General features: G+C 57.3%; 36 protein-coding genes and 2 long non-coding RNA genes across 69 annotated transcripts in view; 24 read left to right on the plus strand and 14 right to left on the minus strand.

Annotated features, from left to right (window-relative positions):
• Positions 1-1,509: 1,509 nt before the first annotated feature.
• MAP1A (microtubule associated protein 1A) lies at positions 1,510-55,185 on the plus strand. Its single transcript, XM_065688673.1, has 7 exons — positions 1,510-1,721; positions 6,516-6,617; positions 37,307-37,389; positions 38,062-38,202; positions 39,957-48,786; positions 50,412-50,644; positions 51,560-55,185. Exons 1-7 carry the CDS (start codon positions 1,565-1,567, stop codon positions 51,713-51,715), a joined length of 9,702 nt encoding a protein of 3,233 aa, XP_065544745.1. The 5' UTR covers positions 1,510-1,564; the 3' UTR covers positions 51,716-55,185.
• A 2,920-nt stretch (positions 55,186-58,105) lies between these two features.
• PPIP5K1 (diphosphoinositol pentakisphosphate kinase 1) lies at positions 58,106-104,309 on the minus strand. 8 transcript variants are annotated; one of them, XM_065688674.1, is made up of 31 exons: positions 104,260-104,309; positions 100,033-100,202; positions 99,564-99,738; positions 97,374-97,569; positions 97,195-97,285; positions 96,869-96,954; positions 96,478-96,632; positions 95,404-95,505; positions 94,973-95,134; positions 93,846-93,967; positions 93,285-93,386; positions 92,470-92,556; positions 91,313-91,388; positions 90,677-90,786; positions 90,022-90,107; positions 89,548-89,676; positions 87,196-87,317; positions 86,274-86,456; positions 85,255-85,396; positions 84,400-84,623; positions 83,273-83,400; positions 82,243-82,357; positions 80,717-80,824; positions 79,341-79,457; positions 78,924-79,088; positions 77,740-77,830; positions 72,853-72,975; positions 69,685-69,747; positions 61,456-61,593; positions 60,912-61,025; positions 58,106-59,852 (listed from the first exon to the last, which is right to left on the minus strand). In XM_065688674.1, the coding sequence occupies exons 3-31, from the start codon at positions 99,708-99,710 to the stop codon at positions 59,188-59,190; spliced, it is 4,149 nt and encodes a 1,382-aa protein (XP_065544746.1). In that variant the 5' UTR covers positions 99,711-99,738; positions 100,033-100,202; positions 104,260-104,309; the 3' UTR covers positions 58,106-59,187. The 8 variants fall into 8 exon arrangements, with proteins under 8 accessions (XP_065544746.1, XP_065544747.1, XP_065544751.1 ...); XM_065688675.1 differs by lacking the exon at positions 104,260-104,309 and adding an exon at positions 104,075-104,171; XM_065688679.1 differs by lacking the exon at positions 104,260-104,309 and adding an exon at positions 103,225-103,467.
• Positions 104,310-105,013: 704 nt separating this feature from the next.
• CKMT1A (creatine kinase, mitochondrial 1A) lies at positions 105,014-113,351 on the plus strand. Its single transcript, XM_065688239.1, has 9 exons — positions 105,014-105,189; positions 109,607-109,805; positions 110,174-110,269; positions 110,388-110,609; positions 111,111-111,196; positions 112,157-112,280; positions 112,428-112,562; positions 112,782-112,907; positions 113,112-113,351. The coding sequence occupies exons 1-9, from the start codon at positions 105,041-105,043 to the stop codon at positions 113,226-113,228; spliced, it is 1,254 nt and encodes a 417-aa protein (XP_065544311.1). The 5' UTR covers positions 105,014-105,040; the 3' UTR covers positions 113,229-113,351.
• A 2,801-nt stretch (positions 113,352-116,152) lies between these two features.
• PDIA3 (protein disulfide isomerase family A member 3) lies at positions 116,153-124,100 on the plus strand. Its single transcript, XM_065688560.1, has 13 exons — positions 116,153-116,366; positions 116,481-116,559; positions 117,522-117,639; positions 118,074-118,181; positions 119,099-119,228; positions 119,427-119,543; positions 120,028-120,153; positions 120,634-120,816; positions 121,335-121,443; positions 122,320-122,448; positions 123,157-123,236; positions 123,392-123,449; positions 123,690-124,100. The coding sequence occupies exons 1-13, from the start codon at positions 116,212-116,214 to the stop codon at positions 123,807-123,809; spliced, it is 1,512 nt and encodes a 503-aa protein (XP_065544632.1). The 5' UTR covers positions 116,153-116,211; the 3' UTR covers positions 123,810-124,100.
• A 4,769-nt stretch (positions 124,101-128,869) lies between these two features.
• On the plus strand, positions 128,870-129,523 carry SERF2 (small EDRK-rich factor 2). The gene is made up of 3 exons (XM_065688465.1): positions 128,870-128,932; positions 129,119-129,227; positions 129,338-129,523. Exons 1-3 carry the CDS (start codon positions 128,926-128,928, stop codon positions 129,399-129,401), a joined length of 180 nt encoding a protein of 59 aa, XP_065544537.1. The 5' UTR covers positions 128,870-128,925; the 3' UTR covers positions 129,402-129,523.
• Positions 129,524-131,475: 1,952 nt separating this feature from the next.
• On the minus strand, positions 131,476-135,699 carry SERINC4 (serine incorporator 4). 3 transcript variants are annotated; one of them, XM_065688462.1, is made up of 11 exons: positions 135,033-135,699; positions 134,797-134,943; positions 134,293-134,471; positions 134,145-134,224; positions 133,967-134,060; positions 133,694-133,905; positions 133,384-133,479; positions 133,187-133,313; positions 132,983-133,055; positions 132,473-132,762; positions 131,476-132,046 (listed from the first exon to the last, which is right to left on the minus strand). In XM_065688462.1, the coding sequence occupies exons 1-11, from the start codon at positions 135,081-135,083 to the stop codon at positions 131,830-131,832; spliced, it is 1,566 nt and encodes a 521-aa protein (XP_065544534.1). In that variant the 5' UTR covers positions 135,084-135,699; the 3' UTR covers positions 131,476-131,829. The 3 variants fall into 3 exon arrangements, with proteins under 3 accessions (XP_065544534.1, XP_065544536.1, XP_065544533.1); XM_065688464.1 differs by having other exon boundaries at positions 131,476-131,914; positions 132,473-132,629; positions 132,711-132,762; positions 133,967-134,224; XM_065688461.1 differs by having other exon boundaries at positions 132,473-132,629; positions 132,711-132,762; positions 133,967-134,224.
• A 296-nt stretch (positions 135,700-135,995) lies between these two features.
• On the plus strand, positions 135,996-136,901 carry HYPK (huntingtin interacting protein K). The gene is made up of 4 exons (XM_065688883.1): positions 135,996-136,232; positions 136,385-136,440; positions 136,559-136,610; positions 136,741-136,901. The coding sequence occupies exons 1-4, from the start codon at positions 136,047-136,049 to the stop codon at positions 136,834-136,836; spliced, it is 390 nt and encodes a 129-aa protein (XP_065544955.1). The 5' UTR covers positions 135,996-136,046; the 3' UTR covers positions 136,837-136,901.
• A 321-nt stretch (positions 136,902-137,222) lies between these two features.
• MFAP1 (microfibril associated protein 1) lies at positions 137,223-141,486 on the minus strand. Its single transcript, XM_065688882.1, has 9 exons — positions 140,931-141,486; positions 140,626-140,845; positions 139,888-140,017; positions 139,442-139,629; positions 138,857-138,965; positions 138,625-138,785; positions 138,209-138,368; positions 137,943-138,032; positions 137,223-137,840 (listed from the first exon to the last, which is right to left on the minus strand). The coding sequence occupies exons 1-9, from the start codon at positions 141,007-141,009 to the stop codon at positions 137,658-137,660; spliced, it is 1,320 nt and encodes a 439-aa protein (XP_065544954.1). The 5' UTR covers positions 141,010-141,486; the 3' UTR covers positions 137,223-137,657.
• A 3,063-nt stretch (positions 141,487-144,549) lies between these two features.
• FURIN (furin, paired basic amino acid cleaving enzyme) lies at positions 144,550-160,705 on the plus strand. 2 transcript variants are annotated; one of them, XM_065688881.1, is made up of 16 exons: positions 144,550-144,726; positions 147,472-147,844; positions 151,672-151,770; positions 152,884-152,979; positions 153,451-153,579; positions 153,840-153,916; positions 154,267-154,355; positions 154,560-154,732; positions 155,494-155,706; positions 156,447-156,547; positions 156,677-156,780; positions 156,929-157,046; positions 157,923-158,102; positions 158,202-158,326; positions 158,742-158,858; positions 158,942-160,705. In XM_065688881.1, the coding sequence occupies exons 2-16, from the start codon at positions 147,665-147,667 to the stop codon at positions 159,508-159,510; spliced, it is 2,370 nt and encodes a 789-aa protein (XP_065544953.1). In that variant the 5' UTR covers positions 144,550-144,726; positions 147,472-147,664; the 3' UTR covers positions 159,511-160,705. The 2 variants fall into 2 exon arrangements, with proteins under 2 accessions (XP_065544953.1, XP_065544952.1); XM_065688880.1 differs by lacking the exon at positions 144,550-144,726 and adding an exon at positions 145,538-145,645.
• A 2,183-nt stretch (positions 160,706-162,888) lies between these two features.
• Positions 162,889-168,958, plus strand: FES (FES proto-oncogene, tyrosine kinase). Of its 3 annotated transcripts, none has more exons than XM_065688567.1 (19): positions 162,889-163,035; positions 163,729-164,009; positions 164,079-164,252; positions 164,323-164,419; positions 164,677-164,860; positions 165,019-165,156; positions 165,250-165,369; positions 165,450-165,572; positions 165,638-165,824; positions 165,913-165,990; positions 166,194-166,403; positions 166,678-166,800; positions 166,883-166,936; positions 167,065-167,183; positions 167,340-167,434; positions 167,769-167,892; positions 167,995-168,152; positions 168,349-168,471; positions 168,607-168,958. In XM_065688567.1, the coding sequence occupies exons 1-19, from the start codon at positions 162,909-162,911 to the stop codon at positions 168,747-168,749; spliced, it is 2,658 nt and encodes an 885-aa protein (XP_065544639.1). In that variant the 5' UTR covers positions 162,889-162,908; the 3' UTR covers positions 168,750-168,958. The 3 variants fall into 3 exon arrangements, with proteins under 3 accessions (XP_065544639.1, XP_065544640.1, XP_065544641.1); XM_065688568.1 differs by having other exon boundaries at positions 165,450-165,569; XM_065688569.1 differs by having other exon boundaries at positions 163,759-164,009.
• A 929-nt stretch (positions 168,959-169,887) lies between these two features.
• On the plus strand, positions 169,888-178,307 carry MAN2A2 (mannosidase alpha class 2A member 2). Of its 5 annotated transcripts, none has more exons than XM_065688526.1 (24): positions 169,888-169,970; positions 170,435-170,588; positions 170,688-170,942; positions 171,056-171,200; positions 171,309-171,480; positions 171,919-172,046; positions 172,123-172,296; positions 172,590-172,776; positions 172,848-173,025; positions 173,116-173,318; positions 173,613-173,795; positions 174,289-174,403; positions 174,549-174,616; positions 174,756-174,921; positions 175,199-175,435; positions 175,524-175,646; positions 175,729-175,843; positions 175,938-176,071; positions 176,179-176,320; positions 176,490-176,623; positions 176,887-176,964; positions 177,191-177,385; positions 177,458-177,571; positions 177,955-178,307. In XM_065688526.1, exons 2-24 carry the CDS (start codon positions 170,457-170,459, stop codon positions 178,105-178,107), a joined length of 3,531 nt encoding a protein of 1,176 aa, XP_065544598.1. In that variant the 5' UTR covers positions 169,888-169,970; positions 170,435-170,456; the 3' UTR covers positions 178,108-178,307. The 5 variants fall into 5 exon arrangements, with proteins under 5 accessions (XP_065544598.1, XP_065544602.1, XP_065544599.1 ...); XM_065688530.1 differs by lacking the exon at positions 169,888-169,970 and having other exon boundaries at positions 170,089-170,588; positions 170,688-170,777; positions 170,895-170,942; XM_065688527.1 differs by lacking the exon at positions 169,888-169,970 and having other exon boundaries at positions 170,090-170,588; positions 177,461-177,571.
• A 1,086-nt stretch (positions 178,308-179,393) lies between these two features.
• Positions 179,394-180,591, plus strand: LOC136018956 (protein shisa-like-1a). Its single transcript, XM_065688647.1, has 3 exons — positions 179,394-179,460; positions 179,939-180,212; positions 180,375-180,591. Exons 1-3 carry the CDS (start codon positions 179,394-179,396, stop codon positions 180,589-180,591), a joined length of 558 nt encoding a protein of 185 aa, XP_065544719.1.
• A 423-nt stretch (positions 180,592-181,014) lies between these two features.
• Positions 181,015-187,565, plus strand: UNC45A (unc-45 myosin chaperone A). Its single transcript, XM_065687930.1, has 20 exons — positions 181,015-181,108; positions 181,527-181,685; positions 182,306-182,342; positions 182,453-182,628; positions 182,721-182,813; positions 182,985-183,152; positions 183,398-183,566; positions 183,733-183,903; positions 184,006-184,177; positions 184,397-184,697; positions 184,801-184,895; positions 184,959-185,100; positions 185,276-185,416; positions 185,566-185,693; positions 185,879-185,945; positions 186,073-186,186; positions 186,549-186,664; positions 186,780-186,897; positions 186,970-187,125; positions 187,305-187,565. Exons 1-20 carry the CDS (start codon positions 181,094-181,096, stop codon positions 187,563-187,565), a joined length of 2,799 nt encoding a protein of 932 aa, XP_065544002.1. The 5' UTR covers positions 181,015-181,093.
• A 137-nt stretch (positions 187,566-187,702) lies between these two features.
• RCCD1 (RCC1 domain containing 1) lies at positions 187,703-194,262 on the plus strand. 2 transcript variants are annotated; one of them, XM_065687935.1, is made up of 7 exons: positions 187,891-188,083; positions 188,369-188,705; positions 192,295-192,416; positions 192,513-192,617; positions 192,774-192,926; positions 193,002-193,031; positions 193,738-194,262. In XM_065687935.1, exons 1-7 carry the CDS (start codon positions 187,927-187,929, stop codon positions 194,043-194,045), a joined length of 1,212 nt encoding a protein of 403 aa, XP_065544007.1. In that variant the 5' UTR covers positions 187,891-187,926; the 3' UTR covers positions 194,046-194,262. The 2 variants fall into 2 exon arrangements, with proteins under 2 accessions (XP_065544008.1, XP_065544007.1); XM_065687936.1 differs by lacking the exon at positions 188,369-188,705 and having other exon boundaries at positions 187,703-188,083.
• Positions 194,036-201,511, minus strand: PRC1 (protein regulator of cytokinesis 1). 3 transcript variants are annotated; one of them, XM_065687934.1, is made up of 15 exons: positions 201,495-201,511; positions 200,765-200,851; positions 200,327-200,459; positions 199,967-200,089; positions 199,384-199,617; positions 199,134-199,304; positions 198,823-198,972; positions 198,418-198,565; positions 198,159-198,295; positions 197,808-197,903; positions 197,515-197,661; positions 197,007-197,117; positions 196,647-196,757; positions 196,085-196,270; positions 194,036-195,119 (listed from the first exon to the last, which is right to left on the minus strand). In XM_065687934.1, exons 2-15 carry the CDS (start codon positions 200,773-200,775, stop codon positions 195,042-195,044), a joined length of 1,836 nt encoding a protein of 611 aa, XP_065544006.1. In that variant the 5' UTR covers positions 200,776-200,851; positions 201,495-201,511; the 3' UTR covers positions 194,036-195,041. The 3 variants fall into 3 exon arrangements, with proteins under 3 accessions (XP_065544006.1, XP_065544004.1, XP_065544005.1); XM_065687932.1 differs by lacking the exon at positions 201,495-201,511 and having other exon boundaries at positions 196,162-196,270; positions 200,765-200,861; XM_065687933.1 differs by lacking the exons at positions 196,085-196,270; positions 201,495-201,511 and having other exon boundaries at positions 200,765-200,861.
• VPS33B (VPS33B late endosome and lysosome associated) lies at positions 200,993-209,931 on the minus strand. The gene is given in 29 exon segments (XM_065687928.1): positions 200,993-201,188; positions 201,314-201,430; positions 201,495-201,570; positions 201,647-201,748; positions 202,264-202,337; positions 202,517-202,649; positions 202,856-202,902; positions 202,980-203,034; positions 203,143-203,207; positions 203,844-203,918; positions 204,100-204,190; positions 204,268-204,354; positions 204,684-204,757; positions 205,016-205,093; positions 205,217-205,313; positions 205,630-205,734; positions 206,076-206,170; positions 206,471-206,516; positions 206,739-206,806; positions 206,960-207,009; positions 207,190-207,251; positions 207,322-207,402; positions 207,486-207,749; positions 207,752-207,896; positions 208,050-208,290; positions 208,368-208,601; positions 208,748-209,168; positions 209,242-209,325; positions 209,741-209,931. Coding segments are annotated over 27 exon segments (2,754 nt in total). The 5' UTR covers positions 208,860-209,168; positions 209,242-209,325; positions 209,741-209,931; the 3' UTR covers positions 200,993-201,108.
• Positions 209,932-211,622: 1,691 nt separating this feature from the next.
• LOC136018593 (uncharacterized) lies at positions 211,623-213,020 on the plus strand. The gene is made up of 2 exons (XR_010614491.1): positions 211,623-212,459; positions 212,612-213,020. It is a non-coding gene; the product is annotated as an uncharacterized LOC136018593 (long non-coding RNA).
• TTLL13 (tubulin tyrosine ligase like 13) lies at positions 212,031-220,386 on the minus strand. The gene is made up of 12 exons (XM_065687931.1): positions 220,306-220,386; positions 219,979-220,019; positions 218,690-218,808; positions 218,075-218,205; positions 216,697-216,853; positions 216,307-216,489; positions 215,268-215,353; positions 214,907-215,132; positions 214,321-214,505; positions 213,267-213,455; positions 212,664-212,847; positions 212,031-212,371 (listed from the first exon to the last, which is right to left on the minus strand). Exons 1-12 carry the CDS (start codon positions 220,377-220,379, stop codon positions 212,060-212,062), a joined length of 1,887 nt encoding a protein of 628 aa, XP_065544003.1. The 5' UTR covers positions 220,380-220,386; the 3' UTR covers positions 212,031-212,059.
• Positions 218,445-221,526, minus strand: GDPGP1 (GDP-D-glucose phosphorylase 1). Its single transcript, XM_065687937.1, has one exon. The coding sequence runs from the start codon at positions 221,484-221,486 to the stop codon at positions 220,416-220,418; it is 1,071 nt and encodes a 356-aa protein (XP_065544009.1). The 5' UTR covers positions 221,487-221,526; the 3' UTR covers positions 218,445-220,415.
• Positions 221,527-221,545: 19 nt separating this feature from the next.
• On the plus strand, positions 221,546-224,192 carry CIB1 (calcium and integrin binding 1). The gene is made up of 7 exons (XM_065687938.1): positions 221,546-221,661; positions 221,751-221,785; positions 222,236-222,338; positions 222,637-222,790; positions 223,028-223,146; positions 223,229-223,317; positions 223,552-224,192. Exons 1-7 carry the CDS (start codon positions 221,611-221,613, stop codon positions 223,571-223,573), a joined length of 573 nt encoding a protein of 190 aa, XP_065544010.1. The 5' UTR covers positions 221,546-221,610; the 3' UTR covers positions 223,574-224,192.
• Positions 224,193-226,114: 1,922 nt separating this feature from the next.
• On the minus strand, positions 226,115-238,190 carry SEMA4B (semaphorin 4B). Of its 2 annotated transcripts, none has more exons than XM_065688815.1 (15): positions 238,149-238,190; positions 233,165-233,362; positions 230,555-230,715; positions 230,193-230,255; positions 230,001-230,099; positions 229,807-229,918; positions 229,563-229,679; positions 229,328-229,485; positions 228,690-228,871; positions 228,464-228,614; positions 228,156-228,366; positions 227,964-228,079; positions 227,675-227,838; positions 227,496-227,590; positions 226,115-227,389 (listed from the first exon to the last, which is right to left on the minus strand). In XM_065688815.1, exons 2-15 carry the CDS (start codon positions 233,265-233,267, stop codon positions 226,614-226,616), a joined length of 2,508 nt encoding a protein of 835 aa, XP_065544887.1. In that variant the 5' UTR covers positions 233,268-233,362; positions 238,149-238,190; the 3' UTR covers positions 226,115-226,613. The 2 variants fall into 2 exon arrangements, with proteins under 2 accessions (XP_065544887.1, XP_065544886.1); XM_065688814.1 differs by lacking the exon at positions 238,149-238,190 and adding an exon at positions 233,523-233,600.
• A 2,112-nt stretch (positions 238,191-240,302) lies between these two features.
• Positions 240,303-245,020, plus strand: IDH2 (isocitrate dehydrogenase (NADP(+)) 2). Its single transcript, XM_065688820.1, has 11 exons — positions 240,303-240,432; positions 241,368-241,459; positions 241,765-241,930; positions 242,194-242,354; positions 242,428-242,571; positions 242,649-242,785; positions 242,880-243,031; positions 243,111-243,223; positions 243,297-243,394; positions 243,502-243,594; positions 243,770-245,020. Exons 1-11 carry the CDS (start codon positions 240,342-240,344, stop codon positions 243,855-243,857), a joined length of 1,335 nt encoding a protein of 444 aa, XP_065544892.1. The 5' UTR covers positions 240,303-240,341; the 3' UTR covers positions 243,858-245,020.
• Positions 244,926-265,708, minus strand: ZNF710 (zinc finger protein 710). 4 transcript variants are annotated; one of them, XM_065688818.1, is made up of 6 exons: positions 253,450-253,671; positions 248,556-249,696; positions 248,292-248,459; positions 247,372-247,563; positions 246,789-246,963; positions 244,926-245,858 (listed from the first exon to the last, which is right to left on the minus strand). In XM_065688818.1, exons 1-6 carry the CDS (start codon positions 253,560-253,562, stop codon positions 245,686-245,688), a joined length of 1,962 nt encoding a protein of 653 aa, XP_065544890.1. In that variant the 5' UTR covers positions 253,563-253,671; the 3' UTR covers positions 244,926-245,685. The 4 variants fall into 4 exon arrangements, with proteins under 4 accessions (XP_065544890.1, XP_065544891.1, XP_065544888.1 ...); XM_065688819.1 differs by lacking the exon at positions 253,450-253,671 and adding an exon at positions 265,620-265,708 and having other exon boundaries at positions 248,292-249,696; XM_065688816.1 differs by having other exon boundaries at positions 248,292-249,696; positions 253,450-253,670.
• Positions 265,709-268,762: 3,054 nt separating this feature from the next.
• AP3S2 (adaptor related protein complex 3 subunit sigma 2) lies at positions 268,763-274,906 on the plus strand. Its single transcript, XM_065688822.1, has 6 exons — positions 268,763-268,950; positions 269,106-269,197; positions 269,270-269,381; positions 271,044-271,115; positions 273,914-274,021; positions 274,278-274,906. Exons 1-6 carry the CDS (start codon positions 268,882-268,884, stop codon positions 274,404-274,406), a joined length of 582 nt encoding a protein of 193 aa, XP_065544894.1. The 5' UTR covers positions 268,763-268,881; the 3' UTR covers positions 274,407-274,906.
• Positions 274,907-275,418: 512 nt separating this feature from the next.
• ANPEP (alanyl aminopeptidase, membrane) lies at positions 275,419-282,862 on the plus strand. Of its 3 annotated transcripts, none has more exons than XM_065688603.1 (21): positions 275,419-275,435; positions 277,156-278,084; positions 278,171-278,316; positions 278,400-278,536; positions 278,613-278,739; positions 279,000-279,154; positions 279,233-279,346; positions 279,435-279,578; positions 279,753-279,818; positions 279,929-279,994; positions 280,140-280,312; positions 280,397-280,473; positions 280,582-280,715; positions 280,802-280,857; positions 280,939-281,086; positions 281,163-281,254; positions 281,399-281,509; positions 281,584-281,751; positions 281,824-281,964; positions 282,093-282,174; positions 282,379-282,862. In XM_065688603.1, exons 2-21 carry the CDS (start codon positions 277,441-277,443, stop codon positions 282,559-282,561), a joined length of 2,964 nt encoding a protein of 987 aa, XP_065544675.1. In that variant the 5' UTR covers positions 275,419-275,435; positions 277,156-277,440; the 3' UTR covers positions 282,562-282,862. The 3 variants fall into 3 exon arrangements, with proteins under 3 accessions (XP_065544675.1, XP_065544674.1, XP_065544673.1); XM_065688602.1 differs by lacking the exon at positions 275,419-275,435 and adding an exon at positions 275,729-275,944; XM_065688601.1 differs by lacking the exon at positions 275,419-275,435 and adding an exon at positions 276,191-276,488.
• Positions 282,863-284,007: 1,145 nt separating this feature from the next.
• LOC136018958 (mesoderm posterior protein 2-like) lies at positions 284,008-284,916 on the minus strand (the record flags this gene model as incomplete). Its single annotated transcript, XM_065688660.1, has 1 exon — positions 284,008-284,916. A coding segment is annotated over exon 1 (909 nt), but the record flags the coding sequence as incomplete, so codon positions are not given.
• A 2,862-nt stretch (positions 284,917-287,778) lies between these two features.
• LOC136018959 (mesoderm posterior protein 1-like) lies at positions 287,779-289,062 on the plus strand. The gene is made up of 2 exons (XM_065688661.1): positions 287,779-288,684; positions 288,963-289,062. The coding sequence occupies exons 1-2, from the start codon at positions 287,779-287,781 to the stop codon at positions 289,023-289,025; spliced, it is 969 nt and encodes a 322-aa protein (XP_065544733.1). The 3' UTR covers positions 289,026-289,062.
• A 1,869-nt stretch (positions 289,063-290,931) lies between these two features.
• Positions 290,932-292,588, plus strand: LOC136018811 (gonadotropin-releasing hormone receptor-like). The gene is made up of 3 exons (XM_065688410.1): positions 290,932-291,456; positions 291,800-292,010; positions 292,194-292,588. The coding sequence occupies exons 1-3, from the start codon at positions 290,932-290,934 to the stop codon at positions 292,586-292,588; spliced, it is 1,131 nt and encodes a 376-aa protein (XP_065544482.1).
• Positions 292,589-294,072: 1,484 nt separating this feature from the next.
• On the minus strand, positions 294,073-296,142 carry TMED3 (transmembrane p24 trafficking protein 3). The gene is made up of 3 exons (XM_065688240.1): positions 295,948-296,142; positions 295,213-295,461; positions 294,073-294,737 (listed from the first exon to the last, which is right to left on the minus strand). The coding sequence occupies exons 1-3, from the start codon at positions 296,101-296,103 to the stop codon at positions 294,498-294,500; spliced, it is 645 nt and encodes a 214-aa protein (XP_065544312.1). The 5' UTR covers positions 296,104-296,142; the 3' UTR covers positions 294,073-294,497.
• Positions 296,143-298,469: 2,327 nt separating this feature from the next.
• Positions 298,470-299,993, minus strand: ANKRD34C (ankyrin repeat domain 34C). The gene has a single exon (XM_065688633.1). It carries the CDS (start codon positions 299,991-299,993, stop codon positions 298,470-298,472), a length of 1,524 nt encoding a protein of 507 aa, XP_065544705.1.
• A 30,853-nt stretch (positions 299,994-330,846) lies between these two features.
• Positions 330,847-357,343, plus strand: RASGRF1 (Ras protein specific guanine nucleotide releasing factor 1). Of its 2 annotated transcripts, none has more exons than XM_065688209.1 (27): positions 330,847-331,122; positions 340,289-340,395; positions 341,313-341,460; positions 342,778-342,870; positions 343,424-343,677; positions 343,991-344,070; positions 344,483-344,676; positions 345,099-345,208; positions 345,362-345,480; positions 345,878-346,038; positions 346,614-346,677; positions 347,053-347,189; positions 347,787-347,869; positions 348,457-348,705; positions 348,811-349,181; positions 349,547-349,672; positions 350,267-350,437; positions 350,720-350,832; positions 351,170-351,282; positions 351,476-351,536; positions 352,689-352,792; positions 353,119-353,203; positions 353,485-353,682; positions 354,453-354,532; positions 354,891-355,008; positions 355,298-355,366; positions 356,246-357,343. In XM_065688209.1, the coding sequence occupies exons 1-27, from the start codon at positions 330,847-330,849 to the stop codon at positions 356,336-356,338; spliced, it is 3,777 nt and encodes a 1,258-aa protein (XP_065544281.1). In that variant the 3' UTR covers positions 356,339-357,343. The 2 variants fall into 2 exon arrangements, with proteins under 2 accessions (XP_065544281.1, XP_065544282.1); XM_065688210.1 differs by having other exon boundaries at positions 348,496-348,705.
• Positions 357,344-357,362: 19 nt separating this feature from the next.
• CTSH (cathepsin H) lies at positions 357,363-362,816 on the plus strand. The gene is made up of 12 exons (XM_065688211.1): positions 357,363-357,523; positions 357,641-357,672; positions 357,775-357,880; positions 357,970-358,040; positions 358,438-358,542; positions 358,785-358,871; positions 359,555-359,610; positions 360,370-360,451; positions 360,529-360,597; positions 361,000-361,106; positions 361,529-361,654; positions 362,259-362,816. Exons 1-12 carry the CDS (start codon positions 357,448-357,450, stop codon positions 362,332-362,334), a joined length of 993 nt encoding a protein of 330 aa, XP_065544283.1. The 5' UTR covers positions 357,363-357,447; the 3' UTR covers positions 362,335-362,816.
• Positions 362,817-363,241: 425 nt separating this feature from the next.
• BLM (BLM RecQ like helicase) lies at positions 363,242-378,767 on the plus strand. The gene is made up of 21 exons (XM_065688521.1): positions 363,242-363,375; positions 363,447-364,003; positions 364,580-364,766; positions 365,174-365,295; positions 365,625-365,757; positions 366,732-367,444; positions 368,290-368,466; positions 368,862-368,980; positions 369,441-369,554; positions 370,311-370,409; positions 370,494-370,642; positions 371,454-371,560; positions 372,322-372,482; positions 372,937-373,132; positions 373,541-373,731; positions 374,750-374,897; positions 375,269-375,468; positions 376,237-376,429; positions 376,835-376,957; positions 377,368-377,572; positions 378,473-378,767. The coding sequence occupies exons 1-21, from the start codon at positions 363,281-363,283 to the stop codon at positions 378,654-378,656; spliced, it is 4,173 nt and encodes a 1,390-aa protein (XP_065544593.1). The 5' UTR covers positions 363,242-363,280; the 3' UTR covers positions 378,657-378,767.
• Positions 378,768-379,278: 511 nt separating this feature from the next.
• Positions 379,279-388,081, plus strand: WDR76 (WD repeat domain 76). Its single transcript, XM_065688576.1, has 13 exons — positions 379,279-379,369; positions 379,531-379,824; positions 380,612-380,704; positions 381,384-381,439; positions 382,179-382,299; positions 383,084-383,185; positions 383,268-383,311; positions 383,396-383,549; positions 383,904-384,056; positions 385,127-385,347; positions 385,782-385,934; positions 386,997-387,050; positions 387,688-388,081. The coding sequence occupies exons 1-13, from the start codon at positions 379,301-379,303 to the stop codon at positions 387,941-387,943; spliced, it is 1,770 nt and encodes a 589-aa protein (XP_065544648.1). The 5' UTR covers positions 379,279-379,300; the 3' UTR covers positions 387,944-388,081.
• A 695-nt stretch (positions 388,082-388,776) lies between these two features.
• Positions 388,777-455,016, minus strand: FRMD5 (FERM domain containing 5). 3 transcript variants are annotated; one of them, XM_065688687.1, is made up of 15 exons: positions 454,861-455,016; positions 404,654-404,758; positions 404,072-404,114; positions 403,761-403,839; positions 400,787-400,884; positions 399,406-399,529; positions 398,838-398,925; positions 397,069-397,157; positions 396,207-396,270; positions 395,519-395,610; positions 394,217-394,291; positions 393,535-393,603; positions 393,323-393,429; positions 390,971-391,317; positions 388,777-390,791 (listed from the first exon to the last, which is right to left on the minus strand). In XM_065688687.1, the coding sequence occupies exons 1-15, from the start codon at positions 454,960-454,962 to the stop codon at positions 390,744-390,746; spliced, it is 1,530 nt and encodes a 509-aa protein (XP_065544759.1). In that variant the 5' UTR covers positions 454,963-455,016; the 3' UTR covers positions 388,777-390,743. The 3 variants fall into 3 exon arrangements, with proteins under 3 accessions (XP_065544759.1, XP_065544757.1, XP_065544758.1); XM_065688685.1 differs by having other exon boundaries at positions 388,777-391,317; positions 454,861-455,014; XM_065688686.1 differs by lacking the exon at positions 454,861-455,016 and adding an exon at positions 423,555-423,591 and having other exon boundaries at positions 388,777-391,317.
• Positions 455,017-484,917: 29,901 nt separating this feature from the next.
• On the plus strand, positions 484,918-507,156 carry GOLM2 (golgi membrane protein 2). Of its 2 annotated transcripts, XM_065688508.1 has the most exons (10): positions 484,918-485,511; positions 491,670-491,724; positions 492,845-492,947; positions 493,916-494,006; positions 494,899-495,043; positions 495,664-495,744; positions 496,084-496,182; positions 497,568-497,741; positions 501,985-502,152; positions 505,536-507,156. In XM_065688508.1, the coding sequence occupies exons 1-10, from the start codon at positions 485,185-485,187 to the stop codon at positions 505,604-505,606; spliced, it is 1,314 nt and encodes a 437-aa protein (XP_065544580.1). In that variant the 5' UTR covers positions 484,918-485,184; the 3' UTR covers positions 505,607-507,156. The 2 variants fall into 2 exon arrangements, with proteins under 2 accessions (XP_065544580.1, XP_065544581.1); XM_065688509.1 differs by lacking the exon at positions 501,985-502,152.
• LOC136018865 (uncharacterized) lies at positions 507,046-515,353 on the minus strand. Of its 2 annotated transcripts, XR_010614614.1 has the most exons (3): positions 511,984-515,353; positions 510,139-510,297; positions 507,046-509,500 (listed from the first exon to the last, which is right to left on the minus strand). It is a non-coding gene; the product is annotated as an uncharacterized LOC136018865 (long non-coding RNA). The 2 variants fall into 2 exon arrangements; XR_010614615.1 differs by lacking the exon at positions 510,139-510,297.
• A 363-nt stretch (positions 515,354-515,716) lies between these two features.
• The window catches only part of CTDSPL2 (CTD small phosphatase like 2), a 36,512-nt gene continuing 12,718 nt past the window's right edge, over positions 515,717-539,510 (plus strand). Inside the window, exons 1-6 of one of the 2 annotated variants that reach the window (XM_065688506.1) lie at positions 515,717-516,001; positions 522,428-522,507; positions 533,462-533,670; positions 537,537-537,675; positions 538,377-538,526; positions 538,983-539,198. In XM_065688506.1, coding sequence (XP_065544578.1) covers positions 522,468-522,507; positions 533,462-533,670; positions 537,537-537,675; positions 538,377-538,526; positions 538,983-539,198 — 754 coding nt within the window. In that variant the 5' untranslated portion in view covers positions 515,717-516,001; positions 522,428-522,467. The remainder of the gene's footprint in view (positions 516,002-522,427; positions 522,508-533,461; positions 533,671-537,536; positions 537,676-538,376; positions 538,527-538,982; positions 539,199-539,510) is intronic. The other variant, XM_065688507.1, reaches the window with a different exon arrangement.

The raw sequence follows: 539,510 nt of genomic DNA on the forward strand, positions 1-539,510 counted from the left end.
AATCCCTTGAGACTAACTAAATTAATGCTTTTGTGCAGGTTACAACACACAAATAAATTAAACCTTTTTGGTGAAACAATTCTCTCTGATTACAAGATTTATTTCATATAGATCACAGCCAGTGGCGTCACCACAATTTAATGGGAAAAAGACCTATTGCATCATCTCCCAATATATCTGCTGAGAACTAGAGCACATTTTTATTAAAGATCTCAGTTTGAGTAAACTCTGTAAGCCAGCAACACCAGTGGAGCCTGTACAGATAATTATTCTGGATTTCCCTCCCCTCCCCTCTACCTTCTGTGATTGGCATTTTTCCTGATTATCTTATGATAGTACAGATCTACACATACTTGCTAAAACAGTGACTGTCCAAACCTTCAGCAGGCTTCAACTGTGTCCTCAACGCAGGCTTGATGGGTGCTAAGGAGCAAAATGAAACACGACACTGGTTTCTCTACCCATCAAGCTTTCTAAACTGCAGCTCATCTTGGTGAGAATCCTGCAGACTGCAAGGGACAGAATCCAGCACTGTTCAGGGAACCTGCAGGTCGTTGCCAACTTGACTCTTGTGGTACCGTAGCTGTATTGCTTTTCCACCCAGCTGAATCAGCAGAGGATTATCTCCTTTTCTTTGACAGAAAAGGCATGGATTTTTCTGTCTGAAACTACTCTCTGCTGCTCTTCCTTGCTGAGCATGCAGAATTCCCATATGCTGTTTCCTCAGCAGTACTGGGTTGAAGTGCCTCAAAGATGTGGCTCATGAGAACTGACTGTTTGTGACAGGGACTTGTGCCTTGAATCAAGGCCTCTCTGGTCATCCCAGACGTTAACTCCTGTCCACACCCCTGTCTATCACAGCAGCTGACAGCTCACAACAGTTTCATGCTGGTGACTAGCAATGTTCAGACAGATTTTTCTCTTGTGTCATGTTTCTGGAATCCTTATGGTAGAAGACAATTACACTTGTCTCTAATAGAGTGGGAAGAACCACCAGGAAGAAGTGAAGATCTGTCTTTTCTGCTTACTATCAAGTGATGGAGGAGGAAGAAGGGATGCAAACGCTGATGGATGCCTGGGCATCTTTCAGCGCTGCGGGCTTCCGGGATTTTGCCGCGGGTCGCACGGTTTTGCACGCGTTGGAACGCTTCGTGGCATGGTGCGTTCAGACACTCGCACACTCGCGACCCCTCTTGAATTGTTCCGTCAAAGGCGGCGGGCCCGGCTCGGCGGCAGCGCGGTTCTTCCCAGGGCCAGCCGATCGCCCCAGAGCTCATCGGGAGCCGCTGCCCCCGCCTGCGGGCAGCCGGGGCCGGGGCCGGGGCGCTCGGAGCAGGGGCTCTGCCGCGGGCCGGTGGCGCCGCCTCAGAGGCCGAGGCGGAGCCCGCGGACACGGGCGCGGCGAGAGCGAGGGGCGGAGAAGGCGGGACCCCACGACCACGCCCCCCTCTCCGCAGTAGCGCGGGACCACGTGGCTAGCTCGCCCAATCGGGGAGGGGCTCAGGGCTCTTTAAGAGGCGCGCGCCAGTCGCGGCGCGCTGCAGCAGCGGCCGCCGGGGTTGCCATGGAGACTGTGGCCGGGCCGGTCGCCATGGAGACGGCAGCGCCTTGGCTGCCGGGCGGGCGGCGCCGGGAGCCGCGGAGGCACGCGCTGCTGGTCGTGATCGGGGAGATCGGGACGGAGCCGGAGCGGGGCGCGCTGCGCGGCGCCCTGGAGCGCGGTGAGCAGTGCCGCAGAGGGGTACGGGCCCGGTGCGCCGCCGCGCGGCCCGAGGCGGAGCTGCTGGTGCCTGAGCCCGCCCTGCGGCACCGCAGCCCCGCCGAGGAGCTTCGTCCTCCTCCCGGAGAGACAGCGGAGAGGGCCCGCGGGCCGCGGCTGCGGAGGGGCCGTCGCTCTGTGGCGGAGGCTGGGGGGAGGTGGAGGCCGTTCGTGGGTATGTCCTGGGGCCGCAGACCCGGGGAAGGGCCGGGATTGGTCGTGGGGAGCGATGCTGGGCTCGGGCGCGCTCGCCGGCCCCCGGCGTGGCTCGCGCGGCGGTGTCGCAGCCGCAGCGTTGGTGCGGCCGGCCTCCGTGGTGACCGGAGCCGCAGCTCCAACGGGGACGGGCCCGGTGGCGGATGGCGTCAATAACGGGGCGGTCTTGCGCCGTTCTTGCAGGCGCTCAGGCCATACACTGCTGTGTCCTTTGTAGAACTCAGGGCATTGTCCGTTTGCATTAGTGAAATGCACTTGTGGCTTTGAATGTCTCAAAGCTTGAAGGCTTTTTACTATTCTGAGTTCCCCAAGTTTCTATTTTATTAGTGGGTCAGTGGATTACACCTTACTTCCATCTTACCCCAAACATTTATCTCATTGGTTGGGTGATTTGTCTTGCCTGTTACTGCAGTGCAAGGGGACAGCTGCAAAACAGGGCCCTGTTGTGCTACGGCTTCTCCCTGTCTAAGGAGCAACTATGTGGACCCCAGAGGCTGAGGAAGGATAAGCCACTGCAGTGAACTGCTTCTGGAATGGCAGAGAGCAAGACTGCCACGACATAGTGCTGCTTTGTTGTTCATGTTGTGCTAGTGCCCGGAGGCACTGGCAATTAGTCTTTGTGTATTCGGTGCTGTGCTGTTTAAAAGCAAGGGGGAAGAACGTGGTGAGTTGGTAGTTCTTGCTTTGTGATAGAAAGGAGAGGTAGTTGGCTACATCAGGACCTGAACAGGATTGTATTCTAATAAACAGTTTAGTACACCTCTGAGAAATAATGTAAAAGCCCTTTGACTCTGCGTACACCCCTTCTCCCCATTTCCAAGACACATTTGCCTGAAAGAGGCCAGTGTAACAGTTGTAACTATCAGCCAAACTGTTCTTGAAGGTACTTCTGTGTCTTTTTTCCTTTCAAGCATCAACAGAACTGAGGAACAGAGGCAGTGGGTTTAAAAATGTCAAATCTTGTCCTATTTCTCCACTTCAGCATCTTTTCCATAAATCTCTGCTGGCAGACCAGCTACTTTGAGAGCAGCATTTTTTTTCCTGTTTTCCAAGGATGGTTTTCTTCAGTAGTGTTAGGTCAGACTGGCCGTTTGGCTTCTGAAAGCCCCTCTTTAAAGGGGCTGCTCCTGCTTCCTATACAACAGGGTGACAGTCTTTGCTTGGCACTTGACTGGTGTGCCAGCCTGCATCCTTATTCATTCTCTGAATAGTGGCAGGTCAGACTAAGCTAATGGATTTTGCTCATTGATTCTGCAGTCAATAACCACAATATGCCAATAACCTGGCAATGCCTGTTAGAGAGAAAAAAATAAATACCAGTTTCTCAATGTGACCTGTAATTGCCACAGCAGAACTAAGTTCTACAGTTAGTTTTGTCTGACCCGAAACCTACTGAAATTCTGCTAAGAGCCATTTAAGCAGTACTGGTAAGTTATTAGAAGTGAACTGCTGAAGGAATAAGGAACCTGAATTTTGGGCTTTCCTCTGTCGCTGACTTGAAGTAGGACCTCCAGCAAGTCATATGGGACTTTTCCCCACTGTGACTTGGGAGAATGACTTTTATGAAATAGGCCAAGATCTGCAAATGGTAAGATGGATATTAAAAGTAAGAATAGTTAAAATGACTGCAGGGTCTTGATATCTGGACAGCATATTATAATGTTGTAGATAGCTATACTCTTGATTCAGGGAGTTCAAGAAATGTGGAAATGGTGCACACATAATGCCTCCTATTTCTTTAGCTTGATGGAGAGGCTTCATGTGAGGTTTTTGTGAGGGTAGAACAGGCTGCTGAGCACAAGATTTTATTTAATCAGGAAGGAAAGCTGTGTAAGTAACAAAATGCTTCTGCCCTTCAGAAGAGCATATCTCTGCAGCTTGGTAAGTATGGCAAGGAGCTTGTAGCCCTGATAACAGATTAACAAAACTGGCAAATCAAGTTGTCAAGCAAAGCTGATCCTAAGTCTTCCATACTATATATCTATCTGGGGTTTTCTGAAGGATGGAGAGCTAGGGCTTGTCTTGTCTCTTTTCTGTTGCTGTGGCACCCTGCCTGTGCCAAAAAAAACCCAAATAAAAACAAAAACCCAAACAAACAAACCAGAAAAAACACCAACCAAAGCCTCCTCGCAAACCAACAGTACAACACAAAGATTTATTACTGTTATTATTATTATTGAATAAATCTCTTTCTCTGGCTGATCCAAAAAGTGCTTTCCCAGATTTCTTTCCACACCTTGGGTCAGGAGAACAGAATAGTGAGTATCAGACATCATGGGAACCTGCTGGTCTCCATGTGTAGTGCGTCATAGGCAGTGGCATTGTGTATCTGCGGGCTGCTTGGACAATGCTTATTCTAAAGTGCTGTTTAATAAATATTGGTTTTAGTTTTCTGTTCCTGAGTGACTTTTGTCCAGTTTAGAAACAATATCTGGACAGCTAGGTGGGGTATTAGGGGGAAATGCCAAATCTTGTAAGCCAGTTACCTCAGCCGGAAATAAGAGAGTTCACAAGGTCATAAGGAAAGAGATGGAAAAGTGATGAGTGACATGGTACCTTACCCAAGCCTTGCATATGCAAAGAGCATAGATATTTAGAATTGTTATGGTATAGTCTGTACTCTTGTATCAAGAGGTAGAGGATCCTAATCAGCAAGGACAATGTTGTGGCTCCTGTGCTATGGAATAACAAACTGGAGTTGTGGCAAATGGGAAGAGATAAGGAGTAACTTCAGACTACTTGGAGGGGGAAAAGTGTTGAATAAATTGTTGCAAGTTGTATGAGTGCGATCATAATTTCACTGTTCCCTTTCCTTGCTCTGAAAGAGGATCTATTCTTTCTGCATCCTAGAGGATGTAGCAGTACCTCAAATAGCATTTATTGCTGCAGTAGGACACCATGACAATGACACAGCAGCTAGAGTCAGCAGGATTGGCCCTGCAGAATGCCATCTTGTTCCCGTCCAGGTTAGAATGCTCATCAATACTGCATTAAGATGCACTTATGTTGGACATTTGCTTAAACAATCACGCTTTCCAGGAGTATAGCATAGGAAAAGATTTTGTTCACCTTCTTGCTCTGTCTTTTATAGGTTTCATTTGTTCCTATCCTATGCCCAAACTGAAAGGACTAAATGTTCTATAGCACTGAAGGTGGTGTTAAGTGTGTTTTGCTTGTTTGATTTTTCTTCTTTTTTTGTTTCTTTTTTTTTTTTTTTCCTGATGTTGAGAGGGCTCACTGAGGGTTTTGTTGTGCACTCTGCAGCACAGACTGTCAAGTAATAGTCCAGGAATACAGCCTATGTGAGCTGTCACTAGCAAAGGAGACCAAGAACAAAATTTGCTTGAGCTGCTGTAGGTTCTACAAAGCCTTTAGACTGTTGAACTGTGTGGTGCAATGGTTACTAACTCTATCTTAGTTATGTGTGGAAAGCTGGAGCTTGTATCCTACAAGATCCTGTTTCCCACCAGTAGCTAGCAGGAGCTGTTCCAAAACATGGAGTTACTGTGCTGGAGAACTAGAACTGTAGTAACTGGGAATGGTATCACTCAAAAAATCAACATGCTTCACTCGATGGCAGATATCAGATGCGATAGAACTATATATTTTATACAAGAAAGGATATGTCTCCCAGAAGATGGTGGAAGGACTCTCAGTTGAGGACTCCAATAAACACTGGAGCTGAGATTCTTGTTTCAGTTAACTTTTAGAAGTCTGTGGCCTTGGCCTTCATCTGTTCTTAAGCAGCAGCAGCACAAGAGGCTGGACGAGTGGTTTATGCTGATACCCTGGTTTTGTTCACAGTGCCAAAGAGTAGTATCACACCATCTGGGAGAGGCTGCTCCTCAGTGGGATGTGAGATCTGAGATCTGTAATGTTTGGTGTCATCCAGAATGTACAACTGCTCACACTGGGGCCTGAAGGTGACTTCCCCAGCGTGGCATGGTGCCACTTGCTCTGGGAGCAGATGCTGCTTCCTGCTGTGATATGAAGGTGATTAGCTTACAAAGATTATATAGATTAAAGAGCAAACTCAAGGGGTCTCAGTGGGATCAGGGGCTTTGAAGGAGTGATTAGGCAGAGCAAATTGGGAGGGGGGTGGCTCTCACTTGGAGGATGCATAGGCTATGAAAGCAGAGAAGCTGGTGTCTCTGAGCTGTTTAGTAGTTTGACCATCTCTACTAGGGAACAATGCTGGATAATGCAGAAAATATAACCTAACAATGTATTTGCTTAGTTAGGCAGTAGTGTAATTTAGTTAGTCTCAATCTCTTGTAGCTTGTTAGCTTCACTTGCATGAAGCCCAGGTTGAATGAAGACTTGCTCACTGTGTGTACTTCAGAGATAAACGTTCTATGGAAGGTAAGCATCTTGTGGCCCTCTGCTTCTGAAGACTTCCTCTGTCCTAAGTATGCTCTTTTGGAAGAGTGTCACTGGTCCTTGTGTGTCCTGTTAACTTTATCTCCACTTCTGTTTCTAGAGCTAATGTTGTAACAGCTCACTGTTCCTTTTCTTTCTTTTTTTCCTCTTTGTTTGGCAGGAATTCGTTCCTGGAACATTAACATTCTGACCTGTGACCTGAATCAGCAGCTGCGACTCTTTGTAACCAGACACCTGGCTCAGTTTTCTTCAGAAGTCAAAGGTAAACCTTTTGGTTTATCACCATTAACTTCTAATTTTTCTTTCGGATTTGAACAAATGCAGAATAAAGTTGAGTGTGATTTAGAATGTCAAATTCAATTAGTGATTTTTTTTTTGCCCAGGATTCTGCAGACATGAATACTAAAGAAGAAAAACTTAAGGATTTGCTGGATGCAAGGAATTTAACTTAAGCTTATGTATCTTACTGCTGTGAATAAATAGAAATGTGCTGTTTAAAAGCCTGCTAAGCTATTAAGAATTTGTCAGTCTTCTGTATCTTATTCAGGTGACACAGTATAGTTTTACTTTGCAAGCTATTTATTATCTATCTCTTCCTTTTGGGTTTTAATATGTAGTTTTGTAGGCACAAAATGTGTTGCAAGTAGTGTGTAAGACTAGTCTTACACACCTTAGATTTGAAGTCCTATCTCCCTTTCCTGTTAATAGCAATGAATAAGCTCTTACAAAAATGATGTTAACAGTTAGAAAGTGTGCTTGCTTAGCTTGTGAAAAGCTTGAACTCTGGATAGTTCGAGCTATAATACTTCAATGTATGTTAAAGCTACTATAATAAGCACAGAGGACACTGTTGCAAAATATTTTTTTGTATAAGGCTGTCTTACAATCCACTGTACCTCTTGCACTCTTGTCAAAGTGTCTGAATGTATTCTCCAGATGGAAAAGCTGTTCTCCTAATGGATAGCTTTGAAAGAAGGTACCTAGACTCTTATCAAATATGCCACTGTCTGAGAGGTCTCAACTTCCCTGCGACTTTTTAATGCAGGGATAGAAAGTCTCCCTCCCTGCAAAGCAGTGTATGTTTGTATACACACACTTAGGGGATTAAAATACTGTGTGAAATGTATCAGTTGAAACACTCAACAGAAGATCTGTCTAAATTTGACGCACCTATGTCTACAGTACAAATAGACTAAGCATTAACAAGTGACCATGAGTATAACATTTGCCTAAGAGTTGTTATAACTCAGGGTTGAAACATTAGCAATGTATATCCCCCTCATTTCTCTTGCCTGGCTCCTGGGCAGCAAGGGGTGATAAATAAGATGTGCACTTTTGCACAGTTATCAGTTGCCACTGGCTGCCATAATAGTTTAAGACTATGTACAGTGCCTCTTTGTGCTGGATGTTAATTGTTCCTTACAGCCAAGAGGGACTCTCTCTCTCCAGTACAAATTGATGTGGTGCTAGGTGAAATACAATAATTGCTTCTCAGTGCAAGGGCAGTTTGCTTTCTGATACCTGCTGGTTTTGGTGTACAGACAAAACAACTTCTCTTTCTGAAAACTTTTCTCTGCACAAATATTAACAGCTACTTTCAGTCTGACTAGGGCATTTTAAATAGCCTAACAGCCATCCCAGTGATCTTTCCTCTCAAACCATACTTTGTGTTAGTCTTTGGAAAACCTGTTATAAATAACTAGTGACATAATTGAAAATCAAGCAATGAAGAACAATGTTGAGGTTGAATTTGATGGAACAAATGCTTGAAATAATGAAACATTGATGAGACACTTTTTTTGCCTCTGTAAAAGGATTATCAGAAATATTAAAATGCTTTCAAGTATTACCTTGCATGTTCCTTTGCCAGCTTAATTTTTTATGCTGAAAGCCAACAGGGTTTGTGTGACAGTCTAATAACAAGCTGACTTGCAGACAGATGACCTTTAGGCTCTTGAAGCCTTTCTTATTTCACCTAATAGAATCATAGAATAGTTAGGGTTGGAAAGGACCTTAAGATCATCCAGTTCCAACCTCCCTGCCATGGGCAGGGACACCTCACACTAAACCATGCCACCCAAGGCTCTGTCCAACCTGGCCTTGAACACCGCCAGAGGTGGAGCATTAACAACTTCCCTGGGCAACCCATTCCAGTGCCTCACCACCCTCACAGGAAAAAATATCTTCCTTATATCCAATCTAAACTTCCCCTGTTTCAGTTTTAACCCATTACCCCTTGTCCTGTCACTACAGTCCCTAATGAAGAGTCCCTCACCAGCACCCTTGTAGGCCCCCTTCAGACACTGGAAGGCTGCTCTGAGGTCTCCACGCAGCCTTCTCTTCTCCAGGCTGAACAGCCCCAACTTTCTCAGCCTGTCTTCATACGGGAGGTGCTCCAGTCCCCTGATCATCCTCGTGGCCTCCTCTGGACTTGTTCCAGCAGTTCCATGTCCTTTTTATGCTGAGGACACCAGAACTGCACACAATGCTCCAGGTGAGGTCTCACAAGAGCAGAGTAGAGGGGCAGGATCACCTTTGACCTGTTGGTCACGCTCCTTTTGATGCTGCCCAGGATGCGGTTGGTTTCTGGGCTGTGAGTGCACACTGAAGCCAGCTCATGTTCATTTTCTCGTTGACCAACACCCACAAGTCCTTCTCCGCAGGGCTGCTCTGAATCTCTTTTTTGCCCAACCTGTAGCTGTGCCTGGGATTGCTCTGACCCAGGTGTAGGACCTTGCACTTGTCATGGTTAAACTTCATAAGGTTGGCATCAGCCTACCTTACAAGCGTAATACACATCCTTACCACATACTGGTGTCTTTGGTTTACATTTAATGCCAGTTGAGGGTACAGATACCTCTGCCACAGCCCACTGAGGGTGTAACAAAGTTGCATTATAATTCCTGAAGGCAGCTATCTTTTTGGATGAGTACTCCTAGAATGCTATTAACTGAAACTAGGAGAAGAATCTTCTTCCTGCCTTTAGAACTTATGGGCAGCTGCAAAGAGGATGGAGGGTTTCTCTTTACAAGGGACAATGAGTGCAAGTTGAATCAGGAAAGCTTCCAACTCAAGGTAAGAGAAACTTTTTTTACTGCGAGAACAGTCAGTCACAGGAACAACCACTCCAGGGATGTTGTAGAGTCCCCATCACTGGAGGTTTTCGAGATGTGATTGAACAGGCTGCTAGATAAATACCATCTATGTTCCTTTTATTATAAAAGTTGGACTAGATAATCTTTTGAGGTCCCTTCCAACCTGGGCTGTTCTGTGCTTTAATGAATATGCCTTGGCAAAAGTCTTGTTAAAGAATAAGGATATTTACTAGTGACACAAATCAGGTTGTGATAAGTTGACAAACCTGATAAGCAAAAGTAAATGCACAAGTCCACTATGCACATTTTAGTCTCAAAGCTGCGTTCAATCCTCCTTTTACAGTAACAAATAACACATAGGTTAATGTTTTCACTTGTACAAGTTCCTTCTTCACAGAACTTGAATGGCTATGAGTGACAGTTTGTGCCATACTTTTTTTCCACTACACTGCTTAGTTAGTTTTCAGTGATCGATCTCAAGTGTGTAACAGTAAATAAAACTGCCTTGTTTATTCAAATTGCAGATCCCAGATAGTGCAGATACAAGTTTGTGTATTCAAACAAAAGCTGTTCTAGGTGAGGCAAAAGACCAATTGTGTGTGAAAATTATATTACAGTAAGCGTTACCCACAGCTGCGGCTTCTTGCTAGAGATTTCCATAACCTACATCATCCAATGGTGGATTTTATTCAGCTCTTGGCTGTTAATAAAAGGACTTTTGTGTCTTAAATTTGCATGTTTAAGTCATAAAAATTGTCAGTGGTTAACTCACTGCCCCCCCTCCCCTTCCCCTGATGCAATAATGATTCTTTGGGCTTTCACATATGATTTCCAGGACTTGAGCAATTAACTTTCCTGCATTGTTTGTCTGCCAACATACTTCTGACCAGAGAAATGTAAAAGCAGGCATTTGACATCTTCTGTGCTGCTTTCTTATGTGCTTGAGGGCTGTATATGCTTTCATAGTAACCACATTGAGCATGACCTCAAAGATCGTTTGAACTGCAGCCTCCCAGAATAGTTTCCCATGCTGCAAGTGCAGCCCATGTCTCTTGTTGCTACATGTGTCTGCAGCAACCCCAAGCATTGCTCTTCTCAGATGACTTTTGTTCCAAACAGCTTGAGATTTTTCTCCCAGATACTGCTGAAGGATATCCCCATGGGACTTGCAAGCACCACCAGGATTTACCTGTTAGACATACATTAACCAGGTACTTGTGCATTCTGTAAGAATGCTGTATGCTAGGGTAGGTAGTTATACTGGTTCAAGCAAAAGGTAAACCCAGCCCAGGGACAAAAAGTGGATGGGTGGACAAGAATGTTAGATGAGTGCTTGAAATAATTCCTCCTTGTACCGTTCTAGCTCGTATCCCTTTCCAGGTCCTGAAGAGATATGTTTTCTGCATGTTAGTAACGCTCAGCACTCTTCAACATCCACATTTATTCAGTCTTTCCCTGCTAAAAGTAAAAAGAAATCTGGCAAGAACTGAAATAGTTCAGTGGCGCATTATAGGAAAAAACCTGCAACTTCTTTTATTTCATTGAATTCTTTTTCCTGTCTGGTCTCATTCTGATGTACCTTTCTACATTACACAATTCCTGTCCAGTCTAGTTGTGATATAGTTTTGGCATATTTACTTTTTTTTTTCTCCAGATTGAAGAGGCTGGGCTTACCCAATGGTTCCTTATAGGGAAGCTCTTTCATACCTTCCATCTTTCTTGTTTTATTAATGTTTTACAGATCTACCTCTCTGAGATGCTGTTGTCAAGTGTGTAGTGTTCAAAGTGGGGAAGAGCTATGTATTGACACAGTGTCACAAGCTTTCTTTTTTTTCCCGATTTCTACCACATCTATTCACCTTTGTACGGCTCCTGAGCAGTGAGCTGACTCCTGAATAGAATTAAGACTATCATAATCTCAAGATCTCTCCCCAGTGGTAACAACTTTAGTTAGCACTAGTGTCATCTCATGTGTGATTTATACTGAGATTAATAAAATGCCAAATGGAGCTTGGCGTGTTGAAGTCTCCCTCAGCAGTTCATCCTCAGACATGCTAATAACTTGGTATTACCCATAAGCTTTGCCACCAGTCTGCTTTCTTCCTTTTCAGGTTGTTTATGAATATGGTGAACAGCACAAGCCTAGGTGTAGGCTTATATGACATGCCTTGTGAAACAATAATTGCACTAAATCAATACAGCCTTTGATATTTTGACAAGCTTATTTGGTTTTTATTAAGAAGTAAGGTCATTTTGTGTAATGCCATGTTCATTGGCATTCATTCTGTGTTCTATTTGAATCTTTACTGCTGATGGGTTTTCTAGACTTAAATGCCTGAGCACTGGAGCTCACACTGCGGGCTGAGAGCTTCTTAGTCAATCTCTTAGATCTTGTACAGAAATTATCTGTTTGTACAGACTTAGTCTGATTGCTGCAACCATTAGTGTTAAAATAGAAAGAATTTCATTGTCTCTAAAATATATTCTTAATTTCTTCTGAATACAGAACAGAAATAATTACAGAATATTTCTGGCTCTCTTTGTCCTGCAAGGCTAAGCATTAAAACGAGAGATAGGACAAAAGCAAAACCTTATAAGATCTTATATAAAACTTTAATTCAAAATGCTGTTTTTACCATCTTTAACAGATGTTTTTAATGCAAAGACAGCTCCTGGAAACTGCACATCTTCAGAGTTCTCTTTGATAATATTGGGCTGCATTTTGTGCATTTAAAACCAGTATACTGACCCTTCTTTGGTAACTAGACATTGCTAAGACAAACAAGGTAAGTAAAGGGGAAGAAGGATTAAGTAGGAAAAGAATCTTTAACATGTGACAGTTTCAATAGCTGTATATAATTTTCTGACTGATTTATTGGTCTGTTTCCCTCTGCTGTGCATGAATGCAGTTTCCCTGTGAAAGAATCCCTGTGTTGGTGTGGGCTTGAGGAGGGGAGTCTCTGAGCAGCTGCTCTCAATTCCTCTTTACCTGACTGTTGCACGCAAACAGTTGGAGGTGGGGGGCTTTGGGTGTTCCAGTGCTGCCCACTTTCTGGGCCTGAGAACCCTGGGCTGAGCCATTCCCGTATATGAGCTTATGGGAACATGTAGGAAGGCTTGGCCACAGCTGCTCGCAGTGGGTTCCTCAAATGTGAAGCATCTTCACTCACAGCCAGCAAATGTGAGTGAAGCTGTGCTATCTCATTGCTGTGGTGTAGAGCAGAGCACCTGATGGCAATAAAGAGAAATGGGCTGTTGTGTCCTCAGCTGCCTGTGCTGGTGCACAAGGTGCATGTGCATCCCTCAAATGTGGCAGGCCCTCAGCCTGAGGAAGGTAAGACTGCTTCTGCTGCAGTTTCAGAAGAGTGGAAGACTGTGGAAGGAGTCTGTTAATCCGATTTTGCCGTGAGATTAATGGTTGTCATGTGCTATTGTAATTTTAATGCCATAATTCCTACCTCCTTAGAACACAGATGTCCCTCAGTCTGACTGGCTCTGTTCCAGGATTTTGTCTGGTTTGTCTTGCCCTGCTAACCATGGCATTGCTAGAACATATGCCTCTTTCTTTGTAAGAACTTAAAACTGCAGGATGGAGGCACTGTTTTCCTTTCCTGATCTGGTGTTGCTGCTTTCTGGGAGAATCTGAGATGACATGCTTTCTGTTTGATACTGAGAAGTTATAACAGTCTTCGTGCTAGAAAACCAAGACTTCTGAAGTGGAGTCAGTAAGGATCATAAGGGCTTGTGTCTAGATGCATCTTCCTTCGGAAATACCAACTTGCTTTCACTCTATTCTGTGTAATGGAATGCCTTACTTGATTTGGAAACTTTAGAGTATAGTGTGCAAAAGCAATCAGCTCTTCCTGATTTCTGGCTAGGGCAAATGTGCTCCTGCAGGGGATCAGCACCAGATCCCTGTCCCACCTGTAATTTTTTTACTTTGTGCTTTATGCTACTGGCCTATATGAAGCAGTAGTGGAACAAATGAGTCAATTCCTGAATGTGAGCTTTGGAAAACTAGGAGCACTACAAAGAAAATAAATTAGCTACCTGAAGACAGTTTCCTATTTTTATTTTAAACCAAATTAATGTTTTAACTGTCATTTGTGGGGATTGAATTTTTTTTGGGGGGGGGGGGAGGGTATGTTTTTTGTGTTATATAGACATTGTAAGGTGAGATGTTTTTCCTTTGTATCAGGTTGCAGTAGTCTGCCATAAACCGCAGGTCATTGTGCAGTGGCTAGTTACCAAGGGTTAAAGTCATGCCTCACTTGAGCTTCAATTTGTTTATTGTGCTTTCCAGCTACCATATTGCATTCTGCCTGTACCTACTAGGCCTGAGTTCTCTTCTGGAAGAAATCTTTGTACCTGCAGCTGTCTTCTCACCTCATAAAGCATTCTGTTGCGTAAGCAGGCTAATTTTGGGTGGTTTGACCTCAAACAATGCTTGCAGCTGTGTCGGGATCTTTTCAGTTTTAGAATCTTAGAATCTGCCTTTCAAAATTTAAAACCCTAGTCAAGATCAAAATAAGAAAACAACCAACCCAACAACAAAATGGGGCAGTCTTTGTAATGACCACGTTACTGATCATGGAGGTGTGCTATAGGCTGCAGTACACCCACAGCTAGCTCGGGACACTGAGCTGAGCCCATGGTGCTGTTCTCTGCTGTGAAGTTACTGCTTCACAGTTGACTGCTAGAATGTAACCAACATTACACAAGCGTGCTGTAAATTTCTTGCTCTTGCTTGTTTAGTCCAGTAGATGGATCAATGCTTTGGTACTAACCATGAGTTTCAGGTCACAAGTACTGTATTTTCTTGCAGGTAATCTGTTCCTTGATAACAGCTACATGAGATTCTCCTAAAAATATCTTGAACAAATATTGTTTCACCAGCTGTCAGTCTTTTAAAACTGATTTGGACCATTCCAACACAAGCTAACAATCTTCTAGACTGTGTAACTGTTTTCTTTCTGCCTGACAATACAGATTGCCTGGCACAGACCTGTCCTTGGCTGCCTGAATGGGCTTCCCTGCAGAACCAGGAGTCATAGTCCAGATCTTGATACTGGCTACAGGATGATTCATGACTTGAGCTCAGGGATAGGATGCCTCCTAAAACTGCAGGGTATAGCTTATAATAAACAACTCTGTGTAGCAGTGCTATGCTGAATGCATGCAATCAGCACACACAGATATGATTTCTTGGAGGCTAAGTTCCTATGTGGTCCAGTGGTCACCACAAGCTCGTTTCTTGTTTTGTATGGAAGTGTTATTCTTTGACTTCCTGTCTCTAAATGGGGTACTATAGGCATGCATGTTCGTTAAAGAAAAATGTTCGTTGCAACCAAAGATTCCTGCTGTCGTGGGGGGAAATAGTAGAGAATGGGCTACCTGCTGGGGTGGGGGGGGAGGCTCATTTGCTGTAGAGAGACAGTAAGACACTGCTGCAATGGGAAACCTAGCCAATCCGGGTACACCTCTCCTTTCTTTAGTCATCACTTGGGACTGGGTGTGTATAGGAAGCCTGCTAGCAAACCTGTCAGTGCGGTGCTTGCGGGAGAATTCCTGATACAGATAGAATTTAGAGTAAAGCTTCACAAGCCAGACTGTTGATATAATTATTTAATTAGAAATAAACTGCGACAATTATCTTCAACTCAAAATTAGTCTGTACACAAAACACAGACAAACTAATGCTTGATGAGGTTTTTCCTTTGTTTTCTGCATTTATCTCCACAGATAACTAACCTTTCAATTTTGTGAGTTCCTTAGATCAAAGCTCCTAGCATTGAGACAGCCACAGTCATGAACTCACTGGTAGCTTTTCTGAAGTTAGAACTTGCCCTACTAAATAGTAACTCTTGCTTCTAAAACAAGGCATTGTAGTTAAATGTGGTGGGCAGTTCATGGAATTAAATCTTTGAAGTGTATATGGAGGCAAAGAATAAAGAGTAAGTGGGCTTGTCCCGGAACAGTCTTTTGGACACTTCAAGGAAAGTGGAGGTAGTGTATTGTACTGAGCCTGTTCTGCTGTACTGTCTTTCATACATAAAGGTTTGAGGGGTCAGGATCCGTTTGAATGTGCCTTGAGAGCAGGTTAACCCTTTAATTATATGGAAAAGGAAAACAATGATTGGGGAATGGCTGGCCCTTTTTTCAGGAAACAGTAGAAGTCTATTTTGTTTTGTTTTCTTTAGTACTTTGTGTGGTAAATGTGAATAATTCAATGATTTTCAGTCCTTTGTTATATGGATTTGGTGGAGTGCATTTTGAATCCATTAAAACAGTAGGGGTTTTCCCCAGTGATATTGGTCTTTATCTGTAGAACTTTCCAGGACAGACAAGCTGGATAAGACTTAAATTTCTCACGGTTAAAGAGGAAGAGACAAGTGGGGGAGGTGGGCAATCCCTAAACAACCCAATAGGACAAGGCCATGTTTTTGTTTCAGATGACCCATTCTCAGTAGTTTTACTCATACTTTTGTGAAGTGAGGTCTGGTTTGGGTTTTGTCTGCCTTTACTTTTGACAGTAGCTAGTGTGGAAGTGGTTATGGCTATTCACGATGTTACTTTGCCTTAGGGTAGGTGAATTGTCTGAGTTTGACCTAATCCTTCCTCTTTGCCTCTGAAACTTTATTGAGTACTTATGATTCTGCAGGAAAACCCGCAGTAGACAACTTGACTCCTATAAAGAAAGTTCTCCTGGAATCACTGTTCCAAATATGGCATTTGTGTTCGTTTTTGTTCCTGTTTCATGGAGATGAATAATAGAAAGTGATTATTGATTTTTTTATTATGTTTTTTCCCCTTCTCCTCTCCTCCATTTGTTTTTCATCTCTGGTTGTATCCCAGCTACTCCCTTCCGTGCAAGCATGGGCTGGAGTGCTGATATCCTACAAGAGGACATAAACCCAGGAGAGAATAGTGCCTAAAATGGATGTCCTATTTGATCAATTTCTAGAGAACATTTGACTATTTTCCGTCTTTTCTGTTTCTTGACTAGTTGGTCTTGTAAGCAGGAAATGCCTGGTAACTGCTTGTATGTTTTGAATGCTACAATTTACTAGCACTGGTTTGGAGGGACTAATATTTTCTCTTTAAATTTAAAAAATGCCTGGAAGAAAAGTTCCTGTTCTGCAATCTCACGTTCGGTTATTCCTTGTGGTATCTTTGCGTGCGGCAGCAACTGGCTCCTGTGGCTGTTAGTTTCTCCTAGGTTTATGTTGTTGGGGTTTTTTTGTTTGTTTTTTGTTTGTTTTTGGGTTTTTTTGCTTGTCTTCAGACTTCGATTCATTGTGAGAGAAGCCTCCGTACAATGCCAGATAAATCTGCATGAACCTGACAGGTTATGGGCTCTGCAGCTTCAAGAAATGTGGCAGAACTGCTCTGCATTGCTTACAGAAAAGTTCCTGCGGTTCTATGTCTTTATTTCCAATTCTGAATATCAAACTGAGGAGAAAAATGAAGCAAGATTTGACCGAGTCCCAGACACATGGCTCTGCACGCAGAGTGTTGTCAATGTAGTTTGTCTTAGAAATTTTACCTGCGCCAAAGCCAATTCTAAATCTTCCTCTACCTTCTCTCAGCCTTCCTTTTGGTTTGTCTGCCAGGCTTAGCTCCCTGCCTTCCATTTGCATCATCTTCACAGTTGCCACTGATGCTTGTTACCTGTCTTGTAGGATCCTGCTATGATTTTTGTTAGAACCATCCTCTCTGTAAAGCAGCCTGGCATCTGTAACCTGGATCACAGGGCACCTGGTGAATCTGTGCCTCCGGACTGACACACTCTTCAGAAGGATGTTAGCAGCCTTTTTGCCTCTGTTCAGGTGCTGGAAACAGAGTTAAACCAGCAAGTTCCAGGCATCAGACCCTTATTGGGGCAGCTGTTGCCTTTTAATAGAGATTCTTGGCTGGTTCAGAGAGAATGTGACCCAAGGCAGCTTAACATGTCTGGCACTGAAAAATACCCTTTGCAAAAAGAGGAATGTTGCACCATATTTTGGCTCTTGGAGCTTCACTCACATTGCCTTGGTTGTACTTCTTTCTTGCTTTCAGTGCTACATCTGGTTTGTACCTTCTCCTTCATTCTGTGTATTTGTTGGGACATGTGGAAAGCTTTGCTGTGCCTCTGGCTGGAGCAGCCCTGAGGGTGCTGATTGGGAACTAATGCTGGCAAAGGCATCTGAGCAGTGAAGCCAAGTGAATACTGTAGAAGGCACACATTTTTCTTCAGGGAGATGCATGCTGCTTATTTGAAACACTTTCGGAGAAGTCTTTCATTGAACTCAGTTATGTTAGGAAAACATGAGGATTTGATTCCAGTGTCAGTAAGAAATCACTAGCATCAGATCCTAGGCCCTCCTTCCTCTCTGCTGCATTAAGCCACCCCTTTGGGTGCTAAGGAGTCATGCTGCACTCATGCAGGGGACATGTGGCAGCTCTTGCTGTGCTCCAACATTTGCCTCGGTCCCTCTTGTCATGTTCCTTTTGGTCTTTAAGTACTGCTCATGTTTGCTCCAGTTTTGCAGCCTTGATTTATAAATCTCTTTGTCCTTTCCACCGAGAGTTCTAGACAGGTCATCTTCTGTCATTTTCCCTAAAGCTTTTGAGTTGCTGAGTTAAATTAGGATCACCGTTTTTAAAGCCTTATTTTCTGGGACAATAGACCAGTGTTGCCACAGAAAACTTGCACGGTTCATGAATTTGCTTAGAGTAGGAATTGGAAAAGAGGCTGGTAAGAGGTGCTGACAGCCTCTCTGCTCCTGCATTAACACAAAAATAAAACCTTACTTGAAGGTGATAAAGAGCTAAAGGGAATGGATGACTTGGGCTATATCTACCTTATAAACCTGTCAAATATCACAGCAAGCTGAGAAGCTAATTTCTATTAGCTCAGATAATCACTCCTTTGGCCCTGCAAAGATGAAAATATTATTCTCAATTTAAGGAGAAGCCTAAATACGTGGTTGTGTTGGACGTGCAAAGCAGCTGAAAGAATCAAATACTTAAGGCATCAAAGGTTTCTTGAAATAGAAATATACATACAACTAACAAGGTGTTGCTTCATTTCAGAAATGGTCCTTTAAAAAATAAGGAAACTTGGGAAAAGTGCAAAACAAACATTTAGTTAGAATTTAAGCAACCATACAGAATAAAAAGGTAAAATATCTGTAAATAATAAAGGAGCTAGGAAGTAGGGAAGCCTTATTAAATAGTTGAACAGAAAGATGCACAAGTATTCAGCAAAACCAGGTATCCTTTAAAAAGCTCCTAGTAAAGCTGAAGAAAAGAGTAAAAACTGCTGTATCTAGGTAGAAGTGAGGGTAGCCAAGAGGGTTTTATAAGTGATTTGCCAAAGACTTGAATGAGTAACCAGTTCTTTTGATTTACTGAAAGCAGATAACCTGTGCAAGTCAGTAATTAGTCAAAGAAAAGAAATCCCTCCAAGAGGATGGATGCAAAGAAATCCCTGCACTTCTCTGCAGTCTTCCCTGCACAGCATGCTGTGGTGACAGCCTGCTACCTCTTCTCTTGTAGTTACTATGAGGGTTTTATGTGATGAGCTCTCACAAGCCTGGGGTGCTGCCTGCAGAGGTTAGAGTTCTGTGCGTTGAAAACTCTGTGCTTTTCATGTAGAGGTTTGGAGAAATATCTGTTCTTTCTCATATAATGCTATCAGGACTGTAGCTGGGTCAGGCCATGGTTGCTCTGTCTTACCACTTTTCAGATGCTAGTATACTGTCCATGAGAATGTTCTTGTTAAAGCCTTTGGTTGGTAATTCTGAAGAAAATGTAGTGTATTTGGGTGGAAGACAGTGGGCAACTCAGAGCTATTGTTCAGAGAAGCATAATCTCTCTAGGCTCCAGATGTATTGCAAGTCCTATTCAGTATTCTGCTTTAGCTGTAGTTCTTGGAGGCCTTGTATTTCATAAAGACCCAGTCTTCACTTACATGAAAATGGCTTAAGTGTCATGGTAGAGAAAAGCATGGAGATGTGACCCTGGCTGAACCCTCAAGCTTGAAAATAGCAAGTGACTTCTTAAAATGTTTTTCTGTGTTATTTCTGCAGGCCTGGGGGAATAGCCAGTCTGTGGCTTCTTAACATTTATGGTCCAGAACATCCCAGTCAGTGTGATGCTGACTCAGGTGTGCAATGATGAAGTAAGCGTTCACACTGTTAATAGTGTAATTCCATACCCTGTACCCAGGGAACAGAATTCTTCAGCCAAAAGGCAGGACCTTTGTTTCAAACCAAAGTGATCCAGTGACTGTTGTCCCTCTGACTAATTGGAGAAGTTTATCATGTTAGCACAAGTGGGGGAAAAAATCCACCTCTCTTCTTTAAGTCAGTAGTGGAAATAAATCTTTCTTGCATCAGAGGATAATAGTGTATTTAAATATCAATGTTTGAGTGGTTCTTGGAATTGAACATTAACAAGCCTTTACCTCAATACTAGGAAGAGTACTTTTTCTCTGGGGCATGGGTTTTTTGGTTTTTGCAAGGGGGGGTTGTTGGCTTATGGAGGGCAGAGCATGACTGATGTTGGGTTTGGTTTGTTGTTTGGTTTGGTTTCTTTATTTCCCCTCTTAAATTCTAAACCTCTGTATCTCCTGTTCCATGATCCTGGTGCCTGCTCCGTAGCTGTCAGGTGAACCACCTGATTTCTTGAAGAACTGGAGAAGTGGAAATGTTTTTGGTCACACCTCTGTGGGTCTTCCTGCCTTTAGAAAGTAGCACTTGGGAACTAGAAGCTCAGTGCCCTCCCTTTAGGAACTGGTAGAGACTTACTGGTAGCTCAGTAAGTGCTTCTCTCATCAGTGCCCCTTTTCTTCTGCTTTTGACAGTTGTTTTTCAGGCTTTCTGCGATTTTTATTTTTTTTTTTCTTAAAAAGCCGAGAAGCTACCTGCAACTGATGACACAAAGGCAGGAGAGCTGCTCTGCAGGAGGCTTTTTAGGCCAGTTATTTAACTGGTGCGTGGCAAAGGCAATAGCTGTTTTAAGGAGTTCTTCAGCTCTGAAGTTAAGCAGTACTTACGCCCCAAAGAGCTGAGCTTTGTGAAACCACCCTGCCGTTTACAAAGCACCAAGAGCTACGTTCCTGGCTGCTGGGGCCTGGACATCTTTCCGAGGGCAGAAAGTGAGAGGTAAAATAGGGGCGGAGGATGCGCCAGGCTCCAGCCTGCAGCCTTCAGGCGCTGCCGGCGCCCGCGGCGAGGGAGGGGTTAACTCTGCCTCCGGCCCCCGACGGGCGGGAGCGGGGAGCGGCGAGCGGCGGCTCCGCCCCCGCCGCCGCTGCGCTCGCCGCAGCTCGGGCTGTGCCGGTGGCTCCGCGGCGCTCCCGGCGCCCTCCGACGGCTGCTGCTGCGCGGGCCGCCGCCGGCGCGATGGTACGTGTGCGCTGAGGGGACGGGCGCTCTGCGGGTGCCGGTAGCGGGCAGCGGTGCCGAGCAGCTGGTTCAGCGCGGGGGCGGGTGCGGGACTGAGCCTTTAGCGCTGGCTTTGTCCTTGCCGGGATGCTCTTGGTGGCTTTGGAGAAAGCTGCTCCTTTTTGTGCTGCCGCGACTGTGAATTCGGGTACCCGGCGGGCGGGCGCAGCCCTGCTCGGGCTCTCCTGCTCTCCTCTGCCTTGCCTCAGGGGCTGGGGCTACTCTGCCCTTGCGGGGAGCAGGTGAAGAAATCCGTGTAGAGCATTCTGTGACAGATGCGGTTTTCTTTCCTTGGAATTTGATCCTGGGGAGGTGAGGGTTGTCATTGGTGATTAAGGGTAAAGGACCAGTGGCAAGAGGGAAAGGTGACTCTGCAGATGAAGTGTTTGGGGGTTTCTGTTTGTTTGTTTTGTTTGTATGGGGTTTTTTTGTTTGTTTCTTGGGGTTGTTTTTTTTCCTTCTTTCCTTTACGATCTGAGGACCTCGCCTCTTCTCAGCTGCTTGTGGCCCCAGTATAGGAACAGACCCCGAATTCCCCAGCTGCTCAGCTGTTTACTGCACTTGTGGTGTTAGCTCAAACAGGGGAAGGGTATATTAAGATGGGTCTAGAAAAGAATCTGGAGAAGATACTCTGCCTGCCAGGGACTTACGGAGTCCTGCAGCATTATGACTTATCCCAGTATGGCCTTTCCTGAAGGTGGTGTGCTGCTGGAGAAGGGAGGCGGTGGCATAAGGCATCTCATGGATGCTCCCTTTGGGCAAGGCTTGGTGAAAGCAGCATTAATGTCTGTATCACTGCTCAGCTCTGCGCTGATGCTGGAATGAGGCTAATGCCAGGCAGGAGGGGGGAGGGTTGTTAAGGATGACTGCTATTCTGCTGATTAGATGGGAGAGAGCCCCTTTCCAATTTCCTTTGGTGCTGCACACCCACACTTGATTAGTCTTGAACCAGCTGAAGTCTGGCTTTGAGCTGCTCAGCACTACATTCTTCTGTTACAGGAAGACACAAAGCATCCAAATGGGTCCAGTTAACGGGGCAGGAAAAAGAGAAGGTTCTTGTGAAGTGTGAGTGATGTAGCCTTTTTAGAGAAACAGAGGAGAGAAGACGTGGCCGGCCTTGGAGCTGATTTTCATCCTAGTAGGCTTTAGGGAGGGATTTTGTGCTCTAGAAATTAGAATAGCAAAGTGCTTTGTTTTTCCTAGCAGTGGTCCTTTGTCCCTACTATATTTCTCATGCAGCACAGAGGTACGAGGGGCTAGCTTTTCCCTTGATGATTAGCCCTCCTGCATCCCAGTGGTATAGTGTGGAGACGACACCTTTGCAGTCCACAGACACACGGAGTTCTATTTTCATGGCATATCTTTGGCATTCTTTAGTGTTGCCACCACCAAGCATGTTGTTCAGAGTGTGAAATCATCTGCACATGAATACTAAAATGTATCGAAATGTTTCAAAATAGGGCCTTCTATCCCCAGAGTCCAGAGCTAGAGGAGCTGGAGCAGGGCTTGGCACGTTGCGCAGACCAGGGTATGTGACCATGAATATCTGCTGGTTTGGGCAAGGAGAAGGAGGAGAGGCAAACCTCATTGCCCAGGGAGGGAGCAATGAAAAGAAGTCAGTAGTGATGCTAACAAACCCTCTCTTAATAGGGAAAAGAGGGGGCTGAGTGGTCAGACTGGGGCTGTAAGTGATGTGGGGAGAGGAGGAGGAGGGAGCTGGAAGGGAGGAGCGTGGCTGCGCGCACACACACACTGCGGCAAATTCTGCAGCTGGTGCCTGCTGGCTTATGACTGCAGAGGAAACAAGCTCTGCTTCAAACTCTGATCTCAGACAAGGCTGTTTCTATTCCAAGTAGCCCTGGTTCCACTGTGAAAAGCCCTGCAGGCTGGGCACTATTCCAGTGTGATGGGGTTTCCTTTCTGCTGATGGGGCAGGGAGCTTTTTGCTGTATAGGGTCAGTACCCCCCCTGTCTCCTTGGTGGCTCAGTACTGGTTGACTGCATCCAGACTACATGTCTGTCCTTACACTTTCTCCAGCAAGTAGCTATCCCATATAGGAGAGGAAGCCTTTTTTAACTCTCCTTCCTCTCCTTTCCTGCAATCTGACAAGGCCAGGCTGTCACATCCTCCACCCTGCTCACATTCTGCAGACAGAGAAGTGTAGCTTTGCAGTAGTTTCTTTCATGACAAAACAATCCACGTCCTGTCATATCTTTTTGCCACTCTTCCTCATGTCTGTGTTGCTGGCATACCTGAGTCACATCCTCAGCAGATATGGTGATCGATGGATGATGGACTTGAGCATGGGAGTATGGTGAGCAATAGCCAGGAGAGGCTCTCTTTGGTGAAAGCAAGGAAGCCATGTGTACGTGAATAGGAGGTGCAGCGTGTTTCATTTAAAGGAGCATGCCCAGACACTAGAGTAAGGGTGGAAGAGGAGTTCCTCAGCATGAGCTTCTATGTGACATAGTCCTGTGTTCCCTGTACATGTTCATATTCAGTCCATTCCTAGATAACTCCTGGGATGACTGCATCTCACAAACCAAGAAGAAACAGAGCCAAATCAGGATCCAGAAATATGTCTCTGTGGCAGGTATGTGAGTATAGAGATCCTTGTGGGTGCTACTTCTGGCCCCTTGGCTATCACAGCCAGTGTGCTGTGTGCATTATCACAAGCTGTCCACTACTGATTGATGGGTAGAAGTGAGAAACCTCCAGGTCTTTGAAAGAGATGCTATGGGAGACCAAAGAAGGCTGGATTGTCTGGTTAGCCCACAGGGACCTGACAGTAGTAGCTAGCTCAAGGTGAAGGGTGTGTCTGCTAGCCTGTGAAATCTTCATTAGGCAGAAGTACGTGGGGAAGAAAGGCAGAGAATATCCATCAGCCCAGTAACCACGTATGAGGAAAGAGATAATTTGTGTATAAAGATACAATGCAAAGTGCAAGGTCTTACACCTGTGTTGGGGCAACCCCAGGCACAGCTACAGGTCGGGCAGAAAAGAGATTCAGAGCAGCCTGAGGAGAAGGACTTGGGGGTGTTGGTCAAGGAGAAACTGAACATGAGCCGATTCAGTGTGTGCTTGAGCCCAGAAACCACCAGTGTCCTGGACTGCATCAGCGGGATGCAGGAGGAAGGAGGTGATCCTGCCCCCCTACTCTGACCTCAGCTTGGAGCACTGTGTGCAGTTGCGCTGTCCTCAACAAAAGAAGGATATGGGGCTGTTGGAACAAGTCCAGAGGAGGCCACGAGGATGATCAGGGTCTGGAGCACCTCCCGTATGAAGACAGGCTGAGGAAGTTGGGGCTGTTCAGCCTGGCGAAGAGAAGGCTGCGTGGAGACCTAATAGCAGCTGTCAGTGTCTGAAGGGGGCCTATAGGGATGCCAGAGAGGGACTCTTCATTAGGGACTGTAGTGACAGGACAAGGGGAAATGGGTGTAGACTTTAACAGGGGAAGTTCAGGTTGGATATAAAGAAGAAGTTCTTTACTGTGAGGGTGATGAGGCACTGGCACAGGTTACCCAGAGAAGTTGTAAATGCTCTGTTCCTGGCAGTGTTCAAGGCCAGGCTGGACAGAGCCACGGGCAGCATGGTCTAGGGTGAGATGTCCCTGCCCATGGCACTGCATAGGAACTGGATGATCATAAGGTCCTTTCCAACCGTAACTATTCTGTGATAATTCCATAACTTGCTGTGCCTAAATTCTGTGCCTTGTTTTTACTTTTGCTTCATACTAAAGAAATGGAGATAAATTTCTACATGTGCTGACTGGTGACTATAGATCAAGAGGAATCCTCCTCCTGCACCTTCCTCTCCAGGGTCTCAAAATTTAGTACTAATGGCACAGCAAGTTGTGTATCCGGGTGTTGAGGAAACTTTGTCTGTCTGAGGTTTTATACAGAGATGAACCTGAGCATTGGTGTCCTGGGCCAGGAGGTTCTTGGTTCCCCTGAGACAGGCCTTTAAGTCTTGCTGAACTGATCCCTTAACTGTATAGAATAGCACTGGGTTGGCTTTTTATTTATTTATTTTTTTTTTTTAATGGTGAATGCCATTTCAATTAATTTCTGTCTTTCTGAAAAGTAGCATCCCAGTTCCTGGGGTGTCTGGAAGAAAACTAGTGAGCCCTTTCTTTGGTTTTGGAATTAAAGGCCAGGTTGGACGAAGCCTTGGGTGAGATGGTTTAGTGTGAGGTGTCCCTGCCCATGGCAGGGGGGTTGGAACTGGATGATCTTGAGGTCCTTTCCAACCTGAACTATTCTATGATTCGATGATAATTCCTCTAAGAGAGCAAAGGTTGAGGATCTCACACGAAATGAGGCATGTAAGTCACAGAGGGGGTAGGGTTTAATCTGCAGATCTGTCATCAGTATTTCCTACAGCATAACTTGTGTGTCTTTTTGCACATATTATCGTCTTTCATGAGCCTTCTTGTGAAGCACCAAAGTCTCTGGCAATTTACTAGAACCTGCCTCAGGGCCCTGGCTTTCCTGGCTCATGCAGGTGTGTAGGTTCCTGTGTCTGGCATTCTGCAGAGCAAGAAATCTTTTGTAAGTTTGTACTGACTTCTGAGATCCTGGAGAAGAAGGTGTGATGGGAGAACTCTTCTGCGGTCGCCAGTCAGGCACATGGAAATCTTATCTCCTTGTCTCTAGTGTGAAGCAAAGGTGAGAACAAACTGGAGCTTAGGCGCAACAAGACAGTTTCAGACCCCTCCTGTGGGAAAGGCTGGGCCTCTTCTGAGTCTCCTGGTTGCCAGCAAGACACCTCAGGCAGCAGTGGCTTAATAAACAGTTATCATTGAAAATGTGCGTAAAATACCTGACCTGAAACTCTTGTAGTTTGAACTCTTGTAGTTTTAAGATTGGAAAGCAGGGTCCATTCCTGCCTCTGGGGTACTGGCCATGATAAGAGAATAAAAATACCAGCTGGCAGGACATAAGCGGTACAAGCTGCAGTCCTAGCTCTCACCTGGAGATGAGTCCAGAAGCTGCACAGTACCACTGCATGGGCGGGCTGGCATTTGCTAGTTCTGCTTTGTGTGTATTTTGGTAGTCTTGAGAAAAGTCCTTTTGGTGGTTTCCAGAGAGAAGGTAAAGGCTTTAAAAGCTCAGCACTGTTCTTCACAGCATTCTATAGCTACAAATATATTGTGCTAAAATACATGGCAGCATAACTGGCAAGTCTGTGTCATTTGTTTCCCCTATTGATTTTCAAGATAAGAGATTCAGTTAATTACTTTTGCACTTGCTGTAGCTAACCTTTGATCCAAGCATCTCACCTGTGCCACTCTCTGTTAAACTCCAGTGCCAGATTCTTAAATAACTAAGGAGAAAATCAGAAGGAAAAAGCCATTAGTATCTCTTTTCTGAATGTTACCTGAGGAATATCAGTCAACAGGCACTGAAGCTGCTGATAGCTATCTTGGAGAAGTAGGCAAGAAGCCAGTGAGTTACCTTCCGAGTGACTAGACTTACATTGCAAAAAGCTTCCTAAAATGGTTTGGGAGGGGTAAGTTGCAGAACTTGGACAGAAATGTGAACACTGCCCAGGCCACGTAAGATGTAAGTGGCTATGATTCTATGATTCTAAATACGACTCCTTGCCACGAAGGAAAGCACTGGAGAGGGTGGTTCTCTGGCTTTGATCTGTGCGGGATCTCTTTGAAAAGCCAGCTTGCAGGCTGCAAGGTGGAAGCACAATGTGTTTTGTCCATTTCCTGGTTGCTAGAATTTCATGAGAGTTTTAATGGCTGTGGGGCTTGTTCTTGCTGTTGGTCCATGTTTGAAGGCAAAGACAATTGTTGGGGAGAAGGAGGCATGGGAGCATGGAAGAGTCCTGCGCCTGCATGGCTGTGAGGCAGCTGAACAAGTGAGAGGCCCTGAGACAAAAGCGTTAGTGGTGGTGGAGGCCTCTTCTCATCCTTTCTGTTTTCCCGTGTCAGTAAGTTCAGTCCCTGATTCCACTGTGCAAGCTGCAAGAGACCTGGCTGGACTGGGTAGCATTAAGAAGCAGGGGCTTCTGTTATGAAGTGAGACTTCACTGCAAGGCAGCCTGATGGGAGGCAGTGGCTGAGTTGACATCACCAGTACTGAGAGGAGGTGATGTCTCTCCTCTGCTAGAAACCTCCTTGGCTTCTCCCAGATGCCTCTCTTCAGTGCTGAACCAGACAGGGCCTGCATTTGCTAGCAGAAGACGCAGGAGGCCTTGAAGAGCTTAAAAATTCTTTTCTGTATCCCTGTCACTGTACCCCATGCTGTAAATCAAATCCCAGGAATCCAGACAATGCAGAGAATCTATCAAGTGGCAACTAGATCCAAGAGTGTAAAGTCAACACAGCGAAGCAAGAAGTTGGCAGAGGTCAGCTGCTTTTTCTTAGCGGCTGGCAGAATAGAGTTGTCCTGTGCTTTACTACTCCCAAGCACAGAGAGTCCATAGCTGGTTAATATCTGTATCTTAAATGGAGATGACATTCAGCACATCATCTTCAAAACAAGCAGGTGAGAGGGAAGGAAAGCTACTTAGAATGAGATTGCTCTCAGTATGGAATAGGAAGGAGGTTTGAGGAGTCTAAATAGAGAATAAAAATCAGAAGCAGGAGCTTCTTGCCAGAAATTTGCCATCTCCATAGGTGAACGTGAGGAAAATGCAAAATCATTTCCTTATTTGTGGCAGACATCCCTCCCTTGACACAGCTCAGTTCTGTCTGCCACAGGCAACCTCATTACACGTTTCCTGTTGATCAGTTGTCCAAAACAGCCCCCCAGAATAAAAACACCCATCAGAACTAGGGCAAATGATGAGCAGTTCCTCCAAGTCAGTCAGCATTACCCAGAGACTTCAGAACTAGGAGAAATGCACAGTTTTCTTGAATCTGTGCTATGCCCTGGTTGTAAGAACATGTACCCTGTGATGCATCTTCTTATTAAAATTGAGAAATTGGAAGCTGTCCACCTCTGGAACAGGGCATCTGCCTCAATGCCAACAGAAACAGTTTTGTGGGAGCCTCTGTTCAGGAATGGGCAGCAAATCACAGCTGAAGTCCCACTGACAAGGAAAACATGAAACATCCATTTGGTTTCCAAAGGGACCATCTACAGGTGTGCCAGGGGCTGCTGGAATGAGGGCACCAGATAAGAGGTTATCTTGGGGTGTGTTCAGGTTTCCTTTTGTGGGTTTAGCTGGAGACATTTAAGAAGTTACAGCTCCAGATCTTCACAGCTGGAGATAGCACTCACATGGACCAAGAACACAGCTCCGCACAGAGGTGCTATGTGCTGTTTCACAGCAAAGGGGTACAAGGCCAGCTTGAGTCAGTAAAGCTGCTGAAGGGAACAGAATCTCTAGTGACTGGTTCTGCACCTGCCAAACTGGACAGAAGTGCTCATCTTGCCTGTTAATGTAGCTCAGTGGTGGTGTAACTTCCAGTTGAGGGGCATTTAGTGAGCAGTTAGGAACAGTAACTTCTGGAAATAGATACAGCTGTTTCCAGAGTGAGTATCTGTGTCTTCAGTTAATGGCTCTAAAATGGCTGAGCTATCAAATTGCTCTTTAGCATAAAAGTGAGACAGTGTGTGCAGTTAGGAAACAATGAGATGGTTGCTATGGGTGGCACAGTATAGAAAGAGAAGTTGCGTGGGAGAGGAGCTGTAGGTGGCATGAAAATATAACAGGGAGGAGGGAAGATCGGAAGACCCAGACAAATGGTTAGGAGGAGTATCTCCTGGGATGTGGCAAGGGCCCGTGGCCTCCTGTATCTTAAAGAATGTTTCACCTCCTTCTCTTGCCCTGCTGCGGGTTCAGCTTTGTAGTACATGTCCAGGAGGTGGTCTGTCATTCTGCAGAGCCTGTTCTTACGCTGAAGCATTATTAGTTCCCCTGACACGCATTGACAGTGTAGTAAGGTATGAAATATCTCCAGCTAGAGCCACAAAAGGAATCCTGAACATGCTGTCAGACACCTCGACCCTCTGTCCTGACAGACCCAGCAATGACTCTGGAAACCAGCCCTTGTTCACCATGCTGTGCCCTTCCTGCTTCCCACAGCAGCTCTCCACACCACATGCCACTGGTTTTGACTGTAATTAATTATTTGTTGTGCTTTCCCATATTCTTTAAAAGCTGCTGCTCTCTGTTCCTCCCAGAGAGAGTCTTGGACCACAGTGAGTGATTACTGCTGTGTTTTTCTTTTCTCTGAGCTGCCTAGTGTTATTCTCAATTTCACTCTGATTCTACTTCTGTTGAGAAACTTCTTTCCTTCTTGGAGCTGTCCTGCTGATACTGTCTTCTTCCTGTACCTTTTGCACCATGTTGTCCACTTTCAGAGTTCTGCAGCTTTTAAGGATTTTTTATTTCCCTCTGAGCCATTCCAAAATTCATGCCCATTTTGTCCCAGATCATCTACTCTCCTCTTTCCTGATCTTAGCACTTCACAGTTCCTTTTACACTGAGAGAGTTGGGTTATACCAGTGTTTCCTGAAAGCACATCTCTGACCAGTTGTCCTGTTCGTCCTCCTGAAGAGAAGTCAGTAGATGCACTGGTTGGAAAACTCTCCAGCTGGAGCCTTTGGAGGAGTACAGAACATCGCCAGCTGTGCTCTGGCTCACCTAATGCTCTCCACGTGCTCTGTCCTCTTCCACTTGCTCCTCTGTGTGCTGCATTGCCAAGTCAGGTTTGAGGCAATGCCTGTCACCCTTTTCTCCATGTGCAGAGCCACTCATCAGGAAACACTTGAATTCTAAGGAGTTTAGTGCATGTGGTGGTATATTCCCAAGAGGGTGCTCTTCTACCTCTCTACCCAGTTTCAGTCTAACCAAAATATAGTTAATAGTGGTAAGTATACCATGTGTGCCCAGAATTCCCATCATTCTGTGTCTGGCATGTTAACTAAAGCTAAAACCAGTACCTGGAGATTGACCCTTGTTAACAGGCTGAAGTCAATGTGGGTATGTTTTCAGGCCTGCAGTCCCTAGGGGATGCTTTGCTGTGTAGAGATGCTTTAATTACTTTCACTCACTTGGCACACTGCTTAATGGCTTTGTATCCTTTGTAACTGTTCAGTTTCTTCAGATAACATGTGTCTCCTATTGCATGTTCACAGGACTTTATTTCAGTGGTGCTATGCCCTTTGCTAGTATACAGGGATTTTATCTTTGTTTAGCTAAGAGAAAAATCACTAAGGAGATAGATCTTTAGATTTAGTAACTAGTACATACACTTATTTATTTCTGCAGCGTTTAAAGACCTAAAAATATGAAGTATATGAAATAAATCTTTCCTGTAGACTTCTCAGACCATGAGGGGCAGAATACTTGCTGGTGGACCACAAAGCACTTCCTGAAGCCAATTCCTCATCATTCTCAGCTGTTGAATCACACTAGAAAGCTATAACAATAGCACTTTCCTAACAACATTTTAATTACAAGTAGTTGCTCTAGCTGTTGCATGTTGTGAATACAAGCTGGGGGATGAGGCTGTGGGACAGTGCTTTGGGCTGTATTCACCCCTTGAGCTGGCTGTGCTGTGCCCTTTGCTCATCTCGGGAAAAGAGCTGGATGTGCTCAGAATTTCTGGGATTGCTGCGTCACTTCAGGCACCCGAGTCCAGGCACCGGTTTGCACTGCAGCCTCCCACCCAGCATTCAAAAGAGCTCTTAGTCTTTCCTGGGCAGTTTATATCAAGCTCCAGCATCTCCCACACCTGGCGAGACTCCACTCATCTTGTATCTCATCTGGCACAACACTACCATTGCAGACAGCAATAGAGTGGGAAATGTCCTGTTGTTCTAGTAAGCACCTCCAAGCGTGTCCCCTGGGCTATTGGAGATGAGGTCCGAATTGCTGAGCTGGAAGAAACGTGCAGATTTAAGACTGCGCCAAAGCAACGATGCCTCCCTAACCACAGGGTGCTGCCAGTCCATGTGTCTCCTCCTGGGAGAGCTGTGCCTTGCATAAGTAACTAATTATTCCTTAGAGCTGTTGGGAGAAGGAGACACTCACTGTACAGCCTGGTGTTTGGGACACAGATGTGTGAAGATCCCGTTCTCATCTCTGTGCTAGTGGGTGTTTCAACTGTACACAAAAGAGACAAGCTTCAGCTGGAGGGGTTGAGAGTCATCCTGCCCTGTCTCTGGCAGGAAGGGAGTCAGCAGTTACCCATCTCTTAAGAGATTGTGACAACGACCAGGCCACCGTGCCATCTTCTTTTGGGTTCTCTTTCTCTGAGAAGGCTGTGACTGGATATAGGCTGCTAGCTTTCCGCATGGACTGCAAGCGAGGAGCTGCAGGATGCAGTCTCTTGTTTTTCAAGTGCAGAAGTGGTGCTGCAGAATTTGGGACCCAGGTTTTACTTCTTGGTGGTTGGTTTTGTCCCACTGGTGGCTGGTCACTCCGCAGTGCCCAGCGTCCCGAGGAGCAGCTCTCACGTGAGCTCTGCCGGTTTCTTTAGTGCTCCTTCAAGCAGACCAGGGCTGGGATGTAAACAGCATGTTGATCGTAGGCATGAACAGTAATGAACTGGTGTTTGGAACAGTCAAGATGAGTGAAAAATATAATCCCGAAAGCTCAGAGAGCAAAGTGGTCATGGCAAGAGAGAACAAAGAGATTTAAACTGAGCAAGTGCAGTGACCTTTTATCTTCTCATCAAAACATGTACTGAACCCAATGCAGCCGTTGTTGTCTGGAAGAAAAAATAAAACAACCTGGGAGCCTGGAATCCGGCGTATGTACATTGAGTATCCTAAAAAGAATTTTCTCAGAGGGGAAAGAAAAAGTAAAAAAAGAAGAAAATCTTGAATTGCTTCTATCAATAACTTCAGCTGTTATTTTGCTCTAACAAAGATGTTCTGTTGCAATGTGAAAACCTTAATAATTTGCTTTGAAATCAAAACTGTTTTTCAAGGACAGATCATTAGTAAACCCAAATACTGTTGTAGCTAAGATAAGCACTACATCAGCCTTGGAATCTAATTTACAGCCTGTGGAAACTAGTTGGGCCCATGGGTTATCCTCTCTCTGGAGTCAGGGGAGCTGGCCAAGCTGCCTCCCATGTGTCTGGGTGACCTGGTTTGGACGTGGGCTGTAACTTGATGTGTGATGGTGAGTGTCTCCTCATGGAGGAGCTCCCAGGCATGGGGATAGGCTGCTGCCCTTGGCCAGGGCAGAGACTGCTGCTGGTGTGTTCTAGACTTCATGGATCCCCTAAAGGTCAAGCCAGAGTGAGACACGGCCGCTCGCTTTGTGCTGTTTATGGCAGTGGCTGCTACTGCTACTTGCACAGGGCCATGCGCTGCTCGGGTGCTCAGTGCTCTGCCAAGAGAAGGAAATGCCAGTTTTCTTTAGAACTGAATTTGGCCAGAGTCCTTCCTTTCTAGAGCCCACCACAAATGCAGTCGTGTACTGTAGCTCATTCCAGTTTATACTGCTGGTGCTGTGGTTGTCCACAGGTTGCCCACACTTCTGCCCACAGCTATGAAATTGCGTGAGTGTCTCAAGGGTTGATGCGTCCCTCTGAGCTGCTGCAGCAGGTCAGGGCTGCTGCTCCCACAGTAATGCAAGGATGTCCAGGTGCAGAGGAGCTAAGAGCTGATTCTGAGACGTGCGAATGTGTGGATGAGGAGGAGCTGGGTGGTGAACTCGCAGCTGCTGGCTGTGTGCTGGCTGCCAAAGCAGTCTTTGTGTTAATTTGTTTAATTGCTGAGCCTATGTGAGGGCTGGTCCCGCCAGCTGTGCCCTGTCAGGGTGCTCAGGGAGCTGGGTGCCCCTCAGGTGCCGGTGCAGGACACTGCTTCCAGCGAGTGCATCCACTCCTCTCGCTAACAGCACATGGCTTCCGCGGTCTTGTGGAGGGCTGGGTGTGTACTGGGCGGGAGATAGGAGGGTGTATTTGCACAGGTGGGGTGAGAGACAAGACCCTGCTCAGAATTCTGTGCAGGACCTTTCATCTGGCCCTTGTGATCTCTGTCCCAAGGAGCTGTAGCTTGCTGTACTCGGCATAGTCCTGCAGTGTTTGTGCAATAATGCATTGTTTCATTTTCTCTGAATGGACACCATCTGGGGCTGGATCCTTTTTCTCCCATTGGCCCAGAAGAAGCTGCAGTTGGAGTCTTTACAGCCCCGGAATGAAAGTCAGTCACTGTCTTGCCGTTGTGATGGCATTTCAAAATGAAGGAAATGGCAGGCTTTCAGCCTGCACTAATTCATGTCAGTTATGCAGAATTATATGCTCTGAGAACCCACATGCATGGTTTGACTGTCTTTAGAGGTGGTCTTTTCTCAGTGGTCAGAAAGACCATGTTACACAATGCTCAGCTCTTCACTAAAGTGTAGCAAAAGCACCGAACCCTAGAAATGTCTGGGATCTTCTTGTAAGGAGAGTCTCTTCACAAGTGCCACTCTGAAGACATGTACATAATATCATGCTTTGTTCATCACTTGCTCATCCTAATGGTCATAGCAGAACTCAGAGCATTTCAGGGATAGGTGACTGGATATGAGGGAGTAGAGAAACTTTCCTCTTAAAGAACTGATGGAAAAGACCAGAGTTTTTCTGCCTTGGTGGTGAGATGATGGATAGAAACGTTCACTAGAAGCACACAGGCATTGTGATGACTGTGGTAACCAGACTGTGCATTTAGGCACAAAGTGAAGACTTGTATGAAACAAAAAATTCAATGCTAATGAACTTTGCTTGAGCAGTTATTGGGGGAGAGATTTCATTTCATGTAGCAGCTTCTGAGCATGGTTTGAGAAGGCTGAGCAGGATCAGGGATTTGTGTTCAGAATGCACTTAGAAATCTGTGGTCAGAGAGGTGTGTTCAGATATTTGTTCCAGGCAGGTTGAAGACAGAAATTTTGGGGGGGGGCTGAGAAGGATATTCCTTGCACGGGTGAACATAATTAAGGAGTTTTGCCATTTGGATGGTATTTCCATGCATGCATTTTGCTGAGATAGGGCTCTGGTAACGGCAAATATGTGGCAATGACCTGAGCAGTGTGCTCTCGGTCCCTGTGCAGTGTCAGTCACACGGCTACTTGTTTCTGTTGCACGTGGTTTTTGTTTAGTAAGAAGAAGGATGTCCCAGTCTGTGTTTAAATCCTTCGTCTGTGCAGCTGCTTCTGCAGGCCTACGCAGAGGAAGCAGCCAGCAAAGGGCTCCTCAGGCTGGTGAGCAATTGGATTCAAAGGGACTTTGGGATGATGGGTATTCCTGAAGCTGGGCACAGCCCGGTGTTTGCTCTGTCACTTGCAAGGGTGCTGCTGTCACTGGGCTGGCGTAGCAGCTGCTGACCTTGAGCAGGGACTGGGGCACTTACCCCTCACTCAGTTTGCATTTAGCCTGGAGTTTGTGTGGTGCTCTGCTTCATCTTGGAATTAAGTTGAAGAACAGCTTGGGGTTTCAGCACGTGTGAAGTGATTCAGTGTTTCCGGAAATGGGCTGTCTGTATGGCTGTGCTCCTGTATCCTGAGAACCAACTGCTGCAACAGGGAACCTGCCCAACAGCAGATCAGGAGCAAAGCTCGGGTGGGCGGCATTACTGCAGAGTCACTGAATCGTAGGCTGGAAGGGACCTCTTGAGATCGTCCATTCCCACCTGCTCAAGCAGGGTCAGCTAGAGCAGGTTTCCTAGGTCTGCCCAGTTGGATTTTGAGTGTATCCCAGGATGGGTGCTCCTCAGCCTCTCTGTACAACCTATTCCAGTGTTTGACCACCCTCACAGTAGAAAAAAGCCCTAAAAATGTTTTTTTTTTGCATTCAGATGGAATCGCTTGTGTCTTAAGTTGTGCCTTTTGCCTCCTGGCCTGTCACTGGGCACTGCAAAGAAGAGAGTCTGACTTCCTCTTCTCCCTTGCCTCCCATCAAGTGTTCACACATACTGATAGATCCCTCCCCAGGCCATCTCTTTCCCAGCCTAAACAGTCTTGGCTTGCTCAGCCTCGCCTCATGTGAAAATGCTTCTATCCCTTAACCATCTCCACCAGACCCAGTACTTCACCATTCCTACCTCCCATCTGCCGGTAGCTTCTGGGCCCTCAGCTTGAACCCTTCTCTTTCTTTCCAGTGTGAAGGGGGGGCCCTGAGGGGGTGCAAGGCCTGGGCAGAATGCGAACAAGCCACACTTTGTTCACTGCTCTCGGCAGCGGCAGCTCCACTGCTTCTGAGGTCTGAGCCTCTGAAATGGCAAAGAGCAGCAGTGTTTCCATGCGCATTCTCTCTGCGACAGACCCCTTGCCCCGTACAGCTGGCATGATCCTCCAAGCGCTGCCCTGCTGGTCCTGCCTCTGCAGCGCCTTGGTGCTGGGAAGGATGCCCACATCTGGGCACCAGTGCCTGCGCCGTGCCCGGAGCCCTCCTTTCCCATGGCACAAGGAAGAGTCTGCTGGTGCTGGTTGTGCACACCAAGCTGTGTTCTCCAAGTGACGTGGGTATCGACTGCCAAAAAGTCTTGTCTGGGATGTATGGGCAGCAAGGCGGCAGAAGTTGAAGCCTGAGCAATGGCACGGATTTCACGTTGTCCCAGACCTACTGTTGAAAAAAGGGAACAGATCACTTCTGTTGGCAATGCTCTGAGCTGTGTGCGAGTGGAGGTGTTTGGTGTGGGGTGAGCTGTGTGAAAACTGCACGATGCATCAGCAAGCGAGGTACTCCTTGTGTTTGCTGCTGGGATCTGAGCAATGCCTTTACAATTACTGTTACCTCGAGAATGAGTGGGGTTTGTGCTGCTTTTGGCTGCAGCACTCCAGAGCACTTCCTGGGCCCCTCACACTGCTCCCTGTGGGCTTTCAGCGCTACTTTGATCAAGAACCTGGTTCCCAGCCTTTCCCATCCACACACCACATCCCACATCAGGTGGCAGAAATGCCACTGACATCCATGCAGGCATTTCCCTTGCAGAGTGATGCCTCTGCTTCAGTCTGGAGGAGCCATTTTTAGACAAACTGAAGGAACACAAGTTCAGAAAGCTGCTAAAGATGCAGACTATAAATAGTTCAGCTGTGAGCATAGAGCCGCTCTCATTTTGGGTTGAAAGTTGCCTTCTGGGTGTATCTGCCTAGTTGATACTTTATTGCTGGCAGCCAGGGTGAGACATCCCAGTAAATTGAGTTTGATTTAACTCAGTTTATTGTTTATGGAGTTGCATGTGTCTTGAGTTGTGCCTTTTGAGTAATGGCCTTGCTCCATCTTCTTTCTTTTTGTGTCCTTCTGTTGGGTTTCTTTGAAATATCTGTTTGATCGAGCTGGTAGAAGGATTGAGATCTGCCTGGGAATAGAGCTGATGGGAGGTGGTGGAATAAAAAGGGTGGAAACAACAACATTTACAGAGAGCGGCAATTGTCTGGAAGATGAAAGCTAGAAATAGATGTCCATTTTCAGTGACGATCTGTGGCCCTCTGGTCCAGGGCTTAAAGCCTATGAAAGATTTAAACCCTACAAATTATACATTCCAGCAGTTAAGTTCTAAGTGTCTGGCTTTGGAGTGGATGTAATGCCCGGAGACATGGATTTGCAAAGACCAGAACGCAAAAAATCATGCGCTGCTTGCAGTGTGAAGGGAAAAACTGCAGGAAGGTCCCAGACTTCATCCCGCTTCACAGCACTGTTTGCTGTGGGTGCACAACGGCGGCCCTAGTGCTGCCCTTCAGGACAGCAGGCATTGCCACTCTTCTTCCTGATAAATTAACAAAGCCCAGTCTGTATTTTGCCAAATATCCATGCAACGCCTATGCCAAGGTGAGCACACAAACTGCTTTTTTGCACTGCCAGGACCTTGCTTGCTCCTCTTTGGCTTTCTTTTTTGCTTAAATATGTTGAGGGCAGAGTCCTGTCTGGGTGCTGTCTGTGGCTTTCTCAGGGGGAGACGGGAGAATCAGCATTCTTACCCAGTAGGGGTTCCCATAGCAGCGGTTCAGCTCTCGGAGTGCAAGTCTGGATTAAAGAAAAATGCATCAGAAGAGAAAAAAATATTATTGAGAGTGATGAGAGATTGGTTCCTGGTGCTGCACCACTCACTGAAGGGTGAGCCGGCAAGCACCAGCTGGCGCACAGAGCCCTGCGGTGACTAAGGCTTGGCCAACATCCAGAAGTACCTCTCCATGGTAGCTGCAGTGAGGTGAGATGCTCCTGGCTGGAGGAGGTAACTGCGCTCTGCCGGCATTTACGGCACAGCTATGGCAGGGCTGCTGGCACAAGCGCCCAGCTTGGCCTGGCTGGTGCTGTGCATTCAGAACACATTGGAGCTGAGCTGCAAATTGTGCTGATCCAGAACTAGGATTTGTTTTTTCTTCCCTACTGAAAAGAGTTTGATTTGTTCTACGAGACCCGGGTATTGGGTCTAGACTGCAAGTTGGAGCCTTGTAATCAAAGCCATGCACATACTGTCTCATCAGCTTCTCCCATCCTGTTTAATCCTTTGCCTCTTCCCAGGCCAAAGAACCCTCCATCACCGGAGTGATACCCTGGAGACAGTGATCCTGGTAAATCCCAGTGTGGACAGCATCGTGTCTGAGGTAAGGACCAGATGCCAGTGGGTTTTCTACATGTTAGCTCTCTCATGCTTGCTAGACATAGAGGTCACAATCACCACTTTGCACCTTCTGGAGCATTTGAGCATGCTGCTAGCCTGCTGCAAGGTGTGCAGAAGCAGAGAGGTGTTCCGGTCTCGTCAATAAGGTACATGCAGTAACCAGGATTCTGTGGCAGAATTTACCATTAGACAAAGAAAGACATGAGAGCACACAGTTTCTTATGTGGTAGTCGTTTAAGAACGAGCTGCTTCCTGGAAGCATTAGTGCCTTGGCATTCCCTGATTTTAAGGATTTCTTGGGAGCTTGTAGAGTTTCCAAGCAAACAAGGTGGAGTGGCTTCTGGGCCTTGAGCATTTTAGTTTGATGAGAGTCTAAATGTGGTGCCCTTTTGCATGGCAGTGTAACACCAAACATCTCGCGCTGGCCTACTCTCTCAGTGTGAATTACGATGTGACATATGATGTGGAGCTGTGCTGGGCAGACAGTAGCAGTGTCTTCCCTCTTCAATAACCTGCTCTCTTGTATGTGGAAAACTTTTTTTTGGCTATTCGTGAATCACACGTAAGTATCGTTTGTCCATGTGATTGGGTTTCTGGGTTCTGATGAGGAATACAGATAACTTTTTGGCTGCAACACTTTGTCTCATGGTAACAGGTCCGCTCATTGGTGTGTGATTCATCAGCCCACAAATTACTGATCTTCTGTGGTCAGAGCTCAGATCAGGAAGGAGACTTGATCCTGCAGACAGGGACCTTCACTTACCAGAAGTTTGCGGAGATACTGTCAGACCCAGAGGTGAGTGTGAGCAGTAAGCCAGCACATCCCCTCCTGTTCGCACAGTGCAGGACAGAGCAATGCAGCCTCTGCTGCTCCTTCAGGTGGCTAATCTGCTGAGGGATGGGCTTGAAACCCAGTGAAAATTTGCACTCCATAAATGATTGATGCTATGGCCTTGGGCATCTTGCTTGAACTCCCTGGCTTAAGTTTGCTAAGGTGGCAGCATGGGTGGTTCCACCTTTAAGTGCCTATCTTGAAATAACCTTCCAGAGTTCCTCTGCAGAGGGCAGACACTCAACATTTCTTGCAGCAGGTCTTAAAACATCTGTGGGAAGCTTCCAAAAAACATTAATCAGAGGCCATCGCTGCCCTAGTAAATGTGGCTATTTCTCTTCATTTCACAGTCAGTTCAGCAAGCATAAGCTGTTCACAAGGCCCGGAGTGTTCATTGCGGGTGTCTGAAGATGATGAGGGGATTACTAAATGCTGATTAAGTAACTACATGATGATTAGACGACTGCAAATGCTGTTATTTAATCACAGAATTGCAGAGTCATTCAGGTTGGAAGGATACTTGAGAAGCCTGTAGCCCAGCCTCCTGCATAGAGCAGGGTCAGCACTGAATTTAGACAAGATTGCTCAGGGCTTTGTCCAGTGGGGTCTTGAAAACCTTAAGAGACATTTCTGAACCTCTGCTCTGATGCCGATGACCTTAGCTAGGTGTGCTATAGCTTTCCTCGGAGGCTTTAAACTCTCTTTCTGCCGGCACTCATTGCTGATACAGGTATGCTGCTTCAGTTTTTGATAAGCCTGACTTCACTGATCACTGTGTGCCAGATGTTTAGAATGTCTCTGATTGAATGCACAGTTGCTGCAGGAATGGCTGGGTGATATTTTGACAAGTGGTAATCATTGGTGCTGTAATTAAATCAGAAAATCTGCCCACCTTCGTTTATTTTAGGCTGATCTCATTCATTTCTGGTACCTGTTTGGATGCTAACTAGTAAATTAAGGGCAGACTAAGAATGAGAACACAGTATAAAGCAGTGTAGTAATCTCATTGCAGATACTTGGGAAGTCTGAAGTTTAATGCTGCTTTGGTGGGGATATGTTCAGCATAGCTCTAAGGAGCCTTGGAAATTTTATTGACCTTAGTTCTACGCACTGATCATGTAACACCTCCCCAGCCCTGTGTGTTACTGGAGATGGAGTCACAACTTTCAAAATAGGTCCCAGGGAAGAAAATGAGTGAATAAAAAAGAAAGCCCTATGGCACTGAACCTGCACCAAGTGCTGTGTGATCATTCGCTAGCCAGTGACCAAGGGTAAGTTCAGACAAGGACTGAAAAGGGTGCCTCAGGGTTAGAATTCACAAATCAAAGAGAAACTTCTACTTTTGAGCCCAAGACAGGGACTGATATCCCAGGTTACATAGGAAGAAGTAAGGAAAGAGGACAAGTTGGTTCCTGCTTTCCTTTTCTTCCCTGAGGTCTCGTCGCTGTGCCCTCCCAACAGTCAGGAAGCGGAGCAGCCTGTCAACATTAAGAATTTCAGAGGAGGGCAGAACATGGCCCCATGCAACTATTTGCAAAAGGCTTTTGCTTTTGGACTGTTTAGTCTATCCCCAGTGTTTCCTGCCAGCACAGGGCTTGTGGTGCTTCACTATTTCTGCATTAACTGGCAGAAATACTGCCAGGGTTTTTGTTTTCTGTAGTGCCGAATTGGTCTCAGAGCTGTATCTGACCTTTGATTGCTTGTGTTTGTCTCATTAGGTCACCCAGATTCTCAGTGACACTGATTCAGATATCAAGGCCTCCCTTACTGTGTCGTGCTTGGGAGAAGGAGACTGGAGCAACCTTGGACATCCTCGATTTCAGAAAATCATTAATCTGAAACTGAATCCTGATCCAGTTCTGCCAGAAATGGATGGGGTGTCTGAGTTTGCAGAATATGTCTCTGAGACAGTTGATGTACCGTCACCATTTGATCTCCTGGAGCCACCCACCTCAGGGGGCTTTCTGAAGCTTTCTAAACCCTGCTGCTACATCTTCCCTGGGGGAAGAGGTGATTCTGCTCTCTTTGCTGTCAATGGGTTTAACATCCTTGTGGATGGTGGCTCTGACAGAAAATCCTGCTTCTGGAAGCTGGTAAGGCACCTGGATAGGATCGACTCGATCCTGCTCACCCACATTGGTGCAGACAACCTACCTGGCATCAATGGGCTGCTGCAGAGGAAAGTTGCTGAGCAAGAGGAGGAACAATCCCAGGGCTCTACCAACTACAGCGACTGGATGAAGAACCTAATTTCTCCTGAGCTAGGGGTGGTCTTTTTCAATGTTCCTGAAAAACTGAAGATGCCTGAATCATCCATGAAAGTAAAGAGGAGCATCGAAGAAGCTTGTCTGACACTGCAGTATCTCAGCAGACTAGGCATTAAAGCAGAGCCTCTGTACAGGGTGGTGAGCAGTACCATTGAACCTATCACACTTTTTCATAAAATGGGAGTGGGTAAGCTGGACATGTATATACTGAATCCTGTCAAGGACAGTAAAGAAATGCAGTTTCTAATGCAGAAATGGGCTGGCAATAGTAAAGCAAAGACTGGCGTAATTCTTGCAAGTGGGAAAGAAGGTGAAATTTCTGTTCCCTATCTCACATCCATCACAGCCCTGGTAGTGTGGCTTCCAGCCAGCCCAACGGAGAAAATTGTAAGGGTTTTGTTTCCTGGAAATGCTCCTCAAAATAAGATACTGGAAGGTCTTGAGAAACTCAAGCACCTGGATTTTCTGAGGTACCCAGTGGCTACTCAGAAGGATATCACTTCTGGAATGCCTCCACCTGTGCTGAAGCAGACCAAAATTAAACAAAGAACTGACAGTAAAGAGAGTCTTAAGTCTTCCCCCAAGCCATCTGTGACAAAGCAAGCTAAGAAAGAAGAGACAGTGGAGGAGGGGACTAAGGAGGTAAAACCTGAAGTCATAAAGGATGCTAAAATTGAGAAAAAGGTTAAAGAACACTCAGAGAAAATTCTGGATAAACCTGTTAAACATGAAAAGATAAAGACAGAGACAAGTGATGCTCTGAAGGCTGAGAAAAGAAAACTGGCAAAAGACAAGGTTGGAAAAAAGCATCTCAAAGAGAAAGTATCCAAACTGGAGGAGAAGAAAGACAAAGAAAAGAAAGAGATTAAGAAAGAGAAAAAGGACTTAAAAAAAGATGATGGAAAGAAAGAGGAAAAAAAAGATTCCAAGAAAGAGGATAAAAAGAAAGAAACAAAACCAGAGCCCAAAAAAAATTCTAAACCAGACTTGAAACCATTTACCCCAGAAGTGAGAAAAACATTATACAAGGCAAAAGTTCCAGGCAGACTCAAAACTGAGAAGATCAAGATCAAACCTGAAAAGGAAATACCTGCTGACCTGAAGATGTCACCAATGGAGAAGGCACCCGTACAGGTGGAGCCAGAAGAGGCTTCCATAGCTGAACAGAGGTTAGTCCTGTCTTCACCAGAAGATCTTACAAAGGACTTTGAGGAAATGAAGCATGAGGAGAAAGAGGCCTTGCAGGTGATGCAAGAAGTGTCTGATATTGAGGTTAGTGATCAGATTATGAGAATACCTGAAACTGAGATGAAAGACTCTGCTGACGTGATTGCTCAGAGCTGCCTTGAAGTGGATCTGCTTTTGAAAACAAACATTTCTGATCAGGTAATGACTACTGCTGATATGGACAAAGCATCACCAGCAGAGGAAAAGACAGTCCCTCAGCTAGAACCGAGAGCAGGACTTGCTGAAAAAATAGAGGATGAAAGAACAATAGATGAAAATCGTGACATAAAACACTGCGAGACAAAGGCTGAGCAGGACAAGGAAGTTCAGCTGTTGGCAGACAAAGAGCAGGTGCCATCACAGATAGACCTCTTAGCAAAGGGTGTTCGATCATCAATGCTCAGAGAGGAAGAAAAGGAGGAAGAGGAGAAAATCCCTTTGGACAGAAAACAGAGGGAAACAGAAACAAAGACTTGTGAGGGGACAGAGGAACGGGAAGAGGGTGAAAAGGAAAAGAGAGAAGATGTGATAGAAAAGGCAGAACTGGAAGAAAAGGAAGAGCACCCTGTGAAGGCAGAGGAGAAGGAAAAGAACAGAAACTTCTATGAGCTGAATCAGGATGAGAGGGAGGATAAAATATTTACCACTACAGAAAAGGAAAAAGAATTTAGTGACATGGGTGAGAAAACCAAGTTACTTGGAAAGGACATAAGAAAGGAAGAGTCATATCTGAGCAGCCTGCCAGTCACGCCAGGGGCAACAGCGGAACATGTGTCATATATCCAAGATGAAACAATCCCAGGATACTCAGAAACAGAGCAGACCATTTCTGATGAAGAAATACACGATGAACAGGAAGAGAGGATCCCACATTTGAAGTATGATGTCAATGCCTATGACATTTCTGTTCCTGACCACCCAGTCTCTTTTGAAGTAATACATGGAATACAGGCCATGCCTGCTGCTGACCTTTCAGCCAAGAGCTATGTTGGCCAGGAGTCTGAAATCCTGGCATATCCTACAAACATTGTGGCAGCGCCTCTAGCTGAGGAGGAACATATATCCTCTGCTACCTCCATTACAGAATGCGATAAGCTTTCATCTTTTGCAACTTCAGTAGCAGAAGACCAATCTGTTGCATCTATAACAGCACCACAGACAGAAGAGACTGGGAAAAGCTCTTTACTTTTAGACACAGTAAACAGCATGCCCTCCTCTCGGACTGAAGCAACCCAAGGTCTCGACTATGTTCCCTCTGCTGGCACGATCTCTCCTACATCATCCTTGGAGGAAGACAAATATTTTAAGTCTCCACCCCCTGAAGATTTCCAAGCGTTAGCAGAAGGAGAGAGAAAACTGGAAGCTCAAAAAAAGGATCTTCATGAAGAGGCAGAAGATGAAGAGGAAGAAGAAGATGGGACTCCAAATATTGAAATGCCTGAGAAACTCAGGGGGCATTACACTGCCCCCATGTTCGCTCACCAAGGATGTCCTGGTAACGTGTTAATCGATGCTCCCCCGCAAGTGATGCAGACTTCTGGTCTGCCACTGTCCTCTGGAGAAACACCATTTTCCCAGGCTGATGCTGCAGAGGCTGAAGAACGATGCATGAGTCCTGACGACAGTACCGTCAAAATGGCCTCTCCCACCACTTCTGGCCCCACTAGCGCAGGACACACACCTTTCTACCAGTCTCCAGTGGAGGAAAAACTAGAAACAGTCGATTCAGATCTATTTGAAAAACAAAGAGATGATGCTGCCAAGAAATTGGAAGGCCAAACTTCTGTTGTGGTGAAGGGAACCAAGGGTGAAACTCTCGGAGAAGACGAGGTATCTGCAGCGAAATACAGACACGCAAAAGAAGTGCCTGGACCTGGACAGCACAAGCTGGACCGGGGCAGTGACGTTCCAGTGTCTCCTGGAGAGGAGGTGCAGGAAGAACCCCTGGGGAAGGAGGAACTGCCCTGGCTCTCCTACCATAAGCAGGACACAGTGGTGATAGGGGAGAAGGAGGAGCGTCCGGTGTGGCTCCACCCCAGCACAGATACATTTCCGGAGCCAGAAAAAGAGCAAGGAACTAAATCCATGACAGAAAGTTTAATGGGATTTTCAAAGCACTTGTCTTTTGAGCCATTCTCTACCACAGAAACATCTCCACAGTTCACAAGCCAAAGCAAATCTGAAAGTGACAAATCTTCACAGTTTTCACCAGATGATACCAAATCGCTTTCTTTTACAGAAGAAAGTATTGGTAAAGAAAAGTCCTCAGATATTTCTGTTAAGGGAGTGACTGCAGAAGAAGGAAAAGTGCTGTATTTCACAGGAGACACCTCAGAAGAAGACAAGTCTTCTCATGTTTCCATTAAAGACATTTCTCCAGAAGAGACTAAATCCATTTCTCTCACTGAGAGCCCCAAGGAAATCTCTTCAGACATTTTTGTTAAAGGAATTTCTTCAGAAGACATCAAATCTCTCAGTTTCACAGAAGAAAAAGCCATGTCTGGGTTTACTGCTAAACTCCATCCAGAAGCTACGAAATCCCTGGATTTCACAGAGCAGAGCCCAGCTGCATATGAAAAGTCACTGAAAATTTTTGCCAAAGAACCCACAGAAGAAGTGTCGAAATCTTTTCCTTGTCCAGAAAGTAGCTCAGTTAAAGACCCATCGCTCAGAGATAGCTCAACTGAAGATACGTCTCCAGATGACAGCAGTTTATTTTCTGCATCAGAAAAGGGTCCATTTAGGGGAAGGACTGCAGGCTTGGACTCTCAGGAAGTATCTCCAGATGCAAAGGGCTTACACTTCACAGAATGTAGCCCAACTGAGGATAAAACATCTTCACACGTTTCTGCTGAAGGTGTAAAACCTTGCAGGTTCGATGAAGCTCAAGAAGAAAAATCTCCGGAAATGGAAGACTTTTACATGAAAGATTTAAGTTGTGAAAAGAAAGTGTGGTTCCCAGAAGAGGTGGAGGAGAAACCTGTTCAGGGAAGGAGGCAGAGATATGATAAAGAGAGAGAGAGCACATTCTTGGACGAGGTACCAGCATACGAAACAAAATCCTCTCCTAAAATGCGGGAGGAGGAGATCCTGTCTCCTAAAGTGCCTGCCAGTCACACCTGGAGGGGAGCAGAAAGGGAAATATGGGGCTCTGCATCTGGGTATCTTCAGGAAGGAAGAGATGCTGGAAGAGGAGGGCAGTTACCCAAGGAAGAGGATGAGAATCCCTGCCATGCTGAAGACAAACCTGTGCTACAGCAAGCAGAAACGGCATGTTTAAAGGTAGAATCACATGATTACAAAGAAGACACACAGAAGAGTGCCAAACCTTCATCAGAAACAAAGAAAGAGGAAACAGTTCCTACTGACATCGTGCTCCCAGAAAGAACACAAATGGAAAGCTCTCCTCTGTCTTCTCGATACGTCTTTGGTGAGGAAAATCAGGCCAAAGCATTAGCTGGAAACAAACAAAGGCAAGAATTGTTCTTGACATCTAAACAAGATTACTCCTACTTAGATGATGATGAGAAAGCTGCCCTAGATACCTATGCAAAGTCACTAGACCAAGCACTGACAGCATCTCCCCTCTCTGTAATAGCTACCACTCAGGAAAAGGAGATTGACGCACCACCAGAAACAGAGAGGCCTTACCAGTTAGATCAGTGCCAGCCACTTTTACAGGAGGAAGTCCCACTGAAGAAGAAATCAGTGAAATCAGACATCAGTGGTTTGTATCAGGAAATAGATTGTAAATGCAAGTCAGATAGAAAGCAAGAGGATGACTGTAAACCCACTAAAGGTCTCTATGACTCTACAGGAGGAAAAGAGCAGATGGCAGCAGCATCTACTCTGTTGCAATCTACAAGACCAGCAGAATATGGATATATAGCAACATCCCCAGAAGGAAGTGCTTCAGGTTCAGGGCAGCATGCACACTCCCTCCTAGGACAAGGCCCTTATCAAAAAAGCAGTGCTTCCATGGGCCATGCTGAGGCTGCAGGTTCTGCCGGCCAGGTGGCATATCCTCCAGAGACCTATTCCATGATCTCCCCTGAGCCTTATTCCTATGAGGAAGGGGTCTGCAGACCCAGAGATGATGGCAGTTTTACAGGACAAGAGCAAGAAGAAAGAGAACCAACTCCCTACCCTGATGAAAGGAGTTTCAAGTATGCTGACATCTATGAGAAGATGATTGTGTCTGGAGTTGCATCCTCCCCCTTCAAACCCAAGGGTGGAGACAGCCCAGTTCACACTGACAAGATGCCAGCGACAGCACTGATTTCTCAAAAAGATCAAAGCTTTTATGTCTCCGCAAAGGAAGAAGAGTCCTGCCTTTATACCTCTGCTGAGAAGGAGTTGTCATCTCCAGCATCCCCTAAAGATAAAGCAGATTCAGCCTTTGACTATACAGACATCCATGAAAGATACCTGCCGTTGTCTGAAAGAGATAAGCCTAGGATATCTGCAGGACAGGAAAAATCGAAGGTGTCTTCTGCTTTGCCAGAAGAATTGGACTCTGAACTGCACCCATCACCTGCAAGCACAGCATTTGCCTCTCTCACAGACATGGCTGATACATTTTATCAACAAAAATCAGCGGCTTATGCTGATGCTGCCTGTCCCGATGAAAACATCCTTCTGTCTAGGCAGGAGCAGGTATCTCTGTTCCTGAAATCTGAAAGCTCAAACCCCAAAGGCACATTCTATGAGAAAGCAGGTCGAGGGGAAGAAAGCACGAGTGACTCAGAGTTAGAAAAAGGTGCTAAGGAGAAATCTGAGAAGGAGTCCAAACTGCACAGCCCTGCTGAAGGTACAGGCGCAGTCTATGCACACATCTCAGCGACGGACAGGTTTCATGTACCAGAACCCCTTCTGCAAAGCACGCGTCAGGAGTCCATTTCACCCAGTTCTACTGCCTCGTCACCCTCTGATCCAGCGTGGAAGGAGGAATATGGAAGTAGGAAAACTGCGTCAGCCACTGTTGTGGGGACACGAGTGGCTGGTTACAGGGACCTGACAGACATGGGCAGAGATCAGCAGACTTCAGAAGTGTGCCAGCTCAGACAAGATTCTTCACAAAAGGGAGAAGTTGCTGAACATTCCACGGAAGAATCGCATTTCTGTGTAACAGACTATCCAAGTGCAGCAGCAGCCTCGGAGAGCCAGGTCCAAGTCATAGACTTGAAATCTGCTTCTGGAAAACAGGAAGAGGTGTTCAAAAAGAGCCCCACAGCAGAGGGCACAGTGATGCACAGCCGTTCGGGATTCCAATGCTCCCTGCTAGGAAAGAGTGAAACATCCAGTATGCTCAGACATGAGCAAACCCTGGCAAGCCATTCTGGGGATATCTCTCTTCCTTTAAAGGCTGCTTGTGCTTTGCTGTCAGACGACGGGAAGAAAGATGAGTACTTGGAGGTTCCTGAGAAAACCAGCAGCCTTGGCTCATCTTTTGCTAAATTCTCACCACTGAGTCCGTATGAAGAAGATAAGTTATTCTCCAAAGCTGCGGAAAGGGAGGCTGTGCCCCAGCATCAGCTGAAAGATGAATCTTCCAGCCTGTCAGAGGAACCTTCATCTGAAGCTACCACTCCTGTGATCCCAACTAAAGCAGAAAGTTTGTACTCCCATATGCTTTCCACATACACAGGTGCAGGAGAGGAACCTGGTACCAAGAGTCATTGGGATGTGTCTCCACAGATTCCAGATAGTGCTGTGAAAACACATACAGCTGAAACCAAAGACTTTGTGTTTGCTAAAGAACATGGTTCTCCATTCACCAGTGGCATGGGTGACAGCATTTCCTCAAGCAGAAAGGAATGGCAGAGCTCAGGCCGCACACTATTCTCTGCAGAGAAACAACAGCAACCCTGTGTAAGCAGCCCAGAGCAGAAGACACCATTTGCAGAACACCCGATGACACTGACATCTCTCCCTGATGTCCTGACATCATTTCCTCATCATCAGCACAAAGATGAAATCACAGCCAAAGATGAAACCACAGCCAATGGTCCAACAGAGGTGAGCACCAGTCTGCAAGCTTTCCAAAGTACGTACCATGCAGCACAAGCAAAAGATGAAAAGCCATGTGCCGATTCTGACAGCAGTTTTTCTCCATGTGCGGGCAAAGCGGACACAGAGAGGCAGAGCCGTCCTTCCTCTCTGGTGTCCCCTGCACACAGTTTCCAGCCCTTTTTCCCAGATGTGCAGAAGGGTGGAAAAACAGAGGACCGTGGAGATGCTTCGCATGAGATGGAGCCACATTTCAGAGGCAGTTCTGATTGTGGACAGAAATTCTCCTCATGTGAATACAAGCACAGGAAAGGAGAACTCTCTCCCTCATTCATCAACCCAAGCCCTCATGAGCTCTCTGAGGATAGTGACCTCTCACAAGAGGATGGTCATCCTTCAGTGCAAGGAAGACCACCCCACACTGGTAGTAGCCCCATGCAAAGTGCCACAGTGGAGGAAACTCCTCCAACATCAGTGAGTGATTCTGGAACCTCTCAGTCAGACTCAGATGTCCCGCCTGAGACAGAAGAATGTCCATCCATCACAGCAGATGCCAACATGGACTCGGATGAAGATGCCGATTTCCTCCCAGTGGACAAAGCTGTTGGGAATGCTCATCACACCAGTTCTAGGTCCAGCCATGATCCTCAGCCGGTTCCAATGGTAGATCCCCATCCCCACCCTCCTCACCCTGACGTCTGCATGGTAGACCCTGATATGTTGGTAAATGAGCAAAGCATGAACAGAACTGATAAAATCTCCAAGAAAGACATAAAAGAGAAGAACAAAGGTGTGAGGAAGCCTTTGAGCAAGCCCAAGTCTTCCTCACCTGCCCGTAAAATAGACGTGAAAGGGAAACGATCCCCCACTCCTGTGAAACAGCCATCGGACAAATCTCCAAAATCTGTCACTGCCAAGAAAGAAAGAGATGGTGGAGAAAAGCCCAAACCACGCGGTGGAACGGTGCAGCCGGAGGATGAGTTATCCCGGAGCAGCCACAGTAACCCTGGCAAGAGCCTTGTTAATGGCATCAAAACAAACCCCGGTAAGAAATTCTTAAGCATGCATGTCCATAGAATCAGAGAATCCCAGGCTGGTTTGGGTGGGAAGGGACCTTACAGCTCCTCCAGCTCCAAGCCCTGCCACGGGCAGGGACCCCTTCCACTGGAGCAGCTTGCTCCAAGCCCCTGTGTCCAACCTGGCCTTGAGCACTGCCAGGGATGGGGCAGCCACAGCTTCTCTGTGTACCCTAAAGAATGGAGAAAACTGTAAAACAGCTGATGTCTGTGGTCTTAGTGTCTGCCCATTGCAGACACTGCAGCAAAGAGAGGGTGTGATAGAAGTGGGGGAAGGTTTGCAGAGGCGCTACAGGAAACTCCTCTCGCGTGAGAACAGCTGAAGGGAAAGACACAAAGAGAGCCCTTGTACTTGTGTGTTGCAAATACAGCCCAGGAGAGGCAAACTGGTGTCACTGACAGATGGTGTCACTGGCAGCAGCGGCGATGTACAAGCCACATGGTTGATGAAGGGGCTGCTCGGTGTAGTGGGGAGTGAGAGGAAAGTAGTGGTCAGAGCAGTGAGGTGATCACAGCGCTAGGCCCAGCAGGACTCTGCACAGGAATGTGGACTGAACTGACAGCTGAGAGAGCTGATGCTCATGATCAACTGACAGGCACATAAAGTGCAGTCAGGAGAGAGCCTGCACCACAGGCGTATCTTGGAGGTACTGCACAGAACTGGCAAGATGCAGTGCCTGGATACGTGAGTCTGAAGGGAGGGCTGAGACAAAGCTACAGGATGTAGAGGTTGTGCATGGAGCAGTGCTGTGAGTTGCCCAAAACAAACCTGGGGTGAGGAGTCAGCATCCCTAATACTGGCTGGGAAAGGAAGGGATTCTTTGTGTAGCAGCCAGGCAGCACAATGAGGTGTCCATCCTAGTAGTTAGTGGCTTTTTGCTCACAGAAGGGGCTACCCAGAGATCATAGTATATGGAAGGAAAAAGAGGACAGAGGCCTCTGTGATTCCACAGAGAGCAGGAGGGAGGGGAGGCACAGTCCTTCTATGGGTTGTGTGTGTGTATATATGCGCATATATTGCTGAATATAACAGCTCATTTGACCATCCCTCATCTCATAAATGTAAGCAGCAGCAAATGAAGAAAAGAGGTACAAAAGGTTGATAGGAAAGAACAATAGAGTCCTTGGAATGGCAGCAATTCACAGGGATGGCAGAAAGCTGGTGTGGAGCATCCAGAAGGCTACTGTAATACCTTAGGATAGCATATAAAGGCCATCAGAATGGGTTTCTTTAGCAAAAAATGAACAAAATTCAGTACTAAGTATTGATTGGAACAACAGCTCTGCAAAAGCTAATAATGGAGATTTTTGTTTCCCTTCTTCAGGAAAAGCTTCTGAGCCTAAAGACTTCCAGTCGCTCCCGACAGAACAGCAGAACTCTCTTTCCCTTCCAAGCGCTGTGACAGCAGTGGTCCAGAAATACACCCAGGTCACCTCCAAGCAGCAGATAAATGGATAAATCTTAACTTTGTTGCTGCAGCTGCTGGGGAAATGGAGCTTCCTGGAATTCGAGCCCTTCAGTGTTAATTTGAGAGTTTGTTCTTTCCAGTAGGGTTTTGATAGTCTCTTTTTTGTTTTTTTTTTTTTCCTGAAGCTTCCAGTAGTCCTAAGAGCAGTTTGCCTGTGCCCATGGGTCCACCTGTCTATGTGGACTTGGCATACATCCCCAACCATTGCAGTGGAAAGAACACGGATCCAGAGTTCTTCAAGCGGGTTCGAGCTTCATATTATGTTGTGAGTGGGAATGATGCAGCCAATGGAGAACCAAGCCGTGCAGTGTTGGATGCCCTCCTGGAGGGGAAGTCTCAGTGGGGGGAGAACCTGCAGGTAGGTCACGGGAATGCCAAGGAGCGTGTGATGCTACTTGTGTCACAAGTGATGGGGAGGAGGTGTGTGTCAGAGAGATAGATACCCAGAGAGAGTACAGGAGGACATACTGAGAGGAAGCAAATGGTACTGGGGAAGTCTTGCTCTGCAATCTTAGAAGAGTAACTGTACCCATGATGAGCACACCCCCAAAGTGGTGCGAGTGGAAGCAGGTAGGTCCTCCTTTCCTTCTGAGGGGAGGAAGCATTTAGCGACCATACACTTCTCCTTGTCTTCCTCAAGTGAGAACAAGCACCATCACAGTCTGTACGCTCATCACAGCGTCCCACACCCAGTGGCATTTGTTGCTCACTGATGATCTTTCTGATGGCAACTTTTTATTAGTGCTTTCAAACCAGAGTGTTCTTACCCATAGTTCTTGCTCAGTTCAGTTTGCAGGACGTTCTGGGTAGGCACTCCCTCTGAAGCCAGGTACAAGAAAGTGCGTATGTTCTTTCAGATCAAGCAGCCTCAGATTTCAAGGTCCCAAAGTCGCACGTTGGGTCAGTAGACACATAAAGCCTACTGTCAGGCGGTTAACAGTGACACTTTGAGAATTGTTCATTTTCACACTGAGGGATCTTTCTAAGGCTGTTTCAGGAGCTCCACAGGGTGATGCTTTCCCCTGCACTGCAGCTGTTTGCATCATTAAGACCTTAGTCCTGCCAGTTTGCAGCCATTGTGCTGGTAGTGCATAAAATAAAGCACCAGCTCTGCCTTAGAGAGCCTGACCTCTGAAAGACATTAAATAGAACAAGAAGTATCAAGGGTACAGTGTTCCAAAATGAAAGGGAAATTTTAGCCTCAGCTCCTGTGGGCATTGTTTGTCACTGCAGGTGTTCTCAGACAATCATTTCTGTTGCTTTCTTTTCCCAGGTGACATTGATCCCAACACATGATACTGAAGTCACACGAGAATGGTACCAACAGACCCATGAGAAACAGCAGGAGCTAAACATCATGGTACTGGCAAGCAGCAGCACTGTTGTGATGCAGGATGAATCTTTTCCAGCCTGTAAGATCGAATTCTAAATCTTCCGCACTTTGCATTCATCCATTGACTCTCCAATCACCGATGCAACATCAGAGACACCATCTAATCACAGTCCAGTTCTTCTCTGGTTTAGTCCTCTACATGGTTCCCATTTGTCAGGCAATCGGGTATCCATCTAGCTCAGCACTGGATGCCATGAGAAAGAAGTGTAGGGCTCTAACACTCTGGACTGAGCTGAGAATTTGTGCAAGAGCAGTTGCAGGCCAGGGGCACTTTCATTTTCCCTGCTTTATTCGGCTGCCTGTACCGTTTCTGTAGACTATTTTGGCTGCCTTGCTGCTGTGAGAGCTTGTTCTACTCTCTTCCTGGCTGCCTTGCCATTTAACTTGTAGCACCACAAACCTCATCTTTCTGGTGAGGGCTGAAGTGCTGATGCTGCATGTAGACAGTGCATGGAGGGTAGGGGTACAGAGAAGAAAACTGATCTGCAAAGAAAATGAACCTAGGAAATGAGGGAAGGCAAAACCCTCCAACTGTAACGTGACAGTGAAGGTCATTTTTCCATCTCCCATCCTGAACATACAGGTGGTGTTCTGAGCAAGGGTGCTGTACTCCAGCTAGGCAGGACCCCTGCTTGCCAGCTCTCACTGCAGGTTTCTGTTCCAAGTGTTTGGTTGTAGCATCCTGCTTCACCTGCTGGCTATGACCAAGGAACTGGGATGAAGGACAGTTTTGGGGATGTAGGTGGGAGGGGAGGGTTCTACCTGTTCTTTGCTACAAGGAGCACATTCCTAACCTGCTAACTTGAGCTTTGCACTCACAGTGGCCGACTTCCTCCTGCACATCAGCAGTGTGACAGTAGGAGGCACAGAGGGGCTGTTGCCTGTGGAGTCACACAAGCAGAGTATCCAAACGCACAACTACAGCCCCCTCTAAAGTAGAAGGGCTGAAACAACCCCGGCCGCTGTTTGCCTAAGATGTACGAGAAACCTCCCTGTCCTTGTAAACCAAAGGCTTTCTTGAGGATTGTGGTGAGGCAGCTGAGGAACCCACCTGATAGAGGCTCTTGTCTGGCCGGTGTAGCTGGCGTGTGACAGCTCTGCAGCAGCAGCAGGTCCCTTGCTGGCTGTATGCCACCGGCTTGAGCTCTTAGCTGTGTTCAAGCTTTGTGTTGTCCCCTCATGAGTCCAGGATGCAGGGAACAGAACCTGCGGTGTACGGAAAGAGAGCCCCTTCCAAAAACACTCGGGGAGAGTAGTTTAGCAAGTGTAGCTGCTCTCAGGCCCTCCGCACCAGAGGCAGGGACAAGCAGAGCCCTGCTGCAGCACAGTGGAGGTGCTGTCACACAGCGCTGTGCGCGCTGCACAGCCTGCTGCTGGCACAGCTCCTGTGGGTGTTGCTCGGTGGCCATCCTGGCACGAGCGTAGCCCCGAGTGCATCATTGCTATTAACAGTCACCCAGAGCCTCCTTAGTGTCCAGAGCCATCCCAGCTGCGGAGCTCCTGCAGGGAGAGCAGCAGGAATGTTAGAATCTGAGGGCGTTGCAAGAAGGACTTACCACAAAGATGGCGTTTATCTTTCTGTAAGACAAAGAGTGGCAGTAGGGTGTGCTCTGGGGAAGGAGGAATGAGCCAGAAAGCAATACTGCAAGGCTTGACGTACAGCTCAAAGGTATTTCCATCTGCTGTGTCACCCACTGTGCTTGGCGCGGCGCCGAGGTCTGACTTCATAATAAGCATCCAGGATCCTGTGTTGTGCTTGCCTGGGACACATCGGTCTCAGTGCTTCTTTTCTGGCAGCTGACACAAAGGAAATGCTGCTTAGAAACTTGCTCCTGGGATTAAAATGGAGTTTCTAGGGAAATTGTTTATTTTGCATTTAATTTATATATTTATTTTTTGATGTTAAGCTGAGTTTTGTGTGGATTTACTATTTTAATTTATACATGTTGACATGACACCGTGTGCTCTTAGTTCAGAGGTTTCTCAGCGCAAATACTTAGATGCTGCAATTTGAACAGCAACATACAAAGGCCACAGAGAACCTGCTGGCAGCAGCGGGGCTCTGCCGGCAGCCGGCACGGCCATGTCTGAACCGCAGCGGCTGCAGCACAAGGCTGAGGCTGGCCACAGCCAGCCCTTCAGCAAAGCCCTTGCTAGGAGCATGTCAGCTCACCCAGGGACTCAGCAAATCCCTGCCCTGTGCTGTACTCATTCTAACCATGGAATCACAGTGTGTCTGCCAGAAGAATAAACGTCATTCTCTGTAACCCAATGGGGTCAGTGCCCATGAGTGCTGGTTATGGCAAGCGCCTGCAGGTGGTACCACAGCTGCTCCTGCTGCCCCTAGACACTGCTGGGGTAGGGGGAAGCTCCTGGCTCACCTGCGGTGGGCTGCTGCCAGCAGTGCAGGAACGAATGCGACCCTCATTGACTGGCTCCCTGGATCCCGAAGCGTGGCTAGGTGTAAAGCTAATGCACTAACTTTAGATAGACCCACACATGAATGTTTCTCAGTTTCAAACTTGAAGCAGTTGTGACTAAGCAGCAGCAGTAGTGAGGCTTTGCAAGGTGCCTGTGTCCTCCAGGCAGGAGTGTGGGCACTGGCACATGTTCCAGCGAAAACCACGTGCTCAGTGCTGCTGCTCACTGCAGCCGTGCTGCTTGGACACCTTTATCCTGCGCCAGTTTGCTCCCGCCTCGAGGCACCACACTTTTTGTTCAGTCTTTTGTGTCCATCTTTTCTCCCTTCAACTTCCCTCCTTGCCCTCCCTCTCCTCACTTCCCCTCCCTCCAGCTTAAAAGACTACGGGGGAAAAAAAACCTTGTAAAAATGCCAACTTGTAAAGATTCTGCCCCTGCTGAGCCTGCAGGAGCCAGCAGAACCCATCCAGAGCCAGAGGTAATACAAAACTATAGAGAGAAAGAGTTAAACTCTGCTTTTGCTTGTTTCTGCATGTGGGCAACAACGCGTAATCTTCCTGTATGTAATAGGTACAAAATACTATTTTAAACCTATAATTAAAGAAGTGAACGTCTTAACTGTATTGAAATGGCAACCTGTGCTCCTAGCTTCTTCTATGCTAAACGTCTTAAGAACAGAGCCCTGATTCTTTTCTTCAGCATCATGTTTCTTTTTGAATTTAGTTCCTCGAGTTCTGTCCTTTTGCTCATTTCCATGTGAAACACTCTGTAACTAACTGCTGTCGAGAGAGGAGCCCAACACATTCATAATAAAGCCACATTAACTGCGAACAAGAACACTTCCAGCGCTTTCAAACTGTTCTTTGAGTGGGTCCCTGCAGGGACACAGGGATGCTGCTGCCTTCCCTCCCCTCCACGATTCGAGGTGAGCCCCGGCTTTGCCAATAACACCCCACCTGCACTGACACAGGGGCACGGAGCCTACCTGGGACCCCCACCTCCTTCCCTGCCCCCTGCCCCACAGCCGAGGGCCCAGCCAGGGCCACAGCCCCCTGTGCTCCAGTGCGGAGCCCGGCACAACCCATGAACTCCTGCTCACACGCTCCATGGAGGGCCGCTGCCGGGCGCTGCGCTCCTGCGAGCGGCAGCTCTGCCCAGCACTGCCGGCATTCCTTGGACCGGACACATCTCTGGTCCTGGGGAAGGCAGGAGGGACCTGGCTCAGGGCCTGTGGGCACTGACGGGACATCCCATGCTGCCAATGCCCATTGCAGCAGTGGGCCTTTGTACCTCTGCAGCACTCCAGAGCCACCGCTGAGTGGGAGGCACTTGACTGCAGCTCTTCAGACACCGAGCAGCAGGCGAGGGCAGCAGCCCTGTGCTCTGCTGGTGCTGGGCTGCTGCTGCCCGCTCAGCTCTGCTCCTGCCTGGGCGTGCTCAGGAGGAGACACAATGGCACAGCTGAACGCAAGCTAAAAGGAAAGTGGGTACCAGGCCATGGCCCTCAGAAGAGAGGACATCGTGGCCACGGAGCGTGGCACAGCTTGTGCAGCATGTGATGGAGAGCTCAGGGCAGCTGCCAAACTGCTGCTGACGGGAGGAACCACAAACCATTACCCTCAACCAGGAACTAGTTCCACAGCTGCTTTCCAGCTAAGCAAGCATGTGGATGTGGCCATGCTCCTGCTCACTGAGAGGCTGTGCCTGTACCTGTCTTTCCAGAGGTGTACAGTGGTGGGAGCCTAGGGCCCTCCTGCAGAGCAACTTGGAAAGGCAAGCAGCAAACCTTCAAGCTCCTGGGCCTATTGTCCCTCTGTGGCCAGCGAGAGAGCAGCCAGCCGCTGAGCAGCACTGGACCCAACAGTCCTGGACCACAGGAGGAGTGGGCACATAGGACCCTCACTCACACCAAGGGCAGACACCAGTGTCCTCTGTTGGTCATCTGTGTCTGCCACTTGCTGTGCAGGACCTGGGGAGGGAGATCAGGATTAGTAACTTGTGGGGAAGGGGCATGGCTCTGAGAAACCAGAACAGGTAATCAAAAGACAGGTCCCAGTAAGACAATGAGACGGCCTTTCCTTCATCAGCTCCTTCAGTATTTGCCAACTGGTGCACCAGAGCAGCAATATTGAGTTTGGTCTTTTTCAACCTTGAACCACCAAAGCCCAAACCCTGCACACGCTGCACAGCCCGACCCTTCCTGCAGCTCTAAGGACTGGTTGAAAGCAAGCCTGCCACTTTCCACAGCACACAGGCCATCACTACTCTGGCTACTCGGTACAGACGGTTGCTATTTGCTGCCTGTTCTGCCGCACGGCCTGGGCCATGTCTCTGCGCTGTTTTCCTGCTGCACACCCTGTCAACAGCTCAGAAAAAGAGTTTTACTTAGTTACTTCTGCCAGGGATTTGACAAGCCTGATCCAAACTACCCCAACCGCTGCAGGCAGTTTGTGGCTACACCCAGCCAGAGATGCAGGAGCATGCAGCAGCCACTTGTGCACATCACTACTTATGCAGTCCAAGGGCATTTGAAAGTGCACCTTAAGCTGCATTAGCACAGATTTGAGGAGCAGGAACTAGCTTTGGCAAGATTAAGCCAAAAATACCGGCTTCTGCTGCTGTGCTCAGAAACTGTGCAACCATTCTCTTCTTTCCCCCCGTCCCTTTGTGAGTCTCAGCCCTTCCTTACACCACCCTTCTGTTTGCGAAGGGATTTGTGGATTAATCACTCCTGCTGCTAAGCCAAGAAAACATGGTAAAGACACTGCTAAGAAAAGATGGTCAGTGCTCAGATTTCACAGCACGTTGCAGATGTGCATTTGAAGCAGAGCATCATGAAAGACAATTCTCGACACAGGTAGCCAATAAGCAGCTCTTTCAAAATAAAGGGTATCATCCCTTCTTGGCCTCTCTATGCGAGAGCAGCCACAGCCCAGAGCCCTGCTCCTGCACCACTGTGGGCAGCCCAGCTTTCGTCTCAGCTGCCTGTAGGACAATGAGTCCTTGAGTTCAGGACTTCTGCTCCCACAGTGCCAGCACCACCAGCCGCAAGTCACCAGCCTGTCTCCCTGTTACCCTCTGATCCTACAAGCATCACAGTATTGTCACTATGCAAAGTACCAGCGCACCTAATTTCTGGCTAGAGGACTCCAGCAACCAAAAGATTTAGTCAGAAGCTGAAATTAGACACCAATCAGAATTTACAGAAATCCTTTAAATTTAGGGATATGGAGGTTTGTATTTTTCATCACAAAACCCCTCCGGCCTCTCTCTTGGGCCCAATCTCTCACTGAGCTGCAGAGCCACAGCGGAGCTATGGCTGTGAGCTGCTTCCCCTCGTCACTCCCAGCATTACTGGCCCTGGGGGGGACGGGATCCAGGCTGCTCTGCCTCCCGTGCTCCCGCTGCCAGCTCCCGGGGCAGGGGCCTGCGGCCTCCGGCCCCTGGCACCACCCAAGGCCTCTGTTCCTGCAGGTCTTTAACACAGGGTTGCCAATGAAAGCCGGGGCGCTTCCTGCAGCGGGTCCCCTTCTCCCACAGCCCCGCGGGAGAGGGCAGCCAGGCCTGGCCCGGGCACGGTCCCGCACCCCGGGCACTGTTCAGCTACTGCACCGCAAGCGCAAGTGAACGCGACCTTTCTGAAGCGCCCGGCCTGGCAGGCGGGGGTTATCAGGCGTGAGGAAGAGGATGCTGGCCGCAGGATGTGCTTGCTAATGGCAGTGAGCCGTGGACAGAGAGAAAGGAGCTGCGCAGCCTGACCTGGTGTTCTCGTTTTACCACAAACCACGCCGGGACCTGGGCAGCCAGTCCCGCTCCCCCCAGGATGACCGGTTCTTTCGTGGAGGAAAAGAGGTGCGTGGCCTTCCTGAGCACAGCCCCACGCCTATGCACTCACTGCAGCGGTGACTTCAGCCGCAGTTCCTCCTCCGCAACAGCAGAGAACAAGCAGGGCTTCCTCCCTCACATGCACTGCTGCCCAAGTCCGCATCAGAGACAGAGACGCTGGACCCACAGCATCAATTTACTGTGAACACACGTCATCATCACAATACAGCGTGGATATCTTTGGGCACAGCTTCACAGAAACACAGGTCCTAGCTACAGACAAACAGAGACTTGTCCACAAACACAGGAGGCGCAGGAGGCACAGCCCTGGCCTGCACTCAGGAGGTGGCAGGGACACCCGTATCAACCTTGCCTTCAGGCTTGTGCTCACAAGTCATTCACATAAATATGTATTAAATACTCTTCTCTTCATATAGACTAGAGATATCTCCTTATTGGTTTCTAATAATCCTGATTTGTTCAAATAGCAGTTCTTTAAAATTTCTGTCACCAAGACCTCAGAGCTGTGCCCTGCCCGACCCTTGGGGACGAGAAAAAACCCGTGTGTGTCCTTCCTGCCCACCTCTCCCAGGCTGGATCCCCAGGCTCCCGCCTGCCTGCCCCAGCCCAGCAGGAAAACAAAGCCTACACCAGAGAGATGTTTCCTTGCACGTGGCAGTCCTGCACCTCACCCCCTCACTACTCTCCTTCCCACACTCAGAATGCTTCCCGCTTCTCCTAGTCTTCCTGCTCTGGACCCTCTGGACCTGTTCTTGGTGGCCAGTGATGGGAACCGAGAGAGGAAGAAGGAAGGAACAGAGAGGAGGTTGGTGGTTGTGATGGATCTGATTGCTCTGGGCCCAGACTGCCTTTCTCTGTAGCCTATGGGCCAAAATATCTCAAGGAAGCATCTGTCCCCTTTGGACTTACCACCCCAAAAGCCTTGGCTGTACCCATCCTTTAACTTTGCTGTCCCAGCAGGCATACAGCCCTTGGGACACCAGTGCAGCCCCATGTCCCTGTTCCATGGAGCTGCCATGCATCTGTTGTTCACTTAACAAGGCAGAGGGGCATCGTCTCATGCCAAATGGCAAAGAGCTGGCTTGTGGAGGAGCAGAGCAGACTCTTTCAAACCCCAAACTCCTGTGGCCTTGGGACATGGCTTGCTCTGTGCTGTAGACAGCCAGCTGCATGAGGTGCTGTGCGGGAAACTGGGCTGCCTCCAGGCTCGAAGCACTTGCAGTTTGCTATCCGGTGAGCCACTAATTCTGCTGATTCCCCTGACACTGCAGCTGCAGCTCTTCCGCACTTCTCTCAAGAGGCAGGGGCTGCCCCTGGCCTGGCACAGCACTGTCCCCCAGCGGCTCCTTGCCCACATGCTCCGGGTCCAGAACCTCTCCCAGCAGCTCCTTTTCACAGGTCACCAAGCCCTCCTTAGACAGCCCTGACTGATCCAGGCCAGTCATTCCCCCTATACACCCCTCACCTGACTTCACAATGTCGCCAGCCAGCCTTACATCAGACCCTGCACCACACTCTGGGTTCCCTGTGTTATTTGGCTCTAACATTTCCCCAGCTGATTCTTCTCCATCCAGCTCCACCATGCTCTTCTCTGGGTTAGAGTCCTCCTCCGCCAGCTCCTTCTCACACAGCTCCAGGAACCTGCCCGGCTCTGGGCCCTTATTCCAGGTGAGGTTCTCTGGGGCACTTGGCTCCAACAAGCCAGACACCTCCACCACCTCCACGTCAAGCCCGCTGCCTGGTGGCTGTCCCTCTTCTTGCTCAGGGGACTGGCTATTCAGCTGCTCCTCGCTTTTTGGGGGACTGATGGAAAGTTTCTCAGTGAAGCTGAAGCGAGCGCAGTTGTCCACAGAGGTTGGTGAGGACGGGCCTGCACTGGAGACTGTGCTGGAGGGGCCACTGCTGTCTGCAAAGAGGAAGAAAAATCTTCAATAATTAGCTGACATTTCCCCAGCCCAAAGCCTGGGCAGACCCAAGCTGCTGCAGTTCCACAGTGCTAAAGCAAGTAGCTGAGGGTAGTCTCTGTGCCATGCAACCTGGCTGGGGCCTGCAGCTGCCGCTTCCTGTACTTCTGGCAGCTCGGCTGAAGAAAACCCAAGCACATAACCCCTGAATGCTAAGCTCGAGTCACCACTGGCAGAAGTAGTATGGATTCTCCACCAATGCTTATTCTTGCCTTATACTGCACAACAAGCAAAACTAGAGAACAAATCTAGATTATATCTAATCCAATAAAGGGAGGAGGATTAAACAACTGTTTCCAGTCTGATCGGTTCCCTGACCTTGCTGCCTACACACTCTCTACTCCTGGCACAAAGAGTGTACAGCCAGGAGAAGAGTAGGATTGCTCCTTCAGTGGCAACCTTGACTTGTGTTATTAAGACATTCACTGTGCAACTGCTGGCTAATCCTTTACCATTCGAGTTCCAGTCAGATCTGCAAAGGGAGCTAACAACAGTCACCAGCTCTGCTGAGACTGTAACACATGAGGCCCAGGGGCTGCAGAAAAGCTTGTAAGTGAAGAGCTAAATGATTGGCTGTCCTGCATGGAGCTCTGGGTGAGGCGTGGATGTGGCTGGTTATGAAAAGGTATTTCCATGGTTTAAACCACGACACATGTGCCAACACTGAGCTGGCCATATGCCACTGAGTATCACAAAACTGGAGATGAAAATGAGGTGCATTCAGGCCCTCTATGTCCTAGTACACAAAGCAGAGGATGCCTGGATAGATAGCATCCATCCAACAGCACATGTCTACACAATACTACAGAGAGTTCCTTTTTGCATCTTTCTTTGGAAACTATGACTACTTTCCCTTTTACCTATTTCCCTTTTCTGTTTCTATTCCTTCAAGGGCAGAGCATAGAAACCCTGAGCACGTATATTTGGCTTCCACCATTTGGTACCCTTTACTTCCCTCCCTCACCATCACATTGACCCATGATCAAGAAGGGAACACTCACACCAAGGGGGCTTATCCGAACGCTGGCGCAATGGCAAAGAGGATGATGACAGGATTCGCTGGGACATAAAGGGGTCTCCTGGTATCTGGCTGCCAATCATTGAATCAAACAACGCTTCAAGAAAATAAATACACAGATCAGTAATATTCAGACAGACATAAAGCAATGGCTTGTAGCCCAGCAGCTTGCAGCCCAGGCACTCCTGGAAGGGCTCAAGAACAGTGCAGATTCAGAGCCATGCCTGTCCATCAGCTCCTGGGAATCTGAGGCAAAGATTTCCAAAGCTGGACTTTGTATCCATGTCACCGAACTTATCAGCTACAGACAGACCTGAGTGATTACTTTGCTCTCAAGTAAGTGGCCTCGGATGGCTGTGAGCTGGATCCCACAGCTCACTCCTGGGCTAGAACACCCTAGAACAGGTTGGCTTGTTTTGCTGCCAGTCCTGTGAGGCTGATCTGTCCCATTAACACAGAAGACCAAACGCTCTCCTTGCCTCAACTCTGTTCTGGCTCACCCAGCGACAAGCCCACCTCACCAGTACCTGCAGTAGACTGGACATGCGACTCACTGCAGCTCCTGCACACAGCTGTCAGGAACTCGTTGACCTGTCGCAAAGAGAGGGAGTTGTGCAGGGTCTCCAGGGGATAAATGGTGGGAACCATGGAACAGCCTTCAAAACCTGGAAAGAAACCCAATCAGAAAATGAATAGAGCAAACAGCAACCTAAATCCATGCAGGACCACTCATAGCTGAAGGAGCTGGGCAGTCTGTGAATCAAACAGGCACACTCAGGCCTAAGGGCACCTCTTCCAGGCCGAGAAAATCACCGCTAGGCAACCACATGCAGTAACAGACCTGAAAGCAAGCGTCCAGGCACACGCAGAAGGAGGGGGAAGAGGAAGAAACGTATCTTAGCAGCAGCCGTGTTTGCTGCAAAGCCTGTGACCCTTTTGCTAAACTGTATGGTTATGTTGGAGAACTTAGCACAGTGCCCATGCTTTACAGAAGCTAAACAGGATTTGAGAGAAGTCAACAGAACATCCACAGAAGGACCCGCCACCCTGGCCCAGCCTGGCACGGCCCCCCTCATCCCATCAGCAAGGCAGCGCACGCTGCTACAGATGCGGGGAGCAGCAGAGCCTCCACTCGCACCTCACAGCCTGCATCCCCAGTAAGGGATGGGCAATGTTTGAAGTATTTGTAACCTTAACAAGGCTTCACTGCCAGCAAACCCACAATTAGTAGAAATATAGATCTCAACATTTAAGACACTTGCTCAGAGCTATGCTGCATCACAGCCATTCACAGTAAATTCTTTGCTGCTCAGGCCAGCAGAGTATTATCGCAAAGCCTCTTCCTCTTCATCCAAGCTTCTTGGCAAGGTTGGGTGGAACCAAGCCAACCTGAAAGCGTCAGAGGAACAAGGAAGAAATTTATGAGTCTCTGAGAATATGGGAATGAGGCCTCCTCCTGCTCTGCAGCTCTTGAGCTTAAAGGCGTGCAAACTTAAGCTTAGGCTTCCTATTCTGTAACTTCCTAGCTCAACTGCTCAGAAAGACCCTGGGAAGGAACCGGGTCTCCTACAGAGAAAGAAAATTACTTTGAAACGCAAGAAGTACAACAGTTCTTGATGCTCTACTCTGTCAGGATTGCTGCCCAGCACACTGGCAGGCTGTAATTGATCTCTACACCTTGACAGCACCTAAGGGGAAGACCTAAACCACCCTAGATTATCTGCTAAGTGTAGTCACTGTTCCAGTCACCTCCAGGAAAATCTCTGCTCCAATCTGCTCATCTAACCCAGTTCTGCAAGAGGCAAGAAGCATGAGCCAGAAGCTGAGCAAAGCGACATGCAGTATGAGGACGCTGCAGACCAGCATCACCAGGTTGCAGTGCTGCAGAGACACTGCTGTAACAGATACTGGAGATAAAAGAACCCTCCAGACAGTCCAGGAAGGTTTACCTATGCCACAAAGGGCCTACAAACATCAATTTAAGGCATGAAGGGTAACAAATCCTTGGCTAGGATGAAGGAATATAAGACACAGGAAAAATACCATACTCTTTTGTCCCTTGCTGAGAGTCCTTAGAGTGCATGTGCTGAAAATGGAAGAGTATCTGTTCATTATGTTCTCCTGGGCATTCTGGGAGAGCGAAATAAAGGACAAGACTTAACACCTTGCTGTGTGGAGATGGTTGTGGAGCACCACAGTATGAGGCTGATGTCATTTCACAACAGAATCTGTTTTAAGAGGGACCAAAGTTGGCTCAGCTGTTGGGGTCTCCATAGGAAAAGGGAAGAAGTTTGACTATAACACAGGGCAAAGCAACATAGGTGGAAGATACACTGGAGGCACTGATGGGGATCCAAGTGACTGGGCACTCCTTCAGTAAAAAGAGGAAAAAGCAAACACGTGACACTGACAACACCGCTGATGTGAAGGGATATACCTGTATCCCGAGGGGAAGATGCCTGCTCGCACAGCTCAGCACTGTGGCACTTGACTGGTCTGAAGCAATTGGAGGAAAAAGCAAAAGTTTTCCTTCTCGAGATGAAGCACTACTATTTTTGAGGAATCCCTCTCATTTGTGCATGGCAGCCCACTTACCCGCACACCTCCCTTACCTGCCTAGCTGCTGGGAGAGGCAGCATCCCGCACCGCAGCCCAGCCACAGCAGAAGTCACCACTACAGACCGTAATCCTTACATGCATCACAGCAGCTCTGGCCACTGCTGCACCACACATGATTAACAAAGAACCCACATCTTTGGGAAGGGCAACAAAAATAAAGCACAAGTGCAAACCACAGGAGCCTTTCCAGCCAGACAGGTCCCCAGTGCCAACTGCCTGGCTACTGTGAATGCTTCCCAAAACTTTTTCCTGGGGCCTATAGGGCAGGAGTCTGTGATGCTGACAACAGCATAAGAAATCAGACAGAATTCCATTCATTTTGTACCAAAGTCATACAGCAGCCCACAGAGGAATGAGTTTCATTTTTCATTTTGTTCAGGTTTGACTATACTAACTGCATTAAAAGGCAGAGGTCAATCTGCTCCCTTCAGAGTGAGGTCTGCCCTGGAGGGGGAGGCATGTGGCACGGATCTGCTGACCAGAGTAGATAAAAATGAATCCCCAAGTCCACTGTAATCTTCTCCAGGTGAGGAGCACAGCGTGGTTATGCCCCCAAAACTTTCGTTCAGTAAAACAGGAAGAAACCATCTGTTAGACTAAAGAAAGCAAGACTTGGTTATGGGAAAAACCTTAAGCTAGACCAGGCAGAGGAGTCTGCTAAGTATGTTATCTTGGATGCCCAAGGCGACTGCGTATGTGTGGGAGCAGCTATGGGAGACTCTCCACCCTGAATCGATAGTGCAGCAGCCTCCTGACACAGCGGCAGAGAGAACGGTACTGCCAGAAGAGCCGCTCTGCAGGCAGGAGCACCACGGGTACAGCTCCGCTCAGGGACTGCAAGTCGTGTTTCACCTCTCCCAGGCACATGATGCCAAAGCTGAAGGCCCACTCGGGTTATGGCCGAGTCAGCTGCGCTCCAGTTTGAACTCTTCGCCCCAGACCTTCATGTTCTTGGCAAGCTTCACTGCACGCCTCACCAAGTCTACTCAGTGAAACCATGGCTCATGGTCTTCCAGAGGTTCAAGGATGGAGTGACTTTCCCCTTACAGTAACATTGTTTCAGAGCTGCCTAGTGCCAACACACAGCCTTTCATAAGAGCAGTAAGAAGGCGATTTGGGTATGAGCACCCTTGTGCAGCAATCATCTAGCACGCTATACTTTATAAAGCCAATGGAGACCTGCACCTGCCTCACATCTCCCATCAAAACCAGGCAATCCTAGACTCCTAGGAGACTCCAGCAGGCAGTGACTCTTCCCCCCAAGCAATCCCCCAAACCCCGCTGACTTGTGGCTCGGAATTGCTCTGAACCTGATGTGCCTTTTCCATATTCTCTGGTCTCCCCTTGAACTCAGCTAAGTTCCTGACACCCCCACGTACCATGGAGAAGAGTTTCAGCTGCGTGAGAAAAATCACTTCTGCCTGAAGCTGCTCCTACTCAATTCATTAGAAACCTCCCGACTCCTGCACTGGAGCAGACACTGAACTCGCATCCCCACCACCCCTCTCCAGAGCACTCCGACCACCAACACAAGCATCTTTCCCAGACTGAAAATTCCTACCTTTTCCACAACATCCCAAGTGGTGATGGTCAGATCAGAGCCCCCAGCTTTATATCTGAACTTGGGGCTGTTTCCCTTTGTCACGTACATTTATTTACATGGAACATCACTGGGTGGTTTACTGCCCACTCACTATCACAGGGCCATCCTCTGCTCCTCCACAGCTGACCTACGGCTTCAGTAGCACTGTAATTCATTACCCACAGGGACTTACTTCACACTCTTCTTTTTCCCCACATAGAAAACCACAGGTTTCCAGAGAGATTGCTTCAGAGCTCTACTGACGATCTTTCCAACTATGGATGCCAACTTACACTATTAACTCCCAGATTCTATCTTTTAATTCATGCTTGCTTTGTATGGATAGAAGTACAATTGAAAGCTAAGAAAGAATGGTTAGGATAGAAGTACAATTGAAAGCTAAGAAAGAATGGTTAGGAGTAGGCAGTTTTCACACGAAGGGGAAATTGGGCTGTCAGCTACAGAGACCAGAGAAACCCCTGGTCCGAGAAGAGCCCCAGCAGGAATCTCAAGCATTCTATTTAGCTGTGAGCTTGATGAGACTGAGAGAACAGCAAGAAGGAACTGGCTGATTGTAGAGATCAGATTCCCAACACAGGAAGGCTGCCACATTGAGGTACCCAGCTCGGGCATTTGGCTGCACCGGGGCAGGCTGCACAACCCAGCACCATGCTCAGTACGTGACAGATTGCTGCCCAAAGCCCCGAGTCCATTTCTTCTCCCACTGGATCTCACAAGAGAAGCTCAGCTTTGGCTTTGAAGCAGCCTGCTGTGTCCCAGCATCTCTCCCCCTGAAGCAACTTTGCTCCTCTTTAGTGTTTGTTGCTAGGAGACCAAGGATTGTCCTAATTATATATGAAAAGCAACTGCCATTTCCAAATTGTCAACTTGACAGAAAGGGCCATATTGAGAAAAAAACAGACTGTGTAAGAAAAAATCTCCTTTTTCAGGCTCTGAAAACACTTGATCCTGCTGCTTCACTTCATGGAAAGCTGCACTGCCTCTGCCCCTTACACCTATGGATCTGAATGAAAAAGGAGGTCCATGCATCACATCACACAGCGCAGCAAGCCACATGCACCAAGCAGGTTTTATGGTGCCAGGTAAATGGTTAACAGCCAGCTTTAGGTAGCTGCCTCTCTGAAACAGGAATCTTCCTGCTTGTCTTAGAAGCACTGAGACCTCAAGGCATCAGACTTCCCATCCGTGCCTGAGGCTGAAAAACACCAGAGAAACAGCAGCAAGCTGTGATCTGAAACAGCTAAATTCAATGCTGAAATCGCCTACCTCTTCCCACCAGAGACATGACACACTGCAGAGTTCCTACCAGGCAGAACAGACGCCATGCAATGCAGCCACGCAGAAGCTCAGTTTCTACCCCCTCTTATCTCCGTTTCTCTAGAAACAACACAATCCCACAAGCACTCCCTTCCCCAAAATTTCCACAGCAAGTTCACTCTGCATGTGACCAGCTGCAGCACCTCCTTGAGCTTCTTCCTCCCCATAGTCCTACTATTCACTTCGGTTCCTCTGCTTATAAGGGGGCACCTTGTGGTACCCCACAGAGACCTGCGCAGAGCTATCATGTCAGCCTGGCATCACACCAGTACTTGCCCAATGTCTAACCTGGAGGAAGCGGAAGGGCTTACCCTGGCTAAAGGAAGAAGGCAATGAACAACTGCCAGAGATGGAAAGAACACAGTTTACAGCCACACAAAGAGCACTGGCTCCATGTGGAAAGGCTACTGCCTAAGGCTCCAAAACTGCCGGGTACAACAGCCCACACAGCTTGCTGCAGCAGCAGCCCAGAGATGTAAGGGATGCAGTGAGGGAAATGCTTTCCTTTTTTAGAAGCAAAGCATACTTTGCATTCTCAAGCAGTGGTCCCCGCTCAGCTACAAGAGCATGGGACCAAGGCAGCTGCAGCGTGCAGTACCGTAAAGACACTCCAAGTCCTCCTGCCCTGAGATCAGCCAGCTCCTGAAGAGGCGCAGGTGGTAGGAGCAGTGCTGGAGGTGATGGGCTAGAGCGGCATCCAGGGAGATGTTCCGGCTCGTGGCACAGTCAGAGGAAAAACGGCGCAGCAACTGGGCAACGTGGAGGTGCTCAAATGTATCTGGAGGAAAGGGGCCATAGAGAGTGAGAGGGGACAGAGAAACTGCAGAGCTGTGGGCATGGGGCTGCCACCACCGGGACTGCAGGGTGGGAACAACCCGCACCACACACTGCAGCCCAGTCCCTCCCGCAGCAAGCAGGCCAGGAAGACCCTCGGATCTACATACCCCCAGTCACGCTGCAGCAGGCCAGGCTCCTGCCCGCCCCATGCTTTGCCACACGCAGCTCCAGCGCCGGGGCAGGCCCTGAGCAGCGAGGTGTCATCTTTGGAAGTGGCAGTCTGACAAGCGAATATGTTTTAGGACAGGTTCCGAATCCAACACAGCTCAGGTTTGGCTACGTAAGAAGGTCAGGCCCACGCTCACCCTCCCCCAGCTGAGACAAGAAATCCAAACTGCAGTGTTCCAGTCCTGCATCCAAACGCAACCTCAGCACACAAAGAGAGCAAACGGCTGAGGGTTTGACCGAAAGCAGAGTGCTCAGAGCGTGTTAGAACAGAAGGGGCACAGGAGTGCTGACCTCCCCCCTCCACACTCTCAGAACAGCCCTGTGGAATCTTCTGTGCTATCTTTACATGGCAGACAAGACACTAGCATGCAGGCACATCTCCTCCATGTACACAGCCCCAGGTCACGCTCCCAAGACTCACAAGACAAGAGCACAAGCCATCTGGCCCTGACACTGTGACATCCTGGCCTCTGCTGTGGTTCACCCATCCCATTTCACCACACAGAGGCAGCTCTTCAGAAACAAAATCCAGAGTTAGAGCTGTGAATAGCTTTTGCATCTTCAGGCGTGTGGTTCATGTGGCTGAACACCCTTCCTGCTAAAACCAGTGCCAAGCCTAGACCAAATATGCCAAATATGCCTTCAAGTTCACACCTGCTGGACCTCTGCCTTTGCTTTCTTGATTACGGAGAAGGCTGCCACTTGGGCAAAACCTCACGTTCAGTTTCACTTTACCCTGTTTGGGGTGGATGCATTTGCTGTACAGTGTGGCTTAGGAAAGACTGGTGCCTGGGACAAGTTTTGCTGGCAAGATAGAGCAACACATCCTGCTGACACACATCACGTGAGCCCAGATGGTACCCAGACATACAAACAAATTGAGCAGTTGGCCAATCTGGGATAAACAAAACCAAGCAAACACAGAAAATAGATTCCCTTCAGTTATTTAAAACGATGAAGCCACATTTAGCCGCCCCTTCCCCTTTCATCTTTCCCAAAACTTTGGTCTTTGTAACAGTCTTCTGAACTTCTTCCATCTTCCAGATCATGCACAGCAGAGTATCTTCATATTTACTAAGCAACAAGATTGCAGAAGCAGCCTCGATCGTGTAAGACAGAAATACTTAACCTGGCATCTTCCTGTGATCTGCTTTGATTCAACAGCGGGAGCCATGAGGTAGGAGTGGTGCTGTGAAGCAAACCTTGTCAAGAGTTTCTGTGCAAGACTCAGATAGCAAACACTAGTGCAAGACATCTGCTACAATAGAGCTAGCTGTCTTTAACCTCAAAAGACTCACAGTTCAGGTGTTGGGTTAGTAGCAATATGAAGCAGAGACACTGAGTCAACAGAAGCACCGTCAGACATCCTTTACCAAGCCCTTCCACAGTTACCAGCATGCCAGGAGTGCAGCAGGTTGCCTCTCCCAGTGGCATGAAGCCCATCTCCTCCTACCTCAGGAAGGCATCAGGCCTGAGTCAGCACTGTCCACCAACAGCAGACAAGTGAAAGCTCTGGAAAGCCACCATTCCCAGGATAGCATCTGCAGGAAAGGTGAGCCTAGTCCCACCAACATCACCACGACTGGAGTGACCAAGGGACCACCTGAACAGATACGTTTGCAGATAGGAGGCCATGAGGTTACCAGCATGACTGTGCTGAGGAGCACCATGCGTGGGGGGAAGGCTGTCAGCACTTCCTTCTCCCCCACCCTAGGCTGTGCTCTTCCAGGTGACACATGAGTAGCCTCAGGCTATCCCTGTTTTGGTTCTGCAAATCTGCAGTGTAAAAACTGAGGACCCAAGTTGCTGAGGCTTTTAGGATATGGAGTGAATGTTCCCCCCTCCCACCAAATCCAATGGCATCCCACCCCGACCCCCACCACACGAAAAGGGAGCGTGGAAGAAGGCCTTAATGTCAGCAGTGGAACTAAGGGCTGCTTTAGGAGTCCATTCTCAGAGCCGCTGCTCTTGCTTTTTCACTGGGTACACAAATGCCTGGGGGGACAGCAGAGGAACCACTGAGCCATCACAGAGGATGAATGAACACGTTAGTCACAGCGAGACAATGGGGGAAGGTGAAGCATGTTCAGACACTAGGTACAGACACAATAAAACCACAAGAGCGCTGAGAGGAGACTATGTGCAGAGAGAATGTAATGTGAGTGTGGGGTTAGGAGTGTGAGGGAACGTCAAATCAAGGAAGCAAACGTACCATTAGTCGGATGCTTTGCAAACGACACAGAAAATCGTTTTACGGCTGGCATAGACAAGAGCTCTGAGGAAATAAAAACAGATCATCTCAGTTAACAGCCTGCTTCTAAGGATTCCCCAACCTTCATATGCTTGCAACTACCCTTTCAGGTTGACCTGCTGCTTCACCACGACAATGTGCTCCCATTGGCACTGATGTGGCACCCCAGGCATTCTTGAGCTGCAGGTCTGACTGAACCTCTTTGCTTCCTTGTGCCCTGCTGGCTCCCCACTGACCATGCACTGCCCCGCAGGGTCCCCCCGATACCACAAAACCTCAGCCACATTCTCTCCATCACAGACAGCATCTCACACCTACCCACCCCATCTGCAGCCATCCTGAGAGCAACCCAGGCTCAGCCCAGGGTGAGATGCAGCGAGGCCATGCTCACAGCCACGGGAGCACATGGCCAAGCAAGCAGCAGCACAGGAGGACAGCTCTCAGGATTCACCTCTGCCCAAGGAAAATGACAATCATTCTGCAAAGGAACTGAAGAGCTTTGGCATAGCCAAGTGCAGCTCAAACACCCTTACACTATAAGCTAATTCATGCCTTCACAGGTAAATCAACCAACCAATTAGGGAACAAAGAGAAGACCCCTGAAGACATGCCTCTACAGTTCTGCTGCTCAAAGCATCTCAGTACAAAGAGGATTAGGGATACACTGTTTGAGTGGTCCTCAGGCTTCTCCTGGCCATATTCCAGGCCAGGCCAAGCTCTTGCATAGAAATCACCCATCAGAAAGACAGTGCAAGGACAGATTCCACGCAGCTAATGGGATGCAAACAGATGAGCCTTAGAAGTCATGGATTAGTCTCCATATGCACCAAAGAAAAAAAAAATCAACACCAAAATGCAGACAACTTCAGTTTATTCCCACTTTGGAAATTCCTCAGCTATCATGGGAAAAAGAATGCCCTAGGTCAGACCCTCTGGATGCAGGATTTGATGAGACCCCAGCCAGTCATATCTTTTGCTGCTATTTAGGAACTTTTAGGAAATATTCGAAAATGCTTTGATTTCTCTTTCATGTTCCATGTGTCGGTTCCACCTAGTCAATAGGGTCCTTACACCTATCCCTGCACACACTCCTAAAGATACACAAATCAATTTATGCTCCACCCCCACATTGTGCCTCTCTAGCTACATCCGCTGACTTTGCCAAATAATATATTTAAACCAGCTCTCAAACTTGCAATTTCCTTTGCCAGTATAACAGCCATAAAACTGTTTTTCCCACTTCAAACTCAACAGAGCATGACAATCTTCTCTACACATGCAATCCCTTAGAAGTACCCTAGTCCTGGAGCTGCAGCAGCCAGCTGGTAACCACTGCCATCCTACCCCACATCTCCCCCTTGCCTTTACAGCACATTAATTTAAATGGTACTGCAACACAGCGTACTGGATCCCTGCCTTCAGATGAGTCAGCTTCAAATCACAACCATCAGCTGAGGCTAGGACACAACTTTCCACTGAAGTGTTCCTTAGCCCTTTTCCAGACCCCAGTAAAAAAGACTTCAGACATAAGGAGCATGTTGACTTCACTTGAGCATGTCTTTGATGAAGTGCTATAAGCCATGCACCACGCCTTGAAGCATCACAGCCATGGGAAAAAAAATACCATGCAAAGATGTGCTCCAGAATCTGAAGGATTTTAAACATTACTAGCCCGATGATTGAAAAAAGCCATGATATGAGTGTGCTCCTGCTATAGCTGCTATGTCACTGTATTCAGCTCTAGTGATGTTTGGTTTAAATGCCATTGTTCAGCATTTCACTGGTGTTCATTTAAGCAGGAACATGTAGATGGAGGCCTTTTCCACATTCCAAACTACCTTCTCTGGAAGCTAAACACTCTTTTGCCTCCTGCTTGGTTTTCCAAGCCCCCTGCTTCTTCCTCACAATTCCTCTTACTGCAGCAAGGCGCTGTTAGCACAGGGTGCCACAGCACACTAACAAACATGAAGAAAGAAGTGTAACATCCAGATGAGTAATTCTGGGCTGTGTTAGTCACACACTAGCTAAATCAGTCTGCCCGTTAAGTACTGGAAGGTGCAACTGTGTCCTGGCATGCAGAGACCTTGGCACTGAATTCAGGCTAATGCAGCAGGACTGTGCTCTGGACCTGAAATACGAGTAGCCAGCTGCAGGTATGCTCCTACCGCACAGCCTACAGAGAAAGGCAGCACGGCACCAGGACTGAGCAGGATCTGCTCTTCCCAGCTGGGGACAGAGCAAACAGTCTTTGATGCTCTTCCCTGAGAATCAGAGCTGCCTTGGATTCACGCTGCTTGCAGTTCTGGAAGGAAAGCAGTCAGAGCCCTCGCAGGCCTTTTCAGCAGCTCTCCTGGTATTCACACCCTGGTCTTGCATCAAACACCATGAGCTTATTCTGGGACCTCTGAGCCAGCACTTGCTGCCTTGAGCAGCTCTGACTGGTACAGCAGGGTTTAAAACCCTCCCAGTTTACCCTTCCCATCTCTATCACTCCCAGCCTGGTGTGTGCTAGGGAGCTCCATGAAAAGAAGAGAAGCAACACAGTTTTTTCTTACACAGTGAAAAGCTGCACACAAAGCCAGTATATGTAATGGTCTCAATACAACAGCATTTATGAGGTTCCAATAGCTCTGAGACTAGATAGCAGCTTTCTGCCCTGATCACCTAGGCCATTTTTCTTTCCTGGACAAAAATCCAAACGAACCAATCTCCTGCTTTTCCCAAAGGCTCCAAATTAATAATCTTCCCACCTTGTAATCCACCAGTGCCAGTGTTTGCTATGATTCCAGAAAGAAAGGCACTCAGACTCTGTAAAGTATTGACTACAATACCATTTCTTAGAGCTAATACAAAGAATAAGAGGGGACAGATAATTTTACATCCATTCAGATGCTGGGAACCCTGAGTTATAATACCATACATCAGCATAAAACTCCTCACACAGTAACAGCTCCTGTCTTGTCCTACCAAGAATCACAATTTCCTGGGACATGATAAAATGCATTACTGTAGACGTGATGAATATGCACGTTCTACTGTCATTCTTCACAGCAGTCTGTCTTTGCCTCAGTAGCATCCTGAGACACCAAAGTCCGCAGATTAACCGCTGCTGCACAGGGACACACATACCGTCTTTGTATGTCAGGCTGCTGGCAAACTTTTTGCCATGGCTGCGAGCGTAGTCCTGGAGGTTGGGGGCACTGGAGGAGCCTCCCAGCACAGTGGTGCTAAACAGGCCGGTGCATTGTGACCCTGGAAAGGCATGGAAGGTGTTAGTATTGTATCTCCACTGCATGCAACTTCAGAAAAGCAGGGTTAGTCAAAGAATAAGGAATGAACTGGCCACTTCACAGGCAACCTCAGGAAAAAAAAGTGATGCCAGGGAGTATAGGGAGGCAGTATTTCCCATTCTATATTCAACAGTGCCAGATGTACCACAGGTAGCACAAAACTCAGCACCAGGAATGCTCCTGTCTCCATCCAGGGGTTTATTTCCATTTGGCTTTCTTGCCCTGCCCTAGGAGAAACACCTTGACACCCTCCAATCAGCAAATCTACATACTCATGTCAGAAAAGCCAGGATGCCAAATCAGTGATGTCCATGTCACAGGGCTTCACGTTTCTGCTCCTCTGCCCCTTCTCTTTGGAAAGCTCCTTTTTCTGCAGGACACCAAGAGGAAGAAAGGACTGCCTCATCTGTTAATCAGCAAATGTGGATTAATCACACTGTCAAGCAGTAAGGAAAGCAGTGTGAGCAGAGAGCTTGCATTCACTAATGGCTGCCCAGATGATATTTCACATTCATCTGGTCATGTCTTGCTACTCCAGAGAGGACCCAATTGTTCCATGAACTACCCTTGCAAAGCACCAGGTGCATGCACAGCATGGAACTTTGCCTATCCTGTAGTGAGGAATATGGCATGTAAGATGCTCTCATGCATAGGAGGGCAACCTAATACCAGTGGCTTTGGCAACTGCTGGTGTTTGCTTCTCCAAAGCACAGTATTCTGTAGAGTGACTGACATTATGTGATATTTAAGGGAACATCAAGCAACTGAAACATTATCAACTGAGGAAGGCAACTGTGAGTGAGACAAAACCTTATTATATGCCAGACAAACCCACTATAAATTCTGTGCTAAATCATCTTGATTCTGCATTCCGAACTGAGAATACCAACTACTAAAAACAACCTTACTCCCACATATAAAAGGCTTCCAGAAACAAGCAGGTTGATCTTGTTCCACCTTGCCTGCCAAGGCAAAAAAAATGACATACTGCCTATTAGTATTTAACTGGAACAGTACAACTGTTACTACTGTTAAAAAGATCTTGCCTATACTGATTTGTCTTCTCTGTAACCTCCCGTTTAGGTGGCTGAATAGGATAAAGGTTTCCACTCCCCAGAGCTTCTGAGCTGAACAAGCCCTGCTCTCCCACCTTCTCCTCCAAGGTTGGGTACTCCAGCCCTCATCCTCCTCCACTGCCCCTTTATGGTCTTACACCCACCACATCCACACCTTCTTGCAGTAAGAAGCCCAGGACAAGAGAGCAGAACTTCAGATGCAGTCTCACAAGAGGTGAATGAGGGGAAGAACTACCACACAGCTACTCACAGGTCTAAGCTAAAGACATCTGCTCCTGGGAGCAGTGGGGGGTGACCTAAAGGGTTCTCACATGCACTGAACTTCAGCTCTTCCACCACTATGACACTGCTGGTAGCTTTCCTCAGCACACACTAGCACATACACGTCCTTGGACAAACAGGCAACAAACTCTTGCCCGCAGGGTGACCGATACACAAGTCTTAGAAAATTTCCTCCTTGTGGCTGGAATTGAAGCCCCGTGCTGGCTCAGCACAAACTGGAGTCTCTCAAAATGCAAAAGAAGCTTTGTCAAGCAGCAGCCAGGATGATGCTCCCAATCGTCCTTCCACCACTTAAGGCAAACCAGCAACAAAAATAACTTCAACAGATGAAAATGGAGCAGAGGAGTTTTGTGACTTTCTATCTTGAGCAACCTCATGCCACTAATCATTAAGCTAAGGATACCCCACTGTAGACAGGGGCGTCTTGATAGCACCCTTAAGCCAAAAGAGAATTTACGGAGATGACTCTATGGACAACAGCAACTGTCCACAGTGAACTCCAGGAGCCCACTGTAGCCAAAGTAAACAAACATACACACACATCCTAAAGAACATAGAATCATAGAATTGTCAGGGTTGGAAAGGACCTTAAGATCATCAAGCTCCAACTCCTTGCCATGGGCAGGGACACCTCGCACTAAACCAAGTCACCCAAGGCTCTGTCCAACCTGACCTTGAACACTTCCAGGGATGGAGCATTCACAGCTTCCTTGGTCAACCCATTCCAGTGCCTCACCACCCTCACAATAAAGAACTTCTTCCATATATCTAACCTAAACATATGAGCCGCTTAAGAGTCAAGATGTAGCAACATTTGCTAGAAATTCCTGTATGTGGTGGATCTTTTTTGTATATTTGATTTTCAGATGTACCTTCAGTATTTCAGATATTTAACAAATGGACATCCCTTATTTCCCTATGGGAGTCTCAGCACAAAGCTTCATGCCCATTGGCAATACAACACCTCCATTGCTCAAATGGCAAGGAGTGATTTCACCCCATTTTGAAGTGCTCTTGGAAGCAAAGAAAGGCACTGAAACTTTCCCAGGCTTCTCAAGCTAGAAGCATACACACTATTGCAGACAATCCGCAATAATGCACTTGCTCCTGCCCAAAAAAAGTGGCATCCTCCAAAGCATCACTTTGCATAGACAAAGCAAGCTGCAGGCCACCCCTTTTCCAAAGAGACTTTAAAGGCTTTTTAAGGCTTTAAATTACAGGAAGGACACCATTCTGGCAGTTATGGCAGCAGGGTTATTATAGGAGTTCTGTCCTGCTTCCCATTCCTGCATGCCTAAACACATGAGGTTAGACCTGAACAGACATTCTCCCAGAGAATCTGTTCTCCCAGAGATACCGATAGCCTGCCACTGTCAGAAAAGCTCAGGGGCAGCAAGTAGTATCTGAATGAACCCCTCATAGCACAACTGCTGAGACAAGTATTAAAGGCAAAGTTCAAGCTCCTATGAGTTCTGTATTGTTTCTAGAGAGCACATTTCAGATCCTAAAAGTGGAAGAAGCTAGATTTCTGCAAAGAAAACAGGAAAGGAATCAGAATGATTCCCTGAAGAGCTTGACTTCTACAGGTAGAGGCACCATCCTTCTTAACAGTTCTCAGGTTAAGAGAAATTCACTGAAATACAAATATCCTAAGAACCAGGGATTGTGCAGTCTGGGGTCTCTCTTCTGGGCCTGCAGCTGCAATCCTCCATAGAGAAGGATCATGGCTGGGCTGAGTATCCAGCTAGAGGTCTACTGTTGCAGATCAGGTCTATCAATTCCTGCTCAGTGTTTTGTCTCTGGAGAGCTTCACAGCTGGGAGAGTGATAAGCACAGGCTTCCCAGCAAGGCAAGTCAGGTAAGAACCTGGGATTAAACCTGCTGGGACCACATTTCAAATTCTGTTGTCAAGGAAAAGCAGTACTAAACAAGGGTTCAGCAGAGCAGTAGTCTTCTCTATTGCCAAACAGACATTCCTCAGAAACCTGGAAAAGGCTGTGGTAAGTAGACTGTAATATCTGCTTTCCAGCGCACATGCCTTCTGGTACTCAGACATACCAACAGTAAAGATAATTTGTATGTAGCATTTGATGTATTCAGTAATCCTCCAAGCAGCTGCCTGTGCAACACCTCAGAAATGCTTGTATTGATTCACATGGATTCACAGAAGAGTCACAGGTATCTTCAAGCCTAAGCAAGGCAGTTTATTACAGCTACTATATCTTGCAGGTGGTCTGTGAAGAGCAGAAGTAGATGCACCACATGAAACAGCACATTCAAAACCCACTATGGCCAAGGCTATTGTGTCTTCATGAAAATAATACGCGTCAGCATTCCTTCTTAGATTTTTCCAACTGACTGGGAGCGTAGCTGGCAGACTCCAGGAATACTTCCTAACCACTCTGGAGAAAATTCCCTTTACTTGGTAAGAACCAGCTTCCAAAGAAGCAGCTCATTCAAATGCAACAAAGAAAAGATCAGGCTTTTTCAGGCCTCTTGCCTGCAGGATGTCCACATAACAGAGTAAGGAACTGATGAATCAGAAATGCTGCAAATCTAGAACCATGCCAGAAGCAAAAACAGGTTTAAAGAAAAAAGTGGGCATAACTTGGGCATTTCCACCTCCTGGTGCTTATTAGTCATTTGCAAGATCTAGCTTTCACAGCTGTCTTTGAACCTCGTAACACAAAGACAGCTTTTTAGTTTCCAAATAGATCTTGCTTTAGTAAAACTATTTCAGGAAGAATTTCAACTACTAAGCCATAGTTCAGGTTAGGATGACAGGGAGTGGTATTCTCAAGGACAGGCAGAAAACACCAAGTACCCCAAAATATGCTCTTCTGCTGGCTACCATGCAAAGAATGGCTAACCAGGGACTCCAGCTGTCAAACACCGTTGCAGATGACAGATCTGTTCCATAGAAGAGATTTTTATGAAGCAAAGGCAGAAATATAATAATCTTACATGAAGAGCACCTTTGCATATAAACTACTGTTTTCCAGAACAGAAAGCACACCAGCTCTCATGTAAAATTATCTCTTCCTACTAAGTTCAGAAATGGTAGAACAAATGATAGCAATGCGGAACCAGAAGGCAACCTGCACGTACGCAGCCTGCTCTGTTGCTCACATACTATAAGGGATGAAAAGTGCATCTTCAGTTGCTAGAAGCTGAAGGAGAAGATCATACACAAAAGGAAATACAAGATAGTCTCTACAGTGGTCTAAACAGTAACACTAAAAGAAAACATGAAACATACAGAGAGACATACAAGGAACTTAAGCCACATGTGTATGTGGAGAGACAGACATGCCTACAGCAATGCAGAGGTCCAGGTGAGCAGGCTGGTTACAAGTCAAGTACAGTACCTAAGCCACTTTGCTTCATCTCAGAAGACTGTCTCGAGTAACTGCTGAAGAGGCGATAACCTCCTGATTTGGAAGAAGATTCAGACAGCACCTGCAAAGACAAAGAGTATCAGTGTCATGCTCATTGGTCTCAAAAGCCTTTACACACCGACTGAAGGGAAACAAAAGTATGCCTCTTCCTTAAAAATCACAATTTGCAAGAAGCATAAAAGCACTCATATGCCAAGACTGTGACAGGGCACGCTCCATTTTAACTTCAAGTTTGCATTGGGCTGTGGAACAGTGGAGATTTCAGAAGTATGAAGGGACTCAGGTACTGAGCTCCTTGTCTCTTGAGTCTCTTCCTGGGATCAGTAGGGCTTCCTTCTTTAGTAGCAGGGAAGTATATCCCCTTTGACTTAGTATGGGCCTTTACAAAGAGCCTGACTGCTGCATGCAAATATTACATTGTAAGTGACACAGAGATGGAAGCCCAGCTAACAAATACCTTGAGCCCTGATTCTATGCTTTCACTGGTTCAGAAAAGATATAGCAAAAATGCCTGTGAAGTTCCTCCAAAAGGAGGGGCAACTCTAGAGGATTTTGAAGGCGCCAGCTGTCTGCTGACTGTGCAGCTAGCCCTGTGACATGTAACAGCCCTGAAGGAGAGAGGTAAGAACAGTAAAATAGATCTTTGTTACTTTTTGAAGGTCAGTGAACGGGACAGTTCTAAACCCTGGCAGTTCAAACCCTCTGTAGTAAACCCACCAGTCGGCAGGGACCTCTGGTCTGAGCAAGATCTTAGATGGGAGACAGGAATAAGAAATGTGAACCTGAACTGTGAGAGGTAAAGGGCCTAAGGGGGAAGGCAAAGATGTCATCACAGTTAGGTGAAGAGACTGCATACAGGCTTGCAGCTGGTTACCCTGATGCCTCTGCAGAGCACATAATCTAAATAATACCTGTGGCTTTAAGCATTTCCTTACTTGCTTTTCCTCACCAGTTCCTCTGACCTGTGTTCCCCCTGTCCTTCCTAAATGAGGAGGAGTCTGGGAGGCCTGTTTTCCAAAATATCCCTCTTTAACATCTGCAGGTTTCTTCCCAGAATCAACTCAAACTCTGGGCCATTAAAAGGAATGCCAGGAAACCAAAACCAAGCAAAAGACCTTCATTAGAACAACCAGGGGTGCCCGAGGCATCGTTACCTCCATGGAGCCAGTCTTGCGGTTCCTGATCAGTGGTGACCTTCGCTGAATGCTGACTGGCTCAGAAAGCTGTGGAGACCTTTGCTGCGCACGGTCTGGCTCATCCATGCTCTTCTCTTTGGAGAGATCCTCCAGGCTGCCTTGGTCCGCTTTCTTGTCCTCATTCTGCCGTAGGGAAACATTGACACCTACAGGCACATGGCTCTGCAAGTGCTCCCCAGGCCCTGCCCAGCTCTGGATCTCCAGCTCTGGGCAGCTCAGGACAGCAGGATGCTCAGACTGCCCTGGTGAGCCCTGGGGGTTAGCAGGGAGCGCAGCCCACTAGTAGCACACAGCAAAGCTCAGAGGAACCTCTGCTCCTGGAGCCTGGGTGGGAGCAGAGGCTGGCAGGGCAGCCAGAGCAGGCAGCACACTCACCTCTGCAGAAGCAGGGCGAAAGCCAAACCCTGTGGGCACGTTTCTGTCTTCCTCACAGCCTTTCACGCCAGGGCTGAAATGCAGCTCCACATGGAAACGCTCTTCTGAAGATGGGTCCTGTGAACGTGAGGCACAGGAACAGGTAAATAAATAATTACCAGTGCCACTGTCAGCACAGGCCGTGGCTTGGATCTGGCCATCCCGCCATGCTGGTGCAGCACGCATCCCAAGTGCATCCTTTTGGAAGGAAAGCAGAAGCAACAAGAAACCACAAATATAATGGCTCTAGGCTTGTCTCATCCAAAAGGACAGCCTATACTGGCACCAGCTGAGCCATTCAAATTGTTGTTATTTTGTGACAACAGCCACCAGAGGACCAAAATGGTCCTCTGAGGAACTGGGCTGTATGTTTATATATCTATAGACAAGTCTGAAACATAGCCCCTTCTGACCCATGCCTGCTGCAAAACCAGCACACTGGGGCAGGGAGGGACTGGTTCCCTCCTGGATCTTTAATCAGGCTGTTCCAAGATTTAAGTAATTGTCTCTAACATGATTTTTTGGGGTTTTTTTTTAAGGAAGCCAGAGCTTTTACAGTATCTGGCTCTAATGATGTAAAACCAAAAGTTTCACCATCTCTACTTACTAACAGATTTACACCACTCCTGAGAGCTCTATGCAGACCTTCCTTATTTTCTTTTACAAACAGCACCAGGAAACATTTCACTTCTACGATGAGAACCCCACATCAGCTCTGTGAATACAAAATTCTAACTTGATGGTGTATGGAGGAAAGGGACTGCATCCTCACACACTACAGCCTCCTGCAGTACAGGAGCTGGGATTCAACCTGCTTACGGTCATCACCATCAGCTTGCACATTCCAGATGTTTTTTAGATTATCCTCTTTACTACCTGAAGGTACCAATATAGAAGTCCCTGACTATAGCAGTGTATTTGCTAAACAACACAAAGTTTATGAATGTGGAATTTTCTGAATGTGGTTATATTCTAGAAATATTTTGAGAAAATCCAAATGTAATTTTTTTAACTTATTTTTTCCTACTGTTCCTTTTTTATTAATGTTAAGGAACCGCAAATTCTTTTGCACTAGGAAATGCTTTAAAATAGAGAGTATTGATTACTTGAGTTCGGTATTACTGCTCAGGGTGGCATTTGCTGTCACTTAACAAGCATTAACTGGATCACTGCCTCCCACCTTAAAATAAAACCTAGCAGTTGTGCTACTGATCCATCTGTCTTTACCCACAACTGGAGAGAGCTCAGGCTACAGACTTCTCGGCTAAACTCATCTCTCAGGGACTGGGCCTTGCACCGTGGCAGGAAGTATTTTATCCTACAGCTACATCCCTCACCTTGTTGTTGTCCTCGTAGAGCATGATAACAATCTGGGTCATGTAGTTCAGCTCTGAGATAGCACTCAAATAGTCCATGGCTCTCTTCCACTGCTGGTCTTTGTTTTCCTGATATATACACATAAACAGTCGCATGGAATAAGCAACAGCAGACACCTTGCAACGTTCAGTGAAATGGGTCTCAGGGAGTTTGCCTCTCCACAAGATAACAACACTGTCAGGACAAAAACTGCCTTGCTTAAGTTGCATGAAGAGAGATGACCTTGCAGTGAGGGCAGGGGGTGGTTACAGGAAGGAGCAACTGCATAGAGGGACACTACAGCCCCCCACACAATCCACGTGCAGACCTGAGCACAGCCAGCTGCAAGCCCCCTGTGCCAGGCTGACTGGAGAAAAGCATAACCCACAGCAGGTTCCCAGACACAGTCATCCCCAAATAGTGGCTACAGAAATCTCAAAAAATAAAAGCACAAGGAAATAGTCCTACATAAGTGACAAAGGCAAGCTGCTTCTACACGATGCCGAATGAAAAGGCTAGAGAGCCATGCAGGACCTTGGGCTCCAGGCAGCAGGGCAGCCCACCCCGCACTGCTTCTCAACACAGCCAGGGATGGCTGTACCTGAAATGCTACTTCTGGTGTCGTGGGACATCTCACCACCTTGATGGATATGAAGTAAACCCCACTGCAACAAATGAACCCAGATGCAGCCTAATACCCCTGTGCTGGCAACCCAGCATCCTCTGACACTCAAGACAGCTAATCAAGTGACATCTTTCCCAGTGAGCAATTCAGAGGTACTTGTATGATCAGTGCCTACAGATACACTGAGCTTCCACAGACATCAGAAATCACACCCTAAGCAAGCCCAAACTCTCAAGGCATTTCAGAACACCATGCTTAAAACGGGAGGATAAATCTGAGAGCCTCTTGAGGAGTCTAATGCAAAGCTTTTCTCAGGGTCTGAATGCCAATTCCTTCAGGAAGCAGGCTATGTGAACAAGTGAAGGTTGGACTGGATGAGTTAGTCCCCTAAAAATGTGCAATTTGTCCCTCTGGTAGAGAGCACCCCATATACATTTGAAACCCAAAGTCAAACTGATCTATTGACTTAGAATTGACAGAAAGTCACTAAGTAACAGGGTCAAGCTCTTGAAATAAAAGCTTGTGGGAAGCAGGAAGAGAGAAATTCCCTCATCCCATTGCCTTGTACTGCTATCCTCCTACACAGGTAGGACTCTACTCATCTGAAACCAGCCAGACAGCTCTTGGAGAAAACATGCCTCTGTACAAGCAAGGCAGGCAGTGTCAGGACTGAGGAAGAACAATCCTCCTACATGCTGGAAAGGCAGGGAGCTGCAACATGCAAACACAGCACAGATGGAGCTGGCTGGAGGCCACTAATGCACATCATTACTGGGGGAGCTGGCTAGAGGGGCAATCTACAAACACACACTGTCCACCTCAGAAAGGACCACTGAGAAAAAGCAGGGAGGCTTACTCTGTGAGCATTGCTGGGACACTTACATCCAGGAGCCCCCCATAGCGGAAGATGCTGAGCAGAGAGTGCACATGGCTCTCACTGGTGAAGTAGAGCCGTGTCCGAACGTGGCGACCTGGTGACAGAACTCCTCTTGAGTACCTAAACCAAAACCAGCCCAGTGTTACTCACAGTCTGCCAATGAATTGCCATCTCTCATACAGCAGCATTTCTGTATGCCAAATGGAACAACATAACCCCACACTGTCAAAGAGCAGCAGGATCAGAACAGTGAGAGTATCAGGCACAGAAGCAGCAAGTTTTATGTTATCCTAATGGAGACACATGGTGGGGCAGAGGTGGCCTCATCATACTGGCACTTGGCCCTTGCTGAAACAAGGATGAAGGCACAGCTATTAAACTACAGTGGGCTTCCGCTCCTGTGGCACCATGTTCCCACTCAGCAGTCTCAAGGTGCCTTTCCATTTCTCTTCTATTCTAGAAGCACCACCATGCCTCCCTCTTGGTGTGTCCTCCAGTGTATGTTGAGTGTCTCCTTCCACACAGAATCACAGAATCCCAAGGGTTGGAAGGGACCTCAAAAGATCATCTAGTCCAACCCCCCTGCAAGAGCAGGGTAACCTACAGTACATCACACAGGAACTTGTCCAGGCGGGCCTTGAATATCTTCAGTGTAGGAGACTCCACAACCCCCCTGGGCAACCTGTTCCAGTGCTCTGTCACTCTTACAGTAAAGAAGTTCTTCCTGATGTTAACGTGGAACTTCCTATGCTCCAGTTTACACCCATTGCCCCCTGTCCTATCACTGGATATCACTGAAAAAAGCCTAGCTCCATCATCCTGACACCCACCCTTTACATATTTGTAAACATTGATGAGGTCACCCCTCAGTCTCCTCCTCTCCAAGCTAAAGAGACCCAGCTCCCTCAGCCTCTCCTCATAAGGGAGATGTTCCACTCCCTTAATCATCTTTGTGGCTCCAGTACACTCTTCTGGAGTGGTTCCCACACACTGCTCCAAAGCTGCCCTCCCTGCCACCAGCAGCACAGTCCTTACAAGGGATGTAGTTTGTTGACAGACTCATCTTCATGGGTTCTCTGTAGGTCCAACTGGATCTTTTTAATGAGAGGAAGACAGAAGCCAATGGCAATCTCCAGTTTCTCCTCCTTATTAATCCCATATTCCTGCGGGAACAAAACAATAGATACCCTTAAGCCCTTGTTCTTTGCTACATCCACATGAAAGGAGGCTGGACATCAACAGTCCTTTCTGAAATCACCACTAGTTAAGCAAGGACAGAAAAGGAAATGTCATGCAAACCCCTTCTCTATTTTTTTTCCCCATACTGCAGAGGGTAACAAGGGACAGAGACTCCTCCCACTGTCTATATGTGACTGTCACTATTTTTCCAGCAGCTGAGAGGCACAAGTACCACCAGGGAACCCCTTTTATGACACACAAACTTATACCCTGGCCTGGCATGAGCATTAATGCAACAACTGCTATCTGCAGAGATGAAATCTGAAGTGCTTTGCTGGAAACAGCTAAAATGCATCTTGCCAGGAACACTGTGAAGAAGTTTAGAAGACCAGTTCTGGGCAGAAGCACAATTGGACCGTGCTGGTAGAAGCTCATCCCATCTACATGAAGCATTTCTGCCAGAAGTGGAACAGAACAATGGTCAGTACAGAGATTCATTGCATGTGGCCCGCCCTTCTCCTCCCATGTTCATGGGCATAAACTTTATGAGAAACTAAGCCAACTTTGCCAATTGAACAAGTTCTAGTTTGACAAGAATAACAAACTTGCCAAACAAGCCTGGACTCTTAAGACAGAAATCTCTTTTCCCCTGTTCGGTCTTGTATGTGGAGAATGGGAAGTTGCTATGGCACACACACAGCTTGCAGCTGTGCTATAATGCAGTACAGTGAACACAGAAATGCTGCTGCATCATCTGTTCATTATTCTGATGCTGTCAGAATCCCCATCCAGGAAGCCAGCTCTGCCACACCTTAAGCCACAAATGGTTTTGGCCTCATACAAACACTTTGGAGATATATCTGAGGAACACCTGTGATACGCTGCCTTGAGAGTTAACGTGCAAGAGAGACAAGAAAAAAAGACAGGGAAAGGGTCAGAAACTGACACCACAGGCATCGTCACACGTGCAAGAGAGGCTGTACCTGGGGTATGATCACATCTGCCAGGGCTTTGGAGAGTTTGAAGAGTTCAGCTGTGCCTTCCAGTTTGAGTGCACAGTTGTGCTGCACATCGTACTTGATGCAGTCATAGATATCGGGGATCTTGCTGATGTCGTAGCGCCCGTTCTTCATGCGGAAATCTCGCTCCAGCTTGCTCCAGCGCTGCAGCATCAGTTCTAAAGTCTCGCTGTGGTACAGCTGCAGGTCTGAACACAGAGAACACCCGACCACATTCATGTCCTCACTGCTTAAGTGTGGAGTTCAAGTGACAGCCATGACTCCCTTCTCCCAGCACAGAAGGGCTCTGATCGTATGTCACCCACAGGGATCCTAGACTGGAAAATCCACTGGACTTGTTGCATGGAGTTTTATCCTGCAGAAACAGGCTACTCCCAAAATACTTGAGAAAAGTGAAGCTGCTTGCCTGTTGGCTCATATCTGCCATAAACTGTGTGAAATGTCCCACAGATGCCTCTTAAAAACCTCTGCATTGTTACTAGGAAAGTTCTTCGAGATGAGCAAATCATGACTGATAAACTTACTGTTTATAGTCCTGAGCTCCCTATAGGAAATGCCTGAAAAAGTCAGGCCTCCCTCTCCAGGCTATACTGCTGCTGTTCACATTCACTCCAAACCCAAGATGCACATATCATTCCCTCTACATCACATCTTTAACTGTAGTTGAAAGTGAAATAGGAGCCTTCTACATCAATAGCATATACAGCATTTTGCTTTAGAATTTCTTTGCTACAAACATAAACCACAGTGGTGTTTGGGAGCTCTGAAGATGTAACAACAAAGAATCTGCTCCAGACTCTTTCCAGTTCTGAGGCTCACCTGCAGATTTTGGGTCTTCCAGACGTTTTCGTATCTGGGAGGTGAGATTCTCGATCAGGCTGAACACCTGGTTGCAGACCTCAACTGGGTTCTGGATAAACGTCATGGAGTTGAGCAGAGAAGCACTGCCTGTAGGTGCTAGCTGAGAGAAGATACCAGCAGAGATTAGTTAGTATCCTCACAAACTGGAAACACACAATGTCTGCTTTTTGCAGCTCTACTGCTTTCTGATCCCAACAGAAGTGTCCCCAGCAGAGTGCAAGAAGCTGGTCTATTCCTAGGGGTGCTTAGGCATGTTTTAAAACTTTCTCAGGACCAAACTTGGAGCAAACAACCGCTCCTACCAGATCAGACCTCCCTCCACCTACAGTATCCACTCTTGTCTAACTCTGCTTCTGTGTTTCAGCAGAAGGGTTTCATAGAAGTTTTAAACAGCTCTTTGAGATGGTAAATCTGTTCCTTAAGGGTGACGGATTTCAGTCCAGTAACCAGATCTCAGCCTAGGAAAAACAGTGGTTTGGGGACTTGCTGGAGAAGCACATGTAGTGCTTTTATTGGCTGCTGTGCTGGATGTAGCCCATGCTCTCTCCTCTGCACTTATCAGACACTGATAGGAACACAAAGGGGTTTGTATCCAAACAATGTGTTCACACATGCACAGAGCACAGATCTGGGATGCAGCAAGGTGCATTGCCTGCCCACAGCAACTGGGCAGCGTGCAGCAAAGTATGAGAACTCTTCTTTTAGCACACCTGTAAGAATAAAATGCCCTGGGACTTCTAATAGGAGAGGAAGGTACCAGGTGATTCTTGAAGGGGACAGTGGAGCAACACTGAGGATTATCACCTGGAGAAGGGCAAGGGCCTGCCCTTTCCCTTCTGAAGTTCAGTTTATATCCTGTCATTTTGAACTGATCTCAAAATAACCAACTACTGTTCACATACCAGCAGGCTTCACTTCAAACCACCACTGTTCTCCTTCCAGATACAGGAAGCAATAAAGCCCCACAGGTGCTTTACCTTTTCATAATCCTCTTCACAGAACTCAGCATCCTTCTGCATGATCTCGTGCAGTCGTGCCTTCACTCTGTGTTGACAGCTGCTAAGGGAATCGCTGTCACTGTCCAGGAGACCATTCATGTTGGCACTTTTCACCATTTGCACCAGGATGGGGGTCAGCTCTCCTTCCAGGGCCAGCAGACCCTAAAGCAACACCGAACAGGGTTTCAGCTATGTGCAACCCAAGCAAAAAGCATTTCTGGTAGTTTCATGGCCAGCCCTCAGTCAACTTGTGAAATCCCAACTGTCCTTAAGGAGCAGTTATACAGCAACAGTACCTACAGTCACCAGTGACTCTGGAATGCTCCTAGAGCTACTCGACACAAAAGGTCAGCACAGCCTGCACAGCCCAGATCTGTCTAGACAATTGCTGAGCAGCCAACCCAGTCTGCAGGAAAATGCTGATACAGCAGAGGCTCTGAAGAACAGCTAAGGTCACCCTTGGCTCAAGCTTTAACTGCAGATGAATCTGTCTTCCCCCCACCTCACGCTGCACCAAAGACATTTCATTCCTATTTTAAATCCAGCAGCCAAGGAATAACTGCTCTGGCTGGGCAGTCATCCAAGAAATACTCATTTTGGAGGCAATTAATACACAGCAACAGGTTCAAAGTGCTCTGACATCAAATACTCCATAAATAACCTCTTCCCCAGCCAGAGTCCTATCCTGGACAGGATACTAAACATAGCATGCATATGCAGCTACACTAGATTTCCAGTACTGCCCCATACACTTGCTATTTGGTGTACCACCATCCTCCCAACAGAGAGCGGGAAGCTCCTAGGACAGCTCTTTATTTATCACCAGAGGTTTTCCTTTAGAACTGGCATGTTTTAAGACTAATGTAGCAGAACCAACAGATGTCTAAACGGGAGGAAGAACCTTTGCAAAAGCTGCTGCTGTCATCTGAACTCGTCCCTCATCTGAGGCATAGATCTTGAGATCATGACGATAGGTGCTGTGCAGTCTGAGCAAGCCACATCCAGGGAAACCAGCATAGTCACCTGGAAGAGAGAACAAACTCAAAACGGACATTCTGACACCTGCAAAACTATCAGCTGAATACACTGCTTTAGACAACAGACTCCATTGTAGTGACAAAGTTATGCAGAGAATGAATCCATTCCACAGCCAGCATTTAGGCTTCTCGGAACAAGACCGTTCCGGCTGTCGACGATGACTGCCGTGGGATTCTGACTTTGCTTAACTTGGGAAAGCTCATCTTGAGAAAAAAAAAATAAATAAAAAAAAAATGCAAACATCCACCAGTGAAATCTGATGCTGCCCAAATTCTGCAGCAGCCCCCCGAGCAGTCCATGACTGCTCTGCTTGCCTGGATAGCTTGAGATGCACAAACCCCTGCCTCCTTCAACGTGTGTCCGCCATCAGAACTGCACGCAGAGCTGCTCTGCAGCAAGGCTCCTGGCTCCCAAAGCACATCTCGCAGCACGAACTGATGGTTTGTTTATGATGGCTGAGTCAAACACAGGAGTCAGATCAGGAATGGCAGAAAGGAGCCCATGCAGCTCAAGTGAGACCCTCCAAAGACAGTGCAGTGGTGACTAATTTCCTGCTGCCTGGAATCCCATGATGATTTCGCACAGTACCCAGTCACACTGCATGAGAACATAGGAAAACTGCGCCCAGCTCTGAGCGCACAACTCAGAGAAACACCCTGCTAGACAAGGACAGACATCAGCCACAAGTCAGCTATCTATCTGGACAAAGCTGCCATGTTCCATGTGCTACCCACAAATACAGCATCTCACAGCAAAATAAGATCTCTCCTTCTCCATGAGTGACTGTGTGAAGCAGAAATCTCCAAAGCCATGACTCAGAAGGACTGAAGTCACCTTGTACATGCTCACACCGAGCTCTGCTGTGAGCAAGAGGGAAGTCACTCAATGCTCACCAGATACAGAGCAGCTAGTTCAGAAATGGTATAGACTAACACCTTAGGGCTCAGCCCAGCTTGCTGGCAACTGCACTCCACTTGACCAGAAGCTCTGCAGACAGGTCTCCTCTCAGGTTTTGGGTCATTCCACTGCAATCTAGTCCCTGTGTTTCAACTGGAATGGCCTCTTTTGCACCCTGTCTTCCTGTCTCCCCAATCTCTTGTCCAAGTCAATGGCTGATCCTCTCAGCTGGGGCTTCAGAGATCCACAACAGGCCTGGGAAGTCCCCAGCCTTTCTAACTCACCATTCCCATGTTCAAGAATGGCACACAGGCCTTGTCATGAAGGCAGGATTAGCTACTCTACAACCGTCCCACAGGCTGCAAGGCTGACCAGCCTCCTTTGGTCCCCCTTCTTGTCATTTTTGAAGCTAGAAGTGACATTTCCTCTCCGCCAGCCCTCAGGCACACCCCCAGTCCCCACCACCTTTTGAAGATCATCTAGAGTGGCCTTATAGTGACATCTGCCAGCTCCCTCAGCATTCAAGGGTGATCCTGCAGGGCCCATGGACTTACTATGTCCAGTTTGCGTACTTATTCCCTGATGCAATCCTCTTCCACCAAGGGTAACTCTTCCTTATTCCAGAAGGAAATTTATTTCATTTCAATTACCTTAATTACTTTCAAATTTAATTACTTAAATGGAATTAATTAAGCATACAAGTGCAGGAGAACTGATATCCAATACTGGTCTCATCAGATCAATACAGCAGCAGTGTATGACTTCTGACTCTTTGATAAAAAAAGGCAATCTTAGCCTTTTCCCTCCAAGCTCTTGCTGAGCTGCCTGGGTACTAAACGCTTTTCAGAGTGAGAACTATGACAGAGAAAATACGGAGAAATTACCTTCCTATTCTCCTGGCTCAAGGCAGAGTTACCCGTGTTCCAAGGTAAGATTTCCTGTTTTCTACATCTGACCTAAATTCCTTGTTAATCATATTGAAATTCATATTTGCTGCATCAGAGTGTATCTTACTTGAACGGCTCCTCTTTTGTGAATACTGGCACATTAGCTGGAATAATGTTAATTGTGCTCCAAGACATACTAGAGATTACCCACTGCAGCAGACATCTCTAGCCAGCTTAGGGAACTTAGGGAGTGCAAAACCCACTGGAATTGTTTATCCTATCCTAGCCAAAAGCACAAAACCAGTAAAGACCCGAGTCACACAGGCTGCACACAGCCCACAGATGTCTGAGCACCCTGCACACTGGTGACTGCTGGGCTGGGCAGTCTGGCACAGCCACAGGACAGGACCAGACACATGGGCAAAGCTCACCTTGGCCACCAGGGTACATACAGCGGAAGGCTCGGCCCAGCTCTTCTGCCTGGACTCTTCCTGCTGGTGTCAGCTCCCCACCCCACTTGAGCACCAGGAGAAGGGATGGGGAAGACTCTCGTCGAGCTTCTAGGAGACAAACAGGTACTCACTACATCAGATCTCACAGCTGAGCTTGCACAGGGAGATGAGGGGAGGAAGAGGAGCTTGTCATCAGCATCTTGTAGAGTATTATCAACACAAGCCTGACCCAAAATCCCCAGGAGCCAAAACAGCACGTATGAAATTAAGAGACACTATTTTCTGAAGGCACAGGCTGACATTCATTGAATTCAAAGCAAAAGCCCTGTGGCACCATCATGGTATGTTGGAACATGACATTATGCATCATTATGCATCCCCCATATGTTGTGAGCAAAGGTAAGATACAAGTCACTAATTTTGCTTGCACGTCCAGACACCAGGTTTCTTTACCTTCATCTTCACTTGCAGCTTTTGGATGTCCATGAGGCAGATAGGTCAACTGAACCTTACGGTTAATGCCAGAAAAATGCCCATACCTGTCACAAGGAGAGGGAGGGAAACAATTTTAACAAATCAACCTCACTCACCTTTTGCCCAGAGGCAGCACAGAGCAAAAATACAGCACAGGCAAGAGACTTCATGCTGCAACACCAATTGCAACGCAACGCAAACATTTCTGCCATCTACCTGCGACCCAACATGCAGCCTCAAAACCAAACAACTCCCCCAGATTCAAGTTGAAGATCCACTCATTTGCCTGCCCTTCAGCTGACAGCTCTCTGTGCTCGCGTACCTCACTGGGGCTTTAATCAACCTTAGTTCGTTTCTAGCTACATCTTTAACAAGTGAATCACAAAAAAAAAAGCCTAGTCTGCCAGCACCCCGAGGAGAACCACATCCCTAGTGAGCAGAGAGAGCAGGGGAAGGAATCACAGCACAAAATCATACTCTGAGCTCCACAGACATGGCCTGAGCACAGACACTGCCTACGTATGCCACAGCGAGCTATGGTCCTGAGAGAAACCCTTTCTTTGCTTCTGTGATGCCAGCACCAGACCCACAGCTCTAAGGCAAACTCACAGTGCCCTGAGATATGAGCCCTTACATCTCCAAGACGCTCTTTAGCTGTTCCAGTTTGGATTTCCTCTCCTCAATCTCACAGTCACTGTGGGTTCCCAGGTCCACCACAAGCTGCCGTGCAATGTCCAGCACTTCCTGTTGGGGAGCAGACAGTCTCAAGCATCCAGCAACTCTCCCTCGGACTCACTACTGTACTCCTGCGAGGCCTCTAGGTGGCTTCACCCAGCATCAGGTTCACACAAACACGCACCAGGGACACATCACTTCACAAGACACAGCTCAGGCAGGCCAAATTTCATGCTGCAGTTTGGCTCATCCCCACCCTGTGCTCCAGCCCTGTTCAGAACCAAGCAGGTGCCTCCAACTACCCCACTCCCTCACCTCGACCCATCTTTCACCAGAGGCATCCACAGCAGATGGGCAAGTTCCATCAGGTCATCCCCATCCTATAGTCCTTGCATCAGCCAGGAAGAGTTTCCATTCCACTCTCAGAATGGAACTGCTATCACCCAGCTGAGGGTGCACACAGTGAGGAATAAGAAAGGGAGTGTTTGTGCATGAGACTTGATCTTTTGAAGGTTTCCACCCTCCCAAAGAATTGCCTCACACTGGGATCTGTTTTACCTCCACGTTCCACACAGCAGCCGCAGAGAGGACCCACCTGTAGCTGCTCTGGTCTCTTCAGCTTCAACTTCCCTGTCTTGTAGCCGTCATATTTCTCAAATAATTCAAAGAACCTGAACAGACAACAAAGAGCCTTCATCCAGTTTCTACTGTTTTAGTGCTACAAGAACTGTCATTCCTACATAGGCATTCATGCTCTGTTCTTCAGGAAGAACAAGTAGACCCACTGGCTCCTTTCTGTGCTTCAGAAATTCTGATAAAAACAAGTGTTTCCAGGTTCAGGTGCAAAAAGGAAGCAGCCACCAGCTTCCCATTTAGCAGGGTTGCCCTGGGTTCAGCTCTAACAGCTATTTTTCTCCTTTCTAGTATCTGGTGCAGTGCTAGGTTTTGGCTTTAGTCTGGGAATAACAGTGGTAACACACTGATGGTTTAGTTGTTGCTCAGTAGCACTTACCTCGATCAAGAACTTTTCAGTCTCATGCTCTGCCAGTGAGGAGGGACCCAGGAAACCAGGAGGAAGCAGAGACAGGACACCTGACCCCAAGTAGCCAAAGGGGTATTCCATACCACAGCACATCATGCCCAGGATAGACACTGGGGGGAGTTACCCGGAAGGCCCAGATCGCTGCTGGGGTCAGGCTGGGTATCGGTCAGCAAGCGGTGAGCAACTGTATCGGGCATCACTTGTGTTTGTTGATGGGGTTTTTTTCCCCCTTTCCTTTTTACTTTTATAGTCTCTCCTCTTGTTATTCCCCTTATCACTATTACTATTGGTGGTAGCAGTAGTGGTTTTGTATTATACCTTAGTTACTGGACTGTTCTTATCTCAACCCATGGGAGTTACATTCTTTCCATTCTCCTCCCCATCCCACTGGGAGCTGGAGGGAAGAAAGGAGGAAGTGAGCGAGCAGCTGCATGGTGCCAAGTTGTTGGCTGTGCTTAAACCACAACGGTGGCACTTCCCTTTGCAGCACCTAGCAGGATTCACTCTTTCTTGCAGTGTTCACACAGAAGGTGCCAGATCCTTAAGGGGAAAGCAGGATCCCCCAACTGGGCAGAAAGCATTTGACTGAACAGAGCCAGGAAAAAGCACTGCCTCCCATGCACTCAGCCCTTGTGCTCCTCCTCTTGAGTCAGGAAACAGGCCTTCCTCACTTCTCAGCAGCACAGCATCTTTCTTGCCTTGACTCTTACCGGGGATGCTTCACTTCCATTTTCATCTTCTGCTTCGGGGTGCGATCTCCATGCCGGATGACTGCAATAACACAACGAAGCTCCATCCTGAAGAAACATAATACACACCTGATGCCCCTACACTCCAGAACTGCCACCAGAAAGCAATTTTCCATTGTTCTTTCAGTTCCATCCTTTTGATAGCTGCTTTTCTCATCAGTGGCAGAACTCCCATATGAAACCAAGTACAAGGCTATAAAAGCAGACAAAGTACTGCAGACACTACCGGGTCATCTGGTTTGCAATAGTGGCACCTACTTTGTTCACTTCTTCCATGCATGCAGTTGTGCTGAGGATCATAAAGAAACTTCTGCCTTTGATCTTTTAGCCTCACATGGTGGACAGTAAAGTGAGGGTCTGCAAGTGTACAGGTAATCTGAGCACTTCAGCTGATTGTTTCCCACCCTTTCCACTGGCAGCTCCACGTGCCTCTTCCCCAGGCAAGCCGCCTGCTGAACGCTGAGCCAGCTGCAGTGATGCCCTCATCAGCCTCCTGTGCTGACCAAGAACTTGGGCCTTCTGAAACCCACGTGAGCAGTTTCTGCAATTCCTGCAACGGCTGTTTGTCTGCATTCGCCAAACCTACGACTTGTTTACCATTCATCACCGCTTCTGTGTGCATGGCTAAGCCTTTCCACAGGCATTTCAGGATTGCTGCCAACACAGCAGCTGACAACATCACGCTGCTGGATGATGTCTGTCCCTGGGACAGAGTCTACACTTTGTCCCTCATCTAGCCATCACCAGCATTCTTTTGAGAAGACGCAGGTACTCACATGGTGCCCGAAGTTGTGGGAACGATGGGAATGTCTTCTGCCTCTGTTGGGATGGACCAGGGAATATGAAACTGGGGAGCCAATTCCCGCATGATTATATTTCTGGAAGAGATTATAATACAAATCTCACAAGAAATTCCATTCCCTTGGTTCTCCACCTTCTCCTTAGTGGTCCAAGCTGGAAGATTTGGAGAGCCACAGAATTTCTCTTCATCTTTCTTGCAGAAACATCTACCACACCATGGGCTGGCTAATCAGGACACCCTAAAGGGACACCAGTTTTCCTCACATCACCAATACTGCAGCTGGACTTAGCACCCAACGGAAAGTCCTGTAAGATACATCTAGCTGTAGACTAGACAGCTAATGCCAACACAGGCAGGAGCTCCAGAGGCTAAAAGTAATTAACCCACTTCTCCCAGAGCCAAGCTCTCACCTGCTGAACAAATGTCCCTGCATGAACCACCTGCAGACCTCTCCAATGTACTGATCAGAACTCCATATTCAGTTTACTTTGATACGAGTTACTTTACCTGCTGTCAAAACTCTAATTTTACATACCCAAGGATTTTGGCACAGTCATCATAATACTTCATGGAGTTCTTCACAAAGCTGAAGCCGTTCACATCACAGACAAAGGAGTGGCCGTTTGCCCGCAGGAGGTCGAACCCACACACAGTTTGCTGCATGAGAAAGTAGAGGACGCAGGACTCAGGTACGCTGTGAGGGAGTGCAGGAGGGGACAGCAGCCCTGGTGCACACAAAGCAGCCAGTGCACGCTGCCCAGTGCTGCTCTGCTGGTGCTGCAGCCATTCTCCACATTCTCCACTCCATGCCTGCCCCATGAGCCTTGAAGAAGTGTGAAAATACAGCCACCAGCCAGCAGGAACAGGCCCCTTAGAGAAGCCTTTACACCCTCACAGCTGTATCAAAAGCTCAACCCATGAGCCCCCGGATTAAGCTGTCAGAGCCACCCCCCACCTCCAAGAGCTCTGAAAGCTTTAGACAAGAGCAGCTCCTGGCTCTGCTGCTCTTGCCTTTAAATCCAACAATTCTGAATAGATGGACAGACAATAAGTAGTGCAGGCAAAGACATCCTTCACTAGGTGGAAAGGTGGGCTACAAGGTAGAACAAGCCCAAAGCTGTATGAGCACAACTGCATGGGTTGCAGATGGCAGTCAGGGTAGAAGCAGAAGCCAAGTGCCTCTGCTGTTGCCATTGCTGAACGTGTCATGTAACCATACCTAGACTCACACACTCAGTCTACCAACCTATAAAACAGAACACAAATATGCACAAAAGACATATTAAAAATAGAAGCAGAAGAAGACCAAGTTTTGCACATAAGCACAGCTAGGAAACAGTAAAGATGGGATGAGCACAGGTCAGATGGACAGAAGCATGCTCAGAACCTGGTATCAAATACTCAGATGTATGCTGGACACCAGCCACCTCCGAGCAGAGAGAGTATCTGCTGCAGGCCCTCGTGGTCACCTCTGACCAGCAGTCTGCCATGGCCAGCAGGACCAGCTGCACCCAGCCAGCACAGACAGCAACGGCCATCAGGCATCCAAAACTGCAGCACTGGGCACACATCGGGGTAACAGAGCTCAGCCTTTAACACTGACTGAGATTTGGATCAGACATTCATGGAGTATCCTGCTTGCACTGGAGAGAAAACACAGACCTTAAAAGCTACACAGACTTTCCGAGCAACTAGTTTCTCCATGGCAGTCAGCATGACCGGGTAACGGATTTCTTTCCCTTCACTATCCCGTTCAACCTTTCCATCCAAAGCAGGGGATTTGCGAGCCTCAGCATGGGCATAGTCCGGCCCCACAGTGTACACCTGGGAAGAGAAATAGGTGAACCTGACATAACCAGCTAGACTGACTGCAGCTTCCAGGTGTTTCTACTGCAGCCGTAGAGAGAAGAACAAATGATCTCATACTCCTCCTGTTACAACCTACAGAACACCTGCTCCCCACTTTGGGATCCAGGCTGCACAGTCAGCACCTCACAAACACTCCGGAACCTAAGTAGGACTAAGCAGGACTGCCCAACTTTCAGGAATCCCAGGACTGCTGAAGGATGGAGCTAATCCAGACTCTTCCTTACCTTTACATCAGTGCCATCTGTAGGCATAAATTCCTCATAAATGTATGAGCCCGTCTTCCTCACACTGCTCTCTGGGGAATACACACTACTCCGGCTGCCAATCTGAAAGTGCAGAATAAACACCTCAAGGAAGAGCATGGAGCTCCTTTTCTTAGATGGAAGAACAAAAAGAGTAAGTTTCATTGCACATGCCAAGAATTAGCAGAATGCCTCTCAGAACTCCCACCTATTCCAGCACACTTATTTATATAAGATAAAAGAGACTCAAAAACACAGCCTTTTCCAGGCTTTAAAGACAAGAAAAGTTATTACGGACCGTTAGGTCGACTCCAATCATTACAAGGATATGGAACAAAAAACAGTGGCTAAGGACCTAGAAAGAAAGGAGCCTAGATAATAATCAAATGAGAATAAAGGATGATAGGCAATAATCAGAGCAATTTAACTTCTTTCTCAGACAGGTGACTGATCTTATGGGTACAGGATGATGTTATTTTCATTTTTAGTAAGGCTTTGGATACAACCTCAAGTGGCATGCCTGCACGTTACCTAAGGAAACAATTCATTTATTAATGGCAGATATGTGACTGATTGGAAAAAAGATACATCACAGCTATTAACTGTGTGCTGGCAAAGTGGAAGTATGTAAGGGCAGATGTCCAGTGCAATCTAAGAATGAATACCTCATTTAACACGTTTTCAAGCTACACTAACCTGAGAAGGGCAACAATGATGCTAGAAGACAGGAACATAAGTTTAAAAAAATTTATCTCCATAAACTGAGGAAGTGATCTGGAAAAAACAGCATGCAGCTCAACACGGAACATGGCTCTGTGACTGCTACACAGGACACAGGTCAAATGGGAAGGCAAAGTCAGCACTACCTCTAAAATATCTCCTTTTGCAATTCCCAGATAGATGGGGTTGAGCTAGAAGATCTAACGTCTAGATCTCCCCAGCACAAACCCTTCCTTTCCCCTCCATGTGCCCCCAAGACTCCTTCCTGAAGCCACATGGGTTTCAGAGCCACATATCTGTTGGTTCCAGCACCAAACCTGGAGTCCCCTTCCTCACCTTCCGAAAGAGCCGCTGGCTGCCCCCACCTGCTGACGTCGGGTAGTAAATGTACACATTATGGTCTTCAGCACTGACTGGCTTCTCTACAAATGGCTTTGGGAAAACAGCTCCATTTACCTCTACGTGGTCCTCCCCTTCCACCAAGTTGCACTCTGGAGACAAAGCACAGCAGCAGCACTTCAGGAAAGGGTGCAACAGCCCCAGTGCAGAGCTGAAGCCCTTCAGCCCTGGCCCGGCAGACAGTTCTGCTGTTGGGATCTTTGTTCACAGAAAACAACAGACTTGTGAATCAGGCCTCTCCAAACTGATTGTCAGTACCTGTTCCCTGCAGAGTATCTTAAATAGTGCAGTACACGACAGTGGCTTTCAGCAGAGGCTGGACACTGACCTTCTGGTCTATCAGGATCTCGATTGAGCACAGCATAGCGGGGCAAGTCTATCCCCTCTTCTTGAAGGATCCGATACACTTCACGCCTGTAGAGTACAGAAACGGTATCACAAGAGCCTAGAATGTCCTCACTATGTGCCAAGGCTTCACTCCCACAGATGAAGAACAAAGTCAAATGAACACAAAAAATCCTCAAGACCGAGAAAGGTCCCCTTCCTCCCCATCTCACTCATTTGCTTGTGGCCAGGAAGACAAAGTTTGCACAGCATGCTGAGGAGAAGAATCACACAAAGGAAAAGGTGCTTTAGTGGATCACAAACACCTACCTGTCCTGGATGTAATACTGCATGTCAAGGTCATTAATCAAAAATGGCTTGCACAGCTTGGCATAAGCAACTGCTTTATCCAGGGGGAATCCTGAAATACAAAGGCAGGGAGTGGAAAATGAGTGAAAGGTCCCTTGCCTAGATCTCAAGTATGCTAAAGCCTGCCATGGACATTTTACCTTTGGAGTGGAAGGATATGAGGCAGTCACAAGAGGGCCAGTTCTCCACCGGTTCATTCAGGATAACATCTTCCCCCATGATCACCACTGTGATATACTCAAACTTGCACAGACGCTCCAGAATCTGTGTCATGGGCTTTGACTTGGACTTTTTGGTCATGGCACAGATTCCAACCACAATCTGCCGTTCAGGCGGCTAAAGGAAGACAGAGATCCATTTAGTGCTAAGGGACTAAATTTTTAGTACTAAGTACTAAATTTAATAAATTGAATTCAAACTATAACAATGTAGAAACGCAGAACAAACATAGAACGCATGACATCCTTGTCTTTAAACTGGAGAGACATCAATTTGATGGATGGACCACTCGGTGGATAAAGAACTGGCTGGGTGGCAGCACACAAAGAGTTGTGGTCAATGGCTTAATGTCCAGTGGGAGACCAGTAGTGAGTGGTGTCCCTCAGGGATCGGTGCTGGGACTGGTCTTGCTCAACATCTTTGTAGGTGACATGGACAGTGGGATTGAGTGCACCCTCAGCAAGTTTGCCGATGACACCAAGCTGTGTGGTTCAGTCGATATGCTGGAGGGAAGGGATGCCATCCAGAGGGACCTCGACACGCCTGTGAGGTGGGCTGATGCCAACCTTATGAAGTTCAACCATGACAAGTGCAAGGTCCTACACCTGGGTCGGAGCAATCCCAGGCACAGCTACAGATTGGGCAAAAAAGAGATTCAGAGCAGCCCTGCGGAGAAGGATGTGGGTGTGCTGGTCAATGAGAAAATGAACATGGGCCGGCCTCAGTGTGCACTCACAGCCCAGAAACCAACCGCATCCTGGGCAGCATCCAAAGGAGCGTGACCAACAGGTCGAAGGAGGTGATCCTGCCCCTCTACTCTGCTCTTGTGAGACCTCACCTGGAGCATTGTGTGCAGTTCTGGTGTCCTCAACATAAAAAGGACATGGAACTGCTGGAACAAGTCCAGAGGAGGCCACGAGGATGATCAGGGGCTGGAGCACCTCCCGTATGAAGACAGGCTGAGGAAGTTGGGGCTGTTCAGCCTGAAGAAGAGAAGGCTGCATGGAGACCTCAGAGCAGCCTTCCAGTACCTGAAGGGGGCCTATAGGGATGCTGGGGAGGGACTGTTCATTAGGGACTGAAGTGATAGGACAATGGATAGCGGGTTAAAACAGGAGAATTTTAGATTGGATATAAGGAGGAAGTTCTTTACTGTTAGGCTGGTGAGGCACTGGAATGGGTTGCCCAAGGAAATTGTGAATGCTCCATCCCTAGCAGTGTTCAAGGCCAGGTTAGACAGAGCCGTGGGTGGCACAGTTTAGTGTGAGGTGTCCCTGCCCATGGCAAGGAGGTTGGAACTGGATGATCTTAAGGTCCTTTCCAACCCTAACTATTCTATGATTCTATGACTGTGGGTTACCCATCACAAAACCATGGCTTCAAACCGTAAGCTGAGATACTGGAAGTTACTGCACAGACTTGCAAAGTCAAGGCTCCACAGCAAAAACATCTGGGAAATGAAAGGGTTTCCAAATCCTTCACCACACCTGATAAATAGCTCCGCTCAATAGGAAGGTACACAATACTGCATGGGTCTGAACAACCCACTTGCAACGGAGACTCTGGATACAGAGGCAGCGGAAATGATGCTGCACTGGTGAATGGTCCCAGCAATTCATACAGCCAGCAGCAACGTTCCTGCTGCATGCAGGTCTCGTACAGAACACCAAATGTAACATTTAACATGACACTAAATAGAGGCCAAAAGCAGTCAAGAGATGGAGATCATTCTCCTTTCTGCATCCTGTTCCTAGAGATTACAGAAAAGAATAAACGCTTCCTTTCTGCAGACACAGCTCTGCCCTTTTCACAGTTCCCAGAATTTGTCTCAGAAATTTCCCTGGTGAAACAGGAAGGTTTATGGGAGCATCAAGGTTAAGTTGCTAGGACAAAGAAATCTGCTGTTGTGCCTGAAAAAGACCTGCAAGCAAAAAGGCTGGGATTGCTGCAGCATGAGGAGTGAGCATGGCAGCGCAGCAATGCCACGCAGCCTGTGCCACGTCCCCAGGAGTCCCAATGGCCCGCAGCCTCAGCAGCAACCACACAAACCCTGGCTGAGACCCAGGAATCCTGCACAGATGCTCCAACCCAGAATGCCAGCACCTCCTTACCGACTCCTCCTCTTCATCATCTTCAAAGAAATCTGTTTCGTCTGTCTTCATGTTTGATCCCAGAAAGTCCGTCTCATCATCCCTGGAACCGACAACAAACCTGGGAGCGGAGTTCTCTCCCTCACTGGAGGTCGTCAGGGACGACATTGCAGCTCCGGTGGCCAACCATTCCGCTCTGGAATCCCAGCATGAAGAAAGGGAAAGAGAAGGTCAGAGGCAGGGTGAGCCAGGGCCAGCCGTGCTACTGGAAGCCGTGATGGTGCAGAGGGCAGGGACTCATCTGGCTTGAGTCAGCCCAGGGATGTGTTGCCCAGTACAAAGGGGAGGAGCAGGAAGAGACCCTCAGGGTGGGAGGGGATCAGTATTCAGAATCATTTTAGATGGGCAGCTCTACTGTGTAGTTAACCCCTTTACACTGACCAGGAAAGGGACAGTGTCACTGCCAGCACTGAAATCATGTAAAACTTACAATTATGCATGCTCCAAGCGACTGCCTAAATCATGGATGGGGAGAGTGGACACTCTCAGAGGCTCGTACACCCAAAGACATCAACTGGGACTCCACAAGTTAGGACAAAGCTGAGGGCAGTGATGGTGGCTTCCCAGTTGCCAATTTTCATCCTTTCAGCTCAAGAAGACCTAGAGTAACAGAAAGATCCGTTTGAGAGGAGCATGAGTCTGCGGGGAGGAGGGAAAGAGCCAGCTCTTTGGGAGGGAAAGAGGACACAAGAGGAAACATCAGCAACAGTCTGGGTTGCAGGTCAAGGCTCCTGAGTTTGCAAGCTGGCTCCGATTTACTCTATGACCACAGAAGCTGATAATCGGGATACAAGCTCTGCTTTATAAACACCAGGAAAGAAAGGAGAGTGTCTTGCACTGTCACCTACAGCAGCAGCACTGCCTGCCACCGCAGCAGTCGGGTTGAATATACCATATGCATGCCCTGCACACACCAAGGACACAGCTGCTCACCTCTGACCATAGCTGCACCACATAATGTCATGCTGTTGCCCTTTACTGTTTTCCCCAACTGGAAAGTGGCCAAAAGCATTCCTCCCATACAAGTGCAACCTTGAGAAGAGGGCATTGTGAGCACCTGATGGTATTACATACTTCCAAAAACTGGGCATGAGAAACTACCACTGCTTCTCATGCTCTCACATGCCTCCCAGCACCCCCCAGATGCCTCCCAGCACCTCCCAGACCAAGTCCCTGAGCTTCCTCCCCTGTTGAGCACGGTTCCCTTTGCAGCCAGCACTCAGCAGGAGGCTGCACTGCCACGTACAGTTGTGAGCTCCCAGTGCTCTGGCAGCTCCTCTGCCCTGAGCAGAGCCACTGCCTGCCAGCGGCACGGGTTTACAGTAGGCAAGAATCCTCTTGCCAGGAACACGGGTGGGATGGGCAGGAGAAACACACAGAGCAATCCAGCCGCTTGTGAAATTGCCTTGGAAATAAAGGACAGAAGCAAGCATGCCTGCACACAGAAAGGCTGTGCACGCTCCCCAAATGGACAAATGTAACAGGTAAGCACTCAGAGAAAGAGCTCGACAGAAGCACCCCCCAATGTCCCACAGCCCACTCCCAGGGCTGCCCGTTATCACACTGCATCTACTGGAGGAGCCGACACCAACCCAACAGGAACCAGAGGTGACAGAGCGAGCCTGGACTTCACACCCAGGTGAGGCCGCCCGAGGCCGCCTGGCTCTAGCCCACGTGGGTACCCAGTGCCACCTGCTCCTGCACGGGCCTCGGGCAGCGGCATGCAGAGGCAGCTGTAATTCACCACCAGTACTCTGCTGGCGGGAGCAGCAGCTCTGGCCCGCCAGGCTAGGCAGGCACCTGATGTGCGCTCCACACAGCTCTGCTTTCACATGAGGACACAAACAGGGTGCCCGACATGCTCAGGAACCATTTCCACTCTTGTGCCTTGCTGCCAGTGCAGAATGAGCCCTTAGCAGCTCAATGGCTGATGATTTAATGAAGTAAACCATGCAAGGAGAGGAGGAGGGTTGTCTTCTCCAATCCCTTATGGCCCTCCCTCCTGGAAAAAAAAACCAGATCAAGCAGCAGGAAAACCTTTGCCCTAAGAAATCGTTGAGTTCCCTACATCCCTGCTCCTAGCCCAGAAAAAACCCTCTGCCTTATCTGTAGCTATTTCTAGAGGTCATGACACACCGCACTCGAAGCGGGCAAAAACCTGGAGTCTTGCTGAAGCCAACAGCCACTGATGCATCAGGCATGCCCCTGGTGTTAACAGGGAAAGCCTCATGAGCTCAGGTAGCCTCTAGTGTGAGGAAAGGGAGAGCGCATAATGAAAGCCTTTTAAAGTTACTCTTTAAAGTAGATCCCTTATCTGACTAGATTCATTGCAAGAGAGGCCACAGACTCTTGATGAAACAAAGTTTTTATCTACAGGCATAACTAAGGCAGGTAAAATCCAGACAGCCTGTTGCTGTTAAAGAGAAGCAGGCAAATGGAGCTCTACCCTGAGCTCCAAAGCTTTTGGCCATTACCAAAGGCCAGTAACACGAGGTGTTGTCCCCATGCCTGATCCAGCTCCAGTGCTGGGTGCCAAGAGAGTCCAACTTCCCCCACAGAAATGTCAGCAGCAAGTTCCTTCAGGGTGCTCAGCCCACACCACGACCACCATTACCTCCTTTCTTCAAACCTAGAGCTATGAGAGGCAATGACAGCTCGTGATGCTGACAGCTCTGCACCATCCTCACTGCTTCCTGAGCTAACTGCTCCTAGAGGTCATACATTCAGTCCAGTGCCCACTTGCAGAGAGTACTACAGGTCTTACCTTTCACTAATCACAGCAAGCAAATTAAGTGTTAACAGTGCTGGCTGTATAGTTCAAGAGAGACAAAAGCATCTACATGGCTCTGACGCACACACAGAGAAAGGTAAAGATGGAATATTCAGGCTTGCTGGTCCCGTCACAGCTACACAAGGAAGTACACACCAGCAGCTGCAGTTAAAGACATTCTTGCACTCCCTTCCCAGAAGGGCAGCTATGATCTCCTGCACAATCATACTGAAGGCTACTATAACCACCTATAGCAGCCAGAAGCTGCTGACCCACAACCTGGAACTGAGACATAGACCTTGCCTCTCTGTGTCCTGGGGCTAATTCAGCTCCCTAGACCACCCTGTATTAGTGACAACAAATTAAGTTTAGTAAGTTGTTTTCTGGTTCCCCAGCGGTTCATTCTGGCACTGTCCAGATGAGGATGTTCACGGAGTAGAGAGACTTGTTCTCTGTGCCCCACTTCTGAGGTACCAGAAATGTGGGAGAGAAGGCGACATGACCAGGTCTCGTATGAACTCTGTACTCAGTGTGGCATTGCCCACTAAAAAGAGTGGGCTTGGGCATTGCCTTTTGGTTCATTTGGTTTTTAAACACCTGATTTCAAGGTGCAGTCCCCACAGAGGGGGCTGGAGGATGAGGAATGCAGCAGCTGAGTGAGGCTCACCACCTGCCTGAGCAGAGGCCAGGCCCTTGTTCCCCAGGAGCACTGGGAGGGAGGCCCCAGGAGTACAGGTACCACCTGCAGGTAACAACCAACCTGAAAGGCTGCTCAGTGAAGCACCTTTGCCCAAAGTGACTCCCACTGCCACAAGGGCTGTTTGTACCAAGGGCAATTACATACATACTTACAAAAGGTGAAAGCTGTACTCTTATCGTAGACACTCAATTGCTTCAGAAGAACACTTATTCCGGAGTTAATAATTAAAAGCTCTTTGGAGGTGGTGTGCGAAAGCAAGCTCTCTCTGCTCTGTTAACAGAGGCTCAGCATGGTCACAACCAGGAAGCTGAAGTCCAGCTTCTATAGATGAGTTCTGCCCATTCGAGCAGCACTTCTGGGAACTCCGAGGCCGTGGACATCTCCAGGACCAGCCCGCGATGGTGGAAGCGCTGTGGCTGTGGCTGTGGCTGCCCGGCCAGGAGCGGCTCTGCTGCACAATACCCTGCAAGCTCCCAACAGCCTCCTGCCTTACCGCTTCCGCGCCGGAGCGAGCGCGGCGCTGCTCCCAGCACCTGCGGCGCTTCTTGCCTGATGAGGTCGTTTCTAATGAGGCTTTTTAATGAGATCCTTAAGTGCGAAACTCCACAGCATCGCGATGTACCTGACACGTAACGCAGGTTCATCCGCCCGTGCCTCCCGGCCCTTCCCTCGCACCAAGCGCGGTGCAGACACAGCCCCCGCACACCCGCTCGGGGAGAGGGAGGCCGAGGCAGCGGCTGCTCCCCCAGGGCCGCTCCCCCCCCGGGCGGCACTGACACGGTCACGGTCACGGTCACGGTCACGCCAACCCAGAGGCCGCCCGTTCCCCGCGACACCGCCCGGAAGGGGCTGCCGGGCCCGCTCAGCCACCGCCCCGCCCGCCGCCCCGCGGGCCCTCCCGGCCGGAGACGGCGGACGCTGGGCCCGAGAGCCGCGGCCGGGCCGAGCCGGCAGGATGCGGCTGCGGGGGGCAGGGCTGCGGGAGCCGGGGCTGCCACCTACCCTGCACCCCCCGACAGTCACGGACGAGCCGGGCCCAGCGGCGGTGCGGCCGAGACCCCCCCGTTTCCCTTCCCTCGCTCGGCGCCGCCCGGCCCGGCCCCGGCCCGGCGCACCGCGGACGCCTCAGCACCCCGCGGCGGCGGCAGGGGGCGCGACGCCGGGGGCCGCCATTTCCCTCCGCTCACCTGCGGCCTCCGAGCGCACCCTGCGCCGCCGGCGCTGCCGCAGGCCAATCAGGACCTGCTGACGGCCGAAACCAGCCAATGGGCGGGCAGGAGGGCGTGGCCAGCCGGACGCCGACCGGGCGTGGGGTGGCGGCCCCTGGCGGCGGCGGTGAGCGCTGCGCGGCCGGGTGCGCAGCGCGCACGTGGGGCCCGGGCCCAGCGCCGGGCACCGGGTCCCGCGTTACCACGGCAACCGCGCCGCGTGCGCCGCCCCCCCCGCCGTGCCCGTGCCGCGGGGCCCGCAGCGCTCCCCGCCCCGCTGCCGTGAACCCGCCCTACCCCGGCGCGTGCGGCCCGAGGAGGGAGCGCCCGGCACCGGGCAGCGGCACAGGGCACGGCGGGGTGGGGGTGCCGGTGACCAGGACCCGTCCGCCGGCCCCGCGGCACGTCCCGGTCCGCATCCCACGCGTGGCTCCCGGCCGCCCGGAAGCCGCGTCCGCGGCGCCCGGCTTCAAGCGCGCGGCCTCCCCGCGGCCTCCCCGCGCCGCGCCGAGCCCGACCCGGGGCGCGCGGGTGCGCGGGGCCGGGCGCAGCGGCCCCCGGCGCTGTCCGTCTCGCGGTGCTGAAGGCGGCGGCGGCCCCGGGGCGGGGCGGGGCGGGGCCCGCGGCGGGCAGGTGGCGGTGCCTCGCGCCCCCCCGTGCCCGGCCGCTCTCCGCCTCCGCGCCCCCTCCCGCCGCCGCTCCCAGCCCGGCTCCCGCTTCCATTCCCATCACGTCCTGGTCCCTGCCGCGCCGCTCCGCCATGGCCGGCACCTTCGCTCGCGCGCTGTCCGCCCGCCGCTCCGCCGGCCTCCTGGCAATGGTGGGCGCCGGCTCCCTCGCCGCCGGCTTCCTGCTCGCCCGGGACCCGGTCAGCGCCGGCCACCGGCAGCGGCGGCGTTACCCGCCCAGGTACTTGCGGGAGGGCGGCGGGCAGGGGCCGGTCCCTGCGGCACCAGCGTCGGAGAGGGCACGGGGCTGTCCTGGAGAGGGGGGGTCCCTGGTTGCGGCGGGGCGGGGGCTCTGCTCCTCCGCAGGATGGGGGTGACCGGGACGTCCCGGGGCCCCGGCCGGCGGCTGCGGGGGCTCGGCCGTGTTGAACGGAGCCGCCCAAGGGCACCGGCACCGCCGCGGCGGGGCCTCCGCGCCCTCCCCGAGGGCTGGGCCGCCCCAACCACCGCCCCAACCCCTGCGCGGCCACCGGGACCCGCACGGGACCCGCCCTGAGCCGGGGCCGCGGGCCCCCCCCCGGCGCATCCCCCTGCCCGCGGCCCGGCTCCCCGGCACCGTCCCAGCGCTGCCGGCAGCCCCGGGACAAGCCGCTGCCCCGCAGCATGGAGCGGGAGGGAGCGGGGAGGAACAGGGGCTTGCCAGTGGGGCTGGGGTCCGGGGGACTCGGAGCTGCTGGGGCAAGGGAGGACAAAGCCCAGGCTTGGCGCGGCTGTGGCAGGAGCCAGGGGACACTTGCCAAGGTCCTGGTGGGAACTGGATGGAGCAGAAGGACTCATTCCCTCCTCCCGGCCAAGTACCCGGGAGCTCCGCCTGCATGAGCCGGTGTCAGGAGGCTCCTGAGCAGCCCCCGGGGGCTGGCGGCAGCTCCCGGCCTGGCCTCATCTGGCTGTAGCAGCCTTCCAAGGGCCAGCCTTGGGGACAGGGACTTCTCTATTCAACAGAAAGGTTTCCTGGCAGGTCCTCACTCTTCCGTCTCGGGCAGTTTGTAAAGGGAGAAGTGGAGGTGCCCGCAAGGGCTGAGCGGGCAGACCCCGGCCTGCGGGCAGATTTTGGACACAGCCGAGCCCTGGGATGTGTGATCAGGACCTGCGGGATGTGGGCATGGAGCCAAGCTGGGCCAGGCGGGTGCCTGCAGGGCCATGGCCCGGCTTAAGCATGCTTTTGGGGGTAATGCTGGCTCTCCAAGAGCCCTCACCCTATTTACACAACCTGTGCCTGATCTCTTAAGCCAGATAAGTGTCACAGCTGCAGAGCGGAGCCAAGGTTCAAGCACCAGCACAGAAGGCCTTGTGTCACTCCCCCTATGAACTACTCTTGCCAAGGGCTGGCCAGGGACCCTGGCTGGGCCACCAGCACATGGAGTGCTTTGGGGCTGAAGGCTGAAGCGATGCTGGCAGGTCCTGCTCGCTGCCCAGCCCGAAAGAGCATGTGGGGGCCGAGGCATAGGATGGGGCTGAAGGCAGGAGCTGCCTGTGCCTCACAGGCACTGGGCAGGAAAGAAACAGGGCCAGAATGGGAGAGGGACATGACGGCTACCAGCTGGTTCTTCCTCCTTGCCCCAGCACTGGCTGCTCTGTCTGGCACAGCTCAGTCAGGTCAGGAAAGCAAGGAGTGGGATTTCCTCCTCACCCTGATGCCGGTGGAGGCGGTGCGCAGGGAAGAAGCAGAGTGGGGAAGGAGGCAGCACGTTACTGCTCCAAACACATGCTGCGATCCCTGCACCAAACACAGTGCATTCGGAGAGCGGTGAGTCGCTGCATTGCAGGCTGAGAGCCATGCTCGTGCAGAAGCTGTGTGCTGACAGCAGTGCTGAGGCTCAGAAAGGAGGGGACAGAAATGGAGCCAGTTGGAAGAGTGACGAAGGTTGGATGTTACTGCTTATTCGCCTCCAAAGAGGTGAATAAACAGCAGGGAAGGAAGGGCTCAGGTGAGTCTGGAGGAGGGGGTGAACTCAAGGTAGGGAACGTGTCTGAGAAGCCCTAAAATGAGCTTCCTGGGAGGGTCTGTTCAACTGGGCATGGTTTTGTAATGGTGCCGACAACGGAAAAGAGCTTGAACAGAGCCCCAGGACCCAGCCACGGCATCCACACTGCGGGGTCCAGTCACCCACAGTGATTGTGCTCCTCTGCTCTTTAAGTCAAGTAACAGGAGACATTGGCAACAGCCTTGAGGGATCTGAGCAGCACTGGTTGTCACTGCACTGCTTGTCACTGCACGGCTTGTCACTGCACGGCTTGTCACTGCACTGCTTGTCACTGTACTGCTTGTCACTGCACTGCTTGTCACTGCACTGCTTGTCACTGCACTGCTTGTCACTGCACTGCGGTGCCAACGGCCACCCTGGGAGGCTCGGGCGCTTCCCCCGGGAGAGATGTGGGCACGGAGGTGCCAGCTGCAGTCCCACACGGTGCCTCGTTCGGACGGCAACGCCGGCGTTCCTGCCGGTGCCTCCACACAAAGCCCAAGCCCTGTCCTCCTGCAGAACACAGCGTGGGCTGCACTGCCTGCAGCAGCCTGAGCACCACGCACCCTGCACACACCACAGACCCCATGAACCCCACACACCGCACACAGATCACATGCACCCCACACACACCTCCCATGCACCTCGCACCCCCCACACCATCAGCATGAGCCCCCACAGAGCTGGTGACGCCAGGGAGGGCACTGGGGGTTATGGATCACGGTGCAGAGCCACGGGGAGATGCAGGGGGCTCCGCTCCCGGGGAGGCTGCTCCGAGGGGAAGCACCTCCTCGTGCGAGGACAAGGAGGGCAGCGGCTCCCGGCGTTGCCCTGCTCACCCTGGCCCCCTCCAGCTTAGCTTAAAAGCTCTAGGAAGGCTGAAGAGAAACTCCCCGGACTTGCCGACTGTGATTCAGGGCTGTGCCGGGGAACGTGAGTCCGGAGCAGGAGCAGAATGAGCACTGCAGCAGGCACAGACCCCGCAGGCAGGGATAGAGTCTCAGGATTTTGGACTCTGACACCTCGGCGATGGTTGGGACTGCCCGTAGCAGGCAGCATGTATAAACCTGCTGCAGTCTCCTGCTTACTGGGAGTGAGCTCGCTTCCCTTAGCAACCTTTGCTGGCTTTCTGCACATAGTCTGCTGCCACCAGGGTGGAAAGCGCAGCAGGCTGTGCTCCTGGCAGCACTGGCTGTGCTGCAGTCAGAGGAGGAACTTGTCCAAGTGTCCCATTCTTGTCAGCAAACGCTTTTTATGAGAGTGTGTCTCCCCGGGGAGACGTGGGTCTGCAGCCAGCCGGCAGCAGGGGCAGGAGCAGGGGGGAGGCTGGGCAGGCTGCATCTGCTATCACACGAGTCAGCTTCTGAACTCGAGCATCTCTGCATGGCACAGATGTGGGTGGGCTGGGGGAGCAGCCCTTGGCCTGCACTGCCTGGGAAGAGCTCCAGCCTGGAGCAAAAGCCTCTTTGCACTGGTCCAGGCTGGAGCTGCCAGTGCTTTCCTACGCAGAGCAGACCCAAGCCCTACCTCCCTTTCTTTCTGCAAAGCGCAGGAAGCCACAAGCAGCAAAGAGCCGTAGGCGAGGGGCCAACGCACATTCCTGGTCCTGCAGATGCAGCCGGGAGGCGTGAGCGCTCGGCTCTGCAGCACCAGGACCCAGAGCAGGACCCGAGTGCCGCGGGGTGCCAGGCCTTGCTGCTGTGATGGCAGCCGGCTGCTGCTCCCACCGGCCCGGCCGCGCACCAGCCCCGTCACCTCCTCTGGCACAGGGATGGCCCCTGCCCAAGCTGCGCCGCCCCCAGCGCAGCGCCCGTCCAGGCTCAGGCCACCAGGCAGGATCCTGGGCTGACACGGGCCAGTCCTGACCCACTGTGGCAACAGAGGCACCATCTCCAGCAGGAGGGATTTGGCCAAGGAGAGCACTGTCGGGTCCTGCCCTGCCAGCCCCACATGAACGCAGAACAAGCTCAAAGCCCAGCTAAAGTGGGAATGAGGTCAGGGGATGGCCTCCCGCTAAGCTGATTAGAGGAAAGCATACCCCTAATACAATAAACTGCGCCGGAGCGGTGCGGATCCCACTGGCTGCAGATTGGGGTCAGCCAATCTCCTGCCCCACAGCATCTGGGCTGTGGGGAATGGGGCCCGGGGCTTGGCCAGTGGTTGAGCATACAGGGCCCCACGTGCTTCTGCCTCCTGCACCCAGTGCACACCCAGCCCACTGCCCACAGCCCCAGTGCTGGGCAGCACCATGGAGAAGAAGGGGAGTGAGACCCCCGGCAGCTCTGCACTGCCTCCTGCTAGCCCGGGCTGGAGCTGGGGCTGGGGCTGGCGTGGCCACCGCTTGGCCAGCAGGAGCATTCCCAGTGCCAGGCCCTGGTACATGGCTGATAAGGAGCCGCACCCAAACAACCAGCCCAGATTTGTTCATGAACTCTTGTCCTTGTGACATTGTCAGTCCTCGGCTCAGGCTGCTCCCTGCCCTTGCCGCGCAGTGCCTCTAACTGCTCTTCCTTGGCCTTTCCTGGTGTGCACAAGCAGAGCAGCTCAGCCTCCCTGCCCAGAGCTCCCCACTCCTGCCCTGAGGGTCTCTATGTCCTCCAGCCCCAGAGGACTCATCGGTCTCTCCTCCTGCAGTGCTGAGTACCCCGACCTGAGGAAGCACAATAACTGCATGGCCAGCAACCTGACACCAGCCATCTACAGCAGGCTCTGTGACAAAGCCACCTCAAACGGCTGGACCTTGGACCAGTGCATCCAGACGGGCGTTGACAACCCTGGCCACCCCTTCATCAAGACTGTGGGCATCGTAGCAGGCGATGAAGAAAGCTATGAGGTGAGTGGCAACCCTGCCTGCGGCAGCCTGGTACCTGTGGCACATCCAGCAGCCTGGATATCAGTGCCCATCTCCTGCTGCCCAGCCCTGGCAGCTGCAGAGGCGCCTTGGCCAGCCCCAGTGTGTCCCTGTAGGACACGGGGCTCCTTCAGAGCAGCTTCCCTGGAGCCCTGCATCATCCTCCTCCTCCTCCTCCTTGCTGGGGCAGCAGCGGCCCCATGAATTGCTATTGCATTGGATGGCAAGACACACCATGGCCCCAGCCACCCTCTGTAGCTCCCCTGCTGCCACATCCCCCGTGCTGGCAGCGAGGCTATGTCCGTGGGGCACAGGGTCCGCATGGTGCCCATCATCCTGCTTGCTTCCAGGTGTTTGCTGACATATTCGACCCCGTGATCCAGGAGCGGCACAATGGCTTCAACCCGCGCACCATGAAGCACTTCACAGACCTGGACGCCACAAAGGTGAAGGAGCTGGGCAGTGGTGCTGTGCACGGGGGTCCCTCCCCGGGGCCTCGGGGACAGGGCCCCTGCGAGCACCGGTGTCCTCCCGTAAGCGCCCCGTGGCTCCTGTCTGTTCCAGATCAAATTTGGCCACTTCGATGAGCGCTATGTGCTCTCGTCCCGGGTCCGGACCGGGCGCAGCATCCGCGGGCTGAGCCTGCCGCCAGCCTGCACCCGTGCCGAGCGGCGGGAGGTGGAGAAGGTGACTGTGGAGGCACTGAACGGCCTCACTGGAGACCTGTCGGGCCGGTACTACCGCCTCAGCGAGATGACGGAGAAGGAGCAGCAGCAGCTCATTGACGTGAGTCAGCGCGGCTCCTGGACCGCCAACCCAGCGCCTATGGAGCAGGACCCCTTCCCTGGTGTTGCTCCTCCAGGAGGCCGTGCCCTCCCTTCCCAGCCCCACTGCCCTATGGGACCAGGATCCCTTCCCAGTGAGGCTGCCCCTTGGTGCGGGGGGTGTTCCTGTGCTGCTCAGCCCTCCCACGCCGGGGAGGATGAAGCTCACTGAACGCAACCCCAGTAGCTCACAGCCCCTCCAGCTCTTGCCGCATGTCCCTGCCCATGCCCAGGGGAAGGCAGGCTTGTGGTACATGGCTGGTGCCCTGCTAGCCCCTGGAACAGGGTGGGCTGTGCACCAGCAGTCTTGTGCCTCCCTGGCCAGGAAGGCAGGGACTGCTGCGCACAGATGGGGGCAGCAGGTGAGCTCTCCCTGCCTGGGACGGCTGCGGTGCAGTGGGGCAGGGTGCCCTGGCACTGGCTGTGCAGCCCTGGCGAGCCCGTGCACTCTGCCTCCCTCCAGGACCACTTCCTCTTCGACAAACCAGTGTCCCCGCTCCTGACAGCCGCAGGAATGGCCCGGGACTGGCCCGACGCCCGAGGGATCTGGTGAGGATCTGCCCTGGCACCAGGCAGTCAGCAGGGCAGAAAGGCTGGGGCGATGCTGCTGCTCCATCAGGCTGCCCCAGCCCTGCCACCACGCTCCCCACACCGGCCGCGCTGCAGACCCAAGCACACACAGCACCAGTGCTCACCCACAGCTCTGGGCCTGACCTGGGAGCCCCTCCTGAGCTGCAGTCAGCAGCCACCCACTCCATGCACAAACCGCACCATCCTCCTGCAAGCGGAGCTTTGGAGCCAGCCCCTGCTGTCGGTGCTGCCCGCTCTCACCATCCTGTAGCACCTTGCACTCCAGGCTGCCAAAACCCCGTAACTGCCTTCTGCTGCCCAGGCAATCCCCAGCGCTGTTCCCAAACTTATCCTGTCACGATGTCATCTTACTGCATGCCCCAGCATCTATCTCTGCACAGCCGTGCAGCATCCCTGAGGTGACAGCCAGCTCCCGCCCTCGCTGGCACAGCACCTTTATAGCAGCCTCATGGAGAACAGCTCCACAGCACACATGGTCCCTAGCTCCAGCCACCCCTTAATCCAACATCCCAATACACACCCCACAACACCTCAGAGCCCCCTCCCGCTGCCTGCATGGCGCAGGAGCCATGTTCCTGTACCCAGTCTGGGCAGGGCTGCCACCACACTGGCACCGAACTGTGCCTCCCAAGCTGTGCTTGCCTGTACACATGGCACTTGAGCCAGCACCCATCCCCTGCAGCGATGCATGTGGATGAACGCTGGCCTGTCCCCAGGAGCATCTCCTGGCTGGCTGCCTTGCTGCCGGGCCGTGCTGTGGCAATGCGCTCCCAGCCACGGGCACAGGAAGGACTGGGGGCAGCACTGGCACCATGGCCACAGGGGCAGGAGGGGCATGGCTGGCCCTGGCATGGGTGGCTGGGTGGGCATGGGGCCTCTGCAGGCCACCAGCACAGTCAAACACTGCCCCATCCCCAGGCACAACAATGAGAAAACCTTCCTGATCTGGATCAACGAGGAGGACCACACGCGCATCATCTCCATGGAGAAGGGTGGCAACATGAAACGTGTCTTTGAGCGGTTCTGTCGTGGCCTGAAGGAGGCGAGTGCCCGGTGGCCCCACAGCGCCTGGCCCTTGACAGGCAGCATGGCTGGGGCTGAGCGGTGCTGCCATGCCTGGGGCTGAGCAGTGCCAAGCACTGGGCTCCCTGTGGCTGGGACTGAGCAGCTGCTTGTGCCTCTATCCCAGGTGGAGCGGTTAATCCAGGAGAGAGGCTGGGAGTTCATGTGGAACGAGCGGCTGGGCTACATCCTGACCTGCCCCTCCAACCTGGGCACTGGACTGCGAGCAGGTGTCCACATCAAGCTGCCGCTGCTCAGCAAGGTATCACTGTGGCCAGGGCTGTGGGAGGTGCAGGACTGCCCAGGACCCAGGAGCTCGTTTCAGGTTCCCCCAGGGGCCAGCCTGGCTCTGCTCAGGGCAGGGCTCCCTGTGGGATGTATGAGCCGCTGGCAGGGTCCTGTGAGAGGCGGGAGGGCTGCTCTGGGGAGCAGGCGCTGGCTGAGGGTCCCGCGGAGCGCTGACACTTTCTCTGGGCACCAGGACAGCCGCTTCCCTAAAATCCTGGAGAACCTCCGGCTGCAGAAGCGTGGGACAGGCGGTGTGGACACTGCAGCCACTGGCAGCATCTTTGACATCTCTAACCTGGACCGGCTGGGGAAGTCAGAGGTGAGTGTGAGGAAGAGCTGCTTTGGGGGAGCAAAGCTCTGGACGGCCCAGTGTGCCCCAGCCACTCAGGGGCCATGTGCTGGGGCTGGCACACGGGTGCAGTGGTGGCACCGCCTGCCCTTGGCACCAGTGGGACCAGCAGGAGCCCGGCTGCCGTGGCATCCTGAGACAGCCCCCAAGTCCCAGTGTGTGCTCCTGATGCAGGTGGAGCTGGTGCAGCTGGTGATAGACGGAGTGAACTACCTGATTGACTGTGAGCGGCGGCTGGAGAAAGGGCAGGACATCCGCATCCCTGCCCCATTGCCGCATGTCCGGCAGTGAGCTGGACCACGGCAGCGCCAGCCCTGTGGGACCCACCTCCCCTCATCCCTATAGTTTTTGTTGCCCCTGTGCCCAGCATGTTGCTGTATGCTGTTACCCACAACGCACCAGATCCCATAAACATGCGCTGCTTTAGCCGTGGCTCGGTCTCCTCTTCACCCCAGCACCCTGTGCCCTGCAGAAGGGCTTGCACCCTGTTCTGAGTTTCCTGCACTGCAGAGCTGCTGGGACAGACAACGCCAGGCAGGGAAAGGTGCTCTCAGGCCAGATGCTGTCAGGTACTGCTGTGGGCAGGGAGCAGAGCTCATCACTTGTGCCCATCGCAGTTTATTCCTGGGATGCTCACAGAAAGCATTGGGGCAGGCAGAGTAGGAGACCCAAGGTGAAAGCAGATGGGGGCCCCTCTCTGCTCCTACCTGCAGGAGAGAAAGCACTGTCAGAGCTGAGCACGCCAGCCCCAGCAGCGCATGGAGGAGCTCACATCTCTGCTGCTGCCAGTGCTCCAGGTGCAGTTCTGTGCAGGGGCAGCACCATCTGCCCCAGGGTAGCATAGGGCTGGGCTGGGGTCTCTGCAGACAATGACAATGCAGGGTGCAGGCTAGGGCTGGCCACACCACACGCGTAGCAACCTGAGCACGCAGTGCTGCTGGCCAGGAGGGCCACGGACACAGCCATAAAGGGGAAGACCTGTGACAGGCTGGCGAAGAGCTGGGGCTGAGACAGGGTCATTTGCGGAGCAGCAGCACGGCCACAACTGCAGAACCTCCTCCCCAGATATGGGTGACAGCACCTGCAAAGCTGCATGAGACCCAGCTCTGGCAGGACACAGCCCCAAGCCTCCAGCACAGGTCCAGTGCCACCCCACAGCGCCCTGGGTGAGCACCCCCGTGGCTCTGGAGCCCTTCACACGTTGGATCTCTGAATTCCAGCAAGTGCCTGCCATGTGCAGGTCTACACTCCCGTGTATGGGCCGTACCCCCACGTGCTGTGCACCCCCATCACACAAGCTCTGCAACCACTGCATGCAGGCTCTGCACACTCTGCCTCGTCCGAGCCCCTCTGATGCCGGTGCCGCAGGACCAGGAAGTGCTGCAGCGCTTCTGCCCCACCACCAGCACCAGCCCCTGGAAGCTCCCCCCTGGCACCTGCAGATAGTCCTGTGGGGCGGCCGCAGCTCAGCGCAGCCGGCAGCAGGGCCCCGGCACAGCCCTGTGCTTCACAGCATCCCACAGATGCACAGGATCCCCAAGGCAGGAGCACCCTCGCTGTCTTGGAGCAGCTCCCAGAGCACAGCCTGCGCTCCGTGTCCCAGCCCAGACCTCCTCGATCAGTGCCCCACATCGAGTCTGGGGCAGCTTCTCCACAAGGAAGCTGACGCAGCGGCAAGGGGAGGCTTTACCCCGAGCTGCAGTCCTGAGACTCCAGCCCAGGGCTGGCCATTAAGCAGAGCAGTGAACTGGCGCTGCTCCCACAGCGCCTGCACCGGCAGCTTCCAGGCATCAGCAGCGCTGCCCACGAAGCCCGGCTCCAGACCCTGCAGCTCCCAACCCTCCTCCGACAGAGGCAGCTCCGAAGACCCCGCGGACAGCCGGGACAGAGCCGCGCCGCCGGCCCTAATGCCTGCGCAGCCCCAGCCCTTGCCCCTGGCCCTGCCCGCTCACGCCGCTGCTGCCCCGCGGAGCTGCCTCCCGCGTGTCTCGGCTCGGGGCTGGCACCCGAGGCTGGGAGCGGCTCCGCTGCAGCTGACGCCGCCGAGCTCCTGCGCTGCCGCTGCCGGGACCCCGCCGCGGCCGCGGGCGCCGCCCGCCCGGACTCCGAGTTTCCACCCCGCGGCGGCCGCGGAGCCGTCGGCAGCGCCCCTGCTGGACCGGGGAGCGTCTGCTCGGAGTAACGGGCCGCAAGGGAGAACCGCGGGGGGCGCGGGGCCTCCGCCCCGGGCCGTTCTCACAGACCGCGCTCATCCCGCCCGGAGAAAAGCCGTCCAGGCCCGGTACACCGAGCCCGTAACCCACCGCGTGCCCAGAGCCAGGCCTCCCGGTGCCTGGTGGGAGCCGGTGTCCCAGGGCCGCTGCTGCCGCTGCTGCTGCGCGGCAGATGCTCCGCAAGCTGCCCTCAAGCTGCCGGTGGAGGATCCAGTGCGGGAGCCCAGCGGCGCCTCGATGCGGAGTTTCTCCGGTTGGTGGGGTCTTGCTGCGGTCGATGTGGAAACAGAGCAGAAACCTTCCCGTGCTTCCAGAGCCCTGTGTAGAGACCAAGCAGCTCCTGGGGCTCTGCCTTCTCCCCTGCCTGCAGGGGGGGGAGCACGGCCTGCGGGGCGCTGAACACCGAAGGAAACCTGTCCAGGCAGCGCCCTCCAGACAGCAGCACGTGGGGCACTGCGGCATGAAGCGGGGAAAGCCGACTCTGCCGGCTGGCTTAGGAAGCAGGGACACCCAGCTGGGACCAGGCTGGGCTGTGAGCGTGCTTAAACCCAGTCGTGCACGGCCGTCAGCGGCGGCCAGGGCCGGGCTGGACGGGGCGTTGAGCAGCCCTCAGCGCCGCGGCCGGTGTGGCTCACGCTAGCGGCTTTTAACGAGGAGCGGTCAATGGGCAAAACGAAGCCCGGAGCTGCCGCCCCGAGGCCCGGCAGGAGCCGACCCCGCACTCGACGGGACCTGCAGCTGGGCCGGGGCCGAGCCCTGAGCGCGGCGCTGCACAGCACGGGCGGGGCGGGAGCGCCCGGTGCCGGCGCAGGGCGCGTGGTTGCCCGGGCAAGCCGCCCCCCCCCACCGGGAGCCGGCGGCCGGGGCGGGGCAGAGGCGGGGTCGCAGCAGCTGACAGCCCATTGGCCGGGGCCGGCGTGACGCGCGGCACGGCACCCAACGGGGAGCTGCCACACGGCAGATCCGGCTCGGGGGGCGGGATTTCCGGCCTGCGGCCCCCGATGCCTGTTTCGCCGCCGCCGCCGCCGAGGAGGAAGCTCCCGCCGCGCGCCGCCGCCGCCATGTCCGCGCCGCGGCCGCTGCCAGCCGCGCTGCTGCTGCCGCTCCTCGCGCTCGCCGTCCGCGCCTCCGACGTGGTGGAGCTCAGCGACGCCGACTTCGAGAGCGGCCTGGCCGAGCGCCCGGGGCTCGTGCTCGTCGAGTTTTTCGCGCCCTGGTGAGGGGCCGCCGGGGGCGGGCGGGGGCCGGGAGCTGCGGGGCGGGCGCTCGGCGGGGCGGGGGCCGGGGCCGGGGCGCTCACGGGCGGCCTGACCCCCCGCCGCCCTCTCAGGTGCGGGCACTGCAAGCGGCTGGCGCCGGAGTACGAGTCGGCAGCGACCAGGCTGAAGGGGATCGTGCCCCTCGTGAAGGTGAGGATGGGGAGCGCCGGCTCCTGGCGGGGCGCTGCTGGGCCGGTGGGGCTGTGCGGGTACCCTGGGGTCGGAGCAGAGCTTTGCTGCTGCAGCGCGGTGCCGTCGCCTGCTGGCATGCGCTCGGGCTGTGCCGGGCTTCGTCCCTTTGAAGGCGCAGGCAGCAGGGAAGGATCTGGAAGCTGAGCCCTGCGAAGCTGCTGCCGCCGCGGTGTGCAGAGTGTGATGTGGGTGTGTATGGGCACGTAAAATGGGGCCTGCCTGAAGGGGAGGAAGAAGCCTCCTGTGAGCTGTGTAATCCAGTGTGACACTGGCCTGTGCTGTACTTCATGGTGGTGTCCGTTGGCCTGTAAAGTGAAGGATGCTGGCCAAAACCCTGCTTTTCCACCAGAAATCCTGTGCAGTTTTCTCAAATCAGGGTCTTCCTCTTCCCTTATGGGGAGTGGTGTGGACTCCTGACACCAGGGCCTCCTTGCCAGTTGCGCTCAGCCTGTTCAGGTGTTGTAGGAACTTCAGGACTGATACAGTGCTGAGAACAATGGATTCTTGTGAAGCCTGTCATTGACTACAAGAATCTACCCCTCTAGTTTGTTTTCTTTGTGTGTGCTCTGGCAAATGCACAACTCCATCATCTTGCTGTCATCTCTCCAGTATTTCATTAGATATTTTCCTGTGCCTGTCACTACACCCCTGCTGCCTCCTCCCCTGGTCTCAACTCTGCAGAAACAGGCTCTGTGTAAGGGTACCCCCTAGCCTCTCAGTTGGCTGTGTCAGACCTGGCTTTTCAGATCTTGTAGATGCTTTGTGGGTCCTTGTGCTTCATGTGAGAGGAATCCACCCTTGGCTAAAGACACGAGAGGTTTCAGAGTCTTGGACTTCATCTATGATAACATGGGCAATGGCAGAGCTGCTCTCTTGTGTGTTGGGTGCTTGGTCTCTGGGCAATGCTTCTCTTCCTTTAGGTTGACTGTACAGCAAACTCAAACACCTGCAATAAGTACGGAGTCAGTGGATATCCCACCTTAAAGATTTTTCGAGACGGAGAAGAGGCAGGAACCTATGATGGGCCCAGGACAGCAGGTTAGAGCTCCTCAGCAAGCATCTGGCTCCCCAGATAGATGCTGGAAAGAAGGGCCCACATGTAATAGACTTGTGTCAGGGATGCTGCATCTGTTGATGGATACTAAGAAGGTCCCCACATACACACCCCCCCTCCTTGCCCTTTCCAGGACTCCGTGTGCTGGCAGAGCTCTGGATGTTCATTATTTAAAGCTCTCCTGTAAAGATGATTTCCTCACTATCTTTAACTCCTGGTGTCTTGGGTGCACAGTACCTGAGAAATGCTAGAAAATGTGAAGCTGGTGGTAGTGCTCCTTCAGTTCACCTTATTCATTGTATGGGGGGGGGGGGTGGATTCTGCAGAAAGAACTTTGTTTTTTTCAAGCTTTTGAGAAGCTTGAGAAATGTCTTGTGGAAGTTTGTATTGATAACTTTAATTGTTCAACTCTTCTCAGATGGGATTGTCAGTCATCTCAAGAAACAGGCAGGACCTGCTTCGGTGGCTCTCAGTTCTGTAGCTGAATTTGAGAAATTCATTGGTGATAAAGATGCTTCTGTAGTGGGTGAGTAGCTGCGGTGCAGCATTGAACTGAGGGGACACTTGGCTCTGGGACACGCCTTGGGGATTACACTGTGGAAGGGTGAGAGGTGGTATCACTACCTGTAGCAAGAGACATTCCAGGCAGACCCAAGGAAAAAGGTTTTTCATTGTGAGACTAAAGCCTTGGAACGTGCGTGCGCCCAGAGGGATTTTGAGACATTCACGGTCAGGCTGGGAGACTTTTTTTAAAAACTCAGGTGGACAAAGCTCTGAGCAACCTGATCCGACTTGGAAGCTGGTCCTGCTTTGGGCAGGAGGTTGGACTCTGGGGCTTCCTTCCAGCCTTTTTCTTCTTTTCGCTGTGGTTCTGCCTGCCTCCCAGAGCTCCTGGCACCAGAGGGGGCTGGTTTTGAAGTTTGTGGCTTTTTTGGCTGGTTGACAACAGGCAGCTTTGGCTTGCTAGGAAGTGCATTCAGGTGCTGTCCTGTGACACCAGTAGACTGTGAGCATCATGGCCATTGTTTGCAAGGGGTGATGGCAGCTTTCCTTCGGGCAGTTTCAGGTGCCATCTAGCAAATGTAACTCGTGGGTATTAATCAGCGTTTCCAAACTTACTTTTATGAAGTCCTGTTGTCAGTTGTTACCAGTAGTAGTGCATGTGGCTACAAATGGATGTCTTAGTGCTCACAGGACAACTACCCTTGGCTCAGTGACTAAGCTGGCCAGATTCTCAAGTAACTTTCTGCTGGCAGAAGGGAGAGAGTATAGAAAGGTTCCAGTAAAAATAGGAGAGAAGCTGTCTAAGATGAAGCTTCGAAGATGCATTGGGGGACTTGATTCAGAAGGGATCTTTCAGTGGAGTGTAGAGATAAATGTTGAGGACTGCACAGTGACTGCTGTTGGGTCAGTCGGGAATCACCATCTGTCTTTCTGCTCCAGGCTTCTTTGGAGATGGATCTAGTGACGCTTACTCAGAATTCATGAAAGCTGCCAACAACCTAAGGGATAACTACCGTTTTGCACACACCAGTGACGACCAGTTGGTGCAGAAGTACGAGGAAGATGGAGAGTAAGTTGCTTAACACAAAGATTTCTTGTCATTGACACATTTGGAACAAACTCATTTATTATCTGGGTTTACTTTCTGAACATAGCTTCCCGGTTGATTGTTTTGGTGGGTTTTTGTTTCTCATTGTAGCCTGTCTGAATAATGGGAAGGGTCTGACAGGGAGGCCTAAACTGATTCATTCTACCTGCCTCCCCTCAGGGGTATAGTGTTATTCCGTCCTCCACGCCTGGCAAACAAGTTTGAGGACAGCTCCATCAAGTACACAGAAGACAAAATCACCACTGGAAAGATCAAGAAATTCATCCAGGAGAACATGTGAGTGATTCCTCACTAGAGAATGTGGCAGACTGGACCCAGTTAACTTTGCTCCTGTCAGAACTTGTTTTCTCTAGCGGGCACTGCTACCACTTCCTGCTCAGTGTCCAGAAGAGCTGTCTGGCCCACACTGTTCCCTTTGGGGACCACCTTGCTGGAAATCCTGGCATGGCTGTTAGCATTTACTGTCCATATTCTAACCACCACACTTCTGTTTAGAACCCGAACTCCCTGAGAAGTACGCCAGCTTTGGCCTTATTGAGGTCAGATACAGCCATTGAGGCTGTGGCTATAGATGGAGATTTGACTTAAAATAACATAGTACATGAACAAGCACAGTGTTTCATCCTTAGCTCTTACTGATTACTGGCATTTAATGTTTTTTGGGTGGGAAAACAAGAGTGGGCTGCATCAAGGCTGTTGCTGGAGGTAATGGGTTCTGAGCAGTGAAACTGAAGCTGCTAACCTCTGTTTCATTTGATAGCTTTGGCATCTGCCCACACATGACTGAAGACAACAAAGACTTGATCCAGGGCAAGGACTTGTTGGTGGCTTACTATGATGTGGACTATGAGAAGAACGCAAAGGGCTCTAACTACTGGCGGAACAGGTAGAGGCAGGGGGTTCGTCGGCCTCTCTTGTTCTGTAGCACAGCTGACAGCTCCTCCCGTTGTCCCAGGAAGCTTCCAGCTGAGTTTCTGATCAGAATCATCGGGGTGGCTGCTGCCTGCAATTTGTGTATTGTTTGAACCCCCTCCTGCTTGCTTTTGAATCCCTAGTCCTTAGGCCTCAAACATAAACTTCCTCACTGGTGCTGTGTGGGATTCTATTCTTTGCGTTCCCCAGTGTCTGTGACCGGTGGACATGCTGACAGGGGTGGAGGGTGAAAGCAGGCCCCATTCACTACAGACATAGGTTTAGTTCTCTGCTTATCTACACCATTTCTACAGTACTTGCCAATGCAAAGCACATCATGTAGTTGAATTCCTTGTCCATTGTGCACTTCAACTTGAAGGGTCATATGTCGTGTGAAGAAAATATTCCAAGGAATAATTCTTTGTTTTGTGGTTTATGTTTTTTTTCTCCTCAGAGTTATGATGATTGCAAAGAAGTTCTTAGATGCTGGCCACAAACTGTCCTTTGCTGTTGCCAGTCGCAAAACCTTCAGCCATGAGCTGTCCGAGTTCGGCCTGGACAGCAGCACAGGGGATGCACCGGTTGTCGCCATCAGGACCGCCAAAGGAGAGAAATATGTCATGCAGGAAGAGTTCTCGTAAGGCTTGTGCTGAGAGTTGCCTCTCACTTGGGGCACTTTGGTCTGAACCTCTCTGACCAGGCCAGACATGTTAGCTGGGAGGAAATGGGAAAGCTGGATGCTCCAGCTGGAGGAAGTGATTGCTAGGTCAAAATGGGTCCTCTCATATGTTTTCCCATCCTTTAGAGAGCTGGCAGCCCCTGCTGTTGTACAAAGATAGAATTTAACTTGATACTTATGCGTCTGGTTAGTAACTGAGATGCAGAGGGAATAGTTGCACCTTTCTTCTTGAAAAAAGAAACTTAAAGCTACTCGAAGGCCTAAAACTTCAGATGGTATGAGTACCCAGCCTCTTGCCAAAACTCTTTAGGGGCATCTTTGCACTTGTTCTGGGGTCTTCTAAGCCAGCCCCAGACTGGTGCTGCTGGAGATGCAGGTGACATATGTTCTGTGGGTGGAAGGAGCTTAAATCAGCCTTGAAAGCTTTCCCCTCCTGTGTGTGTGCTGATGGCTGTAAAATGTCACTTCACTTTCAGCCGTGATGGAAAGGCTCTGGAGAGATTCCTGCAAGATTACTTTGATGGAAACTTGAAAAAGTATCTGAAATCAGAGCCAGTCCCTGAAAGCAATGATGGCCCAGTGAAGGTGAGTGCTGCATCAGGCATAGCAAAGCTCCTACCAGTGGCTGTAGAATCAGTGTTCAGCAGCAGCTTCTATTCATATGCCAGTGTGCCCGATGCTGCAGGTACTGTGCCATGGCACCTTGGGAAGCCTCTGCTGTGCTAGATGGAGGAAGACATCACTCCCTTGTTGTATTGCAGTTTTCTGAGCCAAGGGAGAAATGCAGCTTGCAGTTTTGATTCCATTTTGTTCTCTCAGTGTAGTAAGTGCTGTTTGATCACACTAGTGATGTGCTCTACAAGTGCAGGATCATCCAGATTTACAGGGATCAGGCCAGGGCTTGCTGTCTTGGCTTGTGCTCCCTCATGGCACAGCCTCAAGTTGGTTGTGACTGCACTATTTCTAAGGAGTTACATGTTCATCTTGTTACTGGGGAGCGGTGTAACTCTATCTTTCATTCGTCACATAAATTTTGCCCTGAGTGGAAGCATTCTATGGCCTGGATTTCTGATGAGGGCCTTAATCGGGGGGTGGAAGTCACTGCTTGTCTTTGTCGGGGGGGAGATGGACCCAGCCAGTCTTCCCAGACTGATTGCTCAGCCTGGAATTTGCTGGGATTAAAAAGAAATTATTTTGTCCTCCTCTTGGAGGATACCAGATGCAAACCTCACTTGCAGGTGGTGCTGATGCCTTGTGACGGGTTTTTACCTGCAAGTTTGGGATGTTACAGTTTGGTGAAGAGATGTGTGTTTGGTCATTTTGCTGCCTGCTGCATAGGTGCAGCATGACTTGTCCTGTGGGACGGCCAGGCTTTCTTGGCAGAGGGTATGGAGCATGTACTGTTACAGCCTCACTTTTGACTTGGAAGAAACCCTAACTTGTGTGATCAAATGTTACCAGGTGGTGGTTGCTGAGAACTTTGATGAAATTGTTAATGCAGAAGACAAAGATGTCCTGATAGAATTTTATGCACCCTGGTGTGGCCACTGCAAGAATCTGGAGCCCAAATACAAAGAACTGGGGGAGAAGGTAAGTCTGGGGCTCTGTTGCAAACACAGAAGAGAATTTTGCAGGACTACACAGTCCTGCAGGTTCTTTCTGTCTGCCATTTATGTAATGGGGCATAGTTGTGCTTTCCTGAGGACTGTGAGTTTGGGCATCTCCTGTGGGTGTAGAAGTACATTGGCAGGATCTGGAGCATGGTAGCAACCACACTAGCAGGTTTAGCCAGTGCCCTTTGCTGTGGCACAGAAATATTCATTGATTCAGCAGATGTGCTTGACTGCCAAAGATCCTTTTTGGGTCTTTTCCCTCTTCATGATTCACAGTCTCCCATCTGGTGAGGGATAACACTGTCCTGCACACTTGCATGAGTGGAGTGAGTAAATCGTTCTCCCAGATCTGACCCGCTTTTTGGTATTCGTCTGCCAGGCACCCTCCTTCCTGAGCTCTGCACATCCTCACAGCTGCCCTGCAGCATGAAGGGAGCAGTTGCTCTGGGGTTCTCCAGAAGTTGTAGCAGCCCAGTTCAGCAGGGAGCACTGGGATGTGTGTGCTGCATCCAGCTGGCTGAGGAGGGACTTTGTTCCCTCCACTCCTGTGCTTAGCAGAAATCTGCTCACCCATTAGCTGCTGTGTGCACTGTCCTCTGACACAGCTATCTCAGGTGATGCTGGTTGGCAAGTTCTGGTGTTAACAGCTATGGATTGGTTGCTGATAAGCTTTTTCTACCAACAGCTCAGCAAAGACCCCAATATTGTCATTGCCAAAATGGATGCTACAGCCAATGATGTGCCTTCTCCATATGAAGTCAGAGGGTAGGTCTGACTGTTGCTACACCATGTCAGTGAATGTCTTCATGCTTCTGTCTCTGACCCGCAACCTCAACAGAGGAGCTGAAGGAGTCTTGGGAGGATGGGGTGGGCAGTGGGCATGCAATTGCAAGGTGCAAGTGTCTCTTCTCTCTCCCCAGCTTCCCCACCATCTATTTTGCTCCAGCTGGCAAGAAGCAGAATCCAAAGAAGTACGAGGTGAGTATTTTGCTGCTTTGTGAAGAAGTGAAATAGCCTCCAGGTGCCGAGGCGGTGCCGGGCCTTTCCGGAGCTGCGGGTGCCGCTCTGCAGCCAGCAGCACCTCCTTGTGGTGCTTGCTGCAGACCCACAGGAGAGCTCTGCTGGCATCTCTTCCTTCTCCTCCCTGCGCTCTCCTGTAGCAAAGTAGAGGCCCCTGGGGAGTCCAGCCTCTGCCTCATTGTGTTGTGCTTTCTGCAGGGTGGCAGAGAAGTGAGTGACTTCATTAGCTACTTGAAGCGGGAGGCAACCAACACTCCTGTGCTGCAGGAGGAAGAGAAAACCAAGAAATCCAAGAAGAAGGTGAAGGAGGATTTGTAAAGTACCCACTCGCCATCCTGTTGGGATGAGCTCTGTGTGAATTGGGGAAGCACTGGGCAGACTGGGGCCAGTTCTGGGTTGTTGGAGAGTCGGTGACCATGTGGGCCAAGGGGCCCCAGCTGCTGTATCTAGTTCTGTTTAATTCCCTGCTGTCTCTTAGCTGCGCGGCTGCAGGGCTCCCAGCCTGGGCTGTGTTGTGGGTTGGGAGGTGGGGGGGAGGGTTATTTTCTAATTTTTTTTTTTTTGTACATTTGGAGAAGTGAAACAATAAAATGACCCCCTTAAGACCAAGTGTCCCTGCCGCACCTAAACCAGGATTCTGCTCCTCATGGTCAGCAACCTCCTCCTTTGTGTCTTGTTTCCTTCACTGAGCCTTTAGAAGTCTGTTTCTGAATAGTCAGTTCTGCCTTTAGCTTGTTCTTCCTCAGCTAATGTAAGTCCTTCCAGAAGGTAGTACCAGCAGCAGTTGTCCCATTGTGCTTTTAGGCTGCTGTGAAAGTATCCAAGTGTAGTGGAGGGATGCTACTAACTACTTACTCTACCCAAGTGCAGGTAGGGCCAAGGCTGAGGGTGTTTCTCACAGCCAGTGGGTTGTGTGTGGTTAAGACAGTTGGGAGTAGTTCATTACAGGATCACTGCTTCTGTTGGTAGCGCAGGCGGGTACCTGGTGCCCTCCAGGAGGGACAGGACTCTGCTCTGCTGCAGTCCGGTGTGGGCTGTGACTGACCGTCGCGGGGTACACACAGTGCTCGGCTCTTCCTGCCCAGGATGTGCTGACTGGGCGGTGAGTGAGCAGTGAGGAGCTGTTCTCGCTCCATCTCGTGCTGTGTGTGAGTTGAAGTGAGGACCAGCAGCCTCACAGAGCCCTGCTGTGCTGCAGCAGTTACCATGGCAAGAGCCAGTGCTGGCTTCCTCTGGGTGTTCCTCCCCCACAGCTCCAAAGGCTGTGTACCAGTTAGTGCTGCTGGAATTCTCCAGGTACAGTAGATCCTACAGCGCTTAACACACGGTTCTGTCTGCAGTAGCGCTGCAGTACAAGGATTTCTTCCCCAGCTACATCTGTATCTTAAACCACATCTACCATTGTACTCTGCTGCGGCTTGTGAGTGCTCTGTGTCCTAGAACCATGTGCTGCAGTTAAACTGAAGCTAACTGGGTGTCAGTTGAGGAGAAATGGGCATCTAAGGAAGCATTTGTAGCTTAACTTGGCAAACATGATCACTTTCGGCAAGAGACGCCTGTGGAAAGCTGGCCCATGCCTGTCAGAGGTTGAAGTGACGCATCCATGAGGCTCAGGGCTCAGCAGAGGGTCTCTGTTGCCTGGTTCTGCCTCTCTGCAGCCAAGGTCTCCTGCAGGGACCAAGGGAGCTGTCCCTGAGGGACACAGCAGCAGGCAGCTGGGGAAGCACTGATTGCAGCAGGGACCTCCTGAACCTCATCCTTTATATGCCCTCAGGGATCTGCTTCCTCCTGGTCTTGCAACCAGGGGTTTGGCTGGGAGCTCCCATTGCCTTCAAACTGCAGAATGAGGCTGTGTGACGGCTGTGTGACAATCGGTGTGACAGCTGCTGGTGGAGGGATTTGCAGTGCTGCTTCTGCTGGGAGCCAGGGGAAGTCTGGAGGGGAAAAAATACAGGGAGCAGCTCTGGGAGGGAACTGAGTCCTGCCCCACCTCGTGGCTGCAGCTTCAAGCACCTGAAACCCAAAAGGGGTGGGTGAGTGGAACCAGAGCCTCAGCTCACCCCGCACCCGAGCAGGCCCTGCAGCTTTTACCTGCTGCAGCTCGTGCTTGCCATAGATCTGCAGGGCATGAGGGTGAACCGGCTCTGAAGGGAAGCCCTGGGGGCAGCTGCCCCAGGCCTGTGGCTCCTGCTCTAGGGGTCATGGCAGCCAGAGCCCTTCCCTGTCAGGATAGTCACAGCAGCCTTCTTGGGAGCCCAGACACCTTCGGCTGCAGACAGCAGGACAGCACAGGATCCGTCCCTGCTGATGGGACAGGAGCATGGCAGCTGCCCCAGTGCCGCTGCTGCTTCCTGCTCACTGGTACACCCTGAGATCCCCAGGTGTACAGAGCTGCTGCCCTGGCCATGGTGAGCGGTGGCCACCACATCTCGGGGCCAGCTGGTCCTGGAGGAAGCAGTGCCCTGCAGCCACCAAACCCCAGCCTGGCAGAGAGCAGAGGCTCGACAGCCACTGTCATTCAGGCCGGTGTCACCCACAGCACCCCACCAACAGGTACAGCTGGGGCAGGCTCAACAACCGCTCTGCTGCGGGGCCCCTCGCTGGGACAGCGCGTACTCGCTCAGCAGAGGCTGCGATCTCCCGGATGCTGCCCAGTGTGTCCAGCTGGCCCTGACCTGGGGGAAGACACCGCCTCCGGCCAGGCCAGCCCAGGCCCCCAGTGTGCTCATCCCCGGCCTCCCTGGTTTCCCTGCAGCTGCCCCAGGCTCGGGGATGCCCCGCACCGTGGCACCCGTGGGCTCCGCAGTCCTTGCTTCTCGCCCCACTCGCCCCGTGGCTGCCCTGGAAGGCGATCACGGGCCCCGGCGGCACCGGCCCCGACGGGTCCCGCCTGCCGGCAGCTCTCCACCCCCCCCGCCAGGTCCCCCCCGCGGCCGCGGCCGCCGCCGAGAGCCTCACGTGCCGAAGGCCGAGCCGGGGCGGCGGCCCTCGCCCTGAGCGGGCTATTTTTGCCACCGGCCCGGGCTAATCCCCTGAGCCGCTTCCCAGCGCTAAGTAATTCCGAGGAGGGATGCGCTCGGCGGCGGCCCCGGCCTGGGCGGCCCCGTGCATTCGCCGTGTGACGGGGCCGGCGCCGGCGCGCCCGGTGGGGGCTGAGGGCCACGGGCACCGGCCGCCGAGCCCTGGGGCGGCACGGCCCGAGCCCGGCTGGTAGAGGCGGGTGGATCGGAGGGCAGGGATGCTGGGACCCTCTCCCGGCGGCTCCCCGGAGAGGGAGGTGGGGACCGGCGGGAGGCAGCGTGGGCCCGGCCGGGGCAGGCGGGTGCGGTTCCGGCTGCCCCCCACCGCCATCGCGCTGCCGTCGGTGCGCGAGGAGGAGCAGGTTTTCTACCGGCGGCTGGAGGCCCTGGCGGCCCCGGGCCCCGGCGGCTTCGGGCCGCTCTTCGCGGCCGACGGCTGGAGCGACCTGACGGGTAAGCGCCCGGGGAGAGCCGGGCCGCGGGTGCCGGCCCCGGGAGTCCCGGGGCGGGTCTCAGGGCCGCCGCCCGCAGAGGACCGGCTGCTGCGGAAGCGCGTGGTGAGAGACGGGCAGGACGGGCTGCGGCCGCGGCCGGGGCAGGAGGTGTCGGTGAAAGTGCTGGGCGCGCTGGAGGACGGCGGGCTGGTGGAGCGCGACCCGCGGCTCACCTTCGTGCCGGGCTGCGGCGACGTCGTGCAGGTCAGCCCCGGAGGGCGCGGTGAGGGCCTAGCGCTGCCCCGTGCTGCGCCCGGCCAACTCCACCGCGCCTCGTCCGCAGGCCCTAGAGCTGGGCGTCCCCACCATGCAGCCCGGGGAAGTTGCCTTCTTCCTCGCCGCCTTCCCCTACGGCTACGGTCGCCCCGGCAGGTAGGACGGGCAGGGGTAGGGGGACCCGTCAGGCAGAGCCGGGGCGGGCAGCGGTACGGGCAGGGCTGTCGGGCCGGGGCGAGTAGGGGCTGGGCACGGGCAGCCGGCGCTGTACCCGCAGGGAGCCCGACGTGCCGCCCGAGGCCCCGCTGCTGTTCGAGGTGACGCTGCTGGAGGTGCGGGAAGGCCTCGACCCCCAGCCGCTGCCGCCCGCTGCCCGCCTGCGCCTGGGAGCACAGCGGAGGGAACGGGGCAACTTCCACTTCGCGCGGGGCGACTTCTCGGCCGCGCTGCGCTCCTACCGACTGGCGCTGCGCGCCCTGGACGGCCCCGCCGCCGGTGAGACCGGGCTGGCCGGGGGGTGAACACCGGGGGTGCGGGGCCGCGGGGCGCTGAGCCCTCTGCCTCTCCGCAGCCCCGCCCGGGCCGCAGGAGGAAGAGGAGCTGCGGGAGCAGCGCGTCAAGTGCTTCAACAACTGCGCGGCCGCGGAGATGAAACTGCAGCGGGTGGAGGAGGCGCTGGCGGCCTGCGAGGCGGCGCTGAGCATCAGCCCGGACAACGGCCGCGCGCTGCTCCGGCGAGGGCAGGTGGGCCCCGGGCCGCCGCGCGTTGATTCCCTGCCCGGCCGCCCGCTACCGCCCGCTCCTCTCCTCGCAGCTCCTGGCGCAGCAGGGCCGGGACGCGGAGGCCGCGCTTGTTCTGAGGAGAGCCCTGGAGCTGGACCCCGCCAGCGAGGTCTGTCGGGGCGGGGAGCGCGGCTCGGGCCCGCACCGGCACCGCCGGGGGTCCCGCCGCAGCCCCGCCCGCCGCAGCCGCCCCGCCGCCCGCAGGTTGTCCACGCCGAGCTGTCGCGGCTGGCGAAGCGCCGGAGCGCCCCGGCCCCCGCCGCCCCACAGGAGCCGCCCCACGGCCCGATGCCGCCGCCGAGCTCCGGGTGCGTGGTCGCGCCGTCGGACCGGGCTGCCCGCGGCGCGGTCGGGCCGGTGCCCGCTTGGCGGATGGCGCTCACGGCTGCCTCTGCCCGCAGAGACCCGGCACCGCCCCCGGCGGAAGGAGCAGCCTGAGCAGAGCCCGCGCGGAGCGGAACAGAGACGGCGGCGGAGAACCGGGGCCGCGAGCGGCGGGGCGAGCGCACAGGAGCGCAGGGGGCAGGCCCCGCCCCCGCCCCGCCCCCGCCCCGCCCCTCGCGGCCCGGCTCCCGAGGCCACGCCCCCTCCCTCTCCCCGCTCCGCTCCAGAGGCCACGCCCCCTCCCTTGCGCCACGACGGGGCGTGCCCCCTCATGCACCGCCCACTGGCGCGTGGGCGCGGCTCCGGCGCCTGCGCTCCAGCTTCCGGCTTTTTCGCCCCCGACGGCAGACTGGCAGCCGTAGCCCCCGGCCAATCAGGCGGGGCCTGGCTGGAGTCGCGCGCCAATAGGACGGAGGCGGGGGCGGGCTCAGCGCGGCTATTGGCAGCGCCGCGCCTTTAAAGAGGGGAGCGGGGTGGGGCGCCGGGGGGTTGGTGCGGGACGTGGCGGAGGAGCGCCGGGCGGGAGGCAGCGGAGCCATGACCCGTGAGTGCGGGACGGGCCGGGGCCGCGCAGCCGGGGCCTGGGCTGCGGGCTGGGGCCGCCCTGGGGAGCAAGGGGGAGGGCGGTACTGTGGCCCGTGCGCGGGGCCGGGGAGCGGGCTGGGCCGTGGGGCCGGCGGTAGGCCCTGAGGCCGGGCCGGGCCGCGCTGAGGCGGCCGCGCCGTCGCAGGCGGGAACCAGCGCGAACTGGCGCGGCAGAAGAACCTGAAGAAGCAGAGCGACTCGGGCAAGGGCAAGCGGCGGGACGACGGGCTCTCGGCCGCCGCCCGCAAGCAGAGGTGAGCGCCGGGCCGGCCGCGCCGCGCCGCACCCTCCGTCCCCGGTACCCCGGCCTCGTCTCGGCGGTGCTGCCGGTACCGCTGCCAGCCCCGCATCGTGCTCTCCGCAGGGACTCGGAGATCATGCAGCAGAAGCAGAAGAAGGCCGACGAGAAGAAGGAGGGCGCCAAGTAGCCCGCGGCCGGGCCGCCAGCCGGCAGGATGCCCAGCGCAGCCCCGGGGCCGCGCCGCCCCGGCAGCGCCCTGCGCCCACCTCGGGCCTGCCTCCTATTAAAGTAGCTCGTGGAGCCCTGCAGGCCCCGTTTCCTCCCTCCGTGTGCCCGGGCGGGGGGGCTGGGAGCGGGAGAGGGCACCGCTGCTGCCCCCCCACTCGGAGGCAGCGTTCGCGCTGGTGAGGAGCGGGGATGGACCAGGCGCGGCCGCTGTGGCGCGGAGCAGCTGCATCTTGGCGGTGAGGAACAAAGATGGGGCCGGGCCTAGCCTGGGAGAGCTGCGGGCGTCCCCCGCGGGGGGCAGAGCAGCCGGTGTGTGGGGGCACAGGGAGGTGGGGGAATGGAGCCAGGGCAGGATTGTGCTGTGGAGGATGTGTTGTGGGGAAGGAGGTGCAGGGTGATGTGGGGCTGGGGCCGGGGAGGTGACAGCCTGGCACAGGGCGAGCTGCCTGCTCCACAGACCTCTGCAGGCACAGTCGGAGCAAGGATTGTCCATGAGGGGGTACAAAGCCAGCAGCCAGCCCGTCTCCTGTGCAGCTGCAGTGTGGAGCTGCCTGGGGGAGGATGCTGAGGTCCAGTGCAGTGCTGTGGACCTTGCTCTGCTCCATCATCCTCTTTGCTTCCCTGCAGGGCCAGGAGCAGCAGCATCAGCAGCAGATGCAGTTTGTTCCCTGTCCACCGGCAGCTGCTTTATCTGGAAGCCCACCCCTGCTGGGAGGGACACCCAGAAGCTGCTCCTGTGCCTCTGCATTGGCTGGGGCTTGAGGGTGCTGGGGGCAGATACTGAGGGTGCTCAAGATGCCTCCTCTGACCTGGTTCTCGCAGAGGTGCGGCAGGATCTGGACTGCCGGTGCCCCAGTCCCCTGCCAGCACCGTGGGACAGGGGGGTGCAGGTTTCTTCTTCTTCCTGCACCCCTGGTGAAACAAGTGGTGATGGGGTGCCCCTGCCCCCTAGCCTGGCCCTTTGCAGCGGATGAGGAGTTACCGGTTACCTCTGGTGCAAGGGCAGGAAGCTTCCTCCTGCCGAAGCAGCTGACAGAGCTGCAGGGTCCCTCTGCCTCACCTCTTGGGTGGCTGGGGCCCTGCTGGGGGACAGATGCCATGTGAGGAGCCCAGGAGCAGGAGCTGCCAGCAAGCAGAGCTGTGTCCCTGTCCCCACCCAGGTGCAGATCCCTCACCTGGCTGCCCTGGGAGTCCTGTGCCGCTGAGCGAGGAGGCTGTGTGCATGCTGGTGCCACTGCAGCCCAAGCCTCCATCCTCCCAGGCGCTGTGTCTGGAGTGGGTGGTGCGAGGAGCCGACCCCCCAGTCCTGTGCTGAGGGCAGGGCTCAGACAGGGGTGGCTGCAGCCGAGGCTGCCTCTGCACCCCCCCATCCCTCACTTGTGGCCAGTGCCCTCCACACAGGTAGCGAGGGGCTGTGGGTTCTCAACCATCTCTACAGGGCCTGATGCTCCTTGCAGGGACAAAGCAGCCCCGGGGGTGTGTCCCCTTGGCTGGCACAGGGGCTGCATGGGTCTCCCTGCTTGGCATCTGTCCCTGAGCCCCGTATGGGTCCCAGCACCTCCTGGGCAGGGAGATGGTCAGGGTGCAAGTGGCAGCCTCACCGCTCCAGTTGTGGACCCCGCGGTGTCTGCACCAGCACCAGACTGGACCTGAGCATTGCTCCCCCAGTCGTGATGTCCACCTCCTGTGGGACTGTATCTGCTGGCTGCTGCAGGCCAGTGGGCTTGGGGTTGGTGCCCATCCTGCACCAACCTCCACTGCAGTGCAGGGCTCGTTGGGTGATACTGGCTCCCATGGAGCCACCCCACTGTATTTGCCACATGGGCCTGGGGCCAGTACCCTCACCCTCTGGCTGGGCTCCCCCAATGCCCCAGCTCCTTCTGGTACCTGAACCAGTACCCCCAGTGCTCCTGGCTCTGCCACACCGTGGATTGTGCCCCCCTCCAATAGAACTACCCCAAAGGTGCCTTGGCTGCTGTTGCTGCATGGGCAGGGCTGGTGCTGGGGCGGGGGGGGCAGATGGTACAGACTCAGCTCAGTTTTTTATCAAAATGTACTCAATGAGCTCTATGCAAGGAGCACACCGCTGGTGGGGGAGCAGGGACGTGGAGCTGGCCGGGGCAGAGCCCCAGGTCAGGGCAGCTGGTGCAGCAGGCGCTGCCCTGCCCAGAGGGAGCCTGGCAGCGCCTGGGCTGAGCACCCACCATCAGCTCGCTCGGGCCGGTGCAGCGCAGGACCTGTGTCCCTGGGAGCAGCCACCTCCCGTGTCCCTTCGGGCTCCCAGATGCTGCTGTCTCCTGGGCCAGGGGGTTGTGAGGGAGCAGGGGGGCCCAGGCACAGGGCACGGCGGGGACCCCGGGGCTGGGCACAGTCCATCCCAGCAGGGGCTACGTGGAGACGCTGATGCGCTGTGGAGCACGGCGTCGCCGCAGGATGCGCAGGGCCGGGCTGCTGCGCCGCTGCTGGGGGGGGCTGCGGAGGCAGAAGGGGCTCAGCAGCAGCCACAGGTAGAGCAGGACGCAGGCCCAGCACGAGGACACCTTCACCCAGAAGGTCGACCAGCTGCCGTGCGTGAAGGTGGTCTCCAGCACCGCATTCTCGTAGCTGGTGGGACAGTGCAGGCATTGGGCACCCAACGGACACTGACACAAGGCTCCCAGTGCCACTGCGGCCACTGGGTCACCCCGTGTCCCTGCAGCCACATGGCCCTGGGCATGTCCCACCTGCCTGGAGACCCCCTGGCCCTCAGACCCCAGCCCGACTCCCTGCAGCGCATGGCTGCTGTTGTTTGAAGTGGTGCTGGTCTGTGAGTGCAGAGCTGGGCGCTTCCCAGCAGGCTCTGGCTCAGTGATGGCACAACCCGGAGCAGAGGGACGGTGAGGAGTGAACCATTGCAGCCTGAGCCCATATAGGTGTGGGTCAGAGCTGGCAGGGTGATGATGCTGGGGGTGACAATTCTGGCAGGGCTGTATGAGCAAGAGGGAAGGGGAGCAAGAGCAAGAAGAGCTGGGCAGGAGCAGGGGGGTGTACCTGAACCAGTTGGTGAGGGTCATCATGACGTAGAGTGAGGCAAGGAAGAAGACGAAGTGGAAGGCTGAGTAGCTGTAGACCACCTTGTCCCTCTCATCCTGGATGATGCACTGTTCCCTGGCAGGCTCCTCTGCTTGCTCACGCGTCTGCTCCGTGCCTGGGAGAGCACCAGTCCACAGTGCCTCATGCAGCCCCTTGTTGCAGGCTCTGCCCTCCCACCAGCAACCCCTGCACCCACCTCTCAGCTCCTCCTCCATCTTCTCAGGGCAGCAGAAGCAACAGGAGGGTTTCTGCAGAGAGAGCAGGGTGGTGGCAGCTGCTGCCGAGCCCTGCCACTGGATCGGCCCTGCCTGGCACTGGGGCTGCTGGTGAGGTGCTGGTGCAGGCAGGGATACACCACGGGCACCCCCGTGCTTGGCTGGACAAACCTGGCCCAGGGCCATGACGGGGCCTTGGGTCGGCAGGAGGGCACAGGCACAGCTGAGGGGGGCAGCATCCCACTTTACTCACTTTAAACTCGAAGCTGTAGACTTTGACCATCCAGAGGGGTCCGAAGACCTCAGCGAGGTAGGAGGCTTCATTACTGCGCCCAGGAGATAGGCAGAAGTCATAACACAGGCACCCAGCACCCTGTGCCAGGCCCCCAGCCTGCCCCATGGGTCTGACACGGCTGCAGACTTGTGCCTGTTGTGAGCGCCCCACGGGCACACGCACCATGCAAAGAGCACGCAGGCGTACATGATGACAGCCCCCAGGATGGCAACTGTGGTGTCCTCCGTCTGCAGCTCATCCTGCCGCAGGCCCGGGAAGCAGACGGTGAGGTTCTGCCCCTTGTAGAGCACTGTGGGGAGGCGGAGGTGAGATGGGCGCTCGCCCAGCACCAGGCTGCCGCAGCAGGCAGGAGCACCCACCTCTCTCCGGGGGACGGCTGGACAGCGCGGAGAAGGTGAGGTACATCACATAGCAGCTGATGATGGAGGACTGCAGCAGCCCCGAACGTGGCTGCTCTGCAAGGATGGGGTCAGGGTGTCACCAGGGTGCCATGAGCTGCCGGGTGGGCTCCACGTGGACCCTGGGAGCCCCTGCATCAAGGCGCACGGGGGGAGCTGTGTCGTCCCCAGGTGCCCAAGTGCTGGCCCTGAGCTGGGAGCCCACGGCCACCCCCACAAGCACAGGGTGCAGCCAGGCCGCTGCGCCGATGTTGTGCCATGCCGTACTCACTGAGCCGCACACAGGGCGTGATGGAGATGAAGGACACGATGCCACAGAGGCTGCCGTTGACGGTGAGCAGCGCCTTGTTGAGGCGGCAGGCGGCCGGGTGAGTGTAGTACTTGTAGAGGAAGGAGAAGGCGGCCGAGGCGAGGGTGTAGAAGGCGGCCGTGGCCAGCAGCACGGCCAGGTACCAGCGCTTGTCCTGCACGGCGCCCGTCAGCCTGCGGGACAGTGGGTGAGAGGCGGCAGCGGTCCTGCACCTGCCCAGCCCCCGGCACTCACCAGTTCTTGTTCCAGGTGTGCGCGAAGGCGGTGATCAGCACCAGCTGGATGAGGATGAAGGCGAAACCCCCGCAGACGCCAGTGTAGTGCCAGGCTGGGGGCAGAGGGCAGAGCTGGGCTAGCACAAGGCCCCTGCGCAGGGCATGGGCTGTCAGCTTGGGTGCAGCGCGGGACGCACCTTGGATGAAGCCGTCCTCAGGGATGAAGAAGCTGGCAGCACAGAGCCCCAGCAGCACCAGCATCTTCAGCAGCCAGAACCTGCAGGCAGCGAGCGTCAGAGATGCGGGGAGCCCGGCAGTGCCCGGCCCCTGCTCTGTGCCCCGTACCCGTTGTGGAGCCGCGCGCGGCAGCCAGCACTGGAGCGCACGTTGAGCAGCAGGGCAGCCTGCGCCAGGTGGAAGCAGGCGGTGCCAAAGCAGACCCGGTACACGGCCGAGGAGCCCACCAGCCGCTCGCAGTCCGTGCCCCCGGGCAGGTGTTGGCACAGCACCACCGCGAAGGGCACCTGCAGGCACAGGACAGGGAGGCTGGCGGGGCTGGCACCCCTCGGCACCCATCCAGCACCCTGGACTGACATCCCCAGCGTTACCAGTACCTTCTCCATCCCCAGTACCTGCTGGGACCTGTCACCTCCAGCACACTGCTCAAGTCCTGCAGCTTCAGTAACCCCGGCACCCCTTCGCCTTGGCACTCCCAGCAGCCCTGTTACACCCAATGTTCCCAATATCCCAGTACTCCTGGCACCCCCAGTGCTCCTGAGACCCCGATGTGCCCCTGGGGTACCTGGCATCCCCCAGCACCCCGGGTGTCATCCCAGCCCCAGCTGTCACCTTCTCCCTGACAGCCTGGGCCACGGTGCGGGACAGCATGAGGCAGCACACGGCAGAGGCCAGGACGTGCAGGAGCGTGTAGAGGATGCGGGTGCTCGTGGACACACGGAGCCCGTGGCAGGGGCTGCAGCCACAACCACAGCGCAGCTGGGGGGGGCATGGTCAGTGGGGATCCCAGGGCTGCACCCGCGGCCAGCCCCCCACCCCGGCCAGCCCCGACCGTCCCCTTGTCCCACCTGGCAGAGCAGCGAGTGCAGGAGGCGGCCCTGTGCCCGTGTGCCCGCCATGGCCCGGCTCGGCTCTGCTTGCCCCCCGCCGCCCTCACGGGATTAAGGGGATTGTCGGCTCGGCCCGCCCCGCCATCTGCTTGCTGCCGCCGGGCAGCCGCTGCCGGGCGCTCCGTGCCGAGCCTGGCCAGCGCCCACTGTGACCCCTGGCCACGGGCACCCCGTTCCCTGCGCTGCGGGGCGCGGCGGCTGCAGCGTCCAGGCTCTTCCTCCGCCCGCTCCCCCGCAGGGAGGAGGCTGGCGGGGACGGGACGGCCCCGGGAGAGCTGCCCCCGAGGCCAAAGGGCCGGCCCGTGACACAGCGGCTTCCTCGGCCGGAGGCTGGAGGCGAAGGAAGGGTTTTGCCTCCCGGGGCGGCTGCTGCCTGGAGGCCGGCGGGAGGCGGTGAGGGACTGCCCGTACAGCACCGGCGCCCGGTTAAAGTGTCCTTATCGCAACGCGAGCGGTTTCTGCCCTTGCTCCCCGTGCTCCCTCCCTGGCCCAGGCGCGGCGGTGCGAGTGGTTCCGCGGCCGCCTGGCGCTGCTGGGGCGGCCGCCAGCGCCCGTCCCGGTGGGCCCCGTCCCCCCGCGCGTCCCTGCCCCGAGGGCAGCGGGAGGCGGCTCCGGGGCAGGCTCGCCGGGCGCGGCCGGGCTCGGCGCGGCCGCAGCAGCGCGCGGCGGAGCCGGCCCCTGCCGCTGCCGGGGGACCCCGGCCCGGCCGCGCCGCCGCCGCCCCCCCGCGGCGGGAGCCAGGATCGGGCCCCGCAGCGCCCTTCCCCGGCCCCGCCCCGCGGCCCCGGCCCCTTCCCCCTCCCCCACCCCCGGCGAGCCCCGGGGCCGCCCCGCCCCCCCCTCGGGGCGCGAGGACAGCGGGGGGCGGGGCGGAGGAACGCCGCGGCCGCCGCCCCCTGCTTCCGGCGGCCGCACGTGACCGGAAACAGGCTCCCGGCCGCGTCGTCACGTGAGCGGAAGGGGCCCGGCGGCATGGCGGCGGAGGGCGATGTGGAGCTGGAGCTGGAGACGGAGCCGAACGGCGGCGGCGGCGGCGGCGATGGGGCGGGCGGGCGCGCGGCCGAGAAGCCGCGGAAGCACGACAGCGGCGCGGCCGACCTGGAGCGCGTCACGGACTACGCGGAGGAGAAGGAGATCCAGAGCTCCAACCTGGAGACGGTGCGGGCGGGCGCGCCGGGGCCGGGGTGGGGCGCGGGACCAGCCGGGCCCTGAGAGCGGCCGCCGCGGAGCCCGTCCCGGTGCCTGTCACGGTGGGCGCGGCGTGACCCGCCCGGTGCTGCGCAGGCCGGTGACTGTGCTCGTCCTGACAGGCCATGTCGGTGATCGGAGACCGGAGGTCCCGGGAGCAGAAGGCGAAACAGGAGAGGTAACCGCGTGCGCTCGCTCGTGGGTGCAGCCGCTCCGTGCCGGGCTTGCAGCGGGTCCCCCCTTGGCCACCGGCGGGAGCTGTCGGTCACCGGGGGTTTTCCTGTTTCTTGCCGCAGGGAGAAGGAACTGGCGAAAGTGACCATCAAGAAGGAGGATCTGGAACTGATTGTGAGTGGGGGGCGGTGTCCCAGCCCGCGGGGACAGCTCGGTGGCCACCCGCCGGCTGCACCTGCAGCCGGTGCACGAGTGGTGGCCCCGTCCCGCGCCGTGACTGGCTCTGCTGCCTCTGTCCCTGCAGATGACGGAGATGGAGATCTCGCGGGCAGCTGCAGAGCGCAGCCTTCGGGAGCACATGGGGAACGTGGTGGAGGCTCTCGTCGCTCTCACCAACTGAGCGCCAGGCGCAGGGCCGGCTGCAGCTGGATTCTGTGTCCCTACACAATAAAGGTGCCGTTGGGAGCAGGTGTCACTGTGGTCTCTGTGGCCAGGCGCCTGCCTTGTGGGTCCCATAGGGCACACGGTGCTGGTATATGGGGCCCAGCATTGTGCTGGTAGTCTGGAGCAGGATGAGGTGACCTGCAACTTGCCTGAGCACTGAGACTCACTGCTCTTCCTGCCTGTAACCTCACCCCTCTTGGGGCAAGGGTGCTGTTATGATCAGGGTGCAGTGACAGCCACTCATGTGCCCCGCCCGGTGCCTCCCCAGCTGCACCAGTCCATCCTGGCTTGCTGGAAGGTACAGAACAGATGGCCCTGTTCACAGACAACAGCCAGAACATGTAAGAAAATGATGACTTTAATCAAACCCACCCTCCTGTATGGGTAGAAAAGCCAAGCCCTGCACAACCAGGGAGAAGAAAAGGGGTCACCAAAACAGGACCTGAACTGACAACAGGGAAAGTACAAGCCACAGGGACCAGGCAGGTATAAAGTCTGTTCATCCCTCCACAAGTGGGTACACTGGAGTTGCAGTGCTCCCTCACAGCCCCGCTGGGTACTGGTGAGGCTCCCGGGGTGGCTTCCAGTGGGATGCTGGTGGGACCATGGGCCTGGCCAGTATGGACAGGCTGTTGTCCTGCACGGCACCGGGGCAGGGAGCCCGCTACATCACGGCAGCACAGGGAGCGGGAAACTATGGCAGAGAAAGGGTTTGTCACCACGTAAGTCCCGGCACAGCGCCATGTCCTTCCCATCCCTGCCTGGGCTCCCACTGCATTAAGTGGTTTTTCGCTTCTTGGCCGAGGGTCTCTCGAAGACATCCCGAACACCCGCCGCTTTCTGCTTGAAGAACTTGGTGTTCTGTGCACTCTCCTGGCCCCAGGCGGAGTCAAAGGAGGTGGTGTCCTGGTCCACCAAGTGCGTGTACTTTGTCCGCCCTGAGCGCCCGAAGTTCTTGACCTGGGGAGCAGCAGAGCTGATGAGGAGCCGTTCGGGGAGGACGTGGGACCCGCTGCTCCCCCCTGCCCCACAAGGAACCGTGACCCCAGCCAGCTCACCCACCTGCATGACTTTGGGCAGGATCGTCTTGTTGAAGTGGTCCTCGAGGGTTGGGGCACTGAAGTCCCTCTTGTACACCTCCTCGTCCTCATCCTGTGGGGCAAGCACACGCCTGCTCAGCTGGCACGTCCCCAGCAGGTGCCAGCAATAGTCGAGAGCCCCTGTGCCACCAGAAGGGCACCCCCAGCCCCATGGCACTGCAGGGGGAAGTCGTCCCCATGGTCTCACAGACCCAACCTCCAGCACAGCCGTGCCCAGGGAACACTCACCATGAAGAAGGCGCCACGGTGGTAGTACTTCTGCAGGAACTTGTACTTGCCCTTCACCGCCTTGTTGGTGATGACTTTGCCATTGGCCCGCAGCTCGGCCCGGCGCTCCTCCTCTGTCAGGTTTCGCATGCGCTCGATCTCTGCCTTCTCCTTCTCCATGCTGGGCAGAAGAGAATCCCCTGAGAGCCACATCCCACAGTGCCCACAGGGATGGCTGCTGCTGCCATCCGTGGGGTTACACATCGGGGGCTTCTGCAGGGGCACAAACGCACCCCGAGGGTGGCAGGAGGGGCTCTGGGTGCTTGGTCCAGCCAAGACCATGCCGCTGAAGGGAAGCCCAGGGAACAGCTGCCCCCACTGCCTGCAGGGCCAGGGCTGCAGGCTTCCCATCTCATGCCTATGCAGACAATACTTACGCTTCTCGTTCCTCTCGGTCCCGTTTGATGCGCTTCAGCTCACGTACTTTCCAGGCCTCATACTCCTCCTCGTCATTCTCATCATCTGTATCGAGTGCATCCAGTGCTGCCAGTGAGCGCTTGTTCTCCTCCAGCTCCTTCTTCGCTTCCTCCTCTACAATCTGCAGCAAGGAGCAAGCTAAGCTCACTGCAGCAGCTGCCCCCCAGCAATCCACAGTCTGCCCCATGGCACCTTGAGCGTGTACTTGCGCCTCTCCTCTGCCAGCCTCTTTGCCTCCTGCTCCAGCTCCTTCTGCTTCAGGGCCTCTGCTTCTCGCTCTTGGACCGTGATCCTGTCCTTCCTGCAGGAAGGGACCCCAACCACCTTCAGCCTTGCCACAGGCCAGTGCAGCCACCCAGCTCCTTGCAGGCTTCTCCCCCTCCTGCACCACAGCTGCTTCCAGCCTTCACCCTCTCCAATGAGAGGCTGAGACCCAGGGCCCTCAACCCCTTCCAGTGTCACCTATGCTGGGGCTGCTGCACTATTCCCCTATGGCTGCCGGCAAGCACAAGAGCAATGGGAAAGCAAACCACCGACTGTGGGGCTCAGCCCACTGACAGCTTCTGCTTGCCACCATACAGCACTTGCCCTGCTACGACTTCTACCTGCAGCAACCTGATGAAGGGCAGAGATCACCCCACACTCCCCAGGTTTGCGCTGCCAGGATCTGACCATCACACTCCCCTGGGGAGGAAGAGGAGGCCACAGAAGTGGGGTCTGCATGGCCCTGGGTCCTATGACCTCGCCCAGGGTGACCCACACAGCCACAGCACCCACTTGCGGATGAAGACGGGTTTGAGACGTGGCTCCATTTCGTCCTCACTGTCTGTGTATTCCTCATACTCAGACTCGGACTCGGACTCTTCTCCAGACCGACCCTCATCTTCCAACTCCATCACTTCCATCTCCTCAGTTTTCCTCTCCTGTGCTCGCTGACGCATCATCCCACGCCGGCGCTCGATCTCCTGCAGAGACAGACACAGAGCAGTGGAGAACAGCCCTGCTGCCACTGCCCTCAGACTCCTGTCAAACACATGCAGTGTTTGGATTGCTGATGACGAGACGACATACCCGTCCCGTGCAAGAGGACAGTGTCCCACCAGCTACGTCACAGCCAGCTGTGACATTTGTCCGGCTCCACCAAACGTGTCTATGCAAATGGCAGGTCCAGCGTGTGCCCTTCAGAGGTCTCCCATGGCCATTATTCAGCTCTACAAGCTCACCTCATCGTCGATCTCCTCCTCTTCCTCCTCGCTGGTGTCCTCCCGCTCCAGGCGCCAGGCTTCCCCCTCCACCTCCGAGTCGCTTTCTCCAACCACTTCAGGCTCCACGATTTTACGGTGTCTCGCCAGCCTGCAACAGACCAGTTAAACAACAGCCAACGTAAAGAGAGGCTGCTGCGCGAGGCTGGCTGCTCGGGGCTTGTCCCCAGTGAGGCCATGGAAAGCGCTGGAGCCGCTGAGCATGGGCAGAACCCAACACATTCTCTCCTGGGGCTGGAGTGGCTGGGCACCAGCAGCTCCTCCCTAGCCATGCTCTGAGCTCCAAGCTGCGAGTCTCCCTGCTACCAGAACCAACAAGAGCAGCAGCTCCGGGGGAGGTGGCAAATGAGCACACTTCACATGATGCCGTCCCTTCCCACTGAGCCCTTCCCTTCCTGAGCCTCCGCACACCACGTTAATGGACCCTGTTTTCACTCACACCCCCCCAGCTGCACCCAGCCGTGGGGCTGTGCCCTGGGAGATGGGGACTCCCGGTTGGAAGGGCTGCTCCTGCTACAGCTGGGGCCTGAGGCGCAGACGCGGGAGGAATCAGAGGCTCTCCTGCACTGCCTGCAGAACGTTCCCAGCTCCTGCCTGGTGTCCCTGCGGCTCCTCCCCGCGCGCGGCACCACAAGGTCTGCACCCCCCAGCCCCTGCAGACGATCCCGCAGCGGGACGTGGCCCTGGCCCCGCACTCACCGCTCCTCCACATCTTCAGCGATGCGGTTCTGGAGGCGGCGCAGGCGGGGGTCGTTGGCGAGCTCCTCCTCCTGCTCCTCGGGCTCCACCTCCTGCTCCTTCGCCTTCTTGATGAACTGGAACTCCTCATCCTCCTCCTCCGAGGACTCCATGGGCGCGTAGTCGGGCCGCTTCCCCGACACGTACCGCTTCACCTTCACCTTCTCCATGGACAGCTCCCCTAAGGGCGCCCGGGCCGTCACCAGCGGCCCCTGGCCCCCGAGCCTGCCCCGCCGCGGCGCCCGCCCGCGCCCCGTCCCACTCACCCTTCTCATTGCGGACGGGCACGGCGCCCGCCGTGGACTGGATCGGTGGCTGCTTCATGAGGGCGCTGGGGACCGCCATGGCGCCGCGGGGCCCGGCCGCTCCGCGCCCGCTGCCCCGGCTCCGAGCCGCCGCTCACAGGAACAGCGCAGCAGCCCGCTTCCGGCGGAAGTGACGACCACAGCGGGGTCACTTCCGCGGGCCGCCGGGGTCCGCTAGTGCCGGGCGCTCCGGGCCCGGCTCCGTTTCTGTGCTGGCGCCGTCCCGGGGCAGGGATCCCGCTCACGGCCGGGGAGCTCCAGCTCCGGCCTCCCGCCGTGCCAGGCCGGGGTCTGGGTGACCGGCGGCGCTGGCTTTAGGGCCCTGCCACCCCCCTGGGTACGGAGCCTTTGCGCCGGGCCGGGCCGGACACCGAGCGCTCGGCGTCGCCGTGACTCGCGCGGGGCCGGTGGCGGAGCCGAGCTCCAGCGCTCGTGCGCAGCTCCACGAAGCCGCAGGGCAGCGCCGGGCCCCGCCGCACCGGGAGGCAGCGCTGCTCCTGGTGCGCAGGAGCCTCTGGCCGTGCTGCGGCGCTGGGGCCGCCCCTGCGCTTCCCGGAGGCAGCGGTGAGGTGGCGGCAGGGGCGCCGGCCCGGAAGGGCAGCGGCTGTGGCGGCTCCGCTGCGAGCGGGGTTTCCCTGCCGCGTGCGTTCAGCAGACGGGGGCCCTGAGGCCCCCGGGGCACGGCTGGGGCGGGCCCTGCTCGGCTCGACCCGCAGGAGATGGGGCTTCTTGCGAAGTGCAGCGGGACTGAGTCACGAAGCATCGCAGCCGCGGCCGCCATCCTGCGCCACTTCCCCCACGGAGAGGAAGCCGGTTCCTCTTCTGGGAAGTCTGCTGGCTCCCTGCGAGGGGGAGCTTGGGACACGGGCCAGAGCCGTGCTTTAACCCGCCGCTGCTGCTTCAGGGCTGCATCAGTCTGCCTCTGGTGCCCCTGGCCTTCAGCACGTCCCTGCGGCAGCCAGAAGGGCTGGGGCAGCCTGGAGCTGTGCGGGGAGGAGGGACAGGGGTGCCATGGGATGTGCAGGGCTCCCTGGTACCCCACAGTTCGTGGTTTGCTGTGGCAACTGAGGTGATAGGAGCTATAACCCCACAGCAGCCCATGTCCTCCCAGCCTTGCCCAGGTGTAAGCGAGAGCTCGTTCCTCTGCCTCTGGCCCTTGTGCCCAGCTGACAATTGGAGCTCCCGCTCTGCATGAGGGCTGTCAGCATGCTCCCACCTCGCGAGTCTTGTGCTGCCATGGCAAGGAGCAGGTGTCGGCGCAGGACTCGTAGGCACATCAGTTAAAGGGAGGACTGGGAGCTGCACACAAAGCACATGGTGTCCTGTTCAGGTGAAGCCAAACGACCTGGCAAACGGAAATGGTTTGAGGGCCTGGTTGGGTCCTGTGACCGCAGGCATTGGAGGCTGTGGTGAGAGGTGGTGGAGAAGCCAAATGGCACATTGCCCCGGGCTGCCGGCTCCATCGCGGCACTGGGGTGTCGTGGAGCTGACCTGCCCTTACCAGATGCCTGGGGATGTGGCGGGAGCCCCTCTCCCCAGAGCAGCGCCACTGCCATGTCCCAGAGCAGGGGCCGCACCATGGGATGTAGGTAAGGTCACAGAAGGGCCGGAGCTGCGGGTGTTTGTGTCTGCAGCAGCAGCGCAGCGCAAGGTCAGGGCCCCCAGTCCCTGCGGTGATGTTGTGTCTGGGAGCATGGCCATGGGCAGAGCCTCCCGAGCCACGGGGCCCTGCGGAGCGCAGCTCCTGGTGGAGCCGCGGCAGTGCCAGCTCCACAGCACCGGGACCTCCCCAGGAGCCTGCTCACAGCTTCCAGTGGTGAGGGCAGGGCTCCCAGGAAAGTGGCCTCAGCTTTGAGGAACAGCACAGGCAAGTGCAGGGAGTGGGGCTGGGAAGTGTTTGCAGCACAGGTACGGGGGACAGAGGTTTGCTGTCCTCCAGCTAAACATTCAGGTACTGGTCCTGTCCCTCTGGGTGTCCCCTGCCTGCCCTGTGCCCTTTCCTTGGGTTTCTCCACGGTTCGTGAGGACTTTCTGCCTCCACAGGTTCCCCAGTCTGCCTTCTGGTCAGCAGGGCTCTGCAGGCAGGGCTGCAGCCCCAGTGCTGCTCTGCTCTGGGGCAGATGGGCAGTTGCATCACTGTGGGAGCTTGTGCAACCTCTGCAGCCCAAAAGCCAAAAATTGACCTGTTTTCTCCATGGAAGTAGGTTTGCACTGATTGAGCTGCTGCTGGGCCCCACCAGGGTATGCTTGGCGAGGAGGAGCATGGGGGGTATCCCCCCAGCCCTGGTGAGCAGTTTGCCCTCTGTGCCTGTGTGGGCTCCTGGAGATGCTGTGGGAATCACCTGGCAGGCACAGAGCTGCCTGTGCGCTGGGAGTCACTGCACAGAGCGCTGGTGCCTCCAGGCGAGGTCAGTCAAGTGTCCAAGAGGAGGGTTCATGCTGCAGTAGCCACGTAGGCACGGCTGAGAGATGGCAGCAGTCACTGCTCAGATTCAGCCCAGTGGCCCTGGGAGGTTGCTGGGGAAGCAGATCCCACCCATGTTGTGTCTTTGTGACAGGCTGAGAGAGCTGGGCTGGGGCAGCCTGGACAAGAGAAGGCTCCTGAAGGGGAGACCTGAGAGCAGCTCCAGTGCCTAAAGGGGCTGCAGGGAACCTGGAGAGGGGCTTGGGACAAGGGCCTGTAGGGACAGGCCAAGGGGAATGGCTTGAACCTGCCCGAGGGGAGACTGAGCTGAGCTCTTAGGCAGAAGCTCTTCCCTGGGAGGGTGCAGAGGCGCTGGCACAGGGTGCCCAGAGAAGCTGTGGCTGCCCCATCCCTGGCAGTGCTCAAGGCCAGGTTGGACACAGGGGCTTGGAGCAAGCTGCTCCAGTGGAAGGGGTCCCTGCCTGGGGCAGGGGCTGGATCTGGAGGAGCTTTAAGGTTCCTCCCAACTCAAACCAGGCTGGGATTCTAGGATTGGTACCATGGCCCAGCGCTCCCCAGCTACAGGTGTTGTCTCTGGCAGGGCTGTTGGGTCAGCAGTGGGTCCAGAGCTGTTTTATGTAAGAGAGGTTCTTTCTGCGTGCCTGCCCCGTGGCACAGAGATAAGCCCCGTGGTGACAAGGGCCCTTTGTCAGCTTCTCTCTGCAATGACATGTCACCGGCTCAGGCGCAGCGGCTGTCACCTGCCTGGGCACAGCCAGTGCCTAATCCGGGCATCTGGCGGTGGGTGCTGGGGAGGGTGCAGGGTTGCAGCTCACCCACCTGCCACCCCCCTGCCAGCGGGACCTGCCCCTGACACACGGAGCCCCATATAACCCTGTGGGGCGCTCTGGGGTCAGCTGCACGTCCAGGAGCCGGCCTGGGCTCTCCAGCTGACCAGAGTGGTGAGTGCTGTATGGCCATGGTGTGCCAGGTTTCCCCCTGGGCTGCCTGGTGGCACCGTGGTCCTAGAGGCTGGGGCTGGGGTACTGCGACCCCCGTGGCCAGTGGTCTTGGGGCCATACACTGGGGTCGGCCCATGCTGATTCGCTGCCCCAGCGCAAGGCCGCTGCCAGGTTCAACAGAGGCAGGTTTTGCAAAGAAACCTGGCCTGTGCCAGATTTTCTGGGCTGTTCTCAGCATCTCAGTTACCAAGGTGACTGTTTCCTGTGCGATTGCTAATGCTTCATGATCTCGATCATGATATCCGAGTGACTTCCTTTTCTCTGTGAGGAGCCGTAGGACCTGCTCCTTCCCGGGGCTGCCCAGACGCTTTCAGAGCTGCGGAGGATCCAGGTCAGTTTGGGTTCTGCTGCTTTTGCTTTCTGCGCTTGACCTGGCTTCTGTACTGCTCCGGCCGCGATGCGAGGGACAAGGGTGCGTTGCGTGTTTGGAACGGCCGAAGCTGAGACGAGCCGCCTCCACTTCTCACCTTTTCTCCCTGTGGGAATCCCTCTCCTGAAACCTGAAACCGGGCTCACGGCTTTTCCTCGTGTCGCCCGTTCCGGGGCACTCGCTCGGCGGGGCCGGGGCCCCGCGTCCAGCGGGGGATCCCATCGGCACGGGCGAGGAGCGCGCTGCCCCGGGGCTGGAGCGGCCCGGTCTGGGTCCGCTCGTGCTCCTCGCCGCGGAGCCGCCCGCGGTGCGCGGCACCGGGACGGGAGGCAGGGCGGCTCCGGGCGCCGTTCGTTGTGGGCGCCCTCGCACCCTGCCCGGAGCCGGGGCCCGCGGGGGCCCTGGGAGCTCCCGGGGCTGATCCGGGCCTCTCGCTCCGCGGCACGGGCGGCCCCACGGGGGATCGGCGGCGCCGGGCCCGGTGCCGGCCGAGGGTGGGCCCGCCCGCGCCGGGGCAAGCGGCACCGGTTCTCGCAGTGCCCCGGGGGGGGGGGGGGAGGCGGGCGGCGGTGACGGCATCCGGCGGCGCCCGGCGGAGCGGCGGCCGTGCCGCGCCGCGCCGGGCCGGGCCGAGCGGGGCCGGGGCCGGGGCCGGGCAGTGCCGGGCCGAGCGGAGTGGAGCGGGGCCGGGCGGGGCGGGGCGGCGGGCGGCGCTGACAGCTGCTCGGCGTAAACAAGCGGCCCCGCCGGCCGCCCCGGCCGCCCCTGCCTGGGCCGGGCCCGGCTCCGGGGCGGGCGCTCCGGGCGCCCCGCGGAGTGACGCGGCGCCGCCGACAGACGGGCCCGGCCGCCGGCGGGACGGGAGCGGGCAGGCCGCGCGGTAAGGGCGCGGGGACGCGGGCGGGGCCCGGCTGGCCCCGGCCCGCCGGCGGTTTGACAGCTGCGGCGGCCCCGGCCGGGCGGGACCCCGGGGGGCGACGGGGCCGGGGCGGGCGGCGGCGGCGCCGCGGTGGGGGGGGGCCCGGGGCCGGGCGCGCACTGGGGCTGCTGGAGGGACCGACCGGAGCCGCCGCCGCGGGCGAGGAGGGACCAGGCCTCGTCCCGTCGCGCCCGCGGGCCTGCCCGGCCCGGCCGCCCTCGCAGGCACCCGTCGCCCCGGCGGTCTGCGGGCGGCCGGCGGCTCTGCGGGCCTCGGCCCCGTGCGGCGGCCGGGCTCCGGTGTCCATCGGTGCCGGGAGGGATCCCGGCCGGCCCCTGCCCCGCGTGTGCCGGGTGTGATCGGCACCGAGCTGTCTGCGGGGCTGCGGAGCAGGGAGCGCGGCCCGTGAGCCGGGGGGGGCTTGTGTCTCCCCGGCCCCCGCCGTGCCTGTCCCGGTGCCGCTCCCTCCTCCTCCCGCTCCGGGGGACGAGGCCCGAGGGCTGCCGGGGACTCCGGGGCTGTGCTGGGGGCGCTTGGAGGGCGGGGGCCGCGCTCTGCACCCCGCGGCCGGGCCCCGCTGCAGCCCGCTCCCCACGTGGGAGCGGGTGGCTGCCGGCTCCGGGCCGGCACAGCAGAGGAGGCGGCCGGCAGGGACCTGCGCAGGGGCCGAGGCGCTGGCACGGGCACCAGCCGTGCAGACAGTGTCCCCTTGTGCTGTGCTTGCTGCGCTTCCCGCTTGCGCGGTAGCCTTTTCCCCTCCGTGAGGGCTCTGGGAGTGTTTCCCACTGGAAACTGTGATTTGGGCCCTGGCACGGTCTGGGACCCAGCGCTCCCGTCCCGCCGCCGGTGGCTGCTCGTGGCTCCGGGTGCCTCGGCAGCGTGGCCGAGGTCTGCTCGCTGCGGGGGAGCCCCAGTGTGCCTGAGTCGCGGCACTGGGTGCTGCAGCCTGCGGCCAGGGCTCCCGCGGCTGCCGGAGCTGCTCTCCTCGGCTCGCAGCGCCGCAGGCTCCCTGCCCCCGAGCCGGCTGCCTGCGGGGGGGGGGGGGGAGCTGGGGCTGCTCTGGGCGCTGCTGCTCTCACCTTTCCTGCTGCCCCTGACGCATGACCGGGTATTACAGTGTCCCTGTGGAGCCCCGTGCGCGGAGCTCGCACTTCATGCGCCGTGTGGGTTGCTCCCTGCTCTGCTTCCCACCTGCCTCCCAGCTTCTTTCTTGTGCTTGCCCTCTGGCATGGTGCAGGCTGTCCCCGGGCCCTGATCTGTACTGGAGGTGACGGTGTGCCCCTTTTCCTTGTCCCTGTGCCAGTTTCCTTTCTGTTGTGCAGATGAGTCACGCCGGTGTCACCATGTTGTGCTCCAGAGGAAGGGCAGAGCTGAGCTGCTGGCGGTGACAGGCAGCACGGCCCTGGATGCTGCTACCAGCAGCAATGGCTCTGCTCACCAATGAGCAGGGGCTCTCCCTCCTTCCAGTGTCTCTCATTTAGCTGGGCTTCCTCACACAGTGTATGGGGACGTTTCCTTTGGCCTCCCTTGGGACTGGAGAAGCAGCTTGTAGGCACAGAGCATAAGTACACATTGGGCAATAGGCAGAGTAAACAGCGGCTCTGCACCCGGGGGTACCCTGGGGAGCCAGGGCCACGGCTCCTTGCAGCCCCATGTCCTGCTGGCCACCCATGTGCCCAGGGCCCTTTGCCCGAAGCCAAAGCCATGGCTTGGCCCAGCAGAGCCTGCCCTCCCCAGGCTTGAGGAGAGGCAGCCCAGGGCCTGACCCCTCTTCCATCTCTCTGCAGATCCTGCTGCTGTCCCGGATTGTCTGTTCCTGCTGCTGGCTGCTGCGGGCTCATCCCCATGCGCGCTTGGGCTGAGCGGGTACCAGCGGGGCAGAGAGGCTGGTGTGCCCCGGGGTGCTGAAGCAGGGAGGCCGCTGGACCCACCGCTCCCAGGACCCTCCTGCTCCCCACCTCGAGGAGCCCCGATACTCTGATGGATCTGAGGCCCTGCTCGCTGCTCCTGCTCTGGACTCTGGTGGTTGCCCTCGCTCTCCTGGCACAGGAGGTGCTGGCCCAGCGTATTTACACCAACACGTGGGCCGTGCTTGTCCCTGCGGGGCCACAGGAGGCTGACCGGCTGGCCAGGAAGCATGGATTCCTCAACCTGGGCCTGGTAAGTCCCCTGCTTCCCTTTCCCCATGGATGTGGTTGGCTCTGACATGATATGGGTGGATTCTGGGCTCAGTTTGGAGCTAGCTTGGGGCAGCATTACCACTGCATTTGTGCCCGGCTGCTGCAGCATCTGCTCTGTTGAGTCAAGGGTGATCAACAGCTGGATGGAGACGGGGTCTCTCACTGCCACTGGGGCGGTCTGGTGGCACAGCAAGACATGGCACATTCTGCCTGCTGGAGCAGGAAGGAGGAAAAGCCCATCCCAGCATGAAAACATCAGGAGTGCTGTGCATTGGTGGAGGAGGGGACTGCTCCCGTTTCCTGCCTGAGCAGCCCCAGCGTGGCACAGCCATGGCTCAGCCGGGCAGCACCAGCACCTCCTGCTGTCCCCGGAGTGGGTGGTCTGACAGCAGCCGCGTGTCCTTGGCCCTGAAATGGCCTTCACAGGAGGTGTCCACAGGTCCCTGCTGCACTCAGCATCCCCTGTGCTCAGCCAGGGAAGGAAGGGCAGCGCTGGCGGCTGTGCTGGGGCTGTCACTCTTTGGCACCAGGGTGGGGAGAATGGGGTGATGGCAAAGGAGCAGGGGTCCCTGGGCTTGTCCCCAGCATGAGGAGCTCCACAGCGCTCTGCTCCTGGCAGCCTTGGCAGGGCCCAGCTCCCCAGTGCTCCTGCTCCTGGCAGCCCTTTCCCTGGCCAGCTGCGGGTGTGCACTTGGCACAGCCTGATCCATGGAGCTTTCCTCCACCCTGTGCCATGGGCAGGGCACTGGCTCTGGGCTGGCAGCATACGGGGGCTTTGCAGATGGAGCTGGCACCAGCATGGCTGCTGTGACCAAGGAGTGGGGCGAGGGGATCCCATGGGAGTGGGTGCAGCAGGGCTGGCCCAGAGGGACCCCCTGGCCCCTGCACAGGCACGAGGAGCTGCCCGGGCACTGCTTCGGCGAGGTGAGGCTGCGTGGCTGTGCCAGCGCCCTCGGGCTGCCGGCGTGCCCGGGGGTCTGTTGCCCTGGGAGCAGGACGCTGCCCCCGCGCTGGGCTGGCTGCTCCGGGAAGGAAGTGAGGGGCGAAATCCCAGAGGAAATTGCACAACCGGTGGCTGCGGTGTCAGGACCTCGCTGTGAGCAGCGGCCTCGAGCCGTGGCGGGTGGGGAAGGTGGTGGCTGCTGCTGCCATGGGTGGGTGCCTTGTGCTGCCGCTCCCAAGGGGATGGGCACATGGGGCTCTGAGGACAGGGAATCCCGAGTCCTCTGGGGCTCGTGCCAGAGGAGGGAACTCTGTAGGGGCTGGGGCCAGGCCTCACTTGGGTGTCTGCTGCAGGGGCAATGGGACAGCTTCACACATGTCCTGTCTGCGTGGAAGTGTCTTGGAGCCAACATCAGGGCAAAGGATGTGCTGGGCGCGGGACACTGCCGTGCAGAGGGGACCAGGAGAGCAGCCCAGGACATTTCCTGCGGGGCCAGGTCTGTGCTGGGACCCCTGGGAGCAGGAACAGGGCTGAGGTGCCCCAGCTGCGGTGCCGGGTCCCAGGGCCAAGGGGCACCAGGCTCTGTGGCCGTGTCTGTGCTGGCCCTGGGCTGCGGTGCAGAGCTGTACAGGGCCTCACAGCTTGGCGGGGAGCCCAGGCCCGTCTGGGGTCTGTCCCCATGAGCCCTGGGGGCTCTGTGCCAGCTCTGCCCTCACCTTTTCCCTGTGCTGTTGGTTCTGCAGCCAGAGGCTGGCACCTCTCCCCCTGCTCCCAGCCCCTCAGCTGCCAGCGGAGCAGCGGCAAGGCAGCACTTGCAGGCAGAGCCCCGCAGGCTGCAGCAGTTCAAGCTGGGGCAGGAGCTGCTCGTCTGGGCACGTTTTCTGCCATTCGGGAGCCCATCCTGGTGCATGTGCTGCGGGATGAGGCTTGGCTGGCCCCAGCAGCCCACTCCCGCAGAGGGGCTGTGGCAGCCTGGCAGGAAGAGCAGGAATGGAAGGAGCCAGGGTGTCGCTGCTGGCGGGTTTCTGGGCTGCTGATCCCGGGGGTTGTGTGGCGCTGGGGCAGGATGCGGCAGCCAGGCTGGAAGAGGGGGGACCGGGTGCTTCTGGCAGTGCCCCAGTGGGAGGCCCCCAGGGTCCTTATCTGAGAGGATTCTGGCCTCAGCGTGGAGCCTGGACACTGTCCTCGGAAGTGCACTGTCCTGGCGTCCTCCCTGCTGCTCGCTGCCTGTGGAGCTGGGGCGGGCAGTGCCCTGGCCGGGGAGCCTCAGGCAGAGACGTGCCAGGACCCACAGCTGGTGGCCTTGAAGGGGACCCAAGGGACAGTGCTGGGGTCAGAGGAGAGGGACTGGCCGAGGTGGCCACAGGCTGGAGGATGGGGCAGGAGCTGTGAGCTGGCACCAGTGTCTGTAGGATTGATGCTGCCTGCCCTGGGGATGGCTCTGCCCTTGCTGAGGACAGGGACTGTGGGATTAGGGTGGAAACGTGTGGGCTGGCTGGCTCCCGCCGGCCACCCCAGGGTCTGTGCAGACCTCATCCAGCCGGATGACCGGCAGAGCTGTGATGGCGCAGGAACAATCGCTCTCTGTCCTGACCCCTGAGGGGTGCTGGGGGAGGGCAGCCAGCCTGCAGCTCCCTGTCCCCTCTGCCAGCCCACTCAGAGCCGTTCCACCTTGGCACCTCCCCGGGTGCTCTGAGCTGCATGCGTGCCAGGCCATGCTGGGGACACCATGTGCCGCAGGGAACAGGCGCGGGTCTCAGCCGGTGACTCGAGGGCGATGCTGCTGTAGCAGGCAGGGCTGCAGCTCTGCAGCCGGCTGGGCCGGGGCTCCAGCCTGTGCCCTGCAGGAAGGGCTGCAGAGCTGCAGCGGGAGTCCTGGCCTTCCGTCCGCCAGCACAGGGCAGGAGCAGGACTGGGGAGCACCCCCATGTCCTGGGGAGCCAACATGGTCTGTGGCTTCCCTGGACAGCGCCAGTGGGTGAGGGGTTATTGCCGTGCTGCATTGGGATCCTGCCCGCGGCGCTGCCCAGGAATCGCCACTGCGAGGGGGGCAAGGTGGGCGCTCGGCCCCGTTCCCTGCACTGCGTGCTGGCTGCTGAGCCCCGTGCCGCGGGGCTGGGTCACCGCAGCCCGGTCGGCCCCTGGGGATCAGGAAATGACAGCGCTGGAGAGGGTTCGGGGTTTAAAAATAACCTCTGGAGGCTGCGGGGCCTGGCCCAGCCCCAGGCCCCGTGCCCGGAGCTGGACGGTGCCGCGCAGCGCCCGCGTGGTGCCTGCCCCCGCTGCGTGTGCCCGCGCTTGGCCCCGCTGGAGCTGGCTCTGCCCCGACGTGGAGCCTGGCGCTGGTGGGGAGAAGGGCTCTGCTGGAGGCCTGTCCGGAGGAGCAGAGCCTGGTTTGGACCCTCCCTGCCCTGCCTGGGCCCCACCAGGACCCTGCCGCACCAGTGGCAGGGGTGCAGGGTGGCCCTGGGGGAGGCAGTTTTGCCTCCTGAAGCTGATGCTTCTCCGGCACTGCCTCCCACAGACCTGCCCCTCTCTGCCGCTGCCTGCCTGGGGCCTCCCTGCCAGGGCAGCGGCTTTGTTAGACTGCGTGGGACTTGGTGCCCTGTGGGGGCGTGCAGGAGGGTGAGGTGGGCGCAGGCGGTGTCACGGTGGCTCCATGGTCTCCCCAGCTTCCTTATCACGAGCTGCCGCAGCCTCCTGCAGGACATTCTGCCCCAAGCACCCGACATAAACCCCATCAGCCGCTCTGGAGTGGGGACCCAGCCTGCCTGTGGCTGCCACAAGCTTGGGATTGCAGGCAGGGGACAGGGAATGGGGGAGACCGGCCTCTCGTGTGCATCCCACTCCTTTCTCTGTTGCAGATCTTTGGCGACTATTACCACTTTCGGCACAGTGGCGTGGTGAAGCGTTCCCTCTCACCCCACCAGCCCTGGCACAGCCGTTTGGCCAGGGAACCGCAGGTACGTGCAGTGGGGGCCATGCCTGCAGGGGCTGGCTTTGGTTCTGGGCACTTACACTGCCATGTGAGCCAGCACGGGGCACAGGATGGATTGAGCTGCTGTGAACCATCCCCTGGCACTGAGGCTCTTGGCAGAGCTGGGTGGGAGCCTGGCATGTGTCTGGCAAGGGCAGAGATCAGCAGTGCCAGCATCACTGGCCTGTGAGCTGCTGTGATCATAGGAGCATAGAATAGTTCAGGTTGGAAAGGACCTTGATACCATCAACTTCCAATCCCCTGCCATGGGCAGGGACACCTCACACTAAACCATCCCACCCAAGGCTCTGTCCAACCTGGCCTTGAACACCGCCAGGGATGGAGCATTCACAGCTTCCTTGGGCAACCCATTCCAGTGCCTCAGCACCCTCACAGGAAAGAATTTCCTCCTTAGATCCAATCTAAACTTCCCCTGTTTCAGTTTTAACCCGTTACCCCTTGTCCTGTCACTACAGTCCCTGATGAAGAGTCCCTCCCCAGCATCCCTATAGGCCCCCTTCAGGTACTGGAAGGCTGCTATTAGGTCCCCACGCAGCCTTCTCTTCTCCAGGCTGAACAGCCCCAACTTCCTCAGCCTGTCTTCATACGGGAGGTGCTCCAGTCCCCTGATCATCCTCGTGGCCTCCTCTGGACTTGTTCCAGCAGTTCCATGTCCTTTTTATGTTGAGGACACCAGAACTGCACACAATGCTCCAAGTGAGGGTTAGGGCCTCTCCAAGTGGTGCCAGGGCACAGGGCAGCCTCTGTGCCGTGAAGGGCTCTGTGCCCTCGTATGGGGACAGGGCAGTGCCAGCAGTGCTGGGCGCCAGCGTGGCGGTGCGGTGGGGCTGGCGGTGCAGCAGGGCGTGCAGCGCGGTGCGGCAGAGCTCTGCGCTCTGACCTCCGTGCTCCAGCGGAGCACAGCCTGGCTCGGGGCGCCCGGCGCTGCTGCCCGCCATGGCTCGGCTCAGCAGGGCAGGGCGGGGGGACAGGCTTGGCTCTGCGGTCGCTGCAGTGAGGTCTCCAGGCTGCTGGTGCGGGGCAGGGGCCCGGGGAGCTGCTGGCCTCGTCGTGAGCCCGCTGTGCTCTCTGCCCCCAGGTGCAGTGGCTGGAGCAGCAGGTAGCCAAGCGCAGGACCAAGCGAGACACTTTCATGGAGCCCACAGACCCCAAGTTCCCGCAGCAGTGGTACCTGGTGAGTGCTGGGCGCGGCGGGGAGCCGTGCGGTCACCGCGGCGGGTGCACAGACGTGGCACCCCAGGCAGGACCTGCTGCCAGGCTGGCAGGGAGGAGGAGGAAGGCCTGAGGCAGCAACCCTGCCCGGGGACACCCCAGCGCAGTGGCAGCACCCCACAGCACTGGCAGGGCTGAGCAGAGCCAGGGCTGGACTTGGGGGGAGCAGCCCTTTGCATGGCACAGGAACAGGGTCTGTGCGCAGGTATCTGCATCGCTGAGCTCAGGCACAAGCCCAAGCACAGTGTGGGGCTCAGTCTCCTTTCGGAGTGTCCCTCCTCGCCTGGCTGTGCGCAGCCCTCTGTGCCTGGGGCCCCTGGAGGGTTTCCTCATCCTCATTCCACAGCAGAGCAGGGTGAAGGCTGGGAGGGGTCCGGGCACTGCAGTACCAGCAACTGGGTGCAGTTCCTATTGCTGAGGTTTCTCTTGACAGTACAACACCAACCAGCGGGACCTGAACGTGCGTCAGGCCTGGGAGCAGGGCTACACAGGCAAGGGCATCGTGGTTTCCATCCTGGATGACGGAATTGAGAAGAACCACCCTGACCTGGAGGGCAACTATGTGAGTGAGGGGGGCTGCCAGAGAGCGGTGTGCCACAGGAGCCTGTCTGTGTGGCTGCGGCTGCCTGGTGCAGCCCTGGAGCTGCGTGGTGCAGGGCTTGTGCCTGCTGTGGTGGGACGTGCAGGAAAGTGATGGAGATGGGGCTGGAGCTGCCCCATCACTCAGCCCAGCCTCAGGGCCATGGAACACAGGCATGGGCCCAGGGTGGTGGGGCTCAGTGGTGCAGGTGTATGGTCTGTGACTGCCTGATCTTCTTCCAGGATCCAGGAGCAAGCTTTGATGTCAACGACCAGGACCCAGACCCACAGCCCCGCTACACACAGATGAATGATAACAGGTGAGGCAGGAGGCAGGGGTGAGGGCAGCAGAGCCGAGCTGCGGCAGTGGCTCAGCGGCAGCACTATCACAGGGGTGGTGGCACACTTCTGCCCCACGGAGAAAGCCCCTGCATGCCCTTCCAATGCAAGCAGCATCCCTTTGGGGCTGCCCAGTGCCAGTGCAGGCCGTTGAGTCCTCGCTGCTGTGGAGCAGGAGAGCTGATGGAGGAGCCCTGCGGGGCCTTTGTTGGCTGCATGGTCTGGGAGGACAAGAGGCAGCCTGGGTGCTGGTGCCTCTGTCTGCAGCCGGTGCTGAGCCCTGTGCTCATCACACCCCATCTGAGCACGCTTTGCCCTGTTTCTCCTGCAGGCACGGCACGCGCTGCGCCGGGGAAGTGGCTGCCGTGGCCAACAACGGGATCTGCGGTGTCGGCGTTGCTTACAACGCCCGCATCGGAGGTGGGTGCCCCCCTGCCTTGTGCTGAGCAGAGCCTGCACTGGGCTCTACAGGGCCTGATGCTGGAGGAGCGGCTGTGCCGGGGGTCTTGGCGCTGCTCACAGGCAGCCCTGTGAGGGCTCATGGTGCAGGGCGGCAGCAGCGCAGGGGGGACACACCGCTGCTGCCCCGTCCGGTCACCCGTGACATCTGCTCTCTGGCCCTAGGCGTGCGCATGCTGGATGGGGAGGTGACTGATGCTGTGGAGGCCCATTCCCTGGGCCTCAATCCCAACCACATCCACATCTACAGTGCCAGCTGGGGCCCGGAGGATGATGGCAAAACTGTGGATGGCCCGGCCCGGCTGGCGGAGGAGGCCTTCTTCCGAGGGGTCAGCCAGGTGAGAGTCTGCCCGGGGAGTGTCGGCTGAGCTGCCCCCGCAATCCCTTGCTCTGCCTGCCCTGGCTGTTGTCCCAGCCCTCCTGGGATGAGCTGTCTTTCAGCTCATCTCCAGGATCAGGCTCTGTTGGTTTTTCCTGTTTTTCTTGTGTTATGGCTCTGAGTCAGGGCTCCTCCCGTGCCCCTTATCTCTCCTCTCTGAGAAGTCCTGTCCTCCCTGCCCTGTGCTCCTGCACTGCCCTGCTCTGGGATAGCCTCTCCCTGCTCTCGAAGCCCTGTGCTGGCTCCTTTCTGGTTTCATGCCAGCTGCTCTCTCTCGCTTCCTCCTGTCCTCCCCCTGCCCCCTGTGCTGTGAGCGCAGCATTTGGCATTGCCGTGGTGCAGCTCCCATGGGGCAGCTGCAAATCCCACACAGATAATCAGCCTGGGTGGTTTCCGAGTGGAAAAGGATGTCAGGGCTTGGAAGACCCCTTCAGCAGGGCTCCTGCCACCCAGTGCTCTCCCTGTTGGGGCAGCTCCTGCAGCCTCCCCAGAGCTGCCCCAGCACCCTCTATAGGCGCAGTGGTGCTGAGGGCTGGCAGTGCCCAGGCTGTGACCGGTGGCATCCTGCTGCTCCTGGGTCCCTGCTACATCTGCTCAGTCTTTCCCACCCAGGCTGCAAGAACCCCAGGCAGGGCTGGCACCGTCCTGGTCGCAGCTCCAGCCTGGGGCTGCCGGCAGTGCGGTGCCACGGTGCTGGCCCTCACCCTGCTCTGTTGCCAGGGCCGAGGAGGGCTGGGCTCCATCTTCGTCTGGGCATCTGGGAACGGGGGGCGTGAGCACGACAGCTGCAACTGTGATGGCTACACCAACAGCATCTACACACTGTCCATCAGCAGCACCACGCAGTACGGTAACGTGCCCTGGTACAGCGAGGCCTGCTCCTCCACCCTCGCCACCACCTACAGCAGCGGCAACCAGAACGAGAAGCAGATTGTGAGTTGGGGCTGCTGGTGTCAGCAGGGTGGGGGCTCGTGGGGGTGGGATGTGCCAAGCTGCAGCTCCCATGGCACCCCTCTGGGAGTCGTGGTGCCGGGAGCGGGTTTGGCCCCACGCTGCCACCCTCTAGGTCATTCCCAGAGCTCGGTCTCATGAGTTGAGGGCTTCTGGAGCAGCTCTGCTCTGGAGCCAGGCTGAGAGAGCTGGGCTGGGGCAGCCTGGACAAGAGAAGGCTCCTGAAGGGGAGACCTGAGAGCAGCTCCAGTGCCTAAAGGGGCTGCAGGGAACCTGGAGAGGGGCTTGGGACAAGGGCCTGTAGGGACAGGCCAAGGGGAATGGCTTGAACCTGCCCGAGGGGAGACTGAGCTGAGCTCTTAGGCAGAAGCTCTTCCCTGTGAGGGTGCTGAGGCGCTGGCACAGGGTGCCCAGAGAAGCTGTGGCTGCCCCATCCCTGGCAGTGCTCAAGGCCAGGTTGGACACAGGGGCTTGGAGCAAGCTGCTCCAGTGGAAGGGGTCCCTGCCCGGGGCAGGGGTTGGGGCTGGAGGAGCTTTCCGGTCCCTTCCGACACAAACCATTCCATGGTTCTAAGATGATTCCGTGAAACTCATGAGCTGCCGCAGGAGTGGGGGCTCTTCCTCACCTCCTGCAGCCCTCATGGGGACCACAAGCCCCCGAGCCGGCTCCAGGATGTGGCTGGTGCCCGCAGCACCTCCTACCCTGGCACTGCTCCCCGCAGGTGACGACCGACCTCAGACAGAAATGCACCGAATCGCACACAGGGACATCGGCTTCGGCACCGCTGGCCGCTGGCATCATCGCTCTTGCCCTTGAGGCCAAGTAAGGGCAGGCTCAGAGTGGGGCTGGGCTGAGGGGTGCCGCATAGCCCCCGAGGCAGCGGCACCATGGCATGAGCTGCCCAGGGCTGAGGAGATGGCACCGGTGCCTGAGCCTCATGTTCCCCCACAGCAAGAACCTGACCTGGCGGGATATGCAGCACCTCGTGGTGCAGACGTCGAAGCCGGCTCACCTCAACGCCAATGACTGGGTCACCAACGGGGTTGGCCGCAAAGGTACTGGGGTGCTGGGGGTGGACCAGGGGCTCCCATTCCTGCAGGCACCGCTAGCCTGGGTGTGCTGGGGCAGAGCTCCCCGGCAGCCCTGGGGGCTGCAGCCCCTGTTGAGTGCCCTGCAGCAGCGCTGACCCCTCTCTGTCCACAGTCAGCCACTCCTATGGCTACGGGCTGCTGGATGCCGGCGCCATGGTGAGCCTGGCCAAGAACTGGACCACAGTGGGACCTCAGAGGAAGTGTGTCATTGACGTCCTCACCGAGCCAAAGTAAGGGCTGGTGAGCCCAGGAGGGCATCACCCTGTGCACCGCCCCACGCAGGAGCCCAGGGGCCAAGGCTGGGGAGAATCTCCAGGGATGAGCTGCCCCGAGACCTTGGACCATCCTGGGAGAGCTTGGGGAGGGCTGGGAAAGGTGCCTCCAGCTGACGGGGGCGGCTGAGCCTGCCCGCTCTGCTGCGGCCGTGCTGTGCGCTGCGGTTTGGGAGCAGCCAGCGCGAGTCATCCCGGACACACAGGGGCTTTTCAGGGGTCAGACAGAAGCTTCTTTTACTCCTGCTTGGCCTCCGCTGCCACAGCACAACATGTGCTGAGGCTCGTGTGTGGCCAGGGCGCTTCCCGGGGGCTCTGAGCATGGAGGGAGCCGGGGCTGGGTCCTGCCCGTGCCCGTGTCCTCCCCTGGTCTCCTGGGACCCAGCCTGCCCATCCGGAGCCAGCGCTCTTTGTGACCAGCATCCTGCCCGGCATCAGCGCTGGCACTGCGGGCGGCTGCGGGAGATGGCTGCACACGAGCAGCGGGATGGGGACAGCTGTGCCTGTCCCATCCCTGGCCGCGCTGGGCAGGGTGTAGCTGGCCTGGCAGCAGGCAAAGAAAGGGCCCATTCAGGGCTGGTGTGGAGCCGTGCCTGGGGAGGCGGCACCAGGCAGCGCGTGCTTGGCAGAGCAAACCCCACCGTGCCCAGGAATGAGGGCAGGTCCCTCTGCCTGCACGGGGATGGGGAGGAGGCACCATCAGCTGGTGCGGGGTCGGTTCCTGCTCCAGCCACCCTGGGGCAGTCGCCAGGCCTGGCAGGAGGGAGCGGGACCAAGGACCCCTGTCAAGAGCCCCCAGGCAGGGACTGGGCTCACCCTTGCCGCCCTCGGCAGGGACATCGGGAAGCGCCTGGAGGTGCGGCGGAAGGTGGACGCCTGCCTGGGGAAAGCCAACTACATCAGCCGGCTGGAGCACGCACAGGCACGGCTGACCCTGTCCTACAACCGGCGCGGGGACCTGGCCATCCATCTCGTGAGCCCCATGGGCACCCGCTCCACCCTCCTGGCTGCCAGGTATGTGCTGGGCTGTCCCGGGGCGGCCCGAGGCTCGGGCTGGCCCCGCTCGGTTTGGGGGGTGTGGGCACCCATCTCTCACGCTCCCACCTTGCCCAGGCCCCACGACTTCTCGGCCGATGGCTTCAACGACTGGGCCTTCATGACGACGCACTCGTGGGACGAGGACCCCTCTGGGGAATGGGTGCTGGAGATTGAGAACACCAGCGATGCCAACAACTACGGTAGGGCTGGGCTGGCCTGAGCTCCGCTGCTGCCTCCCTCTGAGCCTGGCATGAGAGTGCGAGCCCCATGGACACCCAGTGTCCCCCCAGCACTCCTGAGCTCTGGGTGCAGTGACACTTGGGTGCTGTGCAGTGACATGCTGGGGAGGGGCTGGAGCTGGGCACATGGGAGGAGATGCCCTGGCTCTGGGCAGTGGTGGGGTCTGAGGCATCAGGTTCTCCCCATGCTGGGTGGCCTGGCCCTGCCCCACAGCAGTCCTGTGCCCGGGCATTGCTGCATGCTGGGGGCTCTTCCAGGAGATAGGCACAGCCCTGTGGTCCTTCGGCAGCCCATGGAGGGGACCAGTGCAAACCCCCTCCGTGTGCCTGCCCTGAGTGTGGGCGCATCAGCGGTCCTCACCCCATATCCTTGCAGGCACACTGACCAAATTCACGCTGGTGCTGTACGGGACGGCCACTGACTCCCCCAGCCTCTCCAACCAGCTGGAGAGCAGCGGCTGCAAGACCTTGACCCCCAGCCAGACCTGCGTGGGTGAGTGTGGGGCTGGTGGGGAGGGGCTGGGGACGTGGGGCACAGGTGCCCCCCAGCCTGCGCTGACGCTGCCTGTCCCGCAGTCTGCGAGGAGGGGTACTACCTGCACCAGAAGAGCTGCCTGAAGCACTGCCCTCCCGGCTTCGCGCCTGGCGTCCAGAGCACGCACTACGAGCTGGAGAACAGCGTGGAGCCCATTGCCCCGCACCTCTGCCTGCCCTGCCACACCTCCTGCGCCACCTGCACCGGTCCCGGCCCCAACCAGTGCCTGACCTGCCCCGCGCACTCCCACTTCAGCAGCCTGGACCTCTCCTGCTCCCATCAGACGCAGAGCAGCCGTGCGTCCCCTGCCCTGGCAGAGGGCGAGGGGCTGGCCGAGGCTCCCCCTCCCACCAACCTGCCTGTCCTCATTGCCAGCCTCAGCTGCGTCATCATCGTCGTCATCTTCGTCACCATTTTCCTCGTGCTTCAGGCACGCTCAGGCTTCAGCCTGCGGGGCGTGAAGGTCTATGCCCTGGACAGCGGGATCATCTCCTACAAGGGGCTCCCCTCTGACATCTGGCAGGAGGAGGGCCCCTCTGAGTCGGACGGTGAGGACAACGAGGCCCACAGCGAGAGGACTGCCTTCATCAGAGACCAAAGTGCCCTTTGATGAGCCCTCCCGCCCCTCCCTCCTCCCTGCCCAGCACCACGGGGCCAGGGCAGGCGAGGCCGAGGGGTCCCAGACTCTGTCCCCGTCCCCGTCCCGCACCACAGCAGCCCGGGGCTCCCAGCCACCGGCACTGTCCCTTGCCCCGGCTTGGGCAGCCGGGCACAGCCCTGCCGGCACCGTCCCCAGCTCGGCACCGTCGTGGTCTGGCTCCATCTGTCTCTGCCCCCTGTCCATCCTGACCCTGTGCTGGGATGTGTGGTGGCAGCAGGGTCGCTGACAGGCCCTGCGCTGGTGGCCGTGTCCCCTCCCCGGGATGGTGGCTGTTGCTGGGGGTCACACACGTCCCCCGGCGTGGGCAGCGTGTGAGTCCCTGGGTTGTCACTGCTCAGGCTGGGCTGGCCAGGGATGGCTCTGCCCCGCAGCATCCCGCGCCCCCGGCGCCCTCAGCACCCATTTGTGTCCCTGGCTCTGCCCACTGCATCCCGGCTCCCCGCCACCCACCGAGGGCCTGTCTGCCTCCACCCGTGCCCTTCAACAGCAATAATGGCCAGGCCTCGGCCGCTGCTGCCTGCTTGCCCGCTGCCTGCCCGTCCCCCGCAGCTGCCTGCAGCGCGGACAGGAGCCCCCTGCACCAGGGAGCATGGGGCAGGGCAGTGCCTTGTGCCCGTGGCTCAGCGCTGCAGCGTGGGCAGGGACCCCCACGCAGCCCCTGCTCTGCGCCTGTTTTGCCCCTGGGCAGGGCTGTACGGGTGCTGGCCAGGGCAGTCTGGCAGCGCCTGGCTCTGCCTGCACCATGCCTGCGCTGGGCAGAGCCCGGCGTCCCCCTGCCCCTCGACGTGCCTTGCCCCCACTTGGTGACAATCCGTTCTGCTCCCTGCTGGAGCCCCTTCCCGGCGCCGCCTGCCCTCGCCGCCCCTTCCCCACGGGCTGGGGGCCGGTGCCACGAGCCCCTTTGCCGTTCGCACACCGGGGCCATGGCACGGCCTGCGCCCATGCCCGCTGCAGCCAGCCAAGGATGGAGCCGCCGGCTGGGGGCCACAGGACTATTTTTCTATAATAACTTTTTGGTGCACAGTAATTTTTTCTTGTAATTTAATCAGCCGGGAGCTGCCTCCTGAGCCTGTTTTTAATTTAATGGATGTGGATATAACGCTAGAGAGACTGAGTTATTAAATGTTCAGAACTATGCAAACCAGCTCAGCTGCCTGTGCTCTGTGTGCCGTGGCCCCAGGTAGCCCATGGGATGCCCGGATCTGCCCTGCAGTCACAGGAGGGCCCTGGGGCGCTGCCTGCCGCAGGCACTGCGCTGGGCTGTGCAGGGAGCCGCTGCTGCCCCACAGGGCTGCCGCAGGAGCCTTCAGCGCTGTGTCCCCCCGCAGCCCCTGGCCAGGGCAGAGAAGTGCCCCCCCAAGCCTGGGCTGTGAGCAGGGGCCGCTGCCCTGAGCGATGTGAGGCAGCTGCTTGGAGCCCCCAGAGAGGAGCGAATTCGAGGAGCGGCGGCGCTGGCCGGGGCCGTGAGGGGAGCCTGAGGAGCCCGAGCACCCTTCCCGCAGCGCTCGGGCTGAGCCTCCACGCTGCAGCCGCTGCAGCCAGCGCCACGCTGCAGCCGGAGCACATCCTCTGCACTGGGCATGGCCAGGCTGGACCAGGACCATGCCGTGGCTGAGCCCCAGGCAGAGCCCAGCCCGGCTCCACTGAGCCCCTGCAGGGTCCTGACCCCTCGGAGGCTCTGTTGGGCTGCACTTGCTCGCAGAGGCTGCCCCGCTGCAGAGCCCCTCGGCCTTGCTGCACCCGCAGCAGCTTCCTGTGGTCAGGAGCGAGCTCCCTGCAGCGTGCAGGTGGCTGCAGGCGCTGTTCTTGCTGTTGTGGAGGCCGGGCAGGGGCAGGTCCTTGCTGCCCCTTGGCTAAGGGCTGCATGGGCTCACGCTGGCAGCTCGCAGGAGCTGCACCTGGGGGGTGATGCACAACGGGTCCCGCTGGGGAGAGGCAGCAGCTGCAGCCGCACCGGGCTCTGCAGGAGCACGGACAGAGGATGTGAAACCGGGTGAGCTGCGGCGTGGTCTCGGCACCCTCCCTGCTGCGGGCAGTGGTCGAGCCTTCCCGGGAAGAGCTGCTGCGCCCACCGTTGCACCGGACCCTCGCAGCACAGCCCTGACCAGCCCCGCAGCCCCAGGCCGGGTGCCTCCCCCCAGCGGTGCCCCGTGTCCCTGCTGCAGTGGAGCAGGCAGGAGGGGGCTGCGCTGCTGGGAGGCGCAGGGGATGCAGGAGTGATGCTGGGGGTGGGAGAAGCATCCTCTTGGCCTGGCTTGCAAGCACTTGCTGAGCCTGTGACAGAGCTATGAGTGTCCTGGAGCCAGCGGGGTGTGCGGATGCTGCTGCGGCTGCTCTCGCCCTCAAACCTGCTGTGAAAATTACTGTTTCCTGGGCGCCCAGCACTGTCAGGGGCAGGGAGCACCCACAGCGCTCGGTGCTCCGCGTGGCTGGATGGGGCACACGGGAGGTGGAGCCCCCCCGGCAGGCAGGACCCTGGGGACGGGCAAGCCTTGAGCACTTGGGTGCTGCCTGGGGGCCGTGCCGGGGCACAGTGGCAGCCCCTGGCCGTGCCGTGCCGTGCTGTGCCGGGCCATTGTGCTCCGCTGTGGTGTGAGCACCCAGGCGCTGCTCCATGTGGGAAGGCTGAGCAAAACTCCATCTGATGTGCTTCTTCCCCCCCAGCTTCCTCCGACAGTGGGATCAGCTCAGCTGTGTCCTGCAGGCAGGGGATGGGGCTCAGCACTAACTACCCAGGAGGCAGCCAGGGCACGCATGTGGCGGTGCTGGTGGTGGTGGTGCTGGTGGTGGTGCTGGGTGGTGGCGGTGGCAGCACCCGGGGCTGAGCTGTCCCATTACGGCACCAGTGAAGCAATTTGAAGGGGGAAGTGCCTGGGGCTGTCGCAGGGAGCTGGGAACCAGCTGTGCAGGTATGTGATGGTGCTGAGGGCTGGGGCATGGCCCGTGGGTGCCCGCGCAGTGGGTGCTCTGTCCTGTGGCCTCTCGCGGTCACAAGGGCCAAGCTTGGGGGTGGTGACAGGATCGCCCCCTTCAGTGGGGCTGCCCCCCAGTTCCTGCAGCCTCTCAGGGAAGCAGGGCCGTGGAGAGCGGCTGGGCACAGGCAGGACCAGGCTCAGCCGAAGGGGCTCTGCTGGGATGGGTTTCAGGATCCACGTGGGCAATGGACCACAACTGGGGTGAGGAGATGCCCAGGGCTCCCGCAGGACCGAATCCCGCCGGCACCAGGCCTTGCTGGGAGCAGCGGGATGGGCAGCGGGGCTGGGGCTGCGGGCGATGGCAGAGCCGCGGCCTCGGGCGCGGGGACTGGCAGGGAGGGGAGGAAGGGCAGGAAATCTCGCAATGGCTGTATGGTCAGCGCCGGGTTTCCTGTTCCTCCCCGGGAGCCGGAGCTGCACTGGGTCCACACCGCGCCGGCCCTGGCCCCGGGAGGACGCCAGCTCCAGCCACACGGCAGGGACCTCGCAGCACACGCAGGTTGGAGGGGCCATGGCCCACTCTGGGGCTGGCAGGGACAGGGACCCCTTTGTGGGCTGGGGAGGGTTCTCAGCCCTGGTCCTCTGTGGGGCTGAGTGCTGTGCCAGGGGACGTCCTGCCCTGCACAGACGCGTGCCCTGCCCAGCACCCTGCTGCTCCTCCTGTGCCCTTGCCATGGGGCAGGATGCCCCGGGACCATGGCTGAGACCAGTTTGGCTCCCAACAGCCATGCTGGAGTCCTGGGTGCTGGGACACATCCAGGCTCAGCACCTTCCTCCGGGGCTTGACACCACAGCCCCGTGCTGCGAGCTCCTCAGGAGCTCAGGGTCACTGTGCCAGCGGCAGGAGGGGCTGGAGCTGCTGGACCACCTGGGGCTGGTGTCCCTGCGGGGGGGTCACAGCTGCGCTGCCCTGGGGCCCGGCCCCGTGCATGGCAGAGGTGACGCTGCTGGTTTTGACCCCAAACTTCCTCCTCCCTGGCACCATCCCCACGGGCCCCAACTTCCTCTGGGCTCGGGTGCGCTCTGCACCCCCCCTCCCTCCCACCTGCTTTCAACGGGCTCTGCAAAGGAGATGGCGTGGGGCAGGGAGAGCTCTGCTCCCCGCGGGCACCTTGCCCCATGGCAGGGGATGCGAGGGAGGGTGCGGGATGCAAAGGGCCCCCCGGACACCGCTCACCGCTGCGGGCCGCAGCCGCGGCTCAGCTCTCGGGCTGCTCTGCAGCCTCCTCACTCCCGACCGGCGGTGCCATGGGCTTTGGGCCGGAGCTGTGGTGCCCGCAGGGGCACAGCGCGCTGCTGCGCCTGCAGGACGGTGAGCTGCGCCTCCTGGAGCTCATGAAGAAGTGGATGTCGCAGCGCGCCAAGAGCGACCGGGAGTACGCGGGGATGCTGCGCCACATGTTCTCCCAGCTGGAGAAGCAGGAGAGCCCCGGGCAGCTCCGCGCCGGTGATCACGGCGGCCAGATTGGGGAGGTAGGGATGCGTGGTGCGGCGCCGGACCGCGGCCGTGCCCACGTCGTGCCTGACGCCCTGTCCCTGCAGTCCTGGTGGGTGCTGGCGAGCCAGACGGAGGCGCTGAGCCAGATCCTGCGCCAGCATGCGGAGGAGCTGGTGGCGGGGCCGCTGGCCAAGCTGAGCCTGCTCATCCGCGACAAGCAGCAGCTCCGCAGGGCCTTCAGCGAGCAGTGGCAGCAGCTCAGCCAGGAGTACACCCGGGTGCGTGTGTGCCGGTGGGGGGCAGCGGGGGTCCCCAGCCCTGCCCCGCTGACAGCGTCACCCTCCCCAGACCACGCAGCAGGAGATGGAGAAGCTGAAGGCCCAGTACCGCAGCCTGGCGCGGGACAGTGCCCAGGCCAAGCGCAAGTACCACGAGGCCAGCAAAGGTGCCCGGGCCCTGCCTGCCCCATCCCTCCGCATCGCAGGGGTTACAGCCCTGGGACGCAGGGCTGTGGGCTGGGAGCATCCCTGTGCTCGGGGAGGTTCAGTGTGACCACCCCAGCCCTGGCCCCGGCCCTGCCTGCCCCGGGACCCCCTCCCAGCCCCCCCACCCCCTGCGACCCTCACTGGCTGCAGTGGATGCGCTGCAGCTCTGGACCGGTGGTGCCCCACGGTGGGTGTTTTCCACGGCCTCTCCCCCCAGACAAGGAGCGGGACAAGGCAAAGGAGAAGTACGTGCGCAGCCTCTGGAAGCTCTACGCCCTGCACAACCAGTACGTGCTGGCTGTGCGGGCAGCCGCACTCCACCACCACCACCACTACCAGCGGGCCCTGCCCACTCTCCACCAGTCCCTCTACAGCCTGCAGCAGGAGATGGTCCTCGTCCTGTAAGAGCTCTGCCTGCCCTGCTGCTTGCCCTGCACCCCGTTACCCACCCCTGGCCATCCCGATGGTCCCCGAGCACCAGCGGGACGTGGGGACCAGGTGACAGCGCTGGGAGCGGGGCAGTGGCACCCGGCAGCCCCCAGCACCCATGTCCCACCAGGAAGGAGATCCTCAGGGAGTACTACAGCATCAGCAGCCTGGTGCAGGAGGAGGTGCTGGCCGTGCACCAGGAGATCGCTGGTGCCATCCAGGCCATCAACCCTGCCACTGAGTACAGCGGCTTCATCCGGAGCCACAGGTACAGCCGGCGCTGCTGCAGCCTCTGCCAGGTGTGGGCACTGGGGCCTGGCATGGGGCAGGTGGGAAGCAGAGCCTCGCCGGCTGCCTGCAGGTACAGCTCCGAGGTGCCACCGGTGGTGTCGTTTGATGAGAGCTTGCTGGAGGAGACCGAGGGCCTGGCACCGGCTGAGCTGCAGCTGAATGAACTGACCATCGAGAGCGTCCAGCACTCGTGAGCAGGCCGGGCTGCAGGCAGGGGCCACTGCCGCCAGCACCACGGCTCAGTGCCACCGGCACCCATGTCTCCTGCAGCTTGACATCGGTTGAGGAGGAGCTGGTGGCTGCCACGGAGGCCGTGAGCAGGAAGGAGCAGCGGGTGCAGGAGCTGCAGGCAGAGATCAGGGGCGAGGAGCAGGGCCGGAGCCCTGGGGAGCGGTGAGATGCGGTGCGTGGGGGGCAGGGGGCTGCGGCAGGGTCTGACCGCCCCATCCTGTCCCCAGGGTGCACTTGCTGGGCAAGCGGCAGGGGCTGCAGGAGGCGCAGCAGCAGCTCGAGGGCTGCCTCTGCACGCAGGCCAAGCTGCAGGCGCAGCGGGACCTGCTGGCCACCAAGCTGGCGGAGCTGGGGGCCGGGGAGCCGCTGCCTGCGCTGCTGCTGCAGGACGACCGGCACTCGGTCTCCTCCGTGGTGAGTCCTGCCCCGGCGGCCCTGGGATGGGGCTCACTGGGCTTGGGTCACCCGCAGCCACGCAGAGCTCACAGCTCGTGTGCCGCAGGAGCAGGAGCGCAGCGGGAGCACTGCACTGGAGACCCTCAAGAGCCACATCTCGGGCATCTTCAGCCCCAAGTACTCGGTGAGTCCCTGGGCACCCCCACCCTGCCCCCCAGCTCCCTTTCTGAGCCTCCTGCCCCCTGGCACCCTCTCTTTTCTCCACAGCCCCCTCCTTTCCGTGCCCCCCCACGTGCTGTGCCCTGCCCTGGACACCGCTCCGGGCACCACTGCCGGCCCGACCGCCAGGGCACGGCTGCGCTCACCCCGTCTCCATCCTCCCCCCAGCTGCCGCCCCCCGTGCCCCTGATCCCGGAGCTGCAGAAGCCGCTGTGCCAGCAGGTCTGGTACCACGGGGCCATCCCGCGCTCGGAGGTGCAGGAGCTGCTGAGCCGCAGCGGAGACTTCCTGGTGCGGGAGAGCCAGGGCAAGCAGGAGTACGTGCTCAGCGTGCTGTGGGACGGGCAGGTCCGGCACTTCATCATCCAGGCTGCTGATGTGAGTGAGGTGGTGAGGCCGGGGTAGCCCTGAGCAGGCAGAGGGGGGGCCCCTGCTGTGGGTGCATGGGACACGCGTGCAGAGGATGAGTTGTGCCTGTCCTTGCGGGGCGTGAGCCCTGCATCGTGCGTGTGAGCTCCCGCGTGTGTGTGCCCTGCCCGTGTGCATGCAAGTCCTGCGCCACAAGTCCGCGTGCGCTGCAGCCCCTGCACCCCAGTCCTTGTGAGCAGGCCCATGTGTGCAGGCACGGCCGGTCAGCCTCCCCTCCCCACAGAACATGTACCGGCTGGAGGGGGACGGGTTCCCCACTGTCCCGCTGCTCATCGACCACCTCCTGCAGAGCCAGCAGCTTGTCACCCGCAAGAGCGGGATCGTCCTGGCCAGGGCCATCCCCAAGGTGACAGTGGGCAGTGGGCAGGGGATGTGGGGCTGGGGCAGGCTGGGGGTCAGCTACCACCTCCGGTGTCTGCTCGCTGCAGGACAAATGGGTGCTCAACCACGAGGATGTGCTGCTGGGGGAGTGCATCGGGCGGGTGAGTCAGGGTGCTCCAGTCCTGCCTGCGTGGGGTCTGCAGGACAGGGCTGGCCCCGGGGGGGCTGCGGGAGGACAGGGGCTGCCCCTGGCCCCTGGCAAGCTGGGCCGCTGCCCCGTGTCTCTCAGGGGAACTTCGGGGAGGTGTTCAGCGGCCGCCTGCGTGCTGACAACAGCCCCGTCGCCGTGAAATCCTGCCGGGAAACCCTCCCGCCCGAACTCAAGGCCAAGTTCCTGCAGGAAGCAAGGTCTGTGCGGCCATCTTGCTTGTCCCAGCCAGTCTGTTTGTCCATCCCTGGGACCTGGGGCTGTTCAAACCGTGCTGGCGCTGCAGCATCTTTGCGCCAAGGGTCATGCCTGCGGCGGCCAGCCTCCCCCCACGGTGTGCTTCCCTGGTCCCACAGGATCCTCAAGCAGTACAACCACCCAAACATCGTCCGGCTCATCGGTGTCTGCACCCAGAAGCAGCCCATTTACATTGTCATGGAGCTGGTGCAGGGTGAGCAGCCCTGCTCTGAAGCTGCCGCACTGCTGGGGCAGCTGGTGCTCGGTGTGCCAGGGCAGCCGGTGCTTGGTGTGCCAGGGCAGCCGGTGCTCAGTGTGCCAGGGCAGCCGGTGCTCGGTGTGCCAGGGCAGCCGGTGCTCAGTGTGCCAGGGCAGCCGGTGCTCGGTGTGCCAGGGCAGCCGGTGCTTGGTGTGCCAGGGCAGCCGGTGCTCGGTGTGCCAGGGCAGCCAGTGCTCGGTGTGCCAGGGCAGCCAGTGCTCGGTGTGCCAGGGCAGCCGGTGCTCGGTGTGCCAGGGCAGCCCACACCAGCTCCGTGTCCCGGGTGCAGGGGGGGACTTCCTGAGCTTCCTGCGCAGCGAGGGGCCCCAGCTGCGTGTGAAGGAGCTGATCAAGATGACGGAGAACGCTGCCGCCGGCATGGAGTACCTGGAGAGCAAGCACTGCATCCACAGGTGGGCTCGGGCGCGCACCAGGAGCCATCACTGCCTCTGTCCTGTGCCCTGTGCCCCTGGGTGCACGGTGGGCGCACGGCTGATGGCTCTGGGCTGTCCCAGGGACCTGGCCGCTCGCAACTGCCTGGTGACAGAGAAGAACACCCTGAAGATCAGTGACTTCGGGATGTCACGGGAGGAGGAGGATGGCATCTACGCCTCCACAGGGGGGATGAAGCAGATCCCTGTCAAGTGGACTGCCCCTGAAGCACTCAATTATGGTATGGGATGGAGCTGGCCATGGCCTGGCAGCCCCACGGCATAGCTGGGAGCCCTGGTCATGCTGTCCTGCTCCCACGTGCCCAGTCCTGGGGAGGAAGACCTGGGCACCCCAGTCCTCGTAGCACAGACACGGCCAGGGCAGTGCAGCCATGGGTGTCCCCAGCCAGCAGCATCCATCCTGCCTCATGTCCCCAGGAAGATACAGCTCAGAGAGTGATGTCTGGAGCTTCGGGATCCTGCTGTGGGAAGCCTTCAGCCTCGGTGCTGTCCCCTACACTAACCTCAGCAACCAGCAGACACGTGAGGCTGTGGAGCAGGGTAAGGGCCATGCCACGGTCTAGCTCTCAAGGGCAATGAGGGGCCATGTGTTCGGCACAGTGGATCGGTGGATCTGCTGTGGAGCTGTGCCTGTGGGGCTGGTGGCTGCTACTTCCTCATCGCTGCCCCCCGCAGGCGTGCGGCTGGACCCCCCCCCCCGGTGCCCTGAGGAGGTGTACCGCCTGATGCAGCGCTGCTGGGAGCACGACCCTCGCAAGCGGCCCAGCTTCAGCGCCATCCACCAGGACCTCATCGCCATCCGCAAGAGGCACCGGTGACGGGGAGCCGCGGGCCCCACCGGCCCCGCTCCGGACAGCTCCGTGCGCCGGATCCGTCCCGCCGGCAGCGTCCATCTCCGCCTGGGAAGCGGCTGCTGCGCCTGGACCCGGCTGTGACCGCTCCGCGTGCTCCCGGCTGCGCTCCCGGGACGCGGCAGCCGCCGCTCCCGCCGGGCTCCATCCGCTGCAATAAACAAAGGGGCTCTGCAGCACCGCATCCGTGGGGCTACGAGGGAGCACGGACCGCGGGAGCCAGGGGGGCCAAGCGCCCGCGGTCCAGCCGGGACGGTGCGGCGGGGCAGGGCACATGGGGATGGGCGCATCGGCAGCCGGCCGGCCGCGGGGCTGCGGGGCGATGACCGGCTGCATCCCGGTGCTATGGGGTGATGACCGGCTGCATCCCGGTGCTATGGGATGATGACCGGGTGCATCCCGGTGCTATGGGATGATGACCGGGTGCATCCCGGTGCTATGGGGTGATGACGGCTGCATCCCGGTGCTATGGGATGATGACCGGGTGCATCCCGGTGCTATGTGGTGATGACCGGCTGCATCCCGGTGCTATGGGGTGATGACCGGCTGCATCCTGGTGCTATGGGATGATGACCGGGTGCATCCCGGTGCTATGGGGTGATGACGGCTGCATCCCGGTGCTATGGGGTGATGACCAGGTGCATCCCGCTGCTATGGGATGATGACCGGCTGCATCCCGGTGCTATGGGGTGATGACCGGCTGCATCCCGGTGCTATGGGGTGATGACGGCTGCATCCCGGTGCTATGGGGTGATGACCGGCTGCATCCCGGTGCTATGTGGTGATGACCGGCTGCATCCCGCTGCTATGGGATGATGACCGGCTGCATCCCAGTGCTATGTGGTGATGACCGGCTGCATCCCGGTGCTATGGGATGATGACCGGCTGCATCCCGGTGCTATGGGGTGATGACGGCTGCATCCCGGTGCTATGGGGTGACGACGGCTGCGCCCCGGGCCGGTGCCGGTCCCGGCGGGGTCAGTGCCCGGCAGCACGGCGCAGGCAGCGCTGCCGCAGGCGCTAGGGGCCCTCCCCGCTGCGCTGCCGGCGGAGCCGCCCCCCTCGGGGCCGGGCCCGGGGCCGGGCGGGCGGGGCGGCGGGCGGGGCCTGGCCCATCCCGGCCGCAGGAGCCGGCGGGCCCGGGGCGGGCGATGTGAGGAGCGGGGCCGGGCCGCGGAGCCTCCCCGGGTAAGAGCGGAGCGGCCGCGCCCCCCCCGGCCCCGGCTGCGGCGCCGCTCGCGCCGTGCGCTGGCGCGGAGGCCCCCGGCTGCCCGGCTCGGCTCGGCTCGGCCCGGCCCGGCTCGGCTCGGCCCGGCTCGGCTCGGCTCGGCTCGGCTCGGCTCGGCTCGGCCCGGCTCGGCTCGGCGGCGCCGCGGCCTGCGCCGGCCCCGTCCTTGGCCCCGGCCCGTCCCCCCGGCCCCAGCGCCGCGGCGGCCCCGGCCCGGCTGTAAATACCCGGTCCCGGATTAGGCGAAGTAGGGCGCGGGGGCGGCGGGGGCCGGGTTGTGCGGGGCACGGGCGCCGTCGCCGCGGGCAGGGCTCAGCCGGGGCCGCGGAGCGGGGGGCAGCGTCCCGGCCCGGTCTTGTCCCCGGAGCCCCGTCCTGCCCCCGGCCGCGCTGGCAGAGGCGCCGTCCCGGCTGCCCCGCTGCAGGTCCTTCCGCGCGGCCCTCGGGATGAAGCTGAAGAAGCAGGTGACAGTGTGCGGAGCTGCCATCTTCTGCGTGGCTGTCTTCTCCCTCTACCTGATGCTGGACCGGGTGCAGCACGACCCCGCGCGCCAGCAGAGCGGAGGCAACTTCCCCAGGGTGAGCAGTGGGGCCGGGGCTGGGGGGCCAGGGCTCGTTCGCTGCCGCTGTCAGTGACACGGGGGCCGGGGGCTCTCACCGCGGCGTCTGTGTCCCCAGAGCCAGATCTCGGTGCTGCAGAACCGCATTGAGCAGCTGGAGCAGCTGCTGGAGGAGAACCACGAGATCATCAGCCACATCAAGGACTCGGTGCTAGAGCTGACGGCCCATGCCGAGGGGCAGCCGGCGCTACCCCACCACACGCCCAACGGCTCCTGGGTGCTGCCTCCCGAGAGTCGCCCGAGCTTCCTCTCCGTCTCCCCACAGGACTGCCAGTTTGCCCTGGGGAGCAAGGGCCAGAGCCCAGACCTGCAGGTGAGGGCCCAGCTCTGCTAGCCCGAGGGGTCCACACCAGGGGGTCCTGGCTCTGTGCAGTTGGGTGTCTCTCAGTCCAGTGTCCACCCTGAGCCCTGTCTCCCCCCCGGCAGATGCTGGCTGTGTACTCCCTGCTGCCCTTTGACAACCAGGATGGCGGTGTGTGGAAGCAGGGCTTTGACATCACCTACGAGCCCAATGAGTGGGATGCTGAGCCCCTGCAGGTGTTTGTGGTGCCGCACTCCCACAATGACCCTGGTGAGCAGCAGGCGAAGGTGGGCGGGGTGGGGAAGGGCCAGAGTTGCGCTGCACTGCTGGTGGGGAAGGGCTGGGCCCTGCGCAGTGACCCCCAACCCGTGCTGGCAGGCTGGATCAAGACCTTCGACAAGTACTACTATGACCAGACGCAGCACATCCTCAACAGCATGGTGCTGAAGATGCAGGAGGACCCACGCCGGCGCTTCATCTGGTCCGAGATCTCTTTCTTTTCCAAGTGGTGGGACAACATCAGTGCCCAGAAGCGGGCTGTGGTGCGGAGGTAGGGCCGCGCGGCTCCTGCCCAGAGGCAGGGTGCTGTAACCCTGAGCATGTGAGCGCTGCTGCAGAGCCTGAGCAGTGCCAGCGCCTTGCAAGGCCCAGGGCACCCTTGGTGGCATGGGAGACCTGGAGAGCAGGGCTGTGCAGTGGGAGAGAGCCCCCTTGTCAGCGCCCTGTTCCGGGAGGGCTGGGGATGGAGGACAGAGGAAACAGGGCCTGTGGGGTACAGCAGAGGATGTTGGTCTGTGTGGGGATGAGCTCTGGCTCGGGCCTTGGCCAGTGTATTGCTGTGGAAGGATGTCTGTCTATCTGCCTGTCTGCCTGTCTGTGTGGGGACAGTGGGGCACAGCAGCCAGTGGCTGTGGGGCTGCAGGAGGGCCCCAAGCTCACCGCAGGGCTGTGCCCGGAGCTGATGGCACACTGTGTGTCCCCCTTGCAGGCTGGTTGGCAACGGGCAGCTGGAGATGGTGACAGGTGGCTGGGTGATGCCTGATGAGGCCAATTCCCACTACTTTGCCATGATCGACCAGCTGATCGAGGGGCACCAGTGGCTGGAGAAGAACATTGGTGAGAGCAGGGTGGGACGCTGGGCTGGAGGGGCAGAGCGCTGGCCGGCGTGGCTGAAGGGTGTCTGTGCCCACAGGCGTGACGCCGCGGTCGGGCTGGGCCGTCGACCCCTTTGGGCACAGCTCCACCATGCCCTACCTGCTGAAGCGCTCCAACCTGACGGGCATGCTCATCCAGCGTGTGCACTACGCCATCAAGAAACACTTTGCAGCCACCCGGAACTTGGAGTTCATGTGGAGACAGACGTGGGGTGAGGGGCTGCTGCGGGGTGATGGTAGAGGGGGGCCCTGCTGGGGTGGGTGGCAGCAGGGGACAGTTTCCAGCTGTTTCGCCACGCGGATGGTGAGCTGAGCACCGCGCGGTGATGCCTCTGCAGCGGTTTTGCCCTGCGGGACAGCCCCAGGGTGACTGCCCCTGTGCAGGCTGCTGTGCTCCCTGGGCTCCGAGCAGTGAGCTGTGTGCCATGTCTGCACCACCCTGGCAGTTGTGTCTGGGAGAGAAAGGGAAGCCGTTTCTGTTGCTCATCTGTCCTTGGTCCCGCAGATACAGACTCCAGCACTGACATCTTCTGCCACATGATGCCCTTCTACAGCTACGACGTACCCCACACCTGTGGGCCAGACCCCAAGATCTGCTGCCAGTTCGACTTCAAGCGCTTGCCGGGCGGCCGGATCAACTGCCCGTGGAAGGTGCCCCCCCGAGCCATCACTGATGCCAACGTGGCAGAGCGGTGAGTGCTGCAGGGCAGGGGAAGTGGCTCTGAGCCCATGAGCCAGCTTCACACCCTGGCCCCCATGGCAGAGCCCAGCTGCTGCTGGACCAGTACCGCAAGAAGTCCAAGCTGTACCGCAGCAAGGTGCTGCTGGTGCCCCTGGGAGATGATTTCCGCTACGACAAGCCACAGGAGTGGGATGCCCAGTTCCTCAACTACCAGCGCATCTTTGACTTCCTCAACTCCCAGCCCAACCTGCACGTCCAGGTTCGCGGTGCTGGGAGGGGCGGTGGGAGCCCCCAGCTGCGGGTGCCGTGGTGTTCCCTGTCGCGCTGAGGGCTGTGTGCTGTCCTGCAGGCGCAGTTTGGAACGCTCTCTGACTACTTTGATGCCCTGTACAAGAAGGTGGGCATCGTGCCGGGGATGAAGCCGCCTGGCTTCCCAGTGCTGAGTGGGGATTTCTTCTCTTACGCGGACCGGGAGGATCACTACTGGACAGGCTATTACACCTCCCGGCCTTTCTACAAGAGCCTGGACCGGGTGCTGGAGGCCCATCTCCGGTGAGGGGGAGCAGGCAGGGATCTGGGGCAGGGGTTGGGTGCAGGGGGTATGGGTGAGGGTTGGCTGGGCAGTGCTGGGAGCCCCTGGTCTGCGCCAGAGCTACCAATGTGCTGGGGGTGGCCCAGGCATGGTCAAGGGAGTGCCAAACCTCCATCCAGCCCCAGGGCAGCATGTGCCACCCTGGCTTGTCCTCCCTGGGGCCAGGGCCCCCTGCATGGAGTGCACAGACTGGACTGGCCGCTCCTCCTCTCGGGGCCGGGGCAGGGATCCTCAGAGCCTCTGTCCCTGCGCAGGGGCGCAGAGATCCTGTTCAGCCTGGCGCTCGCCCATGCCCGCCGCGCTGGTGCTGATGGCACGTACCCACTCTCCGACTACGCGCTGCTGAGCAATGCCCGCCGCAACCTGGGCCTCTTCCAGCACCACGATGCCATCACCGGTACCGCCAAGGAGGCTGTGGCTGTTGACTACGGAGTCCGGTGCGTGAGGGGACACAGGGTGCAGCTGGAGGGGCCTGGCTCAGATGGGGGTTGGTGTGCACAGGGCTGGGAGCAGGGCTGGGTGTGAGGTATGAGCCCCTCTCCTGCCAGAGGTGGAGGATGTACAAGAAACCTGGAGAGGGGCTTTGGACAAGGGCCTTTAAGGGCAGGCCAAGGGGAATGGCTTGAACCTGCCCGAGGGGAGACTGAGCTGAGCTCTTGGGCAGAAGCTCTTCCCTGGGAGGGTGCTGAGGCGCTGGCACAGGGTGCCCAGAGAAGCTGTGGCTGCCCCATCCCTGGCAGTGCTCAAGGCCAGGTTGGACACAGGGGCTTGGAGCAAGCTGCTCCAGTGGAAGGGGTCCCTGCCCGGTGCAGGGGTTGGAGCTGGGTGGGCTTTAAGGTTCCTTCCAACCCAAGCCAGTCTGCGTTTCTGTGTTGGGGGGGTGCTGGGAGATGGGAGGATGGTCTGTGTGGCTCACTGCCTGTGCCCCAGGCTGCTCCACTCCCTCACGAACCTCAAGCACATCATCATCAACGCTGCGCATTACCTTGTGCTGGGGGACAAGGACACCTACCACCACGACCCTGCTGCTCCTTTCCTCAGCACGGTGAGCAGCCCCCTGCGCCCCAGCTCACGGGACCGGGCTGGGGCAGTGGTCCCCTTGCCCCTGGGGAGCACAGCCCTGCCTGCCCCCCAGTGGGGACCCAGGGGAGGGGTGAGTGCGCCCCAGCTCCGACCGCTCCTCTCCGCAGGATGACGCGCGCTCCAGCCAGGACTCCCTCCCCGAGAGAACAGTGGTCAAAGTGGACGTCTCACCCCGGTAGGGTCTGCGCCTTGCTCCGCAGACTGGGGGGAGGCACTGAATGGGTGCCTGGGATGTTGTGAAGAGCGGGTGGGTGGTGTGGGGCACCTGGGATGCTGTGGGGCCGGGGTGGCCATCCCCGTGTGCCTCCCCGCAGGTTCCTGGTGGTGTTCAACCCGCTGGAGCAGGAGCGCCTGAGTGTGGTGCGGGTGCTGGTGAACTCCCCGCACGTGCGGGTGCTCTCCGAGGAGGGGCAGCCCCTGCCTGCCCAGCTCAGCGCACACTGGGGCTCCGACACTGACACAGTGCCTGACATCTACCAGGTATGGGGTGCCCCGGAGCCCTGCTCACCCCCACCCTCATCCTGCATAGCCCATGTGTGCCAGCCCCCGTCCCGCACAGTGACCCCATACCTCTGTGGCACCACGTGTCCCTGCACCACAGCACAAGCTCCGCTGCTTGCGAGCCCTCAGCCCCCCCATGCCAATCCCCTCTGCAGAGGCTCCCCAAGTGCCGGGCCAGGTCTTTGCCCAGCCCGCAGCCAGCGAGTCCCCGCTGGCCCCTGCCGTGGCGCTGGCTCACGTGCCCGTGCCCCCGCAGGTCTCTGTCCTGGCCCGCCTGCCCGCGCTGGGGCTGCGGGTGCTGCAGCTGCACAAGTCCTTCGAGGGCCGCGCCGCGCTCCAGTCCTCCGTGCGCCTGTACTTGCCCGGCCTCAACCTGCCCATGCGCAGGCAGGAGCCCGTGCCCGTGCACGTCCTCCCGGCCGGCACTGAGGACGTCTGCCTGGAGAACCAGCACCTGCGGGCCTGCTTCTCAGGACGCTCGGGCCTGCTGCAGGCGAGTGCAGGGCTCTGCCGGGGCCGAGGGGACGCAGCCCTGCCTCGTGCGCAGAGCGCTCACCCCTGCGCCGGCTCGCGCCCCGCAGAGCATCCGCCGAGCTGGGGACGAGCGGGAGCAGAGGGTGAGCAGCGAGTTCCTCGTCTATGGCACCAGGGCCTCCAAGGACAAAAGCGGAGCCTACCTCTTCCTGCCTGACGGCGAGGCCAAGGTAGAGGCCACCTCTGTGAGCCGTTTGGCCGCCACATGAGAGTCCTGCAGGCAGCAGCCTCAGCGCAGCTCTTTCCCCCCAGCCCTACGCCCCCAACGACCTCCCAGTGGTGCGGGTGACGGAGGGACCCCTCTTCTCTGAGGTCACCAGCTACTACCAGCATGTCCAGACCACGGTGCGGCTTTACAACGTGCCAGGTGAGACAACGTGAGGCCGTGTGGGGAGCTTGCTGGCCTGGGGGTGCGGGGCAACGCTGCCTGTGGGGCTCAGCCCCTCATTGCCTGTGCTCAGGGGTGGAGGGGCTGTCCCTGGACGTATCTTGTGTGGTGGACATCCGTGACCAGATCAACATGGAGCTGGCCCTGCGCTTCAGCACTGACATCGACAGTGAAGACACCTTCTTCACGGACCTCAATGGCTTCCAGGTACGGGGCAGGCCAGGAAGGGATAGCCGCTGCCCACTGGGGGACGGTGCCCCGGGACCGGGCACGGCCAGAGCCGCCTCCAGGCACTGAGCTCTGCCCCGCGGCAGATCCAGCCCCGCAGGTACCAGCGGAAGCTCCCGCTCCAGGCCAACTTCTACCCCATGCCCACCATGGCCTACATCCAGGACGGGCAGAGCCGCCTGACGCTGCACACAGCCCAGGCGCTGGGCGTCTCCAGCCTCGGCAGCGGTGAGGGGGCCGTGGGGCTGTGCCCTGGGGCTGCCCCGGGCAGCAGCTGCTGGGGAGGAGCGCGCTGCGGGCTGGGCACAGGCAGCCCTGGCCCTGCCGCCTCCGGCGCGCCCCAGCCGGGCCGTGGCCGGTTCCTGCTGAAGCCGGCGCTGGGACCCGCTCCCTGCAGGCCAGCTCGAGGTCATCCTGGACCGGCGCCTCATACAGGACGACAACCGGGGCCTGGGCCAAGGGCTGAAGGACAACAAGCGGACGTGCAACCGGTTCCGCATCCTCCTGGAGCGCCGCACCACTGCCAGCCAGGTGCATGGGCTGAGGCTGCAGAGCGGGGTCGGGTGTGCTGAGCCCAGCCCCGCTCCGGGATGGAGCGGGGTCTCATCCCCTGCTGCTCCATGGCCCTCCCAGCCATCGTGCTGGCACCGCATGGGGCCGGGCCTGGAGCGGGGGCACGGGGAGGGTGGGACCGTGCAGCGGGGTCCCTGTGGAGCCGCAGTGCCCTCATAATCAGGGTGTTCTTGTCCCATCCCCTCACTGCTCCCTATGCATGCGCCACGTCACCCACTCAGAGCTCCAGCTTCTTTTCCACGCTGGCCTCCATGTTTAAAGCCTTGGGCTTCCCCGGTGCCAGGACTGGCAGCCCAGAGGTAACGGCCGGCCTGGCCCCGCTGTCTCTCCCTGTCTCGTGCAGTAGCCGCTAGCACAACCCTAGCCAGGTCCGTGGCCTGGCCACCGCTGGGGAGGGTGCTTGTGCCCAGGTGGGAGCAGCTCTGGGTGCCCTGCGCTGGCCACTGCTGCTGCAGGGGCTGTGTCAAGGCTGTGCCTGGCCCCGCAGCCGCCCTGGTCGGCGCTGAGCCCTGTGCTCTCTGGCAGGCACAGGACGGGCGCCCGATCAGCTTCCCCTCGCTGCTGAGCCACATCACGTCCATGCACCTGAATGCCGAGGCCCTGGTCATGCCCGTGGCCCAGGAGAAGCCGGCCCCACCGGCCCTGCGCTCCTTCGCGCCCCTTTCCACCACCCTCCCCTGCGACTTCCACATCCTTAACCTGCGAATGCTGCAGGCGGAGGTGAGCTGTGCCCTGGGGCGGGGGGCTTGTACCCGCTGTCTCCTGCATCACACCTCACCCCCGGCTCCCCAGCAGGATGAATCGCTGCCCTCGGCAGAGGCAGCCCTGATCCTGCACCGCAAAGGCTTTGACTGCAGCCTGGAGGCCAAGAACCTGGGGTTTAACTGTACCACCAGCCAGGGCAAGGTAGGACCAGGCTGATGCCTCCACCTGCTGCTGGGTCAGAGCCAGGCTGGGGTCGCAGGCTGGCCTCCTGCATCCTGTGTTCCTGCAGGAGGGGCCCAGGTCCCTCAGCACCAGTGTCTCACAAACAGTGGCTGCTCAAGAGTGCCAGTGCAGCCCTGCTCTGGCCCCTGCACAGGCACAGCTGGAGGATGTTGGGTCTGGAACCTTCCATGAGCCCTGCATCCCCCCGCAGTCCATCTTGTAAGGGAGGGCGGAGCCTGGGGGGGGTCATTGTGGTGTCCTGGCTGGGTGGGGGGGCCACGAACCGACCGCTGTCACACACGTGCGTGGTGCTGCACTGCCGGGCACCGCACCCCACATCCCCTTCTCCCTCCTCTCCGCAGCTGGCGCTGGGCAGCCTGTTCCAGGGGCTGGAGCTGGGCTCCCTGCAGCCCACCTCGCTGACGCTGATGTACCCCCTGGGCACGGCCTCCAACAGCACCAACATCCACCTGGACCCCATGGAAATCGCCACTTTCCGCATCCGCCTGGGGTAGCGCCTCCCGCAGCAGGAGGGGAGCAGCGCGGCAGCACCGGCACCGCTCGCAGGGGCCGGGCCAGCAGCCCCATGCAGGCGGGCGGGCGCTGGGCAGGAGGTGCCGGCCTTGCAGAGGCTGCTGCCTTCTCATTTATCAGCCCTGTGTTCATCCGAAGTGACGAGCTGCGGGGAGGCTGTGCAGGGGCGGCCTGGGCATCGGGGCCACGGGCTCTGCAGTACCGGCAGGGTGGGCATGGCTGCCCTGCTGCCCCCACACGGCTGCCACCCCGGGGTCCTGGGGCAGGGCCCGTCCGTGCCAGGCTCCCCCAGCTCCCGGGGCAGCGCAGTGGGGCCAGGGCTGCTGGCCAGGGAGGTGCTGTGGACTGGAGAAGGAGCTCACCTGGAGCTTGTGGGAAACATGAGGCTGTTTCCAAGGGCTCTGGTCTGTGTCTGGTTCGTGGTTCAGTTGCTGGTTGCAGGGGGGAGTGGGCACAGTGTGCTGTGGGGAGATGCTCTGGGGCCCGAGGAGCCTGGCCACTGGTCTGCAGTGTCCCAGGAGCTGCAGGAAGCACGTCACCAGGAGCATCCTCCCCGTTGCTGTGGGGACACAGGGACTCCTGCACTCCTGTGGCCCCTCTGGGTCTCATTACTGCTGAGGGGAGCCCAGGGAGAGGCGGGCGAGGATGTGGTGCTGGATAAGCTGTCTTGGTTTCCAGCACAGCCCACAAACCATAGCCCATGGGCACAGCCCTGAGGATGGGCAGAGAGCATGGACCAGTGTGGATGGACCCTGGCAGCTCAGCCCCTTGCACCGTTGGCCAGTCAGGTGCGGGGCAAGACCCAGGCCTGATGCACGGCTTGTGCTGGGGAGCAGGGGAGCACAGCCCTGCCCTGGCACAGCGTGCGGCCGGGGCCATGCCGGAGCCTGGCTAATGGCACGGCTGGCGTGGGGCCAGGCTGCGGCACAGGGTCCGCCGGGGCTGGGCTGCTGAGGGGCTGCAGCACAACCCACTGTGGTCCAGCCTCACCTGCTGCTCTCACCCGCAGCACCGCCATGCCCAGCCGGCACCCATGGCCCCAGTGCCCCGGGGGGAAGGTGCCTCCTGTCTGCTCTTAGCCCCCGAGAAGCTCATTAGTGATGTTCCTGCCTCCTGCCCTGGTCCCTGTGGAACGGGCATCGAGTGCAGGAGGCTCTAATGGCTCCAAGTGGCTCTTGATGGGCCGTGATGGAGGCGGGAGAGGAGGGGCTGTGGTTTCTGCCTTCCCCGGAGCCAGACCTGCCGCTGCTCAGGGTCAGCCGGGAAGATGCTGGGTGGGCTCCTGCTCCGGCTGCTCCTCACCACGGCGCTGTGCCCCGGCCTCTGCGGGACAGGTACGGCCCCGCTCCCTGAACCCGTCCTCCCCATCCCTGCTGGGGCCCTGTCCCTGAGGGCTGCTCCTGCCAGCCTGTGCCGGAGCCTGAGCCCGTGCCGGGGCGCGGTGATGTGCACTGGGGTGGTGCCGGGGTTGGTCCCTGCACAGCACAACTGCGGGGTGAGAAGCGCTGACCCCCGCTGTGGGGTGGCGGGGACAGGAGGGGATCAGCACAGGGCGATCGGGGTTGACCTGGGCCTTTCCCCTCCCATCTGCCGCCATCACCCCCCTCGCCCGCGTTTGCCCGTGCCGGGGTCAGGGCGAGCACCTGAGGCCACGGCACACACGGGGCAGCGCCTGCGGAGACCGCGCTCAGCTGCGACCTGAGCCCAGCCCAGGGCTGAGCCGGGGGCTCCCATGGGGCCGGGGCGCTGCCAGCCCAGCCGGGCCCTGGAAGGGGCACACCGCTGGAGCTGCCCGCACCCCGACCCCCTCAGGGCAGGGAGGAGCCTTTGCCGCAGCCGCAGTGGGACCTGAGCCCTGGCTGCCCACCGCAGGCTCCGCGCAGAACCTGCACCTCTGCGAGGGCTACGCGGGCCCTGACGGCCGCTACCACCCCGGCTTCTACTGCCCGCGGCTGACAGACCCCGCCGGCCGCCGCTACTGCTGCCGCCCCGGCCCGCGCACGCTCAAGTCCTGCTGCTCCCAGGAAGCCCTGGAGGCCCTCACCGGGGTGAACCTCTCCAGCCTGGCCAGCCCCGGCCTCCTCCGGTGAGCGGGGCTGTGTGGACCGGGGCCGGGGGGCAGCGTGGACGCGGGTCTGCCCTGCCAGCCCGGACCCCAGAGCCGGCCCCAGCCGTGCGCTCCCGCCACGGGGTGCCGCTGTGCTGGCGGGGCCACGGCTGCCCCGTCCTGAGGTGCCCCCTCCTGCAGGAACCCCCTGGCTCTGCCCTTCGTGGGGCTCTACGGGCTCCTCATCCTCCTCCTCATGGCCATCGACCTCGTCCACTTCTGCCGCACCCGGCACTGCCGCCTCGGCCGCCTCCTGCCCCTTGGCCGCCGCCTGCCCGGTGGCCTCCCGGGGGGGCATCGCCTGCGGTCCCGCTCCCCCCAGGCCCGCGGCACCGGGGCCCCCGGGCGGGGCTGCTGAGGGGGGTGGGAGGGGTTGCGGAGGGGGGGCTCCCGGGGTGCGGGAGGGGTGTGGGGGACACACACACACAGAGACACACACACAGACAGACACAGACACACAGAGACACACACACACAAACATACAGAGAGACACACACAGACACAGACACACACAGACACACAGAGACACACACATACACAGAGAGACACAGACACACACACACACACACACACACACACACACACAGAGACACACACAGACACACACAAACATACAGAGAAACACACACAGACACACACAGACACACACAGACACACACACACACACACACACACACACACACACACACACACACACGAGGTCGCACGTGGTCGGTACCGGCACCGCCGGGCCGCAGGGGGGCGCTACAGCCACCTCCGGCCCCTCCCACCGCCCCGTCCCCGTCACGTGACACGGGGGGTGGCGTCCGCGTTCCCCGGGCGATCGGCGGAGACGTCCCGAGTGCGGCGGGAGAGGCGCGATGGAGGCGGCGGCGGTGGGAGCGCGGGGCGGGACCGGGAGGGGACGGAAACAAGGGGGAACGGGGACGGGAGGGGACGGGAGGGGAGGGAACGGGGACGGGAGGGGCCAGGGTGGGAGGGGAGGGAACGGGGACGGGACCGGGACCGGGACCGGAGGGGAGGGACTGGGACCGGAGGGGAGGGACTGGGACCGGGACCGGTACAAGGCGGATAGCACGGGGACGGGACCGGACGGGGCGGGAGGGCGGCTGGCTGCTGGGGGGGCGGCTGTCCGGGGGGGCTGCCGGTGCCCAGTGCGATGGGGGCCGGCGCCCAGAGCCCGTCCGCGGGCAGGCGGTGGCAGCGGGGCCGTGTCCCGGGGCAGCCGCCCTTGCGGAGCCGGGGCCGTGCCCGTGCCCCGGGGCGCCTGTCCCAGCCGGTGCCCGTCGGCAGGTGTCGGCGGGGCAGCTGCGGGAGCGGGGCAACGCGCAGTTCCAGGCGGGGGACCACACCGCGGCCCTCGCCGCCTACACCGAGGCGCTGAGCCTCTGCGACGCCGCGCCGGAGCGGGCCGTGCTGCACCGCAACCGCGCCGCCTGCTACCTGAAGCTGGTGAGAGCGCGGCGCCGGGCGCTGCGGGGACCTGCCCGCCCGCCCCAGCCTGTCGGGGCTGCCCGGGCCCTCCGCCCTCGTCGGCTCCTCCTCCCGGCGGTCCCAGGCTGGGCGCTGCCGGAGCCCGGGCAGGGCAGGGCAGTGCCTGCTGTGTTCTCTGCTCGCCTTTCCCCCCGGCCCTCCCTGCTGTCCGTGCTGCCCCGCATCCCGGGTGGGCTCTCGGGGCCAGGACAGCACGCTCCCGTCCATGCCTGGGCTGGGTGTGTGCTCTGGGGCTGCTCTGCCCCCAGTCACAGCACCTCTGAGCTCCCACTGTGGGACTGTCTCTGAGGCAGGAGGGAGGCACAAGGAGCTTCAGGGGCTCTAGTGGACCAGGAGCACTTGAAAACCATCAGGGGCCATAGGGCTTCTTGGTAACCCCATGAGGGTCGTGTCTGGGGAAGGATACGATGTCCTGCTGGGCTGGTTCACTGTCCCCTGGATGCTGTTCCCATCTTCCAAATTCACAATCCTGTCCCAGCTCTCCTCTGTAAAGCAGTGCCCACACCAGGCTGGGCTGAGCGAGGCCTCACGGGCAGTGCAGCAGGCATTTTCCTCTCGCTGATTGTCTGTCTCTGCAGGAGGACTACACCAAGGCGGAGGCTGATGCGACTAAAGGTACTGTCAGTGGTGACTGGCAGGGGACCGGTCCATGCACGCTGCCTGCGTGGGCATTGAGGAGCAGGAGCAGCCCGGGGCCTTTGTGATGGACCCCCCTCTCCCTGCAGCCATCGAAGCGGATGGCCGGGACGTGAAGGCGCTGTTCCGCCGCAGCCAGGCGCTGCAGAAGCTGGGCCGCCTGGACCAGGCTGTCACTGACCTGCAGCGGTGCCTGAGCCTGGAGCCCAAGAACAAGGCCTTCCAGGAGGCCCTGCGTGCCCTGGGCAGCAGCATGCATGAGAAGGTGAGCGGGGAGGCAGCGTGGGGGCTGCCCCGTGGATGTGGTGGGCTGAGGGAGATGGCAAGAGCTGAGCTGCTCTTTCTGCTCCATCTCAGATGAAGACCATGTCCTGCACGGACTCAAAGGTAGAGCAGATGTTCCAGATCTTGCTGGATCTTGAAGAAAATGATGCGGACAAGAAGCAAAAGGTTTGAGCTGAGGCTTGGCTGAAAGGCGAGGGGGGGAGGCAGGTGTTCCCAGGTCAGCGCTGCTGGCTGAATGGTGCTGCTGGGGTGAGCATGGGCTTCCTGCCATCACAGCATGCTCCCTGGCAATGCTCTGTTGGGTGGCTGCCTTCAAACACGACTCTCTCTTCCCAGGCTGCGCAGAACCTCATCGTGCTGGCACGAGAGGAGGCCGGAGCAGAGAAGATCTTCCAAAGTGATGGTGTGCGGCTGCTGACGCAGCTGCTCGACACGGCCAAGGCTGACCTGATGCTGGCGGCCCTGCGCACGCTGGTGGGGCTGTGCTCCGGGCACCGCTCCCGGGTAGGTCCTGCCATAGCCCAGCTCTTGTGTGTGACAGGGGAAATGGGTGCCGGGGAGGGTGACAGGCAGGGGAGTGTCACTGGCCTCTGGCTGCAGCCCTGCCGAGCACATGAGCTCTGGGCTGTCACCTGCCAGGCCTGAGGTTGTGGGAGCCTTGTTGGAACTCGGAACTGTCCCGAGGAGGTGCTGGGAAGCCCCATGGCTTCCCCCAGCTCTCCAGCTGGCAGCCGTGCTTTTACTTGCAGACCACAGCCATCCTGGCAGAGCTGGGGGCCCCTCGCCTCTCAGCAGTGCTGGGCGTGGAGCACGAGCAGGTTTCCCTGGCTGCCTGCAACCTCCTGCACGTGATGTTCGACTCCCTGAAGGAGGGGCTGCAGAAGGACTTCCGTGGCAAGGAGGACGCAGTGGTGCTGGGTGAGTGCTGCCTGCTGCAGAGCCAGGGCTCTGGCCCAGGGTTAATGCGAGGTTGAGCTGGAGTTTGGGAGCCCTTGGTCATGGCAGCATCTCCTGCCAGCCCTGCCATGGTAGGGTGAGGCCTGTGCCGGGGGTGCTCACTGCTGGGCACTCTTTCTTCTGGAAGATTCCTCCAAGGACCTGAAACTGCTGATCAAGCACCTCCTGGAGCTGTTAGCTCTGGAAGGGGCCTCTGCGCACGGCCGTGACAATGCCCTCAACCTGCTCATCAAGGTGGTGCCCAGGAAGTCACCAAAGGAGACCAACAACAGCATGAGCCTGTGGGTGATTGACCAGGGTGAGCAGAGCAGCCTGCAGCGTCCTGCCAGGCATCGCGGCCCTTGCCTCGGGGTGCCTCGGCTCTGCCGGCGCTGGGGTGTGTGACCTCGCCTTCTCCTAGGCCTGAAGAAGATCCTGGAGGTGGGAAGCACAGTGTGTGGCAGCCCGGGCAGCCTGCCTGTGACGGAGAACACTCGGATGAGCGCCTCGGTGCTGCTGAGCAAACTTTACGATGACCTGAAGTGCGACGCTGAGAGGGAAAACTTCCACCACTTGTGCAAGGACTACGTTAGGTGAGCCTGGGTGTCCCCGCGGCATCCCTGGGGGAAATGGGGTTCGGTCTCGTGCAGCAGCACCCCTATCCCCAAAGGGTTTTGCTCTTAGTGATAGAAGCGGGTTTGTAGGTTCCACCAGCAACCGGCTATGCTGGGTTCAGCAGCTGGGGCTGCGTGTGGCTGGAGGCAGTGGGAGGCATCAGCCTTACTGCCCCCCCCGGTGTTCTTGCTGCACAGGAGCTGGTTTGAGGGGCAGGAGCTGGCGGGGAAGCTGCGGGCCATCCAGACAGTGTCGTGCCTGCTGCAGGGCCCCTCGGACGCCGGGAACAGGGTGCTGGAGCTGGAGGGGATCATGGACAGCGTCCTGTCCCTCTGCGCCTCCGTGCGCGAGGCCCACCAGCTGGTAGCGGTGGAGGCGCTGATCCATGCCGCCGACAAGGCCAAGCGCGCTTCCTTCATCACTGCCAACGGCGTCAGCCTGCTCAAGGAAATCTACAAGCACAGCGAGAGGGACAGCATCCGCATCCGGGCGCTGGTGGTGAGCACGGCGCGGCTGCCGCGGGGCCGCGGCTGCAGGGCCCGGGTCCGCAGCGCTGTCCCCCCTGTGCCGTGGGGCTCACGGGCGCTGCTCCTTTCTGCAGGGGCTCTGCAAGCTGGGGTCTGCCGGAGGCACCGACTTCAGCATGAAGCAGTTTGCCGAGGGCTCCACGCTGAAGCTGGCCAAGCAGTGCCGCAAGTGAGTGGTGGGGCAGGGAGGGGGGGGCGAGGGGGCCACAGCCGTGCTCACAGCCCCTTGCAGGTGGCTCTGCAACGAGGCAATGGACGTGGGCACGCGGCGCTGGGCTGTGGAGGGCCTGGCCTACCTCACCTTCGACGCCGATGTCAAGGAGGAGTTCGTGGAGGACAAGGCAGCGATGCAGGCCATGTTCCAGCTGGCCAGGGTACGTGCCTGGCGCTGCGGTGGGCTCCCGGCGCTGCGGGAGCGTGCTCCAGGGGGTGGTGGGGCTCACGCTCTGGGGCTGGGGCGTGTGGAAGGGCCTGGTGGTGCTGGGTGGACTGAGGCCCTGGCCTGTCCTCTCCATCGTGTGTGTGGTGGGCGCCCTGTTACCCCTGCAGTCTGAGGACAGGAGTGTGCTCTACGCTGTCGCCTCCACCCTGGTGAACTGCACCAACAGCTACGACCATGAGGAGCCAGACCCCCAGATGCTGGAGCTGGCCAAGTACGCCAAGCAGCACATCCCAGAGCAGCACCCCAAGGTGGGCAGGGCACGGTGCGTCTCGGGAGTGTGCAGTGGGGCAGAGCCTGGGGTCCCGAAGGGGACAGGGTGTCCCTGAGGCCTTCAGGGGTGAGGCTGGGGACCAGGCGAGTGCCAGCGAGCTGAGTGCTCACCCTGCCCCCGGGCCAGGACAAGCCGGACTTTGTGAAGCGCCGGGTGCGGAAGCTGCTGACGGCTGGGGTGGTGTCGGCTCTGGCCTGCATGGTGAAGAGCGAGAACCCGGCGCTCACCAACTCCTGCCGGGAGCTGATCTCCAGGTATGGGCGAGCTGGGGGTGGCAGAGAGGGAGCTGGGGCCGGAGGCTGCCGGTGTCCTGCTGCAGACTTCTGTGCCTGCGGGGAATGCAAGCTCCTGGGAGAAGAGAGGGGATGTCCGGGGCCTGGTGCAGCCTCTGCCCGCTGCGGCTGTCTGGGTGCTCCCGCTGCTCCCGCTCTGTCCCCAGAGTGTTCCTGGCGCTGGTGGAGGAGGCGGAGGACCGGGGCGGTGTGGTCGCGCAGGGAGGAGGCAAGGTGAGGGGCAGCCCTGCTGCGCTGCGGCGTGTGGGGGGGCTCTGGGGAGGGCTGGCTCTGCGGGGGGGCACTGAGCTGGGGCTGTGATGAGCCCGCTGCAGCACTGCTGCTGTGCCTCTGCCTGCAGGCTCTCATCCCACTGTCCCTGGAGGGCACCGAGGTGGGGCAGACCAAGGCAGCTCAGGCCCTGGCCAAGATCACCATCACCTCCAACCCAGAGATGGCCTTCCCTGGAGAGCGGGTGAGCGTGGCTGCCGAGCAGGGGCCCTGTGTGGGCAGGCGGTGGGAGCAGGGCCACAGCAGGGGCTCATGTGGGAGCAGCAGTGGGCCTGGGCCGCTGAGCTTTTGGCTCAGCAGCTCCAGGGCTGTTGGTCCGAGGCGGGATCTGCACTGCAGAAACTGCTGGGGTGGGTTTATCCTTCCCTGGGGAGCAGGAGGTGGAAGACCCTGGTGTTGCCCACAACGTCCCGATGGCCTAGGCCTGACCGTGGGAGCAGCTCTGCCTTCAGGCTGGGCTCAGGGTTCCCCCCTGTACCCCCAGCTCCACGGGCACAGTCCCGGTCCCTTGCTCAGGGTTTGAGCCCTGCACTGCTCCCTCCACAGATCTATGAGGTGGTCCGGCCCCTGGTGAGTCTTCTGCACCTTCAGCGCACGGGCCTGGAGAACTTCGAGGGGCTGATGGCATTGACCAACCTGGCTGGCATCAGCGAGAGGCTGCGGTAGGGGCAGTGGAGCTGGGCTGGGCACAGGGGGTGGCGGGGCCCTGGCCTGGGCCTGTCCGTCCCGGAGGCGTGCTGCCCTGGGCCGGGAGCGCTCACGCTTGCCCTGCTGCAGGCAGAAAATCCTGAAGGAGAAGGCTGTGCCCATGATCGAGGGGTACATGTTTGAGGAGCACGAGCTGATCCGGCTGGCTGCGACGGAATGCATGTGCAACATGGCCATGAGCAGGGAGGTGAGGGCCGGGCCCGGTGTCTGCTGGGCTCCTGGTCTCCCGCATCCCACCCACCCTCCTTCTCCTCTGCAGGTGCAGGAGCTGTTCCTGGCTGAGGACAGTGACCGGCTGAAGCTGATGGTGCTGTACAGTGGGGAGGAGGACGAGAAGCTGCGTCGGGCGGCCTCGGGAACGCTGGCCATGCTGACGGCCCTGCACCCCCCCATCTGCAAGCGGATCCCGCAGGTGGTGAGTGCCCTGCGCTGGGCTGGGGGGACCTGGGACACCGGCGCAGCACCGGTGGCCCGTGTTCCCTCCCCTGGGAGCCAGGACAGCCCGTCCTGCCCCGAGCCTGACCGAGCGCGGGCTGGGTGTCGGGGGGCAGCAGGGCTGCAGGGGCAGTGCTGAGGGCTCCTGCTGCCCTGCAGACGGTGCACTGGCTGGAGATCCTGCAGGCCCTGCTGCTGAGCACCAGCGCGGAGCTGCAGCACCGCGGGGCCGTGGTGGTGATGAACATGGTGGCGGCTGGGCGGGAGGTGGCCGAGCAGCTCATGGCCAGCGAGGTGCTGGAGATCCTCTCGGTGCTGGCCAAGGACAAGGAGAAGCCGCGCGTGGCGCAGGCGGCCAAGGAGAGCCTGGCGCAGGCCGTGGCTTACGGCCTCATCAAGCCCAACCCGGAGCAGGCCTGATGCCCGGGCTGCCCGCACTCGCTGCCGCACTCGCTGCTCCGGGCCGGGGCTCAAGCGCTGCTCCGGGGCGGCTGCCCTGCCCTGGGGAGTCCCGGCTGCCCGCGGGGCCGGCACCTGCCCGGTGCCCCGGGGCGAGGGAGGACGATGGGGATCACCGCTGCCTCTGCCACCGCCTGCCTTAACCGGGAGGACCGGCCAGGCTCGGGCCCCCGCGCGGCTGAGCCGGGCCCGGCGGCGGGTCCGCCCGGTGCCACCGCACTAAAGCTGCTCTTGGACCACGGCCCGGCCTCTGTCCGTCCCTCCGCCGCCCCGCCCCCGGTGCCGCCTCCCGGTACCGCCCCCCCCCCGTCCCCGTGCCGCAATGGCGGCTCCGCGCGGCGCGTGGCTCGTCTTCGGTTTCAGCACGGAGGAGGCTGCGGGGGGGCCGGGCCCGGGCCTTGGCCCGCGGCGGCTGGAGCCGGGCCCGGGGGGGATCCGCCGCGTGTGGCCCGCCTGGAGCTACGTGGTCGTGGAGACCGGTGAGCGCCCGCCCGCTGCTGCCCCCGGCCCCCCGCGGGGACCCTCCCCCTCCCATGGCGCCGGCTCCCCGGGTTCCCCGTTCCCTCCGCGGCGGGAGGCGCCCGGTGCCGGCTGCATGGGACGGGTCCCCGGGCTGTCCCGGCCGCGGCACCCCCAGGCTGCTGCTGTACCCCGCGAGCCCCGGGCCGCCCTTCCGCCCTGTGGGCTGCGCCGTGCTGGTGCGCTCCGCTCCGCCGCGGTTCTGCGCGCACTTCCCCCGTCCCGCTGACGCTCCCCTCCGGCAGGCGCGGGGCTGGAGGTGCGGAGCGCGGGGCGGCGGCGGCGGCTGCGGGGCTGGTGCGAGGCGCTGCCCTCCGAGACCCACCTGGTGCTGCGCGGCGCGGCGGCGGCGCGGGCCTGGCCGCGGGCTGCGGGGCGCCGGGCGCCCGCCTGGAGCCGGGCCCTGCCGCGGGGCCGCCCCTGGCTCCCGCTGCCGCTGCTGCCCGGCGGCTTCGCGACGCCGCGGCCGCCGTTCTACAGCGCCCTGCCCGCGGGGCTGCGCGCCCGGCGCCTGGCGCTCGGCTGCGAGCACGTCCTGGTGCTGGGCGCCAGCGGGGAGCTCCACGCGTGGGGCGGCGGCAGGTGAGCGGGCCGGGTGCGGGGATGGGGGTGCGGGAGGAGGGAGGCAGCGCAGGCACGGGGGGCACGGGGGTCTGCGATTAAGGACGCCAGGGCGGGGGGAAGCTGGGGCAGGGGTGCACGTGGGACGGATGCAGGGGTGGGTGCTGAGTGCATCACCCCATGATGGGGAGGTGCAACACGGACGGTGGGGGGGTGCAGGTGAGAGGATGTTGGTGCTGGGGTCACCTTGGGGTCTGAGCCGCCAGTAGCTGCAGGCACAAGACAAACAGGGTCGGGTTTCTGTAGTGTGGGACTCATCAAGGGGCTGAAATAATGCAATAAAGTGCAGACACGACCAGTAGAGTAACTGGGGAGCAAGCGCCACTCACGGCGTTGTGGTCGTATTGCTGTCCCTGGTGCTACACGTAGTTACTGAGCTACGGTTAATAACAAAAGGCATTTCAGTTACGTACAACTACAGCCGAGTTCCAGCACTTCCCTCCCTCCTGCACTGAGGGTGAGGGGGCAGGCCTGTTCTCCTTGCTGCTCGCGATGGGGTGTGGGTGGCTCAGGGATGAAGATGGGGGTGCAGCTGTGTCCCAGTACTGGGGCTCAAGCCTGTCCCTTCTTTCCTCCCCCCCATTTTGGCTCTCCCACACCATGTCTTCAGGCCCATGATGGAGGGACTGCTGTGTTGTCCCAGGTGCTGTTCGTTGTTTGCCCTGGGTTTGCTGCCAGGCACATAACCCTCCTGCCTGCTCTTGCCACGCTGCTCCTGCACTGTACCTGCAGGATGGTGACAGGGATTGTCATGGGGTGCGGTACCAAGTGTAACACAGCTGGAGGTTTGGGCACTGCTCCATCAGCCCCTCACACAGTAATGTGCAGTTGGCAGCTCACTTGCAGCCCCCAGGTAATAGGTTTTTATTCTGTAGTGCACTCTCTGAGCCTCTCTTCCAGTCTCAGGTTCTCTGCGTGCTGTGAGGATGCTTCAGCCTGTGCCTTTCACCACGTGTGCAGCTGAGGTTCTTGGTGCATCAGCTCAGCACAAACATCTCCTTCCCAGGGGCAAGGGATGGCCGGGAACCACATCCATGCCCCACCTCATGCTTTGCAGTGCAGGGTTCAGCTCCTAAAGGGGCTGCAGGAAACCTGGAGAGGGGCTTTGGACAAGGGCCTGTAGGGACAGGCCAAGGGGAATGGCTTGAACCTGCCCGAGGGGAGACTGAGCTGAGCTCTTAGGCAGAAGCTCTTCCCTGTGAGGGTGCTGAGGCGCTGGCACAGGGTGCCCAGAGAAGCTGTGGCTGCCCCATCCCTGGCAGTGCTCAAGGCCAGGTTGGACACAGGGGCTTGGAGCAAGCTGCTCCAGTGGAAGGGGTCCCTGCCCGTGGCAGGGGCTGGAGCTGGAGGAGCTCTAAGCTCCCTTCATCCCAAACCAGGCTGGGACTCTGTGGTTCTATGATCCCTCTCTTCCTGCTCCACGACACCCCCGCTGTTTCTGCAGTGGAGGCTGGTGCTGTTTGTCAACGCTTCAGTGCAGGGCCCCTTTGCTACAGCCCCACGGGAGGGGAGGAAACCCCTTGGGAAAAGCGTCCACCCCGCTCCACTTGCCGGCAGCTGTGCTTGGATGCAGTGAACGGTTTGGGGATTGCTTCTGCACGTACAGCCCCATGTTTTCTCAGCAGGGCAGGGCATGGCTGCAGCCCATCCTGCCCCGCTATCCAGGCATTCCTGCTGCTCCCGTTGCTCCCAGGCCAAGCTGTGGGTGTGCATTTGCCAGCACACGGTGCCGGTTCCTGCCTGTGCTGCTGTGCCGGCCCGGCGCAGTGGGCGACAGTAACTGTTAGCTGTTGATACCCACAGGGTGCCGTGTGCTTTCTCTGCTGCCTGTGGAATGCACACAACCCGCACATCCCCCCGGGGCTGCCCATCGCCCTCCCGTGGGGGTCCTGACCGGCTCGGGAACGTTTGCTCCCCATTTCCTGGTTTTGGGGGACTGGGCTGGGCCTGCAGCTCCTCACGGCAAACGTAATGCTCAGCGTAAAGCGGCGGTTGTTGCGTTTGTGGACATTGCCTTGTGTGCTTCCTGCTTTCCCCTCAGAGGAAAGGATTCCACACGTGCGAGCGGGTATGTTAGGATTGCTTTGAGAAGCTGAATACCGTCACCTGAATAAGCTTTGCTTATTTGACAAGGCTGAGAATCCTCTCACACATCCCGATGCTGGGTAACAGCCCCTCCGGGTAACAGCCCCTCTGGGTAACAGCCCCTCTGGGTAACAGCCCCTCCGGGTAACAGCCCCTCTGGGTAACAGCCCCTCCGGGTAACAGCTCCTCTGGGTAACAGCTCCTCTGGGTAACAGCCCCTCCGGGTAACAGCCCCTCCGGGTAACAGCCCCTCCGGGTAACAGCTCCTCCGGGTAACAGCCCCTCCGGGTAACAGCCCCTCCGGGTAACAGCCCCTCCGGGTAACAGCTCCTCCGGGTAACAGCCCCTCCGGGTAACAGCCCCTCGGTAACAGCTCCTCCGGGTAACAGCTCCTCCGGGTAACAGCCCCTCGGTAACAGCCCCTCTGGGTAACAGCTCCTCCGGGTAACAGCTCCTCTGGGTCACAGCTCCTCTGGGTAACAGCCCCTCTGGGTAACAGCCCCTCGATAACAGCCCCTCCGGGTAACAGCCCCTCGGTAACAGCTCCTCTGGGTAACAGCCCCTCTGGGTAACAGCTCCTCGGTAACAGCTCCTCCGGGTAACAGCCCCTCTGGGTAACAGCCCCTCGGTAACAGCCCCTTGGCAGCAGCCCTTGGCCCTGCTCAAGCCTTCGTAGTCCCTTCCCCTTGTCAGGCAGGGAGTGCCTGGAGCCCCTTTCTCCCTGCTGCCGACCCCTCCCTGCCTGGCGGCTGCGGGCTCGGCCGTGCCAGGGGTTCCAGCCGGTCTTTGCCATTCCCGTGAAGCGAGGGGAGAAGCCTTTCCAGCGCGTGGCATCAGCAGGGTTTTGGCATCCTGTCCCGCCACTGACGCTCCCCAGGACCACATTCATCTGCTGCGTGTGGCTGAGCCGTTCGTTTTGCTTTCGCAACCGCATCCAACTCTTTCTGCTCTGGCAACAACTCGGACAATTGAAGCCCTGGTGCGCTCTGCCCCCTCGCCCAGCACCAGCCCAGTCTGTAACTGCGCTGTCAGGACGCTGATGCTTGTGCTGGGCAGCACCGGCGTGCCCGGTGCCAGGAGCTGCAGGCTCATGGTCCCACCCCAGTCCTGGCCGGTGGCTTGCACTATGCGGACACTGCGCTGCCGGTCAGTGGCTCAGTGCAGCCCGGATGAGCTCAGCAACAGGCGATGGAGAGCTGCTCATGAGCACGTTTACCAGTTCGGAGCAGTGCCGTTGGCGCAGCAGTGTGCAACAGCGCAGACCTGCCTCGGGCCTTGTGCTGCAAGCAGGGCCAGGGAGCCCCCAGCAGCCCCACTGGGACACGGCCACGATGGGGGGCTCCGGGGGACCGGGGCTGGCGGCAGCACAGGAGGGGCTTGGTCAGGACCGCGGGCTCACGGTGGGGCCGGGAGCTGAGGGCTGGGGCAGTGGGGGGGATCCTGTCTGTGCCCGTGTGTTCCACAGGCACGGGCAGCTCGGGCACGGGACGCTGGAGTCGGAGGCGCAGCCGCGGCTGGTGGAGGCGCTGGCCGGGGTGCCCATGGGGGCCGTGGCGGCGGGCGGGTGGCATTCGGCCAGTGTCAGCGGTGAGGGGCTGCGACCGGCAGGGCCCCGGTGCTGGTGCCCCTGAGCAGCAGGGGGGCACTCAGGGCTGGGCCTGACGTGCTCCCCGCTCCCCGCAGAGGCAGGAGACCTCTACATGTGGGGCTGGAACGAGTCGGGGCAGTTGGCTCTGCCCTGCAAGGCGCTGGCTGAGGAGCGGGCACAGGGCGAGGACGCGGGAGCAGGTGAGGGTGCTGCCGGGTGCTGCCCGGTGCTGCCGGGTGCTGCTGGGTGCTGCCGGGTGCTGCCCGGTGCTGCCGGGTGCTGCCGGGTGCTGCCGGGTGCTGCCCGGTGCTGCCGGTTGCGGCGCCGGGGCAGGGGCTGAAGGCCGGCTCTTGCAGGGGCTGCGGCGCTGAGCCCGTGCCAGGAGCATCCGGCGGCCGAGGCCGCCACGTTCATCTCCATCCAGGCACTGCCGGCGCTGCTGGACCTGCCGCAGGAGGCCGAGGTCAGCGAGGTCAGCTGCGGGTCCCGGCACACGGCCGCTGTCACACGTGAGTGCCCAGGGCGGGGGGGCTGCGGGTCCCCGTGCTGCAGGCACCGGGTGACGGACGCTGTCCTGGCTGCAGGAGGCGGCGAGCTCTACACCTGGGGCTGGGGTAAGTGATGCCTTTGGGATGGTGAAACCCCCCCGGCCCAGCTCTTGCTTTGTGCTTCCCTACCATTGCCTGCTCTTGGTTCTTAAATGGGCACCAGAGGGGTGTGGAGCTGTTGGAGCGAGGGCAGAGGAGGCCATGGAGCTGCTGCGAGGGCTGGAGCAGCTCTGCTCTGGAGCCAGGCTGAGAGAGCTGGGCTGGGGCAGCCTGGAGAAGAGAAGGCTCCTGAAGGGGAGACCTGAGAGCAGCTCCAGTGCCTAAAGGGGCTGCAGGGAACCTGGAGAGGGGCTTGGGACAAGGGCCTGTAGGGACAGGCCAAGGGGAATGGCTTGAACCTGCCCGAGGGGAGACTGAGCTGAGCTCTTAGGCAGAAGCTCTTCCCTGTGAGGGTGCTGAGGCGCTGGCACAGGGTGCCCAGAGAAGCTGTGGCTGCCCCATCCCTGGCAGTGCTCAAGGCCAGGTTGGACACAGGGGCTTGGAGCAAGCTGCTCCAGTGGAAGGGGTCCCTGCCCGGGGCAGGGGTTGGGGCTGGAGGAGCTTTGAGGTCCCTTCCAACTGGGCTGGGATTCCATCACCTCAAGGTTTCAGAGCAGAGCACTCGTGCTCCCGCCTGGAGCCACTTGTACCGGGTGGTCCCACATCCCCCCCCCAAGCACCCGGAGGGGCAGAGGCCCCAGGGCCACACGCGGCCCCGCTGTGCTCTCCGCAGGTAAATACGGGCAGCTGGGACACGGGGACAGCGCCAGCTCCGACCGGCCCCGGCGCGTCGAGCACCTGGTGGCCGAGGGGCTGTGGGCGGAGGCAGTGGTGTGTGGGCCCTGGACCACCTATGTCTGTGTGCGGGAGCCCCCGGGCCCCCCCAGCACCACAACTGCCTGCGGTGAGGACCCTGCTGCTGCCGGAACCAGCCCCGGCCCCACTCTGCCATCAGCCCCCCAGGACCGGACCCACACGGACTCAGTCCCCCAGGAGCTGAGCTCGGAGCCTGAAGCGGGGCTGCAGCTGCACGAGGGCTGAAGCCAAGCCCAGGCTGGGCTGGATGCATTTATTACATCTGCTTTTACAGAACGGCTGGGGTGGGGGCTGTGCTGTGTCCAAAGGAGGGCCCCAACCTAACCCAGAGCCCACGGGTCCCCCCCAGACACACACACACACATTTATTATTCCAAGGAACAGTATATACAGTTACAGAGCGAGGACACAGAACCTGGAGAATAAATAACAGTGAGTGGGGGACCGTAGTGATAACAAGGTGCAAATCAGCCATGATCAGGGACAGACACATCTGTACAGAGCTTCCTTAGCAAAGGTGCAACCAGGCCCCACGGCTGTGCTGGACCCAGGTCCGTGCTGTCCCCAGCACAGGGAAGGCAGCGTGGGCCTGCGCAGGGCTCACCCTGGGGGTTGGCCAAGCTGCCCCCTCCTGTGCGCAGGGACCAAAGCCTCGGCCCTGGCCCCCTGCAGCTCCCCTCTGCTCAGGCAGCGCTCAGGCAGCAGCAGGGTACAGCCCATAGAGCTCCAGGAGATGGCCAGGTCCCCCTGGCCCCCCAACACTGCTTCTCCCCCCTGAATCTCCCCAGGGAGAGATGAGACCCAGCCTGCAACAGGGGTGAGCCCAGTGCCCGGGGGTCAAGCAAAGCCCCCACTCCCACAACGCTGCTGGGATGGCGAGGAACGCGCTGCTGCTGGGCAATAGCTACAGCAATGATAAAGGGGAAAAGCCCGCAAGGAACAGCACCGCAGGCGCGTCTGTCCCTGAGCATGCGCAGCAGGGCAGAGCCCGCGCACCCGCTCGCCCCAGCAAGGCAGGGGCCAGCACCCCCCCACTGTCCTACCGTGACCCCAGACTAAGCCTTTAATGATGAACGTTTGCAAGAGTTTCCCCAAGTAAAAGCAAGTGTTTAAAAGTGCCCCCCCCGGAGCCAGCCCTGCGGCCCAGGCTGCTGGGGGCACGTGGAGCTGGGCTCTGCCCGAGCAGACTCACTGCAGGCGGGAGGAGCGGCCAGCGGGGCGTCAGCAGAAGGCGGTGGTGGTGGTGGAGTTGAGGACGTGGGAGCCGCTCTCAGATCTGGAGGCCTTTGAGAGTTCGCGCTGTGGAAACAAGAAGCAGGAGCCAGGTCAGATCCCGGGTCGGAGCCGTCAGAGCCCAGCAGCAGCACTTGTGCCTCAGCGAAGCAGGGCAGCAGGAGGGCAGGGGCGGTCGTGCCCTGCGGCTGGAGCAAAGGCAGAGCTGGCAGGAACCTGCCTCCGTCACAAACCAAACCAAACCAAACCGGCCCCGGCCCCTGGGCTGCACATGAGCCTGGATCAGCCCGGCCGCAGGGCGAATATCTCAGCATATCCCAGCTTCGCTGCCACCAGGCGCGTGGCCATTTGGTGCCAGAGCTAAAGCTTAGGCTCACCCCATGCCAAAGGGGGGTAAGAGACCTCCAGCCAGCCAGAGATAGCAAAGCCCCATCCAGCAGCAGGAAGCACCTTCCTCACAGCTGAGCCAGGTCTCAGCACACTGCAGGGACCAAGGGAAAGGCAAGAGGGATGCCAGGGTCCCTTTGCAGGGGACAGCGAGCGGAGCCCCATGCAAGTGTGTGACAGATGAGTCCGTGGAGGCAGCAGGAAAAAGCTTCCCTTGCCTGGGGGGGCCAGGAGAGCTCCCCTCCCCTCTCTCCTGCTGCCTGGGCAAGGACAGCGACAGAGCTCTGCTGCAGCAGTCCCCGGGGAGGATGGGGAGCACCAGCAGCCCCAGAGCACCCTGCACCAGGGGACCGTGACCATGTGGACAGGGGAAGGACTCTGCTCGAGCAGCTCGAGCCAGCCCCAGCCGCAGGGCTGTTCCAGGGGGCCTGGGCTGCACCTCTCACATGGCTGTGGCTGCTCCCCAGCGCCTGCTCAGGGCCTCCCTGGGACATGGGCAGTGCTCAGCCTTGGCCACCAAACCTCAGTTTTGAGTTCTTGATGTAGAGCCAAAGAGATGCTGCCCCGTGGGGTGCTCTGGGAGGGGGGAGCACCCCCCCTGTGCTGCCCAGCAAAGAGAGTGGGGGGGAGAAAAGGTGAATTACCGCAAACTCAGAATAGGTGCTGGCAACAGAATTAATGCTCTGGTTACGCTGGGCGGGGGCTCTGGGGGTGCACCCACCGCTCAGGGCGGTCCCGTTCAGCTGCGACACGTTCTCCTTGTTCCGCTCCCTGTGCCCGGGACGGGGCGGCCTCGCGGCGGCACGGCTGGGGGTCCGCGCAGAGCCGACCTGCGGGAGAACCCCCCCGAGGGGGGCCACAGGAGTGAGGGAGCACCGGGCGCTGGCAGCACCGCAGCAGCTCCACGCTGCGGGAGCCCTCCAGGGCGCTGGGCTGAGCCCTGGGACACGCAGCAGCACTCGCGCATGTTGAGGGCCCCCCAGGCCGCAGGCTCAGCACTGAGCAACAGAAATCGGGGCTGGAGGAAGAGCTCCCAAGTGCTGTCACCACCCTCCTCCTCCTCCTCCCTCAGGTCCCAGGAGCATCCTGCCAGGATGGCAGCAGCCCGGCCCAGCAGCACACAGACAAACAGGGGCTGCTGCAGCAGTGTGGCAGAGGAGCAGCAAAGCACAGCGAGGCAGCAGAGCTCACCCCTCTCCTCCTTACCTTCCCTCCGGAAGGCGGCAGCTTCGACTTCGGTGAGTGGTAGATGGTTCCCCCGAAAGCTGAGCGCACCGTGCTGTTGGGTGTCGCGCTGGAGATGGAATTGCCATTGAGCTGCAGGGAAGGCAGAGCCCGCGTCACGCCGGGGAAGCCAAGGTGCAAGTGCCGGCTGTTCAGAGCCTCCAGAGCACAACAGGCCCCTTGGCCCCAGGGGGAACAGAGGTGCCCACGGCCCAGGCCCTCCCCCAGCTTCCCAAACCCCACGACGTCTCCGCGCAGGGCCAAGGGCAACCCGAGTGCAGGCAGGGCTGTGGTGACCCCACGAGGACCAGCGCAGCCGCGCTGCTGCGCACACAGCTTTACCTTCCGCATTTTGCCAGGGGTGTGGGGGCCCAGCACCCGCCGCTTGATGGGTGTCCGAGGGGTGCTGCCGTACATCATCTCTGCCTCGATCTGCCGGCTCTTCTTCAGTTGCTGTGTGAGACACCAGCGCTGACAGCCCAGCCAAGCAGCAGCACAGCTTCTGCCAGCCTGGACCAGACAGCCCATGGCACAGCCATGCAGCAGCTGTGTCAACAGGTCTACAGGTACCCAGAGCCAAGGGGCTGCTCTGGCACAGCTGGGACCAACAAAGGGGCTCAGCACACACAGACACTGACAGCAATGGACGGCAGTCTTGCTGTCACAGAAAGGTGGCTGCACAGAGCTGCTTTCAGGCAGAGAGTGAGAAGAGAGAGCAGCAGCTGGGGCAGCTCCCACCCAGGCAGGGCAGGGCCACCAAGACACTCATTGAACCACTGGTGCGCAGTGCACCATCAATGCACCAGCAGTGTGCAGTGCAGCAGAGGCTCACGTGCAGCTGCGCACTCACCCGCTCCTGTTTCTCCTTCTCTTTCTCCAGGTGGTACAGCTGCCACTGCTCCATCACGTACTCCATGAACTGCTGCCCCTTCATCAGGAAGGGCTCCTCCTGCTCCTGCTCCCAGGCCTGGATCCTGCTCTGCAGCTCCTCCTGCAGCTGATGAGGACACAAGGGCAGTGTAGAGAGGCTGCTGCCAGAATGGGGAGCTCTCTGCCCAGGGACACACTGTTGGCCCCGTGTGCTGCACTTGTCTCAGTGCTATGCAGGCCTATCTACAGCTTCTTCTCCAAGGCTGAACCTACCTTGGAAAGTGTCTTCTGCAGCTTTGCTCGCTGCTTCTCTTCTTTCAGCAGGTTTCCCCCACGGTTGGCGAAGCGGCTGGGATCAGATGCTTTCCTCTGGTACAGAGGAGACGTCAGGAGAGAGCCCAACACACACCCTCAGGACACCAGCCCCAGAGGAACCGTCCCTGCTGTAGAGTCCCCAGCACCAACCACAATGCTCCAACAGTGCCCTATCCCCTCACCAACCCACCGGGGTTCTCAGTGCCTCTTTGGTTATTCCCAATGGCACTTTGCACATAGAAGCAGACGTGTGCACTGATGGTGACCTAGCCCCAAGCCCGGCAGAGCACACTCCTGCCTGGACAATACCTCCAGCTCCAGGAACAGCTTCCAATTCTCCTCCCATTTCTGGACAGCTCCAAACAGATCTTTGTGTGCTTCATAGTAGTTCTTCATCTTCTCCACCTCAGCATCGTGGAGCTCAAGCAGGGTCTCCGTATAGTCCTCTGGAGAGAACACAACAGCATGTTCAGGAGGCAGCTGGGATCCCAGCTGCGAGCAGAGCGCAGCCCTCGGAGCAGCAGACATTCCACGGGGGAGTCAGCAAGCAGAGAGAGCCAGCACCCACCATCGTAATAAGCGCTGAAGCTTTCCCTCTGCTCCTGAGTGTAGAAGCATTTGTCCCAGTAGACAGCCAGCTCTGCCCGGATCGCCTGAACCACGGACCTCATGTTCTGCAGCTTCATCTCCTCCAGCTGGTCCGCTTCCAGCTGCAGCTGTCAACAAGAGCAGAGCACAGGCTCAGAGAAGGCAGCAGAAGAAAAGGAACAGAACAGGATTTATCTTCTGCGTAAACCACTTTCTAAGCCAAGGCAGTTGTCAGTACCAAATCCCAGCTCCCCCACCCACAAGGGCAGGATTTGTCCTATTTGCCTTGCACCCAACTGCTGGAAAAATCTCCTCCATTCAGGAGCGTGAGACACGGAGCTGCTGCCCTCTGCCCTCCCACTCCGAGGTACGGGATGGTCCTTACAGCTTTTATGGTTTTGGCCCTGGACCCAGCCACGTGCACTGCCGAGGCCACTCTCTCCTCCTCAGGGATCTGCAGCCGCTCCCAGAGCACGAGGATCCTGGAGCGCAGCTCCGCACACACGGCTTCGTTCAGGGACCGCTGGGCTTCCAGCTGCAGGGGGACAGCTCTGGGTCAGTGCGGCCCCATGGACATTAGCGGATGCTGGCTCATTGCCCTCAGAAAGCTCCCCTGACACTCGGGCTCACTGATCACTGAGTGATGCCCATTAACAGCCCCCACTGTGAGCAGCACTGCCTCAGCGAGCCAAGTACCTGCTGCAGGAGGTGCTGGAGGGCAGCGATGTTGTCCTCAGACAGACAGAAAGCATCCTCGTCCTCGCACACCACCTCCCGCTCAAAGCTTGTGTCCGGAGTGTGGTCCAGCTCCTCCATGAGGAGGATGATTTGCCGCTTCCTGCTGACAAACTCCTCTCGCCGTTTCTCCTGGAGATGAGGAGCAGTGTCGGGTACCAGCGAGCCCCTCGTGTGCCCCTTGGAAAGGCCCTCGCCCCTTCCCCATTACCTTCTCGGTGGTCAGCGAGGCCAAGTGGCGCCTGTAGCGATCCAGGTCCTCCAGGCTAGGCACAGCGTTGCTGTCGATGCTGAATGGGGCTGTGCAGAGGATGCTGCAGAGATCCTGATCCTGTTCTTGCAGGGTTTTGAGCTCCTGCTTCCTGTCCCTTTTCTGCTTTAACATCACTTCCACGCGGGCACGCAGATTCTTCTCCATCTGCAGGATGGTACTTTCTTCCTCTGCCTGCAAGAGCCCAGACATCAGCTCTCGCAGAGCTCACTTGCAGCTGTCTTTAAAGTTCTTAAACAAAACTTAGACTCCTTAAACGAAGACACAAGCCCTTGTGCTGAGTAAGGTGCTCCCCAGGAAGGCACAAACACAGCAGCAACATACAAAATGAGATGCTGCAAGGCCCCTGCCCTCCTCACATCCATCTCCCTGCGAGGAGCCACAGAGCCTCCAGCCCTAGCAAGCATCAGGAAAAAGGGGTTTGAATGAGCTCCGGCCTCCCCAGGACGCCAGGCAGATGCCAGGCAGGAACCGACTGTGGCCAGCAGGATACTGGGAGAGGGAAGCAGCAGCAGCAGCTCACCTCCACGGGGTCCAGCTGGAGCTCCTTGCAGAGGGTGTCAAGCTCAGTCCGGCAGAGGGCGATGCTCTTCAAGAGACGCTCCTTCAGGCCCTCCTCCTCCGCCACCATCATGTCCAGCAGGTGCTGCAGCACGGGCGCGGTTAGGGGCGGGCCACGGGGATGCAGAAGGGAAGGTGCAGGGAGATGGGGCTGTGGAGCGGGCCCACGGCTGGGGCCGAGCCGAGGGGCGGCCCAGGGGAGCCGCGGCAGCGCGCGGCAAGGGCAGAGCCGCGGCCATGTCCCCGTGTGCTCCCACCGGGCCCGGCTGGCCCCAAGGGCGCGCTCCCGGTCGAGCTCCAGCCGAGCGGCCGCGGCCCTCACCTTGATGTGCATATTTACGGTGCAGACGCGCTCCAGGCGCTGCTCCTCGGAGATGCCGATCTCCTCCCAGATGTCCCGCAGCTCCGCTATGGCTCGGTTCAGGTACGACACGGCCTCGGCCGCCACCACCTCACTGCGGGCACCGGCACAGCGACATGAGCGACCGCCGGGGCCGCGCCGACATGGCCCCCTCGGCACACCCTTCCTGCGCCCACCGCCCCGACCGCCACCGCCCGGGGCCGGTCCCGGGCCCCCCGCCGCCAACGCCCCGCAGCCCCGGTCACGGCTCCCCCCCCATCGCCCCCGCAGCCCCGGTCGCGGGCCCCCCCCCATCGCCCCCGCAGCCCCGGTCACGGCTCCCCCCCCATCGCCCCCGCAGCCCCGGTCACGGCTCCCCCCCCATCGCCCCCGCAGCCCCGGTCGCGGTTCCCCCCGCACCTCTTCCTCATGGCTGCCGCTCCGCTCCGCTCTGCGCCCACCGTTCGCTCCACTGATACAAACTTGCCTGCCGGACGCGCTGATTGGCTGTCGGCAGCGACAGCGTCACCGCGGGCCCCGCCCACAACCGCCGCACTGGCGTTCGGCCCCACCCCAAGCCGGCCACCAGCCAATGGCAGCCAAAGCCCTTCGGCCCATTTAAGCCAATCAGAAGCTGGACCAGCGCCGTTAGGTCACAGATAACGGCGCTCCGTGTTTGACGGCGGCCACGTGACCGTACGCGGGAGCGCCCCGCCCAAACCGGGACCCCCCCCCCGCCGCGCCGGGAGGCGCCGGTGTCAGCCTCAGCCCCGAGCCTCGGTCATGGCCTCCATCACGCGGGCGCTGTTGGTGATGGCTGTGGTCAGGAAGATGAACTTGCACCCTGCGGGAGAGGCGGCGCTGAGCCCCGGCGAGGGCCCGGTGCCCACGGGCAGAGCCCCGTCCGCCCCCGGGGGCTCCAGCCGCGGCCCGGCTGCAGCAGGGAGCCCCCGCCCCGGCGGCTCCTACCTCTCTCCTTGCCCAGGAAGCGCAGCGCCGCGATCTCGGAGAAGGTGCAGCCGCCCAGGAACACGGCGAGCACCACGCGCTGCGCCTCCGCGGCCGCGCTGTCCTCGCCCGCGCTGTCTGCACGGGGCACAGGCTGTGGGACCCGCAGCCCGGCACCCCCCCCGCCCCACACCGGTGCTACCTGACACGGAGAACTCGTGCCCGTTGAGCAGCCGCACCACCTCCTCCAGGCCCTGCCAGCCCCGGCGCTCCAGCACCTGCGGCAGGGGCAGGGGTGAGCGGCAGGTGACCCCCGGGCGCAGGCCGGGTTTGGGACACGCGTGTGCCTCTCACCTGCTCAATGATCTTGCAGCTCAGGGGCACGTAGGCGCCGCTGAAGACGTACGCCATGTCCCGCGGCAGCTTGAGGTCGTACTCGCCGTCCAGCCGGGGGATCTGCAGAGACGTGCGGTGCTTGGGGCGCAGGACCAAGTCTGCCTGGGGCTCCACCGGCCCCCTCCGAGTGCAGGAATGGGAGGGACAGAGGCTCCAAGTGAGCCTTGCCCCCACCTCCTGCCCCACTGCCCCAGCGCCAGCAAACGGAGGGCCTGGGTGTTGAGGGCAGGGATGCAATGTCACCTCACCGCCACCCCAGGACAGAGCCCACAGAGCTGCCACCCCCAAGCCAGGCAGCTGCATGTGGCCAGCACTGCTGCTGGAGCAGGGCTGCAGTGTTGGCAGTGCCCAGCCCTCCACTGCACCAGTGGGGACCAGTCAGGACAGTCCAGGAAACCGCAGTGAGCCCCTGTCCAGGGAAGAACCCCCCCCCCCGCCTGGGGTGGCTGCAGCTCTGGCCCCATATGCTGCATGGCTCCATGGGTGCTGAGCCCACAGCCCCAGGCACAGACTGACCAGAGCTCCTCTGGCACCAGTGGGCACACAGGCAGAGCAGCAGCCACATGTGCACATACCAACCCCAGCTTCTTGCTTATGGCTCGAAAGTTGCTCTTCCTGGCCAAAGAATTAAACGCATCCGTGATCTTTCCTGGAAAACAAGGCAAAGAGAAACAGCTCAGAACCTGTGGGCAGAGACACACAGAGCCACTGGCAGCGGTGCAGACAGTGGTGCAGGCAGCCCTGCTGCCCCCACGGGCAGAGCCAGCGCCGGGCCCATGCTCTGTGCCACAGCAGCCATGACTGCCACGTGGCTGCAGCCGCTCTCACCGGCAGCACGGTCGGTCACCAGCTTGCTGACCCGGCTCTCCACTGCGGTCAGAGTCTCCCCAGCCGCCTGCTCTGTCAGCAGCCCGATGCGCTTCAGGTTGTGGAAGGTCAGCAAGTGCTCAGGGCCGTAGCTCTGGGGAAGCGGCAGCCAGATCAGAACCGGATCAGCACTGGTGCCACCTCCCTGGGAGGACAGGCTGCTTAGCGCAGCTCGGCAAGCAAAGGGCAGGGGCAGGCAGAGCCAGGGGCTGTCCTGCAGAGGTGCCCGAGCAGCAGTAGTGGGGAGAAGCCCCGTCCCACACAAGCCTGTTGTGCACTGAGCCACCAGCTAATGCTCACCTGCAGGTACTGGGTTTTGAGGGAGCGATAGTCTTTGGGGACGAGACCTGTGGGAGCAGCAGGGTGAGCTCTGTGCCACGGCTGCGGTGCCGCGGCGCCTGCCCCGCGCAGGCAGGTGCCTCACCGTTCTCCGTGATGGACAGGAGGCACATGAGGCGCAGGCTCTCGATGGGGGACACCTAGGTGGGAGCAAAGCAGGTGGTGGGAGGCTGCTGCCAGCTCCCCGGTGTCCCTGCAGCAGGACGGAGCGGTCGGGGCAGCCTGTCCCCCGTCCTGCCCCGTCTTACCTGCCGGTCAATGTGCTCCTCTATGAAGCTGGTGCTCTCACGGATGTCGAAGCCCTCCAGGAGAGCTGCAGTGGGGCCAGAGGCAGCGTCACCTCACCCATGCCCAGGGCTGCAGTGTGAGCTCAGCCTCTCTCCCCGAGTCCCAGGGAATGGGGCAGGTTCGTGATGCTGTGCCCCCAGCCCACCACACGCCAGCCCTTTGAGGATGTGGCTTTGACCCTATTTAGGACCTCAAGACCCACCCCAATAAAATGATCTGGAAGTGCCTAAAAGGGCTACAGGAAGCCTGGAGAGGGGCTTTGGCCAAGGGCCTGTAAGGACAGGCCAAGGGGAATGGCTTGAACCTGCCTGAGGGGAGACTGAGCTGAGCTCTTAGGCAGAAGCTCTTCCCTGTGAGGGTGCTGAGGCGCTGGCACAGGGTGCCCAGAGAAGCTGTGGCTGCCCCATCCCTGGCAGTGCTCAAGGCCAGGCTGGACACAGGGGCTTGGAGCAAGCTGCTCCAGTGGAAGGGGTCCCTGCCCATGGCAGGGGTTGGAGCTGGAGGCGCTTTCAGGTCCCTTCCAACACAAACCAGTCTGTGATCACACAGGTGTGAGGTTGCCCAGGACCGAGACAAGTGAGGCCATGGGTCAGAGCAGAAGTTGGGGAGCAAGGACTGGGATGAGTGTAGCAACAGATGTGGGACAGAGAACAGCACTCACAATGTTCGGCCTTGATCATCTCCTGGAAGTCCTGCTTGGTTTTCTTCTTCATGATGGACTCACAGGCACCAATATCTGCAGAGCCAGAGACGGATGTTTAGAGTAACAGGCTCTGCACAGAGCTCGTCCCCCCACTGCAGACACCTGCACCAACGGCCTCCACTACCCTGCCCACAGCTCAGACCCTCTGTCCCTCTGGGGACTCACAGGGCCCTTCAGACCCCCACCCTCCCCAGCACCCAGCCCCAGCTCCTACGCAGGCTCAGCAGGCGATGCTCTTGCTTCAGTCCCTTCAGCTCCTGGGACACAAAGTTCTTCATCTGCTTGATGTCCATGCCGCGGCGCCGCTGCGGGAGGCAGAGCGTGGTGGTGGTTACACGGTGGGGAGGGACCCTGCAGGTGCCCACACCTGGGTGATGCTCACGTCGTACTGTGCCTGCAGGTTACGGGACTTCTGGCTCAGGAACCCGAACACGCTGGAGAAGTGCTCGTTGCGAATCTGGCTGAAGACCTGCAGAGAACACCCACAGTGGGTGCTGGGCACGTGTCCTGTGCTCCAGACACCCACAGCCGCCCGTGCCCGGAGCCGGTGTGTGCAGCAGCGAGACGACGTGGTGTCCCCACCGGGACGGCCAACATCCGCAACACCGACTGCCCGGCACGCAGGAACTCTGCTGGCGACAGGAGCTCAGCGGTGCCTGCAGACCACGCTTCTCTGGCCTCTGCACCCTGACCCACCCCACGCTGGGCTCCGAGGCCCAGCAGCACCCAGCTGCTCCCAGGTCAGGCTGAGCAGGGGGGACCCGCTGCCCTTGAGGCACATAAAGGCCAAATGCTCACCTTGTCCTGGGCATTGAGCAGCACCTTAATGCTCTTGTCAGAAGAGGTGACATCTGGTCCAAAATCCACACTCCCTGCAGAGGAGGATAAAGAGCTGCTTTGCTCCAGCAGCAGACATTGCCATGCATGCTGGCCCTGCTGCAGCACGCAGCAGAGAGCAGCTGCCTGCCCGCAGCTTGGTCAGGCTATGGACAGCCTCCAGCAGCACCGGATCTGCCTGCAGGGAGCAGCCTTGGCCACAGCTCGGTGCTGGGTCTGTAGTACCAGCATGGACCCTGGGGACTTCACTACACACGTGGCTGCGGAGCCCCATCGCCCTCCCGGCCACCTACCGCACTTGATGCGGAATGTGTCGTCCACCAGCCCCTCGTACACCACCTGGGAGCACAGCGCCGTCACATAGTCAGTGTCTGCAATGAGAGCCAGTGCCCAGCTGCACCCCACATCCACCCCACAGCTTCTCCTGCTCCTCCGGGCCCATTGCCAGCCCACGCTGCTCCCCATGGCCTGCAGGCTGCCGTGCTCCAGCCCACCTCTGTCCATGAGGAAGACGTTGCCAATCTCAGGCTTCCTGCCCTGGCCATCGCCCTCACTCTCCCCCTCCAGGTCCCGCCACAGCTCGTAGCTCATCTGCAAGGGGCAGAGCGTGGCAGCACCCAGGAGCGGGCATGGGCTCCCACCAGCCTGCCCCAGCCCCAGCCAGGATGCGGTGTCCCACAGGGCCCCCGGCTGCAGTGGGCACAGGGGCTCTGCAGCACCCCAAAGAGCAGCAGATGCTGCTGGGGCTCCCCCAGCCCAACCTCGGCGCTGGCGAGGGCACAAGGGACAGCTGGGTCCCCGTGCCAACCAGGCAGGTCCCAGCACAGCCTGGGAAGAGGCCACGCAGCCGATGGGGTTTAAGCTGCGCCCTCACAGGGCGCAGAGGCTTCCCGGTGTGTGGCTGTACCTTGGCACATCTGCCGATCCCGTAGGCCCTGCCGAAAGGGCCGTACAGGGAGTTCAGCAACTGCAGGGCTCGAGCGATGGAGTTGATCCAGCGGTGATCTCCCTCCTGCAGGACCACGAGAGCTCTGGGCAGGCTGGTGGGGGAGGAACCAGAGAAGCATCGGGGGACTCGGCTGGAAGAGGGCTGGGGACAGAGCACGCCCCAGGCTTGGGCTTCCAGGAGGAATGTGCTGGGATGCTCCAAAGCTGCTCAGAGGGAGCAGACAAGGAGCCAGCACAGGGTACATGTGCAGGGGCATCACAGCCCATCGGAGCAGCCGCCTCTGGCAAAAGCCACCCCAGGACGGAGTGGGATGTCACTCATCAGCTTTCTGAACAGAGCTGCCCTGTCCCCAGCCCAACAGAAGCAAGGGAGGAGCTGCGTCCTGGCAGCATCGTCCCACTGACCAAGAAGTAGTCGCGAAAGAACTCAGGCAGCTCCATGCTGATGATGTCCTCGTCCAGGGGGAGCAGGTAGAAGGACCACTCGTCACAGGTGACATCTGGGTTTGGGACAGGGGAAGGCGATGGTTACCCAATCACAGCCCTGGGTGACAGCCCCAGCAGGGGTCTGGGAAGCAGAGATGGAGCTTTGCCAGATTTATGGCAGGATGCTCTCTCCTCCCAGTGGTGCCAATGCCACGGTGGGCACACGCCTGCAGGCAGCCAGGCCTGAGGGAACCACAGCTCCTGCCCACGCTCCCATTCCAGCACAGGGATCCCAGCACTGGGATTCAACTGGAATTTTGCAGGTCAGAGCTACCGTGGCGAGGGGAAGGGGCAGCCACCGCAGCGCCGCTCACCACCAAAGACTCCTTCTTCCTCCAGCACCATCTCACAAGCATAAAACTGGAAGAGAAGGAGACCCTCAGGGCCCAGCCGTGCTCCAAGCACCCAGAGCCCTGGTGATGGAGGGATCCTGGCAATGGAAGCATCGTGATGCTTGGTTTAATTGAACATTTCTGGGTTACAAATGAAGGACACTTGGTGTGTATAGAATGGGGGGAAGGCATAAAGGCCGGGCAGACAAGAGTGATGGGGTCACCGGCAGCGGAGCATGGTCACACTGACCTTTTGGGGGCTGAAGATGATTTTGTACTTCCTGCTCCTCCCCGACATCTTGTCGGCATTGACAATATCTGCGGATGAAAAGCGTGCAGAGCCTGTGAAGGCCGCTCGGCCCCTGCCCTGGCACAGCTCCTCCTGCCCAGTGAGGGCCTTCGCACCCCAGATACCTGGGGCAGGAACTAAAACCCCAGGTGCAGGACAAGCGTCCTGGGCGCCGCACTCACCAGCGATGTACCGCATCGTCCTGATCCGCGGCCGCACGAGGAAGCAGAACCTGCCATGGCAGAGGCAGTGAGAGGCCCCTTGTGCCTCTGCCCTCCCTGCCCTGGCCCCTCAGCAGCTCTGCCCGCGGACCACCCGGTCCAGCAGAAACAGATGCAGAGCAGGATGAGACGCCTGCCCCGCATCCTGCCCCGCCAGCCCCTGTGCCCCACTGCCGCGGTGAGGGACTCACTGGTCGCTGGAGCTGGGGGCGGGCCGGGTCTCCACCTTGTACAGCTTGTCCACCTCGTGCTGCTGCGGGGGGAGGCCGGGCTGTGAGCGGGCAGCGCGGGCAGCGGGCCTCTGCCGCCCGGCCCCGCCGTACCTTGAGGATGGAGACGTTGGCGATGCGGTCCAGCGGGCTCATCAGGTCGGCCTCGATGAACAGGTCCTTCCTGCCGGGGAGCTGCGCGCAGGCGGGCAGGGGGCTCACACCGGCCGCTCCCAGCGCCGAGCCCCCCCCGCCGGTACCGCGCCGCCCCCCCGGACCTGCTCCAGCAGGTAGATGAGCTGGTCCCGCGCCAGCCGCTTCAGGATGCCGAAGTCGGGCGCCTCGGGCGCGTCGCGGCGCCCAGCGGCGGCCATGGCAGGAACCGGAACGCCCGACCGCGGCCCCGGCCCCGCCGGAACCCCCGCACCGGAAGTGCGCTGTGCCATGGCAACGCGGGAGGCGGGACATCAGCTCTGTGCACGTTTATTGGCTGTCGCGGCCCGCATCGCCCGCGCTCCCCGGTCCCGGTCCCGGTTCCGGTTCCGGTTCCGGTCCCGGTCCCGGCCCCGCCGCGCGCTCCGCCCAGAGCCGCTCCAGCGCCGCCTCCAGCGCGGGGCTCGTCCCACGCAGACCGGACACCACCTGCGCCGCCCACCGGAAGTACTCCTGCACGCGCTCCGGAGACCAGCCTGCGGGGACACGCGCGGGCCGCGTCACGAGCCCCGCCGGGAGGCGGAGCCTGCACCGGGAGCGGAGCCCGAGCCCGCTGGGACCGGGAACCCGCCCGGCCCCCGGCAGGGAGCGGAGCAGCCCCCGCCGCAGCGGGCCCGGTGCTCCCGTACCTGCCGGGGGGCAGCGGGCGATGTCCCGCAGGTTGTGCAGCTTGTCGGCCAGCTGCAGCAGCTTGGCGCGGGGGCTGCGGCCCGGGGCCCGCTCCACCTGCAGCCGCTTGCGCTCGGCCCGCGGCAGCTCCTTGTCGTCCGTCACCTCCCGCACCAGCCCCGCCACGGCGCCGCCGAACCGCGCCTCCAGCTCCGCGAACGTGGTGTCCGTGTCCTCCACCGTGTCGTGCAGCAGAGCGGCCTGCGGGGCGGGGGCGGGCGGGTCGGGACGGCGCCGACCCCGCGGCGGGGGACACGGGAGGGGAAGCCGGGCATCACCTGCAGCAGCTCGATGTCGGTCACGCCGGCCTCGCACGCCAGGATCCGGGCGACGGCTGCGGGGCAGAGCAGGGTGATGGGGAGCGTGGGGCAGCAAACGGGACCCAGAGACGGGGCTGGCGGTGGGCTGCGGGTGCGCAGGAAGGGCCCGGGCTGGGCAGGCGGGGGGCTGTGGGGCCGGGGACCAGAGCGGCAAACCCGGGACCGGGGGAACCCGTAGGAACAAGTGGGGAGCTGCAGGGGTAAAGTGGGGATGAAAGAGGGAGCCGTGAGGACAAGGGGGGCGGGATGCGGAGGCGGCAGGGACAGGGGAACGGGGGAGCAAGGGGACAGCAAGGGTTCTGCCCCGGCCGGGACTGGGCCCCGGGCGGTCTCCGCACCGATGGGGTGGTTGATGAAAGGGGTGCCCGCGGGGTCCTTCCGCCGCTGCTCCCGGTGCTTCTGGGCCGCGAATTCCGCCGCGTCCAGCAGCCGCGCGGCGTCGGAGTCCATGGCCAAGGCGGAGCGGGCGCGGGGGGAGGCGGTGCCCCCGCGGCCGCTCACAGCTCGCCGGGCCCCGGCCCGCCGCAGGGCAGCCGGTACAGCAGCGTGCCGTCGGGGGCGCGCACCTCGCGGCCGGTTTCTGGGCCCGCCGCCGATCCCGGTGCGGCGTTCAGCGCCTTCCGGTCCTGCCGCAGGCGGCGCTGCGGGGGGGGGCAGGCCCGGCTCCGCAGCACCCGCCGCACCACGTCGGGGCTGACACCGAAGCCCCGGGCCAGGCGCTCCAGCGGCCACTCCTCGGGCAGCTCCTGCCGCAGGAACCTGCGGGCACGAGCACGGTCAGCGGGGCGGCGATCACCGGGGAAAGGTCACCGGGCCCGGCCCCGCCGCTCACCGCATCTGCTCCATGGCCGACCAGGTCAGGGTGCGCTCGGGGGCTCCGCGCTCCTTGCCCAGCTCCCGCCGCCGCCGCCGCGGCCTGAGAGGAGAGACGTGAGCGGCCCGGCCCCGCGGCCCCGGCCCCGCCTCCCCGCACCTCTCGGCCTCCTCCATCGCGGGGTCCGGCGGCTCCGGTTGCCCCCGCCACGCCGCCCGCCGCGGGGTCCCGGTGAGCAGCGCGGCCGCCCGCAGCCCGCGCCGCAGGAGCGCCGCCATTGCACGGGGACCGGGCGGGGCCGCGCCGGGGGTCACGGGCGCAGGGCAGCCCTGAGGGGTGCGCGCACGGTGCAAGCCCCGGGGGCGGCGGTGCTGCCCGGGCCGTGCGGCAGGACCCGGCCCGGGGCGCAGGCTCCAGCCGGGGGGGGGGGGGGCCGCCATCCCCGTCCGGCAGCCGCGGCTCCGCGGTAACCCCGCGGCGCGGAAGGCGGAGCGCGGGGTCCCCTCTGCCCCTTTACCTGTGCTTTCCGCTGCGCGAACGGGCCAGGGTCCGGCGCGGTGCGAGGCTGGGGCGATGCGCAGCTCCGGGGTGGCAGCACGGCTGGAGGTGCCGTTGCGTGTGTCCCGGCCGGTGCTGGCCGGCGACCCGGGGTGCCAGCCGCCTGCGCTGAGGGGCAGCCTGCCAGCTTCACCTGGAAGAGCACAGGCAGAGCTGGGGTGCAGGCAGGTGGCTCTGGGATCAGCGGCCCAGCCGCTGGGCAGGGCTGGGGAAGGTGGTGGGATCTCCTCATGCTCCCCCATCCCAACACCTAAACTGCTGGTCCCGGGAAGCCACCGCCTGCTTCCCTGCCCCTGTGAGTGGGATGCTGCCAGCTGCGGGCAGGGACTCCGGTGGTCACCAGTTCCCAGAGAAGAGTTTAGTGCCCCCTCGCAGGGGCTGAGCACCCCAGGGGCTCTGAGCTCCATCCAGCCCACCCGCTCCTCCCACCCTGGCAAGCAGAGGAGCATCCACAGCTCCTGCCCTTGGCCCCAGCTCGCTCACTGGAGCCTCTGCGGTGCAGACACGCAGAGCTGGAGGAAGGTGATGCGTACTCACAGCCTCCAGCCCTGCCTCCCGCAGCAGGGAGCTGCTGGCCTCGCTCCTGCTGCCCCTCGGGCTCGGTGCCGGGCCGGGTGACGGCTGCCGCCGATGCTGCCCGGCCCCACAGCCAGCCCCTGCTGGGTGACCGCAGGCTCTGCCGGGCCGTGTAGGGCATCCTCTTGCCTCGAACCAAGAGCGCGGGTGCGCAGCCCGAGCCCAGCCTGGGCGGCAGCTGCACCTCAGCGCTGGGGTCGTGCCTGTGCTGCTGTCCCAAAGACGGGAGTGGGTGTCTCAGGAGAGAGAAGGGGACGAGCGTGGCGAAGCCCCCGGGTGCATCCCGGTGGCACTGCAGCTGGAAGGGAGGAAAGCAGCCGCGCTTACTCCGGAGAGATGGGAGGGAAACGTCCTCTCCGGGCACCCACAGGCACTCGCCAAGGCAGCGCTCCGGGTGCTGCCCCGGGCACGTCACCGTCACCATCCCAGACTCAGATCCCACCTGCAGCAGCGCGGAGGCTCCCGGCCCTCGCTCGTGACTGGGCCAAGCTGGAGCGGGCTGGGAAGATTCGGGATGAAGGATCTGACCCACCCGCACATAACCCTTCTCTGCTAAAAAACTGCCCAGCAGCGGCTGGGGTTTAGGTTCCGCTCTGCTCCATCTGGTATAGGAAATGCAGCTGCCCCAGTTCTGACAGATCAGATCCCATTTTAGGCTTCCTTTGTAAGTTAAATGAATAATTTCCAATCTCCTGGAAGACTCTTAGGTTCTGAGTAATTCCTGCAGCTCTGGTGCCCTCAGTATGGCAACAGGCTCCTGAGAGCCACCCTTCCAGCCAGGAGGAGGAGATGGCCCTGCTGGAAGCAGACAGCGCTGCTGGAAGGGGTAATGGACTGTGCAAGGTTTTCCATTAGTTGCAGGTCCAGAACCAGGCCTTCCCAACTCAGCAGGTGACAGTCACAATCAGCGCCCAGAACAGCCCCCGGAGCCTAGTGGAGCCCATAGGCCTGTGGGTTTGGGGCTTTCTCCTGCTCTGGCAGCCTGGTTTGTGAATGGTGTGATAGCCAAGAGCAACTATGAGACAGCCATGCAGATCTCCTTTAGAATCCCAGCCTGGTTTGTGTTGGAAGGGACCTCAAAGCTCCTCCAGCTCCACCCCCTGCCATGGGCAGGGACCCCTTCCACTGGAGCAGCTTGCTCCAAGCCCCTGTGTCCAACCTGGCCTTGAGCACTGCCAGGGATGGGGCAGCCACAGCTTCTCTGGGCACCCTGTGCCAGCGCCTCAGCACCCTCCCAGGGAAGAGCTTCTGCCTAAGAGCTCAGCTCAGCCTCCCCTCGGGCAGGTTCAAGCCATTCCCCTTGGCCTGTCCCTACAGGCCCTTGTCCCAAGCCCCTCTCCAGGTTCCCTGCAGCCCCTTTAGGCACTGGAGCTGCTCTCAGGTCTCCCCTTCAGGAGCCTTCTCTTGTCCAGGCTGCCCCAGCCCAGCTCTCTCAGCCTGGCTCCAGAGCAGAGCTGGTCCAGCCCTCACAGGAGCTCCATGGCCTCCTCTGGATTCGCTCCAGCAGCTCCACGTCCCTCACACTTAGCTGTGTGCTGGGCACAGCAGTGTCCAAAAGGCAGTATTGTTGTGGTCTGTTCTTTGGAACATCAGAATTTTCTGGGGAGGAGCAGCCAGGGACTCTGCAGTGACGGGAACACCCCCAGCATACCCATTTGAAAAGGGACAAAGTGTGCAAAACCCCGTGGACCCATGTTGGATGTCATTTAACTGAGCCAGGGATGCTCAGTGCCTGCGATCCATCCTCGCCATCCTCCTGGGAATGGCTGTCTCCTGCGCTGGCCGTGCAGGAGGGGTCTGGGTGCTCTTCAGTTACCTGGCTCTTGCAGTCAGTGTGGAGGGACCTCCGCATGGCAGCCGGTGTCTCGGGTGCAGGTTGCAGGCAGGAGAGCTGGTCTATGATGCCCAGGCTTCGGATAAGGTTCTCACGCTGCAGCAGAGCATTTACCCTTTTCTTCTCCTCATTTGCCACGATATCCTGGGGTTGTGTGGAGTCGACCTGCGCGTGCTGTGCCTTGGGAAGGGAAGAACTGAGTTACAGCAAAGACGAAGCGATGCACAGCAGAGACAAAGGCATGAGATGCTCTGAGCCCGAAGGAGAGGTACAGACGTGGGGCGAGGTGGGATGAAAATCCCCGTGGTAGCCACTACAGCGGCTACCTCCCAGCACAAGCTGTCAGCTCTTCGCACTGCGTGAAGAGCACCTTGTGCTTCTGCTCCATGGGAGACACCCATGGACCCACACTGCTCCCAGCGCCACATCACTGCCTTTGGGAGCCCCACGGACCACCACAAGAGGAAGGTACCTTCCTATCCCATATCCTGCTGCTTCTGGAGGTGAGGCGGGCTGACGGAGCTGTGCTGGTAGTGCGGGCCCGGGGTTTGTCCGCTGCTGGCTCTCCATGCAGCTCTTCCTTCCTCTCCGCTTTCTTCTTCACGATGGCAGCTTCAAACTTCTCCTTTTTCAGACGAATTTCCTCCAGCTGCTGCCTGCCAGAGAAGAGGCAGAGTCAGCAATCTCAGTGGTTCAGTAAAAGCCACAGCAGCAAGAGGTTCTTATGAAGCCTTCGATCCAGGGCTATTTTCCTGCAGTCGATTCTGTAGTGAACAGTCTGTAATGGGTGCCAAGAAATGGGCCAGGAGATGCTCACTTCTGTAAGAGATGCCTTTGAATGGGGCTGTGCCCCCCAGAAAGGTGAAGGACCCTCGCGACACAGTGCCTCCAGAGTCCAAAAGGCAATAGGATACTGCATTTGCCTCTCAAGGGAAGTCGCTCTGCTGCGGTGACACAGCCCATGCAGGGGCCTTCACCTCCAGCGCTCAGCAGCGCGCTCGCATCTGTGAAGCAGCAGAGCTGCTCCCAGGATGGGAAGGGAGCAGGGGGCCCTGCGGCACCCGTGGGGGCGTACCTGGCACACTCCTCCCGTGCTTTGGATGAGGCCGTTTCCCGGAAGAGGGAGCCGCTGTGCTTGAAGAAGCGCTCGTAGCGCTCGGTGCCGCGGGCCGGGTAGATGCGCCGGTACCCGCCGAGGTGCGCGTCCTCGTACTGCTGCGCCTGGCAGAGCCAGGCCTCCTGGCTGCTCTGCAGCTCCGCACGCCTGCCAAGGGACACGGCAGCGCCCGGGCACTCGCCGCCTGCGGGACCGGCCCCGTGCGAGCATCTTCGCCCACTTGGGAGCCCGTTTCAGGTGCAGCAGAACCTGCTCTTTGCCATCCTCTGCCCAGGGAGTGCTGGTGGAGCGCCTCCTGCTCTCTCCCCTGCCGCCCATTCTTCCCCCCTGCCCCTCAGCCTCTTCACCCACCGACCCAGTGACAAGAGCTCTGTTAGAGCTGACCCCACCGCCCCGCACGCTGTGGGGCTGTTCTCGCCCGCAGGGAGCTCGGGGCAGCCGAGGCTGCAGGGGCGGCAGGGCACAGGTCTAAGCCGTGCTCAGAGGCTCCAGCTCGCAGCTACCTCGGGTCTCCCAGTTGAAATGGGAGCTGGAGGGAGTTCCTGCCTCCCCCTGCATGGCAGGAGAAGCCTGGGCAGGGGGTTCCTCTACCACAGCCTCGTGAAAGGGCACACAGAGAACAGGGGGAAACCCTCAGCCCTGGGAAAGGAGCCCTGCCTGGGGAAGGGCCCCATGCCCCCATGTGCTCTTGGCCCCTCAGGCAGTGATGTGGTCTGTGCTGCGAGCGTCACAGGGGCTGCTGGCACTGCCCATTGGCACTGAAAGATGGGCCAAGCAGTGGGGACGACCCTGTACAGTGCCCAGAGCACTCGGTGTCTCTGATCTAGCACCTAGAGAGGAGCCCTGTCTCTTCCTTGCTGGGTGCAGAGGGCTTGGGAGATCTCAGAGTCTATGCAGTGCCACGGGCTTTGGGAGCTTTAACTTGGAGGCAGCCAGCCTTAGTTTCATCCTGCTCTGCCATGGCCCATCTTTTCTCCCCAGGGCCCTGCAACACTATGGGGAAGAGCAATACCTGGATGCACGGGAAGTCTGATGAGGCTGGAGGAGCCGTTCCTTTACCCGCTGCTTGTCTTCCTCCAACACCTTCCTTTTGTTACAGGCATTCACATTTATCAGGTTGATGGTATCACAGAGAAGAGCATCCTTCACCTCCCGGTCTAGGTGCGAGTCCGTGCTGAAGCTGGGGGAGTGGTTGACCTGCCGAAGCAAGCAGCGCATCTCACCTGGCAGCTCCCGGCTCCAGCCAGCCTCTCCACACACTTCCGACGCTGTTCTTCCGTGTGACAGTGACAGAGCTGCCACCCGCACTGCCGGTTGGACACATCCCACACCCCACGGGACTAATTCGGGCTGCTACATGGGTTTAAACTCAGGATGTGCTACAGGTCAAGGAGTCCCAAAGTCCAGGAAACTCCCTGCTGTGAGAGAGGGAATACAGGGAATGGGCTCTTGGATCCTGCTGGGCTCACGGCAGTTCCTTGGCTACCGGCCTTTGCAGCCTGTTTGGTTTTGTGAATGAGGTGGCCCTTTTTAATCAAACCAACCCCGCTCATCCCCCCCGCCCCAGCCCAGCTCCCTCAGCAGAGGCTCCTGCTCACCTCCAGCAGCCACGGCTTCAACTTTCTGTCGAGCAAAACATCAAACCCCAGTACCTCAAAGCAGGCGGAGCCAGAGGTGTGGTTTGGGAAGCAGCTTTGGTAATTGTGCTTCAAAACGGGGTGGGCTGAAATAAGAGTCTTTATGATAATATCTTCAACATCTTCCCAGAGCTTTTTTGTGTTATAGCTGTTTTCCATCATCCAGGCATTCAGGGTGGACAGTTTCCTGTGGGGAGGACAGGAGATGGTAACAGCTCACCTGTGGTGCCGCATTTGCCCCAAGGAAGATGGAGGTAAAGCAGTGTCCCAGATGCAGCTTTCCTGCAGGATGTGGCAGGGTGGAACCTGGACATGACAATACCTCTTGCTGCCCATGGTGTCATGCTGGACAAAGTTCTCGTTACGCTTGTTGATGGCATAATTGGTCAAGTGCATGCAGGTCTCATCCTGGGAGAGGAACCGCGAGAGACGTCTGTTCACCCCGAACCACAGCTCCGCAACAGGAACAGCCCGGGGGCACTCGCCAAGCCCCGTTCACCGGCTCCGCTCTGTGTGCTGATGCCCTCCCCGGCAGGAGTCAGAGCCAAGAGAGCTCTGCCCCCTCTGCACCTCTGTCCTTGTCCTCAGCCCCACGGGCGCCATGGCAGCCGCATCCCCACTGGTGAGCAGGGACTCTTGGGGCAGAAGCTGCAGCACATCTCTGCAGGTTCTTTGTTGCCCCAGAGCAAAAGGCTGCCAGGACGTGCAGGTACCGGGGCGAGGGCACGTGGGCATGTGCAGCTCTGGGGAGGCGGGCAGGCAGCCTGTGCCCACGCGCAGCAATCCAGCACTGCAGTCCACCTCCTGATGGCACTTTATAGGTTACACACCCCTGCTTGGAGATGGGCATGGCCGCAGCCTGCACCTTGCTGCCCCAGCTCCCCTCTGCTCTCTCCTAGGCTGCTCCGGATAATCCCCAGGCCCCTGTTTTGCACCCAAAGCCCAAGCAGATGAGGAACGGTGCAGGCTCGAGGATGCCCATAAAGGCATAAAGGAGTGCTGCCCAGCCTCCATGGGACCTTTCGTCCTTGTGGATTTCCAGCCCCTGACTGGGTGAACCCCCAAGAAACCAGGGATGGATTTATTGCTGACCCAGTTTTGAGCAGGAGGTTTGGACTTGAGACCTTCCAAGGCTCCTTCGAAGCAAAACAACTCCAGGATTCTATGATAATGCCAGTAAAGAGCCCAGACAGGGGGCCTGGCAGCAGATCTGCTTCAGTCACCTCAAATACCTCCTGTGAGGAGGAGGAGCTCCGGGGGGGGAGAACAGGGAGGAGAAAGCTGGATCCCATGGAACCCACCCGTCCCTGCCTCTGCAAGTTCCGCAATGCCCCTAGGACACAGTGGGTACCGACACTTACAGACGCTGTGTGACTTCTTTGGAAACTTCCTTTTTTTACCGGTTTCCTGCTGCTGGGATCGATGTACCTCATGGTGGCAAACCGGACCAGCCCCTCCTTGTAGACAAAAACCCTCAGCGGGTCACAGGACGTGACCAGCACGTAGATGCGCATGTCAAATTTAAAGCCACCAATGAGGAAAGGCTGAGAGAGGAAAGCAGCAGGAGCACGCGTGGGGTGAAGCAGCGCTGCCAAGCTGGCTGCTCCTCGGCAGCAGGAGGAAGGCCAGCGCCAGCTTTCCCCGTGCCTCTGCTCCGGGCAGAAACAGGGATAAGGGAGGGCAGGGGACACAAGGAGGATGTGGGATGCAGGAAGAGCTTGGGAGGCCGCGTTCTGAGATGGTCCCATTACCTTGGAGATGTACTGCTGACAGATCATGTGCTCCCCGTGCTTGATGTCCTCAGGGTCATGGGTGATGAAGATCCCCTTCCCTTGGCAGCCACTGTCTGGCTTGCAGATGAACGCTTGCTTTTTCCTTGTGCATCCGTAGGCCCGGAAGTCTCCGTAGCTGTGCAAGGAAGGGGTGGCTGTGACAGGCTGCGGTCCCCAGCCTCCGCACTCTGGTGACAATTGGGTGCTCGAACTGCGGTGCTGTGCGCTGGTACAGAGCCAGCTCCCGCAGCACAGGGGTAGCACACCCATACCTGACCGCAGGTGTCGGTCCCTACGGGACCGGACACAGCTCTCCTGGTTCCACCACCTACTGTGCACGTCTCCCCCTCTGCTGGGAGGCTCGGAGGAAGCAGTGGCCTCTGCGCAAGCAGCAGCCAGGGAGTTTTTAGCTCCCCTGGCACAGAGAGAGCCAGAATGCTCTAACCAGAGCTGGGGCACCCTCGTTATGGGGCTCATCTTCAAAGCAGCTCCAGTGGGAGCACAGGGCTTGGAGGGGTCGAGCCCATAGGTGAATTGGCTCTTTTGCTGTAGGTGGAGAAGCACCCACGTCTGGTGAGCCCCGCGACTGGGGAGAGATAAACAGGGCAAACCCCCAGCCAGTGCCAAGAGCAATGCGAGTCCAGGAAATGCAGCCTGGAAAGGCGAGAGCTCAGTTTGTCTTCCCCAGACACAGGCATGCTGAGAGGACACAGCAAGAGCCTTCCTGGGCACCACACACCATTAGCACAGCGCAGCCAAACGCTGCTCTCCAAAGCTGGTATTCCAGCAGCGGGGCTTTAGGTCCAGTACTAAACTTATTCTCCCCATGAGGAGGGTTCAGCTACAGAGAGGTGATGGAAGCCCCACCTCGAGGGCTGCAGGAAATGGTAAGAATGAAACCTAAGAACGGGAGCCTCATCTCCTTACAGCCACCAGAACCTGTGTGTGCTTTGGTCTCTTTCAGCTGCAGCTCTGTCATTGTTTGCCTCTACATGGCCAGAGAAGCCCAGCCTCTGCCCCAAAGCCCAGTGATTCGGTATCAGCATCCCCCCTATCCCCACTACTGCAGTGGGTGGTAGGGCTGCAGGGGCTGTGGTCATCGCTGCCAGTGGGGTGGAAGCACCTCATGCCCTGTCCTGGGCCCTTCCTGGGCCAATTCCAATAGGAATTAAAGAGGTGCTAAATGAGAAACGTGTCTCCACAGCCCCCTGAGTGCCAGGGAAGATTATGAATGCCCGGCCCGAGGGGTGAGAGCTCAGTGAGGCCCCATGCAGCCCCTGCTGCACAGCGAAGAGGGAGGTCCCCACCTCCCAGTTCCATGCCCCTGCTCTCAGCTGCACTGCGGTGCATCACTCACTCTGCCGGCAGGCACCAAGTGCGGGGGAATATCTCGTACTCCTTGGGGAAGAGCTTGAGCATGCGGTTGAGGTTCCGAGCCAGCAAGTCCTTGCGGCAGATCTCGATCATGCCTGGGAAGTGGTTGATTTTCTGGAACAGGCGCAGACAAAACCCAGGATCAGCACAGGAAGAGCAGGGACCCTCCTGGAGGGGCGTGGAGAAACCAGCGGCAGCACAGGGAGCCGGGCCTGCGGTGCCTTGACCCGCTGCTGAGGGAGGCTACACTGCAACTGCTGAATCTGAGCTTCACCAGCGTGATTTATCTGCTCCCTCCATCTCAGCCCGGAAGCTCTCCCGCCCTCAAACATCACAGCTTCAGGAAGGAGCCATTTGTCATCATAACCATTTATTTCATGCTGCACTGAAGGGGCTGGCAGCTTCCCAGTTCACACCACTAACTGCCAGCGCGCTGCCGATGGCACCGGATACCAGAGGCACAACGGCAGTAAAGGCTTGTGAACCTCCAGAACCGGCGTGGAGAAGGGGGCCCAGGTACTGGTGTGGGCACAGCTCTGTTACAGCCCCATCTCACCCTCCTTCCTGGGCAACTCCCCCCTTTCCACGGGGCAGTTACCTGAAAGCGCTTCATTCCCATGACACGCTCCAAGGAGACCGAGTTGTCCGTCCAATACACCGTCCACTCCTCGCTTTCTCCCACCTCTCTCAGCCCGCAGCGCTGCGCTGCCCGCCGCACTGTGCCAAAGCAAGCAGGTGACAAGGGCCAGGCAGGGGACCCAAGTACCAGGGTCTGTTAAATCCCCACGGGAACCAGGGCTGCAGCGTGGAACCACCCTCTGCAGCTGCAGCTCCCCTCTGAGATGCAGGGCAGCAGTGGGACCGCACGGAGGTGGCCGGAACAGGAGCGTTACCTGCCTAAACCCACCTCAGGCCCTGGCTGTGGCTGTGCTGGGAGCCATCAGCCCCCTAAGCCCACGTGCTCAGGGTCCCTCCTCAACTACAGCGGGCTTGAATCTGCTCTGGGCCTGATGCCACGCAGGCAGACACGAGCCTTCTGACGGTATGAGTTTGGTCTTTGAAATCAAAAGTAACCCAGCAGCAGAACGCACAAGCCCTGCGGCAGAAGGTCTGCGTTAGCACCAGTTCTGAACTGGGCCTCTCGCAGGGCTGGGGGGTCAATGAAGGTCCCTGCATGCCAGGAACCGCTGTGAAATGGTTCTGGTCCTTGCCAACCACCTCCTGCCATGGGTCCCAGCTGCGTCCTGCCACCAAACGGCCCCAGCACGGCCCCGGGTGAAACCTGCAGCGCCCATCCCACCACCTCATCCCCCTCATGCTGTGACCTTCAACAACGTGGTCACACAGCGAGAACAGCCACCAGCAAACTGGCTCACAACAGGCTCCGGTCATTTGATGGATGTTAAGATAGTGCTTGTGGCAATGAGAGGAGCAGGGCAGGAGGGGACCAGCTCCTTGGAACATGTCACTGGAAGCAGACAGCACAGGGAAAAAGCTCCAGGAACTGATTCTGCATGTTCCTTCACTGGTCTTGCATTGCAACTGCTCCTAACTAAACCCCTGTCACTGGAATAATCTCCTCAGGGAAGCAGTGACTGCCCAGCGTTGGACACTGCTAAGGTTTGTTGGGACATCCAGTCTGGGTCATGCTGTGCCTGGTCCAACCTGGGATTCTGTGAGTCCATGATTCCTTGTCACCAATTCTAGCAGATTTATGGCCAAAGCAGGGCACCTCGGCCCAGGGCTGCAACACCCCACATGGGTCCAGGCCACTTGCAACCAATGGATGTATAAACCAAAGCGAGCATGGGGAAGGGATTCGGCACCAGCCCTTCTCCCTCGCTGTCGGTGGCACCCAAGGGACATCCTGCGGCGCCCCGGACTTACCGCTCTCGTACCTGCAGGCGGTCAGGTTGATGGATGGAACGCTGCAATCGAGAGGCCACAGCAGAGCCCGGTGAGGAGCCGCGCCCCGCCCCGGGCACAGCGCGGGGCGCGTTCAGACACCGCACCCGCACAGCCCGGGCTAACGGCCGCGGGCTAACGGCGAACGTGCCCCGGGGCCACCGCGGCAAAGAGGGCCCCAAGCGCGGGGCCGCCGCGGGGCGCGGCAGGGCCGGGATTACCGGGACAGTTTCGGGGGCAGAGCGTTTATTGCGGGCCGGGCTCCGGGGCAGCACCGCCCCGCGGCACCGGCGCCCCCCCCGCACTCGCCTGCGCTTCCCGCGCCGCCTCCGCTGCCCCGGGGAGCCGGGGGCCGCGCTCCGCCCCCCGCCGCCGGTCTCCATCGCAGCCGCGGCGCTGCCGCCCCGCGCAGAGGCCGCTCAGCGCCGCAGGAGCCGCGCCAGGTCCCCGCCGAGGCGCAGCAGCTCGGGCTCGGGCAGCAGCTGCTGGCGGATGGCGCCCAGCGCCTCCGGCTCCGTGAGGCGGCGGAAGAGCGGCGCGGCGGGCAGCGGCAGGTACCCGGCCAGCTCGCACAGCGCCACGTCCAGGCCCGCGCCCGCCGCGCCGCCGAAGCTGGGCCGCCGCGCCCACAGCAGCACCCGCAGCCCGCGCCCGGCGCCGCCGCCCTCCGGCGCCTCGCCCCGCGTCGCGAAGAGGTTGCAGGCCAGGCCCGCGGCCGCCAGCAGCTCCGCGGCCCGGCACGCGTCCCGGCACAGCGCCGGCAGCGCCGCGGGGCCCGCCGCGTACAGCAGGAAGGCGGGCGCGGGCACGGCGCGCAGGATGCCGAGGCCGGGGCAGAGCGGCTGGGCCGGCGCCGCCTCCACCAGCAGCGGCCGCGGGAGGTAGAAGCCGTGGAGGTGCAGGTGGTTCACGGAGGCGCGGCCGCCGAGGCCGTTGAAGCCCACGCGGAAGCCCGGGTGCGCGCTGAGGAACGCGGCCTCCAGCGCCCCGCGCAGCGCCGGCTCCGTGAGCGCCTGCGGCAGGCGCCGCGCCGGGTCCGGCAGCAGCAGGACGTGGCCGCGCTCCAGCGGGCTGGCGTTGATGGCCACCAGCAGCGGGTCGGGGGCGGCGGCGCCGGCCCCGCGCAGCCGGAGCAGCAGCTCGCCGCGCCGCAGCCGCGTGAAGTTGAAGGCTCGCGGGTCGAAGGGCTGCCGGAGGCTGTGCACCGGCTGCGGCGGGCGGCGCTCGGCGCCGCGCTGCACGTTGAGCTGCGCCACGAGGCGCATGGGGCCGGGCAGGACGCGGGTGGGCAGCGGCCCCAGCCGGTACCGGAAGAAGCCGCGCTCCATCCTGTCGGTCCAGCTGTCCAGCAGCGCCCGGTCGAAGCGGGAGAGCGCGAAGTCCGGCTCGGCCTCCCAGCCGGCCGCCTGCTGCACGAAGTCCTCCTCCCCGTACACGAACTCCTCGAGCTCCGGCTCCCCGGAGCCCGGCTCCTCGCCCTCCGTCGCCATCGCGGCCGCGGCACGGGGCGGGGCGTTAGGGTGCACCGGGGCGGGGCTTTAGGGTGCACCGGGGCCGGGCTTGGGGCCATGGGCGCGGCGGACGGAGCGCGGGGGGGAAGCGGCGCGGGCCGCCATGGGGGGCTCGGCCAGCCTGCTGCCGCGGGACGCGCTGGGCGAGTACCAGGTACGGCACCGGAGCCGGCTCTGCCGGGGGGGACGGAGCCCCGGGGCCGAGCCCCCCCGGCCCGGCGCTGACCCCCGCTCTCCCCGTAGGAGCTGACGTTCCTGACCAAGCAGGAGATCCTGCTGTGAGTAACTGCAGGGGCGGGGAGCGGGACCGGCGCTGCGGGACCGGGGGCTTGTCCCTGCCCTGGGGCTTGTCCCTGCCCTGGGGCTGCCCTCCCGACGAGCGGCCGCTCGACGCCCCGCGGGAGCCGGGCCCCGGCTGGGCCTTCCCTCGCCGGGCAGCGAGGGCCCTCATGGGGCAAAGGTCTGGCTGGTGCCGCCCTGCGGAGCGGGGCTGAGGCCCTGAAGTCTCGGGTGCGCAGGCACCAGGTCCGCGCCTCGCCCCGCTGCCGGGCGCTGCGGAGCCAGGAGCCGCGCTGGAGCCGTGGCTGCTGCGGGACCCCCCTGGCCGGCTCCTGCCCGTCCCGCTCCGCGCCGCTGGCAGCGGCTGTGCCAAACGGGCTGGCAGCCGCTGCCCGCGCCCAGAGGGCTGCCTCCCGCCACAGAGCCGCTCTTGTTCTTGCCTCTTCAAGTGCCTACAAGAGGTTCAGTGAGCTGCTGCCAAAGGAGGAGAGGCAGAACGCCTGCTCCGCGCGCCTTCCCAAGAGCCGCATCCTGACGCTGCCGGAGCTGCGGGTACGGTGCTGAGCAGGCCGCGAGCGGGACGCGCTGGCCGGGCTGGGGCAGGGCCCTGTTTACCCGTCGCGGTGCCGGGCGCTGCCCTGGACGCGCTGCTCCAGCAGCCACCGGGAAGCCGTTCGCTCGCTGCGCCGACACCCAGCATCCGCGTCCCGCCGCGCCGCGGAGGAGCCTGGAGATCCCTGCGGCGCGGGGCTGCTCCCGGCAGGCGCAGTGGGGCTGGCGCTGGCCTGTGGCCGGTGTCTGCCACGCTGGAACCAGCCCGGCCCTGCCCTGAGCCGTTCCCGTGTTGCAGGCAAACCCTTTCCAGCACCGGATCTGCCATGTGTTCTCCACCTCGCACGACGGGGATGACAGCATGTCCTTTGAAGACTTCCTCGATATGCTGAGCGCCTTCAGCGACTCCGCGACCTCAAACATCAAATCCCACTACGCCTTCCGCATCTTTGGTGAGGCTGGGGGTGGGTGCCGGGTCCTGGGGTCCGCACGCTTCAGGATGGGGGGGTCAGGGACAAATCCCAGAGGGCTTTAGAAACTCCTGTGAGAGCTGCTGGTTTGGTGCGATGCTGTGCACCAAGAGAGGTGCAGTGTGGAGCCTCCTGTGTCCTCGGGCTGCCAGGCCCTTTCCTCACGGCTCTCGGGGGTTGCTGTGGCCCTGACAAAACATAACTTTCTTCTCCCTAAAGACTTTGATGACGATGGGACTCTGGACAGAAAGGACCTGGAGAAGCTGGTGAACTGTCTGACGGGACAAGGCGAGGAGTCCCGGCTGAGCAGTGCAGAGATGGAGCAGCTCATCCAAAATGTGAGGACCATGAGGCAGGGATGAGCCACTGCAGGGGCCCAGCCGCACAGAGCTCACCGCTCACCTTTCCCTCTCCTTGCAGATCTTGGAGGAGTCTGACATTGACAAGGATGGCACCATCAACATCTCCGAGTTCCAGCACGTCGTCTCCCGCTCCCCGGACTTCGCCAGGTACAGTGTCTGCAGCAGCACAGCTCGCTCTGGGGGCTCCCCCGCCCCCATCACTGTGCTGGTGTTGGGGCAGAGCTCGCGGTGGCTGCAGGACAAGGCCACCCTGTAGAGGTCTCCCGTGACAGCAGAGCCGCATCCCGTGCAGGGTAACGCTGCGCCTCGCAGCCCTGGGTGCTCACAAACCGCTTGCGTGTGCCCAGGGAGGAGGTGCAGAACCTGTCGTGTCTCTTGCAGCTCCTTCAAGATCGTCCTGTGAGCGCCCTGCGGCTCTCCAGCAGAACTGCTCCTGCTGCTCTTGCAGCTCCTCGTGCTCTCAGATGTTTCCTCTTCCAGAAGCCCCGCCTGGCTCAGCAGCAGCACCGCACAGTGCCTTGGGCAGGACCCCCTCCTGCTCCCTTTCAGAGGTGGCTCTGGAAGCTGCTGCCTTCCCAGCAGCCCCTCTGCTCTCCCAGGGTAGCATTTTAACTCCTTATGCAAACCAAGGGCAGCTCTGGTGGGGTGCTCCTGGCTGGGGCCCCCTCTCTGCCCTCAGTACCAATTCGTGCCTTCAGCAGCAGGCAGGGAGCTGCCTCCCCTCACCAAGCCCCTGCCCATGGACATGGAGCCATTCAAGCAATAACCCACACATGGAGTCGTTTCTCCAAGCAATAACCCACTGCTCTGCGCAGTGACCCAAGGGGCGCTGGGGATGTGCTGTCCTGGCAGCAGAGCTGTCCCACTCATTGCTGCACAAGGCGCCTGACCCCTTGGCACTGACCACGCTGCTCCCCTTTCTCCCCTTTCCTTCCCTGCCCCTCCTCTGGCTCAGCAGCCGCACTGCCCCGGCCTCTTCCTCCCTCTGCGCTGCAGGACACAAATAAAGGGCTCTGGTTTCAGGCTCTGCTCTGTGCTGCCTTTGTCTGGCTGCGGGGGCTGCGCTGGAGCACGGCGGGACGGGTGCCATGTGGGGTGCTGGGGACACAGCCTCCTGCCAGGCCCCTCTGCCCGCGCCAGCTCCAGGGGACAGGTCCCACGTCCTGCCTGGTGACAGCCCTTTCCGCAGGCCACCTCCCTCCCCAGGCCCAGGGCTTGTTCCCAGCAGCACAAAGAGCTGGGCTCTGCGGCAGGAGGCACAAAGGGAAATCCAGGGCAGGCGAGCAGCCACCTTTGCTGCGGGCAGCGCCGGGGCCTTTGTGTCTGTTCATCCATCAGCTCGGCCTGGACTGCTGCCAGCCACAGCAACGGCCCTGCCTGCGCTTCCAACCACCCTGCCTGCACTGCCTGTGCTTCCAGCGGTTCACTGTCATGGTCCTGTCTTTCCGGGGAGCAAAGAATCATAGAGCAGCAGAGGAGTTTGGTCTGAAAGGAGCTTAAAGCTTCCAACCCCTGCCACGGGCAGGGACCCCTTCCACTGGAGCAGCTTGCTCCAAGCCCCTGTGTCCAACCTGGCCTTGAGCACTGCCAGGGATGGGGCAGCCACAGCTTCTCTGGGCACCCTGTGCCAGCGCCTCAGCACCCTCACAGGGAAGAGCTTCTGCCTAAGAGCTCAGCTCAGTCTCCCCTCGGGCAGGTTCAAGCCATTCCCCTTGGCCTGTCCCTACAGGCCCTTGTCCCAAGCCCCTCTCCAGGTTCCCTGCAGCCCCTTCAGGCACTGGAGCTGCTCTCAGGTCTCCCCTTCAGGAGCCTTCTCTTGTCCAGGCTGCCCCAGCCCAGCTCTCTCAGCCTGGCTCCAGAGCAGAGCTGCTCCAGCCCTTGCAGCAGCTCCATGGCCTCCTCTGGCCTCGCTCCAGCAGCTCCACGTCCCTCTTGTGCTGCTGCCCCAGAGCTGGGTCAGGACTGCAGCTCTGGCGCTGGTGGCTGTGCCCGGCTCTGCCTCACCGGTGCCGCAGCTCACGGCTGTCTCACGGCACCGGCACAGCCGTTTCTCACACGCTGGCTCCTTGTTCCTGGCCCTTCCAGCTCAGTGCCCGCGGTGCTGATGGTATCTGCAGCCCTGGGGGCCGTGTCTGCTGGCACCGCACCAGCCAATGCCTCCGGTGGCTTTTTTGATGTCCCAGAACAGGCTGGGCAGGAAGCCGGGTGCGCTGGTCCAGCCGGGAGCGGGCAGTGCCGGCCCTGGGGGGGTTCCTGCCTCCACACGCTGCTCCCCCGAGCCCTGTGCTTGTGCTACCCCAGCACGAGGGCGTGCGAGGGCTCACGAGTGGTGCCGCACCACCAGTCCCAGCCATCAGCCCTCATGGAGCCAAATCCCACTGGCAAAGCGGCTGGGGTCTGCCTGCAGCTGTGTGGACAGGGGCAAGGACACCCCGGTCCTGGGGAAGGAGCTGCCCCAGCCGGGCTCCTGCCAGAGGCTGCCCCACTCCTGGCACTGCGGCCCCCACTTCGGGCACCTCAGCCTTCCTCCACTTCTTGCTGTGCTGGGACAGCATCACCCACCCCCCTGCAGCTGTGTCCCACCGGACTTCCCACAGCTTCCTCCTCGCCACAGCACAGCCCCAAAAGAACTGAGCGTTGCTGTGATGCACAGCACCCAACAGCGGGGTCACAGAGACCCTCCTGCGCCAGCCCTGGCGGCATCGCTGCAATGACACACAGCCGCCTCCCTGCACAGCCTCGACTGCCCCAGCGCAACGCACAGCCAAGCGCACGGGAACTTCGCAGACCGGATCTGCGCGACAGCGCATCCCTCCTGCCCCGTCCGCCTGTCCGTCCCGCTCGGGGCGAGGAGCCAAGGCCAAGGGCAGGCTTCCCCCCGTCCGCAATGAGAGCTGGACACGGTTCCCCCCGGGCTGGCGCCGCCGCAGCAGCACACACGGTCCAAAGGAGACACCTGGACTTTATATAAAAACCACAGACGTTTCTGCACACGCACGTGGGCGCGGGGCGAGCCCCTGCCCGGGACACGATTCACATTTCCAACGTATCAAAACCAAACCAAGCACAGACACACAGCACATGCCCGGCCGCGCGCCTGGCGCCGGTCCTGCGCCGGCACATCACAGTGAGTCGGGGCGCGAGGGGCTGCAGCCGCCCCTCCTGCCCTCTGCATAGAGGGGCTCCACAGAGCCAGGGCGAGGCACCGTGTCCATCCCCGCCGGGGGGAACGTCCCGCAGGCCCCCGGAAGGCACGAGGTGCCCCTTGCTCCCGGAGCCGGAGCAGCAGAGGTGATGCCCGGGAGCGCCGGGGCAGCCGAGCCCCCGCACCGGAGCGGGGCCGGGCTCCGGGCATGCACACACAGACAACACGGACCCGGATGCGGTCCGCACGGCTCAGCAGAGCAGAGGTGGTGTCGGGCTCGGGCCTGGCTCCTGTCCTGTCACACCACCGAGTCCTGGATCTCGGAGCCCAGGCGCACCCGGGGTCTTTGGCAGGCAGGAGACACCTCCACGAAGCTGTCCCGGACGTGGAGGGGCCTCTTCTCCGACTCGGAGAAGGCGCGCTGGGGGCCGGGGGGCTCGTGCACGGGGGTGCTCACGATGTAGTTGTCCTGCAGGGCCTGGTAGCCCTTGTGCTCGGGCGCTGCACTGGGCAGGCTGCTGCCGTTCAGGGGCAGGCTCTCCACCGGCTTGCGGGGCGGCTTCTGGTGCCGGCTGGGGTCGCCGGGCTCCAGCAAGGCTTTCATGCCGTCACGGTGCCGGTGCAGGAGGAAGAGGGCCAGCACGAGGACAGTGGCGGCGAAGAGCACGCACATCACCAGGAACTCGGTCCAGTAGGACTTGCCGTCCAGCCGTGCCGCGGCGCTGCCCACAGCCGACGTGCTGCGCGACGTGCTGACGGTCTCCAGGGCGTCCCGGCCGGTGGCCGCCTTCCTGCCGGGGTCTGGCGGGGCGCGGGGCAGCTCCTGCACGCTCACGCAGTAGCTGGCCATCAGCTTGCGGAATCCCTCCTCCAGCGACCAGCACTCGTAGGTGCCGGCGCGCTCGGGGCTGCCCACCAGGATGAGCGCCCCGTCGGGCAGCACCAGGTAGGAGGCGTTGACGGGCGCCCCGTGGTGCAGCCACCGCCGCGAGGCCAGGTTGGAGAGCAGCTGGCACGGCAGCGGCCGCACCGCGTTGGGCGGCAGCAGCACCCGCTGGCACGGGGCACCCGAGGCTGCGGGGACACAAACCATGGGCGCGTTGGTGAGCGGATGGGGATGCTGAGTGATGGGAGCACCGGGACAGCCCGGGCTGGCAGCAGCCCCACGGCAGGAGCTCACCTGGGGGCAGGAGGATGCGGGGACGCGGCTGGGAGGTGTTGGGCAGCGGGCAGAGCCGTTCCGTGTCAGCATCCTCGATGTCCTGTGCCCAGAGACTGCGGACAGAGAGGGGTCAGGGCAGTGCGGTGCTGCAGGGTGCCGCAGAGGGTGCTGCAGGGTGCAGGGGATGCAGCACTTACTGGGGGTGTGCCGGGGGGTGCATGGTGGCCCTGCGGCAGGCACCCCGGCTCCAGGCACAGAAGGGGTCCCGCGCCAGCACGCACTCCCCACAGCTACGGTACAGGCTGCAGTTGGCGAAGGGCACCTGAGCCACTGCTGTGTAGGTGGCTGCGTACACCAGGCCCTGAGGAGAGGAAACACTGGGGTCAGTGGGAACCACGCAGAGGGGGTGCTCCTGCAGACCCCAGCCCATGAATAGGGGCTGCCCCACAGCATCCCACCCCCAGCACGCCCGTGCCCGGCTCCTGCCTGGTCCTGGTCCAGCAGCAGCTGGAGAACGGGCTGTCCGGCGGGGAAGAGGCGGATCTCCTCGATGATGTGCACCCCGTGGTTCACACGCACGGCCTTGTGCAAGCGCCCGTCGTCTGCAAAGACAAGGACGGTGCTGAGCGGGAATGGGGGCACCCGCAGCACCGGCCCCCGCCCTGCGGCGGCACCCACCCGTGCCCAGGAAGAGGACGTCGTAGGTGCCATGCAGGCCCTGCGTGCGGTGGACGCCGATCTGCTGGTAGCGCAGGCGGCTCTGCAGCAGCAGCGGCTGGCTGCGCACCGCGCTGTCCATCAGGAAATGGTCCTTGATGAAGTTCAGCACCCGGTCCGGCATTTGGAGGGAAGAGTTGATCTTCAGGTGCCGCGTGTGGCTGGTGATGCACTGGGGACAGAGGACAGGGCTCAGCTGGGGCACGAGAGGCAGAGCACGAGGGCTGTCCCACCTCCTGCACTTGGGCCGGCTCTGAGGAGGCACGTACCGTGCCCGGCCGGGGCTCTGGCACGGGGCCGGTGTCCGTGTACCACTGCTGCGTCTCGCGGTTCACCTCCTTGTAGAGCCCGCCAAAGGCTCGCTGCACGCTGCGCATGGGGAAGGCGCACACGGCCGAGCTGCCCAGCCCGCCCTTGTTCCTGCCGGGGGAAGGCAGAGATCAGGCACCCGGCCCCACCGAGCCGCCCACCCCGCGGGCCCTGCCCGCCGCTCACCACTGCGAGGTGAAGACCCCGTAGAAGAGCGTCTCCCTCCAGCGCAGCTCCGCGGGGGTGAGCACGAAGATGTCCTGCAGCACGTTGAAGGGGAAGCCGTCCTCGGGGTGCGAGCAGAGCAGCTGCGCCTTCAGGAAGGTCGTCCACCGCCGCTGCAGCACGCGCTCGCCGCCCTGGTCCCCCTGCGCGGCACAGCGGGTCAGGGCGCGGTGCCAGCCCTCAGCCGGACCCCATGGGCGGGGGCAGCGGCGCAGGGTCTGTCTGCCTGTCCATCTGTGCGGCAGTGCCGAGGCCCGGCAGAGCAGCCCCGGTGTCAGGGAGGCACAAGTGGGCATGCTCCAATGCACCCGGGGGAAGGGAAACGTGACCCGAGAGGGGGACGGGTCTTGTGTCCCCTCGAGCGAGGGGGCAGAGGAGGTGGAAAAGGGTCACTGACACCAAAGATGCTGGTGGGAGAAGCAGGCTCGAGCCTCGGCTGGGTGATCTGGAGCCATAACTGCCCCAGAGGGGTCTCCCATGGGCACTGGTCCTACCCTGGGTGTCCAGGAACCGGAGGATGGAGATGTGCAGGCTGGCCCCACATCCCCACACACCCCACTAGTGACACCCCGGGCACAGCCCCGCTGCCCTGCGCCCACCTTGCACACGCGCGCTATGCGGGACACGATGGTGTTCTCGAAGTAGTCGAACTCCTTCCCGGTCTCGCTGAAGAAGAAGTAGACCTTGTCGTCGTCACCCTCGGGGTTGCCGGCAGGCAGGCTCTCCCGCAGGTAGGCTGAGCCCACGAACACCGGGTCTGGGGACACAGGCACCCTCAGCACTGCCCCACGCCTCCCCCAGCCCAGGGCACAGGGACCCCGGCCCGGCTCTCACCCTGCAGCCAGTTGAGGGAGTTCTCGGTCTTGAGGGCGATGCGGCTCTCCTGGCTGCGGTAGATGGTGGGCTCGTTGCCCTGGAAGTTGCTGACAGTCCCAGCGTAGAGCTCGCCGTCTGCCAAAGAGACGCTCCCGCTGGGACCCGGCACGCGCCGCCGGCACAGCCCCGCTCCCGCCAGGGTCCGTGCTCAGCCCGGTTCAGCCGGGCGCTGCCGGCGGCGCGAGGGTCCTGGTGGCCTTACCGACCATGACGGCCGTGGAGCGGTACTCGGGGTCGAAGGGGCAGCGCCCCTTCCCGTCCTCCAGCAGCACCTTCCCCGACGCGTCCCGCTCCAGGCTGAAGTGCTGCACGTTCTGCAACGGGAGCGGCTGTGAGCGGCGGCAGCGCCGGGGTCCCGTGGCAGGGATCCCCCCTGCACCCCCTGCCCCTGCTCACGATGTAGGCGCAGGCCGGGCTGAAGGCGCAGGTCCCGCACGTGTAGAGGTGGGTGCTGTTCAGCCGCAGCAGCATCTTGATGTAGTTGTGACAGTCCCTCTGCATGGTGAGAGCAGCCGGCTCAGCCTCGCGCCCGCACGCCCCGTGGCACGTCCCGCTCGTGCCGCAGCCCAGGCGCGCAGCGCGGCTCACCTGCGGGTCCTTGCCTTTGAACACACACTGCCTCTTCTTCTCCTCATCGGCGCTCCAAGGCAGCTGCAGGGAGGGGACAGTCACTGCGAGCCCCCCCGCACCGGCTGGTCCCCATGCACCCTGTCCCCGGGCTGGCAGAGCTCGGCCCCACCATCAGTGTCCTCCCCACCCCAGTCACGGCGGTGAGGCAGCCTCTGACTGGGGTCAAGCACCCCAATGACCACAGTGGCTGCTCCACACTGTGCCCAGCAGCTTCTGAATGTGCAGCAGCTTGCACAGGCCCCGAACACTGCCAGCGAGGGGACCCTTGCACCGAGATGCCCCTTCCCCAGGTCCCACACGGGGCTCAGCCCCATCCTCACCCTGCGCGCCAGTGCCCCAAGCTGGAAGTGGCTGGTGTTGATGGCGACGAGCATCTCGCGAGCCCCCACGTAGAGGGTGCTGCCATCGGGGCTGAGCAGCAGGGCTGTGTAGTTGGTCACACCGGGCACCTCGAACCGTTGCACAAGGCGCTCCTCCGAGTCTGCGGAGAGAGAGTGACCAGCATCAGCCCCGCGCAGCCTCCGGCACTCAGCACCCAGACCTGGGGAGCCCCCGTACCGCTCCTGCCCTGACTCTGCTCGGCACAGAGCTGCCAGGGCTGGACCCGGCTCTCCCAGGCACACACAGCACCACAGTGACCGTGCATGGCCACAGCAGCACCTGAGGGCAGCCAAAGCCACTGCCTGGTCCCGGCCACAGGCACAGCCCCAGCACACGCCGTAGCAGCCCTGCCCGTGCCGGGCACCACAGCCAGGGCCACACTTGTCCCGTCACGCACAGCCCCGGGTGACACAGACGACCCAGCCTGGCCCCACAAGCGCCCCAGCTTGCAGCAGGGAGGGACGGGCACCGGCACCGGGACCTTGCACCCGCACACGGGTGGCTCCTGCAGCTGAGTCACGGAGCGCCCGTCCCGCGTGGGTGGCCTGGCCCCGGAAGCCCTTCCTCTGCTCCGCTCCTCTGCTCCGCTCCGGTCTCCTCCTTTCCTCCCCTTCTGCTCTCCCGTAGCCGCTCTGAATCAGACGGGCCCGGCTGTGTCAGCCTGAGTCATGCTGCCAACACCCTCGCTCCTGACACCCCTGTGCCCTGGGGACACCCCGACCTCCCCCGACCCCCTGCCTGCTGCGGGGTCAGCCCCAGGGCTCCCCTTCCTCTGTGCAAGCCAGCTCAAGGACTCGAGGAGCTGCAGGGCCGGGGGTGCTGCGGGGCAGGACCCTGCTCCTCTCCCCATCCCCAGTCACTCCCCAGGTCCCGGTTACCACTGCACTGGGCAGCATCTCCCCCATCCTCAGGGACCCGGCACGAGTCCCAGCTCTTCTGCAGCAGCACAGAATGACGCTGACCCACCCAGGGCACCATCCCATGAGGGGTCCTGCGCCCCAGGTTCGGGGCAATGCTGCCCAATGTGGGCACAGCCCAGCGCAGGCAGCGGAGGGGCAGCGGGGGCCCCTGCACCCCGCATTGCCATCCCAACCCGGGGAGCTGCAGGAGCCTGTGCTGGCTGCCAGGGGACCTGTTAGGACAAGACCTGCTTCTTCCAGACAAACCTGCTGGAGGCACATCCAGTGCTTCCAGGGGAGCAGCTCCCAGCTCCTCCCTCCCACCAACTGCAACCCCAACGGGGCCATGGCCCCCAGGAGCCAGCACCGGGAACACGCAGCCACCGGCAGAGCGGCGGGCACGTGCCCCCCTCCCGGCCCCACCTGGCAGCGCTGGGATCCGCATCGGGACCCCAGGAGCAGCCCCTGAGCTGCAGCCCCACAGCCACAGCAGCCTCTGCAGCTGGGCAGAGCTCAGCCAGAACCGGTCTGTGCAGGCAGGACCGGGCAGCGCGGCTCGACGCGGCGTGGCACGGCATGGCACGGCGCCGAGTGGGAGCATCCCATCCAGCTCGGCGGGTCCCACATCTGCTGGTGCCACCACAGCCGTGGCTGTCGGTCACGGGAGCATGTGGCGGGGCCACGTCCCCGCTGGTGAACCACAGCGCGTCGAGCCAGGGAGCGCTCCCAGCTGCCCGCATCCCGCTGCCAGCGCAGCCCAAACCACGGCACCCTCCCAGGCTGCCCCACAGCCGGATTTAGCCACCTTCTGGCAGCGCGGCCGCCACAGGCACACATGGGCGGCCCCCACCGTGCCACAGCCCCAGCGCTGGGTGATGGAACTGGGCCCAGCAGCTGCTGGTGCTGACCCCAAGCTGCCCATGGAGCGTGTCCGGCTGCTCACCCCCCTACACCAGCCCCGGGGGGCTCTGCATGGCGTCTGCAGGACGCCCTTCCCGGCAAGGGGCTCTGCCTGGCCCAACAGCCCCCTGCCTGCCCCAGTGCAGCCCCAAGCCCTGCCAGAACCACGCGGCTGGTGGGGCTGCAGCAGGTCCTAGAGCAGCCTGCAGCCGCACACAGCACAGCAAGAGCCTCAGCGACACAGTGGGAGGGGAGGGCACCCCCAGGCCCTCAGCTGCCCATGAAACAAGGATAAAACCACACACGAAGCAGGCAGAACCCCCGTGCCTGGCTCACCTCATCCCATGCTCACACAGGATGTGGGGCCAGGAGCACCCCTGGGTGCCCCAGACACATGCAGGGTCCCCATGCAGAGCTGCATGCACCCCTGCTCCCACCTGCAGCACACACAGCCCCACGGCTCTGCCCCATCCAAGCAGCCCGACCCCAGCCCTTGCTACTACATCCCACTGCTGGGACCCCACTGCCCCGGCCATGGCCCCCGGTGGACCACGGGCCCCGCATCCTGGCCAGGCTGGGAGGCTGTTGTGCAGCCTCAGCACCGACGGCTGTCACAAGGCGTTTCCACGCTGCCGCCCCGTCCCGCGGCGTGGGGAGCCCCGGGGCTGGGCGGGATGCTCGGTAACCGCGGGGGGAAGGAGACCCGATGGAGCCCCCGGCATGGACACCCTCGAGAGCACGGACACTCACCGTAGGGCAAGCTGACGCGAGGGACGGGCTCCTGTGCCGCCGAGAGCACCAACGCCGCCAGCACCGAGTGCGCCAGGACCGGCAGCACCGGCAGCGCCGCCATCCCGGGCGGGGCCGAGGCGAGGCGAGGCGAACCGAACCGAACCGGGCCGGCCGGGCCTCCGCCGCCTCCCGCGAAGCCGCCCGGACGCTGCTGACCTGCGGGGAGAGACTGGCTCAGCGGCGGGGCTCGGTTCGGCTCGGCCCGGCCCCGCCGCCCGCCCGGCGCCGCCCTCGCCAGCCCCGGCCCCGGGGCTGCCCGTCCGCCCCCCCAGGCACCGGGGCGGGGCGGCAAAACGCGGCCACATCCCCGCCGTACCGATTCCGGCCCCGCCGTCCCGACCCCACCGGGCCAGGCTGCCCAGAACCGACCCAGCCGCCCGGTACCGATCCAGGCTGCACCCGCGCGGAGCGAGCAGCTCGGAAGAGGAGGCGGCCGCTTCCCCGCCAGGACCGCCCCCGCCCCGCCCCTCCCCGCCCCGGCAGCCCCGGGGGTCTCCCGGTGCTGCGAGCACCCCGGTACCGGGCCCCCGCCCCTCCCGGGCAGCCCCGGCCAGCAGCAACCGGTCCTGCTGCCGGGGGCCGCTGTGGCCCCTGCACCGGCAGCGGCGGCGGGGACCGGCACAGGGGCGGGGAGGTCCCTGCACCGACAGCTCCCTCCCTGCAGCAGGGAAACCGACCGGCCTGGGATGCTGCGGTCGGTCCGTCTGTCCGGGGGGCCTGGCTGCCCTGGGACAGCTCACCCCCGGGCTGCAGCCAGAGCCGGTGGCCGTGCTGGGGGCTGCCGCTGCTCCCGCAGTGCCCAGCTCCAGCTTTGCTGCATCTCCACTCTCTGCAGAGGCTTTCCCCGGCTGCCCTGCGAGGAGCGGGCCTGGGTCTCGGCCGGGGCCGGGGTCTCTGCTGGGGGCTGCGATCTCTGCGGGGGCCGTGGCTGCTGGCCTGCACAGCCCCGTGCCCCCTGCCCTCCTTCAGGAGCGATGGGCTCGCACGGGACACGGCACAGCCGGGCATCGGGATGCCTGTGCCAGCCCCCCCCCCCCCCCCCCCCGGGGCAAGGCTCCCCGGCGCCGGTGTCCGGGCAGGGCAGCCCCCAGGTACGCGGGACACGTCCCCGCCAGCCGCAGTGCCCCGTCCCGGGGGACTCCGGGGTGAGCGTGGTCCCGGAGGGGCCGCGGCACGGGCACGGCGCCGAGCAGGACCCTCTGCCCGGCCCCCGGTGGGCTCCGCACCGCGGAACACGCGGCCCCCGGCAGGAGCAGACCCCGCAGAACTGCCCGCTCGTCCAGCGGTTGCCAAGGCAACGCGATATTACTGACAGCTCCTGATTTTGCCATGGCAACGGGGGGAACGGGGTCTCCCCTCGCCGCGGCAGCTCCCCCGGCGCTGGGGCTGCCCATCACCAGCCTCCCCGCGCCGGGCACAGCCCCACGGCACCCTGCTTGGCCAGGCCTGGCTCCGGTGCCCCCGGCCATCGCCACCACACATTGTGGCCCCCCCTGTGACCTCCGTGCCCCTCTACAGCCCTGCCCATGCTCTCCCACTCGGAACTGCCGGACGGAGCCGGCTGCCCCGGCTGTACCTGGTGCCCAGGGGCTGGTGCTGCCGCTGGTGCCCGGTCTCCCTTGTCTCCTGGCTCCCTTCCTGCTCCCGCTGTGCTCCCAAAGGTGACGTCCCTTCCTGGGGCCGGGGACAGCCCCGCCAGCTCCACCCCACCGGCCTTATCAGCACCCTTTGCCCGGGAAGTGCCACAGACGGGACAGGGCTCTGCGTCATGGAGCCCAGGACGTCACCATCACCCCGCGTGGGATGGGAGCAGACACCCACAGCCACGGCCCCTCCGCCCCACGGCACCCGGGGGGCCATGGGGGACCCTGGGGGCCCAGACTTGCCTGTGCATGGCCATGTGAGCACCCATGCAACACCCCTGCCTAACGGCATGCAGCGATGGGAGCCCCATGGAGAGGCCGGAGGCTCTTGGGGCAGGCACGGTGTGCAGGCAGGGGGGGAGGCAGGGTACAGGCAGGGGGGACAGGCAGGGAGAGCAGGCAGGGAAGGCAGGGAGCAGGCAGTGGAGCGAGGCCAGAGCTGTGCCTTTAAGCGTGGCGGCGCTCCCCACGCTGCTGGCAGCCAGGCCTGTTTACCACAAACTCCCATTTATCTCCTCCGCTGGCCCACGCAGGCTGCCAGCCCTGCCAGGGCACCCTGCAGCACCCTGCCCTGCGCGCCCAGGCCCGCGTGTGCAGGTACCTGCACGCACAAGCACCGCAGCCCCGCCGCCGTCCCAGCCTGCAGCCGCGGCCCGAGGTGCAGCTGCAAACCCCATGGCCTGGGGTCACGGGGCAGGGGCAGCTCTGCACCCCGTTCCCACGCCAGCCCCATTCCTGCGGGCAGTGGGTCCTGGGAAGGCGGCTGCGGAGACGGAAGCTGCTGCCTGCAAGGAGCAGGGCTGAGGCTGCCTGTATCCTGCTGCTGCTGCCTGCGCCCCGCTCTGCTGCCTGTGTGCTCACGCCTTCTGCCTGCCGCCTCAGTTAAGGCAGCGGCACAGGCAGCAGCACAGCCACAGGCAGAGCACAGGCAGCAGTGCAGACACAGAGTACAGGCAGCAGTGCAGGCAGAGCACAGGCAGCAGTGCAGACACAGAGTACAGGCAGCAGTGCAGGCAGAGCACAGGCAGCAGTGCAGACACAGAGTACAGGCAGCAGTGCAGGCAGAGTACAGGCAGCAGTGCAGGCAGAGCACAGGCAGCAGCGCAGACACAGAGCACAGGCAGCAGTGCAGGCAGAGCACAGGCAGCAGCGCAGGTAGAGCACAGGCAGCAGTGCAGACACAGAGCACAGGCAGCAGCACAGACACAGAGCACAGGCAGCAGCACAGGCAGAGCACAGACAGCAGTGCAGACACGTCTCCTACTCAGACCTGCAGCTGCTCACTTGCAGCCCACACACCCAGGCTCTTCCTTCCGACCCACGTCTCCTGGGGCTCACACCCCCCCGGCTCGTCTCTCTCCTGGAGGCTGTCAGACAATCCTGGCCGCCCGGCCGCGATGCATAGGCGCAGAGAGGGAGCCCTCGTGCACTCACGCACCTGCAGCCGCAGGCTCCAGCCACAGATGCTCCCAGCGCCACTGCTCAGCACCAGGGACCCCACGTGTCCCCAGCACCCAAGTGCCGCGGGTGCTGGCAGGAAGCAGCACACAAGGCTCTGCTCCTGGCCCCAGCAGCCACGGGAGAGGCCTCCAGTAGGATGAGGGGCAAGCGTGGGGCAGCCTCCAGCCTGGGGTGAAACCCGGCACAGGCCCTGGTGCAGCGCCCGTGCAGCATCCTCCCCATCCCATGGGCACCGGCCGTGCCACCCTCCTGGGCCCAGGGCTGCAACCCTGCTGCCTGCCCCTCCGCAGCCAGCTCTGACCACACTGCCAGGACCTCCTGACCAGGGTGCTGGTGTCCAACAGCAGCACACAGCCAGCCCCACACCACCCCTTCACCCCATGGATTGACTGGGTACCCCTGGACCCAGCCTGCCAGGCATCACATGAATGCACCCATCCCATTGCTCCCACTGTGTCCCCTGTACCCTGCTTCTGCATGTGAGGACTATGGGGTATCCCCAAGGTCCAGCTCCCACCCAGTGCCAGCGCCTGCCTGCACCCACACACCCACTGCCTGCACCCATGGCTGCAGGACCCATGGGTGCTGCCCTGCACCCCTGTTGCATACTGGGCACCTCTTGGGGTGCACAGGGTGAAACAGAACCAGTGAGCACCCCTCAGTGCTCGCAGTGGGCTCTGAGCACAGGCACCACCGCACACCAGGGTGCAGGAACTGGGGGTGCAGACCCCCGGCCCCATGGAGCCCACGAAGAGGGTACTGGGCTCCTCCTGCTGCTCCGTGGCACCCTCGCAGCGGTGCTGCCTGGGGCTGGGGCTGCCAACCCCAACAGCAGCCGCAGTGGGAGCCCCACGCGGCCGCATCCCCAGCGCAGCCGGGCACCGCGTGTAACACACCCGGCACACGGGAGCAGCGCCTGGAACCAGCCCTGCGGGAAGAGCCCCGCGGCACCGCACCCCCCGCGCCGGCACCCAGCACACCCGTGCGAGCGCTCACACACGCACACACGCACTCTCCACACGCACACTCACATGCACATGCACACACTCACATGCACACTCACACTCACATGCACACTCACACTCACATGCACACGCACACATGCACTCTCCACATGCACACTCACATGCACACGCACACACACGCACACTCACATGCACACGCACACTCACATGCACACGCACACATGCACTCTCCACACGCACACTCACATGCACACGCACACTCACATGCACACGCACACATGCACTCTCCACATGCACACTCACATGCACACGCACACACACGCACACTCACATGCACACGCACACACTCACGTGCACACTCACACTCACATGCACACGCACACACACGCACACTCACATGCACACGCACACACTCACGTGCACACTCACACTCACATGCACACGCACACACTCACATGCACACGCACTCACATGCACACGCACACTCACATGCACACGCACACACTCACACGCACGCACACTCACATGCACATGCACTCACATGCACACACACTCTCACATGCACACGCACACTCACACGCACACGCACACACTCACATGCACACGCACACACTCACATGCACACGCACACACACTCACATGCACACGCACCCTCTCACACCCAGGCCCTCCGCCCCGCCGCCCTGCGCACCCCCGGAGACCCCGCGCCCCCCATGCACCCCCTGCGCACGGCGGCACCGAAGCCCTCTCCGGAGCCGCGCTCACACCCGCCCGCAGCCGCCCCTGCGCCCCCGCTTGCACGCACACCCGCACCCGCACCCCCCGTGCCCGGTGCCCCCCGCCCGCAGCCCCCTCGCGCCGCCCGCTGCTCACCGCTCGGCGGCGGGGCCGGCTCGGGGGGTCCCCGCCCGCGGCGGGCCCGGGGCGGCTCCGGCGGCTCCGCCCGCCGCTCACAACAAAGGGGCCGCCCCGCCCGGCCGCCCCCCAACCCGCCCCGGCACCGGGGCCCCGCCCGCCGGGAGGGTGGTCCCGGCGCGGGGGGGGTCGGTCCCGGTGCTGGGGTGCGGGAGCTGGGGGAGGCCTTGGCACTCCCGGGGGGTCCCGGTGTGGGGTGACGCTGGTGCTGCCCCCCCCCGCCGTGGTGGGCTCAGCGCGGCCAAGGGGCTCAGCACCATTGTGGGGCAGGGGGGAGCGTGGCTTGGGGCCCCGAGTGGGGCCCCGCTGGGGTGAGAGGGGGCTCACTGGTGTCCTGGCTGTGGGACACCCAGAGCATGGCTCGAGGCATCGCTGTGAGGTCCTGGTGGTGACACCCGCCCTGGGCATTTTGGGGTGACTGCTGGCCCGCAGCACCCCGCGGTGGGCCAGGCAGAGGGCCCAGGCAGGACCAGCCAGCTGTGGCCCCGCACCCTGTTTCCTGCAGCACCCTTCCCCCTGGCTGTGCCGCATGCAGTTCCCTTCCGCTGTCCCGTCCCCACTGCCATCCCCTTGCCTGGGCCACCAACCCGTTGGTAGCCCAGCTCCATCGTGGCGTGTCCACAGAGCCTCTGTGCCACCTCGCCTCGCGCCGCACCCACAGCGCTTGGCCAAGCCACTGGCACATGCAGAGGCTCCGCTGCCCGCAGCTGCCTGCCCTGTGCCCGGGGGTGCTGCCGGGGGTCCCACCGTCCCTGTTGTCCTGGCACCACAGCCCTGGGGGAAGCAGACACAGGCTGGCGGCTGCGACCGGCACCCACGAGGGGTCCCGTGTTCGGGAGCGGCACGGCCCGCACCGTGTGTTGACCGCGTGGTGCCCCCTCCCACGGCAGCACGGGGCTGCCTGCAGTGGAGGGACCCCCCCAGGCCCTCCCCTGCTCTCCGGCCGGGCCCCGGTGGCCCCACGCTGCTGCACCCGCAGCCCCCCCGGACACGTCGCTCCCCCGCAGCCCCCCCGGCCCGGCCGCGCTGGGGAGCAGCAGCGGCCGGGCCGTGCTGCGGGCAGGGGCTCTGCCGGGAGGCGGCTCTGGGCCGGTGCCACATGGCCCTGCCGTGACCCGGTCCTCGAGTGCTGCGGTCACGGCGCTGCTGCGAGGCCGGGGGCAGCCGGTGCCGGGGAGGGTCACGGGGAAGGCGGTGGGGACGCCCCATGGAGCACTGGGTGCCGGCCCCCCCGCGCTGGCAGCGCCGCAGGCTCCTGCTCTGGTTAATGTTAAAGCCAGGCAGAATGGGTGCAGCGGCCCCGGCCCCGCCGCCTGCGCAGGCAGGTCCAGCGGGACGGTTCCTCCTCCCGCAGAGGGATCTGCCCGTCCCCTGTGGCTAAAAATAAGCCCTTGGCTTGGCCAGGGTAAAGGCACTGGGCTGAGCAGGCTCCAGGCCACCCCGGCACATCTCCTGGTGCCCAGGCATGTTGTTGGGGTGCCCATGGGGTGCATTTCCCCCTGCATTCCCTGTGTAGGGTCAGGTGAAGGTCCCCTTGGGGCAATGGTAGCAGCCACCCACCCCGCTGGGCCCATCAGCCCTGAGTCACGAGCTGGCCCCGTGTAGTCACACTCACTTCTATGTAAGGAAAACCTGAGGTCGCTCCAACCCCTGGGATCCACCATCAAGCGTATTCCCTGATTGTGCCCAGAACAGGGACAACCGTCTCCTTTTGCTACCACAAACGCTCCTGCTCCTCATACCCCACACAGGCATAGTGGTGGGGTGCGATGCCCACAAAGGGGGGGACATCTCACCCTAAGGACCCTGGTGAAAGCTGATCCAGGGCTCAACTTGCGCTTTGGCACTGATGGCATCCAGCAAGTGGCTTCATCCCCCCTCCCCATGCAACACAATTCGGGGGGGGGGCTGATGTTTTGCAGCGCCACATTGAGGGCATCACCTCCTGTGATTCTGATGGAGGTGTTTTGATGGAGGGGAGGGTGCGGGATGTGGGGTGAAACAAAGGCCCTGGGTTCCCCCCCGTAGGACCCCGCGAGGGCCCCTTCGGGGTCCTACGGGGGGGGGAACGCGGGCAGGGACCGCCCCGGGGCGGAGCAATCGCGTCCCGGCTTCTCCACTGCCGCCGTGTCCGCCCCGTCGCGCCCCGCCATGGCCGCCCGTTACCTCCGCGCTGCCCCGGTGCTGAGCCGCTTGGTCCGCTGCCCCCTCCCCGCCGTTTCCGTGGGGCAGCGCAGGCACTGTGAGTGTATGGGGGGGGGGGTGAGCTTAGGGGTGGGGGGGACCCTGAGTGTCCTTAGGAACGCGCCCGTTCCGAGTGGGGGTTGCAGCAGTCGCGACCCACGGAGGGGTTTGCACGGAGGGTCGGTTGGATTAGGGGGTTTTGGGGGTGCGATTGGGTCCGTATCCCGCTTACAGCCAGTCCGGGGGGGGTCTCCGGGGCGGCTTTTGGGTCCGTACCCTGCTCAGAGCAGGTCCCGGGGGGCGGGGTTTTGCTCCCGGTCCCGGTTCTACGAGGGGGTTTGCAGCCCAAGCCGTACCCAGCCTCATCCTGGCGGGGTTTGTGCCGCCGGGTTTGGTCCCCAAAGGGGTTTGTCCCCGGGCCCATGGGGAAGTTTTTCCACCCGACCTGCTGCGCGGTGCGGCCCCCGGAAGGGTTTGCTCCCGGTCCCACGTTGAGCTTTGCGGCATCCAGGTCCCATCCCAGCTTCTGGTGCTGGCCCCACAGGGGGTTTGTAGCTCAGCTTGGCAGCGGGGGGTTTGCTGCTGGTTTCACACCGCAGCTTCCACCCGGGTCCTGCTCTGAGGGGTTTGCTCCCGGTCCCTGTGCTGCGCGGGTCCCTGGCTCTGACCCGGCCCCGGTCCCGCTCCGGTGCTGCTCTCACGTGGGGCTTTGCTCCCAGCTCCCACCATGTCCGTGTCTGGGCGTTGCTGACCTGCACTGAGTGCGCCCGCAGTGGGGCTGGTGCGGGAGCAGCCCGGACCGCGGGGGGTTTGTGCCCCGCCATGTGCCCAAGCGGGGTGTGCACCCCGACCTGCACCCAACCCCACCGATGGGTCTCATGGTGCCCCTGGGGCGTCACACCGAGAGCAGAGCCGTGGGGCTGGGGTGCAGGGCTGTGGGGCTGAGCTGTGGGGCTGGGTGTGCGCCCCTAACGTGCCACCGCTTGCCCCCAGATGCTGACAAGCGGATCAAGGTGGCCAACCCGGTGGTGGAGATGGACGGGGACGAGATGACGCGGATCATCTGGGCCTTCATCAAGGACAAGGTAATGGGTCCAGGACAGCTGCTGCTGCGCGGGGCCCCCGCTGCCCGCCCCGCCTCTGTGTCCCGTGCCCGTCCTTTGTCTGCAGGGAGCAGGTGCTGGAGCCAGCCCCGTGTCCGCAGGGACCTGGGAGGTCCCGGGCAGGGGCTGGAGCTGACTGTGCTGTGCCATGGTGCTGTGCTGTGCCATGGTGCTGCGCTGTGCCATGGTGCTGTGCCATGGTGCTGTGATGTGCTGTGTTGTGTCATGGTGCTGCTCCCCGCACACCCGGCACCATGCCCGGGCTCTGACACTCTCTGCCCCCCCAGCTCATCCTGCCCAACGTGGACGTCCAGCTGAAGTATTTTGACCTGGGGCTGCCGCACCGGGACAAGACGGATGATCAGGTCACCATCGACTCGGCGCTGGCCACCAAGAAGTACAGCGTGGCCGTCAAGTGTGCCACCATCACGCCGGATGAAGCCAGGGTGGAAGGTGGGCAGGGGCGAAGGGCCAGGTTCCCCATGGTGGCACAGGTCTGTAGTGGGCTGGGGGCCCTGTGCCCAGTGCTGTGCCCTCCCCCGTGGGTGCTGTGTGGGGCTGGGGACAGACCGTGCTGAGCCGCGCTGGCCGTGCCTCTCCTTGGCCGGCAGCGGAGTCTGGCAGCAGCCCACGGCACGGAGGAGCTGGGGGTGGGGGTGCTGGGGCTATGGCTGGGGGGGGGTCCTTCAGGGGGGCCTCACCTCAGTGCACCCCAGAGTTCAAGCTGAAGAAGATGTGGAAGAGCCCCAACGGCACCATCCGGAACATCCTGGGGGGGACGGTGTTCCGGGAGCCCATTGTCTGCAAGAACATCCCGCGCCTGGTGCCCGGCTGGACCAAGCCCATCACCATCGGCCGGCATGCCCACGGTGACCAGGTGAGCGCCGTGGCACGGGGGGTCCTGCAGCTCCTCACGGACCCTGCCCCACGCTCTGCCCTGCCCTGTGCAGTACAAAGCCACCGACTTCGTGGCGGACAAGCCCGGGACGTTCAAGATGATCTTCATGCCGAAGGACGGCAGCGGGGCAAAGGAGTGGGAGGTGTTCAACTTCCCCGGCGGCGGCGTGGGCATGGGCATGTACAACACGGACGAGGTAACAGGGCAGCGGGGGGTCCGTGGGGGACCTGGCCAGGCTCAGGTCCCACGGGTGTCCATGCGCTTCCCTTGCAGTCCATCTCGGGCTTCGCCCACAGCTGCTTCCAGTACGCCATCCAGAAGAAGTGGCCTCTCTACCTGAGCACCAAGAACACCATCCTCAAGGCCTACGACGGCCGCTTCAAAGACGTCTTCCAGGAGATCTTCGATAAGTACGGGCTTGGAGGAGCTCGGGCTGCTGGGGGTGGGGGACCCGGCATGGCGTGGTCATGGCCAGGCCTGGCTGACACCCCCCTGGACCCCCAGGCACTACAAGACCGAGTTCGACAAGCTGAAGATCTGGTACGAGCACCGGCTCATTGATGACATGGTGGCCCAGGTCCTCAAGTCCTCCGGGGGCTTCGTCTGGGCGTGCAAGAACTACGATGGGGACGTCCAGTCGGACATCCTGGCCCAAGGTGCGGCGCTGTGGGGCAGGTTGGGGTGGGCTGCACGCGGTCACCCTGCCAGGGCTGCTCTGACCCCCGTCTCCCGCAGGCTTTGGGTCCCTGGGGCTCATGACCTCGGTGCTGGTGTGTCCGGATGGGAAGACCATCGAGGCCGAGGCAGCCCACGGCACCGTCACCCGCCACTACCGGGAGCACCAGAAGGTGGGTGCGCCGTGCCCGCGGGTGCTGCCCGCGCCACGCTGCCCGCGCCGGGTGCTGAGCGCTCTCTCTGCAGGGACGACCCACCAGCACAAACCCCATCGCCAGCATCTTCGCCTGGACGCGCGGCCTGGAGCACAGGGGGAAGCTGGACAGTAACCCTGAGCTGATCAAGTGAGCGCGGTGGGACGGGGCGTGCTGGGGCTGTGGGTCCGTGGCTCAGGGGTGCTGGTGAGGTGCCGGCTGCGCCGGAGCCGTACGTGTGATGCTGCCATCGCCAGGTTTGCCCAGATACTGGAGAGGGTCTGCGTGGAGACAGTGGAGAGTGGGACGATGACAAAGGACCTCGCCGGCTGCATCCACGGCCTGGCCAAGTACGTGTGGGGCTGTGCAGGGTGAACACGGGTGCCCATCCCCAGGGACTTGGGTCTGTTGCAGCTCATGGCTGGGCAGGGGTCACACCTCATGCCTTGGGGTGTGCTGCCAGCAGTGGGGACAGGCAGGGACCCCCAGCCATGGGTCGCTCTGTGCCCTGTCTGTACCCTGCAGTGTGAAGCTGAACGAGCACTTCGTGAACACCACCGACTTCCTGGACACCATCAGGAATAACCTGGACAAGGCCCTGGGCAAGAAGTAGGGACCGGGGGCACCCAGCCCCGCTGCTGCGGCATGGATGGAGCCGGCGCCTCCAGCCTGGCCCCGCAGCTCAGGGACAGCTCAACCCTTTTTGTAAGCAGTTTTCTTACGAGTGCTCATAAAGCTTTTCTAGCAGGGATGTGTAGGACCAGGGGCGCCCGCGCTGACTCGTGTACCCCCCCGTGCAAGCAGCCATTAAACGCCTCACCCCGCGGCATGGTGGTGGCTGCCGCGGCACGGGCAGGGAGCGCGGCAGCTCCAGAACCCGCAGGTATGAGATGTATTGCTAAACAGCTCCTCCAACCGAGAAGAAAACCAGCCAGAACGCAGCAGGGGCGTGCACTGGGGTCTGAATGTGGAGGGGGACACGTGTCCACTGGTGCCAGCTCTGCCATCCCCACGAGAACCCCCGGCCCGGTGCTGTGGTGCTGCAGTCACCCGGCACCCCCTTGCAGGGGGGACACACGTGGCAGCTTTTTGGTAATGGGGCCGAGGTAGTGGGGGGGGGGGGGGACCACAGCCACACTGCGCAAGGGGGTCCAGGCTGGCCACCGCTGCGGCCACCTCCATCCTTCCCAAGGTGATGGCAAGGCTGGGGGGCCCCTGCCAACGCTGGGAACACTGGGGCTGGGAGGCGGCACCCTCCAGAGCCAGGCTGGGCCGTTTGGGGATGGGTGGAGGATGCTCCGTGTGGGGAGCGGTGGGACCTGGACGTGTGCAGCTGCTGGCAGCGTGTGCAGGGGATCAGGTCAGCCCGGGGGGCCCAGCCCCTTCCCCCTCGGACCCCATGGCAGAGAGCGTGGAAAGCCCAGCCCGTGCTCCCAGCCCCAGCACTGCCCCAGCTCCTCCTTCCCCCCCCAACACCCAGAGCAGAGGATGGACCCTCTATCCCAAGGGCTCCCCAAGCACTGCCCTCCCCTGCGCCCCGGCACAGCACAGGGGCTCAGAGCAGGCACTGAGAGCGGCTGTGGCTCATCAGCAGGGCCCTGATGCTGCTCGGCTGCGCCACGGGCAGCAGAACCGGCTCTGGTCCGCAGCCCCCCCGCACAGACCACACACGGAACACGGGTTTACAAAGCACATTGGTTGAAGGAAACTGAACGCGGTGAAAAGTTCAATCCAACCACGCGGCACGTCTGACAAAAATAAATTACTTTCAAAATAGCCTCATTGCTCCGGGGGAGCAGCGTCGCCTCGGCCGGCACAGCAGCACCGCGGCGGCTGCGCTGCACCGCCTGCGCCGGGGGAAATACACTGTGATGAACGTGCCCCACGGCCTGCAGCGAGACCCACGGCCCCTCCTGCGGCGGGCAGGGGCTCCTGCCCCATGGGGGCACGGCCGTGGGGCAGCGCCAGGAGGTAGAATCAGTAACACGGCATTGTCCGGGATGCGCCTTGCCCTGCCTGCGGCTCAGCGTGTGCCGGGGCCGGAGCGAGGATGGGGCTGGTCCTGGCTCGGCCCAGTGCAGAGGGGCCGGTGCGGGGCAGGAGCAGGGCGAGGGAGGGCAGAGCCGGGGACATTTGCCATTCCCGCTCCAGGCACTGGGGAGGGGGGCAGGACCCCACCGATGGCGACAGCTCCACCGCGGCTCCAGCAGCAGCAGCCCAGGGCTGAGGCCCCCCTGCACCAGCTCATTGTGCCCATGGCAGCAGGCACTGCCTCTGCCGCCTCCAGCTGCCACCAGCAAAGGCTTTGGACATCCCTGTTTAACCCCTCACCAATGCCAGCAGAGCCCCTGTCTCCAGGGGCGGTGGTGCGGGTCTGGCCGGGTGCTTCACCTCCACTTACCCCACAACATCCACGCAGCCCCCGGCAGCCTGCTCCTGCGCTACAACATGTTGTAGTACGCCATCTCCTTCATGGCCTGCTCCGTCAGGGCGTGCTCGTCCGGAGGGTTGCCCACCCCCCCGTAGCCGTAAGAGTTCTCCTCCTCGAAGTCGTCCATCTCCTGCTGCCCGTCCAGCTCGGTGTGGTCGGCCCCGGCCAGTTCCATCATGGCATCTGGGATTCAGCACAGGGACATCGATGATGGACTCGGGTTAGAGCCCAAAGCTCCCCAGGAGCCACAGCTCTGCTCAGCCAGGGCACTGGTGGGGGGATCTCGGCTCAGGGGATCCCCAGCCATGCACCCAGCAGGGATGGGGGGTGATGGCAGAGCCCTGCCCGAGCAGAGAGCTGGCATTGGTGCGCTCACTGTGTTACACGCAGGGGTCTGCAGCACCCATCCCACCACAGGGACAGGGAGGCATCCTCCCAGCGCAGCCCCTGCCCTTGCACCCCTGCACTGGTGGAGTTGTCCGTGGTGAGGGGGAGGATAAAGGGCAGGAATGGGGGATCCTGCTGGCTCCCCTCAGGGCACGCTCGAGGCTGGGAAACCAAGGGGATGGTCTGCAGCTCTGTCCCCATGAAGCAGGGGTGGCCGCGCTGCACTGCTGCTGCCACAGGACCTGTGCTGGTGCTCCTGAGGCCGCAGCATCTCCCGTCCCCGCTCGGTGTCCTTGCGCAGGTACCGAGGGGGCAGCCGGGGCAAGAGCAGGGGGATTTACCCTCCCACCCTGCAAAACCCTCAACCAAAACCACCACGACGGTGTCACGAGAGGGCACCGTCCTGTCAGGAGATGCTGAAGCCTCAGTGGCTCCTTGAGGAGCTATTTATTAACTTATTGTTCAATGAAGTTAATTATTAATATTAATCTCACTCCTGCTCCCATTCACTACCTTCCTACGGAGGATGGGTGCGTGGCTGGGGACACAGTGGTGTCACCACGCGGTGCTGGCAGGACGAGGGCAGCCTTTGGGTGACGGACATGAGGCTGCCAAAATCCGCCCATCAGAGCTGCCGCAGCGCAACCCAACTCCCCCGCAAGCAGCCGAGAGCCGGGAAGAGCCGCAGCAGATAGAACCACAGCACTGGCCACAGCCTGCACCTACCTTGGCTGTCCAGGCTGATGTCCATCACGCCGTGCTTGACCTTCATGTGCCGGCTGAGGTTGCCCTTCAGGTTGAACTTGCTGGAGCAGTAGGGGCACTTGAAGGGCTTGCTCCCCGCGTGCAGGTGCATGTGTCCCAGCAGGTTGTACATGCGGTTGAAGGACTTCCCGCAGACCTGCGGGCAGCGCTCCCGTCACCGAGAGCTCCCCACGGCACCGGGACCCCACCACGACCTGACCCTGCGGCACCCATTGCTCCACCAAGAGTAAGGGGGCTGCTCCCTCGGCAGGAGGGTGGGGGCCCCAGGGGGGCTGTGCTGGTGCTGCTGGGAACTCCAGCACCCCTAGTGCTCATCGGAGAGAGGCAGCGGTCCTCCTCCTCCATCACCGGGGCCCACTGCGCAGCTCGGAGCAGACTGATGGGCTGTTTGCCCGAGCGAACAGAGGGAGGCATCACAAAGCCGCTTTCCTGCGGCCGAGGACTCAGCCCAGCCTGGCCGGGTTTCTCCGGAGCACAGAGCACCAGGTACTGCACTAACCCCCCCCTCCCCGGGTCTGCTGGGCCTCCCGGCCCCCCCCCATACCTTGCATTTGAATGGCTTCACCGGTGAGTGCACAATCATGTGGGTCTTGAGCGTCTGCTTCTGCACGAAGGTCTTGAAGCAGATGTGACACTGGTAGGGGCGGACGCTGGTGTGAATCAGCATGTGCCGCTTCATGTTGGCCTGGAGGGTGAACTCGCGCCCGCACACCTCGCACTTGAACTCCTTCACGCCCTGCAAAGGGTGCGAGAGCCATGGGCAGAGCCTGGCCCCGGGCCGGCAGCAGCAGCCATGGGGTCACTGCACTGCCCCACTGGAGCCAGGCACGGGGCAGAGCAGGGACTGAGCTCCCCAGGGACGGCCGCCTCACACTAAGCGGAGCTCTGGGCACCGGTGTGTCTGCCTGGGGCAGGAGGTGGAACTGGATGAGTGCTCAAGCCAAACCAGTCTCATCCTGCGATTCTGTGATGTCAGTGGGCTGGAGCCCAGGAGCTGGGGGCGGATTTACCCTCATCACCTCCTCGCAGCTTCCCCAGACCATGTCCCGCTGCCCTCTCCTCCCCGTCTGCAGGTACAGAGGGCACCACTGAGCTCCCGGCCCTCCCTGTGCTGCCCCATGGCCGATTCCCTGGGGCAGGACCCTGCCTCCTGCCTCAGCCCCAGACAGTCTCGCCCAGCCTGGGTATGTGTTTGCAGCCAGTATTGAGCCAGTGCTGCCGAGCAAGAGCAAGGAAGGAGCTGGGACTGCAGGCGCCAGGGCCCATCCTTACCCGTAGTGATGCCCATTCACTGCTGATGAGCGGCCCCGAGAGAATGAATTGGGTGCCTCTGCCACCCGCAGCACCCGTCTCGCAGGGCTCTGGGTGCACGGACACCTCCCTCCCCCGGCACCCGCATCCGGAGCTGGCACATCCCCTCCATGCACATCCCAGGCAGCATCCCCCGGGTGCCCCATCCCCTACCTTGTGTGTGAGGGAGTGCTGCTTGAGGTGGTGGATCTGGCTGAACTCCATCCCGCACTCGGTGCAGACGAAGGGCCGGACGTTCTGGTGCTTCAGCATGTGGTTCTGCAGCTGGCTGCGGTAGTGGAAGGACTTGCTGCACTCCAGGCACTGGTAGAGCGTGGGGCCCTGGTGCGTGGAGAGGTGCCGCTTCAGCTGGGTGAGCGTGGAGAAGTCCAGCCCGCACTCCACGCAGACGTGGCAGCGCCCGCTCTCGTGCTTCACCTCGTGCGCCTTCAGCTCGCTGGGGTAGGCGAAGCCGCGGCCGCAGAAGCGGCAGCTGTAGGGCTTGATGTCGCTGTGCAGCAGCATGTGCCGCTTGAGGTGGCTGGTCTGCGTGAAGGCCTTGCTGCACACCCCGCACTTGTGGGGCCGCGTGCCCTGGTGGGTCAGGAGGTGGGTCTGCAGGTGGCTGGGCTGCTTGAACAGCTTGCTGCAGTGCGGGCACGAGTGCGGCTTGATGCCGTTGTGGCCCAGGATGTGCGTCACCAGGTTGTACTTGGAGGTGTAGGACTTCTCGCACATGCGGCACTGCCAGCGCTTCTGCCGGTCGCCCGCCTCCACCAGGTAGGAGTCGTCGATCTGCACGTTGATGTCCAGCCGGTCCAGCTGCGCCTTCTTGTTGCGCTCGCTGGTGGCCCCGGCCGGCTCCAGCTCGCCCGGCTCCTGCCACCCGCAGCCGGGCTCGCTCTTCACGGGCTCGGGGGACGCGGGGGGCTCGGCCTCGCCGGGGGACGCGGCGCCCGCCTCGAGCGCGCACTCGGTCCGCAGGGCCCCCGTGGGGCTGTCGGCCGCACCGGTGCCGCCGAGCCGGCGCTTGGAGCCCTGCAGCTCGGGGGGCCCGTGCCGGCGCAGGTGCCGCAGGCGCCGCGGCTTCCTGCCCAGGGCGCCCAGGTCGATCATCTTCACGGCGCTGCTCTGCACCGCTCGCTCCGGGCAGGGCTCCTGCGGCGGGGCGCGACGCCCGCGCTGCCGCTCGCCCTCCTCCTCCTCCTCTGCGGGCACCGGCTCCTCACGCGGGGCCTCGTCCTCTGCCCGCTCGCTCTTGACCTTGGGCACCAGCCTCACCGGGGGCCGCTTCCTCCGCCGCGCGTGCTTCTCCAGGGGGGACCCTGCCTCCAGGGCGTCCTCCTCCTGCCCGTCCCCGGCCACCGGGCCCTCGCCCTCCGGCTCCACCGCATCCAGCAACTCCTCGCCCAGCGCCGGGAAGAAGCCGGCGGGGCTGACGGTGGCGCCGAGCAGCTCGTTCTCCGACACCAAGCCCAGGACCGCGGCCTGTGCCAGGGACAGCACCACCACCGCGTCCGTCTGCGTCCCGCACTCCGTGAAGCGATCCATGTCTCGCCGCCTGCCTACGCTGTCATGGCTGGGAGGGACAGACATGGGGGTTAGCGGGGGACGCTGCTCCGTTCTACCCATCACCCCTTCCTCACCCCCGAGCACAAACCCCAGACCGACACGGGTGTTGGCAGCGCGGGTACCCTGCGCCACGAGCCCCAGCACGGCGGGGAGCGGGGAGCCAGGCTGTGGAGGGGCAGCTGGGCTCCACTGCCACTGCTGGCCAGGCTACCGAACCCCGAGGCCGGGATCTGACTCCTCAGGCGCCCCAGAGCTCCCCAGCAGCACCCTGGGCCCAGGCACTCATGCAACGTGGGGACAGCAAAAAGCCACATGTGCTGTTCCGCCCCATGGTCCTTGTAGGAGCGGGGAGCAGCAGCGAAGGGCACAGGGAGCTCGGGGAACCAAAGCCCAAACTGGTCAGGAGAGGGCTGCATGGTCAGTTCAAACCCTGTAAAAGCCTCGGCTCTCCGGGGCCCCCCTGCAGACACAGAGGAGCTGCTGGTGTCTCACCCCCTCCCACCAGCACCAGCCCGCAGCCAGCCAGCAATCCAAGGAATTCCCACTATAAACTACCCGGGAATCCGGGATAGCAAAGCCTGGCGGAGCTGCAGGGCAGAGGGGAGCAGGGCAGGCACTGATGCAGGCACCTCGGGGACGCTGTTCCACCATCCAGCCCCACACACAGCTGGTGGCTGCAGGTTCCCTGGGCGTTCAGGCTGGGAATCTGGGAGCAGAGACCATCGGACAAAGCAGAGCAGAGCGAGCCGAGGAGCAGGAGGCTGTGAAGGCACAGCCAGGTCTGGCAGCGGGGACGGGGAAGGACGCAGGAGCTGCCAGAACTCCCTTCGGTTGTGTCCTGTGAGGGTTAACCCACGCTGTGAGGACGTGCTCAGCTCCCTCGTGCCCGTGGGCCTGACCCCCTGCAGTGAGGACGGGGCAGGGTCCCGAGGGCTGCAGAGCCCCACGGATGGGGTGCAGGGGGGCGCTGGGAGAGCCCCGGCAGATGGAAGCGGGGAGGCCGCTGCTTCCTCCCGCGGCCGGGGATGTTCTCCTACATGTAATTATTGCTGCAGCTACAACAAAGAGGAATCCTACGGGGGAGGTGAAGCAGGAACCGACTCTAAACACGACTACGCCTCCAGCCCGGAGCGCCCGCCCGGTGCGAGGCAGGGCAGGGCTGAGGAGAGCAGGACCCACCCAGCGGGGCATCACCGCGTCCCACAGCCGGGCCGGTTACGGGCTGCGGGATGAGGGGCTGCAGGCACAGCACCGCAGGCAGAGCGCAGGCAGCTGCCTGCTGCCGCCGGGCCCCGGCGAGCCTGGGCTGTGCGTCCCCCTGTGCCGCCTCCAGCCCCCGTGTGGAGACAGGGAGAGAGGAGACCGGGAGGAGGAGGATGGGGGGGGGGGGGGGGAGGAAGAGGATGGGGAGGAAAAGGGGGAGGGGAAGTGCGGAGGCAGCGAAACAAAGCAAGAAGTGGAGGAGGGCGGTGGTGGGAGGAAGAGGAGGAAGTGTCTGAGGAGGTGGCTGCCAGCACCAGGATCCCCTTTCCCAGGAGGCCCCCGGCTGCCTGGGCTGACCAACGCTGTCACCCGCAGCAGGGTGAAGGTCCCTCGTCTCCGTCCTCCTCCTCCCAGTGCCCCCACAGTGCTCCGCTGCCCGAACATCCCAGCCAGGCTGCAGGGGATGGAGAGGTTCCTGCTTGCCAGCCAGCACCGTGCCCATGCATCACCTCCATGCACCCACCCTGCCCCACACCCTCAGCTGGGTCCCAAGAGGAGGAGGTGACAGGCGCCGGGTGGCCGGAGCCGAGCTCCTTCCAGGGAGCACGGTGTGAGCAGCGCTGCTGCCTTGGGATCTGCTGCTGGAGCTGAGGAAGCTGAACTCATGGAGCCTGCTCCCGGGCTCCCAGCCCAGGCAGGGCAGCAGGTCCCTCTGCTCTGCCTGGGCAAGCGGAGCTGGGCTGGGAAGCTGGGAGAGCCTCCTCATTTGGCCTTGGGCTTTGTTCTCCTTCTTGGTTTGGGCAGTTTCTGGTTCGGGCAGTTTCTGGCTCCACGCACACAATGTCTCAGCCCAGATCTCACTTTTCCCAACAACCACTTAGAACAATAAACATGCTGATCCCGGCTGGAACAGAGCGCTCTGACTGATCCTGCCATGGCAGGTGCTGCCAAGTGCCATGCAAGGACAACCAAGGGCAGCACAGGATCCAGCCAGCACCACAGCCAGCTGGCAGCAACCAGGATGGGAGAGGGGAGATGGGACACCGGATGGGACCCGACTGCTCTCCTCCACCTACAGCAGTGCCAAGGGGACTCTGCCCCGAGCACCATGAGGTGAATGAGGAATCTGATGGACTCACACACATATGCTCCAAGAACAGCACCGCTGTGCTTTAAGAATCATTGAATCAACCACATTAGAAAAGACCTTTTAAGACCATCAAGTCCAACCATCATCCCAGCACTGCCAAGGCCACCAGTAACTCCTGGCACTAACAGGACAGCATCTAAAGCAGAAGGAAGCAAGTGGCGGATTCCTGCTTGGGGCTGAGCACTGCTGCTCAGCATGAAGCCAAAGGCCTCGTGTTGCACCATCCCCTACACAGTTCCTGTGAGTGCGGGGCCCAAGGGCTTGAGGAGCCGCTGCACAGGCACCACAGGGGAAGTGGCACCAGGATGATGCTCCTGTTTCACTTCCTGCTCTCACTTCCCTGTTCTGCCTCCCCAGGTCCCATAGAGCTGGCTGGAAACGCCGTTCCCCAGCGCACTGCAATGGAGGCTGGGTCACAGATTTCAGCCTCCCCTAGGAGACACAGCAGCACCCCAGGGCACCGGGGTCTCTGCTGTCCTTGCCGCAGGGATGGGCGGGAATCAGAGAACCAGACTGGTGGGAAGGACCTTAAAACTCACCCAGTTCCAACCCCTTCCACTGGAGCAGCTTGCTCCAAGCCCCTGTGTCCAACCTGGCCTTGAGCACTGCCAGGGATGGGGCAGCCACAGCTTCTCTGGGCACCCTGTGCCAGCGCCTCAGCACCCTCCCAGGGAAGAACTTCTGCCTCAGAGCTCAGCTCAGTCTCCCCCCTGGCAGGTTCAAGCCATTCCCCTTCACCTCTCATTCAGGATTCCGTCAGCCCACCCTGGCACAACAGTCCCAGTATTGCTGCAGTGCCAGAGCACCAGGCTGGGTGCCCAGGATCCTTTAACAAGTGAACTCCATCCTGTGTGGAAAGACAGCCCCCTGAGGGCTGCACTGCCTCGATAACGCCCCAATCAACACATCATCTCCTTGGTGCCAACAAAAGGCACCAGTAAGGACCAGCATGAGCAGCCCATTTGTCACCAATTCACAGCCCTTCCGGGGGCAAGAATCCTGTGCAAAAATAACCCCGCTGCTGCCCCGGTTTCTCCAAACCCCTTCCTCGAGCACCCCCGGCCCCCGCCGACAGCAGGGCAGCTCCCGTGAGGTCCTCCAGCCCCCCCGCACGCCCTCCCCTTCGCTGCCCGCTCCCTGGGCAAAGCCTGTCTCTGTCTCGCTACGTACAACGCTGAGATCCCATTTTGAGGAAGAGCTGCCACAAGAGCAGCTCCTCCCCCTCCCTGGCTCCGTCACTGGATCCTGCCAGGCTGACCCGGCAGGTTTTCACTCATCAAACTCGCCCGGCCCTGCCCAGGGACCACCGCTGGACCTGGACCCTCCTCTGGGCTCGAACCGAGCCCTCAGCTCAGGTTCAGGGGCTCTCCAGCTCCTTTGCTGGCGGAGACACTCACTCGCCCGCACCTCTCCTGCACGTGGAGCTCCACAAGCGCTCCCGGTGCATCCCCTCGGGAAGCCGCGTGTGCCGAGCTCCCGGTGCCCTTGTCCGTGTCTCCGCCGCTCAGGGGCCGGAACATCGCAGCGGGGCCGCAGCCGCGGCTCCCGTCCCTGCTCCTCGGGCTCTCTCTCGCGTTCCTCCTCCCACCCGGGAGGTTTCAGTCCTGCCGCAATCGCTTCCACTCCCCGCTCTGCCCCGGCACACCCTGAACAGCCCAGCCCATCCCGCCCCGCCCCGGCCGCCGCCTTGGAGCCATCGCCAGCTCCTCCCAACCTTCACAACCTCATTTACGCGGCTCTCACCTCCTCACGGGGCTTGGCTGCTACTTCCCTCACCCCAAACCCCTCTCACCTGGAGCCTCTCACACCAGGCAGGTCCCCCCCGCCGCAGCCCTTTGCCCAGCGGCCTCTTCCCCCCACTCAGTGCGTTTCCTGCCCGCTTCCGTATTTTCCGGCGCTGCATCAGGCTGAGCCACCCGTCCCGGGACGCTTTTCCCTTCGCTGGCTTCACTCCCTTGGTTTCACCCATCCGCACCCCCGCGCCACCGGCCGCTCCGAGCTGAGCCACAGTGGACACCGGTGCTGGGAATGGGGCTCTTGGCAATAATCCTGAGCGGAGCAGCCTAAACACAGTACATCTGGGTCAGGAGAACCTTGTTGGTGCCCGCACACGGGGTTTGCTGCAACGACCAAGATCTGATGGGGAGACCAGAGCAGAACCCCCGGGCTCTCGCAGGGCACCGTCCTGGCTGATATCCCCTCTAAGGGTCCACAGCCCGAGGCCGCTGCTGCTTGCTGCTGAGGCTTCACCTCCCGCAGACCCTTGTTCTCCTGCCCAGGCCCTTGTTTTCCCCCAGGCTCTGTTTCCTTCGCTGCTCTCTACACCAGGTGAGCAGTGCCTTCACCACACGTCCCCCAGCCCTCCCTGCAGGAAAGGACACCAAGGGCCCCCGAGCCCCCGAGGATTTGTGCTCTGCCTTCCTGAGGAGCCGTGACCCCTCGGCCAGGGCTGCAGGAGCCTCCCCGCTGCCGCTGTGCTCCACGCTCCATCCGAGGTACGTGCAGGTGGGAGCGGGTGCCAGGGCCCCACTGGTACCGGCAGTGGCTCACCTGCACCTCACCCCGCGCCCGTCCTCAGCATTATGGGCTGCAGGACAAACCCAACAGCACCACGGGAGGACCTCAGGGACTCCTTCCCCACAGAAAGAAAACCAATGCTGTGACCAGAGCAGCACCATCAGGCTGTCCCGTGGGGGGCACAGAGCACCCCCATACTCCTTGCCTTTGAACTGGTGCAGTGGCGAGCCCTGGGGCTACGGGACCCTCACTGTGGGACCCCTTTGCAGGACTCCCGTTGTGGGACCCCCCTGCCGCAAGCTGCCCGCAGCTCTCGGTGCATGGCACAGACAAAGGCTGTGGTGCACCGGGGTCAAACCTGAGCATAAATGGGGCTGAACACGATTGGGTGCAGTTGAGTCAGTGGGGTGGCCTTGTAGGGGTAGGAGGCATTAAAGCTTTCCAGCCATTTCTATCTGAAAATGGGTGATCAACATATGTGCAATACTTGGGAGATAGCTTTGATTTTATGTTTCTTCCTCTCTTAAAAGCAGCTTTCATTTAAATTTAATAAAGGAAACATCAGTCTTTCATCTCCGTTTTCTTTGCTGTTTGCACACGAAGCTCCTCAAAGCACCCACCAAAATTTTAAGGAGAAAAATAGGCTTTTCTTGAAAATCACAACTGAAATGGTCCCTAAAACTGACCCAGGGCGTTTGTCCTGCACCAGCCCCTGGCAGAGCCAACACCACCGCAGTGACCGCCACCACGGGTGAACCAGGCTGGAGTGAGGAGCCAAAGGTCTGAGAAACAGGAACTGATGCGCGGGGCCGGGGGCTGCTGCCCAACGAGCTCCTTGTCGTGAGAGAAATCCAAACTACTCTTAAATCCACCCAATCCACGTCTCCACGTTAGAGACCACCTCCATTTCTGAAGGGAAACTCTTGTTAATGGCTCCTCTAGAACAAAGAGGAAACCTGCTTGTGAGCTGATCAGAAAGCAGAACTGCTCCCTTCAGCTTTGGCTACGCTGACAAGGGAGGATGTGCACGACACCACGTGTATCACGTGAAGTGGTTGGGGGCTTTGACACAACCTAATTTGCTGCATGAGACAGAACCCCAGAGTGGTTTGGGTTGGAAGGGACCTCAAAGCCCATCCAGCTCCAACCCCTGCCACGGGCAGGGACCCCTTCCACTGGAGCAGCTTGCTCCAAGCCCCTGTGTCCAACCGGGCCTTGAGCACTGCCAGGGATGGGGCAGCCACAGCTTCTCTGGGCACCCTGTGCCAGCACCTCAGCACCCTCACAGGGAAGAGCTTCTGCCTAAGAGCTCAGCTCAGTCTCCACTGTTTAAGTTTCAGTTTAAATGATACCAGGATTCATTCTGACCTGACACCCAATTTCCATGTGGGAGCCCTTGCTCCACACATGGGAATTGGGCATCGCTTTGCTCAGTGTTCTGGTCTGGGATGCTTGGCTGTCCTTGCTCACTGAGTACCAGCCCAGTGCTGGCACATGCAGCACCTGGGCTGGCACTGAATCAGGTATCTGGAGCTGAGCTCTGGCACTGCTGTCACGGCACACATGGCACCTCGGTGCCAGCCTCCCTGTGAGCAGGTCGCTGCTCTGCCCCCTTGGCCTCACCATCGCCCACTGCCTTTCATTATCTTTGCCACGCAGCAGCTACATCTGGAAGGGGAACACCAGTACCAAGGCTGAGCGCAGGGAAGGGCTCCCGCGTCACCAGCCCTCCAGAAGGAGATCCATGTGCTCGACTGGGAGCGGGTACCTGTGCCATCACTTCCAAGGGCAGGAGAGGTTCCAGCCCGGGGAGCTCCAGGTGAGCGGAGTCAGCCTGCGAGGAGCAGCCGGTGCTGCTCACTGCAGAGCTGCCATCCCGAGCGCTCCTGGGAGGCAGCACCCACCAACACAGGACATCCCACTGCCCATCCCATGGGAATCGCTCTCCTCCTCCACCAAGTGGAGCCTCCATCCCTCCCTGCCCCCAGCATCCTCCATCCCTCCGTCGCTCCCTCATTCTTCCCGTTTCCCTGGCAACGCCCATCTCGCGCTGGAGATCTGTCCCCTCTCTCCCTCTTATCTTCCTCCTTTCTCTTTCATCTATCTCCTAATCTCCCTCTCTATCCCAAACCCCCATCCTTTGCTTCCTTTCTTTCACTCTCCCTTTTCATCTCCTCCAACATCTTCTCTATCTCAGGGGTTACAATTATTTGAATCTTGCTTTAAAAAGAAAATGATGCACTTCAGGAAGCGCCCGCCCTGCTCCCCACAGCCCACCCGCACAGACAGGACCCCTGCCCCTGCCCAGGCACGTCACTGTGCTTCAGCACGGCCTCTCCAGCCTTCCTCGGGCTGAAAGTGACAGGGAAAAGGGCACTTGCTGAACATTAGAGACCTGCTTGCAGTGGCTGGGCCATGGAAGCATGAGCTGCCCGGGGAGGACAGGCTCTGCCGGGGCCTGGGGGTGGTTGGAAGGAGCAGGGGAAGCCCGGATCACTTCCCGGGACTCCCGTGTTGTGGCGGGCAGCTCAGCAGGCACCCGTCCGAGCGGGTTCGTTGCCACACGTGCATGCCCTGCACCAGGAAACTGCCGTGCAGGGATGGACCGAGCCAGAGCAAACACTGGAGCCATGGGATGGAGACACCTCCCAGAGAGGATGTTAATGCCCAAAGCAGCACTGGTGGGGAGGATGCTATCAGCCCCCAGCTGCTGCTCCTGGGGAGATCCTGGAGCTTTGCTCAGTGGCACAGCAACATCTCTTCTGCAAGGCTCTGAGCCTGACCCGTCAGCACTTCTGCCCAAGCAGCTCTCCAGAAGCAGGACATTGGAGCTGCTGAGAGAGCTCTGCTGGTACTAAACTGCGCCTGGGGAGCAGCAGCTCTGGACCAGCCTTGTCCTGCTGAGCTGTGTGGTGTGACCGCACCAGAGGGAAGGGATGGGGCCCACAGGGACCTGGAGAGGTGGGACCTTGTGAACCTCATGAGTTCAACAAAGCCAAGTGCAAGATCCTGCCCCTGGGTCAGGGCAATCCCCAGCACAAACACAGGCTGGGAAGAGGATGGATGGAGCAGCCTGAGGAGAAGGGCTTGAGGGTGCTGGTTGATGAGATGCTCCCCATGACCTGGCTTCAGTGTGACCCCAGGGATGGGGATACCTTAGGCAGAAGCTCTTCCCTGTGAGGGTGCTGAGGCGCTGGCACAGGGTGCCCAGAGAAGCTGTGGCTGCCCCATCCCTGGCAGTGCTCAAGGCCAGGTTGGACACAGGGGCTTGGAGCAAGCTGCTCCAGTGGAAGGGGTCCCTGCCCGGGGCAGGGGTTGGGGCTGGACGAGCTTTAAGGTCCTTTCCAGCACAAAGCAGTCTGTGATAACCGGTGTCCAAAGGTGAGCAGTGGCTGGGGCCAAGGGGCTGCTCCTGCCTGGACCCCGCTCTCACAGCACGAGCACCCCCAGACCTCCCCGTGCTTTAAGGGGGTGTTTATTTGCGGTTTGGGAGCAGCAGTGTCCGTGGCGTGGTAAGGAGCAGGGACAGTTCCCAGCCCAGGCAGCCCTGTGCCGTCCCAGCTCGCTTCAAAGGCTCCGCGCTGAAACCTTGCTCTCCCTTGGAAAACAGCTTTCTGCTTTTAAGTGAAATAAACAGGGGAAGGAAGACTTTCAAGTTCCTCCTCGCTGCAGCGGCTCCGCAGCACCAGAGTCCCTTTCCTCTCCGAAAATAGAAGAGCTATTCAAAAACGATGCAAGGAGAAAAAAAGGAACTGAATAGAGGAAAAAGGAAAGCAAAAAATGGAGCCCCAAGGGGGTGGGGAAAAACAGAATGAAAAGACAGCAAAAGTAAAGAAAAGGGATGAAAAATAAAGGAGGGGGAAGAGAGAGACAGACAGAGAAGCTTTGAAAAGAAAGAATGCTCCCAGCCTGAATACAGTGTGCGTGAAAAAAAGAGCGCTTGAAAAGAAACAGCCAGATGAAATGACCTCTCATTCAGCGCCCGTGCCAATCACCACCACAATGTAAATCCTTTCTTCTTTTCTGCATTCTCTCTCTTTCCAGCGGGGGCAGAGGGAAGAGGAAGAAAGGGGAGTTAATTCTCAGCATAGCAGAGAATAAATCTGCTCTTTGCTAACTCCCTGAAAGGGCCGCGGAGCTACTTCCAAAAGCACCTCTCCCAGGAATCACACATGCGGCTCTGGGAAGGACCATCCCCACCATTGGGGCTCCCAGAGGAAAACCCAGCACCCAGGGAAAGCCACGAGCAAGGAGCTGGAGAAAACCCCTCTGGGGGCACAAGGGTGGCTCTGGAAAGCAGCCGGTGCCAGAGATCTAGGCCAAACCCCAAACCCTGCGTGGAAAGATGAGGGATGGTTGTGATGGACGCACAACCCAGTTGCGGTCCAGGGCTGCCCCTTCACCCTGCAGACCCCAAACCCCTCTGCACATGGAAGTGGGTTCAGACACTGTGGCCAGGAGAGGCCTGATGGGACCAGCAAAGATGTCCCATGTGTGAGCCCAACAGCAGCATCACCGCTGCCCTGGCACCGGTTAATCATAAACTGCCTCAAAGCAGAGCAATAAACGTGGCTGGAGGTCAGAGGAGCCGGCGCACGAGCAGGAGCTGGAGCACCCTCACAGCATAACCCGGCCGGCTGGTTGGGAAAGGGGAGAAACAACCAACGTGTCGTGAATGAGAGATGTGACACCTCAGGGTGCAAGGGCCAAGGCAAGACCCCCCACTGCAGGATGCCAGTCTCGCTTTCAAGAGCATCAAGGGCCTTATCCTTGGGAACAGTTTTAGTGCAGGTGCTGCATCCCCAGTCAGCTCTGCTGGGCCTGGAACATGGTCACTGTGGCTGAAGGGTCAATTAACACGTTCCCGAGTGAGCCGGCACGCACGGGACATCCATCGCCACTAGCACACCATCACCAACTGCAGTTTGCTCCGGGTATAGGGGAAAGATCCCCGATCAGCCTCCATGGGGCAGAGCAGCGCAGCGCTCCCAGCTCAGTGCCACAAGGAACTGCCTCCAGCACACGGAGCCTCCCAGGCAGAGCTCAGGGTGACACCAGGGAAACGTTAGATCCCAAACGCACCGAGCGCGACGTTCCACAGCCCGCGGGGAAGGGAGGGAGAAGCAAAGCCTTTGGGCAGCCACCAGACCCGCTCCCACCGCGCCAGGCACCGGGCTGGGCCCTCTGGGACCGTCCCAGTTCCAGTTTCTCCAGCGAGCGCTCCGGGAGGCCTCACACCATCATCCCGGGAGCAAACCCGAGCGCCCAGCTGCAAACACCGCCCTGGTTTCCGACCCACGGTTCAGGGTTTCAGATCCTGCTCCACGCAGCTGGGAGGTGCCGCTGGGGCACGCGGGGTGGGAGAGGGCAACGGCTGCGCAGCTCCAGGGAATTCCATCGGCTGCAGCGAGGCTGCTCCGGCCCCTGCCTGCACACATCAGGGTTCATAGGAATGGGGCCGACACTCCACATCACCTTCATCTCCTCAGAGCTCCAAACAGGCTTCCGAGCACCAACGCACCGGCCCCATCCGCAGCCCCTGCTCCATAAGCCGGAATGGTCCCAAACCCCCAGCACGGAGCAGCAGGAACGGAAAGAGTCTGGTTCAAAGCACTGAACTTGTCATCAAGGGAACAAAACCTCCTCCAGCGTGGAGCTGAGCCTGACCGAGGTGCAGGGTGCGACACGGTGACAGGCAAAGCTCCAGCCAGTGAAGTCGGTAACTGATACGGAAAACCCCTCTGGAGCCAGGGGCACTGCGCCCGCCTGCACCCGATGTTCCTCACGCTCCTGGTGACTGCTCTGGGCACCCTGTGCCAGCGCCTCAGCACCCTCACAGGGAAGAGCTTCTGCCTAAGAGCTCAGCTCAGTCTCCCCTCGGGCAGGTTCAAGCCGTTCCCCTTGGCCTGTCCAGGGCCCTGCAGCTCCCAGACACAAGGACTGGGAATGTTCGTACCTTTTACTCTTCTCAATCACCGTTCTAACGTGGATCTCCAGGGCTGGGCTGGCCACAGGCATTTGCCTTTGCTGTGACAGCCCCAGGGCCTGCTTTGACCCCCCTCAGCCCCTGCGTTCATCACAACCTACGTAAGTGCTGTACTTTGTGCTCTCTCCTCTCACACCGAGAAAGTCCTAGAAATACCAAATATTCAGCTGTTGAAATCATCTGCTTATGTGTGTCCCCTGTTGACAATCATAAAGTGAAACCAACCCACTCAAACCGCCATAAGTCACTCACTCTGCAGACAAGATCTGCAGTGACCCTGACGGGCATCACAAGCACATGCTGGAGGAGGAAGAACCTCGGCAAAGACCCTTGGAGCCACGGATGGAGAAGGGAGAAAGAGACGTGAGCAAGGACTGGAGCCTCCCGCAAACACCCATGGGGCGGACACAACAGCAGCTCCAGAGCGATGCAAGGGGCGAACGGGGTTGGGGGGCAGATTGAGCAGTGCCTGCACAGAGCAGGGAGGTGTTTTCTTCCCTCTGAGGCGCTGGCACAGGGTGCCCAGAGAAGCTGTGGCTGCCCCATCCCTGGCAGTGCTCAAGGCCAGGTTGGACACAGGGGCTTGGAGCAAGCTGCTCCAGTGGAAGGGGTCCCTGCCCGGGGCAGGGGTTGGAGCTGGAGGAGCTTTAAGGTCCCTTCCAACCCAAACCAGGCTGGGATTGTGTGATTCTGATATTTAAGCTCCTACTGCACGATGCCCCCATTTCAGAGGGCTGAGGGGTCAGTACTAGAGAGCAGAAAGTCCTCTGTGAGGGAAGACTCCCACAATCCCCATGGATCCACATCCTGGCTGCGACCAGGAGCGCACTCCCTGGAATACCCATCCTTGCAACTCGTTAACTCTTCCCAAAGGCACCCCAGCCCCTGATGATCCCAGTCCCCCCTCGCCATGCTCTGCATTGCCCAGGCCCAGACAAGAAGGGCTGGGCTGCCCGTGATGCACCATGGCCAAATCCATGTTCAGGCTGTGCCGGCCATTAAACTGGAGCCGCAGCGGGTGCCGGTAACGGAGCCATGGTGCCGCACGGTACGGTGGGAGAGCAGCGTGGCGAGGGCAGGGGATGTGCTGAGGCAGCCCCAGCACGGGGCAGTGGGGACAGGTTGAGAGCGGAGGGAGCGAACTGACCCAGGAGCACGCAATGCATGCGGGATTTGACACAAAAGCCGGGAAGGGGCAGGGGAGAAGCGAGCCGGTGTGATGGGCCCTGTGGGACGAGCTGAGGAACAGGGGAAACGGAAGCAGAGGAGTTTTGATTTTAACTGAATTCTCTCATTTCATCACAGGGGCCATTTAAACGTTGCACCGAGGTTGCTTTTCTCACTCACAGGGTCCCAGAGCCCTACAGATCCCTGTTATTAGATGTTCCCCATCAGAACGTGTCTGCTCACACCCCTGTCACAGCTCACACAGCGCATCAGAGGGATGCTCACTGCCGTGATCCCCAACCGCTGCCACCCCAGGCGGGGCTCAGACCCTTCCCCATTCCTCATGCTGTGAACAAGCACCCTCTGCCTGAACACCTGGTGGCATTCCCCATGGCATCATCCCTCCTGCTGTACTTAGAGAGCAGCATCCCATCCATCAGCACTTCCAGGCTGCATCCCAGAACTCCTCAGCAACACTCAGACCTGATTTCTGACTGATTCCGTTCATTTATAGCCTTGGAAGCTGAGGAACAGTTACAGGTTTTCCTCCTTCGCAGGTCACTGCTCAGCTGCCCGCAGGAATCCCACCATCGCTGCGCTCCACTGCCCTTCGCTCCCTGAGCATCACCTCTGGGGTAAACCTGGACTTCACGGACTCCCCCCGCATCCCTCCCCACCAGCGCTGCGGGTGCTGAGCAGCACAGGGTGCTCTGCCCTGCACCTCCCGGTGCCTCGTCCTCCTCATCCTCCCTCACACCAGCACACAGCAGATCCTGCATGCTCAGCGACTGCACGGTCCGTGCCACCGGCTCGCACAGCCTGAGGCTCCCCCGTGCCCAGGAGCGGGTCTGGCCATCTGCCAGCCCCAGTCCCCCATTCCTTGCTCCCAGACCGGCACGGCCCCAGTGCCACTTTCCTCTCCCCAGCCTGGGGAGGGACTTTGCCAGCTGCAAGTTAAAACCAACACACTGGGGCTTTAAACCATCTGTAGGACTGCGATGCTGCTGGAGGCTCCCAGCAGTCCCCAGGCTGCAGGACACCCCTTGCTCTAGGTCAGCATCCTGCATGGCCTCCGGCGCTCCAGCACCCTCTGATCCCTTTTTATCCCGGGAATGAGCCTCAAGAAGTTTCACCTGAACTTCCCACAAGCTTTTCCTTGCCCTGCACAAAGGAGCAACCAGAACACTGCCCATCTCCCCCATCCTCTGCTGTGGAATGAGACGTGCCCAGAGAAGGAAGGAAGGAAGGAAGGAAGGGTGGGAGATGAGGCTTTTCTTCCCACTTGAGAAGGTTCACAGTGATCCAGGATCGAAACAAACAAGAAACCTCAACCCCCACAGCCACCTTTCCTTTCCCAAAGCCTGGGATACTTTGTGGAGAGCACAGTTCGAGTGTTCAGAGTGGGACGACGGTGACAGGATGAGGGCACCGCAGAGGCTTCGTGCTTGCCAAAGGTTTTACACATGATGCTTGCACGTTGTTTTCATTAGAAATAGGCTCCTGCCCCTCTCGTGCTGGGCAGAGCTGGGGGCAAAAGCCAGGGAAATTTCAAACTCTGTTTCTCCCCCTTAATTTAAAGTTTGGGGAAAACCCCCTGTGTTACAGGTTGGGAACACAGGGAGGGATCCCGCTCCTCCGTCCAAACCAGGGCAGGAAGAGCCCCCGAGTTTCTCAGTCACAGAAACGGCTCCAGCAGGAGCATCTGCCCCGGCTGAATTCCTGCCCCACGCCTGGGGGCAGGAGTGTGTTTTTTAGGGAAAAACTAAGGATGAGCCAGGTCCCTCAGCCAGCACAAACACCACCGTGACACGCGAGGGAGGAGGAGGGCTGCGCACGGGGCTGAGGGGGGGAACGCGGGACAGGGACAAAGGGAAAAGGCTCATCACCAGATCCCAGTCCTCTACCCCTAAGGTCAAGCTCAGGCACCTCAGTGGGGACCACGACTCATCCTGAGGGCTCCTGGCACATCCCAGCACCATCCTCACCAACCACACTGCGCCAAGCAAGCTCCGGGATGGTATCTGGGGTGCCTCACGTGCTGCCCCTCATGCTGGTGTGCCCGCACCCGGGCAGGGGTCCTGCTGGCAGGGACAGGAGCTGTGCTCATGGGCCAAGGGGACCCAAAACCAGCGGAGGGAATACACCACTTCCAGCTGCACGGCAGAGCAGGATGGTGGCCGCGCTCCTCCCTCTTCACACCGCGTTTCCTGAACTAGTTTAGGAGCAAAAAACCTTTGGATTGAGGTTCAATGAAACCAACTGCAAACATGGTACTGGAGGTCAAACCCAACCCTGCCAACGCCACACAGAACAGATGCAGGGAAGATGCCCCAGATCCCCCTGCTGCAGGTACCCGCATCTGATCCCCCCATCATCTCCCGGGCTCAGGCTGGGGACGTGTCCCAGTGGGCAGCAGAGCTCAGGTTATCGTGGTCTCAGTTACCAGTTCAGAGGGATGGGATGGGATTGCTGTTTGAGAGGGCGTCCATGGAAGCCCTTTGCAGCAGAAGAGCCCGGCCCAGCCAGACTGTGGGCTGTGCTGATGTTGGCTCTCACCAAGGGACATGCACAGGGGTCTGGTCCCAGCCCTGCAGCCCATGCCTGGAGCCAGGTAGCCCAGGCCCTTCAAGGGGATGCTGAGAGGAGAGCCCCCGCGAACGCCAAGGGTGAGGGGCTGCCTCCAAGCTCAGACCCATTTGTTAAACTCCTGCTGCCAGCCCAGGCTGCCTGCACCAACCACGCTGAGGCCAGCGCCACCGGAACACGCAGCAAGCACCACCGGGCTGGTTCCGAGCAGCTGCAGGAGACCGCGCCGAGCCGGGTTTGGGACCATGGTGTGCGACTCTGAGTTCACCCACTGCTGGGCCCAGACTGTGACCCGGCAGGAGGTCAGGCTCTGGGATGCACCTTCCCCTCCCATCGCAGCCCTGCCTGCCCACACAGCGTGCAAGGAAACTACTAATGATTGACTTCTTAATTAATTATAACTAATTTAACCACCGCATCCTGTTGATTACAGGAGCTGCACAAACAGAGTTTCCCGAGCAGGGCCGCAGCAGACAAAGCAGCCCCCGGCCCAGCAGCGGTGCTGTGCCCCCTTCCGTGAGATCCCCCCCGGGGCCATCGTGGGGCTCCAGCCCCCGGAGCTCCCAGGGTGCCTCTGTAATGGACCTGCCCGGTGGGGACAGGGCAGTGGGGACCCCCAGAGCCACCCCCAACTCATTTCATTGCAGCCCCCGCCCCTGTGGGTGGGGGGGGTCACGCTGTGCCCTCTGCCTCGAAACTGCCCCCGGACTTGGGGTGAGGTCCAGGCGGGGCTCCCCGCCTCTGCCCCAGCCCTGAAGGAGGAGAAGCAGGGGCCGAGGATGCTGGGGGCACCCCGGGGTGCTGCCGGCGCCCCTATGACCCCCCCCCGGCACCCCACCCCCCCCGCTTGATACCCACGTGGCCTCCCGCCGCCGCGCCCGGTGCCCCGGGAAACGGGAGGGGTTGGCTCGGGGGGGGCTCCCCCGTCTCCCGGTACCGGCCCCGCGGCCGGGCCCCCCCGGCCGCCCCCCCCCCCGCCGCCGCCGCCCTCCCGCAACTTCCCCGGCCCCGCGGCCGCGGAGAAACTTTTGCGAGCGGCGACCGGGAAACTTGGCGGGGAGCGGGGGGGCGGGCGCGGGCGGGGCGGGCACCGCCACCGGGACCCCCCCGGGGCGCGTGTCTGCGTGCGCGTCCCGCTCCGGTCCCTCCCGCCGCCATCGCGCCCGGCTCCGTTCGCGGGAGAAGGTGGAAGGGAACGGGAAGGCGGCGGCTGCTGCCCGTGGCCGCGGAGCGGCGGGGGGGCAATGAGGGGGGGCGGGGGTGTCCGGTCTGCTCCCCCCCTCCCCGGTTGGAGCAGGGGGGTCCCGCGGCCGGGACTCACCGTGCGCTCCGCGGGGCGGCGGCGGCGGGTGCGGGCCCGGCGCTGGGTGCGCAGGAAGGAAGCGGGAGGGACCGCGGCTGACGTGAGGGATGCGGAGCAGCAGCTCCTCCTCGCCCGGCCCCGCCGGCCGCCCTTTATCTCCCCGCCGTGCCCCCGCGCCCCTCCCGGTTCCCCGAGCACCGTGACCCCCCTCCCGCACCCGCACCCCCTCGCCGGGTCCGCCCTCGGTACCGGGTGCGGGGAACAAAGCTGCGGGGCGCGGCTCGGCTGTCGGTAACGGGGATGGGGGTGTCCGATGGGCCCCCTCAAACCATCCCCACCGGAGACTCCTGGCCCCTTGGTTTTGAGGGGGGATCTCACCATAAGAGGATGCCTGGGGAGTCACGCTGCATCCAGGGGGGACCTGGTGGGCATCAACGGTGATGGGAGTATGGGAACCAGGATGTGCACCCCAGAAACCTTGGGGGGGGGCACAGCAACTGGAAACGGCCTCCCCAAAAAAAGGGATGAGTGGGATTTGGGATGTTGGGGTGCTGGGGGGATGCTGGGCACCCCCAGATGCTGGATGGGGCTGTGGTGGGTGGGAGAAGGCGGCAGGTCTGGGGCTGTACCGAGGGTCTGGGAGCAGCACCGTGGCTCCCCCTGCGAGGAGGACGAGGGTCTGCGCCTTGGGATGAAGGTGCGTGAGGAGACCGCTAGATCGGCTGGAGCAGAGGGAGGATGGAGATTCTCATCTCCATGGAAGCAGGAGGAGCCGGACAGACGGATGGCGGCAGCCAGTGTAGAACCGCAGCCCTTTGTCTGGCAGCTGCTGCTCGGCTTCGGTTTGGGTTTTTCTTGCATTCCTGGGTGAAAATCACCCTCACCAGCCCCTTCGAGCTGCCCGTGCCCGCCGCGCCCTGCGCCCTCCAGCCACGCATCCCCCGGCCCGTGGCTGTGCTGCGGCTGGCGGGGCAGAGACCAGGCCCGGTGGACGCAGCCCCTGGAGCCACCGTCCCCCCGGGTCGCAGCCGCGCCCCCCCCGCCCGCGCCCCTCTGCGGCCCGCTCAGCGCCCAAAAGGTGCGGGAACACCGAGGGCTCGGAGCCGGCCGCGGCCAGAGCCGCTCCTCTGGGGTCCCGGCGATGCCCCGGCTGCCCCGGAGCCGTGGGGCCGGGCACAGGGGACGCCGGGCAGGGGCGGGGGGCAGGAACGGGCTCGGCACGGCCATGGGCAGTGCAAACCGGGGCGGTGGAGATGGGAGCAGCCGGCAGCCAATCAGGAGAGGGAGACAGCAGGAGCTGCAGCAGCCTCAGCCAATGGGGACGTGCAGACACGATTCCGCCGCTGCCGCAGCCGATCCTAGAGGCACAGGGTCATCCCGGCTGGAACGGCCTTCGGGATGATCCGGTGCCCCCGTTCCGCGCACTGCCCCGGCCACCACTGAGCCGTGTCACCGAGGCCTGGGCTGCACGGGGGGCGGACGCTTCGGGGTGGCTCCGGCACTGCCCTGGGCAGCCTCCTCCAACCCGGACGCCCCTGGTGACCGCCCCAGCCCCGCGGGGCCAACCTGCGGGGAGCAGCACCCAGCTGGTGCAGCACGTCACCCCGCTCAGCCAATCAGGACACAGGGATTCAAGCCGGAGCCAGCTCAGCCAATCAGAAGGTGGGGACACGATCTTCACACAGCTCAGCCAATCAGTACACAGAGATTCAATCCGGAGCCAGCTCAGCCAATCAGAAGGTGGGGACACGATCTTCACACAGCTCAGCCAGTCAGAAGGCGGGGGCACAATCATCAGCCAGCTCAGCCAATCGGAAGGTGGGGATTCAATCCTCACACAGCTCAGCCAATTAAGCTGTAGATATTCAATCCTCAGCCGGCTCAGCCAATCAAAAGGTGGGGACACGATCCTCACCAGCTCAGGCAATCAGAAGGTGGGGATTCGATCCTCACACAGCTCAGCCAATTAGGACATAGAGATTCAATCCTCAGCCAGCTCAGCCAATCAGAAGGTGGGGACATGATCCTCACCAGCTCAGCCAATCAGAAGGCGGGGATTCGATCCCCACCGGTGGGGCAAGGAGGCACGAAAGCACAATGTGGTCAGTTCTAAGTGATGTGAAGTTCGGTGGCTTCGTCATGGAAAGCAGCTGCGGTGCTCGGAGGTAGCTGCCATAGCTTCCGGTCCGTAGGACCTTAGTGCAAAAGGTGTACGAAAAGCAGAACAGCAAAACAGGACCTGGGGAGGGGGAGTACCGGGACTAGCAGGTGTCCGGGGCGGGCGCAGTTAAATTCACCGATAAGGGCAGGATGATTGTGATGCCTGTGGTGTTAATTAAGCTGGTTATGAAGAGTGCTGGGAAGAAGATTGCCCCCAAAGACCGCCATCACGGTTTTGTGTGCGTGCAGGAAGCGCTCTGGAATCTGCCCAGGGACCGTGTCAGGACGGCTTCTGCAGCGGGATGGGCGCGCACGGCAGGAGGAGCCGTCCCCCGTGCCCGCCCGCGCTGCGACACTGGGACACTGCGGGGCGAGCTGGCTCCTGCGGCTTCCTCCGAATCACCGTCTCAGCCAATCAGGAGGTGGGGATGCAATCCTCAGCCATCTCAGCCAATCAGAAGGTGGGGACACAATCCTCACCAGCTCAGCCAATCAGAAGGTGGGGACACAATCCTCACCAGCTCAGCCAATCAGAAGGTGGGGATGCGATCCTCAGCCATGTCAGCCAATCAGAAGTTGGGGACACAATCCTCACCAGCACAGCCAATCAGAAGGTGGGGATGCGATCCTCAGCCATGTCAGCCAATCAGAAGTTGGGGACACAATCCTCACCAGCACAGCCAATCAGGAGGTGGGGACACAATCCTCAGCCATCTCAGCCAATCAGAAGGTGGGGACAGAATCCTCACCAGCACAGCCAATCAGAAGGTGGGGATGCGATCCTCAGCCATCTCAGCCAATCAGGAGGTGGGGACGCAATCCTCAGCCATCTCAGCCAATCCGAAGGTGGGGACACAACCCTCACCAGCTCAGCCAATCAGGACTGGGCCTCGCCGGTGACCTCTGACCCGGCCGGTAACCCGGAACACGGGAGCGCTGCCGCTTTAAGAGGGGGCGGGTCCTGCGGCCGAGCCCCGCCCCGCCCCGCCCCGCGCGCGCTGCCGCGGTGTGTCCCTGCGCGGCTCCCGTCGCTCCTCGGTTCGGGCGCCCCCCGGCGGGCCCGGGGCAGCAGCGTCCCCGTGCCCGTGGCCCGGTGGAGCCGCGGAGCGCTGCCGCCGGGATGATCACCGCCATCCTGGTGTTCAACAACCACGGCAAGCCGCGGCTCGTCCGCTTCTACCAGCACCTGGTGCGGGGCCGGGGGGCGCGGCGGCGGGGGGGCGGGTCCTTCGGGGCGCCGGGGCTCCGGTCCCTGCCCCTCCCGGCGCGCGGTGCCCCGGGCGGGGCGGGGCTGGGGCGGGGGTGCCCGGGCGCTGCTCCACGGTGCCCGCTGCCGGCCCGCAGGCGGAGGAGGTGCAGCAGCAGATCATCCGCGAGACCTTCCACCTCGTGCTCAAGCGGGACGATCACATCTGCAACTTCCTGGAGTGCGGCAGGTAACGGGCGGGACCGGCGCGGCCCGGCGCTACCGGAGCCGCGCCCCCACCGCCCCCTCCGTGTCCCCGCAGCCTGTTCGGCGGCTCGGACTACAAGCTGATCTACCGGCACTACGCCACGCTGTACTTCGTGTTCTGCGTGGACTCCTCGGAGAGCGAGCTCGGCATCCTGGACCTCATCCAGGTCGGTGCCCCCCGCCGGCGTGTGCCTGCCCCCCCCCCCCGAGCACTGCCCGTGCCCTGCGCCGGCCCCGCGGCTCTCGGGGGTGCTGCCGCTTGCGCCTGTGCCCTGTGGCAGCGGGTGAGGAGCTGCCGAGCAGCAGAGCGCCTCCGCCCGGCGCAGCGGCAGAAGTGAATTGCAATGAATCCCCTTAAGAAACAGAGCCTTGGAGGTGTGAAGCTTGGACAAGGCCCTTCAGGTCATTGAGTCCAACCGGTAATCCCAGAATCCCGGGCTGAAGGGACCTCAAGGACCACCCGGTCCAACCTTTCCAGGCGCACCATGACCCAGACCGGGTGTCCCAGCTGAACCCTGTGCAGCTGAGCCTTAACAGTGTCCGGTGCTGGGGTCACCTCTTCCCTGGGGCGGTTGTTCCAGTGGCTGGTTGTCCTCGTAGGGAAAGTTTTCCTCTTGTGTCCAGTCAGAACCTCCTCGGTGGTAGCTTGTGCCCATCACCACTTGTCTTTCCCATGTGACTCCTTGTACAAAGGGACTCTGTCTTCTTTGTGGCCACCCTTTAAATACTGGACTGTGGGGGTCAGCTCTCCCTGAGCCGCCTTCTTCTCCAGGCTGAGCAGTCCCAGCTCTCCCACCCTTTCCTCACGCACTTCCCAGCCCTTGGACCATCTTTGTGGCCCTACCTGGACCCTCTCCAGCCTGTCCACACCTTTTTTTTGCATAGCAGGGACCAAAACTGAACCCATGTTCCAGGGGTGGCCTGACCATTGCCGAGCAGAGTGGGACAATGACATCTTTATCTCTGCTGGTGATGCCCTTGCTGATGTTCCCCCCCGCCGCCCCGTTGGCTTTCTCTGCCACAGCTGCACACTGGTCACCCCCATGGAGCTCCCCGGCTGGGCAGATCCCAGCCTGTGCTGCACTCTGGGATTGGGTTTTCCCAGGCGTAAGACCTGACCCTTGCCCTTGTTGAACTTTGTCAGGTTCTCCTTAGCCCATCCAGCTCTTCCTGCAGGGCAGCTCTCACTTCCCAAGTGTTCATTTACCCACTCAGTTTGGTGTCATTGACAAACAAGACAGTGCCAGCCTGGCGCTGCCAAGCCCACCGCAGGCATGCCCCCAGGCACCACATCTGCATGTCTTTTAAATCCCTGCAGGGGTGGTGACTCCGCTCTTGTTCCTTGACAACCCCTTCAGTGAACACATTGGGCCTCAGCTCCATCTAAACCTGCCCTGGTGCAGCTTGAGGCCATTTCCTCTTGTCCCATCCCTTGTTCCTTGGAGCAGAGCCCAGCCCTTCCTGGCTCCATCCTCCTGTCAGGCACTTGTAGGGAGCCATCAGGTCCCCCTGAGCCTTCTCCATCTGAGCCCCCCAGGTCCCTCAGCCGTTCCCCATCACACTTGGGCTCCAGGCCCTGCACCAGCCCCTCAATGTCTCTCTTGCAGGGAGGGGCCCAGAGCTCCAAGTGCATTTGAAAGCAGTGTTCAGACACTGCGAGGCCGTCGCAGGAGCTGGGTTCCTGCAGGTTTAGCCCCCGCTCAGGGTGACACCTGGGACACAGCAAGTGTAGGCTGGGGCTGTGGTTTATTCACCTGTGGGTACTGGGCCTGGGGCAGGCAGCATCCTGTGGGGCTCTCATGCACTCACTTCCCCTTCTGCATCCTCAGGTCTTTGTGGAGACGCTGGACAAGTGCTTTGAGAACGTCTGTGAGCTGGACCTCATCTTCCACATGGACAAGGTGGGTTGTGGGCTCCATGTGCTGCCGCAGAGCCCTGCCCTCCCTGCAGCTCCAGGGCCAGGAGCCAGCCTGGGGCTCTGGAGCCTTTGGGAGAGGCTGTTGGTATGCTCAGGGTCACCTTCTGGGGAGATAGTGAGATGCAGGTGGGGGAGTTGTCAGCCTGGGCTCATGTTGTGGCCTCCTGATGAGAGATCTGAGTTGCTGGGCTCTGTTCTGAGCCCATGGGACTCTGGTTTCGTCTCTGAGTGCTTGCCCTGTTGCATTGCCGCTGCTGCTGCTGGTCACTGCAGGCAGTGGCAGGATCTGTGCTGAGGCTTCACTCGCTCTGCACAGGCTGCTGGTGGGGCTGGGCAGGCTCTGGAGCAGTGCAGGGGTGTCCTGCCTGGGCTCTGTGACCATTGGGAGTCCTGTTAACATTTTACTAGAGTTACGGGAAAAAAGGGAAGGAACAATGGGAGTGTTTGGAATGCAAAGTGCTTGGTAAACCTTGGGTTGAGCCTGTAATGGTTCCTCTTCAGCTGGACAGTTTCTGGGCGGGAGCCTCTTCTCTGATCATCTCAGAGATGGAGCTGAAGATAGCCAGGCCTGTGCTTAGGGACAGCAGAGGCTTGGCTGGTGTGTGCTGGACTTGCGTGGCTGCTGAGAAGGGTTTTGTTTGCTGGAGACAAAACGTGCCAGCGAAAGGGAGGAGTGGAAAAGCAAATCAGCAAGGCTGTAAAATGTTCCCTCTCTGGCATTTCCAGCTCCTGAACTCTGGCAGAGGAGCGGGTCAGCAAACCCAGCTGGCAGGGATCCGGGCAGCGAGCGTGCCAGCGCTGGCGAAGGGAGATGGGTTTCGCAATGTGCCTGCTGTCAGCTCCCGCAGTGCTGCAGCGCTGGGTGTCCCGTCAGCAGCAGGGCTCTCTCCTTATCCCAGCAGACAGGAGAGGAAGGAGGAAGTTGGGAGGAAGGAGGGTACCTGTGGAGAAGCGCTGGCAGCCGCCGGGTCAGCCCTGGTCACAGCTGAGGAGGAAGCACTCGGGTTACTCGCTCTGTGGCGTGACCGAGACCCGGCAGCTTCGCGCTCAGCCCACAGCAGCGGTTATTCCCGTGTTCCGTGCCTGTTTTCCCGGTGGGAATTGCCCTTCCTCTGAACCCTCCTGCCAGCAAAGAGCTCCAAGGAGGCAGGTTTCTGACAGGGGAGATGCTGGGCTCAGTGGCCCTGAGGTTCTTGCTACCAGTCAGGCTTGTTTGCTTCCCATCCTGTGCTTCTGCTACTTCTCAGCCTTGACATCAGTCCTTGGACACTACTGCTCTGTCATCTCATCCCTCTTTCTGTGTCTGGCCTGTGTTTACGTCTCCCGTGTTCACATTGAGTGCCCGTGTTCCCGACAGCTTGGTTGCAGCATTAGGGAACGCACCGTGGGGTTTTCCATTGCTGCCTTCAGGTGCACCTCACGCTGCGCCCGAGGAGCAGGGTCCTGCAGCCAGAGCTGCTGCGGGGTTCAGGTCCAGCTCCGGCAGCTGGATGGCCCCGGGGCTGGCTCAGCTTTGGGAGCAGCAGCCTCGGAGCTGCCGGGTCCCTGTCACAAGGGGAGGCTCAGGGGAAGCTGTTGCCCAGCCCCTGGTTGTGCTTCGTACCCTGTGGAGAATGGGTTTCACGGAGCAGCGGCAGGGCCCCGCGGGGGACACGGTTCCTCGGGAAGGGCTCTTTTGGTTTGGAAAACAAAGGCTGCTTGGGATTTCTGCCCTGCTGGTTGGGGTCCAACTGGGGCTGAAGCCAGATCTTGGAGGAGCAACGTTTCCTGCAGGCCAGATGCTCTCCTGTTGCAGGAGCTGCGGTGTTTGCTGGGGCTGGGGCTGGGGCTGAGCTGTGGGACTGCAGCTCCAGTGCTGCGGGTGTCCTGGGAGGGGGCTGTCAGCCCGGCTCACCCTGTGCAGTGCTGGTCACGGAATCACACCTTAAAGCTCTCCAGTCCCAGCACGGACACCTTCCGCTAGAGCAGCTTGCTCCAGCCCCATCCAACCCGGTCTTGATCCCGGCCACGCTCCTGGTGCCATGAGGAGGATGGGGCCTGCGCAAGGCTGGGATCCCGTTTCCAGCAGGTTCTTTTGCTGGCGTGATTTCTCACAGCACTGCCCCGGCAGCAGCGGCTGCACAGAGCTCACAAGTGCAACCTGCCCTCATGGAGCCATAAAACAATCCAATAGCTTCACTATCTTCCAGTAACAGCCTGTTTCATGGAAGTAACCAGGGACCCATAAATCCATTATCTGTGCTGGGTGGTGCTTGGGAATGCTGAGGTAGCAAGGGAGGCTGTGCTGAGCAGTGGGGCTGGAGGGGGTCACAGTGCCCAGCAAAGCTCAGTTGCCGCCCTGGCCTGCTCCCTTGGGCTGGAAACCAGGATGGGCCCTTGGGGCATCGCTGGCTGGAGGCAGCAGCTCCCTGCCCTGAGACAGCTCAGTGTCACGGTCCTGCCTTTCCTCAGGGAGAGGGGTTTGGGTTGAAGGGGCCTTAGAGCTCCTCCAGCTCCAACCCCTGCCCCGGGCAGGGACCCCTTCCACTGGGGCAGCTTGCTCCAAGCCCCTGTGTCCAACCTGGCCTTGAGCACTGCCAGGGATGGGGCAGCCACAGCTTCTCTGGGCACCCTGTGCCAGCGCCTCAGCACCCTCCCAGGGAAGAGCTTCTGCCCAAGAGCTCAGCTCAGTCTCCCCTCGGGCAGGTTCAAGCCATTCCCCTTGGCCTGTCCCTACAGGCCCTTGTCCCAAGCCCCTCTCCAGGTTCTCGGTTCACAGCCTTCCCCTCGCTTCCCTCACAGGTTCACCACATCCTGCAGGAGATGGTGATCGGCGGCATGGTGCTGGAGACCAACATGAACGAGATCGTGGCGCAAGTGGAGGCCCAGAGCAAGCTGGAGAAGGCAGAGGTGAGCAGCCATGCTGCAGGGCAGCCGTGGGACACCCTAATGGTGCTCCCGGTGTCCCCAGTGCCTGCCTGCCCCTGTCCTTGGGGACCAGGCTGGGGATGTCCCTCGCCAGCTTGCTCCTTGCCGTTGTGGAGCGTAGGAGGCAGCCTGGGCATGGAAATGGCTGTTCCCGTCCAGGTTAACAGCCCTGTCGGTGCTGTTGTGAGGATGGGGCTGCGGGCTGAGGGCTGGGGATCACTGCTCCCTCTCTCGGCAGGGGGGGCTCTCGGCCGCGCCTTCCCGTGCGGTCTCGGCTGTGAAGAACATCAACCTCCCGGAGATCCCGCGTAACATCAACATCGGGGACATCAACATCAAAGTGCCCAACCTGTCGCAGTTCATGTGAGCTGCCCCGAGCGTGGGCCACGGGCTCCCCCCCGGTCCCGGTGTGCTGTGGGGCTGGCAGCGCAGGGAGCGGTGATGGGCTCAGCGAGGATCCGGTGCTGCCGTCACGGGTACCTGGGCTCGGTTCTGCTCCCTGGTGTCCCATCACGAAGGGTGCCCTTCCTCCCCCTCCCTCCCCGGGAACGTGCAGCCTCTGTCCCTGCTGTGGGGGGAAGAGCCGGGTCCTGCCTTTCCCAGCACTTCATGGGGTTCCTGGCTGTAAAGATGCACTCGAAGCTGATGGCTCCTGGGTTATTGCCCTCTCCATCCCCCTGCCCGCCCTGGTCCTTGTGCAGAGGGAAACCAGCCTGGCGGGGGTTGTTCCTTGGAGCTCCATGAACTCTGGAGCTGGAGCCAGCCTGGGAGGTACCTGCAGGGCCCAAAGCTTGTAGGGTCAGGCCAGGCCAGGCTGGGGTCTCCTGGAGCACGTCCCTGTCTCCTAATAAACATCATGTGAACCTGTGTCTGCTGTGGGTGCTGCTGGCCTGGCCTGGGGGAGCACTGCGGGGGCCGGGGGCTCTGTGCAGCTTGTGGGTGCTGTGTGGGGTGGGAAATGGGGCCTGGGACCCCCTGGGCTGGGGCTTGTGTCCCCCCATGGCTGGGGGTCCTGGGGCTTGGGGTGCAGGGGTCCCTGTGCGGTGGGAGCTGCTCGGTTGGGTGCCCCACGCCCTTGGCTCTGCCGTGGCCCCATCTGGCCACCAGGCTCCAGGCTGGCTCCGGGGCCCCTTCCCCTGCTTCCCCCGGCCCATGGGACCTGAGCTCTGGCGCTGCCTCCACTTCCCCTGGCAGGGAAGCCGTGACTCTGCCTGGAAGGAATTTTCCTGCTGTCTCCCCTCCCTGCAGCTTAACCCTTCCCCAGCTGGCCACGAGCCACTGCCGGCTCCTGAGGTCAAGGAGCTGGACACCCTGCTGCTTCCTCTTCATTGCCAGCCCTCCTCCTCCTCCTCCTCCTCCTCGTGTGGCTGCTGGAGCAGCGCCGTGGACGGAGCGGGTGAGTGGTGCTCCGGGCTGTGTCCTGGGGTCTGGTTGGTACCGGGATGGTTGGGTGGGATCTGGTTGGACTTCGGTTTGCCCATAGCAAGGAGCTTGGAGTGGTGCCCGTGTCCTGCTCTTGGTGCCGGGGTCGGTGTGGGGCAGGCGGTGGTGGCTGCGCCGTGCCTATGTCCAGCCCCGCTGCAGGATGTGTCTGGCCACACGCGCTTCCTCTGTGGCCGGGGGATTTTCGTGTGCTGCCGGTGACGGCTCCGGCCCCGCTGCCCCTTCCCACATCCTGCCCCCGCTCTGCGGGAGGAGCAGGGGCCGTGCCGGCGCAGAGCGAGTCCCGTGCGGGTCCTGCCCGTGCCGGGGGAGCAGGCAGAGCCCACGGGGCCGTTGGTGCCTCACCCGGGACCCATCTCCCCACCTGGAGGCTGCAGCCCTGACCCCAGTGGAGCCTCGGCGCTGGCGCAGTGGCTGTGGGGGAGCCGGGACAGGAGCCCCAGTGACCTGGCAGAGCTGAAGGTGAGGCCTGGCTGCGGGCAGCAGCGTTCCTGCCCCGGCCAGGGCTGTGGGTGCCCGACACTGGCATGGACCCCGTGAGGGGCTGCGGAGAGGCCCCCAGACCCCTCCTGCACCCCAGTGTGAGCTGGGGGACACGGACATGGAGGGCAGGGGCTGCCCGGGGGCTCCGTGCTCTCCTGGTGAGCTGCCTGTGTCATCCAGAGATGGGGCTGGCTCCTGGCTCCATCACCCATCCCAAGGCGCCACTTTGGCACCCATGGGTGCTGGGTTCTGCTGCACTCAGCTGGGCTTTGCTTGCTGGAGAGTGTCCCCTGACACCAGCATCCCCTGGCAGCAGGGCAGAGGGGATGGAGTTGGCCCTGGCCTGGCAGGTAGCCCTGCACTAGGTAAATGTTTGCTTTCGCTCTGCCAAGCACCAGCTGAGCCCAGTCCTGGCTCTATTCCTGGGCAGTGCTGGGTCACTGCACCCCACACACCCACCTGCGCCCCACGGAGCCCGCAGGCTGCCCTCAAGGACTGGGACATCTGTGATCCACTGCTGCTGGTAGGGCTGGGGCAGAGGGTGCTGGGCTGGAGGGGCTGAACAGAGGTGACCCCCAAGCAGGGACCCTTCCCGGTGTGCCTGGGTGCTGTTGGTGCTGTGAGGAGGGCGCACGGGCGGGCTTGGTTCCTGCTGGGTGATGGTTTGTCCCTTCTCCTGCCGTTCCCCTGGGGTGAGCGTGGCCAAGGCTGGTGCGAGGATGCAGACCCCCAGCAGCACCCTGGGGGGCTCTGGCTTGTAGGGGACGAGTTGGGGGGTTTGTCCCCAGCAGCGGGGCGCTGCGGTCCCAGGCTGCATGCGGCTGGAGGGGTGTTCCGGGGTAACGCTTGCCGGGAGGGGCTGGGGGAAACCCGGCATGGCCTGGGGGGCTCGGGCTGCTCCCCCTGCCCCGGCAGAGCTGCCGTGGGGGAGCGTGCCCCCGCCGGGGCTCCGTGCCGTGGGACCCACGTGCCGGTGGGATGCTGAGCGCAGCCCGTGGCACGTGCAGGCTGCGGGTGCCCGTGGCTGGCGGCAGCGGCACGTGTGGGCCTCGCCTGGAGTTTGACCCTGGCACGGGCTGGGCGCTGCCGCCCTGGACTTTGGGAGGGCTGCGGGCAGGGGCAGCGCCGCGGGGACCCCCGCGCTGAGCCCCGGCCGCGCTGTGACGCCCGCCCCGTCCCTCCTCTTGCAGGGCCAGGCAGGGCCCCGGCAGCCCCGGCCCGTGCCCGCTGCCCATCCCCGCTGCTGCAATCCCGAGGTGCCAGCTTCCCCCCCCCGCCGCAGCGGCGCGGGCTCTTAGTGCCCCTGCGAGCCCGGGACGTGCAGAGCTCATCCCCGGGGCTGCCACCACCCCGAGCCTCACGGTCATTTAATACTTCACTCATTAACCTGGGCTGATAAACCCAGTGGGAGCGAGAGGCTAAAAGCCGTGCCAGGCGGGCAGCACCTCCCTCGACAGTCGCTCCGCAGCCCCACCATGGCGGCCGGCTTCTTCATCAGCAAGAGCGTGGCCGTTGTGGCCGCGGTGCTGAGCCTGGGCGCCGTGGCCACCATCATCGCGCTCTCGGTGGTGTACGCCCAGGAGAAGCACAAGGCGACGGATGTTGGCACCGCCGACCCCAGCGCCACCAGCCCCAGCGCCACCAGCCCCAGCGCCACCAACACCGCTGCCACCGCTGCCTCCGTTGCCTCCACCACCCCCCTTGTCCTCAATGCCTGGGACAAGTGGAGGCTGCCGACCACACTGATGCCGGAGTTCTACGAGGTGACCCTGCAGCCCTTCCTGACTCCCGATGCCAACAACATGTACATCTTCAAGGGCAACAGCAGCGTGGTTTTCGTCTGCGTGGAAGCCACCGACCTCATCCTCATCCACAGCAAAAACCTGAACTACACCCTGCAGGGCTCCTTCCACGCCTCGCTGCAGGCAGTGGATGGCTCCAGCGTGCCCCCCATCACCAGGACCTGGCTGCAGCCCACCACGCAGTACCTGGTGGTGCAGCTGGGCAGCCCGCTGCAGCAGGGCCAGCGCTACCGGCTCTTCAGCATCTTCACCGGGGAGCTGGCCGACGACCTGGCCGGGTTCTACCGCAGTGAATACGTGGATGAGTCAGGCACCAAGTAGGTGGAGGGCAGGGGATGGGACTGAGAGCGGCCGGGCACGGGGCGCGCGGAGGCAGCCGGGTGCTGACGGGGGTCTCTCGCAGCAGGGTGGTGGCCACCACGCAGATGCAGGCGGCTGACGCCCGCAAAGCTTTCCCCTGCTTCGACGAGCCGGCCATGAAAGCCAACTTCACAGTGACGCTGATCCACCCCTCCGACCACGAGGCCATCTCCAACATGCCCGTCAGGAGTGAGTGGGGTGGGAGGAGCCCCAGTGGGGGGCTCTGGAGGCCTGGCAGGGCTGTGGGGTGACCTCCCCCTTGCTCCCCATAGGCACCCAGCAGCAGCAGATCGATGGGAATACCTGGAACATCACCGAGTTCGAGACCACCCCCAGGATGTCCACCTACCTCCTGGCCTTCATCGTCAGCCAGTTCACATATGTGCAGAACGTGTCAGAGAATGTGCTGGTAGGATGTGGGGGCACGGACCGACCCCCTGCCCACCCAGGGCTCTGAGCCTGAGCCCCACATCCCACCCCTTCAGATCCGCATCTGGGGCCGCCCCGCTGCCATCGCCGAGGGCCAGGGCGAGTACGCACTGCAGGTCACCGGCCCCATCCTCAACTTCTTCGAGAGGCACTACAACACGGCATACCCACTGCCCAAGTCCGGTGCGTGCCGCGGCACTAAGGGTTGGAGGCACCGGGGTTGGAGGCACCAGGGTTGGAGGCACTGGGACTGGCGGCACTGGGGCTGGTGGCACCAGGGTTGGTGGCACTGGGGGTTGGTGGCACCGGGGCTGGAGGCACCAGGGTTGGTGACACCGGGGTTGGTGGCACTGGGGGTTGGTGGCACCGGGGTTGCAGGTACCAGCATTGGAGTTACTCAGGCTGGTGGCACCGATGCACCAACAGGACCCCTCTGCCCCCAGACCAGGTCGGCCTCCCCGACTTCAATGCGGGCGCGATGGAGAACTGGGGCCTGGTGACGTACCGGGAGAACTCGCTGCTCTTCGACGATGCCTACTCCTCCACCGGCAACAAGGAGCGGGTGGTGACCGTCGTTGCCCACGAGCTGGCGCACCAGGTACTCACCATGCCCCCCCGGCCCCCCTCCGTCCCCACACTGTCCCCGCGGTGTGACGGGCGCTGTGCCCCCCCTCAGTGGTTCGGGAACCTGGTGACTCTGCGGTGGTGGAACGACCTGTGGCTGAATGAGGGCTTCGCCTCCTACGTGGAGTACCTGGGTGCTGACTCAGCAGAGTCCTCCTGGGACATTGTGAGTGTCAGGGCATCGGGCAGCGGGGTGCGGGCAGGGTGCAGGCAGGGTGAGGGCAGGGCTGAGGCCGGTGCTGTCTCCCCCACAGAAAGACCTGATGGTGCTGAAAGAGGTGTACACGGTGATGGCGACAGATTCCCTGACCACGTCCCACCCGCTCTCCTTCCGCGAGGACGAGATCAACACCCCAGCCGAGATCAGCGAGGTCTTCGACACCATCGCCTACAGCAAGGTGGGTGCAGAGGGGTCCCCGGGACGGGGGGGCTGCGGGTGTCCCCTGCACTGGGTGTCCCCTGCACTGGGTGTCCTGTGCACCGGGTGTCCCCTGCACCGGGTGTCCCCTGCACCGGGTGTCCCCTGCACTGGGTGTCCCCCGCACCGAGTCTCTGAGCCGCTGTGTCCGCAGGGAGCGTCGGTGCTGCGGATGCTCTCAGACTTCCTCACCGAGGACGTGTTCAAGGAGGGGCTGCAGGTGAGGCTGTGCCGGAGCTGGGGGGGGCCCCTGGCAGGGGCCTGCCTGGGTGCTCTGCAGGTGTCCTTTGCCCCGCGCCTGCCGCTGCTCACGCTGGTTCTCTCCCGCAGTCCTACCTCCACACCTTCGCCTATGGGAACACCGTCTACACAGACCTCTGGGTCCACTTGGAAGAGGTAGGAGGGGGCTGGCGTCTCCCGGCTGCCTGCCATGGCTCCGCCCCATCCCTGCTGCTGCCCCGGCTCGGGGGGTCCTGGCCATGGGGTGCAGCACCCAACCCGCGCCCTGTCACTGGTGACCCGTGGCGCTGCCCTGCCGCAGGCTGTCCGGAGGAGCAACCTCAAGCTGCCCGGCACCATCAGCGACATCATGGACCGCTGGACACTGCAGATGGGCTTTCCCTTGGTCACCGTCAACACCCTGGATGGCTCCGTCACGCAGAACCACTTCCTGCTGGACCGCGACTCCGTGGTGGAGAGACCCTCTGCCTTCAAGTGAGCTGGCTGGGGGCCGCGGCAGGCGGCGCTGGGGAGGCCGGGGGTGAGGGACGGTCCCACTGCCTGCCTGTCCCATCACAGCTACACCTGGATCGTGCCCATCACCTGGATGACGCCGCAGACCACTGGGGAGAGGCAGTGGCTGACCAGCGTCTCAGGTACGGCGCGCCCTGCCCAGCGGGGAGCGGGGGTCCGGCTGCAGGTCAGGGTCCCGGCGGGGAGGGTACCACAGTGGGGGGGGGCTAAGCCTTCTGTCCGCTTCCCAGAAACCAAACCCGAGTTCCAGGTGAGCGGCTCCAGCTGGCTCCTGCTGAACCTGAACGTCAGTGGGTACTTCCGCGTCAACTACAACCAGCAGAACTGGGACCAGCTCCTCAACCAGCTTGCCACCAACCACGAGGTACATGGGGCTGGCTGGGGCCAGGGAGTGGCCCCCACCCCATGCGCCCCACTCAGCGCTGGTGCTGACTTTGCCCTCTCTTCCAGGCCATCCCCGTGATCAACCGTGCGCAGATCATCGATGATGCCTTTAACCTGGCCAGGTGAGCTGTGCCGGCTGCAGCGGTGCCGGTGGTGCCGGGGGAGCACCCGGTGGGTGCTGATGCTGCCCTCTCCCCGCGCAGGGCGCACTACGTTGATGTGACCTTGGCCTTGAACACCACCCGGTTCCTGAGCCGTGAGACCCAGTACATGCCCTGGCAGGCAGCTCTCGACAACCTCGCCTACTTCAAGCTGATGTTTGACCGCAGCGAGGTCTTTGGGGTGATGACGGTGAGCAGAGCCCTGTGCCGGGCCTGGGTCTGCCCAGAATGGAGGGTCTGGTGCTGACCATCCTCCTGCCCCCCAGAAATACATACAGCAGCAGGTGTTGCCCCTCTTCAACCACTACAAGAACGTCACCAGTAACTGGACCACCATCCCCAGTGGCCTGATGGACCAGTGAGTGCCACAGCCCCGGGCCTGGGCTCCACCCCAGGGTCTCCCCAACCACACTGGGATGGTCACCAGGGCAGGGCATGGTCCTGGTTGTTCCCTGGCTGCCGTGTGCTGGTCCCCAGCCCTGCATGGTCCCTCTCTCCCCAGGTACAGTGAGATCAATGCCGTCAGCACAGCCTGCTCCTACGGCATTGCCGAGTGCCAGGACCTGGCCAGCAACTACTTCCAACGGTGGCAGCAGAATGTCTTCAGCAACCCGTGAGAGCCCTGTGCCCGGTGCTGCGGCTGCGTTGGGTGCGGGGCTCCGAGCTGACGGCTCCTCTGTCCCGCAGGATCCCCCCGAACCTTCGCTCCTCCATCTACTGCAGCATCGTGGCCATGGGCGGGGAGGCGGCCTGGGACTTCATCTGGGACAGGTTCAAAGAGGCGCCGGTGGTCTCCGAGGCTGACAAGCTCCGCACGGCCCTCACCTGCAGCCCCCTTCCCTGGATCCTCAACCGGTGGGTGCAGGGTCCCGGCGGGCACCGCGGCTCGGCCCCTGCAGCCCCTCACCGGCGCTGTGCCTCCCCCAGGTACCTGCAGTACACCCTCGACCCCAGCAAGATCCGGAAGCAGGACGCCACCTCCACCATCAACAGCATCGCCAGCAACGTGGTGGGGCAGCCCCTGGCCTGGGACTTCATCCGCGGCAACTGGAGGAAGATCTTCACCCAGTGAGCTCTGCGGGGGGGCAGGGCAGGCAGCACCCCCCGTCTGCCTGGGACCCTCGGGGCTGGCACCAGCCCCTGTCCCCAGTCCCGCTCTGCCTGGAGCCCCCGCTCAGCGCCGCTCTGCTCCCCAGGTACGGGGGCGGCTCCTTCTCCTTCTCCCGGCTGATTTCATCGGTGACCCAGCGGTTTTCCACCGAGTTTGAGCTGCAGCAGGTGAGGCTGGACCCCGGCAGGGACCAGGAGCAAGGGACCCCAGCCCTGCTCTGCGCTGCTGGCACCATCCAACCTGCCCTGGGCAAGGGGCTCCTGCCCCTGCCCCCTGGGTCCCCAGGCTCTGGCCAGCTTCTGTCCCTGTCCGGGGGGCAGTGGGGGCAGCCGGGTGCCCCACGCCTGCGCCAACTTCTCCTCTCCTGGCAGCTGGAGCAGTTCAAGGCAGACAACCAGGACATCGGCTTCGGGTCAGGGACGCGGGCGCTGGAGCAGGCGCTGGAGAGGACCCGCACCAACATCAACTGGGTCAATGAGAACCAGCAGAAGGTGCTGGCCTGGTTCCAGGGCGAGACTGGCTCCAGCTCACCAGCTAACCAAATGACCAGCTAACCAGCTAATGTGCTCACCTCCCAGAGCACACTGCCCCGCAGCCTCTCCCCCTCCCCATCTCTCTTCACTCCATCCCCTCGATCTCCCATCCTGAAACACTCCATCCTGGGGGCACCCCAGGGGACACCCCAGGATCGCTGCTCCTGAGGGGCTGTGCCTGACGCCTGCATGATGGGCAGCAGAGGGGGTACTGGGGGGCTTTGGGCCTGGGGGGTCCCTGCAGCCATTGCTGCCCAGTGAGGCACTGGGTTCTGCGGGCTCAAGCAGGGCATGGGATGTAAATAAAGGGTTCACACCATCACCCTGCTCTGGGTGCTGCCGGTGGGGGCAGGAAGCGCCTGGGACCGTGGGGTGGGGGCCGTTAGGAGCCTGGTGCTAAGTGGCTTTGGGGGCTTTGGTGACGCCAGGCCCCAGCCCCTCTGTCTGACGGCTGCGTGTGAGCTCTCCCGCTGGGCCCCTGCCCTGCTCGGGCGCTGCTGTGAGCACCCCCTGCACTGTGTGACCCCCCGGCAGCCGCTGCAGGATAGGGCAGGAGGCACCGGTGTGGGCATGGTGTGCAAGAGGGTGCTGCAGCCGGACCCCGTGGGACACCCGGGTCCCCAAGGGATGGAGCTGGATGGTCCCAGCACCCAGTGCCAAACCCTCACAGGGAAGGGGCAGGAGCTGCCCTTCCCGGTACCGGGGGGGCTGGAGGAGCCCCCCGGGTGGCGTGTCCCTCCATCAGCCTTAGGGACAGCTCTGGGCTGCGGGTGCCCCTGGCTCGGAGGCACTGCCTGGCTCTGTGTGCCTATGGGGGGTACCCGCCCGTGGGGTGCCTTGGCTCCGGAGGCACTGGAGCTGGGGCGCAGCGATCGGGGTCCCGCAGTAATGACCCGAGTTGCAGCAGTGCACAGCAGCTTTATTGAGGAGCCCGGCCCCGGTATCCATCCGGCACGGCCACGTCCCTGTCCCCTGTGCAGCCTCTGTGGCCAGGCACGTGGGATCAGCTCCAGCCCCCCCAGTGCCGTGCTGGGGGGCAGCCAGGCAGGACCGGGGCTGTGTGGGGCACTGCAGCGAGGATCCTCTCCAGGGCCTGCGGGATGCGGAGCTGTGTGGGAAGAGCTGTGTGAGGTGAGAGGCTGCAGGCAGGCACCGTGTCCCTACCCAGCTCCCTGTGTCCCCCTGGCCCCACACCCTGTGCCCCTTGCCGCACGCTCCACACTCTCTGGCTCAGCACACATCATGCTGTGCCTCAAACCCAGGCAGACCCTGGCCATGCCGGGGGTGGGGATTTATAGATGAGGCCCGTCCAGCACCCCATAAAGAGTACCCACGCCCCTGCCCACCCGTCCTTGGGCTCTCTCCCAGCCCCGGGGGTGCGGGAGGAGGGAATGGGGATGAGGCTGTGAGTACCTGGAGGTGCGTGGGCAACTGGGAGCCGGGCGCTGGGGTCGCCGGGGGACCTGTGTCCGTCAGCCCTGCCGTGGGAGGCTGAGGCGCGGCTGCGGGCTCCGAGCAGCAAGAGGAAGCTGGCGCGGTGCCCGTGGCCGCCGTGCGTCTCTGGGGGGGCTGCAGGGGGGTCACTGCTCCGAGGCTGCACAGCGGGGACGGCCAGGACCCTGAGCCGGAGCCGGGGCTCCCGTGCAGCTCCGGGGAGGTCCTCATCGAAGGGATGTACGGGGGCGACCCCCAGGCTCCCGGCCCCATGTCTGGAACCCCACGCACGTCCGGGGGGGGCCCTGCTGCAGCGCCACAGGGAGGTGATGACCCCCAGGCCCCCGGCCCCACGCCGGCAGCCCCGAGCAGCTCCGGGGGGGGCCCGGCCACGGGAGGTGACCCCCAGCCCGCAGCGCCGGGGGGCGAAGCGTCGCGCGGGGCCGGGGCCGGGGCCGGGGCCGGGGCGGGCGGGAGCGGGCGGGGGTCCGGGCTCCGGCAGCACCCCAGGCCCCGGGGGCAGAGCGGGCAGGGCCGGGGCGCCGCCCCCCGCCGCCGGGCCAGCGCCTCCTCGCTGAGCCCCAGCAGCGCCGAGAGGTGCGCGATGTAGCGGGCGGCCAGGCGCAGGGTCTCGATCTTGGTGAGGCTCTGCCCGGCGGGCGCCAGCGCGGGCGGCAGGTAGTGCCGCAGCCGCAGCAGGGCCTGCGCCAGCCGCCGCATCCGCAGCTTCTCCCGCTCGCTGGCGCTCTGCCGCGGGCCCCGCTCCCCGCACCGCCACGGCTCGGGCCCGGGCCCCGGCCGCCGGCCCCGCGGGGGGCAGCGGGACGAGCCGCGGGGCGCGGCGGGAGCTGGGGGGGTGGCGTCGTCGGGGCCCCGCAGAGGGGCAGCGCGTCCTGGGAGCTGGAAGCCGCAGGGCAGGAGCGGGGCTGGGGGTCCGGCCATGGCTGGGGTCCGCTCCGGCTGCCCTGGACTGGGGGAGCCCCGGCTTTATGCGACGTGATGTCTTTGTGGCCGGCCGGAGGTGTCAAAACCTACAGAGCCGGGTTGGGGCCGGCCGGGAGCCTGGGAATGCCGGACCCATTTGCAGAGGTGTCAGTTCTGACTCCTCCGACCCTTAATTGGCGCTGCCCGGCGCTGGGAAGTGTGCAGGACCCAATTCACACGGCCATGAGAGATGCTAACGCGTTCACCAGCCCTGCCAAGCCCGCATCGCCTTGCACCGCAGCCCTGCCACTGGGACTTGACCTTCCAGTGCTGGCACCCCGACACCCAACGGTGTCCCCACAGCTCTCCAGGGCCGGGAGTCCTTGCTGTGCCCACAGCTCAAAGCAAATGCCCTGAGGGGCAGGGCTGTGCTGTGCACCAGTGGTGGGATGAGAATGGAATCACAGAATCCCAGACTTATTTGGACTGAAGGGACCTTAAAGCTCCTCCAGCCCCAACGCCTACCACGAGCAGGGACCCCTTCCACTGGAGCAGCTTGCTCCAAGCCCCTGTGTCCAACCTGGCCTTGAGCACTGCCAGGGATGGGGCAGCCACAGCTTCTCTGGGCTCCCTGTGCCAGCGCCTCAGCATCCTCACAGGGAAGAGCTTCTGCCTAAGAGCTCAGCTCAGTCTCCCCTCGGGCAGGTTCAAGCCATTCCCCTTGGCCTGTCCCTACAGGCCCTTGTCTCAAGCCCCTCTCCAGGTTCCCTGCAGCCCCTTTAGGCACTGGAGCTGCTCTTCTCCAGTTGAACACCCCTGGCTCTCTCAGCCCGGCTCCAGAACATAGCTGCTCCAGGCCTTGGAGCATCTCCGTGGCCTCCTCTGGACATGTTCCTTTCCCAGGAGACATCCCTGGGCTGGCTTCACTGCTTTGGTCTTCCTGTGTGAAACCCAGGCTGTGGAGTGGGTCCCCAGTGGGCAGCCCCATGGGGATGTTGAGCACTTTCGGATGCTTGTTTCCTGGGATACTTTTATATCCCTCACCCCTGGGCCTGGCGCTATCCTTGCCAGCTGTCCCCATCCTAGCTGGGGGTACAAGAGTGCACAGCCAGGGCTGGGAGCCATGCAGACAGAGGTGCTGGAGCAGGGACGGTGAGTCCAAGGAGGATATTAAGGTGTTCTGGGGAGGCTCTCTGGTGGGATTCCTTATTGGGGACTGGCTGCTCCTGGGGCACAGGAAGGCTTTGGCCAGCAGCACCATGAGAAGCCCCGTGGCCAAGCTCCATCCCTGTGCCCTCACCACCACCCTATGGTCCTAAACGTGTCAGAGGGACGTGGGGGGACCCATGTGCCCCGAAGGGTGCGGGGCTGCGGGCTGTCCCTCGCGGGGCTCTGACCCCACATCAGCACTGTCACGGCCCAGCCGTGCTCCAGCACTTGTCCAAACAGAGGGAGGTGGGAAGCGGCCGCAGCGGGGCCGCAGAACTCATTACCCGGGAGCTCATCAGCTAATGAGACCCAGGAGGGGGCCCGGGGATGGGCGGGGGAGCGGCGCTGGGGCAGCGCTGTGGGGCACAGGGGAACGGGCCTTGCCCTGGGCTGTGCTGTTGCGTGCTGAGCACCCCGCAGAGCGCCCTGGACCCCCACTGCAGCCCCCAGGGGTGGAGACGGGCTCTGGGACAGCATCAGACGTGTGCACCCAGAGACGTGCTGGGGGTCCGGGTGGGCACCAGCACCCTCGGGCCTTGGATGGGGCACGGCCCTTCCTCCGGCAGCACCGGGCCGAGTGCCATGGCACGGGTGGTGGCGCGAGGGGACCACAGCAGGTCAGGGTCCCGTCCCCACTGCCCCTGCGCCGCTGGACCCCTGGAGCCCCGGACACCCGCACAGCGAGGCCGGGGGCCGGGGCTGCCCAGGCTGAGCCGTGTGCCCGGTTCCAGCGTGGCAGGAGCGCTCAGGCAGCAGGACTCATCTTGTCACCTCCAGGTCACGGCATTGCCAGGGAAAACGGAGCAAGCTTCGTGTGGCCGCTGGGAGAAACGAGCCCGTGAGCAACGGGGCGCTGATCCCTCGCGGCGCCGCCAGCCGCTCCCTGGGGAGGGGCTGCCCCGTCCCACCGCTGCCGGCTCCGCGCCCCATTCCCAGCCCTGCGGCTGCTGCCTCAGATTGCACAGGGGCGCCTGCCCCCCGGCTGGGGGCGCCGAGCCCCGCCGTACCGCGGGCCGTGCTGCGGGGCTCCCTTGCTGGGGGCTCCCCGCGCCGCTGCCGCCCCCCGCCCGCTCCCTGATGGATTTTCCTGCCCGCGCGGGGCCGGTTTCCCGGGAAACGTTCGCACCCGCGGGCGCCGACACCTGCGGGGCCTGGGAACGCGGCGGGGGGGCCCCTCACACACCCCCCCCGCGGGGTCACCGCGCCCGGGGCAGCCCCCGCAGCGCTGCCGGCACCGGCACCGGCACCGGGCCGCGGCCGCTCTCCCGAGGGCTGACTGCGAAGCGCCGCTAGTGGGGACCGGGGGGGGCCGTGCCCGGGGCGGTGTCCCCGGGAGCCACCCCGTGTGGTGCTGGACGTGGACCCCCAGAGCCGGCACTCCCGCAGCTTGCACCCCGCTGCAGCCCCCATTGCTCGCCCCACTGCCCAGGGCCCAAGCCCATCCTCAGAACAAGGGGCAGGGTGATGGCTGGCGGGGAGGGGGCGGGCAGCCGGAGCAGCCCCACAGCTCTGGGGTGAGATTTGTCACCCCCGTGTTCAGAGCCCTCTCTCCCCCCCTCCGGCCTTTGAAGTGCTGCTGGTGGCTGCCACGAAGGTGCCACTTCACACCTCGGCCCCGCATAAAGCCAGGCCGGCCGGGAGACGCCGGCACACGGCCCCGCAGCCGCAGCCATGGCAGCCCCCGGCCTCCCGCTGCCCCCCACATCCCTGCTGCCGCACTGGGGCTGCCGCGGCCCCCCGGACCCCGAGGGCTACAGCAGCAGCTCGCCCGCAGCCTCGCCCGACTCCTGCGGGCTCCCATCGCCCGCCGCTGCCCGGGGACCCCGCAGCGGCCCCGCTGCCCCGCGCGGCCCCAGGGGCAGGAAGGGAGCGCGGGGAGCGGGGGGCCCGCGGCAGAGCGCCAGCGAGCGGGAGAAGCTGCGGATGCGGCGGCTGGCGCAGGCCCTGCTGCGGCTGCGGCACTACCTGCCGCCCGCGCTGGCGCCCGCCGGGCAGAGCCTCACCAAGATCGAGACCCTGCGCCTGGCCGCCCGCTACATCGCGCACCTCTCGGCGCTGCTGGGGCTCAGCGAGGAGGCGCTGGCCCGGCGGCGGGGGGCGGCGCCCCGGCCCTGCCCGCTCTGCCCCCGGGGCCTGGGGTGCTGCCGGAGCCCGGACCCCCGCCCGCTCCCGCCCGCCCCGGCCCCGGCCCCGGCCCCGGCCCCGCGCGACGCTTCGCCCCCCGGCGCTGCGGGCTGGGGGTCACCTCCCGTGGCCGGGCCCCCCCCGGAGCTGCTCGGGGCTGCCGGCGTGGGGCCGGGGGCCTGGGGGTCATCACCTCCCTGTGGCGCTGCAGCAGGGCCCCCCCCGGACGTGCGTGGGGTTCCAGACATGGGGCCGGGAGCCTGGGGGTCGCCCCCGTACATCCCTTCGATGAGGACCTCCCCGGAGCTGCACGGGAGCGCCGTCACCTCCGGCACGTGCTCGTGGCCATCCCCCCTTCACGAGGCAGGAGCTTCCCCGGACCTCCCTGGAGACCCCCTCCTGAATGCGGGGCTGATGCTGCCGGAGTTTGTGGATGCAGGGGCTGTCACCCAGGTACGTGGCTGGGGTGAGCCCATGGGCACAGGTCGCTCCCTTGTGCACTCAGAGCTTGGGGCACTGTGAGGACCAGATTTGGGGTGACAATAGCCTTGTCTTGGGTTAGGAAGGGAGAGGTGTCCCTCTCCTCCCTGTCGCGGGTGCATGCGGGTCCCTGACCCTCCCCATTGCCACCTTCTCTTGTGTTCAGCTGGTCCCATTGCGGGTGGACTCTTTCAACTGCCCCAAGCTCCTGTCCTGGCTGGTCCCCCTCTGACCCATGCTCTGCTCCCCAGGACCTGTCTGCAGACCTGCTCTCCCTTTTGGAAGCTCTGCTCCCACCGCAGCACCAGGACTGACCCGGTCAAACCCCATCTGCCCGGTGCCATGCGGCCCCACGGCGCACTACATGGATGAAACAGCTCGGGAGACCATGTCCCCTCTTGGACAGTGGGGGGTGGTGGGGGCGAGCTGCCTCTCATGTGGGCCTGCAGCTGTGCTGGACATGCTGGGGTGCTGCGACTGTACATAAATAAACCCTCGTGCCCCTCCATGTGTCACCGTGTGGCTGTTCCTGGCAGGAGCCAGGTACAGGATGGGATGCTCCATTCCTGGGTCACTGCATTGGCTCTGGGATCAGGTTTGGGTACAGGAGAGGATGCCCAAGCTGGTGAACTCACGCTCTGTGGACAGGCCAGACACAGGCATCTCACCAGGCTCTGGTGTGGGTACAAGCATTGCCTGGCTGGGCTGCAGAGGTGGGGGACTGCTGCTCAGGCAGGCTGGACCACATCTGAGAAAACCATTGTGGGGAGGCCGAGGAGGAATGGGGGTCACCAGCCCCCGCGGGTCCAGCTCTGGGTCTCGGTGTGAGCTGGGCATTGCCTGCCCCCTGTGCTGGTGCGAGCCCCACAGCACCAAGTGAAATGTGGGTGTTGGGGATCCAGCAACAGCCTGGGGCGTGAGGCTGACCCCCCCCCCCCCGCCCCGGGGCTGGAGACCCCGCAGACAGAGCGGGGCGGGGAGCTACAGAGGAACCTCCTCCACGGTTCCCCACGGGGGTTTCCCGTTAATGGGACCCTGCTGGGGCTGGCGGCCAGGTGCGAAAGCGCCGGGGCTCTGGGGCGGGGGCCTGCAGGGCTAATGAGCGGCGCTTATCTGTGAAATGACTCGCTAATTACGTTAATTCCCTCCGCCGAGGAGGGCGAAGCCTTTGAGATGCAAAACAGCCCCCGTCGCCCTCCCCTCGGCCGCGGATCTCCCCAGCCAGGGCTCACGGGACTTGGGGATGCTTCGGTTGTGGGGACATCCCTGCTGCCCGGAGCACATACCCCTGCTCCCGGGGGCTGACGGGGGGGTTCTACGGGCCAGGCAGCTGCACAAGGTGCTCAGCAGGGGCCCTGCTCCATTCGGGTGGGATCTGGGATGAGCCGGTGCAGCGGGAGCGGGTATGGAAGGGCTCGGAGTGCAGGTAGAGCTGTGCGTGTGCACATGCACATCCACATGCATATCCGTGTTCTGCATCTGTGAGCGCATCAACAGAACCGTGAACCTGGGCCTGTGTCTGTGTGTGGGGACACGAGCACTGCGCACACCCGGGTGTCTGTGTGCGTGTACATAAGCTCTGGGCACACTCAGGTGTCCCTGTGCGCACCGGGTGGTGCAGGGTGCAGGACTGAGCTGCTCCCATCTTTGCTACGTCAAGGAGGAACCTGAGCTACCAGCCAAGGGCACCCAGAGCTGCCCGCCCCGTGTCTCCTGGCAGCGGGTGCAGAGGTGCTGTGGGTGCCGGAGCCAGCAGAACCTTCCCCACTCATTCACCAGGCACAGTGCGGATGTGGAAGAGCAGTGACCCTGCCATGGCTGGACAGGACACCCTGGCTGGAGGTGAGGTGCTGGTGCTGGTGGGGAGCGGGTGCTGGCTCCCTTGGGAACTCTGGAATTGCATGCGAGCGTCTCCATCCCCATGCAGGACCACAAGGGATGCTCCAGGCTGCAGGATGATGGGCACGACTTGGGGTCAGCCAAGACTGTTTCACTCTGCCCTCTTTGGTGCCAAGGACCCCTGTGGCAATGTGAAGGGCTCGAGGGGAGCAGCGGGGATGGAGGGAGCAGCTAAAGGGGGAGGCAGTGAGCTGGGGGGGAGTTGGGGTGCAGACACCGTGGTGTGGGGCAGGGAGCAGGGCTCCAAGGGACCCATCCCCCCCGAGCCCCCACCCCAGGCTGCCTGTTACCGCAGGAGGGGGCCATCTGGATGCAGACTCCATGGGGAACGCCAGCGTGGAGCCCCCCAGCAGCGTGGGTTCCCTGCATCAGGGCTGTGCTTGGACCCCCCCGGCCGAGGGGGCTGAGGAGCCCCTGCGGGTGCCCACGTTCTCACCCGCTGCCCAGGCCCGTGTGGCCATCACCTTTGCCCTGTTCGCCCTCTCCGCCGGCTGCAACCTGGCGGTGCTGCGTGCGGCGGGGTCCCGGCGCGGAGCCCGGCGCTCCCACATCCGCCTGCTGCTGCAGCACCTCGCTGGTGCCGACCTGCTGCTGACCGTGGCCGTGATGCCGCTGGACGCCATCTGGAACATCACGCTGCAGTGGCGGGCAGGCGACCTGGCCTGCCGCCTCCTCATGTACCTCCGGCTGCTGGCCATGTACGCCTCTGCCTTTGTCACCGTCGTCATCAGCCTGGACCGGCAGGCTGCCATCCTGCACCCGCTGGCCATCGCCCGTGCCCGGAGGAGGAACCGCATCATGCTGCAGGTCTCCTGGCTCCTCAGCGCGGTGCTCTCGGCACCACAGGTACCAGCGCAGAGCTCTGCTCCGGCTCATGCCCCATGGAAGGCTCCCACCCTTCCAGGGTGCCCGGCTGGGTTATTCCCAGGGCTGGTGCAGCCTTGAGCCCTGCAGGACGGGGATGGAGAGGGCTGGGAGGAGAGGCAGCCGAGTGCCCTCCTCTGTGTGCCACGATTCCCTGGGAGTGGGGAGCCAGTCTGGTGCATGGCTGACTCCGGGTCCCACTCTGATGACCAGGGTCTGACCCTGTGGCTCCAATAGTCCCTGGCTTGGATACTGGTGTTCTACCTTAGGGAGGCCTGGAGCCCCTGGGGAGGGGGCTGCCATCCCACCTCTGCTTTGCCTCCAGCTCTTCCTCTTCCGCACGGTCACGGTCACCATCCACCCCCTGCACAACTTCACGCAGTGCACCACGCTCGGCAGCTTCGCCCAGCCCTGGCATGAGACCTTCTACAACATGCTGGGCTTCACCTGCCTCTTCCTGCTCCCGCTGCTCATCATGGTCTGCTGCTACACCCGCATCCTCCTGGAGATCTCCCGGCGCATGGGCTCCAGCCTCTGTGAGTGCCCAGATGCCATGACCCCGTGCCTGCGGGCTCTGCAGGGACAATGGGATGGGGAGAGCAGGAGGGAGCCCTGGCTGGAGCTGTGTGGGGACCCCCCAGCCCTCCCTTAGGGAATGGGGTCCCCATTCCAGCCAGGCTGCTCAGTGTCCCCCACTCATGGGACATGGTGTCCCCCAGTCTCCTCCCAGGATGCATCGCTGCGGTGCTCCAGGAACAACATCCCCAGAGCACGGCTGCGCATGCTCAAGATGAGCCTGGTCATCGTCTCCTCCTTCATCCTCTGCTGGACCCCTTACTACCTGCTGGGGCTGTGGTACTGGTTCTGCCCCCGGGCCATGGAGAAGAGGGTCTCACCTGCCCTCGCCCACATCCTCTTCATCTTTGGCCTCTTCAACGCGTGTCTGGACCCCATCACCTATGGGCTCTTCACCATCCCCTTCCAGAGGGGCTGGGGCTGCCCCTGTGGGCACAGAGCCAAGCCCCAGCTGCCCTCCCTGGCCACCGGCTCCTTCCACTGCTCGGCCTCGTCCTTGCCGCAGCAGCGGGAGCTGCCCGCAGGCACCGGCTCCTGACGCAGCAGCCCCCTGTGAGATGGCCCCGTGCCATGGGGCTCCACGGGGTGCTCAGCTGGGGGGACAGCAGCAGGAGGAGAGGTCTGCCAGGGTTTGGGGGGTCACTGCCGCTCCCTGCACCCCAAAGTGCCTCTGCAGGTGGTGGGGCTGCTGCGGGTGCCCCCAGCCCCTTTTTGTGCCTGCCAAGCTCTGCGCGGCAATAAAGCGCCCCATGGCCACCTCCTGTCCTGCCCGCATCCCTGTTTGAGTTGGGCTGGGGACCCCAGAGCCCCGGCCCACTGTTCCTGGCGTGGCGGCTGGTCTGGAGCTGGTCCTGGCTGCTCCATCCCTGCCATGGGGTGGTCCCAGTGCAGGGACCCAGACCCCAGGGTGCCCTGGCGGGTGTCCGGGGCTGGTGCCGTGTCTCCGCAGCGGCTCCTGCTCCCGCGGGGGCCCATGGCCGCAGTCTCCCTGCCGCGGCGGCCCCGCTCCGCACGGGAGCTCCTGGCTCCCGCTGAAGGTCACTGCGGGGCCCCGGGGCCCGGCTGCTCCCGGCTGCGCAGCAACTGCCCAAGGCCGGCGCTGCCGCAGGAGCCCTGGGGAGCGCGAGCGGCAGCTTCACTGCAGCCAGGGCTGAGGCAAGCGCCCGGCTCCAGGCAGCGTCTCCGGGGCTCCCCCGCTGCCGCACTGGGTGCTGGGCTCCCTCAGCCCCTCCATCCCCGCTGCCGGGCGGGACCCGGGCACTGCGGTTTACCCGGAGCTGTGTCCCGGGAGCGGTGCCCAGCGCAGCCGCGGTCCCAGGGTTTATTGGGAAGAAGCGAAGCAAAGAACCGGTGGTGCTGCTCCTGAGGGCCTCTGCCCTGTGGGGCTCCAGGGAATGGGGCTGCAGTCCCAGGGGCACAGGGGATCCTTGCTGTGGCTGGGCAGGGATAGGGCTCGCTTGGGACGGATGGGGCAGAGCTGTGCCTGCTGCTGCTGGGATGTGCAGGGGGGACAAGCCCCAGGTGTGGGTGATGGTAAGTATGAAAATAACAGTCTGCAATACTTAAAGGGGTGACAGTTAACTTGGAGAGGGGCTTTGGACAAGGGCCTGTAGGGGCAGGCCAAGGGGAATGGCTTGAACCTGCCCGAGGGGAGACTGAGCTGAGCTCTGAGGCAGAAGCTCTTCCCTGTGAGGGTGCTGAGGCGCTGGCACAGGGTGCCCAGGGAAGCTGTGGCTGCCCCATCCCTGGCAGTGCTCAAGGCCAGGTTGGACACAGGGGCTTGGAGCAAGCTGCTCCAGTGGAAGGGGTCCCTGCCTGTGGCAGGGTTGGAGCTGGAGGAGCTTTAAGGGCCCTTCAACCCAAACCATTCCATGATTCTGTGATCTTGCATAGGGCACGTCACTTGCTCCTGTGGCAGAGAAAGGCCTGAAGGATACTTTACTGTGAGGACAGGGACTTGCAAAGCAATGGGAACCACAGGACCCATCAAGTGATGGGAATCACCAAGCAATGAGCTCCAGCTGAAACCTTGGCTCTGTTTATGAGTCAGCAGCTCCTGGGATAGTGCTGTTGGCTTTGTCTCTGCCCTGGGGCTCTTTCCCCCATGCTCTGACGGTATACCAGTCGTTGGATAAGGGTCTGAAGGGTTGATGCTGGTCCAGGACACCCACCCACTCCCCCAGAGGAACTGGAGAGCAGACACAGACCGGCTGGGAGAGGGGACAGTGCCACAGGCAGGGCGATGCTGCAGTGGGAGGTGATGCTGGGGAGACCTGCCCGGGGATGCCTGTACTTGGGTGACTGTTTCCCACCCAGCTCAGCAGCATCACGGCATCCCCTGCTCCCTGCTGGGCCCTCCCCGCTGCACCACCTTGCAGAGCATGAGGTGGCCCAGGAGAACGCTGCTGCCCGCTCCCCACGCAGCTCAGCGTGGCGTGGCTGAGGCTCTAGGTGCTGGTGGTGCTGCTGCTGCCGGGGCGCTTCTCGGTGAAGAAGCTTTTGAGCAGCAGCACTTGCCCAATGCTGACCACAAAGAGGATGAGGGTTTCCCCGACCGACCAGTACGAGACCCGGCCGTTGAGGTCCTCGGCTCTGCTCCGGTCCTGCGCTTCCCGCAAGCGGTAATGGGTCTGGGAGTCGATCACCGTGTTCAGCGCCTCGTGGATGGTGACGCAGGCGGACTCCATCTGGGGAGACAAGCACATCCCAGTGCTCCTGCTGCGGCACGGTGCTGAGGACAGTGCTGGGACACCCAGGGCAGGACAGCAGTGCCCTGAGCTGCTGGGTCTCTGCCAGCTGAGCTCTGCTCAAAGGGGCAATGCTGACGACCTCCCAGTGAAGGGAAGCCATTGTGGGCACCACAGCACAACTGAGAGGCACTGGGGCTGGTCCAGCCCTGCTGTGCTTCCCATGTGTGGGATGGGAGCTGAGTGCTCCAGTTGGAGCAGGTTCAGGCCTGAAGCAGCCCCCCCATCTCTCCCTGGGAGCAGGATGTGGCCTGCATGGCATGGGGCGGGTGGCTGGCGGTTGGCACTTCTGCATTCGGCAGAGGGGAAGGAGGACGAGCCCCAGCACTGTCCCCTGGGGCTGTTTGGCCACAGGCGGGAGCTGCGGTAGGACCTTCCCCCCATGGCAGCCCCATGTCACTGTGCAGGGACCTACCTGTGTCAGCGCGGTGACGCGGTTGCTCATGTCGGGCAGGATCGGGGGCTCGTCGCCCACCTGGAAGTCGAAGTAGATGGTTTTGTGGGAGAAGGTGGAGAACTCGTTGCTGAAGCAGAAGGTGTAGACGCCCTGGACTTCAGTACGGTGCGGGAAGCTGTCGTACTGCTTCTTGGTCTCCTTGTAGATTGTCCTGCCATTGGGGTCCTCCACGTAGCAGTCCACATCGTAGTGCCCGCCGGTGATCACCTGCGCAAGGAGATGCAGCAGCACGTGCCAAAACCTGAGGTGAGAGCACGTGCTTTTGCCCATGGCTCCCATGACCAGCCTAGACTGGGGGAGCACTGGGGAAGTTGCACCCTATGGGGCACACAGCTCAAGTGGGGTGTCACAGCTCCAGGTGGCATGCCTGGGTCCAGCCCTGGGTCAGGGGCTCCTGTGGTCACCGTGCGCACATCCCAGGGCTCGCTCCAAGACAAGCACCACTGGGCATGAGAACAGGGCTGGGAATTAGTCCTGGTGCAGTGCAGCGGGAGATGGGAACTGCATGGGGAAGCCGCAGGTGCAGCCCTGCCAGGGGCCCTGCAGGACATGGGCAGGAGCACAGAGCTGCGGCTATGCGGAGAGGGTGATGGGCACAAGCGGGGGGCGATGGTGTGGGCAGGGCAGGGCCATGGGGCTTGGGGGCTGGACAGAGGGCAATGGGCACAGGCAGGGGCACAGGCAGCGCAGTACCTGGTAGTCCAGCGTGAACTTGAGGCCGCGCTCCAGCTCCTGGTGGAAGCACTGCCGGTCGCTGTCGGGCAGCTCGAACGTCAGCTCGGTGCCGCCGGCCCGCAGCGCGCCCAGCACCGCCACGAGCAGCGGCAGCGCCCGCATCCCGGCCCGCATCCCGCCGCTCCCGCCCCGCCTGACGTGGCGCGCACCCGGCCCCGCCACCGGCGCCGCTTCCGCTGGGGGCGGCTCCAGCGCCCGCTCCCCGCCCCCGGGGCCGGGCTGGCGCGGCCGAGGGGCCGGTACCGAGGGACCCGCCGCGGCCCCAGCCGGCACCGCGCCGGCATCACCCGGGACCCGGCGCGTCCTGAGCGCCGCGGAACGAGCGCGTGGGGACGGTGCCAGCGCCTGCTCCCAGGGCAGAGAGCACGGGGAGACCCCGCGGGTGCCCCGTGCCGGGCTGAGAGAGCCGGGGGTGGGCAGCTGGAGAGGGGAGGGCTCCTGAAGGGGAGACCTGAGAGCGGCTCCAGTGCCTGAAGGGGCCGCAGGGAACCTGGAGAGGGGCTTGGGCCAAGGGCCTGTAGGGACAGGCCAAGGGGAATGGCTTGAACCTGCCCGAGGGGAGACTGAGCTGAGCTCTTAGGCAGAAGCTCTTCCCTGGGAGGGTGCTGAGGCGCTGGCACAGGGTGCCCAGAGAAGCTGTGGCTGCCCCATCCCTGGCAGTGCTCAAGGCCAGGTTGGACACAGGGGCTTGGAGCAAGCTGCTCCAGTGGAAGGGGTCCCTGCCCGGGGCAGGGGTTGGAGCTGGAGGAGCTTTAAGGTCCTTTCCAACCCAACCCAACCCAACCCAATCTGTGGTTCTATGACCCAAGACATCCCATCTCCAACAGCTGCCCAAAGGCATCAAACGTTGTGGTTTTTTTTTTGTTTTTTTTTTTTTAAAGAAAGAAGACAAACACAAAATAGCAGGGTATTTAGTAACGAATGGAGGAGGCAAACAAGAAAATTTAAAATTCCACACGCTAAAATATAAGACAAACATCACTTACAGCGCAAATATGCCTGAAATTCAATCTGAGACATTTGACCTAAAGTAGAAACTTTAAGGCTGTAAAAATATAACCCCTCCCCTTTGCTCTAAGCCACACATTTAAATCTCAAACAGTCTTAGAGAGCACTCCTGGGCTGTTACAGCCAAAGCCCTGCTCTGCCTTGTGCAAGGCTCTATAGCAGCCTGTTGAGCATTGGCTCGTGCCCTGGGCAGGGAACTGGGTCCTGGCCAGCCATGGGGGTGGATGGATGGATGGATGGACAGACAGAGCACGAGTGGGTGAGGAAAGGGCCAAACCTGCAGCAGCGGGTGGCAAAGCCCCACTGCCCATGCAGTGGTGTCAGGACACGTCAGCCCTCACTGGGGTACAGACCCCAGTGCTCGCCAGGGCAGTGGCGCAGGGCCCTGGGCTGGCTCCTTCCACACCACCGGCTCCGTGTGGTGGGTTCAGCGGAGGCTGGCGGCAGCTACGGCACATCCAGCCCATGGTCCTGTGGCATGGGGGACAAGCAGAGCTCCCCGCAGAGCCCAGGTGAGGATGGGGCCCTGCAGTGCCCGGTCGCACTGCCCTGATGGTGCAGAGCTGCCTGTGTTGCCGAGGCAGCCCCAGTCCCACAGCAGGATGCCACATGTCCTGTCTGCAGGGCAGGGCCACTGGGTCCCCAGCACTGGGAGCGAGCCACAGTTGTAGCCCCATCTCCAGCTGTGTGGATGTGTTTGCTGGCTTGGGCTCACGCTGCCTAGGGACGGGCCTGTGCAGAGCTGCTGCAGACCCCAGTGCTGGGCAGAAGCTCCCCACGCAGCCAGGAGCAGTCCCAGACCGCATGTCAGTGCGGTGGGAAATGCCCCTGAACCTTGGTCACTGCAGAGATGGAGACAAACCCGCTCCGAGCCAGGCACCAGCCTGCAGCAATGAGGGCTGAGCTCAGCTGCTGGAGTTTCAGTGCTTGGAAGTGTCTGAGGTGGAGAGCTGTCTCCCTCTCCAGCACGGCTAGGGTACTAATACATTCAATGCTAGGTATGGGTGCTCTTCCAAGCACACCCAGCATTAAGTTCTTCCCCCTGGCAGGCACTTCACACACACATCACCCCACGGCTCATTTGTGTGTGGCTCCACACAGGTTTCTATGTCTGAACAAGCCAGATGCAATAAAGTAAGCTATAAATAATGAGGAATAAGTGACCTGCAGGCAGGAGCCAGTGAGTGAAGCCGAATGATCTCAGATGGTCTGGGACTGATCTCTCAGGTCATCACTCCTGGGGAAAGGTCCAGAAGAGACTGGAATACAAGAAAGGCTCCAGCTGCCTGGGCCGGATACCTGGGCTGCCTGCACAGCTCCAGGAGCAGGAGCCTCCCGGTTGAGGCCCTGGGCACAGGTCTGGTCCCTGTGGTCACCAGCGCTTCCCTGGAGCTTGGTGACGTGGGAAGCATCACGTTTCTGAGAGACAGCACTGGTTTGGTGACCTCTGCGGGGAGCAAATGGTGATGTGGCTACTGGGCCACGATTTCCTCGAAATCGGAGAGCTGCCGCATCTGCTCCGCCTGCATGGAGTGTCTCCGGAGCAGCTTCCTTTTGGCTCGCAAGTCTCCCCACCTGGGTGAGCTGGGAGCGAAGGACACCAGAGCCTTCAGGCCAGCAGCCAGCGGGGAGGGGGCTTTGCTGCTGGAGCCGATGTCGGGGATGGGGGGGTTGGGGTTCACGTTCAGGGGGGGCAGGTATCCGGGCCTGCTGTGTGCGATGTGGTCCAGCAGCAGGGTGCCGGAGCCTCTCCTCTCCAGCAAGCCGGGCGGCCGGCGCCGCATGGGCCCGGGAGAGGTGCCGGTGCTGCTGTCCAGGGCGTCCCGGGAGCCGTCCAGTGAGGCCACGTGCGGCCCACTGAGCCTCCTGCGCTCCAACGGCCCCTTCCCCTCGGCCGGGCCGGGGATGCCGCAGAGCTGGGGCTCGTCCTCGTGGTGCTCGGCGCTGAGCCGCCGCCAGCGCAGCGCCGCGGCCGGGCCCTCCGGCTCCTCGGGCACCGTGCTCCTGCGGGGCAGGCGCTGCATCGCGGCCGGGCTCTTCTCGAACGCTGCCTTCCTCAGCGGCGCCCTCGGAGCCGGGTCATCCACCGGCGGCAGGAGAGACGGGTCCTTGCTCCTGCTGCCGCCGCGGGCGAGAGGGGCCTTTTTGGAGAGCGAGAGGTCGCTGATGCCCGTGATCACCTCCTCATCCGCACCCACCCGTGAGTCGTCGTGGTGTGGGGAGGCTGCCAGCACCGAGGGTGCCACCAGACCCCACGGCTCCGAGCGCAGCCGCTTGAGCCGGGGCAGCCGGGCTCTGTGGGCTGCCCCAGTGTGCTGCCCCGGGGAGGGCGGCTCTTTGGCACAGGGGCTGTCCCCAGGGTGCGATGGGAAGATGCTGCTCTCCTCCTCAGCAGGGGAAGGTGCTGAGATGGGAGCTTTCGGGTGGGTGCTGGAGGGTGCTGTGCGTGCCTCAGGGGGGCTCCTCTCCTTGAAGTCCAGCAAGGGTGGCATGTTCAGATATTGCTTGGCTGTCTTGGTGCCAGAGGCGGATTTGTCCATGGTGATGATGATCACCTCCTTCCCTTTGGCTTTGCAGGCGTTCAGGAGGTGCTGCAGCACATCCTTGTCGTTGGCGTTGATGGCGTGGACCAGTGCTGATGCTCCCGAGTGGTCCTCCAGGCTGGGGTCTGCGCCGTTCTCCAGCAGCAGGGACACCACATCCCCACCGGCACCGCGGATGCAGGCGTGCATCAGGGCTGTTTTCCCGGACTTGTCCTGGATGTTGGGGTCAGCTCTGTTGTCCAGCAGGTACTTCACCATCTTGGGCTTGCTAATGCTCTGCTGGTCAACGTGCCTGGTGATGCAGGCCACCATCAGGGCTGTCTCCCCTCTCTCGTTGCTCTCGTTGATGTAAGCCCCCCCTTCCAGCAGCAGCCGGGTGAGGCGGAGCCGCCCGAGCCACACTGCCTTCAGGAGCGGGTTCCCCCCCGTCTCCAGCTCTGTCACCTCATCCATGGCACCAGCCACTTTTTACTGGTGGGCAATGGGAGCGTCAGCCGGTAGCTGTGGAGGGACCGTAAGGAGAGGTGAGGTTTGGTGCTCAGCTGCCCCCCCTGCCCTGCCCTCCTGGGGTGCCCTGTGCCCAGCTGACCATGCCCAGCCCACACTGTGGAACCCCAAAGCCACCCACCCCACACACTGGGTCTAGTGGAAGGTGTCCTTGCCACAGGCAGGGGGTTGGAACTGGAGGAGGTTTAAGGTCCTTCCAATACAAACCATTGTGGGATTCTATGACGTGGCTGCCAGGGTCCCAGTTGACCTTAACTGCCCTGAGGAGCTCAGCTGAGATCCCCACCCACCTTCCTGCCCCTCTCCCCCTCCCACCGATCCTGGGCTGGGGCTCTATTTAAATGCAGGCCCAGTCCACCCCAGTCCTGGTGTGACCTATGATGGTGCTGGAGCCTCCATTCACTCTGTCGCACCAGCTTCTTCACTGGATTTCCCTCAATTACACAGGACCTGACTCACCACCCTTTACCCTGATGGTTGCTGTTGATGGGACCAGACATGGACTCATCCGTGTTTCATCCCAACCTGTGCTGTGGTGGTCCTCGGCTTACGACTTGTGTCTCCTCACAGAGCAGCTCTGCTCTGGCAGCTTCCTACCAGGACACCCTGGTTCATCTTGCCTTGCTCTTCTCCAGCTATGCTGCCCCAGTGGCCATGCTGGCATCTGCCTGGATGCACCCGATTTCCCCAAGTGCCAGAGCAATCCGTGCAGTCCTGACCCCAAGGTGTTTTCCACTAGGTCCTCTAGGTCCTTTGGCTGGTAACGCAGAGCCCACTGGAGACGGTGTGAGCATCTCCTACGGCTTCTTGTGCTGAAGCCACCATCTCTGCTTCCTCGGTGCTGAAGCTGTGGTCATGCTGTCTGTAACCCGTTGCTGCTCGACGCTGGTGTGAGCTGCTGCTGGAGGAGCAGCTTCCACTCCCGGCAGCTCCGCAGCAGCCTGGACCGGATCATCAACAGGCGCTTCCCTGGCACTGGCTGTGGGGAATTCGGGCAGGTAAGGACCCAGCCGTGGCGCACGACCCGAGCCCCCCATGGCCCTGCTGCCTGCGTCCTCAGGAGCAAACCTATCCCTGGCAGCTGTGAGACCTGGGGGCTGCAGACGGAGGCAGGGGCTCGGAGTGCTGCTGGAGGGACCAGCGGAGCCCAGCTCCAGACATCCTGGAGGCAGACACGGCCCCGTCTTCTGCCCCAGTTCCACCCCTCGGGTCTTGCCCAGCGCTTCCCTGGCGCATCCGCCCGGAGCCCCCGGAGTGGGGCACGCGCTGCGCTGCGCTCCCCCCCTCCCGTGCCCGGAGAACCGCGGCTCCCGCAGCGCTGGGACCGGCTGTCAGTGCTCGCACCGGGACTCCCCTCGGGGAGGGGCCGCGGTTGCTCCCCTGCGCTCCTACCTCCGGCTCCTCGCCGCTGCCCGGTGCCGCCGGAGGGTCCCAATCCCTCGCCCCTTCCTGGGGGTTGCAGGGGCCGCCGACCGGGAAGCAAGCAGCGACACCGGCGGGTGCCCCCCGCCCCGCAGGGGCCGTCCCGGGTCCCGCAGCCTCGGTGCCGATCGTGGAGAGGATGGAGGCGGTGCTGCCCGCCGCGCCCTGCCCGTTACCTGCTGCTCGGTGCCGGTGCCCGGTGCCGGTGCGGGGTTACCCGGCCGGTCTCCCCGCTGCCCCCGCCCGCATCATCCCCCGTGTACGCTCCGGGTGCTGCGTCACCCGCCGCTCCTGCCCGCGGGGCTGGGGGGGCGGCGCATCCGCCCCCGGTGGGTGCGGGGAGCGGCGGGGGGGTGTCCGTGTGCGCACGTGTCCGCGCCCCCCCGTGTTCTGGGGGTGCGTGCACACGTCGGGGCTGTCCGTGTGCCCCTGCGCACGAGAACCTGTGTGTGCCCATGCACAACGGGCGCACGGGGGTGCCTGCGCAGGGCGCCCATGGCCCTGTGGCTGTGCCCGTATGGCCCTGCACACGTGTGCCCATGTGCAGGAGGTGTCTGTGCAGGGGTGTGCATGTCCCTGTGTGTGTGCCCGTGTCCGTATGCCCCTGCAGGATGTGTATCTGCATGTGCAGGAGGTATCTGCGCAGGGGTGCCCATGTCCCTGTGTGTCTATGTCCCTGCACATGTCTATTTGTGTCAAGGTATGTCCAAGTGTGGGCACTATGTGTGTGTGCCCATGTCTACATGTCCCTGCACATACGTATTTTCATGTGTGCTCATGTACAAGGTGTGTCGGGGTGCCTGCACACAGGTGCCCATGTCTCTGTGTGCGTGTGGAGCTGTGCCACACGTGTTCTCTGGTGCCAGTGTGTGCCCAGGCACCGGGGAATGGCGTGCGGGGGTACATGTGTGCTGCTGGTACAACAACCCTGTACACGTGGCTCTGGTTTATCAGACTGCTGCTGCCTGTAAGGGTGTTTGTCATGGTGCTCTCAGATGAGCTTGGCAGGAGGGGGAATCTCTCTTGCGATTGCTAAAATATAATCTAAAATTGCAGCCTTCTTTGGTAGAAGTTGACAACAATAGCTAGAGCTAGCAGGGAAATATGCCACATTAGCAAGCATTTAGGAAAACCGTATGGCAGCTTCCCTGTGATCTCCAGGAACACAGAGACTTCTGTTTGCTGCGTTGGCCCAATAAGCCCTGAAGGTGTGTGTCCATTTGTTTCAGAGGCCTCTCACCGAACATCTTTCAGTTAGGAAAGTGTTGGCAACAAGTGATGGGATCTGACATCCCCCCACCTGCAAGGGACCTTCCTCTTCTGCTGACCTTGCCATTCGCATTAGTTCTTATCCCTGTGCTGGAGTCCAGGCTGGTTCCTGGCTGCAGAGCTGGGCTCTGCCACAGTGCTGGGACCCCTGCCAGGGGCTGGATGCTAACGGTAACCCACCCTCCCCACAGGGACGGTGTCTGTGTTTGCCTTGTGCTGAATAATTCACGGTGAGTGATTAATGGAGATGCCCCCCTTCCCTTCCCTTCCCCTCACACTTGATCACAGGTTGTGTTTTCTCTTAGTTATTCATAATGATCTGCTGAGTCAGCCTGTGCTGCTCCTCAGGCTGTGATTTGCTCCCACATGATTCACTGTGGGATCTGGGAAAAGTTCCTGCTCCCTGCCCAGGGCTCTTCTCCCCACGGTGCCTTCCCCCTGGACAGGGCAGAGAGCAGCAGAGGTGACACCAAAGAGAATAGCAGCGATGAGGAGTGCTTCGCTGGGCCACTCCAGCAGTATCTCACCACACACAAGCTGTCGGGCAGCTCTTGTGCATCTATTCCGGTTTTTAGAGTTATAATTAGTCTGGCCCAGCCCAGAGGAGGAGGGAGCTGCTTTCGGCTGCTTGTTGGGACTGTGGCAGCCCGTCTGGTTTATGTGATCCCCAGGGGCTCTGATGATGCTTGGGGAGGCTGAGGGTGCAGGCTCAGGGACAGGGTGGCAAGGGGCAATCCTGGCTCCTTGTGCTTCCAAAGCCCCGGACAAGCTGCAGCACAGGCAGCCCATGGGCAAGACCATCTTGCCTCTCGGGGGCTGTTGATGCTGGCTCTATTTTGGGTGCTTTGCAGAGCAGTGGCGAGGGCTGCACGCAGCTATTCCTGCCAGCTCATCCCTGCACAGCCTCTTTTTATAGCCATGCTTCCTGGGGGGATGAGTACAGGTGATGGGGAAGCTTTCGGTGCCCGTATTTCGGAGGGGACCAACCAACTTTGCTGCCCTCCTGGGGCACAGCCATGTCTTCTGGGCATGAGGAGGATCTGTATCCTCTGCTATGGGGCAGCTGGGGGTCCCAGTCTCTGCTTGCCCAGTGCCTGACTGCTCCAGAGGATGCTGCAGGTGTGTTACTGATTGGGACTGATGGCAGGTTTATGAAGCCCAGCGTGGGTTCCTCAGCCCTGCCCGTGCTCCTCACAAGGGTCTCATGAGGGAAGAGACCCCTTCCTACTACATCCAGATATTTTCCTTGCAGGACCAAAGCTTGGGGCAGGTTTGCATCTGCTTTAGTGTTGACTCTGATCGTTCAGGCTGGACAAACTCAGCGCTTCCCTTCTTGCTTCTACAAGCGGGTCCGAGTCTCGGGGGGTCCTCTGGCCCCTGGAGCAGAGGGGCTGGTCGGAGCGGGCAGGGTGCTGGGGCTCGGAGGTGCTGCTCCCCTTCCCCATGGCTCCTCTCGGGCAGGGCCGGGTTATCTCCAGCCCCGGTGGGGCTCTGCCCAAAATAGCCGCCTCCTGCCGGTGCGTGTGGAGGCAGGAGCGGCCGGTGATGCAGCGCTTCCCAAAGAGCAGCATCACCGCGCGCGGGGCCGAGGTCTCTATGGCAACCGCGGTAAAAATAGTGCAGGAGCTTTTAGGAGCTGTCAGGGCCCGGCGGGAGAGATCCTGGGATGTAGCGCTTGGGGAGCGGGGCTCCCTGCACTGATGGGGCTGCTCCTGGCTTCGCTTCCCCTTCCACTTGCAAAGCAGCACGAGCGGGGCACTGCCCATGCCCACCCCGAGATTTCAGTGCCCATCCCCTGATCCGTGCCTGCAGCATGAGCAAAGTTTAAACCCCTCTGTAAGGAGGAATGCTGGGAGCTGGGTGGGATCTGGGACATTCTCCATCCTCTGCTCAACAGTGCCTGCATTAATTAGACTCTGACTCTTAATAAGCTGTGTTAAGGCCTGGCAATAGAGGCGCTGCTGCCATGTGTCACTGCACAGCGAGTGCCTTCCTTTGCTGATGACCGGCTAGTGTTCTGCACAAGTAACTCAACGTGCTGGGGCCTGGATAGCTGCAATTGCTTGGATCCTGACCCCTTGCTTCCAGGAGGGGAGCTCCTGGCTGTGAGACCAGATGAGATGCAGGCTGTTGGGCTCAGGGAATGCTGCTGGGCTGGAACTCGCCCACCTTGGCACAGAGCGGGCAGAGGGGCAGCCCCGGGCACTGGGATTTCCAGCCTCGCCGTCTCCATCACAGGAGGTCTGGAGGTGAAGATCCACCTCCCAAACCCCTTCCTGTTCCCTCTTCTCCTCTCACATAGGGGTGGGAATGTGTTTTGAAAGGGGCTGTAAAATCACTTTGTCACCCTGCTCCCATCCGTGCAGAGCGGTGTGCCAGGGAGCTGCATTCCCTCCAGTGAGCCTGTGCTGGGGGTGCAGCACCGAGCCCCCACGGGTGTCCCTACTCCCCTTGTCCCCTGCTCCCCTCACCCCGCTCCCATCCCGCAGCCGGCGGTTGCCCTGACGACGCATCCTCCCTCTCCCTACACTTCCTCCTCCTCCTTCCTTTGCAATCTACGCATTCCAGCACCTCCTTGATGTTTCACTTCCATCTCGGCTCTGCTCCAGGGGATCTGCAGAGAAGCCCTTTGGATTGAAAGGCAGCTCCCGGTGCTGGGCTGGAAAAGCACTGACCCTGGGCAGGGGGAATAGCTGCTGTTGGGAGCTGAGGATGGTTGTGTCGCTGCGGGGTGAAGCAGCACCGCTCCATCCCACTGTGGTGAATGTGGGTCCTTCCCAAGCCAGGGGCTGTCACGGCAATGCCACCCCCTCCCGGAAGCCACAACCCCGGGGGCGTCTCAGGGGCTGGGGCAGGGTTTGGAAGCACATGGGTGATCCTTGGCGATGGTGTTGGGTGCTGGAGCGGTTCATATGGCTGCTGCTGAGCCCACGAGCTCCAGCAGTTCCCGGGCAGGCACAGGAGGAGCTCAGTCGGCTCGGTCTGGAGCCGTTACTTGCCAGTTGAGTGCAGGGGGTGGGAGGAAAAAGCCACTTGGCCTGAGGACAGGGGTGAAGAGACAGAGGTGAAGCTGGGAGTGCCCGAGTGAGCAGGGGAGGGGATGGGCTGGTGGTGCTGGCACCTGGGTCAGAGCTGCGGCCCATCTGCAGCCATGTCCAGAGCTCAGAGCCTGTGGGGCTGTGGAATTACTGTGGTGGGAGAGGCACAACTTGGCCTGCCTGAGAACCGCACCCTGCTTGGGGGCCAAATGTGCTCCGGGTGTGGAAAATAACGGTGTGGTTTGAGGTGTCCATGTCCATGATGTGTCCAACGCACACTGCACCCTCTGCCACGGCTGGGACACGGTGCGCGCTGCACCCTCTGCCACGGCTGGGACACGGTGCGCGCTGCACCCTCTGCCACGGCTGGGACATGGTGCGTGCTGCACCCTCTGCCACGGCTGGGACATGGTGCGCGCTGCATCCTCTGCCACGGCTGGGACACGGTGCGCGCTGCATCCTCTGCCACGGCTGGGACACGGTGCGCGCTGCATCCTCTGCCACGGCTGGGACACGGTGCGTGCTGCATCCTCTGCCATGGCTGGGACACGGTGCGTGCTGCATCCTCTGCCATGGCTGGGACTTGCTGTGGCTCCTGGCAGGTGAGGAGGTGCTGGGCGGAGGAGGGAGATGATTTGAGTTTGCATTACACAGAGCGCCTGTCGGAAGAGAACTGATCCGTATTTAACAACAGAGCCCTGCAATAACCTGCAATTACCTCTGAGCCGGGCTGTGGGGGTGGCTTTTCACAGCTCAGCAGCGCGGGAGCGCGTCTGTGCAGTGGGTGCTGCGGGACGGGGGGTGCTGCGGGACTGGGGGGTGCTCCCACCATCCACTCTCATTGCCCCCCCGAGCCCCTCACCCCTGTGTGTGGCTCTTCCTCCTCTGAGGACAGCCCTGGCACAGCCCTCCCCAAGCCGGCAGCATTTGGCAAAGGGGTGTCCTTGGTCTCCTGGTGACAGGGACATTTTGTGTCTGGTGGGTGGAGGTGGGCGAGGAGCACTGGAGCGAGCCCCCGTGGGGCTCTGCTGCCACATCAGCATCATGTTCAAGGCCAGCTTGGACGGGGCTTGGAGCAAGCTGCTCTAGTGGAAGGTGCCTCTGCCTGTGGCAGGGGGCTGGAGCTGAAGGAGCTTTAAGGTCCTGTCCAACCCAAACCATTCTATGTGATGGACAGCGAGACATGCAGTGCCACAGCAAGGAGCTGCGTGAGCAGGGCTGGGGCCGTGGCACAAGCATATCCTGCAGCCACCCTTTGTCCCATGCCGTTGCTGCCCCAAGGGCTGCAGCAACTTTAATATCTCTCTGCTGAGTGAAATTTCCTGGTTGGGCTTTCATGTCCACCGGGACACTTATGAAATATCCGGATTCGTTTTTTTCTGAGGAATTGGAATTTCCTATTCATGGATTTAATATAGCGGCTACGTGCTCTGCGAGGGAAGTGGCTGCAGCACCGGGGCTGGCTCAGCCATGGCTGCCCATCCGTGCTGACACCCCCTGGCCGCGGGTCCTGGCTCCGCTCCCCATCGCCCATGGCCGGGGCTGGCGCTGGGGAATTCGGCTGCCTCAGTAGTTTTCCAGCCAGCGCTAAGCCGCGTTTCACGGCTCAGCACCCCCCTGCCATGGGTGAAATCCAAATGCACACGGACAATCCGCGGGCGCTCTGTTTGCAGAGGGATCGGGTGAGGTCCTGGCACCAAACCCCTCATGCAGAAGCAGCCGTGAGAACGCGGACACTTGCCCCCAGCCCCTTTGTGGCTCCCGGCAGCCCCGGCCTCTCTGCACAGGGAGGAATCCCGGGAGCACTCAGGTTTTTTCCCCTGGACCAGCTCACGGGGGGATGCTGAGCAGCAGCATCCGCCTCCTCCTGCTTCATTCTGGGACTCAGCACAGCCTCCCCACATGCTGGGAGCAGCCCTGCCCAGCTGAGGGGCTGGGGAGGCTGTTTGTGAGCAGTGCTCTGTCCCCACGTCCCCTCCCTGGTTGCCTGGGAGGATGTCACAGGGAAGACCCTGTGTTGGTGCTTCCCCTCCAGCAAACTGGGTCTCAGGGGTCGGGATGGGGCCTGGGCTCTGGGAGCGGGAAGGTCTGAGCAGGAGGGTCCCTGAAGCAGCACCAAGGTTTTGGGGTGCATCCGCATAGGGCTGCCTCATCCGTGTTGGTCCCTGTCCTGGCGCCTGCACCTGAGAATTGAGGGGATTTGGGGCACCCACCTCTGGGCAGCTCCAGGACCCCCCCTCCAGCCCCTGTCACTGTGATGGGTGTGCGGGGAGATGCAGGCAGGGGCTGCCTGTGCTGGTGTCACCCCTTGGTCCCCAGGAGGGTGGTGACATTCCTGGGAACCCCACAGTGCTCTGTGGCTATGGGGGATCACAGGGGACCCAGGGAAAGGAAAAGAGTGAGCTGGGAATGAGAAGCGGATCCCGGGAGGTTTAGAGCTTCAGGGCAGCTCCCCACGGGACCCCCACGGGCTCGGTAGGACATGGCTGCACCCCAGCAGCACCCCAAAGCTGCATGTGAGCAGCTCGGGGCTCTGCCGAGCAAACCCTTACCTGGCGCTTCGCTTTGCTTGCCCACGTCCCGCTTTGCTCCTCTGGCACCCAGCTCCTGCTGGCGGCTGCAGGTCCAGCCGTGCTGCGAGAGCTCACCTTAAAACTATGGAACATTCGGAGTAAGTAATGTTTCATGTGAACAGCCCCAGGCAGGTACAGAGCGCAGGAGCTTCACCCACCGCAGTCATTTCTTACGTTTGTAATGACTCTTTATACCAGTTCGAAAGGATTTCAAGCTGCCTCCACTGGGACATGAGCGATCGGTAGCGTGCCGGTGCCGCGCTCCAGTGTCCACATACAGACTATCTCAAGACCTCTTAAATACCAGTGTTTTGCCTCAGGACAGACCTGTTGGAGATGCTGAAAGAGAACAAGCCCGGAATGAAGGACGGGACCTGCCGGCTCTCGGGTAAAACAAGATGTTTCTTTAACCCTTGAGTTTGCTTTGCACTCGGGTTTAGTTGGAGTCCCACATCCCAGCCGGGACAGCCTGGGGAGCGCCGGGGCCGACGTGCCAGGACGATGCTTGTGCCTCTCGCATACCCTTATCAGTTCTCCGTCCAACAGTTACAGTGAAGAAGCTGGGCTGGAAAAGTGATAAGGAGATGAGAGCGGCCTCAGGAGACGTCTCCCCTGGAACTTTAGAACAGAAAACACCAGAAGCTGGAGCAGTGGTGGGCGAGGTGGAGGTTTGGACATCCCCAGTTGCCTCTTCCCGTCGGGGGCACGGCGTGTCTGCGCTGGGGTGGCAGCACCTCGCGTGCCAGGCGCCTCTGCCCGTGCTGCCCTCAGCAAGTGCCCCGCGCCCGCGGCTGCGGCTGCTCCAGCCCCACGGACACTCCCTATTCCCAAATTTCATAAGCACAGTCCCCTCCCTGTGGGGAGGGACCGGCCCCGGCGCGGGGGGGACCTCTCGGGTCGGGCTGCGTGCAGAAACCAGGGGTTGAGCGCGTGCATTCGTCTGACGCTGCAGAAAGGCACCGACAGCCGTTGCCTCCCCCCCAGTGCTGTGGCAGGGCCGGGGGTGCCCCAGTGCCAAAGGCAAGAGAACCCCATTGTGGGTGGCTGGGAATGGTCCATTACCACATCCCTGCCTGCTTTACCCCCTGAACGTGGGGCGCTGTGCCATGGTGCCACCCCATCCCCTGCCCCATGGCCGCTGCCCCTGTGCCACCATGCCCCAACCTCTTGGGGCAATGGCACAAGGAAGGTTGTCCAAGCCCAGTCCATCCCTTTGGGGTGGGCCATTTGTTCATGCACCCACTCTGCACCCGCTCTGCATCGAAGCACCCCGACCCCTCCTGCTTCCAGCTCCAGCACAGCTGAGGCCAGAGCCGAGGAATCCGGATCTCCACTCCCCAGCCTGGGCATGTGAGTGCTTGTCGCAGCCGTCGAGCCGGCCGGGGAACGGTCCTGCTCCAAGACACTTGGGTTGAACTGGAGATTCCCCTGGCGTGAGTCAGTGGCACACAACCCCGGACTCAGCCGGAGCCCCTGCCGGGTGACGTGAACAGAGCCTGCAGGAACAGGTAACCCCTGCTCCGTGCTGCGGCTGCCCTGGCTCCGAGCCCTGCAGAGCTGCAGCTTTGGCTGCTGGATGAGGCCACGTTCGGTGGCTGACTCTGCTGGAAGGTACAAACCGCCCCGTACAAACCATCTGCGAGCAGAGGAGCAGGGGGAGGGCACTGATGTTTCCCTGTGTCAGAGTGAGCCCCACCACAGCCACCCGTGTTTCCTAGTGGGGGACGGGGATGACGGTGACAATCGCATCCCAACTGCTTTGGATGGTGAGAGATACATGGGGGTACAACAAATCCTGGGTGGCACCACAGGGCTGTAAAGAGCTTCCCCCAAGTGCAAGTGGTGCCGAATGAGCAGCCCCTGCATGGCTGTGGCTCTTCCCACCAGGCTGTAACAGGTCTCAGAATTTGCCTGCTTTGGAATTTGCTGCTTTGGAATTGTCTCATGTGCAGGGTTAGCAGCAGGCTCAGCTTGGAGCAGCTTGAGTCCCACAGCACCGCTGCTGGCTCCAGAGGCTCTCACGGCATTCCCAGCCATGCCAGGACTGCTGTGGGGTGGGAAAGAGTGTTGGACTCAGCCAGACAGAGCCCGCGGGCCCGGCTCCGGCCGAGCCAGGGCTTTCATCTGTGTGAGCAGCCATTGGGCAAGCACAAAAAGAGCAAGGAGCCCCGCGTCCCGTGTTGGTTTTGATGATGATGTAGCTGAGCAGCTCCCAGGGATGTGAACGTTTGTGTCAGAGTAAACAGGGCTCGCTCCCAAAATGAGGGTATTTCTGGAATCAGAGCCATGGAATGGTTTGCATTGGAAGGGACCTTAAAGCTCATTGAGCTCCAACTCCCCGCCATGGGGTTCCAGACCTTCCGCTGGAGCAGATTGCTCCAAGCCCCGTCCGACCTGGCCTGCAACACTATGCTGATGTGGTGGCAGGGGGGTGATGCCCCCAGTGGAGGGGCAGAAACGGTGCTGGGTTGTCCCATCAAGGCTGCAGTTGGTGCTGGCCGATGCCTGCTGCCCATGGGGCAGAACCCCTCTGGCAGTGGGGCAGGAGGGCTCAGGGCACACCCTGGGACTGGGACCCGGTCTGCTGTTGGGCCGATGTATGGGACCCATGGGGATTGGTGCAAGGTGAACTCCCTTCGCTGGTGCTCCTGTCCGTGGGTATTAGTGCTGAGCGTCGTTGTCCCCCCCCACATACCTGTGTTATTAAACAGCTCTTGGACAGAGGGAAGTGAGCTTCCTGCTGCTGCCCTCCGGAGAGGGGAGGGAAGATCCCCCGGGGGTGGGAAGGAAATTGCAAATACCTCCTGATGCCCCCCCCCGGCGGATCCCTTCTCCAGAGCCGCCGGACCCTTTGGCTGCTGGAGGGGCCCTGGCACATCCAGAACTGGATGCTGCAGCATCCCCGTGCCCAGCGGGTCCCTGGGGTGACATGGCCGGGCTGGCAGCGGGCGAAGCCTGCTCTGGGTGGCCCTGCCTTGGCAGGGGTTGGACAGGAGGATCTCTTCCCATCCCTAACGGTGCTGGCATCCCCTCGGCTGCAGTGCGGCCGCATGCCCCGGCGCGGTGCCGGGTGCGGGGCGCCCGCGGCGGCAGTGGGGCTGCACTGCCCGCACACAGCCGCTGGGTGTCACCTGCAATATGGACTGTGCGGCTCACGCAGCCTCTTGCACAGCCCCGCGCACGGCTCCTGCCCGGGCCTGGGCTGCAGGAGGGATGGAGGCTGCAGGGGTGGTGGAGCTGCAGGAGGGATGGAGGCTGCAGGAGGGATGGGGCTGCAGGGGCAATGGAGCTGCAGGAGGGATGGGGCTGCAGGGGCAATGGAGCTGCAGGAAGGATGGAGGCTGCAGGAAGGATGGGGCTGCAGGAAGGATGGGGCTGCAGGGGCAATGGAGCTGCAGGAGGGATGGAGGCTGCAGGGGTGGTGGAGCTGCAGGAGGGATGGAGCTGCAGGGGTGATGGATGCTGCCCACAGTAATGCTCAGTGCAGGCACCGACCCCAGCACCCCCTGGGCTGCGGCAGGGCTCTCATGCGAGCCAAGAGCCAAAGCTGGTGACTGTCTTTGCTGCAGCCGCAGCTTCACGGGCCAGGCTGGGACACCCAGAGCCACCGTCCCCTGGCACCGCGAAGGGTGGTACCGGGGGTCATGGTGTGACACCCCGATGTGTCCTGCGCTGTGTCCTCCCTGCTGCTGCTGACACCTCCATGCTCCTTCCCCAGGCTGCTCCGCCTCGTTATTCCCTCTCTGCTCCTGCCTACACCCTTAGGTTTGATTTAGCACTCGGGATTCCTGGCTCCTCTCTGGCAGCCCCTCGAGTGGGAAGCTGCAGTCCCGAGGGCTCGGGAAGTCCCCTCACTGCTCTGGAGCAGTGTTTCCATAAGGAGTTGGTAAGAACCACAGGATCACTGCATCTGTAATGACACGACTGCAGGTACAACAGCACGCTTCCATTTGGCGTTTTTCCCTAGAGAGCAAATTATTCATTATTAAGCTTCATTTTCACATCCACGTTGTTCTGCTGTTGTGGGATGCAGACTTTCCAGATCTGAGATCTGTCACTGAAGGAGCTGCATGTAAAACTGCTTTCGGTGCGGCTTCTGCACTGAGCAGCACCAAACCCGGGTGCAGAGCAGGTCTCATCGCTCTGCTCTGGTGAAGGTGCTGATCTTGGGGTGCTGGGCTGGGTCACCCCATGGGGCTCACAGCGGTGGGAGCTGCAGGAGCCTCGTGCCAGCAGCAGCTGCCTGATGCTGTGACAACACATTTGGGGTGTCCAAGCACCTGCCCCCATAGCTCTCCCCTCCCGCACTCCCTGTCCATGCCCCACGCCAGGCCCTCCCTTCTCGCTGGGGCTGAGGCTGCTGGGGCACATCCCCTGGTCTGGCACACGGGAGAGACCCGCGGCTGCGTGGCACATCCGTCAGTGCTGCGGCGCTGCCTGCCCCGGGCAGGGGATGGGCAGGGCCTGGCTCATGGCCCCTCGTGCCCCCTGCTCTCCCCGCAGATGCCACTTGCAGAGGCCCTGTGGGAATTAGCCCCTACCCGCAAGGGGATGTGGATAAGCTGGGAGCCCCTGGAAGAGCTCAACAGTCCCAGCTCTCCCAGCCTTTCCTCACACGTTGCCCAGCCCTTGGACCATCTTTGTGGCCCTTCTCTGTCTGTGTTCAGCTCTTCCCCAGAGCTCACCCTACTTATAAAGAGCGGAACAAATGTGCCACAGGCTCTGCAGGTCTCGCTTTCGAGATGGAGCCAAGCAAGCACTCCTGGCGCTTTTCTTTCTACACAAACTGATTTGGAGTGGGGTCTCGTGTTTTACAGGTAAAAGACCGTCGCAATGCACCAAAGTCACGAGGACCCAGTGCGATCGGGAGGTCCCTGTGGTGAGCTGGCCTCTCAGAGGTACGTTTGTTCCTCGGCTCCTGGGTCATTTTCACTGAATTCCCCAGTCAGAAGCAGCTTTCCTGTGATCACGGCTCCCTGCTCTGCTGTCCTGGTGCTGGTGTGTGCCACCCCGCGGCCACCTCCCTTGGCAGGCAGGATGGTGCAGGGGCACTGAGCACTGGGATCAGCAGGCGATGCTGTGCGGGATGGGGTGACCGTGGGTCAGCCCCCTTGGGGTGACCCCCACAGCAGCTGCTTTGCCGGGCAAACTCCGGGCAGCGCTGCCGGTGGGCTCAGCCATGGGCACGTCTCTCGCAGCCAGGGTGGGCGCCAGGCTCCTCCCCTTCCTCATCCCCATTTATTTCTGGCTCCCAACTTGTCATAAATGATTTGAGCTCCACAGTTTTCAAAATTCGAGCTCCAAACTGTTATTTAAAGCCTGACAGGATGCAGGAGTGTATTAAAAGCTTATTTTTAGACCCTTTCTTAGCATGAGAGGCTCGCTGGGTGGCAGTTTGGTACCCCTGGCTTTCTGCTGAGTGCCTGAGACCAGCCTGGAAATCCTATGGGATGCAGTGTCCTGGGTGGGGGCACAGCTGGGTCCTGGCTTCTCGGTGCCGACCAGAGGAGCCAAGCGAGCACAGGGTGCAGAGCTACTGGGGTCCTTAGATGAGCTCTTAGGCAGAAGCTCTTCCCTGTGAGGGTGCTGAGGCGCTGGCACAGGGTGCCCAGAGAAGCTATGGCTGCCCCATCCCTGGCAGTGCTCAAGGCCAGGTTGGACACAGGGGCTTGGAGCAAGCTGCTCCAGTGGAAGGGGTCCCTGCCCGGGCCAGGGGTTGGAGCTGGATGGGCTTTAAGGTCCCTGCCAACCCAAACCATTCCCTGGTTCTATGACTCTAAACCCTACTGTAGCTGCCTTCACCTCCCCGTGCACACAGGTGCTGTGCCCTCATGTGTTTCATTCTCAGTCCTGGATGACTGTAGTTCTGATTTGGGATGTTTTCTGTCCTGCACTTAATTAGTAATAATCGAGAGGTTTGATCAGCCGCGCACTGCACATGCCCAAGTGCTAATGAGGTATTTCCACGCTGATTCACCAACTAACGCTTTACACCAATGGTTTTGTTATTCAAGCTGCAAGCCCTGGCTCCGGAGCACAGCGCTCGGGAGCTCCTGTGCGCTAATGCGCCCAGACAGTGGAATGCAAGCAGAAAAGATGATGAACTCGTCATGGAGCACTGACATATTGATGTGGCACCTGCACCTGCCTGCAGGGCTTCCAGAGGCGCTGGGGAACCAGCCCGGCACTGGGCTTGTTTTCAGATCCAGGCTGCTGTTTATCACACAGCCGGGGTAAGCCGCTAACGCAAGGAAAGCACGGCGGCGGGGCGGGAGGGATGGTGCAGTGGGTGCTGACTGCCCCTGGCCACCAGACCCCAGCCCTGATCCATGCGGAAAGGGGGTTTGCTGGGGCTCGGGGTCAGGGTGGCCTCTGCACCACCCTTGCTCCCTGCAGTGCAATTCCCAGGTACCCGAGCGCATCTCACCGGGACGGGGACCAGCCACGTGTGTCCCCCCCAGCCAAGGGGATGGGGTGAGACTCTCCACAGCCCCTCTTGGTCTGCACTGGGGTAGCCAGAGCATCACGGCAGTGCCAGGGCGAGGTGTGGGGGCTCAGCGGCAGGGAGCCAGTGATGCTGTCCAGCCATGGGCTGGGTGAGTGACCCAGATCCTGTGGATGCCACCGTGCAGGAGCATCTCAGCAGCAGGGTTCATTTCCCGCTAGCAACAGCACAGAAACGATGCCGCTTCTCTTCCCATCTTTTTCCTGTCGCTGCTGCTCCTTTCACAGTCTGAGGCAGAGATCAGCTCCCAGGGATCCAGGGATCCAGAGAGCTGGAGACAGAACCATTGTGCAGGCTTCAGCAAAGCTGCTGCTCTCGTAAAGCAGCCCAAGCTCTCACCGCTGCCGCCCTCCTCGAGGTGATGGGGTTTGTGAGGCATTCAGCAGGTTCCATCACGTGCAGCAGCCCAGCGGTTCTGTTTGTGGAAACATCTCCACAGGGGATCGGGGAAATGATGCATTTAGAGGGATTTTACCAAGAAGCTGCAAAAATGCTTCGCCAGGGGCCAACATAACACGAGCTGTTAGTGCTTGTGTTTATTCATGAGCAGCACTTGTACATCCCTTGGTCTCCCTGTTTGCCTGGACCGCCCTGTTCCTCTGCACAGGGGGAGCAGGTCCCTTCCCAAAGGGCAGGGGAGGAAAGATGAAGAGATTGCCTTGGAGTAAGGTTTAGGGACGTGAGGGCTTGAACCAGCTGGATAGTTTGGTTGTAGGAATAAGCCATGTATGGCCAGGGAAGTTTGGAAAGGCCAGGCTGAACACAGGGGCTTGGAGCAAGCTGCTCCAGTGGAAGGGGTCCCTGCCCGTGGCAGGGGTTGGAGCTGGAGGAGCTTTGGGGTCCTTCCCAACACAAACCATTCCATGGCTCTGATTTTGGCAGAGTACCCAAGCAGAGTACAGAGGCTGCGAGGATGCTCCCACGAGGACAGGCACTGCGTTGACCTGGGTGTGCTCTCAGTGCTGTTCCCTTGCTATCCTGTTTCCCTGAGGGCTGTTTTCCTGTTGTTCCCGGTGGGGTTTTCAGCCAGGTTTCCATGGGAAGGGCAGCGCATGGGATGGAGTCCACCTGCCTACCTGCCCGCACGGGACCACAGGCCCTGCGGGCGGGTGGGCTTCAGCCAGACCCAGCTCCTCCTGCACCTTGTGCAGCGATTCCTGGTTTCCCCCAGAGGCTGCCACAGGGGAGCCTCAGCGGTGAATCCATGGAGGGGTTCCAGGCTTCTTTGAGGATATTCTGTTTTCTATATCCCATTTTCCACAGCTCTGTTCCCCGCTGTGTCTGATGAGAAAGCCAAAGCTTTGGCACATTTGAATGGCTTTATATTTTTCCATATCTTTTTAAAACCTTTATCCAGCTCCTAACGGGTGCAATGAAATTCCAGCCGGAGCTGCGGCTCTTGCAGCACACAGAGGTTCCACATTTACTGGAGATGTTGGTTTATGTCCTACTTGTTTGTGCTAATTTTGTCAGCAAGAATGATGCTTCCTCCAGTGCTCCACAGCCTTCCATGGGTCTGAAATGAGCCAGGGAAATCCAGGGCTGCCACTGCACTCGGAACAGGCTGGTCCTGCGCTGCCTGTGCTGATGTGCAAGGAAACACGATAAAATACCCTGGAAAACTGTGAGTGCCTGGAAAAAAACACCTCATGTGCCACTGAGCACGAGGCAGCATTTGCTGACGTGCTAAAGCGTTCAGTTCTTCCACACAGCAGTGGGTTTGAAGCCATTCCCCTTGGCCTGTCCCTACAGGCCCTTGTCCCAAGCCCCTCTCCAGGTTCCCTGCAGCCCCTTTAGGCACTGGAGCTGCTCTCAGGTCTCCCCTTCAGGAGCCTTCTCTTCTCCAGGCTGCCCCAGCCCAGCTCTCTCAGCCTGGCTCCAGAGCAGAGCTGCTCCAGCCCTCGCAGCAGCTCCGTGGCCTCCTCTGGGCTCGCTCCAGCAGCTCCACGTCCCTCTGGTGCTGCTGCCCCAGAGCTGGGTGCAGGATGGCAGGGGGGTCCCAAGTCCTTCTCCTCAGACTGCTCCATCCAGTCTCTCCCCGCCTGTGCTGGGGATTGCCCCAACCCAGGGGAGAACCTTGCACTTGGCCTTTCTGAACTCCATGAGGTTTGCATGATCCCCCCTCCTCAGCTTGTCATGGTCCCTGTGGATGTACCCCTTCCCTGCAGTGTGTCTATGGCACTGCACAGCTCAGGGATGGACGCAGTGACAATGACTGATGTGCTCAGCAGCCCCAGGGCTGGGGCATCCCTGTGCCCAGTTGGACCCTGCCCGGATGTTGGGTACCAGGGTGCTCTGCGCTCTCTGGAGAAAAGGATTCATGGAGCATCCAGGAGGCAAACGTGTCGCCATGACAACGGGGTATGGAAACACTATCCAAACGTGTCAAATGAGGGGAATTATAAATACTAAACCCACAGTCTGGAATCGATCAACAGCTCAGTTTAACGTTGCTGCTTTTCGGCTGCATCCTGGTGCAACTGCACTCCCCGCACCCCGCATGAACACCCATGGTGGGTCTGTGGCTCCAGCCACATACCAGCCCATCCATCACCTGCGGCTGTAGCCCTGGGGTCAGAGCTTCTCCCGTGAGAAATTAATTGTTAATAGCACGCAGCATGCTTGTTTTCAAAACCCCAGCAAATTAATCTGTGACCCATTGGCACTGTTATCCTGCCACCGGCGCTCCTGGGTTCGCGGTTTTAATGCACTGCAGCAGTTAATCAAAAGTCTCTTCCAGCAACAGTTTTAATTAAACTCACTTCCACTTCTTATTGTTCCCTTCTAATCCAATGCTGAAGAAGCATTGCTGAAGCAGCTGATCATGACTTAGACCATGACTTGGTTGGGGTTTGTTGTCTGACATTCCCCGCATACAGCACAGTGCGGCAGAATCCCAGAACCACAGGCTGGTTTGTGTTGGAAGGGACATTTAAGCTCTTCCAGTTCCAACCCACCTTCCACTAGAGCAGCTTGCTCCAAGCCCTTCTTTCAGGAGCAGCCTGTGCCAGGGGTCCGTGTGGCAGCACCAATGGCACCAGGCAGTGCCAAGCACTGCTGGAGTCACAGCCCATAGTGAGTGACTGGGATGGCTCCTGGTCCCACTGGAGCCGCCTGGGCTGGGCTCATCCTTTCTCTTCCACCAGCACATGCCCACCTCCCTGCTACAGGTGTCTGCCAGCTCCCTCCTGCCCACGTGCCCATCCCAGAGAGGCCCTGCGGAATGTTCCAGCACTGAATCATGTTGGGCTGACTGGGAGCCAAGTCCTGCGGTGGCTGCATCCCTCCCTGTGGTGTGGAGTGAGGTGTCTGGGTGTTCTGCACAGTGGGTAACGATCCCGCTTTTGGGACAAGGCAGCAGGTCAGGGCAGGAGGATGCAAATGGGATCTGGTCCCAGTGACCTTGCCTGTCCCCATGCCTCTGCCAGGTGGTTTGGTTTCTACCTCCTGTGGAAGGAGCATTTCCCTGGTGAGCGCTGCCCGGGTGAAGGCTGCTCACGCAAGCCCTGGAGCAGGAGCAGCTCTGTCCAATTCCGTGCTCTATCGGCAGAGCCCCTCGCAGGGCCGCATCACGCAATTCCCGGGACCCCCTCGGCTCCTCCTTCAGCTGTTTCCAAATCCATCGCCAAGCAAACGGCCCCGCAGCACTGACACCTGATCTGGAGCTCAGCTTCGGCAGCCAGATCTGCTCTGACAAGCTGCTAACGAGCTCCCACCCCGGCAGCCGAGGCAGAGCTAAGCGGCTCTGACAGGCCCCTGCTAAATTAGCGCATGCAAACGCATCCCGAGCGGCGCCGGTCCCGAGCAGCCTTTTTGTGGCAGAGACAAGCTAAATGTGACCGCCGCGGGGGCGGCGCCGCGGGCCGCAGCATCCCCGGAGCTCCCCCGTCCCCACGGACAGACCCCGGCTGCTCCCCCCGCAGTGGCTGTGGCAGCGATGGGCACCTCGGATGCAGGCGGTGCCTGCAGTGGCTGTGGCTGCTCCCCCCCGCAGTGGCTGTGGCAGCGATGGGCACCTCGGATGCAGGCGGTGCCCAGCGCAGGCCCCAGCTCCATACGGACCCAAGGCAGATCCAGCAGCAGACGGCCCGTGTCCCCCCGAGGCTGCTGTGGGGCCGGCAGGGGCTGTGCCCCCAGAGCAGCTCCTTCCAGCCCCGCACAGAGCCCGGTGTCTCTCCCTCACGTTTAGCACCCTTAAGGCACCGGCTGCCCTGTGCTGAGCAGGGATGCCCTGGGCAACAGCGGAATGCATACCCCAGAGCATCCATGGAACAGTAGCAGCCTGGAGGAGATGAAGGGTTCCTGGAAGCACCCTCTTCCCAAGGGAGCTGGGATCTGCCCTATGTCCCACAGACAAATTTGGGACGATTTATGGTCCTTTCCTCCTGCACTCACTGGCAGTGAGTGACACCTGGCCCCAGTTTCCTGGTGGATATTTCCTTTGCTCAGTTTGGGGTTTCCTTTGGCCAGTTTGGGGGTTTTTATCCCATTTTTCCTGAAGCCCATGTTCCGCAGCCATGGTGCAGGTTCTCAGAGGTCGCCTCTACACCTCCCCTGGTTCCATTCCAGCCCCATGGCTCCCGCTAGTTGTGTGTACACGCAGAGAGTGTCCAATGGGTGATATTTGACACCCAGAAGGTTTGTAACTTAGACAATGGGAAAACCAATACCCCAAACGGTGACAACTGCTTTATTTGTGCAGCCAACATGGCCAATTCCTGTGTTTTAGAGGCATTTTTTGTCATTTACCAAAGTCAGTTGGAACAGAGAGACAAAATCCAACATTTGTGACACCTCCGACAGCTTGGAAGGGCTCTTTCAAATGCAGCAGCACTCAGCAGGCATGACATTTGAAACTCACATTTCATTGCCAGGCAAAACCTTATGCCTTTATACTGCATTTTTCCTGCTGTTTTTCAGTGCAGGAATTTCTCCCTTTTCTGGTTTCATTCCATTATGAACAGACCAGCTCGGGGAAAAAATTAAATCTCTGCTGTAAGAATAAATTGGCTTTGAAATAGCAGAAATGTGGCTTGCTCGTGTGGTTCCGGGCTCGGGGGGAGCTCCTGGGTACCCACACGCCTGCCTTGTTGCCTTGCCCTATCCACCAGCATGAGGGGTGCAGCCTTTATATCCCTGTGCTGATCCCCTGAACTACCTGAAATGGGAAATACTAAAAGGCTGTTTCATGTTTGGCTCTTTAGGATTGGTTCACGCACTGCATGCTGAGCTCTGAAGTGCTGCCATACACACGCTTGGAAAACCTTTCCCTGGTGTGGCTTTGGATGCTCATGGACTCATGTGCTGCCCGCATCGAGAATCTTCTGTTTAAGGGAGCTGAGGCCTCACACCTCAGACTGAGCAGCCCAGGAGCGCTCACTTTTATGGCGAGTCCATTCCCTTGCGCACAAGTTGTTCCTCACGGATTCAGCCTGAGGCAATGGGAAGGATGAAGTGGGAGGGATGCAGCGATGCCCACAGGGAGCATCCAGGGTCCAGCACATGGGTGGGGAGAGCAGCTGCTTGAGCAGCCCGTTGGGAAGGCCCAGGTGGGAGCTGGGCGCAGTCAGCCCTCGTGAGCCATCAGCACCAGGTGCTCTGGGTGATGCCTGGGGAAGGGGCAGGCAGAGCCAGTGCTTCCGGGTCATCTTCAGCAATAAAAGGGGAAGCTGCTGCTTGGCCTGTGTTGGGGGTTTTGTGTGGTTGAGTTTTGTGGCCAAGTGATGGCGATGCCCTGGGAATCATCCTGGGGCTCCTGTTTCAGCTGTGCATGCAAGATGAACAGGAGGGACAGTGATGCTCGGAGGCAATTTCTGCTCCCTGTATCCCAATGCAGTCTCATTGGTGTGGGTGATCCCAGCACTGCAGAGGATGCTTGTGCCAGGTAAGGCTGATGTGCTGGGGTATGTGCTACCTGCTGCAGCAGAGCTGGCCTGGAGCTGATGCCCTGGAGGCAGCATCTGCTGCTCAATTTTATGATCTTTGGTAAATGAGCCATTTAGTGGGAGTATGTTGTTGATGGTGATGTTCCAGGTTGTGTAAGTGCTGTGGGGTGACCTGGGCTGGGAGAGCTGGGCTTGTTTGAGCATGTGTAGAGATTTGGAGGTGCACGAGGCAGCCACTGGAAGCAAAGCTGCCCTGACAGTGGGTGGTGATTGGGAGCAGCCCTAGGCAGAGACCAGGCTGTGGGAATGGGAAACCTGGCACCCCTTTGGATGCTGTGGGTGATAGAGCCAATACAGCCCTGTGTATGCAAGGGGTGGCTGGGGTGGGTCTGGCCTTTGGGCTGTTACTGGAAAGCAGGTCTGGTTTTCATGGAATCAGACTGGTTTGGGTTGGAAGCGCGGCAGCTCTTCTCCCCAGCGTCTCATGGGGATGGCTGTCACGGTGCCCACTGTCCCTCATCCCCTCCATGTGCCGCTGCCAGGAGCCTTGGCTGTGCTCGCCTGTGCAGCAGCTGGGGCAGCACGTGCATCCCCTTCAGCCTTCTCCTCTGAGCAGTGTTCGTGCTAAAAGAGGAATTCAGCTATTTGAAATACCAGCGCGGATGATTCAGTGTCTGCTCAGGCAGGCGCGAGGGAACACGGGTGCTGCTTTATTCTGGGGACAAAACCTCTTCCCTTGTGCCGGTCTCCCCCAGTGAAAGGGATGCTGTGAGCCTGCAGCCGATGCGGCTGCTGAGGGGAGAAGGTGGCTTTGGACCCTGCTAGAGTAAGAGTTGATGGAGCAGACTCCCTTGGCCAGTGGCATCCCTGCAGCTCCAAAGCTTTCTGTACCTTCAGAGCTGGATCTTTCCCGCGTGTTTTCATCCTCTTGTTGCTTGTCCTCACCCTGTGTCTTCCGTCCTCTGGCTGGGAGGTGAAGGTGTTGGGGACCCTGGGGTGGGGTGCCCTGGTCCCCAACCCCTTGCTGTGTGTCCTAGGGGGAAATCATCCCTGCGGCTGCTGCCGGAGCTCCCGTGTGGACAATGCCACCAGGAGCAGAAGGATTTAGTAGAAAATTCCCTTTCAGATGCAATGGGTGTGGGCTCTCCCACAGTCCCGGTTTCCAGGCACTGGGGGCTGCTGGAAATGCTCTCCTGGAGACAGCAAATCTATGGGAAAGCGGGAGGCCTGGTGAAGCGTTCCTGGGGGGCTTCATCGTCCGCTTTCCCCCACTGCCACAACTGATCCTTATGTTCTGTGAGTGATGGGTGCAGCAGCACAGGGACAATGCTGCATTCCCCCTCAAGCCTATGCATGTGATGCTGTGGGGTGCTTTGGACAGGGCTGGGTTTGGGAGGCCGCGAGGTGTGCTGAGCCCCGCATCCTGACCCACCGACAGCAGAGACGTGCTGCAGCATCCCTGTGGGACCTGCAGTGAGGGGACAGGCAGCATCGGGCTCTGCCAGGTGATTCCTCACAGCCTGGAGGGGTATCAAAGTGTATCTGGGTAACACAGATGCTTATAGAACCACAGACTGGTTTGGGTTGGAAGGGATCTTGATGCTCATCCAGATCCAACTCCCTGTGCTCCCCATGGGCAGCCCCTCACTTGAGCCAACAAGGACATGAGGGCCTGGTGCCTGGAAACAGGAATTTAACAGCCCAGCTCCAAAGTGTTTCCTGGTCAGTTCTGCATCCATTGGGACAACTGAACGAACCTGTCATTGATTCTCTGCTGGCAGTGATGCCGGAATGGGCCCCAGGTGCTGCAGCCCAGCCAGTCCTGTGGCCCCGGGGTGGGAGAGCCTTCGGGAACCTGGATTCACATCCCGGCGTTCCCGTCCAGCTCACTAATCCCCTGATCCACCCCTGTCCCGCAGAGAAAGCACAAGAATGAATCACATCTGATTAATTTGCCTTATCCAGAAGAATCTCCCTGAATTAGCAAATGCTTTGTGTCACTTGTTTCCATAAGCAGCATGAAAACATCCTGCAGAGCCGGCATCTGCATCCATGGCAGTGCCAGCCCTGGCCGGAGCACGCTGCAGCGGGCAGGGCTGGGTGAGCACAGTGAGCCCTGGTGGGACATCATCTGCTGACAGTGATCTCGGAGCACGTTTCTGAGCCAGCCCAGTGCTCCCAGCCCCGTCTCCCCATGGCACTGCTCGTGGAAGGCTGCCCGCGATGTGCTGGGATCTGCTCCGTCAGCAGCACATGCTCGAGCTGTTTAAAAATAGCCCTGCCACTCGCCGGTGGCTGATGGGGTCTGTTCCAGCACACCCCATCGTGATGGGAGCCGAGCAGCCTGTGCCCGGCCTCGGAGCCTTCCCCCGGGATTGGGGACCTCGCTGCTGGTGCCGGGGGCTCACTGCTCTCCCACGTGTTATTCCCTGACCCAGCCACAAATAGCAGCCAGCAAGGGCGAGGGGACCTGGAGCCTCTCCTTGCTCAGCTTGTGACTGCCTGTACGGCCTTGGGCAAATCACTGCCTTCTGTTGTGAGGTGAGGAGAGGGATAGAGGTGTGCTGAAACACGCCATGGGACAGATGAGGAGGGTCCCCCACGTCCGGGTGAACCAGCTGCATCCAGCACCCAAACACCCCCGGCAAACGTCCGGAGGTTCTGTAACAACACAAGAAGCCGTACAGACAAGGGTCGGGAGCTGCGGCTTGGGTGTGAGGAGGTGCTGTGAATGTGGGTCGTGTCCCTGTGGGCCAGCCCCAGGGAGGCTGCTGGGGCCAGCCCTGTCCTGCACCTTGCAGGGAGGTGGGATCAGCAGCCCGAGGGATCGGAGCTGGGAAATGCTGGGGCTTTTCCAGGTGCTGTAGCACCAGAGTCCGTCTGCCAACAACAGGCAGGTGATGGAGCTGGGGGCCTGACGCAGCGCTTTCTTACTGGGAGGGTGAACTGGGGTGCATGGATCCCACCGTGCCCTTGGTGCGGATAATCCCATCACCTGCGTAAGCAGCTCAGGCAGAGCTGATCGGTGGGTACTTGTGGAGAGTCTGACCTGCAGCAGGCGGGGAGCTGCCTGGGTTAGAGAGTGACACCCGTGTCCTGCCCCCAGCTCCCTGTGTCACCCGGTGTGTTCACTGTCTGCTGTCGGGGTTTGTTTCACCCCTCTAACCAAGTCCTGTGGCTCTGGTGTCTCCTTACGCCGTTGCAGCAGGTACAGGAGTGTTTGGTGTCTTCCAGCTGTGCTGGTAGAGGGACAGAGAGACACAACTTTGCCGGGACAATAAGCGATTCATTGCTTTAGAGTTATTAAGATGTTGATCAGGGATGGGATGCATCTGCAGTAGCGTTACCCAGAGCTCCCCCCGGCAGGGCTGCTGAGGGAGCCCTGCAGCAGCAGGGTGCTGGCCTTGCTCCCCATGGATAATCCCACTGGCCCTGGGGATTACACACCTGAATGCAGCATGTCCAGTGCTGGGACAGATCGTCCAAGGTGATCCTGCACCGGCAGGCACGGCCCTGGTGTCTGACACACGGGTTCTGCCCCAGAATCTGTAGCATTAGTGCAGCATCTGTCCAAGGCCTGGAGGGGGCTGAAAAACCCTGCTCCTAATGCTTGGCTCTCTGAAGGCAAGGGTGCAGGGCTGCCCCCAGACTGGTGACACTGACCTGTCCCAGTCAGGCTGCAAAACCAGGGTTCAGATGGACCCTAGACCTCAGGTCCAGCTTCTCTGTGCTTGTGGCTTTGGGCTTGGCCAGCCCTGGCTCTCCCCGTTGGATATGTCCTGAGGAAGGATGCTCAGGATCTGCTCTCGCACCTCATCCCTGTGCCCCCCGGGTACCAGGCCAGCACTGCCCGCTGCACAGGCATCACAGGCAAAGCGCTGCCATTTTCTGTGCTCCCAGCTCAGAGCCGTGCTTGCTCTTCCAAAGTGTCCAGAGGATTTCAAACATAGAACTTCAGCAGGTCTGCTTTTAGTGCTGCTGAGTAAAGGTCTGTTGCGCTCCTGGGAGACGGGCAGCGGGATGGGAGCCTTCTCCAGCCATCCGTGAAAGCAGCGAATGGGGAAAAACCCTGTCATAGGCGTTCATCGATAAAAATATCTTGTTCTGAGGACGCTGGAGCCTGCTGGGATTGGAAGGATGCTGTTTGCTGGGATGTTGCAGATCCCCGCCTGGGGCAGCTCCACCTCTGCTGGTGCTGGTCACATCAGGCTTCGCACCCGGACCCGTGTGCACACACAGGGCTGTGGGGCTGCCCCACTGCGGGCAGAGCCGGGCTCTGGTGCGGCTCCTCCCCTCCGCCTGCCAGTGTCACATTTAACACCTCATCGAGTCTGTGATTGCTCGGTTACTCCTTCGCTGGTAAGGTGCGATCTTGGTGCCATTGGAGGACAGGAGCAGCGCATTCCTGCTTCCCAGAGGCGGTCAGGCCGGGCCTTGCGGCTCGATTGAGGCTGGTTTAAGCCCCAGTCGGCCCTCACCCCATGGGAGATGCTCGGCACGGGGACCCCAGCACCGGGCCTGGGCAGTGGAACTGTGTGAGTCGGGGCTCTGGGGAACGCGGCCCCACTTTAACTTGTGGCTTAGGGAAAATCACTGCGTCCCCGTGGCCGCAGCTCGGAGCAGCAGGAGCCCTTCAGCCCAGTGTGGCGTTGACTCTGAAGCCTAACAATGGAGGCTGTGCAGAGCTATTCCATCTTCAGCTCCCGTAGTGCTGCTTGCACCAGCTTTAGCCTGGACCGGCAGGGTGGCAGGAGCTGCTGTGTGTGCAGCCATGTGGAGATGGGCAATCCAGCTGTGAATATCAGCAGCAGCCAGGCAGGCACCTGCAAGGGAGACGAGCTCCTGGTTCCTGCCTTGCTAGGAAGGAGATGTCTTTCCCTGCAGCAAGTGCCCAAGCATTGAGAACGCTCCCTCATGGTGACAGAATTGAGGTACAAGGGTGTGATTTTAGTCCTGCTGCTCATGAAATGCACCCAGGAGTTGCTGATGCTCCACTGCCAGTGCTGGTGATGGCCCTGGGGTTCTGAATATCCCACAGAGCCAGGCATGGGGAATTCTGCTCACCACCATACTGGGCAGCCCGGCACTGGAAGGTGGGGAAGATGCTCCAGGGCTCCTTGTGCTGCCACACACGTGCCCTGGTTGTGCCCTGCCTGTGAAGGATGAGGGGGGCAGTGAAGTCTGCTGGTTTCCAGGGTGCTCCATCACTGCTGTGGGGCTGGGAATGCTGGGGACCCCCAGCACAGCCTGGCTCCTGCTCTGGATGCTCAGCAGTGTGGAAACACCAGAGGACCACAGTCGGATACACAGTGAGTGGGGATGTCTGTACCTGAAATACCCTGTCCCTGCAGGGTGGGGGGGTCCTTAGAAACCTGCAGCTCTGGCTTTAGGGAAGGTTTCAGTGCTCTGTCTGTGGTGCCGTGTGGAGCAGCAGGGACCCCCAGCCTGTGCAGCACAGATCACACGCATACAGCTATAATTTTAGCTGTGATGTGCTCGGTGAGGCTCCGAAAGTGCTGCTTTGTCTCAGGAATGCCTAAAAATAACGGTTGGTTACCAAATCGCTGCTGTGCGAGCCCAGAGCCCCGTGTGCTGCTGCTCCTCGCTCACTGCCAGCAGCGTCACTGCTCCGGGTACCTGGCACAAGGTGCTGGCAGCGGCCCCGTGGTGATGGATCCAGCTCCCCCGGGAGCTCTCCATGGAGATGGGAATGATTCACATTAGGTGATCACCAACTGCTGCGCGTGGGGCGGCTGTGAGCGGTGCTTGTCCTTGTGCAGCCCCAGGGGCAGTGGTTTGAGGTGCTGCAGTGGGTGCTCAGTGCCTCTGCCTGACCCTGACATGGGACAGGGACAGTTGTTGTCTGTGCCCAGGTGCCTGGTGCTCTTTACTGGGCTGGGCAGAGGCTGTGTCATTGTCCAGCTTGTCACTGGTACAGAATACTAGGATGGTTTGTGTTGGAAGGCACCTTAAAGCTCCTCCAGCCCCAACCCCTGCCCCGGGCAGGGACCCCTTCCACTGGAGCAGCTTGCTCCAAGCCCCTGTGTCCAACCTGGCCTTGAGCACTGCCAGGGATGGGGCAGCCACAGCTTCTCTGGGCACCCTGTGCCAGCGCCTCAGCACCCTCACAGGGAAGAGCTTCTGCCTAAGAGCTCAGCTCAGTCTCCCCTCGGGCAGGTTCAAGCCATTCCCCTTGGCCTGTCCCTACAGGCCCTTGTCCCAAGCCCCTCTCCAGGTTCCCTGCAGCCCCTTCAGGCACTGGAGCTGCTCTCAGGTCTCCCCTTCAGGAGCCTTCTCTTCTCCAGGCTGCCCCAGCCCAGCTCTCTCAGCCTGGCTCCAGAGCAGAGCTGCTCCAGCCCTCGCAGCAGCTCCGTGGCCTCCTCTGGACTCGCTCCAGCAGAGCACAGTGGCACAGGGATGGCTGAGGCCAGTGGGACACGTGGAGGGGAAGGCCCTGAGCAATCTGTGCCTTGATTAAACATGGGGAGGCAATTCCAGCCCCTGTACCTCAGGTGAAGGGGCTGGTACCCAGCGCTGCGCAACAAGGAGCGGTGCCCGCACCCTCTCCGCGGGCTCAAGAGCTGCTGGCATAAATTACCACGTTGTCATCCCTGGAGCTGAGATTCCCAGAGAATAGCTTAGCGGTTCAAAGGGCTGCTGAAGCAATTTCACACAGCATAATAACAGCCCTTGAGCTTTCCCGTTAAAACGCACCAATGAATCCATGGTTCTGGCAGCGTGGCTGCCTGCTGGCTCTGGGGTCAGCCCTGTCCTGACGCCCCTCGCAGGGAGGAGGGTTCTAAGTGACAAATTGGCCTAATGAACCCGCAGCATCTCTGCCGTGGTGAGGAGCCCTGGTTTGTACGCCCCAACCAGTGCTGCAAGCAAATGTCACTGCTCCGTCTGCTCAGCTCCCGTGCTGGTGGGAAACGGGACCTGGGAGGTGGAAAGGGGCATAGGTGCTGGTGGTGGGGCTGGTGGCACTCACCCTGCCTGGTGAGAGCACAGCCTGCTAACCTGCTGCATCAGCAGCTTTGTCTTAGCCAGAAGACGGGAGAGCATCCCGAATTCCCATCTCTGGTGAGTGATTTCAGTGCCTGGCTGTTGGAAGCCCTTTGCCCAACTGGGACCAGTAGGAGCTCAGTGTGGGAGAGGTGTTCCTGCTCTCCAGATGGCCCCATGCACCAGCATCCTGGCCAGGGCTGTCCCCTTGCTGCAGGTTTGTGCCGCTTTTCCTGTCCCTCTCCCTGTCCCTCTCCTGCCTGGCACATACAAAGCTCTAATGCATGCTCCAGGAGGCCAATGATTTCTAAAGCAGGAAATCAGAAGCACTTCCAAAGCCCAGCTCCTGCAGCCAGGGAGGCAATGGGCACCTTCCACCCGCGTTTACTTCTTGCAAGCCCTGAAGTGCTGACGAGCAGCGAGGGAAGCCGCTGCGCTCCATCGGGATCACCCTCGTGGCGCAGCACAGCCCTGCTTAAAGGGCCCTTTATGGGGAGCACACGTGGGGCTGCCAACACTTGTAAAGCAAACGGCTTGTGCCTGTGATTTCCAGCCCCCGGCATGAGCGCGGAGCGTGGATCCCGCCGGAGCTCGGCTCTGGGCCCTTGTGGCTCTGCAGCTTCCCATGGACCTTATCTGCATTTTTACATAATGCTGCCAGGAGCCTTGCAGAGGAGGAGGAGGCGATGCGGGAGCTCCGGGCACATGGAGCGCGGCTCCGCAGGGCCGGTTCCCTGCCTGCACCCCGGGACTGGGGAAAGCCGAAGCGGATCGAGTGCCTGGGGGGTTTCCGGGGCTGTCTGCTCGTGGAGCCGGTTACTGCTGAGGCAGTCGCAGCAGGGAGAAGATGCTTTTCCCTCTCAGCAAACACGAGTTCATCCTGTTGTGTGTTCCCAGGCCTGGTGCATGCTATGGATTGAAGATGAGGATGGGGCAGTGCTGAGAGCACCCTCTTTGGGGCTGGGCCAGCTGCTGCTCCTGGGATGTGGGCTCCTGCTCTTCTGCTTCCCAGCCCGCTTCCATGTTTTTAAACACTTCAATGGAGAGAGAAGAAATCACTGCAATTAAAACACTGGAAACCCTGGGAAACCTTCGCTGCGGGCAAAATCCCTGCCTCGTGGCAGTCAGCGGCTGGTCTGCCTCAGGGGGAGTGATGGACACTGCCGGGGGCAGAAGGGGCACACTGCAGATGCCTCAGGATCGACGGAAGCAAATGTCACACGCAAAAACCAAAGCTCGCTCTGGTTCAGAGATCAGAGTTCCCATGTCTGCTCCAACCTCAGGACCTGGCAGTGGGATTTTCAGTATCCCCTGAGGGGGGAACCCAGCTAAACCAGCACCTTCTGCCCCAGCTGCATGCTTTGACCCAGCAGCAGAGGCTGTGGTAGTGGAACAGGATGTGGAACCTTCCTGATGGCTGGAATAATGGGAAAGGGGAGAGCCCTGGCTGATGGAGGGGGTCAGCCATACCAGTCAGGAAAGTCCTGGAGATAAGGAGGTGTGAGGGCAGCAAGAGGCTCTGCTTCGCCCCGGCCGGAGCTTCTTTGCCCCAGTTCAGCATCAGTCCGGTGCCTGGCGGTGCTCAGGCCGTATCCCTTGGGGAGTGATGGGTGCATGTTCCAGGGAGTACCCAGGCTAAGCAACTCCATCCTGGAGCCAGCACCCTTCCCAATTCCAGTTCCCTCTTGTTGCCGTGGCAACCCATGACCTCACTGCATTCCTTGGAGATCTGCCAGCATTTTCGGTGGAAACAAAGCTAATTAAGAGGGTTTTCCTGATGCCCTCCCTGTCTGCAGGGGCTGGGGACACTCGGGGCTGGTTCCCCTGCCAATGCAGGCAGCAGGCAGCCGCCCATGGGCAGCAGGGTGCCTGCACCGCCTCGCAGCCACTTCGAGTCTCACACATGCCCATCACCGTGGTGTCTGACCACCCCAAAACAGAACAGGAGGAGATGGAGTAATGGGGTCCTCTCTCCTCCCCCACATGTGGCATGGGGGAAGCGGCTGTGCAGTTACTGGGGTGCCCGAGTGGGAGGTAGGGATGGGAAGGGGAGGATGGTGATGAGGGTTCCTGATCCCTCTGCATGCTTGAGGGCCTGCAGCTTGCAGGGACCAGATCAGCTCCATGCTCCTGAGGCGGTGCAGGCTGTGTGTGGGTCCCACCAAGGGGAACGACATAAGTGGGGATGTCCCATAGTCAGCAACATGTAGGGCAGGACACAGGGATGCAGGAGAGCTGGTGCCTGAGGCTGCAGGGGATGCTGTGGGTCTCTGTTAGCCTCCGATTAGACCCAGGGCTCCCAGTGGGTCTGGGGGTCCCTCTTAGCAGCTCCTGCTGTGCCCAGGAGTCCTGTCTGTGCTGGGGATCCTGCGTGTCCCAGTGGTCCCTCTTGGCTCAGGGGTCTGGCTGTGCCTGGGGGTGCCCCTTGACTTGTGGCCGCAGCCGTGGGCAGGATTCCCTGTTAGCCCAGGGGTCCTGCATGCTGTGCGGTCCCGTACGCCCAGGGATCCCTCTTGGCCTGGGGGTCCAGCCGCGGGCAGGATGGACTGGGGGTCCTGTGTGCCTGGAGGTGCCTCTTGAGGCCGGGCTCCCGCTGCGCCCTGGGGGTCCCATGCATGTGTCCCCGGGTCCCACGTGCCCGGGGGTCCCCCTGCCCCTGTGTGCCCGGGGGGACCCGGCCCGGGGCAGGTTCCGGCTCCACGGGTACCCCGCAGCCCGGAGGGGGGCGGCCCCGGGCAGCGCGGCGCGGCCACCCCCGCAGCCGGCGGCAGGGCCAGGGCCAGCCCCGCAGCGGCGCGGCTCGGCTCGGCTCGGCCCGGCGCTGACGGGCTCCCGGTGCCGCCGGCGGCTCCGGCGTCACATGACCCGCCCGTCTGCGGGAGTCGCGGCTCCGGGACGCGGCGCTGCCCCGGCGCCGCGGGAGGCGAGGCGCTGCGCGGGCAGGCGGCGGGGCTCGGCCGCGGCATGAGCGGCCGCGGCGGCCGCCGGCTCTCCGGGGGCAGCGGGCGCCGCTGATGCGGGCGCGGGGGCTGCGGCTGCTCGCCAGGGACCCGCCCGCCGGCCGCCCGGCGGGGACCATGTGAGGAGCCGGCGGTGCCCACCACGATGCAGAAGGGGATGCGGCTCAATGACGGGCACGTCACCTACCTGGGGCTGCTGGCGAAGAAGGACGGCGCCAGGAAGGGCTACCTGAGCAAGCGGAGCTCCGACAACACAAAATGGCACACCAAGTGGTTCGCGCTGCTGCAGAACATGCTCTTCTACTTCGAGACCGACTCCAGCTCCCGGCCCTCGGGGCTCTACCTGCTCGAGGGCTGCGTTTGCGACCGGGCGCCCTCCCCCAAGCCCTCCCTCTCGGCCAAGGACTCCCTGGAGAAGCAGGTGGGCACCGCGGGGGACCGGGGCCGCCGCACCCCGCCCCGCCCCGCCCGGGGATGGTGCCCCGGAGGGTCCCCGCCGCGTCCCCCGGGGCTGCCCGGGGCGCGGGGTGCGGCTGGGCCGTAGCGGGGCTGGGGAATGCTCGGCGGGGCGCAGCGCCGCGCTGCAGCGCAGCCCGGGGCAGGGGGGCTCGCAGTGGGGGTGTCTGGCTCCGACCGGAGCCCCCCCCCCCCGCATGCTCCCCCCGTGCCCCCCCGTGCCTCGTTAACCGCCGGTAATTGCGGCGGGGCTGCGGCGCTGGGCGCCCCCCGGCGGCCGCGGCTCGCACTTAGCGCAGCCCCGCGCGTGTCCGCGGCCCGGTCGGGGCTCGGTGTGGGGCGGCCCCCGGCTCCCCCCGAGGCGTTTCCCCGGCGCAGCCGCCGTGTGAGCCCCGCTCCGGGGTTACCGGTGTGCCGGGGGTGAACCGGCCCCGCGCGGGGCAGTGCAGGTGAAGCAGCGCGGGGCTGGGTGCCGCTGTCCTCCCGTTCCTGCTCCCCACGTGTGCGCTTTGTGCTCCCGCCGCAAACCCACTGGCAGCACCGCACGTCCCGTCCCGTGGGACGCCCCTGCCCCACGCAGGGCCGGTGCTTGGTGCCAGCTGTCAACATCTGCGGGTGGAACGCACCAAAACAGCGAAGCCGCTGAGAGGCCCTGGGAGAATCCTGTCCCCGCTGCCGCAGCACTCGCCGGGGCCGCGGGGGGGTTCCTGTGCCCTGGCTGTGCCATCCCCGGGCGGGCAGCGTTGGCACCGAGCGTGGGTGCGATGTGGCAGCTTGTCTGGTGGGTGACGGTTGCGCCTGAGCTGGCAGGCAGGGACGGGGCTGGTGCCGGGTACGGGGGAGGAAGGGCTGGCTGCCAGCCGGGGGTGCAGATCCTGCCCAGCGCTGCCAGAGCTTCCAAACCCCCCTCCAGCCTCAGGAGCGTGGTCAGGAGCCGCTGCGGTTGGCTTCACCCCTTGAGCAGGGCGCTGGTGGCGCAGGGGGCACCGGGACGCCCTGGCGAGGAGCAGCGGGGGTGGCTCTCCGGGGCTGGGGGCTGTGGGGTGCTCCGAGCGGGTCCGGCGCTGCAGGGCTTGCATAATTTCTGCCTAAACCGGCTCCCGGGAAGTGCTGGGAGCGTGGCTGCGGGACAAGCCCCACGGCACCCCCGGGTGAGGGGCGGCCGGGGGACATGAGCCCCTTATTGACCTTTAGTCAATCACGGCCTGCTTAGTGCCCCTCAAATCCCTGCCACAGCAGCCAGGGATGCAGCACCATCGCTCCTTGCTCCTGGCTGGGAGAACGGGAATATTTCCCTGTTCAGATCAAAATAGTGTGGGTTTTATGCAAGGGCTCTGCCTCCTCTGGCTTAGGAGCAGCCTCCGGTGCATTGGCTGCGGCTGCAAGGGGGGACAAGCTGCTGCCCTGTTTTCCCAGCCATGTCCCTTTAGGTAGCAGTGGAATAGATGTTCCTGCGTGTTCCTGGTTCGGCTCCAGTCCAGCTTGCTGGCCAGGTTCAAACCCAGCCTCCTGCCCAGGTTTTACATCGCCCACCGTGTTCTGACCCCTAGTGTTTGTGCGGGAGGGATTTTCCAGCAGGTAAACAAGATGGGAGGATGCCACGGCCCCTTCCCAGCTCGGAATGCACCTGGAAGATTTATCCCCAGTGTCAGCGAGGGGCTGGGGCCATGGTGCAGTGAGATCTGGCCACACCAAACATGTACCAGGCCACCGCTCTGCGCCCATTCACCAAGGTTCAGTGTCTGGCTTGTAATTCCCTATAATTCCTTAGGGCAGATGTGAGGGGATGTCTGGGCGCTGGTGCCCGCTGCTCTGCAGGCCAATTAATGGCCTATGGGTGAGATAAGCAGCAGAATGTTGATGGTGCAGATCCGCAGCGGGGGCTGCGAGGAAGCGTGCGGAGCCAGCGGGGCTCCGAGGGGAAGGGGCCCGGGTTCGGCCCCCCAGCAAGGCTCCTGCCAGCCCGGCTGGTGCCAAGCCCCGGGCAGCCCCTTTCGGGTGCTGAGGAAATTTCTAGCGCTGCCCGTGACCACCATCAATTGGTGTGGAGCGTGTTTGTCTCTCTGGGCAGTCACAGCTACAGCTCTGGGGGCAGGATTCCCTGCAGCAGAGGAGCTCCAGGTTTAGGTGCCTTTGTGGAAGTGCAGCCTGAAACATTCCCAGTTCTCCATAAAGGAGAATGTTTAAAAGGTGGGTCTCTCAACCCCCCCCCCCTTTAAACTCACACGTTGTGCTTTGGTGGGGGTGCTTTTCCTGGCAATGCGGTGTGCTTTTAGCATACGGGGCATGTGAGAACGGAGGAGCAAAGTTGTTTGGAAAACTGAAGCACAGTGGATGGGATCCGGTCACCGCCGGGAGCTTTCTCTCCCGGTTTTGTTACCTTTTCTCGCAAGCGACGTTTTCTTTGAAGCAGTTGGATTTGGAGGATGGTTTATGGCTGGGTGGGCTCCGGCCCGGCTGCGGCTGCAGGAAGGTTCTGCCGGGTCTGCCTGTGCTGTCCTGCTCGGTGCAGGATGTCGGGGGTGCTGGTGGTGCGAGGGGTGAGCGCCCGGCGGTGCTGGGCAATGGGGGTGCAAAGCCTCCCCTTTATCTTGCTGTGAGGATGCTGTGGTGGCTTCCACGTCCCATCTCCTGCGTCACGGTGGCAAGGGGCCATGGAGACCCCCCAGGTCCGTGCTGCCTTGCAGGGAGGGTGGGCAGGACACGTGGTGGGGCTGCACGTGATGGGGCACAGCCAAAGTGGGATCCCTTTGGAGGAGCTGAGTGGATGCAGAGGTCCGGAGCTGATCCATCTCTGACCTCAATGGCCAGGACCAGGAAGGCCCCAGTGCTGGGTGAGGGCTCTCCATTGCCCATGAGGCAGGCAGTGGGAATCACAGCCGGGTTTGCTCCATGGATGCATCCTTGAGGCGTGTTTGCAGACCCACACCCCGGTGCCATGAGCTGCTCCTGCCCAGCCGCCCTCCGTGCTGCTGAGTCCAGTGGTGACACTGAGCACAGCCCTTGACTTGAGGCTTGGGAGCTCTCTGGAGCCGAGTCCTGACCCGCCAGCCTGGGCTGCTTGGGAGCACACAGCCTGGAGCTGGAGATTTTCTGCCCCATCTCTCATGTGGGTGCCAGGGACGGGCGTCACATTTGTGTGTGTGAGACCCAGGGAGCGTTTTGTATCCGACGCAAAGCTGAGCATGGGCGGGCAGTCGGTGGGTGTGAGTGGCCATGGTTCCTCAGCGGAATGGGAGGAGGTTTGTGGAAATGGTTCCCACTGGCGCATCAGGAAAGAGTTTCTCTTCCATCCCCCTGCAGCGTGTCCAGCCCCGGCCGGGCTCGTTTCCCTGCACAGCTCAGCAGGGCACGAGAAAGACGTCTCAGCATCAGCAGCACAAAGTGCAGTGGGTGCTGAGACAAAGCACGGTCACCGAGGGCACCCTGTCCCGTGGCACTGGAAGAGTGGGATGGATGCAGAGCTGGGGATGCTTGGGTGCTGCAGGGAGCAGCAGATGCCGGGGGCCCCTTTTGGGAGCCCCTGTGAATCCTGGCTGTGCAGAACTATCTGGGCCCCGGCTGGGCTCTAGGCAAGGGGGAGCAGTGGCAGGGGACCCACGAGCGGCTCTGAAATGGTCCCGAATTGAGGTGGGTGGGAAGCGCTGGAACTGCATGAGCTGTAAGGTCCCTTCCAAGCCAAACCAGTCTGGGATTCTGGGATTCTATGATCTGTGTGACCGATGGCGGTGGAGTGATTGCAGCCGGGTCTGAGCACAGGACACGTCACCTCTGCGGGAGCGGGCTCTGTCTAGGCTGAGAAACTCCCCCAGAGCTGTCGTATAAATCCAGACAGGGTGGATTTGGGGTAAGGTGGCTTTCTCAAGATGTTTGGCTCTTCCCATTTGCTTAACTCACCTTGACTTGCCCACCTGGGGCTCTGCCAGGAGGGCCGGCCGGTCGGCCTGGCCCGCTGGCTTTCCCGGTGGCCTGTGCCGGGGGGTTTCTATAAACCCCAACCCGGAGCAGTTTTCCAGGCTGGGGAAGCTGCAGGCAGGCTCTGTGTGATGAGCTGCAGGTGGCGGGAGCTCAGCCCTGGCACCAGCAGCACAGACACCTGCATGTGTCTACATCCCATCTGAGCTGCTCGATCCTAAACCGCAGCTCGTGATCCTAACCCTCAGCTCCTCATCAACTCAGGGGCTGTCCCCCGGCTTCCCGGTTCAGCCGCGGTGCCAGCCTGTCCCCTCCTGCCACACGCTCTCACCCAACAGATTCATGATGAGCTCTGCTAGAGAAGCGGGGGGAGGAAGGAAGGAACCCTCCCGATGGCTCAGCAGCCCCGATTCCTTTCTCAGCTGCACATGCACGTTTTGCAGATGTATTGCAAACACAAAGGTGCAGAGTCATTAGAGGGGTATTCACGTGTGAGTCTGGCCAGGGTATGAATGTCCATGGTCAGGACTTTGATTTAACACTGGTATCTTTATTAATTACTCTATAGAGTGATGTCAGGGCTCCATTTCCATGCTGTGAGGAGGGTTGGGGCTGCTCATGGTACTGGTACTGGTGTGGAACTGGTGATGCCTGCGTGGTACCGGTGATGCTTGAGTGGTAACAGTGATGCCTGTGTGATACCAGCGATGCCTGTGTGGTATCAGTGATGCCTGCATGGTACCAGTGATGCTTGCGTGGTAACAGTGATGCCTTTGTGGTACTGGTGATGCCTGCGTGGTAACAACAATGCCTGCGTGGTGGTGATGCCTGCGTGCCTGTCTGCCAGCGTTGCTGGATGATGTGCCATAGAGAGGAAGAATGGACGTTTGTTTTAAACGTGTTTCTGCCCAAGGCTGAGGGTGGGACTCACACAGGTGAAGCCCCTGGAGCAGAGGGTCCCTGCCTGCTGTTTGCCCCATTCATAAGCATGGGGCTTTGAAGCCCACTTGATGCAGTTCATGCTCAGCTCTGGTGTCTGTGCATGAGCATCCTCACTGTCTGTCCTGGAGCAGAGGAGAGGAATTGCAGCCCCTGGGATTTATTTCTTACCGTTAGCAAGCAAATGACCTGCCTGACACCATCTCCTCCTCTGAGTCCCAGGTCCTGTCTTCCCAGAGCACATGGTATGTAGGTCAGGGAAGTTAAAAGCTGCCATCGCTGGCTGTGGATGTTTGGATTCATCCATCCAGAGCAGGAGAAGTCTCCTCCTTTGCCCTTTATGTCAGCTGCAATAACCGTCAGCTCTGTGAGCAGGCGGCTGGTGCCTTCCTGCCACGGGTGATGGAGCTGTGGGGTGCCCGGTTGCAGAGGGGTGGGGGGGGCATCTGGGGTGGAAAGGCCCCTGTGATGGCCCAGCAAAGCCGCTTCGTGCAGGTAAAGGTGACGGGTGTCATTGCTGGGGGTTAGTCCTGGTCCCCCCCCCTCACCCGATCCAAGCACTGTCGATGTGGCTGCAGGAGGAGCACCCTCCCTGTCCATCACAACGTGGGGACGCTGGTGCAGCCTCCGGAGTGCTCTGTGCTGTGAGTGCAGTGGGGAGCCCGGCTCCTGCGGATGTGGAGCTCACCAACGGCCCTTGAACATCCCTGCAGAAATGCCACGTGGCTCCTTGTGGGACACCAGGATCTTGTTTCTTCCCGAGATCATGGGACCTTGGACTCGTGTCCCAGCCACATCCCAGCGTGGGAGCCCACACAGCACAGTGGCAAATGCGCTAACGCATCCCGCTGGCTTTTGTGGGGAATGTGGAGGATGGAGGTGCCTGTGCATCCCGCCACGGAGAGCAGGAACGGGCGTCACGGGAGCATGGGAGCGGGCAGAGCTCAGCTTGCGGCGTGCAGGCACCTGCACCTGGGGGCAGCGGGGCCCAGGTCCTGCAGCACACAGGGACCCGTGCCCGGGGCGCAGGGACCCTCCTCTGGGGGTGCACACGCAGGAGGCTTTGGTTCTCCAGCCCTGGGCATGGCAGGAGGGCAGAGCTTTGCTGTGCCAGCCCTGCCAGGGACATCAGACAAGTGGGAGGATGCTTCTGGGAGATAGTCCCTGCACATTAATCACCCGGGAAGTCTCCTTCATTAATTCAAAGTCGTTTGTGGAGGTTCTGGAAGCAGAAATAGCTCCTGAGCAGCATCTCGCTATTGTACTCGCCCCTCGGTAAAAATAGCCGAGTGGGGCTGGGGATGTTCTGCGGGAGAAGTGACAGCAGGAGCGGGGCTGGGAGCAGGACCAGGGGGCCGGGATGGGGCAGGTCCCTCCCGGATGGATGACCCTGGAGCAGAGCCCCTGGTACCCGCAGGCAGGGCCAGGAAAAGCTGGACACTGGTAGCAGGGCTGCAGCACTGGGGTCTGGGACGCCACAGGTCCCACAGCAGATGCTCAGAATCATGGAATTGTGGAATGGTTTGGGTTGGAAGGGACCTCAAAGCTCCTCCAGCCCCAACCCCTGCCCCGGGCAGGGACCCCTTCCACTGGAGCAGCTTGCTCCAAGCCCCTGTGTCCAACCTGGCCTTGAGCACTGCCAGGGATGGGGCAGCCACAGCTTCTCTGGGCACCCTGTGCCAGCGCCTCAGCACCCTCCCAGGGAAGAGCTTCTGCCTAAGAGCTCAGCTCAGTCTCCCCTGGGGCAGGTTCAGGCCATTCCCCTTGGCCTGTCCCTATAGGCCCTCGTCCCAAGCCCCTCTCCAGGTTTCCTGTAGGCACTGGGACAGGGGGGAAGCTGGAACATGCCCCATAATTAGTGACTGATTAAGGAATTGCATGTGCCCAGCTTGCAGGGAAGCAGAGTGAGAGGTGGTCTGGGGAAGGGCCGTCGGTGCCTCCATGGCTGAGAGTTAATGAGGTCTTCAGAGGAGCAGATATTGGCTGTGGGAAGCGGCAGATGGAGCTGTGGGCAGTTCCTGCTCTGCTCCCCGTGCCCCGCAGCACAGCCGGCCTGGGAAGCTGGCTATGGCATGATGCTGGTGGCAGGAGCTGATCCTGCCGCCCGGCGTCGGCCCCAGCGCTGCTGGAGGCGCTCCCGGATGGATGTCGCGTTGGATGTGCCACTGTGATAACAGGGAAGATCGTAATTCAGGTGGAGATAAAAGGTGGTGGGAGTTTTATTATTCAAATATAAAATAACTTCCTCCTTCCGAGCGCGCTGCACCTCCCGGCACTGCGTGGGGATGGAGCCGTGTCACGGGAGCACCCGGGACCTGCCTGTGCGGGAGCTGAACCCTCCTGAGCAGACACTCATGGCTGTGGTGGGACCCTTCTGTCCGGCTCCGCTGCCCACAGCCTTCAAATGGCCGTTGGCTAAACTGGAGTTTGTGGTGTAAGGTGGGCGATCCGGGACCAAACCGCCTTGTTCTGGTGCTTCGGAGGGGGCCTCAAGTGGGCAGAGCAGCGAGGGTCCCCAGCCTGGCCCCTGCTGTGGTCTCTGCCACCCCAGCAAGCCCCAGAGCTGAGCGTCAGGCTCCCTTAACCCCATGGGTGCAGGGCTCTGGGTGGGTGCCCTCGCCCATGGGAGCGCAACGGGGGCTGCATTGACCCCAATGGACCCGGGAGGGGCCGCCCGGGGCTCGGTGTCCATCCCCTCCTCCAGGACCGGGGTGGGGGAGCCCTGGAGGCATCTCCCTGGGTTTCGGTCCCAGGGGGGCCCTGCTGGGTGCTGTGGGTGTCAGCGTGGTTTGTCCCTGTGGCACTGCGGCTCGTGGGGGCACTGGGGCTGGGAAGGGCCTTTCCCACCCCTTGTATCCCTGTTTTGCTTGGAATGCCCCCCGGCACGGCGGGTGCTGCTCCTGAGCTGCTGTTTATGGGGGAGGATTTCCAGTCTTGCCAATGCAGTGAGCCCTTTGTGATGCTGTTGGCAAGGGAAGGGACATAGGAGAGCTGGGCGTTAGCAGAGGTGTGTAAGTACCACACTGCTCCAGAGACCAAAGCATCCCGGGTGAATTTGCTGTCAGAGATGTCTCTTTGCCAACAATGCCTTTGGGGTGGGAGGGAGAAGAAGGTGGATGAGAAGCAAAGAGCTGAGGAGCTGCTGCGTCTCCAGCTGTGTCCATGGGCAGAGGTGAGCTGGCAGGGGGTGGAACTGGATGAGCTTTATGGTCCCTTCCAACCCAACCCAGTCTGTGGTTCTGTGATTTTATGGGTGTCCGTCCGTGCTGCTGTGACTGACTGCATCCTGCTTCCACTGCAAGTCTCCTGTCTCCCTCTGCAGATCCTTTTCCTTAACACCCCTGGGCCTGATCGGGAACGGGAAGGGAGTGAAGATGCCCAGGGAGGGCAGGGAGAGCTTGAGGGGTAGGGATGGGAGATGCAGCCCTGCTTTGGGGCAGCGTGGTGAGCTGTACCCTGGTGCTCAGCACAGGGGTGGTGAATGGGCTGGATGGGTCCCAGCCTTGCCCTGGTGCAGCACCCACTGCCCATCCCTACCTGCAGCCGGTGGTGGGGCTGGTCCCACACAGGCTCCTGCCTGCGCTGTGGTGCCCGTCTGTGCTCCCATGGCACAGTGGGGCTGTGCTCACGGGGTGCTGCAGGCTGGCTCGGCGGGGGGCTCCTGCAGCACACCCGTTGATTCGGATCCCTCATTCGCCCACGGGAGCAGGCAACGCCAGGATGAGCTCTTTTCTCGTGGGCTCCGTCTGAGCCCAGTTATCCCGGGCAGCATCCGGCGTTGCAGCGTGGTCCCTGTTTCCAAGGAGACCTCGGGAGCAGCACAGGCACACCACGAGCAGGCACTGCAAATGTCAAGGGAGGATAAATATAGCCCCGTGCGGGGCCTCCTGTGCCCGTGAGAGCCTCCTGCCCGCAGCGGCGCCAGCCTGGGCACCGGCACCAGCACCAGGCACCAGCTTGGGTGCCCGAGCGCGCAGCAGCCTGGGTCCAGCCCAGCCGCCCCTTGCCCTGGGTGAGGGCTGTCCCCGGGGCGGTGGCAGCCTCTGGGACCTCGGTGGGTTCAGGTTTGTGCTTGCCCAATGGGGTTTCCCCTCGGAGCATCTCTCATCCCGCTGGCACTGCCTCGATGCGCGGAGCAGCTCTCACCCGAGGGCACAGCTCGGCCGTGCTCCTGCTTCTCCAGTGCATTTGTTTCTCAAATCGAGCCCCGGTGGTGGCTCACAAAGCGCTTCCCCCGTGGCCCCGTGCAGTGGCCTCACCCTGTGTTTGCTCCGCAGCATTACTTCACCGTTAACTTCAACCACGAGAACCAGAAGACGCTGGAGCTGCGGACGGAGGATGCCAAGGACTGCGACGAGTGGGTTGCAGCCATAGCTCACGCCAGGTATCCCCAGCACCAGCGCACCCGGGCCATGGGGTGTTGAGGGTGAAGCCGTGGGGAGCTGTGGGCAGGCTGCAGGCAGGGAGCCACTGAGCTGGGGGCTTTTGAGGGCTCTTGACCTCCAGCCCTGTGTCAGAGACCCTGCCATCGAGCAGGAGGCTGCACTCAGACATCCCCCAGCCCCGTCCCAGTCCCCATCCCTGTCACACCCTGGCAGACTGGTGCTGCCCAGCCCAGCCCGGTGCTGGGGGGATGCCTGATGCACCACCAGGCCCAAAGACCATCGGGAAGGGCTTTATCTGGAATAGCAGAAATGGTCAGGAAGAGTTTTTTCCAAGGTCCTGTGCTGTGGGATTGCTGATGCAGGGCACTTGCCCTGGGAGGGGGTCAGGAGCCAGCCTGGTGCCATGTGTGTGGTGAAGGAGGGTCTGGGCTGGCGGCAGGAGACAGAGAGCAGCTGGGTGCTGAATGCAGGAGGTAGAGCAAGCTCATGTGGTGCAGCATCTTCAGCAGAGCCGGTGTGAAGGCTTGTGGCACAAGTGTCCTTCTGGTAAAGTTGTGGGGGAGAGCCCTGGCCGTGGTGTTGGGTTGGTGGGGTTTTGGTGGGGTTTTGTCTCCTACCATTTCCTTAAATTTGTGTTGATTTTACTGTCCCCACCCTGGGGAAACCCAAGTCCTCCTGGACTGCTCCCTTCTGGGAACCAGCATCCCAGACGGCAAGAACTGGCTCCGGTTCATTCACCCTGCGGGTCCCCGGAGCTGGAGGGGTCAGGGCCGTGTGAGGCAGCCAGGAAGGAGAAACCAACCCGGCAGCAAACCGCAGCCCATAGAGCCCCGGCTCCGTGTGTGCAGAGCCCGGCTGTGTGTGTGTGTGCCGGGGGGGCAGGAGGAGGGATGCTCACGGCCGTGTCTGCCCGCAGCTACAGGACCCTGGCGACGGAGCACGAGGCGCTGATGCAGAAGTACCTCCATCTCCTGCAGATTGTGGAAACGGAGAAGACCGTTGCCAAGCAACTCCGCCAGCAGATCGAGGACGGGGAGATCGAGATCGAGCGCCTGAAGGCCGAGGTGATGAGCGCGGCGTCGCCGCGGGCGGTGGCATCGCACTGGCGCAGGGACACTGGCTCTAACGCTGGGGCTTCTCTGCAGAGAGGGGCCAGGGGTCCCCTTGTTGGGGTTCACCTTGCAGGAGCCGTGCAGCGAGTGGCTGCGGCTGCCCAGTGCGGTGCACGTGGGGGCAGGAGCAGTTGGCACTGCAGGCAGGAGAGGTTGGCACTGCGGGCAGGAGAGGTTGGCATTGCAGGCCAGGAGAGGTTGGCACTGCGGGCAGGAGAGGTTGGCATTGCAGGCCAGGAGAGGTTGGCACTGTGGGCAGGAGAGGTTGGCATTGCAGGCCAGGAGAGGTTGGCACTGCGGGCAGGAGAGGTTGGCACTGCGGGCAGGAGAGATTTGCCACATCCTCAGCGTGGTCTCTTCCTTAAATTTGGGCTTTTGGAGTTACTACGCGTGGGTTCGTAGCAATCCCCGACCGTGAGTCGGGGTCCACTGATGGCTGCTTTGAATCTGGGGGGCTGGGGGAGCCACAAACCTTCCCCAGGAGCGGTTTTGGCACCACTGAAGTCGTGCTCTCCAGCAGGACTGGATCAGTCCCAAAACCGCCCTGGCTGCACCTGCTCCATGGGGGTCCTCAAGGACCCCCAGGAGCCTTCCAGGTCTGATCCTGGCTCCAAGTCAGGGTGAGCAGCAGCAATGCTGGGCATCCCGATGAGCTTTCAGAGCTGGGAGATGTGTTGTGATCAATTCACTGAGTGTTGGGATCGGAGCCGCAGCCGGTCCCATCCCCTGTGTCCAGGTGTGTTTGATTTTACCTTGGGCTGGTTTGGGGATTTTTGCTTTCCACACGCTTTGAAGCCGAGATCAAACAATTTGCTTCTACTTTCATGTGCAAATTCCGCTCACTCAGCTTAAAAAAGGAAGCCAAAATAAAGCCATGGCACCAACAAAGGCACTCCGTGGGCCCTGGCCAAGATGTGGCCAGAGCCAGCACATTGCAGGGTACTGCAGGGACAGGGTCTGTGTCCCTCTGCAGCCTCAGGGTGCAAACCACTGGAGATTCTTCTGCTGTTTTCTCTCCAACTTGTTTTTGCCCCTGTGATGGGTTCAGGGGTGCTGGGGGGTCAGTGGCACCCAGCAGCTCCACACGTTTCCTTCTCCGCTTCCTCCACCCATCTCTCACTAAGACCCAATCCACGCAGCATGTCCCTGTGTATGTGGTGGCACAAGAGGCACTGTGTGGCTGCAGGGCTTGTTCTTGGCCCCCAGGATACGCTGGGATGCGCTGGGATGTGCCTCGCGGTGCCTCTCACACCCGTTCTGTGCCCGCAGATCGCCTCCCTGCTCAAGGACCACGAGCGCATCCAGGCCGGGCAGAGCAGCGCGCCCAGCGATGACGACAGCGACATCAAGAAGATCAAGAAGGTGGGTGCCGAGGCTGTGGCGGTGAGGGAGATGTGGGGCCTGCCCCTCCTCATGGGGGTGCTTAGGAGGGAAATGTGGGAGCCCTTCTGTTGGTTGTGTTTGCTCTGTGGGGTGCTCCCCACTTTCACTGGTGAATGTGGCATCGCTGCCCGTGCTGGCTCCTGCACAAACAGCATCTCTTACATAGTCATCGAATATCTGAGGGGTTTGTGTTGGAAGGGACCTCAAAGCTCATCCAGCCCCAACCCCTGCCCCGGGCAGGGACCCCTTCCACTGGAGCAGCTTGCTCCAAGCCCCTGTGTCCAACCTGGCCTTGAGCACTGCCAGGGGATGGAACAGCCTGCAAGGCTCTTCTGTGTGCCTCTGTAAAAGGGAAAAGAGGACAGCATCTGCAACGAGTGCATGTAAATGAGTTATTGCTGGTTTCCCAACTGGTTGCTGGGTTGGAGCAGCACCAGTAACACCAGTAACAGCGCACACCTCATTCCGGAGCCAGGGAATGGCTGCCCCGCTCCATAGCCCTGGCTCTGATGCAGCCCCGCTCCGTGTGCAGGTGCAGAGCTTCCTGCGGGGCTGGCTGTGCCGCAGGAAGTGGAAAACCATCATCCAGGACTACATCAGGTCGCCCCACGCCGACAGCATGCGCAAGAGGAACCAGGTGGTGTTCAGCATGCTGGAGGCAGAGGCCGAGTACGTGCAGCAGCTCCACATCCTGGTCAACAACTTCCTGCGGCCGCTGCGCATGGCCGCCAGCTCCAAGAAGCCTCCCATCACGCACGACGACGTCAGCAGCATATTCCTCAACAGGTAGGGGCCATCCCGGCGCATCCCGGCATCCCGGTGGGGAGGCATTGCCATCCACTGCCTGCCTCCGGGAATGGGTGTCAGGGCGCTCATTCCCCGCAGGAAGGGGGTCAGGGCTGTCCTACCTTGCAGGGAGCTCCCTGCTGCTCAGTTCCCCCTCTCCTGCTCTGTCCTCATCCATAATTCCCTGTGGGACCCTCCGTGTGCAGCTGCCTCGCAGCTGGTCCCAGGGCCCCCTCTTTGCCGGTGGTTTCCTCTGGTTGCTCGCTCTTTGCTCTTGTTCTTCTGCCTTTTCACCCTTCGCTTTACCTTCCAGCGAAACCATCATGTTTTTGCACCAGATCTTCTACCAGGGCCTCAAGGCAAGGATCTCCAGCTGGCCAACGCTCGTGCTGGGTGAGTGCCTCTCGCCTCCTCGTCCTGCTTCCTTCTCACTCGTGGGTGGAGCCGAGCCTGCGCTCTTCTTCCTCCTCCTCCTGCAGCTGAACAGGCGTTTGTTCTGCTATAACTGGCAGCAGGAGGGAAGCCTGCTGATGGTGCTCGCTCGTGTCAGCCATGGAGGCGAGGACTGGAGCAAAAAGCCCCAGAGAAACCCAATTCCTGGTCCTGCCGGGCGCTGGAAGGGCTGGGCTGGGGCGTGCACATGAGGGCTGGTGCTGGAGCATCCCCGTGTCCGATCAGACCCTCAGCTGGTGCTAGAGGGGGTCTTTGGAACCCAAACTGGGCCTCGCACAAGCAGCAGGAGGGGCCGTGCTGGGAGCCCAGGACGCGTTCCGGAGCCGCTCACCCAGTGCCCCTCTGCTCGCAGCCGACCTGTTCGACATCCTGCTGCCCATGCTGAACATCTACCAGGAGTTCGTGCGGAACCACCAGTACAGCCTGCAGATCCTGGCGCACTGCAAGCAGAACCGCGACTTCGACAAGCTGCTCAAGCACTACGAGGCCAAGCCCGACTGCGAGGAGAGGACCCTGGAGACCTTCCTCACCTACCCCATGTTCCAGGTGACCAGGATTGGCCCCAGCGGTGCCACCACAGCAGAGCCCAAAGTGGTCCTGGGGCTGGACCTGCGTGGTCCTGTGCTGCTCCTGGGACCTGCTCAGGCCATCGCTGGGCTCCCCACTGCTGCGGGAGGACTCTGGGAGAAGCTGCTGCTTCCTGGTTACCCCCACACCTCTGGGACACGGATGGGGCACAGCAGGGTCCTGGGCAAACCCCGCACCCTCTTCATTAAGTTTCAGCACAAGCAGCTTTTCTTAACCCCCCAGTCAGTGTGTATGAGACACGGTGTCCCCAGCCACGGTGTCCCCAGCCACGGTGTCCCCAGCCACGGTGTCCCCACAGTGTCCCCAGGAGCAGTGCCCGCAGCCCTGTGTGCCCGCTCCATCCCGTGCTGATGCCCTGCTCTGGTCCTGCTGTGCTGCAGATCCCCAGGTACATCCTGACGCTGCACGAGCTCCTGGCTCACACCCCCCACGAGCACGTGGAGAGGAACAGCCTGGATTATGCCAAGTCCAAGCTGGAGGAGCTGTCCAGGTCAGACCCACGCTGCCTGTCCCTGCCCATCACTTCCCGTCCCTTCCCCTCCTGTTCCATCCCTTCCCATCCTGGCATCGGGGCCCATTTACTGCCCAGAGGTGCCACTCGTGTGGATCTCATCCCAGCCCCGATTTCCTCTCCTTCCTTCAGGATAATGCACGATGAGGTCAGTGAGACGGAGAATATCCGGAAGAATCTGGCGATCGAGAGGATGATCATTGAGGGCTGCGAGATCCTGCTGGACACCAGCCAGACCTTCGTGAGGCAAGGTGCGAGTTAGCACAGACCCTGCAGCCCTCGTCCTGCGCCCCCCCCATCCCTCCACGTGGGGCCTGGTGCTCGGTGGGATTTAAACACATCGCTCGTGTCTGATTTCCTCTGCTCCAAAGCGCCTCACTCTTGCTTTGGGTGCTGCATTGTGCTGCATCATGGAGCAGAATGTGTGCTTTGGCTCTCAGGGATGCCCTGCGGCCAGGGAAGCGGTGGGTTGTGTCCTGACCCGCTGGGGAACCACGCGAGCACACAGTGTGCCCACAGGGGTGGGCTGGGGGCATGGCTGCTCCTAGCCCTGGTGCACGGGGCCACGGTGACGCCGCGCTCCCAGGGCCAGGCTCTGCAGAGCCGCGATGCCGGATGCGGTGCCAGGGCCGGGTCTGTCCCCCGCAGGCTCCCTCATCCAGGTGCCGATGTCGGAGAAAGGGAAGATCACGCGGGGCCGGCTGGGCTCGCTCTCGCTGCGGAAGGAGGGCGAGCGGCAGTGCTTCCTCTTCTCCAAGCACCTCATCATCTGCACCCGGGGCTCCGGGGGCAAGCTGCACCTCACCAAGGTGGGACGGGGGCCCTGGGGTCTGTTGGTGGGGTGCAGGCGCCTTGCCGGGGGCAGGGGGAGCAGCGACGGGAAAGGCGGAGTTCTCCGCGGCAGAAGTTGGGATCTGCGGCAGAACCCGCGGCAACTGCTCAGGGGGAGCGCCGGTCCCAGCCCGGCGTGAGCGCAGCGCCCGGGCTCCTCCGGGCCGGGCCCAGGGCTCTGCTTTTGTTGATGGAGCTTTGCAGTTACTGAGCAGGAGCCCGGCAGGAGCCGCTCGCTGCTGGCGCTCAAGCATCAGTGCGAGAACGCCAGCGCGAGGCGCGGAGCTGGTCCCCGAAGCAGACCCTGGCAATGTTAACCTCAAGCCCCTAGGAAAGAGCTTATACATAAAGTAGTGGGGGGGTTGTACAAGGAAAACAGCGACAGCCCCGCGGCCGGAGCTGCTCCTTCCAGAGAGAGCAGGCACTGAGCTGCCCATGGGCTGCGCGTGCCCCTCGGCAGCATCGCCCCATTCCTGTCCCTTGGCTGGGGGCTGGGATGCGGAGCAGGATCCAGGGGGATCCCGACACTGAGCCCTGCCTCCTGCCCCTGCAGAACGGCGTGATCTCCCTCATCGACTGCACGCTGGTGGAGGAGCCGGAGAGCACCGATGAGGACGGTAGGAGCCCCCGTGCTGGGCAGAGCCCCCAGGGGACGTGGAATCATAGAACCATGAAATGGTTTGGGCTGAAGGGACCTGGAAGCTCGGCCAGTTCCCACCCCCTGCCATGGGCAGGGACACCAAGTGCCAGCCCAGGCTCCGCTGGTCCTCACCAGAGGTCTCCAGCACGTGCTGTGGGTTCTCTCCTGGCACATGGCACCCGGGCTGTGCTGGCACTCCCAGTGTGCAGCAAAACAGGGACCCTTTGCCCAACGAACCTGTCCCACCCTGACCACAGACAACCCACAAAATGCAGCAAGCCCCAAGAGCACCCATGGTGGGGCGGGGGGGAATCTCTTCACAATCACTGTGTGTGTTTTTTCTATTCCAAAGCAAAAGCATCTGGGCAAGACATCGACCACCTTGACTTCAAAATCGTGGTGGAGCCCAAAGATTCCTCCTCTTTCACCGTTATCCTCGTGGCCTCGTCCCGGCAGGAGAAGGCTGCGTGGACCAGTGACATCAGCCAGGTAGGCTGGACACAGCCCAGGGCAGCCAGGGAGAGCGGCTCCATGCCGAGGGTGACCTGGAGCTGGGGGGCACCAAGAGCCTGGACATCCCCAGCAGCTGCTGGGTCTGCTTTGAGTCTGGCAGCTCAAAGAGGAGGAGGAGGGAGGTGGCACAGTCACAGCAGCAGGAGCAGGGTCTGTCCCGTTGTGCTCTGCCTGCATGGGCAGATGCGCGGCTTGGATTTCTCCTCTGGCCCAGACTCGCGGTACAATTTACATCTGATCTTCATTTGCTTTGTGCAAAACATAGAACCAGGGAATGGTTTGGGTTGGAAGGGACCTTACAGCTCCTCCAGCTCCAACCCCTGCCACGGGCAGGGACCCCTTCCACTGGAGCAGCTTGCTCCAAGCCCCTGTGTCCAACCTGGCCTTGAGCACTGCCAGGGATGGGGCAGCCACAGCTTCTCTGGGCACCCTGTGCCTGTGTCCCAGCACTGCTGCCCTTAGCGAGGAATTGCCTTGTCTGGATAAGCCCAGGCTCTCTCAGGGTGTTTCCCGGCCGGGCAGCGGGGGGGTGTCCTTGCCGCCTTGTCCCACCTCGCTCCGTGTCTCGGGCAGTGCGTGGACAACATCCGCTGCAACGGGCTCATGATGAACGCCTTCGAGGAGAACTCCAAGGTCACCGTGCCGCAGATGATCAAGTGAGTGCTGCGGGGCCGGGCGCCATGGAGCAGCTCCCGTGGTGCTGCCCGTGCCCTGCGAGCCCGGTGACAGCCCCGGCACCGGGGTGTGCCGGTGCCGGTGCCGGTGCTGGGAGCCATTGTTAGCTGGGAGGAGGTTTGTGTGGGGCTGGGCAAGGGGAGGTCAAATGGGAGGGCTCAGGGGAAAGGTGATAACAGTAAAGGGGGGGAAGAGACGGGCGCAGGGGTTGTCATCCTGGTGGGTGCTGGGTGCAGCGGTATGTGTGGCACAAGGGGGGTCGGGCACAGCTGTGGGGATGAGGGGGTGTCCCCAGCACATCGGGGGGGACCCTTTTCTGTTAAGGGGTGGGGAAGGATCCTGGTTCATGGTGTGCCCCAGGGGCATATGTTTTGTACACAAGCCTCTGCCCATTGAGCGCCTTATAGTGTTCCCCATCCGTCTGGGGGCGAATTCCCTGCCTCCCCCCGGGGATTATTCCCAGCTGCATTTTACAGAGGGGCATCCGTGTGAATGAGGCCCCTTTGCTGTCCCACTTCCTCTTGGTTTCGTTCCAGGCTGGAGCCACAGAAATCTTGTTTCTCTGCAGGTCTGATGCCAGCTTGTATTGTGATGATGTTGACATTAGGTTCAGTAAAACGATGAATTCCTGCAAGGTCCTGCAGATCCGCTATGCGAGCGTGGAGCGGCTCCTGGAGAGGCTGACGGACCTGCGCTTCCTCAGCATCGACTTCCTCAACACCTTCCTGCATTCCTACCGCGTCTTCACCACCGCCCTGGTCGTCCTCGACAAGCTCATCACCATCTACAAGAAGCCCATCAGCGCCATCCCCGCACGGTGAGCAGAGGGAGCCGGGGCTTGCCCGGTGCCTGGTGGTGGAGGATCCCCGCAGCCTCACACACAGAGTGGGTGCGAGTTCAGCCTTTCCCTGTCTCCCCCCAGGTCCCTGGAGCTGCTCTTTGCAAACAGCCAGAACAACAAGCTGCTCTATGGCGAGCCCCCCAAGTCCCCCAGGGCCAACCGCAAGTTCTCCTCGCCTCCCCCCCTGTCCATCACCAAGTCCTCATCCCCCAGCCGGCGGAGGAAGCTCTCCCTCAACATCCCCATCATCACCGGGGGCAAGGCGCTGGACCTGGCTGCCCTGAGCTGCTCCTCCAACGGCTATGCAAGCATGTACTCCTCCATGGCTCCCTTCAGCAAGACCACCCTGGACATAAACAAACTGTACGTGTCCAGTAACTATCCCAATAAAATCCCTGACGAAGGAGAAGCAGCTTTGGAAAAACAAGAGGAGTCGCTGCCAGGCAAGCAGGGTAAGTGATAGAACCACAGCATCCCAGCCTGGTTTGGGTTGAAGGGACCTTAAAGCTCCTCCAGCTCCAGCCCCTGCCACGGGCAGGGCCCCCTTCCACTGGAGCAGCTTGCTCCAAGCCCCTGTGTCCAACCTGGCCTTGAGCACTGCCAGGGATGGGGCAGCCACAGCTTCTCTGGGCACCCTGTGCCAGCGCCTCAGCACCCTCACAGGGAAGAGCTTCTTCCATATATCCTGGACCTTTCCTGTACCTGGTTGTCCCACTGGAATGATTCAGACTTTAGGAAAACCTGGAAGAGATAAGATGTGGTCATGATGTGCACCTGTCCAGCGATGTAAGCGGGCTCCCTGTGCCCCCTGTTACAGGCTCGGAGGTGTCAGTCCGGGAGGAGTCGGACACGGATCCCAACCACAGCGATGAAGCAGAAGCTGAAACTTCCCCGACAAAATCTCCAACCACTCCCAAGTCTGTCAAGTGCAAAAACTCATCAGGTAACCAGTGAGCCCAGCTCCGTCCCATGGGGTCACCCAGCTCCGTCCCGTGGGGTCACCCAGCTGCATCCCATGGGGTCACCCGGGGCTGCCGCTGCCCCTGAGCCTGCCCATGCAGAGCTGCTGATGCTGCGGGCCTGGGGGGGCAGGACTGCACCCTCCATCTCCCTGCAAGGGGACAGAGAAGCGCAGAACCTGTCTGGTTCTCCGCATCTTACCAGGTCTTCTTGGCCCTTTCCTCCCCTCCTGGGGACAATGTGGTGCCATAGGAGCAAGTTATGCTGCTCAGTGTGAGCCTGGGCTGGCATCAAGCACGGGTTTATCTCCTCGAGTGCCCCCTGTAGCTATCTTACACCGTCTCTAGCTCCCTCTTGGCTTAGCTCCTGCTAAAGCTGGGCTGGATGAATTCTCTTGACATGGTGGCACCCGAAGCTGCCCAGGGGTAGGAGCCAGCTCTCCACGAGGAGCATGGTCTGCACCGACACCTCCATGAGCCCCATTCCGCAGGGGCTGCCCATGCCCTGGGGCTGCAGGCAGTGAGCCGGCAGGGCTGGGGTGGTCCCCGCAGCGGTGTTGGCTCCCTTCTCCCCGCAGACTTCTCGCTGTTCTCCTACAACAACGGCGTGGTCATGCCGTCCTGCCGCGAGCTCGACAGCACCCGCAGCGCCCTCTCCGCTGCCTCCGCCTTCGCCATCGCCACGGCGGGCGCCAACGAGGGGACCCCCACCAAGGAGAAGTACCGCAGGATGTCCCTCGCCAGCGCAGGTATCTGCCCCGCGCTGCCGGCACACGGGCATGGCTTTGGGGTGCTCATCTCCACCATGCTCAGCTCCCTGCAGGAGCACCCTGGATGGGGGCAGCCCCCAAGCTGTGTCCATGGGTGCCAGGACATGGGTGCTGCCCAGGGAATGGGCACGTTGCAGGCAGTAAAACCCTTTGCAGCTATGGTTGAGCTGCCCACATGGTGCTTGCCCTTAGGAGGCACTTAGGGATGCTTGGGAAGTGATTCCCAATGGAGTCAGAGCTGTGCTAAGGACTCGCTGGCAGTTTCAGGCTTCCCAACAGACCAGCGGAATGGGGACAAGGAGTTTGTGATCCGGAGAGCGGCCACCAACCGTGTCCTCAACGTGCTGCGGCACTGGGTCTCCAAACACTCCCAGGTGGGTGCCGAGGGGCTGGGTTTGGACATGATGCTGGGGTGAGTTCAGTCGCGTGGGGTGGGCGGCCAGGACTGAGCTGGAAAGACAATTTGACGCTTGGTTTTTAAGGAAGCAAATGATGCACACTGAGCCCGGTGCCTTCCTGGCCCATTCCTGATTGCCGGGCATGGCAAACTGGGATTGTGCAGGGAAGAGGCAGCCTCCGCCCTGGCCAAGCAGCCACCCACTGTGGGGCCATCGGTTCTGGCTGGGTGTAACTGGGCAGGGAGTGGAGCTGCTGGGGATCCATGTCGCTCCCATCAGCACGTTAACACCATGGCTGTGCTGCCTTTGGCAGGACTTTGAAACCAACGAGGAGCTGAAGTTCCGAGTGATTGGCTTCCTGGAGGAGGTTATCCATGATCCCGAGCTCCTGACCCAGGAGAGGAAAGCAGCCGCCAACATCATAAGGTGAAGGGCCGCGGGTGGGAGTTGCTTTTCCTGCATGCTGGGGGAGGAATAACTCAGATAAGTTTTTTCTCTTTAAAGTGGGACATAAAATGCACCCCAGTATGTGCAAAGCCACAGTGCCCTGCACAGCCCCCTTGGCTGGTGCAGGTCTGATGCTCTCCCAGCACAGTAACGCTGCCTTTTCATGCCGCAGGACCTTGACACAGGAGGATCCAGGAGACAATCAGATAACCCTGGAGGAGGTCGTGCAGATGGTAAATACCCTTCCCCTTCGTCCCGCACTGGGATGGTGGCAGGGGAACAGCTATAGATCCCCGCGGTCCAGCACACCACACCTGGTGGAGAGCAGCTCTCCAAGGCCAGCTGCGCAGCTACAAAGCAGGGACTCTGATGGGGACAGGGCCAGCTGTGGGCACAGCTGGATCTGTAATGGGCAGAGGCAGCACTAACCCCCACCCCGGCCCCGGCCATGTCAGTGCTGCACCACCGGCAGGACGCTGCAGTGGATGTGCCTGCCCGAGGGACACAGGAAAGCCCCGCGGGTCTCCACCGTGTCCTCCATGTCCCCAGCCCTGTGCCAGCGCTGCCGTGTGCCAGTTGCAAGCGATGGGCACCGGTCCTGCTGGTGTCGGTGCCGCTCCCCTGGGAGCAGAGCCCTGGAATGCGCAGCGGTTTAGAACCATCGCGGTGGCTGTGGAGCATTTGCTGCCTCCCTGCTCCCAGAGAAACCCCGGAGCCACTTCAAACGGGTTGGGTGCACCTGAAACAACAGCGGCTCTGTCCCTGCCTCTGTTGGTGCTTCTCAAGTGGCCGATCCCCGCCGGGGTCCTAGGAGTGCTGGAAACCTCCTCTGGAGAAGACAACCAGAACCAGAGCGCTCCGTCTGTCCGTCCACCCGGCAGCAGGGACCTGCGGCCAGAGGCACAGTGGGGTTTGGGGTGCCCCCTGGGACGATGGAGGATCCCCGACCCCCTCACGTGCATTGTGCCGTGTGCTGGACCCTCACTGGGTGCTCAGAGCCCTCCCGCACTGGGCAGGATGCTGCTGGGTGCCACCGGCACCATTTGCCCACCCAGCACCCTGGTGTGCCCCACACGTGTGTCCCGCTGTGCACCCACACCCCACGGCGCCTCAAGGGCCGCCGGGGGAGCTCAGCTGGCGCTTGCTGGTGTTTGCTCCCCAGAGCCACTTCCACAACCCCCTTCCCGCAGGCAGGAGGGGCTTTGCAATGGGCTCTTAACCCGTGCTGGCCGGGATGGCCCCCGGGGCTGGTTCACCAGCGGGGGGGCCCCGCTCTGCAGAGGGGCTGGACCCCGGGGCAGCGGGGGGAGCCGAGTTTGGTCTGTGTGCATGACGCAGGAGTTCTCAGCATGCTCTGAACCCCCCTCCTTGCCTTTGTGCCTCAGGCTGAGGGAGTCAAAGCAGAGCCCTTTGAAAACCACTCGGCCCTGGAAATAGCCGAGCAATTGACGCTGCTGGATCACCTGGTCTTCAAGAAGATCCCCTACGAGTGAGTGGTCCCCGTGGTGAGGAAGGGCTGCTCCGCAGCTCCCTGCAGCCGGCCCACGCTAAGCCCACGGGGTGCGATCCCTTCCTTGCTGCTTCGCCAGCAGCCCAGCCTGGGCTCAGCCCGGATGTGGGGCCTGACCCTGTCCCCAGGGTGACCTGCCTGGGGAGACCCTCCCACATCCATCACACTTCCAAGTGCATCCATGTGGTCCCTTCCTGGCGGTGGGGGGGGCACAGGTCCCGGTATCTCCATCCTGTGTGGGTGCTGTGGCACTTGCAGGGCTTGGGCACCCCAGACAAACAGGAAATTAATGTTGTCCTTTGCAGAGAGTTCTTTGGGCAAGGCTGGATGAAGCTGGAGAAGAACGAAAGGACTCCGTACATCATGAAGAACACAAAACACTTCAATGATGTGAGTGCAGCCACAGAGAGGATGGGGAGACGGGCGAAGACAGGGCAGTGCAGCCCACCCAGCGCTGGCCAGGGGCTGCGATGTACAAGGTGCATCTGCCCCAACCGTGCTCAGTGGGTGCTACCTGCCCCGGGGACCTGTTACAGGTTGAGCATCTCCTGAATGAAGAAGATGCTCAGGGGGCATCTGCTGGGGCTCCTGCAGCGAAGGGAATGCTGCGAGGCCGGAGGGTGCATTCAAAGCCATCCTAACAGCAGGGCCGGGGCCGGTGTCTCCCAAAGGTCAGCAACTTGATCGCGTCGGAGATCATCCGGAACGAGGAGATCAACGCGCGGGTGAGCGCCATCGAGAAGTGGGTGGCGGTGGCGGACATCTGCCGGTGCCTGCACAACTACAACGCGGTGCTGGAGATCACCTCCTCGCTCAACCGCAGCGCTATCTTCCGCCTCAAGAAGACCTGGCTCAAGGTCTCCAAGCAGGTAGGGGCACGGGGACGGCCCCGCTGGGGAGCAGGGCGGGCTCCGGTGGGCTGGGAGTGGGGGGGTGACACAGACACAGGCATTGATGAAACAGGGAGGATGCGGAGACCGCCTGGTCCAACCTTTCCAGGCACAGCATGACCCAGACTGGGTGTCCCAGCTGTACCCTGTGCAGCTGAGCCGTAACAGTGTCCGGTGCTGGGGTCACCTCTTCCCTGGGGAGGTTGTTCCAGTGGTGATTGTTCTCAGTGGGAAAGTTTTCCTCTTGTGTCCACCTGGAATGTTCCTGGGAAAAGAGTCACTGTAGCTCCATACACACACAGGTGGTTCTTTAAACTGGTTTTCTGGGCTCCTGAGGCCAATTATGGATGAGCAGAACGAATTCTTGTGTTACGTGGTACAGAAATAGCTCGTAGCTGCAGGGTGCAGAGCCTGAGGAGGCCGGGGCTGCCAAGCAGATCCACTCTGTGGGCTCCCGGGTCATCTTTACCCACAAAGTGGTAAACCTGAAATTAACACAGGCTCTGGTGGAGGCAGAGGGGAGCGGGGAGGAAATGGGTGCAGAGCCTGTCCTTGTGTGCTGGAGGAACAGCTGCTCCTGGGTGTCAGGAGCGGGGAACAGCGGCCAGGGCAGAGCTTGTCCCCGTGGCCGTGCCGAGGAGCCGCCTGGGGTGCCGTGTCCTGGGGGCTCTGTGGGCAGGGTGGGTGGCAGCGACCTCAGTGCCCCGGCTGCGGGGCCAGGGCTCACGCGGCGCGCGGGTCTCTTGCAGACCAAGGCTCTGATCGATAAGCTGCAGAAGCTGGTGTCGTCCGAGGGCCGGTTCAAGAACCTCAGGGAGGCACTGAAGAAGTGAGTGGATGACTCTGCTCCGGCGGGGGCTGCGGGCTGGGGCTTGGCTCACGGTTACTGCAGAGCCTGCACTAACCACGTCCTAAACCTTGTCCAGTCCCAACCCCTGCCACGGGCACAGGCACCTTCCCCTAGAGCAGGTTGCTCCAAGCCCCATCCAGCCTGGCTGCTCCTTTGAGCAGTGGTGTGGAAAGGTGTGAACAAAAGGGACTGTGAAGAGGCAAATCACTGCCAGACACTGGGAAACACCCCCCCCTCCTGGGGAGCATCCCCATGGGCTGTGCATCACTGGCGGACACCCCTGAGCCCCTGGGTAAGGTGGGTTTCTTTCTCATTTGTTTCTGGTTTGCTCCCGAAGTTGTGACCCTCCGTGTGTGCCCTACCTGGGAATGTACCTGACTGACCTGGCGTTCATCGAGGAGGGCACCCCCAACTACACCGAGGACGGGCTGGTGAACTTCTCCAAGATGAGGATGGTGAGTGGCCCGGCCCCGACACGTTGGAGCTTTGTGGCTCAGTGCTGGGGTCCTGGCTGGGTCTGTGCGGTCCCCAAAGCCACCGTCACTCACACAGCTCAGGGCCACACGTCCCCTGCCCAGAGCCAGGTTCGCTCCTGGTGAGGGATGTGTCTGGATGAAACAAAGGCCCCTTGGATTGTGCTGCACTGGAGGGATGGAGCGAGCCCCACCGGCTGCCCATGCACTGGGCACAGTGCTGGTGGTGCTTGCTGTGCTCTTACAGCTCCTGTCTTCTATCTCTGGACAGATTTCACACATCATAAGGGAGATCCGCCAGTTCCAGCAAACCTCCTACAAGATCGAGCACCAGCCTAAGGTATGGCCTTGGCCTTGTCCCGAGATCCACACAGTCCCTCTGCTCCTCGTCTCCCTCTTGAATCACAGCACCTACGCCTTCAACTTCCGGCAGCTCCCTTGGGGAAGATGTGATGCTCCTGTAGGAACTTTAAGTCAGAACCAGTGTAGGTGTGGGGGGCTTGTGCCAGTGCAGGGGCTTGTGTCAGGCAAGGTGAAACAGAGGGGGACAGGCACAGGAGACATGGAGTGACCTCCCTGTGGGGAGCAGAGCGTGTGCTACACCCCCTGCACCCTGGGGCTGGATGGCCTCTGCCTTGTGGTAGCCCCACACATGAGATGAGATGAGATGAGATGAGATGAGATGAGATGAGATGAGATGAGATGAGATGAGATGAGATGAGATGAGATGATAGGCATCGCCACACGTGAGGAGATGAAAGGTGTAACCTCACATGTGATGAGATGAAAGGTGTCACCACGCTCCCACTCCCTGTGCCGCAGCAGCTCAGTCACCCTCTGGCTGCTGGGGAGGTTCTGCTGTATCCAGCACTGCAGGAACAGCAAAACCTCCTGAGCCAGTGCTGCCGGACCTGCCCCATGCTGGCTGCCGGGTGCTGGCGCCCAGGCCAGGCCAAAGCACCCTCTGGTGATGCCACCTCCCACGTGCGGTGGCCGGAGCAGCCCGAGTGGCCCTGGACCACAGCCCCTGGCTGGACTGGCAGAGGCTGGGGAGCTCCACCAGACAAGTGTGTGCAACGCCCGTGCCGGTTGGCAGGAGCTGCCGGCTCTTCCCCGCCACTCACGTACCGCTCAGGCTGTCACCACTTCCTGAGTTCAGCCTTTGTGGCTGGCCACGGCAGTGGTGAGTCCTGCCCATCGATGGTCTGTCCTCCCCCAGGTGACGCAGTACCTGCTGGACCAGTCCTTTGTGATGGATGAAGAAACCCTTTACGAAGCTTCTCTGCGAATAGAGCCCAAGCTGCCTTCGTGAGCGCGGAGCGGAGGCGGGCGGCCGCTCTGTGCACACGCTGTCCCACCCTGTAAATACCCGTTCGTTTCTGTTGGACGCCCTGGAGTGACTTCACGTCTGTGCTTCTCCGAGCAAACCGCCCCCCCCACCCCGTTCTTAGGCCGCTCTTAGACCCCGCCTAGGGTTTCCCGCATCGTTCTAAGGTTTCACGCACCGACACGTGGCCGGAGTCCCGGGCTCCTTCCATGATGATGATGTTCTTCTTGTCATTGGCTCTTCTCGAGGGGGCTGGCGGTGGGGCAGGGGCCCCCGTGGCTCCCCACGGGGGTCCCGGTGGCACGGGGCAGCTCTTGCTGGGGCAGCATCAGCGGTGATGCCCCGGGGCAAGCTCTGTGCAGTGGGGGAAGAGACCACGATGAAGTTCGTCCCCCGCCGGGGCCCTCGGCCGCTGCCCCGCTCCCTCCCGCGTCGGGAAGATGGAACCGTCCCTTTGGCTCTCCTCGCTGCGTACGGCTCACGACAAGCTTCTGTGGATATGCTGTAGATCCGTAAACCTTGTGACCACTCTGAGTAACATGATGTAGAATTAGAAAACGATGACCGAGTGTTTTTATTACATATACTGTAATCCTGTCTAACCACCTTCTAGCAGGAATATAGTAATGTAGTGCTTATTCTGTGAATATTACCATGTATTTTTTACATTGTACAGTATATAAACACAGTTTAACTCTACAGTGGCAGGCATGCTCCACTCCGACAACCACAACACTTTTGCTGTAAGCAATACCTCGTGGTATGAGAATTCTCTTTCAAGCCCTAAAACTATTTCAACTTACAGCTTGTTTGGAAAAGATAAAAAAGAAAAAAAAAAAGATATTTCCATTTTTTTGTAAAAATATATGTTTCCTGATTACCTCTTGCTAATAAATCTATTCTATCTCAGGGTGAACCGCGCCTGCTCGCGTTCTTCATCCCGCACGCACGCCCCGCCCGCCGCGGGGTAGCTCCGCCCATCCCCCGCCCACTGCCCGCCCCTTCGGCAGAGCTCGGGCTATTTCGGTTCGGTTCGGCTCGGCTCGGCTCGCTTCGGGTGGGTTCGGCTCGGCTCGGCGCGGCTGGCGTCGGCCATGGGCTGGGTCGTGCTGCTGCTGCCTGTGGCCGCTCTCCTGGCGCCCACCGCCGCCTGGGCGCCCTCCGCCGAAGGTAGAAGGGCACCGGGAGGGGAAGGGGAGGGGTGGCCCGGCCCGGCTCGGTCTGGCCTTGGTCCGGGCGCTCTCCGAGCCGGGGAAGCCGCTGACGCCTGCCCGCTCTCTCCCGCAGACGAGCTGCAGTTCAAGGCCTGGATGCTGCAGGTAAAGCCCCGGGGGTGCCGGGGCCGCGGGTTCGAGGCCGGGGCTGGGAGCCCGGGGGTGCCGTGGTGATGTCGGGGCGCGGCTGACGCGCTCTGCCCGCAGCACAACCGGCGGTACGACCCCGGCGAGTACCCGCGCAGGCTGCGCACCTTCCTGGGCAACAAGAGGCAGATCGACGAGCACAACGCCGGCAACCACAGCTACCAGAGTAGGAGCCGCGCCCCCAGCCCCGGCCCGCGCTCGCCCTCGGGCCTGGGCCTCCGCGAGCCGACCCCTCCCGTGTCCTCCCCCTTGTAGTGGGCCTGAACCAGTTCTCGGATCTGACCTTCGCGGAGTTCAGAAAGCTCTTCCTGTGGAGAGAGCCGCAGGTAAGCGGGCAGTGTGCGGCGGGGGGCTCTGCACCCGTTACTGCATGCCCGACATCGCTTGGCCAAGGCAGTGCCCTGCTGTGCCTGGTGAGAGCGAGGTGAGCGCCGTCCCTTCCCCTCTGCTCTCAGCTCTGGGCTGTCACTTCTGCTTTCGGTTTCCGGGGCTGAGCTGTGCTCCTATGGGCAGACCTAAGGTCTGATCCCGGCTGTCTGGGGAGTTGTTGCTCCCGGAGCAGCTCTGGCACCGCTGCTGGGTGCAGGCTGGCTCTGCCCCTGCAGGGCTGGCCCGGGTTTCCCGGCTGTAGCGGCTGGTGTGCAGTGGGCTGGGGCTGTGGCTGCAGCGCGGCAGTGGCTGCTCGCTCCAGCAGTCAGCGCAGCCCTCCTGCCTCGCTTGCAGAACTGCTCAGCCACGAAGGGCAGCTTCCTGCGCAGCTCCGGGCCGGCTCCTGACTCCATCGACTGGAGGAAGAAGGGAAATTTCGTGACACCCGTGAAGAACCAGGTGAGGAGCGTGTGCCATGGGCAGTGCGCTGACTGTGCACCGGGAGAGGGGCTGCGGCAGGGCATGGTGCAGGGATGGGGTGTGTGTCTGCGGGGCAGCGGGCTCCCCGAAGCCCCTCTGTGGCTGGGGTAGGGGCTGAGCAGAAGGCAAAGGCGTGGTGTGTCCTTCCCCCCCAGTGTTCTGGGGAGGCTGGTGACCCTGGGGCATCTTATGAAGCATTCCCTTTCTGGTTTCTAACGCAGGGCCCCTGTGGGAGCTGCTGGACGTTTTCCACCACAGGCTGTTTGGAGTCTGCTATTGCTATTGCAACAGGAAAGCTCCTCTCTCTGGTAAGAGGTTTTCCTTTCCTGTGCCCTGACAGCAAGTCCTGCCTCCGGTTATCTGCCAGGACTGGCTAGGACAGCCACTGGCTCCTTGTTCTGAGCTGGACACCCAGCCCTGCAGATCCATTACAGTGCTCCACACGCTGAGCTAAACTGCGGGGCAGTGTGGCTGGGTGCTTTCTGTGCCCAAGGATGTGCCTGTTGCCATCCCCTCTCGGTGTCCGTGTGTCCCACTGCCCCGGGCCTGGGCAGAGCCCTTTTTGGAGCAGGACAACATTGCAGGCAGGCAGGAGCTCCCTGCTGTAAGCAGCACATTGTGAGACTGTTTAGTTTTAAGCTCCCAGAGGATTTATATTCTTGAAGAACTGGAAAGGCAGTAGGCACTGCTGTGACTTACTGAACAGCCGAGGGTTGGCTGTAAGTGTCAAAAACAAACTTGACCTTTGGAAGAGATCTCAGCCTGCCCTCCCCTGGGTGGGACAGTGGCCCAGTGACCGAGCAGGCCTGAGGAGGAATGCCTCCTGCAGCAGGAGTATCCCGAGCTGCTGGCTCCATGCCTTCCTCGTCCCCTCCTCGGGATGTGGAGTGATTCTGTTGGTAAAACCCATGCTCTTTGACCGCCTGCATTTTATCTCATGTATTCTGGCTGCAGGGGTTGGATATGTACTAACCCAAAACCTTCCCCGTAGGCAGAACAGCAGCTAGTTGATTGTGCCCAGGCTTTCAACAACCATGGCTGCAGCGGGTAAGTAATATGAAGTAATAAAGCATAGAAATGAGAGTATGTCATTTTCCACAATTGACAGCCTTCCTCAAGGCCTCGTGTCTAAGTCTTGGAATGAGGTCTTTGTTTCCACTTGGCTGAGATGTGTCTGTGTTTGCTTTGCTCATTTTAATTTCACCCTCCCTAGAGGCTGGAAAGTGTCACTAAAGCTCCAGTGTTTCCCAGCCTCTGTTGTTCCTTGTTTGTTAGTTTTCCTTTGGATACTTGTTTGGTTGCAGTGGTTTCCAATTCCACAGTCATGGGTGCTCTGCAGCCAGGCTTCAGTGTGCTGGGGGAGAGCAAAGGGGGGTTGGTATGCTGCTCCTCATGGGTCACACACATCTCGTGGTGCTTTAAGGAACTCACAGAAACCTCTGTTTCCTCTCTGGTGAACTCCTCCTGGATTGCTAGAGAAGGCAGAAAATACAGCTTTCTGTTTTCTGTATGATGAGTGCTCCCCGAGGAATGCTCAGAGCGAAACACAGCCACTCCGTGCTTTTTAGTTTTCTTGTGACTTCTCCTTAGTCCTTTCTCTGTTAGCACATCCTGATCACACTCCTTTTCTTCCCCCTGTGGAAGAAAAGACCCCCTTCAGGATGCACTCCTAAGGGTGGCTGGGGCAGGGAGCCACTTGCTAGGATGGGGATCCTTCCTTTCCCCCTGGTCTGTGGGAGGATATGGATGGCTGTGCTCATTGTTACCATCTGAGTTAACCTGTGTTCTGACTGTGCTGTCTTGTAGGGGCCTGCCAAGCCAAGCCTTCGAGTACATTCTATACAACAAGGGGCTCATGGGGGAGGACACATACCCGTACCGGGCTGAGGTATTCCTAGTGCAGCTCAGACACATTCCTGGTGTGGCAGAGCCAGCTCTAACTCCTGTTCCTTCCTGTCTGCACAGAATGGCACCTGCAAGTTCCAGCCAGAGAAGGCCATTGCATTTGTCAAGGATGTCATCAATATCACACAGGTAAGGCCCCGAGGGCTGGTTCCCAAACCTGCAGGGCTGTGCCAAGCCTGACCTGGAAGGTGCTTGGATGCCATGGGACGTGCTGGGCCCTGCAGCGTGAGCTGCATGCTCTGCGCTCCCGGGAGAGGAGTGTGCTGCTGGCGTGCACACTGCTCCTCCCCACCTCCCTTTTCTGAGGGTGGCACTGATGAAGTGGTGGAGCCAAAATACAGGCAATGGGGCTCTGCCCACTTTCCACAGCAGTGTGCCTGCAGGCTCTGAGAAAGTCTTGGTTCTTGTCTCTCAATGCAAGCAGAAAGCCAGGGTTAGCCTTTCCTGCTGGGCTCTGACCCCTGGTCTGGGGGTCCTGGCTGGTCCTAGTGTGACTGGGAGATCAGTAACTCTGGGATCCTCCTCCCTCAGTATGACGAGGATGGCATGGTGGAAGCTGTGGGGAAGCACAACCCGGTGAGCTTTGCCTTCGAGGTGACGAGTAACTTCATGCACTACAGGAAAGGAGTCTACTCCAAGTGAGTGTTTATGCACCTGGGAGGTGAGGGGAAGGTGTAGGCCTGGAATCCCTTCACATCTCCGTTTCTCCTGCTTTGCAGCGCCAGCTGCAGGGACACTGAGCTGTTTAAAAGAAAACAGCAGAAGTAAACTGAACCCTGATACACTGCTTTCCTGGGGGATGAGGGAACAGTGCCTGGAGCCAGGTTACTGCTAGGAACCAGTCCAGCCTGAAGGCCGGGCTGTGGTTGCACTGAAGGTCAGGAAGGCAGAGAGCTAGGACCTGCCACAGGGCTGGGGCAGCCTGGCCCAGGGAGTGTCTGTGTATCTGAGCTGTGGGTGGTGCAGGCTCAGCCCAGGGGCTGCTGCAGATCTCTGGTGAAAGAGCAGAGGTGCAAGTGAGTGAGACACGAGGTGACCGTTCCTGTCCTGTTCCCTGCAGCCCACGGTGTGAGCACACCCCGGACAAGGTGAACCATGCTGTCCTCGCCGTGGGGTACGGAGAAGAAAACGGGACCCCTTACTGGATTGTGAAGAACTCCTGGGGCCCGTTGTGGGGCATGGAGGGGTAAGGAGCTCCCACTGCAGCCTGTACGTGGTGAAAGGACCAGAGTGTGAGATTCCACCTGCTTGCATCAGCCCTGGGTTGCCCCTTAGGCTCTCGAGCTGGAATTCCACAGCTTATTCTCTGGCAGGACCAGGGGAATTATCCCGGCCTCAGGAGCAAAGGGGATAGAGCTCTACAATCAGTCGGGGGTGGGCTGGTTGGAGCAGACCCTCAGATTGACGTACCCACTGTTGTCCCCAGAGGTTTGGCTCTACCAGAGCTGTAGAGCCACTGGTTTGCCTAGTGCCAGCCAAGCACCATGTCCCTTCTGTGCTTATAAACAGGTTGTGCTGGGAGCGAGTTTCTACTCGGCTCCACAGGTATTTCCAGCTGCAAGTGAAATGTTTTAGTCAGGTGCTAACTCTGCTGGTTTGTGCTACAAGGGACACAGGGGATAGCAACACTTGGTTAACTACCAATAGAACAGCTCTGTCACAGGTATTTCAGTGCTCCTTGTGCTGGCATGAGAAAGGAGCTTGCACATTGAGAGCAGTTGCATTATGCTGCCTGTTTACTGACTGTGCCAGAGGAGGGAACACTCACAAATGTTTCTTTCTCTTTTTAGGTACTTCCTTATTGAACGTGGAAAGAATATGTGTGGCCTCGCTGCCTGTGCATCTTACCCAGTCCCTCAGGTGTAAGAGGAGAGCACATGCTGGCGAAGAGGGCACAGGAAAAGGAATGACCGCTTGGCTCTGACTTTGAGCACTGCAATCAGGACCCTGAGAGCACGATGAAGAACCCGCAGTTACCACGGGCACCCTCCTCGGCTTGCACAAGGCTCCGAGCAGTGGGAGCCTCTCCTCCCCAGCCAAACTCAAGCTGCTCCTGAGCTCCACAGCAGCCTCTCCCGCTGGCTGCACTGTGCTGGTGGCACCGGGGGCTCTGGGACAGCGGGAATGCTTCCTCGTTACCCCGTGTACCATTAACTAGAGCCCAGCACCGCTCCCTCCTGCTGCGGGTGCCACTTCCCCAGCACCAGATGTAACCTGTGGACGTCTTTTAATTTGCAGGCGATTTCTCCTTTCTCCAGAGAGAGCAGAGCTGTGATTTGTAAATTTTATCTGTTTCAGTAAATCTTTCTAGTATTTTTTTAATTAAAAGCCGGGTATTTGAATGCTAACACACGAATGATTTTCTTTTCTAAAGCAGCGGAAAAAAGCAAGCAGCTTATTGCTACCGGTTTATAAGCGCTGGGGAAGGAGCCCGTGCGTGGCGGCACTGCTGCTGTTACCTCACGCTAACCCTGCCGCTGACTGCGGCTGCCCCGCCGCCGGTGGGGTCCGGCCGCGGCGCCTCCCGACACGGTTCCTACGAGCGATGCGGGAGCGTTCACCCACGGCTCCCGCTCCTTGTTCATAAACGGCTCTAACGCGTTCCGACCCCCGCCCCGCCGCCGCGTACCAACGGGCGGGGCGGAAGCGCTCCTTTGCCATGGAAACGGAAGCGCTGTGCGTCACTTCCGCTCCGGCGCGCCTACCCAATGGCGGCGCGCGGGCTGTGTTTTGGCGCGGAGTGCGAACGCTGACGGGGCGGCCCCGCGGCGCGCAGGGCGCCCCCCAGCGGCAGGGCGGCCCCGCGGCGGCCATGGCGGCCCCGCCGCAGAACAACCTCCGCGAGCAGCTGCGGCGCCACTCGGCCCGCGGCGCCCTCAGCGCGCCCCCGCCGCGGCACCGGCCCGCGTGAGTACCGCGGGGGCGCGCCGGGGCCGGCGGGGGCGCGCCGGGCGCTGACCGCGCTCCTCTCTCCGCAGGGGCTTCACCTTCCGGAAGACCGCGGCTGCGGGCGGCCCGGCCCGGGCCCCGCGGGCCCTCCCCGCCGCCGCGCTCCGGGACAAGGACGTGAACACGTCGCTGCCCGCGCTCGCGCCCGCCGGCTGGAGCACCCCCGTCCCGGGCGCCTTCCCGGCGGCCCATGGCCGGGACCGGCAGCCGGCCGGGGCCGGGCCCCCGGGCGCGTCGAGAGGCGCCGCGGCGCGGAGCGTGCCCGAGGGCGGCCCCGTCATCACCATCGAGGACGAGTGGGACGACATCGACGACTTCGACTTGTCTGCGGTCGAGAGGAGGCACGGCCGGGGGCCGGTGCTGTCCCCCAGGGGGCAGCGGGGGCCGGGCGAGTTCCCCCCGGGGAGAGCCCCCGGCCCGGCAGAGGACGCGGGGCCTCGGGCCTCTCCGGGGGCCGAGCCGGAGCCCTCGTCCCCGCAGCCGCTCGTCTGCGTGGAGGACGCGGCGCCCTGCGGCAGCGAGCGCCTGTGGGAGGACGCGCCGGCGGAGGCTGCTCGGGACGACGGCGGGCAGGAGGCGGCCCCAGGTAGCGCTGCCTCTTCGTGCGCGCACCAAGGGAAAACGCGTTCGTGTTTGCAGGCAGGGGCTTGGCCCCTCAGCAGCTCGTGTCTGACAGCGGCCCTTGGGCGAGCGCAGGCTGTGCGGGGCAGGGCTGCGGGCTGCGCTGTGTGTGCTCTGTGCAGGGCTGCGGTGTGTGCGCTCTGTGCAGGGCTGCGGTGTGTGCGCTCTGTGCAGCCGGGGCAGGGCTGCGGGCTGCGGTGTGTGCTCTGTGCAGCCGGGGCAGGGCTGCGGTGTGTGCGCTCTGTGCAGCCGGGGCAGGGCTGCCGTGTGTGCGCTCTGTGCAGGGCTGCGGTGTGTGCTCTGTGCAGCCGGGCCTGCGGCAGGGCTGGATTTTCAAGACTTCCTGTATGGCATTCCAGAAGTGAACAGTGATCATCTCCACATCAGAGACTCGTTATAGGAAGAAAAGCACTTTTAAAAGTCATGCAAGAGACATAAAATCGCTTTATGCTTGGTTGTTACTCTTTCTCTGTTCAGCTGCATTTTTGTCCATACCAGAACGAGTGCACTCTGTTACCCAGCAATATTACTGCACTTTCAGCTCCTGCTGGTACACGTGAAGGCAGCCAGAAGCCAAGCAGCGATGAGAACAGCCCCCCTGAGCTGGATGAGGCCGAGCTCGCGGCGCTCACAGGTGCTGAGCTCGGGGAGGACGATGACCTGGACGTGGTTCCCCCCTCCCCTGAGGAAGAGCTGCCGAGCTTCTCGCCTTCTGTGAAGAGCTTCAGGTGAAACAAAGCTCCTGGGTAAAGCTGTCTGTGGGGTGGTTTTAAAAGCACCAAAAAGGGCATGAAAGTAGTGCTTGTGGAAGAGTCACCGGCTGAGCTGGTCGTGTCTGTGAATGGCTTATGAAATACTTCTCTTTTCAGCCAATATTTAAGGTGGTTTTGTTTCAGGAAAAACAAGACTTGTTTTTCCTTTTGCAGTGGGAGGGGAAAACCATTACCGAAGCGTCACACAGATCGGTGACACTGCTCAGGTGCTTGGGTTTTAACTAGGGGTTAACTGCGGCTTCAGAAAGGTCTTGGTCTTTTCTCTCATCTTCAGTGCTGTTATTCTAAATGGTAAACTTCTCTCATGGCAATGCCTTGATAACAGATACCTGTACTTTAGTGACTTCTCCTTTTGATCTAAGTAGTGTTTGCAAAGAGTCTCCCACTGATGGAAGATCCACAGCGGGCAGCATTGCAGCCAAGCCTGGGTCTGCTGCCACAACACAGCCTGCTGCTGGGAGGGATCCTGGGGTGGAGGATGCAGGTACGTGAAACCTTTGGAATTCTGTGTCCTAGATTTTGGGGGTGGTTTGTACCTGACTGTGCTCCTGTCTGTGCTGTGTCATTTCTTTTGGAAGTAAGTTTGAAAGAGCTGTGGCAAGGTTGGAAAACAAATATAGGCGGATAATGCAAAGGCAAAGATGTGTAGATGAAGTGGGTTCATGAACACAGAAATGGTTCCTGTATGCAAATGGTCTCTAAAAATTGGAATTACTTAGACTCATTTATTGCAATTTACTGTCTTTTGGGAGGGTGCATCACCTTATTACATATTGGAGTATTACTGTCTGCTGAAATCCCTCCATCCAGCAGATGAAGGCTTGCCTCTGGAGCAGCAGCTCTACGGTGTCATGGAGGAGATCTGTAAGCTGGTAGAGACCATTCCACTCCATGAGCTCAAGTCTCTGTCGTGTGCTAAAGACCTTCTCCAGCAGCGAGACCTCAGGTAGGCTTCAGTGAGCTTGAGCTGCTGGGTGCTCAGCGGTGGCTGCCTGTAGGTGTCCCCAGCGCACCGACCACAGGGCAGGAGTTCTGAAAGGCTTCAAATCACTGAGAGAATGAAGGGAAAAACATACCCCAACGTGCTGAAGTGTTGTCAGTGTCCATGTTCTGCTGGAAGAGAGGAGCTGCTTCCATGTCCAGTCTGAGCAGGGGGTGTGCTGTACCCCTTCTCTGGAGGTGACCTGCACCACTGCTTCCGGAGCAGCAGTGAGGTGACGGAACCTGCTTGGTGCTCTCGTAACCAGATACATTAATGTAATATCCTCTCTCTGAGACTCACTGTCACTGGCTACAGCGATTGACTCCTCCTAATATCCCTGTGCTTGTCACCTGTCTACCTGGTTATTGATACTGCATCTGCTGCTTTAACTTCTGCAGCATCTGATGACACAACACGTAGATAAAATATTGTTATTTTATATAAAAACCAAGATTGTGGTTTTTACTGGACTGCAAATATGTGCTTTTTCTGAGCATTCTCAGTAGAACGAATTTATTCTATTTCCCCTTATTACCACAGTCAGACACAGTTGTTAGAAAGTATAGAAACCCATAGTCTGGTTCGAGCATATTTTTGCTTTATTAACTTCAGGTCTGTGCCTCAAAGGATTGTGATTTTCAGTGCTCTATCCTGCCTGGTCAGCGCCTTGCTTTGGGGATTTCTTTCCTTTTACACCTGCAGAGGAGATGTAGTAATCTTATAATTAGTTTGCTCACCTGAGCTCTGGTGTTATTTTCTCTTCTCTGGATTTGCTTGAAATGTTTTTAAAATAGAGAGGCACAAAATCCAAAGTAGCCATCATATGGTAATATTTTGAATAGAAGAGAGACAAAACTGTTTATGTTGTAGAACTCGATGAGGCATCGCTTGTGACTAAATATCTCCTTTTCTCTCCCTTCCCTTGACATCTCTCCCAGGAGAAAACTGCTCGCTAGTTCTGTTGCTTTGAACAAAAGTAGCTTCAACAGCAGCTTCCCCAGAGCCTGGCAGGCGCCTGTGGAGCGGGGGCCTCCCACATGTCCTGGTGCTGCACCATGTCCTGGCCCCAGCTGGAGCTTCAGTTCTGGCAGAAACTCTCCCAGAGCCACAAACCCCCCATCCCTGCTGCTGGGTTCTGCTCATTCAAGCAAGTTTTCTACCCCCAAAAATCAAACCTTGGATGCCTCTTGTGCTTCAAAGCAAAGTGTTGAGGAGATCACCACGGCACTGTCTTCCTCCAAGGTGAATGGTGCAGAGGGAGCTTCCCTCAGCCTCCATCCTGAGGCGACCCTCTACGGGGCGAGGAACAGCGAAATCCACCCTCTGCTGCAGAGGCCTCTTGCAAGCACAGCTCTGAAAGGGCAGAGCAAGGCTCCCATTGGCATTCCTGCAGAAAACACTTCAGGTATAAATGATGCTGACTTTGACCTGGACCCCTTTGATATCGATGACTTTGATGAGGGCTGGGAGGACGTGGTGGATATTTCGGCACCAGAGGGGCAGTCCACACCCTTGTACCAGCCCATCAGGGAAGGGCCACCTGCCAAATCGCTGCTCTCAAAGATAATGTCCAAGGCCAAGGGATCTGCTGTTGTGTCAAATCCTGCTGCTTCCAAGTCAAGCTCCTTGATGACAACAAAGAACTGTTCAGGTAGGTTATGTGTATTGGCGTGACTTTCTTTCTCTTTTTGGATCTGAATGCCCTTGATTTACTAAGGCCAAGTAACTTCCTGTAGGTTACATCGATGCCTTTTGTTTCTGTGGACATTTCTCTTGGTTTCTTTTTGCAAAGTCATCTTCTCTGTGGGGTTTTTTGCCTCCAAGTGAGGCCAAACTTCTTGAATACCCATTGGCCATGCAGGTTGCAGGCTGCTGGGAAGGTGAAGCTGCTGAAACTGGAAACTAGCACGTTCCTGTATTCTAACTAAGGAACGATGCTGCAGTTGTTCATTCAGGGCTGTACAACAGCTTTAGGTGCTTATGCAAAATGTTCAAAAATGGGCACTTGCTGAAGGCAGCCTGAGCCCCCTGGGGGACAGGGGTGGGTCAGTGTTACTTGTGGTTACTGCAGGGGTGGGTTGGTAAAAGGGAGGTGAAAACATTAACTCATTTTACCAGCTTCTCTGTCACTTATCCAGCTGGCACCTACCCTTGGGTATCCACTTCTTAGGAAGTCATGATTTGAGTTTAAAAGGTTTTAAGGGTGGAAGTGGTGGCAAAGTTGTCTGTTACCAAAGGATGGTTTGGGTTGAAAGGAGCCTTAAAGCTCCTCCAGCTCCAACCCCTGCCACAGGCAGAGACACCTTCTACTGGAGCAGCTTCTCCAAGCCCCTCTGCCCAACCTGGCCTTGAGCACTGCCAGGGATGGAGCAGCCAGAGCCTCTCTGGGCACCCTGTGCCAGCGCCTCATCCCCTCCCAGTGGAGCAGTTCTATGTTACAAGAGGGACACAACCCGATATTGTGACTTACTCTAAGGGCATTTTCTTGGTCTGTAGCTCCAGCAGTTGTTAACCCTGCACTGGAGCGTTTCAGGGGTCTGAAATTTTCCCATTCTGAGGAAATGATGACTGTATTTCACAAGAAGTTTGGGCTGCACTGCTTCAGGACAAACCAGCTGGAGGCCATCAACGCTGCTCTTCTGGGTGAAGACTGTTTCATCTTAATGCCCACTGGTACGTACCTCCAGACATCACACAGCATGCACACACTTGGGAAATAAGGACCAGGAGCTCCTTTTGCAAGGCCTGTGACAAACCTTTCTCTGTGCCTTTGCGGTGATACGTTGTGCTCCTGGAATTCTGGGGCAGCAGGATTTCTGGAACACTGTGTGCTGTGGTGTTTTGATTGAGGTGATTGAATTTCTGCCTTCCAGAGTATTTCACATGATAGTTCTTCCTTATCCTACCGGTACCCCATTAGAGGCAGTCATTGGTAAAAGTTTATTGTTTCTGAAAGTGCTGTAAAATGGAAAGTAAGAAATAGGTCTCCTCAATTCCTCCTCTTCCCCACACTCCCTCACTTTCCTCTGGGTATCTAGCACTTCTTGTGCTCTGTTTAATCCTCACAGGTGGTGGTAAAAGCTTGTGCTACCAGTTACCAGCGTGTGTCTCTGCTGGAGTCACTATTGTTATCTCTCCACTGAGGTCGCTGATAATAGACCAGGTTCAGAAGCTGAAGACTTTAGATGTAAGTTGAGTTTTATTTAGTTAAAGAGCACGTAAGTGCATTGGAAATCTGAATTTTTACAGCAAATCTTATCATGATTTCAAATATGAACTGCAAAAATTGGTTAGATGGGGACTGTGAAAGGCACACAAGGTTGTCTGGCAAGATCTAAATTGGATGAACTAGAATATCTTGGCAGTCTAACTGCTAAATTTACTGATGCTCATGTGTATTTGTTATTGAAGCTTAGTTTTGAAGTACAGATGCCCAATTTTTAGGCTCTGAGTGTTGTATTTAGTTGTATTTTGTCTTGGTGAAGTGTCTTTTTCATCCTTAGGGTATTACTGAGGTTGACAGACCAGGGAACCAAAGGTAGATAATACATTTTAGGACAAAACTGCAGAGGTTTATAAGTAGATGTAGGGATGGTTTTGGAAGTTCTTTTGCAGCTATTCAAACTTGATATAATTTTTCAATCTAGATTGCTGCAACATACCTGACTGGTGATAGAACAGATGCTGATGCCTCACAAATATACATGCAATTGTCAAAAAAAGATCCTGTCATAAAGCTCCTGTATGTCACCCCTGAGAAGGTTTGTATTCAATGGGAACTGTAGACTGGTGGAAGCAGCAAGAGGAGGGGTTGCTGTGAAGCATTCAAAGGGAAGCACTGACCTTAGAGTGGGCTTCTGGGGGGAAAAGCTGTTCCACATTGTTTGGTAGTTCAGTAAGAGGCTGTGCAGATGTAACTCATCTCAATCAGTGATAAACCAAGAATGAGAACTGAGTATGTCTGTAAAATCTAAATTCTTAAAACAACCCTCCATGCCCGTCCGTTTCGGTGCATCCTGCTGCACATTAGTGGCTAACTGCTGCCAAGTAGCTGTTAGAATCTAAACTACTATGAGTAGAACAGTACAAGGAAAATATATGTAACTGTCAAGGTAATGTGTGGTTGTCAAAAGACTGCCTTGTACTTAATTATATGCTGTGTTTAAAACCGTGTTACCCTACAAGAGCTTTGTGTGAGGGGACTGTTCAGTGTGCTGATTGCGTTTCTTTCCTCAGTATTGTCTTTCCCTATGTTTTGTGACATACGCCATTTAAATTTACTCGGATTGTAGGACCTCTGGGTAGATGGTCCCAGAACCTTGCATAATCCCAAACCAGCTGCATCACTGCTAATTAAAATGAAGCTCATTCCATCTTCCTTATGCCTTCAGGCTTCACATGTGGAGTCAGGATTAACTTTGCTGCACAGAGCAGTTGTTTCTGTGTTCCTAGTCAGGTGGGGGGACACTTTGCTCCCTCTGTTTGCTCTCTAATGCCACTGGTGGATGTGGACCTAGGTCTGTGCAAGCAGCCGGCTGATGTCAGCCCTGGAGAACCTCTACAACAGGAAGCTCCTAGCACGGTTTGTCATCGACGAGGCCCACTGTGTCAGCCAGGTAAGAACCTTGGCTTGGTTTGTAAGGGGGCAAAAGGCTCACCTGGAGCATCCAACCGAGTTACACTCGAATTCTGTTTTTAAGTGGGGTCACGACTTTCGACCAGACTACAAGAGACTGAACATGCTCCGTAAGAAGTTTCGCGCTGTTCCCATGATGGCCCTTACTGCCACTGCCAACCCCAGAGTGCAGAAGGATATCCAGAATCAGCTCGAGATGCTAAAGCCACAAGTGTAAGTTGCTCAGCAGGTTCCTGCAGCTATTTGTGCCAGAGAAATGTTGAGTAGAAAACCTAATAAAGCAAGAAAAGCATCACAGGCCCATCTGAAACTCTGAAGCAGTTGTACCGATGATTGTGTGTATAGAACTGAATGTGAGTTATACCCAAAATGTTAAAGGAAGAAGGAGGCAACTTGCCAGACTCTTCCTTGCATGACTAAGGAAGGTGTTTAATAGAAAATAACCTCATGAAATTTTCTGTGTCACTGACAAAATGTGCAGGTTGTATTTTAGGGTGTTTTTCGTGGAAAACGGCAAGCACTGAAGTGTTTTTTAATTAGCATTGGCAGTAATGGAGATAATGAGGTTCCGCTGGGCCTGGAGGCATTGTGATGTTTTCATGGTACACGATGGGAAAATAAAGCACTCTGGTTTGTGGAGTTTATTGTGTAGTTTAGGGTAAAGGGGGAGGTGATGCTGCATCCTGCAGATCTGGTCAGTCAAATGTGGATGCTGCTATTACTCAAGAGGGAAATGAAGGCAAGACAAATCACCATGTGTGTGTTTGGTTTATGGGTGTTTCCTCCTCTCCACAGTGCCATGTAGCTGTGGTTTTCACAGCCATGAGAAAAAACCAGGAATTTTAGCCCCGAAGTATGGGCAATGTCAATCTCTGTGCGCATAGTGGGACCATAATTTCTTTGCAGACAGTGCAGAACAAGCAGTAGTAAGTTGGATTTGGGATGTTCCAACCAGTACCTTGCTTGTTGAAAGGATTGCTGCACCCAGAGGGCCGATGAGCACCCATGAACTGTTGTGTTTTAGGTTTACAATGAGCTTCAACAGGCATAACTTGAAATATGATGTATTGCCCAAGAAGCCAAAGAAGGTGGCAATGGATTGCTTGGAATGGATTAAGAAATATCATCCACGTGAGTACTGAGCAGCACAGTGTGCTTGCAGGGAACTGATGAACTGTTCTTCAAGGCAGGAAAAGCTTTCCTGATGCTGTAAAATCCCCAAACGTGTGCCTTTCTGTAAGCAATTTGTGTATTTACAAGGAAGCCAAGTTGGAGGAAGAATGACAGTAGTGCTAATGGGATTTGGATTTATGAGCATCCTAAAGACAAGAGTTCATGTTAAGATGGAAAAGTGAATTCTAGTAATGCCTTGAGTAATATTTCTGGAGTTTGCCAGATCTTTTAGCATTGTCTTCAGCACAGAAAGGTCATCTCATGTCACACTGTTTAACTGCTTAATTCTGCTGGTCTGCTTATCTGTGGTTCCCCTTGAAGATACCTTCAGAGATTCCAATCTTTCTAGGCTCCCTTTTGGGGTCCTGCAGCTCCTGCTGCTGGATTGACTGCACCCACCTCCCTTCACAGCTTCTCTGGTGTTGTAACTTAGTGCATCGTTGCCTAAGCTGCTCTAGCTCTTGATTGATGTGTTTTAAATCCCAAGATTGCTCAGTACCGAGCAGGAAAACTTTTCTTGATTCAACAACCAGGAAATTGGGTGAGAAGAAACTAACACAGGCATCTGATACTAATAAAATTACTTTATTAAGCAGTTCTTGCATTACGCTTGCCAACCTATCCCTACTGGAATAGAAGTATTTGCTTGCCAGGTATGACTGTTAAGCAAGTGAAAGGGAGTGAAGCTGTGCAGTAGCACTCATTTTATGTGTTTGCAGATGACTCTGGGATAATTTATTGCCTTTCCCGACACGAGTGTGACACCACAGCGGCCACTCTGCAGAAGGAGGGTCTGGCTGCACTGGCCTATCATGCTGGCCTCACCGACTCCAACAGAGACCTTGTGCAGAGGAAGTGGATTAATCAAGAGGGATGCCAGGTAAAAAAGCAATAGAATTCAGAGCACTTCTGTGCCTCCTGGCCTAGGAAATGAAAGTGAAGCTGGGTAATGTCAGTGCCAAATGGGATGCAGTATGAAAAAGCTGATCCGAGTGGATCTGCCAGGACACATCAGCTGTCTTTGTGCTGGGAGTTCTACAAGTCAAAGGCTGCAGCACTGCACAGAGGTGTGATCCTCCAGGAGGGAGGAACTGAGCAGCACCAGGCTCCTGAAACACCTCTAGGCATGCTGCTGGATCGCATATTGAGACTCAAATGTGGAGTTTTCCCTTTGCCTGGAGTAGCTCTCTGAAAGGAGAGGTGGTTTTGCTGTTTCGTATTCATCTTAGAGTGTTAGAACTGGCATTCTGGGTTCTGCACCATTTTGTCTGGTTTTGGTGTGGAGTGCTGCATGAGTAACTTCAAAACTGTGTAACAGTATATGTCCTTCCTAGGTTATATGTGCAACAATTGCCTTTGGGATGGGAATCGACAAGCCTGACGTACGCTATGTTATCCATGCCTCTCTTCCTAAATCCATAGAAGGTTACTACCAGGAGTCTGGCAGAGCTGGGCGGGATGGGGAGATGTCCCACTGTGTCCTCTTCTACAGCTACAGCGACGTTACCAGACTGCGGAGGCTAATCCTGAGTGAGTTCTGGCTGTAACCTAATGGACACAATGCTGAAGAAGTCAGTCACTGGTTCCTTTTAGACCCTGTTATTTCCTCATTTACAAGCACCATGTGTAGAGTTGCACAGAGGGGAGAGCCCTGCATCTTTACCTGGCTGGTGTCCTGTAACGAAAAACTTGTCACTTGTACTTAGTTTTAGTCAAAACTGTTTTGTTTCATACGTATCCATCTCTTGATTCTTGCCATTCTGGTCTTATTTCCCTTCTTCATTCTTTACACCTTAGAGGTAAAATCTGCTCTAGGTTAGTTCTGGTCTAACATATCTTTTTTAAGCAAAAAAGAATATTGTGTTTTGTCTATCTGATAATATATAAAAATGAAGGGGTGCAGATAGAACAAATATAACTGCATTTATTGCATTTCAGTGGAGAAAGATGGGAACAGCCACACGAGGCAGACCCACTTCAACAACCTGTACAGCATGGTTCACTACTGTGAGAATGTGGTGGACTGCCGGAGAATCCAGCTTTTGGCCTACTTTGGGGAAACTGATTTTAATCCCACCTTCTGTAAAGATCACCCAGAAGTAATCTGTGATAACTGCAGTAGGAAGAAGGTAAAAATCATAGCTCCTATTTATAGTGGTGTTAAACTGGTTTTGCATTTAGCTGTGTTAAAAACTGGTTACATGACATTTGGGAAGGCGAATGGAGAAAATCCGGGAAGATGCCTTCTATTTTTGTGATGTTCCAAGTTATTTCCAGAGTTTAACCTAGAATAGAATTACAGAGTGGATGATCTACTGCACAGATAGTAGACTATCCATGGGCTTACGATGTTATTTCTGTCAGAGTACTAGTGAGGTGCAAGGATGTTCCTCGGGTTGATTTTCTTGGCTGCAGTGCTTACAGGAGGCAGAGCTAATGCTATAATGGCTATGGGGAAATCCCTCAACCGCCTGCTCTGATGTTTTCAGGGCAGCTTTGTGCTGCCAGAGTAGCACAAGTGCCAGGTTAGGAGGAGTGCACTGCTCGAGGTGGCCCAAAGATTAGGGTTTATGTGCCAAGGACTGAAGCAGACTTGTTAGTGGCACGAGCAGGAGTAGAAATGAAGAGAGCTGTGGGAGCAGACAGGGAAGGAACAGTGGTCTATAAACCAGACCAGTTGATGAAGTTGCTTCAGTCCTGTGTTTGAAGCATCACCTTACGTGGCCGTGATTCTAACAAGGTCGACTAGAATAGTGCATTTTCGATCCAGTCTTCTCATTTTAATCTATATTGGAAGTGTAAGGTCTGGTGCATGGCAATAGAATGATTACAGGAATGCTTTCGAATGAATTACCTAGGTTACCAGTGTTCAGCTGCAGCCTTGCAGCTCTCTCTATAGAATTAACACCTCAGAGGTTATTTACAATCTGGTGGTGTGTATTCCTGCATCTTCCAGAGTATGATCAAACCCAGAATCCCTGTGACTATCTGGTATCACTGTAGGTGTAGAAAATCACTGTTTCTCAGCTTGGAACAAAATGAATTCATGCCTAGAAGAAGCTCAGTAACAGAAGCCCAAGTTGTCAGGAATGACTGTGTTAGGTCAGAACCACCTAACGTGGTTCCTAATCCAGTCTATTTTAATAGGATTACAAATCAAGGAATGTAACAGATGAAGTGAAGAGCATTATAAGATTTGTACGAGAGCATTGTGGACAAAAGGGACGAGCAAATGGAAAGAGAAACACAGGTTCTGGGAGATACACCTTGAACATGATGGTAGACATTTTCCTAGGTAAGTGCTGCTCTTCCAGAAACAGCTCCTAAAGAGACTCGGTGCAGGATCCCTGCCGAGGCATCGGGAGGCTGTGCAATGCCAGCAGTGGGTTAAAGGAAGATCTGTTTTGCAGAATTATTCTTTCCAGGAATCTCTTGCTGGTAAATGATCCAAAATAACTGAGACTAAAGCTTTAACCCATTTCAGTTGCTATAGTGATCATGTTAGTTTCCTGATGGTGCTCAGAGTTTCTGGTGCTTAAATGCGGTTTTCTATGTGCACAGGCTATGGAATACCCTTGGGAATCTTCCACGGGTGCATCTGTAAACACGTACGTCCACACGTAGGCTTCCCAATTGCAGGCTGATCCTGGGATCTTTGTCACACAGGTACAGCAAGTGCGAAGATTCAGTCTGGAATATTTGGGAAGGGAGCTGCCTATTCAAGGCATAATGTGGAAAGGCTGTTTAGAAAACTGGTCCTGGACAAGATTCTGGATGAAGATCTGTATATCACAGCTAATGACCAAGCCGTGGCCTATGTAGTGCTGGGAGAGAAAGCTCAGGCTGTGCTAGATGGATCACTACAGGTGAGTAAGAGGATTTAGTTTCTTTAATGCATCATTTGAAGGAGTGTGCTAGTTTTTATGCAGCACACAGCCCAGGATAGTTCAGACATGGTTTGCCTGCCAGCTGAAGTACAGAACTGATCTTCAGCAGATGCAGGGAACAGAATCCAGCAAGCACAGTTTCTAGTCCAGCATTCTAATAGTAATGTGAGGCAAAAGGTGAGTTGGAGAGCATTGGAGAGGATTAAATCTTTCTCTTGTCTCCCCATCCATCTTGATTCCAGTTGACAAGAAAGGAGAGCTTTGACCACACAGAAAAGCTGCCTAAGAAGAGCAGGAGCAGTGCTGCCCTCTGCATTTTCTGCTCTATTTTTTCCTAGTCACTGGTGAGCAGTGATGGAAAATGCACTTGAAGAAGGTCATGGAACCAGTCCCAGAACTGCCTGAGGCAGTGTCTCCTCTGCATTGGTGCTGTGCTTGGAGGAGAGCCCTCAGCATTATGCCTAATGACCTCAGTCTAAAGCTAGCTGAGAGCTGGCTCCTCGGGGTCTCATGCCTGTGCTGTGTGTACCCTGCTAGTCCTTTGCAGAAGAAACTTGGGGACAGTTGAATAGCTTATAAAAGATAGTTTAAAATGTGGGTAAACGGCTGTGTTTGGTTCATCAAAGAGCACTTTTGGTTTCCTTGTTACCATGTTCCCTTTGTATTCCTGTGTTATCAGTCACTCTTCTAATGATGGCTCTGCAGTAACTCCCCAGGCAGAGGTGATCGATTGGCTTCCTTTGGCAGGTGGAGTTCCATGAAACAGAAAGTGCCAGTGCCATCAGAAAGCAAAGGGCCTCCCTGGCAAAGATGTCCCAGCGGGAAGAGATGGTCAAGAAGTGCCTCAGTGAGCTCACAGACACCTGCAAAACGCTTGGGAAGGTCTTTGATGTGCATTACTTCAACATTTTCAGTACTTCGACGCTGAAGAAAATCGCAGGTAATGTCAGTAATGTGAGCTCCTCGGTGCCTGGGGCCCCTGCTGGCAGCTGTGTGTGACAGGAAACCTGCCTTCCTCACCTTAGCGAAAGCAGGTTCAGGGGTATGTAATGCAGCCGGATGAGCCCTGGGGAGCAGCTGGTACAGAGCAGGTTCCTGGAGCTGCAGCAGCACTGCTGGAGAAGAACCAAGTGAATGTCCTGCAGTGCAAACCTTGCAGCACTGGGGAGAAAACTGTTGGAGTAGTTTTTGTGCTAAGCACCTAGAAATCTGCTAGAATAAAGGCTTCCTTCCTGGAGCACTTCATGCGCAGGGTGGCACTCAGAGGAGTTCATTTCCTCCACCCTGATCTCTTTAAAAACCAAGTGTGTTTGATGGGTCTAATTGGTACCTTGTTACCTTGCAGAATCCTTGTCTTCGGATGCGGAGGTTTTACTGCAGATTGATGGTGTCACAGAAGACAAGCTGGAAAAATATGGTGCAGAGATAATGAAAGTGATGGAGAAGTACTCGGAATGGACCACACCAGGTTTAGTATGCCTTGTACCTAATGTGGGCTTCCCTGCTGAGTACCCTTCTCCTCTATCAGAAGTTTCTCTCGAAAGTTATCTGGTTTTAAGTACAACCAACTAACTCTTACTAGAACGAAACTCATTCTTACAGTTTAGTAATGACAAAAAGGGAGCAATTGCATACTTTCAGAGCATACAAAGGTCTTTGCTATCCTCTCACTAGTTAAATTCAGCCTATCTCTTAAAGACTAAGAATGGGACATGGGAGCCAAGCTTACTGCTCTGCTCTTAACCTGTTAGTTACTGGGATCTAAACACTGTTACACAGTGCAGAGGAGCTGTGAACAGCAAGGACAGGCGTTTTGGTGCAGCCAGTGCATGACTGGCCCAGGCAATATCTTGATTTCATTTTAACTCATATCTGTAGAAGATGCTGCTGGCCAAAGTGTGGATACGGGTCCGGGAAGTGCTGGCACACAAGGGAGTGATGAAGAGGCAGATGAAGGAACAACCTCAAGCTATTTTTGCAATAACACAAACCAAAGAAGGAAAAGGAAAAGGCCACCAAACTTCAGAGACTCCAAGCGGAAAAAGACAAGTAACGGTGGTGGCCAGCAGTTCCAGCACAGAGGGTACGTTGCTTGTGGTCATCGGTAACTGTTGTTTGCCCAGAACAGCAGGATGATGATCCGAGTTGTACTGGTTTTCCCTATGGCGTTTTCAGGAGTGTAGGCTTTAAGGATAGCATTGGAATTCTCCAGGTGCCTGGTACCAACTCCTCTGCTTTGGTTTTTCTATCATTTTTTGTTTAAAAAGCTCCTGGTGAGGAGGATATTAACGCTTGTCCTTTGTTTCTCACTTGCCTGCCGCAAGCTATGTAGTGGCACTGAATTTCAGCATGCTGCCATAGCCATTCTTAGCAGCCTGACTGCATTCTGAGCTTGGAAACGCAGAGAAAGCTTAAAGGATTTGATGGAATATTCTACCTTTAGTTCCCAGTCCCTTGTTAATTCCAGTTCTCCCTCCGATTGTACTTCACAATTGTGCCTGCATCGGGAGCATAACATTCGGATCCAGGAGTCTGGTTAGTCTCGAGCTTCTAGGGCAGAGCCACCACTGAGCTACTGCAGGGTGATCATCCTTTGAGTAGTCACCTTGTTTTTAGCAGTCAGTGTTGTTATTACTCTGGTAACTCAAGTAGCAGCAGCTTGTGCTGAAGGTTCATGATCAAAACACGATGATTAATCAGTGCTGAAAGGGAACAACTGAAAAAGGAGCAGCAGCTGGGACAAATTCTGCCCTCTTTCGTAAACGGGGGATATTAGAAAAGTTGGGCAGTAAGCTCTTCTCTGGGGTTATCAGTCGTGCCTTCTGAAGGGTTGCTGTGCTCATAGCCTGCCTTGCACGGTAAGGAACTAACCAAAGAGCCTTCTAGAAAATCTAGGGGTGGGGTCTATGAGTACAGCAGGGGTGCAGGGAAGGGGGCAGGTAAAGCGGACCTGACGCATGGCCCTGCTCTCTCCGTTCTGCAGTGGCTACAGCAAGTACAGAAGGACCAAGAGGCCGCCCAGCTCCAAGGCTCCGGCCCCCTCCAGCAGCAGCGCATCGTGGCAGGGCCTCAGCGCCACGCAGGGAGCGGCTGGAAAGCTGGGCTTCATGGCACTGCCCAAGCCCAAAACCAGACCCTTCCTGCAGCCCTCGTATGTGGTGCTGTAACGGCTGAGCAAGAGCAGCCCCGGGTGTAAGCGCTGTTAAACTGTTGTTTCCTTTGTGAATTTGTGTATGTGTCAGGGGCAAACCTGTCAAATAAACGTTTTTAAACTCGGACGCTCACTGAGACCTTGCTTCCTGCCGGAAAGCAAGAGCGCTCTCATGGGCTCTGGAACCCAGCGCTCGGGTGTAAGCGCGCCCTGGGAGGCAGCTGCCCGCGCCCTCGGCGGCGGTGCTGGAGCACACGCACAAACCCGCCCGTGCTGCTGCCCCCGGGCTTCTCCCTCCGCAGCGCCGGGGCCCTGCGCCGGCCCCGCCGGCTCCAGCTCCAGCTCCCCTGCGCCGCTGCCCCTGCGCTGCAACCCCTGCGCCGCTGCCCCAGCGCCGGGTCAGGGCCGCAGGGGCTCCCGAGCCGCGCTCCCCAGGGCTGCTCCCTCCCGGCCCCGCCGGCGCTCCCGGAGCCAGGGCCCGGGCCCCGCGGCTGCCGCTGGACTCGGGGCCCCGCCTCCGCTCCGGGCCCGCTCCGGGCCCTCCCGTCCCAGCGCCCGGTACCGCGGGGCGCCCCCGGCCGCAGGGCCCGGCTCAGGCCCCGCCCCGCCGCGGGCCGCCCCTGGCGGGAAGGAGCCGCTCCGCCCCCCGCCGCCGCCGCCATGGCGCTGCCGCCGCCCGCCTCGCTGCCGCCCGCGGAGCCGTCGCCGCGCTCCCGGCAGCGGATGCAGGTGCGGGCCGGGGGGAGCGGGGAGCGGGGCCGGGGGGCGGCGGGGCCGGGGCTGCGCGGAGCGGGCGGCAGGGGCGGGGCGGGCCCGTGCGGGGCAGGCCCGGGGCGGGGGGGGGGGGGGGGTCGGGTCCCGGCCCCCGCCGACCGCCGCTTCCCCCCCAGGAGTCCACCCCGACCGGGCCCGCGGAGCCGCCGCCGAGCGCGGAGCCGGGCGGGCGCGGGGCGGGCGCGGGGCGGGAGCTGCGGGTGCTGCTCACGCCTCTCGCCGTCGCGGGCCGGCGGCTGCTGCCCCAGAAGCGGCTCCTGGGCGCGTACGGCGGGGCCGCGGCCGGGAAGAGGCTGCGCCTGCAGCGCAGCCCGCGGCAAGCGGCGCCCGGCTCCCTCCCCGCCGGCAGCGGCAGCGGCAGCGCCTGGGATGAGGAGAGCGACGGGAGCGACGCGGGGGACGCCGCCGAGGTGAGTGCTGCGGGACCGCGGGACCGTTCGGGTTGAGGGGACCCGAAAGCTGCTCCAGCGCCAGCCCCTGCCAGGGCAGGGACCCCTTCCACTGGAGCAGCTTGCTCCAAGCCCCTGTGTCCAACCTGGCCTTGAGCACTGCCAGGGATGGGGCAGCCACAGCTTCTCTGGGCACCCTGTGCCAGCGCCTCAGCACCCTCACAGGGAAGAGCTTCTGCCTAAGAGCTCAGCTCAGGCTCCCCTCGGGCAGGTTCAAGCCATTCCCCTTGGCCCGTCCCTACAGGCCCTTGTCCCAAGCCCCTCTCCAGGTTCCCTGCAGCCCCTTTAGGCACTGGAGCTGCTCTCAGGTCTCCCCTTCAGGAGCCTTCTCTTCTCCGGGCGTGTTTACAGGTGGATGCAGTCACAAGGGACGATATTTGTCAATGTTCATTTATATTTAAATCATCCGCTCAAATTCTCAAGCCCATCATCTCCCCTATGGAACGTAAGAATGGGCTTGGGCTGCCTTCCCTCTGTGTGCAGCGGTTGCTGTGGGTTTGTCTATTGAGTCACAGCTGGGTTTGTTCTGGCAGGGTTTTGAGGAACTGCCCTTTTTGCAGCACTGGTGCTGGGGGACCAGTTCTGTAACGCAAGCGAGTTGCTCTGTGGAGGAGATGAGGTGTGGGAGTGGGATCAGCCCAGTTTGCACGGGTAGACAGTAACTCAGAGACTCGCTCCCCAGGAGGCTGGGACGTCTCTCGCACTGTGTCACCGTACGATGAGGAGCAATGGGCTTTTCTTTTTGTAGAATGGGGACTTTGAGCTGTCGGCTTACGAGAGGAAACGGCTGAAGAACATCACCGAAAATGCCAAGTTCTTCGCTGCTCTGCAGCTGCACGAGGTTTGTGCAGATTCCAAGCGGTGTCTGAATGTGCTCTCCAAGTGTGGTGGTGGCACTGGCATCCCCCTCGCCGTGAAGCCCTTCCCTAGCAGTGGTGTGTGAGGAGAGCCGTGGAAATGTCCTGGGACATCAGGGCTGTCCTGACCGGATACGATAGGAGGTTAAACTCTGAGCACTCTGCTCATGGGGTGCTTGTACCGGACACAGTGCCTGTGGTCACAGAGCCCCATCCAACCTGGCCTTGAGCACTGCCAGGGATGGGCAGCCACAGCTTCTCTGGGCACCCTGTGCCAGCGCCTCAGCAACCTCACAGGGAAGAGCTTCTGCCTAAGAGCTCAGCTCAGTCTCCCCTCGGGCAGGTTCAAGCCATTCCCCTTGGCCTGTCCCTACAGGCCCTTGTCCCAAGCCCCTCTCCAGGTTCCCTGCAGCCCCTTTAGGCACTGGAGCTGCTCTCAGGTCTCCCCTTCAGGAGCCTTCTCTTGTCCAGGCTGCCCCAGCCCAGCTCTCTCAGCCTGGCTCCAGAGCAGAGCTGCTCCAGCCCTCGCAGCAGCTCCGTGGCCTCCTCTGGACACGTTGTGCAGCAGGACGATGGTTTTGCAGTGATGCAGCAGTTGGGTTGTATTTCAGACAGGTTCATCCTTTATGCTTGTTAAAAGCTTTCTTTTCTATTCTCTTGAAGACAGCTGCAAGGCTTCAACAGATGGCAAATAAGAAACAGTCTCACCCCACCAAAAGGTAAAATAACTGTTTATGAGACTTGTATGCCTGTTCCTTCATTGTGTGTTAACTGCTTCAGCACTTCCATCTGCACGGACCTGATGCTGCAAAGAGAGAGAGCCGGTGAGGAGCCTCTCTGTAAAGCTAAATCTGAATGACTAACGATCCTGAGCTGTCCGAGTTGATGAACAGCAGCTCCTCCGGGTAGTGCCTCTCCTCTGCCGCCCTTTGGGGAGAAGACGACACTATCTTTTCTGTCAAATTACAGAAAATGGGGGTTTTGTGAATGATGGGAGAAGGTGTGGGAAAGAGAGGGGGAGAGCTAGGTGCAAGGGATGGGGTAACTGGCTGCTGTCAAAGGAAAGGCATTTGGCAGGGCCGAAGCAGTGCCAGGCAAAGCAGGACAATGAGCTCATGTCCAAATAAAGAATAAGATACATGATGGAAGAAAGTGGGAAAAGGTGACTGGGTCAGTGAATGGGAGGATGAATTATAAATGAGGAGGGCTGGGAAGAGGAGTGACTGTGGCTGGGTGTATTACAAGTGAAATAAAGCAGCAGCACATCCCTGTGCATTGCATCTTGTTTGCTGCTGTCCCTGAGCAGAAGCAGTTGCAGCCCCATGCAGTACATCAGTACGGGGCAGGTCAGGCTGAGCCGGGATATTGGAGCTCCACATTGGAACCTGCTCTGGAGCCTCCTACTGAAACAGAGGATTTCTGTAACTGTGTGACTTTGGAATGTTCTCATTGCTCTAGAGCTAAGCCTAAGAAGGCAGAAGATGAAACAGTGCTTCGAAGATCCATGCGCTTACAGAGAGTCGATCCGTTGGGAATTCCACTGTCAGAGCTGCCTGCCCAGCCTGAAGCAGAGGAATATGTAAGATGGGGAAGGGTTGGACACAGAAGCTGTATAAAACCAGTGCTGCTGAAACTGACTGGTAATACTTGTCATTGCTGAGCTCGTAAGCACCACTGGGCAATGGGAAGGTGCAATGTTGTGCGGTGGCAATCGTCAAAGGTCAGTTCCTTCCCCCTCAGGCATCCTGGATAGCAGGATTTGGTGTCCTCTCCGCAAGTCAGTCACGATGCTGGTGAAATAACTAGTGCAGGTTTGGGTGGTGTCAGGGTCCGACTGGATAAAATCCCAGTGTTGGAAGTACTTTGTGATCCCCAGAGAGAACTGAATACCCGGCCGAGGTCAGGTACCGCAGTGGGCGGTTGGGTTATGAGAAAAAGAGGAAAAGATGATAATTATAAAAAGATAGAGCTAGGACAGATGGGAAAAGGATCGGAATTAAGCAAGAATTTGGAGTGCAGGGAGAGAGGGAGCCACCACCTTGGACCCAGGGGCACCCCAGGGTCTTTAGTCATCGTCTTCAGTGGAGGATGTCCCCCAGGGGGCCAGCTGAATCTGTCACACGGTTCTTGGACACCAGCCTTGCTGGGGTGTAGGAAGGAGAGGAAAACCCAGGCAGAAGATTCCCTTTGCTGTTGCGTTCAGTGAAGTTCTACTTACCTCTTTAATGAGATGTGATACAAACTCCTTTACGTTTATTTCTTGTGTTCCCAGAGATGTGTTCCCGACTGTCTCGCGTGTGGGAAGTAGCAATTCCCCCTGTTCTGGTTGTTTTGAGTGATGAAAATTCCTCATGTCGTTCCAGCCTCAGGTGCCAGCCGGACCTTTGCCAATGATTCCAGAAGATCAGGTGGGGAACAGCAAATTGGCAGATGACCTATTGGCTACGTGGATGAGGATAAGTGAGGTACTATCAGTTATAGCGAGTTATTTTTGGATAATGCGACATAGCTTGGGCTCTAATTCTGATACTTCCTTTCTGTCTGTAGGTGAGAGCTCATGGTACTGAAAAGCTCACAAGTGACATGAAAAGGTAATCTGAGGACAGCAGCTAAAGCTGGGTATTGCCTTGTTCTTCTTTCTCGTCTTGAGCAGATGTTACTGTGATGTTGTCTAGGTACCAGGACAGCCTGAACAGCATGGTGCTTAGTGAAGATAGCATTAAAAAGGTGGTGAAATACCGAGTGTGTTCCATAGCTATCCATCCTTCAGAAAGCATCATCTTGGTGGCAGCTGGAGACAGGTGCGGGCAGATCGGTCTCTGGAACGTGGTGAGTTGCTCGTGTGCTCTTCACCTGCAGAGCCGTTTGCTGTGGAATGGGTGTGGATGGGGCACAGCCTCGAGCATCCTTTCAGCAGGCTCATGGGTCCCCATTCCAATGGGTAGCACCAGATCTCCCCTCTGTCAGCTTAAAGCCCTTCCTCCTTGTCCTGCCACTCCATCCCCGCTACCTACTACATGTCTGCCTGCACACTGGGCACCCTGCTGCATCCTCCACTGCTGTTACCCGGAGCAGACTGGAGAACCTTTGGGAAACAGAGGCTTTACTTTGGAAGCTGCAGCAATGAATAGAAATAACACCGTGATTAGCACCCGTGCCCACTGGATCTCACTTGTGTTTCAGAGCTGCAGGGCTGAAGAAGGAGCCCATGTCTTCACAGCACACAATGACCCGGTCAGCTGCATGCAGTTTTCTCCATTCAATCCCGCTCACTTGCTGTCTGTGAGCAACGAAAGCCTGCGATGTGGTGACGTTACTCGGGCTGTCTTTGATGAGGTGAGTGCTCCCTTGGTGATGCTGCAGGCTCCTTGGAAACCTTCTGGTATGTGCTGCTGTGAAGTTTCAGTCTCCTCGTACCCACGTTGTTGTTTGGTGGTTGCTTTGTTCATGAGGAAGCTCAGGATTCCATTTCCACAAGGACATGTGCAGTAACCCTTGATTAACATCAAAAAAATACAGAGATGCTTCCTGCTCAATAAAACCCAGTCACAGCTCGGGTTCTCCCAATTTCCTTCCTGCAGAGACAGTCCAAGTACTGAATCTAATTCCCCATCTCTCCTTAGGCAACATGTGCCTCTTTTCTGAAGCATTACCTTTTAACGCTGACAAACGAGAGCGAGTTAAAGAACTGAACCTTACACACAGAAAAAAGCACACGCAACCCAAATAAGTGTTGTAAACCAGCAGAAAGCGTGAGCTGACTTCGCTTCTCCCAGCCTTCAGGGGAGCAAAACGCTGTGCCTGTCTCTGGCGAGGCAGGCAGCTGAACTGAGGAGCTTTGTGAGGCTGTTGGCTTGTTTCTGCCAGATGCAGCTGCACGGATCACCTCTCCAGCACTGGGCAGTACAACAAGCTGCAGCAGTTTAAAGCCCCAACCCTTACAGGCACCGTAATGCTGCTGGGGCTGCAGGCAGGCTGCTGCTGGGAACCATCTGCAGTTGGTTACTCAGGAGGGTGCAGGGGGCTCACTCTTTGAGACAGAGGCTTAAAGAATGTGCCTCTAGAGGCTGAGGGCAGAGAAGTGCTGTTACCCAGCTCCATTTACCTTCGTTTACATGGAGCTGGTGGTGCCCTGTGAGTTCTAGCAGGGCATTTGGAGCATGTCGTTGCCTGTTGGGTTGGGGTGGGAGATTGCCCTGCGGAAAGCACCCCAGTTTTACAGGAAGGTTACCCACGTGCATAGCTGAGGCTGGGGCTGTCAAATTAGCTGGTCTTTGTTAGTGGTTTTAGTGTATTAAAAAGGTAAAGCATGACATCTGCAGCCCATAGAGTGGTTTGGGCGTCATGGATAGCTCTGTGTATTTTGTTGACTGCTTTTGGTTACATTTGGCCTTTCCTGTGCTCAGATCTGCAGAAGTGAAGACGAAGTCAACCTGTCTTCCTTTGACTTTTTGGATGACAACGCCTCCACTGCAGTAGTAGGACACTGGGGTGGCGACGTCTGTGTTGTGGACAGGAGGACCCCAGGGACGTCTCCAGAGCTCTCTGCAGACATTGGCTTCAAAAGAACAAGGACAGTGCACGTTCACCCTGTGAATAAGCAGTATTTCATTGCTGCTGGCTCCACGTACGTAGCTCCAGAGGAGCTGTGGTTATTCTGTGCTTTCAGTGCTCTATCTGCTTTGGTGTCTGAAGTGAGGGGTGGGTGGAGGGCAGGAGCAGCAGGTGATGAGGCAGCCGTTTTGTCAGCCTTTACTCTTGAGCTTTTAGGAAACAAGTTCTTAGTTGCCAGCAGGATTTAAGTGGGATTCACTTTGACTTCCTTTGGGTAATGGGTACAGAGGGGTGCTTTGAGTCACTGGGGGGTTTGTCAGGTCGTGATGCTGAGGGTTTGGGCTGGCTTTGGTGCTCTCAGACCCTTTGGAGGCACCGCCTGTTTGAGTGTGCTCTGCTCCACACAGAGCTCAGGAAACCTGCGGTGTCCGGAGCGGCTCTGGGGGAATGGAGGATGGGGACGGTTGGGCTGGGCCCTGCTGAGGCGCTGCGTGTGCTCTGCTGCAGGGATGTTTGCATTTATGACGTTCGGTGCCTGGCGGCGGAACGGAACAAGCCCGTGAGCAGCCTGAGAGGCCACACGAAGAGCGTTGCTTCTGCCTACTTCTCCCCTGTCACTGGGAGCAGGGTGGTGACGGTGTGTGCCGACAACAAGCTGAGGTGAGCAGCGGGGGAAGGAGTAACCCCTATGCAGTGTCCCAGCTGGGCTTTATCATTGCTGTTTCCTGTCTGCATTACCCCTCACGGAGAGCTTCGGGCTGTAGCACGCTTTTCAAAAGCGGTATTTACGTGCGCTGGCATTTAAATGTTAGTTTCATTTTTTTTCCCTAATTTTTTCATTTTTTTTCATCTTTTCATTTTTTTCATAATCATTCCCTAATCATTCTCATAATCATTCCCTAATTTTTTCATATTTTTTTTCCCTAATTCTCATTTTCCTGACAAATACTCACAGTGAACAAGTCCAAACCGCCTTTAACAACCCAACCAAACCCCAGCCAAACCCAGCTCATCAGCACAAACACACAACGCTTCGAAACCGGGGTTATTTTTAGCTGCTGGTACTTAACATGATGGTTCTGTCAGCTTGTTCATAACTAGTCTGCCAGGGGATGGTTTAACCTGCTGTGAGTTGTGTTGTATTAGGGATTGGGGGGGGGGGGCTGCTAGGTGGTTTTGTGACCATAATTCAGTCAGCCTGTTCCTGTACACCCCTGATTGCATGGATGTTCTGGCTGAAATTGGATTTTCTTTCTCCCCTTCCCCTAACCAAGGAAAGGGTTCTTCTGTGTGAGTTCTGCCTCACTGGTGTTTTCGCTCCTGGGATGTGTTTGCTAGATTTGTTCTCCATAGTAAATCCTTGGTGCTAACAGAGCACCAACAGGACGAGACTAAACCAGGATAGTTGTGGAGAGAACAGATACAGGTTCATTTATTCAGTGCCTGTTAATGCAGTGACTGAAAGGATGGAGGAGCCTTTTGTTCGTCTACAAGTTGTTTCTGTCCTCCTCCTGTAGCAGCTTTCAGAAGGGATGACTTCCACTCGAGCGAAAAGCTCATCCAATTTAAAGAAGCAAATTTACTCATTTCAGTTGGAATACTGGTGCTTCCATTTGAGCTGGATGCTGTTACTGCATTCCAGAGCCCTGTGAGGTCTGGCCATGCTGCTCCGTGCTCTGTGAGGCCAGGGCTGCCTTTTATAACCTGGGTTATATATTACAGGGTCTATGACACCAGCTCTTTGTCACCCACGGTCACGGCCCTCAGCACTGTCAGGTAAGCTGAGCACACTGGGGCTGCAGGCTGTTGCGTGCCCAAAGACCACGGCGCAGTGGCAGGAGGGGCCCTGAGAGCAGACAAGTGCCCTCCCGGCTGTGTGATGCTGAACTGTGCTTCCTTCAGAATGCTTTCTCTTTGTGCATTTGGTTTAATATCAGAGGTTTCCTCTTGGTGGTCATTGGCGTGGTTTGGGGTGGAGGCTCAAGGCTTGTGAAGCGCTTTGTGCTCCGGGAGGGCGAGTTCAGGCTGTGCCCAAAGGGTGAACCAGGAGGTTGTCAGGGCTGGTTTGCCAGGGAACCGCTCGTAGTCTGTGGTTTATCAATGGGCTCGATGCATGTTTGTCCTATTTTGACTATAATACAGAGCCATGAAGCAGAACTACTTAAACTGATAATCCCGTACGTTGGAGTGCCCTCAGCTTTATCTTCTTGCTCCACCGCGTTTCTTTGTCCTGTCCCACCCATCACAGGGTGGTGATCACCCAAGGGACCAGAGCAGCACGATCGGGGGGAAGTGCTGATAGTTCAGGAGGTGGGAGGCTGGGTTGAAGCAGAAATGATGAGGCTTTCCCGGGCTGGATTCAATAGGAGGGATGTTTCTGTCTCTCTTTTTCTCCCTGGTTCCTTCTCTGAAGCCACAACAACCACACGGGCCGCTGGCTGACCAGGTTCAGAGCAGTGTGGGACCCCAAGCAGGAGCACTGCTTCGTGGTGGGCAGCATGGCGCGGCCGAGGCAAATCGAAGTCTTCCAAGATACTGGAAAGCTCTTGCACTCGTTTTCTAACCTCGACTGCCTGGGCTCCATCTGCTCCATCAACAGCTTTCACCCCAGTAGGAACATCCTAGTGGGCGGCAACTCCAGCGGCCGCCTTCACGTGTTCAAGGAGTAGAAACGTGCTTCAGGCGTTTGGATTTTCCTGTCTGCATTCCCTTGGTTTAAGCCCCATTCCGCTGCTCCCAAACCCGCGGGATTTTCTCAGGACATAAAGTGTATTGTAAAAGCTTTAAAAATAAATTTTCTAAGCTACCTTTGGCTTCTCTTCTGTAACTGGAGAATAAAATGAATCAGATGTGCTGTGGCGCCAGTTCGTACCAAAATGGGTACTTTTTTTCCCCAATTTTTCAAAAAAAGGAAACCTTGGATCAGTAGAATCCCAGCTATCGGTCTCCCCTCGGGCAGGTTCAAGCCATTCCCCTTGGCCTGTCCCTACAGGCCCTTGTCCCAAGCCCCTCTCCAGGTTTCCTGCAGCCCCTTCAGGCACTGGAGCTGCTCTCAGGTCTCCCCTTCAGGAGCCTTCTCCTCTCCAGGCTGCCCCAGCCCAGCTCGCTCAGCCTGGCTCCGGAGCAGAGCTGCTCCATGGCCTCCTCTGGACTCATTCTGCAGGCGGTGCAGCAACCGGGGCACTTTGCTTTGCTCGCCAGGAGGCAGCACTGAACAAATCTGATACCAACTCTGCCTTTCATGATATTTAAATATTTATTTAAATTTAAAAATACTTTTCATGGCACCAATGATTTTATGCTAACTAAGATATTGAATATGTAGAAAAAGGTACATTTTGAAGGAAAAATGTAACTTACAGTATTTGGCACATGAAAGGTTAATTTCTAGATTTTTTTTTTTATGAAAACTAAGAAATTCACATTTTCAGGTATTTTTACTGTCTACTGCCTCCAGATGCAGTATGCTAGGACGAGATCTTTATTTTCTGAGATAAGAACCTATGGAAACAACGTTTTAATAGAAAGACAGGTAAAACTAACAGGGTGGGAAACACCAGACGGAGGATGGACCGGACGGGGAGAACGGACAACGGGGAGTCACCACTTGGGGTGGTTCTGCAGTGAACGGGCTGGGTGGAACCTGCAGAGGTACCCCAGGGCTGCGGCGCCGCAGGGAGCGAGGCCGGGGGCTCCAGGGGCAGGCGCGGAGCCTGCGCTGGGCTCGGGCAGGAGGGGGTCTCGCTGCGGACGGGGCTGTGCTGTCACGACATCACGCAGTACATCAGCGGGAGGAGGAGGAGGAGGGAACACTGCATCTTAAACCCGGGGTGAAAAACGGCAGGTTCGGGACTACCACGCACTGCATAGAAACACCATTAACTACGGGCTGAGGTAGGCGCACTACGCTAAGAGTTATTTTGCTATGTTATGTTGCATAAAACAGGATTATCATGTAGAACTCCATCCTCCCACCAGCCCCTCAGTGGGGCTGAGGCAAACCCTTCCTCGGCCCTTGTGCTGTGCCCTCGGCAGCCAAACACGACCCGGCTGAGGTCTTCATTCCCCCCCGACAGATCCAGGACCTCTTTTATTGCAGTAACAAATGACCCAAGTCTGGCCGTGGTGTTGGCTCAACCAACATCATCGTCATGCTCCTTCTCCAGGCCCGGACAGGGCAGGAGCGGCCTCAGCAGTGATGGATGGATGGTGGGATGCTCAGAGACAAGAACACGGAAATCAGGCTGTTGAAAACTGCGGTTATGGCCCCAGCGTACGGCAAAGCTCTCCCTGAGATGAAATAAAACGTGCTCACCTGTGTTCACCTTCTTTTTGTTAAGTGCGTCCAACTTCTCCACCAAGTCTGAACCAAACTGGCTTTTATTGCTCCCTGTGGGAATAGACCGCTGCTCCCCAGGCCACTGGAGGTCCCGGTGGCCGTCACAAGTACGATGAGTTGGGTTTCTTGATTTTTGCTTAAGAGAAGATGGGTCTAATGGTTGTCCATTGGCTTGCTCAGTGTCACCTCCACTCCTGTGGGTCTGTCCTTCCACCTTCAGTGAAGTCACCAAATCAGAGCTCCTTTCTCTAATCCAGAACTAGCGCCGGGTTAATTGCTGTTAGGCTTTCAAACCCTAAACCCTCTGCTCAATGTGAACCGCTCGGCCACCCGATCCGGCAAGTAAAAAAAGACTTGATCAGATTTGATAACAAAATAGCATTTCCTTGTTAAAATAGACCTTGAAACTGTCTTTTTTTTTTTTTTTTCTTTTTTTTTTTGTTCTTTTTCTGTGTGTTTTTGTACAAAACAGGTACAGCTTCCGGAGGGAAAAGGTCTTCCTAATAAATCCGACATGGTCACTACCAGGCGCGGCCAAGGGTGCCTGTTGTGCTCACCCTGCCCCTGGGAGCACCGGTGCTGCGAGGCTGGGGAGGAGGTGGGATTGCTGAGGCTGCTGCGCTGCAGGGAGCGGGGCACCACGGCATTCCCAGCGCATCCGGCTGTGCAGGAGGCTCCGGGCAGCAGGGAGGGACTGCAGCAAAGCGGCACGGGGACGGCGGCGGCGGGGTGCACAGTGGTGGCTTTAGTAACGTAGGAGTACGCGAGTGTTCGAACCACTGCTCGGTAGCACCATTGCTAAAGCTTCTGTGGCACGGCATCGCCGGCGCTCCTGCAGCGCGGGGCAGCAGCAGGACCGCAGCACATCCCTCTGCTCGGTGCTCCCGTGGCAGGGGCGGGACGGTGAGGTGCTGCGGGCTCCGGGGGCCGAGCGCGGGGGGAAGGAGGCTCCGGGGGCTGCGCCCAACCCTCCTCTTCCTCCCGGGACGCTGCCTCCGGCCGCGCCGCGCTCTGGGTCGGGAAGGGAGGGTTATGAGCGTGTGCCGAAGGCGCCGCGGCACGTGCCGGGCACGGCGCAGGTCTCTCCCCAGGCCCCCGGCTACTTAGGTGGCGGCTCCTGCCTTCAGGTGTCAATGAGCAGGCTTACCACGGCGCGGACTTTGCAGGCAAACCATCGCCTGAGGGGACAAAAGTATTGGTAATGGAACTGCTCGAACTCGGGGGTCTGGCGGATATCGCGGAAAAAGGCAGTGTCAAGGTCGGACTCGGTAAGGACGATGAGGAGGAGGAGCAAGACAAAGAGGAGTCCAACTGTCACAAGGAGCAAACGGAGGACACTTAAAACAAACTTATTCACCTGCTCGGCCTGCGCCGCGCCCAGGCCGCCGGCGCCGGGGCACAGCGCCCGCAGCTCGCCCGCCTCCTCCGCCTCGGCCGCCGGCGTGCCGGCCTCCGACTCCTTCTCCTCCTCGATGGAGCACGGGGCGCCGTTGGCCTGGCGCGAGAGCAGCATGAGCTCCAGGCTGTGCTCGGCCACCGGCGTGGGCAGCACGCTGTCCGCGGGGCTGTAGTTCTCGTCCGCGATGACGGCCACGCGCTCGCTGCTGTCGGCGCGGCCGCCGCGCCCCGGGGCCGCGAAGGCGTCGCCGTGGGAGGCCGAGCGCACCGGGGTCGAGTGGGCGCTGTCCCGCAGGGACTCCAGGCCTGGGGGACAAAGGGGACACTCAGGGGCGTGCAGGACCCCCCCTCGCCCGTGCCTGGCGGAGCATCGCTGGGTTGGGTCCCGTCAGCTCCCCTGCACCGGTGGCGCGGGAGCACCCGTGCGACCTGGCGCCGTCACCGGTGGCCGCGGGCTGGCTGTCAGCCGGTCACAGACACCGTGCGCTGCGGCTGCGCCGAGGTGACGGGCACCCGCACCAGGCGAGGCCCCTGCGCCGTCAGCAACACCAGCGCCAACCGGGAGCAGCCACGGGCAGGGATGATCATAGGATCACAAGTGGTCTGTGTTGGAAGGGAGCTTAAAGCTCGGGCAGGGGCACCTTCCACTACCCCCACAGCAGCAAAGGGGGTACAGGGATGGGGGGGTAGAGACACTCCACGGTGTCTGCGCTGGGGCAGCCGGTGGGAGCCCCGGGACAAGCACCTGCCCATCTTGTGCTGATGCATTAAAAGACAGCCTTGGGGTCATCTCTGCTGTTAGGGAGGGCACAGTGCACCACGGCACGGCGTCACTGGGGGCCCTGGCTCTGCCAAGGGGTGAAGAGCAGGGCCCTATCCTGCCAGCATTCCCGGGGGCTTTGCAGCCTCCTCCTTGCAAATACCGTCCAGATGCCTCTGGATCAGCTCAGCTTAACACGAGTGCCGCTGCGGGCACGGAGCACAAGGGGCAGCTCAGGCGATAAGCACGGTGGGGGAATGAAGCTGTTCTCGCCCCGCCAGCTATGTGTGCTCGGGTGTCACACAGCTCATGTGAACAGCCCGGGGGGGGGCAGCCCATGGCGGGGCCCATCGTCACTGCGATGAGAGCAGCGCTGGTAGCCCCAAACCCGACCATCCTGCCCTCTGCTCGCTGCAGGCCCTGACGGACAGAGCTCAGCAAGCTGGGTCCAGCCCCGACACTGGAGCTGCTTTGGGTGATAACAGCCCAGAGTCCAGCCAGCACAGGAGACCGACCCCACGCGCACACCCTGCGTCCCGTGTCCCTTATGGGGGAGCCGCGGGGACCCCCAGCGCCCCCGCGCCGCAGCAGGGCGCAGACCCGCAGCATTACCTAGCATCCGTACAGCTCCACGGCCGCGCCGAGCTCCGCAGCTGAGGCCGGGCAGAGCCGGGCCGAGCGGCAAAGCCCCCAGCGCCCGGGCCAGCAGGCGCGGCCCCAGGGCCAGCACCCGCACCCGCACCTCCCGGCAGCAGTGGTTGGCGAACCGCAGGTCCACGCTGACTTTGGTTTTGATCTTTATCAGGCACTTCACCATGGCGGCCCGCGGGACGGCCGCTGCCGCGCCGGGGCGAGGCGCGGTCAGGGCTATTCTGGGCTCCCTTGGACCGAGGTGAAGCGGGAGCGCGGCGGCTGCCGGGGCGGCGCCGGGAGCGCCGCCAGCGCCGGGGCTCGTTGCGGGCGGCCGCTCAACGCGGCGGCGGCTTCGCCGGGGGGGCCCAGTTAAGCAGGCACGGGGCTGACCCCGGCGCGCCGCTGGCCGCCAGCCCTGGGCTCCCTCGGGGGAAATGAATCCGCTTCCTGCCCCGAGGGACCCGGCCCCTTGCGCGGGCGGCGTTTGTGCACCCTGCCCGTGCCCACGGCAGGAGCCGGCCCCGCAGCCCATCGGGGGCAGGGCACCCACCGCGCACCCAACACGGACCTGTTGCTGTATCCCCAGTACTAACGTGGCTGCGAAATCCCCCTCTGCTTTGCTTCTGCCATGGAAACTTCTGTCCCACAGCCGGCTCCAGCTTTGCTCGGGCTCAGCTGCCGGTGCAAACTGGCCCTGAGCCACAAGAGCAACGTCTGGTGCTGCCTGGACTTGCCATAAGACCCTGGGGACACATCGGGGACCTTCCCTGCCCCAGCATCCCCTCAGCAGCATCAGGACCCCCCAAAATCACTTGGGGTTTGTCTGCTTTTTGTCTGTGCATGTGTTTGTGCCATGTGTTTGCACGTGTGTGCACACATACGCGCGTCCCCAGCACCAGGTGGTTGCCTGTGTCCTACCTTCCATGATGGAGATGTGCACGGCTCTCCTGCGGGTGCGGGGCACGCTGCTCAGCCGGGGGCCATGGGTGATGGAGGGGCAGCTCCGGCTTGGCACCAGCCCTGCCCTGAGGATGGGAACAGGGACAGTGTCAGAGCCCTGGTCGGTGCCAGGACACAGGATCAGTCCCCGCTCCACTCCAGCGGCTTCTGCGCTGCTGCCAGGCTCTTACCGGTGAATCTCAGGCGGCTCCCTCTTGATCTTGGCGCTGGACTCCATCACCTCCTTCGCAACGCGGCCACTGTGGGTGGTGCGAGAGCGGCAGCGTGAGGACATGAGCACGATGCCGTGAGCTCCCCCGTGGCGCAGGGAAGTCACAGGGAAAGCGCAACAATTTGCTGGCGAGAGGAGCAGGGTGACACCTCTGCCCCATGGCTGCTCCTGCCACGAGATGCTGGACGCTGCGGGGTCACCTCCCCTGCGGGGGCACCCACCACGGGCAGCCAGCGAGGAGGGTGCTGCTATCGTGCACCTCGAGCTGGGGATGGGCTGGGGTCTCTCGTCCTGCAGATACCAGGCTCCAGGGCCAGGCTCTCACCACAGGGCCAGGGACCAGCAACATCCCTGAAATGTAGGGACTGGGGTGATTTGTTTCACTTCTTGTTCTCAAAAGCCAGACCCCGAAGGCCCCATCCTCTCCTCCACTCCTGTCCCTCCAAAAATGTGCAGCTCTGGCGCTGGGGAGAGGGGTGTCAGTGGGAAAACAGAGGAAGAGGCAGCGATGGCCTTGCTGGGGCTGACAGGAGCACCCTTGGCACGTCCTCAGACCCCTGCAGCCCCGAACTGCTCCCCAGAGCACTGCCAAAGGAGCTTCCAAAGCCATCCAGTAACTGCTGCTTACTGTCACTATTTACCTGTATCGGAACCGGCTTCCCTTGAAGAACAAGTTGCTGCTGGACACTGTCCGGACCTGGCTCGACTTCTCCAGTCTGCAACGACACCAGGAGCGGTGTGAGCATCCCACAGAGGATGGCCAAATCACAAGGGCAAAGCCCTGGAGATGTGAAACAGCACCAGGAATGAAACAAGGCGCTGGCAGCAGTGGGGGGGCCCGGGATGGTGGGACACGAGCACTTCTCCAACCAGCAGTGGGTGAATCCTCCGGGATGGACAGTCCGATCCTCCTCATCCCGTGGGAGCTGGGATGGCCCAGCAGCACCTTGGCCAAGCCCCGGCCCACTCCACCGGGTGCATAACCCAGCGGCAATTCCCTGACACGATTAATCACGAGGAGATTTGTAAAGCAATATTGCAATTTCATTTCATGTTAATATAATGAGAAATGGAACCTGCTGATTGCGGCTGCTGATTGCAGTATTCCCAGGGAGGAAACATCACACGCTTTATCTGCGCCTTGCTGATTAAAGTAAAACTCATTACAAAGCACAGAGTAGGCTGGGCTTGGCCACAACACGAGCAGGGTGGTAAAGCCAAACCACCCTGCTAAAGCCAAGCCAACCCCTGGCCCCTCCCTGCCTTGGGGCAGGCACTGCAGCCCCGTTAACCACACCGGGCGCAGGAAAGCTGCTTTGGTGGCCGCACGCTGGGGACCCAAGGCTCCGGAAGGACACCACCTCCCTAAGGTGCCCCGGCAGGAGCTGCAGCCCCCAGAGCCAGCAGTGGTGGGAAGGGTCCCTCGAGCCATGGTCCCCGGCAGCCCAGGCTGTGCGTCACCTGCCCGGTCCCTGAGTACCTCCCGTGAACAGTTAATGTGTCCCCAGGGGGCTCAGAGCTCTTATTTGGGACAGTTTTCAGCCTTCCCCATTGCAAGGTGGCCCTAAAGCACCCCTGGGCGACGGCTCCACTTCCCGGGGCATTTCTGGGCAGGATTCAGCACAAACAGCCCCTGTGAAGGCAGTGTGAAAATCCATGCCCCATCCCTGCAGTGCTCAAGGCCAGGTTGGACACAGGGGCTTGGAGCAAGCTGCTCCAGTGGAAGGGGTCCCTGCCCGGGGCAGGGGTTGGGGCTGGAGGAGCTCTGAGGTCCCTTCCAGCACAAACCAGGCTGGGGCTCTGGGATTAGGTCAGAAAATATTCCCTGTGCTTTTGGTGACTCTGCCTGCGCCCGAGCCCCGGGACCGGGCTGCAGCCCTGGGGCAGGGGCTGTGCGGGCCAGCACTGAACACCCATCACACACCGCGGGGCCTGGCACTCACTTGTAGAAAGCCTGGTTTTCTATCCCACACTTCCAGAGGTGTTTGCAGGCTTCCGGTGTTGGGGCAAAATACGTGAGAACAATTTTCTTTTCCTAAAGGAGAAAGACAGGGAGGAAAGAGGGGGAACAAGTGAGCGGTGCCCATGGGGCAGGAGGCTGGAGTGTGGATGGAGCTGGAGCAGTGGAGCTGGGGAGCAGCATGGACATGGGCAGATCCTCCTCCAGAGCCACTCAGGACGCAGGGAGATGCTGGAGCATCACCCGACACTTCATGAGGGCTGGGCAGATGTATGCACAGTGCCCTGCCGCCCGCCTCCTCCGGGTCAGCTCCCTCGTGGATATCCAGAAACAGCTTTACAGGCCCCATGCTGATGGCTCGTGTGGAGCTGACTGCAGCCCGAGCTCCGCAGGCTGATTCCGTTAACCAGGAATGGTGGTAACGAATAACCACAACAACCCCGGAACCTGGGGTCTGCATGCTCTGACACCCACAGCAAGGCACCCACAGCAGAGGAGACCCCAGCGCTGCCACCAGCCCGCAGCCCCTGCCCCATAGCCCTGTCCCCACACCGCCAGGCGCAGGGCTGCAGCCTGCCCGCTCCATGGAGAGCCTGCTGGGCTAGCACCCGGCTGTGCTCGGCTAACACCCGGCTGCGCTCGGCATTCCCGTGGGAAGGGGAAGCACCCACCTCTTTCTGACTCACGTACAGATAGAAAGTCTTCCCTTCGAATTTCATCTTGGTCACCTCGTTCCTGAAAGGACAAGGCCAGGCGGGTGAGGGCTGTGCGGAGCCCACCACAGGCCAGCTGCGGCTCGGGCACGGCACAGAGGCTGCAGGTTTGGCAGTGGGGCAGCTTCAGGACCCTGCTCCCCGTCCCTGAGAGGAGCTCTGGGTCAGAAACCAGCAGCTGCTGGACAGGGGGACACCCATCAGTGGGGCATCCCAGGGTCACCAGGGACTGCCTGGGTGGCAATGCCAACGGCGAGGGACGCACCAGCCAACACCTGGGATGCGGCAAAGACCAAGGAACAGCAGGACCTGGTTCAGAGGGGCTGCGGGGAGCTCTGCAGGACTCAGGGCAGTTTAATGTAGACAGATGTAGAGCACAGTAAGTCTGGGGCAACAAAGCAATGGGAGAGAGCACACAGCTCACGTGGGAGAGCCCACTTGTTTTCTGCCCTGCTCGTGGGTGCTGGGTGTGCAAGCTCTGTGAGTGCTGCTGCAAGCGTGTGCAGGGCATGGGATGGGGTTTCCAGCTGCCGCAGCATCGCTCCCGTCCATGTCTCTGACCCCATCCCAGCTCTGATGTGGGCACTGGGTACACTCACCACTTCACCACTGTCCCATATGGGAACATTGCCCTGTGGCCGGGGAAGGCACCCGGTGCTGGGATCATCTACATGCCCCATCCGTGAGAGCTCACCTGAGCATCCCTTGAACACCCCAGGGAACTGAGGGGCTCTCATGGCCCTGCCCTGCAGCACCACAGGCATCTCATGGCTGAGCAAACGGAATCGAGCACCATGGGCGATGCCGGGTGGGAACTCACCATTTGATGAAGTGAACTCTCTTGTTTCCCTGCAGAACAACGAACCCGAAGGGGGTGAAGGCCAGAAACGCTGCGTTCCCGGACACATCCTTCAAGACAACAGCAATTTCTCATCAGGATGCTTCCAGGCAGGGCTGGACGGGGCTCGGTTGCCCCAGCAGCCTCCTCCCCAGTCATTACAGCAGGGAACAGTCAAACCCCATCAGTTCTGACTGCCCCAGCACCCCAGAGCCAGGGCTGATGTAACCCAGTAGCGAGTGTCCTGCATGGAGCAGGCGGCAGTTTGAGCTAACCCCAGTGCCCAGCCTGCAGGGAGGTGCCCACTGACTGCCCAAGCACGGCACACACAGACCCTTGGGGTTCTAACAGCGTCCTGAACCTGCTGTGGGCGACCAGCGCTGGTGGGATCCACCCTGGCTGTCCTTTGGCCAGCAGACACCCAGGTGGGTTTCGGAGGGGAGGGTGCACACCAGGCTCGGGATTTCTGGTGCATTGGGCAGGAAAAGCAGGCAAAGGAGTTCTAGAGGGGCTGCTGCAGAGGAGCGGTGCCTGTCTGCGGCTGCCATGTTTCCCAGGGGAAAGCATCGCAGCATCTCCCCACCCTGGGGGCACAAAGCTCCCCCCGGCTCCCAGTTCCACCCTTTCCTGGCCTAATCCAGAGGTGAGACACCCCTGCCGGGACTCGGGGTCTCGGCTCCTCTGCTGGCGCAGGGCAGGGAGACAGACAGAGCTGTTCCGAGATCCCACGAATGCGAGCAGAGCACAAACTGGGTTTAAGTTTAGATTAGCTCAAAATTCCACCTTCATCTGCCAGGGGTGAACGGCCAAAAGCAGAGCAGCCGGAACCGGCACTCAGCACCCTGCACGTGGCAGGATGGGAACCCCCAAGCCCATCGCGTCCGAGATGCAGCAGCCCTGCCCTGCAGGAGGATTCCTGTGCATCTGTGCAGAAACCACCTTTGCTGGGGGACAATGCGGGGACACAGAGGCTTGGTAAGGGCTGAGGTGTTGAACAGGGCACAGGAGCAAAGCCCCCAGTGGTGCTGAGCATCGCTCCCGAGGCAGCACGGCCCCAGTGCAGCCGGTATCGCAGGAGAGCTGCACCAGCGCCGTGATCCAGCTCCTCCAGCCTGGAAAATCCTCTCTGGCAACGACAGGCTGCCGGCAAACGGGACCCACCTCCCCAGGCCAGGGGTATTTACCACAGTTGGGCACTTATGAGGCCTAATTCAGTTCAAAGCCCCAGGAGACCACAGAGCAGAGCCCTCACAGTAGCATTCTCTGCCTGCTTTGCATCCTGCATCCATCTGCATGCGGTCGGATCATAAGGGACCAGAGAGAGCCACATGCAGTGACATCTGCAGTCAATAGAAAGCGTTTCAGACAGCAAACTGGATTACTGGCCGGGGAGGAGCAGGGTGATAGACTGTCTGGGGCAGATTAAGGCTCGCTGGTTTCCCAGACGCATCCCTGACCTCGCTGCCGCCTCCAAATGACACGCGTTAGCAGACGATGATCAGCCGCTGTCTTTCATAGCTGTCTGCACGTGCAAACGCTTCCTCACAGTTCCCTAAATACCCTCTGGAAGGATTCTGGAGCACTCATATCCCTGCACCTCTTTGTGCACGGACACCTGATTTGGGGCTGGGTTTTAAAGCTGGAGAGGGTTTAAAACAGGCCAAAGCCCACTGGGGTTTGCTGCACTGGGACCAGACTGCTCCCAGAGCGAGAAATCCAGCCCCAGCAATGGCATTAGGAACGTGTTTTACCTTGCAAGGGTGGGGGTCAACCCCGTAGGTCTCCAGAGTCTGGGCTTTCCTGAGGAAATTCAGCTCTGACATCGCTGGTGTCTGCCCACTGCAGGGGGGAAAACAGGGAAAAGAAGAACAATTCCATGGGAGATGTGAATGCGGCAGTCAGCCCGCGGGTGCAGGCTTGCTGTTAATGACAAGAGGCATCAATCACGGCATGTTCCCAAGGCATTCCTCAGCAGCATCGGCAGCAGGAGCCCAGCACTGGACCCCAGCCTCCTGCAGCCTCATCCTGCAGGACACGCATGGGGATGGAGCCAGACTCAGAGCACCCGCAAAGGGAGGACTGCATGTCCTGCACAGGGGAGGAAAGGGGAGCTTGCTGGGCAGCAGCAGCAGTGAGGGCACGGATTGCGCCGGCTCCTGGGAGTAAACCCCACCTCGACCTGCTTCCCCAGAGCCGCTCTGCTCTCCGTGTTTGCCTTTACCTGCGCTGCCAGGAGCACTGCAGGCTCCCAGCACCGCAGCACCAGTGGGACACAACACAGCCAAGCACCCGTAATCCCCGCAGCAGCCCCGGCCGTACCTCAGCTCCGACTTGTGGATCTCTGCAATTTTCCTCTCCAGCTTCTCCGAGTGTTTGGGGAAGAACTGGAACTTGGAGCTGTAGCCTTCCGGGTGCTTCCCCGGGTCATAGTCCCCGATCTCGGCTGGTAGGAGACAGAACTGGTCAGGAACAGCCGCACAGCCCAGACCACAGCGAGCATCCGCATCCGGCCTGGCCACGCTTCCTATCAGGAGGGGTCGTTTGAATCCCCCCCTCTGCTGCGCTCTGGGGAGACCCCCCCTGCCCTGACCCAGCTCTGGAGCAGCAGCACCAGGGGGACGTGGAGCTGTTGGAGCGAGGGCAGAGGAGCCCACGGAGGTGCTGCGAGGGCTGGAGCAGCTCTGCTCTGGAGCCAGGCTGAGAGAGCTGGGCTGGGGCAGCCTGGACAAGAGAAGGCTCCTGAAGGGGAGACCTGAGAGCAGCTCCAGTGCCTAAAGGGGCTGCAGGGAACCTGGAGAGGGGCTTGGGACAAGGGCCTGTAGGGCCAGGCCAAGGGGAATGGCTTGAACCTGCCCGAGGGGAGGCTGAGCTGAGCTCTTAGGCAGAAGCTCTTTACTGAGGGAACAACTCAGACCGTTCCCTGAGGCCATGAAATGCCTGAGACAAGCAGCTCAGCCCCGCTCCCTGTCCCAGCACCCAGTGGGAGCTGGCACCAGTCACTGCTGGTGTTTCGCTGTGGAGCTGATGTCTCCTGCCGGGACTCACAGCAATGCAGCAGCCAGCTGCCCTGGGGATGGAAGGACCTTGCTCTCATTCAATTCCCTCCCATCTCAGGTCCTAAGTGGAGACATTACATTAATGTAAATGTCTCCAGCTTGAAGCCCTAAAGGGGTTAAGAACACCAGCCCTGTGGGATGCCTCCAGACACTCTGGAGCTGAGATCTGTGGGGCTTGATTGCCAGGGTGCATCTCCCCAGCTCATCCTGGGGACATGACTGCAGGTACCAGGGGACTGCCCAGAGAGGGGCACCAGCATCAAGCCAAGCACCCTCGGGTGGGGAAGACCGTATCGTGGTGCTAACGGCACATCCAGGAGCTCCTGTACCACACCAGCAGCTCCCAGCTCTCCCAAACAGCCTGAGAGCCCCCCGCTGTGCGCTGGGTGCTGCACCAGCCACCTCTGCGCTGCCAGAACTGCTCTGGGAGCATCCAGCGGTGCCAGGCACCGGCTGCGGTGAGACCCCGGCACCAGCCTCAGCCCCCTCCAGCCAGCCCCGCACAGCACAAGCACGGCCTTGATGCAGGAGCCCTGCACTGGCGGGATGACATTTGTATTCTAGGTGCAGTGACCTGTTGTAAGTGAAATAATGTAATCAGTGCTCAGCATGAAAAGCAAATTTATCTTGTCATAAAGCATTACCTTGAAGGATATAGGCGGCCAACAAAGCAGCATCCGAGGTCTTGCAGAGGAGACGGCCGTGGTAGAGATCCCTTTTGATCTGCAGGAAGACTAAGTACCTGAGGACAGAAGAGATAGCCCATTTATTAAGCAAAGTTTAAAATACCTAAGCGGGCAATTTAATGTGGAATATCTGCCACAAGACACTAACAGTGGAATAGCTGCCACTGCACGGACGTTCTCTCCGAGCAGCCCATTTATAAGACATTACACTTGCTGGGGGCGAACAAGTGCCGATTACCAGGCAGTTCCTGGGTCAGGGCTGGTGCCGGGGCTCAGTCTGCACATCCCAGCCCCGCTCCTGCCTGTGGGGACATGGTGCCCACTCCAGGGCTGGCACCCGAGCCAGGGGCTGATGGAGATCTGCACCGGCACAGCCATGGCAGAGCTGCTGGCACAAAGAGCTGCCACCGGGGACTGGGGTGCCCAGGGATGATGCTCTGGAGGGGCCTGGTGGTCCTGAGCCCACCCACCACCGCGGCACTTCCCGGTCCTTGCCCTTGCTGCTGCTCAGCTCCCCATAAGGTGATTTTCTCCTTCCCGAACTTTGCGTCCTTCCAGGCCTGTGCGCGCGCACCCTCTGCCCTCTCCGTGCTCGCCGCTGATCGACACTCCGTCATCTCCAGGTGCCTCTTATCTCCGTGCACCAAAGCCCAGGGAAAGATAAACCCAGTTGGAAAATTACCCATTGAGTAAGTTTAAACCTCGGCAGCAGTCTGGGCTGAGCCATGGGGCTGTGGAAGAACCTTTTGATGGCAAAACCTAAGGCAGCGAGTGAAGGAGCTCAGAACTGTGTGCAGATAACCAGCCCTCTGCAGTGCCTCAGTCATGCTTCATTTCCCAAATCCCTATTTAGGATGAGATAAACCCCTAATTTTCACAGATAAAATATTCTAAAGAGAAATCCAGATACTCAAGTGGACTCGGTGCAGGGGAAGTAAATTTTAAGCCCAGGTTTAAGCCGGGCACATCTCGACCTGCAGCAAGCAGGGGCAGCCCACCCGCATGGGCGCTCACCCTGGGCTGCTGTGAGACCTGGACCCCAGCACAGACCTCACAGAAACCACACAAATCAAAGGGGTTTAATGCTGCCATTGATGCCCCTGCAGGCCCCTCTTCCCTCAGGCAGGGAGGGTGTGGGCATCTGAGCTGGTTTCACAAACAAACACGTCCCACTGGCACCAAAGAGGTTTTCCAAAGCCTTGGAAACACTCCCTGGAAAGGGGAGTTTCCCAGGGCAGCGCTGGGCTGGGGGATGAGGCTGCCTTGGCTGAGGACATTAAAGACGGGAGGTATTTCTTCCCTGTGAGGAAGATGGGGTTGGAACTGGAGGAGCTTCCAGGTCCTTTCCAACCCAGACCATTCCATGACTGTGATTCCTGAGCTCCTTGGCTGGCTCCATCCCCAGGGGCAAGGATGAAGGATTTCCAGGCACACAGGAGGGGAGAACTCACCCTGAAGCCTTCAGCAGCCAACCAGGGGCTGAGCAGCCCCCAGCGCCACCTCAATGCTCTTGGGGTCCAGCTCCAGCTCCCACCCTGCAACCGTGTAAAGCCCTGACCTGCATTGCAATTCTCCAGGCGTGCTTGACAAGTGCAGATGTTTGCTAAGCTCTGATTAAAGAAACACAATTAACACACCGCGTGCACAGCTCAATGCCCACGTAGCAGCCGCGGTTACTCGCAGGCACGGCTTTGGCCATTGCACATTTAAATGAGGGTTGCTCAGGGCTGTATTTGCTGGGAGCGAATGTAAAATCTGCAAAGTAAGGAAATGCCTCCAGAGCAGCCCCAGGAGTTGTTTCTGGGTGAAAGGATTCCTGGCACCGCTGCGGGTGCCCAGAGCGTGCCTGTGTGAACAAAGGGATCCATCCTCCCCAGGAACGCTGGTTGCAGCTCCGGTGCTGGCAGCAGCAGAGCCTGGCACTTGGGACGTGAGGCTGCTTTCAAAGAGGCCAGCAAACGGGCCCAGGGCTCTTTACAAATGCTTGCCTCCTGCTCTGCGCCTCCCCTCCGAGGTCAGACCCAAACAGAAACTTTCTCAGGCTTCCAAATATCATCTTAAGGGGCTCTCTGGGGTTTGGGTCCTTGCGTGAGCCACAAGCACTGCTGTGATTCCTCCTCTTCATGCTGCTCTTCCTGCCAGAAGGAAGGCCGTGAAGAACCCCTAAAGATAGAAACCTGAGACAAGAGCTGCCAGGTTTCTGCATCGCAGTTTGTCAGCCGCTCCTCCCAGAGCATCCATGCCCCCCATGGAAAGGGATGGGGGTAACTGCTTCCAGGGGATGTCGAGGGAACTGGAGACGCTCGAACCCCCCCGACAGAGCGCACACCCACAGTGACACCCTGATGTGCTGACTCACAGAATCCCGGGCTGAAGGGACCTCAAGGACCACCCGGTCCAACCTTTCCAGGCACAGCATGACCCAGACCGGGTGTCCCAGGTGTACCCTGTGCAGCTGAGCCTTAACAGTGTCCGGTGCTGGGGTCACCTCTTCCCTGGGGCGGTTGTTCCAGTGGCTGGTTGTCCTCATTGGGAAAGTTTTCCTCTTGTGTCCAGTTGGGATCTCTCCAGGAATAACTTGTGCCCATCACCACTTGTCTTTCCCATTAATTCCCAAGTGCCAAGAACATTAGCAGAAGCAGAAAGTGAGCTACCACAGAACTGCTGCTCCTGCTAGAACCCACTTTCCTGGCTTCCCTGAATGGAGCACACGTGGGGAATGCCACATTCCCACCACACCTGGGACAACCCAGGAAAATTCAGGTTTGCTTGGAAATTGAAATGGCTGCTGCTCTCCCTGGGCTATGAAATGAAGCTTGAGAGCATGGCCCTGCCTTGGCCAAGCCTCTGCTGCCCCAGTGCTGGCCAGTGCGGGGCTCCTGGTCCCACCACCGCAGGACCCCCAGGACCCCCATCCTACATCCATCCTTACCTGGTGATCTCCTCCTTCAGAGCCGCAGGATCCGTGGGGTAGAACTTGACACGGAAGCACATGGTGAAGGGAGGCTGGGCTGCAGCGAGAACAGCGGCACCGCGGTCACCAGAGGCAGGGCTCATCCTCTCCATCCTCCCCAGTAACCCCGCTCCAGGGGATGCTCGGATACTGCCGGGGTCTTCCCTGCCCTCCCCACTCCCCCCAAACACAGCCAGCTGCCCTGGTGAGGAGGGATGGATGGGCACGGGGCCATTCCCGGCTGTAGTGATCCCTGTGTGTCCGGGGGGTCTGTGCGCAGCAATACTCACCCCGCATCTGCTTCACAACCGACTTGGTAAACTCCAGCCAGTGCTGAAAGGCAAAGGAAGGTAATTAAAGAGATTCAGTCACAAACCTCTCAGTTAATGACATCGGCCTTTGAGGCGACAGCACCATGACCTGTGTGAGCATCCTGAAGGGTTTTGCCACTGGCTCTCGGCTCCGAGCAGTCCCATGTCTTGTTCCCCTCTCCATTACCCAAGGCAACAGGCACAAGTGCTTTGCTGCTCGGCATAAAGCCGTTGCTTGGCCTAACCTGGGTGTTAAAGCGTGACTGTGCTAGAAATAGTCCTGCAAAGCCAGTGTCAGGAGATCTCCCCTTTCGCCTTTGCAGTAGCATCAGATCCTCTCACTTTGCAAACACAAGTTGCTTCGACGCCTTGCATGGGGACCCAAGAGCCGTGTGAGCTCTTCCGGCTCACACATCCCAGTGGCGAGGAAGCATCAGAGGAGCCTAAATTCAGTTTTACTGCAGCCATTTGCCTCCTGCTCTGGTTTCCATCCCCAGCAGCAAGGACAAGCCTGATACCACCGAGCTGCAGGAACCCCCACAGCCGAGCCTGGGCTCTCACCCTTTGCTTGTCGGGGTCCACAAACCGGATGCCAAAGTAGTCCTTCTCCAGCAGGTTCAGGTGGTGGCAGAGGAGGTCGAACAGGTACTGGCCCTTGGCATCTCTCTGCAAGACAGGAACTCATTTACAGAGGGGCAGGAGGAGGGCGGCGGGGCAGAGGAGCCGGTGGGTGAAGCCTCCTTCCAGCAGCTCCGTAACCGCAGCCTGAACTGCGTGACGAAGTAAAGCCCGGGTTGGTTAACGTGCAGGGACACTTGATGCATGCACCAAGCCCTGGGAAAGGGTTAATGCCGGGCCCGGGGGGTTCCCTCCGCACGGCTGGTGCCTGTTTGATCAGATAACGCACACCTTACACGGATTTGTCAGGAAACAGGAACCTGCCTTATCCAAGGAGGCACCGTCGCTGTCAGCAGCAGCCTTTGATCCGCGGAGACGCAGCGCTGCGAAGCAGGTCCCCCATCAAGGGGAAGGTAGAGCAGGGCTCCCAGCTCTACCAGGCAGTTCCACCGCTTCTCCCTGGCTGGCCTAGGCAGGGGGGTTTCCTCAGGGGTGCCTCACCTGGTTTAAGCTTTTCAGCAATAAGAGCAGGTAGGGACAGGGCAAGGGGAATGGCTTGAACCTGCCCGAGGGGAGACTGAGCTGAGCTCTTAGGCAGAAGCTCTTCCCTGGGAGGGTGCTGAGGCGCTGGCACAGGGTGCCCAGAGAAGCTGTGGCTGCCCCATCCCTGGCAGTGCTCAAGGCCAGGTTGGACACAGGGGCTTGGAGCAAGCTGCTCCAGTGGAAGGGGTCCCTGCCCGTGGCAGGGGCTGGGTGAGATTTAACGCCCCCTCCAACGCAAACCATCCCATGATTCTATGACCTGGCAGCCTGGCAGTGAAAGGGTCACTGAACCTTGCCTGGCTCAGCCCAGACAGACCATTACTGGGCTTTTGGACCTGCTGTTGAAATGCAGCAGAGCAGCCAAAAGCCTGCTGGCAGAGCCTGTGGATGGGGATAGCCACGGGCTGGGCACCGCAGTGAGCCCCGGCCTGGCTCAGCTCAACTCAACTCACCCTGATTTATTACCGGGTTTTAAGCAGCTCTGCTGGTTGTGGAGGTGAGGACTCGAGGCAGGACCGTGATGGGAGCAGTGCCACGAGAGCTTGCACCGAGGCAGCGCAGTGCAGCTGGGAGATGGGCTGGAGCTGTGCAGGCAGCGTCCTGCCAAACCCACCCCGCTCTGGGGAGATGCTGAGACCATAAACAAACAGAGCTCCCTGCAGGCAGCCAGTGCTGCCAGACACCGGGAACATCGCCCTGCAGCACCGAGCCCAAGTGTCAGGCATCACCTCTGCTGCTCTGCTCTCCTGCATCCCTCATTCCTCCTCACTAGGCCAGAGAGCAAAGCCCACTCCTCACCCTGTCATGCCCCAATATACCCAGCACTGGGAAAATGAACCTTTCCCATTCCCATACTCAGATACTGAAACTCACATTCCGGCTGCACCAGCCGCAGCCTGCCTTGCACGCTGGCCTCACTTAATGCTGGTCAGCTGCATTTGTTGCAGCGCTGCAGCCATGGCTGATGGCCATGGACCCTCTGGTGAAGGGGTGCACCAGCCCCACGATGCTGTGGGGCGCTGTGGCCACGTAGGATGGGTACAGCCACGTCCAGGCTGCCCCATGCTCAGGAATGGTGATGGTGCCCCACAGAGACCACCCTGCAGAGGAACAAGATGCACAAGGAACAAAGCACAAAGCACAGGATGCTGCCGGCCGTTCGAGGCACACGGCGGTCGCCGGCACTGCCGGCCGCTGCTCAGGAAATGAGGCCGCTCATTTATGAGCCTGAATACAGATTTAGGTGCTGAACTTGGAAAACAGTGGCCTAGATTGCGCTTTATTAATAGGCTAATGGAGCGCCTGCATGGCTCATCCATCGCTGTCAAACAGCCGCTGCCTGGTGTGTGTGCCTTGCTGCGTGCCCAGCTCAGGTACAAGGGCACGGAACGGGAAGGAGCAATGAAACCTGCCAGGATCCAAATCCCTCTTTCTGAGTTAGAGCAAATTAGCATTCCTTCACTAAATACCATTCACTTTTCAATGAGGTCTGAAGCAGCAACACAGGGCTTAAGGAAAGAGAAACTGCAGCAGCATCTTGTGAGCAGGAGAGCAAACACCCCACACTTGTTCTCCTGTCAGGCACAAAATAACCTTCCAGAGCAGCTCTTCTGTGCAATAGAGGAAGACTGGACGTCTTCCTGCATTATAGAGAAGTAGCAATAAACAGTGATGCTTCCTTCCCCTTGTAAAGATCGCCTCGGAGGCTGAGCACTTGGCACAGTGCAGAGGTTAAAGCGACTGACCGCAAAACGGGTTTGTAGTTGCGTAAAGACACACTCCTGCATCAGCCCTGAAGGGCTGCAGGGGCCGGCGCAGCTGCTGCAGCACGTGCCCTGCTCCAGTGGCGGCAGCACATCTGGCTGCAGCAGCCGGGACCCTGTGTGCCGCAGGCAGATGCAGGCACAGGCAGATGCAGGCACAGGCACGCTGCCCATCGCCTGCAGCACTGGGCTCCAGCCTGCTCCGGCTCCCTGGGCTTTCACACTCGGGAAGGTTCGCTACAGGGAACAGCCATGGAAAACACCAGAGGAAACTGCAGAAGCAGGAACCCTTCCAGCCGCACGAGAAGAGCCCACATCGTGCCCTCCTCGCCTGAGGGACTTGCTCCCAGCTCTTCCCCCTTTCCCTACCCGTGCCCCAGCTGAACACAGACATCTTCGTACTGCTTCTGTCCGCAGTTCTAACCCAGAGAGATCGCAGCAAAGGACAGATCAGACCCCCCCAGCCCGACAGAATGTGGTGAAAGTGTAAAACCACAAACAGCGTTACAGGGGAAAGGCTTTCTCTTTGATCTCTCTAACTTGAATTAAACACACTCTAAATTAATCATTATGAGTATGTCTTTCAGGAAATTATCTGAGCTGTCTTTACAAATCACGACTTAAAAGAGCTCTCTATTGCATAATAACAGCTTAAACATGCCATGTTTTGATCTTTGTATGTTCTTATAAAACAAGACTTCTGTCTGTCCTGAGATTTGGAAGTTTCTAGGTCAGCCTTTCAGGGCACGGCAGTCAAACAGAGGGACTGCCACCAGCTGCCCCATTCACCACCCGCCCTTGTGCACACAGGGGCTGCCACGTGCCAAGCCAACACCCACCATGTGAAGTTACTTGCTGCCCAATATTAACACCTGCAAATGGCTTTTTTCTGGTCTTCAACTTCTTAAGGAGCCGCAGATAAGGCACCGCATCGTGTCCAGACACATCCGGGCGCACGGGGTGGTGCATTGCTGGTATTAACATCACTTGTGCGATGGAGCCGGGCAATGAGGCGCATTCCCGGTGGAGGCAGTGCCAGGAGCCGCGAGCTGATGCTGTGCTGCGGGTGCTGCTTCCAGCGCAGAGCTGCAGGGGGGAACGCAGGCTGCTGGTCACTCCTGAGGCCCCACATTGAGCTGTCCTGGTTCCTTGCAGCCCCTGCCTTTGCCCTTGGTGTTGAGCGAGCTGAAGCTGTGCCGCTGCTCGCAGGAGGCTGCGCTATGGCACAGGCAGGAAAGCTGCAGCCCTGACTTTTCTGTGACGGCTCCTCCAGCCACGTCCTGCGTTGCCTAAAGCACGAGTGAAACCTGAATGGTTTCAGCACTGCAGGGCAGAGATGCGCCACGGCCACCCACAGCACACACACGAAGCTGCTCACGAGCCCATCTCTACCAGTGGGTGCTGGCCAGAGAATGGGGGCTCCCCTCCTGCCACCCCGGGGCTCTCGTTCATGGAGGACACAAACGCTGTGGATGAGGATGCTGCTGTGGGAAGCGGGAGCGGTGCTGGCTCCAGGCATCCATCACTACCCACACTGCTCCTCTACAAACCACTTCAGAGCCATCCAGCCCCGCAGCATCTTTACGAGGTACCTGAGGAGCATTAATGTGTCAGCAGCAGCTTAATAGAGAGATTTACTGCTCTCTGCTCAGGGAGGAGATGGGTTCATCACTGGCCTCAGGAATGAGCTCTTCCAGGGAGTTTTATGATCCCTTTATACATGGGGACAGAAAAACAGCGCTGTGCTGATGGCAGGGAGATCCTGCGGGGATTGTCCAGTAGCAAGCACACCCACCCCACGGCTCTGAACCCCCCTGTGCCCAGGGCAGTGCTCAGAGGCCCGAGCACCACTGCTGCCAAACCTGCCACCTCCACGACCAGTGCCAGACCAGCGAAGCCAGCTCCCAGGAGGAGCCTGAGCACAACCAGGCCCTGGGTTACGCCACCATGGTTCCACAGAGCAACCACAGCACGTACCCAAGAAACAGCAGCACTTGGAAGCGGCTCCTTCCTGCATTGTTCGGTTTGGAAAGCTCATGATGGGGCTGTCCATTCCTCCCGCTTGCCCAGCTTAGGGAGAGATTATTTCTTAAAATAAACTGTCAAAAAAGGCCTATTTTAGAAAGCAAAGTTTAAGCTTAAGTCTCTTCAGCAGCAACATCTGAGCGGGGGGAGATCAAAGACCCACCGGCTCCGCTGCCAACGTGAAGAGATTTCCACCAGCAATTTGACTGCGAGGCTGTGGTTTAAGTGCTTCATTTCCAGCACTCAGCACGGCACTGGATGAGCTGGGATTTATTATCCCTCACACAAAGTTCCTGTGCACTTTGCAGGCAGGGCGAGCCCTAACTGACAGCTCAGCCCTCAGCCAGTGCCGCATCCGAGCTGCCGTGAGAGGCAGAAATGGGCACAATGTGCCTGAGAATATTCAGTTCCAGGCAGGAACAAGCAGCCCTGGAATCTGTGAGCGTGCCTGGGCCAGAGCACAGCCTGCAGGGCTCTGTGGGGTGCGTTACCTGCAGCTCTTGCAGCTCCTGCCCTGTCCCCCAGGCCCCTCTCCCTGCCCTCTGCCACAGAAAGAAGCATCATTATCATTATTATCCACTCTTGATGCGTTATTATCGGCTCTTTTGCTGCTATTGCTCCAGCTGATGCACCCGCTCCATGTAAGCGGGGCACCAGACCCTGCCATGGCAAGAAGGGGAGCGGGTCCCCCTCCCTGCCCAGGACACCTCCAACTCAAACACATGGAGAATCTGGCCAGCAGCAGGAGCTCAGCACAAGGCTGCTGTGCTCGAGGGTGCTGGAGGCTTAAACCCCTGTTGCTGTAAATCACAGCACCGAGGAGCCCCTGGGAAGATGCTCTCGGAGCCATTGGAGCTCAGGAGCGTGCCAAGGGACTGGTCCCGGGGATGGTCCCCTGGGTTCTGAGAAGTCCCCGCAGAGGATGAGCCCCGAGCACGAGCAGCCCAGTGCAGCAGCGGCAGAGGGATGAGCATGAGAACGTTTCCAGCCGAAACCCTGAGCCCGGGGCTGGTGTCCAAAGGCAGCACCGGGGCAAGGGAGGGTAAAAGGCCATGGAGAGCCAGGGAGGACTTGGGCCAGGGACACTCGGATCCTGAGGAGCTCCAGCTCCCAACAGCAAGGTGCTGCGGATGTGCTGCTGCCCAGCCCCAACCAAGCCCACCCTGCCCTTGGCCCCTGCTGCTCTCACGTGTGCCAAAGGAAGGGGTCTCCACAAAACACAAAAAGCAAAGGTGGCAACAGCAGCAGAGCTGCCTGATGGGCAAAGGGCAGCTGCAAGCAGGAAGAAAAGTGGGAAACACAGAACAAGGCCTCGACAGCCCTAACTCCTCCTGCTCCACCACGTGCTGCGGTCACTGGAGCCCACAGTCACCTTTCCCGTAGGAAGAGACTCAGAGTAAGGAAAAGGGGGTTTACATAACACTAAATGTAATCCTGCTGTATTTATAGCATATGCATTTCAGTATTAATTCCCTTTTAGCTGTAATCCTTCCTCCTCGCTGACACAGTGATTTCTGTCTTCAAGACTTATCTGAGGAGTTTGCTCCTGAAGTTTATAAAGCTTCTGAGAAGGAAAGTTCCTGAGGAAGTGACTCTGGCTGCCTCACACTCCACATTATCAATGCCCTGTTTGACTCCACAAGCAGGTTATTAAAGCCCTTGACATGCTGGCATAAGCAAAAGGGCCTGCACAGCTCTCCATCCCTGAGTTCAGCTGCTGCTTCTGCTTATGGCCCCATTTAGGAAAGGGTCCACTGTGGGACAGCGGGTTTAGCACGTTTTTAAATTCTTTAATAATCACAGAATCCCAGCCTGGTTTGGGTTGGAAGGGACCTCAAAGCCCATCCAGCTCCAGCCCCTTCCAGGGCAGGGACCCCTTCCACTGGAGCAGCTTGCTCCAAGCCCCTGTGTCCAACCTGGCCTTGAGCACTGCCAGGGATGGGGCAGCCACAGCTTCTCTGGGCACCCTGTGCCAGCGCCTCAGCACCCTCCCAGGGAAGAGCTTCTGCCTGAGAGCTCAGCTCAGTCTCCCCTTGGGCAGGTTCAAGCCATTCCCCTTGGCCTGTCCTGCCGGTGGCAGGGGTTGGAACTGGATGAGCTTCAAGGTCCCTTTCAGCCCAAAGCATTCCATGATTCTCTGGTTCTACGATCCGACTCCAGCGCCTGTGGAAGGAGCCCTGTGCTTTGCGGTCAATGCTATTGCACACACAGCTAATGAGAAATAAACCAAAACAAGCAAGGGAATGAAAACCTGAAAGCAGAACCCGGCACCTCCGGTTTCCTTGGCAGCTTTCCTGCTGGAAGCTCGCTTCTCTCCCAGCAACTGAATGCAGCAAAAAGCTCATGGGAGGAAAGGGAGAAAAGTATAAACTGCTCATGAAAAATTCACCTCTCCTGAAAGCCAAGGAAGGCGCTGCAGGAACACGGGGCAAGCGTTGCTCTAACTCCTAGGGAAGCCCCAGCCCAGCTCCCGAACCGGCCACCGGTTCTGGGGACTTCAAACCAGGACCAGCGTAAAGCAAAAAACTAAGGGGAAAGCCTGCATCCAGACACAGGGTGGAAGCTCCCGCCCCATCCGCGATCAAAACTCACAGCGGGTTCAAGCGCAATTAATACATAAACCTCCTCAGACTGCACCTCAGGAATGGAGACCCTCGGGCAAGGAAGGATGAGCACGAGCATTATGATTAAGGCAAAACAGATCTTATTTGTGCGACAGAAATGACCATATGCGAGTCCTTCGGGGAGGCTGTAATCAGTCCGATTAACATGATAATGAACTCCGATTTACCCAGGCACGGGAAGATCTTTGTCCTCGGAGACATTGTGGTGCTCGCTGAATGTTAACAAGGGCGACTTGTTTTTCACATCCAGGGGTGTCACTTGCCCGTTAATCCTCCCCACAGGTGATGCGCCAGGGGACGGGAGGAGGGACAGAGCCCTCCGAAGGTGCGAACGACCCACACCAACGGGGCAGACAGGGAAACTTCCCAATAAACCTGATACCACCTTCAGCAGGAAGTGGGATACAGACACAAGCACCGCGGGGTGTAAATCTCCACAACGACCGTGCTATTACCAGTAACACCGTGGAATAAACCTTAGATAACACACCGGAGCTGCAGAGAGTTCCTGCAATCTGCTCTAGTTCATCCTTGGTGAGAACAGCTTCTTATGGGGCTGGAAAGGCATAAATCGTGAGAAAACGCTGCTGTGACCCCCTTTTCCAGACAGGGGACCCAGAGCAGCTGTGCCAGCGTCTGTCTGCTCCAGGATGCTGTGCAGGGATGCTGAGGGCACTGGGGAAGCAGCAGCAGAAGCCGCAGTCACAGTCATGCAGCTGCCTGTGCCCTTATCCCCTTCCCAATCCTGGAATGCTGTGCTCAGTGAGCTCAGCTCGGGAGATCCCGATGGGCAGAAGCAACGCACTCAGCCTGTGCTCTGCTGCCAGCATCCTCCTTACCAGCACCAAGGATGACTTGGCCAGAGGCAGCTGGAAAAGCTCACACAGGTACCACCAGGAAGCACTGGGATATAAAAAGACAAAGTGGAGAGACCACTGGAAGGGGAATCTGCCCCGAGCATCACCTCCAATGGACTGAGGGCCACATTCCCACGAGGATGCAGTTGCATGGCTGGCAGCAAAGGCAGGCACAAAGCGATATCTTTCCAAGGGAAGGGGTACCTGCACCAGTGCCTGTTCCCCTGAAGCCATGGCCAAGAGAGGCAAGCAGGAGCCTGGGTGCAGGCAGGGAGCCACATCTCCCCGTCTGCCAGCCCCAGGCCGGGCAGTGTGCATGGAGACAGCAGGCAGGTCTGATCACAGCTCTGCTCCCTGACTAAACGCTCTACAAGCTTGTTGAGCAGCTGGGTGTCGACTTCAGAGCACAGCAAAGAGCCTGGTTGATTCATCACAAGCCTGAGATGAAAACACACTCAGCTGAGAGCCGGTAACGGCAGCAGAGCCCCAGAACTGCATCTTTCAATGATGCCCATTCCTTGCCTTGCGCAGGACCACCACCCACTGCCCCCCCTCTCCATGCTGACTGGGCAGCTGCAGCCAGGCACATGCTGGAGCAGTGGTGACAAGCAACCGGTCAGCTCCCATCAACCCAGGTGCCCAGCACGGATGGGGAATCAAAAGTGCTGACTTGGCACTGAAGATGCCGTATGGGACTGCTGCCACCCGCAGCTCATGGTACCAGACTGATGTCATGCGTGCTGCACGTGTCCATCCTGGTCACAGCCCACGTGTGCCAGTGCCACTTGCTCCACCGGAGGGTCTAGGGGCTGGAGCCCCAGCTCAGCACTCAGCCTGGCCATGGATAGGGCTTCATCTGCACCAAGGACTTGGAAAACACCCAACCAAAGCCCCGCTTCGCTTCCCAGGTCACCCAGAGCTAACTCGCTTCACCCCATCTCTAAGCAGATTTTTCTCTCTCTATTAAGGTTTTTAGGCTGACCTGGAACTGCAGAACAGCTCCGAGGTCATTCTTTGGACATCACACACTGACCCTGCAAACCCACCAATGCTTTCGGCATTCCAAGCTGCAGCAGCTCAGGTCCACACCAGGCAGTTACAGAGGCTGCGGGTTTCAAGGAAGGGAAGGAAGAAAATCTGCTTTAGCTGACAAGGTTTTATTTCTGAAGGCTGGCGGGTGTAATATCAGGAACAAGCACTCCAAGTGATATATTTGTCATCTCAGCAAGGCCTTTACTTTGCCCGTGGGTTTAATGTCTCCAAATACATATTCATTTAAATGCAAATGCCTGGTTTCACCTGGGACCCAACAAAAGCTTTTCCTGAAACGAGCGGACCTTTTGCACTGACTCCATCTCCCCTTTCTGCAAATCAAAGCCTCTGAAGACAACCTGCACTTTCGACCTTGACGCTCCTCCTTGGTGAGCTGCAGCCCTTAACTGCCAGCCCCTTCCCAGCTTCCCAGCCCGGAGCCGGGCAGGGTCCCGTGGAAAAGTGCTCTGGGAAAACAGATTTCTGCAGGAAAATGCTCCCTGGAAAACGCAGCTGGAAGGTGGGAGAGGCCGCCCAGAGCTCAACCCGGGCTGGTGCCGCGATGCTGCCCTGAGCCCCACCGAGCTGCTGAGCATCAGCAACATCTCACAGCATCTCCTGCACCACCCTTCAGCTACGGAGCCACCATGGGGTCTGTAGGGACCACGCAGCCCCTGCCACCCTCCATCTGCTCCCTGTCCTTGTGCTGGGGAGGGCTCTGCTCTGGTGACCAGCTCTGGGCACTGGGGTCTGCACAACCCCATCCTGCTGAATGTTCCTGCTCCCCAGGGCCCCCCACAATGGCACAGCCAGCCCCTGCTCCAGCAGCGTGTGCAGCTCACTGCTATGGGGGTCACCACACACAGCACGCTGCCATGGGGGGGACCACACAGAGCACACTGCCATGGGGGGGACCACACAGAGCACGCTGCCATGGGGGGACCACACAGAGCATGCTGCCATGGGGGGGGACCACACAGAGCATGCTGCCATGGGGGGCACCACAGACCTCACTGCCATGGGGGGCACTGCACACAGCTCACTGCCATGGGGGGCACTGCAATGGGCTGGGCACAAACCTGTCGTGGCAATGGGGCTTCACTCAGTTTTAAGGACAAGCCCCCAAGGCTCCGTCCTCCCAGCCAGATGCCAGAGTCACTCTCGACCTTTTCAGATGAACCCAAGAGGGCGAGAAGCCTTCTCCTGGTGATGTGATCCGGGGATGGAGATGCGGGCTGACACCTTCCCTGCAGGCACCCACAGCACACAGCGCGCTGGCATTTGGCAGGAGCCACGGCAGGGAACTCGGGGCTGCTCCGAGCGCGTCCCTGGCAGGCGCTGCTGCACCCCCTTCTCCATCCCCATCACCCCGCTGCAGCCAGGGCTGCGCCCCGGGCGCCCACACACAAGAGGCACCACGGGGAGCAACGCACAGCCCAGCCTAGAGCCCAGCTGGGGAAAAGGGTGATCAGCTCCTGCGCAGACCGTGGGCAGACGTAAGGAGTTTGTTTGCCCTCTAAAGCCGGGGGTTTAGGCAGGCTCTGCAGCCGGGCTCTGCAGGCAGGATGTGCCATCCTGCACGGGAAGCTCTTGGGGAAGCAGAAAGAAAACTGTCACTCACCCGATTCCCAAGTTCTCCGGCAGGATCCAATTATCCCCAGCAAGCCAGGAGCAGAATTAGTTTGTTTTTACCAACAGAAACAAGTGACCTTGTTTCTCGGTTCTGTCCTGAGCTTTGGTGCGTTTCCTCCCCCTGCAGCCCTAACCAGGCCCCTCTGGATGGGGGAGCATTTCCCCTCAGTGCCAGGCGGGAGAACTCCTCATCCCTGTGGATGCTGTTTGAATCCCAGACAGCGGCACGAGCTGTACCTCAGGCTGGGGGATGAACTGCACGGCTCAATGGCTCATCCCCAGCCCACCAAGCCCATATACAGGAGATGTGATCCAGCCTGAGCAGCCCTGAGCCCATCCCGGTCCCCCAGCGCTTCCCAATGCCCGTCCAGAGCCTTCCAGCCGTGCAGTGCTACACCCTGGGACTGCACAGGGAAAGGTGTGGGAAGTCTGGTATGAAACCAAGAGCCTCTTCCCAAACCCCACAGCCCCTCACTGGCAGGCAAACGGGGGACCTGGTGTCCTGCACGAGAAAGCTCACAAAACCATCCCGGATTCCTACAAACAAAAGCATTTCCCGTATGGTACCCTGTAGAATAAGTGCTCTATAATCCATGCTGGAGAGCAGCACATCGCTCTCACCACCCGCTCCAGCAATGTGATCCCCTGAGTACACACAGCACCCTGAGCACAGCACCCGTCAGAGATGGCAGAGGGAATGAGGCTCAGCCTGGCGGCAGTACTAAACCCCCAGAGCCTCAGAAAGATGCCTTCATGTTAACTTGTTTACTTTCCATATCAAAAGACCGAATAAGGGATTCTTAGCGCTACTCAACAAGAAAAACGTTTGACAAAGCATCGTGCCTCCAGACGAGCTGTCAGACACCGAGGCTGTGCAGGAGCCTTACTGCTGCGTCTGCACAACAGGGAAGAACCAGGAGCAGCTCCAAGTTGGGGGGGGAACGGCCAGGGCAGGACCCTGGTAACGCTGCCCCATCGTCGGGTCCCCAACCCACCCACTGCTGCAGCCACCCGCACCGCACGCCCCGGGCTCTCAGCCCCGCAGAGGAACCGGCTCCGGTGTCTCCCATTCACACCATGGCCCCAGCACACGAACCCGGCCGGTGCCCTGCGGAGCTGCCCTGACTTTGCCAAGGTCAGCAGCAGGCGCAAGGCTCCGAAAGGCCAGGAGCCAGGTTCCTGTCCGCTGCAGGCAGGGCCGGGAGCAGCACATGGGGACCTGGGAGCTGCCAGCAGCAGCTCTGCCATTCGGCACAGCCCTCGGTTACTGGGACTGCAAAAGCTCCTACGGTTTGATTCCCTTAATTTATATGGGGCCCATGAGCAATGTGCAGAACCATGGCTCAGAGGCCACCCAGAAGCCTGTTCCACCCCATATGCACCCCAAAGACTGAGCGTCCCAGGGGCCCAGCACCCCTTCCACAAGCCAGAGGGGACATCCAAAGCTTGTCCCACTCCACAGATCATTGGCAAATGCCAGGAGCAATTCTCAGGAATACTCTGGGGAGAAGAGCCAAGCCCTGGATAAACCAGGCAGATCCCTGGCCATAGCATGGAGCAGGAGGTACCCGGGCAGTGCTTGCTGCCAGGCTGGGGCTCTGGAAATGGGATGGGTGAGGAACCTTGGACACCCCAGCGCTGACACAGCTGGATGCACGGGCAGCAGGATGGGCGCCTGGCTCCCACCTCTCCCCTCCCAGGAGGGAAGGCACAAGGGGCTGCTCTGAGTGGGTAGAGCTGAGCAGCAACCTCATTACACTGAGTGGGGCAAGGTCATGCTTTTTAATCACTGCGATGCTTTACTGCCCAGCTCAAAACATGACAGCAGATGACAGCGATGTCACGTGAGCCTTCACTGCATGAACTGGGGCGATGCTCCTGACGTGAGCCGCAGGAGCGTGCTTGGAGCCTGCCCGCTGCCTGCCAGGGTCTGTCCGGGCTGATTCCGGGGGAGAGGAGTGGGAAATGAGGTCTTGCAACCAGGCCTTGCCAGCATGAGCGGGGTCAGCAGGAGCCGGCAGAGCATCACCTCCGCCCGCACCCAGGCTGAGCCGCCCCTCACAGCCTGAGCATTCATCTGCACTGTGCTAAACGACAAAGTGGAATTCACAACCACCAAGCCAATGCACGGCCAGGACCAGGGGTCCCGTGGCCGGGTGCAGGCTGTGCCACAGGGATGTGGCCCCAGTGGGTGCATTCCTGCTCCCTGGCATGACCCAGCATCCTCTCATGGAGAGACCCCAGCTCTGAGGTGCCTGCTGATGATTTATTGCCCAGGACTACTTGGAGATGGGTTTAACATGGTCCCCACAGGCAGGCTGAGGTCCCGGGGGTTCCCCTCATACTGGAGCACAGTGCTGCAGTGTGCACAGGCAGGAGATGCAGAGCTGGGAGCAGCCGGGGCAGTTCTCCTCCCTGGAAGGGCATGGGACTTGCAGACCACCATTGCCTTTGAGCTTGGCCCGTTCATTAAACAGACTCGACCAAGTTCAAACAAATCATCCCTTTTAAAAATCAGCTCCTGGCACCGCTACAATTCATGGACGTTAAAAGAAACCGTTGGAATTTTCGTGCCAAAAGCCATGTTTCCAGTGTTCCCATCCATGTCCTGGGCAGCCGCTGCAGCCGGGGCAATGGCAATGCCTTTAAACGCTGCTTAGAGAGAATTTCATATTTAGAGATAAAAATAATCCACAGAAACAGCCCAGGGCCCTCCTATGGGCACAGGCGCAGCAGAGCTCAGGCACAGCCTCAGTTTTAGGACAGATCTCCCCTGAGAGCAGCGTTTTCAGGAGGGGCTGGTTCCGATTCCCCCTCCTTGGGCACTGGGGACCCAGGGACACCCACCCCGAGCACCCATCAAGGGTGACCCCATCGCACATGGCCCTGGCGCCCAGGCACCGCTCTCACCACCAGCTCCCCACACCACACATCTGCCCTTTGCATCAGCAGCCCTGGGAGCACAAACCCCAGCCCCGTGCATTCACACAAAGCGCTGATTAAACGATGTCAGGCAGCAGATTACTCATGTTGATGGAGAAAGCCATTGTTGTAAGCCCAGATGGCTGCGTAAGCTTCCCCGCAGCCCGGATGGGATCGAGGGCTGATGAGAACTGCGCGACTTAATGGAAGGAGACTTCCGATCAAGGCCCTGATTGAAGCTAATGTGAGCGGAACAGCCAAATGCGAGGCACTGGATTACTCACGTACAGCAGTAAATACTGGTTATCAGTTTAGTTCTGCTCCCCACAGAGCCACTTTCCCCTGCCTATAGCCGGGGCACACATCCTGCACAAGCCAGTTTGGATGTCCATGAAATGAACACCTCCAGCGGAAAGCAGCCCAGAGCCCCCCGCGTGCTGGGCTGCACCCCCAGAGTGAGAGCAGCAGCTCCGGAAGGGGATCCTGCCCCTCTGCTGCGCTCTGCGGAGACCCCTCTGCAGTCCCTAAAGGGAGCCCTGAGAGCAGCTCCAGTGCCTAAAGGGGCTGCAGGAAACCTGGAGAGGGGCTTGGGACAAGGGCCTGTAGGGACAGCCCAAGGGGAATGGCTTGAACCTGCCCGAGGGGAGACTGAGCTGAGCTCTTGGGCAGAAGCTCTTCCCTGGGAGGGTGCTGAGGCGCAGGAGCTTTTATCTCATCAAATGGAATCAGGATTAGGTCATAACCCAAATAAGTCCAGCCTGTGAGCACTGTCCTTCCTCCCAACATCACCATGGAGTCCCGGCTTCTGTAAGACCATTTCCCACCTCAGACCAACCCTTACATTCTAAATCCTTAGTATACCCTCGTGTGGCAATATCTGAGCCCACGCCAATAGGAGAGGGGGAAAAGCAAGCAGAGCTGGGGAAATCTGGCATTAAGCAACAACTGAGCCTTCAGTCCTTCAAGTACAATGAACTCGAGGCAATGAAGATGTAACTCAATGTGGTGGCTCCCAAGCTTATTTTAAAACACAGGCTTGCAGAAGAAACAAATAATTACAGGAATGAAGCCGCTGCTCCAGCACCATCACATCCCATCAGCTCAGTGCTGACAAAAGATGAGGCCCCGAGGAAGAGCCTCCCTTAGCGCAGCCAAGGCAGGAGCAGGGCCAGGACAGCCCCATCCTCACCAAGGACACGGGTTTCATTTGAAACACGATTGTCCTTCCTCTGGGGCGAGCTGGGGGAGCAGCAGCATCCCTGCCCAGGGCTGTGGGCAGCGGCTCTGCTTGCCCGTGCCGCACTGAGGGGCACTGATCTGTTCACATGGGATGCAGGCACAGGCCAAGGGGAACGGCTTGAACCTGCCCGAGGGGAGACCGAGCTGAGCTCTTAGGCAGAAGCTCTTCCCTGGGAGGGTGCTGAGGCGCTGGCACAGGGTGCCCAGAGGAGCTGTGGCTGCCCCATCCCTGGCAGTGCTCGAGGCCATGTTGGACACGGGGCTTGCAGCTACCTGGTCGCCATGCCCATGGCTGATCCTTCATCCCAGCTCCCACCAAGCTCAAGAGACTCTGGTGTTACCCCTGAAAAGCTCTCTGGGGCTGCACCAGGTCCCCTGGGCAGGATGGGTGCAGCGCCTCTGCCCCACCAGGCACATCTCCCCTTCATCTGCTTCGCCAGTGATGAGGGAAAGCACAACAGAGCGCACCCAGCCCGGCTGTGCCTCGGGTACTGAAGAGGAAAGCTTCTTCCATCACAGCCTTCAACCTCCTTAGCGTGTTCCACAGGCTCATGGGGAAGTTCAGTGCTGTCCATGAGCTTCTCGGGAGCAAGGGGAGATGTGGAGGGGAGCCAGCACCGAGCAGTGACTCGGCTCTGACGAAGCAGCTCTGCAGCAGCTCCTGAAGAGATGCGAGGAAGGGAGAACACAGGAGCCCTGACAAAGGGAGCACAAAAGCAGCCCGCCCCTTCAGGCGCAAGCCCCCCGGAGCCCCCCAGCATGGCTGTGCTCCCGGTGCCCGCACAAAGGGGACACCCCAGCTGCCTCCAAAGGAGGCTTTCCCCCATTAAACCCTCTCCTGGCTGGCTCCGCAGTGCACAGCCCAACACATGTGCAACACCAGAAGCCAGCCTGGGGCAGCCCAAACCTCTGCCAGCTTGAAAGGCACCATCCCCAGCAGCTCCTTCCCGGGGCACAAGGGCCTGTGCCCACACGCTGCTCCCCACCAGCCCCGCAGCAGGGATGCCCCAAGCCCACAGCCACGTGCTTGTCTCCTTCCCTTTGACCTTTACACGATGCCAGGCACCACAGCCCTGAGAAACGTCCTCGGGGTGACAACCACAGCTCAGCGACTTCGCCCAGCCCCATTTCCCACATCTCAGGTGCTACAGGGACAGGGAGCCTGTGCTGAGCACGCACCCTTGTGTGCGGCCCAGCTACGTGCAGAGAGGAGGATGCGGGCTCCAAGACGTCCCCCGTCCCTCCAAAGTCTGCACCCCAACCAAGCCCCACACTTGCCTCCGAACGTGGGGTGGGATCCCCTTGGGAAGGACTGAAGTTTATTCCAGCCCTACAATTGCTAACACTTTGGCTCCATAAAGCCCTGCAGTGGGCAGCAGGAGGGACACCCACCCCAACCTGCACCCTAGGTTTCTAATTGCAGGTTCCCCGTAGCTTCCACCTTTATACCATTGTATTAGCACATGTACTGAAGTATTGCTGGAATATAAACTAATCTTATTTTCCCTACAACAACCAACCGTGTGAATAATGAACACCAGAATCTATTGCAGGAGCCATGCAATTAGGAGCAAACCCGCAATTCCATCCTGCTGCCTGCATGCAAAGGGTGAAGTTAAACCCATTCACCTGAAGGGAGGTCTCTCAATGAATGGGGCTGTGGGGGGCTGTGGTGCAGTACAACACGCCTGGATTCGGAGATCAAATGCCATGACAGATGGAAAGAGGAAAGAGAAAACGTGATGAAACGGTTTTTCACGGCAGATATTATTGGCTCTACCTTAGGCAGAGCTGATCTGATTTAAGCTTTGTCCTTGCAACTGCAGAACAATATCCACTTCCATTTCCTTTTGCAGTGCTCTGCTCCTCACCTGCAACCATTTGCAAAGGACAGCTCCAGGCAGCAGAAAGCTCCATCACTGACAGAAAGGAACAACAGGACCTGGCAGACAGGGAGAACAGCAACAAGGGAGAAAGAATGCAGCCACCAGCACGGTGAACCCCTGGGACACATCACCCTGCCCTGGAGACCCAGCTCCAGCCCCCGAGGGGAAAACACATCTCCAGCAGAACCTCACTGTCAGTGTTGGAGCATCACCAGATCCTGGGTGCAAAGACCCATTCCCCTGCCAGGCTGTCCCGCTCCGAGGGGGGAAGAGGCAGCAACAACAGCCCCGAGCTCCCTTCTCCCTCCTGCTGCACCCTGCGCTGCTGAGCTCGCTCCAATTACTCCTGTTAAAGAGGCCCCTCAACCCACCTCAGCAATATTTACCTCCCTTAATTAAAGATGGCAGCAATAAACAGGAGCTGCACACAAAGAGCAATATTAATAATCCCCGCCTCGGGGAGCCTGGAAGCGCTTCAGATCAGATGGGGCTTTGTTAGGGAATTAAAACAATACATTGCCACATAAAGGTGGTATTAAAAACAATCATCATAAATCAGGCTCGGAGAGGTGAGGGGGGAAGCGCCTTCCCATGGCTTTCCCAGGAAAAGGCACCTGGCTGCCTCCAGCCCTGGATCTGCTCCTGCAGTGGGACCATCCCATAGGAGAACCAAACGCGGGTGTCTCCTCCCGGGAGCCATGGCCATCAACGCTTTGCCCCAGCATTGCCATTCTCAGCCACAGGTTTCAAGGGGATCAAACCCAAGCCAAACAGTCAAAGCCTCATCAGCTCCCCCTGCCCTGGGGACAAGGACCCAGCTCAGATGCAAGTATTCGCATCCAGAAACAGCAAACTCCCGGCAGACTCCGGGTTCAAGTGTTCAAATGGCAGCTCCTTTGGGATAGGGACTGTTGGTCACGTCAGGGTCACCCAGGTTCCCTTAGAAACTCCTCCCATGTTGTACCTCTGCGTGAGTGAGCTCCAAAAGCCAGATGGGAAACAGGGTTCTGCCACTGAACCACAGGGACGGTGTCACCATGCTCCAGCCCGGCCCTGATCCCGGGAATATAAAGGAGCCACCAAGCACAGCTTGGGAAAAATGTTCCCTGCCAAATGGGTCTGATGTTTTGACGAGATTAAGAATCAGTTAATAAAGGCGGTGCTGTTGATTTAATGTATTTAGACCCGCAGCACACACTTAACCTGGTGCTGCATGGCATTCCGATTACAAATTAGAATGATACAACACCAGCACGACACGCACTAACCGGATTAAGAGCTGCCTGAGACACCATTGGGATGCTGAATCCACTGGGTGGGTGTTAACAGGGATCTTGGGAGAACAGGTCCAATGCCCAAGATCTTAACCGAAACCCCACACAACAACCCAGCACGGATGTGAAAGCAGCAGACAACGCGGCGCAGCAAACGGGGTGCCCGGTCACGGGTACAGAGCAGCAGGAGTTGCTTGGTAAATTACAAACAAGTTAAAAATCAACGTTTCTCCTCTGCCAGGTGAGGGGCACACAGCAGGGAACGGGAAGCTCATACCCGCATCTCCTTTATCAATGTCACAAAGCATCCCCACCTCATGGCAGAGGGGGAACTGAAGACCACGGGGTGGTGGGATGACGGACAGAGGGGCCAGGGCAGCCGGGTGCTGAGGCAGGGATGTCACCACCAGCCCCAGCACCTCCAGAAGCAACATAAGGACATTAGCAAAGCCCACGCTGTCCCCAAACCCTAAACCACACATCCCTGGGGGAAAAAGCAGCTTTGAACGTGCCCCGGCCGGAGGAGCACAGCTTTCTGCTCCACTCCTCCCCTGACCCCGGAACTCAAACCAAGGTGGCTCCGCAGCCCATGGCCAGGGGTCGAGGTGTCCCAGCACCTCGCGTGGTCACAGCTCACAGCCAGAGCTGCTCCTCCCACCCCTGCTCCAGGCCTCTTGGAAGGAAGCTTTGACCTGGGCCACCTTTCAGAAATACACAACCTGCCTCTGCACCCCGGGGGCTTCTTGGACCCATGACACTGGGGCAAAGTGCTTGAATCCCAGGTGCGATGAGGGCAGAGACCCTGCACAAACGCCCTACCTCTGCAGTAACCACTGCCCTTGGTCTTCCTGCCACTGAAGCCCCTGAAAGCTCAGCTCTTCTCCAAAACCTTTGACAGAGCCATAGCCCGAGCATCACCCAGAGCAGATCCCACCCCAGAGGCGAGTGCTGTAGGGGACAAAACCCTACGGTTTCCTGGAGGACCAAACGGCTCCCACCCCACTGAGCTCAGCACCACCAGCACAGCAAGAGCCCCTTTGTACTCACCATAGTCCCAGCACAGCACACAGGTACCTGCTCCCAACAGACGCAAAGGGCTTCCTGCCCCCTAGCTGCTCCCCTTAAATAAAGCCAGGTCCCAGCTCAGAAGGGTGGAGCAAAGGCTGCTCAGGTGGGTGTAACTGGGACTAATTAACACCATTAACACCATTAACACCTCGCAAGGAGCCCTGCTGGGACGAATGGGGCTGAGCATCTGCTGGGGCAGGGAAGCACCTTGTGCAGGGTCCAGCTGCTGGGATGCAGGGTCCAGCTCCTGGGCATGGGTCCAGGGTACTCAGACGGTACCCAAGGTCCTACAGGTGCAACTCTTCCTCACGGTTTCAGGCACAGCACCAGTTTTCCACAACACACAGAAAGGGAAGAACCATCCCACCCGCAGCCCCCAGGACGTGTGCCCGTGTTCCCATATTCCCTGGTGATGCCGGGTTATCGGCCACTGCCGAAGGGACCTCCCAGCAGATGGCAGCTCTCATCGCTGCCTTTCCTTCTGTAGCCTTCGCGTTTCACCTCCGGCCCTGAGCTGCTGCAACAGCCGCCTTCCCGTGGGCTGTAAATGGTCAGCAAAGGTTCTCGTTCCCCCAGGAGTCCCGGGGCAGTCATGGCCCTGCAGTGCCAGTCACAGCCCATTGCGACACACTGTGACAAGGAAAAGCTTGTGCATACAGCGGCAATCTTCTTCTGGGGGGAGAAAACAGAACTTTCCTGCATCAGCAGTGCTAGGAGAGCAAAGAAGCAGGTTTCTGTTGTACATCTCCATCTCCTGTGTCCTCACAGTGGCATCAAGGTCCCCATCCTTGTCCGCTGCAACTACCCCCTTCAGACTCTGTGGGATGCCTTTCCAGGTCTGAACGTCAGTGTGAACATTTGTCCCAGGGATGAATGGGATGTTGTCAGTGTCTGACACCCATTGGCATTTCCCAGTGAGAAACCAGATGTGGATCCCAGCCACACAGCTGGCATGGAGGCAGTGCACGGTGCTCCAACCCCTCCGGAGCAGCTTCACCATTGAACAGGGAAAAGCACTTCACCATCACCCAGCTTAAACCAGGCCTGAAGCGAGTCCGCAGCCCGCATCCAGCCGCCCATGAGGACACGGGCAGGGGGACAGCCACCGAGGTGGGGACACCCACCCTGGATCCGCTCCACTGGCTGCGAGGGGCCCCGGCTGCCCCGGGCGGCAGCGGTGGTGAAGGGCTCTCTGCTGAGCACATCCAGCACAGCACACGTGCCTCTGCCAGCACCCAGCGGCGAGGCCAGAAGTGCCAAATTGCTGCACTCCAGCAGCTGAGGCGACAATATCTGCTGATTATTTATACACAGAACAGCATATGGCCGCCAGCAAGAACTGCCTATTAAGCACGACGTCAGAACAGCTCTACTCCATCCTTAGCAAACCCTCCCATCCCTCAGCAGCACAGATCATTATTAATCACCTTTTCTGCCCTAGCACAGGAGTCAATCAAATGGGAATGCTGCTAAATATTGTCCTGCGATGAACCTGCTTTATAGTTACTGGTGATATCCATCATTATTTTAATATTACTGATACTCATATCGCTGATATTGATATTTATCAAGCAGAAGCTGTGTCTCATGCATGTGTGGACAAAAAAATGGGCTTTGATGGGCTGTCGCTGTTGTAGCCCAGTTCAGTGCAAGAGCACAGCGAGGGTTTCTCTTGGCTGATGTTTCACCTGTGCACCAGGAGGTCACACTGCAACAGCCAAGTACATGTTCTGCTCCTCATCTTCACTCATACGAGAATATGAAGTAATAGACAGGCCAAGGGGAACGGCTTGAACCTGCCCAAGGGGAGACTGAGCTGAGCTCTTAGGCAGAAGCTCTTCCCTGTGAGGGTGCTGAGGCGCTGGCACAGGGTGCCCAGAGAAGCTGTGGCTGCCCCATCCCTGGCAGTGCTCAAGGCCAGGTTGGACACAGGGGTTTAGCGCAAGCTGCTCCAGTGGAAGGGGGCCCTGCTCCCTTCCAACACAAACCATTCCACTATGACAATGCTAAGGCAGGACTTGCCCCCCTTCTGTAGAGGAAATTAAAGTGCAAAATATGGGTTCCACATGGAAATATGACCATCGGCAGGGGCTGCTGGTGGCACCTCTGAGCTGCAGGTGCTCTGGAGGCTGAGCCTGGCAGGAGGGCTGGGGCAGCAGTGCCCATCGCTGATCCCCATCTGCTCCCAGCAACCAGGCAAGATCCAGCTCCCTGCAGGTGTTTTCCCAGGCATCATGGGTGAGATCATCTGTGCCTCTGCGGCTCCAGGAAAGGAGGACAAACGCCTCTGCTCTGCTCAGCCCTGCTGCCGGTGAGGAAGAGGAGCAGCCCAGTGCCCAGGCAGGCACGGGTTAAAGCAGCGCTGCTGCTGCGAATCATCAGCACCCAGCACCTGATGTACAGCAATCTCACAGCTCCGTGCAGTACAGAGAGCCCTGACCTGCCTGCACTAAGCTGGATTCATTCCTTCTTGGCTTTCTGGAGAGCAGAATCCCAGGCAGCTCAGCCTCCAGCCTGACTCACCTATTGTGCTGTCACCAGATAGCTCTCACCCTCTCATTTTAGCTTTGGAATAAAATAAGCCCAAAAAACCCCCCCACAAAATGCGTGAGCATTGACAGCAGCCCGTGATGCATCCAGGCCTGTGGCTTTTGAATGATTTGAATTAGACAGAGACAAAATCTCCATCATTCCCTTTTGTGAGTTCTTTCCACACTTCCGTGCACTTCCTGTTAAAGCAATGCACGATCCCACCAACGTCGCACTAATGTCAGCCCCAGTGATTAGGTCTTGTAGAAGGTCTCCTGAAAACGAGATGCTGGGAGCATGCAGGGAACGTGCTTTCTGCCAGTTGAAATACTGGAGCTTTTTTCTGTTAAATCCACAATTTCATTGCTGCTACCTTGTAATTTGCAAAGAATGAGCCATTCAGATTCCAGCACGATTCCAAGCAGCAGTTATACAAGCGGCTAACAGGTTTATCAGCATCGCAGGCAGCCGCCACAGGACATGTGTCCCCTCTGCTGAGATCCTGGCCATGGAAGCTCTCTGGTGGCTGGGCCAGGCTGGTCCCAAGCATCCTCAAGCCACCCCCCCTCAGAGCCTTATTCTCCTTCTCCCTGAGAACAGGGTCCTAGCTGAAGGGCTGCGTAGTTTGGTTGACAGCAAACAGCAAAGTCCTGGGGAACAACGTGTCTGGAGGTGACCTGGAAGCGGGCTTCTCTCCTGCTGCCCCCAGCAGGTGATGGCTGGACCCCATGGAAGTGCTCTGATCCTTGGACAGCCGCCTCGGCCTCAGGAAGAGCCAAGGGAATGCCCAGCTGGGCCCTGTAACTAAATATTGCCATCTGCTCCCCTCACACCATTAATCCCTGCCTCTCCATCCTTCCTGCCAAGCATGAACTGTAAATCATCCCATCCCCTTCCTCTGTGCCCCGGCAGCGCTGAGCCTCACCCGCCATCCATCCACCACCCTGCCCCGCATCCCTCCCAAGCCTTTTCTCACTGCCTCCACCTCCTCACTTAAACCAGGTCCCTGCCTCAGGAATTAGCAACTCGCCCTGGCACAAAACATCCCCGCTCTGCAGGGCTGATGGAGTTGACCCTTGTAACAGCCCAGTGTTTGGATGCGCCTTCAAGATCACTTCAGTGCCTTACACAGAAGTGCTCATCTCCTTTGTCACTTAAGGTGACCTTGCAGAGGATTTGGAAAGCCTGTAGATAGTCTTCTTTTTTAAGCATATATATAAATATCTAACCCACACCCCCCAGGCAGGTCCAGGCAGCACAGTCCCACCCAGGTGCAGCAGGAGGGGCAGGGAGGATGGGATGAGTTGTTAGAGGAACACCAGGATGTGGAAGAGGAACCTCAGGTAAGGGGGACCATGGCTGTCCTGCAGCACGCAGCCTGTCACAGCTCTGCTTCCCTGGGGCACGCGGATTGTGTGGAGGATGCTGCAAACAGCATTTAATACCCTCTCCCTCCTCCTGTGGGGCTGCAGAGCAGGAGGCCACATACTCTCAGGACCCACACACCGCTCTGCTCCTCCAGATCTGATGGGCCAGCCCTGAAGGGCTTGTTGCAAGTGCAAATGATAGGGAGAGAAGAAAAGGGACAAAGAGGGCATCCTCAGCTTGCCCATCTTCTGCTGTTTCTGGTACCTGACCCCAGCTCAACACAAACAAGTGACAACCACTTTGCTCCCCAAACCATCCGACACCCTGCCCCTCGCAACCAAGGCCTCCCTGCTCATGACTGCCACGAATCAGCCCCTGCAGTGCCAGAGCCCCTTTCCCCTGCCTCGTGCTGCTGGGGGAGGCGGGCTCGGGATGACTCAAGTTATTAACTGCACACACCAACGTGGGAATCGGCTGCCGGTGCCCCAGATGCTGGGCTGCAGCTCAGCGAAGCTCCCTGCGGACAGCCACGAGTATTCCTGCAGGAGGGTGACATCATGTGCAAGTGTGTCACATCGCTTCTTGTCACACCCGCGCCCCAGCCAAGGGGAGCAGCAGTCTGCTGCTGAGCCCGACCTGCGGCCTGGGGACCGCCTGTCAAACCCTCTGGGAGAGGCAGACGCTGGCTGATGCTGCACGCGAGACCTCTGCACCCACGCTGCTCCCTCCATCCTCCTCCTCACTGAGTGTGGGGTCAGTCCAGACCTGCCAAGGCAGCTCCTCATTAAAATCCAAACCTGGAAACAGGAATCAGAGGGAGCAACATGGGCAGAGTAACCCAGGGAGCCCCTTAAAAATATAGGAACTAACCATCATTAACTGTCTCGGGGGGTGGAAATGCAACTACCTCATTTTGGCTAAGATCTATTTCTAACCACACGATTTCGTGTATGTCATGGGCCTTTTCTCCTTGTTCTACTGATTTTTTTCCCTAATTTGTTCCCTCTAAAGCCTCTCTCTGTTCTCATTTAAATTTTCACCTTCACTGCTTTCCTGAGCAAAACTCATCAGATGAGAAAGGAGCTGAGAAATCCCACGCAGCGCGTGGGGATGGGGCCCCTGTGCCCACAGCTGGATTACAGCTGTTGCCAAGGTGTTCTGGGTACCAGGCTCCTGCAGGGCTCCATCCCAGCTCTGCAAAACCAGGACATGGATGTTTGTTCACAAACACCATTTGTGAAGCATCAGAACTTCATCTCTCTGCAGTCCCAAGCACTCCCTGCCTGGAGGAGCTCATCGGCGTTAAAGTCTGCTTCCAAAAGCAACTTTACTCTGGAGAAGAAGGACTAGAAGGACCCTTTCGTGTCACCCAGTGATGCCACCCAGCGATGCCACCCAGCAGCTCCAATCAGAGGTCCCCCAGTCCCTCTTGTGCCTGGTAGAGGCTGCTGGGGATGGATGCAGGGGCAGACGGGACCTGCTGCCTGCTTCCTACCTAACCTGAAAGACAACGACATAAAGGATGCAACAAGTCGGTGACCCCGGTGCTACCAGCTGTGTTTGCAGAGGCGGAGGGGAGCAGGGCCACAGCACAGCATTCACCCACTGAACAGCAGCGAGGTGGCTGGAGCTGGGAAAGGCGGCTCCAAGGCAGCTCTGGGGAGAGGGTTTTGCTCTGCCCGGCCCGCCTGGGCAGGATGCGGGGAGACTCAGCCCAGCCTCCGTATCAGCATCACAAAGAGGGAGGTGAATACACTGGGGAGGCTGCGAAGGGAGGCAGAAGCTGTCTGGAAGCCAGGGAAGCTGCCTTGCGGTGCTGAAGAGCTCAGCCTCTCTAATATATCAGAAAGAAGAGTGAGAGGTGACATGATTATCATCGCTAAGTGCCTGCACAAGGAGAAAATACAGCCACCGAAGGGCTCTTCAATCAGGTGCAGAAAAGCAGCACAAGAAGCAGGAGCAGCGAATCGGAATGAGGAGCAAGAAACAGTTTTTAAAGATCAGGGTGATTAAGCAGGGGTTGGAACTGGGTGAGCTTTAACGTCCAACCCAAATCATTCGTGATTCTATGATTCTATGAAACAATCCCTTTTGCTCTAAATTTTCCCTTTGGAGACAGAAATCCTTCCCCAGAAGTTCAGTGGCACGCAACGCCAGCACAAGCTTTGCCTGGAGGAAGGGTATTCCACTCACATTAACCACAGTACTTGGGAAAGGAGGCAGGAATAAACGGGAATATTGAAAAATGGATGTGAATATGGTGGCTCCTGTGAGGGCATTCCTGATGGCTTAAAATGCAAATACCCCAGCCCGGGAGGATACAGATCTGAGCCAGTGCTAATGGGACCAGGCTGGGAGGCGGCAGCAGGGGCCTCGCTGGAGGATGCTGCAGCCATGGCAACGGGAGGGAACATGGGAGGGAACATGGGAGGGAACATGGGAGGGAACATGCCACCACACAGATTAAGGGCACAGTTTTACTGTCCAAGCGCTGAGTTTTTGTGAAGCAGTTCCTAGGGACCGCGGGGTAATAACGGCTGCATCCTATTTACCATGGGCATTCATTGTGTCTGTAATGAGCTCTCCAGGAAAACCTGGAGAGCGTTTCCTCGGAGGCTGAGCGCCAGAAGCACAACTCCAAGTTAAGTGCTTTGCTTCGCTGGCAATTCCCTCCCATGCCCACACGCTTTGAAACACAGAGCAGACTGATTAACTATTAATAACAGGGCAGTTACAACCAACACACTGTGCCCCGCTTTGTGCCACGTCGTGTTCCCAACGCACCCAAAGCTTTGGCAGCGTGGAGGGCGGGTGGTGGCAGTGGGGGTCCTCACCCTCCTCAGACCTGGGATCTATCACCAAAGTGGGGATCCTCCTGCGTGGAAATTCCCATCATGCCACAGCAGAGACCAGGGCTGCAGCCATGGGCAAGCACCTGCAGAGCCACAGGCTCAGGGGGCAGGATCAGCCTAAACTCATCACCTCACCCTGCAGGAGCTGGCTGGTGTGGAGCCTGAAACCATCGGCCTTGGGGAGGCTCTGGAGAAACAGCACCTAAAAACATCCTTAGGATGCATCCCACGGCACGTACGTGCTCCTGTTCTGAGCAGCTCATCCCAGCAATCACCACATTTCTGTAAGCCTCTCATCAGCTACAGGAAAAGGGCAGCGGGTTTGGGTTTGATTCAGCATTTACCATGAACCGTTGTCCCTCTGCAGCATTCCCAGCTTTCGGAGCCAACTGTGGTACACATCTCGGCTGTTCAAACATAGGGAAAAGTTGTCTTTTCTTTTTTAACCCAACAAACACAGTCACCAACCCCCTTCCTCCCTTTCTGCTTAATGCAGTTTTACATCAAAACACCTCAGAGGCAATTCATTTATACCAGGCAAACTTCTAAGGCTTGAATTCTCCCTGCTGGCACCGCTGGAAGGCTACAATCCCCCAGCAGGTCAGCGAGCCGAGAGCAGGATTTCATCTGCCAATTTATTCGGAGAAGTCTTTCAGAAACATGAAATAAAGTATGGAGATGGAGGCTGTCACCTCGCTGCAAGAGCCGAGCCCCTGAGCAGAGTGACCAAGCACGAGGAGCAGCAGCAGCATCCTGCAGGGCATGGGACAGCGTGGCCCGGCTGCTGCAGTGAGTTTGAAGGGGCAAGAGGATTCAGAGGGCACTCCACGAGGGAAAAGTGATGGGTTTAAAGATGAAAAAGTGTTTCCATTAATTACTATCATTACCACCATCATAGCACTGGTGCTGTGCCCACCGGTGCCATCCAAAGCTGTAGTCTGAAAAAGGGGAAGCTGAGTCCTTCGCTACACTGGGAAGGTTTTCCATCAGTGACGGCCCATTGGGGTCCTGCCAGTGATGCTCACCTCCATCTGCCATGTACCTGCCCCTGTCCTGCAACACAGTCATTGCACTCTACAGTCCCAGTAGGGCACAAACTGCAGCCACCAGCGGCCACTCGCTGTTCCTTGGCCCAGGGGTGGGTTAAGAAGGCTACAAAAGCCTCAAGTCTGAGCTCGGTCCCCGGCCTGGGAGATGAAGAGAGCAACGGAGGGGGTCCGGAGCAAGTAAAGGCTCTGTGGGGGCAGCAGGAGCTGGAGCAAGCGGCCGGGTCGCTCTGGGTGAAGAAAAGCCCCTTTGTGCCACGCACATCGTGGGCATTGTTCAGCAGCCGCTCACACCGGGGCTGCCCTGTTCTGCTGCCAGGGCCGGCAGATCCTGAGTCACCGGGTGCCCACGAGCTGCCTCCGCCTGTGCCATTTACGCCTCTCTTCTCGCACGCTACAAAGGCTCAGCTCCCTCCCGAATTCCGAATTCCTCTTTCTCCTCTTCCCTCGCAGCAGCTCCGTGGCCTCCCCTGCACTCGCTCCAGCAGCTCCACGTCCCTGCTGTGCTGCTGCCCCAGAGCTGGATGCAGGATGCAGGGGGGGTCTCCCCAGGGCGCAGCAGAGGGGGCAATGTCTGTGGTACCTGGTTTAGCCCCACTCTCTGGTCTGAAAAGGAGCTGCAAGGACCTGATCCCAGCAACCCTGCAGCAGCGAGCCTGGCTCCCTTCTTCTTCCTCTCCTCACGGTGGGGGGAGAGGGGGGGTCAGCCTCTGCTTCCCTGCCTTGCTGACCCCTCTCCTGCTCCTCCTTCTGCTCCCGCAGCATGGCACGGCACGGCACGGCTTCACGGCGCTGGACAAGTGGTTCTGGTGATGCCCATTAGCACTAATGGGAAGCTACAGTGCCATTACTTCCCATTAGGGTTAAATGGGTGCTGCACAGATAACGCGGTTACCTCCGCAGAGACACAGCAGCTTCGCTGACAGCCACACACAACATCAGGGTCACGAGCCACAGCTTAATTCTCTGTGATACAGGAACAAATTAGTCCGTGCAGTGCACTGGCACTGAAGTTCATTAAAGCAGGACGATGCAAGGTCAGCGCTGGGCACTGTCCTTCCTCCACAGCCCCGTGCTGCCCTGGAGCACATGGACATCCTGAGCCAAAGCAGGAGAGACCGCGGGCAGCGCACAAAGCCTCATCCCCCGTCACAGCAGCGCAGTGGGACCCGCAGGACCCGGCAGGTTCCATCCCAAGAACTGTAAAAGTCTCTGGGCTTGGCAGAATCCTCTGGCCAGCTGGAGGGAGGGCTGCGGGGCCGGGTCAGGACATAGGGAGCACTTTCACCACTCCAGCATCCTGATCCATCATCCCAATCTGCAGGACCAGACACTTCCCACTGTCCATGCAGCAGGTACAGGTTCTCCTTGTGGGTTTATTTCACACGTTATTCACACTCACTCCACATTAATTCAGCATTCCTGCCAGGTCATCACAGGATTCCCACATTCACCTGCCCTTACAGGACAAACCCCAGCACTGGTCCCGCTGCCGCAGCAGGATCTGCTTCCCATCTGCCCCGGCTCCAGCCCAACCTGCTCCCTGCTCGCAGGAGCACTGTGCAAGGCCAAACTCTTGATCTTCCCCAAACCTCTTGGATTCTGAACAGAAACTCAATTGTTTCTGGGTCTACTTTGATGTTATGTTTTCATAATGAAGCCATTTGCAGCATGAGAATTAGGATTGTGTAACGATTTATACAGGAGATAACAGCTCTGCAGGAGCTGCTAGCGGAGAGCATTGGCACCAAATGGAATGTGCAGTGGAGGATCCCAGCCTTGGGAATGATCTCTTTTTTTAACTGTTAGTATTTACTAAAAAAGATTTTGATTTCTAATTCCAGAAGAAGAAAGGAGCTGAAGAGATTTGCCGCTCTGATTTGAGCTTGCAACAGCTCGACATGGCCTCAAGGTTGGCACTCCTGCTTGGCAGGCTGACTCGGCAGTCTGCTCACATCCAGCATCCCGGGGGCGATGGGAAGCGCTCCAGAATGCAAATCCAGGGAATGTTTCACTTCTTCCCTCCACAAACTTAATACCTGCGTCCCCAGGAACAGAACACACAGAGGCAGCTGTGCGGGAGATGAGGTTCCCAACTGTCTGGAGATGCGTTGGGAGCTTGCTGTGTCTTCAGCACTGACACCTCTATCGCGATAGTGCAGGAAGCCCCTGGCCCAGTACTGCTGGGGATGGGGCGGGAGGGGAGGAAAGCACGGGTGAGACCCAGCTTCACTCCAGCTCCTCTGCAACTGCTGAGGAAGTATTTCCACGACAGGTCGGTGGTGGAAGCGATGCATCTGCCCTTCCCGGCTGCTGCTGCTCTTGGTGCCACCGGCTGCTCAGCTGCTGCAAACACCCACCTCCTCCTCCTCCAAGCAAAGGCAGAGGGGAACCAAACCCCCAGAGCTCCCAAATCCATCGCGCTGGTGACCCAACAGGATGGAGCCAAGAGCATGGCTGTGCCAGCATGGCCAGAGCTCCCCTCCTGCCCACCCAACCATGGAAACCAGTGCTGCTCTTCCACCAGGATACTGCAATAGCCAGGAGAAGTGTTTTCTGTCAGCAGCGGTTGGGCTGAGCCTGTTCCATGGGGACAGTGGTGTCAGCAAGTGATGCAAATGGAAAACAAAGAGCAAAGGTGCCTCACCTCCAGCGCACATCGCAGCCCCAGAACGCATCATTCTGACACTGGGTAGTTGCAGCTTTCTTAATAGAGAGCATGATATTAAAAGGCTTGGACAGCTTTGCAATAGCAGCACTTCAAAACCACCATCCCCGTGGCAGACACAGGAACACGCAACAGCTCATTAACCTCAGGGCAGCTTCTGATGCAGCTCATCCATGGGGCCACGCTCCTCCCCGGAGCACCAACAGCTTCCACTCCTGGCAGTGATACTGAGCTGGGAACTGCAGCCTCACCCTGCAAAGGCAGCAGCCCCATGGCCCTGGAGAGTTTGGGGGTGACACAGCCGAGCTGTGTGTGTATGAGCACGTGTGCGTACACCAGTGCTCCTGTGATGCTCCCAGGGCATGGAAAAGCCAAGCAAGCCCACCTCAGATACCCACACTGAGACTTACTGCATCAAACTAATAATTACGAGTGAAAATAGGGCTGAAGTTTCTGGGTTGCATAATGAGGAAGCGCGAGAGCACAAGCCTGGGGGATGCTCAGGTTCAAACCACGCTCACAGCTCCAGCGTGGCGAGTGCTTTGTTCTGCTGCAGGAGCCGTGGCCACAGCTGGGCTGGCAGCTGAACCCACAAAGAGAGGACAGAGCAGCTACCATGGTCCAGGAAGTTGCAGATGGCCTGGAGCAGAGCTGCTGGAGCCAGGAGCTCGTCTCTGCTGTGTGAGCCGCAGAGCACACGGCTGATTAACCCCGCTCGGAGCCCGCAGCTCGCCCGGGGAGGGCGGCACGAACCCACGTTTGAGGCACAGAAGTCAGGGACGAGAATAAAAGGGGCTTTTCAGACAAGGGCAGCACACGGAAATAAGCTGGGAAAGGGAAATCAGGGGTCCAGGTCTGCTTCTGAAGTGGAAGGGTGGAAGGAAAGGGCAGCCACCAGAGCCCAGCTCGGATTTATGTGGGGAGGAATTGGATTGAATTGTGGTTGCTGGCCAGAACCATCAGGGACCCCCATTCCTGCATTCCAACACAGACACCTTCAAGGGCTCTATGGCAGAGGGGAGTCAGTAGAGGATCCAGACTTGACCCCTGGAATGGCCCCATGTCCATGTTCCTGCATGGAGCAGCCTGGCCCCTGCGGGCGACGTCTCTGCTGCACACACACTCACAGCACACAGCCTGCAATTAAATATTAGCACCCTATTAAACACCCAAATTGAGGGGGACCCAATGGCATCACCAGCACCCATCAGGGCAGGAAAACAACAAGCATCAGCAACTCCAGCTGCCAAACTGCCTGCAAAACTGCCCTTGGGTTTAGTGCCAGGTGAGCAGAGGTTCCTGACTGCCCATGGAGGCGGCAGGATGGAGCTCCACAGCCGCAGCCCAGGACACCTGACTCAGGACCGTTCTGTGCCGGCCCTGCCGCCCTCCCATGAGCTGGCCAGTGCCCGGTTCCCCACAAGGGCTGGATGCGGTGCGTTGGTGCTGGGGCTCGCAGTGATGAAAGGGCACCAGTTCCCCCCCCATGTGCTTGTCCATCACCCTCCGCGGCCCCAGAGCAGGGTCACTGCAGCTCGGGCAGCGAGCGCAGGTGAGGTGGAGATTCCTCGAAAGCCACTCGCCAGGCGCCTGCCGGGAGGGACCGAGGCCAAGGGCCGGGCCGGGGCCGGTGCCGGCCCCCTGCGGAGCCCAGGAACATGCCCAGCCACGCTGCCAGCCGGCTGCAGCCCGCTCTGCTGCTGCCTGCCCTGCCCTGCACGGACCAGGCACCCCCGCCCCTTTCCCCACAACCCCCCCACTCCATCCCTCCCCCTGCAATCACAGCATCCCAGCCTGGTTTGGGTTGGAAGGGACCTCAAAGCTCCTCCAGCGCCAACCCCTGCCCCGGGCAGGGACCCCTTCCACTGGAGCAGCTTGCTCCAAGCCCCTGTGTCCAACCTGGCCTTGAGCACTGCCAGGGATGGGGCAGCCACAGCACAATCGCTCCTCACTCCCACCCTGTCCCACACACCTCCCTGCGCATGGTCCAGAGCACCGAGGTTTTAACCTTCAGGAGGTTTGGCCATGCCCTTCCCTGGGTTAGTTCAATGTCACCGTACAAACACCATCTGACTGCAACGAGGACCACTGTGCAAATGCCAAGTGCTGTTTGTACGCCAGAGTCCTCCTCAAACACAGTTAAATCTCTGGGACTTTCCTGTGTACATTTCAAAGCATCCCCTGGTTGCTCCTGTGGCAGGAAGCAAAACCATCTACAGCCCCATTGTGACCACAGCCAGAATCCCCATTTCCCATTTTAATCCCGCTAAGGAGCTGCAGCATCCTCCTGGGTGCCCAGCTCGAAGCTGTGCTGACAGCAGCAGCTTCTGCCCTGAGGTGTTTCCCATCAGGTGCCCCATAAACTGCAGTTTAACACAAGAAACATCCCCTGACATTCCCAAACCAGTGCACTTGTAAGTGTGTTCCAGTGACTACCCCAAAGCCATGCTGGGCACTGCCCGGCGCCACTGACCCAGCACTCAGGGTCTACGCTCAGTTTACACACTGCCAATTCACAGGCAACAGGCAAGATCAGATGGAGCTCTCCATGTAATTCCAGCTTTGAATTCCCCTCGCTGCTTATCAGCAGGGATGCAGACACCTGGGCAAGAGCTGGCCCCATCCATACCGCAGCGGCCGTCACAGGCACTTCAGGGAAGCGATAAATCCCGCAGGAGCCACTGGCACACGATGCCCTGGGCCATGAGGGCAGCCCATGGACATGCTCCAGTGTCTGCAGCCATGGTCCTGCCATTGACTGGAAGCTCCGGATGGGAAGCTGATGGTGCGGATGAGACCCAAGGAGCCACCCAATCCCGAACTGAAGCCCCCGTGAGCGGCAGGATCAGGGGGACATTCCAGGCTCTGCTGCTGCAGGGGGCACCGGCGCAGGAGCTGCGGCACACCGCGCTGCAGACGTCCCCAGCCCATTCTGTTCAGATGGAGTTTTTGCTGTGTCCTTCTTACCCCACCGTTCCGTGCAGTTCTGGCACTGAAGCATCTGCTGGAGGAGTGCCGGACTCATCCGAAGGTGTCCACACACTCCAGAGACGCGTGAACTGCAAGGCCTTGTCTGAGGCTGAGGGCTCCTGAGTGCTCCAGTGCCTCAGTTTTAAAGGGGACACACAAAATGACTGATCACGAGTGTACCCTTTCTGCACACACCCAAGCCCCCCCGCAGAGGTGGGGGTACCTCTCACCCCGGACACACACCTTTGTCCCCTGGGTACAGGCTGTCGAGGGGCTGCCCCTGCAATAAACGGGAGAATTCCTTTGCAGAACTTCAATGACCAACTTGGAGCTCCTCGAGTCGGGTTTACCCACCCCGAAGGAAGCAAAATATTTACCTCGGCATCTTTAAACCCAGTGTGGTGCTGAATGCAGGCCAAGTAACTCTCTCCTCTCCTGCGCTCGGAAGGTTGGCACCATAGTGCAGAAACCAGTCCAGCTCCACAACGGCACAAACCCCTCTCTTGTGGATTCTGGATCCAATTAAAACTATTTCAGGCTTAATGACTTGAGCTGCTGCCGGTGATGGAGAGCTCCAGAGCTTATTGTGGTGCGCAACTCCTTATATTCCCTAAGAAGCAAACCAGGAAGCAAGCGTTCCCTGCAGCAGCAGCAGCCCTGGACCCCAGGCAAATGCTTCAAAGCATCAGTGAGAACCCCCGGGCCAGGGGATCCCCATCTCCATCTTGATGCTCAACCTGGCCCATGCCTTTCAGTGGGGTGCAGGTTACCAAGGACATGAAAGACGGGACAAGCGGAATGACTTGAACCTGCCCGAGGGGAGACTGAGCTGAGCTCTTAGGCAGAAGCTCTTCCCTGTGAGGGTGCTGAGGCGCTGGCACAGGGTGCCCAGAGAAGCTGTGGCTGCCCCATCCCTGGCAGTGCTCAAGGCCAGGTTGGACACAGGGGCTTGGAGCAAGCTGCTCCAGTGGAAGGGGTCCCTGCCCGGGGCAGGGGTTGGGGCTGGATGGGCTTAAAGGTCCCTTCCAACACAAACCGGTCTGGGATTGTGTCAGAGCTCAGCACTGCCTGGCTGCAGTTCCACAGGGACATGCAAGATGTATCAGAACTGTGATGGGTCAAGTCCAGGACCTGACAGCCTCAGACATGCCCTTAAAAAACGTGCCCAAATGAGCTGCACTGAAAACGGAGCGATCAGATTGAAACAGAAACCCCATCTGGACAAAGGGATGCATTTCCTTTTAATGGCTGCTATGAAAGGAAACCAAGGGGAGCTTCTCCCAGCAGTTCAACCTCCTAATTCTCAGAAAGCAATGGAGCTGTGCTGTCTCCAAAGTGCAGCCAGGCATCCCAAGCGCATGTAAAGCCAGGGTATCATGTCTGCAGACAGCCCCCATCCAGCACAGAGTGTGTGCAAGACTGTGCAACTCGAGTTTAATGGAAAGAAGGTTCTGCCTGTCTGTTCCACTTATCCCCATCAGAGCAGGTTTCACATATGATTCGAGTGTCTCTGCCCAAGGAAAGGAACGTGGAACCCACAGGAAGCAGAATGACAATACACCTCCAGCCTGCTCATACAGGCTGGGGAGATCCATGCAAGTTGCACTAATGTGACCCAGTATAAACATTCTGATTACATTTTCCATCTCTGCTGTGTTATTTGCGCTACAAGAACCACTGAAGGGTGTCAGACCATTGTGCATTTCCACGCACACACCTACGGGGCAGAGGAATAAGGGTAAGAAGGTTCCTCATCACTGACCTCAGAGAGGGGCTGGCGGAGGTGCCTGCATCCCGTGGGATATCCCGGTCCCACAGCAGCACTCACAAAAACAGCCCTTGGTCCCACCAGCTCCCAGCTCCTCCTTGGTGTCCATCCCTGTGCGGGTCTCATCGCAAATCCCATCTCCATGGATTCTCCTCATAACCTCCTGGAGCAGAAAGATCACCTCAGTCCCACCTGGAAGGCACAGATCCATCCCCAGCTCCCCTTTGGGAGGGGTGTTTGTGCCAGGCTCTTGGCTGGGCTGGCTCTGAAGGTGCCGGGGACCAATGCTGTGGCCCATGCTCACCCCGAGCAGGGCCTGGGGCACCACCGGTAACTGAGCGCCCTGCCTGGGCTCACCACAACTGGCTCTGCACAAAGAGCCTTCCCCGCCATCCAAAGTGCTGTGCAATGGCTTTGCCCAGCATCAGCCCGTGCATTACTCGCTCAATTAGGTCCTTACTCTGCAGAAATAGATGGGTAAATAGACAGAGGAGAACAATGCTGTCACTCGGAGCTGCTGCAGAAGTGAAGGCTCTGCAGGGTCAGTGCTGACGGCGTGTCAGGAGTACAGGGGGTGGCAGGGGAAGGCGAGCTTTGGCTCTTGTAAGAATTGTCATCTCCCCCTGCAATCAGGGCAGCACCTTTCGCTGCAGCAAGTCTTGTACGGGGCTGATAGAGAAACACATTTCCAGCCGCTCACTATCTCTGAGAGCCGCTGCTCCGTATCTATCACTGAGGTTCCTGTAGTTTAGCAAAGGAAATAGAGGCTCTGGACTGGCAGAGATTTAACTCAAAGCCTCTGTGAAGATGCACGCATCTAAACCAGCCTTAGGAGCACCCCCAGGTTTCAGCAGGGTGCCAAGGCACACTCAGCGTGCCCAGGGCACTGCTGCTTAACCAGCCACGGACAAACCCCATCCTTCGCAGCATCCCTGGGTGCACACAGGGGCTGTAAATGCAAATAAATGGTGGTGGAGGACAGGGGACACCCACCAAGGGGAGATGCAATCACCTGTCCCTCCCAGTGCTCCCAGCTTAGCGCAGGGTGGAACGGGAGCAGCCACACCATGCCCAGCAGGAATGCAGGCATTGCCCCCACAGCCTGGGAGCCGTGGGGCTTCAGAGGGAAGAGATCAGGGGATGTGGAGGAAGAGCAAATGCCTTTGTAATGAACAGAAATCCTCCCCCACCTTCTCCAAACCTCACTGGCCAGTAATCGCCAAAAGATGATGGAACTGGATGAGCTCCAAGGTCCCTTCCAACCCAAACCATTCCAAGATCCTGCAATCTCCCTGAGGCCCATGCAGAGACTGGGCTGGCACAGACCCAGGCTGGGGCTGGGGCACAGGGGAGCTCAAGGGACCAGGCTCCTGGGGAGCTCGTGCAGCACAGCAGGGTCCAGGCACCAGCCCGGTATCAGGGCACAGCACCCACAGCCCCTGGGACCTCTCTGCTCCCAGCAGTGCTCAGCATATCCAATACTAGAGCAAAGAGCCTAGGGCTTGGTGTCAAGCAAGCCAGCAGAAAGCCACTTTAGATAAGGTGGGAAGGGAGGAAGCAATAACCTCTGCAGAGCAGCTCCTGGCTATAATTTCCTAATGCAGGCGTCAGGTCCTGCCCTCCCCAGGATGTGCAGGGTGATGGAGGGCTCTGCTCTGCCCTGCTGATGGCAGAGATGATCCCACCAAGGAAGCAGGAGGCAATTCCCCAGCAGCTCCCCCGGCCCAGGGCACACGGAGCCCTGGACTGACACCAGCCCCAGTGCCCTGCACAGCACCGGGACGGGCAGGGCGTGCTGCTGGGGTCTGCTCCAAACCAAAACCGTAATACAGGAAGAAAACTGCGCACAGGAAGAGCTTCCCACAGCATCCTCCAACAGACGTGTTCATTAGCATTAATTACAGCGAACGTCCTGCACCAGCCAAGGTGATGAAACGCAGCATTAACTGATTAGTAGATGGATTTCATGCCTTGGCCTGTAACCCCGCGCTCTGGAACACGTACACACCACTGCCACATCCTTCTAGCAGCAAGGTCTATGATTACTGTTAACTTCATGCTCTGTTTATGTCTGTGCCATGCTGTAGCTGTTATCTGCAAGCAACAGATCACCCTGGCTCTATTAAAGCGATGATATTTATATCGCAGAGGAGTTGCTCTAATTGCACAAAGGCCCCACAGCCACTTCTCTCACAGCCATGGCCGTTCAGACCCCCGAGCTGCAGCAGCCTCAGGACAGCCCCTCGTCCTCCTGCTGTGGGTTTGTGCCCATGTCCCACCAGCCCCACACCGGGGCCAGGAGCATCTGGGATGGAGCTGGGCAAAGGCACCGGCCACATCCCAGCCTCCTGCCAGGGGGATGTCATGAAACGCTGCCCATCACCGTGGCTTTGCCCATCACCGTGGCTGTCAGTGCGCCTGACAGCAGCCATCGCTGTCCTTACTGCCCAGGGAGCCGCTTCCGAGGGCCGAGCCAGGTTCTGTCCCTGCTCCACAGGGATTGCATAAGCAGCCGGAGTTTGTCCTCGGAGCGCACAGCGGCAAAGGCACGTCAAGGGAAGCGCTCGATCCCCTCTGACAGCTCCTTCCCAACGCGCAGCGGTTGCGACGTGGCTGTTAAACCTCATTTAGGATAGCGGCTTTTATTTCAAAGAAGGTTGTGCAAAACAAGACGCAGCCCAACAGGACTTCAGAACCCCACTGCTGGCGTTAGCGCGGGCTGGCAACCTGAGCGGCATGCGAGGCAAAGTCCCCCATCCCATCCAGATTCTCTGATGTCTGATAGAAAGCTCTAACGCGCAGCCCCAGGCCTTGCTGACGCTGGCAGGAGAGGGGTGGTTTATATGAGCACTTCACTGGCTATAGCCATGCTTGGAAGAAGCAGAGATAAGAGGAAATGCTGTCTCCATAAAGCAGGAGTTATGGCTTTACAAGCTCTTCCCCTGTAGCAGGGTGCTCGCATTCCTGGGGCGGCTGCAGAGACCTGAATCTGAAGAGGTTCAGCTCGTGCCCAGCATCGCCGGGCAGGAACGAAACTGCAGCCCCATAAATCTGGCTGTAATTGTGGGAATGCACTGGGGATGTCGATAAAGAAAAGCCCCGGGATGACACAGGCCTGGGAAAGGTGCTGCTGTAAGATCAGCACCTCTGCCTCACAGAAGGGAAATTGATCCAGACAAAACCCCTCCAAATGATTTGTATTCTTCATATCTTATCAAATCAGTGACAAAGACGTAACAGCGGTAGGTGTAATTTACCTATCTCCTGCAAGCACTAGATCCTCTACAACACGGTAATTGATTTACAGAGCTGGGAGGCAAAACAGGACTACGAGAGACTATTTATTGACTGAGGGGTAAGAAGCCCTCAGCAGGGAAGGTGGGCCCGTCCTGATGGAGAGGCTTCAGAGGGTGCAGGGGGAAGTGGGGGCTTCCAGGGTAACCCTTCGTAGGGCAATGCGTGTAGCAGCTGGAATGTTATACGTTCTCAATCCATACCCTAATTCCTGTTAAGATCACCCCTAGCTGTGGAAAAGCACTTTTAAATATGGCTTTGAAGAGATTAAATACATTAAACATTATCTCATAGATGGGAAGCTGCAGGTGGCCATGTGGAGGGCTGATTCCTGCCACCACCCTACCCCTCCCGCTCACCCCCCCATGTACCCTCGATAACAAGCACTTCGAGGATGCTACTGCCTATTCCAGCATTAGGGAAGGGCTGATGTGCCGCATCTTACCTCCCCGCAGAGGGTTCCCCCAGCCCTGAGACAGCTGCCCTTCAACGTGGGCACAGAACCAGTTGCTTCTTGAGCAACCTCTCTTTTATCAGCCAAGCACACCCTATCTTCAGCTCTTTCCCACCAAAAGGTAATTACCTTAAGAGCTCATTACGACTACAGGATGTGCAATTACTGCCTGGAAATAATGCGCTATTTTTAGCACATCAGAGTAAGAAGTGGCAGATTGACAAGAATTATCCCTGGAGCAGGAAGGCAACCGGCTTTAACAAACCCTCTTTTGGGCTACAAAGAAGTTCCTGTCTCTCTGGGGGGAAAGGAGGTGGCAGCAGACTTGGGCAGGGTCCACGGCTGCCAACTGTCCTCCCTGTATCCCATCCCAGCTCCTGACCATCCTCTGCATCCCACCCCAGCTTCTGCTCGGCCTCTGGCTCTTCTGCCCTGTCTTCAAGGTCCCAGGGCCACCCTGGCTGGGTGCCACCTCTCCTGCTCAGGGCTGGCTGCAGCCACGTGTCCCCTGTCTGCAGTGGCAGTGCCCTGGAGTCACTTATCGCATCAGAGCAGCCCCGTGTCCTGCAGGGATAAATGCCAACAAAGCTCCTGGGGATCCGTGGGACCCAGGGAGGGAAAGAGACCAGTCCTGCCTTCCTGGCAGCCACCAGCTGAACTGGGTGGCAGCACTGGTGGCCACCCCACCACAGACCCACATGGGGCAGATGAGGCTGCCCAGGGCTATGGGAATGATCTTCCCAAAGCCAGAAGCATCTCATTCCCATGGAGACCATGAGGAGCACAAAACCCTCTCACTGTTCTCCTCGGCACCTCTGCACGCGGCAGCCCGTGGTCACCACAGACAACTGCAGACCGGCAGAAACATTTCTGGGTCAAGAGAAAGCCCAGGAGGTGAAACGCTTGGCAAAGCCAATGAGCCACAAGACACGGTGAGAAACGGGCTTCTGCTTTTCCCACTCCACCTCCCAGGTCCCCAGTGGGTTTGTGCATCTGTCCCACAGTGCCATGGGGAACACCACCGCATGCATGGAGCCGAGCAGCCAGACGGTGTCTCAAGGAGCGTTTGCCGATGGCAGACGCAGCGCAGAGGAAAAGGGAAGATGCTGGAGGTTCCTGATGGAACCTGGCAGAGGAGGCATTTCTCTGGGCTGTCCTTTAAATTAGACCAAAAAATACACAGCTTTTACACGACAAAAAGCGCCCCTGTGCCAGGGCGGAGGAGGCACTGACACTGCCACTGGTGATGACTTTTCAAGTCTCCTGCATGATAATCTCCATTTCCAAGGAACCAGCACCCAGAGGGGCCTCGTGACCTAAGTACAGGCTCTGGTGCCATCCCCCTCCATTCACCAGGAACCCACAGCCCAACGCCTGCAGGATGCCCAGCCTATCCCACCAAACCAGTGCCGCACGTCCTGACCGCAGCCTGGTTTGTGCTGGAAAGGACCTTAAAGCTCCTCCAGCCCCAACCCCTGCCACGGGCAGGGACCCCTTCCACTGGAGCAGCTTGCTCCAAGCCCCTGTGTCCAGCCTGGCCTTGAGCACTGCCAGGGATGGGGCAGCCACAGCTTCTCTGGGCACCCTGTGCCAGCGCCTCAGCACCCTCACAGGGAAGAGCTTCTGCCTAAGAGCTCAGCTCAGTCTCCCCTCGGGCAGGTTAAAGCCATTAAATCTGCATCCCAGCCCCATCAACCCTACAGGCACCTTCGCAAGTGCTTCACAAGGCCCCTCCTCGCTGTCGAGAGCTCTCTAGGAACAGACTTTATGACTCCTTCCTAAATCTCAGCTATAAAAACACACACGCAATGCTTGGCTACCTGCAGCTACCTCCTACCAGCCGTACAGTGATGCTCTCTGGAGCCTCTCCATAAGTAATGACAGATACAAGAGCAGTGTAGGATGATGTCAGATATGCTTAAGATGTGTGTGGATTACAACACCATAAATGTTTTAAGGGCTTGAGTGAATCTGTTGCTAACTTGCACCGAGCTCCACTGCCCCTCTCAGCCCTTCCCTCGGCAGCGGATGCCATCCAGGCAAAAGCATCATATTTTCACCCTGGTGCTCTCACCGTGTCCAACACCCTGAGTAGAGGCCAGGGTAACCGTAGTACTTAGAGAAGAATGAAGTGCATTCAGAACAGTCTCTTCTTGTTCCTGCAGTTTATCAGAGGATTTCATTTTCCCAAAGGTACCTAAAAGCCAGCCTGCCATCAGCGCTCACCCTCTCCTGCTCGCTCCGTGCTATTCCATGCCAGCTTGCTCACTTGGAAGAACACACCAGCAAAATGGCACCATATTTCCTTTGCCCAGGCACTGAAGAAATACCAGGAATGGGATCTACATTGACATTTCAGCACTGCCAGCATGATGTGGGCATCCCAGGGCATCCATCAGAGTGAGGTCCAACAGTCCTCTCTCCATCACCGATGCCAAGGGCCATGGTGGCAGACACAAGGAGCCCCTTGGAGAAGTCCCCACAGCCCAGCAGCTGGGACAGGGCTGGATCTGGACTAACCCCAGTGGGTTCCAGCTCCGTGTTATCACATCCTGGGGCCAGACGTGAAGCTCCAGCACGATGTCCCTGAAGCAGGGGCAGGGCAGTGGGGATGAGGACATCTCCCAGGCGATGCTGGTCCCCCGATAACCAGCATCCCTGATCCTCTGTTACCATGGCAATCCCAGCCCCACCAGCCGCACCAAGGCATTGGCTTTTCTCCTCCCTGTGGTGAGATCCATGGAACAAAGCAAACCCAGACAATCAGGCGGTGTCCATGGGGTCACGGTGCAGTCACTGCTTCCGGGATGATTTATGGCTTCCCAAGGCCATGCAGAAGCCAACACTGAACCATTCTAGGTTGTTTCTTACTCTTATCCCATCTCCTGGAAACTGCACAGGGTGTAAAACTGCAGCCCAGCTCATGTCACCTCCTCATCCAAGCATTTATCTCACCACGACCACCAAGCCACTACCAGCTGAAGATGGCAGTTCTCCGCAGGGAGACATGTGGGGGGAATGGGAAATCCTGTGTTAAGAGGACTGGTTGAAAGAACAGCCCATAATTTCAGTTAAGATCCAGCACTGGTGCTGGCTCAGCAAGGAAAACACCAGCACCCTCATACCTGAGGAAGCTTTTTGGCTGCATCTGAGCCCTGGGAAAAGCAGCCCATTCTACAGACCTGGGGCTCAGCATTCACACCCATCCTGGGGAATCCGAACTTTGACTCGGAGTTTAAGCCAAGCAGAGCTCCATTAGCAGTAACAGAGAACCAGCCATGGATCCCAGCTCCCATCACGGGCTCTCCCAGCCGCCTGTGCCAGGCACTGGGCTCTGCTGGGATGCGGGAGCCCCCGGTGCGGTCCCTGCTCGGCGGTGCCTTCCCAGCACCCAGGGACTCATGAGGAAACCCCAGCACAGAGATGAGGCTCAGATAACACATCTTCTGCTCCCTTCCAGGGAGCGAGCAGAAAGCCGGAGGGAGCTGGAAACGCCTTCCTCGAGCGCGCGAGGTTTAACTGCTCACGCTCTGCGTTATTAACGCACTCCCCCGGCACAACCCCCTTAACCAGCGATGCAGGAACCGCAACTGAGCTGCAGCTCGAGCTGAGAAGCCTTCCCGTGGTGGGGCCCCCGGGGCACAAGCCCTGCGCCAGGCTGCAGCCGTGTCCTGCTCATCCCCGCGCTGTCACCAGCGCCAGCGGTGCTTGGGCCCTGCTGCCCCTCGCAGTTACCCCTCGTGGGGACCTGCTCGCTGCTGCTGGGGTTTGTGCTTCCTTGTACCCAAGAATGGATCGGCTCCTCCGCAGACACAGCGCAGCTGGGAGGGCCACGGGGCAGCGGGCGGGCACGGCAGGAGCTGAGGGGATGAAGATGCGATGGGTCCCTGTGCCGGGACAAGCAGAGCTCTGCTGCAGGCTGCTCTGCTGCTCCTCTGTGCGCAACCTCTGGTGCAAAGCAACATCAACCCTGTGCAGTGAAATCGTCCTCTCTGCTCATGGCACCGGCCCTGGCAAATCCATGAATCCAAGCACCCTGCCAAGCCAAGGCCATGTCCCTCTCCATGCACTCCCTGCACCCAGTCCCTCACCAACGTGCCCTCAGAGGAACCTGGATGGCGCAAGGAGGAGCTGTTATCCCGGGTTTGCAGCTCCGGAGGTGGAGCAGGACCCTGCCGAGCCCACAGCTTCCTGTGCTTCCCCCCGGCAGCCCCAGGACACTGCGAGGATGTGACAGGGCTCATCAGCATCAGCTCATGGGCACAGAGATTAACCGTGTCTGAACAGCACCTCTGGAAAGGCCCAGCAGAGCTGGCTGAGGACACAGCATCCGCAACCAAACCAGCACAAAATGCCCCGGACATCATTCCGTGTTCCACTCAATGGCATCCTCGAAACAAAATGCCGCTTTAATTAAAGAGTCCTGCAGAAATGGGAGCACTCTCCAGTACTGGGGGTTACTGAGGAAAGCCTCAGCCTGATTTCCATCCCCCAAGCCCTGTTAGTTGTGGGTTCCACTGGGGCAGACGGGACGACACGACTTTGCCGGGGCTGTCAGTGGGAAGCATCCCCTCAGGGCAGAGGGAAATCACTGTCATTGTTATTCAAGGCAACGTAATCAGTCGGGATTAATTTTGCATTTGCACTTATGCCTAGAACAAAGCCCAGATGTGAAGCTGGGGGACCCTGCACCCAACCAGCACCAAAGCAATGCTAAGGACAAGCAAGCTCCCACTCAGGTGAAAGGAAAGCAGGACAGTAGTGACAAGGATCTGGACCAGAAGACAGAAAAGTCCATTTTGGATCAGGAGAAGAACCTTCGTGCTGAAGGACAGCCCAGCAACAAGGCCAGGTTGGACACAGGGGCTTGGAGCAAGCTGCTCCAGTGGAAGGGTTCCCTGCCTGTGGCAGGGGTTGGAGCTGGAGGAGCTTTGAGGTCCCTTCCAGCACAAACCAGGCTGGGATTTAGGCAGAAGCTTGGTCCTAGAGAGTTGCCTTTGGAGGGAGGTCCAACGGTACCAGCACAAGGGCAGGCGCTGAGGCTGGCCTCCAAAAGCTGTCCCGCAGGATCTCTGTATGGGTGGAACAGGAGGGCCTGGCACAGCGGGGAATGCTCCAACATCCATTGCACCCCCACTGCCTTGATCCTCTCACCAGCATCTCCCACCCCAGCCCTCTGCTGTTGTGTTTTCTACCACATTCCCTTCTCCATTTCCAATGGCCACAGGAGCTCCGGGCCTTCAGGTCTCAAAGACATTCTGTTCTCTTTACATTTCCTTTGGAAAGCCATTGTTGTTTGCAAGCCAGAAATATTCGTCAGCAGGCTATATAGTGCACCTCTAATGAGAGTTAAATCGATCACGGGAAGTACCTGCTCAGCATGTTTATTGTCTAGTTTTCAAATGTAACTGTATTGGATTCCAGCTTTTTTCCCCAGTCCCAATATACCATCCATCTGATGAGCTAAGTGTATAGATAATGTACAGTCACAATCTTTATAAACTCCCTAATCCATGTTCCTGAAATCTCCCTCTAGCTCCAGAATGGCTACATCAATTTTTGCCTTTTTTTTATTAAAGAAAAATTCCATATAGGCCACGAGATGGATATTTCCTTTGGGATCCCAGCTTATGTGCCAAGCTAAAAGCCAATGTGATCTGAAACAGCCCTGCTATAAATCCTCTGAGAAATAGAAAAGCCTCACCGATATGACAGATATGCCACTATAATTAAAGCTGTTGGTTACAGACATTATGCAGCCAAAATAGTCTATTTCCAGCTGCAGCATTGATCACATTTTGACACCCAGCATTAACGAACTGAGGTCTCCCAACGCCACAGAGCCTTTGTGCATTACCACCTATTAAAATGCCTCATGAATCTGGCGCGACACCGGTGCCAGGCGAGTGCTGACCTGCTGCTTCCCGCAGCGCCCGAGCAGCACCAGCTCTCCCCCATGCTCCGGAGCCCAGTGCTTCCTTCTTCACTGCCAGCTAAGAAAGACTGAGATTTGTGCAAACCTTGAATTTCCAATGAGAAGCTGGATGCCGAGAGCTGCCTCTCCCAGGGAAAGAAAATGGGTCTTGGCACGTGCTCAGCTCCGGCGGGACCACAGCCCGGCCGGGAGCAGGGGGAGGCTCCAGCTCTAAACATCTAAAGAAAATAGGTTACCCTTAGGATGTTCAAATCCTGGTGGCTCAGCCAGAGCATGGCCCTGAGCTCTGCAGCGCTCGGGCCCCTTCGGGATGCATTTCCTAACCTGTGCCTCTGCACAATGGGAGGGCACCTTCCAAACCCAGGCAGGTTTTTCTGTCTGTTCCTTTCCTGCAGAGGAGCAATTTCCATTTACATCAACTTTCCCAGTCAGGACCAAAGAATGAACAATTCAGAACAACTCCCCCCAGTTTCCATAAGGAGAACTGGGAGCATCCACTAATGGAAGCACAAAGTTGATCCTCAGTGCAGCTAAAAGAGCCCGTGGCTTAAAACAGGGCTCTGCTCTGCAAAGGGGTTCTGTAAAGCTGGCACCATCTCACTCTTGGAACTAGATGATCTTTAAGGTCCCTTCCAACCCAATCCATCCTGTGACTCTGACGTGTATCTGGAGAGACAGCTGCTGACTTCATCGAGCAAAACAAGACTTTACTGCGGTTCACCCTACACAAGGCAGAGGATGCCCGATGGCATCTTGCATTTTGTGTGTGCGCAGAGCAAACTGCATTCCTCAGGAGATGTCAGCTGCCAAAGCACCTCTGCAGACAGCAACAGTGCTTACCAGCGAGGGCAACCTACATGCACGGTCATTGCCAAAGTGCAATTAAGGGCATGGTACGGTCTGTATCTGTAAAACGAAGATACAGGACGGACAAAGTGCCAAGGGCTCCCCAGGACTGCGCCAGATCCAGCCCCAGCAGTTACAGAAATCCTGCTTTTCCCTAGAAAATCAAGCTGCTCTGCACCTGAACCCCGGTTCATGCCATTCCCTCTGCACTTCAGTCTTGACTTAAGCAATTCCCTCTTGACTTCAGTCTCGGCCAGAATTACACGACAGACACGACAATGTCTGCACCATGTGCAGGAAAACGGCCCCACCAGCCCCCAGTCCCGCAGGTTCCTTTAGAAACAGCCATATCCCAGCACGTCTCACCCGGAAAATTCCTGGGAAAATCAGATCAGTGTAAAATCTGTGCCACGGAGCAAGGGGAGGAAAGAGCACACGTGACTGCCACACAGCGAACTGGGGTGAGGTGCAGCGGCTCCAGACCTCAGCACCGTGCCTCTCCTTTCCAAGCGCTCCTGAACGCAAAAGGCAGCACTTACCCTCCTGTCTAGCAGTGAAACCGCTGCAATGGGTATTTAACAGCTACCTTCAGCTGCAAGAACTCCCCGTCAATGTCCCATCACACACAAAATGACAGACAGGTTCCTTGGAATAGGAGGCGGGTGGCGGTGGCTGGGGACATGCAGAATTTGAGCGTGAGGCTTAAAACCATGTTTTTGCCCTAGAAGCTCAGGTTGGCAGGGGCTGGGCTATGGGCTGGAATTCCATGCACACACAGATCCCTGAATGACAACACCCCATGGGGATAATGGAGGAGGAAAACCATCTCCTGCCCTGCCCTGAGCCCTGCAAGCAGATCTGCCAGATGCACACACAGAGAGGGACCACAGGCGCTTTTGGTGCCTTTAGGCTTGCACAGGGCAAACCAAACCATCGTAAGAGGCTCGGCTTTGCCGGAACATGGCCACGGTTGTCACAACTGTACCCACATCTCCCGGGCTCCATCGGAATGCAAAGTGGCTGCTCAAGGCACCCCCGGTATCCCCCCGAGACCTTCAAAAAGCCTCCTCCTCCTGTGCGTTACCTCACTTTTACGTGGCAGAAGCAGAAAATTTCTCCTTTGAGGCTGCTGCTGCACACACCTTCCTCCAGCGGCAGTCTGTGTCTGTGCCTGTATTTGTCTTCAACACCTCATAGGATGGGAAAGCGATAAGCAAAGTAGTTCCTTCAGGAAGCTGGCTCTTGACGGGGGGATAGCTGGCAGTTTCACAGCGGGTAACGTTGTCAAACACGTAAGAAAGGTTAACAGAAAACAGACATTTCAGCTGAAATAGCAGCACTTGAATCCTTTTCAGTGGGTCTCCATAACAACTTGTGCTTCTGCCTCCCATTAAAATGAGAGTAAATATGTCACTAGTTTTTCAGTGGACATTTAGTGGATGCTTTCCTCAGCTGCCTTCTGTATCCTTTGTATTTAAAATTATATACTTGGAATTGAATTTAAAGGGGAAAAGGAGGTGAAACCCAAGAAGCTTTCAGCTTTGTTACTCTGTCTTCCTGTGCCTTTCAGGCAGTTTGTGTTTCCAGCTGTACATAGGTAAATGCTGGAGCAGGGATGGAAGGATGCTGCCCTGAGAGCCCGCAGCTCCACAGAGATGTAACAGAGCAATAGGTGTCTGCTGCAAATACACTTAAACAAAACCATTTGAATAATCCACAGGTGCGGAAATGTGGTGTCTGGTGCTCAGCACCCCTGGACCTGCAGCCCAGAGGGTCTGCTGATGGACTTCTCACTACTACATCACACTGACGGTGCTGCAGTGGCTTTGCTGGAGCCCCACCAGTGCTGGACCACAAGACCAGGCGATGCTCCGAGAGCCCCACCTGCCGCATGGACCCGTGGCCTCAGACCCAAAATCCGCCTTCACACTTCTGACAACGGGCTTGGCATCAGCCCCTGCCCCGCACCTGGGTTCAGGCTGCAGAAGGGAGGCTTTGGGAGCAGGGAAACTTCCCAGCACAAAGCCTCACGGATTCAATGCTCCCAGCAACCTCCAGCACAGAGCCCATCACCCGGGGTCAGGCCTTCAGATGGGAGACCCACGGCATGAGCAGTGATCTGCTAACCCGATTCCTGGGAAAAGGGATTGGAAACTCTCGGAAGATGAAAACATAACGAACAAATAACCTTCACAGTACCCAGCGCTGCAAGACCCACGGCTCCCCTTTGTGTTGACGGCGTGTTATTAATGGTCCTGTCAGGCCTCCTAATGAACTTTGCGCTTCATGTGGGAATGGGGGGTTTGCCCAAGAGCGCAGTCAAGAGCTCGTTTTCATTTATTTACCATATTATGCGAGAAAGTTCTTACACTCTGAACCCAGGAAACCACATTTCTATGATAGTCTCACGTCTCCACGTCCGTGTAGTGCTACTGGGGTTTGAAACAGAACTGTCCCTTCAGGAAAACGCTTGCTGCACCCAGCGAGGGCAAACCATTTGTTATTTCAAGCCTCTTCCACCACCACTGACACCACAGCAAAGAATTTCAAACATTTCCTCAGACAAGCAGCTCACTCAGAGCAAAGCTGCAGCGGAGCCTCAGCCCAGAGCATCAGTCCAGAGCCTCAGCACAGAGCCTCAGCCCAGAGCCTCAGCCCAGAGCATCAGCACAGAGCCTCAGCCCAGAGCATCAGCCCAGAGCCTCAGCCCAGAGCATCAGCCCAGAGCATCAGCCCAGAGCATCAGCACAGAGCATCAGCACAGAGCATCAGCCCAGAGCACCAGCCCAGAGCATCAGCTCAGAGCATCAGCACAGAGCATCAGCACAGAGCATCAGCACAGAGCATCGCCCCTTCTCAAAGCCGGCTTGCGTTCGGCGACACAGAGAACATGCAGGTAAACACAAAGTTAATACACTGCCAGACCAGCCCCTTGCCCTGGAGATGGAACAAAACACCTTTGGGAAGATGCTTTTTCCAGCCAAGCTGCTCCCCACAGAGGTGGCACCTATGGGAACGGGGTCCCCAGCACCAAACTACCACCTGCACTGCTTTAAGAAGTGCCTCTGTGGCATGTCACATTGTTAACATAGCTTTTCTGAGTCAAGCAAGCCCAACAGCTTCATGTTCAGGCAGTTACCCCTGAGTCCCAGCAAGCGGCTGAGACCCGCAGCCCTGTTCACCCGGACCATCCCTTGTAACCCAGCAGGGGCAGATGCTGGGATGATGTCCTCCGTAAACCAGCAAAAAAACCCAACAATAAAACCACGTATGGAGGTGCCAAGCCCAGTGCCCGCTATTCCACTGCTTGCAGCAGCTTTGCCTCCCCACCAGCATCCCCGATCCATAGACAAGCTCCCCATGCTCCTCTGCCCGTTTGGTGGGCGGTTGGGGAGTGAAAATGAGGGCAAAACAGAGGGATTCATCCAGACAAGGAACATGGGAATATCACCAAAGTAAACTTGGGGTAATCAGTTAAAAAGACTTTAGTTAGAAAGGGAATATTCAGGTGTTACCTAGCAGCACTGAGTCCCTACTCACACACCTTTATCAAGCACAGCCAGAGGTTAACTCTGTTGGCAGGTTTAACCAGTGCCATTATGTGAGACAGAAATAAAACCTCTTCTAACCAGCTCTGCCTCAAGAGCTCCTTTCTCTTCCCCATCAATGGAGAAGCCAGATGACCCATCAGACCGGCCGCGTGTCAGGAGGTGTGGAGCCCGTCCATGTCCCCATGCACTGCTGGGGCGAGCGGGACAAGCCCACCGGTGCAGCAGCCAAAACACACGTTACAAACCCCAGCGAGCAGCTTGGCTCCGGTGTGCGCCGCGGTGGAGGGTGCTGAGCCCGCGCCCCGCGCCCGGGCAGCTTCCCCATGTGTAAGTAAAAATAGAAAGACATAAATTAGCCACAACAGGCGTAGGAAGAGCCCGGCTGAGGAAACCCGACGGATCCCAGCAAGACGTGGAATATCTGCGCTCGTGAGGGAATGACCTTCAAAACTCATTCACCGCTCGCAGCCTGCGCCGTGACGGCTTTTCTCACTTGCCACCACATTATCCATTCCTCCTCGGTACACTTTAATTCTGCACAGACTATAAATACTTGGCTCATAGGGCAGGAATGGAAAACAAATATTTAAGGGAGGTAACCTTGCTTGTGAGGGTGCTACATTGTACCTTGGGCCAGGCGTGCTCTACACCAGGATTCACTGTTTACTGTGCTGAACATAAAATAAGGCACTGAAATACGTGCTCAAGTAGTATTTTCTCTTAAAGAGAAAGAAAGACGCGCAAGATGACGACAGCTCCTTGGAAAATTATCTTAAGGACAGAAAATCCAGATTTTTCTTAACTGCATTGCCTACACTTTCCCTTCCAAATTACGGGTTTCTGTTTAATTTGTACTAAAAGCAGCCTCTGAGAGGTTAATTCGTTTTCCTCACGCAGAATAAGGCCGGTCGCCGTTACAGGTACCTACCGGGTCACGCTTCACAGCCCAAGGGGAGCTGAAGGGGGACTTGCGGCTGTGGCCATCCCCCCGCCGTCACTTGCCCAAATCATCGTATTTATCCATTTGGGGCTATTTAAGCAAAAAAGCCGGTCCCGTCCCGTCCCCCCTTGGCCACCCCCCCGCACCATCCGGTCACGGTTCCCAGGCACAGGCGCTTGGAGCGCGTCACCGCAGCGGTGCGACCGCTCCGCAGCTGCGGGACAGGATGCAACGAGGGGCCGCGGGGCTGGGGGGGACACGGGACGGGACCTGCTGCAGCCGGAGCCACGCGGGTCGCCTTCACCCGAAACTCTGCCCTGGACCCTCCGCTGCCACGGGCAGGGCTGGAGGCAGCCGGGACCGGCGGCGATACCCGCAGGGGCTGCAGCGCAGGGACCGGGACCGGCCGGAGCCCGGGCGCTCCTCTCCGGCACCGAGGCCCCGCCACTGCCGCGGAGGCGCGGAGCGCGGTTTGTAGGAATCCCACATCCCGCGGTGCCTGCGCGCCGAGCCGCGGCCCCCGGCAGCGAACGGCAGCGACCGGGCGGGAGGCGGCCCCGGGTCTCGGTCCTGCTCCCGGTCCCGGTCGATGCGCCCCGTTCCAGCCGCTCTGCACCGTTACGGAACCCATCCGCTCATTAGAGCAGAACCAGGCGCTACCGAGGGCGGCGGGGGCCGGGGAGCGCCCACCCCAGCTCAGGGCACCCCCGGTGCATCCCTGCCCGGCGGCACTTTACTTCGCACCGAAGTCCTCCTCCTCCTCCTTCCCCCCATGCAGCCGGCTGAGGGGGGAGAGCACCGCGCCGGGGCTGCCCCCGCTCCGCTGCTCTCCGGGGACGGCGGGCGGCTCCCCGCGCCATCCCCGCACGCCGCCGCTCTGGGGGGGCTCAGCCCCGGGGCTCCGCTCCCGCGACCACGCTCCGGTCCCCGGCGGGGCTGAGGGCGCGGGGGCTGTCTTTGTTCGCGGCGGCGGGGCAGGACCGGGCCCCCCCCCCGCCGCTCCGCTCCCTTTGTCCGCCGGGGCCCCCCGGTGCGGGGCCGTCCCTCCCCGCGCCGCCGCTGACCTGGATGGTGCAGGTGTACTCGCTGTCGTCCAGCAGCCGCACGGTGCAGTTGTACTCGCGGTCCAGGTTCCTGCTGCTGCCACTCATCCACCTGCTCAGCATCTTCCCGAGCCGGGCGGCGGGCGCTGCCGCGGAGCCTCCGCTCACATCCCCGCTGCCGGCGCGGTGCGGTGCGGAACGGTGCGGAACGGTGCGGAGCGGCGGGGCCCGCCCCCCCCGCCCCGCGCCCGCCTGGGTCCGGCCCTGCCCTGCCCCCGCTGCGGGCCGAGCGGCGCGGAGCGGCGCGGAGCGGAGCGCAGTGCCCGTGCCCGGGCCGCGGCGCTCGGCGGGCGGGAGGAGGCAGGCCCGGGGGGGGCCAATCTCGGCGCCGCGGCGGTGACGGGCTCCGCCGCAAACCAATGCGGCACGGGCGGCGCGGCCCCGCCGCCTCCGCGGGCAGCCCCGGGCGGGAGGGAGGGGGCTTCGCTGGCGCGGAGGGGAGGGAGGGTGCGGGGGCTGCTCGCGAGGGGCTGCGCCCGCCGGTGGGAGGGGACCGGGGCTCCCCGGGGACACCCCGAGGGGCTCCGCTGCGGGAGACCCCCCCTCGCGTCCGCACCCTGCGCCCGCAGAGGGGCTGCCCCGCACCCGGGCTGGTGGGGGGGCAGCGGGGCCGGGGGGGGGGCAGTGCCTCGGTCTGCCCCCCGACACAGAGTGGGGTCAATAGGTTGGAATTCCCCCACGGGGTCAGCTACCACCGGCCCTGGTCCCAGCCCAAGCACCAGGCTGGTCCCCAGGGTATGGGCTTCTTCCTTGGGGCTCACTCGCTCAGAAGGAAACTTTTGAAGCCCTGGTTATTAGATAAAATGGACTCCAAAAGTGCCCCCATTGCTGGGCTGCAGCTGGCGCTGCTCCGGAGACGTGAAACACCTGGTGGTGGTGCCAGCAGTGACCAGGGAGGGATGGGAGCGCAGCCAGCGGGACTGCAGAGCTCTGCCTCTGCCTCTGGCCATGCCCTGATGCGTGTCTCACTCCCATCTGTGGCCATCCCTGCCCCACTGAGCGGTTCGGCGGTGCTCCCACCACCCCCCTGCTCCACACACGCTGACAAATACCGGTCAGACACACAGCGAGGTCCACGTTACGCTGCCTCGTGTCTAACCCGTGGCACCATGGGCCCTGGCCCTGCTGTGCCCTCTTGGCTTTGCCTGGAGACTGACGTTCATCCCTTCTGGCAGCCCCTGTCCTCCCTTCATGAGCCCCAGCCTTAGGCTCCAACTCTGCAGCTGACTCGTCCCTGTATTGTATCTGCTCCAATCTTGCTCATTCCCTGCTTCCCAGCCAGAAAGGCTGTTTACAAAGCCACATTCCTCACCTTTCCCTGGGCAGCGCAGGCTCCCTCCCCACCAGTGCCCCCGTCTCAGGGGGCAGCATCCCCTCCTGCATCAGCAAACCTCTTCCCAGCTCCACTTTTCTGGACTCTCATACCCCTGACACAGCATCCTCGCTATGGGGAGCCCACACTCTGGTGTGAGGGGCTGCGATCCTGGTGCTTTTCTTTGGGACCGCACAATAGGGATTGTCTCTGTGATGGGTAACAGAGATGAGGCTTTCCCCCATCCCCAGTGGGCTGGATGCTCTGGGTCTGCCCATCAGGACACACCCCCCACCACCCTGCTCACGGAGGGACCACAGAGGCTTGGTTATCTTGGTATAAAAGAAGCAATTAATCACGATGTCCAACTAACGCTCATGACAGAGTGGGAACAGGCTGCTGCAGGCAGTGGTGCTGCAGCAGTGGGGCAGGGACAGCGGGCAGCATCCTGGAGAGGACGTTATTCCCCTGGGAAAAATGGTGGCAGAGACATGGCCTGTGTGGGCTGCCTGTCGGGAGACCGGATTGTGCAGCTCGCGGGAGGGTGGGCTGAGCCCGCGCGCTGTTGGGAGGCGTGATGCAGAGCCCAGAACAACAATGGCGCTGTTCAAAAGCATGGGACTCGCTCCTGAACCATCTGGGCACTGTTACAAAGATGCTTGTATTCACTGAAGTAGCTGCGACTTCGCCATGGATCCCACTCGGCATAAATTGTTCATCTGCCTCACAGCTCCCTTCTGAACCAGCTGAACTGCTAGCGAAGAATGGGATCCTCGGCGCTGGCAGGTGCTGCTTTCATCGGGAACAGAGGCTCCGGAGCCAGCTGAGCAGCTTTAATGAAGAGCATTCACGGGCGCCTTTGTCAGGGAGCCCTCGCCCGTGCCACGCTCCGGTGTCGGCCGCGCTCCTCGACCCAGCGAGGGCTTTGCTGATGGTCCCGCTCTCAACACAGAAACTCCTCTTTATAGAGACCCTTGGCAGGAGCCCCTTGACTGAGCCCATCTCCTCAGCTGCATCCTCAGAACAGGGAGCTGGAATCTGAGGGCATCTCTGCTTCTCTCTCGAGCTACCTAAAAGGAAACCTAAAAGGCTTCCACCAAGCGGATCAAAGGCTGGGAGGTGCCTTTATAAAACACCGTTCCCCAGCTCCCATTGCCAAGGCCGCAGCTTTGACGAGTAATGTCCTTTTGTTTTCTTTTTAATAATGAACACAGCAAACCCCACAAATTCTCCACATTTGGGTTCTCCGCTACTGGCAGTTTTCAGTTGAAAGATCCCAAGCGCAGCTTCCCAAATGCGTGTTGCAAGTGGACTCTTGGATGTATTTGTTTTCCAGCAGGTTAGGGACTGTTTACTGAAAACCAAACACATCCGTACTAAACAGCCACTTACTGCCTTACTTTGCATTTCCGTGGTGCAGTAATAGATGAGGCACTGACAAAGTTAACGCTGCTGCAGCCTGGTGTGCCCAGGTGATGCTTGGGAAGCACTCAGCTGTGTGAATATTCACTGTTGACAGGAGCAAAGACGCAACAAGTGCCTTAAATTCAAAAGCAACGCTCTGCTTTCTGCCTGCCTCGGGTATTTCAGTGCACAGCCTTAAAGGACGGCTGCTCAGCTTTAAAGTACACCAGTGTTTGTAAGGAATAACTACTTGTTGTGCTCAAGATGACCAAAATATGCAGCTCTGATGTGTCTGGCGTTTCTTCTTTAGACACCTTCTGCATTTTCTTCATCGGGAGGCAGGAAATGAGGCTGTCAGCTCTGCTTTGCTTTTCAGCAGGTACCTGCATCTGAAATGATAGAAAAGCAGCGTTTCTTATCGTCTGAGCTCCAGCACGAACCCAGCACCATCCACATGGGATGTCAAAACGTGGCCCAAGCTCACAGGGTTTGCCCATCATTTAAGCAGTCAATAGTGCTGCCAGTGTGGTCATTATACCTCCAAATCAGCTGAAGTCAGTCCTGCTCTGTTCTCCCAGGTTGTCTGCGGTGGGATGTGGGTATCGATTCAGCAGCTTTCAGGTGCTCTCAATTTTCTATACACTGAGAAGGGACAGAAACCGAAGAGCAAATTCTCTCTTATCCCTTAATTACTTGTTGTTGATGAAAAGCTTTGGAGAAGAAGACTTAGCGTGTTTTCAAATACCTAGATACGGCAACGAGCACATCTGAGTTCCCTTCCCTTTATTTGCTCTGGGTCTGGAACAAATGCTTGCATATTCTTCACACCATATTTTTCTACAGTCACAAATGATTATAAACACTTTGGTAACCGGCGAGGGACCCATCACTGGCTTTAGGCCAGGATTTGAGAGTGGCTTGGTGCTTACAGACAGGAGGCTTTGCAGGGGATGCAGAGGAGGGAGTATTCCACCATCAGTTAATGTCTGTGGAGTGCGGAAGCCCTTCAGCTACTGTTCGTGCATCTTTCACTCTCAGCTGAACACCAGTGGCCATGGGAAACATTAGGTCCAGTGACTGAGTTACCTCCTCCAGCAAGATTAGGTCATAAATCCCAGTTCTTTAGTTAGCTGACATCCCGCAGACACATCCCCTGCAGCGGTGGCGGTGGGCCTGGCTGGGACGGGACTTGCCAAGCCAACAAGAAACCTCTTGGGTCTTATTTCTCCCATGATTTCTCCCAGCACAGGGGGAAGGAGGGTAATGTGCTCCATACCAATCTTTACGCGTGGCTTTGGTCCCTTTATTACTTCTATATACCCTCATATTATTTCTAGTAGCTCTATCTGATAAGAAGGGGCTGCATCATCTCCCACCATGCTGCTGGAGGGTGTTTCACTGCAGGTGAGCTGCTGCAATGAGGATGAAGGAAGGAGAAATGGTTCCTGTGTGCCAGGACCACCATCCCAGGTACAGTCCCAGCCTGGTTTGTGTTGGAAGGGACCTTAAGGCTCCTCCAGTCCCAACCCCTGCCCCGGGCAGGGACCCCTTCCACTGGAGCAGCTTGCTCCAAGCCCCTGTGTCCAACCTGGCCTTGAGCACTGCCAGGGATGGGGCAGCCACAGCTTCTCTGGGCACCCTGTGCCAGCGCCTCAGCACCCTCACAGCTTCTTCCTAATCTCTCATCTAAACGTCCCCTGTAATAAAGAACTATATTAAAACATCTCAGCAACAAAGAAATCTCAACAGAAAAGCACGGAGCGTGACTTCAGGTCTGCAGTTCACAGGGAGCTGCTGCTTTGACTCCTTCCCTGCTGCAGAGCTCATCACAAGCACGTCAGAAAACGCTGTGCTCCAGGTTGGAGGCTCTGTGCTGCTGCTGCCTGGCTAGAAGGGGCACGCAGGGGTTTCTCCTTTTTCTGAGTCACTGCTTTGGCAGACATTTACATCTCCAGCCCTTAACAGTGCAAATACAACTTCCAGTCTCCTTGGGTACTCGCAGAGGTAACGCTGAAAAGCGCTCTCGGCAGTTTTTTGCTAGCAAGATATGCTCTGGTTTATATTTAGGGAATACAAATAGGGAATAGTTCTGAATCCAGCCCAGCAATCCGTCTAAAATACTCCTGTAACTCTATTTACAGACTGCTTCTGTCAGTGTTGTATCAGGCAGAGGGAAGGGTATCTCTGTATCTGTGTCTGGGGACTCTTCCGTGAACAGGGGCGTCTGTACGAGCGTGGTACCGGGGTCACCAGCGCCCCCAGGGCAGTTTTGCCGTGCCCCGCCACTGCAGTCCCACAGCTTGGGGTTTCTTTCACGGTTCTCGTGATTTTCAGTGGTATTTTTCTGGGAGTCCCAGTTCTTGCTCCTGTGCCTGACAGTAATCACGGTGTCTGTCAAACTAAAGCTACCCGCCGCTCCTGGTTGCAAAAGAAGGCTTGAACATGTGAGGCATATGGACCAGAGGGTGCTCAGCAGGGCCAGAAATAAGACAGCAGGAAAAGCAGCCCTGGAGGGGGTTCTTTCTATCTCAGGCTCCTGATTTTCAGGCATGAGGTCTTGGAGCTGCTAATGCTGCCCCTGATGCGCAGCACCGCAGCAGGCTCTTCTTCCCCCTCTGTAAGCACATTCATAGCCTCGGCGTGAAGAGGGCTCCTGCTCGGGCAGCCCCGCTCCGCAGGTGAACGTGGAATGACAATGGGAACCGCCTGCCCCAGTGCACCCCCGGCCATGGTGCCGTGCACCCGCCCTCAGCCAGGTGAGACGCGGCACAATGCCAGCAGCAGGAGAACCCGACGCCCCATTCGTGCCTTTCCAAAGGAAGGAGGAATGGGAGAAGCTCCGTAATTGAAACACGGCACAGATCTGAGAGACTTGAAACCAGTGTTTGCCAAGGGAAGAGCAGAGGATGCTCCTCGGCATTCTAAAATGAGCAGCTCTTGTGCACCGTGTAAAGAAAATGCCTTTGCACAAAGAGCGCTTCATGCAATGGGCATCACATCCCATAACTTGCTTTTATTTTTCTCTTAAATATGTTTAAAATTACTTTTTTCACAATATTTCTTGTAGGAGCCTCCTGTCTGAAGGAAATGGCTCCTGGGGGCCTCTGCATCTAAACGTTGAACAGCCTGCATTGAGGATTTACTGCTTATTATCTTCATCTCATACACAGCACAGCACTGCACAGCACTGCACAGCACAGCACTGCACAGCACTGCACAGAACAGCACAGCACAGAACAGCACTGCACAGCACAGCACTGCACAGAACAGCACAGCACAGCACTGCACAGCACAGCACTGCACTGCACAGAACAGCACAGCACAGACCAGCACTGCACAGCACAGAACAGCACTGCAAAGCACTGCACAGCACAGCACTGCACTGCACAGCACAGCACTGCACAGAACAGCACAGCACAGCACAGCACTGCACAGCACACACTGCACTGCACAGCACAGCACTGCACAGCACAGCACTGCACAGCACAGAACAGCACTGCACAGCACAGAACAGCACTGCACAGCACTGCACAGCACAGCACTGCACTGCACAGCACAGCACAGCACTGCACAGAACAGCACAGCACAGCACAGCACTGCACAGCACAGCACTGCACTGCACAGAACAGCACTGCACAGCACTGCACTGCACAGCACAGCACAGCACAGCACAGCACTACACATCACTGCATCCGGAGGCGCTGGCCAGGGACTGGGAGGCAGTTTTCTCCATGAGGTAATGGGTAGCAAATGCAGGATCTCTGCTGATAAACCACAGGTGAGCAAGAGCCTGGCGGGACAGACACGGGGAGCAGCTGAGGCACCGAGCGCTCCGAAGCGCTCCCTCCTCCAGGCAGAGCGAGTTTCAACACGGCTGAGAAGCCAATTGGACATGGGAGGGCAAGGCCCCCCGGCTGCGCACGTGCTGAGGCTGCTCCCGGCAAGCCCCGGGGAGCACAGCGGGCAGGGTCCAGGGAGCAACCTGGGAGGCAAAGCCAAGAGCAGGAAGAGCAGGGCAGGGAATTTGCCCATGGGAAATGCAATAATCCGGCATTCAGACCAACCCTGGAAAGCCGCACTCCGTTTGGTGCTGGAGTGCTTCAGAGATGTGCAGACAGCGCAGGAGAGAATGAGTAAAATCCCTGAGAGGCTGCAAAAATACCCTCCGAGCTCCATCTGTTTAAGTTCTAACGAATACTGCGAGTTGGCTTTATTAAAGTATGCAACCATCTTTATGGTAAAGAAAACAGGGCGGTTAAAGGTTCTTTTATTCAACAAAGGGAGGCAGAGATGGTGCCGACAGCTGGGAATCAAAGCAGAGAGGCTGAGACGAGAGATGAAGCAGACGGGGCTCACACCACCCTTGGGAGCTGGGCTCAATGGCTCCCCGCACGTACCCCGTTCCTGCAGAACCTGTCTTACTGGGAGGCAGGTTCCTGCACTCGGGACCACCACAGCCCTGAGCTGGGTCTCCTCTGCTTATTCCCACTGGTCCTGGACCTGCAGCTGCTCTGGAGCCTGAAACCCAGGTTTCTAAAAGCTGTTCTTCAAAAAGAAGATGGGGAAGATAAGAGAGAGGAGTTAAAAAAGGAGAGAAAGGCTTTGAAAGCAAACAGCAATTAACCTTCCTGTTCTGAACACCCAGCTTCCCGGAGCTCAGGCACACGGCACCGGGGGGAGCACAGTGTGGCCCCCCTGCAGGATGCAGTGCTGGCTCAGCACCACGCGTGGCACCGCTCGGCTTCCACACTGTGCTGGGACCACGGGCACTGATGGTGGGTACCGGGGGCAGGGAGCGATGTCACCACCGTACCCACGGTGCCACTGAGAATGGGGCACGGGGATCCATGCCCCAGCTCCAGGAAGCTTTTTGCTGGTGCCTCTTTGGCACTGGTCTGGCCACTGCCCTGGCCATGGGTGGCTGGTGGGGATGGGGGAGCAACCCAGCGCAAACTGGATGGAGATCCCCCAGCCCGTGTGCAGTGCTGCGGGACACGGTGTGTCAGGACAGCAGAAACGTGTGTGCTGGAGGAGCTATGCTTGGGTTTGAGCAGGACCCTACTGGGCTGCTTTCTCCTGCCTGGAAGCACATACATGTCCTCCCTCTCCTGTCCCTGATGTAGCATCTCTTCCGGGGGGTGAACCAGCCTTCTTGGGGATGTAATGCCCATGTGCATCTCCCAGCAGAGCAGGAAGATGGCATTACACAGTGCTGCAGTTTATTAGTCAGCTCAAATGACCGTGTTACACCCCTGCATAATAAATCCACCACTGTGCCACTGAGGAAACCCTGCACACCAAAAAGCAGCAGCAGATGCTCTTCAGCAGGGGACACTGGGGCAGAGCAGACGCCATCAGTGTCTGCAGCCACGGCAAAATGATCCCAGAGCAAAGATCTATGGTCAAAAGATCCAGGGGCACCGCGTGGCGACGAGGGGACTCGGCACAACCAGCACAGGACAGGCACGGCCACAAGGAGCAGAGCACAGCCTCGCAGGGCTCTTCCCTTTGGCACAGTGGCAACGACCAGGGTGGCTTCTTGTCCTCTCCAACACATGAGCAGCTCTGACAAGCTGCAATTTGCACCTACCAAGCACTTAGAAAAGATACAGCCCACTAGAGAGCAACCGTGCCAGCGCTGCCTGGTGAATGAGGCGAGGTGGCACAGCCTGACCGTTAGCAAGGTCTGGTGCAACACAAAGGGAGCTGAGAGACCAAGCGAGACAAAGAGCAAAAGGTGAAGATTTCGCAGCACGCGTTGTGAGCGAGGGCAGGGATGGGGCTCTGGAGGCGGGGTGATGTTCGATGGGAGCTATCTCGGAGCATCAGTGGTGGGACCCCGATCTCAGCGTCACTCCGCAGGCTGGCGCCTGAGCAGGGTGTGTGGCCCGGTTCCCACCATCCCATGCTGGGCACAGACAGACCTGAAAGCAGATTCGCTCTGCCCGGCAGAGACAGGGGTAAAGGCTGCACACTCCCCGACCAAGACACTTGCAACACCTGGAAGAGCTGTCAGCATCCTTCGGGAGTGGGAATACTCATAAATATGGAGTGGAAAAGAGTTCAGTCAATAGGAGAAGCAGCTCTGCTGGCAGAGCCCATTGCCATGGTACCTGTCAGCAGCTCGCAGCGTCGTTTCACACGTCCTATGCTCTGAAAAGGATCTTTTTTAAGCAGCAGCATTTTAAATCTGAGCAATGCAGATAGAACTATCTCGCCACCCCACCTTGGCACCCACAAACCCAGTGAACTCAGTGTGTGGTTGGTGAATTGTATTAACTCAGTGTATTCCAGGATATAAAGCCCTGGAAGTGCTGACTGGCTGAACCTCACAAAGTCTGTTGCTGGTATTTTATCACATTACAGATTACTTCAATAGCAAACGGATCCTCTTGACTTGGAGATTTGCAATAGCAGCAGAATGAGGTTTTTACTCTGGGAACGTGAGTTTCATCATCAGAAAGGCATTTCATAGAACCAGAGAACCCCAGACTGGTTTGGGCTGGAAGGGATCTTAAAGCTCATCCAGTTCCAGCCCCCTGCCAAGGGCAGGGACACCTTCCACTGGAGCAGTTACTCATTTCACATGGTGCTTAGGCACCCACCACACTTCCCTCTGTCCTGGGGTGATCCTGCCCTTTCGTATGAGCTTACAATGAGGCCTGTTACAGTTTCTATCAGTTTCTGACCCCTCTCCCTGTTACAGCTTTGGCTGAGGCTGCCCCTGCAAGCCTGGAGCAGGAGGAGCAGGATCCAGCCCTCTCCAGAGCTGGAACCCAGGAAGGGCTGCTCACAGCCCCTCCAGCCCCAGCATCCTGGAGCGCAGCAGAGTGCCAATGGAGGAGACGGGGTTCCCATGGGAACGGGAAGTGCGGACATTTCTGAAGTGAAGCAGGAAAGAAGCAGCGAAGCAGGAGCTCAGCGGGACGCGGTGGCCGCGGACCTGCGGGCGCACATCCTGCCTCTGCCCTCCCTGTGCTCAGAGGAGAGGCACTTCCGAAGTGTCCGGGCTAGAGCCTGGCTCCCAGCCGCATGCACAAACATTTCTGTTTGTCTGGTTTGGGGCGTTAATTCAGGCCAACTGCTCGAAAGGGTCAGCTTCACACAGGGATCTATGGAGCAGCCTTTGCAGGTAACCACAGGACGGGAGACAAAGCATCCACAGGAAATCACACCGGGGCATTTCTCTTTCATGAGGAATGGTGGAGATAAATAAGGCAACTCGAGCCACCATATTGCTGGAGCTGAGTTATTTGTTACAGCAGCATAAAATGCACTTGCTGCTCGGTAGTTACATGTCCTAGAGTTGCAGATAGGAAGATCTTGAGCCCAGGGATGTTTCTCTTTCTGCCACATCAAAGTGACACTAGAAGTGATGGTGACTCAAGGGACATGCCGACGTTGGACACCCACGTCTCCAGCAAAAGGGCACAGTGCTGCCCCAAACACACCGGTCCTTCACGCACTGGAAGGGGCCCTGCAACCACAGTTCTTTTCTACAGCACAAACAGCTTCAACATTAAAACCAATGACGTTTTTTGCGAAGTGAAGAGGTCAAGTGGATGAAGATCCAGTTGTTAACTTTTGCTCACTCCAACCCCGAGCCATGGAAAGGAGATTTGGAAGCACAGAGGATGCATCTAGCCAAGGAGAAGAGGGGGTGCGAGTCCCTGGGAAGCAGCCTGAAAATGAGAAACAAAATGGAATTACCAAATGTTTCTGATAGAGTGGATAAAAATAGCAAATGATTAATGTCATCATTTAGGAATCTCAGAAAGTGCCAGCTCTTGTGATCAGGAGCCGATGTGAGAGGGAAGCTGCGCTGCTGCCAGCTGGAGGCTTGGCTACCTGCAGGGCACAAAGGCTCCATCGCTAGCAGCCACCCTCCCCATTCAAAGCTCTGAATGCCAGGAGTCACAGCGCAGTCAAAGCAAAGACTCCTCTCTGGAGCCAGGGTGTCCTCTGTGTCCCCAGGCTTTCCACATCCCCCAGCACATGGCCCTGACTCCTCCTCACCTCACCCAGAGACCCCGGAGGCCTCTGTCCTCTCAGATACATCAGTTGGAATCTCCCAGGTATAAACATGCCATAAACAGGTCCCTCTGGGAGCAGAGCCCAGCTAAGCCCTTCCCACACTCCTGGTCCCCAGGAGAAACCCTGGCCCTGGAGCTCAGTGGAAGCTCATCACCAGCGGCCGCCCGCAGCCCGGGGCACACATCCCCCAGTTACAAGCGTGCTCCCTGGCGCTGCCCTGAAAACACTGACGTGTTTAGGTGCTTGTCCTCACAAACCGCTCAGGGCATTTCCACCCCTCTTCTGCGCTTTTCCTGGCACCTGGGCTGGGGTTGAAGACGCTCCATCACGATATTGCCTTTGTGGAAGGCAAAACCACAGTACTGAAGAAGTGGATGCGGAGGGAGTGGTTTCCCAAGCAACAGTAACCAGGTGAGAGCGTGACCCTGCCTCCTCCTCCTATTTTCCTCCTCCTTTTTCTTCCTTCTCCTTCTCCTTTGCCTCCTCCTCCTCTCCTCCAGCTTCTTCTGCTCCTCCTTTTCCTGCTGCTCCTCCTCCAGACGGTGGGGATGCAAATTACTCATCCACTCACTAGCCTGTGGGTGGCATTTGACAACTCGCTGCTGTCACATAGGTCAGCGCACCTCTAATTATAACAGGGGCACTTACAGCAGCGGTGCATTATTGAGCCCCAGGGTGAGGCAGGCAGCTCTGGGCAGGCACGCTCCTGGATGCTGCAGGGCCTGATTCCTAACCCAGCTCATGCCTTGCTCCCACCCTCCTCCCAGAGCCTGCTTCCCCCAGTCTGACTTTGCGGCTGCTGATGACAGCAGTAGGTTTATTGATGCTGTGTGCAGCTACTCCTCAAATACACATGGGAGGTGGGTGTGGGCATCCCCTGCCTCCTGCATCCACGCTCTCCACAAGGGCCCTTGGTGGGTGCATCCCTGCTCCCGATGAACCCCACAACCAGGCCAGGGCTCTGCAGACCAAGCTCCTTATGACCACCTTAAAAAGCATCCTCAGCACAGCAGCCTCTTCCCCAGGAGGGACGGAGCAGGAAAGACTTCCCAGGTGAGGAGCACCCAGCTGGACACTGCAGCATTTGCATCGATGCAGTAGGACTGAGTCATGGGCTGGGCAGCATCCCTCAGCTGGAGACACTGACTCATCACTCACACATCCTGGCCATCCACGAGAGGCTGCTGACCCATCTCTCCCCAAGGAGAGGGAACAAGCAGGGCAGGAAATGCTGCACTTCAGTGTTTCAGGAGGTTCAGCACAACAAACAAGAGTAAGGGTAAAGCCCCCCCACTGCCCATTGCAGATCCATCACTGGGAGCAATTAATGAATCCCAGAGCAAGGAGCTGCAGTACAGTTTGAGACAGCGTGGAGATAACATTCACTCTGCTGGCCATGACGGAGATGCTCCATGCAGACCTATCAGGGATTCGTGCTGGCAGAGGCACCGAGCAGCATCCCTGCCTGCTCGGATCTGCCCCAGATCCTCCTCAGATCCATCAACTCTCCCACCTGCATTGTTGCCACCTTCAGGAAGAATTAGTGACAGTCCTACCACCGAGCCGCTATCAGGTGAGGTAGCTCCCATCCCACTCCCCCATGTTTCAGAGGCAGGAGGACGTGAGACATCCTGCAGTTCCTGCAGCGCTGCTCACTTTGCTTTGGCTGCAGGCAGCTGCCTGGAGCACCACTTCCCTGGGGTGACCAAAGGAAACCGTTGTCATGGACTTGCTGCCGTTCGCTTGTGCTGGAGGAGGATGAGTTTTTCTGTCTCCGTCTTTTGGATGCCAACCTCAACCCTGGTCCGTGCTGGCAGTGAGTGATGCAGAGAGCATTCCTGGAGGGAAGTCCCTTGGCTGCTTCACTGGGCCTCTCTCATTAAACTAGAGTGGTCTTATCTGTTTGATTGGCTCAGGCTACAATCTGGTTTTATTCCCAGAAGGATGCAGGGAGCTGTTTTCTGCCTTTGCTTTCATGGCTCAGAGGAAGAGTTTCCAATCTGGAGTTAGACAAGCAAATCCACTCCTCCTTCAGCATGTGGACGTGTTGAAGGAAGACAATCTGCTCTTACCAACGATGGCTTTCCAGTGACAGGACAAGGAAGACATGCTGACAGACTCTGCTGTCACTGATGGGTTTGCTCCACAACTGCTTGTTTGGGGACTGAAGATGAAGGAAGCTGGGGGGGGGGGGGGGCGGGTAGTGTTGTAGCAGCTTCTTGTTTTGAGCCATATTCTGACCCGCGCTGCCCTGGGCAGCTGTGGTGCAGCCCCACAGGAGTCTGTGGGCATGGTTTCTCCATCCTAACTTGGCTGTGAGCTCAGCTCCGCACCCTGATTCTTGGCATTTCAGATCACTTTTGCCTCAGTGTCACCGCACCGGGCACCGGGGGAAGGGAGGAAGCAGCTCCTCTGTATTCCTGAGGCTGCATGAGCTCACGATGGCAGTGCCTCAGCGTGGGCTCACGTATGGTCTCACACCCGTAACATGCTGCTGCGATAGCATGAGCGCAGTGCAAATGAGAGGAGTCCTTTCTGCTGGGAGGTCAGTTTGCTGCAGCAGATACAAACGGGACTAAGAAAATGAGGATCCAGGCTAGGGATCGGAGCAGCCCCGTGTAGGAATCAGGTACAGGACAAAGCAGCACGGGCTGGTTCAGCAGCACGCAGGCAGCACACCACACAGTGAATAACTTCACCTTAGTGGAGGTCTCTTCCATCTCCCCTTTCCATCCAAACTCCAGCCACCACTAAAGTGATTCCTTTCCTTAGGAACCACCTTGGAGCTGTTAGAGTAGGTCCCGCTGTAACAGCTCATCTTCCCACTCACACTGAACAGCAGCAACAAGCAGTGAGTGACACATGGAGCCTCTCTGAGCGCGTGACTTGTACAACCAGAATGAGTGAAAGAAGAAAGAGTTCACGTTCCGGGGCAGCCTAACTCAGAAAATACGTTTGTGAAGGGATGTTTGGTGATGATTTCTATGATGGACCCGTTTGCCCACATGTGCAGTTCTGTGACAGACCACAAAAGCGTTTTCAGCATCAATACGGTCCCTTGGGGAAGGAAGCATCCCGCCTCTTTAAACTGCGTAATCCCACTGTGAGCTGGCCACCGGAGAGTAGAGAGGTGGAGCAGACACGTCAGTGGCCGATGCTCAGCAGTGGTGTGAGGTTGTCCTGCTCGCTGGTGCCAAAACTCAGACGGGATGGTCACATAGGGATCACCAATGGGGTTTGGCCTATGTACAGGAAACAAGAGGAATTCAGACGGTGCATGGGTGCACATCACGCCAGTCACAGAAGCTGACTCTAGTTCTGACTTCAGCCCCTTGACCAACAGTATGAGTATCTTATAACAAGGCAAAAATCCCCATGCAAAACTACCTGCTCTTTGTATTCCTCCACACAAAACAGGCCATGGAGCTCAAAGGGGGCTGTAAATCAATCCCACCCTTAACACCAGGCATTCTGCTCCTCACAGTTCCAGTCTAACAAACTGTGCTATTTTAGTGCACTTTTAAAGTGTGTCATCTGCATTCTAACCACTGACCTTTCCCTAACGCCCTTCAGGCATCCAACAAATAGGTTACATCTGTTCCTGCAGAAGCACGACAAGATGCGGAGGCCAATGTCTCCCGGGGTTTGGAGCAAAGCAGCCTTATCCTCATCCTTTCACATAACCCAGAAGGCATGGGTGGGAGCACCCAGGGGCTGTGAGCACCACAGGGGTCCCCACAGCCTTCCAGGCTGCACCTCACACTCCGGTACATCCCCAAGACCATCCTTTGCTGAACGCCCCGTCCCAGAGCACAGGCACAGTTCTGCCTATTCGCTGTTTGCTTGCTACTGATTTTGTTCTCATCGTCAGCGTTCGGTTGTCTCTCACCCTCCGGCGTCACCTTATACCCACAGAGTGAAACGTTAGAGAAGGTGGCAGTGGACTGAAAACCACCCAACCGACCTGGTGAGCTGGACACCCCCCTGATGACCCACGGGAGGGCTGTAGTGACCCCCACAGCTTCCCAGGACTCTGCAAGCTGGTTTGTTGCACGTCCACAAGGAGAAAAACCTTTCTTCATCCAGGTTCATGGTTAAAAACCCCTTAAAAGCTGCCTCCTGGGACACGAGACGTCACCGAACTCTGATGTGTCACAGTTCACCATATGCTCTGACGGCTGGAAGCGTGCATGGCCAGGAGAAAACTTGAGATGCTCCTTCTCTTGTGTGGCTTTTTAAAAGAAAGCTCTTTGTAAAGGCTTCTGATGAGTTTCCCCACTTTTACAGGGTTATCGGGTTTGACACGGAGCACAGCAACAAAGCACCCCGATGGCTTCTCAGGGGATAACTCCTGCTGCTGAAGAAGACGGCTTGCACCATTGGGTCTCATCCTGCCCAAAGTGGCTGACATCAGAGAAGGATACAGGGGACATCAGCATCTTCCCCATGGCCCAGGACAACACTGTCAGCTGCTGGCACAGGGTGCCCAGAGAAGCTGTGGCTGCCCCATCCCTGGCAGTGCTCAAGGCCAGGTTGGACACAGGGGCTTGGAGCAAGCTGCTCCAGTGGAAGGGGTCCCTGCCCGTGGCAGGGGTTGGGGCTGGATGGGCTTTAAGGTCCCTTCCCACCCAAACCACACCATGACTGTATGACTCTGGTAAGCAAGGCAGTCCCAGGACCCAGGGTGTGGAAAAATGAGAATCTACATACGCATATAGAGAAGCCAGTAGGTCCATCACATGGGAGCTGAATCAGGCAGGAGCTGTTCCCAGCCACTCTCTTAGGTTTCATTTACCCTCGGGTATTTTGTGCAGCATGGCTTGCTCCTGGAAGGCATGGTGAGTTCCAGCCCAATTCAGCCAGCTAAGGTTGGTTAAGGTGCTCCGTTCCGATCACACTGCCAAGCACCTTTCACGACTACAGCTGAAGAGCTCGGCACTTGAAGGACAGGTCCATAAGAATCCAACCCCTACTAATACAGCACAGAAAGATGCTGGAGGCCAGATGACAGGCAGCATCCACCGGAGAACTGCGATCCCCGGGCACAGTCCCCAGGCTGAATGCCACATTCAGAGCTGCCTATTCTCCCCCCTCCCAGAAGGCCTTCACGTCCTCAATGGGATGCAGTAATTAAGCCGACATGGAAGCACACAACCATTCTTCAAAGGGCTGGCAGATTGGTTGGGGATTTCTCCTGCAGTTGCACAGCCGCACTTCGGGGGGTGTGAGTACTGGAAAGGATGTTAAAGGAAGCGAGTAGAAACAGGGGAAGAGCAGAAAGTGAGGAAGACCAGAGGAGTGTGATAGGAATAGATAAAAGATTTGTGTGATAGACAAAGGAAAATCTGTTCTCCTTGCACAAAGTGACGCCGGGAAAGTCAGGAATGACAGAGCACAGCTGGCTCTGCCTCGGCGCTGATGCAGATGTTCCGACAGAATGTAGCTGGCATGAGACTGAGCTGTGCTGGACTGCAAGGTTGAAGTCTCCACAAACGCTGCGTCAAGGGCTGGGATCTGCAGGTCTCACAAGCTGTCCTCCTTAGCATCTTGCTTGCAAAAGACACAAGGGACATGTGGTACTACCAGCTCCTGCTCTGAGACTCGCAATGGAGATGCCCCTGTCTGAGCAGCCAGCTCCTGCTTAACAGCTTGGATGAAGGATACAGCAATCACTCAGGTGATGCACTGTCTAAAAGCAGGATTGCAATGAAGCAATTAGAAGCAGCTTGGTTTCTTGGGGTGAGCAGGGGCCTTGTCCTGGGCTCAGACACTGTCAGGGGAAGCCCTGGTTTGATTTGGTGATAGTCCCTGACCACTTAAACCCTTTCCCCTTCGTGAGAGACACCAGAAACCACAAACATGCCCAGGCGCAGCGGGATACCGCATGTATAGAACACTCTATATGAGCAGTATAGATATTACTGTCAGGATATAGAGATCCCAAGCTTAAGGGGAAGGCACGGACAGACACACAGCAAGTGGCTCTGCTAGGGTAGAGATAGGAAGGGACCAAAACCTGAATTGCTGTGTGATGATGGTTTGCAGGGGAGCGCACACACATGCAGAAGCCACTCGTCCTTATTTATGAAGAACCAGGGTCTGTCCCGCTTTCAGTGCACCACTGTCACTGCGCTTACCAGAAGTTGCTGCCTGAGAGCAGTGTTAGGCAAGCAGAGGAACACGTCCCTTTCCGCAGCTGCCGGGGCCCAGCTCGGTGTGGGCGCAGGACTCATTCAATTAACACTTATCCGAACGTGTTTGGGACCGGGGCTTGGCTTCAGTTTAATCCATAACAAATGAAAAACATGAAGAGGAAAACCTCCTCTGAGGTAAGGAGCAACGCAGAGATAAGTCTGATTAGGAAGACAACTATTAATAGCAATTATGCTTTAATTACTGTGCCTAATCTTTTTGAACCAGCAGTTTCTAGCATGTCCTCTACCAGACAAAGACCTTAACCCTTCTGATTCTGGGCCCGGTGAGATGTAGAAGGGAAATGAGCGGATCTCCTTCCAGCAGATTCCCTAGCAGGTGGGTACAAAACAGCCTTAGGAATATTTGCATAAGCTATGTATGAGACAGCCTCAGAGAAAGGCTGGAGCTGTTCCTTATGGATACAACGCTGCACGTGAGTGTAAACTGTCTTAACACATCTCTTTGTCTCGAGGGCTGTTTCTCCAGGGCTAGGCTACTGCGCTCCCAGGCTGCTGCCGCAAAATTCCAGGCACAAAAAAGGCACTGAAAAGGACATAAAACAGTCTAGACAGAGGGGAGCATTGCAGTGCTGCTGGAAGGAAACACGGACTCTGGCTCGGATCCACGGCTCAGACAGCATCTGATGTTTTACTGCCTGGCTCGTAGCACGAGTCTGGAGCCAAGGAACACGTCCAGCTCCTCTGCATGCTGACCCTCACCAGTGGCAACGTGGTGGATGGGCAGAGCCCCCTGAAGTGCCTCCCTTCACCTTGGTCTGAACCAGCACAAACTGGCCAAGAGGTCAAAACCCCCAGTGCCAGGATCCCTGGGCTCACGTCAGGTATCCTCACCGATGGTTGCATCTGGTCATCGTGAAGCTGAAAACTTCAGTAAAAAGCTTTATTAAAAGTTTATAAAGCTGATAACGTGAAGGTGAGGATTAGCTGGTCAGATGAACACAACTTCACCGCGACCACAACAAATGTATGTCAAAGGACCCACTGAGAATCCCATTTTCCAGCACAATCTCATACACTTGACACCCCTTTGTGGTACCTCTTCCTGCCTGTGGTACCTCTTCCTGCTTGTGATACCTCTTCCTACCTGTGGTACCGCTTCCTGCTTGTGATACCTCTTCCTACCTGTGGTACCTCTTCCTACCTGTGGTACCTCTTCCTACTTGTGATACCTCTTCCTACCTGTGGTACCTCTTCCTACCTGTGGTACCTCTTCCTCCTTGTGGTACCGCTTCCTACTGTGTCCTATTCTCCCACTGTCTTTGGCACAAATAGTTTTAAAAGTAAGCTTCAATAGTGTCAACTTTGGAAAAATATTGAAGCATACAAAAGCCAAGTAGATAAAAAGATGCATTCCAAAGCGCTTCCCAATCTTGTAGAGGCTGCAGCTTGTGTTAATGCAGCAGGATAGGGCCTGGGGGGAGCTGTCTTCTTTCTTCTCCATAGAAAACTCCTGAAGAAGTTGATTGATTGTCTAATCTAAAAAGGAATCTTTTTGTACATCTGAATGAAGAGTGCTACCGAGCACCACGGCACAACTGACCTTTGCAGGGAAATCACCCACAAATCTAAAGTACACAGGCAGATTAGTCAGGGTATCTCAGAACTTCCAGCAATAACCTCAGTGTCTGGCCCGGATTAAAGAGAGGCCCCGAGAGCAAACCTTGCACAAAGACATTGGGAGATAACACAGTGGAATGGCCAGAATAAAAACCTTGCAGGGGTGAGGAGACAAACGAGCTCCTCCGCAAGCACAGCGCATACATGGCAAGATCAGAGCCAGCCCAGCCTCTGCTCCAGGGCTCTCTGCAACCTAATCCAGCCTTCAGAGGAAATTCATTCGGGAAGGGGCCGGTGAAGAGGAAGGATTCACACTGCTCCACACTCAGCAGTGGGACTGTAGGGTCCAGGGTACAGCCAGGATGGAGCTGTGGGTCTCCAGTGCGGGATGTGCCCATGGCCCAATCCTGGCTCAGAGTCCCAAGTCCCAGCAGAGTGGATTGCAGAGAAGCTCAGAGGAAGGAGCCAGGCTCAAAAAGGACTGAGAGGTACGTGTCAGCTACAGTCCCACTTCCACGCAAAAACCATAGAACCACAGAATGATTCCAGAATTCTATGATGTCTAGCATCCCTAGAATGAAGCTCCAAGTCCTTCTGATGTCGGGACCCCAGAGCTGGACACAGGACTGCAGGGAGTCTCACCAGAGCTCTAACAAGCAGCTGAGTGTCTCTTTGGGGAGAAAGAACCGTAATTCAGTGACCAGCACAACTAAAGCCACCTGATTTCCAGAGCATCCACGTCCTGCCCCTACATACACCTCCTGATGGGTCTCCAGTCCTTCCCCTGCCCTTCAGTGGGACAGGCAGGCACCGTTTTCTGGGCACAGCAGGGCACCCAGGCTTTGCAGACCTGACACTGCTGCCACGAGTGGGCACGAGGCACAAGAGCTCAGGGCGGGGGTCTTGCAGACAGGCAGTGGTGCGGCTGCAGAGCTCCACTGCATGGAAGAACTGGGCTATGAATGTAGATCCCTGTAACAGGCCTGAGGAGCGGGCGTTGGAGGCCGTACAAAGCCACTTGAGGCTGACCTTTCTGAAGAGGTCCCCAGCAGTAATTGCTCCTCTCTGGCCGCCTGCTGTCGTCTCCTCCCTTCATCCCCAGCAGGCTCTTGCCCTCAGTGCCTGCTCTTCAGCTGCAGCCACGCTCAGCACCACACAGGACTCGATTCATCGTCCCAACCCCGTGCGTGCAGCTTTGCCTGCGTGGAACCTGCTGCACCTCTCCATGCGTCTGAGCACTGCGATGCTATTACATCAACGGGGCTTATTATTAAATCCCAGTCACTCTGAAGTAAGTGAATTATGCAGGTTTTAGTTGAACCAATTAACTGATACAACACATGAGTCCTGCCTTCTTCAATGAAGAGCAGCATCTTGCTTCCTGCTCATGGCTCACTGTGAAAGGGATTCTTTTAAACACTTTAATCTAATTAATTTTGACACTGAGACTCTGCTGGGGGAGCTCAGGTGACGACAAGGGGGTGTTGCTGTGTGTGTGCTAACCAAGAACACTCCCAAGGGCTGTGAGGATGAGAGGGGCGTGAAAAACAAACTGGCGTGTTCTTCTTAGGACACAGCAGTTTCAAGCTAGGGAGGTCTTGCTGTTCTTCTAAAATACCCCTGGGAAGGTAAAGCAATGGGAAGAAGCATTTTCAGAATGCTTTGGCCGTGGGCCTCCTCCAGAGAGAAAAGCTAAAAAAGCTAAAAGCACCCCTAAAAGCACCTTTTGGGGTGTACGTGATCGAGCCTACAGAACACCAGCTACAACAGGGAAGACAAGGGTGCACAGACTGACCCCAGACGTCCCCAATCCCAAACGCGTTGCCACGGAAACACAGGGTTCCCTCAATCTGTCGAACAGCCCCTCCAAAGGCTTCCCTGCTCTGTTGTGCAGCTGGAAAGCAGTGTCCTGACATCGGGTGTTTTGCACAGATGAGTATTTCAGACTGGAACTGGAACGTGCCCAGCGTGGAGCTGGATGCTGCAGAGCTCTGCAGGAGCAGGTAGGAGCATCCCTGGGAGCCTAATGTGAATCATCCCCATGGCAATGACCTTGCAAGCATTTGTTACAGGGAATTACAGGAGCACAGGCCTTGATGAGTTCACTGTGAGCTGAATAGCCACTGTAGTGTCTCCCATGTGCACCTGAAGGCAGCACTAGATTACAGAAGGCCAGGAGTTGTACTGGCCCATACAGGCAAGGTAATAACAGGTCAAAGCACCGGGTGTGGGAAACAATTGACTGTATTGAATGCAAATGATCCCCCTGTGTTTCTGCCTACAAATCAACAGTGAGCCGGGGGAAGAATCATGGGTTAATTCTGACTGGCCCTTGCAATGTCATTAGAGATGTTATTATAAAACAAAGGGTGAGCTAAATGAGACTCTCAATGAAAGAAACAGAAAAAGGAAGCAGGTTAAAGGACACACTTGTTACTCGTGCTTACGAGCGTGATACTGAATCTCACAACCTACACACTGAGGTGATGTAAAAGTAGGACTAAAATAGATTTATTCTGCATTTTCTTGTTGTGACCGTTGAGCTCCTGGGGTTGTCCCCAGGGCACACACTGCTGCTGCTCCAACCGCACTGCCCAGGCTTTCCTCTGCTGAGCCCCCAGCACACAGTGCTTGCGGTAAGATGCTTGTCAGGCTGGGACTCGGCCACAGGAGTGCCGGTGATGCTGCTGCCCATCCACTTCCACTCTGACAGGTCCTCAGACAGGGCTGCACCCCTGAAGCCTGTCCTGCCCAGTGACCTGCGGTGGAGAGGCCTGAGGGTGCTCACGCCCCAAATGTAGATGGAATTTGTGCTCCCCTGGTATTTGGCGACTCCAGCTAGATGCAGGGATGAGATGAGGGCATCGAGGGCATCTCAGCTGCTGTATAAGCAGATTAAGTTTACGTGCAGCTGATCCACAGAGAAATGGCTCAGCAGGAGTCCCTGACAAAGACAGATTCCTCCCCAGCTCACATTCTGCTTGCTCACAGCAACACACTGGGTGATAGTGTTATTTACATGACCTATCCTCTCTTCTCTGAATTGCATCTCTTCACTCCTCAACCTCCAACCTGGGTCGCAGCCATCCCATTAAATTAGGCCCATTGCTGAAGCAGCCCTGAGAGTCGTTTTTCTTCCCGATCTCTCTGCTCCTCCCAGGAATGCTCTTGATGCCAACTGCAGTCCACTGGAAAAAGGATTTAGACGAGAGAAAAGTAAACCAGCTGCTGTGAAAAGCTCCATCATTTCTCCTCACCGGAGGAACAAGAACTCAGCTTCTAACACGCCTTCAAGGAGGGAGGGAGGTCAGAAGGCACCAGCTCTGCTCTCGGGAAGAGAGAAGCTGAGTCTCGAAGGGCCCACTGCTGTTTCTCCCAGTCTCAATGGCTGCTCCGCTCCTTGAGAAACCAGTGTGTGCAGTGAAGGCGGGCAGGATACTGGTGATGGTGCCTCCTGGAGAGGGAAAGCTGCTACGGCTGTTCACGGTGTTTCCCTGTGTCCACCCACCCTGCTTCTCCTCTCCCAGATCCTGGCAGGACGAGGCTCCCCTGCAGCAGCACTCCCAAGGACACCTCAGTAACGAGGCAGCCTGGCTGGCTCCCGCAGCACTGCCCTCTTCTCATTCCCGTGCAGTGTCCCAGCTTCCCGGGAGCAGCTCCTCGCAGTAACGGCTCGTCTTCAGCGCCCTTCGGAGGGTGCAAGCGCTCTGAGCCGGCTCCCCCGGCGCCGCCAGTCCCGAGCAACGGCTGAAGCTGATGGAAATTTCCTGCAGTGCATTCCGTGCAGTTCCTCCAGGCTCCCACCATGGAAGCACACCAAGGAGCACAATTGACCCTCTTGTTCTGCATCTCGTGGCTCACAGGGCTTAATGAGACTGAACAGTTAAAAGAAATGGGTGACGACAGGGAAGCTATTTGGCACTTGGAAAACAACAAGGAATTTGGAGCAAGTGCGTGGTGGAGGACAGGGAGCACAGGCAGAAATAGGAAGAATCATATTCACAGGGGTAAGGAAATAGGAATATTCTCTGGAAGCATTATTTAAATCATTTGCAGCCTAATTTAGCACATCAAAGACTGTTCAGTTTCTCAGTGCCCTGCACGGACACAGTACTTCAGGCCAGCTCTAACTTCCAAGGACACAAGCACTTCCCTGACCTCAATGGAGCCATTTGCTCTTGAAAACGTATCACATTCCTGACCGGTGTCAGCTTTTCCTTAACCCAGCTCGATATCCCTTTCACCTTCGCAGGAGCATCTACACAACATAGGCTTCTGCTGCCCTTAAGATTGGAGAGCAGGATTTTCCTACAGCAACTGACAGTTAACGGATCTAGAAGAGGCTTGGGAAGTCACCTTAAAGCACAGGTCCTGTCTGCCCCCGCTCAGGAAGGACACCAGCACTGCCGGGTTTTGAGGGTCTGTAACCCACCTGATCCAGACCCCGGCACAGCAGCGAGCTGGCAGAGCACTGCCAAGGCTCTCCTCTTTCCTCCTCCGCCCCTGCCCAGGCTGTCGGTGCTACTCACTGCTCCCTGGAAGGCTCCCAGGCTGGAGGAGTCCCAGCGAAGATGACCCCTCCATTAGGTGATGAGCACAGCGGGAGCAGGGCTGAGCGCAGCTCTGTGCTGGACAGGCAGTAAATGCCAACCATTGCGATGGCTGCTCTGACACCCCGATTAACCTGGAAATGCACCCTTTTCATATCACTGAAAACACGACAGTGCACAATGTGCACGGACGGCTCCTGGGGTCCTCAGCTCCATAAAGTGCTGCTTTTCCCACGCTGAAATGACGGTTCCTCTAGGGCAATACAGAAAACCTGCCAGAATCCTGAGCAGTGTTTATCATTCACCTCCTGGGGTTCTGCCGTAAAGGATGAAACAAATACAGCAGCTCCTCCAGGACGACAAAAGCGCTTCCCCATCCATGTGTTGTAATAATCACTTCTTTTCTTTTCTGCTGAGCACAAAGGAAGGTGTCTACCAGAAAATAAACACACCCACCTAACCTAGGAATCAAAACTGGAAACTGCATGAGGGGCATGAACAACATCAGGAACTGGTCTGCTGAGACAGTGGCACTTCTGCACTCAGACATAGTATCATAGAATCCCAGCCTGGTTTGTGTTGGAAGGGACCTTAAAGCTCCTCCAGCTCCAACCTCTGCCATGGGCAGGGACCCCTTCCACTGGAGCAGCTTGCTCCAAGCCCGTGTCCAAACTGGCCTTGAGCACTGCCAGGGATGGGGCAGCCACAGCTTCTCTGGGCACCCTGTGCCAGCGCCTCAGCACCCTCACAGGGAAGAGCTTCTGCCTAAGAGCTCAGCTCAGTCTCCCCTCGGGCAGGTTCAAGCCATTCCCCTTGCCCTGTCCCTACAGGCTCTTGGCCCAAGCCCCTCTCCAGGTTCCCTGCAGCCCCTTCAGGCACTGGAGCTGCTCTCAGGTCTCCCCTTCAGGAGCCTTCTCTTCTCCAGGCTGCCCCAGCCCAGCTCTCTCAGCCTGGCTCCAGAGCAGAGCTGCTCCAGCCCTCACAGCATCTCTGCGGCCTCCTCTGGACACGTTGGAGCAGATCCACAAATCAGGACCACCTGCCTGTACCAAATTACTCTGTGCTTAAAAATCTTCCCTTGGAATTGCCATTTCCAATTGTCTTCCGGAGCATGAGCATGAGCACCTCCATTTGTGTGTAAGTTGGGGAAAGCAAAAGAATTAGCCAGGCTCTAGCACGACTTCTCACAGCTCAGCGAGCTCTCATTGAATCCCTTAGTCCTTAATAAGTATTTGTCCTTAATTGCTGATTGTATCTGAACCCGGTACTTCTGCCATAATTGATGAACACTGTTTGCAGCGGGGTTTTACAGCTCTCGGTGCAGATGGAAGCCTCGCTTCATTGCCTGTGCAATTGGATCTCCTCTCCATGGAGCCGCGGCGGTGCCTGGCACCATCTAGTGCCGGGATGCCAGGCGCTGGCACCGCCAGGCAGGCGCTGGACACCAGGACACTGTCATAGAACCATAGAATCAACTAGGGTGGAAAAGACGTTTAAGATCATCAAGTCCAACCGTTACCTCATCTAGATCGCAGCATTTAAATTTATGCACTGATATAATTCTGCCTATGGAGTCTTTATTAGAAGGCAATTCCAGCAACCATAGTTGGGACAGGGCTTCATTGTCCTAGGGTGAGGAAAAACAGAGAGTACCTGCCCTTGGAATGTATAAATGTGTGTATTGTGACCATAATGAATGGGGAAAGCAGGTAATACACACATCCTGGTACATCTTCTTGAAGCTTTAAGGGCATGGTCTGGAGCTTGTATCATCCTGGACTCTCTAATTCCCACAAATAACTCATTCTGTGGTTCTAGGACATCCAGTAATAACTCCCCTCACACGGATACACCCTTGTGTGACTTCCAGGACCGTCCCATCCACTCCTGGCAGCCAAGCCTGTGATTTGTGTTGCCATTTCTACAAAAATGCTTATGATGTTTTAGGCTGCTCCATGAATTCCATTGGCTGCAGTGGGGCCTTTGAGACCTGGCACAGCACCACCCCCTCAGGCCAGAGAAGTGTTCCCTTTGTCCCACAAAATCTCATTTACATTTAGCAGAGTTAAATGAGAACTGTTCTTTTCCTGCTCTGCTTGTGTTCCCCAGCAACAAACCAAACCAGCAATGGAATATGGATGCTTTGTGAAGCCACAACCACACTGGAGACAAAAGAGCCACAACCACCACCACATTAAAATACTTGTCCTCACTCTCGCTGAGCCACAGCAGCCTCTTCACAGCACATGAACCTCTCCCCCGGAGGGCAGGGAATCCCCAGAAGCTTTCCACACCTACTCAGCAGCCACAGCTTCCCCCTTCTCCAGGGATACTGCTTTTTCCTTCCGTTCTGGGCTCTCTGCAGGATTCACAACTGGCTCTCTGCCCTGGGGACTGGGTGGCATTGCCCCCTGCAAGCTCCCCCAGCACAGAAGGGAGCATCCCCCGTTTCGAGGTGCAGCCTGTCCTTCACTCCTTGGTGTCCATCTCCCCTTGGTGTGTGCCTGCACCCCAGATTCCTTTCTGCAGCAGCAGCCACAGGGACCTGCTGCAGTTCTGTGCCTTTGAGGCTGCTCTCCTGTCATAGAAACCTGCAGCAATGCTTTCCCCTCCTGCTCCAGGGAAAAGGGGTGGCTCCCTCCCTACACAGGCTCTGTGCATTCCCAGTCCAGTCTGCATCCCCCAGGAGTTCCTTCCTCTGGGAGCAGCTGAACAGAGCCTCCATCCTCAGCTGCCATCCTCAGCTTCCCTCTGAAGCCCAGGTACAAAGCCATTTCCAGTGCAACACTGGCTCTTCACTCCCCACACAGCAGCTCCCTGCAAACAGGCAGCCCAAGTCTATGCTTCGCCTTGTCAATAATTACTACAATAACCTACAGGAGCTCCCGCCAACATTTGTGGGTTTATCCTCGCTGCAAATGTCATCTGCTGTTAGAGGAATTCCAGAGGCACCCGGGAGCTGCACAAGGAGCTGTGGCTGCTCCTGTGAAAAGGAAAACAAACTTCCACATGTGGAAAAGCACCTCTTTCCTAAATGCCAAACTCTGCACTGCACCTCCCCAGCTGCTCCTCACAACAGATGCGCTTCCCGCTCCCAACATGGGCAGGGGCTCCGAGCCAAGCTCTATTCCCTGGATACAGCTGCACTCTGCAGGAAGGGCTTTCTTCAGAAGGTGCTGCCATTTGATGAGGCAGCCCAGATGTTCCTGTGCTTGTTTTCATAACGCAGCGCGTTACAGGAGACTGATGCTGATTCCCCGCTCCACATTACTGATCCTCAGCCAGATTTCCAAACCTCAGGTGCCCATAAACAAACTTGATACCATTTCAGCCATATACATAAAAATGGACTGTTTCCATTGCACCCTCTTTTCAAGCTGTTCTAAATGCCACCTTTATCCTTAAGAGGAAAAAGCAAACATTTTCCTTAGAAGCCAACATGCCTTAAATGTCTTTTGCAGACAAAGTTACCTTTTATTTCAGACAGAGTGAAGATGGGGCTGAGATGCTTCTGAATCACACTCAGAACCAAGGAAGTGGGTCTGTGCCTCCTTGTGCACCTCTGCCAAGATTCTTTACCCTGACCCAGGTACCACGATCCATTCACTCTTTCTTCCACCCCCCAAATTACGTTTTCTTTCTAGTTTTCCCTCCCTCTTCTTTTTTTTCCCCGTAAGTATTCAATGGGGTTTGCACAATTGAAGGTACAGGCAGGTAATCCCTACCACATGTTGCCCTCCATCCCTAAGAACTGGTACCCTGCTGAGCAGGTCTGCCCAAGGGCGTGCTCAAAAGAGAAGCCGGAACTGATGGGCTGCCTGCCTGACCTTGTGCTCAGTAGTTCCCCTTTTGTCACTACTCCAAGGATAAAAGAAGCTTTTGATGCATGATGGGAATGTCCGTACACTTGTGCAAATACTTGCAAAATGCCTAGAAGTAAGGAAGGATAAAGCAGCAGCATGGAATGTGATGAGCTTGCATGCACTGCTTTATTATAATGTGTATTTGTAACATGCACATGTATGTCCAGGGACACAGGTGTGCATGATGCGATGGTGTGACAGCCTGCAGCTTTCTTCACATCTTTTTATACTCTCTCTGTAAGTCACAGTCAGCTCCTCCCTGCTCCCTCTGGAACAGCACACGGGAAGCAGCACCTGAGCTCTCTGGAAGCGCTGGAGGAATGGAGCCTCTTCTGATTTTGACAAGACAGATCACCCTTAAAGACACAAAGGTTCTTCCAACACACATACATTTACTAAACCTCAAAACACTGTTCAATCTATCTTCCTGTTGCAACGAGTTTTGATACAATCCCAAATGAAGGAAGAGTTGTTGGGAAGGTATGGGATTACTCTAACGCAGCATTGGCTCGTGAGGAGAACAGCACACTGATGTAGCAGCGGCATGCCCACCACGTCTCTCTCTATGTCACTGTTTCTGCAGCTTTATGCTTCGGTGTTTTGCTGTAAGAGGATGAATTGTCTCACCTTTTCGCAGAGTGCTGTGTCAGTGCCCAGTGCCAGATATATTCATTTCAATATATATTTAGGGCTCACTTAGAGCTTGACTGCTGCTGGGTTTAATTACACCACGCACTTCAACTGTGCTCCGACTTAACAAAGTTTTATGGGAACAAACCACAGCAGTTGCTGCTTTTAAACCCAAACCAACCAGACAATGGTAATCAAAGTACGAGTAGATGCTCAACCTAGAAATGGTACACAATGGGTTCCAAAGTACCCCAGTTCTGTGATGTATGTCTTTCTCAAGATAACACAAATCCAGGCTGTGACTGGATGGTCCCTACAAAGGCCTAACAGCATCCTCCAAAATGACCGCATGTGAGGACTCTTAAAATGTGCTGAAACTGAAATTAATTGTCCTTACCAACTGCTATTCTGGCAAACAAGTAACCAAAATGCTTGATACAGCTCTAAGGAGGAGGCAGCCACTCCACAAGACCCCTGTACTTTGAGCATCTCCCTCAGCCACTAGCTGAAACAATCGCATTGAACACCGCTGCACCACCCTGCTACTCTCTTTGGGGTACCAATGCCTTGCTCCTTCACTGCACTCTTTCAGCTCTCCATGGGAACGGTAGCAAGCTCAGCGGCTCATCCGGACAGTTGCTCAGCTTACCAACAGATGGAGCATGTTAATCACTTTTGAAAGTATATGCTAAAGTCGGGGCTAATTTAAGTTCTGTATTCAGAATGCTTGCAAAAAATACAGGCTTGTAAGACATGCGAAAAGAAGAGCTTTGCTCTGCTGCAGTCGGGAGGGAACAGTATCTTAGGCTATTTAATTATATGCTTTTCAAATCTCTTAATTTTCTGTAATGCTGAATAGATTATTAAATCAGCGTGCTCTCTTATGCAGTGTATCCACTATTCTAGATCTAATTATATAGAACATTCTTAACTCTACAGTTGTAGCTCCACTATTTAAAAAGAAAAGAACACTCTGGAGTGAGTCAGAGCAACACTGCAGCCAAGAAACACCAAAGGAAGTCCCAGCAGGAACACTGGAGAGGGACAGTGCCTGTAGGGACAGGCCAAGGGGAATGGCTTGAACCTGCCCGAGGGGAGACTGAGCTGAGCTCTTAGGCAGAAGCTCTTCCCTGTGAGGGTGCTGAGGCGCTGGCACAGGGTGCCCAGAGAAGCTGTGGCTGCCCCATCCCTGGCAGTGCTCAAGGCCAGGTTGGACACAGGGGCTTGGAGCAAGCTGCTCCAGTGGAAGGGGTCCCTGCCCGGGGCAGGGGTTGGGGCTGGAGGAGCTTTCAGGTCCCTTCCAACCCAAACCATTCCCTGGTTCTGTGATTCTATGAAGAGAGACTTCTGAGCAGATTTGCACCGGTTGGTAAGAAACCAGCGCACCTGAACCCTGTTGTTCTGAGCTCAAGCTCCTTATGCTTATACTGCATTCACGTTCTGGAGACAAACAGTTCCTTTCCCTCAGCTTTCAGGTTTGCACAAAAGGGGTGCGCCCGGACAGGACGGACTCAGCGGGGCGGACCGGAGCCGCTGTAGGGATCAGCTGCACCTCGAGCTATGATCTGCCACGCTACATTTAGAACACGAATCGACACCGCCATCTGCAGCAAGCAGATTGGCAAATTAATTGCCTGCCAGCACAGAAGCAATTAAAAGTGCCAATATGCAAATACTGGCACGCGAATACGGTATAGAGTGAGGTGCAAGAAAGAGATATATATACACACAGTGTGACAGCACAGCTGGCAGACCGTGCACGGCGTGCGCTGCACCTCAGCGATGTGGGTCACGCGTTACCCCTTGCATGTTGCTGGTTTTACCCCTTTCCGGAGCAAAACCGCTCCCCTTGGTTCTCCGCAGCCCCTCAACACCGCCCTGCAGCCCGCACGGGCTGCGCTCGTACTGCAGGTACAAATCGCTGCTGCCCGAGGTGCTCGGCCACTGGAGTGCAGTGGAACAACCTGACTGTGTGCTCTGTGCCTGCCTGTCTGTCTGTGTGTGTCTGTGTGTGTGTGTCTGTGTCTGTCTGTGTGTGTCTGTCTGTCTGTCTGTCTGTGTGTGTCTGTGTGTGTGTGTCTGTGTGTGTCTGTGTGTCTGTGTGTGTGTGCAGGCTCTGAGGCGGTGCAAACTCGCATGCCCGACTGTTACCATGCCCCCCCTCAGGAAACGCGTGCCAGGAGAGGCGCTGAGGAGCCACCACCGCCTATTGCCGTGTGGCTTCGGCGCAGCCCCGCTGCCGCAGGGGACGGCCGCGCTAATGCCGCTGCCGGTGCTGGTGTCGATGCCCTGTGCCCGTGCCCCGGTACAGAACCACCCCGCGCCGCACCCTCCCCGCCCCTCCCGCACAAGATGGCGTACCCGCGGCGGCAGGAGCCCAGGCTCTCGCGAGAGGCAGTGGCGGAAGGGGCGGGACGCCAGGCGGAAGAGCCCGGTGCCGGCCGGCGCGGTGGGCGGGGCGCCGCGGTGGCGGCCCCAGCGCAGCGCTGCGGCCTGGCCCAGGTCCGGTACCGCGGGTAGAGCCCGGCCCGGCGCCGTGCCCGCCCGCCCCGCTCTCCCCGCTCGCCGCCGGGGATGCGCCCGGCCCCCCGGGGCAGCGCCTCTGCCCGGCGTTGGGCTCCCTGAGCAGGCTTCGCGCCCCCAGCCTGACCCTGCTGCTCCCCTCGGAGGCTCGGGCGGAGGCGGGCAGCGGGTGACGGCCCCGCCCGGCGCTCTCCCCCATGGTGGGCTTCGGGGCGAACCGCAGGGGCGGCCGGCTGCCCTCGCTCGTGTTCGTGGCACTGGTGGTGGTGATCGCCGTCCTCGCCTTCAACTGCTGGAACGCCTCGTCCCGCCAGGCGCTGCTGCAGGAGGAGCTGGCCGAGCTGCAGAGCCAGGCCAAGCGCACCGAGGTGGCCCGGGGCCGCCTGGAGAAGAGGAACTCGGACCTCATGGGCAAGGTGGACTCGCACAAGAAGCAACTGGAGCAGAAGGAGGCCGACTACAGCCACCTGAGCAGCCAGCTGCAGGCCAGGGACGGCCAGGTGAAGAAGTGCGAGGACAGCAAGGTAAAGAGGGGGAGACAGGAGGCTCTGCCCGGTGGCCGGGCTCCCCGCAGCCCCGGGCGGGTGCACCGGGCCCCCGGAGGCGTGTCGGGCTTGGTCGCAGTTGGACCATTCGCAGAATGCTCGGGTTTCTGAAAGCATCCCAGGATAGAGCCGAAAACGCCCAGCACGGGCAGTGTGTGTGCAGGCAGTGGAAACCCGAGAGCTCGCTGATTTCCAGACTGCTGTTTTTAAATGTGCTCGTTTTCCTTCAGCTTTCCTCGTCTGCTGATCTTTTGTAATCAAAAACCTGCTCACAGCCCTAAAACAACGGTTAGTTTGGCCTCAAGGAAAAAGGCACAAGTCTAACGCTCAGGTGCAGCGCCCTGAGCTCGCCTGGCACAGCACAGCCTGGTCCCTGCCTGTGCTTGGGGCATAAAACCCTGCTGCTGCTGAGGCAACGTGTCATTTTCCTTAGCTGGGAAGAAACAGGGCAGTGTGAAATCCAGCCTGCCCTGTTGTGTGGGGGCGGCCTGGGGATTTCTTTTGTTGTGGAAGGGAGGAGGAGTTCGTGCATCAACTTTCCTGATGATCCCAGGCAGCTGGTACAGAGGAGTTACACGGGCGAGCTCTTCACTCAGCGGGTACTCTATTTGTATGCAGTTGCCGGTTCTGCTGGGTGAACGCTGTTTATCTCCATGGGATTTATGGAAATGTCACGCTCTCAGCCTCGTTACTCTCTGAATTTGTTTTTCGGGCCCTTTCATAAGACACATTTGATGAGCAGTGTAAGAAAATGCATTTAATTGTCCCAGAAGAAGCTGAATACATGCACATCTCATTACAGAGTGAGCCTCCTTCAAACAGATGAACTTTGTGTTAAAGTTATGTTTTCTTTCCTGCTGAACCATTAAAATGAACCCATTCGTGTGTTCAGCAAACGTGGCACTTTATTTTTGTTTTCTGAGATTGGAATAAAAAGCCTGATCAGATTTGTCACAGGGGATACCAGTGCTCTCCACTGGAAACTAAGGCCACTAACACCAGGGTGAATAATCCTGTGATACTCTGAAATCTAGATTTAATTAATAAATAGGTATTCCATCCATATCAAAGTCTGAGTAAGAGCTGAACTGAGATTGAAGCCGCTGGATTCCAGCCTGAATGATTCTGTGATTCCAGAGCCGTTAGGTTGTAACAAAGGTGTTTCCCCTTGTAGAAGGCAGAAAACCAGTAGTTTTCAAAATATTTGGGTGTTTTGGTTTAGGTTTTTTTTTTTTTTTTTTCATTGTTGGCTTTTTTTGAATTGAACTTCTACATGCAAATAGAGGACAAATAGGTTGAGTTGTTCTTTGCCCTCTTCAGTAAAAGCAAGCTTTCAAAGGTGGGAGTAGCTTGGAAACAGTACAGGTGGTGGTCAGTGCCCTGAGCTGGAGCTCCCTTTCTTGGGCTGTTGAGGGTACTAAAATAAGGGGAGCTCACAGCTAGGCTGGAGAGATCAATGGAGGAAGGCTGCTGATGGTTGGTAGATGCATTGAAACTGCCTCCAAGCTGCAGGCTGTTGGAGAAGTGGCCAGGGATCAAGGGGAGTACTGTAAGTGGATGCTGGTGGTGTGGCTGTTCTTTCTGTGGATGAGGTTGGGTTCCTGTTACCGAGCCTGCATTCACAGGGCAACGAGCTTGTTTTGTGCATCATTGGCTGCCAGGCGTCCAGCTCCTCGGTGACATTCAAGTAAGCCATCAGTCACTGGGCTGTGTGGCAAGGCTGGCTTTTAATGCAAGACATTTTGTATGTTTCTGTAATTCTGTGATGTTTTACAATAGGACACCAGGCAAGGAAATGAGGGGGTGAAGTGAGGGTGCCTGGCAAGGGTTGCTGAAAGCCCAGAGCCTGCTCTGATGCATGATGCAAACCAAGGTGCTGTTGAGCTGCACCTGCCTGCTGACCACTTCGTTCTCCATAAACCTGGCCAGTCTTTGGACACTCCGCGTCAGGAGGGGACCAAGAGAAATGTGACCAGTAAAAGGCACCGCTTAATTTTATTGTTACTGTGTGCATACTGCAGTATATGCCTCGGATCCTCATTCTTTGTTCTAGAAGCTGCCACTTAGGCCAAAGGAGCCAGCAGCTTTTGAATATCCCCTCTTCTTTAGTTCAAAATGTTCAGTGGGCCTTAACAGGCAAGAGCAGCAGCCTGGTTTATCAGTAACCAGTCCCTGTCCCTTTCTCCTTTCCTCCCATGTGAACTCCTATAATGTTCTCGGTGGCAACAATCCTGGCTGTTCTTTTTTTCCTTCCAAAGAAACCCCTTTAAGTGACTAGAGAATAAAGGTCCGCTTTAGGGAATAAAGATCTGTCATAGAAGTAGTGAGTAGAAGGTATAAAGTGTCTGACCAAAAAAGGCTTGAAGGATAATTGTTTTTCTCTCAAAATAGAATTTGGCAGGGATGTTCTTGGAACAAACTGGGTTTTACCAACAATCCATTTGTGAAATGCAAAAGCCAGAACCAGACATCATCACTGGTAACTCCCAGGTATCTTGTTTCATAGAAAACTCCTGTGAGAGATGCTTCTCTGGTGGTTCTCAGAGCGTCAGTTCTGCTTCGTGCCCCTGTGTCTCCGTAAGGGTTTCTTTGCCTTGTGGTCATGCAAATTGGGTGTTCATTTCCCAGTGTTGAGGCAACTTGGGTTTCTGCAGGCAGCTTTCTCCTCACTCAGTGGTGTCTGTAGTCAAGCCCAGACCCTTGTGTGTCTCCTCCCTCCTGCCACGTTTGCAGCATGCCATTCACTGCACCAGGATGTTTGCTCTTGGGAGCAAGTGTAGGAATGTGACCTATTGTCTTGTGTGGCTTCATTTAGAAAAGAAAAAGCCTGAGTTCTTGGGGTTTTCTTCTCCTGTCACAATGTGATGAGCTCATGGTGGTCTCTTGGACCCTGGAACACCCAGAGGAGTTCTCCTGGAGGCAGGCAGGCAGGCAGTGATTGCCCTGCTGTCTGAGAGGTGATGTGTGTGGGTACCATTAGTTTCCTGAGTATTTCATGCTGCTTTGCAGCATACTGTGAGGAGGGCTTCCCCCCCCCGCCATCGCTTTACACATCCCTTTGCAATAAGCTCAGTAAGATGACTGAAGGGCAGGGATGTGTGGTGGAGAGCTGCCAGATGGCAGCCACCCGGTGTGTGGGGGTTCAGAGCTCTGTGGTTGCCATTGCGCCTATCTCATCCCAGAGCTATGGCTGGTGCCCCGAGGTGGTGCTTCACAGGATGGAACTGTGGGGTAAAACATCCTTGGGAGCAGCTGGCTATGTTATTTGTTGCCAGAACTCCTTGATAGCTCCTCAGTTTGCAAAGCTGTGATACTGAATGATCTTCCATGCTTACCACGTGTTCCTGATGCTCAGCGTCATCCCTGATGCTGTACTAATAGCATGGTCATAACAGTGTCTATTCTGAAAAAGGCAGCTGGCAACTTTAGAAGGGTCTTGTGCAAAGGGGTTGTTAAGCAGCTCTCCTGTGCTGTTCCTGCACATGCCTTAGCAATGTGTGTGCCCTGGAGCAGGGACACTCTTGCTGCTTGGACGGGCAGCTCAGAGGGTGCTCTTGTTGGGTAAGGAAATGCCCCCCGGGGAGGTTACCGGGTGACTGTTTATCATTATCAGAAAGCAGCACCACCTGTGTTCTGTCCCACCATCCACAGAGATAACCTCCAGCCTGCTCCTGGCTTCTTTTTGTCACCTCACCTTTCATTACAGGACATGATGTTACCTTCCAGGCAGCACTGGGAGGGTTGTCTTGCATGTACAGAGCTCTGGCATGCACAGGATTTCCGATGTTTTTTCCCTGTGCGGAGCTCATTGGGCTCCAGAGAATTTCTTTTGTACATCCCAAGTGCTTTGGAATGGATCTGAGAAGCTGCTGAGAAACAGAACATACAAATAGGACTAAAGGAGGACACAGCTCAGAAAGAACTGGACTTGTGCCATGGTTTGTGGAGTGTGTTTTTTTGCATGTGTAGGTGGAACAGATCCCATGAATCATAAAAAAGCTTCTTCCCTTCCTCTCCTTCAGATGAGGGACATTTGCTGTCAGCTGAGCTGTTTTGGATATAAATCCTGTCACTTCTCTCTGGAACTCAACATCACCAAGATGAAAGATAGTGATAAAACTGATGCTATCTCCAAATCAAACCCTGTAGCAGACAGGCAGCCCTCCCCTGGCCTGTGGCGAGTCCAGTGTTTTATGGGGTGAGCAGAAGCAAGCCAGGAGGAAGACTTCGTGGATGATGAATTCTGATAGATGAAGGTTTGAAAACAGAACCTGCCACTTCCCTCCTTTGTTGGTAGATTTATTGGGCTCTGAGAAAGAATCACTTTAGAGCGGCGGAGAGGGAAGATGTGGTCATTATTGCGAGTGGCTTTGCGAAATAGGAAAGGTGCTTTTGGTTAATGCTCAACAATCATGGTTTGTACCTGTCCCCTCATCCTGGTGTTGGCTTGATGGAGGGCTGAGTGCCTGTTGGAATAGAAGGGCTTGGTGGTTACTTCTGCCTGTGCTTCTATGCTTAGTCCAACACAGGCTTTCATTTAACTGAGTGTTGTTCTTTGTACATCCCATAACTGGAGTGCCCTGAACCTCTTGGTGGGCAGAGCACGTGTGTGACCGTTGCTCCAACGTGTGGCTTGAACGTGCCGAGGCTGCTCCTCAAGCATCCCTGGGCTGTTCCCATTTTGTATGTGTTTCAGAGCAACGTGGTCAGAGATCTCGGGTTACCAGGAGATTGCATCATTTGCCATTCTCCCTGGTTTTGGGAAAAGCCTGTGAAGTGGCTGAGCCTTCCCCCCGAAGGTGGGAGCGTGGCAGTGGTACCTCTTGGCTTGGTTCTCAGCCTGGGGCAGGGTTTGCTGCCAGCATTGCCCATGTATGCGGTGCTGAGCCAGGACACTGCAGTCTGGCACAGAGCAAGTGCTGGCCGGAGCGCTCTGTTCCGTGAGGAGCCTCTGGGATGTGGCTGGAGCTCTTCCCTGGACCCGTGCCTCCCTGTACGCTGTGTTCTGCGGAACATCACGGCTTCAGCAGTTCTGGTATGGCCGGAGAGCTCCTGAAGTTGGAAGTGCTGCCTTAGCCATGTGGGACACACTGAATCCCAGGGTCCAGAGTCTGTGTGTCTCTTAAAAATACTTCATGCATGGTTTTGTGTTTAAAGACATGAATAAGTTGCTGAAAGGGAAGGCAGAGGTGGGTGGAGGAAGTAAGGACATATGTCTCTTGTTTGGTTCAACAGGAAATGTAGGTAACCAACTCAGCCACTGAGCTTCAGAATCCCAGTGGGAATTGCAGTAGTCCGAGTGTGTCCCATGCCAGAGCAGGGCTGCTTGTGCCTCAGTTTGCTATTCAAGAGGTAGTTCTGACCTTGCAACCCGAGAGTCGCAGCCCCATTTCAGCTCCCTTTCTAGAGTTACTGCTTACATCGATCATGAAGCTGCAAGAGAAAGAACTACAGCATCAGTGTTGCCTGATGAGTTGTGGGGTTTTTCCCCTTTTCTTGGTATGTTCTACATGTGCATCGTTCTCTTTGTTTCTGCTGTGTTTTGTCTTTACATATGTCTTTGTGTAAGAACAAGACAAAGCATCTTTACTTAATGCACATGCATTTCTCATTTCTTGTAACTGCTATTTATTTCCTTACTAAAAATACCCAATGAAAAGCTGGTGTGGAAGGCTGTGGTGTCGGATTCCCTCTTAAAAATAAAGTGTGTGTGGTGAATATTTGGTAGCATCACATCACTGATTTACTTTAAATAGCCATTAGGTAAAGAGTGGTTGTGCTGCTGATGCTGTGCTTATTTTTATACCCTTGCCTTTGACACTGGGGATACTCCAAGGCCTCCTGCAGTGTCAGGATGCAGTGTGCTTCTTTAGTGCTGACAGAATGGGCTTTTTTGGATAGTAATATGTTCTGGAAATCAGTTGAAGTCCTTGTTAGCAAGGCCTAAAGACAGCGCTCAGGTTGGTGATATCACTTACAGGTAACTAAATATACATCCCTTGTGTTTGCAGGAGCTCCACACGTCATTCTGATGATCCTTTATATACAACGTCTTTACAAAGCAAACAGACATGCCTGAGCCTTCAGCCTCTGACCTGCTGATGCTCTGTACTTACGCCACTGTTTCTTCCTTTCAGATTAAGCTGCAGAACAACATATCCTATCAAATGGCAGACATACATCGTTTGAAGGGTAAGGAACTCATGGCTAAATGATGGTTTGGCAGGCTGGGAAGTTGTGTGTTTTCACTGCCTGGGTACTGCAGAAAACATCTTAAATGAGAGACCAAGTGGTGCTGGAGCATCGTATAAATTGAAATGCCCCATCCCTGGCAGTGTTCAAGGCCAGGCTGGACAGGGCCTGGAGCAACCTGTTCTACTGGAAGGTGTCCCTGCCTATGGCAGGGGTTGGAGCTGGATGAGCTTTAAGGTCTCTTCAACCCAGCCATTCTATGAAATGTCACTATATGTGTTTATTGACTACTCTGGATAAGCAAAAGGCTGGCTTTTGCTCTACTGTCTGCAGAAAGAACATGTTCTGACACTGCTCACTTCCAAGAGATGAGGATCATTTTCATGACCAAATACACAGTTCAGTCCAGTTTGGATCAGCAGCATTGTGATCCTCAACATTTGAGTTAGAAAAGGTCCAGAAAACATCTGTTGGGGCTGTTCTATGCAGACATGATTACAGTGCCTGCAGTGCTCCTGTATGGGTTTCAGAGTGACCTCAAGCAGCTGATGCCAAACTTTGAACACGCCTGCAGACAACATACTTGGCACTTCTGCCTCTGTGTCTGTAGGTGCAACTTAAAATAGCAGGAAGCATGGCAATTATTTGTAGCCTGGGGAGCAGGGAGAGGAACTTCCAGAACAACTGTGAAGACAGGAAATATGTACTGGCTTTATGGGTGGTGTGAAGGTACCTTCTGTTGTACACTTACTGCAGAAAAAAGATTATTTCATCATCAGCAACCTAGTAGTACTTCTGTGTCACTCAGAATGCAGAATCTTTTAGGAAATCAAGGAGATTTCCACCAGATGGGTGAACTAGCATTGTGTGAGTCTTCTGAGTGAAAAGGTAAAGAAAAACTTAGGGGTTTTGGCATGGTATGAGAATTATTCTATAATTCACGCTGACATCTGGCAAACACGAGTAAATTGGCATCTTTGTCAAGTTACTTAAAGAATCTTTAAAGTATATCTAGAAGGAATAACATAAAGCTTGAGCATATTTTTAACTTCTTTGGCAATACTGCCAGTTGTATCTTCTTCTGTTTCTGTTTCATGTTGGTTTTTGCTGTTTGCTCTAGAACAACTGGCAGAGCTGCGTCAGGAATTCATTCGCCAGGAGGATCAGCTGCACGAGTACAAGAAGAACAACACTTACCTTGCAAGGAGGCTGGAGTATGACAGGTAGAGCTTCAAGAACGGTGGTAACTGTGGGTTTCTGTGTGTGTAGTGGAAGTCTGTGCTTAGTGAAAAGTGCAAATGAATGCTGTTTCTGCCAATCCTCAAACTTGCGTGTGCTCCCTTGGTGATGTGACCGTGACTTAGGTAGTTGTTTGATTTCAGAGTTCTGTTTTTCACGGTGTTCTGCTCCTCTCCCTAAAGTGACTCATGATCCAAGAAAAATCTCACTTACTGGAGGTGTTCAGCATTGGACAATTTTAAGTCAATGCATTTTTTTCTAACTTGGAGATCTTGGTTAACAAATACTTGGAGGAGTCCAGTTGACTCTTCTATGATTCTCTAGGACACAGCTCTAGGAGTGTAATTTTATTTCTTTCACTGAAGTAGAAAGCATTGTGTAGATTGAAATTTGAAGCTGACCTTAGCCTTTATTTATATTCTTTATTCTTTACTCTTTGTGGGGTGTTGAGTATTAGTGGGTTTGTGGGAGACAGGAGTTTTGTCGAATTGGGTTGATGTTGATGTGGCTCACTGGAGAAGTTGGGATCCTGAGCTGTGTCACCCAGATCCTGTTATTTGAGTTGGTGTCAGTAACTGATAGTGGTGGTTGTGCATCTTCTTTGTTGAGAGCCATGAGGGGAGATCCTGCTTTCCTGGAGGAGTTAATGTCTGCTGACAGGTTAACTGTGGAGTTCAACTTTCCCATTGCTTTCCAGGGTTTGGAGACACGTTCAAAGCCTTTCTGTTTCTTTTCCTAGTTTTCTGCTCTGTCCCTGTTTTTATCCAGTTCTGCTTTCTTTCTGTATTCAGTCCATTTCCACTCCATTCCAAGACAAGGCTTTTTGGACACACTATTCTTGTTATAACTCAGGTTTGGCTTTCTGTGCCGCTTCATATTTTCCCCCCTATTTTATTTATGGGAGAGCAGATGCAACAAATGAAATGTTACTAACAATGTGTTTCTAATCAAGTCTGCAGTGTGGGCAGCAGATCAAGGAAATGAGACTGCAGCATGAGGAAAACATCAAGAAATTAATGGACCAAGTTGTGCGGGAACAGAAGGTAATGCACAGCGAAGTTTTGTTGAGTTAAGAGTCTGATGTCCTGTTTGTTTGACTGAGCATTGCAGATATGGGGAGGCTTTGGACATTTCTTCCCTAACTTTTGGTTAAATATCTTCCTGAGCAGCCCTAAATGAGTATCAGAGTACGCACATCTGCCTGTTCTGCTCAGTCAGTGAACCGAGCCTTGGAGATGGGGCTTAATTCCTTGCTCTGCTACAGCCTTCCTACATGACATCATTGTGAAGGATTTCAGTTTCTTCTCTGTAAAATGGATATTACTTTACAGCTCTCTAGGGCAGGATCTGTGTCCTTACAACCTTGTACAGGTTACTGCAAAGGGGAACCTGATCTCTGTTGAGGCCTTGAGGTGCTAATGTGATGCAAATAACAATGGCATTTGAATGGTATCAGGGGTGTAATTATGTGGTGCAAGCTGCCAGTAGAACATGGGCCTCTTTCCTACAAGCAGATGAAATAACCTGCTTTTCTTTAAATCTAATTTCCTTACTTGTCTCTGTTTACAAACAGGCAATGATAAGGTAAAGGTAGATTTCAGTCTTAAAATCTAGAATAGTTTCAAAGTCTCTGATCTGAGGCTCAAGGCCAGTGACACCTTAACCTGTTTGTTTTACACTTGAGCCACATACACCAATATAAATGTCTTACAGCCCTGCTTTATTTCACATTTTGTGTCCAGTATCCATGCTGTCATCTCCTACCCCAGGACTCAGGTTTGTAGATGGAGGAATTCTGCTCTTGGTCACTTTGATGATCATGTAATTCAGAAATGCCATTTTGCTTACCCAAAGTAATCATGAATTTGAGGGTGTTTGGTTTGTCATTTTCAGGGATGTGCTTAATGCTGGTTCCTTCTGAATTTGTTTTAACAGGACACACAAAAAATTCAGTCCAGTAAAGACACTGAAGTAAGTCCCAATAATGATGACCAGCCGATACCTAAGACTGTTCCAGAGACAGAGGATAAAAACACAGTAGAGAATGAGCAGCCTTCAGATCACGTTGCAAATGGCAAAGGTATCTGTTAGGTTTGTTATTTCTGATGGATAAAGAGCCAGTCTGTGGTGTCCTCGTACAGAATCCTGCAGTTCTCTGAAGTAGAACAGTGAATTATCTCGGGATGAGCCAGGCAAGGAGCATCTTGTTGGAGAGCTGGTGGCTGGGGGTGAGGAGCCTTGAAACCACTGAGCAATGTCTAGCTGGGAGGAACAGTGGGGAACCTCTGGTTAGCAGCAGCTGTACAGGAGGCTCTTAATGAGTAATTATTGTGGTTGTGTCCTCCCTGAAGGCCTCGTTGAAAGACAGATGGGGGTTCCCTCTGTTTCTGCTTCTTGTGCTGCTGAATCAGCACATTTTGGTATCAGTTCAGTGTCTCTGCCAGTCAGCTTCTTGCAGCAGGCTTTTTGTACTCAGCTCCCAAGAGCAGTACATCTGTTTCCCATCCTTTTCTGGAGACTGCACTGATTTTGGGAGTGCTGCTCCAGAGCAGTCTGCAGTGCAGCACAAGGAGTGTTGTAGTTGTGTTATCAATGTCGGATGTGTTCTGTGGATAAAGGACTTTTCTCCTGGTCCTAGAGCCTTCCACAAGAGGGAGATTGACTGTTAATAAGGCCGCATGTTCTATTCTTGTCTTGCAGAGAAAATCAAACCAGGAGGAGATGCAGGAATGCCTGAAATAGAGGATAATGACCCTGCTAAAGCTGAAGACACTCCCACTGGTTAGAAGTATTCTCATACTTCCACATTTGGGTTCTTGGTGTTGTATATATTCTGTTTGAATACCATGTGTTTCATAGTGAAAGCAAAGTTTTAAAATCTCCCTATGGTAATAATATTCAAGTGGGGTGTAAAATGGGGTAATTTTTACTGCCCTTTTGAGGTTTGAGTTCTCAGCTGAATGTTGATAACTTCATTATTTTTGTCCCAGAAGTCTTGTATTTTGTATTTTAATCTATGGCTTAAAACCAAGAAAACAACAACAAAGTTGGCAGGATTGTTAGGGGAAGACCTGGTATACCCTTCCTCTTTCAAGCTTTTGTCCTTGTATTTTGTTTTAGCTTTAAAGAAGCCGCTTATTTCAGCTCCTAAAAGTGAAGCTCATCAACCTGTGTTAAATCTTCCAACTGAACAGCCCCATGCTCCAAATCTGGCACCAGGTAAAGTTCTTACTAGCAGGTGGCAAGTCAGCATTTTGTAGGAAACCCACTGTTAATGTCTGCTGCCCTGAGTGTCAGATGTGCATAGCCAGACCCTTCGTGGTGTTTGATGTGCTTGCGAAAAGAAAGCCAATGATCGGTCTCTGCAGGATACAAGGCTGCGCGTGTCCTTAGCCTGGCTTCCTGAGGCACTGAGCTTCTGTGATCTTTTTGTCCATCCCCCAGTAATTTCTGAGTCTTTTGACCAACTTCAGCCAAATGTGAGAGTTACAAGTTTCAAAGAGAAGTGCTTCAAGATTTCTGCACTGGGCAGAGGAGAGTAATTGAAATTGGTATCTCCCCTTGGGGGTACTCATTACACAGGGCTGCAACACATCACCGGGAGTTGATTGTAGATCTGTTGGTAGCCTGTTCTATTTGAAGATTAAACAGTGGTTAAATTGCTCAATGTCCTCCTGTTCCTATGAGCAGCTCACTTGAGGGTGGTTGGGGGAGAGTTAGGATACGAGAGAATTAAAAGTACTGTGGTGACAGGGGTTGGAAGAATTGCAGCTAGAAAGGGCATGAATCCGTATAAAATACACTGAAATTTAATGCTCATGGATCAAGTCACTTTGCTTTAATGTCAAAGATAAGGTTAGGTTCTATCTGCACCTTTGGCAAGTTCAAACACTGCCCTGCTAACAGCCGTTCAGTGTAACATGCTTGTTACGTGTGTGTGACACAACAAACAGCTTCAAGTTTATTATGCCCATCCTTGGGCCCTTTGAAACAAGGGGCAGCAGAAGCATTTCTTAATTTCTTTCCTTTGGCAGTGGCTGCATAAGCAGATGAGAGCACCAAAACTGGTGAGCTCAAAGCCTCTGTATGCATTTAGAGTTTATTATTTCTAAATGTCAAATCTTTTAAATAGTTCCTTTCCTGTTGTTGTGAGGCAGTGCTTTTTGACTTTGATTAATGAGGAAACATTAAAGACAGCAAGTGAAAAGCTTGCTGAGTGAAACTTGGAGTTCATCAGCAGCAGGTTGATGAGGATTTCAGGGGGGACCAGGGCTTTCTGTATTCCTTGGTTATATGTTAGTACAGTTATTATTTGCAGCATAACTGCTGTGACCTTCTGCAAGCTTCTTCTCAGATCATAGCTTTGAAACAAGAAATGATGCTCAGTAGACTTGAAAAGCTGAGTTTTACCAGGAGGATAAAGAAATACATAAATGTATTATTGTTCTGGGCTCCATCAAGCACTTAAGTACATACAGAAAATCACCTGAGAAGCTGACGACTTGGATTGATTATGAATTAACTGTGATGAATTCTCTTTTGCAGTAACTTTACAGCCTGCATTTGGAACCACGTAAAACCAAACATGCTTCCTTGTTCTGTAGGTGTGCGCAGTGATGCTGATGGAAACACAGACGTTGTGAAGCAGATCCCTCCCAATTCTCTCCAGCACTTGAATTTTGAAGAAAACATGGAAGGCCAGAAGGAACACAAAATTGAGACAGATCATATCAAAATCCCAAAGAGCAGAGTTAGTGACTTGCAGAAGATGAAGCAAAGTAAGTTGCTAATATCATATGCTTCAATAGGGTAAAATCACTTCAGTTTCTGTTTGTAATAGTGCCTGTCTGGGAAGTGGGAACCATTACAGCAGATGTCTTCTGGAGAGTAAGCCTGAAATGTAATGTGTTAATGTGTAAAAGATACACCTTAATGAGGCATCTTTAGTGTGTATGTGTGTGTATATATATATATTCAGGCATTAAGAAAAGTATTTGCTTACAGGAATTACAAATGCTTTTGGAAGTTACTATACTTTTCAATAGATTAAGTCAAAACCTTTGACACATTTATGAGAGTTACTTATATTCACACTATTACTTAAGTGAAGTTTTGGACAGTATGATAAGTGTTCAGCCTTTATATAGAGGGTCTTTGGGTGGTGCATTTGTACTGGCCAGAGGTTTGTCCTTCTGTATGAGAAGTCTTCCAGAACCCTTCTCTTCGGTGTCTGCTCAAGGAAGAAGCCGATAGACAGGAGCAAATCGTGTGTGTTGTGTGTGATGGTGGTGATGCTGCTGAGGCTTAGTGGGCAGGCAGCAGGTAAGAACTTGCACAGCCATGCACGGTTGTGCGATGTCTCTGTCATAACACCAGGAGAGTATTACACCTACAGCATCTTCCTGTAGGAACATCACACTGAAGTTTCTTATGGTATCAGTGGAGATGCAACACTCCTAAGTATTAGTATACAGTATAGTATAGAGTATTCTGACTGGGTATACTGTAACCTAGTTATTTTAAAAGACCTAATTCTGATTGTTAAGCATTTGCTTGGGGAAGGGGCACTTGGAATCAAAAAACAATGTTCCAAAAAATTTTTTTGGGTTGTTTTGTTGGGTTTTTTTAAAGCCAAATAAGATTTTTCTTTCTATAGCCATTATAAATTCAACTTTACACTTCTTTGTGCTCACAGCTGATTAGTTTCCATTTAGGCGTTGGTTTCTATTATTAAAATCGTTCTGTACTCCAAGATGGCAGGTTGTTACATCAAAGCAGCATCCTCGGAGCCATGAAAATTGTCAGGAGGAAAGGATTCTGTAGCCTCCTAACAGAGACGTGTATGAATGCTGTGGATCAGATACACAGTGGTACAGAAATAGTGGTTTTGTTGAAATAGAATCCTGAACTGGTTTCAGTGACCAGTGAAGAGGATCCTGGAAGCTGGAGTCACTCTTGGGGACATGAAGTTGTCAATTCACTTCTGTCACAAGTTTTAGCTTGGGAAGTTCCCTTCCTTAGAGTGAACTTGTAGTTAATTGATAGTGCCTGAGAGGTTTAAGAGGCCACCTGCAATGGCTTCTGAACCATTAACAACTCTGTGGTGTGATGGTACCTCTCTCAGAAAGACGTCTTTAGAAAGTGAATGGAGGGAGGATGTGAGGAGTTCCAGAGACCCAGCAGCTCTGAGACCTGGAAAGGCACCAGAACAAGCCCTCCATCAGTTTAAACATGACAAGAGGTTAGCACGGATTCCTCAAGAACAGACTGTGACCAAGGGAAGTGATCTGAAAGTGTGTATTCAAAGGAAAGAGAGCAGTAAAAGCAGGAATGTGGCTTTGTTGTAGGCAGATGAATGGAGACCTGGTCAGGAATAAACTATTTGGTGGGTGCACAAAAGACTGTTCCAGGCATAGGCATCACTAATGGTTTTATTTGCAAAGCTTCTGTGAGGTTCACAAAGGTGCCTCCTCTGCTTGGTGGTGTTTGGTATTTGGAGTGCTGGATGACCACCAATGTAGGAGATGCAGCTTCACAACATAAAAGCTTGTGAACATGAAGCAGTCTGCAATCAAGAACAGAGAAATTCCTGCCCAGAGTGAGTGATGAACAGCAAGTGAGCAGTTTGGGCAAACCACGTGGGCAGCAGTGGGTGCTGGTCACTAACAAATGCTTGAAGTGAAGTTTTTTCTCTGGGATGTGATAACAGGATGTCAGGATGATGAGATGCAGTAGCTAACTCTGTTTTACCTAGGCCATCCTCTGGCTTTAAATATCAAAGATGATGGGAAGCTGGAAGGAATTCAGGGGAGAGAAAAAAACAAACAGGGTTTAGTATGAGAGGGGAAAAAGCTCTGAAAAGCAAAGGGCTGAAGAGGTAGGGAATGGGCATCAATTTACTGTTGTCTTTCAGAAACAGATCTTTTGGGAAGGCTTCGGGGATTTTAATATCCCTCATGGATCGTTCTGTTGAAGCAGGGATAGGTGTCTTCAAAACTGACATGCAGCCTGGCAAGCTGTGCTTCCACCCTGTATCCCGAGATGTACAACACAGTTTTATCACAGGAGCTGCTTGAAGACCCTGTGCTTGCCAGGTGCCCACAGCTGAAGTGACAGAGCTTCATGTTTCAGTGGCTGGGGTCTTCAAATGGATGTGCTGTCCTCCCTGGAAAGGGGGAATGAAGGGACCTGGCTTTGCAGGCAGGAGCAGTGAGTGGCATGGCTCCACTGCAGGCTGCAAGTCAGTTATTGTCACATTTCCTTTTCTCTTTGCTCCTTCACATTTGGAGTGGCTTCGATGTAATGATGCAGTGAGGGAGAGCCTTTTTCTCTATCACCCATTCAAATAGCTGCTCCAGGTTTGTGGCAGATTTATTTCCCAGTGGTCAGCAGTGGCTCTTTGGAAAGGTCCATCAGTGACACATCCATGCCCCTCGTGTGGAGGAGCCCAGTCTGGCACACAGCTTCCACTGGAGGTGGTTGCCTGGCTGGGTGTTGGTTACTGAATGCTTCAGACCTCGTGCACTCAGCCCATGGACCAGTAACCAGGGGTCAGGGGATCTGTCCTATCTCCCTGCTTTCAGAATCAGGGAATTTCTCCCCCAAACGTGTTTTTTCCTTTTAGATTTTGATAGCGAGGTACAGAGCTGGGCACACTGTTTTTCAGTGCACTTGGGTGTCTTCCATGGCTTGTTTTATATTTGACATGTGTGAATTGTACAGTTCTGTCTGCTTTTTACATAGGATGTAGCGGCCAAAAATACAAACAACAGCAAGGATTACTCGGTTGGGGATGAACAAAGAATAAGATGCTACACTTCTCATTTCTAAGCAGATCATAGTTTCTTCTAGTTTGTGTAAATAACTAATTCCTGTTTCTGTACACCTGAGCCTCACTAGATGTGATTCCTCTGCTTTGCCTCCCCATCCAGACAGCAGCATGTTACGGGTTCTGTCCTGGGCTTTGTGTGCTGCCACATCAGAGAGTTTTCACTAAGAAATCATTTCAGTTTTACATCTGTCTGTTGCAACCCCAACCTCTCTTTAATCCTGGTGCTAAACTTATGTCCTTCAGCTTTAATTCCCTCTTTAATTGCTTCCACTGTGAATTGTTTAACATCTGCCCCAGCAGAGTGTGTTCTCAGTCCCTTTCCAGCCTGTAACGATTGTATCACACTTTAATCCTATTTTGTTTCATTTCCACATCATCCCTCTGGACTCGGATCCTCTGCAGGCCCAGTGTCACATTCCTGAAGCGACGGGCACGCAGAGTGAACTGCGTTGACTTGAACAGATCTCCTTGTACCCCATTAACCACCAGCTCTGAACTTGACATCACACCATTAATCTTTCATTGTGTGCTTGGGCGACTCTCTCATCGTTGCGGAGCTCCAGCTAATTCTTGTGGCTTTTTGTGCATTGTTTCAGTGTCTGGAACTATTCTTAATTCTTTGCTGGGAGACAAAAATACTGGATTCAGAACACTTTGGAAACTGTTGAAGCCTAATAGGAAACCCGAGTGTAAAGCCAAATCAATTAGGTAGTTAAAAACAGTCACTTCAGAGGCACAAGGCAGAGCTTTGCTGGGTTTTCAGCCTTGATGGTGTGGTGTGTGCTCAGCAGAGGGACCCGCATACAGGGTCTGCAGTCTGTTGCTCCGCTGTAAGTAGGAAAATGCTGGTGGTCCTCAGACATAAAGCCTGGGTACAGCTCCCTGTGTCTGCTCTTCAGCGTGTTCAGAGAACTTGTGCTGGCGTTCGGGTAATGGAAGGTGGAGGTTTTGTTTGGGCTCTTACTCCAGCTCTTTCCTCTGAGAGCGAAGCTTGTAATGAGCCAAATGCTGAGGGACTCGGCATGGAGATATTCCAGGACTTGCTTCCCCCCTGCCCTCTCCCCTGTCTCCCCCTTCCTCCTCCAGCTGAAGCTACCCCAGCCCTCTCCTAACCTGCTGTCTGCTTTCAGTTAGAGTCTCCCTGTTTCTTTTCTCTCTGCTTCTGACTTAATCCTTTGCCTACTTCACAGGCCGATTCTTTGATGAGAATGAGTCCCCTGTTGATCCGCAGCAGGGTTCTAAACTGGCAGATTATAATGGGGATGATGGTAACGTGGGTGAGTATGAGACAGACAAACAGGCTGAGCTGGCTTACAATGAGGAAGAGGATGGTGATGGTGGAGAAGAAGACGTCCAAGGTGAGCTTGGGCCTTACCTCCATCCCGTTGTGACAAAATCCATTCTGAGTTTACTTGTTGAATTTGTGTAAAGCCCTTCTACATTGACCTGATCACAAACTTCCCATATGAAATGAATGAGCTTTAGGCAATCCTTAAATTTGGTCCTGCTCGTGCTTGAGAGCGATGCTCTGGCTGTGGGCAGTGAGAGGCTTCTAGTACCTTATTTTGGTTGTGCAGCTTCTGCTGGAGAATCAGGACACTCAAATTTCCCAGATGTGGTTCCCATCTCACTGGGATGCAGCCTTGGATGCTCCTAAAGCCATTTCAAACACAGAGGTGTAGTTTTTATGACTACTCCTTTTGTCGTCTCCACCCTGAGGCCGTACACAGCAAGGTCTCAGCTGGGGATCCCCAGTGTGATCTTTGTGCCTTGTACACAGATTCAACAGGGTCCTGCTTTCCTCCTAACCCACCTTGTGAGCGGCTGACCCAATGCAGCCTAACACCCACCCGTGCATGTCACCACCTCTGCATGCGCTGCTGAGCATCACCTCCATCTCTGTGTGCTGTGGACCTGCCATGCTCTCTACCATCCTACACCTATTGTTGGTCACAGTCTGTGAGGTTTGCATGTCTGGAGGGGAAAACATTTCCATAAGCATATATAGTATTTCCACTGAGTGCAAAATAGAGGGGTACCCCCCCACATCCCTCCCCAAACCCTGACTGATGTTCTCTGGGCATCCTGATTCTTATCCTCATAATGCAGTTTCTTATGGTAGTGTTTCAGACACGTATTCAGTTGCTGTGCAAGCATAATTAATGGGGAAGGCTGGTACAAAGCACCTGATTTCTGTGGGCATGCACTGAACTGTGCAGTGTAAGCGGGTTTTTGGGCAGGCTGGTGGATTGAAACTCGTGAGCAAGCAAAAGGAAAGCGTGGATCAGAACCAGGGCAATTAGTACACTTGCTGATAGAAATGAGACCTGTGCTGCTGCTCTGTTACACTCTGCTCTGAGCTAGCAGTGCATTCTGGTTGTTACCCTCAAGCAGTGGTTATGGTCGTGTCACTGGCAAGGGTGGGTCACTGTGTGTGTGTCTCCAGGCTCTGCCCTGCACATTGAAGTAGCCGGTGGCTTGGATGCTTCAGGTTTAGGTCAGTTCCCCTTGGTGAGCAAGGGGTGATGCCCTCCTCCTCACCAGGTCCTTAACTGGACTTCACAAGACAACTCTTGGCACTTTAACCAAGGTCAGGGAAGTGTTCCTGAAGCTGTCCCAACTTCTGCCACCCGCTTTAGTCAGCCCTTGGGCCTGTCTTTACCAGGAGTATGGGAAGAGGCAGGAGGAGGCCTCAGAGCTCCACACCGATGTCCTTATTGGCAGGAGGACATCACTACAGTGGCCTTCATGGGGAAACTATGGGCTTTAGGTAGCAAGAGTTAATCCCATGTGTGTTACAGCCATTGCCAGCAATGTGAACAGTGTTCCTGCATACCATACACAAAAGGGTGGGGAGGATGCAGACATTAGTGGAGGAAAAGTGTTAAAGACCACAGAGATTGTGCTCATGTAGCTTGTTGTGCAAGGGATCTTTGTAAAAATAAGAGCTCTCAATGAAAGTGGCTTCGTAGAGCCAGTTCCCCGTAGATGTGGTACCTGTCAGCTCACTGCTGGGCTGGCCTTACATTGGGACTTGGTGAAAACCTGTTTTCTGATCCCCCTGCCCTGTATCTGTACAGAGATAATGGTTTACTACCTGGTGGTGAAGACAGAGTGACTTCTGGAAGCCTTTTAACAAAGAGTGGTCTGAGCAGTGCATGTTACTGCCTTAAACCCAGCTTTCCAAGCCCTCTTTAATGCTGTTTCCTAATGCCTTGTTGTTGACTTGACCCAAGGCACAAGTCACGCAGCGTGAGGAGAGGTGCTTCCTGGGGTAGTGTCTCAGGGAAAGTGTCTGTTTTTCACAGGGATGTGTGTGAGGGTGGGATCGTGGAGGGGTTCAGGAGGGGGTTGGACTCGTGTAGGGGAGGAAAGAAATAATTCCTGTCGAAAAATTATTAGGAAAACATGGCCTGGTTTTGCATCAGGCTGGAACAAGGCACACGGCGCATGCAAACAAAGCAGCTCCATTAAACACTGTTTCTGTGGCCGCTAGAGATGTGTGGGCCTTGGGCTGAAGTTATGAGCGGCAAATACACGTACCTGAGGGATGTGTCCAGCCTGGCAGCCCAGTGCCCATCCCTGCCCCTGCCTGTGGGGATTTAAACAGTGTCGGCTTCTGCTGTAGTCAGTGTGGTTTGTGGTGGCGGGGCAGTGGAGGAGTCCATACATCAAGTGATACCCTGTGCTGTGCGAGTGGCTCCTCACTGAACAGCAGCACATCTTGTAGATAAGCTTCAGGCTGTCTGCTGGGAGGAGGTGCTCATCCAGCCACTGTCAGGGACACCTTCCACTGGAGCAGCTTGCTCCAAGCCCTGTCCAGCCTGGCCTTGAGCACTGCCAGGGATGGGGCACCTTCACCTTTCCCATTCAGGACAGAGCTGTAAATCCATTGTAAGAATGAGTTGAAGGATGTGGCAGCCTGGAGTGGCAATGTGCTGGCCTTGCTCTGTGTTCCCAGCAGAGCATGCAGCTACTCTGCAGGTCAAGAGGAAGCATCTTGCCTGGTGGGTCAGGTGTGTATCACAGTGTAGGCTTGTGCCAGCTGTGAAGAGCAGAACATGTTGCTGGTTCTCCTGCAGTGCTGGGAGGGAGAACAGGGATTCCACTGACACGAGCCTGGAAGGGGCTGGGAGCTGCCGTTCCTGTTTTTAAAAGCCTTTCTCCAACTCTGACCCGCGGGTTGGAGGTGGGAGATGGGAGGTGGTGGTGTGTGAAGCACTGACAGCAGGGCTGGCTTCAGCAGCTAAGATGCACCGGCCACCTTGGTGTGGAAGGCACCGGCGGTCCAGCCGGAGCAGTAGGTGGGAACAGTGTCACTGTAGCCTGGAGGGGGTCGTGCCTCGTGAGGTGCCAGCCTCTGTAGCACCTGACAGCATCTGAGCTCCAGAATGGGCTGAAAAGTGTTAATGGAGCTTTGCAAGGCAGCTGAGTGTGGAGCTGGGCTGTAGTGGGGGAGTTTGAAATCCTCATAGGAAAACTCTCAACTCACAGCAGCGAGTTTAAACCATTTCATCACCTCGTGAGTTACTCCATCTCTGCAGCAGGGTTGCAGCAGTAGAGCAGAGGATGCTGTCCCAGGAGCTGACAGCCACCCCAGGCTCATGTGTGTTCTCTGTGTGTTCCCCAATGAGTTCATTCCCGAACCCAGGCACACATTCAGTGTGGATGTACGCGTTAGCTGCTTAGATGTCTTTTCAGTAGCATTACATCAGGTTTGACCTGAGTGCTTCATTTGTAGATGATGAAGAACGGGACCTACAGAACGACCTTGACTATGGCAAGCCCCGCTTCAGTGATGGCGTCCTGTGAGCTGTGAACAGGGACAGGATGAGGCTGCACCCGAGGGACCCAACGTGCTGCAGAACTGAACCATTCCTGCTTCAGGTTCCTTACCTTAAAGGGAGCTGGTAACAAAAAGTGTCACATACTCAAAGTCAGCGAGTATCAGGAGGCCGTTGTGTACATATGTGCATAGTTGTACTATTGCAGATTGTATTAAAACTACATTTTTGTTGTTACATTGAGCCAATTACTTAGACTGTTCCTTCTCTGTAATAATCTTTACACTTCAAACCGGTGTTATAAATACGGGCTGACTTGTTTCTGCCATTTAGACAACTTTGTAAACTGGAGAACTTGTACAGTTTGTATCTCATGTAACAAATCCACTGTGGAACCACTGTACAGCCAAAGGACTCCTTTTCTACAGTACCTGTCTGAGGGCCAGCACTCCCACCTTCCTCATGCGTGCCGTGTTGTGTTCCGCAGGTGAGCTGTCAGTTGGGAATGGGAACAGGATGTTAAAAGAACTGCTCCCTCCTCCATGTATCCGAGGGAAGTGCCGCTCCCGGGCAGCATGAACCACCTCAGTTCTGATCACAGCGACCAAATCTCATAGCTAGAGCTGGAAAGCAGCAGTTCTTAGAATTCCAGTGCTTTGAAACAGCCTGAAATAGTTGTGTAATAGCTTGGTTTAAAAGGTGATAGAAATAAAGCAGCAGGGCTTGTAGGAGACCTGTGTGGATGTGCTAAAGAGAGCACTTGTGTTAGGGAGAGGCGGGCAGGTCTGTGCAGCTCTGCAGGGACGAGTGTGCTCCTGCTGTCCAGCAGCATCCATCCTGTTGTCACACGAGTTAATTTGCAGTTGAATGCTTTGATGCAGGTCTCTCTCTGCCACGTTCCACGTTTTGATTTGCTGTAGCAGAAGGTTTGCAAGTTCAAAACTTTTTGTATTCTGTGTTTCAGCACTTTCTGAATTTCCTGGGAATGATTCTGTTGATCTGCACTTGTGGAAATTAAGGTTCTGAACCCAACCTGCTTCTCCAAAAGGGCTACTGTGAACAGGGGGCCTGGGACCCGGGCGGGTGGATGTTCTGTCTGTACTCAGGTTCTGATTGGGAGCCACAGCTGAGGTTTGCTCAGTGCCCATCAGTGAACCTCCAACAAACCACAAGTTGTACAATTCTTTATTAGGCTGCAGGGATCTGTGACCCCGGTTTCACATAGAGAAGAAATAAACCTTTCAGCCTCTGGCGCGGCATCTCAAGGGGGGTTTTGTTTGAGGCTTGAGCTCTTCATTCCACACTTCTGGGAGGCAGATGGGGAAGAGCCCTTTGCATGGTGCGAAAACCAGACACTGAACCTGCTCAGCATTAGCTTCCCCTACTAAAACCCCACGAGAAGCAGGAACTCGTGCCAGGGCTCCAGGAACTGCAGCCTTCAGCAAATGCTCTATTTAAGCTCTATGATTTTTATTTTTTTTTTTGGTCTTAAAGTGTAATTTCACCCTGAATTAGGTGTTAACTTGAATTCTTCTAATGAAAGCAACAGTTATGGGTTCTAATAAATTGTTTAAGGTATGTGAGGCTTCTGGTGTTTCTCTTTGACTTTTTACAGTTGGACTAACTTCGGGCTTTGTGGAAGCCGAGGTGCTTTTAGCTGCTTGCCTCTTAGAATGCTAAACCCAGTTCATGTTATTCCTTCGAATCTGTTCGAGTGGGGGCTTTTGAAAACAACAGATCCACCCCTTTTCTGTGTCACAAGCAGAGTGGTCCCTTGGTACTCAGGGCCTGTGTTAGTATATTTACCATCTTGAGTGAGGTGGTAAGTGACAGGAAGGATTCCTTAAGGTGATTCTGTTCATCCTGACCTTGTAGCCTGGTTACTGCTGGACATGATGCAGAGTGACAAAGCTGTTGGATAACTGATGCTGGGAAACAGGTGAATTTTATCCTTATAGTTTTGCTATAATTATTATATGTACAATCAGTTATTACATAGAACTTTTCTTGTCTTCTTGCCCCAGGCTGTCCCTTATTTTAGATTTAGAAAAGCCCCACATGGTTTCTTTAGGTCAATGACAATAAAAATGAAAAGGACACTTATCCTTAGCTTCCCGTGCTGATCCCTGCCCCTCCATCACTGAAATGGTTGCTGCAGCAGCCTTGCGATGCACCCACTGAGTCTGGGCACGTACGTACAGCTCAGAATCGGTTGGGCAAACCAAGGAATTGGTGGTTTTCATAGCATTTGAAGCTGGTGAAACAGCCTGACCCTGGCCCAGAGGGATGCTTGGCCTCAGCTCCTACGCTTCATGGGTTTCTCTGTTCTTTCTTTGAGAAACTGATACAGTTTTATGGCTTTTTTCATGATCAGCTAAGGAAGGGGCAATACAGCCACAAAGGTGACACACAAGCATCTGTCTTGGAAGATTTCACCTCTCGCATGGTCGGTGCCTCCTTGGAGAGCAGAAGGAGGTTGGCTGATGACGCACCCCCAGGCTCAGTGAAGGTTCACCAGGGAGCAAGTGCTACCGCTTCCCTTTCCACAAGCACTGAGCTCCTCCGGCAGCAGCAGCTGCTCTGCCTCTGTGTTTTGGGAAGTATTTGGCATTAGCACAGCCCCTATAGAAGCAGTTTGATCTCGGTGGGTATCCTTTTAAGGAATCCAATTTAGGTGACCAAGCACTTTACCCTTCATTATTCAGTGATCCAATGCTTGAAGAATTTTATTTCTAAGGGGAATTGTTCTGTCAAATTCCGCTTTGGTAAAAAAAGCCAATCCTGTGTTCTTTTGGGAAGGGGCCAGATTGTATTGAGCAACACTCCATGCTCGGGGTGGCTGTAGGTGGCTTCCTCATGGCTCTTCCCTCTCCCCTCTCTCATATGTGGCTCTTGCTCCTTGTTCCCCGAGCCAGCCCTGTCCCACCTTGTCCTTCCCGGGGCTCCTCCAGCCTGCAGCGGTTCCTCACTGCCCTCCTCCTCCCACTGTGCCTGCTTCCAGCAGCTGGGACCATGGCTCCAGAGCATCGGGGCGCTTGCTTCAGTGAGGAACAGCATCTGGCCACTGCTTCAGCTGGAAGACGCCATCTGAACCATCACACTGAAGGTGCAGGACCGCAACCAGGCACCTTCATCCTTCAGGAGCTCCTCATCCTCCAGGTCAGAGCTGTTCCTGTGCAAAATCCTGCTAGCTTAACCCTATTTGTGAGTGCTGCAGTGATGCTTAAATGGGGGTAACCTCTTTGGCTGTAGGTGGGCTCTTCCTAAAGCAAGTGTCCCCAGAGGGAAAGTAGCCCCCAGAAATAGGGCTTGCTTCTTTCCACATGGTGCTAAGGGCTGCAGCCATCCAGTGATCCATCTGTGCTCAGGAGCCACTTACCAGTTCTTTACAAGTGGAGTCACTACCACAGTTCTCATCCAACCCCTGTTGCCCCTCCTTTGAGGAGGGGGGAAGCCTGAAGAGGTGATGCAGTGTGATTCTGCAGAACAGCATGTATTGAACACAACATGACCAATGCCTGTTTCTCTAATAAAAGGTGAGCAAACACCACCTCACCTTTAGAAGCATTAGTTTGAAAGTCAGTGCTTGGCTGACTCTCACGAGGGTACCCAGCCAAGGGCCAGGCTCTGCTCAGCACCACTGGCCGTGTTCATCACTGAAAGCACTGAACCTGTCAGGTTTTGGTTTATAAATGGGATTGAGGTCCCTGTGTCGAGCCCGTACCTGTTTCCATGGAAATGACAGCACACAAAACCTCTCCGCATTCCCGAGCAAGCGACTTCCATGTCTGCTTCCCTCAAAGCACCAGCAAGACTCTGACATGAAACTGGCTCCTGTGTTGGGTGGGACTGGTTCACAAGAGGAATCAAACATGGTTCCTTGCCACAACAGCCCAGAGACTTCCCAACGATAGACCTGGAGCTGAAGGAAAAGGGGGGAAACATCAGCCTCTGTGTTGTGACTACACTGGAGAACTTACGGGCTCCTACATGCCCAAACCAAGGAGGGATGGAAGCTGCACAGGTTCAACAGCTGTTACACATGGTGTGAAAAGTGTGAGGACAGCCCACAGCCTCGTCCTCCCTGAGGGACAAGGAGCACAGCCCAGGGTTTGGTACCCAGGGGACTAATGGGGATATTAAACCAGGACAGCCCATGGCAGCAGGGTATGGGTGAGCTGCTTTGAACACACTGAATTATCTGCATCCATGTGAACAGCAGCATCTCTACCCATTTTTTGATTAAAGAACAGCAGCATTGTACAGCCTTAAAGCACAGACCAGGCAGAAACCCATGAACATGCACCTGGCTGAGGAAAATACCGCATTCCTCCACCACCCAGAGCTGGTACCATATCAAAGGCCAAGAAAACTCTTGCAATTGTCCCATTTCCTCAGGATTTCAAATGCAAAACTATGGAACAAACCACCTCTGCATAAAGAACCAAACCTGCCACCCCCATTACAAAGGGCTGTACTCGAAAAGCACTCCCAGGCCGTGTAAATGAATGCTGAGGTGCCAAAACGTTTTGCCCAAGGTTAAACTAAGAAACTGCATACTCCTGAGTCGGTTTTGATCCAGCAGCGATTGCAGCGCTTTGGGTTTATGCCCAGCCCGAAGAGAAACCTGATGTGAAGAGTCATTAACACACAAATGGGCTCCGAGCTTCCTAAGCTTATGCAACTGTCGCTCCATTGCAGCTCGGATCAATCAGGTTGCTGAAAATCAGATAATAAATCTGTGTTTCAGTTTAAAACACGGGTCCTCCCCTGTACCTCAGAGGTACGCAGGGAACTTGAAGCTGGTAAAGGTTGAGCTTGCTGAGGAGGGGAAAAATCCTCCCAGCAACCAGAATTCACTTCATGTCCTCTGCCGGTTTTCCTCCCATCTCCTTCCCGCTTCCATGGCCCTTCCTCTCCCCCCTCCACAAAAGAAGGATTGAGAGGAAACTAACTGCTGATAATGCTAAATACTACATTTGCCTCTTCAGATGATTAAATAATTTGACTCAGTCTTCGAATGTAGTTAAGCGTGAAACCAGAGGGGTTCATCCTGCCGGGGGAAACCTCAGCACAGGCATGGCCACATGATTCCAAGTATCTCTGTAACACAGGCAGAACACAACAGCAAGCCAAGGACTCTGCTGCCGAGGCTGAAGGATGGGATGCTGGCACGTGCAGGGAGAAATGACTCCATTTACTCCAGCTCCTCCCAACTGTCCCATCTTGTGATCTGCAGTATGCAGCTTTGCTGAAGCTTCCCCCAAGTCACACAGATCCCACAAAAGCCAAGACTTGCCCCTGAGCCTGGTTTAGTTTAAACATTTGGAAACCCAAAGGAGCTGATGATCTCTCAGCAAAAGGTAAAACCAGCTCCATGTGAAATGGATCAAACCCAACCACAGCCTTCAGGATTTTAGCAGCTGCAAAGAGCATTCTGCTTCAAAGTGACAAGATGGAAACAGACACTAAATGGCTAATGGTGTACTTTATTAAATCTCATCATTCCACATTTCCATACAGCCAAAACCATCAACAGTGAAAAACCCAAAGCCTGCAGAACAAAAGCTCTCTCCTAAGCAAGTGTTTGGCAACAGAACATTGTTTTTGGTGAATCACAGCACGATTTGCCTGGAAAACAGGCTGACTACACCTGACACACATCACCATCTGCTTCTGCTTCACCTGAGCACTGACACATGCAGGAGACCCTCTGCATAAACTCAGTTACAACATGCTACATTGAATCTCCTCCCCCATCCAGTGTGGCCTGCCAGAGGCCAAACCAGTGCTAAAAGAGGAAGAGGAGCCAGGTCTTTGTCTGTCACTTGATGTACACCCACGATCAGGCACTTCTTTGCACGCATAACTGTTCTCTGCTCACTTCAAGCTCTCCTGGATTTGCCTGAACAAGTGTGGTGTGAACTGGTGGTTGTGGAGAACCCACCACCACTCAAGTTCATTCCTTCGAGTATCTTACTGCAACTAAGGGATTTACACACCGCCCAACAGAGCACAGCAAAAGCAATTCCTTCAACTTCCATATGCCACCAGAAAAGCCCAGATTTCAGCTGAACTCATGACATTGTGTTACTCAAAACACAGTGTGCATCAACGCTGGATGCACATCCTCAAAGCAGTGAATCAACAAAAGTGATTAAGAGCTGTCCAAATGTTCTTACATGTTCGCAAAGGAAGGGAATTTAAGTGCTGGAGTGTACAAAAGGTTTTGCTCTATATATTTCATACAACTGTTTTCTTTACCTATTGGAGGAAAGGTGCATCAAAAAATGCTGGTTTATGTGAAGTAAGTTCCTTGAGGTCCCAAATTCTTCACAGATTCCGTTTTACTGTTCAACACCAGCCTTTGAAAAAAAATGTGTACCTGGCAAATAACTACTTTACCTGTACTGTGGAGAATTCCAGCATGCCATAAATCCAGCTGTCACCTGCAGTCCTTACTCCAGGATATATATGGAACTTAAAGTAACGTGGGATCCAAGTATGGAACTTTCAGTTAAACCTGAAGTAACCCGGGACCTTTCTTGGAGGAGAAAGATGAGAATATTCAATAGGATCAAAACATCTTGCCCCAGTTAACTAGGAAATGTGAGATTGGTGCATTATGCCACTGTGGAGAAACAGCAGTGCTCTGCACTAGCGAGAGCTTCCCAGCTCACTCCAGGACTAGGGAGACCAAGTCTTTCTGTAGTATAGCACTGGACCAAATAAAATAGAAAGGAAAAAAATCCCAAACCAAAGAAACAAAAGCCCCAAACCCACCCACCCACCTGGGGGCCTCTGTATCTATTGACTGGAATGCAGTGGAATTTTCAGGCCGGCCAGAAACAGTGATGGTATTTATGCAAGAACTTCATGCCAATGCAAGCCCCATAACATTCTAACTCCTCACCCTCTATCAAACTCCAGCCACACTGGGGTTCCTAGTGTGGATACCCCCCGGTTTAACTGCCTGAAGCTGGAGCTGGCCACTTGTGGGTGTTCACTTCTATTCCCACAGGATTGTTTCATGATCAAACATGTGCTAGATCAAACACGCATAAAGATTCACTTCAAGCTGTGCTTGCCTTGGTTCCTGTCGGGGGATACGCTGCCATCTGAATCCTGACTCCCATCAGCAGGATTGTCAGCAGTGCGAACAGGGCGTCTCTGGCTGGACAGATTGGATCCCAGCCGTCACAGCCTGCGAGCTGCTTCTCATTTCAGGGAGGCTCAGGGCTCTGTTTACCTGGTGATCAAAATTTATTCCCCTCAGATAAGCAAAGAAACAACAAATACCGGGAAGAGGTAATTTAAGGAATATAAACCCAAACAAGAACTGGTTTGTTTATACAACAGCTCTCAGCCTGTCACAGCTGCTTTCAGTTTAGCCAAATAAGCTGCATTGAACCACTGTACTCAAAGCACGAAGCATCTCTGCGACAAGGATGCGGAGATACCAGAGAGAACTTATAGGAAAAGTCTTAACCCCCAGATTACTCAGGGAATCAAACCTTTTTCATCTGAAAAAGGTAAGGCAAGGTTTAGAATTTTAGCTTATGGAACAGGACTCAGAGGGACAATGTGATCCTTGCACATGGGTCCTGACACACAGAGGACTCCAGCAGTGCATGAATCTTGCTGTGAAGCGCTGCATGGCAAAATGGAACCTGAAATGAAATACATCCTCAAACTGCAGGTCTCCGAAATACCACGAGAAACTGGTGAACTCACCAGCACTTGATCTCAACAACAGACAGGGACATTGCTCTAAAGCACGTCATTTTACATGAGCATATAAACACAAAGCCGATGGATCAGCAAGACTTGGGGGGGGGGGGGGTGGAAAGGTGAGAGGAAATTATAAAACCTTGGTGACTGGCCCTTCCAATGAACATTCAGGGTACTCAGGAGTGCCCAACGTCCTGGCAACTACCCATCCTTCCCTTCAGTTTCTCTGTAAAGTGAAGAAAATACACACCTAGAACACCTCAGACAGAGAGCCTGAAACCCGCTGCCAGGGGAAAACCCACTGCTGCCGAACCAACTGCACGTTCCAAGCCTCTAATGCTTCCCGTGTCCGCAGGCAGACACGGTGTTATGCAGTCTTTTGCTGTTTCACACACTGAAGAGCTGATGCTCTTCCCCTGGTACACACTCCAGTGTGGGGAGCAGGTTACAGCAGGCAGACCTCTGAACTCTTGCCTTCACAGCACTGCCCATCAGCAATAGGATTTCACACATTCCCACCTGGCATGTGGCAAAGCTCCCAGCCCTGCTGGTCCAGCTCCCGTCCTAATGTGGCTCAGCACCAGGTAACACAATGAGAACACAAAACCTCTGCAGAAGACAGGCTTTAATATTCTAGATCTCAGAGAAGTACAACTCATACCCATAGAGATGAATTTGAACCCTCAGTCATAGGCTTTAATCTCTCCTCTGAAGGGTTTTTGGCTCTCATTGTAAATGCACGCGGCTGGTTTGTTGTTCACACGCAGCTCTGCTTGCTTCGGATCCTGCTGAAGGATTTCCCCTGGCAGCCACTTTCCTTCTAATTACACACTTTGAGGAAGCATTTCCACCTACCAGTTTTCAGAACTCCTACTTCCTAAGCACCAGTGAATGTCCTTTTAGGCTTACGCTGTGAGCCATCGCACAGTTATCCCGCCGTACTCGTTCCTCTGAAAGGACTGACACCCTTTAGGCAGGTCTAACATGTCCACACTCACCTTTTTCACAGCTGATGGCAGAAAAAACACTCAGATGCTGTGGGTAATGAGTGTGCTTAAAAAGCCTTCAGTGCTCTAAAGGAACAAGGCTGCCTGTTAAGAATGAGGACAGCACTGTTCCACTGCCTCCATATTCCCTGTTTCCTTAGGAAGCTGGGGTAAAATTAGCTTTGTGTCTTCTGCTAAAGAATATAGAGTCCTGTGTTAGAATTCTAAACCAAATCTTGGCTTTGCAACTGCAGATGTGGTTCAGTTTAACAAGCCAATAAATGTCTGAAGTGATTACAGAGCTGGGACTGCCATAATATGACCCAGGTTTAAAAGCTAAGAAGGGAGTCAACGGGTACTAGGAAAAGGAAACAGACAGCACCTGCGTGGGGTTCTGCCTACTGCTAAGTTAGGGAATGAGGATACAAACTACTTCTGTAAAAACATGCCATTTTAAGCAGTACCTTGAGGAGTTATCCTAATGTAACATGCTTTAATCTAAGAGCTGAAGATTCCTGTTTAAAAAGCTTCATGGATAAAAGCGATCCCAAACAGAAAAAAACCCAAACAAATCTACAGGTTCGGCAGGATTCCCATTACACATCTGGACCTCGCTACATCCTCTTAAAACTTCGCTGAATGGGACGGTCAAGCTACTTCATTAACTCATTCAACCGCTAAAGCCCGCAGCATCCTCACACGGAAAAGGCTGCCTAAACAACAAAACAGAACAAAGAAGAGAAAGTGGAAATGGAACTTCACACTACGCTCCGCTGGGGCTTACAACAGCCGCTCAAACCGCAGAACCGGCGCTGCCTGTGCTTGGACGAGAGGAAGCCTCATGGGCCCGGAACGCGAGCGGCAGCTCCGGCACGGAACCAGCCCCGAGGAAAGGCCGGGCCGGCCGGCGAACGGAGGGAAGCGGCCCCTGACCGGGGGCTGCCTCCCCGGGGCCGCGGCCCGAGTCCCGCCCGCCCCTCCGGCTGCAGCGGCCGCACTCGGGCCGCGACCAACCCTCCCCGGCGCCTCCCGCCGCGCCGCTTCCTCCCCGGGGAGCGCTCGTCCCGGCCGCGGCCGCGCCGCCCCTCCGGGGAGCGCTCCCTCCCGGGGGCCGCCAGCGCCGGCTTCCCCCGGCCTCGGGGCGCCTCAGCGGCAGCGCGGCCGCCCCCCGCGCCTCACGGCGTGTCCGGCCGCGTCCCCCGCCCCGCGGCGCTCGCCCCTCGCCTCGCCTCACCTCAGGGGCCGCCCGGCGCCAACAGAACGAGGCGGCCGCTGCCTCCGCCGTGTGAGGTACCCTCGGTCCCGGCGCCCGAAGCGCCGCCTCCCGGCCCGGGGAACAGGCGGCCGGGCCCTCTCCCGCAGCCCCGCCGCGCTCGGCCCGCCCGCCCGCCATCCCCGCCGCCTCGGGGCGCCGCTCCCCGCGCCAGGCCCCGGCTTCCCTCCTTCCCGGCCTGCCCCGGCGCCTCCGTGCCCGGGCCCCCCTCCCCCGGCCGGGCTGCGCCTGCGCGGCGGCCCCTCTCCCCATCCGGGTCCCTCCGTGCGGTGTAGCAGGTCGGTAGGCGGGAAATGGCGACTGGCTGCTGAGCGGCTGCGGAGCGCGGAGCCCGGCGGCGGAGTAAACACAGCGGAGCCCGCGCGGCCCGCGCGGCCCTGCCGCCGGGAGCCCGGACAGCGGGGCGCTGCCCCCCGGCCCCCCGCACCCGCAGGTAACTGACGCGGCGGCTCGGGCAGCGCGGGGTCCCAGCCCGGGATCAGGTGGGAGGGCGAGGGGTGGCCGCTGCGGAGTGACCGGCGGGAGCCTCCCCTCAGGGCCTGCCCCGCGGCGAGCCCCTGCGCCCCGCGGCCCCGGCCGTCCTCCCGCCGCGCTCTGCCGCCTGCGGAGACACCCGTCCCTCCCCGCTCAGCCTCCCCTCGCCCGCCGCGGAGGCCGGACAGCCCCGGCCGCGCCGGAGCCGCGGCGTAGCCCGCCCGGGCCGGCCCCCTGCCCCCGGAGGAGCGGGCGGCGCGGCTGTCACCCCCGCGCCGACACCCCCCGCCTCCCCCTCTAGGCCGAGGCCTGCGGAGCGCCTCCGCCGCCCGGCCGCCCCCCGTCCCGTCCCGTTCCGCGCCGCGGGGGCTGCGTTGTGCGCTCCGGGGGACGGCGGGGGCGCGCCCCGGCCGGGCCGGGCCGGCTCAGGGGGCGTAGCTCGGCGGGCTCCATCCCGGCCCCTGCCGCGCACGGGCGGGCCGAGCCCGGCTCCGCGGAGCGAGCGCGCAGGACGCGCCTGTTGCTGGCGGCAGCGCTGGACGCGCCTGTCAGCGGCTCCGGGGGGGGGCGGCTGCCGCCCCGCTGCCTCCCGGGCGGATGCCGGGCACCGGCGCGGAGCCGCGGGCTGCCCGGGCAGAGATCCCGGGCGGCGGACGCCAACTTTGCGCGCTGTCACTCGTGAGGTGGGGACGGCGGCCGTGCTGTGCCGGTACCGTGCGGGACCCCCGCCCTCTCAGCCCGGTATTGGCATCCCTGTCAATACCGCGAACGCGGCATAAGGTATTAGCGTGTTGCATGCCGCATTGATTGTCTGCTCGCTCACTAAGGAGGACTGTACAGCCTGTTGCTCGATTTTGTGGTACTTGGGAGCGCGTGAGAAGGACAGGTCTTAGTGTTTCTTTGTGGCTGTTCTGGTGAGCTTCAGCCTAGGCTATTTCTTCCTCTGCGATGACGGTCGTAGCACTTGCTCTGATCCCAAGCCTATTGTGCCTGGTGGGGGTTTTTGTAGTCTTCAGTTGCTTGTGATGCGCTTCACAAAGTAATTTTGAGATTGTAGTTATTGCCTTTGCCTTTCTTGGTAAGTTTCCGCTGTTACAATACATTAGTCCGTGAAGAGGATCTCTAAGTGTAACTATTCCTCTGTTGCCTTCGGCGAGTCACAGCCTCTTTTGCCATTTCTCCATCAGTAAAATGGGGATAATAATACCTCAGAGAGTTGTTACAAGAAGTAGTTAATGTTTGTAGAGGGCTTAAAAGACCTAAGTGTTATTAATTAAGCCCCATGACACATTAAGGTAAGAGTTAGCGAACCAGGTTTACACATGGATGAACCGAGGCAGGAAGAGATTATGATTTAGCTGGAGTAACGTATTGGATCTGTGACAATAGCAGAAAACAAGTTGTAACTACTTCATGCTGTAGGCACAAGCGAACCATTCTGTGTAACAGATAAGATTCCAAGATTATTTGCCTCTCCCTCACTGCCCCCCCTTCCAATTTCAAGCTTTTCTGCTTGAGGAGGGTTTGCCTGTGTGACTTCCAGTTGACTGGATAGCTCCAAGGACACTTGTGGCTTGCCCACTTGAAAGTGTTTCAGCAGTTTTCATAACAAGATATATGTTCTAGGACGCAGGCCAAATCCCGACTTAAATTCCATAAAACATTCTCCACTTTTCCCCTGAAAACATTGTGTGGAACTTAGTTAAGACTTGATCCCGTTCCAGTTGGTGGAGTACGCACTGAAGCTGACATTCCTGCTTCATTTGAGAAAGTTCTGTAGTTAGCGAACAAATTCCCTTGTCAGTGTGTCCCGGAGATTTAGTGGCACAGTTGGATCACTTCTCCACCCATGGAAACACCCCACAAATGCTGGAGCTGGGCTTGGGTTTTCATCATTTAAAAGTAGTTTTCCACCTTCAGACTTCCACCACAACTGCTGATAACTCCACACTGATGTGACACTGCTGAGGAGCATTAAGCAGTTAAAAAGAAAAGAGCCTGCTGAATTCAAAAGGAAACGTAGTCTTCATCTTACGGAGTTTTTCCATACTGTACTGCCTTTTCTTTTCTTTGATCACTTGTAGTGCTGCTGAGGTCGACACCAGCAAAAACAGTGCTTGCAGGAGACTTTGAGAATCACGTTTTCTATGCAAATATTTCATTCCTGTGGAAGAAACTTTTTCCATAGGTATAAGTGGAATAATAACTTGGAATAGTTGCCTATTTTTGTAAGAACCAGTACTGACAGTCAAACAGAACTGTTTTGGCAAGAGCTTGCCAGAAAAGCTCGAGCAGGGGGGGTTGAGGTGACCTCCTGAGTTCCCTTCCAACCTCCACCATTCCAGGAGTCTGTAAAAGCAGGATGTGTGGAGTAGGGCTGGAATTCAGCAGAAGTTCAGAATTCATGTGCATTTCTAGACACATGTGTGCTCTGACAGGAGCTTGTGATTTCTTGCCCTTTTGAAGGAATATCTGGAAGTTTCAAGACATCATTGTCATAGTTGCAAGATCACAGCTGGAGCCAGTGGGACCGTATGCCTCTTAACACTGCCTCTCCCAGGGCACGGGCTTGCAGCTTTCCCTGTTCAAACCCTGTGCAAGTCCTTCCCCATCCGTGTGGTTTCAGCCTGGTCCCCACAGGGGAGCCAATTCTGTGTGTGATGGTTTTTGACTTGGATCATGTCCCCATAGGACTATTAAGGTCATCCCAGATTCAAAGGCTGCCTCACACACACACACTTCCCGTGCCACTGCATCCTTATTCCATACTTTCTCAGGAGCATTCCTCTCTGTCAAGTGCCTTTCTGATTCATTAGTGTGACTAGATCAGATATGATGGCTCTTACTCCTATTAGCCCAGAAAGTAAAGGACTAAGTCTGAATGAAATTCTTTCATTTGCTGGCAGCTTCCATTACCACTAAGTGCTGGCACCAACCTCTTGTAAATTTTAAATGGGAGCTTGTTTTCCATCTCTTGCATATGAAAAGTTCCTTTGATGTTTATAGATCCCAGTTAAGTCTTCAGGAAATGCACATACCTACCTGAAGTGCCCAGCTGATGCATCAGATTCATCCCAGATTGCAGTGTTTAGGGCCAGACTGTTTAAACCGACCCACACTGCTGCTCCTGTAAGGGAGCTGTAAGCTCTTTCCAGGCTCGTTTAAAAGAGAAGCTGTCTCAGGGAGAGGGTTTGGTGGTGTCAGACTCAAATGAACACGGGTTAATTTGCTCAAGTGCAGAGTTGAGTGCAGTGTGGTGCATCTCTTCTGGTTGCTCAGAGGAGAAGCTCCCATAGCACGAGGTACTCTGCAGCCAATGCAGTGTGCTGTTTGCAGGCTGAGCTGCTGCCATGGCCATTATTTAGTGTTCTAGAAAAATAAATATTTTACATTCACAGATGAAGACATTTTCAATAGCACTTGAGAAATTAAGTGTGAAATCATCCACATCTAGAGCAATCAGTCTCAGGGGCTGGATAGTGGCTTCCCAGTTGGCAGTTGTAACTTGGTGTAAATAGATGACTTCCCAATCAGATCGGTTTCAGTAATTACTTTGATTAGTAACTGAAGGTCCTCTTCACTACAGAAAAGTTCTTTCATTGCACCTCGTGATCCCAGGAAGAATCTTATCAGGACAATCTGGTGCAAGCAAGTAAGGAGTTGAGTGTCCAGTAATGAGCTGAGTGTCACCACTGCCAGCCCCACCAGCTGTGTGATCAGATATTGGTCCTCACTGCCTCAGTTTCACTGCATGATGGGTCAGTATTTGTGGTGATGCTGTGGTCTGTGGACAAGGGCAGAGGATGGGCAGCTGCTGGAGGACAGGCTTAATCCAGCAGCCACATTGGGTTCTGCTGTATTGTGACATAAGAAATCCACCTCCCCGTGGGGAAATGTTTGAGAGCTCAGCCCCATCAGAGCACCATGCACCTGGCTAAGAAAGACCCTGAAGGGCAGCTGGCTGGCTGGTGAATTCAGTGCAATAAGGGTGCTCAGCCCGCTGAGGGGTGGGGATGCCTGAGGTGCATGTGTAAGAGGATGGAAATTGAAGGGTGCCCATCTCCTGTGTGCAGTCAGAGCTTCTTTCTGTTGGGTGAGGAATCTGGTTAGAAGGGATGAAACACTTAAAAGTTACACCACTACAATAAATATGAATTCCAAACTACAAGTATAACATTATAATGAAAGTAAGGTTAACTAGAAGGAGCTGTTAACTCCACTGCCTCTGGAAAATAAGCTGTGCGTGCTTAAAGTAGTACAATGCTAAAATGTGGATCCTGCTATTAATTGCCAAAGTACCAAGTGTAAGAAGGAGAAAAAAAATCTGACTGGAAGACGTTTGGATTAGAATTTACCTATAAATAAATTACTTTATTTTATATACAGAAACACACGCAGTGGCAGCACAGCAGGAGTGTCATTATCGGCAGAGTGAGGCTCAGAAGGTGATACTGCAGGGCACATTGGCATCCTTGAAGCCTCGTATGCAAGGAAAGGAACCTGTCCTTGTTTAGACTACATTTAGGAATAGCTAATTTAAGTTAATAAATGAACAGGAACTCCCATCAAATCAGAGCAGTTGTTGTAAGCTTCAGCTGCACTGATTCAGTGTAAATCATAACTGTTTACTTGAGGCCATTCTAAACATGATTGCTTTGATTCACCCTGTATTTTAGAAGGTGCTAATTAGCAGAAGGCAGGTAATTCAATCTAAGGATTAGAGTATCCCACAAGGACTTCCCTGGCACAACCACACCAGCCTACTTAGTGGTAAAACCCCTACACAGAGGGGTTCCTTTTGGCAGCATGAGTTGCACTTGCACTCACTGGGAGGCTTGCAACCCTAGCTGTGGGTGACTACGGAAAACCAGTATTCCCCCTTCCTTTCACATTGCTAACAGGCAGCATTTCATTCAAACACAGTCCAGTGTAGATTTCCTCAGTCTAGATAGAGCTTCAGAGATACTCAGTATTTCCTGCTTGGTACCTGGGGGCTGAAGGTGCTGGGACAGACAGTCTAATACAGGTGTACTTATTTCTTACCCCTGTGGTGGGATCCTCATCCACTGTAGTTTCCTCTAGGCTCATTCTTCTGTAGTTTATGTCTTGTAGCTGGTGTTTTTGAAATATTCACTGTTTCAGGAAGGAGTGGGCTGGCTCTGAAGGTTCTGTGGTCTCCTTTGTCCTCAGTTCATTTCCCAATACCCTTTTCATAGGGGATAATGCTACTTGAGTTGCTTCTCTTTTCTCCCTTTCCCAGGCACTTCTCTCACTTTACTGTCCTGGGGGAGCTCATTTAGGTGCAGCAGGCTTCCTTTTGTCTGAAATAATGCCTTTGGGCTGTGGTGCGATGGCTGGTCACCTGAATCAAATCCGTCACCTGGGGGGAGATAAATCCTGTAGGTGAGGGCTTAGCTTGTTCTCTTGACTGTGTGGCTGTGCTGCAGTCCTGTATCTGTCTGTCCGTACCTGAGAAATGATGAAGAAGAGCATCTGTTAGCAGTTAAGAAATAAATTAAAAGTGTAAGAGCAAGTTAGTTATTGGTAGTTACATGGGCAGTGGTTATATTTCTGTGTTTGCTAAAGAAAAGCTTAGTATGGCCTGAAGTTTTAAGGTGTGTTTTTGGGTGAGGGGTGGGAAGTGCAGGCAGCAGAAATATCTGTGAGAACATTAAAGGTGCTTTAACATTTAACTTGTGGGCTTTGTGTAGCTAGATTTAAATATAGGATGTTTGATTGAATTACCTAGCTCAATTTATTTGACACCTTAAACTCTCATCAAGACCAAGTAGTTGTAATTAAATCACTTAAAATACACTTGGGAAAGCTTGTGTATTTTGCTTATCAAGACAGAACTGAGGAATATTAAAGAAGAAAACAAGAAACTTAATGGAAATGTGATACTTTTAATACTTAAAAATATAGATTTAGAAGCAGCTTTTGAAGACTTCAGTGGAGCTGCAGTGATACTCAAGCAGCTGTAGTTACTGGATGTAGAGTTCCTTAATTTTGTGTTGCTGGGGACTAGAAAGCTTACTAGCACTCTTAAGAGAAAAGCCTTTGAAAGCTCAGTTGGAGAAATGGGCTCTGTAGATACAGATCAGGTGAAGAGGTGTCATGTTTAATTACCCTCTTGGACTTACTTGAAGATGATTCTCTTTTGATACAAGCTGGGTTTATTATATACCTGCAAAATGTTTGATAATGTTCACTCTCAAAGGTCCTGAGTCAGTTAACGTAATAGGGTTCCAAACCATAAAATAGCTTAAGACTTAGAAAATAACCACTTGTCATCAGTGGTCCACACTTGCAACGGTAGGAAGTTTATTCAAGCAGATTGCTCTTTGCTCTGTGTCCTCTTCATGTGTTTTCTGTTCCCTTTTAGCTCAGGTACTGCGAGGTTAGAGGCGTGCGTGTAGCTGTCCATGTGCCGTTTGCTGGACGTTTGGAAGCTCTGTGCCTCAGGTAGCTGATACTTTGTCAGCATCATGGGGGAAAGGGGGAAAGGGATGGGCTTTTTCTGTTTGCTGGGTTAGTTTTATTTTTAAACTAAAGTAATCACTGATGAACCCACTACTGTTACATCAGCTTGCTCAGAGTGTTGTCAGTCTTCATCTGTATTGTCAAGTACTGTGGCGTGGGAGGAGCGGGCCCATAGAATGAGTCTGTTGGTGCTGAGGACCTGATGTCCATGTTGTTTGCATTTCTGGAGGTTTTAATGTGGTCTGGTCCTATGTGCTTCAGTGGTTGATGTGTATCTTCCAGTTCAGTCTCAGCACTCCAGGTGATAAGCTGCTTTGTTATTGGCACCCAAGCACTGTAAAAGGGGATGGTAAGAACTGGTTCAAAAGCCCATACTAGATCCAAACTGAAGAACCGGTGCAAATTTGTGTCAAACATCACCTTGCTTTATGGGAAGGCAGAAGACACCCTGCCACTTCTAAAGTTTTTGTTTATGTTAAGCTGCTTGTGAAAGAAGTGAGAAGCACATGGCAGCAATGGAAGAAGAGATAAATCTGATGTGAAGAGGGTGTAAAAGACAAAGCTTTCAGTCCACTATCCCAGGATAGAATCAGATTCTATGAATCTGTACAGAATTTCCTGGATGTCTGAGCAGATGCTTTTTCATCTGCTATGTGAGTTCATAGCTCAGCTCTGCTCTTCTCCGTGTGGATAGCTGGACACTCCTCATCGGGGTCTGCCCACAGGCTGTTGAGCTAACTTGGTTTGAGATAGGTGCTTGTTTAATCAGGATGGACTTGGTTTATCCTCCGTGTTCAGAAAACTAATTTCTGTGTTATAACATAGATGATACTGAAAGGATGAGAATGATTCCGCACACACACTTTAATGTGCAGGTTTTGAAATGTGGGTGGGAGTTTTGACCCCTGTAGTGGACAGGGGCAAAAGATGTTAACCTTCTACATGAGTGGTGTGTTCAGCATTTTTCTTCAAACTCTGCTTTTGAGTTATTGTCACGTTGCATCTTCAATATCTTGTTAATAAAATAGTCACAAGCTAAAATATTCCAGTTTGGTTTATACTGTTTCTTGAACAGCAGAGTTAGTACAATCCATTGCACAGGCTCTATTCCTTTGTGCCTTCCAGCCCCTCCTCTCCTGTAATTCTGCCGAGTACCCTGGCTGCAGTGTTTTGGGTACCCCCACCTTCCCTGGAGTCCCTCCTGCAGTGCCTGCACTGGCTTAGCTGGTGGCTGTGCTGGGAGTGGGTGCGTGGTTGTTCCTCCACTGCCCAGGCTCTGCTGGGAGCTGGCCTTTGGAGGTAGGCTAGGAAGTGTAGCCAGAGTGGATGTGGGGAAAGGCTGGGCTGAGGCCCTTTGCTGCTTACTGGAGGTGTTAAAAGGGTCTGACCCACCTACAGAGCTTCTGATTTTCCTTGAACTTGGAGGAACTTAGTAGTTTGAGATTTCCCTCGTGTGAAGTTGGTTGGTGTTGGTCAGTGGGTTCCACGTTTCCCAGGGGAGGACTGGCACACGCTTATTGACAGTGCTGTTGTATAAGCCTTATTTTCTCTAGAAACGAGGCTGTAAAAAATCAACTGTAACAGAAAAAGCTTGTTCATGTTAATGCTGAAGAATGCAGCCCATCAAAGAGCACAATAAGCAAATGAAACCCATGGCATAAAATACTGTTGCTTAAAAAATCTGTGATGGATGGTCTTAGTTAAAATAACGTGCTGGAAAAGGAAAACTTGAAACCTGAATAGTTTCAGTGATCGCATCAGCACAAGCCCAGCCTCATGCTTGATAGTGGAGCAGATGAGGCTGTGCTTCCAAAGCAGCCTGGAGCAGTCAGGGCTGCTACAGTCCCACTGACCAGTCAGTGGCACAGGCCAGGATAGGCTCCTTGGCCTGGAGGGCACACAGTGACACAGGTTGTATCCTCCTGGTGAAGCTCTAAACAGGGGGACCTCCTCTGTCCTGCCTGTAGGGACCAGCTCTCTCCTGTGTATTGCTGTGAGCTGCTCTGAGCCTCATCCAGGAGAGCCCTGTGCCAGCGAGACGGTCTGACTGTGCCAGAGAGCTGAGCACTGAGCAGTTGTGTTAAGTTCTGCAGTTACACACGGGAGGCTGTGCTACAGCGCTTCACCCCCATGCCTTGGGCTTGCTGGTTCACTACTGTAGCTGTCCTTCCTCCTGCCAGGAGCTGTGTTCCACCCCTTGTTCCTGTGCTGGAACATTGCAGTTTACTAAGCTGGCCTAAAAATATGGCTAAATGGAGGGCTTCTGAGTGCCAGCACAGCCTCGGGCAGGGTGCAGGGCCATGGTGGTGTTTAGATGGGCTTGGGCTGTGCCAGAGCTGCAGCCTGGCAGCAGCAAACCCTGCCATGGGGTGAGAGCTGAGCAGGGACAGGAGCTGAGCCCCCTGTGCCATTCTCAGTGACAGCTCCTGTCTCAGCTGCACTCTGAAAGGCAGCAAAGTCAGTGCAGGAATGGACGGCTGGCTCCTTGAACTGCCTTTCCCTTCCTTCTGCCCGGCCACAATGCACAGGGAAAAAGTACCCCCTGAGCTGGAGGGGGTGCAGGGGAGGGAGGGCTCCATTCCTGCTGCTACCATTAACACACTTCTAAATATAAAAAATACTTTGCCATGATTTTGCTAAATTGTTTCCGGAGTGCTTCTAATGAAAAGTGTTGGGTGTGTCATCATATCTAGCATGTGGCACATGGGTGACAGCTAACTTGCTTCCAAGTATTTGCTATTTAAGATAAATTAGCTCTCCTCAGTATCTGGAAAACTCTTCCAAATTAGTGTGACTGCTTTGAAATGGAATGAGTGAACCGCTGTCAAACAGACTGGCATTGCTTTGGAACATGGCTGGGCCCTCATGTTCTGTGGGATCCCTGATGGAGAGGGCAGGTTTCCTCCTCATACCAGGGATTGATTGGAAGAAAAATCCAACAACTGTGTGGGTTTATGGGTGGTATCAGCACTTCCGGTTCTTGCACATTTCTCTGCTTTAAAATCTATAGATACAGGTTAAGGGTCGAGTGTGGAGACGGAGGCTTCAGCCACCTCTGTTCCATTCAGGTTTACTAGTATGACAGATGCATACATATTTTCTCTTAAGGATGTAAACCCGCACCACAAGGCATCACTGCCAGTCAAATCAATAGTTCTGTAGCTCCCAACTTTTCCTCAGGTGCAGCTTTCCAATGGAAGGCATGAGGCAAACTGTCTTCTTGCTCAACAGAGCAGTTCCCTGTTTGCTTCCAGAGCCATATCTGCTACAGCCATAAAGTTATTTTGTTACACCTCAGGCATTTCAAAGTGGCGGAGATATGTTAGACCAAAGTGGAAGCAATTACCTAGGGAAATAAAGAAGCAAAACTCAGGGTAGCATCAAAGAATGGAAGATTATAGTGTGGGTGCACATCGGTTCTGGGTGCAGGACTTCTGCTGCTGTCAGTAGCTTGTGCTTGTTGCACTTTGTATTATTGGCATATTGAAACTTCCCATGACTTCCCACTGAGTAGCCACTGAGGTTTGTTTTCTTCTTGTGGATTTTTCACCCAAAATACAATAGGCAAAAGAATAATGAAAGAAAATAAGATGTGTAAAATAGCCTTGTTGGGATGGGATCAGACAGGTCCCCAGTTCAGTTCCTTTTTGAGACAAAATGCGATTCAAGTTCCTAATGTCTCAATATTGTGTTTTTAAGGTTGTATGTAAAAGCATACCATCCCTCACTGGCAAAGCTCTTAAAACCTGAGCACTTGTTTTCATACCAGTTTTAACTTGTGTACATGCACAAATCAGCACATTCATCTCAGAGACTGCAGTTTGTAAGAATGAAGTTCTTCGTGTGAGAAAGGGGCCAGAAAGGGCAATGAATGTGTCAGGGTTAAAGTAGCACGTTCATGGAAAAGGGTGAGTTTCAAATGTGTGCAACAGGGGCTGATGGGAATCTTGGCTGGGATGGCATTTCCCTGCTTTTAACAACAGAGTTGGTTGAGTTTTGTGTTTTAAATCCGGAAAGCCTGGCGTGAGAGGAGCATGGCAGCGGCCCCTGGCAAGGCAGAGGGCATGGTGTAAGCTATTTGTAAAGGTTCTGAAGCTACAGAGTGCACCAAGGAAAACTGTTTTCCAGGGCAGTAAGGATGGTATTATCAGTTAAAGAGGTTTTATCCTACAATAAAACCCCTCTGTTATTTCTAAGGCCAAAGGAGCAGCCAAAAGCCTTATCTAGCATTTAAAAGATAGCAACCTGACAGAGTCCTGCAGGATGTGTGATTGTGGTTCTGATCCCACAGGGAGATTAAGGTGAAGAACAGCAAGATTAGGGTTTCTGGAGCAGTTAAGCAAAATGCAGCTCTCTTCTCTGTGTGGACCTTGCAAAAATTACTAGCTTCTCATAACAAACGCAGCAGTTACTCTGTGGTTTCCACAGTCCAACACAGACTTAGTGGGGCTTGTTACTACTCTTGGGTGGTTTAGTTGGGTTTTTCTCAATTAAAAAGAGAACTGGTGCGGAGCAACAATTAAACAACAATCAAACCCAGTAAGTCATTAGGATTTGTCTGTGGTCAGCCAGCATCCTGGAAGGGCTGTTCAGGAAGTGTTTAGCAACCTGGCTCTACCATGGCTTGTAACAAGAGGGAGATGACTTCCAAAAATAGGCTTGCTCTGTGCCTGCAGCATGGATTAAGTGTCCGGAGTGCCCGATGTGACTGGGGACAGCTGCTCCAGCCCAGCCCGGGATCGCTGCTGGTTCTGGGGGGATTTGTTACCCTCTCGGTTAAAACGTGGGTGCTGCAAACTCCCATCTCAAACCACCACAGCTACTGGTGAGCACCAGGGTCTGGTGGTGACTAATGTCAAATTCTTGTCTCAGCAATGTCACTCGTTGTAAATAGGATCTGTCTTCAGCAGCAGGTTTTGGGGTTCTGCTCGGACATTGACTCTCCTACAACTAAGCCAGCTCCCCATTTCTCTTGCTTGGTTAATAGACCCAAAGCGAAAAGACTGAATTAATTACAAGCTGCAAAGAGAAAAATGTCTTGGCCAAGAGGGAATAAACTTTTGGTTCCAAATGCGTACGGTATATTCAAAACAAAGCCTCGCTGCAAAGCAGTGGCAGAACAATGGTGCCTAGAAATATGACTGCTGGGGTAGAAAGTGAAGTACCAGAAAAGCTTTCTCCTGTTAAGGCCAGTTATAAAAAGCCTCCTTTGTTGTTTGGCAAGGTCTTTCTTAGAAAGTGTGTCTTTTAGGGGAGGTGCTTGAGCCCTGGGAGAGCAGAGGGGATGGGTGTGAGCCCCAGGCAGACACCCGGAGGAGCAGGGGTTCACATGAGGGGCTGAAGACCAGGGGCTTGGAGCATGGCTTTATTTTGGATTGGAATGACTGTAACCTGAAAGATGGGGAGGAGAAGAAAAGGTGCTTTCCATGAAAGATGGAAACTGAGAGGTGCGAGTTGCATTGCATCTTCCATTGTTGTAATTGCCAGCTACTGTTTTGGGGGCCTTTGTGGTTTCTTTATACATTTATCAAGATTTCGTAACCAAGCACCACCAGCTGAATAGCACATACTGTGCTCGGCTGTTTCTAGACATCATTGTCTTTATTTTGCTCTTACCTACACTGTACTGCAGGCTTCCTCGAATCATGGTTTCCTGGTTAATAGTTGTCTCTTTAGGAGACAGTTGCCGAAAAACACACTTAAAGATTTGAGATGTGGCCAGTAATCCAGTGTGTTGTAAAAACCAAAATACATTGGCTGGAGTAGCATGAAATTGCTGTAGTTTTCCAGGGAAGGAGAATAAGTTGGTTAAAGAAAGGCCAAGAGTGTTTGAGGGGGAAAGTCTCAACGCCTCTGAACTAACAACAAGCATTTCCTTGAAGTCTGTGAAGTGCTTTGGGGCCTGTCTGGGTGAAAGGCTTTATCTGGAAGTCATTTTCCTTGGCTTTGTTGTGAGTCCAGGCAGGTATCTCATCACACAAGGGTTATCATTTGTCCCATATTTCTCCCTCCCCACCAGGCAAAGGCTCACCGCCTCCTTGTCCATTTCCCATGGTGCCTCAGGCTTCTGTGCACACTAGCATGAGATCTTGTGTTTCTTGAAAGCATCACCAGTGTGAATGGACTTGAGCCAGCTCCATGAGCACATCGTCTTGTTGGGATGTTTCTTCATACTCGAAATCTGGGTCATGTCACAGTAAGGAAATGTGCTGATGAAACATGACTGGCATTATTTGTTTAAAAGGAAACGGAAGAAATACTCAGGTTTGGCTCCTCGTTCTGTGGATCCGTCTGCTGTGCTCCAGCTTGTGTGTCCTGAAATCCCTGGGAGAAGGGAGCACAGTTTCTCAACAGTGAGGTCCCCATTATCTGAGCTGGTTGATGGTGGGACGCTGAACCTGCCACTGGTACCTCATAGATTCAAAGCCAGACATCAGTTGTCACTGATGCTGTTAGATCTGGGGATGGTTCCCAGCTTTGTGTGTGTTTGGCGCATATCCATCTCTGTCTACAGCATATACAGCACGTGTCGACACTCACTCAAAATCTCAAAAAAAGGAACAAATCTTAGTGCCTTCTTGGCTTTGTGTAAGAAATGTTTCAGGAAATGCTGTGGAAGTAATGCAGGAAGAACGTTGTGATGGTTAATGGGGTGTATTCCACAGCATTTTTCAGCGTGCTTTGTTTTGCAGTGTGAACTTTTCACACTCACTGGTCATCAGCCCCGTGATGGCAAAAACTGATGTATGGGCACAGGGACCCTGAGGGAAGTGAGCCTTATGGTGTGTAGTTCCATCGCTTGGGAAGGAGGTGTGCTATGGCAGCAGGGAAACATGCTCCCTCAACACAGGCCGTGTCCACAAGGGAAGGTTAATGTCATCAGTAGCAGCAGAAGCTCTTGTTGAGGGTCCCAGCAGAGCTGATGTGATAGAATTGTAGAATCAGCCAGGTTGGAAAAGCCCTTTCCCCCAGCCCTGCCAAGGCCACCACTGCCCCATGGCACTGAGGCCTCCCCTCCACCCTGTGTGAACCCTTGCAGGGCCGGTGCCTGCAGCCCTGCCCTGGGCAGCCTGTTCCAATGCCTGAGCACCCTCTGGGGCAGGAATTGTTCCTCAGCTCCATCTAAACCTGCCCTGGGGCAGCTTGAGGCCGTTTCCTCTTGTCCTGCAAGTTCCATCCTTTCCTCTTCCATTTATTTCTCACCTCCCAGGAGAAGCTCAGAGTCCATCTCAGCACCATGGAGCGTGGCTGGGTGAGTGCCCAAGCTCTCTCCAGCTCTGCATATCCCTTTTGGTGGTGCTGGGGAACTTGGGACCTTCTCCAAGGTCCAGGGAGGGTTTGTAGCCTCTGATCTGCCTGGGAGAGGCCTGGGCATTGCAATGTGAGAGAAACTGATGGGAGAGAAAAACAAATGCACGCTTTCCATCCAGTGTTCCAATGTATCAGGAAGTCTTAAACCCTGTAATTAGATGTGCCTCACCTCATTTTCCTTTAGCAGTTTGGGGAAAAGCAGGTAAAGCAGTAGTACTGCATGTGGTGAGATAGTTCCCCAAGTGAAAAGCTCATGGAGGCATGCTCTTAGAGCAGTGAGTCATTCACAGGAATGTCTCTCCTGTAGGTACACCCTACCCATGCCATGGAATAGCAGCAGTACTTACAGGGTGGTGTGCCTGACAGCTTGGGGTGTGGGGATGCAGGAAAACGGGGATTTACTGCAGCTGTAGCTCCTCTGCTGCTGCTTTTTAACAGCTCCTTCATTCCTTATTTTCCTGTCTCACACGTTGTTCAGTGAGAATTCCATTTAGGCCCTCTTTGCTGTGTATTTCTCTTTTGAAGAATGAGGGATTTCTTTCCCCCCACTTTCTGGGTTTACTGGAACTATAGAAGAAATTCAAGAAAGAAGGGGGTTTGAGGGTTTAACACGTATAGAACAGAAACATCAGTTGGGTCTTTAAATGTTCCGCGTATTTGCTGCTCAGGTATTTAGTTGGCTTCAGGTTCATGATGTTGTGGTAACAGTTCAGTAGCAACTTTTCTCAGTGAGGAGGGGTTAGAGGGCTGCACAGAGGGAGGATTTTGAGCTGCAAGCTCCCGAAAGAGAATCTGTTGAAAGAGAACTGAAGAGCAGAAGTCACTTGGGGTAGGTTGGTGTGATCCCCCCATGCACTGACTGTTGGGCTGTTGTCCCAGTGCAGGACCCAAGCACAGCCCTGCTGGGTGGCTGTGGCAGTCTGTGGTCACGCAGCCCTTCAGGGGCTCACACTGATGGCATGAGCAGGGAGACCCAGACTGAGTGAGCCCAGGGAAGGAAGTCACCTGCGTGTTTAGACTTGAGTGCTTTGACTGAGAGTGTGTGAAGTGTCTTAGTCTGCATTGTGCTGCTTTCAGGAAAGAAACACGGCTGTAAGTCAAAACCCATCCATGCCAAAGGTCTCAGGCATCAGGAAAGCAAACTTCTGTCACTGAGAGGATTGTAGGGAACTGTTGCTAAGTCCATTAGAGATATTTATAACTGCAGGCTTGATACTCAGGGTGCGAAATGAGCCAAAGAACTCTGGCAGCAGCGTACAGATGAGTTGAATGGTTCCTTGCTGGATAAATACATACTTGCCATTGACAGACATTACATTGGTTCATCTTGTGCCTGCCTGATAGTTCTTTCAGTTCTAGAAAAATCGGGCAACTTGCAGTATAGCAAATGAAGCAATAGTTTCATTCTCACACTGGAATCTCACTGTTGTTAGTCGTCTTTCAGCGTCTTACATATTCCTCTTATGTTTTAAGCCTGCTGTTTCACACAGTCACGTTGCAGGGTGTTTTCCAGGTTTTCAAAATGTGTAAGTAACATTTTAATGCATGTGCTTTACTTCTTTGAAAATACAAAATCCCACTGCATTTTGGTGTCATTTACTTAACTTCTAATTCCCCATGGGAGGCAGTTGTTCATGCTCTGTCAAAAACTTGGAGTAATTCAGTGTAGCTCTCTTCTCACCTTACAGAGGTTTATGGACTAGATAAATAAGAATTAAGAATCTCACTTGTGTACGCATTTATATAGTCAACATCTATTTTAGGGATGAGCAATCTCTTTGACTGCTGCTGTTGTGTGTAACACACCCTTTGCAGGTTGCTCCTGGCACAGGGGGTTGACTGTAGTTTGTGCAGTTGGAGTAGCTTGAGACCACAGGCGATTAATTAAAACTTCACCTGGCAGCACTTTGCGAGACAGCAAAGTGGAGATGCAGGTTGTGATAACGGGCAGGGTTAGTTCACGTCTTGCTGTAGGAATGTTTCTCTTTATTTTCCTGGTGCAAGGAGCAGGGACAGGAAATTGGACTAAAATCTCTAGGATTATATCCTTTATTTCTCTGTATCACTTTCCTCCATGGACAGTGGATCCTTTTAAACAAAGTGCAAATTTTACTGCAAATATTGATAATGAAAAGATGCTCTCATGGGCTTGGGAGTTTTAATGCTTCCGTTACTAGAGGACGCAAGGTTGTGAGAACCAGTTTTTATCAATGTAGACTATGGTTTTCTGTTGTCTTCCCTTCAACCTCACATACGAGTCCACTTCCACTGTAGCTTTGCCATTTAGGAATCTTGACTTTCCCTTTCTTGTCTGAAAACAGTTGTTGTATGATCTGCTGGTGGAAAGTGCTGGACATGTGCCTCTAAAAACTGAAATCCCAGTTTGCTGGCAGTTAAATATTGTAGTAACTGAAGTACTTCACTCTTGACAATACCACTTGAGCACTTTTTCTGCTAAGCCTTCCAGCAGTGGTGTCAGTAGTTATTGTATTCCTCATTAGCTGTGAACAGCTTTTGAAAGCTGTTATCCCAGTGTGTCTGTGTCTGAATCATTCCAGTGCCACCATTGCCTTTTCCTGAACAGAAGAGCTGTTGTGACATTGCTTGTATTTTAAACGTTACAGACTATTTATTCTGTCTCTTCAGCAATAAGATGCCTGCTAAATGAACTTCAGAAAAGCAAATACCCATTCCCATCAGGATAAGCATATGCTTTCCTTTAAAAAAAATGCTTTTTGCCATGAGTTCAGCTGGGAAATGCCTGTTAGTGGCTTACCAGTGTTTCTGTGCGGTACAGCGCACAGGGATTTCTTACTCCTGCTTTTTTTCTGCTCCTTATCCCGTCTGTGCATAATTTTAAGCACAGGAGTAGCCCTATTCAAATCGACCTGAGTGTGAGCTTCCGTCAGCTAGAGAAGTGTCCCTCGGTCCAGAAGAGCTGTTATATTTGGCTGTACCAGCAGTCCAGTTACAGGTTAGAGATAAATGGGACACATTCCCTGGAATGGTCCTTTGCTCAGCTTTAATAAATATCACCCTTGCACAAGTTTTGCTGTGGTTGGATTTTATCCCCAGATAGAGTTGTATTGAAGATCAATCGTGGATTCTGTTGCTGGGCTGCTGTACCCTCACCAAGCTGAATACACAGTCTTATTTCATTTCTTCTTCTGTGAACACTTGGCATGAATATAGATCTATGCCTCAGCTCAAATTTAATGTGGAAACTTAAAATGAAGTATTATGAGGAGTACAGGGCTGGAAAGGGCTGCCTAGGTCATTGGATCTAGTCACTCGATGCAGAACACACCAGCTACCACACAATTCTCACCTTAAAAGCAGGTAGAATTTTTGTTCCTACTACTTGAATTGGAGGGTTATGCAAAAACCTCATTGATCTAATGGTTAGATGTATCCACAGCCAGATTACACTCATTTGTTCTTCTGCCAGTGTTATGCTTTAACTTAAATAGCTCTTCTCTTTGATTTAAATTAAGCCATCTACATGATGTAAAAGCTTAGTGCATCAGAACACTGTCAGTGTTATATAATGTTTTGAATTCATGATCTGGAGCTCAGTTCTTTTCTTCAATGACTAAAGTATTCCTGGTGGTTTTTCCTTTTATAGCTTTACATGTGGTACACAGGAAAATGAGGCTGAGAACGCGGAAAGCTTCTCAGCAGTCGAATCAGATCCACACGCCACGTGCTTTGAGGGCAAAGAGGAAACACTCGGAGGTGGAGGAGAGCTTACCTGTCAGCGGAGGCAGGCCCACCAAGAATGACACCGGCCTGCTGTCGTCCATCAAAAAGTTCATCAAAGGAAGCACGCCCAAGGTACGCACCAGTGGGCTGCTGCTTTTGCTGTTTCACTGGGGCACGTTCACTTAAAGTTGATTTAAAATGTTTCTGTAAGAAATTGTTCTTAATGTGGCGGAAGCAAAAGATACTTGTCAAGAGTTAGAAGACAGCAAGCCTCTGTGATGGTTGTAGCAGGTATTAAACAAGCCAAAGCAGACCTGCAAAGCCTGCAGGAGTCAGTGGTAGGTGTGTTCAAGGCAGCTCAGGAAGGCCCAGGATTTACCACCAAGGTATTGCTTTGTGAAAATGTTGGCTGATAAATTCAGTAGATTTTTAAGTTCTGTTTTGAAGCATTCCTGAAACTTGGGAATTACCAGAATTGGCAACTAAGAAAAGCAGTTCTGTAAGCACAAAGTTGTTCAGTATTTTAGCAATTTGATTCACAGTTGTTTAGGAGTTCCTCAATCAATAAAGGTCAAACCTCACAAGTTCAACTATCCTGACATTGCTGTGACTACTCAGTTTATTACTACAGTGAATGCTGCCCCTCAGTGGGTCAAACCCAAAGGCTGTCAGGGCTAAACCACTACATCTCAGCTGTCTTCATCCAGAAACCCCAACCTTACTCATTTTCACCTGTTAGAATCTGCTGCATGTATGTTTTGAGGGTGAATTTTTTCCACACACACACACATATATATATGTAACTTTGATGGGCTGAATGTAAGCTTGTAATTGCTTCCGAAACCTTCAAGAAACTTTTTTTTTTTCTGTGAAGGGAGGCCAGTTGAAAAAGAAAGTTGAATTTGGTCACAACAGCCCAACCATTGCCATTATGTAGCTGTGAATTGTAAAGAAGAGTAGCCACAAAGTCAGAAGTGAATTAAAATGTATCCCAAAGTAACTAGATGATACCCAAAAATCGGAAGTCTGAAGTATTTTTTGGGTTTTGAACCAAGTGTTGAAACCGTAACTTTGTAACAAGCTGAAGTTGAAATAACTTCGATTAAAGTAACAGTGTCTTCTTAAATTGTAAAACTAGAGTGAAAGTTCGTGTTTCATGGTGTGTGTTAACTACCATAGGAACACTGAGGTACCCGCAAAGGAGCCGTGCAGTGAGGAGAAGTGGTTAAACCACTTTTTACATCTTGATTTTCATTAAGGCACGACAATTAATCTCTTCTGCATTCACCATCGATAATGTAGCACAGCAGTGCAACAGTTTGGCTGCAAAACCACTGCAACAAATGCTGAAATCTAGGCGAAACATTTTAGGCTGGAATTTTAAGATAAGGGAAGTATGTCTGCTTTTCCTTCCCTTTGTCTCTGGGAGGCTGGGTTCACTTTCCTTCTCCCCCGCTTCTCTTCCTCTCCCAAAGCTTTGGATTACATTTCGTTCTTTATTTCCTTGACAGGTTTTTTTAATATAAAGTGTCCACGTTCTCCTCTGTTTCCTTTCATGTCCTCTCCTAGCAGGACTTGGAGTGGTTCCAGTGGCATTAGCATGGCGCGATATTGATAGTGCCGGGCTATCTTCCAGAGTGCTAATGACTTAACCAAGTAGTCTGGAGGCTGCCATGGAAACGTTATAACTCTTTGCGATAGTGCACGGGTATGACTCGCGGAGCAGCTCCTATCTGGGTGTGCACTGAGGGGAGGTGGATTTACGGCAATAAATGTCTTTGGAACAAGTATATCTCGGTTGTGATCATAGTCGCAGGTCATTATCTGGTGTGGTAGAGGTGTCTTGTTGGAAATACTCGTCAAACAAACAGACCCTGAAAGAGCCTCAAGCTATTTAAGTTGGAGAAACCAGAGACTAATATATGGCTCTGAGTGTGGATGGTGACAGGTCTGGTCTTGAGGTCCTTTACTAACACACAGCCCACTGGCAAGTCAGCAATAGCATGGAGAGCACAACACTGTTTGTCATTTCCAAAATGTCAGATCTGATACACCAGAAAAAACAATACATGGATGACTGTGGGGAGTACTATGAACATTCCTAAATATTAACATTGGAGACATTGTAGAGGTTCCTCTAAACTTGTCTGATTTGGGGCTTTAGCACTAGCACTGTCACACAGTGCACTGACCTCGAGCATGTCATACTTCAGACTCAGTGTAGCCCATTCCCTGATACACATGGGGTTTCTGAATCAACCTAAGAGCAAACAACATGTTTGTGTTGGTGTGACATCACCGTGTTTCTTATGGCACAGTTATTGATCATAATGGGTTATACTGAGTTGAATAGATCATAGAATTCAAATAGATTGTTATATAAATACATAAAATAGGTATATTTAATCCTATGTCTGTCCAATAAAATTTCCAGTGTATAAAGCAAGTAGCACAATAACGTCATCTCTGATCTCACCATTGAATTCTATTGACCAGTACAACACAGGCACAGCAGTGGGAGCTCTCTGACCACATTGTGACAGCTCCTCTTCTGGAGCATGAGAGTGGCCTCCTGAGTCAGTGAGTTCTTCCTGCCTCTGCTGGTACCTGTTGCCGGTGTAAGTACTGGAGGGTTTCTACACTTGTTTTCCATAAAGCAGAACAAGAGCACAGCTCATTTCATGAAGGCCAATTGATAGCTTTTACAAGTTGTCGTGGTTTAAACCCAACCACAAAGCTCGTTCACTCCAAACAATCGGTGCTATCAGCTCTCTTCCCAGGCTGGAAATCAAAACACAGAGCTTGCATCAGCTCCTAAGAAGGAGAAAAATGGCTACTGGTAAACCCAGGACACAAGTGAATTTCCCTCATTTTCTTCAGTGTTAACTTTTGCACAGATGTCCTAGGAGCTGAGCTGCTGTCCTGTTCTTGTATCAGGTCAGGGAGACACATGTCAGCCCACTTCCATGTGTGTTAGTATTTCTCTCAGCCACTGTACTCTTCACATGGGCTTTAGATTAAATTTTCTACAAGATCCAGTTACTTTTTTTGGAGCACACAAAACCTTTTTCACTTTTCTTTTTAAAGCTGTGAAACTGCAGCTCCAGGAGGGTAATTCTGTAACTCTGAAATGGAGATGTTCATTAACTTTGGTATGGTCTGTGCCCTCGTTTATTTTGATATATAATTCATTTTGCGTTGTCTCACAGCTCACATTTCAGTGTCCTCTATATGGTTCTGCTTTAGATTTCAGATTGCCATTTTATTAAGCTGTAGTAGGTGCTTTGGGGGGAAAATAGCAAGAAACCTGTCTTAGAATCATGGAATACACTCATAGAATGGTTTGGGTCTTAAAAGTGTGTTTATACATATACTCATGCACAGAAAACAGGCAAAAATGTATGGTTCTGTATCATTCATGCAAGTGGCACAGGGAAGAACAGCCATTTACTTAAGGTAAGAAGACTCACTGGGCCATAAGCCTTGTCTGCAATGTTTTTATCAGCTGAGTTTTGCCATGTGATAGGGATTGGATAGCAGCAGGTTCTGTCCATGTGTACAACTGAGGAACCCACTTTGTGCAGGGAGCATGGTGGAGACCTCCACATCTGCTATTGTAAACTTGACTTCCTGGATGTCTCACAGGCAGAGAAATCAAGTTCCATGTAATTTTAGTTGCCTTGTACCTGCAGATCCCAGGCTGCACAGCACTTAGATATTTATAAATGGGCTACCCAGACAAATAGAACTTAAAGACAGTTTTTCTACTACAGAAGTTCCAGGTTTTCTTTCCTGATATTTTGATATTTACCTTGAGCTGTGTCAGTTTAAATGTCCAGCTGGCCAGATACATGTTGCATGTTGTGCATCTGGAAGTGGAACAATAAATGGATCTTTTGTGAAACTTTCTCTAACAGCTGACGTTTTCTGGTAATATCCACTGGAGAAAAGAGGCACTATTCAGTATGTTCCTTTTTTTCCTCCTTTTCTATTTTAAGGAAGAAAGAGAAAATCCTGCAAAAAGAAGTAGGATCGAGCGGGATATCGATAACAACTTGATCACATCCACACCTCAAGCAGGAGAAAAGCCTAACAAACAGATCTCTCGAGTGCGACGGAAAAGTCAGATGAATGGAGGTTTGTGAACACTCTAATCCTTTGTTGCTGCAGTAGTTGTACAGACAGCTCAGAGACCTGTTACTGGGAAGTAAATAACTTCTCTTTATTCCAGGCTCAGAGCTATGTCTTGGAGCTCAGCCCTGAGATGGCAATTTCTAGTTCTATGATGTACCTTGCTGAGCATGCACATTTATGGAAAACCTTCACTGTTATGTGTTGTTTTGTAATGTGAAGATTTATTTTATGCCCTTTGTTATCTGTGATAACAACTAAAAAGTATTTTACTTCATAACTGTGTTTGTGTGTGTGTTGGGGGGGAAACGTCAATTTTAGGGAAGCTTAGAGGTTCCAGGTGCTGGAGTTCACTGACACTTTCTCTTGCCTCCATCTAGTGGAACCCCACTGATACTGTCAGCTGTGTGGTGCCAAGGGTGCCCAGCTGCTTGAAGTGTCTTCCATTATCAAGCTCATTTAAACTTCTGCTGTTTGTTAATGTGTAGTATAATGTCTATAAACAACGAGTGCTTCCTAATTTGTAGGGCTGAGATGGTGCTAAGTTTTTGTCTTGAGACTGAGTGGCTGCTGCTTTGTTGTTGTTGTTGCCCAAGTTGAACTGTAAACAGGAAGGACCTTTCCTATAATGAAAATGATACTGATTAAAGGGAGGATGTGTGAAAACCAGAAGTGTGGTATTGTACCTCATGAGTTTTCTTTTACAGAAGCTGGAAGTTATGAAATGACAAACCAACATGTAAAGCAAAATGGGAAACTAGAAGATAATCCTGCCACTGGCAGCCCCCCCCGAACCACGTTACTGGGAACCATATTTTCTCCTGTTTTCAATTTTTTTTCACCAGCAAATAAAAATGGTGAGTATTATCTGAAAAGCCGATCGTGTTAAAGCTCAGAATGATAGGGTTTTTTAAGAACAAGCTATTTTGAGTGGCAGTACACTTCACCTGCTGATTTACAGACCAGGAGTTACTGCTACCTGATAAACAGCTCCCCAAGTGTTTGAAGGGTTGATAGTTAATAAAAGATCAATAAGTTTATGTGCCTTAGGCTGTTTCTTTTATAGGTGTAAGTACCCAGTGGTGTATCTTTCATTTAAAAAAGTGTAATAGTAGTTGGTATTAAGTTCCTTGTCCCAAACGTAAGAGGCATTTGTCATGGCCTTCATTTTGGGTCTTATTTTTCTAACATGGGTCAGCTGTGGCCATCTCCAGTTATTCTGGAACTGTTTGTTTGTGTGGTCAGTAATATCAGCATTCTGATGGGTAACTCAGCCTGATAATGACTGTGAATGTACTGAAATCTTAATCCAGGAACATCAGGATCAGATTCTCCAGGACAAGCTGTTGAAGCTGAAGAGATAGTCAAACAGCTTGATATGGAACAGGTTGATGAGATTACCACAAGTACTGCAACATCAACCAACGGGGCAGCTTACACTAGCCAAGCAGTGCAGGTCAGGTCCACTGTCAACAATGGTTTGGAAGAGGTGGAGGAAACAAATGACCGGGACCTGCCACCACTTACAGGTAAGAAACATGTGCTTGCCTTGCACTCACGTGTGGGAGCTGTGTGTGATTTGTACTCTCAGGGAAACCCCAACGCCTGCATTCTCTGGAAAACTAATATTTCACATTTGCTTAGGGCGTGCAAACAGTAGTAACAGTGATTTTTATTCTTATAGTTTATGCACCAAAGACACAGTTTTGTCAAAGCTTATCTATTATTCCCAGTGCGGCTCAGTAGACTTCATAACACTTCTTCAGATGAAAACAAAGATTCCAGAATAAATACTGAAGCCTTCCACCCCATTAGATGCACATCCTGGGCTTGCTGATCAC

This window comes from Lathamus discolor, chromosome 8 (genome assembly GCF_037157495.1).
Source record: "Lathamus discolor isolate bLatDis1 chromosome 8, bLatDis1.hap1, whole genome shotgun sequence".
NCBI lineage: Eukaryota > Metazoa > Chordata > Aves > Psittaciformes > Psittacidae > Lathamus > Lathamus discolor.

What these genes read in the sequence shown, in the direction of transcription:
- LOC136018956 (XM_065688647.1), top strand. Translation starts at nt 179,394, where the DNA reads ATGCTGGGTGGGCTCCTGCTCCGGCTGCTCCTCACCACGGCGCTGTGC. An exon ending in CCCCGGCCTCTGCGGGACAG is followed by an intron (nt 179,461 to 179,938) that starts GTACGGCCCCGC and finishes CGACCCCCTCAG; the next exon opens with GGCAGGGAGGAGCCTTTGCC. An exon ending in GCCAGCCCCGGCCTCCTCCG is followed by an intron (nt 180,213 to 180,374) that starts GTGAGCGGGGCT and finishes CCCCTCCTGCAG; the next exon opens with GAACCCCCTGGCTCTGCCCT.
- GOLM2 (XM_065688508.1), top strand. Translation starts at nt 485,185, where the DNA reads ATGGTGGGCTTCGGGGCGAACCGCAGGGGCGGCCGGCTGCCCTCGCTC. An exon ending in AGCTGAAGACACTCCCACTG is followed by an intron (nt 495,745 to 496,083) that starts GTTAGAAGTATT and finishes ATTTTGTTTTAG; the next exon opens with CTTTAAAGAAGCCGCTTATT. An exon ending in TGCTCCAAATCTGGCACCAG is followed by an intron (nt 496,183 to 497,567) that starts GTAAAGTTCTTA and finishes CTTGTTCTGTAG; the next exon opens with GTGTGCGCAGTGATGCTGAT.
- FES (XM_065688567.1), top strand. Translation starts at nt 162,909, where the DNA reads ATGGTCAGCGCCGGGTTTCCTGTTCCTCCCCGGGAGCCGGAGCTGCAC. An exon ending in ACGGCGGCCAGATTGGGGAG is followed by an intron (nt 164,010 to 164,078) that starts GTAGGGATGCGT and finishes CTGTCCCTGCAG; the next exon opens with TCCTGGTGGGTGCTGGCGAG. An exon ending in GGCACTCGGTCTCCTCCGTG is followed by an intron (nt 165,825 to 165,912) that starts GTGAGTCCTGCC and finishes CGTGTGCCGCAG; the next exon opens with GAGCAGGAGCGCAGCGGGAG.
- IDH2 (XM_065688820.1), top strand. Translation starts at nt 240,342, where the DNA reads ATGGCCGCCCGTTACCTCCGCGCTGCCCCGGTGCTGAGCCGCTTGGTC. An exon ending in GGATGAAGCCAGGGTGGAAG is followed by an intron (nt 241,931 to 242,193) that starts GTGGGCAGGGGC and finishes AGTGCACCCCAG; the next exon opens with AGTTCAAGCTGAAGAAGATG. An exon ending in GGCATGCCCACGGTGACCAG is followed by an intron (nt 242,355 to 242,427) that starts GTGAGCGCCGTG and finishes TGCCCTGTGCAG; the next exon opens with TACAAAGCCACCGACTTCGT.
- MFAP1 (XM_065688882.1), bottom strand. Translation starts at nt 141,009, where the DNA reads ATGGCGGTCCCCAGCGCCCTCATGAAGCAGCCACCGATCCAGTCCACG. An exon ending in AAACCCGTCTTCATCCGCAA is followed by an intron (nt 138,966 to 139,441) that starts GTGGGTGCTGTG and finishes CCCTTCCTGCAG; the next exon opens with GAAGGACAGGATCACGGTCC. An exon ending in ACCGTGGCGCCTTCTTCATG is followed by an intron (nt 138,033 to 138,208) that starts GTGAGTGTTCCC and finishes CTTGCCCCACAG; the next exon opens with GATGAGGACGAGGAGGTGTA.
- UNC45A (XM_065687930.1), top strand. An exon ending in CCGCCTGCTACCTGAAGCTG is followed by an intron (nt 181,686 to 182,305) that starts GTGAGAGCGCGG and finishes CTGTCTCTGCAG; the next exon opens with GAGGACTACACCAAGGCGGA. An exon ending in CTGGCCAAGCAGTGCCGCAA is followed by an intron (nt 184,896 to 184,958) that starts GTGAGTGGTGGG and finishes AGCCCCTTGCAG; the next exon opens with GTGGCTCTGCAACGAGGCAA.
- MAP1A (XM_065688673.1), top strand. Translation starts at nt 1,565, where the DNA reads ATGGAGACTGTGGCCGGGCCGGTCGCCATGGAGACGGCAGCGCCTTGG. An exon ending in GTTTTCTTCAGAAGTCAAAG is followed by an intron (nt 6,618 to 37,306) that starts GTAAACCTTTTG and finishes GCCTCTTCCCAG; the next exon opens with GCCAAAGAACCCTCCATCAC. An exon ending in TGGACAGCATCGTGTCTGAG is followed by an intron (nt 37,390 to 38,061) that starts GTAAGGACCAGA and finishes TCATGGTAACAG; the next exon opens with GTCCGCTCATTGGTGTGTGA.
- PRC1 (XM_065687934.1), bottom strand. An exon ending in TCCAGCTGGACCCCGTGGAG is followed by an intron (nt 199,618 to 199,966) that starts GTGAGCTGCTGC and finishes GGGCTCTTGCAG; the next exon opens with GCAGAGGAAGAAAGTACCAT. An exon ending in AGCTGTTCCTGGAGCTGGAG is followed by an intron (nt 197,904 to 198,158) that starts GTATTGTCCAGG and finishes CCTCTGTACCAG; the next exon opens with AGGAAAGCATCTGATCCCAG.
- SEMA4B (XM_065688815.1), bottom strand. Translation starts at nt 233,267, where the DNA reads ATGGCGGCGCTGCCGGTGCTGCCGGTCCTGGCGCACTCGGTGCTGGCG. An exon ending in CTCCACGGCCGTCATGGTCG is followed by an intron (nt 229,680 to 229,806) that starts GTAAGGCCACCA and finishes TCTCTTTGGCAG; the next exon opens with ACGGCGAGCTCTACGCTGGG. An exon ending in CAGAGCCCCGGCCGGGCACG is followed by an intron (nt 228,367 to 228,463) that starts GTACGTGCCTCC and finishes CTCTGTCCCCAG; the next exon opens with TGCATCACCAGCCACACGCG.
- CKMT1A (XM_065688239.1), top strand. Translation starts at nt 105,041, where the DNA reads ATGGCCGGCACCTTCGCTCGCGCGCTGTCCGCCCGCCGCTCCGCCGGC. An exon ending in CGGCGGCGTTACCCGCCCAG is followed by an intron (nt 105,190 to 109,606) that starts GTACTTGCGGGA and finishes CTCCTCCTGCAG; the next exon opens with TGCTGAGTACCCCGACCTGA. An exon ending in AGCTGCCGCTGCTCAGCAAG is followed by an intron (nt 112,563 to 112,781) that starts GTATCACTGTGG and finishes TCTGGGCACCAG; the next exon opens with GACAGCCGCTTCCCTAAAAT.
- LOC136018959 (XM_065688661.1), top strand. Translation starts at nt 287,779, where the DNA reads ATGGCAGCCCCCGGCCTCCCGCTGCCCCCCACATCCCTGCTGCCGCAC. An exon ending in ATGCAGGGGCTGTCACCCAG is followed by an intron (nt 288,685 to 288,962) that starts GTACGTGGCTGG and finishes TCTGCTCCCCAG; the next exon opens with GACCTGTCTGCAGACCTGCT.
- LOC136018811 (XM_065688410.1), top strand. Translation starts at nt 290,932, where the DNA reads ATGGGGAACGCCAGCGTGGAGCCCCCCAGCAGCGTGGGTTCCCTGCAT. An exon ending in CGGTGCTCTCGGCACCACAG is followed by an intron (nt 291,457 to 291,799) that starts GTACCAGCGCAG and finishes CTTTGCCTCCAG; the next exon opens with CTCTTCCTCTTCCGCACGGT. An exon ending in GCGCATGGGCTCCAGCCTCT is followed by an intron (nt 292,011 to 292,193) that starts GTGAGTGCCCAG and finishes GGTGTCCCCCAG; the next exon opens with TCTCCTCCCAGGATGCATCG.
- PDIA3 (XM_065688560.1), top strand. Translation starts at nt 116,212, where the DNA reads ATGTCCGCGCCGCGGCCGCTGCCAGCCGCGCTGCTGCTGCCGCTCCTC. An exon ending in TGATGGGCCCAGGACAGCAG is followed by an intron (nt 117,640 to 118,073) that starts GTTAGAGCTCCT and finishes AACTCTTCTCAG; the next exon opens with ATGGGATTGTCAGTCATCTC. An exon ending in AAATTCATCCAGGAGAACAT is followed by an intron (nt 119,544 to 120,027) that starts GTGAGTGATTCC and finishes TTCATTTGATAG; the next exon opens with CTTTGGCATCTGCCCACACA.
- BLM (XM_065688521.1), top strand. Translation starts at nt 363,281, where the DNA reads ATGGCGGCCCCGCCGCAGAACAACCTCCGCGAGCAGCTGCGGCGCCAC. An exon ending in CTCCAGCAGCGAGACCTCAG is followed by an intron (nt 365,758 to 366,731) that starts GTAGGCTTCAGT and finishes CATCTCTCCCAG; the next exon opens with GAGAAAACTGCTCGCTAGTT. An exon ending in TTTCATCTTAATGCCCACTG is followed by an intron (nt 368,467 to 368,861) that starts GTACGTACCTCC and finishes TAATCCTCACAG; the next exon opens with GTGGTGGTAAAAGCTTGTGC.
- GDPGP1 (XM_065687937.1), bottom strand. Translation starts at nt 221,486, where the DNA reads ATGGCGACGGAGGGCGAGGAGCCGGGCTCCGGGGAGCCGGAGCTCGAG.
- SERINC4 (XM_065688461.1), bottom strand. Translation starts at nt 135,083, where the DNA reads ATGGCGGGCACACGGGCACAGGGCCGCCTCCTGCACTCGCTGCTCTGC. An exon ending in TCTACAGCTTCGAGTTTAAA is followed by an intron (nt 132,763 to 132,982) that starts GTGAGTAAAGTG and finishes CTCTCTCTGCAG; the next exon opens with AAACCCTCCTGTTGCTTCTG. An exon ending in GATGGAGGAGGAGCTGAGAG is followed by an intron (nt 132,630 to 132,710) that starts GTGGGTGCAGGG and finishes GTGCTCTCCCAG; the next exon opens with GCACGGAGCAGACGCGTGAG.
- PPIP5K1 (XM_065688683.1), bottom strand. Translation starts at nt 99,710, where the DNA reads ATGTCGTCCCTGACGACCTCCAGTGAGGGAGAGAACTCCGCTCCCAGG. An exon ending in GACTGTGCCAAAATCCTTGG is followed by an intron (nt 93,387 to 93,845) that starts GTATGTAAAATT and finishes AATCTCTTCCAG; the next exon opens with AAATATAATCATGCGGGAAT. An exon ending in GCATGTCCAGTCTACTGCAG is followed by an intron (nt 61,026 to 61,455) that starts GTACTGGTGAGG and finishes ATTTTCTTGAAG; the next exon opens with CGTTGTTTGATTCAATGATT.
- ANKRD34C (XM_065688633.1), bottom strand. Translation starts at nt 299,993, where the DNA reads ATGGATGAGGTGACAGAGCTGGAGACGGGGGGGAACCCGCTCCTGAAG.
- TMED3 (XM_065688240.1), bottom strand. Translation starts at nt 296,103, where the DNA reads ATGCGGGCCGGGATGCGGGCGCTGCCGCTGCTCGTGGCGGTGCTGGGC. An exon ending in AGTTCACGCTGGACTACCAG is followed by an intron (nt 295,462 to 295,947) that starts GTACTGCGCTGC and finishes CTCCTTGCGCAG; the next exon opens with GTGATCACCGGCGGGCACTA. An exon ending in GCGTCACCGCGCTGACACAG is followed by an intron (nt 294,738 to 295,212) that starts GTAGGTCCCTGC and finishes TTGTCTCCCCAG; the next exon opens with ATGGAGTCCGCCTGCGTCAC.
- AP3S2 (XM_065688822.1), top strand. Translation starts at nt 268,882, where the DNA reads ATGATCACCGCCATCCTGGTGTTCAACAACCACGGCAAGCCGCGGCTC. An exon ending in TCATCTTCCACATGGACAAG is followed by an intron (nt 271,116 to 273,913) that starts GTGGGTTGTGGG and finishes CTTCCCTCACAG; the next exon opens with GTTCACCACATCCTGCAGGA. An exon ending in GCAAGCTGGAGAAGGCAGAG is followed by an intron (nt 274,022 to 274,277) that starts GTGAGCAGCCAT and finishes CTCTCTCGGCAG; the next exon opens with GGGGGGCTCTCGGCCGCGCC.
- TTLL13 (XM_065687931.1), bottom strand. Translation starts at nt 220,379, where the DNA reads ATGGAGACCGGCGGCGGGGGGCGGAGCGCGGCCCCCGGCTCCCCGGGG. An exon ending in CGCCTGCAGGTACGAGAGCG is followed by an intron (nt 218,809 to 219,978) that starts GTAAGTCCGGGG and finishes GCTTTGGCACAG; the next exon opens with TGCGGCGGGCAGCGCAGCGC. An exon ending in TGAAGCCGTGGCTGCTGGAG is followed by an intron (nt 214,506 to 214,906) that starts GTGAGCAGGAGC and finishes TTGCTTCGGCAG; the next exon opens with GTCAACCACTCCCCCAGCTT.
- ZNF710 (XM_065688816.1), bottom strand. Translation starts at nt 253,562, where the DNA reads ATGTTCCGGCCCCTGAGCGGCGGAGACACGGACAAGGGCACCGGGAGC. An exon ending in GAGCTCCACGTGCAGGAGAG is followed by an intron (nt 249,697 to 253,449) that starts GTGCGGGCGAGT and finishes TGTCCCTCCCAG; the next exon opens with CCATGACAGCGTAGGCAGGC. An exon ending in CATCAGCCTGGACAGCCAAG is followed by an intron (nt 245,859 to 246,788) that starts GTAGGTGCAGGC and finishes GCTGAATCCCAG; the next exon opens with ATGCCATGATGGAACTGGCC.
- RASGRF1 (XM_065688209.1), top strand. Translation starts at nt 330,847, where the DNA reads ATGCAGAAGGGGATGCGGCTCAATGACGGGCACGTCACCTACCTGGGG. An exon ending in GCAAGCTGCACCTCACCAAG is followed by an intron (nt 346,039 to 346,613) that starts GTGGGACGGGGG and finishes CTGCCCCTGCAG; the next exon opens with AACGGCGTGATCTCCCTCAT. An exon ending in ACCGTGCCGCAGATGATCAA is followed by an intron (nt 347,870 to 348,456) that starts GTGAGTGCTGCG and finishes GTTTCTCTGCAG; the next exon opens with GTCTGATGCCAGCTTGTATT.
- ANPEP (XM_065688603.1), top strand. Translation starts at nt 277,441, where the DNA reads ATGGCGGCCGGCTTCTTCATCAGCAAGAGCGTGGCCGTTGTGGCCGCG. An exon ending in TGTTCAAGGAGGGGCTGCAG is followed by an intron (nt 279,819 to 279,928) that starts GTGAGGCTGTGC and finishes TCTCTCCCGCAG; the next exon opens with TCCTACCTCCACACCTTCGC. An exon ending in GAGAGACCCTCTGCCTTCAA is followed by an intron (nt 280,313 to 280,396) that starts GTGAGCTGGCTG and finishes GTCCCATCACAG; the next exon opens with CTACACCTGGATCGTGCCCA.
- RCCD1 (XM_065687935.1), top strand. Translation starts at nt 187,927, where the DNA reads ATGGCGGCTCCGCGCGGCGCGTGGCTCGTCTTCGGTTTCAGCACGGAG. An exon ending in CACGCGTGGGGCGGCGGCAG is followed by an intron (nt 188,706 to 192,294) that starts GTGAGCGGGCCG and finishes TGTGTTCCACAG; the next exon opens with GCACGGGCAGCTCGGGCACG. An exon ending in GCACACGGCCGCTGTCACAC is followed by an intron (nt 192,927 to 193,001) that starts GTGAGTGCCCAG and finishes TCCTGGCTGCAG; the next exon opens with GAGGCGGCGAGCTCTACACC.
- CTSH (XM_065688211.1), top strand. Translation starts at nt 357,448, where the DNA reads ATGGGCTGGGTCGTGCTGCTGCTGCCTGTGGCCGCTCTCCTGGCGCCC. An exon ending in TCAAGGCCTGGATGCTGCAG is followed by an intron (nt 357,673 to 357,774) that starts GTAAAGCCCCGG and finishes CTCTGCCCGCAG; the next exon opens with CACAACCGGCGGTACGACCC. An exon ending in CATACCCGTACCGGGCTGAG is followed by an intron (nt 360,452 to 360,528) that starts GTATTCCTAGTG and finishes CTGTCTGCACAG; the next exon opens with AATGGCACCTGCAAGTTCCA.
- FURIN (XM_065688881.1), top strand. Translation starts at nt 147,665, where the DNA reads ATGGATCTGAGGCCCTGCTCGCTGCTCCTGCTCTGGACTCTGGTGGTT. An exon ending in ACCAGAACGAGAAGCAGATT is followed by an intron (nt 155,707 to 156,446) that starts GTGAGTTGGGGC and finishes TGCTCCCCGCAG; the next exon opens with GTGACGACCGACCTCAGACA. An exon ending in CAACGGGGTTGGCCGCAAAG is followed by an intron (nt 156,781 to 156,928) that starts GTACTGGGGTGC and finishes CTCTGTCCACAG; the next exon opens with TCAGCCACTCCTATGGCTAC.
- FRMD5 (XM_065688685.1), bottom strand. Translation starts at nt 454,962, where the DNA reads ATGCTGAGCAGGTGGATGAGTGGCAGCAGCAGGAACCTGGACCGCGAG. An exon ending in TTGACCCCCACCCTTGCAAG is followed by an intron (nt 397,158 to 398,837) that starts GTAAAACACGTT and finishes GTTGTCTTGAAG; the next exon opens with GATGTGTCCGGGAACGCAGC. An exon ending in GAAAACCAGGCTTTCTACAA is followed by an intron (nt 394,292 to 395,518) that starts GTGAGTGCCAGG and finishes GTGTCGTTGCAG; the next exon opens with ACTGGAGAAGTCGAGCCAGG.
- SERF2 (XM_065688465.1), top strand. An exon ending in GCCGCCGCCCGCAAGCAGAG is followed by an intron (nt 129,228 to 129,337) that starts GTGAGCGCCGGG and finishes TGCTCTCCGCAG; the next exon opens with GGACTCGGAGATCATGCAGC.
- WDR76 (XM_065688576.1), top strand. Translation starts at nt 379,301, where the DNA reads ATGGCGCTGCCGCCGCCCGCCTCGCTGCCGCCCGCGGAGCCGTCGCCG. An exon ending in GCTCCCGGCAGCGGATGCAG is followed by an intron (nt 379,370 to 379,530) that starts GTGCGGGCCGGG and finishes CTTCCCCCCCAG; the next exon opens with GAGTCCACCCCGACCGGGCC. An exon ending in AGCCTGAAGCAGAGGAATAT is followed by an intron (nt 382,300 to 383,083) that starts GTAAGATGGGGA and finishes ATGTCGTTCCAG; the next exon opens with CCTCAGGTGCCAGCCGGACC.
- HYPK (XM_065688883.1), top strand. Translation starts at nt 136,047, where the DNA reads ATGGCGGCGGAGGGCGATGTGGAGCTGGAGCTGGAGACGGAGCCGAAC. An exon ending in AGAGCTCCAACCTGGAGACG is followed by an intron (nt 136,233 to 136,384) that starts GTGCGGGCGGGC and finishes TCGTCCTGACAG; the next exon opens with GCCATGTCGGTGATCGGAGA. An exon ending in AGGAGGATCTGGAACTGATT is followed by an intron (nt 136,611 to 136,740) that starts GTGAGTGGGGGG and finishes CTGTCCCTGCAG; the next exon opens with ATGACGGAGATGGAGATCTC.
- CIB1 (XM_065687938.1), top strand. Translation starts at nt 221,611, where the DNA reads ATGGGGGGCTCGGCCAGCCTGCTGCCGCGGGACGCGCTGGGCGAGTAC. An exon ending in TGACGCTGCCGGAGCTGCGG is followed by an intron (nt 222,339 to 222,636) that starts GTACGGTGCTGA and finishes CCCGTGTTGCAG; the next exon opens with GCAAACCCTTTCCAGCACCG. An exon ending in CGCTCCCCGGACTTCGCCAG is followed by an intron (nt 223,318 to 223,551) that starts GTACAGTGTCTG and finishes TGTCTCTTGCAG; the next exon opens with CTCCTTCAAGATCGTCCTGT.
- MAN2A2 (XM_065688526.1), top strand. Translation starts at nt 170,457, where the DNA reads ATGAAGCTGAAGAAGCAGGTGACAGTGTGCGGAGCTGCCATCTTCTGC. An exon ending in GCACTCCCACAATGACCCTG is followed by an intron (nt 171,201 to 171,308) that starts GTGAGCAGCAGG and finishes CCGTGCTGGCAG; the next exon opens with GCTGGATCAAGACCTTCGAC. An exon ending in CGTCTCCAGCCTCGGCAGCG is followed by an intron (nt 176,321 to 176,489) that starts GTGAGGGGGCCG and finishes CGCTCCCTGCAG; the next exon opens with GCCAGCTCGAGGTCATCCTG.